This window comes from Aptenodytes patagonicus, chromosome 23 (genome assembly GCF_965638725.1).
Source record: "Aptenodytes patagonicus chromosome 23, bAptPat1.pri.cur, whole genome shotgun sequence".
NCBI classification, from domain to species: Eukaryota; Metazoa; Chordata; class Aves; order Sphenisciformes; family Spheniscidae; genus Aptenodytes; species Aptenodytes patagonicus.
In genome coordinates, this window is record NC_134971.1 from 6708619 (window position 1) to 7285334 (window position 576716).

General features: G+C 43.3%; 5 protein-coding genes across 17 annotated transcripts; 2 read left to right on the forward strand and 3 right to left on the reverse strand.

The window, feature by feature from the left end:
- Positions 1-1289: 1289 nt before the first annotated feature.
- Positions 1290-38019, reverse strand: BARX2 (BARX homeobox 2). Its single transcript, XM_076358450.1, has 4 exons — positions 37821-38019; positions 6581-6878; positions 3866-3950; positions 1290-2621 (listed from the first exon to the last, which is right to left on the reverse strand). Exons 1-4 carry the CDS (start codon positions 38005-38007, stop codon positions 2370-2372), a joined length of 822 nt encoding a protein of 273 aa, XP_076214565.1. The 5' UTR covers positions 38008-38019; the 3' UTR covers positions 1290-2369.
- Positions 38020-80155: 42136 nt separating this feature from the next.
- Positions 80156-336445, forward strand: ARHGAP32 (Rho GTPase activating protein 32). 7 transcript variants are annotated; one of them, XM_076358639.1, is made up of 23 exons: positions 80156-80273; positions 180929-181037; positions 198599-198690; positions 199824-199865; positions 200240-200324; positions 238007-238093; positions 256054-256191; positions 258335-258427; positions 260089-260211; positions 262415-262492; positions 271406-271487; positions 301626-301775; positions 317275-317377; positions 320582-320726; positions 321454-321536; positions 324027-324134; positions 325342-325487; positions 327752-327953; positions 328748-328896; positions 329808-329882; positions 330475-331332; positions 331989-332896; positions 333894-336445. In XM_076358639.1, exons 2-23 carry the CDS (start codon positions 180930-180932, stop codon positions 336147-336149), a joined length of 6111 nt encoding a protein of 2036 aa, XP_076214754.1. In that variant the 5' UTR covers positions 80156-80273; position 180929; the 3' UTR covers positions 336150-336445. The 7 variants fall into 7 exon arrangements, with proteins under 7 accessions (XP_076214754.1, XP_076214755.1, XP_076214752.1 ...); XM_076358640.1 differs by lacking the exon at positions 80156-80273 and adding an exon at positions 148512-148545; XM_076358637.1 differs by lacking the exon at positions 80156-80273 and adding an exon at positions 148665-148861.
- A 48862-nt stretch (positions 336446-385307) lies between these two features.
- KCNJ5 (potassium inwardly rectifying channel subfamily J member 5) lies at positions 385308-433151 on the reverse strand. The gene is made up of 4 exons (XM_076358645.1): positions 432972-433151; positions 405625-405799; positions 396519-397465; positions 385308-386142 (listed from the first exon to the last, which is right to left on the reverse strand). The coding sequence occupies exons 3-4, from the start codon at positions 397456-397458 to the stop codon at positions 385796-385798; spliced, it is 1287 nt and encodes a 428-aa protein (XP_076214760.1). The 5' UTR covers positions 397459-397465; positions 405625-405799; positions 432972-433151; the 3' UTR covers positions 385308-385795.
- On the forward strand, positions 424095-443292 carry KCNJ1 (potassium inwardly rectifying channel subfamily J member 1). 3 transcript variants are annotated; one of them, XM_076358647.1, is made up of 5 exons: positions 424095-424185; positions 425533-425600; positions 426195-426269; positions 426712-426786; positions 440468-443292. In XM_076358647.1, the coding sequence occupies exon 5, from the start codon at positions 440487-440489 to the stop codon at positions 441600-441602; it is 1116 nt and encodes a 371-aa protein (XP_076214762.1). In that variant the 5' UTR covers positions 424095-424185; positions 425533-425600; positions 426195-426269; positions 426712-426786; positions 440468-440486; the 3' UTR covers positions 441603-443292. The 3 variants fall into 3 exon arrangements, with proteins under 3 accessions (XP_076214762.1, XP_076214761.1, XP_076214763.1); XM_076358646.1 differs by lacking the exon at positions 425533-425600; XM_076358648.1 differs by lacking the exons at positions 425533-425600; positions 426712-426786.
- An 8979-nt stretch (positions 443293-452271) lies between these two features.
- FLI1 (Fli-1 proto-oncogene, ETS transcription factor) lies at positions 452272-543145 on the reverse strand. Of its 5 annotated transcripts, none has more exons than XM_076358411.1 (10): positions 542789-543145; positions 540691-540772; positions 490952-491163; positions 482125-482279; positions 478519-478722; positions 471932-472000; positions 458552-458617; positions 457183-457245; positions 455846-455893; positions 452272-454854 (listed from the first exon to the last, which is right to left on the reverse strand). In XM_076358411.1, exons 2-10 carry the CDS (start codon positions 540727-540729, stop codon positions 454325-454327), a joined length of 1386 nt encoding a protein of 461 aa, XP_076214526.1. In that variant the 5' UTR covers positions 540730-540772; positions 542789-543145; the 3' UTR covers positions 452272-454324. The 5 variants fall into 5 exon arrangements, with proteins under 5 accessions (XP_076214526.1, XP_076214525.1, XP_076214529.1 ...); XM_076358410.1 differs by having other exon boundaries at positions 540664-540772; XM_076358414.1 differs by lacking the exon at positions 458552-458617 and having other exon boundaries at positions 540664-540772.
- Positions 543146-576716: the final 33571 nt, after the last annotated feature.

The window sequence follows — 576716 nt, forward strand, 5'->3', positions numbered from 1 at the left end:
TTTTTTTGCAATCTGATGGTGAAACTCATTAGACAAATTATTCCCAGTAAATTGCTCCCTTCACCCTCACCGAGTACTACCACATTTAAGACTTGTGGAAACACTTTATTTTGAGATAACAGTGCTGATGCTACCATCCAAGAACAATAGGGGACGATTATTTATTTCATAGACCATCTAATCTAATTCCTGTATAAACAGGCCATAGGCCTTTTTTAAATTAAATGCCATTTCAAGTCCAATAGATACGGTTGAACTAAAGCACAGCTCTGGAAAGAAAAAGAAGAAGAAAAAAAGACATCCACAGATAAAGAATGTGCAACAACACACTGTATCGTAACTCCAGACAAGCGCCAAAATCCTGCCCCGCCACCCTTGCCTCTCACCGTGCCTGTCATGAGTACATCAGGGCTCTGTGGAAAGAACAATGGTTCAAAGACAAACAAATTTTGACGCATTTTAATGGCAGAGGAAAGACTTTGTAGCTCACAGCCTGCGTTTTCAACGCAACAGGCAAGAGGGAAATCTTTTATCCCATTTCCATCTCTCTGTGCCATAAAAAAAAAGAGCTAAATGGCATCAAATGCCTGGGATTTTCAAAGTTTCTTGCAAACGAGCATTGCCCAACTTTGGTGACTATTTTTTTTTAGGTTTAGGTGCAAACCTGTAGATGCCTTTTCAGAGTTGATTACTGTGTATTAAGTACTCAGCAATACACGGTGAGTGGAGCAATGTCCCACCCTGGCTTCGCTGAAGTCAGCTGCAGTTTCGCCATGTAAGTGTTACCCGATGAAGATGCATGTGCCATTGCAGAGCTAATGCGGAGGTGGAATTTAAGTCCTCCAAACACCATTGAGCAAGAAACAGGGGAAAAAAGAAATCCTTCCTTCCCCACTCAGCACTCCCTGGATAAGTCACTTGAGGTCTATGTGTGTGAATCGTTACCACCACCCCAAAAAAGGGATATTAAGAAATCATCTTCACAGGGTCACAAAGACCCATTTATTGGATGTCCAGACATAACGGCAGGAGGGGAGGTGACAGAAAATAGCTAGAACGCCAGTGCTCTCATTCCGACACATTCATCTGCACCCAGCGACAAGGTGGCATTAACAACACCCCTCACCTACCTTAGCAAGGTGCTACAAGGAAGTTTGCACAGTGCTTGCTGCACAGTAGTGTTACGGAAAGTCTGATGACTCCCATTTTCTCCAGGGTTTGTTAGAATAGAAAAACCTAGCCCAGAAAAGTCTCTGTCTAGCATTCTGAAAGAGAAACAACAACAACTGTTTTATTTATATATTTAATTTTTAATTAAAAAATAAAGGTTATCTTAATACATCTCTTGCAGCCTTCGGGCAAAATGCACCCTTAACAAGACTTTATGAAACATGATGCACATCTATTCTTGGCACACATCTTAAACAAACGCGAACTTTCTGCAGCAACTTCTTAAATCCATCGTTCTCCCAAACCCCTGAAAACATTTAAATGTTCTTTAAAAAAAACCCTACAAAAATTAGAAGTAGGCCCAAAGCAAAAATCCCAGATCCACGCATCCCAAAGCTTTTGGAGCAGACTCAAATCCAAACCCTCATCTCATTCGAAGTTTTATCCTGGATCACTGCAAATTCACAGACACGGCACCCAAACAACCAAGAGAGACGAAATCTGAATGCTGACCCGGGTATGAATCTCGCTTCGGAAGCTTTGACCTTTACACTGGGCCAAAGCAAACGTATGGGTCTGAACTCCTTCCTAAAACTGTTTAAGTTGGGCCCATCCCTAACAGAAATAAGTGCTGGTTACACGATGAAATGGTGCTATCAGAGCTCCCCATTTCTTAGCTGTCCCTGATCTGAGACCAGACCAAGTACTCCGTCCATTTGCACTACTTTAAAAGGCAAGGGTAAAGTCAAGCGAACACACTGAACCCTCCAACACAGTCATTATCACTACACATTTGCCTCCTGCAGCATGAAAGGAGCCCTGGACTTCTCCTGTACTTGCCATGAGCTGTCTCAGGTTCCTAGACGCGGTTTTCTCTGGAAACACGTTCAGGCCTCCGTCACTAGCTGTGGGAAGGCTTACGCACACCGCCGGAGGGACGGGTCGTCGCCACTCACACGGGATGTCTTTGTTCCACCGTGGCCCATGATGGCTGACTCCCAAAGGCACAAAGTGACCAATCTTTAGACTTTTACACAAGGTCTACATATATATATATATATTTATATATATATGTACACACACACAATTACATACATATTTAAATATATATATACATATATATATATATTTGGTTTTGCTTTTTCTCTTTTATCTTTTTTTGCTTTTCTTTTTTCCCCTCTCCCTCCTTGCTTTCCCTTTTAACTTAATGGCGTAGTCTCCTCTGAGGAGGGCTCTGGTATATGTTCTGGAGACTTCTCTGTCTCCAAAGAGACTTCTGGCTTCTCCTCTGTCAATTTAGGCTCCTCGGCGGCTTGAGATCCCTCCAGCTCCTGACTCTGAGCCTGGCTGTTCATTTTCTCTTCTGCTTCGATCTCCTCCGAGGTGGGTATGGAGTTTTTCTTTGGACGGCCTTTGGGCTTTGTTGGAGCCTCCTGTCCACCCTTCAGCACCTGGAGCAAAGAGATGAACCGTCAGGATCAACCTGAACTCCACTGCTGTGAGACACCCGTTAGAGAGGGACGAAACTCGGCTTTGACCTCAAAGTTAATCCATGACTTGGTCACCATTTCAGCCTCATAGAAATGCCCTGCATTCACGGAGCGAGCTCACCGTTATCTCATATAAATAAAATGAAATGCAAACATTACCAGCAAGGAGACCCAAAACTCCGGAGGTGTCTAAGTCAGTTCCTATGGGAGGCCCAAAAGCAACCTATGCACACAGTCCTCAACACTACAGACAGAGAAGATTTTATGCAGAATTCAGTTCCTTTCCTGAGTGTTTATTTGTAGTATTTATTATGCTTTATTCAAAGCCCAAGTAAGAACAGTCATAAACCTTATACAGGATTTCCTCTGACTGCCTTTCCTCCAGCCCCTTTGGCTTCTGAAATAGCCTTTATTATTTTTTTTGTAACACCCGCATTAAAACGCGAGACCCCTCTCATCTCCGTAAAAAGTGGGAGTCAGCAAAATAGGTCTGTTCCTACGTTTAATTCCCTCTCCCTTCACATCATCACTGCAGCAACAAGACACTTCCAACCAAAGATCTGTCTCCAAGCTAATCCCAAATTTGTTTAAGTGGCAGTAACTTCTGCAGCTGTCACATACGTTCAAAGATACAGCCTAGAACTGCATCTCCTCTCCCAGATCAGAATACATAAACATCTCCACTGGAGAATGTCACAGCATCATGGTTCTCACCAGGATTTATCGGACAGTTGTCCTTTCTAAAAGCATTTTAACTGGAAAAGGGCCATGAAGCTGAGAATAAGTGAAAGGAAGATATGAAAAGCAAGAATTAATGGTATTAGCTCTCAAAACTGCATTGGTTTCCATGGAGCAATACAATCTTTTTTGCCCATGCATATAACCAATCCCACAAGCATTAAGATCACAGGAACGCCAAAAATGCAGAGGGAGATATTTTGGTTCTTCCCTCTGTTCTGTTCTAATTTCTTTCATCCCTTTGCCTTGTATGCTTCCTACTGCCTATGGTCCCTCTAGCCCACCACCCATGTCGCAGTATAAACTTCTTTAAAAAAAAAAAGTATGTTTCTAAGGAAAGTGATCAAGAATAAAACAAGATTTGGCACAAATAGACACAGGGTCACTGACACTATGCTCAGCTTCCAAATCTGTTCTTCTGCAATCCGTTTTTAAGGACCGTGGAGAAACGGTAACGAACCACTTACCATTTTCTTCCACTTCATCCTACGGTTCTGGTACCACGTCTTCACCTGGAGCTGAGTCAGCCCCAACGACTGGGCTAAGTCAAGCCTGGGAGACAAGACAGACATTGAAATGAGTTCACGGAGGAGGAGAAGAGCTCAGATGCCAGGTGCAGCCAATCCGACACTGTAAGAGCATACAACAGTGGGACCGCCGGAAGAGATGGCTGCTCGTCACTCTAATCTGTTGGTTTGAGAAAAGGTCAGACAAATGTGAATTTGTCCTGTGAATTTAGGATGTAAAGATAGATGCTCTTATGGAAGAAGCAAGAATATTTAGGTGTTTGCAGGCTCTCTGTTCTCTTTTCTCCTCTGTGACCGCTGGACAAACGAGCAAGCCTAGAACTTGCAGAAGTCTGCCTGCCCTCTTTGAAACACAAGCCTGCTGTACTCCAACCGCTGACGCTCCACGTTTGTACGCGAAGCAGGGAGCTACTGGTACACCGCATCCCTGAAAAACAGGTCTATGGAGTCTGGAAGCAAACACCTAAGAACCAAGACACCCAGCATCAGTCTGCCTTTGAAAGTGCTGCTCTTTGTACCGTATTTCTTCTTCACTACCTACATAATGGGGATAATAATACTTTTTCATTTCTCACGGAGTAGTAGTACATCTAAATCTATTAATTTCTTACACATTCTGCTATTATAGGCAATTTAGGCTTATAAATGAATTCATTATTTGCGTGTTTAGCTTAAGGGTATATGTGGCAGACAGCCCGTAATCCTGATTCATCCTCCACAAATCTCCAACCTGTGCAAGTTCATCTGAAACCATTCATTATTTCCATATTAAAACCCAGGATAAGAAGCAAATGCAGCTCAGAGTAACTCTTTATCCTTCCCCACAGGTGACAGCGCCATGCATCTGGCAGTGTCGTAATGGAGCTGCACAACGGACGGAGTTGGAAATCCTCAACAACGCTGGGCAAGTGCCCCACAGAGTCACACGAGTCCTGCAGGTGGGACAGCTCCAACTCAGAGTCACCTTCCAAGGTGTTCTGGATTGCGTGAACTTTTTGGAAAATATTTCCCCGCCCTTGGATGGGGAAACACATTTGTCAAGGCCAAGTTTTTCATAATAAAACTTTTGTTTCAGCTGGGCTCCTAGGGCAGTCGGACTCACTCTTACATTTACAAACACCTACGTACCGCACACCAGCCCTCTGTGCTCAAACGCACACTCATGGATTCATGCTTTTCCCCCGCTTCGGCTTCACTCGTAGACCTACAGGCTTGGGTTTGCCGGCTGCCTATGCCACTACATAACGTCTGCGAGACATCCCATTGACTTAAAGATACTATCGCTGTTATTTGAGAAGCAGAATCTAGCAGAGGCATTATCCCGTTGTACTGCACTCCCTTACTACTAATAAACCAGGTGCTTCAGTTGCCCTCCAAGCGGTACAATCTTGTGTCCAAGCCAAAAGCTGCAGGAGTGAATGCAACCCACTGCTTCGCCATCACGTTTCCAGCCATGAGCTGACAGAGAGAAACACTGCCTGACTAACTCTTGCCTTACTGCACATGTCTTATCACACTTTGATTACCTGCAACCATCTCTTGCCACACACGTTAGCGTAACCAGCATTGCCTAGAAACCTGAGGAAACAAACAGAGGGGAAGTGGTACACGGACAGGAATTGCTCATCAGCCTCAAACATGTACAAAGCCAAGGAACAGTCATACCATAAAATTAATTAACAGCCTCGAGTGCTTCATCAACGGTGTCAGCCATCTGGTTATGTGAAGCTGTGAGGAGTCAGTACGGGAGCATTAGGAACTCTGAAACGGTATGAGACAGCCTGGCCGTGCCCATGAAATTTGGTCTAGCTGCAATCCTTGGCTTTGGTGACAGGCAGTATGAGCGGAGAATGCTGATCTTCAAAACCAATTTAAATATTGGGACACTGCCATCTGTGGAGTTCAAGGTCTGGTGTACCTTTCAAACCCTCGCTAGGTTTACAAACTTAATAGGGATTGGACAGGTCTTTTTCCTGTAATCTAAATTTGCAGAGTAGGATTCAAAACCTTTAAAAAAAGATAAAACCTCTCCTTCGTTTAATTTGTCCATTTGGTACCAAGTAGTCCCTAAGAACTTGCCTTTTCCTTCACAAAGACAAGGTACTTGCCTGTGCCTTCACAGGGGCAAGGTAGCCTTCAACTCTGTGCAACCTTCTGTTTTCAAGCTGATGGACAGGCCACCCCCTTCTCGTTGAATTGCTACCCAAGTTTGCCAGATGAAAGCTAGTTCAGCAGCCAGCTGAAGCTACAGCCAACCTCTCAGCTGCCATGGAGAGACAGCCATCCGCCACCAGATCCCAGGAGGGGACAGGCTCCACCTTTTTTTCAAGTGTGCAGCAGGAATGGGAAAGACAGAGAGCCTTCTGCTCTGTACCTCGCCTATCTCTGAGCCCGGATGCCTGCTAGAAAGCACGTATCTCACCACATGGCACTTCCATCGATACAATCTATTCATGTCACCTTTGATCCCAGGAAAAGTTAGTCTTGAAATTGAATCTGGTCATCTGCCCATGTCCTTAGCCAGTGGCAGAGGCATCCCAGTGGAGCTAGAAGGCAGCACACTACAGCCAGGGAGCGTTCGGTGTAGGATCAGCTGAGTAGGGCTAGAGCAGCCCTTTCGCTCATTCCTTTTCCTAGTGTAAGAGACTGACTTACCTGTCAGGGGTAGACAGATACTTCTGCTTCTGGAATTTCTTCTCCAAGCCCATCAGCTGGAGCTCCGTGAAGATGGTCCTACTCCGGCGTGGCTTTTTTAACCGAGGTGCGGGCTGCTCTGCCTCCGACTCGCTGCTGGCATGGGTCTCACTGGCAGGTGCCTCTGAGCTCGCAGTCCCCGAGGAGGGCTGGGCTGGCAGCACACGGGAGCTGGTGGCAGCTGGGATGAGGTGAGGGACCACGGAGGGCTGCCTGGTGATGACGGAGATGAGAGGATATGCCCTCAGAGAAGGGGACCCTGGCAGAGAAGGAAGCAGAGGTGGATAAAGGCCAGTTCAGTGGCAATATGGTTAAGTAACGGGAGCACTGGAGAGAGTACGGAGGGAGGAACACCTTCCCTGGCTCTGCCATTCACTTGTTAAATGACCACAAGGAAGTCAGTTTCCCTCTCTGGACCCGCTCCTTCTCCCAAACTGCACATGTTTAGCTTTCCTTGGGCTGGGAGTCTTGGTGTGCGTTTCCCTAGCACAGGGAAACGAGAGCCTGCGTTTCCATTGCCCTTTTTTTTTTTTTTTTTTTAAGGAGCTATTACAATATACACCACTGAAGTCATCTGTCTAATTACCACAAGAGATTAAACTCGGCAAACGATGAAACCTGTCCCCATTCATGCAACTCTGCTTCTCCACGGACACTAGGACAGGCTTCACTTGAGATAGTTACCTAATCTGCCTTTACAGGCGACAGACAATGGAGTTTAAGTCACAATTCATCTCGTCCTCTAGTGGGTAACTGAAAGAGTCAGATGAATCACACTTTCATCCTCCGCTGTCTATGCTGTCCCCGTTGACTATACAGGCAGATGAGGACGAATAGATTGGAAGCAGAGTTTTTCACCAACTCTTAACTCTACATCTTATGCCAACCAGTTGATACCAGCCCTAAAAAAACCCACACAGTTCTGCTCCAATCCTTTCAGGTCAGGGCCAGTCAGGGATGACAAATCTAAACATTCCCAAACACTAGAGGAAGTTCTGATTCACATCAGACCTTCTGAATTTACAGCTATAGACAGATTTCTGCTCAGCCTTAGCCCCAGGAAATCAAATGTTCCTTTAAAATTCGGGCAGGGAAATGGGGCCACGTATGGGAAACGCACACTCGTTGCAAGACAGCACTCTACAACTTTGCAACCTACCTGCACAAGGTTGGGCAGGTCACTTTCTTGCTCCGTACCTCAGTTTACCTCATTTGCAAAATGGAAACAACCCTTCTTACCTACTTCACTGGTGGTAAAACGGATAAAAGTTTACTGTACACAAAGTATTCTGAGATCTTTAGATAAATGGTACCGTGAAAAGGAACATATTACACCAGCAGGCCTGGTTGTGAAACTCTTAATATGAATCACCACTAATGATCTATAGACCTCAATGAGTCTATTTCGGTGAGTAAGTCATCACAGTGGAAGAAAGGAGTTGCCAGCCTGGCCTGCTGATGACCTGTATTCCTTACCCTCCTCCCCCGAGTGAAGGGCTGTGATCGCATAAATCAGGACCCAGGTAAGCTGCAGTGCACAGGGTACATCAAAGAATCGCGCAGCTTGTTGATCGTCGCTTCTCTCTACAACCACTGCAAGTTGTGCAAAATCCAGCCACTTACAAAGCAAGCTGGGAAAACTATTGCCAAAACACTGTAAATCCCAACAGACTGGGATTTAATCAAGACTGTGACTACAGACTGGGGTTTAGGCAGACTGGGACTTAAGCCTTGCTTTCTCCTCCACATCTCTGCAACACTAAAAATCAAAATATTTCCATTAAATTTAAATTATGCCACTTAAACCACCAAGGAAGTACTTGAGAGATGAGATCAGAATTGCTAAGCCAAGCTTTAGCTTGTGTAAAGCGTTATCTGCCTTTTCTTTCTGTGGATTTTTTTCAGCTGAAGACCGTGCTGATCTACAGCATCACCAAGTAACCTGGCAGAAATTCTGCCTTGATTTACACCCTGGGTGGCTGTCCAAAGATCATAAATTAGGATAGAGCGCGCTGTCCTTTGCTTTACACTACTAATTCTGCCCTCGCTGATATTTACGCATCCACCGACACCAGCCAGCTACACAGAAGGTAAAACAGATCCTGCTCCCGCCGTCTGTATCCTCCTCGCCAGTACCCGCTACAGTTAGTTTCTGCCATCGCGGGATAGCAAAAGCAGTGCCGACCCACCAATGGAACAGACGACTTCCTCTGTTTCAGCCAAATTTGCCGAAAAGAATCAGCCCCTCTTCCCTTCTTGAAGGGCACCTCCATCGCAAGAGTCCTGTGCAGGAACCCCGAAGCCACCTCCACCGTAAGAGATGTTCCTGGGTGAGCGATGAGGTGTGTTGATGGTCTGCATCTGGCAGCAGTCCTGGGACTGAGCCCTTCCGCGCTGCTGCTCTTCTGCATTACTGCTCTCGTTCGCAGAGGCTCTAGGAGAAGAGACTTCACGGATCCCACTTCCAACCTGCTCTGAATAAGGAGACGGAAAACGGATGCCCTAGCTTACACACCATGAAGGAGCGGATCCGGTCTTATTATACACCTTTATCCTGCTGTTAGGGGGTCCTGGTTCAAACCTTCCCATCGCACAGCTCCTGCTCCCCTGCAGGTTCGTTCTCCCAGCCTTATCTCATAGCCTGAAACCCCATTCCTGTCCTTGCACATGGGTGGCTTTTGGCACCAGATCACTGGTTAACGGATACTTTTACCCTTGTACCCCTGTATATTTCCAGCAGGGCTCTCCATAAACCACAAGGTTGCTAAGGAGTAATAAATCACCAGAGCTCAGAAACCCCTGCAAGGCTCCAAGTGACTGAAACCTCTGGACAAAAGCATTTTTACAAGGAACTCTCTTCAAGGGAGGTCAGCAAAAGGTATTTGATATCAGAGCAATCAGGGATATTTGCTTTCCCGTATGGCATGGTAGCAGCACGTGCAACTGCTTGGGGTGGGGGGAGGCTAGCTACAATGGTCCCAGAGCTTAAGATCTGCCTCCATCATACAGAGGAAAGTCTCTTCAGGCTATTTTTCTAATAATCAGGTAGGATCAGGAGTAAAAGAACTGCTTTCCTCCTTCCGAGATCAGCAGCGAGAACTTGGCTATTTTTGCAGCGTAAAACAGTGGTTGGTTATTACAGAAGCAGATGACATTGGAGCTGTTCAGGTCCACGTTTTCAAGTGCTGAGCACCTGAATGAGAGGATACATTTTCCAAAATGGCCAGTAGCTGTGACCTGGCCAAATGCTCAGAAAAGCTCAGCACATGCTTATTTTTGGTGCCCACGTCAGGACATGTATTTACTTACGGCACTTCTGAAACCGCTATTCTACTTCTGTGCAAGTAGTGGTTTGCAACTGCTGAGTTGCTTCGAGCTCCAGGTGGTGAACAGATTTGTGAGGCTGTTGACACCAAGTGTCTTACAGTTGTTTATCATTTGTGCTCATAAGAGAAGCCTTTGCTTATGGTTTGACACCACCAGTTGCGACAGTGCTTTTAGAAACCATCGTAAATAATGAAAGCATCCGCTGATGTTCAAGCCCAGCCGTATACAAGACTTCTCAGCTTTCTGCTCTCAGCCTGATGAGGACACAGGACGGTTAGGGCACAGAGTAAGGACAGCATTTAGAGAAAGACGTGGGGTTCAAGGCTGCAGGTAAAAGTTGCTGGCCAGAAAGGGGGCAATGCTTTAGCAGCCAACTCTCCTTGCAAACAGAGTAAACCAGAAATAGCTAGCCTCTACATTGCACTAGCTAGCTTCCAGATCACAAAGAAAAAAAGCCTAAGTTCAGTGTCCTGTTCTGGATTTAGTTATCCCAAAGTTCAAAGGTAGCTGAAGTTGAGCCAGTCCATTGTCTCTAGGTACACTATTAACATGACTCCCCTTAAACCATCCGTACAGTTCTTACCCTGATAAAGCCTTGGCTTCCAAACACTACGAAATCTGAGGCTAGATCTAAATTTCACATCCCCCAGAGTTCAAAAGTATTTCTAGACTGACATGGTATTGTAAGAATGGAGTAATTTCTTAATCTTCAACAAATTAAATGCTGGCAAGCAGCTCTTGTCTGCTCAGCACTGTTGTGACATGCTCTGTCTCCCAAAATGGGAAGGAATGGAAACGAAGCACTCTTCCTTTCCGTACCTGCCTTTCAGAACAGTTTCAGCTGAATGCATACTGTCCTGCGTTGCTGTCCGAGCACCTTTTCCAATCCTGACCCACTGGTCTTTTGCACTTGAAAACCAAAAAGCAGCCCACATAAGCCAGAAAACGAGGAATGAGTTTGCTACCCTAGCAACACACCTCAAGTGTTTTGTTGTCTCCGTCTAAAACAATCAAGAGGCAGCACAGTCCAATGGTGAAGCCACCAGCGGTTTAGGACTCGGGAGGTCTCAATGCTCTTCATAGGGATAGCGGTCTCTTACTATGTGGTTTTATACAGAAACGTCCCAGTTTTCTCTATTAGAATAGTCTTAATCACCCCAAAGTCTCGGGTAGTCTCGGGCTCACTTTGCTGCTGAGTACTTCTCAAATACTTGGGAAGTATTAGTATAATCCATACTTCATACCGTGCACAACTGAGGGAGCAGTGCTTCAGCAACAGAAGTTTTCCTGTAGTTATTTTTTAAGCATTTGAATAGTCTCCATTTCAAGCAGCAAGAAAGCTCTTTTTTCTGTCCATCTCCATAAAGCTAACATCTGGCCACTCAGTTGCTAAAACTAACCGAGAGCTAAAAATAAAAAGGACATCGGATCTGCAGAGTGTTTTCTAAGGATCTGAAAACATTTTGCTTTGCTGTTTAAATCAGGCCATGTTGGCAGCCACTCTACAGGGAATAATAGGCCTGCCCCTTGCACAACGCACTGACCACACCACCTTGAAATGAATTGGCTTACTCAAGCCACGCAGGTCTAGAAGCACCCCAGACTCCTGTCTCCTAATTACATGTAAAATATTTGTCCTAGAAATGTATCACGGTCTAACGCAGCCAAAGATTTTCTTTTCTCGCTTGTTTTGCTTTTCAGCAGTAACACCAAGAAGAAGGACAGAGAATTCATCCCATTTTCTCCAGAAGGTTTCAGTCAGGAATGTCAATTTTTACTAGCCAAAACAAGCCGATATCCCAGGCGTAAATCTGCAGCGTGTCGGCCTTTTACTCCCTCTTACCCCAGGTGTGAACACAAGGGGCAAAGCAGCAAAGACTCAGGCCTCACCCCACCGGCTGCAGCTACGTGAGCAGGAATTGGGAACACTTGCTTTTCGTCAGACCGACCTGAAGTCAGCTCCGCTCATCTGCTGGGACATTTCCATTAAACTTCTTATAACCACTAGATATGACGCAAAAGGTACATCACCGCTACAACAGATCGCGTTGCAAAGGTTTTAATTAAAAATAAATACTTCAAACAAATCTGTTCCCCTTCTTTTTCCCCCTCCCCCTCCTCCCTGGCTTACTTTCAACCCCGGCAGACACAGACTAGAGGGAAGAGAAAAGGGAAAGCACTAATTAATTGCACTGTTTGACTGCCGGCAATGGCAGAACAGTTTTCCTCCTAGGCAAGCTCAGCTAATTCTGTTTTGGAAAGAAAGAAAAAGGAAGGAAAGATTTATGGATCAGCTCCTCTTGGCAGGTCAGCCCTGCTCGGAGGCAGAATGAAATCTCACTCAGACTGGGCTGCAGTGAAAGGTAAATAATAAAAGAAAATGAACTTACGACTCGGGAAGGTCTATAAATCTGCCGTCTCTTGAGTGTCAAAACAAAAGGGAACCAAGAAGGAGTCGAGTGCATTTAGGAAAGAACTTCATTTTGCCGAAGGAGCGGGCAGCCTACTGAAAGGAAGAAGCAAGCCCTGAGTGAAGCAAAGAAGGCAAAAGAAGCAAGGAAACGTGGAGAATAAGTTGAACCATACACAGTTTGTGTCACGGGGGGGACGTTACATCTACTTTTTCCACCACAGGTCCCCAAAAGCTGAGATTTGCCAGCCGTGCCATTCCCACAGATCTTGGCTGGACTTTACCACCAGAGCCAGAGCTGAGCACGGACCCGGTACAATCCAGAAACTCAACGTGCCCCAGGAGCCAACTGGTTAAAGGCAACAGCCAAATACCCACTGCGTGACCCAGGACACAGGATGTCCTCGCAGGTCAGCGTGGGCTCCTTTGCCTTGTGGTTGCTAGAGCTAGCCGAAGGCTGCCCAGGGACCTAACATGACTCTTACGCAAGGGCTGTGCTCCTTCTACTTAGCTTCCTCAGCCAGTATGCACCACGTGGACCTGCAGCATCTCTCTTGTCCACCAGCAACCCCACTGAGGGTAGTAAAGCAATTCTTGCTCTCAGGTTAGACCTTACCCCATCTGTTTTTGCTGACGTTGAATTTAAGCCTTCTCTGCTCCATCTATACCAGGCTCAGGCACTGAGCAGCCCCCAGACCTGGGGGCCTCTTCCTGCATGTCCTCGCCTCCCCTTTGCTGCCCCCCAGCACCCTGAGCATTGGCAAGCATGGGATCAGTGTCTCCCCAGGCCGTGCTACCTGTCTTTCCTGGAAAGGCGACCTTCCCTCACCTGGCAGGGCTTGTCTCAGCCCACATCCAGCATTGCATTGTCGCATAGCCACGCTGTCAGCTCTCTTGCTGAGTGCAGCTGTCATGAAAGCAATCACGCGGTCGGTCAAGGCAAGGCAGCAGGCAAGAGGCGGTGGGATGAGGAGCATGCACACGGTCTCCCTCTCCGCCTGTGCCCTTGCCAGCAGAGCTGTACCCTCGAGCTGCCAAGTTTACCACCGACTAAGCACCTCCCCAGCAAGATTTCTTCTCGTCTCTTCCCCGTGCTTACATTGTGTTTTTACGGGCACTGCCATACCAAGATACCTCGCTTATTTGCAATTGCATTGTATTATCCAATAACACACAAAAAACTTAAGCCACTGTGTAAGTAAGAAAACTGCACTCATCTACTCTTAATGTTTTCCTTAAGCTCCGCGTTACAATTATTAACTATTAGAAGGCAGCTTGCATCAGGTTCTTCCCGAGATCAATGCTGTGCTCCACCACATGCCCCGATAAGGTCGTAAAGGCAAAAGGAACGAGAAGAACAGCAATGGGCTGTGCATATACCAGGCAAATTCATTTCCCCTTAGGAACAAGCGCTCAGGAGAGGGTTGAAGGGAAATAACCAGGCCTCCCAGCCTGCTTGCAAATAGCCCAAGATCCAGTCCTTTCCTAGATGCCCTGCCCACTGGAGCGCTCTCATCAACAAACGCTTGAATCCCGAGTTAAAAAAAATGACCTGGGTGATGTTTACGCTATGCAGCATGGTGCTGCGCACAGATCCCTCGGCTCTCTCTAGAATGGGAAGCAGCACAGCCATGCCAGGGTATGACCGCACCTGAGCTAATTATGGCCTGAAGAGAGGTGGGCAAATTAGGTTGCGAACACTGCGCTGACAGCTCGACAGTTTCCAAGACGTGAGTCGGTGTATTTGCACGGTGCAGCCCTTGCAACACGTTGACAATGACGGCCTTTCAGAGCTAGCTACCCCTCTTGTATCCTCTCCTAATGGGCTGGAAGTCCAGGCATAGCCACAAAATCTTCCTGAAGCTGTCCCCTGCACAAGTCAACTGAGCCTGAAGCCCAGAGGCGGCACCTAAGTATGGACTTAAATGTTTTTAGCATCCCTGTCAAACAAAGCTTGGCCAGAGAGGTGCTGACATAATTTGTCAGGAATCCTTTGCATCAACCGGTTCAGACATTGATTCTCTTCTCATTCTTTCCAGTCTTACTGTAAGACAACCCTACAGAGCCTACCCCTCTTTGAATACTGAAAATATGAATATGAAAAAATTTGAATGTGAAAACTGCATGCAATCCTCAGACCTTTTAAAAGTGCCATATCTCAACGCTATAATCGGATCTTTCTGTGGCTATTACATATTAAATAGGAATTCTGGAACTGGGAATGCTTGAGAATGCTCTTTATTGCCATTCCTCTTCTCCAGCATCTCAGCACCTAAGAGTTCGGTCACTTAACTGAGAGTTAGGACTGTTTTGGAAGAGGAGATTTTTCTTTATTTGTTTTTGCTGTTTCTTTTTCTACTAGCTCTCTTTTTCTTTGGTTACATGTGGAAACCAGTTGTAGCTAAGCAAGAGCCAAAGTCTCTGCACATGAGCAGAGGTGAAGGGCACTTCTGGGACATTTTGAAAGCTTCCAAAGATAGTCCCAAGACTCAGCCCAAATGCAGAGAGCCAAAATTTCCATGGGAATCATGAGTGTCACAGAGGCTACAGGAAAGCAGAGCAGTCAACCCTGAAATCTAAGTGCAGAACTGGAGCACAAAGAGACACTGGTGGTGCTCCAAAATAGCATTCAGCAAGGTTCCTTGGAGCAAAGTCTAACTGCTCATCAGCAAAGGCTGGAGGTACAGTTCACACTATATTCTGTTTCCACCTCCATTCAATGAACCCTATTAGCCTGACAAGGAGCATGAGTCTTCCAAAAATTAAATGCAACTCTGCTACACAGCAAGAGCCTGCTTGGTAGCAAATGGCTTCTCTCCTTTGTGGAAGAATCCAGACCCAACTGATGTCCATGACAAAATGCCCATCAGCGTCAGTGGAGCCAGGACTTTGCCTGCATGTGTCCACAGCAGGAAAAGAAAAAAGAAATTAAAATTAGCGCAGCTAATTCTAGCGCAGCTAAAGTGATCCTTTTCAGGGCATTCTGACTGAAGGCCGATTCTTCAGGAGTCTGTACCTTCTGTGATGAGCCCAGTGTAAGTGGGGGGAAAAAAGCGGCACCTTATCAAATGGTAATTTTTAACAACAGCTTCTTAGGTGAGGGAAAACTAGGGCTTATCCAGGAGCCCTATTTTACCTTCCCTAGGCACATCAGAGAACAATCTCTTCTCTGTTCAATCACATTTTTTTTGAGGGAGTGGGTTTTCAGCTAAGTCAGTTGCAAACAAAAACACTGATGTCTGTAAACGTTAACTTTTATAATAATGAATACATTATTGCAGCTAGAAGGTGCTCTTCCTTAAAGCATCTCTCATCATGCAACTACCTGTCCAGCTACCCAGAGGTGAGCAGAGCCGGACACAAGCTTCAGCTGCCATTCCCCAAGCTGTGGGGCACTTAGAGCTGTGATTGAGTTTAGCTCAATTTCAAAGCCACAAGCGAAATTTCCTCAGCGCTTGGAGCTGTGAGATCCAGGTTTTCTGTTTCAAGCCTGTCCCCATTAGCAATTTATCAACATAATGTTTCCGTATAACTTCTACATAATAACAGTAATTAATAAGTTTGAACGCATCAGGCATGCATGCCGGAGGCCTTCACAAAAGCTAAGCAGAAAGATAATTAATCCTTACTTAATAATGACGTTTGATATTTATATTGTGCTTTTTTACATGTTTAAGGCACCGTACACACAGTAAGTAATTGGCCTTGAACAAATGATGAGCCTGAGAGCCTCCCTGAACGAGAACTTGTCTCGCTCCCTGCTGCCACAGGCAGGTGTATAATACCCTGCCTTAGACAGGACTGGTTGTGGGGCGATTCTCTACCTTATAAACACAATCCAAAAATTCACCTACAGCATCAGTGTCTCCAGGGATGCCAGATCCCTGAAGGATGGCACCAGGGTTCTCCCGGCAGGGTGGGCGATAACCATTACAACAAGCTGGCTTTGTTCGAGGGCCATACTGGTGAGGGAGGAGATAGGAATGCACGTCGAACCTGGAGTCGAAAGACCTGGTTGTGCTGCTGTCCTGGGGCTAGTCACTCCGCCCTGGTTTCCTGTTATCACAGGACAGCAATGCTTAGCTGCCGAGTTTCTTCTCGATTGCCGGCAAGACACATGCAAGCACCACCTGGGTGCTGTAGGTTGTTCTCCTTGCACACAGCGGCCTTTCTTCCAGGCTGTCTGTCAAACAGGGGAGTGTGCCAGGACCTTGTCAGATCCTCAATGAAGAAGAAAAGTTATATATTAAGAAGATTTTTTTTTTTTTAAAGAAGCATCTAAAGAATCTATTTGGCCAGCACTCAAGAAATCCTTTGTAGCAAATGTAATAGCACTCTGCCTTAATCAGTGGAGAACGAACCAGAACAACACAGGCCACTTTTCTATTTTTTATTATTCTGCTTCACGTATTCAGACGGCAACCTGCCTTTTGGAAGGGAGCTCCCCTTGACTCAAATCCACACTCTTCAGGCAAACTGAGCGTGGCTCAGAGAGGTCCTGCTCTTTGTCTGAGGCTACAGAAAAATGATTCTGTCTGGGATTCCTCATCTTTAGCAGATGATCCCTTTAAATCCTACTCAGTGGGAAAGGAGGTGCTCTGAACCCGAGCAGATCTGTCCTAATATCTCCGATTAGGATATATGGGCCCAAGGCCATCGTGACTGGAAACAGCTCCAAATGGAGGGTGGGTTTGGACATGAACCTCCATTCCAGGCCCTTACTGTTTGGACTCCGAGGGAGTTTTAAGACCAGGCCACATTAGTCCCAGAGAAATAAACACGAGCACATCTCCATAAACGACAGCGCTCAGACTGTGCAGGAAAGTTACTGGGATACAAGCCACCAGCTCATTTACCATATCTGTATCGAGGGACACTTTGGCTCCATTAAGCCAACTTCAATTTGAAGCTCTTTCTTTTGAACTAAGTCATGTTAAATACTTCAGCCAAGTGTTTCCTCCATTACCGAGGGCAAGACTCAACTCTAGAGCTCGTCACCCGTTGGACCCAGATTTAGCAAGCAACGTAGCCAAAAGATTACAGAATCAAATAACTAGAAGGAAAGGATTTACAGGCAGTCTCTGGTCTTGTCCATTGGGGGTGGAGGAGAAACACTGCACCAAGACGACACAACTCTCAGGGTGTCTGAGCTTAAGTTGCAACAGGTTTCTGCCTTTTCCGATGACAGCCAGATGACTAGACATCTTGGGACACTGGGGAGAAACGTAGGAGGCCAAATCCAACCCTCTGTCCAGATGGTGTCACCAGTCAAGGAGCAAGATTTGGACTTAGATCTAGAAACAGATCATCAGAGCTGAGAGGTTACAGTTTAATGGAAGGGTAAGTCACGTTCTGTTCTTTATACTGCTCCCTAAGTATCTCTTACTGGCCACCGTCCAAGATACGAGCCTATATGGACTTTGGACTGACACATTATGACCATTCTTATAACCTTACGCATTGGATAAATAAATCTGCCTTCTCTCAGGATTTCACAGTTTCTGTCCAAGTTCAAATGCATAATGCCATGCGTGCATAAATCAATCAGTCCTTTACTTCCTGCTCTGTTAATTATTATCACAACATCCATAAGCAAACACTAGCCTTGGACAGCTGACTAGCCGTGCACACAAAAGCACTCTTCAGGTTTCTCAAGCCCACCCTTGTGTGAGCTCCAGCAAAAAGCTTGCCATAAATATCACTACCTCTTCCTGCCTCGAGCCTCTAAAACACTCTGGTGAGTGACACATGGGAAGAGAGAGAGTTCACTGGTTTCTAAACACCGGACTCTGTAAATTTTGCCTGATGGATCTTTTGGAAAATGTTTTCTTCTTCTCGGGAGAATAGTAGATCAGTGTTTAAAATACACAGACACCCCCCTCTTTTCCTCCACACTGAAATGAAAGGGGGACTTCAGCGAGTACCAGTGTTAACCTCAAAGAGATCTGTCGCATCTTGGCAAAGCCTTTGCCTCTTATAGTTGTGGCTTATCATCTCAAGGGTTGCTTTATTAATAAACTTGCCCCCATCAGGACACGTTTCGCAGAGAGGTTGGTCTCTCTGAGCTGCATATGATTCTTTGATCTTGCATCTGCCCTAACAGAGAGAAAACTCATCTCTGCTTCCTCTATGGACAAAAATAAACTCTGTGGACGATTTGGCTGAACAGCTGCACAAACAATGCAATTTAGAAGGATGCAAATGATACACGAGCAGGTTTTGTTCACAGCCTGTCTATCCTTTGTGTTTGCCAATTAGATCAACGATCTTAACCCAGCTCTTGTGGCTGGGGTAAGGAGGAGAGACATATACAGGGAATAAAGCTAAGCATAACGCACATCACAGTATTATTCCAGGAAGCTGAAACCCTATTATCAGAATCTAGAGCACCTTGGAATAAGGATTTCCTCCAAACCTGATCTTTTTGGTTGAATAAGCTGACAAAGACTATGTCACGGCTTCCACCAGCACAGGGCATGGCTATTTTTATTCCCTCCACATCAAATAACAGCACACCCATGTCACCCCACGGATTGAATCTTAACCCAAACAGAATGAATCAAGGACAGCTAAGCTTTCACTTTTTTTTTTTTTGGGGGGGGGGAAATACAACTGAATCTCCAGTTTATAGAAACCTTTCACTGCAAACCATTCTGCAACGTTGCTAAAAATCAGTGCTGGCAACTTCATTCCCAAAGCAGCTCCCCTGACTTCAGTAGGGCTGTCTACATTATATAAAGTTAGTCATGAGCTGAAGATGTTGCAAGAACCCTCAGCCATGCGGCTTCATCACTGCCTCTACCTGCAGCTGTGACTATCCAATATGGACATGGGGAGGCGGGATGCTCCCATCGGTTACACCCCCAGTCTCCAGGCAAACTGATATTCCACTCACTGCCAACATCTGCACTTAATTAGCCTGCCCTGTGGCCCCGGAGTGAGTGAGGATGAGGAAAGCTGCATTCACTGCTACAGACATCATGGAAAGAGCATGTCAGACTGCAGCATTACACATGTATTTTCACTGCAGAGTACAGCCGACGGATGACAACACAAGCAGAGCAGACAAGGCAGCTATGGGGTTGGTCTGTAGCAGGGAAACGGAGGTAAGCAACAAGCAGAATAGCCAACCGCTCGGTGGAGAAGGACCTAGAGGACTCCAAACAACAGCCCAGTCCGCCCTACACCAGGGTGTACTGTCTGCAGCAGATCTTCAGCCTGTACAAACTTGCATAGCCCCCAACGTCAAAACCAGTCTGATCTATAGTAGCTGAGACCCAGTCCATTCATTTCAGGGTAGGTGGTGGGGTTTTTTTCAGCTGAAGCACAAAACGAGTTTCACTCCTATTGAAATTCATCTAATCTCAAAAAGCAAGCTGAAAAATGTCTCAAGGATGGGCGGTCTCAAAATGGACGCACCCAGAATAAGTAGTTCCATGAGAAAAATGTCAACCTTAGAGTTGCAAAGCACTTTGGAGGCATGCAACCACTTACATGTCAGAAAAGCGATGACAAGGTTTATCTCGGCTACCGGGCTGCCTATACCACAGCACTGGTAGAAGGATAAGCCAGAAATTCCAGTTGGTGAGCTCTAGCTGTCCCAATCTTCAAAGAGTATGAGCCCTCACTCATGTCAGACATCAGCGTGCTGGGTTTTTTTCTGTTCCGATAGGAAGTCAGCCAAGGAGACACTGTTTTCACATCTCCAGACAAATACAGATTAGATTTAGGGTGGAGATAGGCCCTAATTAATCATAAGGGTTTGAATTAGGTTTCTACAGTGCACAAATTCTGCTAGCCTTAATTGCTAATTAATGCCATTATGGACAGAAATGTTAGAAGGACACCTGTTTGCGACAGCTCCAACCTAGAACTACAAACATGCCCCTAGAAACGCTCTGATTTAGGGATCCAGATGGGAGACCCTCCCTCACCCTAAGGTTTGGAGGGCTTTGAGTCAAAGCTTTGGTTATCGCCCATCTCTGGTTTTCATCAGCACATCTATTTACCTTCAGTTCTCCTGCGGCACCCGCCACTGAGGAATGCAGCATCGCCATGTTCCACGGGTCCGTCTGTGACTCGATCATCTCATTTAAATACCAATCACAGAAGTCAATACACAAAAAACAATGCAGCCCTTTCTTCCCTCCACACGTGTGTGGGTGTACAGTTCCCACTAGCATTAGAAACAACTCCAGGCTGATGGGAATATTGTCTTATTCCCACCGACTTTATTTACCCTCACCTGCCCCATAAAGGACCAAAAGAGCAAAGTTCTGTTCACTTAGATGTAGATTTTGGGGAAAGAGGACGTTAGGCATAGTGTTTCCAACACTGCCTTAATGTACAGTCTCAGCCAAGTCCCTGAATCTCACCGGACTCCTGTTTTCCCCACATGCAAAACGAGGACGGTAATACCTACCACACAAGGGTGTTGTACGGTCTGGAAAGCGCCACAAGGGGAAGGCAGAGGTGGTGTTATCTCACAGCTTGCTGAAGACATTTCCCATTAATAGATCGCATGAGCACTGCTCTGAGAACTCTCTTTTGTGTCATGCAATTACAAAATTCCTTAATGTGCCATTAATATATATGTTAATATTGAAGCAACACAGGTATCCTGTTATTGTGCAACCGGCAATGTTTCCACGGGAACTCCTCCAGTAACAGGCACATATGCAGCTCGTGGTTTATCAAACCAAAATAACTTTTTTCAGCTGTCTTTTTTTTTTTTTTTTTTTTTTAAGTTCTTCTAAACCAAGGAAGATATTCTGCCAAAGATCAGCTGTGGCTGCCAATTTTTACATGACGGTGATCTAAAGAAGTCTGCAGGGAGTATTTTTTTTATATTTCCCAAATACCACCATTACCAGACTCTTTTATGCCGCACTGCTGGGATGAAACTCATCTTAGATTTGGCATTTCCACGCTCCCGCTGCAGACAGCATGACAGACTCTACACTGCCCGTGTTTTCATTAAGCTTTGAAATGGGGGCCATATCCCACCTGGAACGTTATTAGATAATCTGTCCAGAGAACTTAAGCAATTATTGGCATTTACTGCTATATGATGAAAAGCAACCAACACTACCAACCCATCAAGCTGAATTGGTTTGCTTTGCTCAGCAATGGCATCATAGTTATGAGGGACCTTTTAAATTCTCAGCGCTAAATGAGCCTTTAATTTATATTTGGTGAACCACATACGAAAAAATGTTTCCATTCTAACATTTTTTTAAAAATCCTACTCATCTTTTTCTCTCTCTTGAAGTATCGATGCCCTGCCTACAGCTGTCTCTGTTTCCATCCCAGAAGATCTGCTGCGAAGCCAGTTCCAAGGTCTCGCAGTTTATGTAGAACTTTAGAAAGACTTGCTTGGACACTACAACCAATTTCACCCTCTTGAAACAGATTTTCTCCAATTCATTCAAGAGTGCTTTTTTAAGTCTTTTTCCTCCTTCCTTTATTAAGTCATTCTATAGAAACAAAAATCTTGACTTTGGATGCAATGTTGAATGCATACAGATACAGATATATAGTTGGTTTAATAAAAAGATGACTTCTGTGTCTAGCCTGTGTATTCAGACCACCACAAACACTCCACCACCACCTCCTTTACACATAGAAGATGACATAGTGTGGGGGGGAAGCGCAACTGAAACTAAAGCAAAATCAGGAACTTATAATCTGATACAAGAATTGGTTCAAAACAACTAAAGATTTCAAATTATTTTAGTCCTTTATTAAAACTAAATTAATAAAACAAAGACAGACTGGGTTTAAGGCATTTGAATAGCTTGCCCCTTCCAAATTTATAAAGTTTCAGACCGACAACACATTCCTACTCCTTTCCAACTTGGAGGGAACAAAATAAGAATCCCTAAAGAAAAAGAAAAATCCCATATTAAAAAAAAAAATCCACATGAGTGCATTACAAGGACATTACAAAGAGGCAAAAAAAGGCATCATTTTAATTATTTTCTCCTCTTTGTGGGTCACCGTTCGTTAAATTGTTGAGAATAAAACATGCTCCCACCAAGACGTTTAACATCTCATTTCCAGTACTGCTTGGGTGAGGAGACCAAATAAAAATAAATGGCTTCTACAATAAGACACATCATCCATTGTCAGCGTGTAAAACGCAGTCATTAATCACAGAAGCAACCTACCTATTATGGGTATTCAAGCACTGGCAATACAAATGCTTATAAAACAGGGGCTCCTTTCATAATTCCCTGCCCTTGCCTCTCAATAGTTTAGAGGATTAACCCTTTTACAACGAGGGATGGGCAAACTGGTTTTGCCTAATTCCAAACCAACTTGACGTCATGGGTTCGAAAGTTCGACTTGAACTCAAACATTGTCAGATGCAGCTTGTGCTGAGGAGAGACAGCAAGAAAGAACTCAAGGGAAGAAAAAGGAAGGAAGACAGCGAAAGAGCAAATCGAAAAACCCAGCAGGGCATGGACAGAATGAAAAAAGTCCGATAAAGGGTCAGGGGATGGGTAAAAATTGCTAATGAATGAGTTGAATCAATGCAGCTTTGTCTTAACACCTCTCTTAACATGATTTGCAGGGAAGCCTCTTCCCTCCTACAGACTTCTCTCTGGTGGGAAAAAAATACAGATTTTATTTGTACTTAATTAATCCTCATGAAGAGCACAGTTAAACGTACGCAATCCCCACTGACCATATTACTTTGGGCTTCTCTTGCATTTCTTAGCGAAGGATTTTACAATACTTTGCACAAGTGTGTAATGAACCGCTGCTTTCCTTTAACGAATGGGAAAGATGAGGCACGCAGCGAGCATGGAACTGGCTCCCCATCATACAGTGAGTCAAGGACAAAGCCAAGCAGAGATGGCCCAACCACCAAGGGTCCACTGCAAAGCTCTCAGCTATTCCACGGGCTCTGCAAAACCACAAACTCCATCCAGTTATCCCTGTTCCCAACAGCGGCGTGTCTCAAGCTGCCAGCTAAATGAATGCTCAGCAGAAGACATTCATCTGTTTGCAGTCTGATGCAATTCCTTTTCTTTTTCTACACACCCAAAACTTCTATTGACTTCAAGGAGTAAATAACAAGTGGGGACAGGGGGGAAATCAAGAGGTACTGAGAAAAGCAATATTTGGACATAATCTGCAGCACGCAAAGGGTTAAATTAGAGTTTAAAATACAGAAGCTTCGCTATTTACTGATTGTTGTAAAAAGTGAGACATCTGAATGAAGAAAATTCTTGTGGAGAGAAACCAGATGAGGTATGTATTTGAATTTTCTCACAACGTGCAAACTGGCCCCAGTTTAACCAGAGGCAAGAACTTTTCGAACACTTACATTAACTTTGTTATCAACTGGGCAAACATTTCCAATGTCGGTATCAATTTCTGGAGGCAAATTACCCATAATGGGCTTTGGGGAAAACAAACATTTTGAGAGGACGAATTAAAAGAGTCCACCACATTTTAAGCCACACTAAAGCTACGCGCCAGGTACTGGAAACGAACACTTAAGTTTCTTCTGGATGGATTTTTCAGTTAATTAACAAAGCAGCAGTAGGCAGCAGCAGCTATTCCATTATAACTTTCTTCATGTGTACGAAATACTCAGTGAATACCTTGTAGGCATGACGGGTTTCAGGGTAAAGTGGGCTATGTCCTCGTACACTGTCAGCAAGAAGTTCAAATCATTGCGGAGGTACTCAGACAGTCAGCACCAGCTCTGCTTCCTACGAAATATCGGGAGTTTTCCCAAGATATTTCACCTAGAGGAGATGTTTTTCTTCAAGCGAAGTTGCCGTCAAGGCACCGTGATGAATGAAAGCGTTTTCGGTAATCCTTCACTGTCCAAAAGGATTTTCTATCCCGTAATTTACTACAGGAAAGTACCATTTTTATTCTGCAGGCGTATATTCAGAGATAGAGAAATACAATCAGCAGGTAAAAACGTTGTCGCTGGTTTTGTTTTTTGAAAGGTAATACCAAAGTTAAGATCGCTGGTGAGCTAGTATGAGTCAAACAAATCATGCCTAGGCTGTGCTAAAGCAGTCAATATCGGTGAATAGAAAATAGCAATGCTCAGTTTTTAAATAGCTGTCAACTGATTTTAATGCATTTTTACAAGTTGTAACATGACTAATCGTGCTAATATTAAGAAGGGAGAAGTAAGGCATGGATCACAGAAATCGGTTTCTTCGAACATATTAAAGCCACAGTCAACTGTAACTATCGAGTTGTCTGCATTGCTTTCGTGGTAGCGTCTTTGTTCACCGATGGGGAAGAAAACAGGCAGTATTTCTTCCTAAGTTGAGTCTGTGCCATAGAAGTCCTCTGTCAGTGTTTATCATGGTTTTATCCCTTTTTCCTGATTGATGCTGCTGGATGGGTATCACTTTTACCCTTGTCTGAAGGGCAGGAATTTCTATTTCATAGTCGCGAGCTCTTTAGAAAGTGTTAGTGGAAGCTATTAATTGATCCTGCCATTAATAGAAACGCATGGAAAACAGAAAAGAATAGAAAAAAGGCGAAACAACCATGAAAACTGTGACAGCACAAAAGAGGAGGAAATAATTTGCCAAACTGACTTTGCCAGACTAAAAACCAAGTCCATTTAGCCAGCTAAACAGCTCTGAACACACTCCAGCACTCCTGTGCTAGCTGGGCATGCAGTCAAATCGATCTTTTTCATTTCCATCCACGTCCCATTTTCTGTCCTTTCACTGCTCTGCAAACGTCCAGCATCTCCATCCACCACACAGACGTTTCACAGAGCCTGAGCGATGTCGCGTCCTTAGTTAAAACAAGGATCGGGCCCCATCTTTCATTTTAAACACAGCTGCTTACCAAGACCGAAAACAAACCAGACCAACTTCAAACCCTGCAGAAGTCCTTTCACCGCTTGGCATTGACTGGGAGATCGTCTGTCTGCGGGGACGAATTTAGTTCACTGGGAGAGACAGGAGTGACCCCAGTTAACAGCTATTCCCTGTTGCATACGCAGCTCGCCATGTCCCAAGCTTCTGACAGATCTTTAGGGATGGCACTTCGGATGCAGTGCTAAAACCTCTCAAGACAGCCTTCCCCGTCAGACAAATGCAAGCCAGGAAACCCTATACCTGCCAACTCTGAGCTGCTCCAGACAGCAGGAGATGCCTTCGCCCTGCTGGAAAAGGGACGGTGAGAAGAAATTCTGAGGACAGAACAAAAAGGATCAATCCTGAATTTATTAAAAAAAAAAAACAAAACCACAAACACCTCAATTTTCTTGAAGCAAGCTTGTGAATCCCAATTTAAAAGATAATCTCCCTGATTTTTTGAAAACGCCACCATACGTTGTTAAACCTGAACGCGTTTATGAATCAATCTTTTTGTCACGTAGGTGATTTCTTTTTAAATAATATTTTGGATGCTGCACTTTGTTCAGCTGAGACAAAGACGACTATCCATAACCATTACGGTTTTGAGATTAGCAAATGCAAAAGTTTCAGCAGTTTATGAGCTGATACTTACACAAGTAAGCCCTCTAAATCCTGACAATTAGACGAAACAACACCGGGATTTCTACAACCTCGTCTCAGTCATCTTTGCTGTCCCTTCTCGCGCGATGGCTAGCCAGCTAGTCTCTGATGGACAGAAATACATCGACAGTATCAATTGCTGTGACATCTCTTCACAACAGACAGGTGCTATAGGGGTTGGGCACCAGTCTAAGAGGTCTCTCTCTCTCAGCCGCAAGAAAAAGGGTTTCATTAGAGCTGTGCAACTAAAATACTGTCAGTCTGGGATTTCGTAAATGCTTTTCTTTTAATGTAATTTAAGTGCTAAAACTACCTTATAATAATGTGCTTTGAAATGTTTACAGTTAAGGCATAATTGAATTTGACTCATTTTGGCCCTGATCCAACTACGATTTAATTGACTTCAGTGGGAGTTGGATTGGGCTCTAAGTAATTTTAACTAAAATAATCCATCAATTGTTCCTCACCCACTTCATCAAACTCCTTCCCATCATTTAGATTGCTCTGTAATTTATTGCAACAAGGTGAAACCAACCCTTCTAACTTCTGGCATGGCTTCCTGGCCCTCAGTGGAGAATTTCACCGCTATCGAGCAACCTAAAATAAATCTGCTTAAAGGAAAGCAAAAGAGCACAACGAAGAGCAGCTGGCAGAGATCCAAACTGCCTAGTACTGTCCTCTGCTGTTACAGAAAACTTCAAATATCAGCTCCTCCGCTATTTAGTCACCGCAGGAACAAAATGAACTGTTAGCAAAGCTGTCAAGAGGAGGTTTTGAACAAAACAGACAGAAGGGTGAAGTGAAATGTCTTCACAAACTCACGCAAGTGTTTCGTGGCCAAAAAAACCCCATTTGCTTCAGACTTCTCATCATTACATTGTATCGGTGATTACGTTACTCATTTCTATTTCAGGGGGACTTCTCATATTTTTCCTCTTTGAGCCACAAGAATAAATGCAAGCCAGAGCACTAGGCCTTCCCAAAGACGTATAAAGTTACGCAATTATACGTACGCGATAAGTACAGCATGCAAGTAGATACCTTCCGTAAGAAAGTACCACCGCTGCTAATTTTGCTTCAAAGATGACAGGTTAATCTGTCATAGAATACCCTATTTAAGTAACCACAAACATATCACACACGTTTCTCTGCCTTGTAAAAGAAAAAGAGATGCTTTTATTACGGCTGCAACCCATCTGCGCTTAAACAACAGTCTTTTGTTTTTTAATGTATAAACGTAGGCAGCTGTACACTAGATGTGGCAATAAGTACCTGTACACTCGAAGCTACAGGGACCCGTTCTTGCTTCAATATTCATTCTGAAGATGTCTATTAAAATTCAATTCAGGTGACATCCAACCTCTGTAAGCTGAAATCCCAGTTAAAAAAAAAAAGAAAAAAGAAAAAAAAAGAATTGGCATCATCAGGAAAACTAGCCATTAACTGTCCTGTAACTTGCAAGATAATCATTAGTAGAACTATCCAAAGGCAAATGATGCGCCAAGTGTTTAAAGATGACTTTATGACTACATTGAAAACTCTTATTTTGAAGAAAATCCTCAAAATGAATAGCGAGATTATGTGAGTTACAGGGCAAATACAAAAGCTTCCTATTCAAATCCTTCTTTGCATGAGTAGTCCTGTTGAAGTTAGCCAGCTAACGCCATAAATAAAAACCACTGGCATGTTAAAGAATTTACAAGATAAGACCTGAATACGCACATCCAAACACATTTTAAGGTCACTGTAAGGTTGTTGCTCCCAACCTCACAGGAAAAAAGAGCATATGGATTTGCAAATTTTCTGTCATCACATTTTCAAAGGGAATTTTATTCTTCTTATATAGGAAGTTCTGGAAAACTGTTTTTCTCCTTCCTTCAAAAAAAAAAGAAGTGATTTTTTACAGAAAAATGAAAAAAAAAAAAGCAGAGCTTTTGTCTGGGAGCTGTTAAGGGTGGCGTTCTTTCCGGTTTTGTGTTTTAGACAGAGCTCAAATATTCTGGAAATAAATACTGCCAAAACCATAGTTTTATAAAAATCTCGTACGGGGAAAAGACTGTCTTTTCCCACTCATCATATATGCCAGGATATTCTCCTAGAAAACGTCTTGTTGTTTTTACCGAAAGTCATTTCTTCTTACTAAGCTATAGATATTTATGCTCTACAAAAGTGCCAGCTATGAAGAGGTACGCACAGGCCAGTCAAAAAAAGGAAATTAATTGGGGGGGGTTTCGTGTGTGGGCTTTTTTTTTTTTTTAAATAAGCAAGAGATGCTGGACTGCCTTTCCGTGTGGCGCACTTGAGAGAGAGAGGTTTACACAGACAACGAGCTGATGTTGACCCCAAGAACGCTACCACCCTCATGAATTCTCCTCAGGTAGCTAGGAGCAGAATCAGACCTTTAGCATCCTCGTGGCACATGCTCTACCAGCATCGCCCAGACCTCGCTGGACTTGGCCCCTCTGGAGGCCAGGGTACGTTCAGAGGGGACACGTAAGAAGCAGCAAGTATATAAGTTCATTTGCAACACCGGGATGTGCTAACGGCAGTCGGAAGAGATTTGAATACCAGTGCGGGGGTCCACGTTCGGGAGGATGGAGGATTATCTTCAGAAAGGCAGTTCTTCACCCTTCCCTTCAGTTACTTAAACGGGTCTCGGCGCCGAGTACTGTCGGCGTACACAGTACACCTGTCCGAAGTATCGGCTACTGGTAACTCGGTGTTCTTCCGAGCTGTGTTCTGGCCAAGAGAAATGAGGGAGAAGATGCCAAGAATCAGTCAAAACGTAAAGTTACATGAAAGGAAGATGGAAAATATTAAGTATTTACTGTGTTAGCCAGGTCCTAACACCAAATCTCCACATATTTTTAAAGATGTCATTAAAATGTAGCTTTGGGAATTTCACATCGCTCAACAAGGGCTAGAAGCCTCTCAGCTAGATTCTCCCAGAGTGCCAGGAACACAAGAAATAATAGATAACCTGGGGGGGGAGAAATCCATCTCCAATATTTCCCTGGATGGTGATATTAATATGACCTCACGATTTATTGCCACTAAGCTACTCTGAAACTCTCGCATTCATCTCACCCATGCAATCTATGGGAAGAGCGAAGAGACACGCCATGGCACAGAAACTCTTCCCAGCAGAGCAAGAAACGTGAGCGATGCGAAGAGGGGACACCTTCCTGTATAAGTCCACGTGAGCGGACGCTGTTGTGCCCATCAGCAGGAGGCATAACTTGGTCCGTCTCACCTGAGCGGTGCAACGCTGTGCTCCGCTCCCCACCGAGCAAAAGTGAACAGAGGACATCCACCGCCCAGCTCCCGTTAGCTTGTTCTTGTGATCCTGTTCTGTTACGGACTTTGTCTTGACTTACACAAATACAGCTGAGATCACAAACCAGGTCCTAAACTTTCCAAGGAACTATTACTTCCTAGCAAATGACGCTCGTGTTAACACGTTCTGGCTTCTGCAGTCCAGTTGGAGCAATTCTTAAACAGAACTGACTGAAAACATTCGGTTGTAACTTCCTCTCATCAAAAAAGGAAAAAAGAAAAAAAAAGAAAGAAAATTTTGCCACACAGAAAGTAACTTCATTGCTTTGCCAAATGTCTCATATAAAAAAGGAAAGTGTTAGAAAGTTTCGTTTCAGCCTTTAGAAGATATGTTTTCATTATTTGATTCCAGATCAAGTATTTTCTCTGATCTGATTCCCCACTACTTTTTAAACTTTTAACTTGCCAAAATAAATCTAAAGCATTTTGTTTCACTCTGAACTGAAAAGGACAAGTGATTATTATTTCTTCTCTCTACCAACAAACCAAAACATCCATTTTTCTGACTAATTCTAGTATTTCCGCTTTGATGCGACAAAATTTTGTACATGGTCTGCAAATGCAAAGCCCAAGTTTCTAGCTCCTCCAAGCAGGGCTGCACAGCCACCTCTAGCTGGACAAGGTATCAAGGGAACAAGCATAAGAAATAAATCATCAGAATCGAGAAATCAAGATCATCTGAGCAACAGCGAGCAAGAGCAGAGCCTCTCTCTAACCCGGTAAATGCCAGCAGTGGATTAAGAAACAACTCTAGCGAGCGTATTGAGCAAGTCGTCTACAGAGATCAATTCCTGATGTGAAGATCAGTTCCAGATGATCAGCTCTGCCATCTATCGCATCCAGCTGCATGCAAATCTTCCTTCCTCACAGGCTTGCTCTGAGGGCACGGAAGCGACTTAAAGTCAGAACGGCAGAGATTTCTTTCAATCATCCAAACCTGCTTACAGCACTCCGATCAGCAGTGAATCCCTTCTGAAGGTGGATCAACGGTCCGATCAACACACCGCCAAGATTATGATACTGCGAGCTGTCCTTCACCGTACTCTTAGCTGGAAAATAAATGTAATGCTCAACACAAGTAAACAGAAGAAAAAACAAAAAGTCTCCTTAGCTACTGCTCTGCTCCGTTCCCCGTAGCCTGGCGGGTTGACTGGGAGCTTCACACAACTCGTTGGCTCAAAACAGCCTGGCTTCTTTTTCCCCAGCTTCCCCGGTGAAGATCCTTGCCCTTGCTCATGCCCAGCTAGTACTGAAGGCAGCAATGCTGGGGGACATTTATTCTACTGGACAAGCCTTTCTTTTCCTGCATTTTACAGCAGCAAGTTGAATAAAAGTCATACAAAGAATAATCACAGCAACTTGAGAGCTGTGGCACTAGGTCCGTATTCCGCAGTCTCCACGGGCGGTGTCCAAATCGAGGACACTTTTTACAAATCTACAGCATTTAAACCTAAACCGGTGTGTAGATAGATTTAAACTGCGCTTCAGTGCAAGCCGTGAGGCTTTAGAAAATAAGGTGTAGGTGTCAATTTTCCCAGTGGAATCCCACATTCATTAATACCTCCTATCATAGCATTCCTCCGCAACGCTTATTCATGCTTAACCACAACGCCGATTACTTTCCACAGTAGGTTTTATTGCAATCACTGGGGTGTGATTTTCTGTTTTGTTCCATGTAGTTTTGCCTTTCATTAATTTCTTTTATTCACTATTAACTGTACTGAGACACAGACAGCAAAACCCAGTCTCGACTCCAAATTTTTAAATATCTAGCATTGAAACCTTGAGAGCCAGATTTCCCTCCTCAGCCTAAGTGAGAACTGTTTTCAAATTCAGACTCTGATCTGGCTTTGCTTCTGACATACCACCTCTAATACTGGATGTAATCTGACAGAGAAAATTGACGGACTCTTCTGCGAGTACATAGTTATTTTTAGCCAGCCCATTATTATCCCTCATATGCCACTTTTTGGCATTTCTGAACTAAAGACATCAAAACATGTAAAAACCAAGGCGGACATCCTGAAAAACGCCAAGGCTCTTTAAAATTAAATTTTTTGCCCAATCTTCAGCAGTTACAGATGAATCCACCTTCAAAGCCTATAGCATTTGTTCTGTTTACCTCGGCTGATAAGCTGGTCTTCAGCGTGATTGCTCCAGAAAGACTTTGTGTTGTAGGGCTAACATGGACGGGGAGTTATTTGGCTGAGAGTTTTGAGAAAACTCACTTTCCTGAGGTTGTAGCTGAGTAAATCACGCTACGGGAGCAGGGAGACAGTTCCGACAGTAAATTCTGGCTTTTCTAGGTTTTCAGAGGACGCTCTGAGACATCAGCATAAATGCGACTGCATCTTCTAGGACCTGTATGCAGTAACGTCATCTCTGAATTCTCTTACATTTATTAGGAATACTTGCTAGCTTCCCTAATACGGGATCAGAGACACCTACAGAAGCAACACGTTGTATTTTGCAAGATTAATAGATTTCCTTTGTCATTTTGCCTTTACTTTTTGCTATTAAACTATAGCATTATAATGATCTTTGCACGCTAAACCAAATAAATGTAGGCAGTTTTCAGAAGGCTTTTTTCTTCCTTCATATGTTTGCACAAATAATCAGAAAAAATCCCAAACAGCATTGCAGCAACGTAGATTTCCACACAGAGACACTTACAGCTTTGCAATTTAAGTTGGCACCCATCACTCTCTGCTGCCGTATAAACAAGCACACGCATTTTGGCCCGCTTCCCTCAACAAACGCATTTTGGGACACGGGTCTTTCAGGGACCTCCTGAGTCGTCAAGTCCCAGCCCCTGCCACCGCAGGCACGCATTTAAGACATCTGGGTCTCCTGAGCAGCCGCTTCCACGCACCGCAAGACCAAAACTCTTTCCAACACCTTGCAATAACGACTGGGATGCCACAGCAAAGCCTTACACCTGCAGTGTACTGGGGGATGGCAGTTCAAGCCCAGCTGAAGGTGCAGGGCTGACGGGAGGCTGGGCACGCTCGGGTTCAAGTTAGCCTGGTAGAAGGTATACCCACAACTTTGTATTTGCTTTATTTAACGGGATTAATCCAGCTGTTATGTTTCAGATAACGCGCTTTTGAACGGATGGCATCTCATTTTTCCCCACATTGGGACATACGCTACATGGATTCCCCTTTCCTTTCCCACAGTGCCCTGCTTTCCCCCAGGAACTCCGTAACAGTATCCATTTATTTTAAAGGAAAAAGGTTCAGCAAGTATTTGAGCAAAAGAAACGGCTTCCACCCCAATTTTAAGTAATGTCCCAGAGCAAATTCAAACCTTGCCCATATCAAGGCCTTTTTGAACAGAATCAGAAGGAATCTTGTTGTAAGGTCACACATAAAAACTGAGCTGTTTTAAGACGCAATAAATCTACTTTCTCACCATGGTTTCCTAAAAAGGCTGACAAGACTGACTGAGGACCAGGAATATCAGAGCTCACACTTCATCGCACGAGCAATGATTCCCCGCCAGCCCCAGTGGTTGCAGGTATCGCTTAGTTTAATCTAGAAAATATCCAATATACCAGAAAAATGACAGCTCAAAAAAACCTTTGGGGTAGACGGTTCCCAATTTCATCCTAAGATAAAACAACAGAAGACAGACAAAAGAACTGGAAAAGAAGAATTCAAGTTTTGAACAATTCTGTACTAGATACCTGCCTACATTAAAACCCCAATTGCACAAATACTGAACAAGGTCTCCGCCTCAAAACCCCCCCACACCAAACAAACAAACAAAAAAACCCCCACCCAACCAAAAAAAAACCCCACCAACCCCCAAAAAACAAAATAATACATTCAAGGAAGCAAGTCATAATTATTAGTGTTCTTTAAAGGCAACTTGTTCCACAGACTAGCAAGCAGAGCAGTAAACTTTGAAAAAGATGTAAACAAGCTGAGAAAATTAAGGTTATGTCCACTTCCAGAAGTTGTGGCACTTTTAAATATACATAGAGCAGTACAATCCCCTTTAACACAACTCCCCTTACACAAGTGTAACTATTTGATATCCAAGTAGCTAATTCTCTCAGAAGACAAGTAAAACCGCACCGATATAAGGCATCCTTGCACCTGTAAAACTACACTCATGCAAGGCGTTGTTCTAGTACAGCTACTGTAGCAGGTAAAAGAGAAAGCAGCGCAGTCCTACCCGGGATGCGTACCGGTAAAAAAACTTGGTGTAGAATGGCCATAAATGACACTGATGCTCGTTGGCGTTTAAGTTATAAATCACTAAGATAATTTCAAATTTGAGGTATTCTGATGAGCTCCAGAATGGGTCCGGGTAGAAATGACTGCACAGGATAGATCACAAATAATTTTGACTACGAACTTTGCTAAAATAAACTGAAAACTCTTAAAAAGCTCTCTCTTGAAAGAGGCAACGCGATTCTTTTTAATTCAGCCATCTTAATTTAACTGGGATAGCTTAGAAAGGACATGCAAGACCAATATTGTCTATTATCAACATGCAATGTCACGAATTCCGCTATCACCAGGGATAGTGCGCAACTCCCCCCCCCCGCCCCGGCCACGACCACCCTGGTGTTTCTTTTTCAAGCTCTTTTAGTTACTTCAATAAATATGAAACATATCCAGTTTGACCTCATAACATCACACCCTGACAATGTCCTTTGATTCTTTATCGTGCCCGTAACTACAAATACGGCATTTGGATTTGGAATGTATCGCTGAACCAAGATTTTAAAAAATCCAGGAAACCAACCAGAATCGGTATAGACTCACCTACAAATATTTTTAAACGTAAAATTAAAAAATTATATAAAGACAATTTGAGAAGCGATTCCTACAGGATTCTGCTCAGTCGAAAAGCAACCTTCAGAAATCACTATAAGCAACCAAGCACAGTATACATGAACACTGTAATCATTACTTATACAAATTAATTAGGTATGACATAATGGGAAAAGCCAATAAAAATATAAATATCATGAAACAAAATAAATAATGTTTTCACTAAGTCATCACAATCCAAGAAGTCATAAATCAAAGAGGTATTAACCACCATCTGAAAATATTTCTGTTTAAATCTCTTTTTTTTGCTGTTGTTGTTATCATAAGGGCTCTGAACCCGGGCGTTTTGTTACAGATTCAGTATGAGTACAGCCTCGGTTATTTGGCTCAATAAATGCCACAATACATGTTCATACACCAAATTTTAAGCTAATGATGGATTGGTTTCACAGGGAATTGCATTTTTCTTTCCAAAGAAAAATTTTGGCTGGGGTTCGTTCCAAGCTCTTCGCGATGGGAATCTCCCCAGTGAGATCGGGGAGCTTTGCATTAGACCGCCTGAATGCTCCTCACGACTAAAACGTCAGTCTTCGCCTTCACGACGCACAGGGAAAAGTCCCAAACGCTCCTTCCACTCCCCATCCCCCTCTACTTAACGAATTTTGTTTTGTCCCAACTCAGCTGCACATGCTTAAATATTTAGTGTTTGATCATAGCCAAAAGAAAAAATACTTTCCATTTGGTTACCGATGGGTTTTTTCCCTCTTGGCTTAACAAAGGATGTTGTTAAACACACAGGCTGTGCAACTCCAACATCGTGTATCTTTCAGCTCCAACTAGATCATAAAGGCACACCAGGCTTCTCTGACTTCACCCAAGATGAAAGAACTATTAACTCTTTAGCCCATGAAAACGCCTGCAAAATTTGGCTCCTGACTCGAGAAAAAGCCATGCTGCTGAAGAGACGTTCAGCTGAAGTAACTAATCACTCATTGCTGGTTCAAACACCCCCCAAGTCCCAGCTACGACTACACCGGCAAGGTGAATTTCTGCGATTTAGATTAAGATTCATTTCTTTCAGACCGCAAAGAGACCAAGTGCTCGCTCCCTTCCCGATTAGCTCAGGAGACAAAGGAAACACAGGCAGTAAGTTAAATGCCATAGCGCCGTATTTCTGCAGCCTTTAGTCCCTACGTGGGTTCGGGGTTTTTTGTTTTGTGGGGTTTTGTTTGTTTGTTTTTAAACAGATTCGTGTTGGGTATTTTTCAAATTCTTCCATATTTAGTTCTCTTTTGTGGTATTGTCCACTTCTTAGACAATGACAGAATTTCCTCTCTTTTATAATTTAAAAAAAAAAAAAAAATTCCCATTACCTAATTAGGACTTCAATTGTACCTATAAACCTTAGAAGGCTTACAATTTGGAAGCGTGGACTTTTGTAGCGGTTTCTTTTATGGTTTTAATCCCGCAAGCAAATCTCTCTCCGTACTTCACTTCTCAAGCACTGCAACTCCATAAAGCTTATTCCATTGGAAGCAGATATTCACAATCCACCCTGACACAGGGACAGGCCAGAGCTTGGGCTAGAAACACAATCTTGAGAGCAAATTCATGAAAGATCCCAGGCACAAAGAGAAACAGGGCTTTAATTGAACAGGAACCCCAAGAGTCACACTAGCATCACTCGGAATCCACTGCTGAATCACGTGGGGATTATTAATGAGTATTTAATTAATATATATTAGTCTTGCAAAGACAATGTTTGCTATACTTGACACAGAACTGCGTATTAAAAAAAAATTCGCTCTTTTTTTCCCATGGGGGTGGTGAGACTCAAAACAGCTGCTGGGAACCGCCCCGCCCATCAAAAATGCTCAGGATCCCTCAGCCTAAACGTGACGTTCAAATCATGGTTTTTGAGGCCGACCTAGCCATACGTGCTTCTGCATATTGGTAAACATTCAGGTTAACATTCCTTTTGGGTGCTAAAGGGAGCTTTCTTTTCTAACGCTTCCTCTTTCCGTACAGAAGGAGATAGAAATCTCCTTCCCCTTCCCGGCAGAGCGAGGTCTGTGGAAGTCACGCCACTGACTCCGATGTGAGCAGAATTGGGCCCTCTCCGCGTAACTGCAAGCTGCCACACACCGAAACCGTTTGGGACTTTCATGCCTATTTTGGCCAAGCACAGAATTTCACTGTCTAATGCAGTAGTGAGGGATCAGCTCTGAAAAATTCCCTTGTCAGCAATATCTTGATTAACGACCAGATCTTCTTGTATAAGAATATGTCAGAGAGTAGTCAGAGAGGGCAAGGAACGTCACGCACAAATGGATCGGGAGAAATAAACGCTGAATGAGGATCGCACTATTCACGTAACCTCTTTCAAAAAGTTGGTCATCATGGATCTTAATTCTGATCCGGCCTCCTAATCACTTCTGGATCTTTAATTATTAGTATTTATAAAATAATTACTGAGGTTGGAGGAAGACTTATGCTTGGACCAAGGGTTTAGTCTACTTGTCAAACTCTTCGGTAACCTAACAGCAAGTTTTATTTTAGCGCAGCTCCACTAAGACCTGAAAAGTTCCTTCTTATTTATATTCAGCCAAGCATTAAAAACAAAACAAAACCCCAAACCTCAGCCAAAGTGCAGGCCTTGAATTTTTAAACGCAACTTAATACAAATGCAAAATGAACATGCCCAGGAAAGAGAAAGGAAAAACAGAATTTTATGACCTTGGAATATATATTATTTTACCAGGAATTAGCCCTTTACAAATATTTTTCAATAGTTAAGATTTTTTGAAGAATATATTTTTAAGTTTCAGTTTCATCACCTGATTCTCTTAAGACATTAGGTGTCACCATTGGACGTGTGGCCTTACGGGAAGAATATAACTCTGGAACACTGCCTACTTCACCAGAAAAAAGAAGGTGGGGGTTTTTTTCTTTTTTTAAATCTGGAATGCATTATAAGAATGATATTTTTACTTTTAACGTGGATTTTTAAAGGCTCACGTTACAGCAATCTCTTTGTGAAATTTAATAACGCCCGTGGTCAAGACCCAATCGCTCCTTTTGTTGCATTAAAGGCAGTGGTATCTGTCCAGGACAGAGATCCAGTTGTATGTATTTGTCTGGGGTGTCTATGTCTATGCAGACATAGCCTGCAAAAGCAACGCAAGTATTCTCACATCATCCCTGCTAGAAACAGCCTAACTTGTTTCCAAGGAAGAGAGAATTTAGGGTCGAAAAAGTTGCGTCTCAATAGCAGTTTCTCTCCTTTTTCAAATTTTCTATTAGTTTCTTTGTACTCCCATGGATGGCAACGAAAAAAACCACCAACGGTTTCAAGGAGCACAAGCTCAAGGCCGCTTTCTCCTCGAGGACCTGCCCTCCGTTACCTCCTTAGCATTCGCATCGGTTCTTTGCTTGTGAGCACCCCGAGGACGGCTGAGGCTGAGGCTGAGGCTGAAGCCGAAGCCCAGCGCTGCGGACCGGAGGTTTACCGGGCGGCATCTCCCCCCTCCCCTGGAAAACACAGGGAGCGGGAGCAAACCCAAACCCTTCCGCTGGGGACGGGGCGTGAAAAGTGGGGTTCGCGGCCGGGACCGGGTTTGGGGGGAGCCTCCTCCGCTTCAGAGGAGCGGGACACGCAGGGGTTTGCTCGCCCCACCGAGGTAAGAGAGGCTCGGCTTGCAAACGGTGCCTCTGCGCCCCGGCATCCTCCAAGCCCCTGGGCAGGGGGCTGCTTCGCCCCCGTTTCCCTCGGGAGAGCCCCCCCCCCCCCCCGCCCCGGGCTTCGCTCCGCGGGGGAGCAGCCTTACCGGCGCAGGAGTGCAGCGGCTTGGGCCGGACCAGGAGGGACGGGCAGACGGAGTAGAGGGAAAGTTTCTCGAAGTAATCGCAGGTCTCCTTGGAGAGGATCTCGTCGATCATGAAGGTCTTGTAGCGCCGCCTGCCTGCCTTGGCGCGGCCGGGCGCGGCGAGCCGCGGCTGCGGTTGGCAGTGCATGGCGGGGCCGCCCGCCGGCCCCGGGGCTGCGCGGGGGCTGCGCGGGGCTGCGCGAGCCGCGGGCGGCCGCGCATGGGGCGTCCACCGCCCCCGAGCGCTGCTGCTGCTGCTGCCCCCCCCGCCGCCGCCGCCGCCGCCGCCGCCGCCGCCGCCGCCGCCGCCGCCGCCGCCTCCTCCTCCTCCTCCCCGCTCCGCGCCGCTCAGCTCAGCTCCGCTCCCCCCCGCGCTCGGCAGCGCCGGGCTCCCCGCTATATAAACCTTCCGATAAGCATCTCTCCACGTCCTTTTTAGGACGCTCCGGCTGTCAATCAGGGCGCCCGCTGCTCCCCGGCGAGCACCATTGTTACCCTGCGCCGGGCTGGGAGGATCCCGCCGATCCTCTCCCCTCCCTGCTCTCTATTTTAAGATACTGGGGTGTGTGTCTGTCTTTTTTTTTTTTGTGTGTGTGTGTGCAAAAACTGGAAAGGTTCCAGATTGGGGCTGGCTTTTTTTTTTTTCTCCCTCTCCTCTTTCCCCCTCCTTTCTTCTCTCTCTCCCCTCCTTCCCCTCCTCTAGCCTGTAATTAGTTTAAGAAAATTAAAAATGCACATCCCGCAAATGCGGGCTGCCGGCGGGCGAGCGCCTCTTCCCGAGCCCCTACAGCTTTCGCCGATCGGCATCGAGCCTTCTCCCCAGCCGCGAAGTGCTGGAGAGCGGCGGGGGGGGGGGGAAAATACGATTTATAGGTGCCTTGCTGAAGCAAACGCTGCCTCCCCCCCGGAGCGGCGTTACTCTCGCAGCCTGAGATGATTTACTGGCGGATCGCTGCTTGTCTCAGCTGGCTTTTTCCAAAGATGAGCTGAGCCCCTTCTGCTGAGGACAGACCCCAGGCAGCCCACGGGGTGCCAAGGTTTCCCCGCTCCGCCAAAGCTGTTTTTCCTCGCAGGCTGAGCCCCCGAGTTTCATTTCTCTGCTCTGCGGCCTCTCTGCGGCAGCTCCCCTGGTTTGCAGGGAGGACTGCTCCCAAATGGGGATTTTAGCCTGCTGAGAAATTACACCGCGCCCCGTTTGGAGTCAGCGTGGTTTAGCACGGGAATCACCGGGATACCTTATTCAGGGGGAAGGCGTATCAGGAGGAGTCCTCCCGATTTCAACCAGTTGCTGCATGGTTTTCCAGAAACCACAGCGGCTCGCACTTACTTGTGGCTGCAAACTTTAAGCGGGTAAAGAGAGGCCCATTATGGAAATGCGCCACCCCCCCAAAAAAAAAAATAATTATTTGCAGACTTCATACAAGGATTTAAGTATAATCTGCAAAACGTTATCAGCCACCGGTTAGTTTTCATGCTTTGGTGATCCAAATGGCAGCAAACTCTTATTTTACTATTAGAAAACTGAAGCTGTTTTTTGCAGAAGGAAAACCACCATCTCAAACTCTCATAAACGATTTGAGTGACTGTTCTTTTATTGGTCTGTATTTTTAAAAGCCCTCCAAAAAATCTATAAGCTATCTTTAATCTCTTTTGTAAAAGCACTATTTCTTTTTCAATTACAAGTAACTTTTGGCTTTAAACTTCAGAGATACATTTGCCGATTTGGAGAGCCCTAAAACAAACAAACAAAAAGATAGATACTTGCGTTGTCCACACACTGTCAAAACTGGAAGGCAGATGCAAGGAAATGTAATACTTCTGATAGATCCTTTGAACTTTTTTCTTAAAAACTTGTTACATGGTTTTAAAAAACATGGCACAGCAAGTTACATTAAAACAAAGATAAAACAAAGCGTTTTGCTCACTGAGCCATTGGAATGGCATTCCCATTTAAAATAAATTGGTTGGAAATGGTTTTACTTTTTATTTTGGGAAACTAAAGCGATCTTACAAACAGGAATTTAACTAGAAAGGCAACCACCACTAAGGAGTTCAAGGACTTTTTTCCCCCTGATGATATAACTATTTTTAAATTACTTAAACTGTTGCTAAACAAACTGCAGATATTTAAGGAGATTTGCTGCCTTCATTATGAATGTAGCTTTATGAATACTCACTTCTTAATTCAGACACAAAACATTTTAGGAACATACTTTCTTTGCTTCTTTTTCAGGCATTTTGTTTTCAAGAAAACAAAATAATTACCAGTAACGTTAACTTAAGCAATTGCTGCTTGCTGATAATTATTGCAAAGAATATTTCTGAAGCAACGTCCTGAGCAGGCTACTGATTTAAATCCTGAAACAGCAGCAAACGGCATTTTGCTCCACTGTGTTTCCTCGGTGTCCGGGCAGTAGCTGCAGCCCCCCTACCCCCACTCCAAATTGATTTTGCATTTACTGCCTTCGCAAAACCTGACAAGACGCAGCAGAGGAATGTTTCCTAAATTGCGAGCGCAATACAAGCGCTGGAAATCAGAGTGTCTTCCATGAGCCCGACTAGATCCAGCCCAGAAATCAAGAGGGGAAGAAAACCGTCGGCTCGCCTGACTCGCACACAACTGACCGCAAGACAAGAGTCGCCGCTTGCCTTTAAACGTTTCTTTCTCACATCTGAAGGGCTGGATATCCAGAGATGCGGGGCTGGCACCTCTGCCCGTGCTCTGGAAACACCTATGCCCTCACTGGAGCCCAGGGAGATGAACTGGCAGGTGGGATTAGCATACCCTGGCGTGTCTCTAGAAACTTTATTTCTTTTATTAATGATGTATTTTTAAAAAAAGTGGCCAGAGGAATACGGTGGGTTATGTTGTATGAAACACACACTGGCTGTCAATCAAAAAGGGGGTGCTTTGGTCAGGAATAATCAGGGGTTTTGTTTCCAAAATTAATGAAGTGGCTGGAATAGCAAACATCTGCCAAGGGGACTCAAACCCCGAGCAGCTGTTGGAGCCCCCAGTACTCTTCCCATGTAGGACAGCCTTGCTGATAAGTACTTCTCCCTAAGGTTTCTCTAGCGGTTGAGAAATGGGGCCGTACGGGAGGGTGGAAAGCAAAAGGCACGTTAGGAGAGGTTTGGAGGGCAGAAGACTTGACGCAGTTTGCATGCGTGAGCCCGGCACCTGTACTCCACAAATGGCAGCGTGACAGCAAGTTACCAGGGTTTCTGCACATGCCCGTTTCCAAGAGGGAAGGGGGAATTAATCCAAGGGACACAATCCTGCAATTCACTGACTGAAGCAATTTTTTTTGCGTGCAAAACCAGTATCAGAACTGAGGAGGAAAATAGCACTGCCCTGAGCTTGTCAGTCAGCCACGGGTTGTTAATGATGAAGAGCAAGGAGTTCAGCCCTCCACCGGAGAACTGAAAGTAGATCCTCCAGGAGGGCAATCATGTTCAATCAGAAAAGCTATGGCAGGAGACTTTCTGAACTAGGGTTTCTGGAGACAATGTGTTTTAATTTGGAGACAATTTATGCTACCGGGTACTTTTCGTGCAGTACTGGAACCCCACTGGTGCTGTGCGCCTCGGGAAAATGATTAAGCACCTTAGAGCAGACTTGTTTAATCCCAGCACAAACATTCTCATAAGATGGTGATTAAGGCCATAGGAATTAAGCTGCTGCTGTATTACTAAATTTGTTATTTAGGTAGTACTCAAGTACCTGGCTCTGCTCAGGGAAGAGTTAGCTGATTGTGATTACTTGCTTCTGTATTTGTGCATTGCCTAGCACACTGGGATCCTTTGCCTAAGGAGAGGAATTCCATCGGATGGGTTTTCAGCTCACTAGTTTTCACATTTAAAGAAGAATTTAAAATGCAAAAAACCTATTTTTCCCCTGCCCGTTCTGTCAAAAAAGTGCCAAAGCCTTAAAGTGCATTGGTTCTTGTTCTGAATTCCTTCTTCCTTATCAAAAGGACAAAGATACCTTTCACAAGCCCCTGACATTACCATGTTTAATCGCTAGAAAAGTCCCTTTTCCAGTGACATCCAACCACCTTTGAAAATAGATACAGACAGACATAACCAATCCCTTTAAACACCAGCACTCTGATCTTACGTGTATGCCTTTTTCAGCATGATATTGGGCTTGATACCTGATCCAGAACAGAAAAATCAAATGTGTGGCTAGAATCAGGGAGGCACAATTTGGGCCAGTGTTTTGCTCAAGGGAAGCGTATCCAGAGGCTTTGTCCTCTCAGCGTGAAAGGTCTCAGTGCATGAAAGTCCCTTTGAGTAAAAGATCTCAGCATCCATCTCACGGAAGTAAAGAGGGTTTCTAGTGTCTGCCTGATGCCAGAGAAAATAGCGTTGCCCAGGAAGCTTTTTTTAAAACCAGGAAAAGCGCGTAAAATCTCCCACCACGTGGACACATAAGGTAAACCCAAAGAGCCCCTTAGTCCTCTATGTTCCCCTGACAGAAATGCTTTTTGAGAGAAAGAGAGAAAGACAGGCAGGCACCTCTGAGCGGGGTCTCTCTCCCCCAGCCTCCTGGAAAGCCTCTGTAAAAGCAGGATCCCATCCATCATAGGATGGAGGAGAAACTGAAGCGTTTGTCGACTCTGAACTTAACCTTGGCCCCGTTTGCCGATGGCAAGATGATACCACTGGGCACCAAAGTGTGTGATGTAATAGAAATCGCAGAGCAGAGAGGTAATTGCCTGCCGTTATGCACTCCGTTGGCTTCGGGGAAGTTGTTGCTTCCAGCTTATCTTTACAAGCAAATTTCACTCCTGGCCTGAGTGACTGCAGAATAGGACTGCTCCAAGTCCAGTGGTTCCACTGGAATTTTTTTTTTTCCCCCCAGCTCCCAAGCTGTGGAGCCTATCTCAAATACTCACAGTTACATTACTTCTCCTGTCACCTTTAAATCTGTCTGCAGCCTCTTTGAGTGTCAAAAGACCTCACTCTGAGCAAGACCGATTCTCCTCCTATTCCCCCTGCCCCGCTGTGATGCTGCAGTGTTTGTGCGAGCCAAACCAGCCCTGGCTTTGCTAGCCGGTTTCATCCCTTAATGGACAGACCTGGGCTTGTGGCAGCAACACCACAAAGTAGCGCTTGACGTGGTCAGAATAGACCAAGGCTTGAGTTACTTCAATAAAATTACACTGAAAGCTGAACTATCCATCGGGACACCTTTGTTTCATTTCTTGCTCTGCCACAAGCCCTAAACCTAATGTCCTTTACTTAAAGCCAACTTTTAATTATCTAGAAATAGAGTACAATGGTACTTATGTGACCGAAGCCAGTGGCTAGTCCCCAAATTAGTTAAGATGCTCTGCTTTAAAGTACTAATACAGCTAATAATAATAATTGTTTTTATCAGTGCTGGTAGCAGGCTCAGAATGCACAAGCCAGAAAGAACTCATCACACAGATTGTAAAGTCCCTTAGAAAGGAGATATAGATATGGTTTCAGATCTACCTGCAGAGAAACTGAGGCAGAGACTCCCTCTGTTAACCCTCAGGACAGAAGCCAGACCTCACTCAACATCATGCACTCTCCAGGCAGAGAGCACCATCTAAATCCCAGTATTTTAGTCTTGTGACCTCATTTTTTTCCCCCACAACAGCAGTGGGGGGCTGTGAGACAGTGTCTTGCTATTTTCCCAGTTACCTCTTTGCAAGGACACGCAACACCTGAGCAGCTTCTCCTTTCCTAGGCTCTATTGCTACCAAAAATTGAACCAGATCCTGCCATTGGCAGCGGTGGTTGGAGTGGTTTCCATGAGCTCACCGGGGGCATTGCCTTGCCACATACCGAACCGGATAGAATAAATCATTATGAATCCTGAGACAGACTCACTGGCTGAACTGAAGGCATTTAGAAGGATATTTATGGGATGGCTCTGATTTTCTGGGTGTTGTATAGATACCACGTACACCTGAGTGTACGCCAAGAAACATACGGCATCTTTCAGCAAGTGGGGATTTGATCTTTCATGCTATAGCTAAGAGGCTAGAATCTGGACTTGTAAACTAGGGCTAAGGGGTTTGGGAGTGGCAACCAGGAATGCAAAGGAGCATTCTGTGTCATCCTAAGCAGTAAAACACACCGATGGGACTCGCTGTGGAGCAAAAGTAGCAGATCGTGCCAGTCATGGGCAGGCCCACTGCTGAGGAAGACAAAAATCCTGGAGAATATCATAGAAGGCAACTGTTCCTGCTGCTGTCCTAAGCACAACACCTGAGGGTCCAGTTTGGGCAAGACAGATGTGCCTGGTCCCCTACTATTCATCCCAAATATTAATGGGACAATAGTGGTTACCCCACGCATCCATTTCTCCAGGGAACTCCACACTGCATAACAGTTTCTTCTTCATCATCCTACTCACATTGCTGTCCTCCAGGATGCCAATGAAAACCGAGACACCTATTTTAATATGGCCAAGGTAACAAAAATCTCATTTAAACCACTTTCCTAGAGGGACTAGAGCCAACGGTAAGGGGAAGCATCTGATCTCATGAAAATGAGGGTTTGGATTGGAACATTTTAAAAAGCTCCCCCAATTTTTGGCATGGAAGGCTTCCCAAATCTATCACCGCTTCATTCTTTAATCCATACTCCAGCCTAATTTGGATGAGGATCCACATGCGAAGGCTCACTACTTCATCCAGCTTTGCCTAAGGCCAATTATTTTTTGCACAAGGCTTGCTAAATCTCTGCCAAGCTGGATGGTAGCATGTTAAAAAAGGAAAAATCAAAATATTTCCAACTCCTTCTATAAAAGGGGCCAGGATGTTTTCGTGTTCTGTGACTGATGCTTTATTCGTTATTCACAAGGATTATACCTGTTTGTTTTCTTTTTTCCTGCAAGACAACTTACCTGAAAGCAGAGAAGAAAAAAAGATCCCAAACCAATAGACCAGAAGAATGTCTCCAGTCTCCATAGAGACACCAGAAAAACACCATGATCATGTGAGTTGTACACAAGAAGCCTATTCATACCGGAATGGGTGGTGTTCCAGGACGTTAAGTAATTTTGACAATCTGCCACTATCTCAGCCTGCGAGAAGCTCAGAGGGAGTTACTGATGCCATCAAGTACTGATCTTTACAAATGGTTTCTAGACAGCCTTCAACATTCTGGGCTCTGCAGGACCCCAGATCCAAACCTGCAGATGGATCTTAGCACAGCCATTTGAAAGAAACCAAGACCACCATCCCCAGAGAGAACCCAGATGCTGTGTACCCTACACAAACCACCCAGGCTTCCCTTCCCAAGCAGGCTGCAGAGTCGGGAATTGCCTGCAAGCAGCCCAGCTATCACAGTACACTACGAGAGCCCAGGTCTCGCTCTTCACTTACCCAGGTGCCATGCTGCTGCAATTCCCTAGCGTAGATAGACTCGCACTTAATTAATACCAGGACAAACAAGGAGAGCCAGGGGCTCTGGGAGTCGGTAAATAACAGAGCACACCAGAATTTACTGTGGCACTGCTGGATCCCTAAGGTTCACAGGTAAGGCTGAGACTTTCATTGCCCACCGCTAAGAGAAGGGCAGAGATATTTCCAAGCAGCAGAGCCTGATCGTGCCTATAAATAGATTCATTCCTTCTAAACAAGGAAAGAGCAAAACCTCAGCTACAGTGAAAAATCTTTCAGAGGTTCCGGCCGAATTTACTCTTCTGAGGTAGCCTGCTCACAGGCAAAGGGCTCACTGTATGCATGGAAGCCAGCCAAGGCAGGGTTTGGCACTTCAAATACAGAGGAGAGCCTCCCTCCTATTAAAAGTGCCTAATTTGGCTACCTATGATGCTCAGTGTCCTTCCTTAGCCTGCCACAAAGTCTGCATAAAGTTCCTACCTGTGGAACAGCTCAGGTATCAATTTCACGGCCAGAGCTGAAGAATGATGCCATTCCCAGAAGGATTTGTTGCCTGAGTTGCAGCAGTTGGGTATTTCAACATCAGCTAGGAACCAACACACAGCTCCAAGGGTTCAGGAGCACTGTATTTGGGGGACTCTGCACAGACAGCTGGGCTGCCTGCAGTACGCTCAGATTCATCAGCCCCAGCTCCGTCAAAACTACTTATAACACTGAATCCCTCAGAGTAGCCTTGGACTAAAAGATTTGGCCCTGAAGAATGACCTGTCTGCACCAGTTCCATTCTGGAAGCAAATCTGTCACACTCTGGATTGCTTAACAACAGCCGAGGCAGCCGGAGGAATCTGCAATCAATCAGGTTGCACCGCTGCTCACCTCCACAATAACTAGCTCTGCCTCACTTCCCTTCTGTTTGCTCAACATGTTTTCAGATGGAGCTTTTTGGACGATCCCAGCTCCATGCAGGGACAAGCCCTGCCCCCAGCCTAGGGTTCAGAGAAAACGGCTGGTACCCATGAGGAACAGGGAGAAATCAACTATAATTCCATTGCCATTCAGTATAATTAGGACATTAAAATACATACAGCTGTTAAGACCCTGGTGCCAACGGTTAAGCCACAGAGTTTTTACTGTGTTATCAATGTAAGTGGGGGAGTAGGACATCAAACAACTGGTACGTGTGTCCAATCCCCTTGCATTTAAGGAGCACCTCCAAGTTCCTTGACTCAGACATCCCATTTTTCTGCCCATAATCTCAACTTTATGCTTGACCCTGAGCTGTTTGTCTTCTCACCGTTACCTGTTTCCTTGCCTGCTCTCTCAAAAATGCTCTCAACAGTCCTTTTCCAATGGCATTCTGAAAGGCCTTAATCCCTACTGCCAGGGACCTTACCACTTCTGGGAGCCTCAAGCCTTCTATTAGCTGCTAACTCTTTCATTCAGGGCTTAACTCAGACTGCACAGACCTCGATCATGTCTGTTTGCAAGCAAGAACTGTACTCATTTGCCTTCCACCTATTTCAAAGATTTTCTAGGGCAGGTAAAGTTCCACTCTCCAGCTTGCTGTAGACAGCAACAGCAGCAATTGGAGAGCATCTTTAACACAGGAAAGAAAGCTCGCTAGACTCAACCTGGAAGCTTGCTCCTGCTGCCTGTCTACCACTTCGCCACCAATCTGCCATTAACATTTCTTCCTGCTCCAGAGGCATTCTTGCTTACTACACTAATACTTTACGTTTAATAGCTTAGCTCCATTTTATTCCCTCATTTCCTATTATTATCTTACCAGAGTTGAGGCAGTACCTTCCTTCCTGTTCAGCACCTCATGTTTTGCTCTGAAAGTCCCCCTACTATAAAGAACAGAAGGAAAAAAGAACTCTGGCTAAAAGAACAGAAGGGAAGCTCATTCTCCCCTTTTTATAAAAGGTAGGGTGCCCACGCCTCTGCATTTCCACCTGCAAGCACTAATTAGGGGTCATTGTGCTAAGTACCTTCTGCACTATAAAAAGGGGACAGGACAGTCTTAGAGAGACCTATAACAGTTATAGTTGCCAGTTATATGGTGGTAATAGCTCAATATTAATTTCAGAAATTGAAAACAAAGTGTTCTAGCTATTAAAATAGGCAAGGTCAATATAAAATGAGTCTATATGGACTATGACTGCACAATATTGGCCTAAAAGGATACCATGAAGGAAAAAAGTCTGAGCTCTTATGGTAAGGACATCTTACTGTAGTCTATGTTTTATTATATAGAGCTCTTTCTCTTGTTCTTTTTTTCTCAACTTCAAACAAATGTATCTTTTAGCACTGAAAGAAGAACATTCCAAGACTTAGTTTCTGAAGTCTTACTAACTCACATGAAATTTTACTTTCATCAGCCATGGATCCCTGTTGTAAGAAAGCAAGTTCCTCATGAGCTACAAGGCATCAGGGAGCACTCTGAGACTTCTTAGTCTTTATTCTTCTCTGCATCCTATTCTGTGCTTTTTATATTAAAGAAAATGGTTGTTTACCATAGTTGTAGCTCTAAAGTCTAGAAGAATACTAAAAGCTGAGGAAAATAGAAGCATTGAAGCAGGTATGTACATTGGCACATGGAAGAAGAGTCAAGGCTTATAGAAAGTCTTCTATTAAGTGAGCGGAAAGAAATGATTCAGCTGCAGCTAGAGAATAAACCAAGGTACAAAATTTCTCATAGTAAAACAAGCTTCTTTTCAACTTATTACTACCACTTCATAGCCTGTTAGTGATTATTAGTAATGAAACGTCTTACTTCAGCCTGCTCTTTTACAGTGAGATGTCTCTCCTAGAATGACAGAAATAGGCTTTCTTCCCTTATATAATAGAGTAGAATAACAAATAATATATAAAGGAAACATACAGCATCTCTGCTACAATTCTTTTAAAAGAAAAATTCTGGGCAGATGTGGATGGGCAGCTGGGGTGAGAAGGATGGGACTGACAATAAATGGTGATAGCATCACTAGCTGGAAAGCTTGACAGTAAACTAGCAGGTGTTTCTGTCTTGGTGTAATGCCTGAACGTGGACATCTGATGTGCAACTAATTCCAAACTCAAGGGCATGCTTTAGACACCAATAAGCAGAGTTAACCGTGCTGATCTGGGTAGAGGAAAGCAAGTTATCAACTTCGTGTGCATCAACCAGCTTACAGCAGCTCTTGGTCCATTCCAGCATGACAGTCTCCTGCCTTAGCTTTGCCCATAATCAAAGCAGCTTGTGGATGCTGTAACAGAAAGCGAGATGGGGGAGCTGAGGGCACTTGGGTGTTGGAAGCACGAAAGGAAGTGTGATTGCTAAGAAGCAAATAGAGCTCTTAGCAGGAAGGAGAGGAGGTTTGAACGACGTTGCACGGAGGGGGCTGGCTAGGCAAGATGGGGCAGGAGGCAGAAGGCTAACTCCAGTAGCTGGTCCGTGTCCCTCTCTTTTTGTGCTGCTTCTTTGACCTGCATTGGCCAATCAATGTCATCTCTGGCATAGTACCTTCACTTCAGTCTTCCACTTAACACTTGCTGTTAGCTGCTATGTTTCTGCAGACGTGAGTGGGAAAACTCCCAGGGTCTTCCAAAATATTAGGATTGTGAACAGGATCCAGTTTAACAGATTAATCCTGTTCCATTGCCTGCAATGGGACTAAACTGATACTAGATAAAGATCTGTCTTGTGATCCAGATGAGGCAAAGCTTGAGAATAATTACCAGCTAATTAGGTCTCCATGGTCCAACTGTTCTCTTGGTTGAATCAGGATAAGTAATTGGTTAACAATAAAGACCTGCTCTGAGCTTATAGCAGCATCCCTGTGAAAAGTTACTCCTTTAAACTTCCCGTGTGTTTTTTTATATATATACATAGTGAAGGCACGACAATGACAGCCTCAGTCAGGCAAAGGACAGTGACTTAAGATGTACTGGTAAGCCACAAATGATTGTTGGGAAACGCAAAGAGCAGGTTAAAGGGTTTGCTGTTTCTAATTGTTTTAAGCAGAACCGGTATGGCCACATTGCTACAAGATGCTCCCGTGTACAGGAGCGCAAACAACTCTTCCATCTTCCAAAGGGCTCTCCTGACATGAGGCACTACTTCAAGCAGAGAGCAGTTTTGTTCATCTAGTGCCCAGTTGTCAGTTTGTACGCTTAAGTAACAGTAGATATGCAGCCCGGATCGTGGGCTGGGATAAAACAGTCTGGTTCTCTTTGCTCCCGCGGGGCTTAGCCAGCTTGTATTAGGAGAGACAGGTCTCTTGGGCAAAGGTACACCTTGTCAGCTGCTGCTTTCTGTCTCCCCTGCAGGGGATTTTTGAGGACCTGGTGACTAGCACCCAAGCAATCTGCAGAGTGGGTAAAGGTGGAGTGTTCCTGGGCTGGTGGTATTTGTGAACGTTACCCCATTGCTCTTTACAAACAAATGCATGCCCTCAGCTCTAAAATGAGCACTTATAATTGTTCTAAATAATGCAAATAGAAGAGGGTGACAATGTTATCAAAAGACAGCCTGATTAGCAGTCCTGGACTCTTTCTGACCTTTTCACCCTACACTGCAAACCTGAAGAGCAGCTTGCAGGTCAGAGTAACAGCAATCTGTCTGCTGCGACAGACTTCAGCGGGATCTCCAGAGCCTTGCTTCCCATTGGATATGGAGTCACTGTATTAGTGGTAGGTAGAGGTAGGTCAGCACAGCTTCACTAATTTTTCAATAAAGTTATCGATAACTATCAGCTGAGAATCCCTGTTTTGCATACCCTGCTGCTAAAGCTTGCTAGTATTGTTGTGGTGGTGCTGACAGTCTGTCTGAGGTACTAATGAACCGGTCATTAAAATGCTAAGTTTGAAAAGACTGTTTGTCGAACACAGGGTGGTGAGCGTGGTTGGAATAGATAGCACCATAGAAACCCAGATGCTGGCTAAAGAGGCAAGAAAACAAATGTCCCTTTGGTCTGCTTCAGCCTCAGATGCCGTCCAGCCCATGTTCAAACATCCAGACAGGGCTGCCGTGTTCTCATAATCAAGTGACTCTCCCTTTTGCAAGCGTTGGGTCACAGACATGCGGGTTATTCATGTTAAAAGACAGGCAACACAACTCTTCCATAAAAGTCCAACAGACAGACACATTAACCCCTGTAATCCCTTCCTGTGGTGTATATGACGCCACCTAGATTTATTAATTAAACCCTGTTATCCGGTGGCCACTGTCAATTAAGTGTTTCCTTGTAATGTGTATAACGAGGGCTCATTCATTAGCAAATGTTTCCATTACATTTAAGGCTGTGAGTCTCTCTGAAGACTTCTCTTCCCCAAAAAGAGGTACAGAATTTGTTGTGGTTTGAGATTCCGGGTGAAGGGAGGGGATGGAGAAGTGAAAACCAGGAGAGACAGATAATGGATCTGTTGCTAAACTGCACAATTAATAAATGGTCATTACTGTGCCCTGGGAAGGCACGGTGCTATCTGCAGACAACTCTGTTTCAGGAGATGGATGCAATTCCTGGCTCTGCCACTTGCCAGCCCCGCGACCCCAGAAAAGTTGCAACACACCCCTACCTTTTCTGTTGCTGTTCTCTGCTTAGACAGCTCTCTGGAGAACTGCACGTACAACTGAAAAGAAGCAACCTTATATGTGGGGCCTGCATCTTGATCAATGCCTCTGAAATGCAGCCTCACTGAATAGTCTCTTCAGGTGGCTAACAGTGCTGAGGTCTGAAGTGTTTCTGACTCAATAATTCATTGCAAGATTTGTAGTGCTGACACTCTTAAGTTCTTAAAGTACCAGCTTCCTGAGTTGCGTTACTAGAAATATAATCACATCTCTGTCAGATAAACTCTGACTGCTGAGAAACCAAACCACCAAAAGACTGAACAAAAAAGCACAAGATGCTTCTTTCAAGCAGCATCTGTAATAATAAAGACTTCATGATTTTAAATGAGTACTTAAAGTCTCTTCAGACCTGATGTGATTTTTAGATCGTTGGGTTTTGGTAAAACTGATCTAATAGAATAATTAATCCACTCTGAATGTTACCAAGAGTTTTTTCCAGCAGCTGCCTCAAGAGAAAGAGGGAAAGGACTAACTGAATCCAAAGCTTTTAAGAAGGACGTGCCTGCCAGTTGTGCTAGAGCAGCTGTTGGGAGATGGAGCGACAGTTCCCCCTTCTGGCAAAATTTGCAGTTGCAAGTCCTTTTTAAAAACAGGATTTAAATTTTTAAAAAGTTATCTATTCAATTAATCCAAGGCTGGGTTAGGACTCCTTGTGAATAAAGCTCAAAGCTAAGTATGTCAGACAAATCACAAAGTCTGCATGTCAGGGGAAAAAAATAATCAAAGCCTATCTGGAGATAACTGACAAATAGCCGAAGAAATTAAACTCGGCCAGTAACTTGCTGGCTAACTTAACCCTAGTAATGATATTATTAGTGTTGCAGTGGTGTTATGTCTTTGTGCAATGGTCTCAAAGCTTTAAATTTACCACACCGGCAAGAGAAAGGGAAGCCTCTCGTGGAGATTCTTCAGTTGCCAGAGGCCAGTTGCAGAGCCTGGAAATAGATGGGAGTGGAAATGTGGGTATCGGGCTGAAAAGTAACTGGGTGGTGTCCCTATGTTGTTCCCTGCTTGCTGGAGCGCTGCAGTAGACTGTTGCATGCCAGCAGCGGGGAATGGGGTCGGCAGCAAATCCCAAAAGAATCCCACAGAAAAGATTCGAGTCAGATGTTCCCTCTCTCCCAGGTCCTCTGCAGCCAGACTGAGTGAATGAGCTGTTACCGTTGAGTGCATGGAAAAGATGACCTTATCGAATCAAAATCACTGGGAAAAAAAGACAATACCATCTGGCCACTTCTGAGAGAGCTAGAGACCGTGCTGGCACTATCCGAGGCAGACTCTACACTCATCCCTCCCCACGCATTCCTGGGACATTTCTAATCATAACTGTGAATGGAATCCCGCAGTGCCTTTCTGGGATCAGGTTCCCCTCTATAAATGCCCAATCCTGTGTTTGGAGGCAGCAGAGCTTCAACTGAAGTCCGTTGAAACACAGCCTGACTCACTACCGTCAGAGCTGGTATTTCACGGAGGGCCCATTAATAATGTTTTTAGTAGAATGTAATTTAGACTTTCAGAGTATTGTTGCGGCTATTCAAAGTTGCATTTTTTTAAGGAAGCCAGCAAAAGACAGGCAAGGATAAAATGATGTAGTCCTTGTCCTTTCTTCTGCATTGCTCTGCAGTAACACATGTATATAATCAATTATGGAGAGCAAAAAATAGGATTATTTTTAAGAGGACCACTTTACTTTTTTCCATTTTTAGTGTCGGCGTGTTCACACAATTCAAAATGGATTGAAGTGATAACAAGTAACTCAGCACATGGCCCTGTCTGCTCAGTTTATTATCATGCATTCCTATCTGACTATCTAATCTAAGATGCTTTTAAAGGACCCATCATCAAAATATCTAAGTGCTGCCGCAGGATCTAATTACTAATCTTCAGGAAGAAACACTGGCTTTGCTGCAAAGTTGGAATAAACCCCCCCTTAAATCTTTATGAAGCAGAGGGGCAGAAGGCTGCAAAGCATACGTGTATAAAACATAAAACTGTCTTTCTTGTGCAGAAGTCTGCGAGCACTTGATGCATGACGCAATACAAAACTATTGTTCTATCAGAAATGATGGTGTTATTTTACACTGCACGAGACCATGAGTCATTAAAACTGTGTTGTACCACGTCCAAGAAATGGTTTCTATTGGCCTGTGTTATTCATCGCTTTCTTTATTGGTTGGCTTTTCTTTGAGCATGTTACCACAGAATTTGAGTGCCCTAGAAGTGCTAGTGGATTCACTCTCACAGCATCCACAGATCACGCAACGCTATCATTTTCTTTACACGTGGGGAATTGGAGGCAAAGATGAGGGATGAGATTTATCTGGGGAAATAAGAGTGATTTTCAGGGCAGCACTCCAAATGCAACCAGATGTCTTGTGTCATAGTCCTTCCCTGCAGGGTCTCTACTCATCTAAATAGAGCAGTTTCCCTTGCCTCCTGACAGGCCAAGGACAGGTTCACCAGCTGGACCAAATAAAATCATAGCCAACGTCTGCATCCTTCTGCTCAAAGAAGTTATTAAAACTCTTAAGGTGCAATAGGCTCACAGTGACACAGCGTTAGATACAGACTTTGTTGCTTGCCATATAAAATGGGGGAACAGAAGACGAGGGAATGAGCCTGGGATGAGTCTTTCATGCTTGTTATAGAAACCATCTTGCCTAATTCTAGGTCTCTTCTTTCTTCTGTTCCCGTCTAAGTCACTACCAGCCTTATATTTGGTTCCTGCCTATCAGGAATATCAGGAATATCTTGCATATCCATATTCCCAGATAGTTCTTCATCACAGACAGGAATAGGCTCATGAATCACATCCGTGTGTCCCAGACAGAGAACATAGAAGTCTTCACTCCAACTCAGAGTACCTCAGCTTTAAGTCAAAGAATGATTTTCCTAAAACCACTGTAAAACTGTGGGTGGGCACTGCCTGATTTACAACTTGTGTGGACCGAGTCAGTTTGTAGCAGTACATTTGCAAGCTAAAAACTAAACCACTATAGCCAACTTCACTGTAACAAGATATTGTACTCTCATGTTGCACCAGCATAACTAAGTTTCTAAACAAATATATATAGACAGGGCTACCCAGTCTCATCTTAATGACTGCCATCCACTTTCTCCCATGGACAGAAGTATAACCCATGTAATCTGAACCCCAGTCCAGCCTTCTCTTCCCATTATTCAAATCACCCTCCCTACTAAGCAATAGCAACACATTCATAGAGTTAAAGCACATACCATAAAGTTATCCAGATGGCTCAACACAGGTATCCTTGAACTGCTCTGGTTAGTAATTTTGGAGTGAAACAGCATCTTCAGAAAAGCATCCGCAAAGCCTTCATCTGATGGCATCCTGAAACACAGAATTCACCCATCTGCTGAGACGTGCCCCTACAAAATGAAAGTTTTACATCTAGTTTTAATGCATTCTCATTTAGCATCTAAGTGCTGATTTAATAAGACTGTTTGGCATTTGATTTCTAATGTTACAACTTCTACTGATTATTTTGCTTTTTTAGTGCATTTATAAAAGTGTGTTTAAAAAAAAAAAAACCAACATAATTTTGCAAACTCTTACACAGAGCAGGATTAATCATCTGTAAAAAAGTACACTCATCACTGGAAAGCCATTTTAAAACGTCCAGCTTCGCTCCCTAGTCTGGCTGGCCTGGAGTTAGCAAAGGTGCTTTCTGCCTTGCCAGGCTTCACACCAGCTCATGTACCAGAGGGAACACGGATGAGCCAAGCGGCACAGGTAAACCGGGGGCTGCAATATGGCAGTTCACCACTCACTATTGCCTTTCCAAGAGAAGACCACCAGATGGCAATCCTCCAGAGCAGAGCCTCAGAGCCAACAGAGAAGCATAACGTCTTGCTGCTGCAACATGAGCCAAGAGCACTATCTCAAGCCAAGGAAACCTGAGAAAATAAAAGACCAAAATGTCCCTGAGCTTTCCTGAAGAATTCTGGCTGAACGTCTGTACCGTAATGGGCAAAATCATCACTGCATGCCCTCTTCTACCTCTCATTCGTCTGTCTTTCCCACCCTACTCTTACTACTATTACAGCTATTTTTATTTTGGAAAGCAATAGTTACTTTTAATAGGTTGGCACCCAGCTGGGTTGAGCACCCCTCGTGCTGGATGCTGAATCACCGTGCAATAAAAACTGTCCCTTTCACCAGGATTTTACAATCTAATGTTATTTTGTTTCCCTGGGGGCACCCCCACAGACATATATAACACCTTTCCTACCCTAGCAGCTCCTGTGCAGAAGTCAGAGGGAATACTGTTAGTCTCCACATACCTTGGTAAAACCGCCTGCCTGTTTCATACCAGATGGTTTGCATAGTACAGTGAAGGGGCTTGAATGAGCATGAACAACACTTCTTCTGTTACTCTTCTTCCTTTCTGTATTCTTCCATAATTATATCATTAGTTACTTTAAAAACACCAAAATATAAACCAGTCTCAGCCTAGAAGTGTTCATACTGGGAAGGGCAAAAGAAGGCCTTTAATGACTGAGTGCATAAACCATTATTTTAAAAAACAAATCAAACATGCAAAGCTCAGCAAATCAATCTCTTAAAACCCGGCCCTGGGAGGTAGATGGAGAGGTGGCGTTATCCTAAAGATGGGGAAACTGAGAGAAGTGCCTGCAGTCAGTACCAGAAGGGCCTTCTTGCTCCCAAGTTTGGGGTTCTCAGAGCTGAACCCCTCCGCCTTCTGAGTGCTTCCCCACGCAGAGAGCTCATCTGGGATGCCAAGCCCACGATCTCCATTTGAAGTCATCCTCCTGCTCCGTGGAGTCTTACTGCTGTAAACCCACTGTCCCACCTCTGCTCTCTTGCCACCTGCCTCATGCAAGGGTCTGACCTCAGCTCTGGAGTTATAAAATATTCAGCAGGAGTGAACGAGAGCTGGGATGGAGCTGGATGCTGAGTGCCAAACAGGCAAGGAACAGCAGGGGGAGGTATCAGGCCAGGCATGAGAATAACCAAGAGAAATTCCCTGCCCTGTCCTGTTCGACAAGATAATCGCGATGGTCCCTTTGGGTCTGCATGTCTCCCACTCCCATCTTCCACTGTGGGAGACAGTGGGCCCTGAAAGTAATTGTGCATAAGGAAGAAAATGGTTTTATAGGCAATATACAGAGGCAACCCTTTGTGCCCTGGTCAACTGCACAGCTGTGCACATCTGTGAGCTCTTGAAAGGACACAGTTACTGGAGGGACACGTAAAAGGCTTTGCCCTTTGGGTGTACTTTTGAATGCTGCTGATCTCATCCCCACCACACAAGTCTAAAAGAAAAAGACAGTGATGCCACATGCATCCCTGGAAGTGGATGTAGCTCTCGCCCTCCCAATGCATGGATGCTCTCAACAGCCAGAGGTTCTGAAGAACGCATCTGGAATCACTTACAGCAGCAGCATCTGGAAGCTGTCATGAGCTGCAATGAGACACAGTTGTTTAATTATTCTGGGTCCATATCCTTTGCAACTGTGAAGCTGTCAGTGGCCATTCAACCTCCTCGGCACAGATCCCAGCACACCATCCCCGCATGCTACTTGTCACATATAACACTTGTGATGGTACAGGAAGCATCGACTTTATCTTCAGCCCTGCCCTGATGGTGTCCAGCACAAGCAAGCAACTACGGGAAGTTCACTGTTACAGCAAGAGGAATGAAATAAAAAGGAAAAAGTCTTAAATACTCGAAGAGCCTAGAACAATAGCCCTACAATATTCATAGTTTATCTCACCACGAGACACAAATGAAGATTTCATTCCACAGCATCAATCCGTTCTTTCATGAGAAGTCCATCACGAAATCTATTTGCAGCAAGCTGTATGGTTAACATTATCTTATGAGATATCCTGGAAGAGGAAAGGAGTATGAAAGTACCCAGGACAGACTTCTACTTTACCGTTATATTCTCAGTACCTCATGCTCTCTTACCAATATAGTATAGATGGTCTTTTCATGGAAGGTGCTCCTTTCTGTTTCCCTATCTCTTTAACAGCATCTTTGCTTGCTCCTGGAAGTGAAGGAGTTAAGCAGACTGTACTGTGCATTTTACTCATAGCACAAAGGGAGAGAAACTAAGGATCCTTGCTCATTATCCCAGTGCTGAACTTCAAGGCTGAACTTCCTCTGGAATCGTTTGCATCTTCCCTTTCCGCCTCCAGCAATGCCTCTGAGGTCAGTGTCTTGACCCAGGATGGATGGGATTAGAGCAGGAGGGATCAGTCGACTGTTTCAGAGCGGGATGGTGCTCCCTGTGCTAACAGGAAGCGGAGAAACATGAGAAAAAATGGAATAAAAATAATAGAAACCAAACAGGAATGTTGAGAAGTTCTGGGGAGAAGAGGAAACGTGAAAGTACATGGGATACAAAAGGACGGAGTGCACTCACGCAACAGTGGCTCCAGGGGCGCAAATGAGACGTATAGAAGATGCAAAGGAATGATAGAGAAATCATTAAATCAGGACCAAATTCCAAACGATACATCTAAGAGTTCAGCTCATGCTGCAGTAAACAGCCAGATGGCTGCATATCCCAGAGAGATGCTGTTGGGAAAGGAAATGGAGAGGGAAAGAGGGGGAGAGCAGGGTCACTTACACATGACTCCTCCATTCCCACTGAAAGAGGAAAAGGAAATGTGGATTAAGAGAGGTCTTCACGGCCCCAGCACTGGCTGAGCCAGCACATGCACAGGAGGCAGAAGCAGCCAAGGAATGTCTTTGAACCTCTTGTGCTCACATATTTTTCTTGCCCTCTTCCCTTCTCATTCTCTCCTACCATTTCAGCCCCCTCTTTTCTTACTTGCACACCACCCCTCACCCCTCTCTCAAGTTCTGACAGTCTCTCTGCACTTTTTCAGAGGCCCAGAGCAAGGACTGGTTTATAGCACCCTAAGCCATGTGTCACGGTCTCATGTCCTCTCTTCTTTCGGTGCTCCAGAGCAGAGCCCTTCACAGGTCAAGGTCAAACAAAGGGGAAGCAGTGAGACAAGCCTTCACTCTTACATAAAGTGCTCTCTGGCATCCCCAAAGGTCCACAGGATCTCCTGGATTCACCTTCCCTGTGAAAAAGGGAAAAGTCAAAACACTCTACTAATAAAGTCATACAGGCTGGACTTCCCACACCAGGACAGTTGTGGGAAATACTGTGAATTTAGGATTGCATCAATTGGCTCAAAATCGGAACATCATCTTGTAGTTCCTGACACTCTCAGCACTCGTTATGTGATCTTGAATAAGTCATCTACCCTTTCTGTTTCTCAGTTTCCTCAGTTCTGAAACAGGGAAGAATGCTGACCTTGCTTTGTATAGGACCCCCAGGATTTTGTGTTGAAAACATGAAACCAGTTTAAAGACACATTATTGGATGAATCAGCTGCTATTAGTGACTTCTCTAAATAAGATTTTAAAAGCTTCGGTCCTTCAAGCAGCTGTGAAAGCAAGAAACATCAGTGAATTTCAAAGCGGGAGGGGTTTGTTGTTGTTGGTTGTTTTTTTACTGGGCTCTTTTTCTGGCTTGAGCTGTAGGTGTTACACACTGAATACAGATTCTTTTATCCTATTCAGCTAGGATGCACCAAAGACAAGCTCACACTGAAGGCAAGAGAGATGAGGAAGTCCTCTTTACACATCAGTTAGCCGTTCACAGACAGCCCTGACCCTGCAGGGTGAAGGGCAGCAGCAGGAAAGGCAAAATCAGAACTACCTGGTGCCTCAGCCAGCTGGCAAAACAAAAGCAAATCCAAACACCCCCCCCCACAATATTGTTCTGTTTTGCTTTGATAAGCTCTTTTTCATTGAGTAGTATTCTATTACCTGTACGGAGGCCCCAAATCTTCAATTAAAACTAAATGACTATGGGAAATGGGGGAGCTGCGTTATGTAGGAAGGCAGACCAAGTTTGGACATTAAACCAACATTAACCAAGTCCTTTTACTTTCTCTGTAGTTGGCAGGATCCTCACGTGGAGTAAATCAACAGAGACCGAGTGTCCCACGTACAGCTGCAGACTCTAACCAATACTGGGAAGCCAGTTCATGGGTGAGCAGCATTAGATCTCCTCTCCGCTCCTAGACACATTGCCGACGTGCGTGACATTATTCTGCCGGACTGCAAGGAGCTCAGGCAAAGGGGACTGGAGAAGCCGATGGAAAGTAAAATAGTAGGAGCAGTATGGTATTATCACTGGGAATGCCAGTGGGACTCCTGGAGAAAGCAGTACCAGAAGCCATTACTCAGGACATATTCCCAGTCTGGCTGTAAAGGGCTGACAAAGTTTATTCCACCCAGGAATAAAAAAAAACCATAAGAGAGATTTCCTATGAGCAAAGGGAGATTGCTCTCTGACAGAGGGAGACACAAGAAGCAGGTTGCAGATTACACTCCCTCCATCACCCTGAGTGGTTAATATACCAGGCTGATCTATCCAAGCTTTTAAAAAATATATTATATTCAGGAAAGGGGAAAAAAAGACTGGGTTTGCTTTTTTCCTCTTTGTTCTGTATGCTGCCTACTTTAGGATGAATAAGGTATTCTTTCTTCTAAGCTTTTTATTTTTAGCATCACTGTTCATAAATCATTTTCCCTTTTACACGGGTCTACCTTTAGAAGGAGATTAAAGTCTGCTGTTAGGAAGGTGTTGGTGGTACTTCTGTCCCTGGGTGCCCAAATGACAGGGTACAGTACTTTGAGAAGTCAGCATTTTCAGGGCTGTTTGCTTTCATCCTTGCTTTGAATCTGTTTTAGAATCTGCTGACTAAGCAGGGAAAATAAAGAGACCGGGTGGGGAGGCTGGCTGAAGCAGGAGGAAGACAACAGACTACCATAACACCTTGTTAAAGGATCTCTTTTATACTGAGACTGCTAATAATGTTGCAGATGGTTTTACCATCACTTCAATCCCATGAGTCGGAGCTGAATATTAGGAGAAAGAATAGTTTCGTGGGTAAGACAGTAAACCAGACACTGCAAATTGTAAGCCAGATATTGCAAATTTTATGTACCATCTTTAGTAAGTCACTATGTGGTAACTCATCTGTAGAAAAACAATTTGCTTTTCTGTCTTGCCTTTTGAAGATGCGTGCTCTTTTGGTGTCTCACATGACCCACACAGCATCTACCCAGTGGGATTGCTGTGTCTCTAAACACCACCACAATGGGAAAATCAATGGCGTGGGCTGGATCCTGGAATGCAAAACTTGGCCATGGCTGTATCATTTCCACTCAGCAGACAGGCAGATTGCTTCTGGCACCTCTAAGAGCAGGAGGCCTGTTTTACTGACTGGCTCAGATTCCAGATCCCCTAGAGCAATAGAAATTGAAACGCGCTGTCCAGAAAGATTTAATAAAATAGTCTTTCACCCACAAAGATGGGCATCAAGCCATTCTCACTTTGCTTCTGCCTAGCAGCATACCTTGGCTGACAGGTGATCAGAGTCCAAGCAAGCCAGGACACAGAAAGGAGAATAATTCTTCTGAGCCAAAACAATTGCAGCATAGGAAATGTTTGCATTTCTGGGCTGTAGCAGTAACCGAGACAAATGTACTTCTCCCTATCTGCCATAGCATTTGCAATATTTCATACTACAGAACAGCTCAAGGTGTGCAGGCTTTTCAATGGGACTTGCCCTGACTTCCTCCCCAGGCCTGCTTTTGAAGTCAGAAATCCCTACCTCCTTGCCAATAATTATTATAGATCTAGACTGCATCATCAGAATATAAAAAGTTTTAACGGCATCCTTGTTGGAGTTTTCCTTGAGTTGCTTAATGAGGTGCGGAGTATTTTTATTACCATCATCTGTTTTGCAGAAGCATCTAGGATTCCCAGTCGTAGCCCTGCAGTACCACCTGCTGTACACATACAGAAGAATGGCAACAGCCCGAGGAAGCTTAGCTGATCAGACTCGCCGCATCCTACTCGTGACCTGTACACTGCTAGGTCCTACACCTTCAGAAAGTGATTTCCGCTTACAGTTATCTTCATTCTCTGGAAATAAAGCCAGTTCATACGAAATTGAACTCCCCCAAACCATCAAGCTGGAAAAGAGACCTAGATCTTATTGCAAACAGGAAAAAGGTTTAGGTCCATTACAGCTGGTGAAAACTTCCCAGGGGATAATGCCAGTTAATTGGGAGGAACCTTTCAGACACCCTTTCATGCTTCTTATAAAATGGTGTCATCTGGATGTCACACTTCAGTCCTAAACTGGACACTGCACAGCACAGTGATGCAAAAAAAAACCAACAAAACCCACCAACCAACCAAATGAAAACCCCAAAGCAACTTGCTAAATTCCATGCTTTTATCTAGGGCTCTCTGATACATGGGAATCCCTACCCAGATTTTTTTTGTTGTTCCTTCCAGGGAATTTTATCCAAGCAGAACTGAAGAACACATACACTTTCCTGGGTTTCTGGATGTCCAGCAGCAGCTTTGATCAGGTGGTTCTGTGTCCAGGACTCCTGAACATATCCTTTGGGTATGTAAAGCTCATCCCTACAGCACCTGCAGAGCAAGACTAACGCGTCCAGGAAACTTTGGAGCTATTAAGCATGCAGCTCACAGACAATCTGCAACATGCAGAGTGAATCCATGGTGTTCTTGATGTACTTACTACAGAGAATACCTGAACAGAAACATGGCAGTCCTTCACCTCTCCAGCAAGACAAACACCGTCGTCGTGAGAGGGAGTTTGATAAAAGGCTATACGTGTAGAAACCAAGCACATTAGCTGTGCAGCAGCTAGCAGCCATGTTATTCCAGGGCTGGGATCCTCCAGCTCTCTCTATAAGGTAGCTTATATTGTTCTATGCTGGGACAAGCCCCAACAATTTAGAAGTATGCTGCATGGGTTCCAGTCCACCCTTCGGCAGCTGCTTTGGTTCTCTCCTAGATCCAACAGTCCTCAGTTTGAGCGGCGAGTCAGCAGGAGCTGTGGGCATTCACCACCTCGCAGAACATCACACACTGCCCCTGCCAGCCCCACTGGCTTCTCCATTTCAGGACAGGTTTTACAGCAGCTGTAGTTACACCTTGCTTCTGTCGACATGCCCGATCCCCACCCTTGTGATGGGTCAACACCCTGAAGAGCTGCTACAGTTATCCGTTTCAGCAGTCATCTTCTAGAGATAGAAAGGGCCAATCTTTCAGCTGATTTTAATGGTGTTAGTCATCTTTGGCTTGCCACAGGGTTCAGAGAGCTTTCTCTGTGTTTCCCTCCTTCCACTTTCAGGCATTGCAGAACCTTCACACAAACTCCCACAGTAAGTGGGCTCGCCTTTAGGGTGGAGACAAATACTGAACATCCAGGTATTGAAACAAGCCTTATAAGAGACTTTGTGCCTATTCATGGGAACCAACAAGAGGACAAAAGTCTCTCTCTTCCTCCTCTTTCATCAGTAAATGCGTTTCTTCCTCAATACAAGAAAGAATAAGTGTGGCAAGACGGAGCAAAGGGAACAGAGATCTCTCTGAAATGAGTAAAGAAACTCCAGTAATTGAACAGCTCATATTTTGACACACTGAGTTATTAAGTTTTGGGAACTGATGAGATATCTCTCCAGACATAGCACTGCTTCCTGAGTGCCAGGATAAATACCAGAGCTTAGGCAGCCTGATTTTCAACACAGATACATTGTTCATGCCCACAGGCAAGACTACAGTTGCTGCTGATACAGAAAATGTTTAGGAAAAAGCCTAAAAAGGAGAAGGTGGCTCTGAAGGTAATGGAACCACAATTGCTGCACGCACGCAGATGGATGCTGTTCAATAACCATGGCTTAAAGATCATGAAATTACAGCCTGTGCCTCAATATTCCTGTGAGCTCTTCCATTTCCTACTGATTTTACTGAAAGCTGAGGAACCTCCTCCCACGCAATCCCCTCCTCCAGTTTCTATAACCTGCTGCGTTTCCAGCTCATCTCTGTTCCAACGGAAACTGATGGGACCACTCCCACAAGCCAGATTTGGCACTGTGCATCACTACCTAAGTATATACACTTGGATTTTGGCTTGCAACCTGAAATACGCCATGGATCTGACTAGACCACAAATTTAATATTTCACAGAGAAACTAAATTGGTTTTACCCTGCAAATAGCTGGGAGCATCACTGTTAATAACCAATAATCATCCTTTGCACATATGTAGCATCTTTCATTCAAGATTCTCAAAGCACTTAATAAGCAACAATTAATTAACCCCGTAACATCTCACTGGTGTAATTAAAGCATCTATACAAGGAATAATTGCACCACCAGTGATTCCGGTTCCAGTAATTTCATCAAAATGCAGCAGATATGTCACAGCAGTTTATAGTGCAACGCAACAAACAGCAGCAGCCTTAGAAAGATCCTGAAAAGTTCTGTATTAGACTCTGGAGAGGAATTCAGGAAAGCAGAATGCATATAGGTAATTCATCAATGTTACAGGATTTCTGGACAACACGCTTTTAGTACTTCTCTTTTATAGATCTATTAATCACCAGTATAATTTTGTTCATCACATTCACGTTAGCTTAAAAGTACGCTGTAGAATCCCCATAGAAGCTTTGATCTACAATTCCCACAGAAATACCCAAGTCAAGTAAATGCTTAGTTTTCAACTTCTGAGCACAAAGTTTACGGATCAGTTAGGCAAGACTGCCACGAAGAAGGCAAATGAGTTTGGGTGTCTGGCTGATGCCTTTAAAATACCTTTGAGACTTTCAGGTTAAAAAAGAAATAGCACCAATGAGCACATAAAGTGCTATTATCTCAGGCTCCTGGGTATTACATTTGCATTCCAGAGCCCAGGGCATTAAGCAAACAACAGCCATCCTCTCACAGCCATAAAAGCCCCTTAATGTCAAAGTGTTTATTAGAGACTCTCAACAGGCCGGTTTGGGGATACTTCATGTTTCTTTATCAGTTTGGATGAAGAGCTGTCTCCCATCTCTTCTTTTTCTAGTGCTGCATTAGCTTCTTTCCTACACTTTTATATCTCCTTTTCAGCAATAGCTGTCCTATCTTCCCATACAATTATGACATTTTATTCCAAGACAAAGGAAAAGGGAATTTGTTCCTTTAAAGAGCTTTCCTCCGCACACAATGCTTTAAGGCATCTGCCTAGATTCATATAATCTGACAGCTTAAAGATGGAACAATAATAATAATAATGGCAAGACTTGCCATTTTTTCCCAGCAGCTCTCAAAGCAATGCAGTGTTCTTCATCAATATTAAGTCTTAAACCGCTGCCAGTGTTTTTGTAAATGGGAAATCGTAAGCACACAGTGGTTAAAAGGACTTGCAAGAAGTCACAGGAGTCAGTAACACATTTAGGAACAGAGACCACATACCCCATTATGTTAAGGCCTAATTTTTCCTTATTCTTTTCCACTATGTAATTAAAGTGCAAACTAGTGTGCTGGTTTATAAGAAGCAGCTGTACTTCATGCCTTGCTGCTCTGTCTCTCTTTCCAAGCCCACATACCATCAGACGGGATCAATACCCAACACTGCAACGATACTCTAAAGCAGTGCTTGAAATGCTAAACCTTGCGATGTCATACTCAGGATTTTCACGGCGCGCTGAACCACAGCAATAGAAGACTACTGATATTGAGTTACCTTGTATTGTTAGGCAAAAAAACCACACAGCAGTAAGAGACCAAAATCTTACCAGGTATAATTTAGCATAGTTTTATTGAACCCAGAAACCCTACACCAACTTAAACCAGTCAAAGCTGTGCTAGCAAGACTCAAAGGAAGTATTTAACATGCATAAAACCATCAAGATCTGGAGTTTCATCAAAATAGAGAGGTAAGTATCTTGCTTCAACATTTAAGCCAATCTTTGGAAAACGTCCAAAACAAGGCTGGGGGTGAAATTTTCCCCACACACTCACTCTATTGCCTAAACAAAGGAGAGCCAGGTTATTTCCATCAAAGCTCTGCCTTGTGCTGTACAAAGAGCAGAGTGAGTTCTGGCAGTGCTTGGACCTGAAAGGCAACATTGTTAGAGTGACAATGCGAGAGCCAGTCAGCAATAAAAGCGTTAACCCAAGTCTGGGTTTGTATTGCCCCGGATCGCTGCAAAGGCAGCAGAAAAGAATCGTGACTTCTCGGCTTGGAAGGCTGAGAACACACCAGCTGGAAGTTCAGCTGTACGGGTAACCACTACTTTAAAGTTTTAGCATGCTTCATACACCAATTCCTCCTGAATAGGAAACTAATGAGTGGTATAAAATGTGCTGTTAATTAAAAGCTTCTAAAACGCCAAACCTTCTACATGCTTCGGCTCAAGTCAGCAGTTCTGTAGGGCTTGGTTTAGGCTGCAAACCAGCCCGCAGCCTCTGGCAGCAGTGTTCAGCTATTTAGAAAGATGTTCAGCCAGTATTTAACCCACTGTTAAGAGACATCCACATCTTGTTTAAATTTATCAGACAGCTTGTTCCTGCTAAGAAACATTTGACATGGCAGAGCTCTGTCAAACAGCTCAGAGGTTGTGGTTTCTGTCTAGAGGACCCAAGCCAATATTAAAAACATAAGGAGGACTCTAGCTCGGTGTGAAGTCAAAGAAAATGCAGCTAATCTACCTCAACAAAAGAGGCCTGCAGTGCTGTGCAGAAACAGGCCCCGGATTCTCAGGTCATAACAGAATTCATACAGCACAGGGTCTGTCTTACAAAAGGATGTGTGCCTCTTCCAAATCAAGAGGCATTGCCTATGTTTACCATTAAGGTCCATTGTTTGGTACATAAAAAAAAAAATGCTGGAGGAGAAGAATGTTGTTCTGTTTTACAGAGCTAAAGCTTTCAGTATTTGTTTCTGCCTTGATGCAAACGAAGCAAGTAAACCCCGTCCAAATCAAAATCAATTTCCTTGCTGTTATGACACGTGGCACAAAGAAGCTAGTCAAAACTAGAAAGAAAAAGGGGAGAAAAGGAGACTGAGTAAGTCACAGCATACTGGGCAGGTCTCCCAGGCTTCTAGTTGCCCAAAAGTTAAGAAAAGCAACAGAATCTACTTGTCATCGCAAAGTTTTCTTAACATCTTCAGATGAAATAACTTCACACTTATAAATTGCCTTTTATGGGAAATCTTTGAGATGAGAATCTCCTTACCTTATGTAAAGCACCTAATGTGCTGAAGAAGTAATTGATTGACTGCTGTCAGCAAGCACTGCTATTACACTGGGTGCATCCTTCACCTAGAGACCTAACTGGATAATTATAGCTTTAAAAATGAAAAATCTGAAAGAACTCAAGCAAGGAAGGGCGGCGAACAGTTTCTGCAGCATTTGTTCCTCATGACAATTAAAAAAAGGTTTCTTCGAGAATTCATGGATTAATATAAAGAAGACTAGATATTAAATTAAATACATAGCATGGGACATTCTCCTCTCATTTTGCTCCAAATTGGTGTAGAGTATGGAGAACTTGCCTTGCAAGAGGAACGCTCTTGTTTAAACGGCTTGATAAATTGGATTCCTTTGATGCTGTTTGCTCTTGCCTTCCTTAATCTCTCCTAATCATAATAATGATTTTTTTTTTGTCTGCAATGCTTCTGACCTACTTCCACATTCCCCCTATCCTGCTGTTCTTTTCTGCCTATATTCTCTGTGAAGTATCTGTATTCCCCCCCCCCCCCCCTTTTCCCATTAAATTTCTTCAAAAAAAATTAAGATCCTCAGGCAAATGAGGAGATGTTTTGATTCTCACCCCCCAGTGAATGCGGGAAACCACATGCGAGGATTCTTCCCCTTTAACCAGTCCAGGCATCAACCTTTATCAGTCCCAAGATACTGTTAGTCTACATGGAATTTGTTGAAGTATTTGAACCACTAGACTCTGACAGATACCTACAAAATGCAAGCAATTCAATTTTTAATCACGCCAGCAAAAAAAAGAATTTGGCGATTAAAACAAAAAAAAGATTTTTGACTTTGACACAGGGACAGAAGGAAAATAACTAGCTTTAAATAGTGGCAGGTGCATCACTTCAGACAAATTATACACCATTCATCCCGAACTCTGTCTGAAGCAGAAGGATAGCCCAGGGATTAGGGTTTTAATAGAGAATTTAGAATTAGGGATTACAGTCCCTGCTCAACTACAGCCGGTCTATGCGGCTTTGGCCATTTACAAAACAGGGTTAACAATTCTTCTCCTCTGTCAGCAATATTAAGAGACCAGCAACACTGAATATTGTCAGGCTGTTAAGGCTAAATACAATCTAAAATAAATAATTCTTGGATGGGATCTTGAGCACCTAACATGGGAGCTTCATGGGCATTTAAACGGAAAGCCACAACCCCTCTGCCCAGTACCCATGTATTGCTGGAAGCGTCCTAATTCAAGACTCTCTCTTACTAACCTAGAAGTATCCTGGGTAGCTGTAGTTTTGCACAGACTTAAACAGGCCCTGATCTGGGCAGGGAAACACTTCAACTCATATGTAAACTCTGGTATAATCCAGGAGAGAAGAGCAATGCGTTTTTACATCTCAAGCTCAGCAGTCACCTTAGCTTATTCTGTAGCTACCTCTCTATTTTTGTGGTGTTTTGTTTTGTTTTGTTTTTTAATCTGAGACTGAGATACTGGTGCAACTGGTGCCGTAAAAACAAGGAAAGAGTCGCTGGTTGCATGCAAACCACTTCCAAACACAGGTCGGTGCCGATGGGGACCGCAGTGCCACGGCGCAGAGGAACTGAAAACAGCAGCACAGGGAAGTTTAGACCAAGTCTCAGTTTGTGAGGCTGTACCTCTTGACACAGCATGTAGCAACAAGATGGGAGAGGGACTGAGTCTGAAGAAAGTCAGCTGTGACAGAATAACACTGAAGACCTCGGGACAGTTACTATTTCTGCTCAGATCTTAATTATTTTCCATTTTTTACCAACTCCACTCTTCCCTGGAGATCAGGAGAGGTAATAGAAAAGCAGCTTTTGCATCAAGAAAGTAATTTCTTTCCTCATTTCTGGCATACTCCACTAGGAAACCATTAGCAGAGCTCTTGCCTGCAGATTCTCATTTGAGAGTCAGCACTCCTGCAGACTTTGCACCATTCTGTGTCAGTGACGCTCCAGTCTTCACTTGATGTTTTGAGTGTCTTGTGACCAAATAAGTGAGTTTGCTATCTGCCTTGAGAATATGACTCTCTGGACACACCTGGCTTTTGAGATATCCATCCAGCTGAGCTAGGCAGGAGTCAGGCAACTGCACACACAAACTCCATTGGTGGCGTAGCTTGTGCTGTGAGTACAAAGCAGCGAAGGAGAATCAGGTAACTGGAAATACAGTGTGGATTACCACCAGGCAAAGCGTAGTCACTCAGTCTTGGAACTGGCCTGCACATTGGAACTAACACTGGAAGATTTGGGAAAAGCAGTACAGAATCCTTGACAAAACTTGGAAAAAAAAAAATCAACAGTCCTAATTCCCTCATGTGTGTCAATGCTTCTTAACTACTTGCTTCAGAAGCAGTATTCCTGATTTGCTGCAAGCACGGGGGAGAGGAGAACCTGGGCCCATGTTCAGGGAACAAAATGTTTAGAGCCAAGCAAGCAAAGACAAAAGGACAACAGGAATCAAAGGGTGTTGTATCTGATCCAAGAACACAAGGCAGTTAGAAAAACAGTCTCAGAAGTAAATTGCAATAAATGGCAGGTACTATAGTAGCTAAGAAACAAAGGTATTTCCTGTGCAATAAACCAAGTAGCATTACATAAAAGAAGAACTTAATTTAAAGGGACAACCATCCTCACTCTGTGCTTTCCACTGCTTTTAGCACTTTTGTGACAAATCAACAGGACACCCTAATATTGCAGCATCCAAGGGGGTCTCACTTCACCACAAAATCTCTGAAGTTATTTTTATGGATGCCAAGCCAAAGTACAATGAAGATACATGACCAAATTCACACAGTTTGTCTTTGGCAATGCAAGAGCTGAATCCGGACCTCCCACAGTTCAGGCCAATGCTCTCAATGCTGGACTCCCTTTAAACACCACGCCCCCCCCCACAAGAAGGGGAGGGAAACTGGACTCTAGCTTACTTTATTTTCTTTACTAGAAGCCCAGTGAATCAGCTCTTGATGAGAAAGCGCAGCATCATGCGTATGCGTCTGTTCAAAATTCAGGGGAATGCTGAAAGACATCATTTTCTCCCTCCTGTCCTCAGTACCTCACATGAAATGAATTTGCTGGGTGCCATTCCTAGCACCAACATCACAAAACCCACCACACGAACTAACAGTGTTTGCCGTCTTGTCAGATACCTTACAGAGACTAAAGAGCTGCTTCATCTGAGAGCCCTTCTTCTGCTTGCACAGTGCGTTCTGTGGATTAATTACAGGTCTCATTCCCACTGGCTATCTTGCACTTGTCAGAAGAACTGTGCAAAACTCCCCTATAAATGAGAAAAGAAAGACTCCTAGAATAAGCAGGCTTAAAAAAAAAAAAAAAAGCAGCTCTTGACTGGAGCATATATGTCTAATAGCTAATTATGATGCTAAGTCATGGAATCTGATGATAAAAAAAATTAGCTATCCCCAGAAGACACACAATCTAATAAATGTTCATTGCAGATGTAGCTCCTAAATCTGCTGCCCGCTGAGATAATGAAGAATGATTCAGTCAGACCCAAGCATCTTTTTAATTTCAGATGCAAAACTGCTCACTGTTGTGTGAGGCTGCTACGGACAGCAGCAAGGTAACTGGGGGGGACAATCAGCACAGAACGGGCTGATACAGCCCAGACTGCCGGACAGGAGGAGCTCCCTGTCCAATTCCTTGGGGGCTGGAAGATGTGGAAAGAAATAGGGCCATAATGAAGGCTCGGGAGCAACAGTTGCCAGTAGGATTCCTGGCTTAATTTTTGGTTTGATATCGCTGTAGACATGCACGTGTGTTTATGTTCAGCCCATTTATGGAACAGAGATAGATTCTGCTCTGAAGACTTTGGTCCTTGTTAGCTATTCTTCTATCACAGCAATCCTCACACATAACCTTATTTCCTAGCAGGTATTTTTATTTATTAATGCCACTGAAAAACCTGCACCTGCCCTTTGGGTAGCAATACCTGGCGACCCTCCTTAACCTCTGAGCTGAGAACAATGCTATTATTATATTACCTTCAAAAAATGATCAGCAGCTCCAGTGACACAACATTAGGCAACAAAACTCTCATCTATTAAATAAATTGGGATGTGCTTTCTGTTTTCTGACCTACATATTTAATCAACTTGTATTTTCAAGGGGCTGATAGCACATGGCTCTGCTCCAAGGACAGCCTGAGAGTTTCCATATCATAAGCGAGCTCCAAAAAAGCACCACAACTGATGATGCAGCATTTTTAAACAAATTTCCAGATGCAAGGAGGTGCACTTCCTATCCAGCTCCTGACAGATGAGCCCAGCGGGTACAACAGACCTACAACGTCTGAATTGGCATGTAAAGCGTATATTAGGGAACTGTCCTTGTAAGGGACACTTCTTATGCCTTTCTTGTTTACTTGCCCACAGGCCAAAACGCTTGGCCCAACTGTCATTCTAGGATGCTCAGAGGGAGAGCAATCACATAAAAGCATTGCAGACTTGACCTAAGGCCAGTATCTCTCCAGTGTAAGTTAAATCAATCAGCAAAGGAACCTTTTAGCTAAATTCCCTGCTTATTTCTCACACTTTCTCTTTCCTACCCATTTCCCAAAGCCACCCTCAATCTTTCCCTTCCTTCCAGTGTTTTTTTTCTTCTCCAGCTTGTCCCTACTCCCACAACCCCATAAGCTATCTGGCTCTCTCTGTGATGCTGCCTCCCCTTATCTGGGATTCTGGTCCAGTGCCCAAGGGCCAGAGAAGTCTCTGCTGGCTGCGGCACAAGTCTGGAACAATCAAGTTAATCTGCTGGTTCACAGGGTGAGCCCAGCATCAGCTCGGTTCCTGCAGACATTTTCAACAAGAGAACTTTACTCATCCCTTTATTGCTATGCCCCATAGGTACAAAAAGCTGGAACAGTATCTCACATCTGCCATTGAACTTCCCACATCTCTTGTGCACAGTTCTTACTACTAACTCCCACGAGATTTAATCTGGCTTGGTGCACAGGACTTCCTCCATTGAGGACTTCCCCCTCTCCCATTCCGGATTTTTGGGGTGGCTAATGCCAGTAGCCAGAAATCTGACATGTGCCAGCAATAACCACCTTTTAGTTCCAGTAAAAAGTATTGTAGTCCTGCTACGGTAGTAGCATTGTAGTCCTGCACAGCTCTGCAGCTAGGTATCAACCCTGAACTGCCCTGCTGTTAACTTGAGTGTTCATATCCTGAGCTTGCTTTCTGTCTGCTGTCTTCTGTCCCATTCAGGTTAAACGTTGCAGTTTTAACCTTTTTTTTAAACTACAGATTAAGCTTTTCGTACAGTCCTTTAAGTGAAATAATGTCTATACAAGCCTAAAAGAATTATGTGGCGAAGCCCAGCCTGCCCTTAAAAATTACCGTGATTTCTGGTTTTTACTGCAGCAATATCAGAAATTGACCCCCAGTACAGCAAAAGTCAGGGTGAAGTTTTAGATGATTAACAAGTAGTTTCGTGAGTTTCTACCATAAGTTCTGTGAAAGTAAGTACTGAGCTTTGAGCTGTTCTAGTCTTCAGCTTTATAGTTCTGTAGCCTGTGTTAACCTTTGTATAGCTCAAAGCTAGCTACAGGTAATCTGTGAGGGCTTAGAGGAGGTGATACTCACTTTAAAAGACTCTTACATTTATTTGTAAGATCATTAAATTCCTGCAGAATAATTTATTTACTTAAACAACGCACCATACAGTACTTTCGGTTAACAAAAGAAGTTTTGCTAAAAAAATATGCACATAACCATTGGTTGAGTGCTAGACTAGTTAATTATACTTACAAAAGAATGTGCCCGAAAACATAAAAAGCCTTCCAGAGCTTTTCTGTCATTTTTTTAAAGTGCACACAACACAGGCAAGTTGCCACAAATATTTACACTTGTGAAATAACTTTTACAAAAGATCAAATGAATGGTTGAGCTTAACTGAGTGCCCTGCCCATGAAAATTGACCTAAAGCAGCAAAACCTATGATGAAACGTTAACAAATAACTCATTTGCAAGAGGAAGTTTCCTTACTTCCATCAGTTTATATCTGGGACACCCAACCACTAGAAGATTTCAATACCTCTTCTAATAATAACTGAATATATTTATAGATATTTGTAGACATTTTCATCCTCCAGATAAATATGCAACACTAATTCCTGTTTAGCACTGAGCACCAGTATCTTATGGCAGCAACTGCTGCTGATCATAATTATATAGTTCTCGGAAGTTGGTATCAACTTTGGCTTCCCCCAGCTCCAAGACGGTGTAGGAAAATAAAAATTCTGCTCATAGGTGTAAGTCTATAAAGTCAGAGGAATTCTCAGCTTGTGTATTTGATGTAAGTAACCACCTTGAGCTTTTAGAGAGTTCACAGCCAAATAAAAGAACTTGGTTCAGTCATGGCTCTTCTTACAGCCAGCTGCTGGAAAGTTTTACCCATCCCTGAATTTCACAGTATGTTTGTTAACAAGAAAAAAATTTAACTTAACAAAAGCTTGAAAAAACAAACTGCCCTCTATCCTTAGATGTGGGATCAGTTCCCTGGAACAACAACAGAACAGCAAAAAAGCTGCCTCAGCCCTCAAGTTCTAAGGTAGATGAAGATTTCACCAAAAATTTCACTGATTCTCCCCATGCTGATTAACCCAACCAAAACACAGCATGGTCATCAATGCAGGGGGTGAACTCCAGACATGTCGGAATTACACAACGACCAGATGAAGCACTCCAGTCCAAGAAAGGAATAAATGGAAGATTAATATGAGACACAGCAAAATAACGAGCTCTTGCTCTGTCCTGCTTGGTCTTGAGCCCTCTTGACAGCACAGCCTTTACTTTTGTTGTGCATTTTACTAGTACTTCCCCAAAAAACAGCTTTCTTGTACTTGGCTACATCTAGAGTGCACATGAGGGGCAAAAACGTCCACAACTTCCCATAAGCCACAGCCTGTCAAGCATCTGCATTGCGTGTGACATGTTCACACTTGACAGCTCCGTCAGGCTCTCCCGGATGCTCCCTGAAATGCCATACGTCCAGCCCTGCTCCAGAAAGCAGCTCTGCTTCTGGTAGCTGGTACCAGAGGCCATTTCTAGCACCTGCACTGTGCAACCCCTCATCTTCCCTCCTTTCACTTGCTCTTCTTGCAGGATTCCAATTCAGTGGGTGCGACTGGAAAGGCAGAGTTCAGATCTCATCCCAGGTTTCACCCTGACAGCCCGTCACTTTGTTTTAAGCTCTCCCCAGCTCATCCGTCCACCTCCAGGTTCCTTCCCTTGGTGTTTTCAGGCACCCATCTAGCAGTCATCCTTCAACTTCTTATCCTTTTTCCAAACTAAAGAGCTTCTAGACTTCGTTCCACCTGCTCAGGGTTACAGCAGCCAACTCTATGCCAACCCATGTCCCACATTTGGATATTAGGAATTGCCACAGTTGTCATCATTACAACAACTGGATGTTATAGCTCATGTATCAGGGGTTAAGCCACTCTATAACAGAGATGGAGAAAATCTAAGATTAAAAATGTAAGATACTGTGCACTTCTCGCAGGATACTTGTCCAGCTTGTATAGCTAGACCTCAGGCCTGATCCAATCTGCTATGTTCACTCACTTCAGGCAATGGAGAGACATGAAGAGAAACAGGCAGCTCTGGCCATACACAGTCATAAATATACAAATTATTACACAACATAGTTTGCATTAAATATGACGGGGAGCAGCACTAAATCAGTCACTGTGAAAACAAGGCAGGGTCTGGTCTACCCTGTATGTCTGATCTCCATCACACAGTGCCTCAGATACTCTTTCCCACCTAAGGAACGGTGCTGGATTCCAGGACATTGCCGGGTTTCCCTCAGCCCAGTATCTTTACTCACTCAGTGGTGTGCTACGATGTTTTAAGTTCTTTCCTTACAGGGTGGGTATAACGCTAGCATGTGCTAATTCACACCAGCTTCCCAAACCCAGTGTCATTTCTCCACAGGAAGAATATCCAAGTGTCAAGTTACTAAACAGAGATCTTGAGCACTTGCTTAGCAAGTCACAGAAGTGCACAGCCAGTGCTAAATCTCCTCAGTCTTGCAGGGCCTCTGCTCACATGCTTTATTGGCTCATCTCAATCTCTGGTTTCATTACCAAAGCAAGCTGAGGCAGTTCTCCACCCACGCCAGTGCCTGTAACTACTTGGAAACTGATGGTGCAATGCCCGTCCGACAGCTGGGGTATCTGTCTCAGCTTATACCAAAAAATTGCAAGCCTGCGAACTTCAAGAAAATTGGGCACAAGTGGTCTAAAGAGAGAAATTGTGTGAACAGGCAAGCAGTTGCAATACAGTCCCACTTCCCTTCTCACCAAAGTCACAGCAGCTGGAATGCGCTTGCCTGAAGTTTGCTCTCTCAGAGAAACAGCCATGTGATTGACCCAATTAGTCACTTGATTTCATAGATGCTTCATGGCAGTATAGCTCCAGGAACATCTATGAGACTACAAGGGAGGAATTAAAGAGCAAGCAGTCAAAAGAGCAATTTTACTCTATCCCAAGCACAGCATCACATTTGCATGCAAGGAGAAATAAGCCCAGTAACTGGAAGAATTCCATTCAGCAGCCTGCGCGCTCATCTGGGCGGATTTGACCATCGAAGAGACAGGCTGTAATAGAAAGTTGTATTGTGCTCTGCTTGTATTTATACATACTTGAACTTTACATATGCACAGTCCCAGAGACTATGCGGGTACACTAAGAATATTTCATAAACATCAAGAGGTTCAGGGCTCTAAAAATAAATTTATTCAGTTACACTCCTAATCTTCCTCATTGCCTCATAGAACCGAACACGCTGTTCTCCACAGGGGTGGCAGAAGAGTAATAATTTTAAAGGGGTGGAAAAACATCCGATTCTTTGGGTAAAGGCTACAGAATATTGCAAATTTATACCGTTGTTTGCAAGCATTTTGAGTATTCAATGACTATTTCAGCCAAATCATTTCAGAGGATGGTAACTTTTTTGCTAAATAGTCTAAATGTATGGTTCATTAAAAATCTGATCTCAGTTATTCTGAATGCGTATCCTTGTGGTCTAGAACTCACTTGGATTTAGTGTGTTGTGGATGGGTACAGAAATGTGCCCAACTAAAGGATCCGTATCAACTCTGCTTTGGTATTTGGGGGTTGTTTTACCTTGGGGATAGTGGGGTTCATCCCCACCAAAACTTTTTAACCCTCAATAAAATCTTTGAGTTACTTACCTCTTATGCTAACCATGCACAATGCATATGTCGGCATCGCACCTGACATGACCACACTATTTTGCTATCTTCCTGTTTATTACTTCTACTAGAAAACATCACGCAACAGCAACAAGTTGTGGCATCATCAGTGACAACTGCTCAACAGCTAAGGCTCTGTTCCTGGGTGTATGCAGTATAGTAAGCAGCCATGCAGTCACAGAATGGTATCCCTTTCATTTTGTGTACATCACGCCCTTTCCTCTTCCAAGGATGAGCAACTTTAAAAACACAGATATGTTTTTGGTTTTGTCCTACGTGAGTCAGGGGGATTCTGATACCTAAACATACTAAAAAAAGAAAAAAATCTACCCATGAAATACTGTCGGAAAAAAACTCTCCTATCTCTGATGAATAGGAACCGAGATGTCCGAATACAAAACATTCGGGAATGGAGCACAGCACGTCACAGAGTGACCAGCTGAGCAATCAGCCAGACAGAGTCAATATATCCATTGTCAGGAAAAGATATATTTATAATCTGAAAACATGAGTAGGAATATTGGTAAAGGCAGAGTTTTCCCCAGTGTCCTCTCAAACATGTCAAATTTGCTACTGAAGTTACTTGGATGAAGTCTCTTGCTCTTACCACTAACATCTACTTTTGGGAAAAAAGCCTGCCTTCAATTGTCAATAGCAATGTTCCTATTGGCTTCAACAGAGGATTGAGATATCAAGTGTGAAATCTTGCCTAACTGAATTACAAGCTCTACCAACTGAAATGAAGATTAGCTTAAAGCTGAAGTGAATGAAACTAGTTGCATTTTTATGCCGATGCTTTTTTCCTTGATGGCAGAACACTCGCCGATTTAGCTTCATAAGGATTCTGATAAATTAGATACTCTGTCTCTGTAGTAATTATCCAGAAGCCACAGTCCAAATTCAGAACCCCTATATAACAAGCTCTCTAAACATACAATAGTGACCTGTCTGGCTCCCACAACCCAGAAAGGATTCGCCTTTCTCCCTGGGTATATATATCCAGGAGACTTATTCTCTAAATAGTGGCAGGAATTGCCTCACTCATCTCCCAAATCTAGCATGAGGCATGACTAATGCTTGTGATGTGCCCTGAAATACTGGGAGGAAAGGTGCTATAGAAGTGCAAAGCAGCTTTCAGGAACAGAAATACATTGTCTCTCACTCTTCCTTTCCCCCACCTTTTTTTCTTTCACACGTCTTTGTTGTGGTCCCAGTTTATTTTGTAAACAGAGTCTAGTATTGTTTGGCAACGGCATCAGCATCTTCTCAAAACAAACGTATAAAGCTCAGAAGAAATCTCCAAATGCAACTGATTTGCCTTAAATATTTATCATTTCACTCCAAGAAAAATATTTAAGAGAAGCAGAACATGAAGTAAAGGAAGGAAAGATACAGTGTTATCTCACATAAACATCTTCTCAAAGCACAGCCAGGCCAGCTTATACAACGCAAAACAAAACTTTGAACTAGCTATCCACGTAGCTGCTCTCTACAGCTTCACTCAGCAGAGGCTGAGGCATCTTTCCATTGACATTCCCAGACAAAAAAGCCCCCCCCAAAACCCCAACAATTCTAAGCCAGGAAAAATCCCCTTCTTCAATTTCCCTAATCTTGTCCCTCCAGTGGAAAAAAAAAAAAAATAGTGGGGGAAAAAAGTACATATGTAACAAGCCATGTGGCTCTAATAAGTCCTCACTCGGGAGAAAAAAAAACGTACTCTTGATAACAAATAAATATGCATCAGTTTTTAAAACCTGAAACTAAAAAAAATCAGATCTGGAGGATCCGACACCTGGCTGTATTCCTCCCTCTCATCCTTTGGGTAAGTTTTTTTTTCCTGAAAGCGCCGGCTAGCTTGCTGATGAGGTGACCAGAGCCGAGTGACCTTCAGATCCGACATGAAAAGGGCAGACAAGCCCTGTGGACACACAACAGCAACCTATAACTGGCAAGGGCTGAAGCAATTCAGATCAGTCCCTTCCTGTTTGGGTGAACTGGATACAAGGGCTCTGTAGTTTTCTTTTCATTCAAGTCGAAGCATATCCTGGCATTGCGAAGAGCCATTAAATTTTTCCAGAAAATTAGCAAGACCAAGGACTGATGAACAAGAAAAAGAGAAAGTTTGAGATGGGAAAACATTCTCCCTTTATTTGTAAGCAAAGATGTTCAGACAAAAAGTAAAGGTGGTGAGCTTCAAAGCGCAAGTCACAAGCTTGGCGGGAGGCAGTTAAAGGGAAAATGCAGTAGGGATCCTCAGCACCGAGTCAAGACCTTTCTTTGACCTCCAGTTTTCTCAAGCTGCATTCCTATATGCGGCCCACCATTTGTTTTTAGTCAGACATAATGAAAAATACTCTGCTTGGGAAGAGCAACAAACATGGCTTGCAAAAATCACACAGTGACAGCCAGTCAAAATAAGGAAGAACTAAGACTGCAAAAGAGATCATGGTATCTAATTACGAGGGAAAGGCTCAACTACTTGGGGACGCTCTGGGTATCTTTCATCCAGGAATTTCAAAGTCACTCAAATCAGTGATGGATAGATAGGGATCACCTACTCACACATCACTAAATTTGCAACCTCCTATGTATGGAACCAGCAGCACTTCCAGTGCTCCAAGGTTTCATCAGCAGTGAACCATGTGGTACATCCTGGCTCATCCCAATTAACTTGTTAGGTTTGACAGGATCAGAGTTGTAGGTTGTAGCACACACGAGCACAACAGATCACATGGTCTTGCCTTGTCATCATTGTAATTTATGTATTTTCTGCATCCTCTTTTGTTTATTAGCCCACATAATTACACTCTTCCCAGTTTTAAGGGATACCGTGCAACATCTTCATGATTTGCTGTCTCCTTACACATGGAGCCCAAAAGCCACCACTGTTCTTAACTACACTTTTGTTTGTTGGCGTCTGAAGCAGTTCACATGTCTCAGAGCTATTGTTCTCTGCACATTTACAGTTATCGCCAGTTACTCACGACAGGCTTTGAAAATTTTCATCACAACAACTAAAAATTCTTCAAATCTTTTAAATTAAAGCTCACTCAGAAGTTCTGCATGCTTATGGCTTGCTTTTCTTAGTCACCCAATACATTAGCAAACAGTGGTATCATTTATCCAAACACTCTGGATAGCTGGTATCACCAGAGTAGTCTTAATGTAGATTACGTACTACATTTACAGTGTTTCACAGATGGAAGCGAAAACCAAAAAGCATCAAATCCAGCTTGTGGAATAGTTTCAACTATGCCTCTTTTAAAACATTTCTGAAAGCGTATCAAGTGGGCCAATTTCATATTTGCTTTTGCAATGCAAACGTAGCTGTCACCCTGTGGTTAAGGCAAAGTACATACCACCGCTCCCACGTGAACTGTCAGGTGCAGAGCAACATGCTTGATCCACAGCACAACTCCATGTTACTCACAGCTGTGCCTCTGGGCCCACGGAAAAAGGCAGAGAGCGCTCTCAGAGTAACTGCTTTGCAATGCCACTACTGAAGGAATAAACATACACCAGCAATCAGATTTTTAACCTCCGCGGTCACCAAATGGTGTAATTATCAGGAAGGATTTTCCACGTTGCCTACTGCCAGCAAAATCAAGTCGTGTGTTTCTGAAAATGCTAATGATACAATAAAGCATCTATAAAGCACATTATACAGCGGTTGGGGTCAGCTACCGAAACACAACACAGGGGTAACGTCTCTATCAAAAAGATCCTCTACTGAAGCATTGCAGGTCCTTCCATTCAACAAGGCACTTCACTGACCTGGAGAACAGAGTTTGTGGTTAAAACTTAAACCTCACTTAAAAGTTTGAATTAAGTTAACCTTTTCTGATAAAACAACACTGTCTCAAGACTAGATTGAATACATTTGAAGCTTAAACAGAGGGGAAGGCTTTGTATTGCGAGCAGGGTGTGCAAGTAGACTGCCCGTGGGTAAACAAGTCCCGTGACGGAGGTAAAGCGCCTTTCTAGACCCTGCAGTAACACAGGGGAGGCGGGAGGGCCCTGGTGCAGGCAGGCACCCGACTTCCACCCCTCCTGGCTGGGACCCATCCCTCAGAGAGGGAGCGTGCCTGGCCGTATTAAAACCAAACCAAACTTCAGGACCTCTTTGGCAAGATTTTGAGTGCTCTCCCTCCAACACAACTGCTCAAACGGTAGGAGCAGCCCCAGCCTCAATACCAGCACACACAGAGGCCGTTGCACGCCCCACCAAGCTCCGTCCCTCCCGCTGCCTCTGCCGGGACAACCGCCGCACCTTACTCAGCCCACCTCCCTCCCTCAACCCCAAGCAACCACACCGCACCCACGCTCCAGCTCAGCCCTCACATGAACACAACCCCCCTCCCCACCCCAGCCCGACCCAAAACCTCAGGTGCACCTTGAAGCATTTCCCCCCCCCCACAGAAGCCCCTCGCCCCCCCGCTACCCAGGCCCACAGCTTTACCGTTACCAGTAGCCCAGGTGCGGGGGCTTTGCTCCCAGCCCAAGCCTGCACCCCGTGCTCCCACCCGCACGCGCCGCTGCAACCCTCTTCCGTGCAACCCACGCCGCCCCGCTGCACCGCGGCCCCGCTCCCAGCCACCCTCCGCTTGCACGCGCCCTTGTTCCAGCCCCCCACTCCCCCCCGCTCCATGCAACCCCCGCCACCCCGTGCAACGCCCCATCCTCCGGCCCCGCTGCAACTCCCCGCCGCAGCTCCCCACCGCGCAGCGCTCGCGCCGTTGCCGCCCACCCTCTGCCGCGGCCCCGGCAGCGGCCCGCCCTTTCCCGGCGGCGGGGCGGAGCCAGCGAGCGGCGGCAACGCGCATGGGCCCCGGAACCTTTCTCTCAGCCGGTGAGCGTGTGTGAGGGGGGCGTGTGCCGGACGCGGTTCCCCCTCGCTCGGGGCCCTTCCCCGCGGCTCGTTCCCCGTCGTCTCCTCACCTGCGGCGGCGGCGGCGGCCATGTCGGCGCTGGCGGCGGGACGCGGCTGGTAGGCGGCGGTAGGGGCGCCCGGGCTCGGCGCCCGCTGTGGCGGAGCGAGGTGAGTGCGGGGAGGGGAAGGGCTGAGGGGGGAGTTTTGGGGGGGGGGGGGGATGGCATGAAGGGGGGAGGGGGGCTTGTGTCGCGATAGCGCCCCGCGTGTCGCGAAGGCGGCGCCGGGGATGGGTGAGGGGAGGGGGCGCGCGCGGCAGCAGCCTCGCCAACGGTTTCGGCCGTTACCGCCAACGGACGCGGCCGGTGCCTGAGGGGACTTTCAGCCTGGCCGTGAGGGGGAAGAAGAAAATAAACAAATAAAAGAAGTCGTGGCTCGCCCGTGGTGTTTTTTTGTTTGTTTTGTGGCTTCCCCCCCCACCCCGTCTCTCTTTTTGCCCGCGGTTAATAGCACGCGTTCAGTCGTCGTCCGCCGGGGACGGTCTCCGAGGTGGAGAAATTCGCCTATCGCCAAGAAGTAATTTGCTGGGAAAGGAGGGATAGGTGGGATTTCAGCCTGCGTGTGCCATTCCCGTGCTTTTCAGGCGTGGGGAAAACCCGCGTTGTGCTCCCCGGCTAGCGTGCAGCTGCCGTCCGGCTTTGTGCTTGGCCCTCTTCTCCATTGTGCAGGCTGTCCTTTGTGGCATATTTAATGGGGCCCTTTTAACGCCTTGTTAGACCTTTTCAGGTGCAGTGAACGTCCGCGGGTCCGCTTGGGTCACCGAGAGTGCTCTGCGAGCGACATCTGTACGCTAGGAAACTGTGTGGAATGGAGGAGCGCCCGACAGGCGTTTCGTGTGTGTGTGTGTGCGTGGAGATGGTTTTGTCTGGAAGATCTTGATTAGCTTTCCCACCAAACTGCAATGGGGAGGTGAGCGAAGGATAGCAGTGCGGCGTCTTGTAAGGGAAGATCCGTAACATGTTTGGACTCTGAGCAATGGCTTCAACTTGAGAAAAAGGTAAATTAACCTTTGAAACTTGCATGTGTGTACCAGCGTACGTTACTGTTTTCCTTTTGCAAGCTATGCGTCCCATCTCTTTCTCCCCTGAGAACCTGTCTCGTATCGCAAGCCGCTGCTCCAGACTGGACTGATGGCTGTTGAAGCATAGGAAGGTGATGGGAATGACTTGTTTTGTGTTACACCTCTGTACTTTCCACACGAGATAGTGCAGAAAACAGCACTTTGGACAGAGGCTCGGACAGCCTCCGCTGGGGATGGGCGTCCAGTTTGTTGTGTTGGTTGATGCTGTCATTGGTAAGAATGCAATTTAGAGGAAAAGGTGAAAAGGCATTAGAAGGTAGAAGCTTAAAATACGCTATTTCGTTTCAAGGAAGAGCTATAACCCTGAAGTGTGTTATCCAAAGGTGACCAGACACTCCTCTTGGACATGGAACAGAATGAGTAAGTTTCCAAGACTCTTATAGAAGAATATCTGTTTCAAGGGTTTGAGGTTTGACCATGGGAATAGAGACCTTTTTCTACAGAATAGGGACAGATGTCCTGCACGTGCTTATTTAGAACCGTGCAATTTCTTTCCCACTGCGCAGACGTCTTTTCATTCTAATTTTGCAAAATTAGGTTAGCCTTGAGTGAACGAATTATTTTGACCGGCAAGTAAAATATTACATATTCTTAATGATAAAAGAGCAAACAAATAGTTCTTGTGCTTGGACTGATTTGTTTTCATGAAACTTATCGGAGGTTGCTTGTGCCGTACCAGGGAAAATGGGGTGAGAGTCTGGCAATATGTGTTTTGTAAAACCTATTATTTGGGGAAACAACAGAACTGAAAGTGTTAATGTGGTATTAATACCGTGCATAATGTACAGAAACATTAGTCCATTGCCAGAAGCAAATTATTGTTCAATATTTCAGCTTGTGGACTTAACCTGGGATTTGTTTGTTTAAAGTATATTTGTAAAGTTTTTGAAGCAACAAAGAGCATCTGAGGCACGTCAGCAGAAATGTCATTGGGGAATTGTTTTGCTTTTTAGATTTTATGTATGTTTGTAGCTGGATGTTGCAGTGGTTTTGTATCACTCGCTGATGGATTGTGAAATATCAGTATCCCAGTTCTTAATAGTCTATTTTTCTGTAATGCAAAATGAGGGAAACGGTGATGTCATTGAATTTAAGGGGGGAAGGATTGCAGTGGTGATTTACTGGCTGGGGAGAAGATCCCAGAGGGGGTGGAGGAAATCTAACAAAAAGGGGAATAGTGCTACTTTGACCATTTTCCCCGGGCTTCTGTTTCTTCTGTGAACTTCTGAAAAGGAAATGTCATTTTGCTGTTTGAATGCATTGTTTTGCATGAAGTGTCAGACCACATCATGGGGATGATGCCAGTCAACTTCCCCCATTTCAAAACAGACATGTCAAACACTGTAATATGTTTATCCAAAAATTCAGTGTGTTTTTCAGGAACCCAATACACACATTTCCAAAAATAAATGATGTTTTTGATACTTTATTATGGCTAGAAGAGTTTGTATAGGAGAGAAAAATTGGAACGGGTTCCCTTGGCCTTTGTGTCCTTCTCTCCACAAATAAGGGAAGATGTTGGCCTCTTTGTGAACTGGGGGATTATTTTCATTCGCACTTCCTCTCAAAATACTCTTCTCCGTGTAGTAGTTCCTATCTGATTCCAGTGGCAGTGACCATGGCAGGAGCTATTGTCTCACAGTTGTTGGCTCGATACCATTTTGGCTGATCCCAGGGTAAGGGCAGAAGGGGAAGAAGCTATACAGAGATGTAGGTAAATTTGTAAATTTTACTTGCAAAAACCTGGACTAATTGCTCTCTTGGGACTGTAAGTAAGGGTGGCTTCTGTCAGGTGCAGCGTGCGCACATGTGGAGGCCGGTTCCCTCTCGCAGCTGTGCTCTTGAACCGCAGCTCCGGTATCTGGTTTCAGCCTTTAGTGGACTGCAAGCAGCATCTTGTACCAGCAGAGCCTATGAGCTTACTGGTGAGGGGATTTTATGATGAACATGGTAGATCCGAGCTGAGAAGGGTCCCGACAGACCCATTCTCCGCCACCAGACTTGTGCAAGAATTTGAACTTGAAGGTGACCACGTGTGATGTCTGTGCCTACAACAAGGAAAGTTCAGATTTACTGTTTGGGTCTGGTAGCTGCCCTCGGGATGTCTGATACCATAATACGAAAGAAACAAATTCAAGTGTTTATCAACTTTTAAAGTCAACAACTGTTTTCCTTTGAAAAATAAGTCAATTTGCTAACTTGGGTGAAGCAGGTCAACAAGTCTGGTCAGTCGGAGCACGTGGATTTTTGTGGTCATTTCTATTCTTATGCTAATCCTTTGAACAGGCTGGCTGTGCACTATTAGCCAACAGTGAGAGAAGGGATGTGTGTACTGAGGACACTAAAGGGAAGCCATTTTTTGTAGTTATTGTTATGCAGATTAGGCCTTCCAGCCAACCAGAACTTGGAGAATCGCATAACCTGAGGATATAATGCTGCGGGTCAGCAGTCATTCAGCAATTCTGAGCCGGTTTGGTTGAAACCGTTTCTTTTCACTATTAATTTTGTGGGGTTTTTGTTTGGGTGTTTTTTTTTTTTTTTTTTTTAAAATCCATGTTGTAGCTGAAAACAAATTGTTGTCTTTGGTGCTGAACAATTAAAGTTGGAAAATTTAAATTTTCAATTTTTAATTATTGTATTGGGTAAAAATTGCAGGAAGGCAGCAAAGCTGTCGCTCCACTGATACAGCTATGAGCTGCTCATTTGAATCCTACTTCTACTTTGGTTGGTGACTTGCTGTGTTTCGCCCACACCGTTTTTCTGCATTGCCTCGATTTCTGCTGTGTGAAACCCTTTAGATATATAGATTGTTGAGTAGTCTGTGTGTGTGCGTGCCAGTTGAAACCAGGTAAAATATGTAAATCTTACTCAGGAGAGTTTCTTTGTTTGCTGTGTATTTGTTTCCTAGAGATTGTTTTAGAAATAGGAAGTAATGAAGTAATGGAAAAGTCTGAAAGAAACGCTTCTAGTTAGTATTTTGTTGTGTATTATATGTGCTGCAACTGTGTGTGGTTTCCCTCCCGTCAAGATTCCTGCTAACACCCGTGGGGGCTTCTGCAGTACAAGTTACTAGGCTGGGGCTGTTAAGCACGTGAAGAAGGCTTTGTGTATTTTATTTAAGTGGTGTTTAGTGTTGCTGGAGTCTGTGTATGCCTGAGTAGACCAGACCAGCTTGCCATATTTGTGTGTATGGAGTGTTAGATTCTTTGGAAATGTGTGAAATAATTAAAAACTGCCCTTTAAACTATTTAGTAAATTGGATTTGCTTTACCAGCAGTGGGACAGGAAGTTAATCGTGTTTAAGCTGATGTTGACTTTTCCAATCTGATTTTCCCTGGGAAGAAACTTTATTACCTAGTTGTTAAATGCACAGTTAATTAGCTGCTGATTGTTTAAGCTGATAAACCAATGCTACCAGCTTTACTGTGGTCAGTTTGGTAAACGTGCCATGTATAGGCTTCCTTATGTTATTGTCTTGCTTTTTGATTAAACACAATATTAACTATCGTCATAGTAATGATTTGAATATATTTAGATGGTATTGTCAAGTGGTGATTATGACATTTAACTGTTACTATTCACTGGATGTTCTTTTGCTCTGTGCTTAGTTACACATGTGTAGGTCTGGAGTTCATAGTATCATCTATGAATCTTATAACAGATGAGAATATGGCTCAGCAGCTCCTGTCTTTTAACACGTAGTTTAGAAAATAAAATACCCCCAAATCTCCACTTTTTAAAATCATTGTTTTAAGAACCTGTATTTTCTTTTAGTCTTGTTCCTGTAGCTAAGTTGCAACATTTTGAGCGTGTCCTGTTGATGTGGCTTGAAGTCACTAGTTGAAGCAGTAGTTCAGCATAAACTACTGATCAATGAATCATTCATCCTTGTGTCATCTCAGTTGCTTTTGCTGATGAAGAAGCTGCAATTGCTGCCCCTCCATTCCCTTCCTGGTGTGCCCAATGCTTGTGCCTGTCCACATCTCAGCCTTTAATGTTTGTGGGTAGAAGGCATTGATTTAGTGTATCCATTATAACTCTTTAAGAATGGGAGAAAGTGGAGTTTCTCCCATTTCCGCCATTAATTCATTAAACCAGGACCACAACAAGTTTGGAGCCTGGCTTCCTATGGATTTCAGGGTAAAATTAAATCCTTAAATATCCCTGAGGTTGTTTGTCAGATGGAGGGACACTTGGTCAACCACAGCCTGAGTTGTGGCCTTAGACCTCCTGGTAGCGGATCTATAACATAAGGGTCACATGATGCAAAGCACTGTTCTTGGATGAACTCACTGTGACAGTTCAAATTTAGCTTGTGGGTGTTAGTTTACTTTTAAAGCGGGCTTTGTGCTAGCTGAACAAGTTTTCAGTCCTGTGTTACTTTTAATTTGGTCTTGCTCCATCTTTTCTATCTTACAGCAAGCATAAAGTCATAAAGCAGGTGAAAATGTTTTACGGCAAAAGTTTGTCACACAGCTTGTGTGACATCGCATGCTGTGGTTCAAACTTGTGTCAGTGGGTAGTTGAGCAGTACACGGACAGAGCAGCCATGGCCCCAGAATCCAGTTGTAGAGAAGGATGACAGTGATTTATTTACTACTGGTAAGTTGCTTTTAAGATACAAGGATGAAAGGTGGTATTCTAAAAGCTTTGTCATCACTTACTGGCAGATTGGGATAATCAGTTTCACTAAAAATAACTTTGTTGGCAAGGTGTTAGGTTCTTATAAGTGGTTTGAAAATTCTCACTTCTTAAAGAAAACCGTGTTTAATCCTCTGTGTATTTTGTTATCTGAGATGTATTTATCACCGATGAAACAAACGTCTGTTAAAATGTTAAAGTTAAGTTGATTTTTTTAAATTTCAGGAACAATGTTTCCTGGCATTTGGGAGGTGAACTTTTTGGTCTCAATACTCAGAACGCTCAAGGTGCATGTGAGTGCTCTAGGGGAAAAGAAAAGATCCAGTGCTTGGTGTTTTGAAAGCAGTTTGATGTTTTTTGGTGCCAGTGTAAAACCAAAAGTTTTCCAAATCCAAATGTTACAGTTTGGACATATTCTTACCGACTTCCGTAGGGGCATGAGTGTGGCTATTATGAAGAAGAATGCAGCTGGGCAACCCCTGTTTGAGCGTAATTTTAATTATTGCAAGAGCCTTTGAATATTTGCTGGGATTTACCCTTTTACTCCTTGTTATGATTCATGAAGGTTTTCATTAGATTTCATAATAGCCAGCCTATGTGCTCTAGCTTGAAGGCACAATTTATTAAAAAAACCCAAACAAAACAGAAAAAAAAAAAAAAAAGCGCTTTGGTATCTTTTGTGCTGTGTGTTTTACAAGAAGCATCTCTAGAGAGTCAACTCCCACCTGCTAGGAACAATCAATCTTTTAAAAGAGTAATTTCGGTATTTTTATTTATTTATTTATAATTCAAAAAGCCTGTTTTCCCGCTTACTAATGCACCTTGTTTTTTCCCCAAAATTTACATAGCAGCTGATACAACCTGATAGAATCTTTACAAATTTTAGCAACAATTTCCATATCAGCTTTTCATGGAATGTGAATATATTTCAGTAGCTGCTTTCCCAGCTTGTCCTTATGATCATCATCTCATCCCTTACACTCTGGCTGGGATAGAAACGATAAAAATTGCTGTTTGGGTCATCATTGTTTGTTTCTGGTGCATATACGCACGTGTGTGCGTGTGTTATTTTAAAAACTGCTGACAGATACCACTTTTGCACTAAAATGTAAAACATGTAGAATTTTATAATAAAACTCACAAATGAATAAGCAATAGCTATAGATATTATGTTCAGATAAAACAAAAAAATTTTTTGATACAATCTGTAAACCAAAGTGTGTCCATCCTTCCTCGCTTCTATGTATATGCAGAAGTGTAATGCGTTTGCTGGAGGTTGATTCAGTAAGCAGTAGTTGATTTTTATTTCAGAAAAGGTTCTGATAATTTATTCTTGAAGAGTAAATGAGATTCCGCAGTCCTTCAGTTGAATGATGCACAAGGCAAGCTTCAGATGTAAAGTTCAATCATTGGTAACTGCTGCAGCTTATTTCATTGAAGAAACAGGAACAAAAGTTTGTTTGTAACTACTCTGGAACTGAGAACAAAGGCTGCGGGGACCTTTGAACCTTTGTGGCTGTGCATCTGAAGGAGGAATTGTTCAAGAATGGGAAAAACTGCCAGAAGACCAGAGATCTGCTTTTCCCCACGTCTTTCAACAGCAGTGTTCAACCACCACATTTAAAGCAAAAAAAAAAAAAAAAAAAAAAAAAAAGTTAGTTAATTGGAGGACTTTCTTACTTGTTCTTCCCACCAAGCTCTGATTTGATAATCAAGTATGTAGGAATGGTTATTCTATGACTTTTTTTTTCACTGAGGCAAGCTTTAAACAAATGATTGTGTGTGCTTTTTTTCTTTTGGAAGAAATCTTAATGATTGATTGCATCCTTAAACATTTTGTTCTCTCTCGAATGTTCTGTGCAAATAATTCTGGCCTATGAAGCAATTTGTTTCCCCTGCTTCCTGGTGTTGTTCCGATTTCACAATTATTTTTCATTCTGTGATAGCTGTCTCCTCAAGGAAGACGGGAGGGAATAATCAGTGTTTCGAAGAAATTGCTACTTCTCTGCAAAATGTGTTGCCTGGCACATTGAGGGTTACGGTCTCCAGCAGGTCGTCCAGCATGAAGGTTCTGATTCAGGCAGCAATTTGTGCCATATCATTCACCTTCATGAATTTTACAGGGCTTAAAGATAGGATGGGCTGTACTGAAAGAACATATTCCCTGAATTACTTCGTGCAGAGGGAGAGAAACCACAGTATTGAGTGTTTATTATTTTTCTTTGACTAATGAACACAACACACCAGCTGGAAAAAACATGGTTGTTCATTTGTATTTTTCAGCCCGGACATGCAGCTCATAAGTGTGCTCAGGCATGCATGTAATGTTCATGTCTGTCCCTCTTTCTCTTGCTGAAGAAATACTCTGTGCTGCTCTGGAATTGCTCGGACAGAAGGGAAAGGCTGGGGTTGCCCTACATAGTCTCTCAGGAATTGAATCGGGTCTGCCCTGCAACCTGCGACTTATAAGAAAGCTGGCAGGAGGTCGGCGCCATCGAAGTGGAGGCACAGTACGAGTTCTGGAGCCTGGTGTTGTTCTGCCTGGCTTTGTTCAGGCACCGTTGGAGAGGGCACCCTCCGCATCAGTTTGCAGGGGTGTGGTGTTCAGGTGGCTGCAGCTGGCTTGGCCTGTGAGAGCATCGCTTGGGCTGTTCTCTGGGCCCCTGGTCCCCAGAAAAGCACAGAAAGAATTGGAAAAGCTCTAGACACCAGAAAGAGGAGAAGCAACTGGGCATCATTTAGTTGACAGATAAGTAGTGATTCTTCTCGCTGCTAGAGAGGAAAACAATCCATTTCTTTTTTGGAGTGTTAAATTATTAGGAGTCTTCAGTCCCTCTTTTTCCCCATGACGGGGTGGCCGTCAGGGTGAAGTTTATGTAGATCTTTATGTTGTATGTTCAGCCTGCCTTTTCAGCTGTCCCAAATGACAGCATATCTCAAATGTCTTCTCTTGCTCCTTAAAACTGTTTCTAACCTTTGGCTGCAGCTTCTATAAAATTAGGCTGAGCTGTAGGGAAATTCAGCTTTCTGTCTTCCAGGCAGTATGTAAACTTGGCTCCCAGGAGCATGGGAAGACTGTATGGTGGTTGCCCTTGTATCTTTGAAATCTTTACAGTATGCTAGTTGGTTGTCACTGTGCTTTTTGCTTCCTCCTCTGTTAAGATGTACGGCAGCTTGACATATGCAAGTAACCTATCATTTTTTAAAGATTTCACTACAGGGAGTATTCTTTACCTAATACTTCCAGTCATCCATACACGGAGCAATTGCAAATTGCATAAGGAAGCCAATACATCCTTGGCTATTTAGTTATGTAGCCATATTGTATTAATTTATGGAGAATTTAGCTGTCTAGAATACAGCTTAGTAGCTCTCTGAAATTTTCACCTAGATTACAAGAAAACTTTTTCTTGATTGCATCACTCGCTACAGGTACCCCTTGCATTTCCTGTTTGTCAAATGCCAAGTTTAAAAACTAAACCACAGTTAACTTCTAAGATTAAAATTGGAAATAAAAACATATAGATCAGTGTTTTAGAAAACTTAATTTGTCAGTTCTTATCGCTAGAAAACATGTGTGTGGAGGAGGGGTGCCATATGGCTGCTAAATATAACACAACTTTCTCCTCAAAGCAGTCTAAAAAGTACAGAAGTTCACAATCTGGTATCTGTGTTTTTAATAAGTATGTGCTGTGGATTTTAAGAATCTTATGAGTGCAAACTAAGGTAATGGGAATAGAGGTGATATTGGCTGACACACCGGAGAGATACTCAGCACCTTGCAGATACCGGACCCTTTGTTAACCATTTTTTTTGAAGTGTAAGGGTGGTAGTAGCTGTCCAGGTTACATCAGTTTTCAGTGCTCTCTACCCTCTAGGTCCAACAGCTTGCATTCTTGTTTTCTTTAAGTATTTGCACTGTTACATCCAAGTGCTGGGATGCTGGAGAACCTAATCTCCTGCTGTAGCTGTTTGAATAAGATCAGGAAAACATGGCTGTGGTGGCAAGACCTGAGAGTAGTTATTCTGGATTTTTAATTTTTATTTTTAAAGTTTTGTTAATACTACTCACCTTTCGTGTTGTTGTGGAGATGCTGCCAAAATACAGGTGATTCCAAGTTTTAAGAATACAAATATAATTGAAATACGGTGGCATTTCTAGTAAATGATTTAGAAGTTGTATGTGTGTATGCGTTTGAAGGGAGTGAAAATCAGTGATACACCGTGCAACATAGTATTTCTATGCAGATTTCAGTAGTGGAAATTTTTGTGAAATACTTTGCTGTGTAGATTAGTCATTTTCTGATGGGAAAGCCTGTGAAGAAAACAGAGCTCCAAAATAAATAATTGTGATTCCCCCCCGCCCCCAAATTACCCACCACCCCATGCTGTCACCCTCTCTCCTCTTTTTGAATGGAAACATCCAAAATAGGTATTGAATTTCTGATTGAGCAAAGCACTTCAGAATATGTCTAATGTTAGCATGTGAGTAATCCCAGGGCTCCGTATAGGATAAAAGGCATTGCTGAACTGAGGCAGAAATATCTGATAGGAAAAGCTTATCCTGGAAAAGAATCAGAAGAGAAACTATATTGGTTATATTCCTTAAGGCCTTTAAGATATTTCAAAGGGATGAGTATAGATTTACTGATGGGGTTTTGGTGACTAAAAATGCAGTTATGCAAATCACAGCTTGTCAGGGCAGGGAGAATTAATTTATGCACTCGAGCACATGTGCTCTTTCACTGTTTTCTCTATGAAGTTGAGTTATAGACAACAAGAATGTACTTTGTTGTTCTTTAATAATAAATAACAGCATAGCAGTTTTGATCTTCAAAACACTGCTCAGACCTTAATTAATCTTCATAATAGTCCTTTGAGAGAATTAAAAATACTCCCTACCCTTTGGGACAAGGAACTCCTTAACATGGAGATGTTAGAGGATTTGCTAAGGGCCATAGTGTCAGTGATTGCTGGGACAGTTGCTCAGGAATTCCTGGCACTGGGTGCTTTGGCTAGTTCTTGAGGCTGTGTTGCTTCTCTCGTTTATGCGTTAAAATTTCCAAAAATTTGAATACGTAAAGAAATGTAGTTCTAAATTCTTTGTGTAGGTTTGGATTTCCATCTGAGTGTTAACTTATGCATATGCATGTTGGAATTTCCCTTTTGAATATTCCTGTAGGCACAAAGTGCTAAAGGTTTGTGTGTGTGTGCGTGCGCTGCTGAGAGCAGTGTGTGGGAGCAGGTATGCAAAATTGCACTTCAGAAAACCTGGGTCACAACTTTTGTATTACAGGAGTGGCAAATAAAAGGATGTACGACTTTAGAGACTATAGGGCACATAATAAATAGATAGAAAGTGTCTCTCAGTCTGCCTTCTCTGATCTTCCTAATTCTTTATAAGGTTTAAAATAATAAGAAGAATTAATGTAGATGCTTGATTTTCAAGGTTTTTCCGAGGTTATTGTTGATTTGCATTCTCAAACAGATTTAGAGAGTACATTCCTGCCTGAAAACCTGTAGTCTACATTTGGAGAATAAAATAAGAATAGCAAAATAAAAGTGAGACGGTTCAACTCATCTGGAGAAACAGTTCAGCAGGAATTATAATCTAAAGGTGGCAATCTCTAAATAACCCTGTGTGACCAGAGTCTGGAGAACAGCAGAGCTTTGTTAAACATGCATTTTTCTCGCAAACAATGGGAAGGCGTATTCATTAATAAATATAACTGTGTGTGAACTTGTTACTGCTGAAGATAAGGGACTCAAAATGCTAGCTAGCGTGAGAAATGCATCGATATATTACAGTATGGACATCTGTGTTAGAATCTGACATAACAGACCCAAGGTCTGTTTAACGTTCTTTGTAACTCAAAATAGTTTTTCATGAACTGGGATACTTCAAAATAATGAGTAGCCCCCCACTGGTGTTCTTCTAATGAACTCCAGCTTTGGTGTAAGGCATTTCCATTTCTGCTGGAGATTGCACCGATTTGCATGAGGAATGAACGTGGAACTAGCTTGTGAAATAGCAAGTTGACAACCCGCTAAACAGGTTTGAAGAATTCTTCAGTATGAACAGCTAAGTCAGCAGAATCCTATAACTAATGCCAGAAAACCCTGTTATACTTAACCTGGTGACCTTGTCATCTCAGAAAAACTTGCTGATGGCATGATGCTTCCAGCTTTGTTTGGGTGAGGGTCTTTTCAGCATTCTCTGCTGTGGTTCAAGAGCTCCTGATTATTTGGTACGTGCATTCTGAGGAGGAATCTGTGAAGTGATTTAAATGTCTCTTTTTCATTTGTTAGAAATGCAGTGACTTGGGCTGACTCATGGGTCAGTATGAATACTGTGATTTATTTTGAATACAAAATGCGAATAAAATGTCCATTTGGGAAAGTTGTTAAAAGTTTTTGGAGTTTTGAACTATTTAGTCTAGTCCTATATTCTAAATACTGTAGAGGTTTTTATTAGCAAAATTATGCAAATAACATGTTTTCCTGTGTTGGGCTTAGGCATTCTGTTCTCTGTCATTTTTGATACATGAGAGCAGCGAATCTTGATTTGATAGAGGGCAGAAAATGTCTAAGTTAGGAAACTGCAGCCCCATAATCTATACAATGCATGAAGCGTAAAATCATCTATAGGTCTTTCCTCTATGAAATGTGTTACTAGGTTTCTGGAAGCTACTCAAGTGTTGAGAGTAATAAATTGGACATCAAATAAGTCAAAATAATTTGTGTATTGCAGTTTCTCAGGTACTGTGACAATAAGGAAAGGTATCGGTAATAGAATAACCACACGATTCTGGACCATCTGTGTCTGATAAGTGAAATCCAGTGGGATAAGCTTTCAGAGAGGCAGAGGTCTGATGCCTTTCTGAAGAACACACTGCAAAAATGCTCCTGGTTAGAAATAACACTGGGGGGTATGAACCTGAATACCTTTCACAAGTTTTTAAAGCTATTTTTACAAATATAGTGGTTTCAGTGAGACGACAGTAATGCACAGGAGTGGTTTGCTGTGGTTTTTTATGCCTGGAATTCATTTCTAGGCCTAAGTGTGTGCATACGCACGTAGTGCTCCTGCATACCCTGACAAAGGTCTTTTTTTTTTTTTTTTTTTTTTTTTTTTCCTTCCTCCCCTTCCTGGAAGGCACTCTTCCTGCTGCATCATAGCAAACTTCTTTGAGAGTGGAGAGACTAAAGTATCTTCTTAAAATAAAGTAAAATCTCATTCCTGACTAGCATTGTGAGTGTTACTGATAGTTAACCTACCCATAAGGACTTTTAGAAATTCAGATGGAGGCATTTCAAGTGTTAATGCATGGGCATGTATAGATGAGTTAAAGTATTAGCTCTTAAGGCTTCTATTTCTTGCCTCAAATTTGCTAGCAAATTGCTAGACCAAGGGCTGTATGAGGGGCTAGACAGTAACTGCGTAAGAAGGAGACATTTGAAAGATCTTGCTGTTATATTTAATGTTCCGAAATATCATCATAGGCAACTTGTTCTCTTCCCAAATGCTGCATATTCTAAATCCGACTAGCCTGTGGTGTTCAAAGGCTAACCTTTCCTTTTGGAGCAACAGACCTTGTAAAACACATGAAAGCGATGCATGGATTTTTTTTCAGTTGATTTGGAAGGTCTGACTTCAGCAAGTCTAGCAAATCAATAACTCCTAAGAACTCCTAAGGTTGTTCTTGTCACTTCAGACAGTGGCAAAAAAAATATTTGTTTTCAAGTGGGGGTAGCGTGTGGGTTTAGTAACTGCGCTGTCTTCGCTCTGCATGTGTCAATGGCACTAGTTTCTTTGCAGAATACCTTGACGCCTTCTGGCCACTGAACTTGTGCGTTGTGGGCTGATTTGCCTGATGTTTGAAAGGGTTAACGCCTGAACAGTGTGTGAATTTTCTTGCATCACTGCTTAAAGTAAGATAGTTCCTGTTTGTGTAGGGAAATAGGAATAACATGTAGCTTTAGAGAATGCTTTCTGAAAGATGATTTGTTAAGGTTGTTTGCTGACTGACATATGGTATGACATACGGTGCTATTTACCACCTCGGTGTCTGAACTTACAGGGAAATGATTTTCTTTTTTAAACATTTAACTCTATTAAGTACTTGTAGACATCTTCCAACATTGTCCTGGCCAAATCAATTTACACTTTCCTTTTCTTCTGTTTCTCCCATCTGTTTGTGACTGTTTGTTTTCTTCTTTTTTTTTTTTATGTTGTAAATAGATTTTAGTGTTTCAAGGGCTGAGGGTCTCAGCAGCAACTAGCACTTGCAAATCTCTCTCACCTTTTTACCTGCAACCTTCAAGGTGTTAGGTTTCTCTTACCCTCCTATGAGATGGAAATGCATGCCGGGCCAAATAGTAGGCTGGAAAAATTGTGCTCTAGTAAAGTCTAGTGTAACATCGTCTTTCAGAGTAATCCTAGCTCTTTCCAGGAATAACAAACTTTTGAAACAGTAATTGGTGAGGATGAAGAAATAACGTCAGAGGTGGCATTGTTGGAAAAAATAACATGGAACAACCTCTTATCTTAAAACCTGGGCAAAAGTAGCTTTAAGACAGTGGAGTTTCTGGAAGAATACATCACGCCTTTCAGCACCGGTGGAAGATGTTGAAATGAAAAGGCTTTGGAAGGAGGAAAAAATTCACTGGACTTTTCCAGGCATGACTCCTGATACCATGGAAGTTGCTCTTGGGTTTGCAGTCTTCCAGCTGGACCTGTGTAGGGATTGCAGTGAGGATACTATTTATTTGTTTTTATGTGACTGCTTTTTCAACAAACACTTTAAGTATTCCCCTTAAGCACATGCATAACTGCAAATCTTAAAAACATGAAGGTAAGTGAAACAAATGCTCAAGTGTAGATTTATATAAAAGAGAAATGAAAAAAGGACTTGAAATATACGGGGGGGGATGTAGAATGGCTTGTGTTTCCTAAGCTTGTTTGCATCTTTCTGCTTATATTAGTCTTATTTCTCTACCAGATGCTGCAGTTTTACAGAAAGAATAGTTGTGAATGTATACAAACAGTTTGAGAATTTTTCTTCTACTCTGATTCTGCTTTTGTCTTCTCCAGTCTCATTGGGAGCAGTCTGATTGAAATGTGGATATACATCTCCATTAACACAGCGCGTCAGAATTTCTTGTTATCTGTCCCACTTCTCTCTGAGTAATCAGTCACCTTGTGAACGTTCATGTAGAGAGAAAGCAATGTGTTTCTCCTCCCCCATTCCTCCCCTCTGCTATACTGCCTTTTTCTTTTCCTTTTTTTTTTTCCAGGTCACTAACGAAATGGTGTTAAAAGTTTTAAGCAATAAACTTGTATAGACTACTACATTTGCTACGTGAATGTATAGGTGGTAGAAAAATTTGAAGTGAATAGGTGAAGGTCCAGCCTCCACCGGTTTCCTGTGTTTCCACTCTATTCCAGATACATGGCTAGATAATCTCATTCCAGGATGCTAAATATCGGTACTTGTAGTGTATTTAATGCAATTAGTAAGAAGCATGTAAAGGAAAGGGGTTTTTACTTCGGTTTTTAAGCTCCTTATGGTGTGAGGCTCATTCACACAACAGAGAAAAATATTCTCTACTTGTATGAAGCTTTGCAAAGCTTAAGAGATTCAAAACTGAAAAATCTGCACGGATTTGTCATTTATAAATTTGTTTCTTAAAATTAGTTTTTAGAACATGGTGAAGTGGTTGAGTAAGTATGTCAGAACTGAAGGATAATGCAAGATAGGGAAGCAATCTAGGTGACTAGTCTGATGCTTAAAACCTAGAGGAAGACTTTAAAAGGCTTTCTTAACTATATAAAATGTCCTTGTGAAAGTGTTTAAATGAGGGCTGGTTTTGCTTACAGAGGTTATACGTTTAAATAAGCTTAAAATGTAAACACAACTGCATGCCTTCTGGGGGAGACATAAAACAACACACTTTTTTTTCCTTTTTTTTTTCCCCTCCTCTCCCACTAGAACTTTGTGCTATCCTAAGTTTGCCAAATGAATTGTTAGTGTTTTGAAGTAAATTTTATTGTGTGTAACCATGCACATTGAATGTTGCGCGATTAAAAACCTGGTGCCCTAATAAAATAAAGCATGTATGGTATCAAAGTATTTACTGCATGGAGGACTATTACAAAATCATCAGTCTGGTATTCTCTTCCTTTTCCTATATGTGGTATGATAAAAGATGTTCTTTACAGGATCTTAGAATTTAGTGGAGGTGGCAAACAACACGCCAAGTGGGAGAGAGACTTCATGTAAGTGCCTTGTGATCACAGCTCCACCATTCTAAAAGAGGGATAGCACAGGAAGCAAAATGTAGCCATCTGCCAGCGGCCATAAGGTCTGTGTGAATGCTGCTGAAAGTTTGTTGAAACAACTTCCTTGTGATGTAAATGTTCCTTGGACTCCGCTAACCCTCTGCAGTGAGTTCCGCCCACAGGATGCTTTCTCCGGAGGTCGGCAACACCGTCGTTAAAACACCTAGGTCCAGGTCTGCAAGTGCCTAAAACCCCGTGGCTTTCAATAGGGGGGGTATGCTCATAAAAAGGAGGTGATTCCATCAAGGCTCCGGCTGTCTTCAAACAAATGGACAAGCCAATTTGAGGTGTCACTCTCATAAAACAGAAGAGTCAGCAGGAAGGAAATGTGTTTGAGCTTCATCAGATCCTGTTCCAGTTGGTACTTTCTTGCAAAACCAAATTTACTTGAAGTTTCAGGCTACTGTGCTGGGCTGTGAACTGGGGCAGCTGAGGTGCAGGTGCTCTTCTGATTCTGCAGTGTCTGTTCCCCGAGTACTGACTGCCTATCAGTGGGCCAGTTGTATCCCAGGTGGTTGGGGTGAGACTTGATATTGCAGCCCTGAATCTCTCTGGCGCTGTCTTTCATTCATTGCTGTTATATTTTTTTTGAAGTATTTATCAGATCTGTGTGTTTTACTAGTGTGTGGCAGAGGTGTCTCATTAATTTCATTCAAGGTATTTCTTTATCAAACTGCAAAGACCATACCTCAGAGTATGCTAATTTGCGTTAGCAGAACCTGAAGGTTGAATTTGAACTTGTTTCTAATGTTCTGAAAAATAAACCTTTTTAAGGTTAAAAAATGGTTGTCAAATTAATTAAAAAAAAAAAAAATATTTATTTAGCCTATGTTATTAGAAGCTTTTTTAGGTTGCTTTTTTTTCTTCCTAATGTAGAAAGGAGAGCTTAAATGGCCATGTTTTTGGAAATGGGGATAAATCTCTCTGAAGTGACTTTAATAAACCTTGCTTCATTGTTGATGTCCATCCTTTGGAGGAAGCGTTGACAGAGCGGTTGAAGTTTTTGCCTCCTTTGATGTAGGAGGCTTTGAGATCTCTTCAAAATCACCGTTGCTTTAAATAGCCCCAAATATTACTTTGAAGCAAGATGAGCAGGAAAAGCGAATGACTGACGAGACAAATTTGCTTAAGAACTTCCCATTTAGCCAAAAGGTCAAGCTGGTTTTCATCTAGCGTTCCGAATTTATAGTAAGGCTGATCAGCAGAAGACCCACGTAAGTGTTTCTGTACAGATGCTCCAAATCGGCTTCTGATCTATCAAATAAAGCACATGCCCGTGGCTGTGTTTTTTAATAAAGTTACAGATGCAGATTTCTAAAGCACTTTTGTTGAAACAATGTTATTTCATAACAATTAAAAATACAGGGCTGTTACTTTATAATGTCAGTTTTGGGGGGACGTAATCTACAGTGCGGAAGGGGATGTTTGCTTTTTTATTTTTCTAACTGTGTTCAGGGGGGAGCTTGAAGATAGGACAGTGTTGTCACCTGGTCTCTTTCGATATTTCTGTGAGTGCATGACATTATCTTGTGTTTCAAGCTAGCCATGGTTATAGTTCAGTTCTGGGAAATTGCCTAGAAGTTGCTGGTTTCTTTCTCATGACCTAAGTATAATCTAGGTGGGGTCTCTGTGTGTATATGAATAAAAAGTACATGTACCTTTCAGTAACTTGAGTAATCAACTGAAAACAGCGTGGAACATGTCCTTGATTCCTTATATGCTTTGGATATGCCATGCTTGATGTGGCAATAATTGTGAAAATACTTGCATATTAATTTGCCTCCTGCTACTTACTTGAAGTGAGCGTATGCCTTGCGTTTTTCCAGAATGGTTTTCTGGGTCACTGACTTCTTTACTGAATTGCCAGAACCTCGGTCTGACCCAAATATTCAGAAAACCTTGGAGTATGACCTATCTTTTTCTAGTTGAGAGCAAAAGCGTGGTGAACCTTCCATTGTAAGGAAGAAATCTAGAATACCTAGAATCTAGTTGAGCTTTAGAGATACCAAACCCAGTGAACAGAACTTGCCCCGTGCTTCCTTGTGGCTCTGCTGGAATTGGCATCTAAATGCAAGGAAAAAAGTAACTCAAATCCAGTATGTTTGCTTTTAAAAAAAAGTGACACTTATCCTTGAGATTTCCTTTTTATTGAAGTGGTAAAGATTATAAAAAATGGAAGAAAAACACAGTTACCTGTATGGGTTTTTTTTTTTTTAATTTGGCATTTGCTTTTCTTTTCCTGTTTTCCTCTTTTTTTTTTTTTTTGTTCTTCCTTCATTTGATTGTGGAATTGAAGCAACTGTTTGGTTTTTTCCTTTTTTTTTTTTCTTGTGGAAATCTCTGAAGCTCTTTTGGTTAAACTACTGTTGAGTAGTCTTGTTGCTACAGTCCTTTGAAGAATTGGCCAGTGTGTTTTCATAGGTGATTGAAATGGGAGTGTATACTTTAGGTGCAGCAGTCCTGTACGTTGCCTGGCACACTTGAGGCCTGGTCTGTAGCATGACATCTGTGTGGTATAGAATCCAGTATTTTAAGTACGAAATACATTAAAGAATTTTTGTTGCTGAGCAGTCGCCTACCAAGGTGAGTGGCGTTTAACTGTAAATGTGATTTGCCAATAGAGAGTATCTGTAATCTTAATTTTGTCAACAGTATTTCTGAATTACATAATTTTAGGGATAGGGGAGAGGGTTGAATCTTTGAGTAAGTCATTTTTATCCATGCTGTTTCTGACAGTTGAAATGTTATTGTCCAAAAACATATTTATGTTTGTTCAGCACGAATATACTCTTCTGTAAGAGTTACCATCTGTTTCATTTCTTCTGCATCTGTAGAAACCGGGTTGGTTTTTCTTCTTTCCTCTGGGTAGACTTATTCTTATTTTTAAAATCTGTAGTAGATGATTAGTAGTTGTTTTGTTTTTGTTTTGGTTAAAAAAAAAAAGCCCATTGACAAGTCATTACTTAATATAACCGTACTGATACACTCCATGCAGGTACAATTTAAAAGCAACTTCTGAGACCTTCTCTTGCATTTTTGGTTTTGACAGACACATTGAGTATTTGACTCGTAGCTTTTTTCCAGCAGAGGAAAATTTTAACTCTTTCCTCCAATGGGTTTGATACAATACACAGTTGTAATTGTGCTCTGGCATAGCTGATACTCGGCTCTATTGTCATGGAGCAAACTCCTCCTCTCTCGTAGTGTTTGGTTTTTGTATTAAGCTATAATCCATCAAGCTATTTCAGCTGCAACTGAGCTGCGGCAAGAGCTTATCATCTTCTTGCTGCCTCTTGCTGTCCCCTCAGGTCTGCCGGTCTCTTTGCACATGTTGTCACTCCTTAACGCAATTCTGCCAAAGTGCTCTGGGTTAGAAATACAACCAGACCACTTCGAGAAGGCCAGGGATGAAGTCGCAGCTACTACTGTAACCGTGGACCAGCAGTAATACCAGGAGCATTAGTATTAACTTCAGTGAGGATTACATTTAATTTCTGGGTGTATCTTCCTGCAGCAGTGGCAGTTGTGCTCCTGCTGACTTAAAATGGGTTTGAAATTTTTCAGCGCTTAGGAAGAAGCAGGCATCATCTTGTAGAACCAACACTGAAGCCAGCAACAGTGTGGTGGTTACAAGGTTTCCCAAGTGCTGTAGTAGAGGTCAACATGGGAAAACTTTTAGAGGGAGTTCCAATCCCTGTAGTCTCAGAGAAAAACACTCCCAGTATAAGTGGAGATTTCCTAACAGCTAAAATCTTTTGTATGTTAACCAAGACACTGCAAACAGGTTTTTTTATTTATTTATTTTTCCCCACGGGAGTTTATAGTTATTTACCTTTTGGAGATCATTCTTAAAAAGAAATTTTCATTTTTCATGGGTGTTGATGATAGTTGATAGTGTTTCTTTTTAGAACTGCTAAAGCACCACTCTTGGACGCTGCTTTAAGTTTATTTTTTCCTTTGCTTGAGAAAAAAGCATTCATTATATGGCTCGTGATGTGAGGTTTGCAGAACTTGATGTAATGGACATGACAGGGCTTGAAACGATACGGTGGAAAAAAATCCCTGGCTCAAGGTGGTTTTAAAAACAAATGAATTAATTTTCTATGCCTCTGACGGATGTTAATGTGGTGCTTTGGTGGTTTTTTCCCTTTTTGTTACTCTCTTGAAAGCTTCAAGGAACTACCAGTTAACCTGTGGCCTTAGAAACACAGTGCCTCCATTTGTGGTTGAAACGTCCTAACGAAGATCTTTTCTGCTTTAAGAAGAGAGAGGCAAGGATCAGGCAGTTGTCAATAGTGGACTGTTTTAGTCACGGAACGGATCGTTTTTATGGCTCCTGTGTAAGTAAATAACGGTAACAGGTGACAGGAAGACTCTGCTACATGTTGTAGAATATTATTTGAGATGATGGAGGTGAATCAATGAAGGATTTTTTTTTTTTTTTTAATGCGCTGGCTGAATGAATCCTTTTGTGACTGTGAGGGTGTTTGAGCAATATGTAAAAACCAACATGTGTGCTTACTGTGGAGCTGTTTGTGATTCACTTGTATTTTGTGACAGGTTAGTTACAATTCCTTCAGCCTTCATTAATGATCATTGTGAATCCTTTAATTGAGCTCTTTCACATAATATGTACATTCGCTAACTTTAAAATGCATCTCTGGGGGGGAACAACATATTTAATCGCACTTCAGCAAAAATAATACAATCCCTGTCATCAAAATCTTGCATTCGAGTCCAACAGGACTTTAGAGCAGTAATCTTCCTGACATGGTTTTATTTAAAGATTTTTTTTTTTTTTAATTGTTTGCTCTGTTTTCTTTTCTTTGCTAATAAACCAGTTTGTGTCTAAGTCAAATTATTTGAGCATCTTGTTTTTAAAACAAGATTTTAAAAAATCCTTTACCTGGTTTATCTGCAATAGAAGAGAAGCTAGCCAGCCACAGTGTGTGCTTACGGGCTCAGAGACTTGCGGTTGCCAGAAGTGAGGATGGATTCTGCTGAGCTACAATGTCTACATGGGAAAGTGAATGCTCTAAAGTGTAGTAGGTTTTGCTACAGTTATATTTACAAACCTTCACGCTTCTGGAGGTGCAGAAAACCAAACATTTCAGCAACAATTTTCTTCATAAACACTGTTCATTGACGCTGCAGATGCACTTAATTTAGGACAGTGTTCCAACGGTTGCTGAACCTTCAACACAAGCAGCCCCACTGATGTCAAGGGAACTAATATATTTAACGTAAAGCATATGCTGAGCTGAAATGAGATGTAAACCAGAATATTATTGGATTTTGTGAGTTCTAATCCATTTCGCTGTACTTCGAGGAGTAAAAGGGCACTTTCCCCATGCTTGTTTTGCAGCTTGGTTATTCCTTTTTGTTAACCTTTTAAGCTTTAGATTATTTTTTTTCCCCCCTAAAAAAAGAAACCTGGTAGTTCTTCCCCATCTCTCTCTGTAGTTGAACTACATAGAAATGACATTACCAAGATAAACATATGAAAAAAAAAAAATTGTTTGGGAAGCAATCTGAGCAGGCAAGACATCTCTCAGAAGAACATCCATACCTAGTGTGCTAAGTTAAGAGACAGTTTAGGTTAGAAACATGCCGTGTTAGAGTGACTCCACTGTGCTGACCTTTTGCTACTTTCTGTGGCCTTTGCTCTTTGCCCGCAAACTGAAGGTGACTTTCTCCTCCCATCTTTTGCAGCAGCAGGCACTCAAGGTTAGCCCCTCTTACGACCTGTATTCTTGGACTTTATTCTCTCGTCTGCAAGCTTTCCCCTTCCTAACCAGGTCAAAGCTCATTCTTTCTTCCCCAGCAAAGTTGTGGTTTGCATTGTCTCATTGTTATGACCCCTGTAGTGGACAGTGCTTGAATCTTGTATTGTGCTGCTCAGACATGGACTGTGACTCTTTGCGTAGGTGACAAATATAATTGGTCCCATTTTACAGAAAGGCGGGATGATCTTCTGTAAAATCACATGTAATCAGTGTTAGATCTGGGGAAAAACTTTTGATCTGAGACCCTATTCCAGCTATTCAAGAATGCATCTGGGAGTGCATATGGTCACCATCCTGATATGTTGCTGTGCAGCGTTATGCATGTGAGTGCATTCATTAATAGATGCTGAAAATCTGCTTGAGTTTCTGTTGACTGAGCCTCAGACGTTGGTCTGTCCTTGTTCTTCACTTGCACCAAAGTTTAGGCCACAGCACTAGTTCGTTTTTTTTTCCTTTCTTTTATACGAACAAAATCTTGAAGCTTACATTGTCTGGTCATGCCTCTTTAAGTGTAGATTATTTTATCTGACAAACCCTGGATTTTGGCTGCACCTTCTCTTCAGCGACTTGTGTATGTAAGAGGAGGTCACCACTTGAGCGTGAGAAAAAGTGGTTTATTGAATTGCAAAAGAGCATACTTGTCTCTTTGAATTCCTTTGAGAACAGCCGTACATTATGTGTATTGCTGTTTTGAATTGGCCCGGTGCATTTGGCAAGCACAAATGGAAGTGGGTAGTAGAGCCAGAATATTGTACTTGCTCTTCTTAGTGCTAGATGCTGAAGGTTGGTGCGTCTTTAGATTTCATTTTTCAAGTGCCCATATCATTAAATTAGTCAAATGTGTGTTTGTGTGTATTGGAAGTAGCTTTTAATAGTCCATTTTCTTTCAGTGATTTTGGTGATTCAGAATTTTTCACCCTAAATCATGGCATTAAAATGCTTCTGGTAAGGTAGAATAATTTATGCCCTGAAGCAAATACATTAGGAATATGAACTTTTTTCCCTGATTAACTTTGGAGACCTATCTCTGTTTAGCACGTTGTAGTTGTGATTCATGTTCCATAAATGTTGCAATGGGGATGTTAAACTTAAACAGTGGTGGCAGTTTATGGTATGCTAGTGCAAAGTGATGGTCTCAATTACAGAAAAAATACAAGAAGAATATATATTGAGGGGAGAATTCTCAATATTGTTACAAAATTTAGCATTCATTTCTGCTTCCACCGAACATGTTAGGAAAACTTAGTTTCAAAGACCACAAAGAAGCACTGGGCACACAGAACTAAGAGAAAATAATTTCAAGTTATTGCTTGGAGAAAGAAAATCTGTACATTTTCTTTCTTTCCTGGCTCTCCTCCAGCTGCTATCGGTGACATCAAAATAAACTCTGCCTTTTGGGCAGAGAGGGGATTGTGAGTTTGATCACGTGCTTATTCCAGCTGCAAATATTTGTTTATTCTGGGACTTGCAACCATTTTTGTTTACTGCATGAAATTCCTTTTCGCTCCTTGATCTCCAGCAGTCGCTATAAATGAAGTCTTCACACATTCTACTTCTCTACCTTTTTCGTGTATGTGTGTGCACACGCATGCATATATGAAAGCCCTTCTCTGCGTTTGATGGAATCGGTAATGCTCTGAAATATACAGACTCTCATCTGCTGATAAAAGCAAGTGTATCTTGGTAAATGGGGCCTGGAGGCTTAGAAATAAAATGTTCTCTGCTTTAGTTCAAATATAAAAATCTGAGCAGCTCATCTTTTATGATTTCTGTATGGCACACTTTCTGTTTTTAAAAGCTACAGCAAATATGAAAGCATTGTCATTATTGGCAAACTCATCATGCCAAATTTATTTGGCCTTTCAAAGGCTTTCTCTAATTGAGCTGTTAAAGAAATTGGCTAGGCAGAAGATATGCAACAGGAAGTAATAAAAGCAATTTTCTTTGGGGAGTTTTTTTAATTGATATGTTGTATGTTTGATACTTAGAATTAAATAATGGGGAGACTAGTAACTGCAGACTGTTCCAAAGGGAAGTATAAACAAAGGATAGGAAATTCCCTCCTGAAAAATAGATTTCTGGGCTGGCAAATCAGTCCTCTCTTTATTCCCAGATTGATATTTAAAATTTATTTAACTTTGCAGCATCATCCTTTTTTTGAAGCATTGTCTGCCAAGTGCTGTCCAGGAGTTAATTTATCTTGGCATTGACTTTTATCTGAAACATAGATATTAAATTGTAGTTAAGTACTCAAAATTACGTAGACCTGTTTCAGTGAAATTTTGCCAATGAAAGGTTAGAGAATTGCTCCCCAGCATAAAATGGTCTCTTTCTCGGCTCCTTGTTCTTTGGTTTAAATACCAGTCTTTCATGCCTATATAAGAAGCTCAAGGAAAACCTACTTATTTGTAAGACAGATTTAAATCGCTTGAATGCTGCTTAACAGGGTGATGCAGCTTCAAATTTTAAGATGATTTAACAACAACAACAATCTGTGTTGGTTAAGCTACAGAAGATGCATTTATCTAATTTGTTTCCCAAAGTCTTTTTCTCATATTTGTTTTTAAATGGTTTCTTTCCTAGTGTTTGAGATTCTGACTTTTCGTCTATGTCTTATCTTGTCCTTTTGCAAAGTGCATACAAAAAAATATATAAAACTTTGCAGTTATGACTTCAGTGCTGGAGCAGGAGTTGGAACGTGTTCTCATCTTTCATACAAAGGTTCTCCCTAGTGAAGTCTCAATCCATTGCCCTCCCTTGACTCAGACTCCTAAAACTAACCACCTTGTATGTGATGGCTGGAAAAATAAATAGAATAAGTAGCACAATCAGAAATTTGGGATGGGGGTCAGGATAGAAAGGTTCGTAGCCAGTGTGGCTTGTGTTCCCCCTTTCGTTTAAATTGCAAGGTCTTTGACAGAGAATCCCTGTGTTTCATGGATGGTACTGTCCTGAACGTGCTGTTAAACTTTAGTATTTACTAATAAGGGGTGACAGCCCGAGGCACTTTTGTTTGCAAGATGAGTGTTCCTTTCAGTAAGATCATCTGTTTTTGAACATAGAAAGAAATGACGGTGCTTTGTGCCTCAAAAACTTAATCTACAAAACATACCAACAAGAGTTAGTCTCAAAAATGGATACTTCTTTCAATGGGAACTCAGGGCTGGAAGTCAGATATGGGTTATAGTCCTGAAATTACTGTTGAATTGCTTTGTGATTTTGGGCAGCTTTTCTGTGAGTTGATACCTTGATCTGTAACATGGATGGGGTAATGGGGGATTGGCAAAATAAAAAAATACAGGAAAGGAATTGTAAGGTTCAGTTGTGTAAAGTCTGTAAAATGCTTGAAAGATCTTTAGATAGAAATATAATGCTCGGAGTCTGAAAACTGAGCATTTCAAAATGACTTTCACATATGGCTTTGAGGCCTGCATATAATTTGTAGGGTTGAAGATGCCATTCCTAACTGAAAGTTGAAGCTACCGCTCTTTTTGATAATCGTTGCTAAGTACGTTGGTAAAAATACGTGGGCAATGTCATACGACGTCTCTGCACTTGTTGATGGCTTGCCACTTCTTTTAATTCAAATGACGTTTCCTTGTATTTCCTTACCTTTGTGTCATTACAAATATAATATGCAATCTACATATCTCATACCTTTGCTTTGGGAAGCAGTGTAGTTATGCAATAGATGATATGTAGATTGCATTGAGAATAATCAGCACTTATTGTACCATGTTCCAAGAAGTATTACGTATTTACCATGTTGATACAGTTTGTTCCCAGCTTTCTGGCAGCTGCAACTCTGTGTTTGCGGGAGGAACTCTGTAGGGTCAGGCTTCAAGCACGCTGGCACATTTCATAAAGATAGAGGTATTACTTGAGCGTGTTTTTTATCTAGAATCCAGATTGACTATTTTATTCTGTAATTGAGGGGTTAGCTTAATTTTTCTTCCTTTATTGCTTCCCAGCGATTAAGTTCCATCTTCATGCTAAAGGGCAGCATAATAAGAGTGGGATGCAGTGTGCTTAAAAGGTAGTAGTAGGGGTGGAAGGATGACATGGAATTTAGCCGAGTGTGGCGCTGTCTCATTTTCCTCAATTTACATTGAATAACAGCAGAGTAGAAAGGACACCCAAAGGAAACAGATGCTTTCAAATGATAGCATTGTGAATTAGTACCTCCCAGTCACCACACTGGAGGCACTGTGTCTCCTTCTGATGAGGCATCAGTCCAAAAAGCAGAGCTAGGTTATTATTTAATGTAAACTAAGTGTGTCTGAAGATCTGGTCCTCCTCCCAGTCTATAAAGATGATTGAACCAGTGAGTTTCACAGGGCAGTCAGCTTAAACTGTTGCATCTTTATGGATTTTTAGTGGAGCTAAAACCAGTTGAGGATTTAGTCTTTTATGGTTTTGGAAAAATTGTTTCACGATAGTGTAGGACTGTATGTATATGTTTATATGCATATAGTAATCTATGAAGAACCACAAACCACGTGCTATGAATACATTTACATTAAGCATTGTTAAATGTTCTGCTCTGATTTTCATAGTGTTGATGAATTTATGAATTGTTTAATACATCAAGTTCTAAAAATGACTAAATTAAAGGCAGCATAAGATCTTTCTACTGAGTAGAGGTTTCATCTTAGGTGGCCATTATGCCTTGAAAGTAGTAGGATTTCTTATTTTGGCATTAAATTCCAAGCTTTGGAAAATACTGCAGATGCTTTGGAGCTGTTTGTGAGATATTCCATCTTTTAGACCTGGGGGGCAATGAATTGGAAGTTACCTGAAACATATGTTGACAGAACTCTGTTCCAGATTCTGTGTTTAGCTCAGCATGGATGTGGCAAAATGAAGAGAACTCTTTTCTAGCTGATTTTACTGAGGTTAAAATACATATCCATCTTTGCAAATTATTGTGAGAGAGGTCAAATTTGCTTTGTAAGTGGTAGGTGCTACGGGCCAAGTCTGTTTGTTAAGTAAGAGTAATGGGATGGGAGAGATGAAAACAGCATATTTTTTTTTTTTTCTTTTAGCCTCAGAAGATGATATACCTGTTCAAAAATTTATCAGGGCCCTGAGGGCACTAATAAGCCTTAATGGCCCTGACCAGCCTCGCCTGAGGCCTCCACCCACATCCACGGGCCCAGGAAGTTCAGCCCTTGGGCCCTCCTCAGGCTCTACCTGGGCTGTGCTGGAGGAGCGTTGGTCTTCTGCTTGGCCACAGCCATGCCTGCGTCTGCCCCCAGAGCCCCTCAAAATGGACCTCAACCCACAGACTGGCTTCCTGGCTTGGCCTCAGCCCTCTCCAGTTGCTGTGGACCTGCCTGGTGTTCACTGGACCTGACCCTAACCCTGACCTATGGATTGACTTCCCAGCTTGACCTCAGACTTGCCTCAACACCATGATACCTCCTTATGATCCGGACTCCTGGTTGGACCTGGCTGCCATCTCTGGGGCAGTCCTGCTTGCCTTGCTCCGGGGTGATGGGGCTGGGCCCTGCCATGCAGTCTTACTGCTCTCTGACAAGACCAGAGGCACATAAGCCAGGGTATAATTTATTTTAACTGTTTGTGTCTCAGAATCTGTAAGCGAGCTGATTTTACTAAAGTAGTTTTTATTGGAATTCAACAATTTAACAGCTAAATTCAGTTTGGGTACGTAACCAACATTTCAGAAAGAGATGTGTTTCAAAAGGCTTTACTTTTCAAGAGTCTTTCTCTAGTTAGCTTGCTTTCCCTTTTTCTTAGTTTCTTTATTAAATGTAAATGCTTGGAATTAGGTATTTTTTGCAGTTCTAATGGTTTTGTTGAAAAAAGTGAAAAGCTTTCTGGAGAGCGGTACTCAAGCAGTGTATGTGTTAAGCCTCTTGCTCTGCCCCCCCGCCCCCCCAGCTTTAATTCCAAATCAGCATCCTATCCAGATCTGCTACTGCATTTCCTTAATCCTAAGAAGTTCAGGATTTTTCTTCCGTCCAGAGGAATTGTAATTATTTTTGGTAGCACATGTGTGGAAAAAATTAATTAAAGAAAAACCCTTTCCTGTAGCGTGAATGTGAAGTCATTGCTATTGTCAACTCTTAGTGGGTTACTTGCATATAAATAAATTAAAGGGGGGGGAAAGTAATCTTTTGTTAACGTTGCATTCTGTTACTTGTGGCTGCTATGGTAACAGATGAGGGAGAGACAGTGCTTGCATGGTAAAGCTTAATGGCAAAGCAGCAGAATGGAGTGATGAATTTAGCGGCAGGAAGAAGGGAAGAGAGCACAAATCCTTTAGCGATGCTGTGAAATGAGTCACCAATTAAGCCACAGATGGGGAAGGGCTTCCACATTTATTTACAAATGATTTAAATCAGATTTTGTTGATTATATTTAGAGCAGGAAGAGTGACAGTCTGGAACTTTGGGGAGCAGTGAATTAGACTGCATCTTTTTCAGATGATTCTTTTTTTCCCCACCTTGAATCAGCTCCTTTGTGTAGCTTGTAAAGGTGGTATTGCTGTTGTGATCGTTTCTTAAGCAGAGTCCTGAATGACTTTCCTGACTCTGGACCTTGCCAAGGAAAGTCAGTGGGCAATTTCCCCCCCCCCCTTCAAGATTTTGGTCTGTAGCGGTGCGTTTTTCTGTTTCATCCTGTTAGGCTGAAAATAAAGGGGTTTAACCCTCTCTTTCTTAAGAGATGGTTAATGTTTTGACTTTGTTTTTTCTTTTACCCTTCGTTAGTATAAAGCACCTCTTGCACACTTCAAAGCTTTGCTGGAATAGCAGGCTGTGTCATAAATCAGGATTGAATTACGAAGGGAGGGTTTTATAGGAAAGACTGCAGAATGTCATCTTGTGCCATGCCTGGCTTTAGGTAATACTTTGAACTTGATAAATGCGATGAGCCCGATTCTGTACTTGTCTGGTTAGTGGCCGCTAGTTTTTAAACTCACAAACTTAAACTTTTGTTGGGTGTTGGCTGTTCTTCCCCCCTCCACCCCCCCCATATTCTGGCATGATTTCTATTACGCTGAATTATAGAGAGTGACTTCTTTGAGCTCTTGGGGAGAGTACTTGTCATCTCAAGTTCTTCTTAGTGAAGCATCAAGAGAGAATTATAATTGCTGCTTCAGTGGGAGTGTTTGTGTTAAGTAGAAAGTTCCAGAGCACAGAATCTTTTCTGCAGAAACTTCACCCAAAGCTTTAGCATTGTGGATATCATGTGATGGAAATGGCTCCAGAAGTTAGTAAACAGATTATTTACTGTCAGTAAATAGTGCCAGACAGTGTAAATTTCACAGCTGTGAAGTTTTCAGTGATGCAGGGTTTTCAGAAGTGCTGGAGGGAAGGAATGGGACATGACAGGAAGGGCAAAGGGAGGGGTTTGCAAGAACAAGTGCAATGTGAGATGAAAGGCTGAAGTGAAACTGGTTGGAGCGGAGGATGTTTAGAAGGCTGTCAGAGGAAGGGATAGAAGAGTGGCAATAGGGTTATTTGTTGTTATTTTTTATTTTACTGGAGAGATGAGAACACAAGAGGAAGAAATTATTTTTTTTTTGCTAGGAAAGTTAGAGGTGGATAAAGGATCTTGTGTCAAGAGCATTTTGGCTGGACTAAAGGGCAAAAAAAGTAGTGTGCCTCAGCTGCACTAGGAAGAGGGAAAATCGTTGATACTGTGAGTGGTGCTTCCCTCTTTAAAACTGAAGTGCTAGAGGAAGAAGCGAACAAGCTAAAGAAGGCAGAAAAATGCCTTGTTTACTGCAGATACAAATTGTAGAGAAGAAAGTGTGTACCCTGAAAGGGTGTCCTGCTATGACATGCTTTTGGAGGTGGTGTCGGTGCTTTTAAAAGCTTGCATCTATATTGTCTTTTTTCAGATTTTGATTTCATTAATTAAGAAGATAGAACTATATGGCATGATGCTGTCAGAGCTGGGTGTGGGGTTTTCCGCATTGCTTTGTGTTTTGGTATGACTCTTTCTGCCTGTAATTGGAAGCACAACACCTGAGGTTGCTTCATGAGAGTAGAAACAGATGCTGATTGGATCAGGGTGGGAGAAGAACTAACTGCGATGAAAAAACAATTTTTATGTATTCTCCAAAACTGAGCATAGTTGTAAATCTGGAAAGTTAAAATTTGGGCCTCCAGTACGTGCTGTGAGCTTGTTAAAAAGAGTACTCTGTCACTGCTGGGCAGGGAATGTCCTTGCCATCCTCAGGAGTTTGTGGAAGAAGTCTACTTTCACAAAGTGAGAGGCTTTGTGGGACCTTACCTGTCCTGTTTGATTATCACACCCTCTGAGGACAGATGGAGCAGGTCTATAAAGGACTGTTGATTTCTATTTCAGGACAGGCCTTGCAATAGGATACGAGAGGGAAATACTCTTGGGTCCCTTACAGCCTAATTCTGGTTGAGGGAATAGCCTTATTTTGCAAGCTTCTGTGGTTTGAGATGTGCCCTGAAGGATAAGGCTGAAAGGCTTCATTGTAGGATTAGTCCTGCCTGAGCTGAGGAAGGTAAGCCATCATCTTGCCTGCAACATCTTTGTAGTCTTGGAAATAAATTTTTGTCATTGTTTAAAGGAAAGTCCCATTAAATGATTTATTTCAAAGAGTGGTGCTGTGCAAATGACTAATAGTAATACCTTAGATGATTACGACTGGCTTACTGTTTCTCAGTTTCGCTGTATGAAGAATATTTCATCCCTAGACACTTTTTCTTTATTTTCTGCTCCATAAACCAGCGTAGTGCTGAATAGCTGATTTGAGCAAGAAACACCTTGTTAAAGGTGATGGTGAACTGAATGTAAAGTCAGGGTAATTCCTTGCCTCTGACAAAGTGGTCCCTTTTCTTGAGATCGTTACACCATTCTTGCTAAGGCTGGCTTTATTCCCTGATAATTGTAAAGAAAAATTATTTCTGAGGAGTTGGGATTTTTGCCTCGGAAATGATTTAAACCAAAACAAATTGCAGATAGGAATTTAAAAATGAAATTTTTTTTTCAACACCCGCTTTTATTACAGATGATGACTACTTAGCCTTTGTGCGCAGTGGATGCGGGATGCGCTGAATTCTTGCTGTTCTCTTGGTGGACCAAGCCACGTGCCAGTTTTGGCTGCCAGGGGAAGGAGTAAAACCATGTATTGAGAGAGTTGAAGCGTTACGGGAAGATCACACAGTTACTTATAGCATGTGTATATGTTTTATTCGGTGAACTCAGTGCTTGATAATTACCAAGCTGCTAACAGTGCTCTGAAATAATAAGGGAGCTGTCTCCATTCTGGACATGGAAAGGCAAAAACATAGAGGAGAAAAACTGTAAGCATTTGAAGTCACTGGGTAATAAATAAAGATGGTCAGCAAAGCCTTTCCTGTGTCAAAAAAAAAAAATGAGTCTAGAGCTTGAAAGAGGACAGGGATGCTTGACTGGCAAACTGCTCTGCTGTGAAGTTACTCTCATTTTCTAGCAAGAATCCTGTTGGTGTCATTATAGTATTGGTAATAAATTGAACCAGAAAATGTTAATTTCCTGCTTTGCAGTGATTTCCACAGAATTTTCTCAGTTCTGACTAACTAATCCAAACCAAACATGCTGTTTGTTTTTTTTTTAATCTGGCTCTGTTGGGAAGTTCAGATTTTGACCCTTCATACAACACTTCAGGATTTTGATTTTTGGCTGGGTTTGTTTTTGTGTTTTTTTTTTTTTTTTTTCCCCTATGATTGGATTGAAGGGACAGTACATTGGAGGCTGTTGTTCTGGATTTTGTTCATTTTCACAGCTAACTTACAACTCTTCTGACTAAGGGAAATCTTCAGCCTTAGCTCTGCTTGTACTTGGATCTGTCGTACTACTCATGTTTGTTTGATTGTTGCATGATTCTCTAGCCTGTATTTCCAGTGGGGTTTACCTCTACCAGCTCCCTGCTTGGGACTGAAAGGCAGCGTATGCAGGGTGAAGTCAGATCACAGCTGAGGAGATGGGTGTGGGTGGGATCAGGAGAGAAAGAGGCAAGTGAAATGAATCAGACATTTGAAGTCGGGAGGGGTGGCTGTGTTGAGAGGCAGGCTTGTGGTCCTAATGATTAAGAGGAAATGCAACTTGTAAAGCAAAATGAGCCAGCGTATGGCAGAAATGGGAAAAGGATTGCCTGCTGGCTCTTACTGAAGGTGCTGAGTCCCTCCGGACCCCTGGGCGTTACCTGGAGTTCAGGGTGCTTGGCACTCCTGGAGATCTGGCCCCAGAGACAGACAGACAGCTGCCATTTCCTGACAGTGTCAAAGAGGTTTGACAAGATCAGCACAAAGGAATACTCTAAATCTTTTCAAACTGCCTGAAATGTGGGTGGGCAACTCGATGCCTTTAACAGCCGTTTGTTTTCTGTGGAAGGGGAACAGCTATTTTTGGCTCCTTGCTGTCATTGACCTTTAATACTACAAGGGAAAAGCTATAGAAAAACCAATTTTGAACCCCATAGTGTAAGGGTTGCTCACTAAGTACAGAGAAAATTCCCTTTTACCTGGCGATTGCTTAATATACAGGTATAGCAGCACACTTGGAAGGCCTTAAAAAGTTAGGCAAGATGAGACATGGCAAAGGCCATTTTGCCTGAACATGTTTCAAATTCCTTGCTAAAGAGAAGGTGTATATATATTGCACTCAAGAAACTGTAACTGTTCCTGCGTCCTTTTAACAGCCTTAGTCAGGCTGTGTGTTTCCAGTGCTCAGCTGGGCGTTGTAGGCTCTCAAGAATATTTTGTTACCAGTAAGAATGCATTATCTTTATTGCATATGTTTTCAGTGTCAGAACTGACACTACCTGTCTGCAGGTAGTGAACTCAGCGTGTGATACTGAGGTGTACGTGATATGCGAGGCACAAGGTTTCTGTATTTTTCTTAGCAAAACCTTGTGTCTGCTAGTCAAGCATATTTGTGTGGTTAGAGTGGGCTTACGGTTGTGATGCCCTCAAGATTTGACATTACTCCTGGCAATTAACTGGAAGCTTCTACAGAGTCATTAACTATCTCAAAGTGCCATCAAATATGAAGATATAGGAGACAAAACCTCTCTTTCTTCCTGAATAAAGGTTTAGAGCATACCCTTTTAAAAAAGAAAAGAAAAAAAAGACACAAAGATCAAATATCCAAAAAGAAAACCCACCCCTGCAAATCTTGAAAGGCCTTGGACCAGCCAACCAATGTATTTCTAGCTTTTGCTAGTCATAAGACATGAAGTTATAAGATTATGACGATAACTGCTTTGCGCTGGTTTTTTTATGTAATTTTAGCTGTGAGAATCCATTGCTGAAATTCTAAAATACCATATATTGAATTATGTAAAGCATTAATCTTTAAATCTAGCAGAGATACTAAAATTGTTGGGATTATTAGGCTTTTCTGGTAGCACACGTACTCATGTAGATCTGGTGCTTTCTCAGTTACTAGGCCTTAGGAGGTATCTCTGATATTATTGACTCTTTTGTTTTTGATAGGAGAAAGTTTCTAGCCAAAGTAGTTTTTCAAGCTCTGAAGCTTTAAAAAGAGAAAAGAACGGGACTGGTGCTAGTTGTTGGTTTCTTACGAGCATGGCTTTCCTGCAGTGCAGTTGCTTGGGGTTGTTTAGGAAAAATTCTGAAGATTGTAATAGGACTCCAGAATGCTACAGGAAGCTTTTTTATGTTTTTGGACAGGTTTTCAGAATGACTGAATGACTAGGCTCCTTTCTAAATGGCAATTTCATTATTTAATGTAAATTTTATGCATTTTTTAGAGAAAACACATTCACCAGTACCTTATTATACTTCTAATGAGGGCCAGATGTGCTTCTCTGCTACAGAACTGAGGCCATAATGCAAAAAGGGACTGCAGTAGAGTCCTTTGCAACACAAGAGAAGTGTCTTGCCCAGAGAGAAGAGCAGAAGATCTTTCGAGGTTAAGATACTAATTTCTGTTAATAATTTGGGGGGGGGGGGGGGGGGGGGGGAAGTGTGGAGATTGGTGAGAGATCATGGGTAACACTGATTTGTACGGTACCAATGAGGCAACTGCAGAGTCCTTTATAAATTAGCAGAAATGACAGTGCAACTGTCTAAAAACAATTACATTGCAAATAAACAATCTGTCATCTGAGTGGTGTTTATTGTCATAATGGAAATTAATTTCAAAACCTTCAGGCAAAATGAATATAATGCTGCTGAGCGGAACACAACAAAGTGTTCCTTCTCCTGCAATTCCCAGACCGTGTAGCTCAGTTTGTTCTCACGGAAATGAGTGAGTGGCTTGCTTTTTCTCTGTCAGTTAGGTGACACGCTAACAGGTAATTTTGATCCATTAGTCTTTACGCTGTTGTGCTTTGTTCGGTGGCATGTTAAAAATACGCCAAAGGAGACAGACAGAAATATTTTTTAATTACCAAGCTGTGTGCTGCCGTAAGGTGACATGGACTGGGAGAGTGGCCCCTGCACTTCAGATAAACGAGGCCTTAATTTTCAACCTGGTTTATTCCATTGCCCAAGTTATCTTTGTTGCCAAGATAAGAAACTACACTTCTGTGGACCTTTCTGTACAGCAGGGATGATAACACACAGTTGCCTGACTGGGATAAATGCATTTAAAAGGCTGTGATACTCCCACGCAGTATGGTGATATGGACTATAATGGGAATTGTCAGATTTCTCTCTTTCACTTTCATTGTTCCCATTGCCTGTTTACACACACTTGTATGCGGGCTATTTGCCTGCCATCATGTTGTGCTCCTAGCATGCATGTTTTCAGTTCTGCTACTGTGCTTTTTGAGGTACTGTTTCTACTGTAGTTATGGAAAACGTACCCAGGCTGCACAGATGAGACTGAAGACTTGCGATTAAAGGGAGCATCTCTGCGTTAGTGCAAGAGCAGCATAACTTTAATACAGAATGTAAATCCTCCAAGATCTGCTTTTCAGAGTGTTGCGGACTTCTAGCGTACTTGCCAGCTGTGAAGAAGTCGAAGTTGTCTTTTGAATGAGATTCATCGTAGGCGATCGTGGGTTTGATTTAACATTGCTGAAGGTAGCAGAAATTTTTCAAAAAACTGATCTGGTGCATGACTGTCTATAAGCCCTTTAACAGCAGATGAAGTTCTCTCTGCGAAGATAGAGCTTTCTGTTTCCTCGGGGGTCTGGCTTGATATATCACATCTGGGGATTGAAATGCCGTTCTGATGCTTTCTGCAGAGGGCCGTACAATGACTATATATTTCAGTTGTGCATTAAGCTTATTTTAGTTTTTCTTGTAAAATCAAGGGTGAAACAGTCAGAATACCAGAATAGGCATGATGTTTTATTGAAATACTGTGAGTGAGTAGGAGTTGCTCCCTTTTCTTCCTGTGATGCAGAGGATTTTCAGTTTGGAAACAGTTTAAACTGTAGCAACGATTAGTAGCTGGGTCAGGATGTATGTGGATAACAGTGTATCCTTTCAGAGAGCAGCAAACAGATGTTCAAGCAAAAATAAAAAAGACCTTTCCTCTGCATTAGCTGCCATTAGAAGAGGGGAAGCCTCCTGGGGGAGTCAGAGGGGAAGCCTACAGAAGTAAAGTTTTACTACAGAGAAAGGCACTCGGGAAGTTCAGAGGTGTCCTGTTGCAGAAATAGCTCCCGTGATGGATTGACTGTTTCCTTCTTGTGTTTTCAGCAGGTTTTGAATTCCATGCGAGCGTTTTCTGAGAAGTGTTTTCTTTAAGCGTCATCTTGCCTAGACTTCCCCCCACCCCCCATAAACTGTTTGTTTATTTTTGAATGAATACCTTTATATGTAAGACTATGGAGCACTGAGGCATCAATATTGTCATAGTAACTAGAACTGCAGCACTGGCTTTCAGCCAGAAAATATGGTGATTCATGGCTTGAATGTGGGTGTCTGGAAATGAAATAAGTTCTGAGACTCAGGTGAATCAATGAAGTAGTATTTGTGTTTGTATTTTTTTTTTTTTTTTTCCCCTAGGAGGTATTTTGAACAGCTTACCTCCCCACGTATCCTTTTTTACTTCTACCGTTTTAAAAGATAGGAAGGATGTTCTCTAACTACATGCTCAACGTCTGAGCCGTAAATACAGCTCTGTGTGGTGAATACTTACTGTTTCTTTTTTTCATTTTAGCTTAGCTTTAAATTCAAAAAGTATGAAACCTGTAAGCTGGAATTTTGAAATGCAGCAATTTCATTTAATTACGGACGAGTTTGAGAACGGGTTTGTGTACCGTATGTGTGAATGTGGTCTCTGTGTAGGACACGAGAATGCGATAATAGCAGATCAGGGTTTTCTAAATGCAACCTCAATTTCTATAAATGTTGTTTGTGCCCACACTGGATCCTACGTTTTGTTTATATTATATATATATAAAGAAAGTAATTGCAGCGCACACGCAAATGTAGATGTGAACAGCAAGGCTGTTATGGGCACACGTAATTTCGGATACTGCTGTTGCTGAGAATGAGCGCCTCATCTTTGAGAAGTGCCAGAAGAATGGTCCCTCTTCGTTAAGCGGTGGATCCCTTCAGTGTGTTTATGTGATATACTTCAAGAGCCTCACCAAATCCCTTAGTTGTATTTAATAGTAGAGGAATTGACTATGACTTTGCGATGAGAGGCTAAAATCACTGAAGACCTGTCTCTGAAAAATGAAAGCAGTTTATGAATGAAAGATATTTTATGTTGTGTTCATCAGGAAGAGAATGTTGCTTATCTGCTTTGTTTTATTTTTTTGTTCTTAAGTTGCTGCTACTGTGGCCAAAGAATTGCGTTGCTCTGTTTTCTGGCCTTCGTGGATTTGTGGGAGTGGGTGGGTATAAGATGCATTTACCTAAGCTTTGGGAAAAACCTTCTGTATCAAAATTTTTCACCGCTGTCGTTGAGTTAGGGTGCTTTATCAATTAATAAGGAATCACTCCTGTCAGTAATATAAGACTACAGTGAACTAATTTAATAGGTTTTACAAATTGGAATGCCATATATTCTTAATGATTGCTTTTCTGTTTAAATCTTCTGTTATTACAAGTAATATGCAGGATGACCTTTTCCTCCATTTCTTCCTACTCTTTTGCTTTTGCCACCAACTTTGTGGTTTAGGTCATCAATTTTTCTTTTAATCATTTCTGGTTTAGTGGGCTGTGCTAGTCTCTGGATATCTCTTTCCTACGATCAAAAAAAGTCCATTTTGTTGCCAGAGCTGTGGTTTTGCCTTCTGTCAGGAATGTTACAAATTCACATCTCTTGGGGTAGTTCTTCCACCGAGTATTTGTCAGTCAGCAGGCTTTGATGTCTGGCATTTTCGGTTAGCTGCTGCTGAGATCATTTATCCTGTGGAAGTTTGTAACAGGTTTTTTAGTGCTGCTGTGAGTTCCACACCCGTGGTGTAATACTACTCTTGAAATTTTAAGTCCCTTCTCCAGCTGTGCATAAATGGGAACGTTGACATCACAGGTTCAGCAGGGCAAAAGATTCAGCATGGGTGTATCTTCTACCCAGCTGTGTGGCGGTACTGAGAATGTGTGGAGAAACAAGAAATTGGTTACACATTGCAGCAAAAATGTGCTATCTGGAGGACTTGTTGGGACCAAGTATTGGTTTGCTTTCCCATCTCAGAATCTGTTTCAAGCCCTCCCCCTTCTGCCTTTTTATTTTAATAAAGCAAAAGAGAAAATTTGTTCCTGAACGCAATTCTTTCACTGTATTCTGAGGCTCAGATGTTTACAGCATGTACAACTGAGAGATTAGGTGTGGGGGAGAAGGGAAAAGGAAACCTCTGTGGCCCTTGTGTGCATTAAAAAGCATCTCTCTGTATTTCTAAGGTGCCCTAAAATCCTTTTTCTCTAACATGAGTTGTTCTGTGTGGGGTTTTTCCACCCTCTATTAAATTAGTGGGGCTATTTTTGTTTGGGAGGTTTTTTTGGTTGTGGTTTTTTTTTTTTGTTTAAATATTTTGCTCTAGTATAGATGCTCTTCAACAGGGAGGGAAAGCTGGGTCAGGGGTGTTGCCTTGAAAAAGTAGGGAGAGGTCCCTCTGTCTCTCTGTTCTTCCTGTGCTGTGTGCATATTGGCACTTCATTTGCTTGTTGTCTTTTATGGGTAGTGTGGATTTTATATCATCATTCCAATTGGGAATGAATGTGGAGGAGGAGGAGAATGAGGTAATGCTTCCTCAAAGGCATCTGTTGCTGCTGAATAACTTACTGCTGTGCTTCCTACCTCACCTGGTGAAACTGCTGTCTCATAGCTGCCATGGTAAATGTCTACCTGTCACCAATGGCAAGGATTTAATTTCAGATATTCTCAGTCGTCATTGAATGCTGTTTTGTGGCTTTATTGTTTTACTCAAATTCACAAGGATGCCTGCCCTATCTAGAAAATGTTTGAGAAGCCTGTGTATAAATAGGTCTCTCAGAGTATCTGACAGCAGCTAGGGGAGATGCTTCTAAAGGATAGCAGCACACTATTTTGACTCTTGAGAAAAGTGGCAGAGTAGCAAACATTTGTGTACTTTTATTATTTGCCCTTTAGTCAGATGTGAGTAAAACGAATCAACATTTTTACCATGAAAGTAAATATTGGAACATAAAGTAAACAAGAGACACAAATTATGGCAATTATTGGTTCTTTCCTGAAAACTTTGGAGATATTTGATTAACACGTCTTGTTAAATGCAAACAGACTACTGAACAGCAGAACACATCATTGGTTAGGAGAAGAGAGCACTTTTGATTTCACAATTAGGATAAAGGACAGTATTTCAAGGCAAAGAATGGGCTGGTTTTTTTGTCCCTTGATAACCAAATTTGACAGCATAGCAGCTGTGCTGGAAATAACTTCATGCAGACAAGTTCTTCTGCAAAGGTTTGTTTTTCTTTATCTCTAAGGCTACTGTGTTTGGAATCCACTTGATTCAGCTGTTCAGAGCCTAAATGTGAAGCTTTTTATACTTGCTTTTATAAAGCCAAACCAACAAACTCCACCCCCCACCCCCCCCTGCCGAAACGTCGGTTAGAGATGGTTGTGACCTGATGGTACTATTTAAAATTAGGACTGTTGCATTGGTTTCTTCCCCCCACCCTAATTTTAGGTTAAATTGTTATCTTCATTTCAGCCAGATCTGCACAAGGAACTTAAGTGACCTTTTTTCTTGTGGTCCTGGAGCTTGAGTCCTGGAGCTTTTCCTAACAATGTTCCAGTCACTGGACCAGATTAATGGGGTTAGAAACCACCTCCTCTGGTAGGATTCATCTGCCCCAATTTGTGCATTTAAAAATTGGATGGCTGTGTCTGGGCTTCCTCTGTAGCTGATGCAGACAAATAAGCACCTCGCAAGGGTGATAAAACTGACTTGTCTTTAATGCTTGCCTTAGGATAAGATTAATTCCCCCCTGAGCAATGGTGTCAGGTTTTTTTTTTTCATTAACTATAAATGTAGTCTAGGGTTGAGTAACTTGCGCTTAGATTTCTGACACAAATAGTAATAAATGTGTAGTTCAAAAAAAAAAAAAGCATCCCTGTATCTCCGAACACTGCTGCAGGTGAAATATAATTTTTTTAAACTCTATGCACAAAAAAAATTGAGGTCCAGAAAGGCTACAGGATTTCATAGCTAATCAATGCTTAATTTTCTCCTCTGTCTCTCAGAGGAGATCTTTTACCTCATATTGAGCTCTGAAAGTCTCTTGCACCTCTTGAAGAGCTGGTGAGACTACAGGGACTGGGATGTGATTGAAATTGTTGGTGTAATTGCTCTCGTGTAAACTGAGATTGTGTTTATAGTCCCAATTTACATAGGTGAAGTATGGCAACAAAAACAAACTAGCAAGCAGAGACGCTCTTTCCCTTTCCTTTCATGGCCTTAGGTGTTGTGTACCTGTTGGGTAGTTGGCATCTGAGCATCCTTCGACTGAAGTGTGCTGCAGAGGAGAGCAGAAGAAGGTGGCAGGTGTAAGTCAGCTTGCAGCCTTTACGCAGGAGCAGCAGCAGGTCAGCAGGCAGGCTTTGCAGTGCTCGAGATGCTGTGGCAAAATTGGCCGTCTCTCTCATTGAAACAGATTACATGCTTTTAAAATGGCTGTGCTAGGTTCTTTCCACTTCTTTGTGAATCCCAAATACTCACGAAGAAGCCACCACAAAGAAATATAGTGGAGGTTTCTCTGAATGTGCGGGGCCTGTTGGGGCAAGAACTTGTTTTGCCTTGAAACCTAATCCAAAGCTTAGCTAGAGCTGAAGATTCAAGGCAGTTAGTGAATTATGAGCGTTCAATAATTTCTGATGTATATTACTTTATCCAAGGGGCCAAAGTTAAGTGAAGATGACTTTATAACTATCCTGCAGTTCAGTGGTTGGTACTGGGCAAGTGTAACAAAGATTAATTACAGGATTGAACTTTTCTTTGTATTAATTTTCCATGCCGGGGTGGGATGCATATGTAGTATCAGTGCTTATTTTTCTTCCTCCCAAAATTCAAGGTAAAGTTGGACTTTTGGAAGGGGGCTGGTCTTGTTTGTTACTATTTTGAGCTGGAGTAGCTGAATTCTCTAGGAGGACTGAAGTGATATGCTTACTGCTGTCAAACAACGTCTCTGCTGTGTTTGACTCCATTGCTTTTACAATGTCTGTACTAGAATTGGAAAGTTGCATGTTTTCCTTTGGTTTTGCAGCCTCCATCTAAACACCTTTTTTTATTCAAAGGAGTAAGTACATCCGAGTGCTTCAGCCATTTTATTTATCAGGAAGGTATGGGTACTAAAAACATAACAGGGAATTGGTATGTAGTCACTGAGAGTTCAGCTGATCTATTTCATTAAGGAAGAAACTCTTTAAGTTGTGACAAGTCAAAACAGTTCTGAACAGTGCAATGTCATTGTTTATGTCTCTGTGTGTTTAATGGATGATTATTTATTTCCTACGAGTACAATCATGAAGGTGAATGTTTTCCATTTTCCAGCCACAATTTCAGTTATGCGGTCAGTGTGGCTTGCAATCTGGTTGGGCAAAGTATGAAGCATGATGCTGGTTGAAACCCGCGTGATCAGTTTGGAAAAACATACTATTTTTCTGTGATGTTCAAAAAGGCAGCCTTTCTGGTGACCTACCTTATGTTTAAGAATTAATGGCACCTGCTCTTTTGCATGTCTGTTGTCTGACTTCTGCAGTGCCTCTGCTGCATGACATGTAAATCTCTATAGGATAGAAAAATAGCTGAAAACTTGATTTGACTTCAGTGAAAGGGCAGTTTTGTGCATATCAGTTGAGCCTTTCAAAGGGTTGGCAAGATAAAAATCTTATCTCAGTTGAGATAAGGGGGTAGCTATAATTCAAAACAGGCAGCGCTAGTTTGGTCAACTGTCAGAAAGGCAGAACTCTGCATGGTGATTCAAGCTGGGCATCTGAACACTAAGGATGCTTTTTTTTATTTAGTAGCTGCTACCTTTATTAGAAGCTTTTATCCTGATGTGGATGCTACTAGAAGGCCAAAATCCCTGATCCGTTCTCAATGGTGATCCTTTTCAAGTGTCATTATTCTTTACTAGACAAACCCTGCAACAAGCCCTGTGTTTGGGGGTGGTGAGTGGAAGTGCACAAATAAGACACCAGTCAGAAACAAGCGTAATCCTTATCATTTAGGGGTGCCTAGTGGTAAGGAATAGCTGCTACCCCAGCAGTGAAAATTGAAAACTAAAGAGGAGGAGTAGAAAATGGTGATGACAGCGATTGCTGCTGCTTCTGCTGCTGGTGTAAACAATTAACACTTCATTTTGGATAAAGCCCAATCATTAGCATTTTCCAGAAAAGGGATGATTCTGACCTACCACCCCTTTGATTAAATGCTTCTACAAGCAAGCATACGAAGTATGTTATGATGCACAATTCTTAGAGTGAGCAAGCAGGGAACTACCCTTCCGTTATTATTAATTTTTGTAATCCTTGGTTCCTATCTCTATATCCTGTTTTCTTTCCTTGAGGTTTTTTCTTGTTCCAATGCTGTATTTCTTCTCTGATGTTTTTGTGTTACTGCTCCCTGCTCCCCTTATGTCCACATGCTCTTATTTCTTTGGGATTACAGTTTTGATGGAAGTAGATGTTTCAGTGACACCGTTCAGCCAGATGACATTTACTACTGTGTCTAAGTGGGGTGACGTGGAAGCAAAGAGCAGAAACAGAACCAGCTGGCGAACTGCTGCAAGAGCTCTCGGCACTGTAGGAAAGATCCGCTCGCAGTCTGGCTGCATTACAAGTTGCTGCGAGGGGGCAAAGAAGTTGTCGACTGAGAAGTGGAGCACATCTGGGGTCATACAGCTGTTCCTGCCCTGCGTTGTCTCTCACTTGAATCTTCTCTTTTGGCTTGTCTGCACTTGCAGTGTGTTGGAAGTTAACTTATTCTGTAAATTAACAGAGCTTTTTGCCTTGTTGTGCACATCCTCTGGCATTTTACGGCACATCCTAGTAGTTTTGCTGGCATGCAGTTCAGCCCAGAGCTAAGTAGGTGTGGACACTTTGGAGCCCAAAGCTCTTGTTACAGTGCTGCAGTGCCCTTCTGCTGAGATATCTTATACTTCACTGATGGCTACTTGGACTGTGTTTGCGTGCTTGTGTGTTCCCTGTAGCTTCATGATTATTTTGGCTGGACGTTGCCTTTTATTGTTAAATGCTGGGATGAATTCAAAGCCTTTCTTGTAAACACCCTGCAAGCTGGAAGTTGTATGTGCCTTTGCTGTATTTATTAATTCACTGCAGTGCTAGGAACTCACTTTCCTCTGAAAAAGACTATTCTCCTGAATTAGAACAAAATTTTCTTGGAAGCCAAATGCAGAACGGGTGCAATTTAAATTGCAGGGAGGCAAAAAAGTTCCGTCTGGGCTGTAGGAATGACAACAACCCAGGGAAAGTTATACTTCCAAGTACTCCTAACTCTGTTTTTACATCATCAACGACTATTTCTGCTCTGTCAACTTGAAGTTACTTTATCTGAAGTTTGTCAAGTCAGAAAGGTGTCTTATTGCTTTTATTGTATCTCCTCTACTTGAACATCCCCCCATCTACTACTTACTGATTCCATTTCCAACACTCTTTTCATCCCTCATTTCTTTTCTGGCTTGCCAGACAGCACTGCAAAACTATCAGACTTGCTTTCCATTTGAAGTCGTTGCAGCTCAGTTCACAGCCAATATTAGTCAGGAAAACTTTTGGCAAAAGTCTGACGCTGAATTTTGAAGCAGATGTGGCTATCTTTGTTGAAGGGATGTGTTGGAGTGAAATCCAGCGGGTGTTTTTATGCAGGTGCTGATGCAGATAAGGGCACTGAGAGGGTTTTTTTGCTTTCCTTCCTTACAAAAAATTTCATGGGCTTATTCTTCTTTGCTCCACAAACTGCTGTCTATTTCAAAAGTTACCAGAGAAATAAAAATTTCAAACAAAGGAGGGATACAAAGCACAGAAATGTCATTTAAGTAACAAATGGGAGGTGTAGGGCAGAAAGAGTTATCCATTTGGAAATGTACAGTATGCCAAGTTCTAGTTAAAGTCCTTGTAGGTTTCTTCTGTTTTTCTTTGTCATGTTGACTACAAAAGGGATATTGTGATAACTCACCTTCAGGGCCAGGGGAAATTTTGTAGCGTAGGTAAGAGTGGGAGGGAGAGAAAAAGGCAGGCCTGGGTAGAAATGAGTAAGAAGTTATTCTTGGTGGTTTTTGGTTGGTGGTTCCCCCCCCCCCCCCCCCCCCCCCAGGGGAATGTCTGCATGAGTTTCTGAAGCAGAAGTTCTATTTGTCTTCACTGCTGGGATTTTGTGTGATGCTGGGGGTGGCAGTGGAAGGGGAGGCTGGAAATGGCCGTGTCTTCTTGAGTAAGGAAAGAAGAGAATAGGAGATTGAAAATAAGTACGTCTCACCAAGGGTGGGGATCTCATTTGAACCTAAACAAACTTGTGTTTTATATAACAACAAAATTCTTGTTTTCATCATGTGTTCTTTATTCAAAGATTTCCAAGTAAGTAAAGTAGGGAAGTAATAATAGCCCTCTTTGTAGATGAAATGGGGACAAAGGAAAAGAAGTGACAAGCTTAATTTCATATGAGGGTTTAATGGCAGAATCTTCTGTCTCTGTCCAAGAGATAAGCTTGAACTCTATACTCAGTTAATGCTGTGGTGTTTTTTTTTTTTTCTCTGTAGGTGTCACGGTAACTTGGAGCTAGTGGCCATGAGGGCGCTGCTGTACTCAGAATCACTCATTCAGCCCATAGCTCGCTTTTTCTCCGTTACCAAGCACCCCGTAAGGGAATATTGCTGGGGAGGACCCACAGGTTAGCTAATTAACCTGGTGAGCCTTGTGCCAAATTACAGGCTGGTGGTCAAGGGCTTTTTTTCTTTCAAGTATTGGGGTGTAGGGAAAGGGGGGCTATAGGAGACGCTGTTTTGAGGGGAGTAGTGTGCAGGGAGCTTATGGAGATGAAGAAGCTTAAGAAGAGCTATGAAGTGTGTAGCCATGTAGGGTTTTGGCAATTGAATGTTTGTTTTGTTTCAGTTCCTTCTTTGCTCTCTTCCTTAGGTAACTCAATGCATCTATTCTTGTCATGCTGTCTGCAAAAAGTTTTTAAGGATGCGTTACAAAGCAAGAACAAATTCTGAAATAGAACAGTCTTGCTTGGTGCTAAGAAAACAAATTTTAAAACATGCATTTTTATTGAAGGGGGAGTAGAGTTTTTCACATCTTGTCCTTGTGCTAAGGTTTGAGACAGCATAAAAGCCTCTTTCAAATGTTTACTTTGGAGTTGTGTTGGAGAGAATAATATATAGACTTGATATACAATGTATTTTTGTCTGATGTTTTAACTTAAAAATGGGTTTCTAACTTTTTTTAACTTTAGAAATTGCCCTGCTTTTTTTCTTTTTTTTTTTTTTTTTAGCAAGCCAGTTCATGTATTAAATTGAAATCTGTACAAATTACAGTTAATTATAGTCAACTCAGAGTGAGGCCTAAAATAGGTCACATGCAGTTTGGAATAAGATACACTGGAATTATTAAATCTGTTTGGTTCGGCCTGAGATACATTCTGAGGTGTTTCATCCTCCCCTGGCTGCTGTTCTTCCATTTTGTTCTTGAGTGCCATTACCTGAATACCAAGGGGGAAGACATGATATTTACTCTCATAGAAAACAGCTAACGTTAAACTTACTTCATTCCTTTATTTTTTCCCCTGGAGTTGCATTTTGGGTCCTGACTTTCAATGGACGTTTCTTCTCTATCCTGTTTGGAGAGGGTAATGACTGAGCTGCCTTGGTGAGTCAGCAGAATCTGGTTAACCCTCTCCCAGCATGGCTAATGCCAGCCAGGGGTGTAGTGTTTTTATGTTTGTAGGTGATGCACAGTCCTTGGCTTCTGTTTGTGCTTCATAGGAATTACTGCTTTATGCCAACTTCTTTTAAATGATTCTAAATGCTATTGAATTAATGACATGAAAACAACTTCACCAGTGACCTTGAGCAAAAGTTATTTCCAGCAGCGTACCTTCTGCATTTATGTGCTGACTTAATGCCTGCAGACTTCCTCAGGTTCAGCTGTTCTGCATCAACTATTGTTTCACATACCTGCATGTATGTCCTTTATGGGAACTAGTTATTATTTTGATTGTATGCAAGACTATGTATGCATCTACTTTTTTTTTTGAGCATTGTTGCTGTAGGTACTTGTAAAATTGTCTGCCAATACAAATACGAGAGCTAAAGCTACATGCAGTGTAGAGGCTTACCTGCAGATATACCTCAGAAGTTGTTTTGAAAGCAGCTGCACTTTGAAAATAGCTACGCAGACTTGGGTTTATTCATTCTGTCTCCTGACCAAGTATATCTGCAGTGTAAGTAGAAGGGTTGTTTTTTTTTTTTTTCCTTGCACAAACCTGGGAGCTCTGTAAACCCAAGTGTCTCTTCCTCTTGTTCTCTTCTCTGTCACTAACCCCCATTTCTGTATAATCATTGATAACAGAGACTCGTCGAGCCAGCTTGCATGTTCAGGTAAGCCTGAGACTTTAAAATCTGTCCTCAGTGAGTATTGCAGCCCTCGTATTGCTCCCAGTGGATTAGCTGTTGGTAAGTAATTGAAGTAAGTAGGCAGTTCTGTTGACCTGGTTTTGTCACTAAAGTAAGGAGGTATATCTGACCTTGTACAGCTTTCAGGAGCTACGCTGTTGAGCAGAAGGCTGTTTATGGTGAGTTATTTTTAAGGATAAAGCTGTGGTTCAAAAATTGTCCTTTCCTAAGAAGTACTTTTTAATACAGTTCAAGATGCACGTGCAAGAACCTGAAGAAGATGCCCCACGTAGCAGTCAGTCTTTAACTTGCAGCTGACATGAATCTGATATAGTACATGAGGCCTTGAGCATCTTGACTGTAGAGGGTTGAATTTCTCCCGGTTATGATCACCATAAGTATGTTGTTAGTGTTCTTTAGATTTGCACATAAATGGCTAGCAGCACATAGCAGTCTTTGATCCGTGTCTCAAGTCACAGAAGAGGTTAGGCTGTAAGTTAAATTAAGAGCGCTGCCTACCTTTAAATGATTTTGGGAAATCTACATTATGAAAGGTAAAACACTGGAGCATTGAGGTCGTTTTACTTCAAATTTTATTGAAAACCCACCAACTACAAAGTGCATTTGTTTTCCCTTGGCTGACATCACTGAAAATGGAGAACTCTTTACAGACTCAACATGACTATGGAACGTCAGTTCTTAAACAGTTCTGCCTTACACTTTAATGACCCCTGCTGATTGGGCTTCTATTGTTGTTTGCCTTGTCTTTCCAGTAGGGCTGTTATGTTTCCTAATTGATCATAACTTAACAAGCTAAGCTTGGAGGAAAAAAAAAAAGGCTTGAGCAGTTGAATTCTTCTTGCCGTAGGAACAGGTTCACATAATGAGGTAGTCGATGATGTCGTTCTGTCAAAGCTTCAAAAAAGATTGATAATAATTTCCCCTCCCTGAATAGTTCAGTCTGGGCCCTTTTTATTTTCAACCTGTGTGTTTTGCAGCTGCGGTTTAGCAGGATCTCTGCGGAAATGAGAGCAATTGGAACATTTTAGATTTAAATTTCTAGCAGTGTTAAGTCTGTTAAGGTTCTCTCAGTCCAACAGGACTATATGAGCGTGGGGTTGAGCTTTGCAAGGGCTGCTTGCGCATGCCTCACTGTAAACCCATGAGCAATTCTTGGTGAATTTGGTAAGGGGCTACATTATGGTTACAGTTAGCCACATATCTACATTTTTGCAAGACGAGAGCAAAAATTTATAGTCCCTGTTTACTTAATGGTAGGTCAAGGGGCCAGTCCTGCAAATCATTTCTCGCTGTAGTCACTTCTATATGGAAAATTTTGTAGGAGATTGTGTCCAGCTTTTCTTCTCTTCATCTCTTCTGTTTCCTTATGCTATTCTTTGAACGTCTAATGCCGTAGGCCACAGAGATGTTTTGTGGAAAATATAATCTTAGAAAAGAACACTCGATGGAAGCAACTTGTGCAAGAGAAATACTCTCTGTAAAAGGAAATCATTCATGGCTTTTAGCTCTTTAAAAACCCATCTTAACACTCCTGCTGGGTTCCTTTCACTGTAAAGTAATGCAGAGGATTAGTCAGCATCATCTAATTAGGCAGCAGCAAAGCAAAAATTTTGTTTAACCGACTCTGCCCTGATTCAGTTTCCATTCATAGGACTTGCCCATTGAAACCAAATGCAATAAGGACATCTTATTGATGGCATTTGAAATGTCAGAGCGAGTGTGAGGTGAGGCATACTTAAATGAGTTTTGCACCTGAGGAGGAAATTCAAGGTCATCCTGGTGCAGTTTCTATACCAAAACAGTCTTCCTGTGTTCTGTGTGAGTCTGCAGGTAGCTGGAGTGATTTGAGAGCTTTAATTCCACTCCATCTTTCTGAAAAGGATGGGAATGAAAGAGATGCTGGAGAGCCTTTCCTTCCCATTCCTGTGAGTCTGTGCTGCCCACTTAGCAATCGTACCCGGCAGGCCTGAAACAGGAGAACAGGTCTTGGATTCTTCTAGGGTAGGCTGATGGTGGAGTCTCGGGATCCAAGAAAACTGTCTTTTACACTATAACACACAGGCACCAGGAGAAGTGGCTTCTATTTAGGAGGTTTGTCTTGGCCCTTCACTTCAAAGCAGCACTTCAGCACATACTTAACTGCACGTAGACCTACGTGTTATGTGCTGAACAGCTTTCCCTGACTTTGGACCTCACTGAGGAATGCTGACACTTCAGTTCATGTCTGCGTATGAGGACAAGCTGGATTTTACTTCTTTTGCAGTGGTTCACATAAGATTACTTACAGCTGAGGAATTTGGGAAGAACAACTCAGCCTTTTCTGGGTAGAGATTGTTACTATTAAGTTTTGCCAATTGGGGCATTAGGTCTGCCTAAAGGAAGAAATTGATCTTTTTGTATTGAGCTTTAAAACAAACAAAAAAGCAAAACATTTTGTCTTAGTAGAACAAGGAATTTTTATGAGCATGCAGTTGACACTATAAAATTTTAAACAAAAGACTGCTGTAGATGATGTATCATCTGCAATTAACTGAAATAGCTGGGACGTGGCAGAGGACAGGATAAGAGAGTTATCTGCTTTATTCTGTCAGAACTGCTTACTGCTTTCTAGTGGGAAGTGATGTTGTTTATCAGACCAGTCTTACTGCTGGTATTGATAATGAATCAGTAAATTGTTCCTAAGCCGTTACGACTTTTTGCAACTCCCAGTTTCAACGTAGGTCCTTGAAACTGAGCCCGCAAGCAGTCTTCTGGGGAAGGAAGGACATGTACCCAAGAAGCACTGATTACTTTAACTGGAACGTCCATTTGGGTGGCTGTGAGGCTGTCTGGCTGTTCCGACCCTGTTGCACAGATGAGAAAAGAGATAAAATCCCATCCTCATTGTAGAATTGATGAGGAGCTCCTATGGGGAAAGAACTGTTGGGAAGTGAAGACTGGGTGACTTTGACGAGGTGGCTGCAGCCTTGGAACAGTTTTGCCTAGCTGAAGGGGATGAGCTGTATTGGAGAGGAAGCCTGTGGACGGGCTTCCAGGAACTGAGAGAAGGGAGCAGCTAGGAGTGAGCTAAATAACAAAAAAAAAGTAGAATTTGAAGAAGTGAGAGAAATCCAATTCCTTTTTACCTTTAGGCATTGTAGAAAGACTGAATCTGGAGAAGTTATTTTTCCCTGCCTCAGGAACCTTCCCTGCCCCCTCAGGAACACCATCTGCAAAATATTTCTCTTTTACAGTCTATGGAGTACCGGAGTAGATTAGAGCCTGTTTTTCCCAGACTTCAGACGAGATCTCTAGGGATGTCTGCCTAACTTTCTAGCCACGCTTCACTGCTTTCTTCCTTATTTTTCGTATTTTAAAGGAATGTCCTCAATATAACAATAAAAGCCACATAACAATTTACTTAAGGGACTACAGCAAAAATACAACTGTTTAACTTGTCTGACCATTGAAGACACCTTTGAAATGATGTTCTGCATGCAGATGAGGTCTTAGATCTTCTTATTCCTGATGCTGTTGCAGTGCTAGGCATATGGCAGTGTCATGTGGAATCAGGATGACAGTTTCTGGTCTAGCGGTTCCCCTCTGCTCACCCGAGACCCCCACGTCGTTTCTGAGCATTCTGAACCTTGAATACTGCATTGTCCTTACAGTCTTGTCGGCGTTTCGGGATGAACTTGAGAAAGAGATCTTATTTCCACAATATTTTTCATTTGTTGTTATTTTTATTTTTTTTTAAGAGAAAGTGGAAGAGGTACACTGTCTGAGGCAGTTCTAAGGTGAGTCACGTCTATATAAATAGAACTGCTGAGCACATTGGATAAGCTGCAATGTGCAGAGGACAAAAATGTTTAAGAGGAAGGAAAGCCACCTTGTTAAAATAATCACATAATTGTAAATGCCTGTCCTTTAAGACTGCTGCCAAGGGTACCTGCCACTTCATTTTTTCCTTCCCTCCTGCCCCTCCTTCGAGTGCAGGTTCATTTTAAATTGTAATTAATGCATTTGTTAGACCACTGAAGTTTCAGCAGAAAGCATAAGGGGTGGAGACAGCTGCAATACAGATGTGGGTGTTGTACGTGTGCTTTTCTGTACGGTGAATGAAAGCGTGTCCTTTCCTCATCAGAACTGATGTGGGGATTGTAACCTCGTTTATCCCCTGTTCCTTCACTCGTGATAAATTTGAGCGTCCATGTTTTTATTTTCTCCAGTTTCCAATGATTTGCAGTATAGGTAGAACATGACGACAGCGCTTGACTTCACTGGGAATACTGTCTGCAAAACAGACACCTGGAAGTGTTTGGTGCCAGTTCAGTTAGGGGTTACTTGAGAAGAGAGAGCCTCTCCTCTTGCGCTGAAGTTTAGGATTCTGGGAAGAGCTCAGCAAATCGGCTCTCTAGAGGCCTCAGTTTGGACTCTTCCAAAACAGAGGAAGCCCCTAGTTGTCATTGTGAAACCAAGTTTGCCCAAGAATTAGGATGCGGACCGCTTGATATGCATAGTTCCTAACGCAGTGTAGTTGAGCCCACTATGGTATCTAGCCAGGTGAAATCCCATGATGATGGAATCTGTATAATCCTTGAGGTAATGCTTAAGTTTTTGTCTTCTCTTTTAATTTGTCACTCAGTCTTTATTTCAGTCATCTTTGACATACATTGGCATAAAGCAAGCTAGTTCTTATGGAGAAAGTAAGGAAGATTGAGGACAGTGGAAATCCAGTCCAGAGTTAGATCTTAGCTTTTTTCCTAGGGTAGGTTTTGCAGAAATACCTGATGCGTACTGATGATGCATATACAGTTCCTTTTCTCAAAGGCTTTACTTCCTCAAAGTCAGCTGCCTCCACGTGATCTGTCAAGGTTTTATTATCAGCCATTCATCCTTGATCACTGGAAAAATTGATTGGTGTGGTGTGAGTAACTAAGAGCTCTGAAGAATCCCACTCTTGCCTTTGCAAATTGCTGTGCATGGACTTAATGAATGAAGCGTGGGAATCTGACAGATACGTGCTTGTTCAGGAAGTCACAGATAAAGAATTTAACTGAATCCAATGAAACGGAATTGGGCAGAAGGAGCCCAGAAGTTTAGTCAAAAGAAAGGTGTCCCACCACCACTATCCCGGAGCGCCATGGCTGTGCATGTGGTTTGATGTTAGATCAAATCTATTCTAGCTGCAGGTTGCCTCTTTTTTCCCCAGCTGCTTTCCTTCCGTACATTATACCAGGCTGGGTGAATTGTTAACAGCTCTTGAGAGTCTGTAAGCCTGTTTGCCTCAATAATCTGATCAAGGGAGGAACAGAGGTATTGTTTCCTTTTACTCATTTTCAAAAAGAGAGAAGCGTGTCTTACAATTGCTGGATTCCCTTTGGTTTTTTTAACTAGGCCAGCACTAAAAATGGAAGTTAAGATCCCAGAAATTTCTTTTGATTAGCTGCAAGTTTGAAGAACTATGTGCAAAGGAGAAAGTGGGGGAACGTATGCTACCGAGGGCACTGCAAAATACTGAAATAATATGTCTGTATACTCAGATGCCACATAATGCAAGAACTCGCGACTCCAAGGCAAATATGAAAACAAAATTATAGTCTCTCAGTAATATGCAATGTGGTTTTTTTTTCTGTGTAACTTTATTGGATTTTTCTTTTTTTGCTTGGCTTATGTTAAAAAGGCATTTCAAGCTTCTGCTTGAATGCATGGTTTTGTATATATTTCTTAATTTCATCAGCCTTTCTGTAAAGAAGTACTGGGAGAAGGGCAATATTTTCTCCTTTTTGCAAGTTCTTGAAGATTATTTCTTTGAAGCAACAGTGTTTCTCTCCCCCTTCCTTCTTCCTCTGTTTTCTTTTTTTTCTGTGGGACTGGTATGATACCCAACAATGATAAAAATATATGGACTTCTACAGAAACTAATTTGAATTGTATAATTTTTTAAAGATTCTTGCTTACGTGCATTGTGACACACCCAGGAGAATTTTTTAAGGAGATCATTGCTGGCTTAAAAATTCAATAGGATTCTTTTTAAAAAAAAAAAAAAAGACAACCCAACCCCCTTGCATCTTTTATATTTCTTCTAAATAGATCAAGTCACAAGAAAAAGCTGAACCCTTCCAACATCAAATATGGGTTTTGCTTTTGTTGTCAACGTGAGGAAGTTTGGGATGAAAACCGAAGAGGCCGAGTTTATATGGTAGCAATAACTCCTGGAGGAGCAGAGCAGGAAGTCAATCTATTTGATTATGGCCAGAAATGTGATAGAAGAAAATTCTCCGGAATGTTACCGAGTCTTGTAGTATTCTCATATATAGCCCTCCTTAAAGGGCCAAATTAAGTATGGAATCACTTGGCAGGAAATCCTTAAAGGTTTTTAATATGAGAACAAATCTGTGGATAAATCAGTGATAATTCTGTGTTCTGTGCACAGAAATCCAGGATACGTCAAGGATAACATTTGAATTGGTCTGCTTTAAAAGCTTTAGTTAAGATAAAAGAAAAATCCTGTGGTGTTAGCATGGGATCTGTAACATGAATGAAACCAACAAGGCTGATGCATCGCTTTAGCTTGTGTGTATAGCATTTTGTGCGTTTCTTTGTGCATCTTCTTCCTGAAGAAAAACACTGCCTGGCACAAGTTGAGTGAAAAAGGTTTTCTTGCCAGCTCCAAGAATGCGGTGCTTTCATTGTGATCTGAAGTGTGCTTTTGTGCATTGTTCTAGCAGGCATATAGCTCAACTTCTGCACTGAAGCCAAAACTTGAATAAAAGTCTTGTAGTGGCTTTGAAGTAAAAGAACTATCTTTCCATCTCCGAAGTGGTGTCAAACATTATTTTTGTTGTCCTGGGAAGGTTCTTGGAGTTGACGTTGTTATAGACGGGTTCTATTACTGAAAGCATCAAATCTGTCGGGGTATGTCTGGTTTGTAGTCACTTAGATCAGGAATATTTGTAGCCGTTTTCCTTAACTTTTCTTCCTCCTGTATATGATAGTAAAATTATGCCAAGTGATTTTTATTTGACCTTCTTTGCAGTAAATATTTCTGTACTTTTTCTGCTTTGGAAGCAATATATTGGGAAATTGTTTGGTGTCAGGCATTGGGATTGAGATTACTGAGGAACATAACTGTTGCTTGTTTTAAGCTTCTGCCTAAAGATTTATTTGGAAACATTATTTTTGTCCCTAGTTTGCCTAGTGGATCTCTTTTAATTGATCTCACCTTTTCAAAATTGTATTCTAAGCTTGAAATGTAAGTTCTGTTACTACATGATATTTCAGTTTGCTAACATATCGTTTGTTTAGAATTAACGTGGTAATATTAGACCTTGTGCTGTGTTGCCATGCTGCAACAAGGCGGAGGCCTGGTCACTCGGGGATGCCGAAATCATTCCTACTGGCCTTATTGCTACTCTGAAAGAGTTTTAAGGCTTTATTCAGTTAGATTTGCTTATGAAAAGAAGGCTTCTGGCTGAATGAAGCATGAAAGTATCACCAGGTTTACAATTCTATTAAATTGAGAGGCACCATTTAAAAGGCAGCAATTCAGTAGCTGTAGCAAAAGGTCACTATATACTCTAGGAGAGGTAACTCACCACAGAAGTGATGAGGAAGGAAAAGGCATTTGGATGTACTGGTTCATAAAATCGTGTGGGTTTTGCACTAAGTGAACTTGCCCAGTTGCATTTTTCCATAAATTAGGGTGTTTCAGCATGCCCAAACTTTTCTTTTTAAAGAGTCTGCTCCCCATTTAGAGGCAAGTTTTTTCTTCTGTCTTTAACTTCCACTGTAGTTTGGTTTGGTTTTTTTGTTTGGGGTTTTTTTTGGGGGTTTTTTTTGGTTTTTGTTTTCCCAGTGCTGCCTCTCCTAGTACCCAGAGAGTTATGTAGTCTGTTGTTTTATAGAGCCTGTCATCAGACCTGTCCAAACAGGGTTTCTCAAGAAGACATTAATATTGCGGCTTGCTGTGTTCTGGTCCGTGTGAATGTGAAGGAATGCTGGGAGGTCCAGCAGCTGAGGACACAGGCGCTGTGCTCAAACGCAGAGCCATTCTTATCAAAAATCTGTGTTTGTCAGTGTTTGGTGTTTTCATATTTTTGAGTGTTGTAGGTTATCTTGTCACGGGAGGCAGGGGCAACAAGAAGAAAACTTGGCAATAACATCCCTTAAATCTTTATTAAAACCACTTGTAGTAAAACTATTAATGTTTTTAGAAGCACTTTCCCTGAGCAATTGTCACTTTGAACACTCATTTTTCTAGTCCAAAAAGGCATTTCATTTTCATAATCTTCATTTAAATGCAGTCCCTTGAACTATATAAGTGATAATTGGATACACAATTTACTAGTTCTGGAATGCTGGGTGTTTGGCACTAACAGAATTTGAATTAAATCAGCTATGAGTTCTCCTATTTGATATGTAAAGACATGTCTGTGAGTTTTTCTTTAGTGATTTAAAATTATGGGGATGGTCTTGATTTAATTTGCAAATATCAGGCCTTCTAATAGGTAAGCCTAGGTTATATATTTAAAGCAAATTCATAAACAAAAGCTTATCATCTGGAGAGCTTGTAGTGATTGTTAGAAGCCTGAAAACTAGCTATTTGCATAACTGTGGTGCAGTGCATCAGTAGAGCTTAAATTTTTCTTTCTTTTTAATATCTTGTTTTCTAGAAAGTTTATTGTAAAAAATATTTTAAAGATACCTTTTGTAAAATTATTCTGTGTTTTCCAGATAATAAACATAGGGTGCACAGAAAATGATATTACTGCCGTTGCAAATTTGAGACCCTTTGCAGAGGCATCAACTTTGGCACCAGCCCTGATTCGCTATCACAGGCGTTAAAGCATGAAATTGTCAGAAACATCCAAGTAATAAACTCGTGTGTTTGAAATCTATCTGGTGCTTCCCAGATTCATCCCTTAGGAGCTCTTCACAGTGTTTGCTTTCACGTTGGATATATGAACATATTTAACGGTTGCATAATAGCACAGTACATGTTTCGAAGATATTTATAAACACGTTTCATAATGCTTTCCTGATGGAGTGGTCACCTCTTGCTTATGGGGTATTGGCGACAGGGGTTATATTCTAGTGATTGCTTTTGATACGCAGCGCTCTGAATCAGAGGCTGTCTTTGTCTTGGCCCAGCACTTTGCACAGTAGGAGCTTCTAGCCAGTTCTGTAGTAGTATTGTAAAATAATTGCACTTGGTTCTCCAACTTTGTTTCTTCAGTTTGTCCTACAACAAACACAAAAGGAGCATGTGACTCCTCCACTCTGAGTTTTTGTTGCCCGGGCTTTCAATTTCATACAGCAAGTGTCAATCTGCATGTTCAGGTTTTAAGATACATTTATTGGGGGGGGGGGGCATGACCTTTTTTATCTGGTACTTTTATTTATATTCAAAGAGCAGTCTCCAAATCCTTATTGTGGCAAATGTACGCTCTTTTTATAAAAATACTTATTTGTAAATATTGATTATGACAATTTCTTTGCACCAAATTACAGCCTGCCTATGCCAGGGCATGGTTCACCTCCTGCTGCATGGCAGTTATCACCCAGGAGTCTGGCGCTCATGTTTCTTTTTATAGATTTGACTTGAACATAGGGATTTATTTATCCCCGTCCGTCCGTGTCGTGTGTCGTCGTCCCCCCCCCGCCCCACAAAATTGTGAGTCCCGGGACATCTTAAAAGCCACATGTGGATTTGTTGAGACTTAAGTGACAGCCTGTTCCTCCTTCAAAGAAATCGGAGGTGTTGGACCTGAACGTTCACCTGTGTGATTGGACAAATAGGCACAACAAGTGACTCCAAATTATCGGTGTCCTTTGGATTCCCCTGGGAACACATCTGGGTTCACATGGTCATGGCCTTAACCTGCCACACTGTGACCCTGTGCAGGCGCTGTTGGAAATCATGTCCTGCTCACAGTAGCAAGTGCTGCTGTTTGGCATGGGAGCCCTGCGGTGGGGGCTCCTGTTCTCCCTGCCCCCCAAGCTATTTTGTAGTCCAGCTACCTCATTTCCCAAGCAAAATTCCTAGTCCTTAGTGTTGCACTGAAAGAGTGGTGTAGTTGATTTAATGTCCAATTCTTTCCCCATTGTCCCCTTCAAAATGGAATTAGAGGCAAGCTGAGTCTCTTTGCAACTGTGGTTGATGTCAATACAAGTATCTGCTGTTGGAGGTCTGCTCTTCAACCACCCTGTGGTTTACTGCAGAAGGCTACATGTTTCTCTGATGATGCATAATGTGCTCTCCTGCTAGACTATTTAAGTTATGTTATATTTGGTATGAGTTAGACACCCATGTCCTTTCATAGTCTATGAAAAAACTTACTTGTTACCTGTTTGGTTTATATTAGTTTTTAGAGGTGAGCTTAAAGGGCTTATTTTGGCTTAACAAAATGTGCAGGAGATTGCAAAGTCTGCCTTCCTTTCTGGGCCCCACGTGATGATTTTTTTTCTTGCTGCTTTATTGAGAGAGAAAGAGAAATCTGTATTGGTGAACCAGCATGGACTGTGAGAGATGGGGAAACAGAACTGGGATTTAGGAGAGCCGGACTGTAATCCCACAGTAATTCATTGTGTGTCCTCAGACGAGTCATTTAATGCTCCATCCCTTTGTTTGTCCTCCGGCTTCTCTGTGCAAACTCTTCTGTTTTGTGAATGTTTCTGCCGGGACTCCTGGACGCTATTGGAACTAACTTTCATTGGATGTAAAAAAAGTGGTTTTATTTGTTTTTCTTTAAGTGGTCTTTAATGATGGTAAGATCTCAAGCACTAGAATGTTCTCCGGTATTCTCTTCTGACTTACTAACACATCATTTGACAGTTGTAGTACACCTGAAGTTTTGTAGCTGTTTAGCACTCGTGGCCTTGGAAGAGATGCTGGAAGACCGGAGGCCTGTTTGAAATAACTTGCGATGAATGTGTAAGAAATCCCGTCCCTGTCACCGCAAAAGACTAGGGTGTAAGCCTTGAGCCAAGTTTGCGCAGGTAGAGTGCTTTTCAGGAAAATGTTGTGTTTAGCAGGTTATGCTGGGTTCCTTCTCTTTAATTTGTGAAGAATTTGATTTACGCCAACAGCAGTTCTTTACAAAATAACAAAAGCAAGTTTGTGAACCAAAAGAGAGGCTAGCCTAACCAGTGAGTTGGCTTAAGGGAGAATGCTGCTTTCCCATATGTAGGATGTTACAAAGGATATAAACAACAGTGTTGTCCTCTTTTGTTCTTTTAGCTGAATTTGTCTGAAGTCTAATATTCCCCCCCCCCCGAATAGCGGCATCTTTTCAAGCTCTATTCACAAGCCTATAATTTCAAACAGTGTGTGAGACGTGTTTTTAAAGCTGTGCAAGACCACTTTTCCCTTAAGCTGGAGCAAGGCAGGCAACAGGATAGTAGGCAACAGTGAAGCATCCTTACGCGTTCTTCATCTTGTAACTGTACGAGGGTCTTGTCTTGAAAAATCACTTGAGAACTACAGGTTGTTGAACCTAGCTCTAGTGGCTTAAGCAGTTACCCATTAAATCTGCGATAATAAACATCTGGGGGGTAAAGGAGGGATAATAATTGTAAACACCCCACCTTCTTCCTGAGAGATTAAGTCCAGTATATGTTAAAAAGAGTATTAAGCATTGCATGTGTGTAAAGTACTGGTTTTACCCATAACCAAATAATCAACTACTACATTGTGTGAATATGTACTACAAAAGGCTCTACTTAAAGTAAAACAGCCCTGCTGAAGAAGTTTGAGCATGAAGGCAAAATGCACATGAAATCCCCATTTCGTTCCAATTACTGAGAAAATGCTTTTTAAAATCTATTTTCCAGTTTGTGTCTAATTTTAGTTACCTGTGGACTTGTGGATGTTTATAAATGTTACCTTGTGGAGATGGGAGAGACTGGGTCGGTCTGCTTTTTAACTGCTGTTTTTTACACCTTGTGTGCTCATTAAATTCATGAAACTTAATGAGGAAGCAACTTTTTAGCCTAGTGGGGGCAATTTCCAGTTTGTCTGCTTAAATCTTTACTATTGTGCTTTTGACAATGGTGGTTCAGAGGCCCAGTGGCCAGGGGTGTTGAAGTCCTGAAGTGCAAAACATCCGTGGCTGTGCTGTCATAACTCTCTGGGATAAATTACCACTGAACTACTTCCAAGGCGCACGTTTTTTTTCCCAGGGAAATTTTCGGTACATCTTACAGCTCATTTTTCTAGCACATGTGTTTAACAACTTCTCATATTCCCTTTCCCACCAAACCAATACCCCGCTGCGTTAGGTGTTCTGGATGTCGGGCTTGGAAAGCAGGGTGGTAATATCCTTTTCTGTGTGTCCTTTTCCCCCAACCATAGCGCTTTTACGTTTTCTTGCTGTAACATGCACCCAAGCTTCTTGGATGTTGTTCTCCATGCAAAACTAATGAAAAATTTGCTAAAAGATTCCCCAAGCTCTTTCTCAATCTTCTTTTATTTTCTTGTGGTGCTTCATAGGTTTATTATAGTTTTAAATGTTTAGATTATACCCATAAGGAAAGCAATTAACAAAAATCTGTGCATCAATGGATTGTAATGAGAGAAAATTAGATTTGTCTTTCATCTTCTTTTCTTTCTGTTTGAGAAAAAGAAAAAGGTGTAATCTCTTCTTCATGTTCAGAACAGCCATTTTATTTTCATTTAACTGTGTTCTGCATTAAAAAGCTTTCAGTGGTGTTTAAAAAAAAATATATATATCCCAGAAGCTGTACTTGAGAAAATACAAAATGTATTTTTTAAACAGAAAACATTTATGTCCAGCTTTTTACAAAATCAGTGATTTTTCATGAAAAGATTATCGTGAATGTGTATACTGTGTTTTGTCTGTATATTCTTCTATCAATGGTAGCCAGAATTAATCCTTATCTTCAAACATTGGACGACTAGCTAAAGCTTAGAGCTACAGTGGCTTTCCTTGGGGGTAGGAGTAGGAGTAGCATTTCTTGCAACATTTGTATTCTGCAATGTGTGTAAGATGCATTTCCATGCATTATGTTTAAAATAACACGCAATTTTTAAAAAACAAACCCCAGTAACAGCAAAAAGTTCCTCTGTCACTGGGATCTCAGTGATGTTGTCTTTCTAGATGTAGAATCAATGTAGTTAATGAAAGACAGAGAATGACAGTTCCGTGACTGTTACTTTAAGCCTCACAAAACAGAATATTGATGTGTTTATAATGTGGGAACGTAGGAGAAGTTGCAGATACAGAACTGGGACTGATCAAATAATCTCCCTGCGGGCAAAGATAAGACACTGTCCCCGTGCAATGAGAAGTTTCAGCCTTATTTTGAAAGATTATGCATATTCTGTTTCTTTCACGTTGTTTATTTGTGTCCTTTCTGTTGAGCAGGCACCTTCTGCAAAGCAGAGGCTGAAGTGTGGCCTCAGCCTTGTTTATCCAGCCCTTACTATCGCAGCTGGTACCACACCTAATTTATTTGGAGTGTTCCAGCTAGTTATATTTGCAAGTAATTGAGTTGTGCCAGAGCTGGGAGTTGAGCACAGCCTCTTCTAGAAGATTGTGAACACTCCTATCCGTACTGCTGTTTTTTCCCCACCACTTTTCTTAGCTGCTTGACTTTTCTTTGCAACTCCAGCCCTTTACAAGGCTATCTATGATAGCGACATCCTGGATATCAGCAGGCTTCCTAGCTCTTCCAAGTCATTCTTGAGCTTCTAGCATAGCTCCTTCATTGCTTTCGTTTTTTTACCTGCCAAAAGCCCTATTAGCTTTAAACAGTTAGAAAAAGCCTGTATAAAGGTGAGTGCCCAATTTGAGATGACCTGCTTGATGCTGGTTAACCCATGGGCTTTAAATACAGGTTTAATGCCAACAATACCGAAGCGTTTCCCCTCCCAGTCCTCACTCCTACCCTGTGGTGCAGAACTGCCCGGCATTTGTACGAGGCTTTCACCTGACTCCTATTCCTCCTGCAGCCAGGCTTGTTTCTCGCACTGTGACAGCACCATGCTTTGTCTGCCGTCCAGCAGTCCCAGTTGATGTAACTGGACCTCTCTCACCTCTTAAGCTTCCAAACTTGCTGCAGAGCAGGGGAGATACTGTGGCCTGTGTTGTAGCTGGAGAAGGAATGCTTAGCATAGCCATTTTTTCAGAGAAAAAAGAATAAATCTCTATCTACAGCATAATAATGTGTCCCATGTCTGGATAAATTACCTGACTAAACTCCTCCCCTATTATGTGATCTGACACACGATGCTTGCTGTGTCTTGTTAACATTGGCTGTTGCACAGGGGCAAAAGTGAGTTTGCAAAATTCTTAGTGATAAACATTTACTGTTGGTGGTGGTGGATAAAGTCTCTTGTTGTAAGCACCAAGCCTGGCGGGACATCAAGTCCTGTACTTCTTCCAGCGTTCTTGGTGAGGTTCTGGTATCAAGGAAGAAAGGCTTCTGTTGAGACCACTGGATACTTGATTTAACTTTGGCTGCATTTTGTTAGCATTTTATTTGTTCGTAAAAGCTATTGGCATAAAATGTTGATTTAGGGACAACAGAAGGACATCGCTAAAAACTTAAAACCAAACAGCACTCCTCAACTTTCTTCAACCCCTCTCCATAAGTTTAACAATTGCAAGACTCACTTGAAAAGAAGAGGCTGATTGTATTTTTTTTTTTTAATTATATCAGAGTAAAGCAGTTTCTTACAAAGCAACATTTGGGAAAGGGGAAACAGGACAATTTATGATAATGAATGAATGGAAAGAAGGATATGGATAAGGGGTTGTGGAAGGACTGACATTAACAGCAGGACAATGAAAGATGCGAGTGGGAAAGCCAGGGGGTAATAAGGTGGAGAGCAGGAAATATGAAAGGATGTCAACCTGAAAAAGAGAATGCAGTTGAGTAAGAACCTGGTAAAGTAAAGCAATGAAAAGCGATGTGAATAGCAGGGTAAAGTGAAAGTTAGGTGAGCTTCATGGTTTGGCTTATTTGATGTGGCTTAAGACAGACTTTTAACACTAGTGGAGGAGGAAGAACTCTGAAAATGTCTTTTTACAGTATGAGAGCAATGGACAGGTCATGAAGGATACCATCGTGCTGCAATAGTGTCCATGCAGAATCCAGCTTCGGTCAGTGAAGCTTCATGCAGACTTCACTAAGGCTCACCACCTGAGATGTGGTGGCCTGACTTCATTATCAGTCCTTAACCGCTAATCTCTAAAGAAGTAGCACACATTGTTTTCTGGGTAAATGTGAAGAACCTGGCATGACACTTAATCCAAGCTCTGAGAGATTACACAGACACCTTTGGTAACTTTTGAGTAATCATTCATCTTCTGTCTTTTCTAGTTCCCTGCTTTTCACAATGAGGACATCAGCAATATCCTTTACTAGCAAGGTGCTTGGGTGAAGTTCTTGAATATTGAGTGTCGAAAACAAAGGTGTACCTGCCTTCACATGATTAGACAGAGTGGAACTGAGAGAACATACAGGTGGGGATACGTAAACCACAGTATTTGCAGACTTTAATGTCTGAACAGGCAAAACTGTAGGCTGGTTTCAGAGAGGGTCAGTCAGAATGAAAGGAGAATTATGACTGAGATAAGAACAGGCAGTGATAGAGAAGACAAAAATTCTCCTCTCTTTCTGTCCTTGCAACTGTCTTGGGGGATATTTTAATTGAAAGCTTTCATCCAAGAGGGTACTGAGGTGAGATAGAGGCAGAATTATTACCAGAATTACAGTGTATTCCTGTGAGTCAAGTTGTGGTTGGCTAATGTAAGAAACAGAGCAGCATATCGCTAGCTTTATGCCTGGGGAAAAAAGAAAACTGGAGTCCTTTGTATGATTGTGTATTTAGATACTGGGTGCATGACAGCTACGTGATAGGTGCTTAATGGAATTCCCACCTCGGAGAGGTGGGAAGCTTGCTGGTATGCAAGCACAGAGTTAGGTCACTCCCGCTGCAGAGGATGGACTGTGCGATCCCATTAGATATCTTTATGCAGCCTGTAGGTGAACTCGTCTGATGGCCTGGACTACCAACTGTGCTAATAGTTGATACACGTTTTTCAGCTCATATGACAAAAGAGAGGACCAACTTGTATGTGAAGAGCAGCTTGTTGAAAAGGGACTTGAGGAAATGTGGAATGATGATCAGAAATGAGAGGGATGGACAGACGGGGGAAGCATTTGAAATTTTTCAACTACTGTGCAATCTCTTCTGGTTATAGATACACAGATGCTCAAATCACTTTCAGGATGTTCTTTCTGTTTCCTTGTTATTGCTAACCTCTCGCACTGGATAAAAAGTTGCTCCCTTAGGTGCTGTCCTTCAGGGGCCAAGAAGCTGCTATCTTTGAGGACTTTGACCTGGTTGCAGTGAAACGTGCCTGTGCCGATTGCCATTTGATCTGTTCCCGTATTACTCAAACCCTTTGATTCCAGACTTGGCCACCTTCTGCCACAGAACGTCTCAAACTGTGGCTCTCCTTCACAGGCTAGGCAGTCCAGTTGCATCGTCAAACTTTAATGAAAAGACAGCGTTGCTCTCTTCCCCATGAGTTTTAAAGGTGGTAAAGTTCTTTACAGTAGCATCAGGTGCCTGACCACCTTCTCTTTTCCCTGAGCCTGCCTCTGCTTCTCTCTGCTCCTGAACCTGCTTCTGTTTTCTCCAAGTCTGGAGAAACCTAAGACTTGTGTGTGGTAATCACTGTGCTTGCTTTCCTCTCTCATGCCTCTGTTCCCCATCCCTCAGGACTTTTTCTTGTCCTAGTACCTTATCTTGCCTTTTCTCTAGGATCGGAAGAAACAGGTTTTCAAGTCCTGATCCAAAAATGAAGTGGAAACAAGTCCAAGGCATGAATTACTCCTGAGCAGCTGTGACACTGGTGATCTATTTCTACATAGCTAACTCCTCAAGATGTAAATATTTAACGGGGCTTGCCGTTTCTTTTGTAAGAGAGAGTTCTCTTTTTCCATGTCCAAGACACATTTGAGGGGAATACATTTCAAGTACATGCTCCCTGCCCTGCCATGTTCCTCATTCCCTAGAGGGCAGGTGGCTGAGGTATTGACAGTGCTGAATACGAGCAGGTGGATTGCACAGACACACCTTGGACACAGCATTGCAAAGCATCTATACAAGCATAAACTTGTACTGAGCGGCAGCTTGCTCAGACTGTTTGACGGAAGAAAAAAAGCAGTGTGGGAATACTGAAATTAGTCATCTAGTTTAGCGTCTGCTTCACAAGGCTGGTTCCTCTTTGCTTTGGAATAAGGTTTCACAAACAATAAGTTGCAGGGAGTACCTATTTCTTCCACTCCTGGCAGGGATTCCACCAGTGAAGATTATGGTTCTTGACTTAAACACGTGCCACGTGTCCCATGCAGGATTTAGAGCTAGGTAGCTGCTCCTTGGCTTCCTCTTCACGTGTTGTTTCTAGTCAAGCTGAAGTGTAAGCATCCTATTGCAGTTTTGCACTTGTACTTTTTAGAGTACAAAATGGAGATAAGAAAAGATTTAAAAGTTTCCAGTGTGGGTTTGACTGTGGATGTGTCAAAGTCTTTACTGCATTAGTGTCGTGTAGAAGTGTCAGAAAACATGTCATGCTGTGCAGATGCTATTGGTCTTTGCACAGGTACAACACCTGCGCGGTGACTGATGGCTCAGCCTGGTCTCAGACTTAGGAGGGGGAGGTGGTAGGACACTGTCCATTCTGTGTGCTTGCTTGGCATCTCTAGCAATAGCTGTGCAGATGAATGTTCCCTTAATAGCCTGTGTTGTAAGAAAAATTGTATTTGATACCCTTAAAAAAAAAAAAAAGGCTTGGTTGGGAGTTGGGGATGTTCCATGTTAGGTACCCAGTGCGAGAGGAGGTTTTCCTCTACATCTCAATCACCCTCTTGCAGTCCTGATCTGAGGTATTTGCAGGGCTGGGTTTGTCACTGAGATCCTAATTTGTTTCTCCTCTTCTCCTTCCCCTGATACCACATACACATATACTCTGCAGTTTATTTATAGAGAAACCAGTACTATATCTGTAGTAGTTTAGTTGGTCATCAAAAGAACAAGGTCTACACCAAGGAATTCAGCATGGCAATAACTGTCATGGAGATGTAATAATATGTAGCTGTATAAATGGCCTTTGAAGATGATTAATTGTGGAGGTGTGCCATAGTGGCAGTAGCCTTGTATTTTAAATAGAGCCTTGAGCATAGTTCTTGTACGGGAGAATGTGCAGGAATGCAAACTCCCTTTTGGACAGGGATTGGAAGGTGTCTGCTGCAGCCTGCTCGGCATGTATGTTGTCTTCATGGGGAAGGCATGGCTTAAACCAGCCCTTCAGAAATTCATTTAACTTTAACCATACAAAAGGAGCGTCTGATGTGGTGAGGGGTTGAAAGGCTTTTATATAGTTTTGTCAGTCAGAAATTGCAGTCTGGTTTTCTTTCTTCTGTTGTGATTCACCAAGTCCTTCCGGTATTAAAAAAAAAAAAAAAAAAAAAAGGCAAACCATTTTTCATATAACGTGAGATTGAATAGGTTATGAATGTGCTCTGTGGCTCAGAGAAGGCAAGTGTCCTGTCATATGCTTCAGTAGAGAGCAGTTTGTGACCGATGTCATCAATTAGCAATGAAATAGTTCTCATCTTGGGCTAGCAGCAAGATTTTCTTTTAAATATTTTAGTTTCTTGGTTCCAGCTGTCCAGTTGGTCTTCATGTTCCCTGAACTTGCTTCAGTACGTATCGAGCAATGCCTTAGCTAAATTTGTGGTTGTAATATACAGTATGAGAATGGTGTTGCTTCAAGTCGTTTATTCAAAAATATATGTATCTCAACATTGAAATATTTTCCCATTAAATTCATTTGCTTTTGGAATCAAAAGCAGTCCTACATTATCTTGTCATGCATACATTATTAATTGCAATTCATTTTTAATTTAATGAAAAATTATGCTAAAAGCAAGGGAGGAAGCTGTCTTGCAGCATCCTTGCTCGCTCTTTGCCTAGATAACCTCAAGCAATCAAAGAGGTTAAATTTAAAATCCGCTCCTGCTCGGCATTTTTATCTTTTAAAATGGAACCGTGTTTAAACTCAGGGAAACGATCAAAGGAGGAATGAATGTATTGGCAGAGGTGACAAATAGTATTCAAGTTGGATAATCTTAGTCTTTAAGTAGTTGACAGAAGCTTCTGTTAGGAGAGAATTGTCTGAAAGAGGAGTTCTTGTTGCAGTTTCCCAAAGTTTATTTAGGTAGTAGAAAGCTGAATCGTTATGTAAATCTAATTATCGTTCTTGTGAGCTATATCAACCTGGAAGTTAGTAAGTTGGTCCTGAGTGCAACTGTGTCATAAAGAAGCTTTCCGGATTGGAGACTTGTTCTTAAATTTGATTTTTGCACTACCCTCTGTTACCCCAAGGATCAAGAGAGAAAATGTTTCCAAGCCTATTGCTAATTTAACAGCAAATGTGAGCTTGCAGTTAGTGATATCATTCTGCTCTGTTCTCTTAATTAAAAACAAAACACACCACAATTTGGGTCAAAATGTTAATTTTGTTTTGCTATTATTGCGATAATTTAAGCACTAAATAAGGGTAAAATATAGCTGACTGGAGACCAGATCTTGTCTACGTTAGAAAAATGATCCATTACTGTCAAAAGTTGTCTCCAGCAGAAATAATCAAGCTCATGTGCAGTAAAGCTGCATTAGTTTACATCAAACCATAGCACAGTTTTGAGCCTGGTCTTCTAAGAGATGTCTTAAAGACCTTTTTAAAATGTGACACTTTTATATGTGCACGGCAGTGTTTCTTAATAACTAGCGAGTTCTTGTTAGCTGTGAAACAAAATACTTATTATTGTTTAACTATAGAATCCAGAGCCCTGGTCTTGAATAAAGGCTGTACTGTACTGAAAAATGTACAAATAAAAAGCAAGAGAGAGTCTCTGGCCTTGGTGAATTTGCAGTCAAAGTGCAAGACAACAGGTAGTATGGGATGAAAGGAGGAGCTGGAGATGGTATCTCTTCGCGTGGCTGGCAGTGATAATGTCATAGAAGCATGAAAAGCAACAGCAGAGTATAATCTTCTACTGTGCCCCAGCCACCTGGGTGGTGTTGGTAGTGGATATGCTAAAATTCTGTGCACTAGTAGATGTATCTTCTCTGTAAGAGTAATTGGTTCCAGTTAGTTGGCAAGAGTCTCTTTTGGAGCTGTACAGCAAATAGGTTTGCTTAAATTTTTCCCCACAGCTACTTCTGCTCCGCTGTTAAGCACAATAGTAGACCTTAAGCTGTAACAGATGCAGTGTGGACAGTACCTGTTGAGTTTTTATGCTTTATCACTTTATAAAATGTCAGCTTTGGTTTTGCTTTATGTTTGTTACTGTTTCGTTCAGCTTGGATTGAACACTGATCACTTGGATTAGCAGCTACGGAGGGGGGCTTTAGCTTCACTCTTAAGTAGTGGGTTATCCTCTCTCTGTGGTTACCTTAGGGTGCAGCAGAGAATTATTGTAGTACAGCTGGGTGGTGAATTTCCACAGGTTTTCTCACCACGTGTTCTCATTAATGTCAGTGCTTTGGGGTCCTGGACCACCGCCGAGTTCTCTTCCCAGCTCTGTCCCCATCACCTTGTGCAAACACCTTCACTCTTGCAGCGTGCTTCTGTTTTCTCCTGTCACGAAGTTGTGACTCTAGTTGAATTAACTTATCCACTCAAGTCAGAGAGGTCAAAACCACAAGTTGAGGGATATAGTCCCTGCGATGAATCCGTCCGGTATACTTTGGTCTCTGCCACAGGGGACTGCAGGTGGGGGTGGTCGAGGTGGAAGGAAGAGCGTTGTGGTAGTTCCTGAAGCCCGGGAGCTACCGATGCAAAGTCGGAATAGTTTTTTTCTAAATGAGCTTGTTTTTTCCTGTTCAGTTCTTCTATCTTTGGCTTGTCCCACTTGTTCATGTCTGTTTTGGTGAAACAAAGAAAAACTAGCATTGGGAGAAAGGGATTTAGAAACAGTCATTAGGCTTTCTAGGCACAGAACGGGTATAACCTGTTTGACTTTGCTCAGGCTTTGCCAAGCTTGCATCTTCCCCTTCTCCTGTGGCTGCTGAACTAGGGGTTGGCATGACTGTGTCCTTATGCATTAGGTCTAATCAACAGGGCTGTTGTCACTCAGTCTTACAGCATTTAGCAAACAGCATTGATCCAACCATTTAAAACTGAAAAAAAACCAAACCCCACAAAATAGTTGTGCCACTGTCTTGTATAATTTGGGATTGTGTAGCCTCTTCTGTTGAATTTTAAACAACAAAAAAGTGTTTTTATTTAGTAAATCTTCTGTCTTTCTAAACTTGGTATCTCACTGAGTCCAAAGAGCATCCAGTATTTCACACACCTGAAATCTTCGCTTACAGCTGATAACCAAGAACATCCTCAGCAATCCTACTGAGCTGAAAGGAACGATGTGAAAATCAGGTACCTTTAGGTTCTATGTTGAGTTTCCATGGGCTGTGTCCGGACAGTATCTAATACTGTTAGTTACAAATTACAGCTTGCATGTTTGAGCTAGAGCTTCGGCAAATAGTAGCAGTAATAAGAATACAAAAAACTTGGGCCGTTTTACAGAAGTGAGAATAGCTCTACGTTTTGTACCAATACAGAAAGATTAAAACGACTTGATCAAGGTCACGCAGCAAGCTCATGGGAAAGCCAGGACTTAAAGCCAGTCATCCGTCATCCAAGCTTTCCTCTTTATTTGCTAGAGCTCACTGCCTCTTACGGATATCTAATCATCTAGACTGCTGCAGTGGTGGTCTGATGAAAGATTTCAGTCTTTTAATGGGAATTGAAAGTTGGGTAATAATACTTATTTCCTATTTATGGTTTAGTGTATAAACTAGAAAATGTAATATCAGTTTTTACACAGCCCCTTTTAAAACTGGCTGCATAAACACAGAAATAAATTAAGCTTTACGAGTCTCCTCTGGGAACCCAGTCAATATTATCCTGTTTTCAAAAAGGAGGAAGCAGAACAGCAAATACATTAACGTGATATGTCCAAGGTTGTACAGTTGGCAGAACTGGGAATAGACTCCTGCCCTTATGACTCTTACTGGTCACTTCCATCAGAGTTGCTGAAGTTTTATTCAGGGGTGAAAACATCCAGAGCGGGTAAGAACATCCCTGCGTGGATCCGAGGGACAGGGTTGGAGGTGCACAGGACAAAGAAATTCCTTTTCCTCCCTCCGCCTCCTCCAGCTCGGAAAGGGTTACAGCTGAAATGCCTGTAACAGCCTCAGGAAAACATGAATCAGTGCTAGTGAGGGAAGGCAGAATGGGAACCCAGAATTGCAAGCTGTTTTGTGCTTTTCATTTATATATGCACCTTTTGGAGGGGGGTTAAAGCCAGTGTTTCAGGCGATCTCGGCACAGCTGACATCTGAGCCAGCGGGCGATAGAAAGCGGATCGCGTTCACGCACCGTGTCATTAAAGAGGAGGCTGGGTGCGTATGGGGAAGACTGGAGCCGGGGCGGGGGGGGGGGGGGGAGAACAACCTCGGTCCTCAGCCCTTTCTCCTTGCCTCCTCCCCCCGCTCCCCTCCGGCAGCCTCCAGCCAGCCGCTCCTGCAGAGCGAGTGTGTCTGTGTGTCTGTGCGTGTGTGTGTGTGTCTGTGCGTGTGTGTGTGTGTGTGTGTGTGCACGCAACATGGAGGGAGGGACTGGAGCTGCTGCCGCCGCCGCCGCCTTTACCAGTATCTATACGGCAGCTTTCACTGCGGGAACGATAGGAACTGGAAGCGATCTTGATGAATCTGAAAGGTCAGTACTATCAATAAATCACCCACAGATAAACGCTCCTCGGAGGTGCTTTCTCCCCCCCCCCCCCTTTTTTTTTTAAACCCTGTTTTCTCATAAATGGAGTGTTAAAACGATACCGTATCTCCGAGGAATGTAATTGTTTCACAATTGGTCATAGCCAGCAATGTCTAATAAAAATGTAGAGCATGATTTAAAAAAGCAAGCGTGTCACTTTCACTTAGCAAATGCAACTTCATTTTAATTTTTAGTGTGTTTTTAAGCATATGTATATGACTGTGTATCTTTTAAGTGGTTGAGTATTTGAATGGAGAAAGGTTAATTGCCTCCTTCAATCAGATTACACTATGTAGGTTACGCTAGCATGTAGAAAGCAGACAAAGTATAATTTTGCATTCCGTTCTTCATGTGACAGTGGTCCTTGAGGCATTTTCGAGTAAAGTGTGTAGAATGTGGTTATTAGCATGACTGAAACTTGCATTTTTTTAATCAGAAATGTAATATATCCTGTCCGTAGCAGAGTAGAGCACATACTCTGTACTTCGGCTGTGTGAAAGCAGCAATAGTCACAAGGGTTCTGTGCTGAGCGTATTTTTTTTTTCCTTTCTAATGGATAACTAAGTGCTGTTGAGATGGTATGGGTTTAGGAGCAATAGTTCCGGAGGGCCAGGTTATCGTGTAGTTAAAATTCCTGTGGAATGAGACAGGGCTGGTTATCTTCAAGGCAAATCGTCTCCTTCATCCTAGGCTTGGATTTATACTGCGGCTGATATGAAATAAGCCTATTGCTGTTGCAGTTCAATTGGGATTTTCTAGTTCAGGGCTGAGAGTGCATAAATATTTACTGGTGAAAAAAAGGAGGGAGCTGGGGAACCAGTATAATTTAAAACTTGCCGTCTTGGGTATGCTCTTACCACCTACCTGGTTTACAGATCAAGGCTGTTTCTACCAAACTAAAAGTTATTTATGAACATAGCTGCCAGAAGCTGAAGACTATGGGTTCTTATTTCACTGTATAATACATTATCAACAAAGTCTTGATAATTTATGCTAACTCCACCCACTTCAGCTTACACTACCAGAAACGGAAGGAGAGTAGCTCTTACTAGCACTGCAAAATTTCTCTGAAATTGTCTGCGTTTTCTTTCTTTCTTGAAGTATTTTGCCTTAGGAAAGCTGCTACTGAATATCTTCTCATTGTTTGTACTACCCAGTGATTCAGGTACCGTGAGAAAGCTAGTTAAGTAATTTTGGTTCCCATTACTTGCAAACAAAACTGTATTTAAAAATTAAACGTGTATAGTGTACTAATGCTGGAGCCCTTGCACTCCCCAACGTCCTTTGTGACAGAAAAAGCACAATACACTATATATTCGCATCCATGTGTACAGCCGCACACATGCCATAGGGGATTTTGTAAATAGGAACACCATGGGATTTCTGTTTGGTGTGTATTCCCTTGGGAACGTGTGGCGCTCACTCCGAATGAAAACTGACATTTGTAAGTAGCTGGCAATGTCAGCGTGTGCAGTACCAGGTCTGTGGCTAAAGAAGGACAAAGTTTAGCCATGATTCGATATGGCCTATGCAGTTTTCTTCCAAATGGGTCCTGTATTTCAGGGAAGTCTGCAGATTAAATACTTTTTAGTTCTGGCAGTGACAGTCCCCTTTTCTTCGCCGCTTGTGCAGATAGTCCAGAGCATGACAGAACTTCGTATTACCTTATGATGGTCGACTCTCCAAAGGGGAGACCTCTTACTCATGTTCCCTCAGTGCCCTGCTTTTCAGCGTAGTGATAAAGATTTGTATTGTGTCTTACAAGCAAGACTTGCATTTAATAGGATTATAGAAGTATTTTTAACTTCATACTCTCAGTCCGGTGCTCCTGACTGATACTTGGAATGTGGGGAGTTTTCTGATTATTCATGTAAATCTAGACAGAACAAACTGTGCTGATGCATATTTTCTTGGGGGGGGGAGGGGGGGGGGGAAGGGGGAGAGAATAATTTTCTGAGTGGTACATCTAAGGGTTGCAGAATCCTTCCCCTACATGTGGCAGTAGCTTTTTGGCTGGAGGGGAAGAAGGACAGAAAACAGCGACTCTCTGAGCTTGTGAAAGAGCAGTCATTCCAAGGGCCAGCGGGATCACAGCACAAACAGCAGAGCGGTGTGTGTTACTTTGGCTGGATAGCATCTTCTTCGAGGCCAGCCTTTGGTGATTTATGTTACGCGTAACCGCTTCTGGGTGACTTGGCATGTCAGGATGTTCCCTTTGCTAGAGCTGCCCAGGGACTGCCAGACTGCCTTTACTCCTGACCTCTGTGCGCCCTCTAGCTCCCCTTACACAGCTTTCCCGTGCTCCAGCGGCGAGGAGTGCGCGCTCTCCAGACCCCCAAGGATGCTTTCCGTGGAAGAAATCCCTGCATTTTGCCTTGGGAAAGGAGGGGGCAGCTTTATTGGAGCATTAGTGAGCACGTCCTTCGCAACCCCAGTTCTTTTGGCAACAACCAGCGTGTTGTATACCGTGTGACGTCTCTTCAGTATTTATATCAAGAATTTATATATATTTATATATCAAGAATACAAAAAAATCCTTTAATCCCCCTTTACAAAGCTTTTTGGTTTAATTTTTCTTTGAACCGTGTTTCTTCTGGTTGTTTGATACTCTCTGGAAATTTCAGGCCCTGGTATCAGGGACCAGGATGTAATGTTTCGATATTCTGCTCCCGACAGCGGTCAAGAAAGGAAAATAAATCCCCTCTTTTTCACCAATGGTCCTATGTCATAAAAAGGAATGTTCTTCCCAGCTTCCGTTCAGTCATCAGCCTGGAGAAAGGAAAAAAAAAAACAAAAAACCCACCCCACCACAGAATACCTATGGAAGGGAGGTGGAAGGGAGGAATAAGGTGACTTTGAAGTGGTGGGTGTGATGGACAGGAAGCAGAAGAATTGGGACGGGATCGGAGCTTCCCAATCACGAGTATAACGACCAAAGCAGACGGCTATTCAGCTGCTGAGTCAGAACAGGGTAGATTTCAATGTGTATTCATGTAAAAAGGAAAAAAGGCAGATGTACACCTTTTGTGTGTGCCTTTGAATTTACTGTATATTGGAAATAGTAACAGGATGCAGTGGTGAGGGCTGAGAACCAGAGTAGGCATCTCCTCAGTTGCATTCAGTTTCTTAGCATGTCAATATACTGTTATTACTTAACTGTTTGTTGTTCTTACTTGTATATTTGTTGAAGGAGCTTTCTGTGTACTGTTTCTGGACAAGAGCTTGCAAACATGTTAGAAGTATATATCCAGAAAGCAAATTAAAACATAAACCTCAACACTTATGTACATTTCACACTCATGCCTGCAGCTTTGTTCTGGCCTAATGGTAGGGACCAGAGCATTGATTTAGGGTGGGGATGATGGGAGGAAAAGGAGGAGGAATTTGAACTTGGTACCTTTGCTTTGAAGCACCATTTATAGTCTAGCTTCTCTTATGTGCTGTGTTCATTCCTTCTGAAACTGTGAATGTGAAATTTGTGATCCCAGCACCTCTGGAGACACTTTGGAGGTGATGTAATACCTGTTTTTCTGTCAGTTGCCTTTTCTTACGCAACCCATAATCTAATCTGGTTTTCTTCCTTCTGTGTGTAAAACAGCAGTAAAAGTGCAATACTTCCGAAAAGATCTGTTACAGTTTTCTTTCAAAGCTGATAGCAAGCAGTGTCTGGTCCGAGACGCTTTGTGGTGGCAAAGACCACCCTCAATTACAGGAGGTGGTGGTGGTAATTGGCAGCACAACGATCGGCAGAGCCAAGCGTGACCTCCGTTCAGCTGCCTGGGCCGGGAGCAGCGCGTATGCGTTGGATCATCTGTGTCAGATTATCATCACGGCCTCCACTTTAATTTACAAAGGGTTGCCCGGCCTTGCATTCCCTTTCAGTAAATCCCATGGCTGAATAAACTTCTGAAGCATCCAGAAGATGACAGTGCATTACTGCTTGTTGGGTTACATATTTACAATTACTCTAGCTTCGTTTTGAAGCTCCTCGGAGGTCTGAAATCTCTGGTTAATCAAACTTGGGGAAGGACTTTTAACCTGACACTTCTCATAATGTTAAAGACTAGAAAGCCCTTGTTGCATTAGCACGCCAAGAGTTTAACGCAGCTCTTTGTTTTTTAATTTAGACAGTTCAAGCTGGGGACAGTTTTAGCTGGGTGATCACAAGCATCCTATTGCTTTTGCTGAAATAAGATGACGGCTTTGTTGGATGTTGAGCTGATACACACGCAGTGGTAATAGTTTGCTTTCTCTTGGCGAATGAATTTAATGCAGTGTGCAGTCCTGATGGGATTTAACCACTCTTAGAGGGGGCAGTTGTGGTGTTATGACTCTCCACTTGATCTGAGTCTCTGGGTGCAGCTTACTGTTGTAAACCAAATGTGACACACTAATGAACTCCAGCAATGTGTGTTTTCTTCTTTTCATTACGTATTACACAGCAATTTTCCTATTCGCAGCGCTATTCAATAGTCAAGGATTTCTCAACATTTTTTCCCCAGGGTTTAGAAATTAGCGTTCCAAACCTTGTTCAGGATTGGAATGTAGCAGATGAGATTTCAGCCCTTAAGGAGTGTTTTAGCCATGCAAACATGCTTTAATTTCTAGCCCCATTTCTTCATTTGTGTATTTCAGAAGGTTTTGTCCCTTTCAAAAGTGAAACGTAACAAGATATTACACAAACTTTTTTCTGAAACATAAACACAAGATTTCTAAGCCTTTTCAATCTATTGTTCTCTGTATGTTTTCTCTTACTGATACTTTAATGGAATAGCTTTACTTACTGTAATAGATAAATACAATTTGTAAACATATATTGTATCTCTTTGCAGCTTGTTCCGTGTCACTGTGCTGAATTTTTAGGAGTGCAAGTGTGCTGGACCAATGCATGTCATGCTTTTTTAAAAATTCTTTACATAAAATATCCAACTATTTTAAGTGCATATGCCTACAGTGACCATGTGAAAATCTATTTGGTTTTTAAATAAAGATGTGCTGGGAGAAAAACTTTGGGAACCGTATCAATATAGACCATGAAATCAAGAGTCAAAAGGTAAATAAAAAGAGTACTAAACTTCTTACGACTTTTTTTGTGGTTTCTCAGCAAATCTCGTAATTTGGAGTGATGGGAAGAGGGGCCATGACGCAATATTTTCATGTTTTCCATTAGGGATATAACAGTAAGGCTAGAACTTCATATGGCATCAAACACACAGCAAGCCCCTTGTGACACCTGAAATAAGAGTGAGTTTTGTCCTCGGGCATGTGGCCTAACACATTTGTTCATGCGTTTGAAACTTAGACATTCTCCTTTGAAAATAATGCTAGTAAGCCATCCCAGCTCTCAAAGACTACCTTTAACATGCTTTTGCATAAGGAAAACCTACTTCGAAACCAACTCTTGGTAGTATTAGTCTAGGGGAACATGCAAAGGGTAGGAGCAGATTTGAAGAATTTTCTGAAGTTAAATTGATCTCATATGGTACACCGGAAGAACAGCAGACTAGATGGAGTACTTTCCTAGCCAGAAACAAGGCACGGGTTGTGAAAAATAAAACAAGAAGAGGAAACTGCAATGATGTCTTAATTTTGCACAGTTTCATCTGATGCATGGTGTTGACAGCTTCCCTTTAAAAGGGGACTTCCCAGCTTCTTGCACTACCGAGGGAGCTGCTTATGGGCACACATGAAAATACTTAGACTTTCATAGACTGAAAATCTCCGTTCCCTATTAATGATTGAGGGGAACAAGGCCAATGTCAGATATCAATTTCAGAAGACGGTTGTTCTTAAATCCTAGTATTTGTGGTTGCAGAGCGCCATTAAATTCATGCCCAGAAGGTTAACCAAAGCTGTGTTGACTTTTTTCGTCTACAAACTAATTTGTTTAATACTGCCACAGTTGCTCATAGCTTTTTGCAGGAGCAATATAATGAGATTAACAAGCCTCTGATAGCTTCCATATCTGATACTTAAATCCCCATGGGAAGCTGTGAAAGTGTCAGAGCTCTCTTGCTCTTGTATGGGGGCTGCGCTGGCAAAGCTAAGAGTTGTTCTTTATGTAAGATGATGCAGATTTGGTTGCTGGGATGATGGAGTAGCTAAGCTTCAATCTGTAGCCTTGGAGCCAGCGTGATTTTAAGAACCAGAGAAGAGATGCTGAGGCTGCCAGCCAGGGGGTTCATTATTGGAAAGAAAAGACAAACACCCCCCCTCCTTCCCCCCGCGACACTCTGAAGAGGGAAGCAAGTTTCATAGGGAGATAATTATGCTACTGGAAAAACTGCTGTGACAGCTCACAGCACCACAAGTGGAGTTCTTTGGCGGGGCGGGGGGGGGAAGCCATGTTAGCCACACCAGTTTCTTCCCTTTTTCTCCCACATAGGTATGGTGTATACATGTAGCATTGTCCTGAAGCACTTGGTACTTACCTCCTTGCCTTTGCTTTCTTTGCCTGCTTCAGGCTAATAGGTGGTAAGTTTGTTGTTTTCAAGTGACATAGCCCACAGTCTGATTTGGGAATACAGATTGACACCTGAATTATATTTTCCCCTGCTTATAAAAGCATCTATGATTGATTGATTATGAGTGCAAAATTAGAAGCTTTTTCTTAAAAAGAATACCAAAATGAGGGAGAACTGTGCATAGTTCTACTTAAAAGAACAAAAACCAAAGCCACAACTCAGTATTCACTTTGAAGCAGTGCTGTGTTCCTGTGCTTTCTTTACCCAGTGTCTTTAGTATTGTTGAGATGTTAACAGTTGCGATACATATTTTGTGGAAATCACCAGTCTCCATGTTAGCGCTCTCTGTGCACTTCCGTAGTTTACAGCCCCTTCTGCTTAAGGTGCACGTCTGATTTTTAATTAGTTTCCCCCAGTTTTCCCAGTGGTGTCTCTCCAGTTGACAAAAATGGCTTCTCTCCAGTTCTTGAGCAGTAGTTAGCTTGGTGGAGATGTTTTTTGGCTTGTGTGTGGGACTGATTACTTGTAGGAATAATACCTCTTTTATCCATGCTTTAATGTATGTTAACAAACATTGGAGACGCCTGAATCACACAAACCCCTTTTCTCCAGCAAATGCCTCTGGTTTTGAATACGTTCTCCCTTTCAAGGGCTTGACCACACATGGAACATCTCAGGAACAGCTGCTCACAAATAATTCCAGATGCAAACAGACCCTGAATACAATGTTATGTTCTGTACTGGACCTGTTTATGCTGACCTTTTCCAATCTTTTTTATTGCTTTTTAAGCTCAGGATTACCTCTTCGCTCATTTAAAATGTAAATTCTAGATACTTTTAAATCTCAAAATTCACACACAAAAGCTGAAACTACTTTTATTGATTGCTTTAGTCTTTCCTCCATTTGGGGTTGGCAAATTGAAGGTGCTTTGCTGTCGTTGTAACTGTCCCTCTAACAAGAGCTGTAGGATTTGCAGGTCTGCAGACCCATTGGGTGTGCAAGCAGTGAATACTGGTCTTTGCTTTGCTGCTTATGAACTTCAGGAGAGAACTTTAGCCCCCTGAGAACTAGTTACTCAGTTACACACTGAGGTTGGAAATGCTAGTACAACATGGCAAGGGAAAATCTGAACTTTTTGGCCACAAGACTGTGAAGGTAAAGATTTCCCTTCAAAGAATATTGAATTCGGTTTCTTGATTATGATTTTCCTTATTTCTCGTTTCTTTTTCTTTTTTGGTGAGGAAATGTCAGAGCAAAGATAATAATAAATCATCTAAATCATTTTCAGATGAGTCAACGTGCAGTCAGTTGAACAATGGAATGTATACTTGACCGCATTTACACAGAAAACAGCCAGGAAAGCCACCAGAAAGAGTAGGGCTGGAATTGCCTGAACCTTCTTGGCTGCTCACTGTACAAGGAAGAGCATGTGTAGCTATGCCAGCTGGAATGCAGCTGCTCCTTAAATCTGGCACCTAATGTTGAGTCCTGTCAAAGTACATAATGTTGAAGAACCCTGATCGGTTTGTTTGCAGACAGAAAAGTATCGGTGAAGACTTGACTTGCGAGGGTGGAGGGAAGCGCTGTTATGTCTCTGCATGCAAGTCTTTCAGACTTGCTACTTGGGAGATGAAATTTGTGTGGGTTCAAAAAGCCACAATGGGTTAATCTAGGGCCAAAAAAAAAAAAGGGGAAAGTATTCACGTAGATGTCTAGTGGTTCCACAGATTATCGGTGGCTCTACTCCCATTCAAGCCTGTGCTCCATCAGCAATCTGCAGCTCTCCAAAATGACTTGCACTGTCTGGAGTACAATCCTTTAAGAGAATTTGATACCACTTTGTGATTTTGCTATGCACTTTTTCTCTGGATTCTGGGGAGACAGGTTTAGTGACACATGATGTTACTGAAAAGTGCTATATAAATGCAAATTTCAGTGTCATTGAGAACAATAGTGTAAGCACATGGTGCGAGTTCATGGGGCAGAAACCTCCTTCTAGGCCTCTTCAGTACTTTCTGCTCCTTTGATCAGTAGTAAAGATGTTAAAAATACTTGATAACTTGATATGGTGCTAACACAATGTAGCTATGACGTTAAATTTCTGAAAAACATTACTGAAAGGAAAAAAGTTAAAGCTGGTTTGGTAAACTATTTTTCTGGTTTTTATTTGGCTCTTTTCATACCTTGTAAATTATCGTGGCAGAAATTAACAACAGAAAATTTCAGTTTATTTTCAGTTACACATTTCCTTTTGTGTTTAGTCCTTGGATCTATGTACAATGGGGTTAATACATTTATTCTCCTGGAAAATAGCACAACCATGCATCCATCACAGATTAAATGAGAAGGAGAAAAGTATCTGTAATATCATGGGGTAAATAATGACATATTTTCTATTTTTCTTCCTTCACAACTGCTTTAGTGGCAGATCTGACCTGCTTTTTGTGAGCGAATGTTAGATCGAGGAATGAGATGAAGTTGTGTGAAAGAGAAGGCCTGTCTTAAAACTGTCATGTAGCTGTGTTAGGAGCGTGCAGTACCTTTGGGAGATACTGCTGTTATTAAAATTATGTGTATACGCAATAGCAGAGTGGAAAATGTAATATGTGCTTGCGTATGTTATACCTTTTCTTTCTTGTTCTCTCTCTTAAGGGAATGGAAAATAAGTTCACCAGCAGAAATAACATGGATATCTTTTTTATGTACTTGTTTGGTGTTCTAATGCAGTAGGCTGACCTTTTATAAGTTTGCAATTGCGTTTGCAGTTTGTTTGGTTAAAACATCTCACAGTTGTCACGCGTAGAGGGTTTCGACTTTTTCTCTGCCTGTTGATGTTGTATTTCTTCTGCCTGTGCTTGAGGCTGGCCAGGGCATGTGACGATCTCATACGTGACGCACTTCTCTTTACGAGTGAGAGGAGAGAAGAGTAATGTATGGTCCAGCGCTGACTCATAGTCCTGTGCTTGAACAGAGTGAGTATAACACTTAATTTAGAGAGATCGAAATAAAATTACCAGGGCTCCCAAAAGGATTTCTCCATCTTTGTAATTCTAGACTCTTATAGCTTCTTCCAGCCGTTCATCTCTTCCATTATGTGATAATACCTTATCCTAGTGCTGGCCTGGGCTATTTTATGCCAAAGATGGTGGGTTTTGCCATACTGTGTTTTCTTATGGGAATCCCTACCTAAATTAGGCTGCGTATATGCAGTCACACCGGAGACTGAAGGACTCGTTTTAAAGAAATGCCGATCTACTCGAGTGTCTTTTCATCCATAGTATGACTGACTCCTCAAGCATTTAAAAAACAGCAGTCAAGTTTCTGAAAAATCACAAGATTGACTTTAAAAATTAAGGTGCACTTTGATTATTATTTTTTTAAATTTGCCCTTCAGTTTCAGTTTTTAAGTGCAAGATGGGTTATGTTGTTCATCTTTCTTCTGCAAGATGATTTAATAATTATAGTGAAAGCTGAGAATATTTCTTCACTGTTTAACTCCGTGACTGGAGCTTTGAAAATATGGAATGCTCAGGGACTTGCAGACTTACAGCGAAATGACAAGAAATTCTAACATTGAGTCTTGCACGTTGTATTCTGATGTTCTTCTAATTCAAGGTTATGGCCAGTCCCAATGACATTTATGCAGGTCGTGTAAGTCCTAGTGGTTGGTCTGGCAACAAAAATATTTCCCCGTTTCTCCTCAGCTCCTTGAAGAACAGCAGGCAAGATATTTTTTCTGAATGTGCGTGTATAAATATGCACACACTTTTCGTTCTCTCCGAAGGGGATCTTAAGTACAGCTTCACATAGAATTGTGTTGTTCTGTGGCAGCATCTCCTGCTCTGTGTGGGGCTTTATAAATATATGCAGAAGGTAAGCAGCTAACTTCATCTTCCCTTCTCACTGGGTAAAGGCAGAGTTTCAGGTACTGGAAGAGGCACTCAGGTGATGCTGTCTGCCTCGTAGACTTGCTCCTTGTCTCCTACAGGGAAATGACAGCAACATGTATAGATATTTTTTAATTATTTGTGTATATCATGTTGAAGTACTGTGAAATATGCTTTGACTTCAGAGTACGTAATGCATTTCATGAACTCCAGCTCCACAGCAGCAAGGGGAAGGCAAGGTGTTGATCTCACTGGTGCAGCAGACTTTGCAAATGAGATTTTGTATCTGGTTACAGCTAACAATATATCGACATAGGATATGGCATTGGTAACAAATACCCACTGAGATGTAAAAATGCTGTTGAACACCAGCTGATGCCCACACAGGCTTTTTAATTAGTACCTGGCCTCATTTTGAATCAAGATGTGCCTCTGTATAGGGAAAATTTTTGACAAATCCCCAGTGGCTCATAAAAGAACAGACGGTAACTTTTTTGGCCTATTCTCTCTTGTGCGTACACAAAGTTTTCTGGGTGCCTGCTAAGGAAAAAGTATTACCAGGGAGTCTGGATGCACAGAAATTGAAAGACTCATAGGAAAGAATTTCAGACTGCTACTTACTGGAAAAAAGGACTTGTGCAATTATAGATAAAATGTATGATGTGGTATTGCATGGAGTTTTGAGGACAATACATCTCTGGCAACTTACCCTGGTGTTACCTGCTAGAAAAAAACTGGTGGTTGTTTGACTGTTTGGCCTAAAAAGAGACAACAACCATTTCACACTCACAGATGCTGTTGCCTGGGCCTGCCCATTTAAAAACACTGGGACCTGTATGAGACAATAGTATGCAGTAAAACTGCAGGATACATAGTGTTCCAGTACACATTTTTCTAAAATGAGCCCACAAGTTGAAGGAAACAGGCTAGTTACTAAATAATACTGACTCGGAGCTGCAATGTAGTCAGGAGGCCCCAGGTTAATGCACCAGATGTGACTTTCTGGAGGATGGATTTATTTAGACCCTGTCATGTTAATGAAAGGCGAGAGGCTGCAGTAATCCTGTGCTTCTCACATGGCTCACTGCACTAGGGGGAGGAGAGTGCCAAGCGTAGGAGAGCAAAAAGGTACTGGCAGGGTCACCGCGTTGAAAACTCCTGGGTAGTGGGTGAGTGTGACTGCCGTGCACTGCATCGGTGATCAGCACCACTGCGAGTTAATGTTACTGTCCTTCGCAGAGTGCTGAGGAGCTCTCAGCTGATGTTCCAGTCCCTTTGGCTACCAAGTCATGCGCAGGGAGCTCCAGCCAGAGAGTTGAGATTCCTGCAGTACAGTGCTCTGAGAACTGCCTTTGTTTGGGGTTTTAAAGGTGTTTTATTATCACCCATCAAGTTATGGAAATGCTTATCGGTAGGGAGTACAGTCATGTGTGCAGCACAGGTAGCAAACAAGAAATACTGGTTTTGGAAATAACTTTCATCATCTTCAGTGCTGTTTAAAGAGGGGAAATACTGAAACAGAAACTGCAGGTACTTCTTATTACTTGTTATATGCCCACTCTTGATAGTGAATTTACCTTTGCATGTGTATTTCATAAAAATTGTGATAAAACTGCCTTTGGAAAAATATTTATGAGGAACTCAAAGGAAGCCAATAGCTAATGAGAGTAATATACAGCACATTAGAATGTGTACAGATGTAACCTCTGACTAGGTGAAATATACTTGCTTTTGCTGATTCCATAAAAACGTTATTCATATGCCTACTGATACCACGCTTTGTCTCTCAAACATCCTTTCCCAAACCTGGCCCAAACATTCCCCTTTCCCAGCTCTCCTAAAACACTCTTTAAGTTAGTTAAATCAGAGAAACAGTACTCATTAATGTTTGACATTTTCTGATGCTATGTACAAACAGAACAGGAGGAAAAAAGTGCACATCAAGGAATACCTTTTGCTACTATCATGAACCTCCAAACTTAATAAAAATTATACTTTTTACTACCTTTTATTACTATGTAGGCATCCTGAGTATGCTAAAAGAAAGTAATTGAACCTGGCCAGCTATCTGTGCAATAGCAAGTGTGTGACAGCATGCTGGTGGAAAATAAGACATGACATCTGAGGAAGGGGTTGATTCAACGTTTTCTGTCACCGTTTCTGAGTGCGTTGCTTTGTGTGTAAACGAATGGTGCTAGCTGTTTACAGCAACCGAAAAAGTGGGAACTGTTGTCATGGTGTTAGTGTGGCCTAGCAGAAAGTTTCAACTGCAAACACATTTTGTGTGGTAGGAAGTCTTTTTCTATTCTCACAGCATATTAGATCTGTTTGCACGTGCTGGAAAAACAAAATGATGTCATTTTTAGAGAACATATTTAATTACTGATGCATTTACAATAAAACAAGAGTGTTGAAAACCGTACTTATATAATTACACAATACAAGATGATATCTATCTCCATCCAAGAACAGAAAAGGTTGTCATTTTTTACTAACTGTGCTCCCTCCTGTAGGTTTTCCAAAACGTAATGGGAGGCATCAGGTCTGGATGGTATTGCGTCTTCATTTACGATGTGAAAAATAAAGCGTAGCAAACTAGAAAAGGACACTAACATAGTTTAGAGATCATTTAGATTTTGCTTGAAAGGATTTTATAGTTACCTATGAGGTTCTTAGGAAACTCATGGAAATAAGTGCCAAGAGTTTTCTTGCAAAACATGTTGCTAAGTCTTACATTAAATGTAAAAAACTTTGGCTAATTACCTGATTACTTTGATGTATTTCAGAGATAAGAAGAGAGCAGCTGATTCTTCTTTTATGTTCTGTTTGACATGAAGAACAACTTGGGTAGCTATTGCAAATGTTTTTCCAAACAAGGAAAGAATATTAAAAAACCAAAAATTTCTGAACAAAGTTTGCTAAAAACATTTCAATGAGCTCATTTGTCTCTGGGAAGGAAAAACCTACACAGAGGAGGGAAGGAGCTCTGGCTTGGGCTGTCAGATGGAATAGTGTCTCACTCTGTGAACTGCCCGTGAGCGTCAGGCTGGGGATGAAATCAGAGTTGAGAGGGAGATGCAGATAACCAAGTCATAACCCTGTGGGATGCCACCAGTCTCGTTCTGTGCGAGAGGAGGGAGAGGAGCCTGGCTCGGAAATGAACTTTCTCATGAAACGACAGAGAATCAGCTCCTGTATCAGAAAGATTTCTAAAGGACAAAAAGCAGCAATAGGAAATCCGTGTCCACGTCCCGCTTAAAAACATTGCTCTGAAGCCTGACTCCAGTTTACTTGTGGTTCAGGTCAGGCCGTTCGTTGCCAAAGTTGCCAAGAAAACGTGACACAGAACTGGAGGTCGCTTGGGAAGCGCGTTCGGGGCCTGGGGGTGAGGGGGTTACCTTGGCCTGATGAGGTAGGATGCTGCAGCGGGGCTGCTCCGGCCGCCGCTGCTCACGCTGGGGCGCATTGCAGAGAGAGAGAGGGTGCGCAGGCTGGGCCACCCGAGGATCGGGGCTGATGCACGTCCTCCCCTGCGAGTCGCGGCCTGAGAGCTCGCACGCATGGCTTGGCTGATGAAGGGTAATTCCTTATGTTGTATTCAGTACTTCGGGTTTCTGAAGCCTCAGTACCCATTCTGCAAATAGGCCCTGAAACCGTGCTCCTAAGTAAGGGGCCTCAGCTTTTCTTTCAAGCTGGGAGTTCAGTGCTATTTCTTCTCCATTTCTATTTCAGACTCTTCATCTTTCCCCCTCTCCCTCTAGGTGTGTTTTTCCTCTTTGGTGAGAAGATTTAGTGATGGTTACAGTCTCGTTTTTGTTGCACTGGGGTTTTCCCTGGCCTGATGACAATATGAACTTTCTTTTCCGAGAGTTACAGTAGTGAGGAGGCGATGTGAGGAGCGAGGAGCGGGCAACTAGCTTTCTGGGACATTTCATTAGCTGTTTGGCTGATTCTGTAAGCCCAGTCCTCAACAGGAGTCTTTTGGAAGTGCTCTCTGTCAGGCTGCTCTGTTCCCTGGAAGTTGTGTTATATCTTACAATTTTATTCCTTTGTTCGCTGTATTCTTACCGTTTTTATTTTCAACCTATTCTCTCACAGCCTTCTCTTTTTGCTGAGTTGTTCATTATGCACTAAAAAGTCTCTTTTGCAGGTGTCAGTTCCAAAATCATCATGATTACTGAGGCGGGCGGGCGGGGGAGCTTGAAGAGCACTGTTTACTGCCATTTTCCTGGACACTGAAGTTAATGTGCACCGGTTTCAACAATATCTCATTTCTTTGGGAAGGCTAATAGCCCGGTCACTTCATTATCCTGCCTTTCTGCACAAGTGCCAATGTAATAGAAATGCTTTCTTTTTCCAGACTACCCTTGGGTGCTTGAGACAAATGCTTTCAAAAGCTGATCTGCACTTTTTTTTCTGTCGGACTGAAAAAGCTATAAATCTGTTCATCACCTGTCCTTTTAGGTTAGCATATTGCACCTGCAACCCTTTTTAATGTCTTAAAAATAATCAGACAGTGTGCTTTCACTGGTAGGTACTTTACCAAATCGGTTAAGGCTTTATTTGTCTATTTATTTATTTTCCCAAGAGGGTATTTTATTACTGCCAGCATGAGTCAGGACAATTAAAGGTTGCAGTGAAATACTCCAGCTTCTGATGTGATGGCAATATGAACTGGAATGAAATGTTACCTTAGTCATACTGAAAAAAACCCAATTAATGCACTGTATGCTGTGTTACCTGTGAGAGAGAGGTCTACCAGTTATCTCTTCCCAGTAACTTCTTTGCCCACTGTACATCATTGTGTAGGGAGTAAATGTGTAGGTAAGGAGAAATGTTGTTGTTCTGTGTTTGTGTGCAAACAGATTGTCAGCATGGAGTTAAAAAAGTGTGTTGTCCGTGGTCACGTTTCATGGCAAGAAGGCTATTATGAAGGAAAGAAGGCAGTCAGGATTCTTGGGTTTTATTCTAGGCTTCACTGACTCAGCCAGTGCCGAGTCTTCTTGTGCATTATTTACACCATTTTTTAAGCGAGGGTAACAAAAATAGCTATTTTACAGGAACATTTTGACTTAATTATGAAGAGCTGTGTGGCTCAAGTATAAAAATTACTTCAGGGCAAAATTTTAGAATCATAGGATAGTTTGGGTTGGAAGGGCCCTCTAAAGGCCATCTAGTCCAACCCCCCTGCCGTGGGCAGGGACATCTTCAACTAGATCAGGTTGCTCAGAGCCCCGTCCAACCTGACCTTGAATGTTCCCAGGGATGGGGCATCCACCACCTCTCTGGGCAACCTGTGCCAGTGTTTCACCACCCTCAGCGTAAAAAATTTCTTCCTTATATCTAATCTAAATCTACCCCCCTTTAGTTTAAAGTCATTCCCCCTTGTCCTGTCGCAACAGGCCCTGCTAAAAAAGTTTGCTGCCATCTTTTTTATAAGCCCCCTTTAAGTACTGACAGGCTGCAATAAGGTCTCCCCGCAGCCTTCTCTTCTCTAGGCTGAACACCCCCAACTCTCTCAGCCTTTCTTCATAGCAGAGGTGTTCCATCCCCCTGATCATTTCCGTGGCCCTCTTCTGGACCCGCTCCAACAGGTCCGTGTCTTTCTTATGCTGAGGGCTCCAGAGCTGGACGCAGTGCTCCAGGGGGGTCTCACCAGAGCAGAGCAGAGGGGCAGAATCCCCTCCCTCGACCTGCTGGCCATGCTGCTTTGGATGCAGCCCAGGATACGACTGGCCTTCTGGGCTGCGAGCGCACATTGCCAGCTCATGTCCAGCTTTTCACCCACCAGTACCCCCAAGTCCTTCTCGGCAGGGCTGCTCTCAATCCCTTCATCCCCCAGCCTGTAGATACCGGGGGTTGCCCCGACCCAGGTGCAGGACCTTGCACTTGGCCTTGTTAAACCTCATGAGGGGTTTTTTTTTATTATTTTATTTTATTCCTGTTGGTCTTTTGAAACAGGATTGAAAGGTGGATTTAGTGGCTGCGTGTAATTTTCAGCAGGATTGTCCTTGTTTATTAACTTCCCCTCCCAACCCCTTGAATTACAAGACTTCTGCCCAGGGCGCTGGGAGTGGTGAATGTTGACACAGGTGCCAGGACGATGTTGCAGATGTTGTGATTCTCCTCACTATGACTTCCTGTTTTTAACTGTAGCTTATTTTGACATAGCAGTCCAGGGTCCATCTTGATCCCCCATTGCCAGCCATTCAGCTATGCAAATACATGTGTTTTCACCTGCTAGCCATAAAGCCCCAGCTTTTCTTGCCTTGCAGGGTTTAATTTTCTCAATAGTGGGAATGGACAGTGTCTTGTTTTAGCCATAAAGGGTGGTTTGATGGCAAAGGAAAGCATTTAGAAAATCATTGTACTGTTATCTGTTTAGCTGCCCTGTTCAGATTTTCTGGCCTTTTCTCCCCTCCCCTCTGACTTTATAGTTCCCTGCTTTAGCCAACATAGTTATACAGATATATTCTGTTGCTTAGAGGAGGTGTTGGCATCCTCTCAGCTTTTATTACCCTGATGCATAAGCAAAATGGTGTCAGAGATACTGCGTAGAAGTTATACTGGTGGAACCGTGCCAGGAGTGATTTTAAAGGCAGAGAAGCGATAAGGCATGGTATTTTTCAAGTGATTGGGTTTGCAAGTGAAGAATGATGGAAAGGAATTATGGTTACCTGATACATTTTTTTTCTACCCCAGCCTTACAAAGCACGTAAGCATCTGCTTAAATATCACTGAACTTTACTATGTGGTTCAAGCCAGGCAGCTACCTGAATGCCTTGGTGTTTCTCCTGCAGCTAGGTTCCAAACTGAGGGACAGTAATGCTTCAGTGGTAGTTCAGGAAGGTAGAGGATTAAATGTTCTTGAAAAGCTATTTGCATAAAGGTTTGCAAAGGGGAGAGAATGAGTGTGAGAATGTGTTCAAACTGAGCAGTGAAATCTGCACAGCTTGACTTGCCTCATCCATCTGGTTGGACTACGTTATCTATGTTTAACAGATTACATTTAATCTTACCATTTCAGGGAGAGCTGTTGAGCCTCAACAGACATGGGAGAGCCGTCCTGTAAAGTTATGCAAGTAAAATTGGAGCTTAAATTTCATGCTAGTTTCTCAGGAGAACAACAGAGGAGGTGCAGAAATACCATGTCGTCTTTCTGTCCTGACCACGTTCGTTGGCTTGACAGGCCAGGAGACATGGGGGGTGACTCTCTCCTGCTTTGCCCCACTCCTGCTCCTTTCTGAGTTTGTGCTGGGTTCCCCAGGCTAGCATTTTCTTTCTGCTATGTGCTTATCTGACTGCTGTCCTGGATTTAGCTTCCTAGCATGTTGCTCACCAAGAAAAGCACTGTCTTTGTACAGAAACACCTACCTGGGCAGAGGTAGTGGCGAAGCAGGGGTTAAAGCCAGCTCAGTTTCCTGCTCCTCTGCTTGCTCAGGTGTGCTGCAAAGGGTAATAAGGAATGGCTGATTAGGAGAAACAACTTTGTGCGCAGAGCTTATGGGACTAGGCACAATTCCAGGCTGGGAACTCTTCTTGTTTGTATTTATTTTACTTAATTTTTTATGATAGCTCTCATTTCTTATGGAAAAGACTTTCCTATCTGCTGCTATATTTTTTCTTTTTTTTTTTTTCTTTTTTTTCTTCTTTTTCCTGCTGAGTCATTGCACAACTCAACAGTCATTTGTGTGGCTTGCTTCCTGGAATCTTGAATCGGTTTGTCACGTACCTTTCTTCTTTCCTCCTACATTTAATATAACTGCACTCTTTTCAAGCACTTCTGCACAGCGGAACCCCTTTCAGATGGTCCTATGGTATCTCTCTGTGATCAGGGTGAGTGAGGCATGTGCTAATGGCAGAATTTGTCCTGTGCTCAGTAAGCTGTTATTCCTGTGACAATGTTAATGTTTTAAAATTATTCATTTTCCTTACACAGAGGCAGCCTGCGAACACAGACGTATTATCTCATAACTGAGGGGACAGAAAACCTTGTTTGCTTTTGCTTTTTCATACATTCCACTGCTGGCATCTGCTTAGGCAGTTAAACACCTTTCATATTTTTCATCCTCTATAATGCATTAGAAACGGGGTCCTCTTTTTGTTCTTCTTTGAAGAGCTTTTCAATCCTGACTTGTCTATGAATATGTAGTTCGCTTTTTTCCTCTTTCTTTGTCCCCCCCCTTCCTTATGCCTTTAAAATTGGGTTGGTGTTTCAGGGACTTTCTTGCCCTGCCTGATGTAAAATTAAAGAGGTTACCTAAAACCACAAAATTGTGCAGCAGTGCAATTAATATGTTTTGTTTCAGAAGAGTGAAAATTCCTGGCTGACATTTTTTCAATTTCAGAATGTCCTTGTTCTTAGTCACAGGTTGTTTCTGTAATGCTTATATTTTGTTGCTCACAGTTTGCTTTTCAAATAAAATAAAAAAAAAAAGCTTGACTTCTGTCCCCCCCCAAGTGTTTGTGTTTCAGATGCTTCCCCTTCCCCTCCCTCCCCCCAGTTAATTAGAAATAACAACAACCAACAAAACTATTCTTTTTCCTGAGCTCTGGCATTCCCAAAGGGTTTGGGTGATGTTGCATGATGAAGCATTGCAGCACCCTTACAATCTCAGGTCCTCAGCTCCAGCATTTGCAAAGCTAAGATAAATGTCGAAATTCTCTTCACTCAGCATGAAGAGACACACATGCGCATCAGGATGGGATCTGCAAAAGCCCACGTGAGGCTTCACAGGACAGGGGGTGGCCAAAGTCAAAAGAATGTCTCTGAGGAGTGTGTTAAGTTCTTGCTCATCCCCTCTTTGTGAAAGTACATCGCAATGCAGGTGAACTAAAATGGTGCTGTGGCTGAAGGAGACGTTTCCACCCCTGTCGCTTTTATTAGGCCAACAGGAGTTCTCATAGCCGTGTGCTTTGCTGCTGATCCTGTGGAAAGCTAGTCCTTTTTAAAATTTATTTATTTTTTCCACCAGGGCAGTGTCTGTAGAGATGGGCAAGCACCTCTGCTGGCACGGGGAAGATAGGTCATTGGACGGCTGGGGAGAGATGGGGAGCTGCCCCTTTTGGAAATAGCAGACCCCTTGCACGGCTTCTTAGGCTGTTACGGAAACCTGATTGCTGGCTGAAAGTGCTGTCTTGAAGCTGTGCTGCATAGACACTTTGATAATACTGATCTCTGCAGCCCCATACTTGGAGGTTTAGTGGTCCTAGTAAGTCTTTCTGTACGTAGCTTATTGCTTTCTCTCCCTCCCTCCCTCTTTTTTGAAAGAACTTCAGAAGGTAATGGGGAAAGGAGAGGAAGAGGTGGCGCATAAAACCTTAGTGGTCAGAGCCACAGATTGGGAAACAGCAGACTGCAACGCTCTCCTGAGCCTGTGCAACTGTATTCTCTGAGAGACTGCCCTAATGACGTGTTGGTAAGCTGGGCTGGGCTCTTGTTCTGTTCTACATCAGGCTAGAACAATTTTGTGGCAAGGATTGGTTGAGGAGAGAGTGCATGATCCTCTAGTCTGCACAGGAGGGTGGTGTTCTCCCTCTGTCCTGATTTTTTTCCTCCAGGCCCTGATAAGGTGTTTGGTGTTTATGTGCCTTAGGATAAAAGCTGTGCTACTGTGAACAGTCTTTGTGGTTTGGAGCTGCGAAACTGAAGTTATTAATGGTTGGACTTGATGATCTTAAAGGTCTTTTCCAACCTAAATGATTCTATGATTCTATTTCCTACTTTAGGCTCAGTTTTCCTCTGAAATACTGGACAAGTTATTTGAGCTGTGAGTTCCTGTGGGTTTTTGGAAAATGGATGGAGGTATTCTCTTTGCTCACCTCTTGTCTGCTTTGATGTAGATAGTCCTTGCCTTGACATTACATAGTCTCCTGGCATATCCAAGTACAGCATTTAGCATAATTGGGGTCACTAGGCGCTAGACAATAGTGCTTATTACCAGTAGTCTTTATAACAGAGGTTACACATGGTATTTCAATATTGTGCTCTTCTGAGTAGCCTTTAGAGTTAATGCTTTTGTTTTATGGTGTACCATCTCTCAGCCTCTTCTCCAAAAAGAAAAATAAATCTAAATTAGACCGAAGCCTTGGCTAATTGTTTTTTCTCTATTCATCTCTGTGGCAGCAGGAAACCTAGCAGCAGGGTTTCCATTCACAGCAGACAGGCGTGCCAGCTCAAATGCTTTTGTACCAAAAATGCATGTGTGGGTGTTGAAGGTAAAAACGATTGGACAGTAGTGGTTGCAGCTGTATCCTTGAGAACTCAAGGCAAGGGAGATCAATGATCTCTTTCCTGTATGTTGGTTTTGTTTTTTTTTTTAATTCACTGAAAAAGATACTTAACCATTGCAAATTATTCCAAAAGGGCAAAGTAAAGGTTTTTTGAATGTTAAAGACTGCATCAGCAGTGGGTCTATTTGTAGTGCTGGCATTGGTTCTGCACAAGGTAAGAATGGAAATGTACTCTGATCTACTGCGAGACATTTTGACCCCTGTAGCACCTTTATTTTCTGGTCTGCATCCAGCTCTCAGGTACTGCTTCCACTTGTCACCCCTACATCTTACTGCACTGCTGCCACTTCCATTTCCTCATCTCGTGCATCAGAAATGCGAGTAGCAGATGGGTGGCCCAGGCAGATTTGTCCTGGTTCATACTTTTCCAGTATTGTGTTAGCCTCAGAATGACCTGTTTGTTTATGATACACATCTCTCCGCCATCGAGAAATAATTACAGTATGGCTTTGCACATATTATGCCCATATGACCCCCACCTGGTAAACTCTGTCCCTGATGACTTACTGTGGTTGTAGGCCTCCATTTAATTCCATTTAGCTGGTCAAGAACAATCGAGTAGGAGTAATAATAGTGAAATGTATTAGTGGTGATTTCTAGACATAGAAAGGACTGAGCAGCCTCCTTTTTACTGTTGATACCATTGACATGGAGTGATAGTAGCACAGGTAGGAGTGCTGTTGTAAATACGATGCAAGGGCCACCAGTCACTTAAGACGAGTTATTTAAGTCAGAATAGCTGGAGCTACTCCTTATTTATTTGCTTATGCTTATCTTTTATTATTTGTTCAGCTAATCAGGTTCTGGTGTCCCAGAGTTAATTTCCATTCTTTTCCTTATGAGTATTCACTAGCAAGTCTACTTTGGATGTTTTTTTTCCCCTGGCTTCTTCCACAGTGTGCACCGTAACCATGCTGTGCAAGACAGTGTATACGCAGCCATTTTTGCAGTGTATTGGGTAGATAGAAAGTTTAGCTCTAGGTAGGCAACTGGCTCCGTATGAATGTTTTAGTTAGAAAGGATTTCCCTGCTAAGCAGCTAGCTGACTGGACACGTTTTAAATGTTATTTCATGTTATGAACAGTTGTCACTTAACAGCATGTGAGGCTAATTGTAACTGATTAGTTGATTGCACTTGATCATTCCATGTGCTGAAAGCATCATTTTTCCAGTATATGCTTCTATGAGGAAAGATTAAATTTACCGTGGCTTTGCATTGGCACTGAACTACAAACAAACAAGAGATCAGCCCAGATGAATGTCCTTGGTTGGATCTAGGTTTAGGTCATGCTTTGCAATTGGGGGTATACTTTGATCTTTGCTGCATTTGGATTAGCTGCAAACAGATGGGTTTTATTACTGCTTTGTGTTACGGCAATATTTGAAGACTCCAGCGAAGGTCAGAACTGCTTTTGCTGGGCAGTGGGGAAGACATGAGATGAAAGGCTGGCCCAGAAGGAAGTGTAATCTTAACAAACAAGACAAACAAAAAAAGGAGATTGCAAAGGAAGTGCAGGGAACATTAGTGCAGGGAACAGGTTTTGACTAAGAGCTTGGTGAGATGGTACCTGTCTTGCTGTCATTTGGATGGGGAGAGTGAGCGGCAGCAGTCTGAGCCCTGTCATGCCAGGGTTGGAGCGTAGGTCATTCAGACCATGGCCAGTGGGAGGGAGAGAGACACAAAGGCAGGACATCCTGCTGCCACTGGCCCACAAGAATTTTTTGTTGATGGTGCCCAAGTTTAGACTTCTCAGCAGAGCAGGAAGGGCAGGAGCAGCCATCCTTTCCCATCTCTCTTCTATGTTGAAACTTTCGAGCCGCTTTTAGCGATTTATTAATTGTAAATGAGAGGATAGTACTCTTTTTACCTAGAGGCAATTTTCTTTCATACTTTTATATTTGTTCCCGAATCAAACAAAAGAAATCCAAGCCAAGGCTCAGTGATTCTGATTGTGCAGTGATTTCCTAATTCCTTTTCTTACACTGGGCAAAAGTGATAAGAGAAACCTGTTCCTGAGGATTTTTTTTATTGACTGTCACTGTGTTCTTCTGAAGGAACATGGCAAGCACCTACTAAAGGAATGTCTTTTATGCATTGCCAAATAAAAGAACAGGTTTGTTCAGTAATATATGCATGCAAAACCATGAGGATCCTGTGATTATTTTTATAAAGCTTTTTAATAACTAAGAACATGGCTCAGAGCTTGTAAAAGCTGAATATTCCAAGAACTTATTCTTTTCATAAAGTGTTTAAAGAAATTCCGGTTATGCAAAACCAGAATGCAAATTATTACAGCCCAGTTCAACGAAGCTCTTAGGTATGTGTTCCAATCCCTTCCAGAGCATGAAGTACATATCTCTGTACTTACTTATGTACTTTGAGATGGGTGCTACTGAGTTGAGACCTAAAACACAACCGGGTGAGACAAGAAGCAGTAAACAAAGCTGCCAAAACTGTGGCAGAAGAGCAGAATAAAAAGAAGATGGGTCTGTTGACCCCCGGTTGCCATTTGTTGCTTTCAAATTTAGAGAAGATTTACCAAAGGTGGTTTGGGGTTGATCTTACAGTATACCTACAGAACCATGTTTTGTTTTGAGGAAAAGAAACAATAACAGTTTTTGGTTTATAGTATGGTGTTGGCTTCTCCTATCCCAGCATCCTTCCTTACCCCTTGATGGATGTGAAAAGCATCTCTTCGGTCGTTAGCTATTTGACACCTTGAAGGTACTTGCAACCTGATCAGCGGTGTCAAGGTCTTGCTGGTAGAACTACCGTGGCTGGCTAAGGAGAGCAGGTCACCCTGACAGCCAGCCCAAGTATGTCTGAGTGAGAACGTAGGCAGTGCCTGCCCTCAAGCACTAGAATATTCACCTGTGGGCTTGGGGGACTTTGCTTTTGCAATGGAGGGTTAGAAGGGGGTTGTGTGGTGTACAGTGCGTGTGTGCGCTGTGTCGGGGCTACTGAGAAATCAATTGGGGAACAAAAAGACAATTACCGAGATGAGACAGGCTGCCTGTTGTACCTGAAGATATCTTTTTGCTAAAATGGGAACTGTCCGACCCAGACTTGCCCATTTGCCCCCAGGTTTTAAATTCCAGGTGATCTGATCTTGTTCATGCAACTTTTCTTTGGCAGCTCAGAAAATGTGGTTTAAATATTCTTGCAAATTAATAAATGAGAGGGACATTTTGAAGTCTGAAAACTCAGTTAAACCCTTGAGCAAAGATAGCTTAACTGTCTGACTGTATTGGAGCTTGTATTAAAGCATGTCCAGAGAGTTGGAACAGGGCAAGAAACCAATATGTTAATTAATCTCTGCAGTACTATTGGCCTTCTCTACTTCCCTCTGCAGAGGTATATTAACAGTGGAAGAGCTAACATGTCCACTCTGGCATTTTTAAAAATTAATGGAATGATACTGCTGATTTTAAAAAGATCTTTCTTTAAAACTTCCTATCTTTCATTTTAAAAATATGTTTTTCTAATGTCATATATTCTTAAATGAAAGGTTAATGCAAAAAAAAAAGAGATTTTTTTTTCTTCATCAGAGAAAGAGATTTCTCTTCTGACAGACAGCTGAGAATCTAATTTAACAGGTGGTGATGCACATCAAGTGGGAAAGTGATTTTGTTCTTTAAAAAAATATTTTGCAGGAATAGAAACCCCAGAGCTAAAAATATGCATGAAGTGTTTTTTTCTGACCCTGTAAGTTGCCTTCTAGAGTTGAATAACAATAATTAGTACGAAGGATCACACGATTCATTCGACTCCATCACAGTACACTGGTGATCTCTATCTCGGCTTCCCTGGGTGTAGGTGTGGTTTTGCCAGGCTGAATTTGGAATCTGAAACTTGGAAAAACTAGAAATTCTGATACTGTAAAGTATTTTAAAACTATCTTTGTGGCTGTAATTTACATGATTTGTTTTTGAAAACAATCACAATCAGTAAAATTGAATTAATCTGTCTTTGTAATAGTGATGATCCTGTTAAGACCTCTATTCCCATAGCTTGGTGATTTCCAGCCTTCTTTATTTGGGCACGTGTCCAAATTTGCCTGCAAAGCACGACATTCCTTGAAAGGTGCATATTTACTAAATAGCTGCATGGCAGCAATGAACTTTTTTTTCTTTTCACCTTCTGCTCACCCATACTAGTACTAGTGAGAACTAGTAGTTCTCAGGCCCTCACAGATCCACAGACCACAAGTTGAAAACCACTGATCTAAACTTTTAAAACTAGGTGATAAATACTTCCTTATTATCACAGGTAGGGCATAGAGTAATTCAGAGAAATTCAGCTTGCATTGTGCTTACTGATAGTTGGATGATATTTCATTCAAATGATTTTTTAAATACTCTCTTATTGTAATATACTGTTACTCTATCAATTTTTCTTGTGCAGTGGCTTCCCAAACAATTGCATTTTGGCTCCCCGCCTATGAACTTCCATCAAAAGTAGCGATTACAGCTTTCAACTTTGTAGAATCAATCACAGTAAACCATTTAGTTATGCCAGGTTTTCATTTTGTGGTCAAGGATTAAATACAATCCATTTACCATTTGTTTATTTATGAGGTATGCTTTAAGCTGACCTTGTAGGTCTTTTCTATCTTCACTTTGTATGATCCTTGAGACAGACTTCAGAAATCTTGTTTTATATAATACAGATGGACATAATGTAATCAGTAAGGTGTTGACAAAGCTGATTTATAACATGGGAAATTAAATCCTCTTTCAGGTCAGCACTGTCAGCCTTCAATTCCCATCTCTTGTTTCATTTTTCCTGGGGCTCTTGAGCTATCTCTGCTTTCCATATTGCATGATTATTTTCTTCCTTTCCACTGTATTAGTTTTAATTTCATGGACACAGAGTTTACTTGGAAAATTGGGTTGGGGGAGGGTGTTGAACTCGATGATCTTAAAGGCCTTTTCCAACCTAAATGATTCTATGTGCGGTTTGTTTTTTTCCCCATCTCTCTCATGATACTTCCTTTTTTTGTGTGTGTGTGTGTGGTATAAGTTTGAGGTCAGAAATGAAGCTGTATCAGTGTTTCTTACTTGATTCCAACTTCTTGCCCAAGTGTTTATAAGCTTTGGGCCAGATCTCAGTTCTTGTTTCCTAGTTTTTTGACCTTTCCTCATGGTGATAAGGGGAAACCTGTATGATGTGAAGAGTGGTCTTAATTCTGCTGTCGTATATTGTATGGTGACATCTGCAGTTCTTTACATATTTTTTTCTTTGTAGCGTTGTGACTCCTCATCTTGATCAAGTTATTTTTAAACCTTCTAAAGCAGAGTTTTCAAGGTATCTCTCTGTTGATTCACTGTTGGCTTACCTTTCCATGCTGCGATTTAGAGTTACAGGATTGAATCCTGGAAACTGTACTTGATTACATCGGGAGAGACAGGGATGCTGTATCCAGGCTGTTCTGCTATGCCTTGAAGGGTTGATATGCTCAGCATTAGTTTGAGGTTTCTGCACTGTGGCTCACCTGTAGTGAAGTCCTGAAGCCTAAAGTAAACCCAAATCTCATTTGTCTACAAAATATCTTGTTCATTCTTGTGATGGTGCCCAGCAGCACTGCTTCTGACTCTTGGACTTACAGTACTGCATCGCAGGTCTGTTTTGATTGCTATGTGCTGTCTCTGCTCTTCTCCTCTTTCTTGAGCAGTATCTGTTAAGAGTGCAAACTGAAGAGTGCTTATTGAAGACAAACATGGTTGCTGGGAGCAAGGAAGATGAGCCAAGTGGATGTACAGTTCCCTGCGCCTTGCATTTACAAGCAATGCAAAGCTTGATCCCTAGTTCCTTTTTAGTGCCCTGGTAAAGACTGTGTTATTTTTGCCTTTTGTGCAAATTATTTGAGTGGCATAAATACCAGTTTTTATCAGCTAGTGTTTGAAGCTCATTGGTTTTCAGCATAGATTTGTGTCAGCACAGGCCTTATTTAAATTTGGCTTTTTGGGTAAAATTTATATCTCAGAAAACATCGCTTTCTGTGGAGCTCTAAATCCTCTTGAATCGTTGGTTCTATAGGGCAGAGCTGTGCTTTTACCTTGGCTGAGAAACCTCCAGGCACAACAACAGCGTTACATAAAAAATAAATAAACTAATAAATCAGTTATCATCGGCTCTCACCTCTTAAATTGAGGTCAGAAAGAAAAGTCATTTGTGGGAGAAAGCAGCAAGGAAAGCTGAAATGCCTGATGTCCCCATGGGGGAGCACAACCTAAAGATCACGCTTGGCATTTAATTTAAAAAATACATAGTCAGTCCAAAATGAGTATCTGTCAAGCAGACAATTAACTATCTGATATGAGGAGTCTGACATTCAAAATGCTTCATGCTTCCATGCTAGCACATGGCTTTCAAACCATCAGGCACCTCTGGAAGTAATTTGTCAACACCCTCATGTCCTCCCAGAGGAGAGCTATTAATCTGTGTGTCATTAGCATCTAGATGACATCAAAGTCCATGACAATTGTGTTACTCCTACCGCTGGGGTCTACCAGTGGGACATGGTACATGCCAAAGAACGTAAATAAGGGGAACAAACATTCTTGTAGGAATCCCACAATATTTTAAAAGTTTCTGTCCTTTCCCCTCCCCTGTTTAATTTAAGGATCTCTTTCCACAAACCCACTTTTCATGATTCTTTCTCTCTTGCGCAAACAGAAGTGTGGAAATACTTCGTATTTGTAGATGCGGGACTCCTTCAAACCCGCAGGGAAAGTTATGGTCTAGTGGAAGTAATATTTGATATTTACAATATTATAAACACAAAGTAGCAGTAGAGTTTATGGGCATCAAGCTGAATGTTAATTTACTCATCCTATAAAGCACCTGTGCTTATCTGCTCTAGGTACCCTCTGCCTCGTGAGGCATTGCAATACGCTCCTTAGTGTGTGCAGGTAGGGCTTCATGCTCAATAACGCAGGACCGTAGGGGGGCCCAGTGGGGAGAACAGCACCGAAATGTTTTAATTCCTGATAAGTGGATATGGTCCCACCATAAATGATGGGACCAGCAAACTAGATCTGAGAACATGGAAAAGGACATTAGGTGTTTTCTCGATACAGTTGTATCATGTACAGACGTACAAGCTCTGACTTGAAATTCCTCAACTTGACCTACCGGAGAACTTTAAAGAATGGGTGTGAATGCGGGCTGTGCCTTTTGTGAAATGTCCCGTAAACATTTCTTCCAGTACATTTGATTCTCAATTTACAATGAAGAAGGATTCATTCGTCTGAAGAGGGATTGCTTAATGGCCTCTATACAGCCAGAACTTTTATTAATATAATGGTGTCAGATTTCATTTGAAGGGCATTCAGAGCTGCTAAACAGTTGAAGAAGTGGCATTTTAAATAAAATTATATTTCTGTTCTTATGGCTAGTGTTAAATTTTGCAGTGAATTTTCAGTCATTTATAACTCCCATGAAATGGCTAAATGTAGGCCTGATAGAACAGAGCAGCTTCTTTAATTTGTTTGGCCTTTAATGTTTACAAAATATATGTGTCAGTGTTTTGTATAAGTGCTAGTGGGACCCTAGGTGTTTTCCCCTCCCGTGAAAAAGAATCCATGGCAGAAACAAGATAATTAGTCTTGTTACAGCTTGACATGTGTGCTGAATCAGATATATGTATGTTGTGCTTTTATTTGCTCTATAAATTAAAATAATGTCAAATATATATAATAAGCATGCATATAAAAATGCGTGTATGTGATTATACATATATATATATAATATTCCAAGCTTGTCTTGGGGCGAGGCCAAGGAAAAATCACAACGTCTGACTGTTAGGAAGGCTCCTTCCCCCAGCTGTGTGGCTCTAAGGTTTTACATGCCCAGAGGACATTTTTGATGATCCTTTCAGTGACTGCAACCAGTGTGGCTCTTTCCCAGTTTGGTTTCTCACTTGGGGACTTATAACGGGGTTCCCAACAAAATACAGGGCTGCATCTTTGAAAATGAATCGCTGAGTTCCTGCAGAAAGTCTGGAAGATGAGTTGAGGCTGTATGAAGAAGTAATGCTTAGAAGTGTTGTAGGTGGATGCCAGCCCTGTGAGTCTTTTCATGACAGCTTTCCCAGGGACCCTGAGCTTCGGTTTCATTCTCCGTGTCATCCTTGAGAACGCAGAGTTCCTGTGAAGTCTGTTGAAATAGCGTAACAACAGGAGTGTCTCGAGTAGCTGCTTGTCTTCCTCTTCTTCCCCCTTTCTGGCCCTACTCCTGCCCATGTTTCAGTGCTGCTAATTCACAAGGTTCTTTTCCTCCATCCAGATCAGGGGCAGGGAGGAAAAAGCCACTAGACTTACTATGTAAGGGACTAATGTTACCTGTAGCATCTTCAGCCTTCCTTGGTCTCGTCTCAGATGGCATGAAATTAAATAGTTACTATTAAAGATTAATAAGGGTTCACAGATGGTTATCAAGTGTTTATAACTGTGTTAGAGAGAAAATCTTCGGTATCATTTCTGGTATTTTTGTGGTACTGTGACGAAGTATTTACTTTCCATCAGTAGTAGAATATTCCATTAAACAAGTCTGGCAAATGCTCAAAGAATTGACTGTTTTAAACATGCAATTGTACATGCAGAGCTTTCCTTATTTCCAGTGAAAGTCCAGAACACCTTCAATACGAAGAATAATAGGACTGTGTTTCAGGATCTCAGTGGGAAGGGTTTGGGAAGAGGCATCATAAGATTAAACAAATAGTGTAAGTAAATAGATTGGAGTCTAGTAAAAAGGACTGGGTACAGTGACATCCGTGTTTGTCCACTGTGAGGGTAGAGACCCAGAACATGGGCCTGATTCCCAAGGTTATTTTAAAAAAGAACATACTCTTCTCTGCACTCAGCCTTACCACCACAGGCACCACTGGTATTTGAAGGGTCTTCCTGGGAGTAACTGAAACAATGTTCACTGTAACCAGGCTAAGCACAGAGTTTGTGTAATACATGTAGCGTCTTTGTGTACATTTATTTTATAACCTTAATTACCAATCTCTGCTCGCTCCTGTTCTGTAGGTTCTGTGTGGTAAATTTTCTAGAAGTAATGCCTGCCTTACATTGAACCTAAATGGCCTGTCAGGGACTTTGTGTGAATGAAGGTCAGTAGTTTTGAAGAGAGCGTAGTCAAATCTTGTTACTTACCTCGTGGCAGGAGGAGTTGTGTCCTTGGGCAGCCCTGTGTTGCTGGCAACATTTTAGACATTCAGAAAATTTGCTTCTCAAAAGGAAACCAGATTTCTGATGAGAAATCCAGGAGGAATTGCCATAAGCCTGAGGAGTTGTGTAGTAAATCAATTTGTAATCCAAAGTGCTGATAAAGATGTAAATTCAATCTCATTGTTTGCAAGTCTTTAAACTGAGAAAGCGTGCATTTTGATAAGCTGTTTGTTTTAACTGTGGTGTAGAAAGGTGGGTCTTGATCGCGTAACCCTTCCTTTCGTTCCATCATCTGATGGCATTAGACTAAACGCTGTCCAATGCTGCGTGATGGCATTAGGCTAAAGCTGCTGTGGGATGATTTGTTCAGAATCTTTTTGTACAACTGCAGTATTGCCAGACCCAAACATCTAGAAATCCCGAGGAAAAGCCTTATTGTGCCTTTTTCAAAATCACGACGTTAAGTTAAACAAATACGGATTTTTTTTTTTCAGTTTATCTCTTGGTTTTGAGTTGCGCGGTCTGGTTTTCTCTGCAGCCACCAGGTTTCCACTTTCAGTTAAAATAAGGGGCAAACTTCTCATGTGGTGGAGCTGGGGTCGTGAGAAGCAGGCCAGATCTTCTCACTCTTGAGATGCAAAGGAGAAATGAAAGAGCCGCCACTTTCAGCAACAAATTTTCAGGTTTACAAAAATCAAATTCGTTTGAACACATATGTCGCAAAGGTGCGAGTCTCCCATCTGAGCTGGCATTGCACCTCTACGTTCTAAATCATGGTATTTTCATGCGAATTTTTTTCAGATGTATACCACTTTCACCATGTAGGCGTATTTTTTCTTGCCTCTTTAGGGACGGCCTTCTTACAATTGGTGATGTTTACAGTGGGAACGGCACATGGAACCATTTAGCAGCGTTACCCTGAGGCATTATGACTTTTGGTTTTGAGGCACATATTCTCTGGGATGTGTTTTTTATTGGAGCAAAAATGTGATCACAAAGCCAGGTATAAAATTATATGGGATATAATTTTGTAACTCAGCCGTGCTATTACTGTGAGTGTTAATTACTTCGTTCTTAACCCTCGTGTAGGGTACAAAGGAGAGTTAAATGCTCTGGCCCAGCCACTTCACATCGTTGTGGCACACAGCATGTAGGGGTTTCAGAACTTCAGATCTTGATCTGAAGCAAAGGAGTTTTCTTAAATGCCTTTCACCATGCTTGTTTTAGTCAAACGGTACATATATCAGCACAGTTAACATTTAGCGAAACCAGCCCTGCTGTATGCAGTGTTGATTATCAAAATGGTTACCCTAAGTAAATAAATGGTGATCTATTAATAAATAAAAGCCTGCCTGAATCTCATATTTAACGATACCAGAATGGATAATACCAGACCTTCAACAGGCCTTTGGTACTTCAGGTCTGTGCCATAATCCCCACAAAGGCACATTTATATGGCCTGCAAGTGCGATACGTATTGGCTCTCCTTGGCTGTAACAGCAGAACTGTCGTAAGATAGGCTGAGAAACTTTTATGAATACTTTTTAGATTTTGATTTTGAGCTTCTGATCTCTGTGCAGGCTTGAAATATACTTCATTGGGTATTTGAAAGACGGCTCCTTATCTGAAGAAAAGTTTACCTTGATAAAATGAGACTGATTTGAGTGCATCCCTGCAGAGTTGGGGCGGTTGAAGGTGCTCACCCTTCAGATAGGATCAGTAAGAACTATGAGAGCTGATGGCTCAGGCCTTGGGACATGAATTCAGGCTAAGATAGGGAAACTGCTATCTCTGTCTTAGGCAAAGCATGCAGTGACAACTAAGGAATCAAATGCCTGTATTTATTCTTATAAGGCTAATGTTGTTTGCCTGGGCAATATAAGCAATTTTTTGAAATGGACTGAAACTTACTCCTCCATATTTTTTTTGTGTTTTAAGACTTTGTACAGTGATTATACAAAATTATCCATTGATTGGTTAGGAGGTGCAGATTTCTCTCCACCAGATTTATGCTCTTGTCCTGCTTGTATAATGAAGAAGTAAGAGAAACGTAGAAGTCTGTAAGATTTCTGGATTTATAAAAGCATTTATATTGTCATAGGAGCCACATAACTGAGCACCATAACAGACTGTATGTACGATTACCCAGACATTGTCACTGAGTATCAAACCTCTCTGTCCTCCTTTCCAGAATGATGAAGTCCTCTGTACATACAGAAGAAGATGACTTTGTGCCAGAGCTTCAGAAGAGCATCCATCCCAGAGAGAGGCCAGATTGGGAGGAGACTCTCAGCGCTATGGTAAAAGACCTTGTTGCGTTTTCTATATGCATTATTTTTGGTTCTGAACAGTCTAGTCTTATATTCTAGTTACGCATTGATTTGTATTCCCTGAGTTTCAGATTTTTAAATGGATTGCATATTACTTTCAGCAAGACCAAAATACTTTCCTTCCTCTGGCAGTATGTCAAGGAGAGAGAGAAGGAGCATGCATAACACTTCTGCCCTATTAATATGTGCCCCAAAGCAGATCTAGTAACCAATTAAAAGGTCCATAATGTCACAATGATTTTCAGTCTGCATTAACCTCTTTTTCAGCAAGACTTTTGAGCATGAAGGGAACTTCTTGTAAAAACATGCTCTTTGAAGCATGCAGCATTGTGGAAGAATAAGATTTTAGCAAAATGCTGGCTAAGTCTACAGAAATAAAACCTCAGCCTGAAAGCTAACCTACCATCAGAGGGAACAGAATTGCAGAAAAGCAACCGCAGAGGTGCTGTACTCATGCTTACAGAAGGCACTACAAGTGGGCAGTGGGCCACAGACAACTGTATTACCTTGATATATTTGTTTTCTTTTCAAATGAGTGAGTAAAGTACCTGCAGTTCCACTTTCCCAACTCCCTCTAGCATTTCCTGAGTTTGGAAGGTCAGATGTTATTTTATTAGCAGTCAAATAGGGCAATCTGATTAGGTGGTTTTGTGAAGTTATCTTACCTCACAGAAGCTTGACCTGCCTTGTTTCAGTATAGGAGTGTCTGGAAGTTGTATCTTGCTTGCTATTTTGAGATTTTCTAAATTGCCTCATTAGCATACGAAGCTGAAGAGGAAATAGCCTTCTGCGACAGACCTTGGGTAGCGGGAAGGTCTGAATATTCCAGGACAGCAGTGGTACTCTTGAGGGGTGGGCGGTCCAGCAGCATGGCTAAGATTACTTTCTGTGATGTGGCACCAGTGACAATTCTTCCCTCTCGTTGGATCATGTGGCAGTGACAGGGCTTCAGCCTGGAAAAGCCATATGTTCTCTGCTCCTGGACTGCCAGCAGCACAGCAGCAGCATGAGAGATGGGCTAGATTGAGCTGTAGTGCAGGACAGTCAGATTCATCTGATGTATGGGGCTGAGGGGTGTTCATCCCAGTGGATTATTTGAAGTGTAAAGCACCATTAATAATAGTAATCTATTTCACCATGTGAAATAGATTTTGGATTAGCTGTTCTTTATACAACGTTCAGAAAATGTGTAGGTAATAAACTCCCTATGAGCCAGGTATTTATTTTAATTTTAAACAGGGGAACAAAGATAAGTACTATGTTTTACTCTTTTAAAATCATCATCAAACCCTATATAATACAATAATAATATTTTGTTCCAAACTTTATTTTCAAATAAAAAAGACCAACCCAAAACATAGGCTTCACCAGCATTTTTGTCTGCTGGTATTTTCTGTGCTCGTCGCTCTGCTTGACTCCTTGCTTATCCACTGTTAATTTTGACTTTTTGCAATTGTCACTTCCTAAGTATGTTTTTTCTCATATGCGGGTATTTCTTCCTTCTGTCCACCTTGGCCAGCAGTTCACACTGGTGCCGCCTGTTTGAGAGCAGTGTCTGTTCTAATCAGTGTTACTCAGCCAGCAGTGCATGGTCCCAGCCTCAGCGCATGGTGCCTCTTAACACCCTAGAGCCAGGAGTCTTGTGTAAATCACTGTTTGACACCGTGCTGTCTGTAACCTCAAGGTGTGTCTCAGGAATGTGAGTCTGTAATTCAGTGTCTCCACCTGTAACAGAAGTTAGCTGGCATACCTCATTTGTTACTGTTTTTTTCCGCTGTTGATTTGCAACGAAGGCAAGGTTCACCTCTTCTGGCTTGGTACTTTCCCTGTTCTCATCAAGGCTGTTGTGCTCATGGACATTGTTCAGTGTTCAGCTCCATACTGCAACCTACACGTATGCATAATATTCCTCTCACTGTGCTAACTATCGATTCACTTTTTAGAACGTGTCCTCTTGCACAGCTCTATGCCACCAATATAAAAACTGAACAGTCCAGGTGGCTATAAAAAAAGAGATTTAGAGGATGATAAACAAATTTCCCATCTAAGATTTGCTGCACAGTGATTTGGTATGATGAAGCTCAGGGCTGCATGTAAAGCTACTGAACCTGCATTTATAATGGCTTGGATTTGTGCTTAGAGCTTTCTTTTGACCTCATGGTCCTCTGAATACATTGTAGATGGGTAGAAAAACCTCACTTGCTCACGTTTACCATGCTGAGTGAATCAAACTTCCACTTTTAACCTCTGCCCTATGTCCAGTCAGAAGGTAATATTTACAAGATGTAAATATTTACAGGACAGTGTTTAACACTGTCACTTTCTATTCTCTGTTTAACCAGTGCATCTACCATATTCTGTCTTTTTCTGATCATTTTAAGCCTGCAATTTTTGTCCTTGCTCTTTTCCTTCATTTTGCATTTTTAGCAGCCTCTGGTTTAGCCTTTTCCCAGAGCATGCTCCTTACATGGTACATGAGTTTCTCGTAGTGGCATAATACATTTAATTTTTGGTTAGTAGTTAAGTTGCAGACTTCAGGTTTTGTTGTTGCTTGCTATTTCAGCCTCTGGGGAATGGAGGCTGCAGGGGCTTGGGGAAGTTGGACATAGCTGTGTTGTTTTCTACTCTCCATTGCTTGCCGTGGCAGACAGCTGGAGACCCAACCAGGTGCAAGGCTTTGTCACTTTAAATGAATTTCACGTTCTGCCAGGTGAGCAAATGCTGAGGCTAGCAGCACTATGGAGAGCTTGGGAAATTCTGACACAGTTGACAGACTGGTGATGCTTATTCATTTGTCTCTTGAACTTTGCCTTTGTACATGTTTTTGTACTTTGGGAAAAGGCAATTTATGCATTCACAGTTAGATGAACATACACAAGTCGTCCCTACTCTCCCTCCCCCCATTTATCCGCAATATATTTCAAAGTGCTTATTATTAATTTATATAAGTGCTTTGTTTCCAGAGCTTTTTCTTAACAAGAAATAAACTAAAGGTCTTTCTAAATATATGGAGGTTGAATGTCTTCCTACACTGTAAATATAAGGTAGGGCAGAAGCTCTGTTTTTAATACTTCTGTCATTGCCAGTTTATTCTGGGCACCCGAGTAGCTTTAGTCCTTTGTTTGATACTACTTTCATCGTCTTTTTTACGTTTATTACTTGTGCTTTCACCTACTTTTAAAAACTGCTTGTTTCTTGTTTGTGGTTTCGCAGAAAGGCAAGTGTTGGAGACCTGCTTTGTTTGGGTACTTCTAGTTGTTCTTGAAACTTCATAGTAGTTAGGAAATTCTGTGCTGTAGATTTTGAGAACCAGGCTGAATGAAATGCAACACTAGGTGGACAGACTTTACAGGACTTAGATAATAAGACAGCTGCCTGAGTAGTCCTCAAGGACTGCTGTATTTTGTATCCCCCCCATGTTCTGTATTTTTAGAATTTGGTCGTATTAGATACACCGTTTTCCTCACTGTCTCAGCCTCCTATTCCCACTGCGCTGCTGGCCTGCTGGGTAACCTTCACACATGCCATTTTTTTTCTTTCTCTGCTCCAGTTTGGAAAATGCAGTTGATGATATTGACTTTCTTTGTAGAACACTTCTGAGTTCTAGGGATGAAAAGCCATATTTGAGCCAAGTAATATTGCAGTATATGGATTTTCTAACATTTCTCTGAGATAGTAATGCTATTTTAAAGGAAAGGAGTATCTTTTCCCTGTAAGTTCCTGAAGAGTACTCTATTTCTACGTTACAAGAAATGAAGTTGTGAAAGAGAGCCTTTATATAATGTTTCTCATACAAGCCTATGAAACAGCTGTCCTCAGCCTGTCATTAACTTTAGCATAAATTGATATTTGTACTTAATATTACGTTTACCTCATGTTATTGATCATCTGACTTGCTCTCAGCACCTCTTTATGAGTTCAGTAAGTTGCAGTGTTTTAAAAGCGGTCTGCTAACAGCCTCTCCCCCCAGCAGGCTGGTGTGCTTACAGACACCCATGCACGCTCTATCCGCATTGCCTTTTTCTTTCATTTGTCTAAATTTTGTGGGGAAGCAGGATTAAAACAGTGAGATAAATATAAAAATCTTTATTTATGCACCCTGGTGAAATTGCACTGCCACAGAAAGATTACCACCTGAAGCTGCATTAACCTGACAGCCACTGGAGGTAAGGTGAATATACTCACTCCAAAGCTAGAAATAGGATTTCTTTTGTGTGTGTATATATATGTGTTTCTGAAAATGTCAGTTCTTCTGCAGTGTCTGCCGCTTCTTTCAGCTCTGGAAGCTTTCAAAATGAGTCCCTAAAGCTGTGGTAGGTTTATTTACTGTGAGATTTTTTCCGTAGTGCCCTGAGCAAAAGAATACAGGTGATCATCCTGACGCCTGGTCACATCCTACCGTGAATGTCTGCAGGGATTAATTCATGAGTAGATCATGGCTGGAGGTGACCAAGAGTTCTTCACCTTGAGGACATCAGCCTCTCCCACCCCGGTGCACATCTGAACGGTAGCTTTTAGGATCTAGAAGTATGATTGTCCATAATGAGGTTATTGAGATGATAGCCGTAGTATCCCCAAGTGTTACTGGTTTATAACCAGACTGCCTAGAAAAGGTGTGATGCAAGAACCTCTAAATTACTGATGGGAAACCGTTACGAATCCTTGAATTTGTCAAATGCGTAAGTGCACAAGAAGGCAGGTGGTTGGCAGTTGGTACACGTCATCGTTTTCAGCTTGTGCTGGTGGAATTTTCTTAGGAAAAATACAAGCCTACAAATGTTAGGCACAGAGGTTAGACCCTGTCCTGTGAAGTCCCTGGAATAATCTTAGTTCTTGTATCAGGTCAGATGGAGTCCGAGATCTGTAGTATTTTCAGCGTTTGGTACTAGATAATGTAGCATACCATGGCTTGTGAAGGTAATAAAGGCTTTTTAATGAGGCCTCAATATATCACTCCATTAAATCTGGGACATGAGTGAGGAGAAAACTATTTTTAAATGCAATTTATAAAAGTGTGTAGAGATTAGTGAATTGTAAAGGTTTAAAGAAAGATTTCACTCTCCTTAGCGCAGGGTTTGTTTCTCATTCTTTGTACAGCACTTAGCCCGGTGCTGCCCCAGATTTTGATTGTGGCTTCTGCAAGAATAGATGCAGAAAATAGGAGTAAGTAGGGTTTCTTTTTAATTTATTTTTGGTTGGTTCGTTGGTTTTTAATTCAAAAAACATCAGGTATGTTTCCGAGTACGTCAGTCCTGACCCAAGCTAACATGAATACTTCCAGAAACTGTGGCAAAATCTGAAGAACAAGGGAGTGTGTTGACTTGCTTGGCCCTGTCAACTATGGTAATTTCCAAAAAGGTGCTTTACTGAAATTTCAGCAACTGAGATATATAGATATAATACCCTTTAACATGTAAACACTGACATTTTGGACTTTTTATTCCTGTGACTTACAGCTTTTCATGCTTTGTATGCATATGAACCAACACCAGAATTTTACAGCTGGGTATCTGGTTGTGAGCTCTTAAGTAGGTGTGCAGGCAATTTTGTTAGGCTGATCCTGTTTTCAGATGGGTTATATGCCGTAGACGTCCTTGGGAAAAAGAGTGCTTTTGAACTCTGAATGCCTACCTGCAGGTTCTTTTTAAAGTCCAAAGTTTTCAGCTCTCAAGTGCAAGGGAAAGTTTTAGTAGATAGGAAGCTGAAATTCTGTTCTTTCTGTTGTTTTTTGAACGACTTGGAAGATTCAGTGGAAACGGACTTTAGATTATTTCTTCACCTAGATTCTCCAGCAGTTGGCTTCTGGCTCTAAGTCTTAAAAGAGTCATTGCATTTCTTAAACGCTCTGGAAAATGTTGCCTTAAAGTTTGGAGGTTAGTTTTGTGCTGATGAAGGCTCTCAGGCTTTTGGCTTGCCTGGATTAGTAAGTCTTCTGTTAATCTTGCAGAAACTGTAGTATGTCTTCTCTGTCCAGCACTCGGCAGCATTTTTATGTGAATCGCTGCAGCTTAGACTGCGTAGCAGATAGGTCACAGGGTGCCCTTTGTAACAAAGATAACGACAGGATAGAAATGGGATTTCAGATAGTGTGGGCAACATAGGCGTTGATATGAGACAAATGTTCCATACAGCACACCAAGCAGTCATCAGGCTGTAATAATATTTTGGTCAAAACAGTTCTGGTCTGGCATTGCACCAGTAACCTATCTTTCATTTTCAATTCACATAACTTGTTTGCCTTGTTATTGCTGCATGAATCAAGTATTTTTTCCCTCGTTAAGCTTTTGGCAAAGTATTATATTGTTGTGTATGGTTCTTTCTCTCCCTCTCCCTTTTGGTTAGAGAGTCATTTTTATTTCACAGGCTAACTCCCAGCATGAAGCTTGTCCCTGAGAATCTTTGAAAATTGGGACAATCACTTAATTGGCACATCGGCTTCCATTTGGGTTTGCCAATTAAATGAGTTCAATTAAATCAGAATGGATACCGTATTTTTGGCAGTAAGTATTAATTTATAGTGATCATTTAATTTTCATTGGTGATGTTATAGAAGCAATTGTTTCTACTTACATTTACTTTCTTTACAGTGTATGCAGTATTGCAGTACAGTGTTGATCGAGGAGAAAAAAATTCCCTTTCTAAATTTCTGTTTTAAAATCTATGTATATGCAACATCTAGCAAAGAAGGAATGATTTAGAATTTGCTAAGGCTGGATCAGCAAAGTTTGTTGTTCACCATGATCACCATTTTTAATGCACCCTGATTCTGCATTCTGCACATCTATTTCCAAGTGAATCCAATGCACATTAGTAAATACAGTGTCTTGCTAAGTGAAATGTTTGGGTCATGTATTTACATGCCACCACTAGTTTTTCCTCTTTTATGGTCGTAGGGGATAACGGCAATTAAAAAGATAAAGATGGCACTGGAGTGTAATGGCTAATTTTTTGAATGCTCCCAGTAGCCCTCTGCCAAATTACGTAAGTGTAGGTAGGCATAAACATCCATTAACGTACATTAGACACTTAAGCCTGGGTTTACTAAGGCATTAGGGAGCCTGAGTGCCTCTTTTTATCATACTGTGAGTAAACTACTGGGCTCGGTGGTGTATGTGGTATCAGAAGCAGCTGCGCAGCAATTGCTTTGTCTGTGAATGACCAGCCTGAATTTCTTGGGGTTTAGGTTATAGAATTTTAGGTTCAGTTTCAGACAGTTTCATATCCCAGTATCTTTTATAATTATCACCCATTTTAGATTTGACTGGGCTCAGACAAGCTGCCTGTTGGTGACAGCGTGGTGATGCTGTTCTGAGGGTTGGTGCTGGGGGTGCTGTTGTGATTAGCCCAGGTTATTAACCATTTTAAGTTCTGAGAGGCAGTATGAGATGAGCTCTGAAGACTGGATTACATTGTTGTGACCCTCCGCCTCTTTTCCTCCCACCCTATTCCAAAGATGATCTGTTTCACGCATGTTTTGTTGTCATAATATAAGAAATGCCACATTTGTTTGCAATGTACTTATTTGGGAGATAAAACTTATAATTTCTTTATCTGTCAATCACTTTTCCCTAGTCCCAGCTACTTAAAAATAAGATGGAACATCCAGGAAAGGAAAGGAGTCTCCTATTTATAAATGGTTGTTTTGTTTTGTTTTTTTAAATCAGTATTCATTGCTTCTTAGTTAGCATAATGCAAAAAAAAAAGGTGGAACAGTTTTCGAAGGGTTGTCAGTAGATTGCTCATCTATCCCCTTCCATTCCCCACCCCCAAGTTAACCCCAAGAGACAAACAAAACATGTCAGAGTATATATTGTCTTGCTGACGGCTGTAGGCATTAATTTTTTTTGCCAAGATTTAACCTTCTTAATTATAAGGTGATGAATTATTCCCTGAAAATGTTGGTAATCTTTAGCCTGATTTTTTTATTTAAATCATTCCATACAGTTCTGCCTTGCTACATTTATATTGGTCACTGCTGCATCGGTGTCAATCTGCGTGATGTTTGTTGGTATTTGATCAAATACCAAGGTTGCCAGGGCACAGATGATTCTGATTGCAAAACCCAGTGTTTTTGCCCTAGTGGTCTTAACACTTCATCTTTGCTCCATGAAAATTTGTGATGGATGATGTAGGGGCTTGCTGCAAGTGCTTTTTCCATCCAGTAAGGCTTTAAATTGTTTCTCACCCTAGAAAGTAGTGTCACATTTAGTTAACTCTCCTCAGCTAGCATAGGATCCATAGGATTGTGGTTACGACCTGATTATGTGAGGATGTGTGACCTCCTGTGGGTAGACATCAGAGTTGGTTTGCACAGTTTCAGACTGAAAATCACTGCTGTTCTCTGTAACATCGGTAAGTTTATTGACTCTATGGTATCCATGTGGGACTGGATGTGCACCAGGCTTCTCTGTTGCAGAAATCTACTTTAAGACGTTTCTGTCTTTGATTATTCCTTCCCACCTCCCATGCTACAGGGGACTGTCTCAAGACGGTTACGGTGAGAGAGTTTCTGGGTTGAAGAGGTGGGAAGTGAATCACTGAGCTAATCTAATTTAAAAATAATCCCCCCAAAAGATTTCATCTTTCCTCTTTCTTTTTAATCTGGGTGGTTTCAGGGACTCGTACTGTAGCCGCTAAAAGAGTTGCAGCTGCAATGAGAGGAAGTAGGAGAGAGTTGCCTGGGGCTGAAGGATTGGGGTGGGAGTTTAAAAAATTGGCTTTACCTCTTCAAGCCATGCTATCATGAAACTGTGCCCTCAGGCTAACAGTGCTCCTGATGCGCCTTCTGTTTCAGAAGTGTAAAAGAAGTTTTAGGGTCTGTGTGTTCTTGATTTGCTCTGGGACTTGTGCTGCAAGCAAATATTTTCAGCTTGAAAACATCAGAAGTTGCTCTTTGGTATGGTTGCAGAATCCAAAGTTATAACTGTTGATTCTTGCTTTGTGGCACAACATTTTTCCCTGTGTTTGCATATGGCTACCTGTCTGCTCTTGGTTTCTTAGTCAGAATAGATAGTCTGGTGTGTTACAGTTGTACATGTGTGTAGGAATGCCTTCTTGATTTGTTTTGGGTTTTTTCCTCTGTGCGTGTGTTTTTGCTTTTATATTTCAGTCTCTGTTTTTTTCCTTAAGTATTGACCTTTAGGGGAAAAAAAAAATCACTTGGTTTTAGCTAATAATTTGATGAATGCAAGAAAACATCCTTGGAGGATGAAGATTATCACCATCAGTTTCTGCAGAGTTCATGTGAGGAAGAGGTGGTCATTCACCTTCCCGATTTTCCTGACCGGTAGCATGGAAAGACCTTTCTGCAGCTCTTGCAGCATACATCAAGTGTCCTGTTGTGACCTCACCTGAGTGATGTCAGGTCTTTGCTGGAGAGCACTGTCACCTCAGATTTGCCAGCATAAATGCCTGTGTCACCTTTCCTAACCCGGTTCAGAGAACTGGCTCGCTGAGGCTGAGCAGGGTTTCTGAACAGTCGGTCAGGAAGGCAGAGTTAAGGAATCCTGCCCGGTTATCGTGACCAGCAGCTGGAGGCTGCTTCAGTGGCTCAGCCAGAACAGGGTGTGTGATCACAGGCCAAGCTTTCCCGGATAACCCTTGGACAAAGTTAATGAACTGACTCTTTTGTTCTGTTGTTCAGAAGTTTATGGGCAGCTTATGGTATAAATTGCATCTTACAAGTAGACACATTCTTCACAGTACTGTATTATTATAAGGGTTTGGAAAATGAGTGTGTCATATACCAGTTATCATTGGAACCAGCTCTCTATAAACAAAAGGCTGAGTCCAGGTTGGCTTTACAAGCATAAATATAAATTCATGTTAACTCTACTGACTCAGACGTTGGGGTTAAATGTCAAGCTGCTGTTTTTTCCACCTTCCCAATCTTTCTGCTACTGCATTAGGAAAATTCTTCAGTTTCTAAGCCGATTTATACCTATAACATAACATTGTTATTTGCATAATCACTGAATATGGCCAGGGGACTTACCAGAGTGGTATTTGGTAGTTTCAGGCTGAATTCATCTCTGTAGTTTTTTGTGTGATGAGAAATTGCTTTCTACTGTAACAACCCAAAGCTCCACTTGTCCTTTTATAACTAAGCCATGATTAGGACCCCCTCCTCCCTCTGTGAAACAATAGACTGTAGAAATTGTGCATCAAACGGGGTCTGGGATTTTTGGGGTCTTTTTTTTTTAGCTAACAAGGGACTGGAATCAAAGTATTGTGCTCATTGGATGTCCTATTTTCTGTGGCTTTTTTCTAAAATTTATTTTGTAGGCTATACAGAGGAAGGACTCTAACCCTGGCTGCCTTTCCCACGCATATTGTATGTGGGATTTTTGTTCTTAAAGAAAGTACATTCCTTAGCCAGTGTGCTATTATGTGAGGCTACGTACTGTACCGCTGCAGCTCCCTGGACTGAGATCTTTGTGAATGGTAATAAGGCAATCTCACTTCTGCTTCACTATAGCAATGTCAAATCCAAACTTAAAGCTGTCAGGTAGTTATCATGCTAATGTTGTCCTCGGTAGCTAACCATTCATTTTTGCTTGGTGCATCCATTTTTGTCTCTAAAACAAATGATAGCTATGAAAGAAAATACAAGCGTGGGACTGTTTTGCTGGAAATAACCACCATCCTTTGGGTGCATTTGATTCATCTGCAGAGAATCGGTGCAAGTCCAAGCATCTCTTTAAGCCTCACTTAGGAAATCTTGTCATGACATAAAATCAGCCTGCTTTACAGAGGTGAATTTTGGTCACAGTGACAATAATACTGCCAAAGTAGGTTCATACAGCTGCCGAGCTGCTTACTCTGTGTCTCAGCTTCCACTTACCAAATTAGTTGTTTTACATGTGAGCTGGAGATGGTTTTAGCTATGTATCTGTGAGCTAGCAAACTTTATTTGAAAACACAGCAGATGAATAGTTAAGAATTTGTTCTTTGTTCATTCCAGGCTGATCCTTTAAACTATGGTAAATGGATGCCCCGGACTAACTCTTCTATAATGCTAAGTCTCAGGAATGAGAGGTTTCCCTTAATTTGCCAGCTCATAGCAACGCTTAAAAGTTTTTTTTCTTTTTCTTATTTTTTCCCCCTTTGGAGGGTAGAAGCTGGGAGTAGAAAAAACACATCCTGTGTGGTCTTTTGAAAGAGAAGAATTCACTGTTAACCATGCCATGCAATAAGTACTGGCTAGAACAATTCAGCATTGACAGGGAATGTGGAAAATGGAATTAAAGTCCTAAACTCAAAAAATGATACACATTAAAGTAGCTTCTTTATTGAATGCAGATTTCTTAGACATGGGATTAAGAATGTGCATAGCTAGTATTCAGAGTTTCCCTACTGGAAGCACTTGTCGTTTTTTCACTGGCTTTCCTCTATCACGTTTCTCATTTACCATGAGATTTTAAAGGCATCTCTGGCTGGGTAACTGTTTCTTCACAATCCCCAAACTGAGAGCTAAATTAAAAAGTCAGTACTATCTCTAATTACTCCAGCCGTTCTGGCTTTGAGCTGTGCCTGCAAATAAGCCAGTCCTATGGCTATCCTTTGGCACATCAGAAAGGATGTTTCTTTTATCTTTGCAACAGGCATCAAGAAATTTGCATTAGGTAAGGAGCTAAGTGATGACTTCAATTTATAAAAAAAAAACTTTTACAAAATTTAAGAGGTTCAACTGTTTCTCATTCTGAAAAACATCTTTGTGCTTTTCTGTTGGGTCTCAGAGCTGTTTCTTTGCACACAGCGGCTTGCATTGCTGTAATCAGAGTATGCTAGACCCTTGCACTCTCAAAGATAAAATTCATCTGATGCCTTGCTCCTTTCCGAGTGAGGGTGTGTAGCCAGCTTCTGCAAATATAGATGGGTACAGAGGCCGCCTGGGCGTGTGAACAGGAGCTTGTCCTTGGTTTGCAGCTTTGCACGCACTCTAGGTGGTTATTAAATGTGCCAGTGCTGCGCTCTGCTGACCAGACCGTGAATAGCACGGATATTAATTCTTAAGGTGGTCAATTGGGAAATGCAGGGTTGGAGTGGGGGTATTTATTTTTATCTTCTTCGGTAAAGCTGCTGTAGTATAATGAGCAGATATTTTTGTTTAAGCTGAGATTGTCGGACCTGGGTACATAAACCAGATGCAATTGCTTCTTCATTTTAAATGGGTGAAAATATCTTAAGCAGCTCTGAAAAATGTAGCTGAAATGTGTTAAAGTGGCACAAACGTCCTGTATGAAAATAATTAGGAAGCTCATTTGAATCCACTAAATGAATCAGTGGAAAGTGGTAATATGAAGAACTTGAAAATACTTGCATTTCTATCATATTGCCACTGTACCACTGGCATTTTTGGATGAATGTTGTATCTTCATCAATTACCGTACATTTCTTCCATTCAAAGAAGTGACCCAGTTACAGCCTTTCTGTGCTCAGGTACATTTTAATCCTTTTAGGGATAGTGCTTGGGCAGATAAATGCTGCAGAATTGGGACCTTTCATGTGGAGCTTGGACATGATGACTTTCAGTTTAGTGAAAGCATTTTTCCTTTGCTTCGTTGATTTATTTATTGTGGAGAACCAGGATGGTTGTTACAACATATAAAGTGAGAGTAAAGAGAGCTTTCTTTCCCTGGAGTATGTTACTGGCTGTGGAGTATGAAGCCGAGATGAACCATAATTCTTTCACTGTGCTTCAGGCTAACTCTTGAGCAGTAATCGGTAAAAGCAGGATGGTGCTAACAGAGTGATTGTCTTTTACCTCGCAGAGATCGGGAGATTTTGTAGGACAGTTTCTTTTTAACGTTGCAAAGTAAGCTCTGCAAAGGAGTTGATGCCGAGCCAGCTTTGTGTAGCTAGCTGGTACCCAAGATTTGGAATAGCTGTTGATGCCCTTGTGCATAAACACCCACTTCGGGTATCGGACTGTGTATACTGGCCGCTTCAGTTCACCCTCTAGCTCAAGTTAAGTCGACCATTACTCACCACGGAGTAATGACTTTTACTGAAACAACATTTCTGTTTCCTGCTGTTCTTCAGTGAAGAAGTAAAACTCTAACAAAGCTTGGCTTTTTTGCAAAGCTCTGGGGGGGTTTGTGGTGGTTTTTTTCCTCTTTCTTTTTTTTCCACCCCTCCAAGAAAATCGAGGGGAAATGAAGATGATGTAAAGGAAAGACTGTCATGGAAACCAACCAGCATTTTGTATCAGCTGTGCTATTTTTAGAAACAAGGCCATGTGCTGAAAGAATCCAGAGCAATCTGGTCCCTCCAAACTGGTTTTGGTGAGAGACTGATGGTAGAAAGATGCATAGATGTTACTGCCTGTCTAATAGTTATTCTTGCTCTGTGTTAACCTTGGATAAGAGTAAATTTCTGCCTTCGGAAATCCCACTTGAATTCAGTAGCCTGGGGACATGCTGACCTGTCAAGTCTTGTGTTGTGTCTGTTCCTGTATATGGTACCTCCTCAGGGGTTTTATGGTAGTGTTGTGGAAAACCAGTTTACCAGTTATGGGATTACTGGAGCTTGTTTCTTCTCTTCTTGTGCATCTCAGTGTAAGCCTGTGGCAGTAGGAGGAGGACCGTGGGTTTTGCAGAGGTTCAATATTCTCCCCTGTTGTGGATACCAGAATGGAAACTTTATCACATTGTGTTCACTGGACCGTTTTCTTCAATTTTACGTGTATTTTCAAATCGTGTTACATTTCTGGATGTGAGGGAGACGGGTTGACGTGTTTTCTGATACCTGCAATGAGACTTTTTAGAAGAAAATCCTTTCATATTATACACTGGACTTGTTAGAGATAAATGATTTATGACTAAGGTTTTGTGTACTAGAGAGCGCAAAGCTGAAGTTTTCCAAATCATGTCTATAAATATAAAGACCAAAAATTTCAAACTTGGATGCTTAAAGCTGGACACCCTGATTTGTAAGAGCTCTCAGATTCCCAGGGAGTTCAGCAGCAACACTTGAAAATTGCACAAGTGATGTAGGTGCTTCAGGGCTCCTTCTGATACCCACCAAGCCAAACGGCTGTGATGATTTAAAAATGGAATGACCGTCCATCAGGGGGTGGGACAGACAGACAGGCATTCTCCCAAAATTGCTTAGAACAAACATTTTAGTGGTATCTACCTGCCTCGCATTTGATGTGTCTGTTATAAAATACTGAAGTTCTCAAATATTGTCCCAACTGCTACTAATATAAGTGTAGTCTTTAGTGGGCTTTTGGTAGGAGAATATCTTAGTTCAGGGGAGACTGATGAAGTGGTGCTGCTCAAAAGCCTTCCACTGAAATGTAGCAGGACTGAGGATCCTGATAAAGTCAATTGACTGCAGTCTGGATCGAGTCCTAATTTGTTTACCCAGTTTTGGACCAAAGCAGATTGATGCAGCAGTGACATTAAGCTGTGAAAATTGGACTAAATAATTTGCATAAACAGATTTGCTATGCAATTACTAGGTTCCCACAGAACAGCGATGCATAGAAAATAGGGAAGTGAGAAGCAACTGATGATGCTAGCTAGCTAATTTTCAGATGTAAATAATTCAGCTGTTTCAAAATGATTTTTAAAATTAAATTACTGTGACACAAAGCACAAAAGATGACAAATCTCGTTTGGAATGTTTTTTTTGTATTTTGTGAGGAGGGTAATCTAGGGTGACGTTTTGCATGCCAGGTTTTGGATCAGAACAGGTACAAACTGGTGGTGAATAAAGTGTGCTTTTATATAGCTATGTATCTTTGGTTTAAATGGAAAGTAGTTGCGGTTTAGTTTGGAGTAATATGGTTTCTAAAATTGCAGTAAGTTTCTTTTTTGCTCATCTATCTATTCACCAAGTTTTTTCTGGTGTTAGTACCGCATACTAAAGATTTTAGCTTGCACATCACCACCATTCTGCCCTTTTTCCTCAACTGTGAGACTTAGGAGAGATTGTTATTCTGCAGCAGAGCCCGAAGAGCTCAGATCTAATTGGAAAAGCAACCAAAGTTAATTACTGTGTTGCATCTCATTGTAGTCCATTTAAATGGATACATGCTGTTGGAAACGGGAGAGGCAGATATCTCCTTCCAGCACGATTTGGACATAGCTCAACTGGGAAGAAGAGGATAACACAACTTTTGCAAAGAGAGATGCTGGCATTTAAGTCTCCTGGAGGTGTGAGTTTTGCCTACGCTGCTTTGAGTCAGATCCAGGGTAGTCTCTACCCACTGCTGCAAACTGGCTCGAAGCCCACGTTTTTCTGTCAGATTTGTTTATCCGTTTTTATATCCCACCAGCTTCTACTGCTGATGGAGAAGAAAAACTATTTTTCTTCCTACAGAAATTCTGTTCCTTAGAAAATTAAGGCAAGCACATCCAGCTTTGCCTAAAAGCAGCTTACAGGAATGGCACATTTATTACTGTAATTAGTTATTTTCTTAAGTAAAAGACCTGTAAGGTTTATTAAATTGGTGATCCTCTTAATGTTAAAATTCACAATGAGACTCTCAAGTGTCCTGTTACATACTGAAGTTATAGTGTGCTTAGTGACAGTCAGTCAGCCAGGGATAGGTTTATTTAAGGGTATAAATATTGTCCTTGTTTTTCTTCACTGAGTGGGTGTGCATGTTCTGTACAGCTGTGGGACAATGGAGTTAAAGCATTGCTTATGTTCAGGGCTGTGAAAGGCGCAACTGTGAGAGTGAGTGTCCTGGCTTCAGATTTATTCAGTAATGTTGAAAGGGGGGAGCTCACTCATAATAGCTGCAGCATCCCTTTTCCAAGGGCAGTGCTGGAAATAACAGGAATTTGTCTGGGCGCAGAGAACGTGCTCTGCTCAAGTCCTGCGTAAGCCACAGTGGTGTTGGTTGGATGAATGCAGCTGTCCACGACGTATGTCTGCATCTGAGCCAGGGTCATCCTGGATTCCCTGTATCAAGGGAGAAATAGATACTCCTGCAACCGTGGTTGCTTTTCTCCTAATCTGGTTGTCTGAAGTAGGTGAACTGGACCCAAAGTACCTGTTTATCTCTGGTGACTATAAGAGTAGCCTCGGGTAGGTAACACAGTTGTAGCTGTGTACCTCGTGCATGCCTGGAGTTGAATGAGATGAATCACTCCCTCTAGCTCTGTTGCTGTTAGTTAATGAATATAGGCATGGTGAATGGTTTTGACTTATTTACTGCAGCTCTTCATGATGTGGTGAAGCCCATGTAAATTTGACCCACGTCAAGCTAAAATGAGAGCTTCAGGGAGGGGGATGAGAAAGATTCCCCCATTGTGCATCCCTTATGTGGGCTGCTATCTTGAATTGTAATTGTGTGACTCTAAAGTTTTGGGGGTGAGGACCAAGTAATTTCCATATTTTACATTGCAGTCTACAACTGTATTCTGTTAAATGTAACAGCTTTGGGACTGATCGTCTCTGTTCAGAGATCTTTTGGTGGACCAGCTTAGAAGCATTGGTACTGATCTTCCGGATCAGAGAACTCGTCTGTTTACTGCTGTCATTAGAAAATGGATTTTTTGTTCCAGGCCTGTAAGAGAGGGAATACTGAAGTGCCTCTCTTCCTCTTGCTTGAGCATTCACTATTTTGGACATTATTCATGTTTTGTAGTGCATTGTATAAAGCAAAAAAAGCTCATTCAGCTGGTCTCGCCCACATCCCTAATGAGCTATCTCTGGCCAACATCAGGGACCATATTTTTGTCCTCCTGCTCTGTGAAGTCTGTGCTGATCTTCTTGTTTGATCACTGCTCCCTTCATAAAAGCCTCACCTAAACCCCCTCATTCCTCTAGAGCTTAGGGCCTGGTACAGCACAGCAAGAGAAACACGTGGTACTGAGTGTTTCAGAGTCCCCTGTGATGGTGAATGCTACCCCAGCAGAGCTCACGGCTTACGAAAAAGCAGTTGGAGGAAGGAGAGGATGGGAAAGCATGACAGAACAAATGAAAAGAGGGAGTTTGGAGTTCTGGCCTCACTAAAGTAAATTAATTTTAGTGAATAAGGAATTTTAATATGTTCATGCACTTATACCAATAGCTTCAAACATCTTTTTTAAAAGCTCACCTCCCACATATAAGCAGCTCTGTCACTAACTTGATTTTCCACTGTATGAGCTATCCAGCTTCTTCTGGTGCCTCTGCCTGAATCTAAGTGCACAGATGTTTGGAAAATCAGGTACTTAATGAGGAGTCTTAAGTATGGAGTTTAGGAATGTATGTTAGACTCCTACCTCTGAAAATATCTTCTTTAGAAACCAGCAGTAGTAATGAATAAAATACTGGATCTCACAGTTATTACCAAGAATCAGCAAGGCTCTGCAACATGGTTCAGGAAGAGATAATCACATACTAGATTGTAATCCTGAGGTTCAGTTTTCCTTGTTAAAAAGGCAGAAGTACAGCTTCTAGCACGTATGAGATTTGAGCTGTGTTTGTATGTATATGTAAAAATATATGGGCTACTGCTTAGCAGGTGGTAGTCCATAGCATGCAGGCAAATTCTAAGTTCCTTGCTTTTTCTTTCTTCTTTTTTGCAGGCAAGAGGTGCAGATATCCCTGACATTCCAGGGGAGTTGCCGCTCCGGACCTGTGGCAGCACAGCAAGTATGAAAGTGAAGAATGTAAAAAAGTAAGAGCAGTGTTCTTTGATTTTCCTGTCTTTGTTGGGCTTCTAGTTTTGATAGCCTGGGTTTTAGCTGTTGTGCTGCAATACAGCTAGGGCATTTGGCAACAATTTTTGATAGTCTCTTCATCTGAGCAACCAAAATCCAGGCAAAACAAAGTAAATTATAGCTGATGTAGTCTAATACTGGGGGCAGAGGTTTTGTTGGCTCTCTCACCTGTTTCTGGCCATAGAAGCAAAGCTTGTTAGAGTTTTGAACCTCAGGGTTACCGTATTTTTAAATTTTTGCAGTTTCTTCCTGAAACAGATTAATTAAAAAACAAAACAAAAAACCAACCCATATATATATATATATAAAAATAAAAATATATATATATATAAACCTAAAGAGGAGCCCAGGCAATGTATAAATGAGATAATTTTCCCTGTCTCCCTATGCTCTGGGAAGCTAAACCAGGACAAGTGGGTGGCCTAGATGTATTTTTTATTTGATATTTTTTCTCTTTTCCTTTTTTTTGCATTCTGCCCTGTACATCTTCATTTGAATGGGTTTTGCACAATTTTTCTTTTTTTAGGGGCATTTTTTTCTTCCCTGATCTCCCAGATTATTTTTTTTCGGTGGGCTTACCCTCTCTTTCTCCCCCCCTCTCTCTCTCATTCTCTCCCAGAGACTGTAAACTAACTTATTAGGCTTGCAGCTAAGGTTTCAAACCTCTAACCTGCAAAGGGGATCAAAAGTAATTAATATTACTTGACTCGTCTTTGCTAAGAATGCTGACTTGAGGACCAGAACTCCCCAATACTGATTGGTCTGTGTATTAAGATCACCTCTCCGTAGTGCTCTGATGCTGTAAGGGAAATGGCTCTTTGTTCTAGTGCTGAGCAGCCAGATGCTGCATCTCACTTCCCACTTATATTCCCGTGGGAAGAGAGAGATAGATAATGACAATCTCATTGGCTCACCACCAGAAATATCTATAGGAGTCTATAATAGCTTCAGCAGAAGCAAGAGCGTGTTGCAGAGCCAGAGGATCTCCCTGTCAGCCATCATTGTAGCTGGAGACACTTGGGAATAATTATGCCTCACTTTTGAATTTTAAAAAGGCAAAGGATAAATAGCGTTTGTTCTGCACCCTCAGATACATCAACCCGGGACTGATGGGCTGTGATGCCTTTCACAGGTAAAGTTCTACTTTCCTATGTGTCTCGTGTAAGGCTGTTTATCTGCACTGCAAAAATGCATTTGTAAAGGTAGAGCGGCTTGTCCCTGCACTATTTCTTAAAGATGTGGGCTTTGGTGTCGATGAAATGCCACACAATTCTTTAAGGATGCAATGATAAAAGCCACTTTGCAATTTAGTTTTCCTTTCTCACTCAATTCCTTTCTCCGCTGGTTTGGTGCATCACATCAACAAACCCCTCTGTTCCCTTGGCTTTGGGATGAGAAAGTCGTCATTATTTTATATCAGTAACTGCATTTTATAACAGTACTTGATGCTGAGCATTGTTTCAGTGATTTACATCTCTCTTATGGTGTGCTTTTGATGTGCTTCAGGTTATCCTTTACAAAGGGTCATTTCCCGAAGATGGCTGAATGTGCACATTTCCATTACGAAAACGTGGACTTTGGCAACATACAGGTGAGTTTCAGATTTCTTTTATACACAAGACATCATTGTGTTTGGCTGCCAACTAACCTGCTGGGAGAGGTGGTAGAGGGACCTCCACTGAGGTTTGTTTAGTTTGTTGCAAAATGTTTAGCGCTAAGAAGTTAGAGCAATAGGGTCTCTTTATTTGGAATTGCTTCCGTGTACTGGGCCAGAATCTGTCCTCAGCCATGTGGCCACCCCTTTGGGGTTGGAGATGATTTTATTTCCACTGGATTGGACCGATGTCACTGTTTTAAGACTGCATCAAACATTCATTATTGAGTCATCTGTAATAACTGCATGCATATTTTTAGCTTGTGTGTGTGTATCTTTAAACAGTCGTGTGAACGTATTTATGTAAATATAAATAATTCAAATTTATCCGTTTTCTTCATGTTATCTTAGCTCTGCATTGTGCATTGCAGCAGCTGTGTCATCAGCATACAAGAAATTGCTAGTCAGCCTGAGTTGCATTTCTAGAAGTGTGGAGGCTTCACTCCTTTGTGATCCATCCATCAGAAATGTAGGCAGAAGCATTTTTCATTGAGCGGTACCGGGGAGGGCTGAGAATCAAGAATCCCTGCTAGTTTCTCATAAACAGGGCACATCTTGTTCTGCACTTAGAGAAGCAGGAATGCCTCCAGCATCTGCCAGCCTTGTACCCAAAAAGAGGTTACAACCTTTTCATTTGTAAAACATTTCCTGTAATATAGAGTGAATTATTTACAGCCTTTCATGTTTCTGTACTTGACAGTTTTGCAAGCAGAATTATGCATCCTTTTTTTCCGTCTCTGAAATTCCTACTGAGAAGCAGTTTGGGTCCTATTCAGGGCTCGTGTCTACTATTATTCACACTTAGTGGCTCTAAGGTCCATTCTACTGAGCATGGGATGTATGTGCATGGGCAGACACACACACACACACAAAAGCAGAGCAAGTTAGACAAAATAGTGGTCTTAAGAGGACACCAGTGCAAAAAGCTCAGTTCTTAATGAGGTCTCTGGAAGATGGGCTGCTGGTGCAAACAGGAGCAGTCCTCAATCTTTTGAAGCAAAACTGTGTTTCTTTATTTTCAGTTTCTGTGTATAGGAATAGTGTGGCTAATCTATGTCCCAATTTTTTGTCTCCTGGTAATTTTCTGATTTGACACCACTAATTTTTCAGTCATTTTGGAGAGGAGTTGTATGTTGGAGTAGGTGTTGAGCAGGTTTCTGGTTTTTGCATCGTGCGGTCCTCTGAGTTTTCCTTTCCATCATTCAGAGATATTCAGCACAATGTGCAAGCTAGAGGGAGATTACAACCTTTGCATGGCACTGGTATTTAAAGCATTTTGAAGACAAATAAGTTAATTCTTTTGTGGGTTTAAGCATTTCTTGGAATTTTTTAAGGATGGCAGGGCATCCTTGTGGGGTTGGTATGCTGAGATTTTTGTGTTTGTGAGAGGGAGAAGCAAAATCAGATAATATATTCTTTACAGATTTTCTTTATGTTGTTCTGCCAACAAACCCGAAGCATGTTCTGGTGGGAAGGTTCCACAAGCAGGAGCTGGTGCTGTCTAGCACTCATTTTTGTGGTGTCATTGCTGCACCTGCAGCTTTCCGTGCTCCTGCTCAGTTGTCCTGTGTGTTGTGCCCTCTGGCACAAACAGATCACCAACTGCTGTAACCAGAGGAGTGGTCTGGCTGAAACACAATAACCGGGGAAGGATAGCTCAAGAAGAAAAAGTAGAATTGGTCAGCCGGGTCAGGCCCCTGAGCTGTTTCCTCTCACGGTGTCTGTGCTGTGAAGCTGGGAGGAGAAGGGTGGACGATGGCAGTGTGGGAGGCACTGTCATCAAAGTGTGATTGTCTCTGTGTTGGGGGGGGGGGGGGTGTCAATTCTCTGTTTCCACCACTGGTACCTCTGAAAAACCATACACGCTTAAATATTCGTGTAGCTAAAGCAAAACATGTGCTTAAATAAGGTGAATCAGGCCCTAAGTACCAGCTCCATGCCTCTTGTCCCTTCCTTTTTCTAAGCAAGATTTCTGATAGATTCCCACAGTGTAATGACTTTGTAATATGAATAAAAATATTTTAAGAACAGAGTTTTGCTCCTGAAATATGAAAGGGTAGGGAATGACAGTATTTGCTTGGTAGAAGACCAGTATTAATGGCAAAATAAATAAAAACTATTAATACAACAGCAGTATTAGTTTACAGACTTAAAAATAGGTTCACATAGGGCTCATACATTTTAATCAAATGGCATTCATTGGTGGCTCCGCTGTGATAACGAGGTAGACTAGAGAATAGCAGTAGGCTGAAGTGACTTGTAAATGACAGCTTGGCACCTAATAGCGAATTACCAAGTTGCATCGGAGGAGTAGTGGGTGTAAACTCCTTTCAAAATCTATTCACTGTTAAAAATTTGCATAGTAGAAATGCAGTATTATCTGGCTGTGTCAGGAATTGTGTAATGCTGTCTATTAACAGCCTGGCCAAATTTCAGATTGTTTTGTAACGTTTATGTCACTTATAATACGGTCTCATGGTGCAATCGGTATTAATATCTTGGCATTTCACCTCATGAGATCGTTTTAAATTAACTTTCTGAGATGTATAAAAAAGGATTCGTTCTCTTCTTACCCTGGCACCATGCTAACCAAACTAGGTGCATTTTGGGATGCTTTTTCTCTTCAGAAATGTTCTGCTATACTGCTTTCAACAGCAATGTATTTTAACCTTATCTGCGTCTGGCCAGCAAGACACACGTTGCATCAGCAGGAAATTGCTGATTTATGAGGCAAAGGTAGTTGATGTCAAAGCTGTAGTTATAGGATGGGCTTTACAGATTGCATCAGTGTGAGAAATTCACTGGTATTTTGCTGAAATGCCTTACATTTATTACTGCATTTATTTTTTAAGGCTACATCACTGATTTTTAATTTTACAATGAAAAGCCAGGATCTGCATAATGGATTTATTTTAGTCTAACATTGGATAAATGTTTAGGAGTCTTGTTAGCAGGAGCAGAACTGTGGTTCGGCCTCGCTACGGTCTGTGTCTCCCAAATGAGATGTTATTAGGCTGTGGCTAGATTGTGATTACTTGTCATCGCTTAGGTCGGTTCTGCTGGCTTCCTTTTCTCTTAAGGTCCGCTGCCTTTCCACGGTTCTTGACTAACATCTGCCTGTGATGCCTCTCCTCTCTCTAGAACATCAAAACTCAATTCATTAGTATACAAAGCAAACATTGCTTGGACACGTATTGCTGTGCAGGGCATCTTAGGGTTCAGTTAAGCACTAAAGTATGGATTTGGAAGCCCTCAGCATCTCTTCCAGGTCTTAATGTTAAGGCAGAAGGGCTCACCACGCATTTAACTTCAGAAGTGCCTAAATCATCCCAGTGTAACTCAAAATAACACGTTCACAATCAGTTTCTAAGGCAGCTTATTAAATTTAAGCATGATTTCAGGGTCTGCTAGTTGGAAAAGCTTCCTTCTTAGGGGCTTGGGTTGTTCCAGCACCGTGCGGTGTACTGCGGATAGCTGAACTAACACGGAAGGAGTTGATGTGTACATGCTAGAGTGCAGCACCTTCCAGAGACTCGTTTGAGTTGAAGCTCAATGCATGAGCGTGGTGCTCAGCCCAGGCTAATTTGATTGCATGTTCCAGGTTTGATGTTTTAGCTGTAGAGCTGCTCAAGGTAACCCATTCACACGGAATTTGAGTATCTCAGTACAGCAGTTGTGTCACATAGTCTCACTGCCTTTTGAGCTTTAAGGCTTGTTAATACATAGGAATTGAACTATTTCAGCAAAAGCTCTGTATCATGAAATTATACAAAAGTAGAATGATTCCCCCCCTAACATAGTACAAATGTGATTTTACTTTACTTAGTGCAATGTGCCATTAATATAAACAGGAGAAATAGTGATTAGGTATTCCGTAAATATCTTTACTTCCTGCCAGAAATAAAGACTTTGTTCTTCACTTGAAAGAATTAAGAATTCACTTAAGAATTAAGAAATTATCTTTAGTTGAGTAGGTTTTAGTAATGGAATATGGAGAGCTGATCAGCTCTCTGCTTGCCAGATAATATTCTTTGCTCCCTGAAGAACACATTGGTAGAGGACAGAAAGTGCTGTAATGCACATCTGTATCACTTCAGCAATCTTGCATTTGACACAGATTTACCCCTTCAAACAGCACGGTGTCTGTCTCTCAGTGTTTGCATTTATGTAGCTGCCTTCTAAAAATAAAACCCTGTCAGAACAGGACTGGGTTACGGTGCATGGACGATCCTCTCCTTATCTGTTAAGCCTTGGCATTGCGAGTGGTAGGAGCATGTTATCAGTGGTAAAGGAAGTATTTGAAGCAGAATCACTTCCGCCTGCGGAGGCATCAGCTGCCAGGAATTCCTGTTACGAACTCAGCAGTATTGTTTGCTGTTTGAATGCCTTTGGCAAGCTGCAGCCTTCCAGCCAAGATGATGGGCTGCCTTTTAATGGTGGCTGTGGTTTGTGCCTGTAATTGTATTTTCCTGTTGTGTCTTAAGAGTTAGAAGCATTGCAAAGAGCGGTTCGGTTCTTCTTGTGCCTTTTGTCAGCAAAGCCTGTTGAGAAGATATTTTTCGGGGTCATCTTCTTTTGGTTTGCCTTTTTTCTTTTATTTAATAATATTCCAGGGAAGGGGGTGCAGAGGGGAAGTGTGCTTGTGAAGGTGTCTCTGTTAATTATACAGTAACTTTTTTTCCTGAGGTGGATTGCAAAGGAAACAAAAATGGCAAGGCCTGACCAGATACCCTCCTCTGGAGTTAACTGGGGTAGTTTAAGATGTTTCTGCTGCAGCTAAAAGCAGTCCTCTCCATAGATCAGCTAGAAACAACAGTAATGGAGGAGTGCTCCCTGATCTGTCTCTGCGTGAAGTCGGACAGCTTAGCTTGAATCTCCTTCTATCAGAGATTTTAAACTAAGCCTGCTCACTGCCTTCAGTGTAGGAGGTAGCTTGTTCCTTCCCCCAGCTCTTCTGTGGGCACGATAATTTTCAGTATCTTGGCAGTCATGAGCAGCTACAGGCTGTAATGTCTCCATTTATTCCACTCATTTGCAACGTGTTTAAAAAGAAAAAAATATTTATTTTAAAAAGCGAAACATGAAACAGCAGTCCCCCTGCCCCAATCCCTTTTTAAAAGATGGAAATACATAGTAAAAATCACAAAAACTGGCCTGAATTTTGCTCTGTATTGGTGCTCTGAAAGACAGTTTTGCTGGGTTTTGCTTTGTCTTTACGAATATATGAGCGGTTACGACATGCGTACCCATATTGCATACGAAGTGGTGCTCCTTTTTAGCCTTTCACCTCTGGATGCTGTTAATCTCCCCCCCAAATGACTTTGCCATATTCCGATACGTTATGTTCCTCTTCTTTAGACCAAGGGCTTCCCCTCCTGTTCCCCGTCTTTTCCATATGGTTTCTTTACTGTTGCCTTCTAAAGTGATAGGGGGAGATGTTTCAAGGGCTGCTTTAAGGACGTGGGTATATAAAAACAACTATGTTCATAGTGTAGGTGGAAACTGCTTCTATTAACTTAATAATTCCAGCCACAACTCCCTGAAAATTGGAACAGTCTCCTGCCAAGATCAACAGATTTTAAAAATTTGGAGTCTCTAGGCCAAGCTTCTTGATGCCAAAAAAGTTAGGAAAATATTCGAGTAAGTTCACCTCAGTTTTTGGATTCTTCTATTTCCCGGTCTTGCGTCCAGCTTGCCACTAACTCCTCAGAAAAATTCTTCCCTGGAACAAGATCACACCTGTGAAATTCCAGCTTGCTTGGTTTCCTTCCAGTGAAACGGGGAGAAATCCAGCATGGGTTTTATAGTGGAGGGGTAACTTCAAGTATGGAGACTATCTCTCCATGCAACCTTACTATCCCCGCTCGCACGTTTACTACTTGTTTTACAGTTGTTGCTGGCTGTAGAGAAAGCTAACAGCCTTATTAGTGATCCAGCTTTAATGGGCAGGATTCATGTAAATTGTCTACCAGTTACTAAAGCCTGCTCAAAAAACGGGCAGGATATAATTTCAAGGCTAAGCAGGTCCTTCCGCTGACCCCGTGGTCATCATTTTGCTGAAGGAGTTTGCGATCCCCTGAAGGAAGAGGGGGGATTGCTTATGTGAGGTGGGGGGGACGTGCTCCGAGGAGCTCGTTGGTAAGGGAGAGCTGTCTGTCTGTCTCGCTGTCTGTCAGAGGAGTGTGCACGCTCGTGTGTATTTGGAGGTGTAATACTGACATGTATGCGAACAGCCAGCTTCAGTCTCCTTTGGGCTTACGCTGATGTTCCCTGGCTTTAGCTGCTAAGTCATTCTTAAAGCATATTATATGCTTTGCTCTCACCTTTCTTCCTTTGACTGACAGTTACTGAAATCGATAATTTATAAATGTTTACCTTTTTTATAAAGGAAAAGATAATTTGTCTGACATTACCCAACTGGCTGGTTATTGAATTGCCTGTCATAGGGAGGAAAGATTTTTTTCTGTTAGTATTTATCTAGATTAGCTCGCTGTCTGATTCCATGTATGTCATTTATTTTAAGCTGATCACCTAGGTGTATAAATTGTAGGGTAGACTATAGCCCATAAATAATTGTTAAAAGCAAATGAGATTTTACCTCTTGATTCCGTTGAACAGGCTTTTCTGCTTTTTTTCTTCTCCTTTTGCCTTTGGATGTTTTTATGAGTTTATATAGGACCAATCATTTCTCCGCTAGGTGTGTGTCACGGGAGAACAGAACCCAGTGCGGTGTTTCGGTATCTGGGACAAAATGGCAAATCTGGGATGTGCTGTTTATGAAAGGATTTTGGATATTTCCTGCTTTGTGTGTTTCTTCTCTGCCTTCTTAGTACGAGAAAGATCACTGTGCAAATTTGGATAAGCGTTTTTTCGGACTTGAACACCTTGAGATAGGTATCTTCTCTTACGTTCCGAGTACTGGCGGGCCAAAATGGTTTTGGGGAAATCTGTGCATACTTGGCTCTTCTCTGCAACTGGGGACTTGTGGCACTCCCATTTGAAAATGTTGACCTCCTGCAGGAACCCAGCTTATTTTTCCTTCCCCTGCATTTAACACTGAAAAAACAGCAAACTTGTGGATTTTTAGTCTTTATTGGTACATAGTGGCTATTTGATGGCACGAATAAATCTTAAAAGTGGCTGTAATAAGACCAGCTGTTAACTTTGGCATTGACCTCCTGCTGTTTGCCATCATCATAAATCATCTTTAGCAACGTGTCACAGAAATGTATAAAAATTGTTTTAATTGTTAACTGGAACAGAGTTGTGTTGGAAAGTTTTTCTTCCCTGTGGTTTAATGACCTGAAAAAAGCAGAAAGATGTATTATATGTATAATTAAAATATATTAAAAATTTGAAAAGAATCCATGGGCTCCAGAAAAATAATCCCTATTTCACTAGTGTTTCATAGTTTGAAAGAGGATTAAAACCCTATGCTGTTGTATATAGTAAGCTATACTCTTAACAGGAATGGTGTTAAAATGCAGCATAATATCGTACGCATAGATCTGCAAGCGTGCCAAGCTGGTGTGATTTTAATAACTAGCAAACTTCATGTTGATATGATCCCTGAGATTTATGGAAGCAGGGGTGTGTTTTTATTCTCCAGTGGAGGTTTGTCATGCCAGTGGATGTATTAGCTGTTAAACCAAACATCACGGGGAACATTTACATTTTGTGTTTACTGTACTTGCTTACAAAAGGGTAGTTTGTTTAGTTTGTGCTTATGTGCCAGAATTTTGAGGTTTGATGACACAGTTGACAGCTTGGGTAGCAAGTTAGGCTACACATTTTTAAACTGTTCATTCATTAGCTTAGCTTTCCAGTGGTGTGTGTGTACCTTTGTCCTGTAGTTATAAATGTTTTCATTCATTTCCTGGTGAAGAAGTACAGATAGGGTATAACCTGATCTTGCAAAATTTGTATTCCTGACTGCTTAGCTTTGAGATCTCTTGCTGGTTAAGGTGTGTTGGTTTGAGCAGACCAGATACGCTCCATCTGTGTTGCCAGGTATGCCCTGTATCCTGGAACCCTGCAGAGACCGTTTACTCGTGATGGTTGCATGATCTGGTTTCCAGGTAGTTTCCAGTCTTTGAAAGTCAACACTGCTTCCCATCTGCTTCACTCAGTAACATCATCTCCCACAAGGGCATGTGGTGTGGTGAACTCAAGGTTGTTCTCTCATGATAAAGTCAGGGAAGAGTTATCTTTGAGTACTCGGGAAAAAGCTTGTCACTGGACTTGTACTATGATAATCTATCCTGCGAGGCATGAAAATGCAGGGGAAAGCACTTGAACTAATGGTATTTAGCTACTACATGTGAAAACGTTTGCTGTACTGTGACAGGATTCTTAATGCAATATGTGTAGCTGCACTTGTATTAGAGAGGATGTTTCTAGATCTGCTAAGCTGAGGCCCAAGTTTTGTTGTTTGTTTTACTTGCAACAGAGAGATTTGTGCAGAAGATTCCCTGCGAACCTAAACTTTCCCAAGGGTCTGGGTTCAGACAGAGTTTTCGTTTTAAAAGGGGAAGCATACACACAGGCACGTATTCTCACCCACACGTACTATTATAATGTCTAGAAGGCATTTGAACATGTTCATAGACTTTGATGGTTTTGTTATTTTATCCCATGCCGTGGTGTGTGAGCGGAAGATGGAGGCTTCTGCTTCCATGTCCGGCAGGCAAGGCTCTGACCTTCGGCTCTCCTGGGCGTCCATACCAAAAAGCTCTTTGATCTCCACTGAGGATTCCAAAGATAACAATTGCTTATTTCCTCTGACTTTGCATTTCTGGCTGTTTTGTCAACAGAACCTGCAAATTCAGGTTGCTGTTTTCCTGGTAGGGCAGTATAAAATTGAATGCTTCCATTATACGTCATGCTGGACGTATGGTTGTGTTTTTTTAAAATAAAACACTTAAATGAAGCAGCACGTGATGCTCTCACTGCCTCTTCAAGACTCCCTCTCCTGAAGTATAACTTCTTTTATCTCTCTTGAAACTAACTGAACAAACTCTGATCCTACTAAGCAGTTCTTCTTTCCATCCCTCTACCGTATGAATGAAAGAAACATTAATAAAAACTAAATGGCTTGCTATGGGACATACTTTACGGTGCCAGACCTTCCCTACCACCATCCTAAATTTCTTCCTTTCAGATATTTAATTTCCCAGAAGCAGCTTTTATGAGAAGCTCATTTAGGTCTGCATACATATGTTTAAAGCCCCATCAAATGTTTTTCTGGACGGTCAGGGACTGGTTTGTGAGTTGCAGTCAGATCTGACACCTCTAACTACAGAGTGAGCTTTTGGCACCATCACACTCAGAATTATGTCGGTAATAATTTAGAGGGAAGACTGTTGCTTAATAGATACCCACAAATCCAGTATTATAACAAGTTGGAAATAAAAATACATAGTGCCGTATACTTTATGTATGTTCAGGATCCATGAGCCTGCCTTAAAATTAATTCTGTTCTATTGGAAGACTGATGCCACTTATAAATATCATTATAAAACAAACTGCCTGGAAAAAATCACTTTTTGGGTAGGTGGTATTGTCTGGTCCTGCCAGTTTATCTTTAGGTACTAACAAAGATTCTTATAAGTTACCTTGAAATTCAGTGTAGCTGTATAATTGATCTTTGTGGTGCTTGAGTGTTAACCTTATTTATTGCAAGTATGACATGTCAAAACATTCAGGCTTTAAAATAACCAATTTTGGACGAAGTTCCCATTTACCAGCTTGAAGCAGTTCAAAAAACCAAAACAACAACTGTTATTTTTACAGCGTGAGTCCAGGAGTTTACTTTGAAATGCTGGTAAATTATTTAATAATTCTGTATACGCTAAGTCCTACAATGATTATAGGTGTAGCAATCCTGGAATGGGCAGGGAACCCACTGGGAGCTGGAGCCTTGGAGTAGAAAGGATTTGCATGAAAGAAGGGGAAGTGTCATACCAGGATGAGGGTGCTGCCTTGCTAAGGTGAGGGAAGCTCAGGATTATTTAGGCGTAGTGAAGGTGTGAGACTTGAGAAGCATCAGAGCCTGATTCAGGGTCCCCTTCCATGCACCTTCTCTTGTGGCTCCAGGCTTGATTTAATGTCAGGCTTTGCCACTTGTTTTAAAACTAAATAAAAGCTAGATTGACTTTGGAAACTGTTTGGAGAAGTGAGCTTTTAGGCTAGTGCATGCATTTTGAATTATTAATGCATTTTAGCAGTAACACTAGAGCTGTGATGTGCACTTTGAATACACCCCAGACAAGCTGTGTTGGTTTTTATTTCCCCTGGTACATGGTCCCTGCATTTCTTTGAACTCTTTTAAGCCTCCCTGTATCCCTCACTTTCTAGCTACTTTAAACTAAGCGGAGTTCTAAGTTAGCAGAAGATCTTTTTAGAGCTGGTTGGTGTTGATGCTGAATTAGAGGGCACAGCGAAGCTTTTGTCTTGGAGTGCTGCTTTCCTCTCGCAACTGGCTTTAACTTTTTGTGCCTATCTAATATCATAAAGATAAAGAACTTGGGCCATTCATCGACTCTCTTAGAGACAGTCTGGAAAATAATGTTCCAATTTTCTATTATGATTTTAAGATAAACAAGGAGAGAGGGAAGACTTGGATTTTTAACAACAAAATAGCCACATACTCTTATAATTCTTTGTTGTGTATCATATAGTTGAATTTTTTATGTTCCCATTGAAAAACAATTAAGATGTGGATGATGTATTGTGTTTTCTGTTAGGATTATATGCGTACGTGTCTTGCAAGTTGCTATGATCAGATTAAGGATAAAACAGCCACTGTAAAACAAACTATATCTGCGACAGTAGCAATAATACTAAATCTCATCGCTACCATAACATGCCCTTGAATTAAAAAAAGTGCGGACTTACAGCATGGGTTTCACATAGGCCCTCTGCTATGAGGAACGTACGCTGTGTGTGCATACTGCAGTGTTCCTCAGACAGAAGTTCATTCACATTTAAATGTGCTCATTTCGATGACTGAAGAGCGTTTGAGTTATGGAAAGGCCTGTAGCATTTTACATCTTGTGTGTGCTCATTTAGACAAGTTATTGCATCAGTGCTTGCTGTAGAGGAATGTTTATTCTACACAGAATTGTTGGCGAGTCATTGTTCTCTTTTGGAAACTAGTTAAGTTACTAGTACAAAACTTAATTGAAATACCAGTATAAGAAAGCAAAATGAGAATTTAAATTTTTCATTTGTCCACAATATGGAGCTGCTTGGGGGCCTCTTCTGGAATTTTGCTCTTTTCTGTGCTTTTCTGTGTGACAGCCCAATTTGTCATTGTAACCACTAATCACTTGCCTAGTGACTTAAGGACTTGGCCATTTAGCTTGAGTTAATGAGCATCGTTTCACCTGCCCAGAGAGGAACTGAGTCATGCTCATTGCTGTGAGAGCAGTGTCAGTCCAGGGGTGCTGCATCAGATTGGTTTATACTATTACTCTTATCCTCATGGTTGTGTTTTAAACATTAGTAATAGTGGAATCATAAAGACCCATTTCCCTTGAAGTCTGCAGAAATCTGGACCGAGTGAGGGCTGCAGGTTTATGCCTCTTTGTGGAGAACAAGTGTGTCAGAGGAATGAGGTTCTTGCGAGCTTCCAAAGAGTACGTTACACAGTGGCAGGATTATACCAAAACCTTTCTTCTTTGGAGAGTGCAATTAAATGCTTAAAAACTAGAAGCCCAACTCTGCAATTCCAGTGAGAAGTTCTCAGGTAGAGTCTGCAGAGGTCTGTAGACCTGTTTCCAATGTGACCTGAGTTGTTCAAAACCCGCCTTCCCTGAACTGTCATCTGGGAAGTTTAAAGGTTAGAATATTCTTTTCAGATCTTCACTATTTTTATCTTCTGCCTCTGGCATCTTAGCAGAATTTTCTAAATTAAAAATCAAAACAGAGTTTCAGATCTGTCTGTGACCCTTTATGCAGTTTGCTTATATTTTTAACTCTTGAGGTCCATACTCTGGAGACAACCAATTAAGGTTTTGACACATGGATCAAAAAAACAAGACACCGTTTATGAACTTCTCCACAAAAGTAAAAGTCATCTTATTAAGCCTCTCCAAGATAATTTCTTTAATACCATGAATTTAAGGCATTTTGCTTTACTGTTCTTGCTGCTCTTCACTGAGTCGACATACAGAAGCTGCATTCTTTTATCTGCGAAAGCATTTTTCTTCCTCCCCTGGGGTTTTTGGAAATACACATGATATACTGCTTTTGCCACATGACATAAATAATCTGTGGCAGGCAAGTAATGGGGTAATTCCTGTGTGTACTTGTGTTCTGGAAAATACAGTTTCATGTTTTCCAGTTGGCCTTTCTGTGTCGGAGTTTGCAATACATTTACATATAACCGCTGGAAAAAAAACAGTGTTAATGAAGTGCTCATGGTCTCGAGTGACATGAAATGTCGAAGGTTGGATCGCACACTGCTGTTGTGCTTCATGATACAGTCTCTGTTTATGTGATTGCATGCTATTTTTCAATTGGTACTGTGTTGTGCAACTCCTCTCCCGCCTGCCTGATCTCTGAGGTGCCTCAGCAGTGATGGGGGCAACCTCAGGACACGAGGAGAGTATTTCTCATATTTTCCTGGCACCTCTTTCCTTACTGAAGAAGATTGTCTATTTGACCTCACTGACTAGCTGTAAGTAAGCCCTTACTAGGGCTTATTTAGTGAACTAAGAGCTTCACTTCTAGTCAAAATTTAGCAGGAATCCATCTTTATCATCTTGTGACTGACGAGGCCCAGAAAAGCTCTAAAAAAACCCCCACTTCCCTTCATTTTTTGTTGGTCATAAGGTTGCAGTTAACATTTAGGAGCATGGGATGCTTTTCAGTGCAATGTAATGAGTTTGATTTTCCTGGACTGGCAGCTCCAGTATTTCTAAGATAATGTCTTTAAGAAATAATATCACTGAAGTATACAATTAGATTAAAAATTGTGGGAATTTAAAAATAATTTTAACTTTTCATTAGGGATTTTTCTGTGCGAGCCTTTAAGTGTACACGTTATCTTCAAGCCTTCCTCAACAAGAGTGAAGAAACTTGTTTGTTTAAAGAAAGTTGAGTTTCTCCCATAATTGCTTAGGACTTAAGGTTTCAACATGATTATTTAAATCTTTTTTTCCAACTCGTTTATTTTCAGAACTGAAAATCGGTTGACAGTGGTGTCAACTATTTCATTCTTAATGGCTGCATTATAGCAGCTTTGTGTTTGCTGAGTAGTGCTTTTCACCAGAATTATAGAGGCTGGAACATTATATATCAACCGTTAGGCAATTTCTGAGTGTGGGTTATGGAGACCTCAGATGAAACATATAATTTTCAGTGTCTTAAGAGATTTCCCTCATTAATTTGGTTGAGACAAAACTAAAACAACCCACTCATTTCAGGGCTTTGGGGTGTGCTGCTGGAATAATGGTATCTACATATCATTACCCATGTGGACCTCTCTCAAGGTTTTAGCATCTCTGTATTGGTAGGAAGAATATTGATACTAATGATAAAGGTATTAATCCTGTTTTCACTGTCAGAATTGATAGATCCTGGAAGTCTACAAGGATGTAGCAGAAATGGGCGTTGTCTCTGTCCTTTGCCTTCCTCCTCTTCAGTACCCCCATCCCCAATTATTGTACAGCATTATCATAATTGCTGTACATGTGCTAATGGGCATGAGTATAACCACATGGTTGTATTCTGGAAAACTTCCTTAATGGGTTGAGGATAATTTCACCAAATCATTTAACTCCTGTAAATGTCATTGAATGTTTTCATCATAAATACACTCGGTCCTTCCTACACGAGGTCTAATGGTGTCATGTAGCTGTGCGATTATAGCATAATGTAAAATCTCATATAGAACCACGGTATGTGTGTGGGAGGGAGGGCTTTTGCAGTGCCTTGTCTTAACTGATTTATGCTCATTCTGCAACTAGTATAAATGTTTCTCTTGAATTTGGGCAATATTTACTTTTCAGAGCAGTTTAGCACCTGCAGTGTATTGTCAATTTTTTATCAATATGTAGAAAATATTTAGGCCTTAGACCTATGATGACTGTTTCGTTACTTGTCAGCTGTATTTTGAATTCTGTATGCTAGTGTGAGTTGTATATTGCCTAAAGCCTGCAGATACTTTGGGACACCCCTTTCTTCAAAGGAAAAGCAGTTGGTGGTACTGGAGAAGTTGTACAGGGCACAGCACTGTCCCCCAGCATACTTGCTGGTGAATCATGATGTGGGAAGACGCTAGCTGGAGCTGTAAGAATACAGGACGGGTATGTGAGTAGCAGAAGACGCAAACCACGCGTATGCATGCGTTTGTGCACGTGAAGAGCAGGAGAGATGCAATAAATACAAGCATTGTGATATCCTCTTGGAGTTTTGTGTTAAAGGCAGATATTTTTAGCCTGGCTGAAGTTTTTATGCAACATCTGGCTAAGGGGGGAAGTTTTTGTTTTTACTCCTAGAAAAACCTTTCTTTTTAGAAAATCAGTTTGACCATATACCTCTTCTGCTCATTTTCCAGCCCCCCTTTCCCAGAATGGAGTAGTTGAGGGGAAATGCTTCCATCTAGTCTATTCCATGCTTTAGCACTTGCTCAAGTTTTTGTATAAAAATGCGTGTGCTGATATAAAACATATGTCAGTCTTGCACTGTGCCTCTGAACCCAGCTGTGGAACATGGACTTTCGTTTTCTTTGTTCAAAAAAATAGGGCGGGGGGGGGATTTGAGATGTGAAATTTTAAAATGTTCTTTCTCATGCATGTACACGCATGCATGGATGCACAAAATCGTGCTTGCACCTTCCCCCCCAGCTGAAGTTTGGCAAAGTGATCAGCAAGTAGCTAAAGGTCATAGGCTTGATTTGAAAGCGCTGGGAGTCCTATAGCTCTGTGCTCTTTCTATATTACATTAAAATGCATTCAGTGGTCAGTTTAGTCACAGACTAACCTTTATGTAAAACTGGGGGATGTAGGCATAGCTAAATGCCAAAAGCGCTGGGTTTCACACAGCCTGATTTGTAGAGATGAGTGGTTGTTGATCTTTCCCACTTCTGGGGTCATGGGAGGAAATGGAGTAAGCTTCCCCTCAGCTTTTATCACTTCCTCCTGCCAACTAAGGGGAGATTATTTTCCTTCATTTGCTGCTCCTCTTGTCAGCAAGAGAAGTTGGTATTTAGCCAGATAATAAATAATGCTTTTCCTGGGAAAGGAGTTCTCAGATGTGGTTGTAGTAACACTGATTTCCCCCCTCACTGCTTTCTGTCTTGAGCCTAGTCCTGCAAGTTCTTGCTCAGAAGGATGTTGTTTGCATATATGTGATGTGCAAAGCTTGTTTGCTTTCGCTTACAGTCTCTTTCTGAAGCTTTTTAAAAAGTTTTAATGGTGGCTGCTTATCTACTGAACGCTGACAGGTTCATTCATCGTTGTATAAGGCTTTTGAAGACCTTGCAGACCAGACTTGCTGTGGAAGTATATACTTGTGCAGATTGGGTCAGCATTATTTATTCTCATTTATAAAGTCTACTTCATAATTTGCAAAGGTAGACTTTGTCATCTTGTTGAGCTTATTCTCTTCATCCGAGTCTAGAAGGGGGCTGTATACCTGCAGGCAGTAACTGGAAGAATATGGATCCCTCTCAGTGACAGAGAGGTAAAATGGGGAACGTGGAGTAAAGGCCAGGTTTTCCAATGCTCCTGGAAGGTAACAATGACTGATTTGAAAGCAGACTTCAGGAACACATCAGGACAAGCTGAAACGCTCTCCTGACCCTATGGAATTACTGGACAGATGGGTCTGTGGGAAGGAGGATGTTAGGAGGAGATTGTGTATCACCAATGGGTAGCATTGTTTTGCAGTTTCATGAATGCTGGTTTTGCTTTCTCTAACCTCCCTTCCTTGCTGAGCAACGGGTCCCTCTTGTTAAAAGGGTTGGGGCTGCATGCCAACAGAACTGCTTACATAAAAGCCAGGAGGTACAGTTCCTAATGAGATTTCAGATTTATTCATGTCCTGCACCTCCAAATACGGTACGACCAGGCTAGTGCCTTCAAGGCTCTTCAGAGTATGTTTGTTTTTCCCTTGTGTGCATTATTAAGTTTTGTTTACTGCCTTTGCTCCTAGGAGCTTGGTTCCTTGTTACTGGTTCTCTATAAATGCAAAATAAGAAATGTTACTTAGCACAGCTCTTGATTTGGCCTGTGCATTAGAAATAACATGAATACCTCTCTTCGGATGGCATGAAGGTGAGAAATCATAGCATAAACCTGTCTGCACTCCGAGTAAGAAAAGGTGCTTAGAAAATGTGACAGTGAGACAGGATCAATGACTACCTTAAGCAAAGTAAGCTTCTCATTGCCACAATACTCTTCCCCCCATCAAAATTATTGCTTCTGGGGGTTTTTTGTTGTTGTTGTTGTTCCCTTGGAACTCTTGCCGATATAGGTGTATAAGGCATTTTTTCCAGTGACTTTGATTCTTATCAGTGTGGAAAAAAAGTTAATATTGATTTAGTGGGGGAGAAAACAGAAAAAGCGAGTGAGTAAGAGACTAATAGCCTCGAATGACAGGACTGTATCAATTTTCAGTTCTCTCAGGGGAATAATACGCTTGTTTCCAGCAAATGGAAAAGTAGACTATGACTAAAACTGTCACTGACCTCCCACAGAATTTAATGGATTTTGGAGCTCAGAGAAGAAAAGACAGTCATAACTAACTCAGTGATTTTAATGCACTTTCCTTGAAAGTCAGCAGTTTTATGAAATGCTGTATGCAGGAAGATAAAAAGTATATATATCTCTCATATATCTGTAAAAAAAATTTATATTCACTGGCTTAGTCTTTTTTTGACTATGGATGAATGCATTTCTCAGTAAGCTTAAACAATAACATTATAGGTTCTAGGTGGCTTATGTCCTTAACATATGTTGCCAGCATATAAAACGAACCTGTTTAAAAACGATGGATGAATGCTGTAAAGCAATCTCATTCTTGGCCCATTCAAGTGGCTTTTCTGTGTAAGTAGTTCCTGAATGGGCTAACTATAAAAATGGTCCCTTTCGTATGATGAAGGGAAGGTTGCGTTTGTGCACGTTGATTGGCAACAGCCAAAGTAAGTATCCTGCTTTGTCCGGTGGTAGACAGTGAAAGAAAGGACGCTTTGTTTTGTGGCAAAGCCACTTTTCTTTTAAATAAATAAATAAATAAACGAGCTCCTTTAATTTAACTGCCTCTTTGTTTTTTGCCTGAAGCCACCAAGTGGCTGGTTCCTCTTACAGAGCCATCTCCATTGTTTTGACACTGTAAATATTCACACAGTTGTGCTGAGCCTTGCTTTCACGAAGGAACAGGACTACATGCACAGGAAGATAATTTTGCTGGTGTTTTCCTTAGGAACCAGAATCGTCGCCTAATCCCTGCGATAATTTGTAGTGCAATGCCATCTAGCGTGCAAAGGGCTATCAGGCGTCTCATACTCTGGAAATTCATGACAGCAGTGGTCTCCTCTGTGCATTTAATTCCAGGCTACTCCAAACAGCTGCATCTTTTGGTGGAGATGGTTGTAAGAAAACTTCAGCGTCGTGAACTTCCAATTTTCAAAATTCTCATCTTGATGATTGCTTGGGAATTTCTGGAGTGAAGATGGGCTGGGGAGTAGAAAAGGGCAGGAGAAACAGGGATAATTTGCCCAGCCTGAGGAGGAGTTTTCTGTGGTCATGGGCTGATTTTGTATCATTGATGTGCGTGTCAGAAATTAGTTTCTGGGGTTCAGAGCATGTCCAGCAGTTGGTAGGTGTTTATATCCAGTTTGTGGTTACCGTTGTGCTTTCATGGCTTGTAAAATACAGTTATGAATCCATGCTGAGTTCAAATCCCCAACCTTACCAAATTGGAGGCCATTTGAATCTGACTTTGCTGTTGTTTGGACCTGTTGTTGAATAGATTTGGTGCAGGAGAAACATTACTTCATCGCTCATGCTGTCTGTCCTCATTTGTACTTTGCTCTCTTAGCTGTCTCTTTTAAATTCTGCACATGGAAGAATATAGTTTCTCCTGTCAGTAGGACAGAAGAATCTTTCCCTCTCTTGTCCTGAAAAGTGTGTAACATGAATGATTTTGTTGCAGACTCGCTTCCTTTTGCAACACCATTTTTGGTATCGTTGTGTGATAGCCAAAATGTTTCATTCTAAATACTGCCAGGAGGGGGGCTGCGTCTCCCCAGGTAGTGACTAGACCTCATCATGGCAAAGGCTGCCAGAGAGAATTCATTTCTGAATAATCTCGTTTTGGTTTCAATTAATTGTGAAATCAGACTTTAATAGGGTGTGAAATGGAAATAAAGAGAGGTAACACCAGATGCCTTTATTTACATGTGTTAATCAACACAGACCCAAACAACAGCAACAACAACAACAAATTAAACTGCAGCCGTTCATAGAGTTTGAAATGCTTCACATTTGGCTGGGAACTTTGAAAAATGTGCTACTTTGCAGATAGGTGGAAGGGCAGTAGCATTTTTTTTTGGGGGGGGGAAGTACCAAACATGCCAGAATCCTATCAGAACCCTGAAGTTTCTGTATTTCAGAAATACCAAATGTGGCTATGGAAACCCATCATTACATTGAATTAGCTTTGCTTTGAACAGTAACGTGGAAGATATTTACTTTTCCCTTTTTGAGCACAGCCTGTGGTGTAACGAATAACACACAAGAACGGGCATGTGTACTTTGTGTATCAAAGTGCCTATTTCCAAATGTCTGGTATTATATTCACCAGGGTCAATTAACTAGTGACTAAAGGTGGTTTCCTTTGGAGACAGACTGGGTTTTTCTTTTTGGCTGCTAGTTCTGAAATGGTAGGCATCGCAATTTTATGGGAATTTGTGTCGGAAGCAAAGTTTGGTTTGCAGCCAGAAAGACTTCTTAGTTAACTGTTTAATTCAGCTCAGTGGGGCGGGGGGGTGGGGAACAAATACCTGATGTTGATTGTGCTGTAGATAGTAGTAAGAGTTTAGTCTCTGGCAAAACACTTTATGTCACTTCTGGCTAATTCCCTCTATTGTTCAACAGAGTGATTTGATTTGGGTTCCTGGGAAACGTGTGGATTTTGATGGTGTTGCTTGGGGATTGGTTTCGTTGGAATGAGGAAGATGATTTCTCTAGGAAAGAGTTGAGGCAGGTTCAAGGAAACTTTTGCATTAGTTCTCTAGAGAACTTGACAATGGAGAGATGAACATGATGGATTGTAAGGCATGTTGACTGCTGTGCTCACCAGAAAGTAAATTTACACCTGCCTGGTGCCAGGCATAGAGATTCTGCCTATGGCAACAGGGGGAATGTTTCTCTGATTGTCAGTGTGCAGTAAGAAGAAAAAAGTAGTTTTCTTAGAAGCACCATTTCTTCTGGCTGTGAAGGGTGTTAACCTGTCTTTGAAACGCTGCTTATAGAAACAGGCAGCTGATGCAGACTGCCTTTAAGAGTGGAAGCAGCCTCCCTAGCTTCAGCTCATGCGATTTACCCATTCATTCCATGAACGGTTTCCCGCACCTCCCAAACTGTTCCAGCTATGGCCGTTGCTCGTCAGTGATTCCAGGAATACTCACATTACCAAGGAAATGAAAGAGTGGTGCCCTGTCCTAAGAATTGACTGTACTTAATGCATGCACTTGGGCACTTTGTCCACGTCACTGCTCCCTGGGTTTTGCTCTCTCTTGATGCGGTACAAGGCATTGCAGACTGCAGAGATCCCCAGCTCAGTCTGGCTGGGAACGGAAGGGTTCAGCATAATAACCTGTTAAAAGGAGGGGTAGATGGGGACAAGAGGAGTTGTAGGGCCTTCTGCATGCTCTTGAGTGTGCGTGCCTCAATATACCAGGCAGGTTGTAAAGAGCTGTTCTTCAGCGGTCCTCTAGAGATGTGTGTAAACCTGGGATGTAGTTGAGTTTGCTTCAGCATCAGTACTCTCCATTAAAAACACAGATTTGCTGTACTATAGTGTGTGAAATCCTGCTGTTGTTTCTTATAAAGCAGAACATTATTTCAGAGTTTGAAATACAGCCAGGCTTCTTCTTATCTACATCCTTGGCTTGTGCAGATGAGAACTGAATGTTGTTGTTTGTAAGGATGCGAGCAATGATTTCATTTAATAAAGTCAATGGAGAGAATAGTCAAAATTGTAGCTGGTTAAAATGTGATTTGTCAGTTGAGGGAATAAGAACTTTTTTGGTTATTTGCTGGTGTTTCTTTTCCCTGCTAGAAGGAAATTAGCTATCTGGTAGGAATAATGTGAGCAAGTAGCGTAACTAGTGTTTAAAAGGGGGAGCAAATTTATAATCAGGCTTGTCTTAGACTGGTAAGATCCTTTTCAGCTCCATGTACTTACTGAATAATATATGCTACTAGTTAGCAAAATACAGGCAAAATCAGTGGTACGGACCGCCATTCAGACATGCCTCTCTTGCCTTTCACAGGTCATTTCAGGATGCTATTTGCCTTAGCAAATATGCTTCCATCCTCAGAAAAGATTTTCTTCATTGTCACTTTCTATAATCTCTTTGTGCCAGTGACAGGCCAGTCTACACATCATTAGCGGCACCAATTCTGTGTCAGGAATTGCTTTCTAATTTTATCAGAGAAGACCAGGTGCGAGAGGGAATTGGGAATCAGCTTTCAGATGGGCTGAGGGGCGGTGAAGAGAGAGCAGGACTTGGAAGGCTACTGCTTACTGATTACTGCCCTGTTTTGCACAAAATAAGGCTGCTTTTGAGGTGGCTTAGGCCATATAATTTAAAGGCACTGACCTCCTTCATTCCATAATGTTTGTTTTCTTCGTGCCATTACAGCACCCCATAGTCTCATTTACTTAGATGTATGAGAAGCAAATTTTGCCAGCTTGTCATACCTGAAAATACAGCAACCAGTGGCACCTTCTGATAAGATTTCCAGTGTAGCAGTTAAGATGACACTTTAACAGAAAGGAATTTTCCAACGTTTGGGAGAAGTAGTGTATTGGGGAGTGGGTGGGGGGAAGAGTTTCTTTTAACAATGCTAATTTTCATTTTGTTTAAACAGTTTGCATTGAGCACTACAAATTCTCTAGGGTATTTCCACAGCTGAAAGAACAAAGAGAAACTTTTAAGGGAGGGGGGAATCTCTATCAGCTGATGAAGAAGGCTTTAAAAATGTATGTTCCTATGCTGTGCTGTGCTATACTGTACTGTATTGTACATGCGTGAGAAATATAAACTGATGAACCGTCTTCACAGTCACGTGAAGATGCTTTTCAGGCATCAAGGATGTATGTGTTACAGTACCACACAGGATATGGACAAATGAGCGTGTAAAATAGATTGAAGTTGGTTGTCAGTGTAGGCAACAAACAGGGAAAATTGGGAGAATTGGACATGGGCAGGAGAACGGGTATCAGGACTGGAATGAGCATAGTTTTCTGTCACCTCACTGCATCTTAGACTCCACTTGTTAGAGAAATAAATATGAAAAGTGCGCAAGAAGAGACTTTGTTTAAATTCTGTACTCTGCAGAGTTAGACTTAAAACGTGAACTTAGGGGAAATTCCTAATGCGTGATGTTAATGGAACAAGCCACTATGCTAACACTGCTAGATGCTTATGTGATAATTTGCTGTCATTTTTTGTGCTGGCCAGCCCATCTCTGAGACTGACTGTAGCATCCCAAGCAAAGTAGCTACTTCAAACAGAGTGCCATTGAGAGTATAATAATAAGAAAGTAAATACAAGACAGACTTCTGACATATTCGGGGTAAAAGCTCTTATTGACTCTTGAAAGATGAAGGCACTGGCAGTAACCTGCAGCTTCTGAGAACTGACTTAACCCTGTCTTGTATGTTCTACAACTTCCCTGAATTGGACTGCAAAATTAAACTAGAATTTGGACAGGGAGCTCTTTGGCCAAACTTTGTAATAAAGGCATGAGGTTGTGCTAAGAAACTGTCGTATATTAAGATTTCCATTTTAACCTGAGTTCAGAAGCGCAGATGTGAGAAGAGGGAGCTAATTGTGTTCCCTCCCTTCAGTGGTGAAATAAATGCCAGGCAAGGGTAGACTGGCTATAATTAGAACCACTTACATGGTCAGTAATTTGCAAAATGCCTCTTTCTGAGTAGAAATGACTAGACCTCGATATTCTGGACTAGCAGAAGTGCTGTGAAATTGCAGTAGCAGTATTACATGATGTGGTGTTCGTTAGAACTAATAGTTCTTTGAATGGTTGAATCACCTTGCACGCTTAAAATTGACCCCAAACTTTTGGGCGGAGGGGAAGGGGTGATCTCCTTGCTGGTGGTTATCAGTGCTCAGGTGCTGAATGATAAAATCCTGCCAGTGAATAATGATCTGCAAAATTTGATTTTGCAGATGCCTAAGGATCATTCATTCTTTGGTCATAGTACGGACCCCTTGGACAAGCTGAGATGTTTAGGCTGTTAACTGAATGGGGAAGATTTTGACAGCAAACTTTTCATCATTTAAATGCTTGTTTTCTTCAGGGAATACGTTACGGTGAACAGAGAACCGTTGTACCTAGGCATTAGGGCACACATCCTGCATTGATTTGCAGTTTGCACAGCACCAGAGACTGGAGAGGAATTTCATGGAGCTTTGGCTCTGAGCAGTTTGATACCAGTGGAAAAGAAAGAACGATGAGGAATCAGCTTGCCTTAAACTATGCTGGGCTTCAGGCATGTGATGGCAGTTTGCTGTCATTTTCTTTTTTTTTTTCTTTTGAGCTGTAGCAGCAGACTTCTATGCCGCGCCTGAACACAATCCCTGCATGCATTCCCTCCCTCTCTGTTTCTCTTGGCTCTTGTTAAACTCTACGGCTTGTCTTGTGGGACCTTTCCAATGAGAGAGCGAGCGAGAGAGAAAGGAACACCACTGATTTCTCTACAGTGCAAATTGAGCATGAAATGGGCAGTGTGGAAACGGCTAACAGGGCTATGGAGGCAGATCTTAAATGCTATTCATAGGCACGTTCATCTGAAGAAGCAGCGGCAGCAGGAAGAGAGGAGAGTGAGCGAACCGAATGTGGGGAGTTTAATTTGATTTTGCTAGCCTGGAGTTCTTGCATTTCGGAGCTGATGCCTGGAAGGTTTTTTCAATTAGCTGCTGGGAAGCTACGGAGAGACCTGGAACTGTTAGGCCTTGGCTAGGGATCCCATCCATGGAAAGAATAGATCATTGTAGCAGGGGTAAGTAGTACACAGCCTTTCAGAGATCCTCTATACTTGATATAAGATCCTTTTTGTTTACTAGCACAATATAATAATACTACTAATGCTAAAATAAAAACAGCTGGAAGAATGCCTTAAGGATGGCACCAGATGCTAATGTGACAAGAAAGAATGAATCGGATTACAAGTTAACAGGCAGATCATTCTGTTTTCTTTGCAGAATGGTCAGATGTAGTTTAAAGGGGGAGTTTATTGCTTTTTTGTGTAGACTGTCTTGCGTTACAGATTTTAAAGCTCAGGATAATGCAAACTGTGGCTCTCCTTCCAGAGATTAACCTGTGGCCTTTTGAAAGATTTTTTTGCACCGAGGAAGTCAGTTTGAAAGCCATATTAATGAGGTATAAGGAATTACCTGGGAGTGGGGCTGGGGAACATCCCAGTAGTGGTTTCCTACCTCAGCTGAAGTGAATGGCGGTTCAGATATATGTTTTCAAACTCCTAGTGCATCTTCTACTAATTAGAGAAATGAGGGGCCAGTAAAAAAAGGAGTGTATTGCATTTTATGGTGCTAGAGTGTTCCGAACTGTTGCTAATAATGCCTAGAACACTTCCTTTGTTATGAGGGTAGGTTTAGCAAAGGTTTCTTTTTAAAATGAGAAGATTTTATAATTTATTTCCTTTTCTTTCATCTTTCATGCATCTTTCTTTAAAAATAATCCTTGGAATGTAAAGTAATATCTATTGATAAAGAGAACGTGTATTGACTCCGAACTTTTATCAGGATAATTTTGTAAACCTTTATTACATGTTTCTTTTTGATGCAGATAGGTATGTACGTGAAACATAGATTTGGATAAATCTTTAATCAGGTGCAGGGACACATAATACTCATCTTAGATGCTGTGCTGACAGGAACCATAGAAAAATATACAGTAGACATAAGTTTTACAAGATTGCATGCATTTTTTCATTCATAGCCAGTAAATTATTAACTGGACAAAATCAGCATCTGGGCTTTCTAGGAATGACTTTGTCCACGTGCCTACCTTTGAAATTCCTGCCACAGGCAGCTTAGTCCTATTCCAAGCTCTCAATAAACGGTGCAGATCAGTGCAAAGCATCTACAAGACCCCTGCAAAATAATTATGAGAATTACCATTGCTCCTTCATTTGGAAATCGTAAGTCACTGTAGGCTTTTAGGATGTGTCGTAACTTCTCCCTTTCTGCTGGCTCAGCTCTCCTTGTCTTTTGTGTAGGAGAGTTGGACTTAAACCACTTCCTATTTCCTGCCTGTCTTTGCTCATTGCTTTTCGTGTGGCCCACTAAGCCTTTTATCCCTTGCACCCAGATTTGCATATGTGAATAAAGGAAATCTCTTTACATACTTTTTTTCCCTCTGTTGGTTGCGTCAGGCTGAGTGACACCTTTCATTTGAGTTTTTGGTTAGTGTGACAAGTAAGAGCTGGTGATGCAGTACCTGTGTTACTCAAAAATCTGAGCCTAATATTTGCCATAAGTCAAAGAAACTGAGAGCGTTTTTGTGTTTTATTTATGTGTTTGTGTTTGGCTGAGCAGTCGGAGTAGAGTAACCAGGACTGTTTGGACTAGCTGCTTTCAAAATACTACACTGTTTGCATGGCAGTGCTTCTCGCACACAAAATTCAGCAGCTGTGAGATTTAAATTAATTACTTGGAATCTATTTGTTCAACTTGTGGCTTTTTTCTTGCGTTGATTCCTTACAACACACTTCTGTGAGTAGCCGGGTTTTCTGTTTGTTTCTTTCTTCCTTTCTTTTTTACCTTTCACGTTTTAAAAGCTATGAATTCATAGGGAACAACTCGATATGCTCTGGAGATCTAGGGGACAAACTCCTAACAGGTACTGTGCAGCTTAGTAAGAGTCAAATCTCAGAAGTTTGAAACAGAACAAGAAGTTCAAAACCCTCTGCCTGGCCCAGAAATGCTGTTTGCACGATGCACTCTAAAAGGCACTTTCTGTAAAGACACTCAAATATGTGTTCAAACTCTTTTTACGTCAAAACCAAATCAAACCCTTCTGCTTGGGGGCTGGTTTATTGTACCTGGAGGTATCTGCAGGAGGAATTGCTGCAATGTTTGTAATTATGTTTTGTCAGCAGTGTAATATTAATGGGAACCTATACCCTTAGACATTTAACACATCCTTGCAATTGCTTTTATTAAGGAAATGTTTCATTTATGCAATATTGGTTTATGGAAAATGAATTTGAAAGAGATAACTTGTGTACCTCAAGATTTTTTTAATTTCCTCTTGCCTGCACTACACTTACTGCTTTCTTTCCATTCCTTGTGAGCCCTGACGTCTGTACAGCAGGCCACATGAAGCCTGTAGGCAATGCACTGATCATTGCTTTCCTCCAGCAAGGTTGGCCAGGTATGCTTGGATGGGGTGTCAATGTTTCAGCATGCTCTGTGAAAATACTGAGGCTGTGGAGCAAGACATCACACATCCTCCTGTGCCTGTCAAAGTGGAATGCTCTGTTTTCGCCGAACAAGAAAACAATCATTTAATCAACAACATGCCATAATAGAGGCTCTGTATTTACTGAAACCAGATGCATTCGTGTCTCTGAGGCTGGGCTTACCCTACAAGCTTTCTTTGCAGTAGCTGTGGTTTTGATTTCCATCATAGGTGTGCTAGCAAAACTGTTTTTTTCCTTTGTGTTGAATCCCACGGTATGTCTCCTGGTGGTCAGAAGGAATAGATGGAGTCAGTAACAGATTCTGTTCATTTATCTTCTAGTTCCTGATCCCTGAAGCACATGTCTGTGCAGCAGAGTACATGCATGTTTACTCCTGTGCTTCAGGGCTGGTGGAGCCTGGTTAGTGTGGGTGTTGGGTATGCCTAATAAGCTCTCTTGAGGATGAGTTTGCAGAAGGAACACGATTGCCTGCACCCATCCATACTCTGAGGTACGCTCTGGCAGTGATTCCCCAGCTGTGGCCACAGTTACTGAATGCAGGGACTTTCCATGTTGTCACCATGTGTAACTGATTACTCCACTGTATGTCTGGCAAAGTACAGCCACCCTGTGTCCACGGCAAACATTTGTTTGAGAGCCACTGCTTAGTGTCATGTTTCACTGTTGTCTTCTGAAACCCCGGGGACTGGAAGTAGTTTCCCCCATGAGAAAAGGAGAAGAAAATGAGATCATCACGGAAGCAAAAAACCATGCAGGAGAAGCATGGTTTGTGAAGCAAATCTGGTAGTAGTTCTGTATTTCTCCCATGTCTTCCCAAATTTCGTTACAAGTGAGATAGTTTCTGCTTCATATGAAGGAGCCAGAAAATCCAGGTTTTGCCCAACTAAGGTGAAAAGCAGTTTTCAGCCTAGTGGCTTTAATGTAAAAAATTCTCTCTCTAATAATGGATTTGGTCTAGTTTCTCTGATGGCCATTATTTCTGTAGCCTGGAATGCATGGAGTGAGGAATTTTCTTAACGGTCAGTTCATATAAGGCTTTAAAGACAAACCCAGTAAATTCCAATCAGAAAAACCCACGGGTGGCAAATTCAGCTTATGGAGCGTTCCAGGATGTTATGTCCTCTTTGCCAATCATCAAGTGCCCAAGGCACTGCTCTGCATCCGGCCGCGTGGAGGGGGTGTTCGTTAGTTTGTTTTTAATAACATCAGGTATTTTAACTTCGTGAAAACATTCTGTTTTCAGACCCTAAGAAGTTGTTTTTGCCTAATGGAGTCCCTAATGGCTGCATCTAAGAAGTTTTTATGAATATTTTATTGCTTATGAAGATTGACCTTCTTACACATTTAGAGCAAGTAAAAGGGTGAGACCACATGAGAAAACATTTGCAACAATACAGGAAAATCTGTATTAGGCATCAAATATACTTGGCTTAAGAATTAAAACAAACAAACTCCAGCAGCATATACATAAGCTGCCTGTGTTGGCAGCTCGACCTGGAATCAGGGATTGAAAGTGAGATCTTTCCAAGTCATGCATTTCTGACTGCAGTAGGAGTCAAATTCTGTCAAGGTTACTCCTGATTTCATCTTCAGAGAGGCACGAACTAGATCCCACTGTGCTTCGTGTCCGAGAGCAGCGTTACAGTAGCAGTCTAGCATGGGTAGTGTGGCGTGGGGAGGATCCACCCCTCCAAAACAGCATGTGAGATTGGAAAGGGTAGAAGTCACGAGGAATTGCCTTCCATCTCCTCTTGCTGTGTGCAACAGAAATGTGGCACTGGGAGAGTGTTTTGCCTGGTTTCACATTTATTTTGTATTGCTGGCGTAGTTGATTAATATTCCTTAACATGCCTTATCTTTTACCCTTTGTGTAATTGACCACTTTTAATACTCAGAGCAGAACTGTCTTGCACCAGCCACGACGGTAAACTTTAGAACATCAGGTCTGAAGCTGCTGTATTTGCAGTGGAGTCTTCACTGGCACGTAGTTACATGAGCACCCCATCCCCAGTACCATGTATCGTTGCACCTATGCAAATTCTTCCCGACAAGGGGATGCTTCTGGACCTGCGTATACACAAGCACCTAGTGAGCAAGATGTTGGTATTCATCACCAAGAAAACAAAATCATCATTCTCAGCTAGAGTAATGTAATGGAAGTCAACACCTGTCAGACCGATGCTGATAACTTTAGCCAGTGCTAAAAGCTGTTGTCGAACTTCAGTCTGAAGCTGGCTACTGCTTGCACGTAGGTGCCATGTATTTTTCCCTCCGTTGGCTCTCGGGGGTATTCTTCTGCTTTGCCTGAGCAAGGGCAGTTGCCTGCTCTAAAGGCACGCCACTAGCAAAAACCTGTGAGCAGCAGTGGGAACAGCCTTAGTAACCTTTGTCCAGCATTACATCCTGGAATCGACCTCTAAATCAGATGCCAAATCCAGGAGTAGTTAAATCTCATGAGATGCCCCTCTTTTCTGCCATCTTAAAGTGATGCCATTTGCCAGCTCTGTGCGAGAGGGTTCAGGTGGATGTGTACTTAAAAAGTTGCAGCAGCTAGTCACATCACAGGAGCTCTGTTTTTCACATGTTCTAGTCAGCATGGGTGCCCAGCATACTCCTCTCTGTCTTTAAAGTTATCCTCTGCGATAGTTTGGATTTGCGAAGGAACTCCAGGAGTGTCACAGCTGTTCTAGCCTCTCTCAGAAGTACTGAGATGCGCAGCATGCATGCATGACCTCATTGGAAGCTTATATTAAAAACAAAATAACAAAAGAACCCAAAGGAGACCTGATCTCGTGCATATGAGGCACATATGGAACTATTATTGCATCCAGTATGATTAAAGCACCTCAAGGATCCTGCTGTGGAGATAGTATCTGCCCTTTTCTCTAGCTGTGCATATTTGTAAATGATGGTAGGATTTATTAGTCTTGAAGGTGAAGCTCGGTTGAAGGGGATGCTGGCTGCTGAATAATCATGCTTCCATAGGGAAAAATGGTCTCGTATGATTTGCAAGCTTAAAATAGTTCTGAAAGTAACTACAGGCAAAATACACATCCCACAACCTTTTAAATTTACTTAGTGCTTGTACTTGCATAAAATTCAGCCTTCTGAGTACACCTGCAGTTTGATGTGAACTTGTGTCTGCTAGGAAGAGAATTTAAGCCAGCATTTAATTTCACCTCTATCGCTAGTATCCTCCTTACATGTTCCAGTGATGTTTTCTGTTGTACTCTGCTCAATCCATGGGGAGAAAACAGGATATCTTCATGGGTACCTTCTGCCTTTTTACTGCAGAGGTGCATTTGAGTTTAATTTCAGCATCCAAATACAAAGTTGAACTATGCAGGGAACTTCAGTGCCAATATTAGCAAACTCATGTGGCCAAAATTAATCTATGCGATGCTTCTACACAGTTGTATCATACGCACTTTACAAAACTGACATGAAAATTTAGCCGCCCTGGGAGGGCTTTCCTTGCATGTCTTTCACCCCGGCGCTGATTACAGTTGAGTGCGGCAGGCCTGCGGTGTTTCATTGATTGTCTGGAGATAATGTATGACACACCGTGCCCCGTGCAGTTCAGACGTGCAGTGATTTTGTCACACTGCGGTTAGCTTGGAGTAGTAATCTGTGTGGCGTTACAGGAGATGCATTTTCTTTTTTGTCTTGTTGAGCTCTGTTTGATATTTTTGCTGCTCTTGGGTACCGCTTTTGAGATTTCAAAGGGATGATTTCAAATAGCAGTGAAGAAATGGAGTTTCAGATATAAAAATATTCTTTAAACATGTCTTTCTTGTCTTTGCTTTTGTCATTACTTCAGGATATTTGTGCTTGGGTAAAGAAGCAACTCTGTCAGAAATGTTCTTTTCGTGCTCCAAAGCCACAGTTCAGTATGAAAAGGAGAAAGCAGGAGAAGATGGGAAACTATGTGGGAGTATAATGAGTACATTTAGCAAGATAAATGTGGAGAGAGGAAAAAAAGGCCAGATAAATACGTTTATGCTGTCGGAGTAATTAGTTAGAAAATGTTTCCCCATGTAAAAAGATTTGCCAACCTAAAATTTCAAATATAATAAAATAATAGTTTCAGATATATCAAAAAACAGGTCTTGAAGGTGCCCCATTACAAGACAAGCGGATGTAAGTAATGGACTCAGCTAAAGGAAGATGAAGTGGTGTTTGAATCACCAGGGTAATTTAGGAGATAGTGGAAGTATTGCCTATTAGGGACTGGAGCTGAGAGAGGTAATAAAAGCTTTTTCTTATAGTGAGTCTGCATCTCTGAGTTTGATCAGTGTTAAGCTTTTAATTTCTCCGGGATTTGTCCCAAGGATATTTGGGCCCTAGAATTTTTTTTTTAATAAAACAGGGAAATATTTCACAGGAAAATTAGCCTCATATTTCTTGCTCTTGGCCATCAGACATACTTTTCACCCAATACATACATTCCAAAGTGATGCATAAAGGTGGCATTTGTCCTGTGGTTTTTCCCTTGTCTGATTTGCTAAATTACACAAACATCATAAATTAACAAGAGTACAGACATCAAGGAGACATTAGAAGTGTGGTGGTTTAGAAAGAAAAAAGTCTGTTCCTCATACTGTCAGAAAAAATTATCAGATGTAATAGTGGTTTGGAAACTTAATGAGCTTTTGCTATGGCTGAGTTTGAGCGGCAGAAATTTCAGTTGCATGTGTCTGGCTGCTTTCGCCAGGGAGTTAACCTTAAATTCCATCTCGGAAAAACATAAAAAGATTACCAGGTTTCCTTGGAACAATGACACATCCTCTGCCAGGAAAAGCATCAGCCTTTCCACTGACTTAAAACTCCTGGCGAAAGACACTTCTTCAGCATTCTTGCCATCTCTTCTCTCCTCAAGATTTCTACGGATGTGGGCTGTGTTTGTGATGAAACCTGTTGAAGTTTATGCTTGCCCGCGAGGCTGATTCATTGCCATCTGCCCCATCACATCCTTCCGTGCTGGGGAGCTCGAACCTCCCGTGACCTCTTCCTCCCGCCTGGACCACCGTGCCAGATGCTGCCAGTCGGTTGTGTGGGGTCACGGATGGGCAGGTTGTGGCATAAAGTGAAAGGGGTGGGTCTGCTAATGAGGCTTACGTTGCTTATACTTTATAGCAAACTTCTAATAATTTTAATATGATGAAGTATTGCAGTTTCTCTTAATCTGTAGAGAGCAGCTGTATTCATTTTATGTACTTAATTACTTGGGCCATGAAATGCGTTTTTCGCATGATGACAACGGGCATTTGCATTACATTATGCACAGGTAGGTGCAGTTTGCCCATTGCTTCACAGCAGGTTTTATGGCGGTAAGGCGCGTATTGCACTTCATGCATGCAGATCAAACCAAATCATGGGCAGGACTGTATGTTCAGGAACGCCTCAGTAGATGCACCTGCTGTTCAGGGGCAGGGACGGGCATGGATGGCTCTGTCAGCATCTTGGTATGAGATGCCAGAAATGTATCTGACGGCTCAGGCTTGGTAATGGGTACGTGTGATTGCGCTTACATTTTGCTGGAAAAGCTAGTAACTGCTCCCCGTGGCTTAATATCATACAGATTATGTACTCACAGTGACACTAAAACTTTTTGCAGGAGCCAGTCACCGGTGTGCAAATCCAGTAATGCATAAACTGTAGGCTTTCTGGCTTTCTGCTGGCTCCCAATCAGTGCATCGGTTTCAGAGGAATTTAGATAAGAGCTTGGGAGATGCTGTGTGGAATATTGACATCGACTCCAAGAGGTCCTAAGAGTTATTCCACAGGCTTTTGCTGCTCTCTAGAGTGGTCTTCCCAGGATGTGTCCCGGGTCAGTGTAGGCGCCACACCTCTGACGTGAGATGGTTTCTTGGTGGACTGGTTTCCTTAAAGCATGATGGTGCCGGCAGGTTTGGAGTTTTGGAGGAATGATTCTGCTCCTTCTACCTGGAAACAGATAGGGAGAAGATTTGGAGGGAGAAGGAATCAAGCATATTTTCCTAGCCTACAGTTTTAATTCTCTAATTAATTATCATCTAATTATTTAATGCCTTCCACATTAAATTCTAACCTTAACTCTTAATTCCATTGAGGGGGTGGGATTTGTTGGGTTTTCTTTTTCCTTTATTTTCTGTTCTTTTTTTCTTAATCTTTAAAATTTTTTTAGCTGCAAGATTTTAAGCTTTAGATAACAACACTGTGCAAAATGAATTATGTCATTGGAAGCAAGGCAAGTCCACGGTGTTAGTTATCAAACACATAGGATAGATTTGCCAAAGCTTTTGTAACCTTCAAGTATGTGCTGTTTTGTGTGCCGGCTCTCCGCCAACAGCTCCGTGTTATTCACTGGTTGGGATACGTGTGTGCGAGCAAGATCAAGAGCAAGCGTTCATGGCTTTATGAAGCAGAAGTCGAAATAACCAAGTTTCATAGACAAATCAAATGTATGCTTCGCGAGCTTTGCACAAATTATCCTTTCTTCAGGTGAGCTGGTTGATGGAGTTAACGTCACTTGGCAAACAAGGGAAACAAGGAAATTAAAGCCAAAGCTATCTAAATGAGTTTACTTTGACATCTGGGAGTCAGAGGCACGACTAGGAGGAGCGGACACAGCCCCATTGACCTTGCAAAGCAAAGCCAGCTCTTACCTGGTGAGGATTTGGCACTTGAATTTAGTAGCCAACAATCCTACTCTTGGCAACAGATTTATGTAGTGCTTTTCCTTGAAATGATTTTTAAAAGTTCTGGTGGTTTATAAGAGGAGCATACATAGCATAGAAACGTATGAATCTCAAAAGTTGTATTTTTCGTTATTTTTCTGCCTGTGGTCACACTGACAAGTGAAACACGCTCGTGAAACAGGGCCACTTAAAAGCTGTCTCTGCTCTAATTAAAGTTCTCTCTGCAGTCGCTAGCCCTTGCTTTTTGGATCTCTGTGCGGGGAACGTGGCAGGTCCCGTGCGCCTTCCGGACAGGTTCACAGTAGGCTTGAAATTGTGGAGCTCCAGACAAACAAATGAATCTTTAAAACGCCTGCTGCTTTGCTCCAAGCGCAGATCTGCCAGAGTTTGTTGTGAGGATTATTCTTGGAGGGAGAGCAGAAGGGAGCTTCCAAAGCCACTTCGGACAGGAGAGAAGAGTGTTTGTTTTGTGCTTGTTAATCCCTGTTCTGGAAGAGAAACACACACGCACAGAATTGTACTCTGTAAAACTACCGAGCTTTTGAACAAGACTTCTGAATGTGCCATATCATAACTTACCTGTTTACTTTGTTGCTGTTTATCTCTGCAAGAGGAGTAACCAATAAATTATCCTCTGCGGGAGACTCTTGTAATCGTGTCTTTATCTGCTAGCTTACTACAGATGAGCTGCTTTTTCTCAGACAGTGGGAAGACCACATGAACTAGCAGCATTTTTAAGCTAGTCCTGCCTCTATATACGATCAGTAAAGTCTTAGCTAGCAAGCACTGTGCTTTTTGGTAAAACTGAGTATGAAGCAGGTATGTAGCTTAATTTTGTCTTTCAAATTACTGAGGTGAAACTGTTACTATTAGAGTGGATTGGTACTGTGAGATCCTGATTGCTTCTTCAGCTGGCCTCCTGCTCTTGGAAATCTTTTCTGCTATTTGGTTTATTACCATTACCCATTGTTTGGCGCATCGTTGTGTTAGGAACGGCAGCTCTCGCTGGTCAGCTGCACAAAGCGACACAGTGTGAATTTGCAGGTAGGTGAAGAATTGCCTGCCTGCTCCAGGATTTAATACACTCGTCAGTTCTTTGTGGGTGTGTGCAGAAAGGCAGAGAGGAGACTCACAAACTTGTCTCTAGCTGTGTAAAGACAAGTTTGAATGATACCTTGACATAGCATTTACAGCACACTGCGTTATCCATACAACTGTTAAGGTGTGATGTGTTCATAGGACCATCTTTAAGGCCTTCTTTGTGTATCATAAAATGCTACCACTGAAAAGATTAGGATACCATAAACTTATGAAGTTAGTCGTATCTACTTGTGCTAGCTAAGCATACATATTCCAATAATAAATGAACCCAGCAGAACCTAATGCATCATAATTCTTTATCAGGTTCGGGAAGTTTGGCAGCCGTTTTGAATGTGAAAAACGAACATTTCAGATTATATATCAAGCCATATATATAAAGTGTGCTGTTTTAACGCTTTGATCAGTTACCATAAATACTATTTACAGATTATTTCAGCTATCTCAGGTGACACACATTGAAACTGTTACAGGGGTATCCTCGAGACGTTGCTGTCTTTGCTCTGTCCTTTAAGAAGAAGAAAATCAATTTCCCAATTTGGAGTCAACCAAATTCTGCCTGTGAGTCGTGTTCAGAGTCCGCTAAGGTCAAGAGAGGCCTTTGCTTTGTGCTCCCTGGATTTCAAATCAGGCCCAGGTACACCTCTACTTTCTAGGATGTTTTGTTTATAAGGGGTGCTGCAGGAGGAAAGGCTTTTAAACATCATTACCATCCGTGGTTTTTGGAAGAGCATTAATGCATGTCTATTAACAGAACAAAACAAAAATGGTGCCACATGGGGAACAGGGAACATAAGCGAATATTCATCTTCCAGGGTATTTTGCCGTGAGGACAGTTACGTTACAGGATAAAACCAATAGATTTTCCTGTGTAAACAATTCCACTCTCCCTGTCTCTCAGTAGGCACGAGGCTGGCTGCAGGAGGGGGAAGAGCCTTTCCCTTAGCTTTTACAACTTCACTCTGAAATAAGGCAGTTGCGTATATGTAGGGAGGTACAGTGGATTTAAAATGTCACTTCTCACTACAGTGAGTTTGTCTAAATGGGGACATTCAGAAGCATTAAAGTGGAAACTAACTACGTGGGTGTAAAGTTGATGAACATAAATCAGTAGGTTAATCCTCGGGTAGGTATGCTCTTTCAAATGAAAAGTTTGCTGTAACTGAGTCGTCCTACACGCACGGACCTCCCGCCTACAGATGATTCACTTGCTATTTCTGGAGAGTTTGTGTATAGACTTGGCGTGACATAAGTCCAGGCTGGTGTGAATTACAGTATATGTAAGAATAAAGGTGATGCAATTCAACCTTTGTCTTGTCTTGAGCCGTACCTTTTTCTGCCCCGCGTCGTGTTGCACGGAATCAGGCCTTGAATATGTTTGGGGAGCTGCTGCATTTGTATGTTGGCATTTTCATTGCCTGGTTGCTGGCTTGTCAGGCAAACAGCGTCTGCTGGAGTGAAGTGGAGCCTGCAGTTGATGTGCTTTACCGCTGATATACTTAAGGGAGGCAAGGCCTGAAATTTCATTGTGGGTTGATAGAGCAGGTGTATGTACCCTAAATAAGCACAGGGGAGATTAAAGGATGGAAACTTTTCTCCGTGAGTAGGAAACCCACGTTTAATTGAACTGGAGCTCCTTGGTACCTGACAAACATGGAAAAAATCTCCAGCCATGTATTAGCTTTCCTTTACTGCACGCTTTGTTATTTTGTTTTTCTTTGACTGTTAGTTAGTTTCAAAACTTAGTAGCACTTTAAATACGAAATTTAATAGCAAAGAATGATGGTGAAGTTGGGGGAACGTGCAATGCAGAAATAAATAACGGTCATATTTAATCACATTAGTGGCAGCAGGCTACACGCTGTTCCACACATAGACAAATCATTCTTACAGATCTTTAAAATAGCCTCTTTCTGGAATTCAGGGGTTTTTTTAGTGGAATTAAGCTCACCATGTGAAAGATCCCCCACAGCAGTTAGAAAGATTTATGTCTGGGACTGTATTGCACACCAACCTTATGAGGATGTGAGCGTGCGTAAAAATCTTTAAAGTTCTCACTGGAAAGCTTTACAGAAGAAAGGTCGCTTTGAAGGGAGAATTTATAGGTGGAACGAGAGGCTGTCTGGAAGCCGAAAAAGAGAGCGTGCTGAGAAGGTGGTACAGGAGAAGCTGCAACAGTGGCCGAGGGAAACATTTCATGGGTTTTCTAGAGCGGTGATTTATGACAGAGTAAAGATAGTGTCCAAATGGAGGTGACACTGAGTGGATTTCATCTTCGAGAGCTTGCACAGTGTTGTAAGACTTTCTATGTCCTTCCAGTTATGTAAAGAGCAGCCTCGGCAAAAGGCTCTTGGATGTCCCCAGTTAGGTACAATTTTTTTTAAGCTGCCCTACACCATTAGGCATCAGTGCAAACTTGATTTCTGATACAAATCCTTTGATGGAAAATTTGTATTTGCTCGCCAAAAAGGACTGCCACAAAGCGGGAGAAAGTTTTATGTGCATAACCAGCAAGAGAGAGTGGTGAGCATTTGCACGTGCTCTCTCTCTTCCTCTAAATACATTTAATGCTGTAAAAATATAATAAATTATGGAAATCCAAAGACTTTCTTTGGTTCAGAAATCTTTTTAATTATCTGCAATCCTGTATACAACCATCAGAAAAGAAATCAGTATTCAGGAAGTTATGTCTGGTGAAGGCAGAGTGCTGAATTTGTATGTTCTGCAACTTCCTTACAAAGAGGAGAGAGATACCGGCAAAATGCAAAGTTAAATTCACTCTGGGTATCAGTGGTCACTCATATGTAAGCGAATTTTGCCTTCCATCTCCCTCTTTCTCAGGAGGTACGTGCCTCTAATCACGTGGTTCTGATTTTCTCTTGCTTACATTCATGAAAATACAGCAATTTGTGATTTTTCTCCTCACTCTTACGTTTATTTCTACTTTCATTTGTTGTTGCATTTGTTTGGTCTTAGCTAATTATAATTTTTTGTTACAGACTCAAATTTTTATGTACGCATTTTCCAAGAGAGCGAGTGTTGTTCCAAAAGACCTTTGTGTAAAAAGTCCTGGACTCTTCCTCAGTGCTTTCTATTTTTAAGCTGACATCATTTCTGCTTAAGAAAGAAAGCGAATAACTCTTCTGGCAAGTACGGCAGTGCTTTCACTGTGCACTTTAATGTCCATCATATAAGGAGTAAAGATAGCAATGATGGCTCCGGGTGTGTGCAGAGAGGCCGAGATACCTCAGCCTTTTCCGTGCACCTTTAAGGGAGTGTTTCATGGTTTTCTCTTCCTGGGGCTCTGCACTGGAAAAGGATCTCTCTCTCTTTTATAACACAACTTTTTGGAAGACATTTCCTTTTTTTATTTGCTTTGCAAACAGTCTTAATTTGCTTATGATCACTTTGTAATTTCTGTTTTCAGAGAAGATCATTAAATGTAAGACATTTTAAGTATAGGATAGGACTAGTGGGAGTAGCAGGACTAGTAGTAGGACTAGTCAAGGCACTCGGTACATGTACAGGAATGACACGGTTAAATCTCTCCTCACTGCTCTGAAAAAAAGCACATCCTGATGTTGTATTTAGTGACTCTGTATGTGATGAATGGTGCCATAAAGCTCTCTGTTGTGGTAAATTGCTTGACAACACTGAAATTAGGAGATATGTTTTATTATCTAATGTCTGCCTGAACACATAACATAAAAAATGAATAAAATTGGGGGAGGAAATCACTGTTATCTGATACATGAATATTTATAGAGATATTTTCAGTGAACAATTAATTTTGCAGATTTTGAAGCTAGAGGCTTAAGCCCTGGCTCGAACAGTTTGCCTTCCTACGATTGCTTTATTTTTGAACCATATTTTTATTTTTAAACTGTCAGGTGAGGTGCCAAAATCCAATGGCATTCGAGGGTCTGTGTAAGCCATGAATGCTGAATATTTTCTATCTGACAACTCCAGACAGACAAGCATTTCCCTGACTCCCTGATACTCAGCATGTCTTGGAGCAAGTTGATGTGAATGTTGTGCTTCATGCATTATTACATGCCTGGTTTATCCCTGCTCACTGACCTGGTCTTTCTCTCTCTCTCTTTTCTCCACCCCCTCCCCGCTCCCGCGGTGTAGCTTTCACTCCCGGAGGAACAGAATGAAGTAACGAGAAACGGCTGTGAATCCAAGGAACTGGTCTACCTTGTACAGATCTCTTGTCAGGTAAATGCCATATTTTCTCCCCCTACCTCATTTTGCAGGCTGTATTGCGTTATGTTTGGCAACACAGCCTCGTAATATTTTGATATGACGCTTTTCTGCGGCACGTGTGGTTTCTTCCACTTCTTCACTGGCTCGGTCCTCCAAAGGATGCTGTCTGTGGTACTGCGACCAGCTAATTTTAAGAAAAGGAGCATGGAGGGGAGAAAAAGGAGTCTGTTAAGCAAATAATCCTCGCTATAGTTTGTGCAGAGCTGCATGATGATTAGCCTACAGACACAAGCGTGCATGCTTAGACTACGCGTACGTATGCCTGTCGGTTGTGGGGGGAGTGTGCATTGACACACGGACGCACCAGATACATAAACAGAGGAAGTACGTGAGGGAGAATGCCGGCCAGTATTTTTGTTGATCAAGGCGTGCTGCTGGCAGCCGGGAGATGGGGATTCTTGGTCTGTTCCCAGTTATGTCTCCAGACATCTGGTATGAAATTCTTTCACTGCCTCTGCTACTGTGGTATCAAAATGCTTTGGGCAGATAAATCTGCCGCTTTGTACCACTGATTCCCCGTCTCCTAATACGGGGATAGTGACTTTGTAAAATGCTACATAATAGGTTATGTTGAATGAAATTGTTGTTTGTAGGAGACACATTGCATTGACAAATTCAACTGAGAGTTAATACCTGCGTTTGGTCATTTTTCTGGTCTTAACATAGCAGATCTTTTCATGATTCATCTCGGCACTTCTTGAGCGTCCATCTTATCAATCTATGCTGAACATTTATGGGAATCACTGTGGCGTCTGTCTCTCTTTTTAAAGCTCTTCATGTGATTCTGCTGACATTTCTCAGGTACTAAAAGGACGTGTATGGAATAGGCACACCTGTGTTGCCTACATGTGAATTGTGTGTGGGGTAGGGAAGTATTTGCTGTCGGATTGTACCAGCGTAGCGGCATTAGTACACACAGAGACAGGTTGTGAATTAGCAGTGTACCTGCTCTTCTGCCCTGACTCTGTGTGCACACTGGTGTAGTGTGTTCAGAGAGAGCTGAGGAGCAAAGCATCCTGCTCTGTTTTGAAGGAGGAGCTTGGCACAAGCGGAGCTACAGCAGTGTAGTTAGTGTGATAGAAACACACAGAATAATTCCTCTCTGTTGTCAGCTCTTACAATGCAAGTACGCACATGCACAATGTATAAATACATGTATATATAAACAGTGCTCTTGGGAGAGGGGAGAGAGGCTGAAAGTGAGCATCTCTTAAAACTGCCTGTGTTTGGGCATTTTGCTAGTACTGTTCTAACCCAGCTGTAGCCAGTTTCATACAAAATAATCACTTTTCAGAAAAGCAATCCCAGCTAACAAGCAGCACAGCAAAATTTAATGGTGGACAAATGTCTGTGTCCCAGCCAAGAGCAGTACAGTGACTGAGAGCACGATTTTTTAGGGGACCTAAGGAAATTGAAATTTTGATATGTTTTGAGTCCTCACGTCGGGGACTGCATTCGCAGTGCTTAATGCAGAGATGAACCTTGTATTCTTTCCTGGCTATTTCAGGTGGGCCTATAGAAATGCCAATATTTTATAGAACAGTTTTTCTCTAACCCTGAAGCATACCACTTCTGATCTTTCTATCTACCTTACTGACATCTCTAAAGAGTAACAGGACACCTTCAGGGATAATTGTGTCCTTAAACCCTGCAGAATATGTTCGTGGAGGGGCAAGCCCCAGGAGTAGCAAGTAGCCGGTGCATAGCATGCAAGGCATTGATGGTGCAGTGATTGGAGTGAGCCCAGCTGTCCAGCAGCTTGTCCGACACTTCTGTCAGACTCACGGATGCTTTGCAGGGATGCTTCTGAGAATACAGTGCAGAGATTTGATTTGTGTGGGGACAGTGTGGTGAATTCTGTGCCTTGGCTAAGGAAGATGCTGCAGCAAGACTTAACTGAGCTGCTGGCCGACAGATCCAGAGGCTGTGAGCCATACTCAACTGCTGAGAACTTCTGTTACCTTCTTTTTCAGTGTTACTAAGCTAAAATGAAACCACTGGGAGTTGACCTCATCACTTTAAAGGATGGGCATAGAACCAGTCACCTTTTCTTTTCTTTCTTTTTTTTTTTTTTAAGTAATCCTTCTGGCTAGCTAGAATTGCTCCCCACCCCAAGTCTGTGATTCACCTCTCACGTGTTAGTCTATGTCGCTGTCTCTCAGATACGTACAAAGCTGAGAAACTTGTGGCATCTGGATTCAATGAGTGGAAAGGCATGGAAAGGAGCTGCACAGCTGAGCATCATTTCTACCGTGGAGATACTTCACCCCTGACATCTCATGGCCTCTCCTAATGTCCAGGGAAAGATTCCATGCTGTCACGCGTTGGATACCAGCGGTGTCTGGATGGGTTTGGCTCCGCTTTAGAACTGAATGGGAGGTGTGAAATAGCTCATGGAATGATAGTGCAGTGGGGAGAGATTTTGGCAGGACGCATCTGTATCAGGCCAAAAATATTGAAGGAGGGAGGAAAAAAGCCTGTAAAGCAAATTTCACTTTGCTTGCCTTTTGGATATGCTACTAGCGTTGGTGTTCAGCCTACTGCAGCAGCTTGCAAAAATCTCCTTGATTTCTCAGATGGACACAGAGAAAAAGAATTCTGATAATTAAGGCTAAACCCATATAAATTTGCAAGCTTTAAGATATTTGTGATTTGTTGCAAAAACAGATAGCATGGAGAAGAGCAAGGGCATTTGGCCGTCCTGGCAATTTTAGATTACGGACCTTAGAGAAATAAGCTAAAAAAACTAGCTTTGGGGTTGAATGCATTATACTGCTGTGCCTTGCCCGGTTTGGCCTGTGCAGATACAATCTGTGTGTTGTGTGGTCCATAAAAAGACATTTATTTAGTCATTTCACTCTGTAGCAGACAACAAAACCAAAGCTTTTGAACATTAGACTTTTAAAACATCCAGCTTAGTCTTAGCTGTGTTTGGCAAACTACAGTTCAGCACTTACACTAAAGAAATTCTATCCCGTTCTTTCCCATCTATAAGTATAATTTTAGTGGTGTAAAGAGAATTATTGTTTGATGCCTATTTTGCAAAACCTTCCCAGATAAGGTTTGAAAAAAAATGGGGTTTGGAGTTGTATTTGTGACACATTTCTGCTGCAAGTCAGCTTGTGAAATACAAGCTTTGTGTGAGGTTCAGAGGGTTTTTTTTTAAGTCTCTATTCAGTTTTTCTTCTACTTAAAGACCTCAAAAAATTAATCCAGTTTATTAGCTCTTAAGAAGAAGTGCGAATATATAGAGAGCCGTTCCAAGTGTTTCTGAAAAGTGGAAAGATAGGATTCTTCTTTTGATTTCTTTGAACAAATTTTAAGCATGAAAACTAGCAAATGACAAATGTAGGGTTTTGAATCTTATTGGAAAGAGCTGATGATGGGGGGGGTTGTTTTGTTTTGTTTTGTTTTTTAGAGCAATGCAGGTGGGTTTTCCTTTTTTCCAAGTAAGATTGCACTGTTTAACTTTTACTCGTTTCTAGAAGATTGCTTTCAGGACATGTACAGTTACTGCTGTTGAAAGATTGCTATCGTTAAAATAAATGCAAAGAAAATCCCTTTCTATGATAAAAGAAGAGATGGATGGATGAATGAATGAATGGAAAGAAGACTTCTGTAAACAATCTACAAATGCTTGGAATCTGAGGAAAGATGTTTGGGAAAAGGAATAGTGTTTGGAGTTTGCACTTTCCCAGAGTGCAGACAGTATGCCACGTGCATTTTTGCTAGGGAGGAAGATGTCTCTGAAGAATGCTAGAGACTGTTTTTTGCGTAAGGAAACAGAGGAGGATAAAATCCTGGGAGAGGTGGTGTGAGGACTGTAGCTGTGAACCTCTGAACTCTGTAGACAGTAATTGCAAGCCTTAACAATAAGCGTGGTCCTTAAAGGACCACAGGGAATGTCTGAAACCTTTATGAGTTTATGCTGTACCTGTAGGCTGTGAAGGTCCATTGACAGTGTTTGCAATCCTTGCTAAGTTCCACGGGGATAAGCAAAGAATTTACAAGATCTGCAACACATTTAAAAGGGGTTACTATGTGTGTTGGCAATAAATCAACAAAAGTAAGAGCCTGCAAAAAGGTTGAAATAGGCTAATCCATCCAGCATGTTTTGTCGAGTTGTAAAGCAGGCTGAATATCTGCCTTTCTAATGTTTTTGGATTTGTTTGTGTGACATTACAAGCAGCAACTACCTGCATATGTATTTAAGTATTATAACATAAGAATGGCTAATCTAAGCTTTTCTTTTGAAAAATGAAAGAAAAATAAAAAGCATGCAACACTAATTACAATGTGAGATTTGCGGTATTTCTACACTACAAACATCCTTTTTTTGTGAAATTTTGAATGGCAAGGAGAGAGCAAGAGATGGGTTGTAAAAATGTTCGAGTTCTAAGGGAGACCTTAAAGTCTAGCCATCTCTTGTGGTTTTTGTTGTTCGTTTTCATTATCACAGGTAGGTTGTTGAAACAGAAATGACAGGCAGTAGAAAACAGAAATGTCAGACCACGCAAGCATGAGTGACGTTCAAAATCATCTTAGGACTAGATCTCATGGCAGACCCTTAAACACAGACTGGCTGTTGTGATCTCAGAACCGAGCCACGCTACCTTCTCTGTTTCCTACTTTTCATGGGATAATGCCAACGTCCTGCAAAGGAAGCCTCTTTCTGCTGCAACTAAGGTAGATTTCTAAGGCTGTTCTCAAAGCAGGAAGCTCACATGGTCCAAGCATGGGTTTTCTCCATTTTTCTGCTCACATTTGCAGACCCCACACTGGCAGCAAGTTGAGCCACGTGGCTTTGTTGTACAGGATGCACAGTACTTTGCCCTGTTCCTGTTTTTTGTTCAAGGCAGCCATTGCTGTCTGTGCTGTGTTCATTTTGATTGATAGAATAAGGTCTCTGATGTACTAGATGAAGGCATTTACGCAAATCTATGCCACTTGTATCTCCCAGCTCTGCCTTGCAGGAGATTCAAGCCTGGTATCTTCTGTTTGAAGAACAGTATTTGCAAAACTCTGAAGGCAACCCCATCCAGCGTTCCACAGCTGGAAGCGTGGTTGCAATAATAAGTGCTTCAAGGGCAGCGGAGAGAATGCCAGGAAAAAATGGGATCCAAGTAGGAAGAACAGACAGGACTCCCCATCCTGGGTGGTTTGTGGGGAGAGGAGCGTGGAATATATTTTCACAGAAGCAAATGTCTTACTCAGACTACTAAAGTATGGTTTGCTGGTTCTGTCTGCCTGTGATAGTCCATACTAAAAACCACAAATTGCTTGCAGTAGGATTTTTGAGTCAAACATTCGAAAACCTTTTGTATGATTGTTTTTTGTCTTGAAGGCTTGTTCTTTAATATATTAATAGTTTAGTCTTGTGTGATTGAAGCTCAAACACCTAGAGAACAGTTACTGAGTAAGTGCTACTAACATTCCTCCTGTGAAAAGCTACAGTTCTTTAAACAGATGACTCTAAGGGACAGATTCTCACACACACATATATACTTGTGTGTGTTTTATATAAGTATAAAAAAAAACCCGAGAGGAAAGCTGGTCTCATCTTTGTTAATGGGATATATCTATGTGGAGCATCCAAGCTGGATCCTACCCAGTGCAAAATCTGTTTTCAGAATATGTGTTAACCTGCTTCTCCTTTCTTAATATAGAATTTTCTGCCTTTGTTGTTTAAAAAAGACTTTGCTAAACAAAAGCAGTTACTGTGTCCTTTTATTGAATAGTTAATTCAGGTAAAGTTTCACATTATGCTTATTGCAGTCTGGCTGCAGCCTCCTGCCCCTACCCATGCATTCTCACCCCCCTCTTCCACCTGAGGGCTAGTGTCCATGTAGCTGCTGGATGAGTCCTACCAGGGATGAAAACAAAATCCACCCCATGGGTGGCGGAATACTTCAGTGGTGGTGCAGCTAAAGTGAAGCAGGTGTAAAATGAACATGCACCGAACTGCAAGGGTACGCTCTGATTTGGTAGCGCGCTAGGTGCTTTTTGCAAACTGCATATAGGGACCCTCAGTATGTCTTAAAGCTTTGTCTGCTCAGAAGGGCTCAGGAAAGTTGCTCTGGTTTAAAATGCATTAAAATGCTGGTCACCGTCATGGCCTTTCCCCCCTAGCTTGTTTTCTGTACTTCTTTTCTGACACTTGGTACCACTTGCCTAAAGATGACTGCAACAAAATGCCTAGAGAAATGTAACTTCCACTGACAAGTTTGCCCATGAGAGTTAGGTACCTCACATGTTTGCAAGTTTTGGAAAATCCCTGTTGTGCTACTGGGTGTTTATTTGTAAGCCCCCCCAAACTTTTTAAAACCTGACCGTAGGCCTTTATGGATTGAATTGTTTTCGCCTATCCTTCCAGATGTTAACAAATGTTGAAACCTCTGTCCTAAGCATTTCTCGGGTGAGGAGGGCTGTTTTACGTTAGTTAAAAGAAAGCAGCTAAAATCCTTTTTTCTACAATGCTAATCCATCACTTGATGTTCTGTGCTTGAATGGTTGATCTTAGGTCATATACTACACGCCTTCTGCTCTCAACAGCGATAAATAAAAATGAAGTGACAATAGTAATGTGGATTAATAAAGAATGTATGAAGCTGGCAAGCAGCCTGAAAAGTGCTCTTGGGCTGTGTTCAAAGCTCAGGCGATGCCAAAGCGCTGCCAAGGTGTAGTGTCTTTGAAAAACTTGGGTCTGTTCCAGGCTTTTCAAAAGTAAACTAGCATCTGTAGGGAAGAGAGAAGGTATTGAATTGCATTAGAAGCCTTTAAGAGCTGCATAATTAACATCTATTACTCTGTAGCTGTTGCGATAATACTAAAGGATAAATTCATTCATTAATTAGGATAATAATCATTAAGGACAAGGATATGACTGACTGTTTTTTGGAGTTTTGCTGCGAAACACTGATTTGGGTAGGGCAGCCCTCAGCATCAAACAGGATTAACACTGTGGTGTGCTGTGTCCTTTTCCTTTTTTAAAAGTGTATTGCACCACACCCTCTGTTCACCGTGGGATTTGTATGTAGCTCTGCGATTGTTAATTCACACGAGTGGTTCAGACATGCAACAGTGGAAGCAGCAGTTTTGAGGTGAAGAGGATTTTTGTCCGGTTGTCTTTGCTGCCTTTTATTCTGAAGCGTACAGTCAGGCAGTCGGCAGGGTGTCTGCACTGGGATCTAGGAGATGCACCAGCAGGAAGACTTCCAAGAGTTGTGCCATTTGCTTGCTTTGGCCATTTGCAGTATATTTGTGCTCTTTGGGACTGTGGAATGGAAATACAGAAGTTAGCTGTTGTCTTCTGTGCTGCACAGGAGGAGGTAATGAATCCAGGAGCAGCATTGCACTGACCTACAGCGGCATCCGTGTGTCATCGGGGCTCTGGGGTTTCATTGCCCAGCTGATGGGACTTGTCCTTCACTCCATTCCCAGACACAGAGCAGATTCAATACCCTTGTGTGTAAATCTATCCACTGGTAACAAGAGATGAAAAATGATTGTAGTTCTTAAACTTTGGTATTTAATTTCTCCATTCATGGCGCTCTGATTTTTTCTCTATTTAAATACGTATTGTGAAGGAAACGGGGTCAGCATGGTCCTTTCTTGTTCTTGACTCTGGATGCTTGAGATGCAGTAACAGGGTTCTAGCTGTGCATGGATTTTGAACCGAATGATTTATTTCTTGAGCGACGCTACAGAGAGAAATGCTGTCATGGAACTGCTTGTGCTAAAGCACATTCCTTCAGCAGCTGCAAATTTAGGTGCATTTGAAGCTGTCCCTTCAGTATACCAAAGATAGAGGCTTGCTGTGCTCTCTGTTAATGGCTTCCACAATAAGCTCTAGTGAAGAAACGGTCTGGTGAATTTATTTGAGGGTGTTTTTTACTGGGGAAAGAGGGTATCTGAAAGTGATCGCCGCAAGACAGCAGCCTACCAGTTCATCAGACTTGCATCAGACTGAGCTGCTGGGCAGTTACTTGTGAAAGGGAACAGTGAGTGATATATGGCAACAGCTGCTTTCATGTGCTCTTCAGATGTTTTTCTGTGATGGAAACCTACCCGCTGAAGGGAATGGTTGGTGTAGCCCTGGTCTAGGAGGGGATGATGAGCAAGAGGGAAAATTATTTCTCAGAATAAAATGCAGTATCACATGAATGTGCTGCCATGAAAGTTTTTTTAAGCAACAGAAGCTTTTACAACTGTATCGTAGTTAATGTTGTGTCCTTTGGGCATTTTGCCTTCAGAAAGCAAGCTCTGAATTAGAGAGATCAATCTTCTTGTGTCCAAATTGTATTCTACTTAGCTCTGAAGCAAAAGTGAAAATCACTGTTGAAATCTAAGAGGACAGGATAGCGATTATGGTTTCTTTCTGCAAGTGATGCATTTTGGCAGGGCTTCTGATTGTCATGTGGTGCTTTGTAGACAAGGCTGGGCCCGGCCACAAATTGAAGAGGACAGTTGGCTTTATTCTGAAGAGACATTGAATCCTGCCCCATAACTAAGCAAGTGTGAATGCATTGCAGAGGAGCAGTTTGTCTACAATTCTACTTGTTTTACAACGTCTCCAAGAGCTGAGCTTGGTTCAAATCCAAAATAAGAGGAGGATTGTGGTGGATGTTCCTGTTTTTCTTAGCCGCCTTGATGTTTATTCCTTACAGAGAAGTTTAACATGCATGCATTTGTAATAGCAATATTACAGTGCCTGTTTACTTGGGAGAGTTGACAGCCCTTTGGGACAGATAGTCCAAAGCATTTTAATCCAGTATCATCCTCCGCAGGCTGCAAAGTTTCTTTGATCAACAAGTAATGTTAGATGTTAGGTGGCTAAGCAAGCATCAGGAGAAAGACAAGGTGCGCAGTTATGATGCCTCAAACCTAAACAGCTTGCATGTAGATAAAGTTCATAGGCCTTGGAAGAGCATCTGCCCTTCCAAACAACAGATTGGACGTAAAATGTAGGACAAGCAGGTTAGTAAAGACTACTTAAAAAAAGGCACTCTCAGAGCACAGAAACCACATCAAAATACGTAGCATGTGTGTAAAGATGCTTTAGGAGTAAATCAAAGATACGTCATCTTCGTTGTTTGTAGCAAATATTTACTGTCACTGAACAAAGTGGCAAAACTCTCAATTTGGAAAGTTTTCAAAGTTACGCCCTACCAGTTACGCTGAGTGCACCTTGTTTAGTTAAACTCTGATATTCTAAAGAAAATTCGTAATTGAGTTGCTTTTGGTAATAAAAACACTGAAGCGTTAAATGCCTTTGTCTTCCTCAATAACTAGAGGCGCGTTGCCCAACTGGATTTATAACTGACTGTACGTTAAATTAAAAATAAGTTTTGTTTTAGAGGAATTGGTGACAGAATTCTCAGGGGGAACATGATTGAGCTTGTTCCTTAAATTTTTGTATTCATTAGGGCTTTCCTAGAGTTACAGAGCAGGTCTGTGCCCCGAGTTTGCTAAAAACCATCAAGCAGGTGTTTCTTGTGTGATAAACTGACCTAGTTCAGCGAATGCCGAGGTCCCAACTCGTTGAGCAAGATTTACACTTGAAGTGTGAAACAACTCGGAATCAGTTCATCGTAGACCTGCTGTGAATTCCTGAGTTCTCCGCTTCCTTGGCAGGGGCTGGCAGCTTCCAAACTTCAAAAGCTGCGAATGTGCAGGCGGGCTGTGGGATGTAGGCATTAAGCACAATTGCAAACGGATATTGTTAGAGACTGTAGAGCAAGTTTGCAATCAAGGGCTCAGGCTTTGACAGATAAGAAGGAACTGACTTTCTGTTTTTCTAACGATGCATTTTTTAACTGAGCTGTTGTTTTATAATACTGTATTTATTTCAAACTTTGTGGTTTACCTTTTTAAAAGACCCCATTAGGGATATTAGATATTAAAGATGGCCTGTCTTAAATGTTTCATCTCCTGGGTCTTGGCACCGCTTTTCAGTGTTTCTTCTTAAAACTGATGCATGCAGCTGCCAAAAAAGCAGCTATTTTTCCATTTTGGCGACAGCTCCAGCTCTGTTAACAAAACTTCTCCAAAGCTGCTTCCGTTTCTTGTGCTTTCTAAATAATGTTTCACCCTTCTAACCTCTTTCCTTGAGTTTTGGTCAGCTACATCTTTAACCTACCTGCTTGCATACCTTTTTCCTTGAAATGTTCATGTCTTTTATCTCTGTAACCCTACCCAAAGGAGTAGGAGTAGGCAGAGATGTTCCCTCTGACATCCCCTGATAAATTTGGGGGGGGTGGAAGGGGAACGGACTGGAGGAGCGGCCAAGCTGACACGTGTCCTCAGGAAGGAGCATCTCTGACTGCCGCTCTTGGAGGGTGGGCCACTGGCCTGGCCCAGCAGGGCATTTCTTATGATCTTAGTGATATTTTCCAAATACCGTTAACATTTTCTGCTTCATTGTGGGGTGTCAAGATAAATGGGTTTGTAATGGAAGTAGTGCCAGGTACAGCATGTTTTTAATTATTTCCATGCTTCTAAGTTTCTGTGATTTTGTAAATGATGTGGTAGATGTGTGTCCTGTTGCGTAGCAACCATAACTGGGGTTATGGGGTTTTTTTCCAAACAAAGTTTATTGGGTTTGGACCTACAAAATCTTTTCTTCCTGGCAATTAGTTTTAACAAAAACATGCCTATGTGCTTTGGGCACTTTTTTAAAAAAAAAAAAAAATTAAAAAAATCAGCTGTTTGCTTCGGTGCTGTGCCCAAGAAATGAGACTTAAGAAAATTGAGATCTGTATCTGCCTAAGCTACTGTTGCTGCAGCTAACCTCAGGCAAGTAATTTTGAAAGTTTGTTTTGTTTTGTTTTACTAACCTCAGGCAAGTAATTTTCAAAGGGTTTTTTGTTTGGTTTGTTTTAAAGGATAGCAGTGCTTGCTTACTTTGATGAAACATTTTCTTCTCTGTGGTTAAGTGCTGAGTAGATTATAGCACATTTGGGGCACAGGGTAAAGAGGGTGTTGTATTTAAATATATGCAATGTCCATATAATCATTTGTAAATGTATATGCTTTCACTCATTGTCTTGCTACCTGTAGGATGGTAGAATTTTAGTTTGCGTTACTTAGCAGTTAGTCTATTAGTGGCTTCGAAGTATTTCCTTTGTGGCTGTAAGCTCATGTTGGGTTATTACTTTAATTTTCTGAAGTGTAGAAAAGCAGTCCCCCGTGCTGTGGCCGCCCTCCCCTTCACCCCTGTGTGTCTCTGTGACCTGTTGCTCTTACGGTATAATTTTACTAGAGAGATGATTGATATTGAATTGTTTAAATTATAACATGTCAGGAGAGCAGGGAATTTCATTCACATGTTGAGAGTTGTAAATCCTGTTTCAAGTTCATTGGGTGTCTGCACGCCTGCCGTTCAGAAACAGACTTTCTTGTGGGAGGAAAAATGGTTGTTACGATTTCAAATGCCGTACGCATGGTATGTTTGTGTTAGGTCTTCGTAGCGTGCCCGTATTTCCCTGTACCTGTACAAAACCAATTGACACCAAAGCCTGAGCCAAATATTTGCCCGCTGTCTGGATGCTTCTGGCAAAGCTGCTCTTCTGAGTGATGGAGAAGCCACTGGAAGGTCATGGCTTATTTCAGCTTAGCACTCAGAAAGTTGCATATTCCTAATTGTGGTGAGTTTCCAAAATAATACTGCTGTCATTCAGACCAGGCCACGGGCAGCCTTGTGTTGCCACGTGTGTTTTTAGTGTTCTATCTGTAATTGGAATCAGGGAGCACAAGGAAGTATAATTTTTAGAGGAGAAAAGCTGCAGTGGTTTCCATTAAAATCTCTTTTTTCCAGCTGATTGCAATTAATTGATAATAAACTGATAATTAATGCTGAAAGAGATTAATTTCTTCTGTGGAATAAGGCTATTAAGGATTCACCACATAAAAATACTCAGCTTTCTCCTCTGCATTCTGCCTTGCGGCCTGTCCATGCGTATGTTCCCTTCATCTTGTGATAGTTGGTCACTCATGTGTCCGTTTCCTGTGATTCCAGGTGGAGCTTGGAAGTTTTAGTGTTTTCATCATTCTCACCTTATTTAAAGCTCCCTCCTCCCCATACTTTGTTTTCTTATAAACATACGTACAGCTGCCTGACAGCGGAATGGGTATCACGCTGCAAGCTGTTGATGCTGTCTTCTAAGCCAGGTCAACTCCAGAAGTGAACAGACATCTTCTTGATGTAGCTGTTACTGTGCCGAGCGCTCATCACTGCCCAGCTCTGCCAGCTGAAGGAGTCACGGGAGCAAGCGCTAATGTTTGTTAAGTAAAATTTATGCATTCATCAGTGGGGTTAAGCTAATGCAAATGTCTTCTAGCTTTAGGAAGAGCCATAATGTGAGTGTTCCCTGCCCTGTGGTGTGGGGAGGGAAAGGAGTAAACTCCTGTTGACAAGTAGTACCAGGAGCAATGAAAGCGAGCATCCATCCGTGGCCTCAGGGAGGGACCTGGAAATGTGCTAGCCAAAAAGCCTTACACTGCTGAGCGTACACTTTCATTCAGAAATAAAGTAGCTTTGCAAACTCCCTTTAAGTTTTAAAGATTTATAATTTCCTTAAAGTTATAATAATACACCGGAAGTCATGAAATCATCCAGGACATTTTGGTAAACAGACGTAAGCTTAGATAAAGCCACCTACGGCACCAGTTAAAAACACTTCCTGGGTAAACTCCAAGTGATGGATTTTATCAGTCTTGTTTTCTGTTTTGACTAAATTTCTAAGCCATTTTCCAGTGTGACTTGTAATAGAAAAAGGGCTGAAGGGTCATGCTGGAATAACATACAGAACCCAAGACCCAGACAGCTGTAGAAGTCGCCCACATGGCAGAGTTAAATGCTACTGGTGGATGCTGGCATTTTTCCAGCTATTTAATACGTGGTGTTTTCTTACTGTAGGGTCAAACTGCAGTGACTTTTGCCATATACTTTCATCTCATTTTCTGGTCTCGATCTCCATGTGGACTGGTAAGGTTCATGAGAGCATCCATGTGATTTCTCTCAGGAAACAAGCATTTGAACCAGAGAAGAAAGGTCTATCCCTGTCTCAAAATAAACAAATCTTAGGTGCTACAGAGAAAACATACTCAGACCGTGGGACAGGAAAGTTGTGCGTGCTGGAACTCAGTAGTACCCTGTCTGGCTTGAAGAGACATTGATGGACAAAAAGGAGTCCTATCTGCACAGATGTAGACAGATTCAGCTGGAAATACAGTCTTTTACAAAGCGGGGAGAGGAGATCTGTAAATCTTTATTATAAAACTTGTGTATATCTGTTTTCTAAATGAATTGTATCACAAATACTGACACAGATGAACCTATTCGCTTCTCTAGTGTTAGCTGGATGCCTCCGAGTAAGCCATTGACTGTTCAATGCACAACAGGGGAAGAATTGCTTCTTGCCAGATCCCAAGGGAAAACAGTTAAGTCTACATAAAAATATTCCTGTATGGAACTGGCCTTGAGCTTATGGGAGCCTCTCTTAGAAATGAGTAAAGTTTTTGTACTGGTCAGTTGAAGGATGTAAGAGATGATGGAGCAAAGGTCGGGGTTTTTAACTATGGGAATGAAAATGCAACAGATGTTTTAAAATACCCTCCTCTTAAATTTGCTTTTCCCAGTCCAACAGTAACCAAGCAGTACTGCAATAAGTAATGTCTTTCTGTTAGTAATGAAACAAACCATCACTGAGCTGCAACTGTCATGCTGTGTGTTGGGCTCAGGAAGAAAGGGAACAGGGGGAGATACCGCTGCTCGCTCGAAGTATCACCAAATGAGCTGTGCCTAAGGGAGTATGTAAACATCTCCTGGCTATGGCTGCATGTCGTCCTCCCTAGGCCATTTGACCAGTAGAGCTAAAAATATTGCTCGTGGAGCTGGGGTTCTGAATCCTTGTCCCTCTGAATCTTGTCTCATGCAATGTGAAGCCTGGGTAGCTTTTGATGATCTGCGATCTCCGTATAATGGTTTTACTAATGGAAGGTTCAAATCTCTGGCTCAGTGGAAATTAAATCATCAGTTCAGTAATCTAATCGATTTTTTAGCATGACATTTCTTCTTGCTTTGATAATCGGAAAAAAATAAGAAGCTTTGTGCAGTGTGCTGAAATCTCACCAGTCTTTCATCATACATTTAATCCCACACAGCGTACAAGAGTAAGGGAGAACAGATCGAACTGTAATAAGAGTAGGAATGAGCGCAGATTTTCCATTTTGTGAGAAATTCCATAATTGTCATGATGCTTTTCATTGTGAACGTTTCTGTAAAATGAAATTCCAAAAAATACTTTGATTTTGTTCAAGAGGGATTTTTTAAGTCAGTGGTCAATTTTTCCTTATAAAGATCATGAAACTATTTTATGGCTTTATTGAAATCTTCATCTGAGACTTGATTTTTTTATTTTTATGAAATTTGTCACACCCAGGCTCGTAATTGAAGGTCTGAATCCAGGAAATCACTTGACTGTGTGCTTAACTTCACCTCTATTCTTACGTCCCATTGACATTAATGGGATTTAAGCATGTGCTTCTCTAAATCAGGACCATCAGTAATTAAAGAATAGAAAAGTAATTATTGAATTGGAAAATTAGAGGGCGATCAGAAATTTATTTGAGCAACAATGTGTGGAAATCATTAAGAATGTGAAGACGGCATTTTTGCCTTATGGATATGATGTGCCCGAAGCATCAGTAATGTTTAGCTTTGCTATAAATCACAGTTGACAATATGAGACCAACTTAAGTCACTTACTTGTTTCTACTATTTTATTAATGCTCTAAATTAAAAAGAACCCTTTTGCAAAACCCTTCTGGCACTTTAGAATTTGCAGGAAATGGGAGCAAGATGTACAATTTTTAAATTGATATAGTGAAACATTGTAGTATTTTTGATATTGAATGAGGTCACTGTTGTTTCTGCTGCTTTGGCTGTGCAACTCTGGAAGTCTAGCTGAGAGAATTCAGACTTTACTTTCTTGTGATTTGTACTGGAGGTCTGAGGGGAAGCACTAAATGTTGTCCAGTTCCTTCCTAGATTGCACAATGATTCTTTCCTGTAAAGTTAGTTGCACCCCTTGTAAATATGGCTGCCTTGTTTTTGCTTAAGAATTTGTCGCTCAGGCCCCAAATCTGCAAAGACTTCACTTAATACAACTTTTAGAACAACCTAAAGCAGGTATGCTTTTTGAATTTAGTTATGGCAGACTTAAAACCGTACGTTATCAGGAAATACTCACATTTAGGGTGTTGGGATAACTTTCTGCTGGCTGAAAATTTGTATTATTGCTCCTGAAAGTGTGTTCTGTACTAACACATCATATGCACAGTCATTCTGAATGTGATTGAAGAATGGGCAGCCCCGTTCCCACAAGCATCCTGCAATCCTTTTGCCCAAGAGCCTGAAATCCAGGGCTGTGATTGCAGGCCTTGGGCCGACTTACCTGGGAATGGCGACAGTGGTTCTGGCCTCCAGGCATGTGCACCGCCCCTCTTATGGAGGTTGCTGCTGCTTCCGCAGGGACAGCTCGGCTGGTTGCTTAGCAGCTCTCAAACTGCTGCAGTTTTAAGGTACGGGAGCGGTGGGTTCTGGGTTACCTTTCCGCACCACGCTCGGACTGTGCCGGCTCAGTGCTTGCTCCACGAGTTGTTGTGCAGCACAGGAGGAACCTCCCAGAGAGATGGTGGGGCAAGAAACACCACTGCTGTCATGAGGTAAGCTGTCCCTGCTCATTAATCAACTTCCTTGCTAGCTATTAGTAGCCTCGTTACTGTCATCGTGTAGAATGGGTTTCATCAGAAGCAAGGAGAACGCTGTCCGTATAGTCCGTTCTCTCCGCAGCTGATCCTGCACACCCTGTCACATGGACCAGTAGTTTGCTGACCCCAACTATTCCCGTCTTGTAAATTTAACTCTTACTATCTTAATTCATGATAAAAATAGACTGCAAATCTAGAGTCCAACATTTAAAATTAAAATATCATGGAATTAATGACAGATTTACGATCATTTGACAAATAAGTTTGTTATTTGCGTGGGTAGCGTACGAGATTGTATTGAAAAGTCCTGTTAAGCGCAGGCAGAAGGAAATAAAGGATTGCAGCGATTTCTCGGTCTGTTGTTTCTTACATTGGTGACTAAACCTTGCTCAACTGAAGGTCATACTGGCAACTTATCAAGAGAGCAAGAACCACTTAATTGCAAAAGATGGAGAAGTTGGAAAGGCTGTCATCTTTTTGAAGATCATTAGGCTTGCACTCCTGTTTTTGTTTTTCTCCTTTACTCGAAAAGTAAAATGACATAACTTAGGGGACTTACAAAGCATTTGTGTCTACCCTCTTTGTAGGCTTGTGAAGTACGGGTGATTTCTTGTGACATGAAAGCAGAGTTTATGGGCACAGTACACCGTCTGGAGTTGTCTTAAATAAATTTGACAGAAAATAGCTCGTACGCTGGATTATAGGTTTTGCATTTACGATTGCCTTGCAGGCTTTGGATATTAATATAAAAGTGATGTTTATCACTTTCCTGATAAACAAATGAATATAGCAGAACTGTGATTGGGAAGTCGGAGTAGGCCATGCTTTTTTGTATCCCAGGTGAAGAGGGCATCAGGTGTAGTTCTGACAGCCAGGTACAGCAGATCTGGGATCACGCTTCACAGCTCCTTTCCCCGGCGACGTGTCCTCTCTTACATCATGCATTTCCCTGCTTTCTGTACCGGTTGCCAGGCATCCCTTCATCGCTTTTAATCCTTGGCCCTGCCTTTGCGTGGCCGTGTAACCTGGGGCAATCTTAATTCCTTCCTCTGACATCTTCTTCCGAGTCCTTGCGCTGCTGGCATTGCTATGCTATCGGAGCACCTGGACTTGTACAGCACGGCTAACATCTGTTGCGTGCTTTGTTGTTTTTCTCATCCTTTTGCTAGGGAGACAACTGCGCGTGGAGTGTGAAGCAGTGTGTAATGCTGATAGTTTTTTTTTCTTTTTAAATATGGCCATCCTGTTGCTTTTAGGAAAGAAAGGCTGAAAAAGCGCTTTGCACTTAGAAATAGAAGGTGGGGAAGCTTTGTGGAGGTCCATGGTCACTGAGTCAGTGTCCACATCTGTAAAACAGGAATAGTCTCGTTTTAGGGGCTGCATGGGAGTGTTGAGAGGATTAATGACTGTTCATAAAGTGCTTTGACCTGTAAACTGCTGCATTATTACAACATTTTTATTGATCATAATAGGCCATGAAGCATTTAGAAGTAGTCATTAGATATTAAAAGCTTCACAAAGCAAATTATGCTGTGCTGCCATGGTCCCTTCCTTGTCCCCTGAAGCAGTATGTATCTTGTCAATATTTTAATTGGGGAAATGATATGCACTCAGGAGTAAATCTTCAGCTAGTGTTATTCATCATAGATTGTTTTTTTAATTCAGCTGAAGATTTGCCTGGGGCGTCTGACAGAAATTTTGCAAGCTTCAGTTCTGCCTTCAGATTGTAGCATACAGACTGTATGTGCTTCTATCTATGTAGAGTCTAATTTTGCGCTATTTATACAACCATTTTTGTAATTTACATTTGTGCAAAGACACCTTGTGTATGGAAATGCTACAAAATCCTTGTAAGACAGGTGGAAGTCAAAAGCTTTGGATAGGTCTCATAACGCTGGGCCGCATCCAAACCCACGGTTAAATAATTTAAACAGGAACATTAACAGCTGGTTTGAGCATGAATGGCTGTCTACAGATTCGAACACGAAAATACAACTAAGGCACTTTCTTCGCTTTCAAATGTTTTGAGAAGAAAGATGGCCAGATCTGTCTGCTACTTCTGCACAAATTTTCATTTTCTTCATCTAACCCAAATTGGTGAGGAGCTTATAAAAGTGTGATTCTCTTTTCTGTTTATGCAGGGGAGGAGCTGGATCGTGAAGCGGAGTTATGAAGACTTCAGAGTACTTGATAAACATCTTCACCTATGTATTTATGACCGGCGCTTCTCCCAGCTCTCAGAGCTACCCCGCTCCGATGCCCTGAAGGACAGTCCGGAGGTAAATTACCAGCTCTGTAAACATTTAAAGCACAGTCCCCAGCAAGGGGTTGGAAGATATTTGCAAGTATGGACAAAGTAGTTTTAATGTGGCCTGGGTTAGATTTGGAAATTGATGACTAGTAATAAGATCAGCGTGTTTGTTTTCTACCCTTAATTTCAGTGATCTAAAGGGAAATGCCCTGCAAGTTCATATGAGTTAATGTGCTGCTAAATGTGGAATGGTTATTGAGAGTGTCAAGAAGGAAGCTGTCCTGTTAGTACCTTAGATAAGAATTTTGTTATGTCTTTGGAAACTTTTTCAATGATGTGGTTATTTCCTGACTTAAAGTTAGCAACTTAACATTCCTAGGAAATCATGCTGTTCTAGGGCTGCAGCACTGCAAGAGTAATACCATTTGGAATGCTAGACTTATATGTATAAACTGAAAATCACTGAAGCTGTTTTTTAAGAGCATTTGCATTACTGCATTATTTAAATGGTCTTTAAAAAGCTTAAAGAGTGGGGTTTTTTCCTAAATGAATAAGAGGTATTCTTCATTTCTTGACTTGCTGTCTTCACCTGGCATATGGAGAGCTGGAATTCCTTCGGCTTCTTGCCTGTTGATAATTTAGAGATTTATTCCTGTCCAAATTAATCTTCTGGAAAGTAGCAGGTGCACCTTGACTGCATCATTTCAGAAGATGTGGAGAGCGAGGCAATGTAATGCGTGGCTGCAGAGGTTATCTGAGCCAGTAGAGCATAACAAAACTGTTCGGCCTCAGTCTGTCTGCGGGAAGAGCATGCATCACGGTGATGGACAGTGCCCGTTGCTTCATTTCACAGGTCACTTATCTCTGGGACCTGTAGTTGTATGTTTGCCCCCTACCATCAAGCACAAGTACAGAAAAATCTTGACACGCTGTGTCGGAAGGCCAATGTTGCCTGCTCACGAGATGTGTAGCTGAAAAGGGAAATGAGGAAATTGAGGCCATTCAAAGAAGAATCCATCCAGGAGCTATAAATCAGAATCGGTGTTCTTTCAGTGCTGAGTGGGCGAGGATTGATTGCTTTTGAGCAACACACAATGGCCAAAATCAGTACCCCACTGAAGTCTACAGGGCTTTTGCCATTGAATATAGGAAGTTGATAAAGTGGTCCCATTGCTCATCAGAGAATCTGATTTATTAGTTGCTTTGGTTTAATGCAGACTATTTCTGAAGACAGTTTAAAGTTTCTAGTCTCTTAAATTCAGCAGAAGCAGCAATATTCAGGATAATGAATTCCTGGGTTTATATTTTAAATTATATTTTAGGCATTTCTATCCCTTACATCTTTATTTGTATGACTGATTTAATATGTACTTTTTAGCACGAGGGTGAAAATCTGGATTATATCCGTAAGCACAGAAGATGTAAACACATTGAACAGCTCTACTGCTGTGAAATGTAATTCTGCAGCTGTGTGGTGTCTCGTACTATATTTTTTATTTTGAATTGACCACATTTGAACAGATGTTTGAGGAGAACAATGTTTTAAACAGTCCTACAAACTCTGGGCTACAATACTGCTTTATAACGCTGTCACTGTGAAGCTTTGGAAAGACGTCACTAGCTTCTCTTTAATAAAAGCAAGTTTACTATTATAGAAGGGACATTGCTAAGTGTATTTTTAAAACTCTCTTCTACTGTTTGAAATATTACTCTTTCACCAAGGGGTCAGTCTGAGTTGCCACATTCTTAAGGGTTTGCAAGTGGGTGGAAATGGCAGCCAGTGTTTTGTTTCGCTAAATGGTTCTCAGATGTGTTTGACGGCCATAATACAAATGATTTGTTTGTATGTGAAATTCATGATGAGAGGAAGGCTTTAGATCTAAGGTATCCTGACAAGGAAAATTATGAAAATCTACATATCTTATAAAAAAACATTATTACTTTCACAGGGAGCTGCTGCTTTACACCATTTTTTTGTGTGTAATCATTATAACACTGTATGTAGTTTGCTGTCCTTCTTCAAATGACAAATTTCCTTGCAAAAGGGAATATATTTCTATAACACTTGCGTATGGCTATGGATAATTTATGGTCTCTCCAAGTCTGAAGAATTCTCTCCAAACTATGGTGTATTAACAGAAAAACTGTATGTCCGTTTCTTTCTGTTCCAGCTTGTCACCCAGATGCTGATGGCTTACCTGTCACGTCTCTCAGCCATCGCAGGCAACAAGATAAACTGTGGGCCTGCTCTCACATGGATGGAGGTATAGTATGAAGCTCAGGTTGTTCTTTGTTTCCTCACCTTAGCAGCAGAGCAAGCCACAAATGTGCTCTCTTGCCTTTCCAGAAAGAGGTATAATCCTTCCAGACCTATTGGTGTCACTGAAACGCTATCCGAAAAACTTTATTCCCCTGTTACCAGCATACAGGTGGCCACAAAAGGTATAGAACAAACCGAACCAGATCCAGTGTTAAGAATATAGGAGCTTTTTTTCCCCTCTTGCTTGGATTTTGTCACCCAAAGACGTATCATTCTGCTGATATTTACAAATAAAAGGATGTGGCCGTTCTAGCGAAGCAGTGGTTGGGTCAGTGGACCGCCTGGGGAAGTCCAGTTCATGGCTGAAGTCTCTTGGGTTGCAGAAAGCACACGCGTGCTTACGCTCCTTTTTGGCAAGGCAATACTGCAAGCGTGGCAAGTTTCTAAAACTATTGGAGCTGTCTCAGTTATGGTGTTTGTCTGCCCTCTTTTTTTTTGTTTTTCCTTGCGATAGCTGCAGAAACAATAAATATTATCTGCTCCTGTTTGCCATCGCTGTTGGTTAAACTGCTCAACAGAGCCTGCGTTGTGCTTGCAGTGGCACTGTTTGTATATTGTGAATTGCAGCTGCAGCTTTGGTTTCGCTGTCAACGGTCTTCTACCATCTTAAACAATAGACCTTATTGGGCAACGAGTGCAGGAAAGAATGGGGCTAAGTGATGAAGGCCACCTGTCTGTGTCAGCGGTGCTGTTGCTGATTAGTCTGGGTAGAGAGATGTGTGTCTTTCCATTGCCTGATGATATTGCTGCACACCAGGAATAGAAACAGCTATTATTAGACTGTTGCAATTTGTTTTCAAATGGTTGTGATAAGGATTGAGTGCATTTTCCTGCAATTTTCCCCGCTGATAGGCTCCTCTCCCTGAAATCCTTTGGGATGAGAAAAATCTTGGAAACCTCAGCACAAAGGGAGGAAGGAAGTTATAGAAAAAAATGAAACTGTAGAATTTACAGCAATGCAGTGGACCTAGAGATTACAGCAAACCTATTGCACATGCAATACAGAATAACCTTTCCAATTAACTGAGAATCTTACAAAATTTTACACAAGCACAAAAATCTAGGAGCTTTGAAAGTAGGCTGATGATTGCAGCAAGGGGTGGGAGCCATGTTTTCTTAAAAAAAGAAATAAAAGGGTGGGAGAAAATTAAAAGCGATGCTGGTTTTCAGTTTGACAGCATTTCCTCCGTACCTCAGTGCCTCTTCTTGAGCATTAATTCCACTTTGTAGAGAATTTTTGTAGTCACTTTTGTATTGCTGTTTTAAGTACTCCAGGAAAAACAATACGATTTGGTGTTAAAGGGAGGTGTAAACATTCACTGTCATGTTACTGTTTGTACACAAAGATGCACAAATACAGCATTTTTCTCATTAGTTGGATGGGGACATACGACCTTCCGAAATACTCTCTATGAATTGTTCTTCCTCTTCCTTTCTGCGTGTGCTGTGCCCTACGCTGTCTCTCCATGCTGCTCTCCTCAGGGGGCCCCCAAGCTGTGCTGTCTCTGTGAATCAGCTTGAAATCTCTACCATGTATGAGCACCAATAAAATGCCTCCTCACTTGTCCTCAGCTGCCTCAAAGTCTCCTTTGCTCTTTATTTCAGATTGATAACAAGGGGAATCACCTGCTAGTCCATGAGGAATCGTCCATTAACGTTCCTGCTATTGCTGCTGCCCATGTTATTAAGAGATATATTGCTCAAGCAGCAGACGAACTGTCCTTTGAGGTAAATAGTTAAAGGAGCTTACATTCCTTGTTGTCATATACAGAAGAGTGTAACGTGTGTGTCTGTGTGTGTGCATCAGGAATATATTCAGACACTTTCAGAATGTTTTGTGAGGTGAAGCTTAGAAGATTCAGTTCAATATTCAATTTGCAATGGGTTGGATACAGGGAGGAGTTCAGTCATCTTTAAAATACAGCTTTACTTGGCATTAGTATCTTCTGATTAAACGGATACTGCCAAGTACTCTACCCTGGTCTCTGAGCAGCAGCAGACCCTGCGTAGTTCGTACTGTACAGTGTATTAAAAGTATCTTGTATCTGTTCGCGAAGACTGTCCACATATGTGTCTATGTGGACGCATGCCAATTTAATTATTCCTTGGCCAGTTTACACAACCTCTGTTCCTGTTAGCAAGTCCGTGTCTAAAACCATTTGTAAGAGCTTCTGCTCTCATGAAAAGTAAAGAACCAGACTGGTTACCAAAGAATTTGGTACTTAAAGGGCAGGTGATAACCTAAAACTGTTCTGAAAATCTTACTCGATGCAGAGTAGGAGCTGCTGTGGAGCAGAGATCTGGAAGATCAGACCCTGGGAGTCTTTGGATATCTGGCTCTTGTCTCTTCTACCCAGAAAGCAGCGTTTTATGCTCTGATTGTTTATGTGCAGTGGTACTATCGATGGAGTATTCACAGTGTTATACAAAAAAGTGTAAAGGAAAACAGTTAGTGCCCGAAGGAGTTCTTGTGATCACATTCTTAGCATGCAGCGCAGGAAGTAAAAATAATAATGATAGTCTAGTGCTGCCAGGGTTTTGTTCATATTCAAAATCAAGGCAATTATTAGTGTACACCAAAGAACCACGCTAATCAGAAAGGCATGCGGGCATGTCATCTTCCAAGTTAAAATGCATGCAGTACAGGATACAGGCTGTTTGTCAGTGTCTCAGTATTAATAAAAGCACTAAGATGGCATTCCCTGCTTGTAAATCTTACAGCTCTGTGCCACCAGGCTAATTTGGCCTTGCAACTGTCATGCAGTCCAACAAGTTGTTAGGAGGCATAGCATACAAGCAGGGAAACCAAGGCACGTGTGGCTTTCCAAGTTTATGCAGTGAGAAACCTTGGCAGAACAGAAGTGGAATATGATCGGTTGTTTTACAATGTTGCGTTCTGTTCCCTAACCCAAACTCTCTCTCTGCCTTTAGGCTATTGTTAATTTCTAATAGGCAGTTGCAAAATTAGCTGACTGGCATTTGCTCCCCAATACTGAGGAAAATACCTGGCTTCTCTGCTCGTTGTGGTGACAGCAGTTTCCTTAATGGAAATTTGCTTTGCTGTTGGTTTGCTGTTCCCTTGAGGAAGTCGCTTCACTTCCCTGTGTCTCAGTTATCCCTATGTGAAAAATGGGGATGTGTTACCTTCTTTGTAAAGCACTTTGAGATCCACCAATGTAAAACATCTGGTAAAAGTTGGACATTAATGTTGACAATTTTTGCTATACCTAGCTGCAGTATTTATTTAGGTTCTGCTCCTTCTACTCTACTACTTCTATAATGGAGGCCACACAGATCTTGATTCCCACCAAGCCAAGTTTAGTATTGATTATACTGGTTTCCTTTTGAACTATTGCAGTATTACATTTTTTATGGGAATGAGCAAAGTTTCAGAAAACCTGTTTGGTCTCCTTGGTCATTTTCCTTCCTGTTGCTGTAACACTGCACCACCTCTCCTCTGTTCATTTTCTAATTAAGAAAAGCACGTCTTGGTCAGTCTGTGAACTACAAAGGGAGCTCCCAACTTTTTGCTGTGAAAGGAAACAGGTAGACATATGTCGATGCCTATATACACATATATAGGGCATGTAGTAAAAATTAGTTCAGCTACTTGAGAACATTTTCCAAAGTGTTTCATGCTATCACTGCTTACTTATGTCTGCAGTTTAATCAGAACGCTTCTTTCTTCAGAGAGCCTGCCGCTTTTGCGAGCTGTTTCCTTATGACCGGCTGTATCTTGTATGTTGTATAATGCAGTAACTCTTCTACCTCACAGTTTGATTTTACAAAGGCAAATATCTCAAGAGTGGCATTGTTACAGTTGCTCACAAGTCGTACAGTTTTTTGCCTTGCTGAAGAATGCAGTTATTTGAATTGTGCTTTCCTCCTAGCCGCATTGCAAGCTGTGACTGATGTTGCCAATCTTTTGCAGGTGGGAGACATAGTGTCTGTTATTGATATGCCACCAAAGGAGCTGACCACATGGTGGAGAGGCAAACATGGATTTCAGGTAGGCAGAAGCATCAGACTTGACAGTGCAACTTAAATAAAGGCAGGAAACTCAGCAATGTGTTCATAGAACTGCTGTGCCTGCACAGGCTTACTCATGGATATAAGCAGAGTGTCCTTGCGTTGGTGTAAGAGGACTTCCCCTTTCTCTCTGGACTTGGGCTACAGCAGACATGTGGTCTTCATAGGAAGTTATCTCCCTACCTAACTGTGCGAGTTAGGGATAGCCATGACCCTTTGATCGACAGCTGGCCTGATGTTAGCGGAAGCCTATGTTGCACCCCCTCCAAGACAGCTGACACTGTTATTCAAATCATCTCATTCCTTCCACTGTCTAAAACTATATCAGGCAGAACATAGAGGATTCGGAGAAAGCCAATTGATAAGACACTGCCACTGACTTGGACAAGCCACCCAAATAATCTGTGCTTTCATGTCTACAGCTATTGTGTAGTGTTAATATTATTGGTCTCTGTAAATGTTATAGCAGAGAGATTTAGACTGAATTTTCAAAAGATCCTAAACATACCCAGGAACTGGGTACCAAAACTTTTGCATTGAAATGGCACTTTCCTTCCAAAAGAGTTGTTATTCCCTAGCTTGGATTTTCTCATTAGGAAATTCAAAAGAAGGTCTTTTTTTACAAAACAAAACCCAAAAGCTACTGAAGGTTGGGGTAACTTTCTGCCTCCTCACACTGTAGTGTCTCACGTTTCAGGTCCTTTCAAGTAGGAGGGATTTTCATACTGCAGCTGCTGTCTGTGAGTAGGTGGAATTAGGAGTTTGCTCTGGAGAGGGTCAGAACTGACCAGACACTTATATATTGGCCTGGAAGGTCTTCTCAAAATACCTCAGATTTTCCCTGACAGACCTTTCTGTGCCAGATCCAGATTGTGGTTCTGCTGTCATTAATACCAGGGCTGTGTGCAGTTGGATCTCCAAACACCACAAATCCCATCTGAATGGAGTGTTAGTTATACGATTACATTGCTGTCTGATTAGCCAGAGCACGTGAGATACAGTTTTTGTTGGCTTTATATCAGATGTGGGAGTTCAGATAATATCCCATTTGTAAAATCAGAGCAGCGTGGACATATGATACCTGCTCTGAAAGTAAATTTGTTTCTAGAGTTAACATATTGATATTTCTTGAACAAACTTGACTGCTCTTCTTCTAGTTTTGAACTGTGTTATGTCTTTGCGGGACTTTTGTTCTGATCTTAGAAGCCCTAAAGCTGTATTTGCTGTACTGTCAAAAATTAATGAAATGCTTTAGTACTACTTGGAATGATCAGGCTATGCCACATTTAACTTCCAAGTGAATCAGGAAAACAAAACAAAACTACTTTGTGATCTGTGCATGAGTGCAGACACTTTGCACAAAGCTGATTGATTACAAGTGTGTGGTGTCCCCGTGCAGGATGTAGATTCCATTATTCAGTGCAAGCTCCCTGCTTGCCATCAGGCTGGGTGAAATTGTGACTACATATGAGGAGCATCGCTGGTGATTAAAGACTCAACAAGCAAGGGAGCTCTTTTGCAGTTTGTCACTGCCTTCTGTCTCTCAGATCAGAGCAATCCTATTGTGCTTTCCCAGCATAAAGATATGTTGATGAGCAAACCACTTGAAAAGGGGTTTGTCTGTATCCGTGCACAGTCTACTGACACAACAGATCTGAACAGCTGCAGAAATAGAGCACCATATTTTTCCTTAACAGAAAATTAGGGGTGGAATAATCTTGCAACTTAAATTGTAAGCAAGAGTCTTTCACAGTGTGAATCAGATCATGGCCACTGAACCACACTATTGGAAATGCAGCAGCCATAATATATGTTTCAGTAGCTCTCAGGATGTGTTTGCACAAATGCAGAAAATGAAGTTACTGTGTTTTTAAGAAGTTACTGCCTGTCAGCTTAGTTAGGGTAACAGACCATCTGTATGCTTTCTGCTCCTGCTGACTGCAGACTAAAGCTAGTTAGCTCAGAGGTGGTTTTCAGCAGCTGTATCTCAGTTGACAGGCAGTAATTTCATAAGCTATGCTAACTCAGTTATTACTGCATAAACCTATCTCCTCACACAACCATGGATCTGATTTGCAGGGAGGTGCATTTTTCCTGTGCATTGGCAGTTTTTGTCATGTCTTTGAAATGCACTTATCAGAGCTTTTCATGTCCATGAAACACCATCAGCTACCAAGAGATGCAAATTCTAGCGTGGTACAAAGAGGGAGAGAGTTTTTTAACCTGTGTTTCGAGTTTAAGGCCCATAAGCTGTGAGTGTACAGAAAAAGTACATTTCCTGTTGTTTTGTTGCACCATGCTAACTGCTGCAGTGAGAAGAGAATTCAGAGAAAGGAAATTTCTCTCTGGTGTTGATACACCAGACCTAGAGATGTGTTACAGTTCAGTACAGAAGTGTACTTGAGGAATACTTAAAAAGAGTGTATAGGTGAAGAATGTTGTTACAGTAATATGTATAAGTACTGATGAAGCTGTGCAGCCTTTAAAGCATTTATTATAGGCAAACGATTCTGTTCCCATTTAGGAACAATAGCCATTACAAACATGATAGCAATCTGTTGATCCAGTCATTTCAATTAATAAAATAAATCAACAAAGACTGTCTTGCCACATAGTTGCGATTCTGAGAGCAGATAAAAGGAGGAGGTCCAAAGACCAAATGTTTGGACAGTTTGTTCATGTTACTTCTCAGGTTTTTGCTTTGTGCTAGGAAAGGAGCAAGGTTTTATCAGATGGACCACAGCCTACATGGTAACTCATGTCTTGATAGGAGGAGAGCAAGGTTTCACCGAACATGGAAAAAAATTACTTCTTGACTTAAAAGAACTCACCTGGTTTTGTGCATTTAAACCAGCTGCGACTTGTGTATGTCTGGGCAGAAGTGCATTCGTTTCTGCATGTCCCCCCATTTATTAGAATGGGGGGGGTTCTCTAAGTTGTGCAAATGACCAAGAGGCAGGTCCACAGATGTCGACAGAGACGCAAATCGGATAGGTTGCAAGTATGTTCAATTTGAACTGCAGCTTTGATTCAGCATGGAAGTCAATTTATTCTTTGTCAGCCAGAGCTATCCTTCAGGAATGAATCACCATTTTTCTTATCCTTCAGATTTCTATGTTACGGTTGCGGGTGCCTTTCTCCCAATACCTGATCTAATGACTGCATTGCAAGACACTTAATCCTATGCGGAACAAAACAACCCACTAGGCATCTTACCATTTTCTCTGGTTAAAGTAAAATTATTTTGAAGACATTTTTCCTCAAGCCTTTTTCTTTTCAAATGCCCTTAGTGAGTCACTGCTTTCATTGTAAGATTGTTACCTAAATTACAGCCACCTCCACATTAACAGCCTTCCAGCCCTCTTTGTTCTCTTCTTCTTTTTCTTCATGCTTTGTCATTTCAATCAGTAACTCTGTTTCAGACAGCTGAATCACTAGGGACAGGCCCTCTTTTGATGCACAACTGCCTTATGATGTTCTGAATAATTCTATCTTTCGGGTATAGTTTCATTAGTTGCACTACTGCACGACAGCAAGCTGCACAGCTGCTAGAGGTGACACGAAACAATGCACAAGAGCGTGCATAACCGGGGTGGACCAGCCTTTTTCGGAATCAGCCTGTGCTTACATGAGCTTGAACTGGTTGTGAAACTGCAGGCCCTTGCTTTCAAACTGTGTTCCATGCCGAACCTGAACACGGGCTTTAAGACTGAATGGATTTCCCAAAAAGGGACATGTTCTGTGTTGGATCGGTCAGGAGTAAAACAGGCTGTTAGTTGAGAGCATTTTTTTTTTCTTGTGCATCATTTTGCAATAAATCACATGTATGTGATGTGATCATAGGCTACCAATTAGTAAAAAGGGCCTGGGAAGGCAGAGCACATTTTTGTGGCTAGTGTCACTTTGGAAACACCGGTTTTTAAATGAGAAGCCAAAGTTTGATTTCTGATTCACATTGCATTGATTTGGGAACTCGGTGCGAGAGGCAGCCATCTGGCTGGTGAATGATAGCACCTGCAAAACAAGCGATGTGCAAGAAAAGCCCAGTGGACATGTCACCAGTGACGTCATTTCTCAGCCAGATGGCCACTTCCATTTGTAGAACAGTGCCAACTGCAGTCACGTATTGGACAAAATTATGTCTGAACTGATTTGCCACGAGTTTCCCACTCTGCACGCATCCACTCTGCCCTTCTTCTGTAGGCACGTAGCAAAAGTTTGCTTGGGCACAGGCACGTGAGCGTGTGCGCTGGCATCTCCCTCGCCGTCCCCAGCCAGCGAGCGCCGTAGGAGTTGAATGCATTTCTCGAGTTGAGCAGCGGAGATTTTTCACACCTCGCTGTAGGAGCGTGTGTGACCTTTGGTAGTAATGTTCAGCTGCCTGCTAGCTCAGCCGCTCCGGCAGGTGGGAACGTTAAAGGAAGAGCCTTTGACCAGCCTCACCTAGTTTCCCACAGTATAGCTGGTGCACTAGTCAGGAATGGATAATTAACATCTACCATCCCACACAGACATTCTTTTCGTGAGTAAAAGAAATCAGAATGAGTTTTGTGGCCAAGATGTTCAGCTCTCTTTTACAGGAGTTCAGGAAAAGAGGACTAGCAATCCTGTAACTGGTGCCCCTCTGAAATGGATGAGTACCTTCTTAACAGGTACTCATACCAGGAGTTGCACTGGTATGCCAGCTGTACTTTGGGAAAGCAGGTGAGGGTGCCCAGCTCTCTGCCCTGGCCACTACGATGTAGTTACTTGGCAAACAGCATAATGAAAATTCTGCTCATGAAAGCCAAACAAGCAGTAATAGGTTTTTAAAATCATGATAGGTTAGCCTATCATGATTTAAAACTAAAAGAGAAAAATGTTTGAATGAAGTTTAACCCACACTTTAGCCTATGTCAAAACCAAAAAACAATCACAATGTCTCAAACAATGTTTCATTTGCCATTTGTGTTGCTGCTACTTTCTCATTTGTTTGAATTCACTCCTCGTACACTGAAAATTATTACTCTGACTTTTCCCTTTAAAGCCTCATGTATTTTCCAGTTTTAGCAGATGCTGGCATAAAAGTAAAAAAAAGAGTAGCTGTTGCAGAAATGTTTGCATACAACAGTAGCCTGTGCTTTCCTCCTTTGGTTAAGGTGTGTAGTGATTTTTTTAACCTTTAGATGACCTTGTGTTTATCTAAATATATACTATGCTTGCTATTAATTTTCGTTGCCAAATCCTTTAATCCTGGCTCAAGCTCTAATAGTGCCTTGCTACATCTGTGGAGATTAACTCTTGGACTAAACTCATTTATTTATACAAAATCATGGAAAACTTTCCATGGGAGGAAAAGCAGCATCGTTTAAGTGGGTGGGAATGAGGCACAGGTTATAGGTTATGACCCTGAAGATGATCTCTTGGGGATCTTGTGAAAAAAGTTAGAATAAATAAGTCAGAAAACGTAAGCCATCAGAACTACTACCAGTAAGTTAACATCAGAGAGCTTGTCAACACTAGCACAAGTAAAAATTCTCTTTCCCTAACAAAATCCGTTATAATTATTGGTTGTGGCAAAAATGATACATCGAGAACACGTACCTTGTTTTATTTGGGAAAGGTTCTGAGATATCTAGAAGCAGTGACATAACCATCTTGGGTCCTCTTTCATTTTCTAAATTCATGTTTAGCATTGCATCCAGAAACAGAAGAAACATTATGTTAACAATCAAAGGCAAACAAGCTTTTGATTACAGTATGGGATTTTGGGTTGGATTTAGATCCACCATTTTTCATTATGATTAATGGAAGGTTGGTGTCCAAGCACTTCAGGTTTCTTTACACATCTCAGGCATAGACGTTGCAAGCAATTAAAAAAAGCTCTCAAAGCATTGAGAATGAAAGGAACTCTATCATTGCAGCTATGGAGTCTCCCAAATGGATCGTTTGTGTGATGGGGCTGAGACTTTCACTGCATGTGTATGTTTTTCCTAACTTAAAAATTGTCTCCTGCATCTCTTGCACAGGAAATGTATGAGAGAGACTCTTAGCTATAGGAAAGTATTTAAAAACCATATAATGTATTTTGTTTAAATACCAGTACTTTTTGTGTGTGTACCAATCAGCCTGTTTCTCAACATCTCCTAGCAAAGCAGCATCACTGAGCTGCCTGATGAAGGGCCCCTGTATGTGATGCTAGTATTAGTGCTGGTTTTCTTGTGGTAATCGGCATATTTCTGTCTATAAACTGCACAAAAATCACCACTACATTATGTAACTCCAGGATATCATCTCCTTGCAGAATTGGCACACCCAGGTGAGTGAGTGGTTGGGTGAAGCCATACATTATCTTGGTTTTTGGATGGGTTCTTCAGTTCCGTGAGTCACTTGAGCAGAAGTGTAATGCACAGGCCAGTCTCAATTACAGGGAACCATAGATCAGAGAAGCAAGGTCTACCGATCCATAGCGCTGCTGTTAAAAGTTCTGTTCCCGTGCTGTCATAGTCTTAACAAAAAGCATATTCCGAGTCTTTAACATTAAGTGTGATGGATTACAGTTTGTCCTATTACTTGGACAAAACATTGCCTTGCGGGATTTTGGGGGTGTTGGAAGGAGAAGTTATCTGGTATTACTATTAACTGTTGCTTCCCGTAGGGAATTTGGGATAGTTTCAAAGTCTGGAGTGTTTACCTGGACACAGCATCCATGACACTGCTACTAAATTGCTTGGAGGTTTATGGGTGAAAATCAACTTGGAGTAGGAAGGAGATTTTTTCTTTTTTCCTTGGAGGTGAAAGGGAATTGTGTAAGATATCCTAAACAGAGAGGGGACTGTTTGCCAGACTTGCAGTGCTGACTGCCTTGTGGCTCCAATGAATTTCATAGATGTGCTAACATGACTGGCAGCAGTCCTGGCCCAGTTCTTCTGTTTAGATGAGCTTGGGGCCCATCCACTGGCTCTTTGCCATGCATTGTTGCAGCCCTTGACCAAACTGTGGCTGCGTGAAGTGACTTGATGCTTTCAGCTGTCCAAATCACATGCCTGACACGGGACAGGAAATCCTGCTTCTGGCTTAGACGGGGTGTCTCAGAGGGGTGGTGGTGCTTGAATTACATGTCACAATACAAAAGCTGTGTTGGGTGAGGAGGGTAGGATATGAGAGAAAAAGGTCTGGAAATATGGACTAAGGATAAAAGTTGCCAAAGGCTCTGGTCCGGCTTGACTTTCACCTGGGACGAGAGTGAGAAGAAAGACACTGTGGAGAGAAGGTTAGGATGCTGGCAAGTGTAAAACCCCTGTCTGGTCACATCTTAGCCTGAACCCTTAAACAGTGAAAGGGAAATAATTTCACTTCTCCCCAGATACGGAGACCTTTGAGTGGCATGTGAATTTCTGCAGGCACATCCTATTTCAACAAAACGTGAAGATCCTCCCTGTACTCTAGTCTTTAACCCTTATGCTGGTTTAGACGGTCTCTCCAGCATTTCTGAGTTAGAGGGGATGCAGGGGAAAAATGCTGTGTTAAAGGTCAGTGCAGGAACGCTGCAAATTAGCATTTGAAAGTAATCAGTCACAGGACCTTGCTGTGTGTTGGGCACTTGGAGGTGTCTTCATTGTCAGTGATGCTGGCAGCAGAGAAGAAGCTGCATTCAGTGGTTGTCAAAAGTTTTTGCATGGCACTGCTGTGTGGTAGCCCAGGGCGGGTCACTGCTCTTGAAGCATCTTCAAATATTTGCTAAGGAGAGTCTTGCCTCTGGGGTTGGTTTCTGGAATATTCTTTCTGTTTCCGCTTGATTAGCAGATACACAGATAAATCATAACGGTTAAACAGCTTGTGCAGTGTGTTTGTCAGCTGTTCTCTCAAATCAGTTTTCAGTAATGGATATGTGGCACTGTTCTCCCTTGTCCTTTGCTGATTGGGAAACTGAGGCACAACGGTTGCACTGGCTTGTCCATGTTCAGAAGCAGATACGAGAGTACACACGAGGAGTTCTGGCTCTTGTTAGGGATTTTTTTTGCTACATCATGCTGTTTCTTCTAAAAATACTTGTGTTTATTTCTAGTGAAATTACTGGGTTCTTACTTACAAATGTAGAACTCATTTTGCTCTATGTATATTTTATTAAACCTGTTCTCAGTTCTAAGACTGAATTGAATTCAATTTAACTAAAACCACGCTGAACTTTTTTAGCAAGATTTTTAAACACGGTTAATTTGAATGCTTATTACCCATGCTCATCAGATCAAGCACACGCAGTAAGGCTAGGACACAGTAGAGAGCTTTGTGCGTTCAAAGTGTCTTCTAACTTACCATATGAGAATATGCATTTTTCTGTAATGGGACTATGCAGACATGCAAATATATTGACCCATATTTGATTTCCGTTTTTTAAAGGACTAAAATGTTAAAGTGCTTGTGAAGATAGTATTCTGACAGTGAAAAAAGGTCAAGTGTTGGTGAGATTTGAGTACAGATAATTGAGATGCTAAGAGCTGAAACGTCTTGCTCTCTTCATTAAATTTCATGTTACATACATGCAGCCAGGTGCAGGAAACCCAGCTAAAGTCTTTCTGTCTCTCTCTCAAGTTCCACTTGAGATTTAAGGGTGTGTAGCACACTCGTCCTCTCCCCTCTTTGTTGCAAGTTGAATATCTCTGTCCTGTCGACCGAGCTTCGAAAACAGACTTATAACTGTATTTTACAGAACTAATTGCTTGGTTTGTAGAATTTTTGGCTGGATCATTTTGAAAAAGTGTTTCTTTTATGCTGGTCGTTTCATGTTGGATAATGTTATGGAGCATCAGGCAAGCAGAGTTCGAGGAAAATGTTTCACAGTTGCTGGTTTAACCGTTCAGATCTTAAAAACACTACATTCAGTATTCTGCCTCTCTTTCTGTTTTTACTACAGGTTGGATTTTTTCCTAGTGAGTGTGTTGAACTAATTAACGACAAAGTTCCTCAGTCTGTGACCAATTCTGTGCCAAAACCAGGTATGTATGTTAAGTTTTATGATGCAGTGAAATAAAATGGAGTTATCTTTTTGGTGTTCCATGTTTAATATCTCCTTTATACATACCACGTTATATACTCTGTGTGTTGACCATCCTTTGTACGTACCATGTTATCCTTTCTGTGTGTTGATCATCCACACGTTACCTCTCTCTGAATAGTTGCCACTGTTCAATGTCTTTCATCTGCGGTGTCTTGTAAGCTAGTATTAATGTCCACCTCCTGCATGATTTGAAAGATTTTAAGCTTGTAAGAATTTAAAATTCCTTCAGCAATCTGTAACTAGTGATTCCATGCAACATCCCAGTTCTTGGTGTCCACAGAGTGTTGTATGTTAGGTTTTTTTCATACAGAGCATACAGGCGACCCAAAAATGTTTATCCTGACTTAGATGGAATAGATTAATCAGGTACTGGAAGCTTCTTTCCGTTTGGGGATTGATGGAGAAAGTCGGATATAACAGACCTTGGAATCCTAATTGCTTCTGCTGTGGGTATATGACTCCATCTACTTCCTACTGTGTTCTGGACAGTTTTGTATTGTATGAAATACAGGCAAAGTAATACCAAGCTCTGCTGATGAAAGGAAAAATAAATAGAAAATGAGATCTCGGATCTGATTCTACTGTCATCCTAGCATACACTGGAAGTGATTGCAGTTAGATGTGCTGGCGTAACTGAGATCTCTGCAGAATTTACTGGTGGTGAACCTTTTGTTTTATTCCCTTTTTTTTAAAAAATCTATATATTCATATATATATAAAAAGATATATCTGTATATCTTTTATATCAAGAGAAGCAGTTTGGAATTGCTTTCTTAAAACGTTATGCAGCCGCCAGGTTGAGTTGGAAAGCTGGTTAACTGGTGTTCTTTTCATCTATTTTCTCTATTTTAATGATGTTCCTTATCTCGTAAGATTGTTGACTTGATAGTTTAAAACAAATAGATGTGATTCAAAAGTTTGACTTTTACTAAGGGAAATGCATTTTATCGGATCTTTTGTTACAGCTTGGAACTTTTGGTTCGGTGCTAAAAAGTCATGAACACCCTGAGCTACCAGTGCACTGCATTAATCTGCATGCTTCAAAGAGCTGACAGTTTAGGGAAATAGTTTTCTCAGCCATTGGTATCTCCAGCCTTTGTTATTCCTGGGAACATGCAAATGTATTTGCTAGAATCAGCGTGGCAGAGATCACTAGCAATTCAATGCGCTGCAGCAGGTGGTCATTCCATAAATCCAGTATCTGCCTTTTGTTGTTTGAAGTTGATCTCTAAATACTGTGATCAGTCACTTCTCTCTACTCTATAGCTAAAGCACGTAGACAAGGGCAACTTTAAATCTAAATACAGGCCAGGCTGAAAGGTACAATCATAAGCAAGTGTTTATTATTAAACATGGCTCAGGCAATTAAATGTCATGAGCTGCTAGTGAGTAGTTTCTTGCTATGCTTTTATGAGAGATAATGAAGCACCATAGATTAATAGATTCTATTTGGCTTTAACAACACACCAGGGGGACCAGGGGGTGGATTTCCTCTTTCAATCCTGGGAAATGTTTGTTACAAAGTTGATACCAAAAGCCCAAGTCCTATTAAAAGTAATAAGTTGAAAGATATTGCCAAGTCAGGAGGCTGTCCCCGTTGACCTTCCCTGATAGTTGTTCTATGCGTACAATTAAAGGCAAAAGACTTTTCTAGAAGAACACTAATGAGCTTTCAGATGTAAGGATTGCTAGAACAAATGTTGCAGCGGTTTCTGTAATCCTTCCCCGCCCTTCCTTTGCATGCAGAATTTAGGATACCATTTCTTTGTAGCGTTATGCTTTCTATTTTTTCCACCTTGGGAAGTAACAGTACTTGTATGGTGGAGGCAGAAGTCTGGAAGACTCTTCCTCGCTTGTTACAGAAGTTGTGACTTGGAGGGAGCTAGAAGGACTCAGGGAGGAGGTTCCCATAGTTAAGGCATGTTGAATGTGATGTTGGAGAACTCGAGGAACCTATCTGCCTGGGGGAAAAAATGATGTGTGAAATACAGAAGGGGTGAGAAGATGAAGGGGGAGGAAGGAGTTTCAGTTTCCTGGGCTGGGTTACCACGCTGGAGCACCCCGAGTGGCTTAAGTAGCACTGCTGCAAAATGTGAAATTGGATCTTTCCAAGTGGTTCTTCCAGAGCCTCGCTAGGAATTGCATTGCTGGGATAATGCAGAAGAGCTTGCATTTTCCTCACCCGTATTCCGTGCATTTAATGTATTCTAATCGATGGCTTAAACATATAGGGTGTTTCTCATACACTTCAATATCCACATCAGTTAATTTTCTCCCTTTACCTACATTTGAAACATCAGATTGGCTTTTCCCAAGGAGTAGAGACTTTTCTAAAAGGAACCACTTGGAGCTTTTGTCCTTACTCGACATTAGCAGGGTATTTCATCTAGAATTAATGTGAAGTTTTAGATTTGGGCTTGATAAGATGTACTTATCAACATGCAAACTTCATTTTCTTTAATCAAAATATGATGTGTAGAGCATCTAGGACATTTTGTATCTCCAGCATAAAGCTCTCTGCCATGAAGGAATTTACAAACATAGAACTCCTTGTGTTGTTTAATTGTCCATAGATTTGGCTGGGTTGAGTAGCCTAATGAAAAGCAGATGGAAAGCAAAGAACTTCCTGCCCTGCATTTTTATTATTATTTATAATTAGAGGTTTTGATTTTGCAGAAGTGATGGGGACAGCATTTTAATAGAACCATAAAATATTGCAATGGTCTGTAATGCAGTAAAAATAATGACTGAAGTTCAGATGAAAATGAAACACAGGGAATGGGAGAGGAGGGTTGGGTTTAAGTGCAAACTCTGCTTTTAGAAATGTTATTTAGAAATATTTTCTTTGACTGTGGAAGTACATGCTTACACCAGTGATAATGCAGCCAGTGCCTGAGATAAATGAAAGGAAATGGACCATACAGGAAAACTGTCCATTTTATTCAATTCTGAAAATTCAAAGTAATAAGAAAGATTATTGGCTTTGCCTTGAGTCACCTCTGAAATATATTTGACAATGAACTTTGGACTGTCAAAGCTATCATCTCCCAAAATACTGCTAGGGGTAGGTATGCTTGCAGAGGTGTATATGTATGTGCATGTGTGCGCACACAAGCTGTCCCCTGAGAATTAAAGTCACTTTCATTATTGCTTAACAAAATTGTTTAGCATTTTCCTTTTTCAAACTTTGTATACATGAGAAAGTCATACAAGGAGAAGAAGGGCTGCTCAGGAGGTCTTGGAAGTTACCTGTTGAGTAGTATTTTCCCTTCAGCATTGTACTAAGCCCGTGCCCCCTTTTTTGATGTTCAGTGCTGTAAGAAAATGCTTTTTTTTTCAGGTGGGATGCAAACTGATATCCTGACTGTTTCTATTTATGTAAAAAACACTGTAAAGATCCGGGAAGGTAGTGTGGGCTCTCCAAATCCCAGTTTTCTTGAGCCCTTGCCTTTTTTCTAAATTCTTCCTGTATTCTTACTCAGATACAATACTCTAATGATAAATTCTTAGCCTGAATTCTTATATTGAATTGCTATCTAATATTTCATAGCTAATACCATTTACTGACAATTGAGCTGAAATTCAGTACAATAGATGGAATCAGCTCATATTTGTCAAGATTTTTAAAGAGATACAGGATGAAGGGTTGCGTTTGAATTTCAGATATTCGGTGAGAAGTGACTCTTTTAAATTTTCATTGTGCTGCTTGGAAGGAAAGACGTTAATAGCTGTTTTGGTTTTTCCTTCTAAGTGAACATTTGGGAATTGCCTGTAGATCGTGGCTGTGTTTACTCTTCTCGTTCACTTCTGTCCATCTCTGGTTGGTCTTTTCTGGGAAGAGCGTGTATGTACGTGCGTGTTCATGTTGTCCCCGCTCATCGTTTTGGCATAGTTAACAGCAGCATGTCTCAGCTATCTGTTTCAGTCCGTTCTTTCTCATAATTCTGGATATTTGTAGTTTAACAATATTTAAAATCACATGTCACGCTTCACCTCATACGTGCAATTTGTTTCATGTCTTTTGCTATCAAGTAGCATCTTGCTGTGTACCAAACCTTTACTGCAGTGTGCCTTGGCATGATCATTTGTTTGAAGGTTTCTAAACATGGTTGCTGCTGGGGAGCATCTGGTTTCAGTGGGGAATGCAGCTTGCGGTAGGCCAGTTAGAGCTTAAGTGAAGCAATGGGAGATAAGAAGGTAATGTTTCCCTTTCTTTTTTCAAAACAATGAGCATTTTTAAAACTTTGGGGGTCGTTCTCACCAGTTCCTCAGTCTTGCTTAGGATAAAAGAATTAATAACCCCAGCAGCTCTGCCCAACTTTATGGAGGATTTTTCATGTTCCTGTCTCATCCATTCATTTAATTTAGATTTAACAGGTAAATGTACTCTTACGATATGCAACTAAGGACATGTTAAAGGGTACTTGTTAGTATTACAAGCTGTTGTAAACAAACAATTTTTTTTAAACACAAATAACAGATTAATCTGGGTCAACACACCAAATACAGATAATCCACTGAACTTCAGCAGGATTGAAATTTAGGTCTGGTTCAGGCAACAGACTCTGTTCTGACCTCCTGAAGACTCTGGTACAGCCCTGAATGAATTAATTTTAACTGCAAAAATGCAAACTGAGTTACATTCATTGTGTTAGAGCTATTGCAATCATAACACTCTTAAGAGGTCATGCCTGGTTTGAAACAGGCTAGTTGCTAATCCCTGGACAAAAAAGATTAGGTTGTTTTTTTTAAATAAAAGTAAAAATCAGGAAGAATAAGGTGCAGAGAGAACTTACATTCTGCGGACGCCTGGGTTGAACAGCCATTTGACACTGACAAGTGCATGATGTCTTAGTATTTTTATAAGGAAAATATAGAAAGATAAAATGTATGTAATTAGTACCAGTCTCATTAATCTTATGTAAACAAACCAGTTATTTGGCGTTCAACATGCAACTGTCTCATTAAAGCTAAATTAAATGAAAATTTTATTGAGCCAAGACAGGTATCCATTTCCAGCGTGGAAGCAGACAGGGAATAAACATACTACCATGCTCAAGGCCGCCCAATAGTGCATCAATATGATGATGCCGCCCAATGCATCAATATAGTTCTTGATGCAGAAGACAGAAAATGTGCTTTCAGTATTGACAGACCTAAGGACGAATCCTTCAAGAAATCATGTTCTCTCAGCTCCTGCGGAGCTCAGGCAGAACCGTGAGCAGACAAAGATTTCAGGATGAAAGGTCAACGATGTGAGTGTAAAAACTACTACTTTAGGAGATTTGCACACGTCGTTGAAATGTGCTGCAGATATTTCTCCAAGGCTCTGAAAGCCACCGTGATTCAGCCTAGTGGGCTGGGTGTTCAAGTGGAGACTTCAGCAGGACAATGCCAACTTGCTTAAACCCCAGATTTGAGCTGGTCTGGTCTGTGGGGAAGTTCTTTCCTGGACTTTGTGTTTTCTCTCTTCCATAAAAAAAAAAAGCTAGCACTTGGGGCTGAGGCAGCAAGAGCTAAGTCTCCGCCTTCTCTGCAATTAATGATTTTCAGGAAGAACTACTTTTGTCAATGGGAAAACATAGCTCTGAGACAATTTTTTTCTCTTTTTGCATAGAATGAAAAATAAGATAAAGCAGTTGTCTGCTTTAGCACCATTAGAAATGAAGGAAAGCTAAGTGTGTAAGGAACCGAATTACGCAAAATGTAAATTTACAAATCTGGGAGTCGTTTTCTTTTGTGAGCGGTTGGCGTTGTTCACCTATATAAAGAAATGTTACATCTTCCAGCCCTGTTTCTGATTCAACAAAGTACTTAAACATGGGCTTAACCATAAACACATGCTTAGCACACATTAGAAGTAATGCAAACAAATTCTGTGCTTCGCTGTGTTGCTCAGCAGGGATGGGCCTTGTGCTAAAAGTTCAAACATGCAAAATGTTTGGGGTTTTTTTGAGCTGGGACGCACTGGGTGGGGAATTCTTGGATCCTAATGAATTTCCAAAATGTTTAGGGAATAAAGCACCAAACAACTTGAAGGATTGGGCCTGTGGTCGTATTTTGCGCTGTGTGTAGCCTAGCTGAGCTTTATATGAAATTAACTCATTTTCAATGGGGTGCGTGTTTTAACCAACTTTTTTTGTTTGTTTTTTTTTTCTTTTCTTTTTCTTTTTTTAATTATACCTTCCCAGTCTCCCCTGCCCACGGAGCCCGTCCAGCGTCCTGGAGCTACTTCCCCCCTTGTACGTTGTCATTTATGCCTTTTTTCTTTTTTCACTCTTTCTCTCCCTGTCTCTCTCTGTGTCTCTCTTTTTTTTTTTTTTTCCTCCTTCTTCTATACATGCAAGTCAGTAGCACTGATGCTTTGAAGGGTATTCAGGGAAACCAAAACAAACCTCTAGTCTAATGTGCCTTTTTAAAAGCTCTTTGGACATCAAACAATACAGCAGAGAAACAAAGAAACTGATTCTAACTCTTTTCTGTTGGAGATGATGGAATCATTTTGAATCAATAAAACCATAACTGAAAGAACTGAAGTGCCAGGCAACCAAATACAAATGTCAGTTTGAAAGAAAGAGAAATTAAAAATGGGTGACAGAGGGGAATTAAACATGGCTCGGAAAGTTTGTTAGAACTTGAAAATCTTCACAAGCAAAGATTCCTTTTTTTTTTTTTAAAAAAGATCAGAAAACGCTGTTTGTGCTTAGCATCTCACAATGCCCAAAGTGAAACTGTCAGGTTACGTGGGAGCGGCTTACTTACCCAGAGAGTCCTGCTTCATCTTGCCATGGTCTTTTTTAGATCCTGCTAGGGCTAATCTAAACCTCATAGCAATAACTGAGCTTTGGTAACATAGGAGACTGTTTCCATAGATTTAACATTTTTTACAGTGAAGGTCTCATTTACACATATCGACTCACCCCTGGAATGTTGTTTGGAGTTCATAAATCAGTCTTAAAACTGGGTATGCAAATACTGTAGATAGATATATAACAAAATATATAATATGTATATATATACACACGTATATATATGCTTTCCAGCCTGTTGGCATAGAGACTTCTGTGCTGATACCCTTGTAACGTGGGAAACAGGCATGTGGTTCCTATTCACAATACTTCTTCCAGGAGGAGAATGTTATTTGACAGCAAACTTCTTGTTTCTGGTGTGAAGACTCAACTTTCTGAGCACCTTCCTGAGCATATGCCAACATTATCAACTGCTCTCCAGCCAGAAAGGTAGAGACTTCAGAGAGAAGGGCAGAACAGGGTTTGTATTTCAGATACAATCATGGAGAGCGTGTGTGGTGGGGCTTCTTCCACTGCACATACCCAAACCAGCAACAAGAGCCAGGGAGTATTTAAACTGGGGTAGAGTTTTTAAGAATGAGGGCAAAATTTATTGCTGTGACTGGCTATATCCACTGATAAATACATAACCTGCCAAAAAGTTTGGGAGGAGTCAGAATAGTGAATGCTTGTAAGATCCAAGGAGTTTCCTTTGGATATAGAGGTATGGAGAAAAGATTTTTCTTAGTTTTTTCATCTTTTGTAGTCAAGCTCCTTGAATCCATGAGCCCTTCAAAGAGCCATTCCTGCTAAGGATCAGTAGCAGTTAACTTAAGGCAGGGTTGGGCTTTTTGCCCTTTTTAACATGAAAACAAAGCATGGCCAGATTTCTGGTTGCTTAATGCAACCTGAAAGGTTAGCATTCAGAGTCACCCTCCTTTTAAGCTGTTTGTGAGAAGGAAGAGTTCAACACTAGAGCAGCTCAAAGGTATAAGGCTTATTAGTGGTTCTGCTTGTTTTTCATGTGAAATTAATTTATTTTGACAGCCATGTCCCTTTGTGAGTCATGTAATTGCAACAGAGACTAGAAACTTGGCTATCGCTGCGCACAGAGCACCACTAGAGAGACCATGTGCCACATCCCTCACATGCCTGAGCACTCCTCTGTGGTCTGCACTGGTGGTTCTTGTTTATAATATTTCTTTGTACCAAAGATCATGGTCACACGTCTTCTGTTACCAGTGATTTAGGAAGATACTTTACGTATTTTTTTAAGTATGGAAGCTTTGAGGTCCTGTTCAGACTTCGCTGGTGTTAGGGGGAAGTTACTTTCTGGGCTCATGAAGCAGTTTTTAGACGCTGAAGTTGTTCTTTCCCCAGATAAAACGAGCTGAGATCCGAATAGGGAGGCAAGGGCTGAAACATGTTTTTGAAACTGGGGCAGAGTGCCTCTGCAAATGAGCTCTAAATCTTTAGTCTCCCAACCATACCAAAGACCATTATTGTGCAAGTTGCGGCTATGTTTAAAATCACTAGCATTTGCCAACCTAAATTGAGATCTGTTTTATATAATTTTTTAAACTCTTTTTACAGTGAAAACTGTTTACGGTGATATGCATACATAATATGTGTGTTTGCACTGGAGTTGAGAGTTAGACGGCATATGCTGTTCTCACACCTGAGCCAGCTTTAAGCCCAGTTGTTCAGGTACCAGTAGCATCCACTTTCATCCTCAAGTTGGACGCTCAAGTTTTCTTGGGTGTTTACTCAGCTTGTTTCATCTTACCTCATCTTTTTTGCTATTCATCCTGTGAGCTTGGCATATCACTTTACTTAGTATTTCACTTTTTGCACGTAGACGTTGCTAGTTAAGACTACTTCAGGTCTAGAACATGCCAGAGAAGCAACACCTTAGAAGGCATAACACTGAAATCTGGATTTCTCTAGCACTGTTTCTCTAGTTGCTGTCTCCTCAAATTAAATTGTTAAGTCTCCTGCGGTTTGTTCCAGGAGATATTTTAACTTTGTCCTTTCTCTTGCCTTCTGTCTGTCCCTCTGCCCTCTTCCCACCTGACCTTAATTATGTGCAGATTTGGAGATGGATAGTGTAAAGCCAGGTTCTGCATATGTTACAGAGGCTCTGAACCAGTCCCAGCTGAGCTCAGGTAGAGCCCATTATGTACGATTAGTCTCTCAGTGTCCTAACCAAGTCTAACACTGTACGTGATAGCAATAACCATTTACTAACACCCTAGGTTTGGTTACAGAAGCTAGATGTAGTTGAAACAGTTTATTATTAATTTTTTTATATTAATACGTGTTGACTAGAAAAGCCAATGCCTGATTCTAAGAATCCACCTTCTCGCAGGCAGATTTTCTGCAACTGATTTCATTCAAGTCAGTGAGTCCAAATCTTCACAGTACTGCTTAACAAGACTGGGTCTTGCAGCGTGAATGCTCTGCAGTAGCAGTGGCTACGTGGCTATTAGTCTGTGTATCATAAATGAGCTTCTTCCCTCCCCCCCCCCCCGACTGCTGAATTTCTAACTATAAAGTTTTCTTCTTTTCCCAGGCTTTCAATTTGTGCCTCAGAAAGATATATCCAAAGAGTGTGCCAAACCCTGTTTGACCATGTTCTGGAGGAAAGAACTTGCTTGAATAAGAGAGAAAAGAAATGTGGTTAAATACTATAGTTTTATGGCAATGTAAATGACCCTAATGTGTACCCAGTTGCACAGCGATAGCGGAAAACAACTGTGTTGTGTTGTCATTGTCATGACAACGTCGCTGTAGCTTTTCAGAACTAACATTAGGTAAAATTAAAGTGTTCCCAGTGGAACTAAGGAACTGAGATATGTCTCTGGTACATTTTATGTGCTTAAACAATTTGATCATCAGTTATTGAGCGGTATTTGATAACAGACATTTCAATATTTTTTTTGTTCTGTTAAATCATATCTGGACTTTTGTTTTCCTGGATCTCCTAACTGCTTTGAAAGAAAATGCAAGTGGAATTTTAGGAGAGACTGAGTAGCAAACTGTGTAAGTTTTGTTTTCCAGCAGGCTAGATCAGGGCTTTACAGTAAGGCAGGCAACATCGTATTTCCTGCAAAGTGTTCAGGCAACGTGTTGTCCATTTATGTCCTCTGTTTCATCTAGACCCTTTGTATTCAGGTTGAAATGAATTTGCAGGGTAACGGTACCTTTCCTAGAGATCATCCCGCTCTGTTCTTTGGGTAAAATGAATAGGTTAATGGATATTTGATATTGAAGTGATGCTAATAAATGTAGCCAGTCAGAGCTCACTTGGATCCTGCTGTCTGCAATGCTGGTAGTATGTTTCAGTTTATTAAGGAGGCTAATGTTTGTGCAATTCAGTGATTTTAAGCGCTTGGTAAGTGGCAGGCATCTTTTCTAATTGTATTTCAACTGATGGCGAATCTTCTTGTGGTTGCCTGTGTGTAAAGCTCTGCCTCTGCCGAAATCCTTGTCTGTATTTCCATTGTTACTTTCTAAAGTCACCAAAGGCAGATTTATTTTTTAACTGGGCTTTAAGGCTTTATTTTACTCCAGTAATAAGTGTTGTATGCTTCCTTTAAAAAAAAGAAATTTTTTTGGCAGTATTATTTTGCTGGTAGTTTGCATCTTGGATACGTTAGGAATGCCAAACTTAGTCTTCCATAATTATGTTGCATTGCTTGCTTTCAGTGCAGTGAATTCTGATAAAGTGCTTATTTAATCTGAATTGCTCCAGTAATTACCTGTTTTTAGGAGAAAGGGATTTATTGCCGTAACTGCCCAGGACTGCACACAGCTATAAGACGTGCTGTTGCAGTGGTTAGTCTTTTGAGGTCTTTAAATCCATGTACAGAATTGAAGTACAAATCAAGACTGCAGCAGCGTTTTCCTGTTAGTTTTTCGTTTCCTTGGAGTCTTCCTTTCTCTTTGCTCTCCCTCCCTTGTTTCAAGCGATTCTTCCCCCTTCTTTTTTTCCTGCTCATTTTTTGGCAGAAATAGAAAGGGACGAGAACTGTGGGCTGATCTGTGGAAATGCTGCTATATACAGGATTCATCTGGTCTCCTATGAAAGTCGCACCATAAAATCTGTGATTCTGCCGGAAAGTATGAGTTTGAGAGAACAGCTCCCTCGAGCCTGTGTGCTAGGAACAGATATTGACAGAAACTCTAAATTATAGATTCTGGGCTCATTGGGCCAGTATGCATGGGTATGTATGAGCATCCCAACAGCAGCAACGTATGTCCTGCCCTGGGTGCGAAGGACTCTCTCTTCATCCATGTCTGGGGGAGTCAATTCAGCAAAAGCTGATTTTTGCTTTAGTAAGCCAAGCAGCATTGAGCTGAGTGTTTTGGTTTGCTTTCTCACCAATAATTTGGGAGAAGGAACGAGGCAGGCCCCTCTATCTGGATCTGCTGCTCCAGTGCTCCCTTCCCCATATGGGGGCACAGTAGCCCCCATGGCTTTCCCCACAGCCAGCCCCTGAGGCACAGCATTTCCAGCGCGATTTGTAGAGCCGAAGCTGTGAGCTATCTTCTACATGTCCCGTTTCCCTTTTGCAAGAGGGCAAGTTTTTGATACGTTTTCCTCTAGAGCTGCATGAAAAGCCACCTGAGGTTGCTCCATAATTTATCATTTTAGGAAGCTGCAAGAGAGTTGCAGGTACATACAGATGCCGATGCCAGTGCTGGGGAGTCCTCTGCCAAACTGGGACAAGTAGTGGATTTACATGGAGCGTGAAAAAAGTTCTCAAAGTTAAAAACTGTCAAATTTTTTTTCTGCACACTGCAATGAACCTCTGACTATGAGAACATATTTTTATATATAACTTGCTTTTGAATTTAGCCTTCAGTGGCAAATCTGAAATACTTTTCCTGTCCACCTAAATAAAATCTATAAATCTTGGCTAGCTTGTAAGTGAAAGACAAGCAAGAATTTTAAGTATTTCAAATAAGTTCCTATGGATACATAGCATTAGGAAGTCAATGTAGTTTATTTTCTTCCTTCTTAATCCTTTAATCCTTTAACAGTGCTGATGTTTTCTGACAGTAGTAAGAACCAAGCATGCATTTTGGCAGTATTTTTTAAGCACCCATGGTTGTGTTTCTTAGCCACAGGGTCTGTAGAGTTTTAGGAAATGTTTGTAGTAGATGCAGTATTTGCAATCTGAACAGATAGATATTTTTGTAACATTTCCTAGGTGCTATGGAAACACGTCGTGATGGTTATCAGGGATTTGCGAGTAAATTGGTTGACATTTTCTTCAAGAGGCCTGGATTTGAAAGCGTGGAGTTTTCCCTGTAGAAGAGAAGGGATTTGGGTATTACTGCAGTGTCTGAAGGGTCCAGGGGAAGCAGGGGCAGGGGCAAAGGAAGCTTGGCAGGGCAGGAGACTCCGTGGTTTGGGGGAAGACCAGGAGAGAAGTCTGGAGTAAACCAAAAGGGCGTCTGCAGGCTCTACGGACCCGGGATGAGGAGAAGGATACAGTTTGGTTCTGCTGTTCCATTTATATCTTTTTCTCTTTTTTAGCGGAAGTAAAAAGAGAGTTTTCTGATCTGTTACAAGACCTGCTTGTCTAAGCCCTCCCAACCCCCAAGAAGGGGAGCCTTTGTAATTTCAGAAACAAGTGTCATGTGTGCGAAGCAAGTAGTTTACAGGGATAAGTTACTGCACATGAGCATTGCCTTGTACCCCTGTAATCATTCGCACAAGTGCAAACTGAGTGAAAAAGGTGATTGCTCGGCTGACCTTTTGGCTTCTTTGTACAGTATCAGTAACAGCACAGGTGCAGGGCACCAGTGAATGAGGCCTCTGTCTCCAACCTCAGGCCAGATTTGCACTAATGGTTTTCCTGGCGTAGCTGAGTCTGCTGTAAGTATGAAAAAGATCGCACCCAGAGCCGACACAGCTTATCTGCCAAAAAAAACCCCAAAACCACCCTAAACACCCAGTCGGGGTGTAGGCACAGCTGTCCTGGCAAAAGAGCCCTTTTGTCAGCTTAGGTTATGTCAAGGGGAGCAGCGGAGCTCTGCCAGTTGAGAAGCACCTTCCGCCAGCGTATCCTGCATCTCCACTGGGAGGCACTACTGGTGTAATTACAGCATTGGAAATGAGCCTCGAGTCTCCTGAAGTCACAGGGAAATGCCTGAAACAGGGGTAGAAGGAAGAGACAGATTAGTTCCTGTATTCCCTGTAGTGCCATTTCTTCCTTGTATGTGGTCACTCGTAGCCTCTGAGGCTTTCTGAAGATGTTGAACCCATAGACAGTAGCTTCAGGCCTCCCGAATTTTGACAGGTAATTTTGTGGTAAGTCTTGGCCATGTTTCCTGGGGAATTTTAATTGGAAAAGAAAACGAACAAGCGTGGTGAACGGATCTGTGCACAGTCTGTACGCATCAGTTCAGAAGTAATTGCATAGATCTGCGTACTGTGTAGGTAAGAAAGAGATGTATTAGTGTTTCTGTTACGGAAACATTCATGGCGTTTGGGGCTGGCATGCTTAACCTTTTTTTGAGAGGTTGAATCCACTGAAATGGGTTGACTACTTGTGAAGTAAAGTGGTGAAACTTGGCTGAGTGCAGGGGTGTTGGAGGCACCAATGTGCTAATTTAATAAGGCCAGCTTTCTTTTCACATGTTCTGTGCTTCTTTCTCACTCTGCCTGCTCTCCACTTATTCAGGTTGGGGGGTTTTGTTATTTTTAAACTAGGTATTTTTTCCTTTCTCACAAGCTCTGTCAAAATGGGACTTCACTCTAATAATAGTTGGCTTGAGCAAAACTCCGCAGTTATGCTAAGAGCTTTGAAATCATGGGAAAAGGTAGTTTGTTCTGCTCTGCTTTTCCTCTTCTTTTCTCCTGAATAATTCTCTAAATCAGTGCGGGAGCCAAGTTGTGGCTTAGAAATGTTTTCAGACAGCTTTAACCTGAGATGGTAGCATATAGCTCTGATCTCTTCTTGCACTGGCATATGGATTTATCAAGGGACATGCCAGTGCATATCTCAAATCTGCAATTAAAACCTGGTCCTGTTAAGTTCACAAAGGCTGAGCAGCTACACCATCACCTCTCTGTATGCAAAGGAGTGGTGCCTGGGCTCCGACTCCATCTGGCTATCGCTCTGATGCCCGTGGGGATCAGTGATGTTGCTACATCTGCAAGAAAGTGTCTGTGTGAAACTATAAATTAATGTTAAAAGTGAGTGGAGCCGGAGAATACACGCTGGCAAAGCCATAATGTTTGGTTGGCTTTTTCAGAAGGTCTTGGTTTGGGCACAGCTATGGTGTATGTTTGGGAGGATCCTTAAGTGAACACGTAGAAACGCATATTGTCCGCTGCTTGGACAAGATCTGCGGCATGTTTCCACCAGAAATCCTACACAAGCAGCCAAGGATGCTCTCTCTGTCCTCCCTCCTTTTCTTCCCCCTCCCTGGTAGTGAATTTAACTGCTGCAAACTGCAGATTACAACATTACTCTGGCCTTTAGGACTTGCCTCGCTAGCTCATGAATCAGCCTGTGTCTGATTAATTCAGAAGACTTTGCTGATCTGAAGTTTCATCTGCCGGATTTCATTTAAGAGCTTGTGTCAGTGCCGTGCTCATTCTTCTTCAGCATTTAATCCTGTAACTGCAGTGGGAAGCTTGCATCAAATTCTTTGACTTGTTCTCATGGGAACCTGCTTTTGCTAAAGGAAAGGCAAGTGAAAGTCCTCTGTTAGCCGCTTGGCTACGTATTACGTCACTCCTAACTGTGTTTTTACCTTTGTAAATGGAATATTTGGAATATTTTTCTTGCAGGCCCGGACAGCCATGGCAGACCATGGCTGCGTCTGCCAAAAGAGCAAGTCACCACATGATGGTCCAGGTATTCTGTGACATGAGGGAGCTTTATGTCAAACCTGCTTTCTGTGAGCTCTGTGAATCAAATCAAATCATTTTGAGGTTATCCCATGGCAGTCTATGGCATGGGGTCCTGTTCTCTTGGGTTTTTTTTTAATCTCCCACTCTGCTTTCATCTATAACCTTAGTTTCTCCCCAAAACCCTTTTTCAAAAAAAGGGGGTTTTGTTTATTTAGGGGGTTCTTTTTTTGTGTTTTGAGAGTATTTGATTGCAGGATAAATCTAGCTGAGTAAGAAGCAGCATTGAAAAATACTGGCTGCCTAACTTCTAATAATGGCTTGAAGCTTCCTTCAGTGGTTAAATTTGCAAAACCAGAAAGTGGAAGAAGCTACGGAGTATATTAATAACATTTTTTAGGTTACTCTGCCTTCCCAGTACTTCTGTCTGAAATAACTGTTGGAGGATAGGTTAAACTTAGGATTGAATTTGTGACGAGCTTGTGGATGGAGCCTTTTTGTCTATGATTTCAAATGCTTGGGCTCATTAGCTGTGTTTAAAAGATAGACATTCATTATCTACCTCTTCTGCTCCACCGCAAGCTGATGAACACGTAAGTAGCAGAGAATGCATCTCTTTCACTTGCTTTTGTTCCTTAAAATTGTCTGGCTAAAGAAATTAGGAACAGAAAATAAGACCCACATGTGAAGATTATTTTATTATTTTCAGTCAAGAGATTCAGAAGAAACAAGAGGGCATCCCGGTATGCTCAGTACAGTGGAGGGCCAAGATCCCCTGTCTAGGGCAGAGCCCGTAAGCTCCAGAGCCAGAGGAGTTACGTCCGTGTGGTGATGTGAACAAGCTCTTTAGCTGCGATGCAGTGCTGTGCCAAACGCAGACTTGTTGTTTCCCAGGTGCAGAAGAGCCACATCCCTGGTTGCTCAGGTTTCATTCCTGTAGGAAGGGTGTTTTGTAACAAGCATTGAGTATTTTTCTTTAGAGGAAAAAAAATGCAGGTGGGGGAAAGGTGTGCCATTGTCCACCACGTAGTAAAATATCTCCTCAAACACTGTTGATCATCAGAGCAATAGTTTTCAAAGGTAATACCCAAATCTACAGTTGAGGGAGCTCTGTATTACTGGTGATGCAGCCGTTACATTCCTGCTCTGATTAGCAAAAATAGGATTGTGCGATCTCTGGCCGCAGTTTGAAACTGTGCACCAGCAAACTGTGCGAACCGGAACAGTTTGTCACAATGTGGTTAATCAGCCTCGTAGGATTCTGCCTGCCCAAGCCTGGCCTACGTTAAAAAACAGAAAAAACCCTCATGTAGGGACCATATGACACATCCTGGCAGTTTTGGTAGCTGATAGTGTTACTACTCTGCTGTATACAGTCCTGTACACTGTTTTGCTGTTTTGAATTGTTGTATGTGCATTTTGCATGTAAATTTTGAATAGCGTTGCTTCTGTTGTATTCATTCCCCATTTGTTTTGGGATCTTACCAGCTTTTATCAATGGGTTTGATAGGAAGAACATTCCTGGAATGGTGAGTTGGTACCAGGAAGAAGGTTTTGTATTCAGAATTGTACGTAAGCACATATAAAATCAGGTTTAGGAGTCATGCTTGGCTGCTAAGGAAAAAAGTAATGTGATAGTATGATTGTTGTCCAAGCAAAACAATTCCAGTAATAAATACCAAGTATAATGAGTAGCTGGAGAACAAGCATTATTTGGAGATATGAGTCAGCAAACAATTTTGAAAATAACACATTTGCTTGAGGAAAAACTGTGAACACCAAAAGAAATGAGTTTTACCCTCCTGATCATCAAGATGTCTGCATAAATAGAAGCAGATTCCTCTCTAATCCTTCTGACCCTGAGGTTGTCCAACTTATCTAGCGAGCCCACATTTTAAAGTGTGTGACAGCCATTACTGAGATGGATAAACTGCATTGCAGCCTCTTAGGAACTGAGGAGCTTGGGGTCAGCATGGTTAAACAGAACAGCAGCAGTCTTTATCCCTCAAGCATGCCATAAACGCAGGTACCGCCACCAGCTTCGCTTGTTGTGGCAGTAGAAACAAGCTGGTAGAAACAAAACTAGAAAAAGGCTGGAAGGCTTGGCTGAAGTTTCCTGAGCCCTGTGACCCTCTGGGCTTTTGTCCCTGCTGCTGGGTGCTGGCCTTGGTGTGGCTGAGCAGGGATGCCGTAGCTGGTGGTAAAGTCAAGTTACAAGTGTTGTGCTCTCTGCTCTGGAGCGTGGGGTGCTGATACAGTTGTTTTTTGGAGCTGGGCTGTAAACTGGGTCACTGTAAAAATGATCCATGTCATTTTGCTTTGTTTTTAAGTAGCAGAACTCCCAGAGAATTTTTAATTGAGTTTGTTTCCAATGATCTGATCAATGCAGCCGCAAACTGCGCTGGTTAATAGCCACTCAGAGTGGGAGGGGGCATAATTTCTTTAGCACTGTAATTAGATTAACAGAACGGACACCCTAGGTGCAAAGTGTCTCTGCTGTCCCCAGAGCTCAGGGGCAGATGGGGCTCACGTGTGCGTGGCCCAGCCTGTGTCCAGTCTGCAAGTTTGGACGTGCTTCCATCGAAGCATTCGAGCATGCTCAACATTTCTCCCTTCCCTTTGGACATGCTGAGACAGCCTTTTAGCATGGACTCGAGGATTTGCAGTGTGGACGGTGAGTGAGAGAGCTGCACTTAAATGATGGTGCAGGCGTACCCCTAAGCTCTGCATTTCATTATGAAATTGGGCTTTGGCCCTTACTGCGGCACCCCGCTGTGGTTTTCGGGGCATGAAGTTTGGCTCTGTGCGAGGAACGAGACAGCCGTGGATAAACTTGAGCGTAGCTCTCCTGGCTCCGTTCTTTGCACCTGTGTGTTTTCCTAGAGGTACTCGCAAGCTAGAAGACGACGGCGAGCCTGGGTCCATCCTGATAACAGAGGTTGGCGAGAGGCCGTGGGTTATGTTGAGAGAAACCAGAGGTCTGATACTCCCCAGACGAAGCTGTGTTTTGTTTTCCCTCCCTTTCTGATCCTCTGGCCCTTTGTCCACCGACGGACCGAGGGCCGTAGCCCAGCCGAGGTCAAAAGGGCCTCCGGGGAGGGAGCAGCGCGGTGCCGGGGTGGGCAGGGGACACACGGCCCTTCCCGGGGCGAGGCCGGGCGGGGAGGGGAGGGCAGGGAAGGGGCCGGCGGTGGCCCCGCGGCTGCGACCCCCCAGCCCGACTGCGGTCCGCAGGTGCGGCGGGGCCCGGCGCCCGCCCGTCCCCGCCGCCGCTCAGCGGCAGGCCCGGGGCTGGGCTTGCCGGCCGCGGGCGGGCAGAGCCGTCCCCGGGCAGGTTGCACCGGGGACGGGGGAGGCGGGGGGCGGCCGCGGCGCGGGACCCGCTGGCCTCCGGCTCAAGCGGAGCGTCCGAGGCGGGGGGGGGAACACGCCGCGGCCGGGGACCAGGCAGGGGCTCCGGGAGCCGGCGTGGAAGGAGGCACCTGCGGGAGGTGGAGCCGGGCCGGCGGGGCTGGTTTCTCCGGGGAGGGGCCTGGCGGGAGCCGCAGAGGCGGCGTGCACCCACCGCGCACCTCCCGGGCTGAGCCGCGCTGCCGGCGCACCGTGCGGGGGGCCGAGCCGCCACCTCCCGCTCCGCCCGCAGCTAATCCCCTCCTCGGGCAGGGGCGGGCGGAGCTGAGCGAGGGACCCCCGGCCGTCGTGCCTGGGCTTGGGGAGCTGGTCGGGGACAGCCGCCGGAGAGGTTTGCTGGCCTGCGACGAGGCGAGGAAGGTAAGAGAGATCTCTTCTCTCCGCCTCCCCCCCCCCCCCCGCATTAGCGTCTTTCTTATGTAAGACTTGCAGAATAATTTTAGGTTCCTGAGCCCACTTGTTGCTTAGTAACTTGCCAGCTATTTAATTTGTGGTTTTGGGGAATTAATGACTTTGAATGAAGATTTTCCTTTTCCGGCAATGTTGCATTGGGAAGAGGCGGCTTGGCACATGCTGGAGTTAAGACCCCCGAGCTGGGCACAACGGTGCCAGGCTGTGCTGTCGGGTGCCCTGCACACGGGTGTCTATGGCACAGGACATGGTGCTCGGAGCAGAACTGATCTTACGCAGGGGCAATGCAGTCGAGGCTCTCAAATGACTTCTGCTGTGGAGGGGTAGCCTGGGATCGTGTTTTGAGCCAGGTGAAAAAATACATGATTCTCAGTAATTTCCAATGACGCTCTCTCATCTGACACCCTGGCTGATGGTTGTAGACCTGTTTGTTTCTGCTGTCAGAGGAGATCCTCGGGGATCTGTGCCCTCGGGCAGGTTGCCTGGCTTGGTGGTTGGCCAACTGAAGACTGATTAAAGCCGCATACTTCCCCCCCCCCCCCCCCCCAGCTAATTGTTTTACTTCTGTTTCCCTTTTGCTAATCTCTGACTTCAGGTTTCTATTGCGCCTTTCTACTCACTAGGTCCATAGTTGTAAGCTGTTTTATTGGACTTAGTCTAGGGTCATGGGTGTGTAGCAAGCCGGAGCTGTTAAAGGGAGCCTCTTTTATGTCTGGGGTGATTTGTGTAAGGATTCCCACCCAAATCCCAGGGGAGAAGGAATTTCGGCTTGCAGGCCCCCTCCCGCGCAGTCAAGTATGCCCACACGGTCCTTGGGGCTGCAGAGATGCGAGATCAGTGCTTCCTGCTCAGATTTTATACTTAGCTCCCAAAGAGGCAGCTGACAGATGGGAATGTCTAGAATTTGAATTTCAATAGATTTTTGCATATCACTCTATCTTTTTGTTTTCCCTCCCTCCCCAGACTGGCACTTGGAGGACACAGGATGCATTCCTAAGCATTAATATTATTGATGCTGTTGTTCAGGAGAAGGGGGCTTCCTATTTAAAAATGCTAGTCCTTTGTTTGCTGGAGCCCCAGGGCAGCAAATGCACACTCTGAGAAATAAAATTCCCAGGGAGAGTAGTTACCGTGATCATAGTAGACACTTTGCAAGTAGCCATGGCTCGTCTGTTCATATTTGTTCAGAAAACCTCCCAGAAGCTATAGTCCATTTTAAGGACTAAATGCCCTGCAGGATCTCATTATTTGTGACAGAGGAGACGGGAGGCCTTCCCTTTCCACTCTTCCCCGACCTCCTTTGTTCTGGGCACCACACGGGCATGATAAAAGAGTCTCATTTGAAATCAAAGCTCTGGACTGGTAAGATAAAGGAAAAGAATAAAGCAGGCAAAACAATACAATATCTGCATTCCTAAGTCTTAAAAAGCAGATTTAGTTCATCGCAAATCCCCAAACGTATTGGGCCCAATTTTCGTTTTCAGTCAAGCTTTTTTACACTTCTTTCCTTGTGTAAGGAGGATGTAGGGGAAGACGTCATTTTCATCCTCTTTAAAGCTATTGTATCCCGCCAGTGCTGTATAAAGTGACTGTAATGTGAATGAGGCTCACGGCCGTTGTCTTCAGTATTGTTTCCGCTCCAGGTGAGTGGGAATTTTGCTTCCAAAGGCAAAATCATCTCGGGGCTTAATGCAGGTGTTAACAGCTAAGGCATAAACAATTTACAAGGTCAAGGTTGTAAATAGAAAAAGAACCAGAACGATATCAATCTTGGAGGAGTAGGTTACTGTAATTTGAAGGTAACTGGTCTGGGCTGTAAACAGCTGCCCTCTGGCTAGTGGGAATGGAGATAGGCATCTTTTGCAAAGGGATTGGGAGAGCAGCAGTGATACTGCTTGTCGTACTGGGAGTACCGCATACTTCAGAAGAGTCTGTACGCTGATGATTGAAGTAACGGCTGTGTCCTGTGGTTTAGGAAAAGGGAGGTAGGGTGCTTTGACCCGAGTCTCCTCCTTATTCCAGATGGATTGCTCATGTCCCTTCCTGATGGAATAGAAGGGTTCCTTCCCAGTGTCTTCCCAAGGCCTTGCATAAGAGCAAACACCCTCTCGCTCCAGGGTTGGGCTCCATCTGCCAAACTCCTAATTATTCAACTTTTGTTGTTTGTTGATTCATGTCAGATCTTTCTTCATTGCTTGCCTCCTCCCACTACCCAAGCTGGAGCGTGCTGCCATGCAAAACTGGAGTAACTTGACTGCCACAGTCACTCTGGTTATCCTGGTTTAGCTGATGCCAGGATTGGGCTGAAGCATTATTTGTGTTTGAATGACGAGTGAAAGCTCTGGGCTGCGTGCGTGTGTCCAAAGTACTTGATGTTACTGAGGGTTGGCTTGGGTTACTTTCAAGTTTTTGGAAAAATCTCCTGCAGCACTGCTACCATTTGTAGCAGAAGTAGAAACGGTGTGGGTGAGGCTCAAGCAGCCGTGCTGCAACTTCATTTAGACTGTTTTGAAGCATTTTCATCAAGGAAGGATACTGCATGCAGCATACAGCTGGTGTTTGAACAAGGGGGGGCAAAGGCAGTTTGCCTTCAAATACGTATGAGTTTGAGAACAGTCAATGCTTGACTTCTCTGAAGCCATGGCCGCTGTAGACAGGACAATAAACATTTGGTTTAGATTGTATTAAAGGGGGGTTGAGCTCAGCCATTAAGAAACTCCATCTGTAAGGATAGCTAGCAGCTCAAGTAATTACCAACAGAGAATGTGTGGCATTTTCATCGCTGGAGACTGCTGAGTTGGAGAAACTTCTGGGAGGGATGGCTGAGGTACAGTTGAACCTGTGCTGGTGTCACCTGATGGGTTAAGTGGCATCTTGGCTCTTGATCGTTCTCCCCTCTCTTCCTTATTTGCAAGTATCTGGAGAGTATCTAACACACAATAACCTGGTTGCTGTTGATGCTTACTTGGTTGTTGATGTTGATACTTACCTGGTTGTCCTTAATGCTACTGCACCACTTGAGGTTCAAGATAAGAAACCAGCTAACCAGTAACACCTTTCATGGGACACAGTGCATCACTTTTGGGATTGTTCTAAAATAGGGTTTCTTGTCAAACTACAGGAATTGTGTAAGTATTAGGGATACATTCAAGTTACAGTATCACATTCTCTTCAGTCCAAATTCAGTGTTACATGAAGGCCTCAGTGCATTTTGGTGTAGCGTGTGCTTGGGCATGCAAGGTCAAATGGTCACGATATCCCAAGGTGAACATGGGTGAAAGACTAACGCTGGCTCCCTGACGGACAGATCTGATGTTCAGTTGTGCTAGTGGTACAGTTACCTGAGTCAGAACATTATTTTTCAAGAGGATCGTTAATCTCCAAGGTAAACGAGATAAGCAAAAGGACTGCATTAAACTGCTGGAACACATAGAGGTTTAGCAAAATGTAGTATGAATGAAGGAGAAAAAAGATATTGCAGGTGTCTCTTTTGCTATTTTTCTTCTAGCTCTACATTTCCTAGTTTGCTCCCTTGTCTCCCAGTCCCGCTGCTGGCCTTGTGACCTCTTTCATGTCACCTGAGCTGCTGACACTACTGCCTTGTGTGCTAAATGCCCTCATCTCTATCGTTTTGTTTTAAACTCCCCCTTGTTTTCCAGTTTTGGCCCCTGATAACTTGTTTCCTTTGAACTACTGCCCCATCTGTTGTTATTTCCTCACGTCCAATTGCAAGCCCTTGAGGCCCTCGTGTTACCTAAGCAAAGCCCATCCCTGCTACGTTGTCACTAAGACTGTATTAGTCAGCGCTGCTTTTTTCTCCAGATACGATCCAAACACGTAAATAGGGCTTGTCAGCCCTTGTACCTTTGAAACCTCTCTCTTTTCTCAGCCTTCAGCTGACTGATTTATATCTCCTAACCATATACTGCTTCCCTCGGGGTAGGTATGCTGTACTTCAGGGAATTAATTCAGAGATGTCCTGTGGTCTGTTTGTTCAGGAGGTCAGGTCATATTTTCTTAAAGCTCCCTTAGGCCTTAGAGTCTATGAAAAGATCAGGCCTATCTTTGGCCTGGAAGGTATCGCAGATTTCTTGGTAACAAACTTTGCTATCTGTGGGTAGGTGACATACTTATGCGTCTAGCTAACCTTGTGGTTACTGTTCTTATCCAATTATAAATAACAAATTTGGCAATGAAGAGCATGGAGACAGTTTTTGTCATCATAAATAGTTTGTGGTTCTCATACGCCTTTTCTCATTGACATAAAGAAACCTTCTCCAGACAGCTCGAACTGTAGATAATCCTTGTGCGTATCATTACAGACGTGTGTGTTCAGTCAAATAAATAATGTTGAAAGCAATCAATGCTGCTGGTCAGATATGCTGTTAGCTTTTGAATTTGCAGTCTCCTCTCTCTGGAAGAGGACTAATTAGACTCAAATGCAGTGGAAGCTGACAGAGGTTGTTGTGTAATCTGGGCATGAAAATGCACCGAGTGAGTTGCCAAGCCGGTAGATCTCCGATGCCAGATGTTCCTACGCTAACCAAAATGAGCCGGTACTCCAACTTGAGCCAAAGGCTGAGGTTGGCAAGGACAGGGAAGAGTTGCAGTTTTGTTGAGACTGTTGTTTGTGGGCACTGCCCGAAGGATGGCTCCAGAAGCCTGGGCAGATACAAGAGTAAGTGCGGCTTCCTTATTACTAGACTTTGTAAGTAAGAACAGCAACATCACTTACCAGTTTTAATGACCTACTTTGCTCTCCCTGTGTATGGTGCTCTTGTGATAGCTGGAAATACGTGCTTATTCTTGTCTGGTTCTTGTCATCATAGTTAATTTTTTAATGGTTTTTATCTAATGACACTGAAATTAATCACCTTTAACGTATTTCATGACTTCTTATAACATGGAGGCCAGCCTTTGACTGATGTCAGCCTGGCACAAGATAAATGCTGCAGCATCAAAAAGCACGCAGCATTTTTATTTTATTTTTCTTTTCTTTATAGAGCAAATCGGTAAGTACACATTTATGAAGGTTATTGGAGATAGAAGGGTATTTTAAAACTCTCACATCTACGGAATTTTAAAATCTCTTTCTGAAAATCTTTGTGACCAACGAGGGAGCCCAGTGTAGAGATTAGTGCAATTATTGATGTGGTGTTGGTTGGTCCTTCTTCAAAACCAGCATCCTATTCAAGGACTAAAGGACGGTGCTTGGTGGTGCGTGGTTCCAGATTCTGGTTGGGTTTTTAGGGCTGTATAAATTAGCTTCCAAAATAGAATCTGCTGTGGCAGGAGGAAAGGAGTAAAATGTCTTGTTGCTAAGGAACATGACAGAGAACTGGGAGATGTGACTCAGTTCTTGGCTTTGTGTAATTCCTCTTCAGTAAGATGTGGGTCCACAGAGCATGTCTTTCTAAGTGTGAAAGGATGGATATTAAAAATATTTACTGAGGTTTTATGGAGGGGCCGAGATAACTGATGCTGTGCAGGGAACCAGTTGAACTCAGACCACTCACACAGTTAAATGTATTCCTGAGTGTTTGCAGAATCGGGAGCATAGGAAAGATGTGGCAAAACCAAACCCAGCTTCTCGTCTCCTGATTCCTGGTACTGCTCTTTCTTCAAAAGAGTCTGTCACTGCTCTTTCTCTCCCTGCAGCAGAGTTTAATTTTAGAGGAAAATGGGTCTTGAGGGGCTAATAGCCTGGGAAAATTTTAGCTTGACTTGCTGCAAATCTCTCTTCAGAGAGGATGGATCTCGCTTTTGTGTTGTAATACCTAGCTGTGCTTTTTTCACGACATTCCCACACCTTTTTCCATCTTTGATTTTGTGACTGGATATTGCAGTTTGTTTATGTATTTTAAACTATGCAGCCACACGTGTTCTTGCTTTTGACCTTAGCACCACGCTCTCCTCACAGCAGGGGACAGCTGGGTTCCGTAGCGTTGTAAAATCACTGTTAAGAATAAGAGAAACAAACACGCTGGCCGTGTGCTGGGAATGTGGGTCAGCATACACCCTCCAAGATTTTCTCTTAGAGTCAAAGTTTACTAACCCTGTATTAGAAAACATGCTGCTGTCAACGATCCTGCGAAGAGGATTTTGACTAGGCGTGAGTGCAAACGCAAAATATTAGCGATAGCAACAGGAGATAAAGCAGGTGTTCCTTATTTGTTTAGCAGGGGTTTGTTTTCCCTTGGCCAAGTCTAATAAGGTTGCAGGGGGACAAGGCAGTGGGTGGGTGAGGATGTCCTATAGGAAGCTGCCATTATCCTGTTCAAAAGATGTTGCTGGGTCACCGTACGCCTGGATGTCTGCTGAGCGAGCACTTACCTTTTTTGTCCGCATAAATGTGCAAGGCTTGAAATCTGTTAATGTTTGCTTTTCTGCTGTTTGTTTCCCCTGGTCTTTGAAAAGAGGCAGGGTGTGTAAGATGGGAGATGCTGTCCAGGCCTGCAAGGTTGACTGTATTGTGCTTTGTTCTCAGAGCCTTTGCATCATGGGGTTTTTCTTACTGAAAAGGGAAAGAAAACACACGCACAAAATCATTTTGGGGACACAGTAAGGCTGCATTTATTAAAAGGCTTCTCCTGTTTGGTCGCCATGATTCAAAGCTGAGGAGTCAGGAGCCAGTGCTCTTTTCCATCCTACCTTTCCTTTTGTTGCCAACACTTTGGGCAATAGTAATTAAATACTACGTTTTAGAAGTGTTCTCAGGAAGAGTTTTATGGCCCAGACATGATACTTCTGCAGTTTGGGCTGAGACACACGGTATCATTGGACTAATCTCATGGGTGTGAATCCAGAGTAATTGCATCCCTGTCAAATCTATACAGGCACAGGAGGGATCAGAAGTTGGCGCTCCGCGGCTCAGTTGTGCCTCAGCGACTTCAGCTCGTTTGCCAGCAGGCTGAGGGTATAGTTTTGCAGCGCGTTGGCTTTGGCAGGGAGCTCAGCCTAAGAAGGTCCAGTTTCCTGCGCTTTTGCTGCGCCGCCCCCTCACTTGGGCTGCCACAACTGCTCATGCTCTTCTGCTGTAAGAGCATCAAGTTCAGCAGATTATTTTCAGTCTGGGTCGCTGCAGTGACTTAGCTCGCGGCGCAACCTCACAGAAAGGTGTAGGGACACAACAGGAGTGCCGCGATGGCCCCTGAGCGCAGCAGGTCTCAGGAAGGTGCAGGAGACCTCAGTGTATCCCAAGAGCTCCCCATGAGCTTTCAGTGGGTTCCCAAAGTAACACAAGAAAAGCGTGTTGTGCTGAACAGCCATGAAACTACTTTGAATCAGCTGATGGCTGACCATTTCTCCAGTAAACAAGCTGCATAAAGTATATCCTGAAGTGCCTTTTCAGTCCGCAGCATTAGGGTGAAGATGACCTTCTTTTAATGAAGTAATTGTTATTTAATAGTTTTTATCAGTGTCAGGGGAATTCCGGGCCTCACTTATACTACAAAAGCTTGGTGGTATAGCAACAATGGCATGGTTTGATCGGTAAGTGTTCCTCGGGGAGGTACAGTGTATGGCAGTTTCCCAAAACCACAATAAACTACCTGGCACAAGTATTCCTTTGTCTTCCCTCCCTTCCCAGCGTATAAAGGCTTTGGCCACCGTAGTTATGTCAGCTAAGGGTGTGATATTTTTTCTCACTCCTAATTGACACATTCGCGCCAGCAAAACTTCACAAGTAGCCCAACCTCAGGTGGGTTTTTTTTTGTTTGCGTTTTGATTGTTTGGGGGTTTTTTTTCAGCCGGTATCACTATGGTAGATGGAGAATTTGTCTTTGCTTGTTCAGGCCAGGATATTTAGCCAAACCTGCCTTTCTGAGGAAAATCAGTCCTTGCTCCTTCTAGGAAAGCCTCTGTTTCTTGCTAAACAATTTGTTCTATAGCTGTTTAAATCTGAGGTGGAAAGTAATACAGATGAATGTTAGGGGGTTTTGTTTAGTTTTGTTTGCCTTTCAGTTGGTAATTCAGCAGCATCTCTGACTGTAGCAACCATGTAAAATTGTCTGGTAGTAATGCTGCTTTTTCGTCTGAATTTATGTCTGTGTCACTTGTCAACCTGAACACCTCACATGGAGACGCAAACTGAACGGTTCAGATTTATCATATCCCCACTTTATTGGTGGGACAATAGAGGAAGGTAGAAAAGGGCTAATTAGTTTATTCACATGTCCTTAGTTTGTAACAATTTTAGATTTGTTTCTGGTCTAAACCTTGTGCCTTGATTCCATAATTTCCTTCCATTCCCTGATTCTGGGTTCTTCAAGATCGGCAAACGGCTGTAGGAGCATAGGACCACTACGTGCACTGCAGCCAGAGAGCACTGCTTGCTGTAGCTGGTACTGCAACCGGTGGGACAGCAAAGGTTTGGGACCACGGTTTTGGAGCAGAAAACATTTATTCTGCGGGATTCTTGGTAGCAACCTTGGCACTGGTGCTTATCCAGAACTGGGACTGCTGTGCTAGCTTCATCTAAACCAAAATGTATCTGAAATTAAACCTCTCTTAGGATGCATGGCTGGTTTGAGGGTCAAATGATGCCAGAGGACTTGGAAGCAGGATAGAAGGCGTTTTTCACCTGTTACTGCTATTGGCAGACAGACAGCATACCTGACAGCCTCCTGAGCTCTTGCAGCTCATAAGGATACTTTATCCTTATCAGACACCTACTTGCTTTTTTGTTCTTTTTTATAACCTGTCAGCAAAGAGATGACTGCTTGGATTTTCTCGCTGTTCTCTCTTCTTCCCCACCCCGGAGAAGCCTAACTCCTATCAGTTAATCATTCTCGCGTAGGTATAAAACTCTGGAGTCGGTTTAGCCTGAGAAACTCTCATACCGAGTAGGCAGTGATTCAGAGAAGAGCGGTGCGGGAAACTGTTTAACCAAGGAACCATGCAAATGTTTCCACAGGCCGTTGATAAGTGCATTTCTGGTTACTTAACCTGCTCAGGCATTGCCCTGGCAGTGTTGTGGACTGTTGCACTGGTACACCATGGGAGTGTGTTTGTAGGAGTCTACTCAATGATGCGGAAAACAAGACAATTATTTTAACCTGTACCGGGTGGCTTAAAGGCAGAGCAGGCTTACTGTGTTTTAAAAACTCAGGTTTCCTTTCTGGGTAGTGATGTAAACAAGTATCAATACCAGGCAAAGTACGTCCTTGGATCATGGAAGTGTATCCATTGCACCTTTTTCCGTTTCTAATGCCTGAGGTGACACCCAAAGGTCACTTGCTGACCTGGTCACCAGCGTTAGTAGAATTTCTGCAGTACTGGAATTGGATGCATTTGTCTCCATTTTAAATCCGTTATCTGATGGACTCATTTTTCATTAAGTCGAGCAAGATACTTCCTGAAGAACTGTATATGGAGTCTGTGAAATGATTCAAATGAATACATACGTATTAGTAATTGTCTGTTTATTTGACTGCTGTAAAAGCATCTGTCTTGGGTCTGTCCCCTCCAATAGCATTATCACAGGAGCCCGAGGGTGCGAACCCTTTGAAATTCCACACAGGTCAGGATGAGACTCGGTCTCCATTTATGCTTGAGCGGGGCTAATAAGAGATGATAAATGAGCCGTTGCTTTACTGTGATGATGGATACAACCAAAATCTATCCTAACTTTGTTTGGCATGTCAGCACAATCTGTTCATTTATTGTGTGTAATTAAAAAACCCCATCAGAGTGAGAACATCCCTTTAACTAAAGCCCCCATAGCCACAGTTTGTCACGCTCAATGCTTCTGCGTTTCAGTAAATGATTTGGGTTTGGTTGTTGAGAATGCAGACATGGGGTTTTGTTGGAGATTTTAGGATTTCAGGTATTCAAATGTATTTGGCTGCTGCAGATCAGTGTGGTGTCACGCTGCTAAAAGGGACTTTATCCAAAAGTAGAACTCTACGCGCATGGATAGAAATATGTTCAGGTCATTGGAATCAGGTTTATTATAAACAGAGGGACTGCATCGATACCTGGTAAAAGAGAAGGAAAAATACTCAGCTGTTTAAAGGGATTAAAACATCATGAAGCATAGCGTGGCATAACCTTCTTCTTGGGAGAAGGTTCTTCATGTTGTCTGGTGAAAGAATACCCTGTCTGCCTGTATGAAGCATTACTGCATAAATCTCTCTTTTTGCCGAGCCCCAACTTCCAAAGCCGCTCGCAGAATTTCGGGCTGTACGTGTTACCGAGCAGTAGTGACACTGAAGAGACGCACCTTTGTCAGCAGGGGTCTTCGTTGCTTTTGTTGTTTGTTCAAAATAGTGTTTCTCTGCTGAAATTTGATTACAGTACTTACGGTTTTAATGCAGGTGAAATACACGGTTGTCTTTCCTCTCTGGGATCTGAGACAGGAGCAGGGGAGAGCGATTGCTGGCATTGCCTTGCGGTGCTGCAGGAGCCTTTACAACTTCCTGGAGCTGTAAAGGCTTCCCCACAAAGGACAGCCTTTTATACCTAGTGATTTGTTCTTTTCAATAGAGCTCTTCTGTTGAAGTTAAACTGCTTTTAAATCATGTATACAATGGCACTTTTGTTGGGGAGGCCGGAGCCCTTTTGCTTTCAGAATGGGCCTCAGGAAGAAAAGTTGACATTCAAGGGTATTGTTCTGCTTCCCATTCAAACCCCTGCGCAGCCTCTCCTCCCGATTTGCTTGAGTTTATTTGTGTCACCCACTTCTGCCCTGTGTTACTCTCCATTTCCTTCAGCTGTGGATTATGCTCCTTAGCGGGACCGGATGGTTTTAACGGAGTGACCGATTTCACCAGCTTAACGCAGAGACCGTGCGGCATCGTGTAGAGAAACGGAGCAGGAGGTTTGGAGGGATGGCTCCTGAGCTATGTTCTCGTCTCTTTGCAGACTTCTTGTATTTATTCTGGAGGGGATAAACTGCATCTCTTCAAATCGGCCGCCTTAGTTTTCTATGAAATAAAACAAAGACAGTAATGCTTTTATCTTGCAGAGGCTTGAGAAGACTTGGGGAGCCAGTAATGCCCTGGAGTGGACTGTACCTCCACAGCTGCGGCTGCAGTTCATTAGAATCGCAGGTGTGCTGGAAGGGCAGCCTATAGCCCTTCGAGCTCCACGTCCTCTAAGTTCAGATGATATTAGTCATTCGTTTGTTCTGGAGGGCGCCTGAGACTACTAGAATGAGAGCCAGTAACAAAGCATTTATTTCTGCTTGTAGATTATATACAGTGTTTGTCAACGTACGTGAGATTACTGGTTTTGTAAGTTTAGCCTTCTTTGTTTTTCCAGAGATGAAAACTGTAGCTCTCAGGTGCTGCCCACCATCCAATATGCCCTGACGGTCCTTTAGTACGCTCCCACCTGAAACTGCTTTGCAGATAAATGTGTCTTTGTGTTAAATTCTTCCATTACAGCTGTCTCCTGTTATTTCTGCACTAGCCAAGGATTAGAACAAAAGCCAAGTCTCTGTTTAGTGTCGGACCTTGGAAAATCTGTTTCTGTAAATAATTGATATTAATGTTACTACAGTTCTTACGTGCTCTGTAGAATGTGTTACGCTTGGCCTTGCCTAACTGAACCAAATCTAAAATGAAGTGGGGGGTTTTTTTATTTTGTTGTGCAGTGTCAAAAAAACACGGCAAGCTCATCACCTTCCTTCGTACATTCATGAAGTCGCGCCCAACAAAACAGAAACTGAAACAGCGGGGGATCCTGAAGGAAAGGGTGTTTGGCTGTGACCTGGGAGAGCATCTTCTCAACTCGGGCCATGACGGTAAGAAACAATCCATTCTTGAGTTCTTCCTCTGTTGGGAATCTTACTTCAGGCTGACCGTATCTAGCAAAGGGCTAGTTGGTACTAGCGGAGAAATGTGTAACAAAAATCGATGGCTGAAAGGTAAATTGAGGCTAACGCTAGTAAGAAGCAAGCATCGTGGTTCAATGTGGGAGCACTGAAGATGGATGGAACTACTGAAGATGAGTTCTCAACTTCTTGAAGTCTTCAAATAAATATTAAATATTTTTTTGCAGGGCAATAAACTCTATTTATGTGTCAGTGTCAAGGAATAATTAACTGGTACGTTAAATGCATACATTTCTCTGACTCGGTGCCTTTGTATGATTCTAGCACAATTTGCAGTGTAAATTCTTCATCTGCCTTTTCCCTCGATTTCACAAAATTTACAGGAATTAACTGGATATTATGTTTCATCATAGCTTGCTTTTCTCGCAGTTTGTCACGGTGAGTTTTCTGTAGCTCTGCTCTGTCCCTTCCGCCTTCCCATCAGCAGTTTAAGGAGGCAGCAGAGAAGGGCTGTCCGTTCCAAGAAAAAATTACACAATTGTCACTACTCTTCCTCGGATGAACTTTCATGTCGCGTGCTCTTTCCTACCCTCTCACTGTGACATCTCCAATCGAGGCTGTGAAATCGGGGACGTACCTGCGTTGCCGAGTAGCAAGCAGAGGACTCGAATTCTTTCGCAGTTCACTAGCCAAGGTCATTCCCATAAACGGCCCATGCTGAGGGTGATTTAGAAAAGCAGCATGGAGCAGCCGTGGGTTGCAGCCAGTTTGCCCAGGAGCTAAAGCCGTCAGGAAATTAGTGATGGGTGTAGCATCACTGTCTGGCTATGTCAGCTTGTTGATCTGTTCCATATTTTTGCTCCTTGCCTAGTGCGGTAAGATTTTGCCGTAGACCTCTTATGCCAAAGTTGTTAATCTGATGTCTCCCAGCTTTTGCGTGCAGGCTGAAGGAGGAGTGAAGTGACGTGTGGGGTAGGAAAGGAGTTTCTCTGTTAAACTTGTTTCCATTGGTACTTTAGACGCCTTGTTCACATGAGTGCCTTTTGGAAACGGGATGCTAAAGGGTGGGGAGCTGTTTTGTGCACTTTTTCCAGCTGATTCAGTTGGTAACAGCAATGTGCGCTCCCTTGCCTGACATGAAGTGTTTTACTACCAGTTGGTGAATAATATGAGCTTGTTCTTATGGAATCAGGACTGTGGCAAGGCTCATTGGCTTGTTAATTGGAACCAGTAGAGATCTTTATTGCTGGGGCTTGAAAAGCATCAGAGAGCCAGAAACTGGATGATTTGGAGACAGAAACAGACAGTAACCCATGTAAGAACTACATCAGGAGTAGGTAATTTACACCGCCGGGTAGCTATAGGGCTGGTTTTATATTCCTGCTGTGGGAGCAATCTTGGAGGGCAGGAGACATGCCAGCAGAGTGAGCTCATTAATGGGAAAGAGAATTCTCTTTTAACCCCAGCCCTCCTCCTGTCCATTTTAGTTAGGCACAAGTCAGCAACAATTAAAGCTTTTCCCTGCCCTCTGCGCTGACTTCTTCCCCTGGCTTTAAGGGGTGCGCATTTTATTTAGCAATAAAAGACACATCCTGAGCTGCACTAAACTGTTCTAGCTCCACTGGAGGCTCCTGTTCAACAGTCTCTAGGAGCTCACTTCTTGCTCTGGTCACTCCCCTCCCGTCACGTGCAACTGAGTGACTGTGACTGAGCTGTGCTAATGAGGTCTCTCCATCTGAGAAGTTACCGGTTGCTTTCACCCTTGATTTAATAACTCCTTCCTAACTTCCTGGAGTGAAGCAGATCCAAACTGAATGTTGCTAACAGGGGCATGTCTCCATTTCACACAGCAGGATTGTTTTTTTTCTGTGTGATTCAGCTCTCTGACCTGTATTCCAAGTGACGTAATCCCCGGGGTTGGTTTTGTGGAGACGTTTCTGGGTTCCTGTGAATCAAGCTCTGTGCATGCACAGCATTTTAAGATTCCCTCATTCCGTAGCGTTAACGTTCCTCAGTCTTGGAGCCGACTGCAGTGCTGATCTGCTGAAAGGGGACTGAGATATCACAGGAGACCCTAAGTTGCATTAGATAGAGCAAAGATGCAGCCCTGCTCCTTCACCCCATAACCAGAACATAAACAAGTGTTTTTATAGGAGCACGGAGTACTGTAGCTGAAGTCTGTGCGTGGTACCTACTGGTAATGCTTCGGGAATACAAGATACAAACATCTCAGTTCAGAAAAACAAAAAAGAACCCAACACACTCATAGATTCATTTAGGTTAATGCTAGTTTTGATGGGTTGCTGTCCATTACCCAAAAGATGTAGCCGGACTGAAGGAGAAGAGGACACCGTCCACAGCGTTTGAAATGAATTGCAAGGCATTCATGTGCTCCTCAGAAATGCAATGTTGAACCAAACTGGAGTTATGTTAAGAATTTTATTAATGGTCAGCTTTGGGAAGCTGACAAAGCCTAAATTCTCAAGAATTCGCTGTGAAACAACACGAGCCGTCCCAATTTTGCAGTCGTGAACACCTGAAACTTTGCTTGTCTTTTAGGTAGGAAATGGTGAGAGAGGAGCAGACCGAGAGAACAAAAGGGATCAGGAAGGACAAAAACTGGAATAGGTCTAACGTTTTTTTTTACCGAACGCTATGTTGAGGCAGCTGGCTGGGATTGCTTAGCTAGGAGAGTGTATTTGCGATCGTGTGTCTGTATACCCAGAAGGGAATTTACAAACACAGAGGAAATGTTTCACCTGCTGCGGTATGTCGTCTTTCTGTGGGCTCAGCAAGTACTCACTCTCATTCTGCATCCACTGCGCCTCTTTCAAAAGGAGGATAAATTGGCATGAGATGCATAGGAGGAAAGCGATACAGAAATGTGACCCGTCTTACTGTTATGGAGCAAGAGCCCAGGTGATGCCATCCTGCAAAGCCCCGTACACTCGCTTCACGTTCAGCATGCGCCGAGTTCTGAACTAGCAACGCGTTTGTCTTCGTTCACCCGAGGTTTTGAGATTAGCCTTGCGCTGAGGCAGAGCGCACTCTCTCTCCTGAAAGGTTCCTCTCAGGCTGGCGTGACAGAACTTGCGTCTGCTAAACCTCAGGGTGTAATCTGTCTGTTTACTGGAGTTTCTCCTTAGGGGAGGGTGTCTGGGTAAGATGGGATGAGTGGAGCAAGCAGGCTGGTGTTGCTACTGCCTTTTCATTTTTGATGAGGATGCAGTTTGTCGTTCTTTTAATTGACGTGTATGGATCTGAGAAGTAACACTATAAGCAGGTATAGGGAGGGAGGTAATACGTTTGCAGTAACAGCGGTAGGGGTGAGTACTGTGCCTTAAAATCTTTCTGTAGGCCTGGTGATTCATGTTGGGGACTGTGGTGATTATTGGGCTGGCAACTAGAGGCGGGCAGTGTCCTGGGTTTTTGTGTTGGTTTTTTTAATTCCAGTTGGTAGCGTGCTGACACTTTGAGCTCTCCAAACAATGATGGAGCCCTTCTGCGGTAGGAGTTATACCTCCGCGTGGTGTGAAACAGTCCTTTCCCAAAGGCCCTTGTAGACAAGATAGCAGTGAGGGGAAGGAAGCTTCCTTGTCCGGTTTCTTAAATGAGGATCTGAGTCATGGGCACATCACAGGATTATTTTTCAAAATCATCTGTGTTCCAAGCTGCCTTGGAAAATGGGAATTAGGAGCCACGGTGCTCCTGGTCACTGGGCTGGCGTGTACATAGGTGTGCTGCTTCCAGAGAAAGTAACAGCGGTCTGTCCTTTTGGTTCCTCTTCTCTGTCACGTGTCGGTACTGAATTATGGGCTGGGACCTGTAGGAGTAAAACCAGTTTTGCTGGGAGGGATTTTTGACTTCTCTGTTGGGTCTAAATCTAGCAAAGGTTGTGGTGATGCTCCCTTCGGGTATGTTGGTTTGCACAATATTTCTCCAGTCGGCCCTAGTCGCCCAATGGAGCCTGCCCTAAGAGGCCCGTCTCCATTTAATTTTAGTGCGTTATTCATGTGTTGGCTCCTTCTGGGTTTCAAATACTTCCCCTGCCAATGAAGCGTCATTTGGAAGCAGACCAAGCTTAGCAGGGAGTAGCTGTTTCTTCATCGCCCTGAGAGATGTTCCCAGTTGGTTTGGTGCTGTTGACACCTGCCGTGCTAGTTTGTTTTATGGAGCTGAGAGATGCAGCAAATTCAGCATAATCCCCAACTCGTGAGGAGGCCTTGTTCCCTTTGTAGGTAGAGCGACTTTTTTCCCCCATAATTTTTTTCTCCCAAAGGAAACTGAATAGAACTTAAATTTAGCTTGACCCCAATTAGAAAGAATTGTGCTTGCAGAGGATGTGTTTGTTTAGTGTGGGAGCTGGCTAAATAAATGCTGCATTGCAGCATCTGTACCATGTCCTCGTTCGTGCCTCAGAATATTTCGAAACGGAGCTCTCCACAGCTTCTGAATTTATGACACGTGTAGGAGTCCGCAGTAGTGCGGTTAGCAGAAACTTTGTGCCTGGCTGCACGGAGAGGCCAGCGGATTGGAAAGCCGGGCAGGTTCTTGGCAGAGCGTGTGGCCACGGTTACGGCTTTACGCAAGGGAGTGAGGCGGGCCGGACGGAGCCGCAATGCAGACGGGGAGGCTAGGCAGTCGCAGACTTGGTGTTGCCGTTGCGGCGGTGCCGTTTCTCTCTGGCTCCGGGAGCTCACCGACCGGTCGGGGCCGGTTAGCCGCCGCTCAGCCGGGTCTCTCGCGTGGTCAGCGCGCCAGAGAAAAGCCACACTACTCTTCTGGGAATAAATGAGTTGTGAGCTGCAGCAGATGAGGAATTACCTTACAATATACTTTATGTTGAAATGCTGCTGGGAATAATGTGCTGGAGTTTCTTGGACTACGGAGGATGGGGTATAAAATACTGGCGGCTCTTCTTCCATGCTGAAAATGTTCCTGTTGCCTGGCACTTGATAAAGATGATCATTTCTCTCTTGGCGATTAGGGTGGAGTGCAGGCTAACCCTGGCGTACCCTAAAACGGTGGTGTCAGGTGTTCATTTCAGGAGGCAATCCGTCCAACACAGCTCTGTTGACGGAGGATTTTGTAGACTAAAAGCAAATGGTATTTTTTGTACCTCTTTATGCATTTGTTGCATTGATATATCATCAGCTTCCATATTTGGAAAAGGTGGATTTAGAAATGGCACTCATTTTTAATCTAAAAGTTTCCTGTCTTGAAGGACCTATACCTCCTTTTCAAAGTATTAGAAAATACCAGTGGTCTGTAGTCAACAGGAAGAGGTATCGCTTTTCTTGCTGAAAAAGTAGATGCCTGCGAAAGACACAGTTTCCTAACACACCTGGTTCTTGCTCTCTGTCCTTCCTGTTCTTCCCAGTTCCCCAAATTTATTAGCCATTATTTTGGACAAGTTGGGTAGGATTAAAGAAAAAACAAAACGAAAGCTGAGACTTTTCAGAACTGGGTGCAGAATGAAATTATAGCAGATACGGGATCTTGATCCTGGGCGCTAGCAACAACTGTTTGCAAGGGATGGTTTTATTCTCTTGTGCTGGTTATTGTGCTTTTCTGCCGATAAGCTCCTTAACGACACCTTGGGATTTCTGGTGGCATCACAGCTTCTTCTGGGTCCTCTGGTGTTATCCTTCCCTTCCAGCGATCCCCTGGCTGCAGTTGGGTGATGTAGTTGCCTTTGATGCTAATTCGTTGCAGATTTGAGTATAGGGAGACTACTGTTACCAGAACAGAGAAACACAAGGAATGAGATCTCGGGCAGCATCTTGGCAGGGATCTGTAAAAATCTGGTTCCCCTTAGCTCAAGCATAAGTTTGGTAATCTAGATGTCATCTCTTTGGTTCCTAGTATTAATGTGAGGAGTCCCTTTTACTAGCTAATAATTTTCACTATAATAAAAGTCTGCCTGGCTGGCTTTGGATCTTTGCCAGCTGTGAAGGAAGCCTTGGTTTGGAAATCAGGACAGCCGAGTCTTACATACTTATTAATTTTAGTTTTTCTTGATATTTTAACTCTTAGAGGGTAAATTTGACCAGTTTCCACTCTCTCTCTCTCTCTTACTGCTGGAGAATGAAATTGAACATGAACAAGACAAACAAGAAGTAAAGCAAACTTTGCTGAAAAGTAGAAAGTTATAAATATTTACAAAACTGTTGCTTTTTTCCCTTCCTTTCTTTAAATACTACTTTTAACTGTAAACACAAGGCAGCCCCTGAAATCCAAGGACTTCCAATTTATGTTCCGAAGGCCCAGGCGAAATCCCTGCTCATGATGTCCTTGATAGGGAATGGCTTTGCTCCAAGACTTTCGCTTCAGAAAGACTTTCTGGCATTTGCAGAGCTTCCATCGGAAATAGATCCTCAAGCTTTACCTGGGCCCGCTACGGTTCAAACAGCAATTAGTTACGTGGCGGTACAGCAGCCCTGGAGCGTAGGTCCCCAGGTATGCTTGGAATTGTTACGACTTGAATGCTGGCAACCACATCAATAGATTTGTTGAAGCAATACCTTCTTGTTCTTATACAAAGGTTTATTGAGATGCTGCACGAAAAAGGTAGGTCGTGTGTGTTAGCCGTAACACTTAGATCAGAACGATGACATTGGCCACAGTCATTACAATGGGCTGAGGAGAACGTCGGCTGTGGATGAGGCTGAAGGTTTCCATGAGATGCATTCATCCTGCGAATGGACCCTTGAGGCATTTTTGTACTTTTAATAGGTATTTTCAGAGTATCCAAGCTGACAAGTTTGAATGTGGACTAAAAAGTTTCAAACTTGCAAGCAGGTTCGGATCTGGCATCCTGCTTGTACTTCTGTCTCTCTTTTTAATGGACTTTCAAAGGAGTTTTTGATCAGGACATAAATCTGAGTTTTGAAGGATTTGTTTGCGATTCTCTTTTCTGCTAAGACATTTCTTGTGTGACTTTGGGCAAGTCCTTTAAAGTAGGGTTCATCTCCTTTACTCTTAGGCACCTAGCAGTTAGCCAGGTCTAAGGTCAATTAACTTTTGTAGCCCATCAAGCAGATGGGTATACCCGGAGGGTGATTCGCCCTGTCTACCATAATATAGGTGTTTAAAAAACAAAACCCAGAAGCGGATCCCAACTTCTCCATTGGCACAGCAGGAAAAATAATGCATCCTTACTTACCCAGTAATTTTTGTAATGCCCTCCTTGATATCTGGGGAAAGAGAGCCATAAATAAAACACACGGCAAGTGGAGGGTTCATGAACAGGGCTACAGCTCACAAACCAGGGGCTGTATCTTGTGTTTCCTGACAAGCCTACCTAATGCAGGTATTGAGGAAACCAGAAATCTTCCTGTTCTGCCTCCCTCAATAGTGTTTTTCTGTGCGCTATGGTCCTATTGAGAAAACCGAAACTAATTGTATAGTACATGGCTGGTCATTGTGAAAGGCAAATCCTACGCCGGAATATTTTATTTAGTTAACAAGAAATTGTAAGAGGTCTGTCAGTGCCCATGAACGAGTACAGGAGACAGCAGCCTATAGGTAGGGCGGACATGGTTTTCCATCAGTAAATTTTTTCCACTACTAGAAACTTTTAAAAGTTGTTTGTAAGCTGCACGCCATAGAGATACATTTAACTTTTTCTCCTCATTTGTAAAGGGGAGGATTTGACACATACTCTTACCGATCTGCCTTGCACGTTGGAGCCCAAACTGACCGCCTCTGTTCCTTATGATCCTTTATCATTTCCTGCTTGTTTTATGTTAAGCAGTGAAGAAATGCTGGCCTGTGTCAGCACTTTCACGTGCACCCGAGTCCGTGTTTGCCACGGCTCTGTGCACAGGCAGTGTAAACGGGGGACAAAAGGGGTTGTAAAGTTGCGTTCTGGGGCAGTAATTCAGCAGGGCTGTTGTGATTTGACAGCCCCTTTGAGCTCACAGGTAATATTAGCCGTACCCTTCCATTCATCCTGCCGTCCTGCTGCCTATTATTTCATTTGGCTGTCCCTCTTTTCAGGAGGTTGGCGAGATATCAAAACCTGTCAGCCTCAGACATACCAGAACCAGTTTCCTTTCAGTATTGCACAATTTATAGTAATTTTTTAATCAAAATCCATCTCCAAAGGACTTGGGCAATCAATGACCTAAGCTGTAGTCGAAGTCCTGGCCAGTGAGCTGGGAGCCGGGCGCTCGCGAGCTCAAACCCCATCTCTCACACACCTTTCGTGGCCTCGGGGAACTTGCTTGATATCTCCCCTTCCATCGCCACGCTTGTAAAACCAAACTAATAGTTCGTATCTGCCCCCAAGGTGCCACAAGGGTAAGTTTCTAATACTTGTGAAGTACTTGGAAGATTTAGAGCGTGATATAAATATTAAATAGTATTTATTCAAGCGTTAACACAGGTTGGCATGCTAGATCCAGAGTGGCGTTGTGCACGTCTGTATGAAATAAGTGAACTTACCTGTACGTATCCCCTATATTTATTTTGTTCCTTGGTTGGGTTTGCGTAATTTCATAAATCTAAACGTGTCAGCCATTTTGGAAACCGAACGGTGCTGAATTCACTTGTGTACATCGTGAAAAGACTGTGTGTTTTAGGTGCCTAAATGTTTCTTCCAAGCTGGTAGTATGTGCCTCTGCACCCACAAACCCGTGTAACGCAACAGATGGATCCAAAAGTGCAATAGCTGACCCAAATTGCAGATGAGCAGAGAATATTCCTCTTCCTGCAGATGTGTTCTCTGCTACACAAGCTCGTTCAACACGAGTTGATACTTTTAAAGGCCAATAGTTTTGAGCTATTTTGGGCAAATTTCCAAACATAACAGGCACTGTTATTGCTTCACCATCTGCCCTCTGAATTGCTGGGACTCAAGATTGTTGGGTACGGGGTTAGCACTACAAAGAGGTACATGGGGTCCCCGTGGAGAGTTACTTGTTTGGGGGAAGTAGTTGCGGAAAGGGAGAACAAGCTTTTGCAGCTAAGAGAGGCAATTTCTGTCTGCCCTTCTTTTTCACCCTGCCTGCAGCTGTGAGAAGAGAAATTCTTTATGCCTGAGTGACCCAGAGGACAGCGGGGAGTTGAAAATTAATTTGCATTTCGAAACACTACAGCTGTAGGGGGAACAAACACGAGCAATGTTGCAGTCCGTACAGGAATTGCTTGTGCTCTTATGCCTCCGCTCTTAACGAGGTGGATACTTCTTCCCCTCACAACTTACGTAAGTAAGTGTAATTGATCTAAACAGAAAAAAATAGCACACAGTCCAAATACCAATGTATCAGTAGTATCTTTATTCCATTTGTGGATAATTTGTATTAAAAAAAGCCAACTCCAGGTGGATACAGCCTGGGAGGTTACCAAGGCTCCAGCCTTTGATACAAGCGCAGTAAGGTGCCGCTTGCAGTCCTCAAGTGCAAAAATGCCCTAGCATAGGCATACCCACAACATCAAGAACGTTGCTGATATCGCAGGACTTGAAAAACGTGGTTATCTACCTTCCTAGCTTGATGCAACACAGTGGGATTTATGTTTCTCAGGCTTGAACTTTGCACTTTGTTTTTACACAGTTCCTGGGTAAGCTGCCATAAAAAAAAAAGTCCAGTCTTAAAAAGCAGAGTCCGGTGCCGGAGGCCGATTCCACAAACGGGCACTGCGTGGTATCTGCCCTTGGAGCCGACTCGTGTTTTACGGCCCCCTCTTCCATTATTGCACTTTCCCAAGTGCAAAAGTCACACTTTGGATAAAAAGTTGCATGTTACCAGGAAATAGCGCAGCTTGTGATAGCTGGCTCGGACTTTACTCAACTCGTCAACGGCATAAATAATTTTAATGTGGGTCACTTCTTGGAAATCAGGAAGAGAACATCTTGAAGGAAGTTTGCTGTTTGTTTGGTCTTGTACTTCTCTCTTACTCCTGGTGATTCAAACGAGAGGACACGGATTTAGGAGCGAGACAAAAGTCCTTAGAAGAGAATCTTTTAAAGTTTCATTCCCCCCCCGAATGTGCAGGGGGTGGTGGGGTCTGCGTGCTTATAAAAGGACACATGCAGGCGACTCGCTGGGTGGCAGGGAGCTCATACAGAACAACAAAAGGGAAATCTTTAACCTCTCTGCCCCATGCTGGTTTGCACCTTCTGTGTAACTTTCACTGTAAGGTGGAGGGAAGAGTTTCAGAAATGAGTAGTTTGAAATGAGGTTCCTAGAAAAACTTACGGTCTGAATTATTACAGGTTTTTACTGGAGGTTTTTTTTTTTTTTAGAAAATACTTGGACAGTTTTTTGCAAAATTGAGCTAAAAATAGGAAGAATGATTGGGGTAAAAGCAACTGTATTTCTTTGGGTGAGGATACTCATTGTTAGCTTTTTACGTAACCGTGCGTTAATATGGCAAAGGAGACGGGATTTATTGGGCTAATTTCAGATGTCTAGAATTTGTCAAGAGTCTCAGCTAGCCACGAAATCTCAACAGGGCAACGATGCAGTTCGCACCTTTTGTATGGTAGCGGGTGCTCTCGGGGCGCCCTGCCCTCTGCATGTGCCCATCCTTCCTCACTGTTTCTAAAGGCAGCCTGGACAAAGAAGAGTGAGCTGCCTTCTCCTAAACTTTATCTTGTGGCTGATTGATTGTTTAAATTTATACTCTTGCGGCTCAGAACACAGCCCTTAACCTTCTGTGATACTCCTTCACTCAGTTCTGTTCTTTTCCTATGCTTCCTAAGTATCGCTACAGGTACGTGATGGCCATGGTTATTACCTTTGTTTAGGCGGTGCAGAGTGGCGCTCAGGACAGTTTATTTAATTTTCCTTGTTCCTGCTGGGCTGCAGGTTTAGCTTTCCGCGTTTGTTTGCTGTGTGTGGAATTCAGCTGAGCCGCTGCATTTCAGCGTGCTATGGTCCGTTAACCAGCCAAAAGGCCTGGGCTTGTGCGGCAGTGCACCTTATTGCTGTAATACTGTGAAAACAACGCGGCTAGAGGGGAGCTTGATGGGAGGCCTCGTTCCCCAGGCTGAACAAATAGTTCTGATTCCAGTAACGTACTAAGAAAATTAAAAAAAATAAAAACAAAGCAAGCCTCCCAAAGCCCAGGGAGGGAACGTTACAAAACATTAAAAAGGAAAAAATAAAACCAAGATGATAGGGAAGGAAATGTGCCTGATTTCAAGATGAATCAAAATGTTCTTCAGAATGAAAACGATAAAACTTCTGCTTCCTCTTAATGGCAAAGAATTAACCAGTTAATGAGCCCTAGGAGATGCAATAAACCTTTCGAACCAGCTGAGAGATGCTCAGGAACGAGTTGAAAAAATTCCTTTAGCTGCTATGGTGATGAAATATGCTAGGGTCTCCTTTGTTGATGCGTCCACATTTCCAGCCTTTTGCGCTTTGTTTCCTGGAACTACCTGTTATTTGAGACAGCGACGGGAGGGAGGGAATGAGGGAAGGCGATTGATTTTGGAACGGGAGATGTGTACGGTGCTCAGATTCTCGCGAAGAGCGATGTTCAAATGTAGCACCTGCCAGTGGGTTTTAACAGGCTGCAGCTGAGTCAGTGACTTCACTGCAGAGAGATTATGTGGAGTCAGCGGTTGGAGACCGTATTGCTCAGAGAAGGAATAAAACCAAGAGTGAGTATTAGTACGCTGTTGTTACTTGCCTGGGAACATGGGACTGGAAAGGGCTGTGTGCTGGGTTTAATAAGCACAGACGCCAATTCTGGGCACAGGGGATTGTTGGGGCTGGAGGAATATACTGTGGGTTACCCTGTGCTTGTTCCCTCCTTGCGTCTTTCCCAAAGTGGCCTGCTCGTGGCGGTTGTCAGAAACCGGGTGCTGAGCCAGGTGGGCCTTTATGGCTGCTAACACAACAGCTGTTAATACAACCAGCGTCACCAAGGCTGGTTGTTACAACTGCAGGAAACCACAGTAATTAACTAACAGTAATACAATTTTAGTGTAGATGCTACTACATCCTATGAGAAGAAATCTCCCATCAGTTTCCCGCTGTGAGGCGGCTGAGATGCCTTTCTGATTCAGATCTGGTAGCTGGTTTGGGATCTAGAAGCCAAAATCAGGACGCGAACACTGAGAAGTTCGTCTCTGCAGCAGGGGAGGGATTTATGCAATAGGCAGAGATAGGTACCTGAAAAAGTCACAAAGTGATGTCAGAAGCCACCGTAGGTGGTGGTCTTGGCACACTTCACATTCGCAAAATTAAGTCTTAGCCTGTGCCGTCATCCTGCCATTCCATTCTGGTGGTAATAGATGCTATTCCCTCCATACGTGTGTATATGCATATATATAAAAATGTGTATTTCGCTAAAGGGCTTGGGATTCAAAGGGGAGAGGGAGGTTAAACACGCATGTAATTGTCAGGTGTCATCTTTGTTGAAAAATCAACTCACCATTCCAGCAAAGGGCCTTCAAGTATAATTATAGCCCTACTTGAATTTCAGTCACTTCTCCAACCATGCAGAATTCCCCCAAAATATCTGTGGTGCTGGCATGATATATTTAGCTTAAAGAACAGATCGTCCTGGTAACCAGATTAGGAACTGCGTAGAACAAGCCTGCTAGAATTTTTTCAGTGTGTATTAATTATTCTAACTGTGCCCAAGATCTTCCGTGACAAGTAAGTACTTCAGGAAGCGTGTCGTTGGTGCTGCATCCCTCACCTTCCCCTCTGTTCTCCCATGACCTGATTCACGTGGTCGCAACAGGTTGCTGCTCAGCTGAACTGGTACATAAATACCATTCTTACCATGCTGCTTGTTTACACAGCTAGATAAACCCCAGAAGGGTAAGGCCTTGGAGACACGCAGAGCCGGCTCCCTGTGGCACGGGCCTTCAGTTAGGCAGCGCGGGCGGGTGTCCTAGCGGTGTTCACGGTATGTAGATAAACAGGAGAGCTGTCTGTGTAGGCTCCCCCACGCGGTGTGTGCATCGCCCTTCTCAGACGGCGTCAGCTTCCCTGGTAGGAATTAGGCAGGCGGGGAATGTGCTATTTATTTGTTTGCTTATTTATTTATTTCAACGGGTGCTACTAATTTCAAGGGGACCCCTATTGAGATTCCAGTACGGACCGTTAAAGTCTTTGGGATTTTGCAGCTAAGCATTAGCAGATCTTGCCACGACACTTGAAAACTTGGGTAAACTCCTTTACCCAATCCTTTGCGACTCTCGTAGTCGGGCAGTTGGCAGAAGGAAGTGCCGCTGATGCAGTGCTGAGCCCAGCCTCCTCGCTCAGTTCACCGATGAGATTTGTGACCTCTCACCTTTTGTAATGGGTGCTGGTGGGGAGAGACGCACATGCGGGCATCTCGCATGGTCTTGCTTGGTTCTCAGTGAAACCAAAATGAGCGTGAGTCTAGTGCGTCTTGCAAGCTAGGGTGCTCTCTTTTCTCACAGAAGAAAAGACACCGCTAACTGTGTCAGCATCTAAAGCCTTGTCCTTTGCCTTCGCTGCAATGGATGGTGCTGTTCTCATCTCTGCTTTGCTGCACCGATTTATACCTGGGTGACGCTTGTCTCCTAACGCTGTAGTGCAATGCAAAACATATTTTAGCCCTTTAGGCAACTGCCCGAGTATGATATAACTCCTTCCCTGTCCACTTAAAGCCTTAAAAAGTTTCCTCTTCAAGAGGTGTTGAGTCTTTCTGCGTAAAGGGGTAAGTGTTGTCCTCCAAAAACGTTTTTTGAAACATTAGGGCCATCTGTTCCGCCTGCTCGGTGCTCAGACACGTCGCTTACGGTGTTGTGGATGGCCGATGCGCATTTTACCAACATGCTCCCCAAATGTGTGTTCGCTCAGCGGTGAGAAGCTGTTGCTTATCCTGGCTTAGATGTCCAAATGTGTGTCTGGTTGATTCCTAATGCCAACAATTGTGGTGCTACTCTGAGCTCGCAAGGCTGCGAGAGGTACCTTTAGCTTCAGAGCGGATGCTGAGGTTTCCTTCTGCAAATGTCTTCTGGCTGCACTAGTGGAAGTTGACATTTCCATTGCAGCCACAGGGGAGAGCAGGAGCTGATCACCTCTGCTGGTTTTCCTTCCCCCCCCAAAAGCAGCACTTGGTTTCCAAGGCTCTTTCTATGCCATTGCTTAACGTACAAGGGCTCTGCTTGCCCCAAAGTCTGCACCTTGCTTTGGAAACTGGGGTGAGATGCTGTAAATGCCTAGTAGCGTAATACTAGAGTCTGACTGACTCAGTTTTGACTGTCTCTTGGTATCTTTGAGTATCGCAGGTCCAGGGCCTAATCTACTGTAGCTGAGCCTGCGAGATTGACGTGCCACGCGGATTTACAGGTTTTGTTCTGTCCAGTGCTCGAGTGCAGAGCAGATGTGCCCTTAGCCCAGGATGCGCCTGCTGACTTCCAGGGAACCACTGAAAATGAGTCTTTTCTCTAGCTGTGTGTTTGTCGCAAGCCGGAAAAAAAGCAGTGAAGCGGCTGGGGAGGGGAAAGCACAGAGCATCTAAGTTCAGTAGCGCTTAGGAGAACTGACTGGCAGATGGCACTTGCTGCTTGATATAAGGGGATTTGCCACATGACCTGTTCAGAATCTGTGTCACATGGCAAATTGATCAGACCTGGCATCCAATGTAAGAATAAATCTAGATCATCGCAGGAGCTGTAGCAAAAAGGTGGCTTGCAGAGGAATCCACAAGGATCAGAGTTTTTTCCATGAAGATTTGCTGATGCTCACAAGAGCTCAATCCTAACTTTCTTTCTGTGTTCAGGGCAGTTTTATCTCCCTTTTATAAATAAAAAGTAGTTTGCTCCTCCTTAAGCTTACGAGGATGGACAGATAGCTCCGGCAGTGGATGCTGCATGAGGCTGAGAAGTCAACTGGAAGGAATCGGCTGGTGAAGCGGCTTGAATGTTCACTTGACACCTAATTATATCCTCTGGGCTTATTTTTTCCATTTTGTCATACCCCGGTCTGTCCGCAATTTCTGTGAGCGTGCGGTATGTTGTGTAGCTATCTAAATCCAGTCACGCTCCGGTAGACACTGGGGATGAAATTATCAGTTGTAACAACTCTCCTGGCCCTGGTGCAGAAAGTAGCATCTCCTTAATGTTTATATTTGCTTAAACCAAGCAGTATAGGTTAATCCTGTATAGATTTGAAAACGAAGGAAGTCTTTAGCCAAAGAGATTGTATTTACTCAATTTTATAGCTCTTCTGGAATGGAATTTAACACCACAGTTCTTGTGGGAGTTGTGATGGGACCTGCCCTGTCTCTGCTTGACCAGAATTGACTTTTTTCAACCCAATTTGTATCCTGGCATTTCTTTAAAGCAAGGAACACCTCTGACCAGTTTCCACACCAACTCCTCAAGTTAAATTTCTCACAGGCTTTCTCCTCTAAGGAAGAACTAAAGCAGTAGCCCAGCTGGGCTTAGTTTGTAGCAGCTGACGAGACCACAGCCTGAACTAGGACTTTATTAAACACACTCAACTAACCAACAACACTTGTTCTTTAGTCCCCCAGGTCCTCAAGAGCTGCACTGAATTCATTGAGAAACATGGCATTGTGGATGGAATATATCGTCTGTCTGGGATTGCGTCCAACATCCAGAAACTACGGTAAGGGCGCTGTGTTTGACAGACCTGTCTGCACGGGACGAATGAGGCACGCGCTAGGTTCAAAGGCTGTGCTGTCAGAAGCCTGCACTGTGGCAGTTGCGGGGCAGACTGTTCCAGCAGCTCCGATGCGGGTGTGCAGTCGGTGCTCGATGGATGGTGCGCTAGGTTTGCCACCGTTTTGGAGCAACACGGGGTTGTTCAGTAGAACTCATTTTGCAGGAAGTTTTCCTTCAGGATAGAGTTATCAGAAGGCTCTGGTGTCACTGTGCTGTCACATTTCATTCCCGTTTCCTCTTGCTCCCGGAGCCCTTTTGAGCAGCTGATATTTCTCCGTGCTGCTTTGGACTCCTGACATATTAGCGATTGGTAACATGCAAAGAATACTTGCGTAATTCTTGGTGGGTGGCATTGCCACGCTGCGCGGCTGTGCAGGGAAAGGCTAGGTGTGTTAGGAGCCGTTCTCATTGCGGTAAATGGTCTTTATCCTTCTGTGAGGCTGTTTTCCCCCCCATCATTTGGTATGCATTTTTCTGTTGTGAAGGGGCTGAGGGAACCTAGTGGGATGTGACTAATTCCAGTGCTGATCCTAGGCCCACGGCCTCACAGAGGCAACAAAGGGGTATTTTCCATATGAAGGATATCCTTTTTGTACCAGCTACTCCCAAGTTCAATGGACAGGTTTGAGCCGGTACAGTTACTGTACAAACCTTTGTATGGATGGGCTTATTCTGGTTCAGCTTAATCCCGTTTCTCATCACAGCAAGTGCCATTTTAAAAACCTGCTCCCGAGGCTTTGATACGCAGGCTCCAAAGACTCCGATTGTAGCTGCTGCCCACAGCAGTCTTGGCTGAATAAAATGTTTGCCCTCGCTTCAGTTACATCCCTTTAATTGCCCACTTTGACTTGTGCTGGACCATCTTTCTAATCGCTGCCCTAGTCCATTTTTTCCCTTTGTGTTGCCAAGACCATTTTCCCCTTCCCTGTTTTACAAAGGTGCTTTAAAAATGGTTTTCTAAAACTTCAATGGCGTAATTCCCCGGTACAGTACAGAGACTGAAGTGACAGCCTATTTTTCAATTTTCTGAGATGTTCCAAAGACAAAAGGGAAGGGAGTACAAGGCATAACTTGTAAACACTGTCCCTGTTGTTCATCTACATCACTACAGATTTTCCTAAGTGTTTGATTAATGTAGGACACATTGCATTGCTGTGGTTTCCAGCTATATAAACAGATCATTAGGCTTATTTCAAAGCTAGGGCTGCAGTATCCTTATAAATGAGTCACTGTTCTTAAGTTTCACATAGAAGAATTGGATCTCCCGGATTTAAAGGGCTTTTTGGTTGGAGAGAAAGTTAGAGAATTTATTCCACATGGGAGATTTACTCCAGGACAGAGGTTGGCTCTGCAGTAGCGCAGTAGCTGCCTTTTATTTGGCTGGTAGGCAAAACAGAGCGAGTGTTGAGGTGGTATGTGTCCCCCTGTATCCTGGCTCTGGTGGGTTTTTGAGAGACTGTGAGGTTGTATTCTTCTACTAAAAAAAATATAAAAATCTTCCTTTGGGGTCAAAAGAAATAACATGTAGTTCTCAAAACAGCCAGTGCAGAGAGAAAAAAGGCTGAACGTAGGGCTTCCCTTTCTTCACTCCATATTCTGCTTCTGCGGGGATAGGTCTCTGACACGGCATGAGATTTATTCCTAGGGAAAATATACCGGAGTACCAGGAGTTCAGCAGGATACGGCCAGAGAATTTCAGCCAAGGCTGAGTATATTTCTGTGGGGTGGGTTGGTGTCTTTCCCTGATCTCCCTTCTGAGCTCCCTCATCTTCTGTGGAGCCAAGTGCAGGAAACGAGTTTCTCTCCCAGATATGAGTGAGTGAGTGATGAGTCAGAACGTGCCTGTGGGAGCAGTATATACTGAACACTGAGGATTGGGGCAGAGACCTTTATTTCCTCCTTCTGTGCTGTCTTTGGGATGAGGAACTGGGGTGGACTGTTCACCCTCTTGTTTGAAGAAGTAGAGACCTCTTCTGCCCCCCAGTCTGGCGTAGTATAAAAGTAAGTGGCTTCCCTCAGGCAGCCTTCATGTCTGGGAGAAGGAAGGAGCTCCTTCCTGATCTTGTAAGGGATGTACGGTTGACCGCTGCAGTTACAAATACGCCTGGTGCCTTGGACGCGGGTGCAAACTGGGTCTGTCCTGTAGGCAGAGAGAGGCGAGCTCAGTGTTTGAGCTGTGCTGAAGGCATGTTTCATCTATCTATCTCCTGTGTTACAAATTGCCTGGCTTGGACAGGGGGAGAAGCCAGGGATGTTGCCACCAAGCCCCCAACATTGTTGTGGTTGTAGTGTAGACAGGATGACTCCCCGCGTCGATGATAAGCAGTTTTGGTTTACAGCTTAAAGACCGTTGTAGGGAAACCGAGCTTCAGCTGGAGCAGCCGTGTTCTCGGAGCTCCCTGTGGCCTGACTCACCACGCTAGTCCCTGCAAATCTGTCCTGCTAATTTGAAACAGCACTTTCCATGCACATACATGAGCAGCGAGCCAGCCCTCGGCCTTCTAAGCTCAGCTTTTATTTCATGAACATTTGTGATTTTGGTTTTGCTCTCTCTGAAAACCAAGGGAATGCTCAAGCGTTTTCTTCATGTGGTTCCTGGCTCTCTTCACCCTGTAGCAGAGGGCGTGCTCAGCTCACCAGCTTGTCCCCGAGGAATTTCTGCACACACTAGTTTCCATGTGCAGCAGCTGCTGATGGCGCTGCTGTTTTATCATTTCAATTTCCAGGCCTTTGAAATGCAAAGGGACAGCAGCTTTCATTCAGACCTGTGGGCACTCCTCCTCCGGGCAGCTCCCAGTCACAGCCCTTGGGAGTTAAATATTCAGATTGTCTCCATGGTCTTGGAAGACATTCTCTGGAGACTTCGTGAAAGGCCCTGTTGCAGGAAAAGGGATTGCAGACTAGCCAATCAGTTGTAAAACTAATTGAAAATGCCTTATGAGAAGAAGAGGAAAAAAAAAAGTCTCATTTTGGAAAAATCCAGTCTAGCAGCACCACAACCATGGGTCGTGTGGCTTTGGTGACTAAGTATGTATTTTTTCCTGTAAATCAGGAAACCCTTGCTTTTCTTGACTGTAATTTGCGCTGGGTTTTATTTTCATTCCTCTTTTTCAAACCCCTTTGCCCATTTTTCTGTTCTCATTTCCAGCCACGAGTTTGACTCCGAGCAGATTCCTGACTTGACAAAGGATATTTACATCCAAGACATTCACTGCGTGGGCTCCCTCTGCAAGCTGTACTTCCGTGAACTCCCAAACCCTCTGCTGACCTATCAACTCTACGAGAAGTTCTCAGTAAGTATGAGGCAATGCCTTTCACTTTCCACTTCAGCGTGACTTCATCCACAACGGGTCGAAGAGAGAAATACTGAAAAGGATCCGGCAGCACCTGTCTCCCACATGCCTTTCTTTGTCTCACTTCTGCCTAAGTTGGGGTTTTTAGAGAGATCAGAAGCACATATCTCCAAAATTACCAGCCTAACACCAATCCGCTTTGTGCCACCCGCACACCAAATTCCCGCTGCTGGTAGCACCCCGCCATTTCAAAAGCGCAGCAGTGCCCCGGGTTTGAGGTCCCTTTTCTGTTTCCCCCTTAGGTTTACTCACACGTGCCTTTGGCCCCCATGCCACACCCTAATGATTCCACTTTTGGGGCCCTGGCAGAAGGTTATTGGGACGCTACCAATGCTTTGCAAGAATTCCCCCATCGTTTGCCATTCCCCAATGATTTCTCAAACAGGAGTGGGATTAGAAGCAAATGCTACTTGGAGCTGAACGCCCTCTGCAAGGAATTGCTTTGTACAATTAAGCTATAAAGTGGCCCAGATCTCGATTTACTTGGCCTTTCTCACATTATCTGTGTGCCGGTCTGTCCCCGAGAGACAGACGCCTCTCCGAAGGTAGAGAAGAACAACAAAATCCGCCTCGCTACTGAAGAACAGTACATTGGCCACGTGGTTCAAGGTGCTGTGGCAGGTATCTGGTCTTACTTGCAGCTAAATCCCTTCCTGCCTTGTTCCAGGACGCTGTTTCTGCGGCTACAGATGAAGAACGGTTGGTTAAAATCCACGATGTCATCCAACAGCTGCCCCCTCCTCACTACAGGTTAGTGCAGCCTTTACTCTGGTTATAGCTCGGCATTTTATTATTGCTAGCGTTTCAGGAGTGAAATGATACGATTCCAGTTTTCCCTGGATAAGCCGCACTGTGCCTCTGTCTATTAAAATGGTTTATGGCTATATAAAGTTGATTTATATTTTAATTAGCTCATGACCAGACAAACACTATATACTTTGCATAGTCTTATTTGACTTCCTTGGAAACTACATAGAGGAGGCAAATACAAGCTTCTTGTATCAGAAGAGGCTGGTATCACTAAGGAAATAGTTTTATTGGGGGGGGGGGGGGGCGGGCACAATACCAGCTCTAGGAATCACAATTAAAAAAAGGGAAATGTAGCCCAAAAATTGGTTCAGGCCTTCAGTTTAATTTGGTCAAGTGTATTTTGTCTCAGATTCCCCCCCCCCAGCAATAATAGTAACTAGCAAATTATAACTATGCTCTAGTAGAATAACTAATTATAATACGGTGTTTAAAAATCACCAGCTAATTATAATAATATATTCAAATCTAATTAATACTAATAACTAAAAGTGATGAGTCTTGACTAAGTATAACAACACGTTAATGGTCATAGGCATTAAAAATTATGGCAGGGTATGGTAAATAGGCATCAGACTAAAAAGCGTGGTGATTGGTATTAATAACAGTATAATACTGTATGTTAATGATTCTTTAAATAGTATTAATAACTAATTATGTATTCTAGTTATGTATTGTAATTGGTATAAATAGCTGATTACAATGTCTGTTGAAAGAGTTATTTAAATATCAATAACTATTATGAGTAGCCGGACCAGGTGTGATGCGGTGTCCTGAGTGGTTTAGATGACCATTTATAGTGTATGCAGATGGCTATTTGGCTATTAATATCGGATCATAATGCCGTTTATTATTCTAATGTATGTTAATTTGTAGAACCAGTTATGATTCTGCACCCTGAGTGGCCAGCTGTAATGCATGAGGATAGTTATTTAGATATTGAGAACTCTTTGATAACTATTCATAATAATTTGTTAATAACATTTTAATATTAATTATTATAATGTATGGGGATTAGGTGGACAATTGCAATGCTGTGCCTGAGTGGTATAACTCATTATATAGTATTTGAATATCAATAACTTATTATATATCATAATTAGTCTTAACTAATTAGAATGGTTAACTAATGTGTTACAAGCTATCGATGTGTGCTACTTGCTCTTTCAATAAATAATTAGTGTAATAGCTGGTACTTTGTATTAACTAAGTGTAATATTTTATTTATGTTAATTAAGGGGGCAAGGCCTTCTCAGAAATAAACTCAGCTCCTTTGTCTAATGTTCTCGGGTGCATTCCACCTCTTCCCTAAAATGACTCTTATTTTATGGGGGTAACAAACTTGTCCAACTTGGAGATTGCGATGCCTGCGTGTGGCTTAGTCTTAGACCGGAGAGGGGGTGTGGGAGACACCCCGCTGTAAAGTGATGTAGATGGATGGAGCCGCTGCTCTCCTCCTTTCCTGAGGTTTGCGTGGAAAAGGAAAACAACACTTTCGTTTTCTGCTACTCTGCCATGGGAAGATCCATGCAGGTAACCCAGCCTTTGGCAGGGCGGTGCAGATGTCCGTCGTTTTGCTTCCACCCACAACCATCCGTCTTCACTTCAGGCCTTGGCCGGTTGTGTAATTTTGAGCCCCAAAGCCCCCCATTCTGCTCCCCCCCCCCCAGAATAGGATATGCAGCAAGACAGACCTGAGCCAGGGCTGCTGCCAAGCAACAGCACTGAGGAGGCTACATCAGCATTTTCATTACCACCTCGTGCTCGGGGTAGCAGTAGTGTTTAATAGTAAAAAAAAAATGTATTTCATTTTTTTTAAATAAACAGAAGCCTCTGAAGTTTAACCTTGTATCTGCCTTATATACCTATAGGGAGCCTGTAGCCAATAATTTCTTAAGTAGAACTCGGATACAATTTGCTGGTTTTCAATATCCTGGGGTGTCTAAGTAAATGCTGCCCCCCCTTACCAAGATTAACATTCAACATCCTTTCCCACCCCCATCTAACGAGCACTGCAGTGCTATCACATACAGTGCAAAGGGTGTACTTCTGTTGCACTGTGTTACAGTAAAGCAGCCAAGCGATGGCTTTCCAGGGCGCTCCGCTTCTAGGTCCTGCTGTGCTGGTGGCATTTAGATTATTGCCATCCACCGCAGTGTTTGCTGGATCCAGCCCTTGGACTGAGAGCAGATGCTTTGACCGTCTTTTCACAGAGCCTGGACAAATCAGGAGAGACTCCCCCCTTGCCCCACCCCGGCGTAATTATTTGCTAAAGACAGCTTTACCATCAGTCTTAGGGTACACAGTTCAACGTGTTTTTTTTCTGCAAGCTGTCAAACCAAAAGAAAATAATGAACTGGGGTTTTTGTTTTGTAAATTGCAGCATGGCTTTGCTCATTGGTGCTGAACATTTGCCTACCTCCTGTTTTCCAGGACACTGGAGTTCCTAATGAGACACTTAGCTCGTCTAGCTGATTACTGCTCCATCACAAATATGCACACTAAGAACTTGGCAATCGTCTGGGCTCCAAATCTCCTAAGGTACTATCTTTATTTTTCCCATTTCTATACAAGACAAGTTTTTATATTTATAAAAGAGACAGATACCTGTTCTCCAGAAAATCGTAACTTTCAGCAGTTGAGGAAGAGATCTTCCTTTCTTCTATCCAATGTGCTCTTCTCCTCCTGTAAAATTCCTAACGGGAAGTTATTCTAAGCAGGGGCTCGAGACCAGCTGGCGAGCTCCTGAACTAGGGATGTAAAATAGCCCCCCGGAGAGAACACCCCAGTGTTACTCTGTCTCATCACAATGCGATTCCACAGACTGCAGGTCAAGTAGCGGCAAGGAAGGATTGCCCCACCCCTCCTTTCTAGATGATAATTTCCCCTCTCCTGGTTAGATGAGACCAGCGTGTCCTTGATCATCCAGGAAAATTTGTTCCCATTGTGTAAGTCTCTAGAGTCTAATTTGACAGCTTTTAGCTGCAAAAATTCAAACTTACAGAAATTATCTTGGATAAATCTGTCCCCTAAAATTTGTTTTGAAGGTGTGTAATAGGGTGGTTTAAAATTAATGGTGTAATTTAAAAATTTTGCTTTAAAAGGAGAAAAAAAAAGTCACCCTGGCCTCTATTGTATTGATTTCTGGACCGCTTTTGTTACCGACCTGAGAAATCCGAGTCATAGATTCCCCTGGGTGCAGTTAATGAGAGTAAAGCTCTTTTCTCCTTTCTGGCAATTCACCCACAAGCAGTCAAATGATCTCTTGTTTGAGTTTGCTTTTGTGAATATTGGGGTACTTGCCGAGCAGGATCGGTTGGAGACATTCCCCTTGCTAGAGGGAAAAATCACATTAGAAGGCCACAGTGAGCTTTGTACGATGCCACTGCATTAAACTGCCGCCATTCGCAGTATCTGGAAATACGTTAACAAAAAGCTCCCCGCTTTGCGCGTGCAGTTCGTTTACCTAGATCAGGACCTGCCACACACTCCTTTTCCCTTTAGACCCAGCGTTCCTCTTGCCATTTCAGTAAGACTCAAACCCAACATCTGGATATACATCACTAGCCAGTATGATCACTTGTGTAATGCTTTGATGAGATTTAATCACCGAACTGCCCCTAAAGTCTCGTCTGCCTGAGCAACCAGGCACAATAGCTCAAGACATGCCGAAGCTTTACCCAAAAGGAGCGCATCTTCCCATGTTCTTCTGGCTGTTCGCATTTCATTTAATCCGCCTTTTCTTCAGATCAAAGCAGATCGAGTCCGCCTGCTTCAGTGGAACAGCTGCCTTCATGGAGGTGCGAATCCAGTCAGTAGTCGTGGAATTCATCTTGAACCACGTGGACGTCCTCTTCAGTTCCAAACTCAGCTCAGTCATACGAGATGGAGCCGGTGCGTGTCTTCCTCCACTAGCTTTACCTTGATCAAAAAAGGTAGCAGACAGTTAACGGGTATCCGAGCCTCCCCTGGGACAGTGGAAATATGTTTTTACTATAACCTAGAGGACACATTTCCAGGGTTGTGATGTTAGAACCTGGCAAATATAGCCTGGTTTTAGAAATTACCGTCAGTACCTTTCTTAGAAGGCAAGGATGCTCTACAGAAGTGCACTTCTTAACATTTGGCTGCTACTTTTATGTCCTAGCACTGGGAAGTTGTAAGGAATCTCTTAAGTCTTTGTCCCCCCTGCTCCCTCCCCTTCTTTTTAAAACCATCATCATCAACGCTCCTGCATGCTTATCCATTTGAGCTGTCTCGCAGCACAACACAATGCATGATCTGCCTACCCTTATCAGCACCTTAGAACACAAGTAGAAATGAACCAATTCAAAGAAAGCCCTCTCTGCTCAGTAATGTTGACACTAAGAAACTTAGTCTTGCTCTCAACAGGGAATATTTTGACATCTGCTGTCCTGGTTATTTCTTCTGCATAGTCTGCATGGGTTAATTAGCAGGGCCATCCAGCCCCATGGCTCAGTCTGCGCTGGCCTTACAGCTATTGCCCAGTTCTCTGCTTGTGTTGCCGATTTGTGGCTTTAGGATGAGGAATGAACTGCGACGCATTTGTGCCCAACCCTGGAGCACTTGAAACATCATTCAGCCTTGGAACCCACACATTCCCTTGAGTAACTACTAAGGCCATAAGTAGACCTGTTCCATCGAAAACGAGCAGAGTTGCACCAGGAAGAAAGTTTACTCTGTATGTTAGATCAACAAACGTGGATACCACAAGCTATTATTACTCCTAAGCAGCATTAAGCACGTACCATCTGCTTTGGTAACCTGCCCTTCCGATGAAGCGTGCACAGTCAGTGCAGTTACCACCACCTGTGGAGTACAGAGAGCTGCTGTTTTTCCAGTATATTTGCTGCTCCCCGCTTTTAAACAAGCCCTACCTCTACTTCGGATAGCAGAGTTGCTCCGAGTCCAGCTTTTGTTCCTACTGGAAGGCAATTTTAAGTCAATAGGAGCCAGAGGTTAGCTTGGCTGAACAGTAATAGCCCACAGCAGGCTGAGCTCTGCCAGGGGAAGATAAGCACACTAAGAATCCAAGCCAAATGATTATCCAGGCTTAGAATGGACCATGTAAATTCAGCTAATTGTTTAATGACTTGGTCGTTTGCATTCAGTGTGCTTTGACACAAAACTGGCGGGGAGGAGGGTCAGGCTATTTCACAGTGTATCAGCTAAGCGCAGGAATACTGTGCTACAGCAAGGCTCCTCAGCGCACCTCTGTTTTTGAGGGCGGCTTCTGGCCCGTACCCGCCCATAAGAGGTGAAAGTGGTATTCCCAAGTCTGCTTTAAGCCATTCCGGGTAAGGCTATTGCAAAGACCGCTGGAACCCAAACTGCATCCAAGGTAGCATATATAGCTGACAAACACACATGAGACTGCACACACAAGAGCTGTGATGCTAAAAGGATGTTGATGTGAAGGGATGACATGCTTCCCCCCCAACCCCTTAACTCCTGTGAGAATAACCATATAAACACTTGCACAATAAGCAATGTCAAACAAAAGACAGCTGCTCGTACAAGAGGCTCCTTGTGCTCCTCTGTAGCAGTCTCCTCTACACTGCAAGCTGACTTAACAGATCCTAGCAGCAGGAGGCAACATCAACTACTTTTACAAAAACTTAAACATTCATCTCCAAAAACAAGCACAAGCTGTAAAAAAGGCCAAGGGCAAGACACACAGCTAGATTCTGTTTACTATGTCCATCTGCGCATTAGTTTGTAGCAACTTAAGTCACACATGGCATTTCCTGTTGCACCACGAGGTGGAACCTGGCTGGGAATGACTGAAGCCAAGCGTTCCGAGAAGAAAAACCATCACTTTCTACTCAGACTTTTGCATGCAGATGAAGCTTAAGTAAAGTATGTCAGTGAAGGTTTCTAACCTACCTGCTTCCCTCTGCCTTCCCCCCCCCCCCCTTTTCAAAACACACTAAGCTGCCCTCATAATTGAGATTTTTTTTCTTTTTTGTCATAAACATACCTCTGACAAAATGGTTATTTTGACCACATCTTTCAGTGGCTGGGATAACAAAGCTTTAGAAAAAACACAGCACCTCCCTAGACACACAGACCCAGAGCTTTGATCTCCGTACTGCTGTTTTCTGATTCTCCGGGTTGCCTGTGGTTCTCCCTTACAGGGCACAGTTCTTTATCACGGCCCAAGTCTCTGTTGGTGTCCTCTCCTTCCACAAAGCTGCTCACGCTGGAGGAGGCACAGGCACGGACACAAGCCCAGATCAACTCTCCCATCGTGGCAGACAGCAAATACATAGAAGTGGGAGAAGGCCCTGCAGCTTTACAGGGGAAATTCCACACGGTCATAGACTTTCCATCCGAAAGGTAGAGATGAGTTTCCTTTCCAGCATGTGTCATAACTGGGGTTTTTTTTTGATTACAGCAAAAGCTTGCCAATATTGACTTACGCTAGTCGTATATAAAGTATTGTGGCCAGTTCTCCACCTGCTTTGGACTCTGTGAGGATTCAGCTTACATCAATCGTCTGGTGGACTTAGTTTAGCCCTGTAACTTCTGTGCCACTCCCTCCCCTCCTTTTTAGCAGAGTTATCATTAAATGTATGAAGCCATGTTGTATGTGATGCATATAGATGCCTGTACTAGTCACGCAGACAGAAATGTAAACAGGGTAAACGCCTGGAAACGTTGGGGTTTTCCAGATTTCGGGACTAATTGCCTGTAACAAATCCAGGTTCCCCTCAAAGCGGAGCAGTTGGATAGACTTGATGATGCTAGAAATTAAGTACGGCAGCGGGAGGAGACGAATGTGATTTTACAGCACGAGCGAGAGATGCTTTTGAATACCTTTTATGGCTGCACAGTTCCTCAGAGAGCTGGTGCATCTGCCAGCTAAATAAAAGCCATCCCTTAGCTGCTGTACTGTACCAGTATGGAGCCTTTGCTCACCTGCATTGCACCCGCTTTGCATAGTTGGGTGGAATTTACCCAGCAAGACTTTAGGGCTGAGCTGTAAGAATGCAAACATCCTCAGCTCTTTAAGAGAGACCGAGTTTCTAAGCTTTGTTTCAGCAGAAACCAGATAGTGCTAATAACCAACCAGTAGCAGGAACTAAATGCAGCTTCCCCCTCCAACGATTTGCTCTGTTTTCTCACTCCAGAAAACGACCGCCCAGCAAGATGAAGAAATCGCCAGTTGGCAGTTGGCGTTCCTTCTTCAACCTGGGAAAATCATCGTCATCTGTGTCCAAACGCAAACTGCAGCGCAATCCCAGTGAGCCCTCGGAAATGAAAGCCATAGCCCTGGCAGGTAAGGGTGCAAATCCAGCTTCCAAAAACCTGGGGTTTTCAGCAAAGCAGAATTCACATTTACAGTGTGCTTCTATCTCCTTCTAGCGTTCAAGCCATGCATAACATCTTCAGTTAACTGCTGTTTTTCCTAAATGGATCTTGCATTAGCTCAAGAGCCAAACCTGCTAGAGCGCACGCTCCTCCAACGCTTTTCTCAGAGTAGTTTTTGAAAGACAATATATGGGCACCGCTGTAATAAGTCTCAGCATAATTCCTTCTGATGCTCTTATTATGAAACAAGAATGCAGTTCTGGCTCCCTTTGCTGCTCTCAAAAGACACAATTAAACTAGGTGAAGGAACTTTTCCACAAACACATTCACCCCAAAAGCTATACCAGCGTAACTAGAGAAGGCATCCAACAACCTTTTGTAGCCACATCCAGCGTATGTAGACTCTGAATTTTCAGCCCTTTCCAAATTTAAAAATAGCAACAATATGTTTTTGTGGTAAAACACACCACAAATCCCTAAACATGGGCCAGTGAGGACTTTTATCCCGTCTCCTCCCTGGTGCCATTTTCAAATTATAACCCTATAGTCTTCAGAATAATAAACATATTATATGAATGTCCTTTAAGACTGGCTGAAAGGGACCTCTGTAGGCCAGTCTCCCGTGCAAAACAGGACTACCTCTGTCTTAGACAGTAAAGCGTATTAACAGTCGATCGGGATAAAGGTTTTATTTAAGGGCTTTGGAGTAAAAACAAAACCAAAAAAACCCAGCCCCAAAACAAAAAAGCACAACCATTACTCTCAGAACACTGGCGCTGTTGCTAGAAACCCATTTGTTTTTTTCTGCCACCATTACATAGCCAAATAGAAACCACTTTTGTAATTCAGCTTCTCACTGTCTCGGTTGCATTTCCTTAGGTGGACGAGGAGACAGCGGGACTCTTCGCTCAGCTAAAAGCGAAGAATCGCTTACCTCTCTACATGCTGTTGATGGTAAGACAAAATTGTACCTGCACTTTTAATGCATGTGGATTAAAAAAGGCAGTTTGACATCACTGACTGCAGATACTCAACAAAGCTGATTTTCCACCCCTCCGGTAAAAGCTGGACTTGCTAATTAATGAAGCAGCTTACCGCTGCCCGACACAGATGGGTGTCACAGAGAAATGCTCTTCAGGTCTTGTCTTTCCTTCCAAGGTAAAAAAGGCAAGCCTCCCGCTTTTGTAGAGCCGGCACCCCTTACATTCATTCTTTGCCATCTCCCTCTTTCTGTTCTAAGGTGGAAAAGACGGCATCGGGAAGGAAAATGCTTTCTGAGAGCGCCTTAGGTCTACAGCACACTTAAAACTAGTTTTGCTTTTGCAAACAGCTTCGTTTCAGACTAAATTGGACCTGACAACTGCTGTAAAAGAGTTTGAGCAAACGTAATTAACACTTACTGCTAACTACATTACTTTTGTGTTTAGAGTTCACCAGGTGAGCCTCTTGCACACCGCCTTAAGACTACTTTTAAACCAACACCGAACCATCTCCTCCTGGACAGTAAGGTTTTGACGCTAATCCATATGTATCTACTCGTTCCTAGGTGAATCTAAACTGTTTCGACCCAGAAGACCTAGGTCCAGTAGCGACGCATTGTCTGCTTCCTTCAATGGAGAGCTCTTAGGAAACATGAATCGCTGCAATTCTTACGACAACCTTCCCCACGACAACGACAGTGATGGGGACGAGGGGCTCATCCACGTTCCTGCCCTGATTTCTCCTCGATCTGCTGAGGATGTGGACCTGAGCCCACCGGATATCGGAGTCGCTAGCCTGGATTTTGACCCAATGTCTTTTCAGTGCAGCCCGCCCCAAGCAGAGTCTGAGTGCCTGGATAGCAGTACCTCCCTGCTGGAGTCAGTTGGCATAAATAAGGAGAAGCCAAGCCTACTAAAGAAGGATTTAGAATCAGGCAGCCAGTCCCAGACACCAGGCAGTGCCACGAGCTCTGAGCCAGTCTCCCCTTTCCAAGAGAAGATGAGTCCCTTCTTTACTCTGGACCTGAGCCCGGCCGAAGAGAAGGCCTGCAAACCCCATGCCTTCTCACCCAAGATGGGGCGAAAGCCCATCAAATCTCCGCCGCTGACTACATCAGAACCTGTCTCCTTCGCACTGCCCAGCCGCATGTCAGAAGCGATTGGAGGAGTGCCCGTCACATCCAGAAACTCCTCTGCTTCCAGCTGGAGCAAAGGGATTGGCATCACTGATATCACAAACAGGTCCCCAACCCAGATGTCCTTGCCCCTGAAAAACAGTGAAACAGGAGCAGGGGAAGGAGCCCACCAAGAGCTACAGCATGCCCAGCTAGTGGCTGCTGGCAAACCAGAGTTGCCAGAAGAAGGGGAGAGACCAATGTCAAGCAGTCAGAATAAGACTGTACCCACTGGACACACACAGCCAGGTACAGTGCATTTTCCTCCATTCTTTCTTTAAGTTCCAAAGGGGACCTGCTCTCAGAAACGTCCTCCTCTGCGTGCCTTTTAGGAGAGGGGATTGCCCGTCAGTTCTGATCACAAGTGTCTTGCAGGGCTGCGCAGATCAGTAAGGTCTTAACCTCTGCCTTCTCCCTACATCACGCAATCTCAGATAATTTTCCATAATACTTTGTATACCACTTTTTTTTTTCCTCCCCATCCTGTCATACGTGAAAATCTATAGCATGTCCTTCTAAATCATTTCAGCCAATAGACCATCTAAGACTTTTTTTTTTTAAATTAAAAGTCTGCCAACACTCGAAGAAGGGACCTTTTCGCCTAAAACCTTATGATCAAAATTGTGTAAGGGTATCTCATTCTCTGCTACCTACTTCCTACCTCTCTAGAAATGCAAGAGGAGCCTTTAGACAATCTCTTGTGTTTTTTCCTTTTTGCGATGAACTGCTGTGCTATTGAGCAGTGTTTGCGTGTGAGACAGAAGATACAGTGTTTCACATCAGAAGGAATTGCCACTGTGAAAGTGTGGAAAGCATCTATTTTTTTATGATAGTCATTAAGGTTAGGTCACTCTCCTTATTGGGTAACATAAAATCACTCTCTCTCTCAATTTTCCCCCCATTAGGAGCAGTTGCCCTCGACTCCCCCCAGGATCCTGTTCCCGTCAGTTCTGTGTCTCTTATCCCTCCTCCTCCTCCGAAAAATGCAGCGCGCATGCTAGCCCTAGCGTTAGCCGAGTCCGCACAGCAAGCATCCGCTCAGTCTCAGAAAAGGCCAGGAGATGCTCATTCTGAAAGCACAAATTACGGAGAGACTGAAGCTGGCACAGCTCTAGAAAAGCTCCATCTCTCTGCTGGTGCTCCAGACAAGCTCCACCTGTATACCGGTCTGCCCGAGAACCGACTTCACTTCCAGACTGGTGCACCAGTAGAGCAGGATTTCCAAGGTAGCAGCACACCCGGGGAGCAGAACCACCCACCAGGTGCACCTGGAAGCCGGGACCCCCCATCTCTCCACACTGGCATGCCTGGGGACATGCCTGGTAGCAGAGATGCAGAGCAGGAGCAGTCCAGCTTCCATCCTGGTAAACCGGGGGACAAAGATCACTTCCCCTCCCATGCTGGGGACTGGGAGCACACACACCACCATACTCCAGGTGCACTGCCTGACTGGGAACCACCCACAACAGACTTGTCTGTAGATAAGCCCCACCTCCGTGCATGCATGTCTGGGGACAAGCACCACATTCCTATCTGCACAGCTGATGACAAACTTCAGTCTCCTCCTGCCATAACTGCTGGGGAGAAAAGCACCCCGGCTTCAGCGCCGTATTTAGCAACCATCCAGCCAACAGCAACTGAGCCTAACCGTGGGCCAGCAGGTCCAGCCACAACTCAGGCAGACGTCACCGCTGCAGCTGCGCAGCGCACACCCGCAACCAGCCAGCCCGCCCCGCCGCAGAGGCAAGATCACCAGTCAGCAATGGGACAAGTGCCAGCAGCCTCCGCAAAAGCATCGAGTAGTTCCAGTCAGGTACGTGGATGTGCCCCCCAGCCTTGCACGTATTTGCAAGCGTAGCTTCCGCGCACAGCTCATCTGTAATTGTCGGAGGCTGAGCTCTGGGAGAGTTGGTCCAAGCCCAAATGGCAAGAGGCAGGGGACTCACAGGTTACCGGAAATTACGCGTGTACGACAGACACAGCCTTACAGGAAAGCAGCGCAGAATTTCCTCAGTGAACACAAGGGAGCATCCCGATAGACCTGCTCTCCTTGGTTTTAAGGAAAAAAGCATCCGCTGGGGTGATCGATACAGGGAATGCTAGTTTAGAAGTGCTCAGAAACAAGTCAGAATTTCTGCATCCTTTCTTCACTGAGGCTGACAATATCCTCTTCCAACATCCTCTTCAGTAAAGCAGGTCAGATTCCTGGTGCGAGTTAGACATGGAAGCGTTCACTCAGAAATCCAAACTACCTGCTGCCCGTGAAACATGCACACCTGCAGCCTGTCTTAAGCACTGTAGCCACATTTAAGGAAGGGATTTCTGCTGTATTACACTACTTGATCTGCTCAGGAGGGCGCGAGGAGTTTAAATCCAGGTACATTTTCATTAAGACAAGTACATTTATGAGCAGACCACCTAACAAAACACTGTGGGCCACTGCGTAAAAGTTTTAACCTGTTGCTCTGAAGAGACAGCCACCTCCTCCCCTTTCTCCAGTTTGACAGTTGCAGAGAGAGCCCTCACGAGCCCCTCTGCTGCCATTTGTGACAGGTCCTGAAATCTGTCAGAGGCACCACGCTGCCTTTGCTGCAAAAGGGAACCCACACATCTCTTCTACAGCGAGCAGCACTAGCTGTAGAAAGCTACACTAGCACTAGAAACCAGGCACAGGAAAAAAAAAAAGAAAAATTCACATTGAACTAATCTGTACAAGTGTCTGTGATATTTTAACTACAGATTTGGGGGGGGGGGGGGGGGGGGGGGGGGAAGATGCTTGCCTCTAACTTCTACTGGTTTCTTCCCTGTAGGTTTGGGGCGCAATTGCACCTGAAAAGCCACCTGAGCCTGCTGCTGTTTTTGTCCCAGAAAGCAGTTCTACCATCCGCTGCTCTTCCTCCGCGCCCACGGGCCACCAGAGCCATTTGGAAAAGCCTTTGGAAAAGACTACGAGGGCTCCCCCGCTGCACCTGCGGTCCGAGTCTGTCCCTACTCACTCCTCCTACAGCTTTACACCCCCTGTCCCACCTGTGAGAACGCTGGAGAGCAAAATTGCTGCTGCCATGCACTCGAACAACACGGATGCCATCAACAACTCCAATTATCATGCCTTCCTGTCTTCCTCCATGCTGGCCTCCTCTGTGGAGGAAGCCCTGCTGCCACCACCACCACCTCCCCCACCCAAGCATGCTTCCCTGCAGTCTGTGTACGTGCCGCATCCCAAGCCAGAGAGCATCCCCGAGCCCTCTGGGCCAGACAACTACCTGCACCACAAGCCAGCTTCCGTCCATCAGTACAGGCCCGAGAGCGTTCCTCCTCACATCTCCTACCACAGCAAGCCTGACCAGCACCAAGCCTACCCTCCTCGGTCAGAGACACCCACTTCTGCGGGCACTCGCTACAACACCTACACAAACCAAGGGAAGAGCACCTCAGCTCCCCACTCCAAGCCTCGCAGCCGGACAGAGTTTGTGTCCTCCGTGAGCCCAACGGGCCTGCGTAACGCCAGCTATGCCGAGGATGCTCCACCCTACCCCACTATCCGAAGGGTTCAGTCACTGCACGTCCCCACCCCTGCTGCCTCCGCCATCCGCTCCGTCCCCATTTCACGGACCGAGGTACCTCCGGACGACGAGCCAGTGTACTGCCCGCGGCCCCTCTATCAGTACAAGCCATATCAGCCCCACTCCGACTACCACGTAACTCAGCTGCAGCCTTACTTTGAGAACGGGCGGGTACATTACCGGTACAGTCCTTATTCCAGCTCTTCTGGATCCTCTTATTACACCACTGCTGATGGGAGCTTTTACGACCTGGACCCCTACAGCACTGTGCGGGTCAGGCCTTTCCACCCCCTGCCCAGCCGAGACTTTGCATCGTACGCCTCCCGGCTGCAAAGCAAAGGCCTGTACCGCTATCCCAGCTTGTCTGCCTACCCTCAGGGTGGCCTCATCAGCCACCTGGCAGGCAAAGAGCACAGCTTCATCAGCAGAGATGTGCCTCCTGCCCCGGACATCAAGCACATGTACATGTCGTGGGACCTTGAGGACATGGAGAAGTACCGCATGCAGTCTATTCGCCGGGAGAGCCGCACGCGCCAGAAGATGAAAGGGCCAGTGATGTCCCAGTATGATAACGTGGCCCCGCTGCTGCAGGAGGAGCTGGGAGGACTGGATGTGATTCACTTGCGCAGCAAATCAGATCCTGGGAAAACTGGCCTCCTCACCGTGGCAGAAGGGAAAGAGGGGAGGTACCCGGCCAAAGCAGCTACGCCCGAGGGGGATGAACGTTACTACATGCAGCACCCTGAGCCAGAGCTGGACAGAGCCCACTACCATGGAGCCTATGGGAACGGGCAGTCAGAAAAGCCGTCCCTTCCCCAGAAGCAGAGCAGCATCCGGAACAGGAAGCTGCATGAGCCGGGCTGCAACACAAACGAACACAGGACGCACTTGCAGCAGGAAGCAAGCCATAGGCAGCCTTCCGAATCCAAAAATGGGCCCCCTTATCCCGACTACAGGCCCAAAGGTGGCCCAGAGCCCTCCGAGCCCATCAGTTACCAGCACTCAGGCGGGAAGTACATCCCGGCGAACCAGGAGACCCTGAGACTGAACCACAAGGAGGTGAGGTTACCAGAGGACAGGCCAGATTTAGAGAGGTCCCGAGCCAGGCCGACCACATCCATGGAGAAACACTCCAGAGACTGCTATAAAGAGGAGGAGCATGCCGCCTCTCCCATGGCGCCACCGCCCAAGCCCGAACGGAGCCACAGCCTCAGAATGCAACACCCCGAAACCATGGAGAGGGACTCTGCCCTCCTCTACCCATACCAAACCCTTGGGAAACGCCAAAGCACTATGACTGTGGTGTCCCAGTATGATAATTTGGAGGATTTCCATACCATGCCTCAGCACCAAAGAGGGGGCTATGTTGGAGGAGGGGGGTTTGTGCCCCCCAGTTTTACCCACGTGCACAGTAGAACTTACGCCACGGCCCTTGGCCAGGGAGCCTTCCTCCCGACGGAGCTGTGTTTGCAGAGGCCTGAAACAGAGGTCCATGTTGAGTGAGCTGGTGTGGGGGGAAGGAGGGATAGAGTCTAAGCAGCCTCTGCTGGACAGCGGACTGTTTTATTTTTTCAGTGATGGAAAAAAAAAACCCAACCCTGCCCCAATGAGCAAAGCAAACCCACCTTCAGCCCCACCCCTACCAGCCCACCACTCACTGTTTTTATGTAGTAGAGATATAGCTTTTTCATGTAGTTTTGAGACAACTGGAACGATAGGGCAGGCTGTTGGCACACAGACGTTGCCAGAGAGGCCGGGCAGAGCTGAAAGAGATGCTGTTGGGGCAGGGGGTGGGAAGGGAGAGTTTTTCCTTCCCTGGATTTGACATTGACAGTTACCACCGCTTCCTCACCACGCCTCCATGGTCCTGTGCATGATGGCCTGTGCATGCAGCTGTTCTCCCTGTGAGCCCCGTGTGTAGTAAGTTGCCCATCCCACTGCTAGCTTCCAAGAAAGGGTCTCCATGACAGGCCTTGGAAGAACCACTGTTCTGCCCCCTCTGAGGTTACGCAGCAACAGTGGGCTAAAAGCTGGGCGGGGGGGGGAAAGACTTCCCAATTATTTTCTTCTTGATAAATGCCGAGGTCCTGCCTCTCCCTTTAAAATTACTGCTTAGGCATAGTGGATCCACTTCAATTGCTTTAAAGTGGGTGGGAGGCTGTTTTGACTTCAAGCCTGCGAAATAGGCTCTGAAGCAAGTTCAAAATACAATGCACTTTTTAAATTGCTTGCTTAACAAGCTGCTTCTGACTACAAGAAATCAAATTACTTTAAATTTCTCTATTGTAAGCAGAGGCCAGCTGTGGAAGCCAAGTAGGGCAGGTTTGCATTTCAAGTACACCAAACCATACACACACAGTTGGGAACAGCACACCCATTTCATGCCAATTCCTCTTTACTGCTAGGCTATCTACAGTCCAGATGATTTAATACCATGTTGTGGCTGGCCAGACAGTATCATCTCTCTACAAAAAAAAATTTACTATAAAAATAAAAAAAATCTATAGCATTATGTCCAGCTTGCAAATTGGAGCCCAACTTCCCAGCTGGGAATGACTGTGTAAGTGCCGAGTTACCTGCATGACCAGCTATTTGCCCTGGGCCAGTTCCTGCAGCTCTTAGATCAGGGAATGCTCCTATTGACCTAAAACTGAAGGTCTACAGGACACGGCTTTCTGTAACCCTTAAGTTTTGTGTTGGCAAGGGGATTCCTGTGAAGTCGTGGCACATACAGAGTAGTTATGTGCTGTCTGTGCGCTGTGAAATAGTATTGCCTCCCGCATCGCAAGCGTAGCTCATACCAGTATTCAGTTAGCAGTAGGGACAGAAGGCCAGTGCACTCTCTATAATACACTAATAATGTTGTCCTAGGTATTGAAAAGCTTTCCGTATTGTAAAAGCAGCCAGGCAGCATCTCGCGTGCAGCCTCTCAGACTTCCCAGGACTCACTACAACCCCACCTTATAAAAGCACATCCATTTCATTAGGCAGGGCTTGCAAGCAATACTGAGATTTAGGAGTTTTTAAATGTTCACTGATAAATTCCAAGGCCATTCCTGTTCTGTGTGGTTGAAGAACTTCTCTACCCATTTTGAATCTCTAATGTTTTATTAAAAACCTGGAGGTCCTGCAGTTAGCACACAGCTGCGAAAGTTAGAGGGAATTTAAATGTTTTTTTGAACAAAAAAGTTTCATGGCTATTTTGGGGCTTTTAAACCATAAGGAAAACCTGCTTCTAGTAGCTAACTAGTCTTTAGCTGTTTGCTTCTTTTAATCTTGTAGCCTTGTCGGGCTGTTTCAGTAACACTACCTTATGGTCCTATCTCATTGTGCAATGCTCTTGTTTTAAGCATTTTGTTTAGAAGGATTGTTCTTACATGTTATGGAAATAAATCTGGCAGTCAGGAAAAAAAAAAAAAGAGAAAAAAAGCAGCACTGTGATCCAGGTTACTGCAATCTCCGTGTGAGTAATTACCAGGTAGAGGGGTTGTGAGGGAATGCTTTTTGTAATGGTTTTCTTTTAAGGAAAACTAACAAAAATATATAGAAAGGGGCCATTAGGTGAGCCACGCTGTGGGCCACCCTGTCTACATTGCTAGCTCACTCCCTAGGAAAGGCTGACTTGTCCAGATTCCTCGGTGCAAGCTCACCAAGGGAGCCCAGTTTAAGTATGCGCTCTCTCAATAGAGGCATGCATTGTGTTCAGACTAGTGCCAGTCCTCAACAGTTGTAGCACAGTCTCCCCACAGCTGCCAGTTACCTGCCAAGGTCTCCAGTTGAAGCAGGGACAATGTGTTTGGTTCAGGCTATTTGGGATTCAGGTAATGAGAGCTGTAGGTCCAACCTCTCTCTCTCTCTCTCTCTCTCTATGAAAGCCTTAACTCCCCACTCCTGCCCCCCCCGCAGCAACTCTCCTAACCTCCGTTTTGGCCTTATGTTAACCAGGACTATCCTTCTACTATGAGGGGGCTGAATCCAGCTCCCACTAATTGTAAATGCCTCTCTGGATTTTCCTGCTCAAAGCCACTGTCTCCCTCTAGAGATCAAGTGCCATCCCTGGACAACTTCTGTTCCTTACAGTCTTGTGCTACTACTGCCTGAGCCTGGGCTCTTCAGCTCACTGCATTGTATGAAGTGCCAGGTGCCAAGCACCCTCTCATCCCCTGGGAAACAAAAGCTTTCAGCACCTTTCAAAAAGAGCTTCTAGAAGTGCACACCCATACACCTAGGTGGCTGCTACAAACAGCCTTCCCCTTGAGAACGAGAAGGTCTCCATTAAAAAGAGACACACAGCAGAAAACTTAATACCCAGCGTCCTCCCATCCCTCTGCACACAGCCACGTCAGTGTGTACTTCAAGGGCTGGAAGCTCTCAGCAAACCGAAAATAACTTCTGTACACCAGTGCTGAGCCACAAGTACAGCAAAGAAAAAAAAAAAAAAGCAAGGTTAAGGCACCAGCTTCGCCCCAATGAGCACCTTTCTTTTGGCGTTGCTACTGCCCATGGCTTAAACATCTAGTACGATTCAGCAGTCACCCCCGCATCCGCCCCACGCAAAGCCATATAGCGAACTATGCAGTTCTGCTCTTGCAGTGTGGTTAATCTGATGGTCCTTAAGAGTTCTGCATCCTCATTAATCGATTCACAATGAAGTCAAAACATCCAGCTATATCTTTCAAAAAATCATAGCTGAGATTAAAAAAGGCATTGTGCATCAGAGCAAGGAGGGGGGGGTTACACCAGATGTCTAAGGTGGATGATCTGGAGCTAAGTCAGTAGTTCAGTTCTTGGCATCCTAGCAGAGAAATGGGAGAGAGCATGAGGACAGCAACGCAAATAATACTCTATTGCAAGTCCAGTTCTGCTCAGATGAAGTAATTTATTGCCTAACCTTATCTCCAGTAAGATGACAAGCAGCTATGTTCTTCAGCAATTCCCTTATACTTGCCACAAGCTGTCTGCATCTTAAATTGCCACTTCTTAAGTTTTCAGCCGAGTTTCTCCCTAGTGCAGGCAAGAGTTAGGGTCCAGTAGTGTACTCCAACTCTGGATTTCTACCTCTGCTTTGGAGTGAAATGTGCGACCCATAGGGGACCTTCCCTGGCAAAGGGGGAGTGCAGGTGTTAGGTGAGTAAGGAGGACCTAGCCCCTATTAAGTCTTAAGGAAAGCATTAATTTTTTATTTTAAGAGTCTTATCAGGTGAAATCTATATGCATATATGACAAAACACCCACAACTTTGTGCCTATGTCTTTCCAGAGATCCTCATTTTATGCTCATCATTTGAAGGGGGGGCAGTAAGGATTGCACAGTGGTAGTAAGTTGCTACCAAAACCAACTTGAAAACATACTGTTCTTCTTTAACCCCAGAAAGGGACAGAACCTCGTGTGTACTCTGCCATTCATCAGTACGTTGACAGGGCATTGACTGAAGTGATGTGTCACATGTTAGGAAATCTGGGTGAGAAATTGTTTTACTTACTTTTGTTAAAGGCGGCTTAGGCGTGCAACTCTTTTCCCAGAGCCTCGTGCTACAGCAATCCAGTGTTGAAAGGCATGGTCTGGTTTAAACAAACATACAACGTAATACCTTTGTGTGCAGAGTCTTGCCTCGTCCAGTTGCGGGGAGGGTGGGGGGGGGGGGAGAAAAGGGTTGTTTTGCAGTTCATTTTCCTGCTGTAGAAGACTTGATTTTTCTTTCCCTGAGCCGCATGAGAGAAACATCCCAGAAAGTCTTGGGTTACCTTTGGAGTTCCCTTCACTTTAATTTATATAGTGTCTTTTTTGTGAACTGGTGTAAAATGTATATGCCGACAAGCTCATGTATTTTTATGTAAATATTTTTTGTGGTTTCCCCACTTGCCCTTCTCTGTAAATATTTAGAATTCTCATATTCTTCTCACCTTGTATGATGCAGATGTGGTTTGTTTCTGTTTTTTATTTGTACTGTAATGCAACAATCCAGACTGAGGTGTCTTGTGGTATTAAACAAAAGCAACAGTCCCACTGAGCTCACACTCAGATGTACAACTTGACAGCATTAATCAAGCCAGGTTAAAAAACTATTCCTTTGTGTTTGTGTGTATTTTTGCCTCTGCTTCATTCATTAATTAACAGTATATTAAAAAAACAAAACAAAATGGGAAAAGCCAGTTTAGAGTCATGCTTTGGAGGGATGCCGGCAGGTATCTCTAAAGACAAAGGAGGAGGTGACTTTGCATTCATATGCCAAGGCTATTGCAAAATTGCCCACACCACTGCTTATCTGTTCACCCGTGGCCGTGACTGCTTTGTAACGTAAAAATAAACCAGCCTGGGCTTTTTTAGTCTCCCTTTCTTCTCACCCAGCATGACAGTGCAAGGAGAAATAGCTTGGTACTTGCACAGAAGGCCCAGGGCAGATTAAGTTAGGACTAACAGATGGCACAGGCCACCTTGGCCCTTAGAGCTGGCCGGGAGGGATTCTAGGCACCACAGTAATATTGTTCATAGTTAATTAATAGCAAAAAGATGATTAAAGGAAGCTAATTTCATACTCTTCTAACATTGTAAGAAGGACTTCTAGCAGTCTTTTCAACCAGTAAGCGTTATGCTCTTTAGAACTGCTGCCAGTAATAAAACCAACCTAATAGTCCTCTCTTTGGAAGATGGGGCAAGCCCCGCTCCCCGTGCTGAGCCTGTAGGACACAATCTGCCATGGGGTTCTTGCTACCATGTACATCCACCCGTCGGGTCCAGAAGCCTTTTGTGTGAGCACAGAGGGGCTGCCGGGTATTAAGGTTCACATTAGATTTATCTTTTGAAATCTTTGTCTCGCCCGCTCCCAAATCCTCACTTTACAATCCAGGTTTACTTATTAACACACATTCAGCCTCTCCAGCTAAATGCTCATCCTTGTAAGAAAGGTCCCACCAGCAAGCTGTGCAACCCACCCCTTCTCCGTTCTTTAACATCTCCTTGGCACCAGGAATTCCTGCTGTTCCAGAGCAAGACGGATGGGACAGGGGGACCTTGCAAAGGCTACCATGCAAACCAGGTACCATGCTACATTTCAGTACAAGCAATACCTCTCCTACCACGCAGACGTGCTAAAAGCAGTGGGCATCAGGCTTTTTGTCTGCTGAGCGCTGTCAGAGACACTGCGGCCGCATCCAGACTAGGACAAGAGTCAGACAGGCTTTCACACACCTCCATATGACACCCCCCTGTGCTCGCTTTTCACCCCTGCTCGTACGTGCCTGATGAAGAGTCATCTGCTAACACCACTAACACTGGAGTTGTCCTTGAGGCCAAAGGCAGAATACAACTAGGATGACTCAGCAAACAAAAATCTCAACTCTCCTGAAGTCCAGTAGACACATTCACATCTGAACTAAAGTGTTTGTGGCAGCTCAGCAGATTTTCTGCACAGTATATTAATTATCAAAAGGACAATTGTCAATGATTAAGTCTATCCCAATAGACTCAGGTTTGGCGGGTAAGGGAATAGCAGAGATCCGAACCCACTGCCTCAAGGAGCATCCCCAAGAACTGACGTACCACCTCCCCGCTTGGTTTGGCCTAAAACACTTCAAAAGCAGTGCTGTGCTTTCCCAGCCAACAAGGACATTTCCTTTAATAACACTCTCAAGATCACAACGAGCATGGAAGCTATCAGCTGGGTGTTTTACCACACATCAAAAGGGGACTGTGTGTACAAGCGATGCTGAGAGCATTTCTCAACTGCACACCCTTATTTCTCCTCCCACTGCTTTAAGAAAGAAAGAAAAAAAAAAAAAAAAAAAAAGATGAATACGCTCAAGTCTTCTCTGACAGCCCATCCCGAGTAGCATCCTCGTGGCTGAGATTTACATACAGAGCAGATTGGGGGGGGAGGACAGATTTAAACTTAGAGTGTGTCTAAGGACTGGTAAAACCCTAGGCATAAAACTGATTTTTCTGAGGAAGCGCTTCCACCAGGTAGCGCTGTTAAACCACATTTGCTGCTAAAAGCCAACTTTTGAGACCATTTAAAAGGATTATGTTCCGTTCTAGTAGTTTCTGTTCAGGTTTCCAACTCCTGATATCTATGGGTGGATTTTTTTTATTATTTTTCATTTTAAAAAAAGATATATTGAGCACTCAGTGCTCCTGCGGCATGCACGCAGCCTCCTAAGGAGCACTGCTTGTCTCCCTAAAGCAACACCAAGCCTGCGGGTGTCACGCAGAGCGCCCTGCTGAGAAGGCTATCTTAACGCTGAAGCATCCAAACTGAAAAGCGAACTGCAGACCTAGGCAGATCACTGCTGCTTTCCAAAGAAGCTATCAGCTGTGCAAGGATTCCACCCCTGGAGGAACACGTTTGTTTCAACACTAGAAAAGTCACCCAGGAGCAGCAACTGCTATTGAAAAAGCCGGCAAGATGCAATGCCACTCAGTCCCTCCCTTGTCTTCCTCCAATCAGCAAGGATGCCCTGCTAAGATTAATTATCAGACCACACACCCAGAAGACACCCCCCCCAGCCACAAGCACTAAGTCCAGCAGCTGTCAGAGCAAAGCTTATGCAAACCAAGAGTCTCAAGCCACGCACGCGCAGCAACGGCAGCGCACAGGGTGCGACTTGTTGAGCCTCACTTCCCAGCACAGGACTGGGCACGAGCCAGGATTTGGCATCTCACCTTCACATTAATCAGGGGCTGAGCATCTGCTCCAGGCAGACTCCTTCCCCCTGGGTCCAAGCAGGGCAGCAGGACAGTTGATAACTTTCTGCCCCCGTGAAGGGACCTGCGGGCAGGAAGCCCTCCAAACGGGGAGGCTTCTGGTGCCCCTCTCCAGCAGGACTTGACAGAAGCTTGGCAGAGTAGCACGAGAATAAAGGAGGGACACAGGGAGGTCACACAAATGCCCCAGATCAGCATTCCTGGTGCAAAAGCAGCGCTTGGTGCAAGAACAGCCTGCCATCACCTCAAACAACAGGCTGACATGGATGGCAAAGCATCCTGCCCATTGCCTGGGTCACAGCCCAGGAAAGCCAGACCGGCCACTTCTAAGGGAGCGTTTGTGATGTGGGGGCCAACAGCAACAACCAAAGTAGATAGGAAAAAGCAATCCTCTCTGCTCCTCATCCTCCCCAGGACAGCAGGTGCAAGCTCCCTGCTCCAATGCTGTCCAGCCCCCTCTCACTCCTCTTTCCCACACGTCCTGTGGGAAGAACAGAGAGGGCACGGTCCTGCCCCTGCCCCTTAGCTTTGCCTGTGTAAAAGCTTTGAGCCAGCTCTGCACCAGAAACTGTCACAACATCATCCACCTACCTCTCTGCAACCACTTCATCTCCCTTTCCTGAAGGGTTTTTTTTGTCCTCTCTGGTCAGTTGGGAGCACGCATGCAGTGGGACAAAGCCCTCAGGTCAATTCAGGGGCACAGCTGGCACCAAAGGGTATCCTTTAAAACAAGATTCTTCAGCCTGCAACACAGCTGCTCTTCCAAGTTACAACTTTGGCTCTTGGAGTCTCACAACAAGCCCAAACAATTCAACTTCCCTGCTATCAGCCAGCCCCATCTTCCCACCCAGCTGCAGTTCATCTATCTACTGTCCTGCTGCAGGCAATGCCTTTCAGTCTAACTGCTGTATGTATAGCGTAGGCTTTTCACACTGCAGACCTATGCCTTTGGCATGTCAACAAGACACTTCAAGACATGCATTTCCCAGCATCTGGTGGTTCAGTTGCCACTGGATCTCAACAGCTCCAGCAGTCAGGGAGGAACAGAAATCAGAAACACAAACAGTTCTGTCTTAATGCTGTTGGGAAGGGGTAGGGTGTCCTGAAGAATCCTTGCCAGGGATCCCTCACTGCCGCTTAAATGGGGGTGGGGGTTTGCAGGCTCCAGCATTGCTGCTGAGTACACACAGTGTCACTGCAGTTCTGCAGACGGGCAGCTGTAACTGTTTTGTCCTGTGGTGCAACCTAACTACACCCCCACCCCACCTCTCAAATCATTAATTCTGCAGAGCACAAAGTGAAGATGCATCCATTAAATAAAGAACGGGCTGTCCCGTAGCAAGAAACAGAAGGCTTGACGCAATGCACAGCAAAATTAAAATTGCCTCAACTCTGTCATGAGCATCTTGACCCTTAAAGTTCAGAGCCCCGATCCCTCCTTGCCCCAGTGGGCCAAAGTAAATCATCAGCCTCTAGACAGACATCCTTGACTTCAGACATTATGTCTGCACTTTATAGTTCAAATTGGCAGTCAAGACAGGCTCTCTTACAGTATCTGCCTTATCACCTGCCTGGAAAGGTCTCTCTGCCCAACACAGGCCTCCTCCAGACGCTTCACAGAGCTGGCGTCCAATCTGTCTTGTCTTTATGTCTCCCACTGTGGATTTCCATCCCTGCAAGTGCTCAAAGTTATCAGGCCTCTGCCAGCAACACTGCAACTTCAACTCCTAGTCCAAGGAGGTCATTGTACTACAGTTCTCCCCAACTTGTGAGAAGAGAAGCCCATCAAGCACCAGAATCACACAAGAAACCCCTGCTTTACCATGTAATGCCCCAGCATTTAATCTCAGACATTTACACAGCAGGATGCCCCAGTTCCCTTCTGTTCTGCAGCCCCCGTTCAGCTGCCTGCAGGTCCCAGAGCAGGGGAGAGGCCTCCTACATTCGCAAAGGAGGGGAAGACGTTCCCAAGCTGCCACAGCCCATATATGCAAACGTTCCCATTGTAGCGGACCCAACACATTCCCTATTGTGCCATCCAATGGCTCCCCAGCATCACAAAAAGAAACTTCACCTGTCTGATCAACAGCGGACAAGGGGAAGAGAAAGGTGACTCTCCCCAGGATAGCATCCTGTTACAGCTTGACTGAGTTTATTAATTGTGGCCCAATATAGTCAATAAGGCTGCCGCCTTTCTGGACAAAGAAAAGTTGCCCTTCTAAATATCAAAGGCAACAGGAAAGAACGAGATCCTTGTACAAAAGGGCAGTCAACCCTAGTGGCAATTGTATATTTAGAAAGATGCAAGGCTTGTAGAAAGCGTGACAGGTTAGAAAGGGGAAAACAGGTTGCACAAAGGGCAAGGGGAAGGTTTTCAAGTAAAAATTTATTCATCCATTTTTTAAAGACCTAAGATGCTAGAGAAGAACATTTGACTCCAGCAAGTGCTGGAACTTTATGCATTATTCAAACCGCGTGAACGTTTGAAGACCGGAGACCTGGAAAACTTCAATGAGAACAAGTCACCTGGCACATTCCCAGAGAGGAAGTGTGGGTGATCTGTGTCATCCGAACGGAGGAGGCGGCTGCGATGGTTTTCATGGCTTCCATCTATGCTCTGTACCTCAGCAGCATACAGCAGCCCCATTTCCTCTCTACTCCTAGACTACACAGAAAATCCCAGCGAGATGTACTCGGGATACATCGAGTGTAAAACTGCTCCTGACCCACAAGTGTCAAACATAACTCAAAAGAAAACTAATACACAGAAATGCAGTAGTAAAGCTGAAACACAGAAGAACTAAGTGCGATAAGAAGGGTAATACGGCAAGCCCACAATAGGCCTGCAAGTAAAAACCAAGTCTCCCCTCCTCCAAATCAACACTCGCCCTCTAGGGCAGACAATCTCATCAATAGTAATATTCTAGGCAAACCTCATTCTGCTGCACTGCAAGTGATAAATTCAAACACAAGAATAAAAAGTGCCAGACAGGGCCAGGTTTGCAGGCAGGCAGGCAGCCAGCAGAAGTACGTACACAGACCAGGCCTTGCTTCTGAGGATGGGAAGACATCTGCCTTGCCCCTCTCCCTTCTATCAGTGCTTGCCTTTCACAAGTTTCATTTACTTTATTAGCATCTTTTATTTTTCTTCAGACTTCCTCTAGTTGCTTTTTTGAGGGGGAACTTAATCACCTCGCTTAAAGGGTTTTTTTTTGTTTGTTTCACGCCTTTGTTTTTTTTTTTTCTTTGAATCCAATTCAAGCTCTGCAAGCCTTTCGCCCTTTATCTAGCCCCAAAAGGATGGGAACCGGAGCATCATCTGTCTCATCTTCTACCACAAAAGATGTTGAGGAGGGATGACTGCACAAGGGGAAAGGAAAAAAAAAAAAAAAAAACCAAAAAAAAAACGTGAATGCATCCCACCACAAACATGAATACCACACTGTGCCGGCCATTAATGTTTCACCCATATAGAGAAAGTGGAAGTTTGTCGATAATAACATATACTGCAACAACTTCCCAACTAACGCTTGCTGAGTAGTACAGTTGAGTACAGAAGGTACATTAACATGCTACAGAGCAGTCACCAGTTTCTGCAAAAGAGCAAGAGAAAGAAAAGTTGGTCCAAACTTTCTCATGTTTCCCCTACGTGAAAGACTCTTTTGGAAAAGAAAACAATGTTAAAGAAGGACCGCTTTTTAAAGTGGAAAAAATATTTTCCTCAATCAGCAACACAACTTCAAAAGCAAAACCAAAACACTTTAACAAACCCCCCAACCCACAAACTTTTCCCTTTCACCTCAGGGATTATTTTAAGCTTCAGGATGAGCACAGCGGTCAGCATCTCCACTCAACAGTGGGCTCTGCCGCTGGGAAGGGAGGCGGAGGTCTCCCTCGTGGCTGATCCCAGCTGCCAAGCCAGCTTCCACAAGAACCGGGCACCGCCTCAAACCACCACTACTTTGAGCAACAGGCAGGGAGAAACTACTCAGACGTTTGTTCAGATGCATTTTCTGGGTGCCTGACAGGAGACACTGTGATCTGGTCTGCAGAACCGCTGAGCACTTCGAATTGCTACCCAGGGCTGCAAGAGCCACGCTTTGAATACCTGAAGGGCTGAGGCTGCATACTTGATCGTGTCAGATCCCGAATCTGAAATGCAACTTAACTGAGTAATTTTCACAATAGGTTTTGAGGGACGGATAAGCCATCAGCAAGATCAGGAAATGCCCCTCCTTAAAGAGAGCCAGAGGGGTTATTTACAGTTTGTGAAGCATATAGATGCAATAGCAATCGATGCCATAAAAGCCCATGAGGCTTTAAGTTAACCATCCTTTTGCTAGAGCAGGATTTGAATAATTAATACAGGGACAGACACGACACCACAGAAGAAAAATTATTGAATAGAGGCTGAGGAAGTGAACGTGATCCATTCTGCACACCAAGCGAGACAGGTTGGGAGCTTTGGAAGAGGATAACGTAGCTTCACAGTTAAAGACCATCATAATGCATATACAGAAAGGTGCCAATTGAGATTCACCAGAAGTCTCTTTTCTGGCAATTCCTAGCTTTTAAGTACATCTCTCTGTAACCTTAGGACTATGCTTTTTTGTGGGTTTGTATTATAGATGCAACCTCTGCTCTCTGCTTCTGCACACACATTAGCATTTTTCCACAGACCATGGCCCTGCTCCCACCCTCAAATATAGCAGCCTAAGCATCCTTGTTCCGGCTTTCTTTCATCTCATCTCCTGGAGGATGAATAATGGAGTAGTGGTAAGGAAAAGAAGGGAGCAGATATGCCTGTTAGGAGTTTCAGACCAGACAGTGAGAAGCTTAAAACCTGAACTGGCCAAATTAGAAGGAAGCTCTGTGATTTGCATCTACCCACAATACCACCACTGGGAAAGAGGCTCAGTCAAAGACTGATTTAAAGCCCCCATCATGAAGGGGGAGAAAGAAAACAAGGAATTAGGATTACATTCTCTTTTTCCCTACAGATGTTGTGGTTTTCTGCATGTATCACAGATATACTCAGATCCAGAGCTTGGGATGAAGGCCTGCACATTTCAGAAAGGTCAGACCCGCGCTGTATGTATTTGCACACAAAGTTGGAGAAAAGCCAAGTGCAGGTGAAGCCTTAGTGCCAAGAGAGCACCAGCCCAGTGCTTTAACCTCAGCGCGTGCCTCTGGGCAAGCTTGACAGTTGCCTTGCACAGCATGGAGCAGTCCTGCCAAGTCTCACTGGCTGCACCGGAGATTCGCACAGTGGATGCCTGCCTGCGACTGGAAGGAGTCCTCCGGCACTCATGCCCTGCCAGGGGCAGCGTGTTGGGGCATCCTCGAGACGGGCAGTCCCCTCTAGGGATGATCCATGCTCACCTCTGGCAGTCACAGGAGGGTATCGTGACTTTCCCCCCATCAGGACGCACCTTACCACAGGCTAATTACTCACAAACAGTAAACCATGCTGTTGTGGTTTAACCTCAGCCGGCTTCCCCATGATCCTGGGATTAAGAGTCCCATGCTCTACCGACTCACGGCATTCATCATTTATAAACAGGGGGCCAGCAACACGAAACCGGTCCAGCAGTTCCTTCATATAAATGCCCCACTCCTGACAAGAACACGACTTCAAACATACCATTCACTAAAGCATTGGTGAAGATGGGTTTTGAAACACTCCCGTTTGTAATTAACCAGGCCTTCGTGGGAAGCGGGTATCACCCCCATTATACTGAAGAAAAAACAGAGGGCCAAGCTCTGTGAATTCATGGGGGTTAAATGGCAAGCTGGACATGACACAGCTACTACTCAAGACATCTGTGTCCCCCAGGATACTATGCCAGGAGCAACTGATTTTATATTCCTGGCTTCAAAGTAGTCTCATGATTTATTCTCGCATGCCGATGTGAATTGGGTCAAACCAATTCAGACCCTTCAGAAGTTCCTCAGCACTCAAAGCCTGATTCAGGGGGCTGAACATTAGCTTAGCTCAGATGGCACAAACAACCAAGGCAGTATCTTCAGAGGTAATTAAGCAGCTAATCAATTTTGGGAAGCTCAGCCTCTAATCACTAGCTGGAAATATGAAGCAGACTTATTTCTTGTTTGTTTTAGCAGGCAGAAGAGTAGGATGGAGAGCTGTAATGACCTGTGACAGATGCCTGCCCAGCCTTTCCCATTTTGGAGGTTTGCTTTTGTACACTCCCAGGACGTGCACACTGAAGCATCCTGAACACAGGCTTTGATACTCTATAATTGTATCGGCACTTGAGGAATAGAAATGTCAAAGCAATTAAGTTTGAAGAGGTTCTTTTTCTCTCTATCCATTCAAAGTCTGTGGAACATTTCCCAACTTAAGCTTTTCCACAAAAAATTGTTACTACAAAGTCCTGATTTTTTTCTAAAGAACAGGGGAAGAGGAAAAGGAAAAGCTGAAAGCAAGGAATCTAAGAGATGGGACAGAAGAGCCTCCCCTAAAACTGCCAAATTTTCTATTCCAAATCAAAACGTTGCCCTTTTTGTAATATACAGGCTTGTTTCTTCTGGCATTTTTCAATGGAATGACACAAGTTTTATAAAAAAACCCCACAACATTTAAGAACAGCTGCTGAGCTACTTCAGCCGATCACTTTACCTGCTTGCACCCCAGTTTTGCCAACTGTAAGAGATAACAAAAACCTGCTAATGACAAGGACTATGCAGGAGCCTGTTTGCTGTTCAGCAACAGGCTCCACATGACAGCTGTGAATTGTCTCCTGTGTACACAAAACATTTTCCATTTAAACAATCATTAAAGTGTTTTCTCTGAACCATAATCAACAGATGAGGCAATACTCTTCCCTTCTGCAAACAAACTTCTACTAGGTGCCTGGAAACCGCCTGCGTGCCGCTGTGCATACCTCTCATGTATGGCCTAAAACAAGTGGCAAGAAGTCGAATTACTGAGCACCAAAGCTTCGGTGAGCAAGCTCTTAACAAGAGTCATTTGGCCCAGGGCCACTAACCAGTCAGCAACCATGCTGGAAAACAACTCGGGAGTCCTCACTCCCAAGTCTTTCTGCTCCACCCGCTAGGCCAAGCTATTAATGACTTGCTGGTTCAGTTACATCTTCTGCTCTGTTCTTTCAAGGATGAAGTCAGCGGTAAATGTTTTCTGCAAAGGGAAATCTATTATGGATATTTCCCAGGCTACAAGCAGCGCAAGGCAACTCAGTGTCCTTGTGGAAAGGAACAGGAGAGAGACCGTGCAAGGAAATGGCTGACATTACCTTTTTTGCAGCCTTTTAAGTTTCTTTCGCCCCAGCTGCTCTGCCCACATCAAATCCCACCCAGTCCCCCTGCCATGAACTCTGCTGTGGCTCTTATTTTTCTGCTGAGCCTGTCTCATTGCAAGTCATGAACAGCCTTCTGAAACAGAGTTAGGAAGAAATAGGTGCACCGTGCATTACATGTGCAGTGAATTATCAATCCACTACTGAAATGTCAAGGGAAAAAAAAAACCCTGCAAGAAACGGACATTTCTTCCAAGGCTTCTTCAAGCAGCAATAAGTCTTTCAGCTGTCTTCCAAGCTAATTCTACGCTGCCTTTAAGGCCACAGAGTGGATGAGCTGTGGCTTGCTTCTAGGACAAGGCAGATTAAGGGAACGTTTCCACCCCCCCTTCCTATTAGGGGGCTGCTGAGAGCATAAGAATAACCCAGCTTAGACTACCTGATGTGGACAGGATAATTAGCTATCTGACCATCATGCAGGCAGCAGCTGTATAAAAAAAAAGTCTAATTTCTTCAGTCTCCAAAACAGGAGAGGAAGAGAGAGCAGGAGAACTGCAGCATGTGCATACCAGTCCACCCTGCCTTCCCACTTGGCACGACAACTGGTCAGCTTTGTTGCCCCAACTAAACGATAACAATTCTGGCATCTCACGGGAATAGGACAAAGATTCACACATCTATCTTTGTTGTGCTCAAGGCCAACAAAGGCTCAACATGACTGTGAATCCATCACTGCATGCATAATCTCCCCCTCCCCTTGCTCCACTGGCACTTCTCCCAACCGACAAGGCTGTCCACAGGATAAGTACAGCTCCTGCCAGCCAGGGTTGCCCAAGTAACTGAGTGTTGGCTCCAGCAGCCAGCTCTTGGATGGGTGGGAATGCAACAAGCACCTTATGGAGGATTTAATCAAGGACTGTTGCAGCTCAAAGCCCGAGTTCAGAAAACAAAAGCTTAGCAGTTGAGAGAGACTGGTTCGATACCACCACAGACCCCTCTGCAGGTCCTTGTCCTTGCCGCTGTATCCCACAGAACATGTCTCCACCTTTCTCCCTTTTCACAAAAAACAAGTGGATTCCTTTTCTGCAGCACATTGGCTTTTTCTTAAAATTCACATACACGAGGACACTCAAAGATTAAGGTCCCTCCACTGGCACAACAGGACATGACTCTCTGGTCCAGCCTGCTACACGAGTATAAAACTTCTTTTGTCAGTTCAACCTGCACCACGGAGAACACAAAACATGCACAGTGAGGAAGTGAACATCGCTAACAGACACCTAAATGCAGACCAGATTCTTCTTCCCACCAGTTAAAGCTCACAGCTAAGAGCTCCATTACAACATGCACTTTCCCAAACCCACTTACCCACAGAAGCTACTCCCCGGTCAAACAGGGCTCATAGCTTTCAGAGCTAGCCCCAAAAAAATACTGTTTAAGCACAGGACTCGCCACAGACAGCGGAAAGATGATCTTCTCTAGCATCAGCTGATCAGGAGGCAGGTACTTAGTCAAGCTTGTGCTACAGCTTCTGCTTTTAGTAGCAGTTTAGACAAAATTTTCACAACAAAGGTACAACACCAGTAACAACAGGGTCCTCTCTCAGCTAAGACACTATCATACCACATATTCATAAGTCTAAATGCATACAGAGTGCCTTCTTTTGCTCCACAATTACTTCTAGCAGGGAGTTCCACAGACCTTGGGATTAATAAACAAACTACTTGGATCAGTTCAAAATTAGCTTTTTCTTTTTAAATTTTGCGCCATTCTTATTTCGCTTTTGTATTCTGCCGCTCTCACTGGCTCAGGGACACGACATTTCCATAATACACTTGGTTCCACTGAAATGGAGATAATTTCCAGGCTGTGGCCTTTCAGAAGGTAGAAGTCATGACTAGCTTTCTTACATCTCTCTCTCTCTCTGCCCTCTAGTCTTTCCTAAGACAACTGCAGAGCTGCTGCCAGTCCAAGGAGGAAAGGGCAGGAGCTATGGCATGCACATACCGCTACACTTTCATTATCACAACCGCAACATGCTGCCAAGTTGGAGGAGTATTTTTAGACTGGAGAAAAAAACCTGGGGATTTATCAGAGACTTATTAAAACAGAAGGGACACTAATACACTAGCAGTGTTCTATTTTCCCTATACTTACACAAACTTGGTTTATTTCCTTCCCTCCTCCAGCTTTTCTAGACAAGGAAATTGGTGCTTATCCAACCACTGCAAGGTCTGGGGCAAAGATACCAAGACAGGAGAGCACGGATGCAGGTCTCTGCTAGGTCTTAAGGTGATACAGGGTTGTCTTCAAGAAGACTACTTTCATTCCTGCCACAGGCAGCAAGCTTGTCACAAACCACAACGTCAGACAGGAAAACGAGCCTTGGTGTGAGAGTAGTGTAAACACGCACACACCGATGATGAGTGATTCACAGACCAAACTCCCATATTCTCTGGAATATCCTGCTCTGCAGAGACTTGTTGACATATGGATGATCAAGGCAGTTAATCTGAATAAGATTTGCATAGGTAAACTGGATTAAACCCCTGTGTGGACACATTTATCCAGAATTAGAAGCAGGCTTCATTTAATCTAGCTTTGAAGTCAACAAATTAAGGCCACTTTTATTCTGAGTAAGAGCAGCCATGCTATAGGCCAGTGTAGTTTAAGTAATCCACTTTAAATTCATGCTGTTGGTTAATTTGGATTAATTTTCACCCAAGTATCCCTGTTTAAGCAAGCTTGAAGCAAGACTACAGAACAGCATCCTTGAGCTAGCTCCACTAGGTGATCTGGAGACAGCCAATACAGATCCAACATCAACAAGCAGTGGAATCAGGCAAGCTGGGGAACAATTTCAGCTCCTCCTGTGATGAAGTGTCAGTGATCTGCCTCGGTCCTTGGAGGTGAACTGAAGCCACAGCAGAGCCGAGCCAGTAAAACAATTCCTCTGGATTTGCTACTCCAAGTTAGTGACCAGGCAACATTTGGGCTTTCAGCCCATTTTTCTACGAGAGCCATTTTTGGCTTGGCTGTGCAGACAGATTATTTAACAGAAGGACAGGGGAGAAGGGGGAGGGAAGGAAGGATTTAGTTTCTCCAGAGAAAGCTGCTGACAACGAGCAAAATAAAATACCCTGGAGAGAAAGTGCTTGACAAGAGACTAAGCCATAGGAATTGTGTTATCGGCATCGCAGGGGCAAACCTGGATAGAGTCACTGGCTGACATTTGAAAAACGAAAGAGCTGAATAGACAGTGCTGTGCTAGTAAAACAAAGAATGGAAGAGCAAAGGTGCCCAAGCAGGGAGGAGAAGGCAGGTTTCGTACATGACCAGATGGGCAGCGGCAGCTTGTGGCTGTGATACAGCTCATCGTCAGCCTTGGGGCTGATTAGAGAGCAGCCCCAAAAGAAGCTGATGATGGTTATCTCTCTTTCCCCTTGCATACTTCTACACCCCCATTGTTTCACACAGAAGCTTATTTTCACCAGGTCTGTTTTCAATACAAGGCTATTGCAGCAGCAATAGCGAATATTGAACATATTACGAAGCAATTCGTAGAGCTGAAAAGAGACATTATGGAGGGAATTTCATCAACAATAAGGTAAGCAGCAACTTGGCTGCAGAGACAGAAACTAATCAGAATATATGATTTGTTTTGCCCCTTTGAGCTAATTTATATTTGGTGAAAGAACAAATACAAACACACATAAATATCCAAGACAGATGCTGTCCTAGCCTCTAAAAGGAAAAAAAAAACCCACACCTCCCAGAAACATTAGCAGTTAACAAGTTTTAAGCTTCAGTGCATTCCCCTTGTACACTGGCAAAAAAAAAAAACCCAAAAAAAAACAACAAACCACCAGCCAAGTTTTACTAGAAAGCCAGATCCAGAAGTTAGTTGGAGGGCATAATTTTGGAGGACAGAAGCCCCAGTGACAATTAAGTTCTGACCAGTTTTGTGGAAACAGTAGCTGGGCAGAGGGAAAGAAACCCTAGTAGCATCCCTGTTGCATGAAAGGCTTTCACAGGAGGTAAGTTTTATTAAGCTTCAGAGACCCTGCCTTGAAGCAGGAAACCACAAGAAGCTGGGCTTCGCTGCTCCTCTGCTCACAGAATGCCTTGTTTAGAAGTTAGTGTCATTCATCATGTGCAAATCCTTACTACAGATGCAATCGGTTTATAAACAGCAATTAAGTTTGAACCTACCCTAAAAACTTACAGTTAATAAACTAGTTCAACTTTTGAACTGATTTAGTTAAAGGATCAGTTTTTTTCCTAGCGTAAACAAGGCCGTGGGTTAAGTACAGCTATTCCATCAAGTACAAGCAGGGGAAAAAAGCGCCTATTAGTATCTAAGCTAAGAGAATAATTAGTTTTACCTCTTTCTGTTCACAAATGGGTTGGAGCAAGTTACAATTTTCTTGAATTTATTTATGATGGGAAATTTGCAAAGTTATTCCTGCAAATAATTAGTTATTGATCTCTAAGTTTGCTTAGGGAAAAGCACTCATAAGCAATTCAATTTATTATTCAAGCAACATTTGTTGTTTGGGGATTTGTGTCACTGGAACCACATTTTAGGTCTACTACTGACTAGGCACAACTTCAGGTTTCTTCAGGGGAGGAGGAGGAGGGAGGTGCCTGAAGTCTCATTTTTCAGAGTCAACACCCCCCCCCCCCCCAATAAGTGTTTTTCACCAGTATTTGCTTAAAAGGTTTTGAACATTTCTTGGCAAAAAAATAATAGCTGTTTTATTAATATTCTAGGAACATTTTCCCAGCATTTAGATGTTCTAACAATAACAGCATTAAGAGAGACATTGCATTCCTCCTAAACCTGCAGAGCACAGGGACAACTTCAGATGCACGCAACTGGGGACAGATCTTTAATTTCTGCTCAGCTTTCCACTTCTTATCATGACAGACAAAGCTCTGATCACCAATAACACCCACCCATCACACTTTTGTTACAAAACCATGCAAATTTCACACAATCACACAAGACAATCTTTTCCCAGCGTCAGGACCCAGCGTGCTACGTGTAGCTGTGATTCTTCAACCCCGCGTAACAAAAAGCCAGCCAGCCCTCTCAAGGTCAGTAGTTTCACTGGGACAGTGCTGAGCTCCCACTACAAACTCTTTCCTATCAGCCTCTGGTCCCTTTCCCCAGGGATACAGGAATTAGCACTTTTCTCCTATCCCCATTTTCAAGAAGCATTTATTGCCCTCTGATTTGAGTTCAGGTTGTATTAGCCACTCCCAGAAAAGCAGAGCAGGCTTTCAGTCTGCAGTAATTAGAGAGAGGCAAAAATTAAGCAAATTAGCTATCAAACTTCAACAACTCTACTTCATGCTTCCCTGGGCTTTGTCAGAACAAGCTGCCAGTGCCTGATGTTAGAGTTTTACAGAGGGAAAAAAAAAAGGAAAAAAAAGAGGTGTGTATGGGGGTGAAGCAGCCCCTGATAGACTGCCACGCTAAGGCTGCTCGTCACATCTGCGTGCACACGTGGGAGACCGACAGCGCTCACACACTGGCCAAGCACGCACAGGTGAACGGTTGCAAGGCAGTATCCACGGAAACCAACCAGGACTGACATAATCGCTAATGCCAGAACAGTCTGGAAAGATGGCATCCTGCCCTGCACCGGAACAGGAGCACAAGCAGCCCAACACAAAGCCTACCAAGCAGATCTCTCTTCAAGTTACAAAAGGGAGAATCCCAAGCAAGCTCTCTGGTCTCCAAGCATCCGTGCTGGGCTTGCACTGAGGAAATGGGAGGGAAACCGCACCTACTGTAAGCATTTGTTGTTCTGAAAACAATTTTGCAACTTGTTAAGCTTTGCACCAACCAGTGTTTATCAGCACGCAGGCTGACACTGTGCAGCAGTCATACCCTGATCTGCGGCAATGCAAGAAACACGGGTTGGCAGGAGACAGGCACCTTGCTCTATGTCACATCTTAATAGCAATGAGCTCTGTGACGAGAGACCCGAGTCAGTCCACAGCCAGCCCCATACTCTATGCGATAATGATATCGCATAGCTTTACTTCCTGCATATATAGTGTAAAATTTCCTTTGGAATTGTCTCCTACATCAGCAGTAGACACACTGGTGCAGCTGCATTGCCAGTCCTTCCACAGCCTTTAAGTGAATCCTGCTTTTAGAGATCTTATAAAACTACCCGGTACAGCTTTCTCCTGACTGTCTGGACTCTCATGATTTTAAGTGCTACTTGAGCTCCTTCACATCCCATTTCCCTGCTCATCCCCCATCTATACTACAGCAATTCTTCAAATTGCGTGCAACAAAAACATCTAGAAGTATTACTTCATCCTGCTGCAATCATAAGAGACACTAATGTGAAATGTATTTTTTAAAATTATCAAGTCCAAACCCAGCAGCGTTTGTTAACACAAATACCTTGAACTGTCCCTTAGGCCTTCACCTTCCCTCCTTCCCACAACAACAATGCCGTTCTCAGCATCAAGAGCAGCTTTAGTGCTTATTCCTTTTAATAGTCCATGCAAATCGGTATTACCATGCGATGATGGGTTCAACAGAAAACTGCATTTCCTGGGCAAAGGAACTAAATTTCTGTTTGGCACGTTTGTTTTAAAAGGCATATTGTGAAAAATAAGAGCTGCTTTTGGAGAGGTAAGAGATAGATATGCCTTTAAAGGAACATCTTCCTTTGCAAGCCAAATAGGAAAAGTATGTTCCCACGTACAACAGCCCTCTTTGATAGTACAGGATGGGATTAATAGCTATTAGCTTCCATTGCCATTACTGTCCAGATTCACACTGTGGGATTTTGTCCTTTAACACCGGCCTTCCCTTCCAACACTAAACACGAGAGAATCTATTTGCCCAGTCAGGTCATCAGTGGGATTCACGCTTAGATCAGTGTTAGGGTACTACAGATCCTAAGCTGTGTGTTTGCTAACCAGCAGTCACAGCACAGCTCTATCCTTCCCTGCATGCCATTCTCGCAATGTGCTGGTTACCCTTGGCTGAGTCACATCTTTGTGCCTTCGCTTACTATCAGGGTATATAGATCATCACTTACAAGCATGTTCATACATAGCCCAACCCCAATAGGCTCTTATCTCTGCTGGAAGTTTCAGGAGCATGTAGAAAAACCTGGCTCTAGCACAGGCTTTGAGAGCAGATAGCGCGAAGCCAAAAATCTGTATTTCGCAAATCTAAATTGCATTTCACAAGTAATTTATCCTCACATTAGGATGAGCACAGAAACCAAACTTCAGAGAATTGGAAATATAGAACTAGTGTATTAATAGGAACATATGAACTTCTATATAATTACTAACATCTTGTAAGGTGCCTTTACACAAGCAAAGTACCACTAGTTCCATTACAGAGGTGGAGAAACTGGGACACAGATGTCCCCAAGGCCACAAAAAGGCTAGTAGCAGAGGACAGTAATACTCAGGGCTCAAGATTCCTAGGGCAATACCCTAACTTGTAAGCTACATCTGCTCTTACAAGAGTAATGCTTTATTTCAGTATCAATTGATCAAGGAAAAACCCCAACGCTTTGTATAGGACAATTACTCACCAATTCTCACCACAGCTATAGAAAAGTCCAGTAGCTTTAAAAAGTCACCATGACCTTAAGCACTGTGACAACTACCTGTTAGAAGCTCTTGTGCTGAGCAAGATAATCACATTGTCTCTCACCAGCATCTAACAGAGCAGGTCAGAAGACCCAAATTTAGAGATCCAGAGTTCCCTACCTGGTCAGTCAACTGTGAGAACTGATTACCACAGCCCTTTAACACTATGTCTTGCACTTCCCATACTCAAAAACTACCAAGAGGAAATCAAGAGCTCAGATTTGAAACACCCTTAATAAGAAACTCCTAGAAAAAATTTAAAAAAGAAAGAAAATCTCTATGCAAAGCACCACCGTGCTACAAATGTAAAGTCATAGAACAAACTGAATGAGTAAAGAACATCTCAGACTTAAGTTAGGTAGCATCCTGGATGCTATTTAGCGAGGTGACACTTTATAATCTTTAATACACTTCTAAAACATGCCATACTGAAGTCCCTGCTAAATTAAATGGGCTCATTGCCTTGCAATAAAGTAGATAGCTGGAACTGCTACAAAATTACACCGCTTCTCTGCCCCAGATAAGCTTGTCACCAGTGAATTCTCCCGCCCCTTTTTTTCTTCCCATATTAATGCCCTCCATCATAATAAGGATTCCTACCCACTGCCAAAACTCAATTTACACTATTTACTTTAATGACCTCATTTGTCATCCTAGCATGTGTGTCTGCCTCTGGGACTGCAGCCCCGTCAGTCTGCCAGAAGGTCTCATTTACAGTTTGCTCTTTCATTATTATTTTTAAAGATTAAATTGCTTCCATTTCAAGGCAAACAGTCTGGGAACTCCCACAGCCCAGAGAATACCAAGATATATTCATACATTTGATCAGTATGTTTTAGGGTTACATACATCTCAATCCCAAATGACTCTCCCCCTCCACACTGCATCATCCATCTGTTTCCATCACCTTTCACTTTGTTATTCCTTTCAATCTTTGCAAAAGATACACACTGGTTATGACACTTGAATATTGCCATAACATTTCAAGTTGTGGGACGAATTTTAACTTTTTTCTTTTTTTTTTTTTGGGGGGGGGGGGGGGGGGGGCGGGGGAGGAGAAGAGTGTGATAATTTCCTTCCCCAATCCATCAGTTCATTTGTCTGTTCTAAACCACATTTATCATCATCTCACAGCTTGACTACTCTGGAGAGGTATATTCCTTCCTATTAGATTATATTTCTCTCTTATAGTGCGTCTCCAATCCTGACATGCTCAGTAAAATTCAATGTTAATTAAGTCATTTAAATAGGTTAGGGAAGAGCATAATACTTCATGTTTCATTATACCGCATGTTTTGTGGAAAGAGCATTACGCAAACTGCTAGAACTATAGCTAGAAGAAGTCTCCAAAAATACAGCATCAAAACCAAAGCAACACAACAATCTGCCAGTCAAAGCAAGGGAGGGAGGGACCGGGCATTTGAGAAATTACTTATATCTGTCTGCAGTGTCTCAAAAAAAACCCACATTCCTCAGCTTGTTTGCAACATCTTTAAAAGGAGATATTATAAGCCATTTTCTTGCTTATGAGTAATCACTCCAGCCATTTGCCTCCTCCCAACTCAGCCTCCAGCTGACTGACTGGGACAAGATGTGCAACCCTTGCCACCTGCAGTGGCCGCTCCTCTGCATTTCCAGTTTATACAGAAACATTTGCAAGGCAGGTCGGACATTTGCTAGACATCATTTGCAAATCCCGGTATAAAGCTTAACCAGAACAAACAGATTAATTGCTAGGAAAGTGAAGCTAGATTGGTTCCAAACTTAGAATCACAATGTTACCAGTTCCTTCGATATTTAGAAATGCTTTCCAGGCTAACAGAAACCTGTCTTTTAACCAAAAAAAGAGAGCGATGAAGCTTCCCTCATAACAAACTTCAAGAACTCAAAGTTATTTCACAGTTACTGAGCACCTATCTCATTTTCTTCAGCTCATGCAACTACATGACTTCCTCTTTCTTGTTTTCCTTCCATTGCAAATATTTGTCTTACGTCCCAATAAACATTAGCAAAACCTTTACATCTCCCATTAGTGATTTCCAATATGCTGATATGTTTCTTCAGAAGCCCTTCCAGTGAATAAATTGGTCCCAAACTAATAGGACTTGTTATTTAGAGAAACATCCTTGCTTGGGATGTCTTCTAAATGGACTTCAGCAGGAGCGTAAGGAATAACATCTTTTCCAGATATATTTGAGTCTGATATAAACACAGGTATTTTCTACAGAAAAACATGCTTCAGATTTCTCATTAATATTTACATATAAAGCTAAATAAAAATTTTTAAGTTGCTTCTAGATAATATATGATAGTAACTTTGCAGTAAAACAATTTTACAGGTTATGTATGATGTATAAAAGCATATAAATATTACTTACTGTCAGATGATCAAGTTTCTGGTACGTAGGGAGAAGATGGAAGATATTACAGCACAGTCTTCCCTGGATTCCCTCAAGTCTTGCCCTGGATGATCACTTGCAGACAAGAGCAGCAGCAAGGCTGAGGAAAAACAAACAAGAATTGACAACATTAGACCAGCCAAAGCATTATTAGTGTCATCTGAAATAATTTGCTAATACAGAAGCAATACAGCATCAAAACTCTTAGGAACATCAGGTAGTGCCAAAGAGATGCAAACATTTTAGAGACTGTGTGCTAGAACCCCGAAAAAGAGCTTTTAGACTCAAGATTATTCCCCCCCTATTTTCCTTTGTACCCTTTTTTACTTTATCTGTGGAGGACCTGTGTCATTAGCATACTCTGTTCACTGCAGCACAGAATGGCTGATGCCTGTGCGGCCAACTCAAACCTGAGATTGAAAAGGACTATTTACTATTTCTGTGGTAGCTGCTTTCCAAAGAAACACAGGGGGAATTTTAATAAAAATAGTAAAGTGGAAAACCCACAGAATTTGCATGCGAAGCAGGGAAGAATTCCTATTGTTCCTGTTATACAGGTGGGGAAACTGAGGCACAGAGCACTGAAGTCATGTCAGCAAAGCTCTAAAAAGAGAGACAGAGCGCTTGAAAAAGACCCAGAACTGTGGTTTACAAGGACAGCCCATCTCACACAACCTGAATCTTCCTATGATCTAAAAAACCCAAGATGGAAATCTTGCCTAAGCAGGTATATTCCTGTAAAGAGCATCACGTTTAACAAACCAGACTTTTCTGGTACTCTCTGTCAAAAGAGTTTCCGATTCATTTAACAAGGGGTAAAGGCTCTTTCCGATAGACATGAACCTCTCACGCTTGGCATATTCTGACACCTACTCTAACTGTATAGAGGAATATTTGTAGTCACAGCAGGTAAACGAGCTGTGGACAGGGAACACAACTAATTTAATAGCATGAATTATTTACACATACATTCAGGAAAGCCATCTTGCTACACAGCAGTCCCAGCAGCAGGGATTATTAATTTATAACTCAACTACAGCTACATTAAACAGAACGAGGCTTCCATAAAAACTTAACTGTGGAGAGACAGAAAATATTGCCTAGCCCATCCAGAAAGTACAACAGGGTTCCGTAAAAAAGCCTCAGCTGTTAGCCAAAAATCGATGACATCTCTTGGGCAATGAAACAACACCCACTAACTTCCAATTTGCATCCAGACATGCCTGTTTGTCTACTGCATCCATACAAAACAATGCACCCTAAAGCAGGATTTGCCTTTAAGCTATTTTTAGCTTCCAAAATAGCATCAAATTCCTCCCTTTCAGAACAGCAATGCCAACACACCTTCCTCCTTCAGTGAGAACAACCCTTGGAAAGGTAACAGCGAGCACCCCCACCCCTGCAATCTACCCGCTGGGCCCCACTCAGCATAGATCTGATCGGAGGCAAAATGAAAGAGACACCCCAAAGGGAAAACAGGAGAAGCATTTCGGGATGGGATGCTAGGAATAACAAGATTTGATGAGAAGCTGCAGAATGTATGGAGGAGAGGAGGGAACTGGAAATACCTGAGCAGAGAGTCAAGGAGAAGGAAATGGGGCACGGAGCACAACTACAGCAGGAGCCTACAGAGAGAGTCAGAGTGTAGATTGTGGCTATGGGGAATTTAGGCAAGATGAACAAGGGAAACTAGGGAGACAGACTGGTCCAATTCCCTCCGGAAAAAGAAATGTAGATAATGAATCTGGAGGGAGAAAGCTGGTCAGCAATGAGAAGTCTGAAGACTGGAAGTAGATAAGGAAGAGGCAAGACTGAGCATGGGACTACAAGAGGAGCTCCATGCTTCACAGCACCACTCGGCAGCTTTAACCGTTGCCTTTTGAAGTTAGGTGTTTACATGACAGAAACCCACATCATGTTGTGCAATCCAAGACATGTTTTTAGAGAGACATGGTTTCTTCCTTGGTTTAGCTCCCAGCCAGATGCTTCGTATTCTTAAATCCTGCTTGTGTGTTTTGTACCATCTGCAAAGAAACAGAAGCTACCACTCTATGCATGTTCCCAGCATACTATTTATCCTGATAAACACGCTAATGGCTGGACTGCCTGCATCCTGACATGCTTTTTTGCCCAATAGATGGCTGAGGCAGCAAATTAATCTTCATACAGTAGGAACTCAGTTCCCGTTAATGACTAGAAACCCTCCATAATGCACTGTGATCAACATGAAATAATTTAATGAAGCACAACCTTGTGGCAGAGCAGACTCTGCCATTAACTCTGTGCTAATAGATCAAAGGACTGAAAAGAGCGGGTTGGTTTGCCTGTTCTTGGTGATTTTGAGTGTTGCTGTTTTCAGGAGAGGTGTTTGGTGCTTCCTGAATGTACATAAATGATTTCACGTTGGGGCCAGCAGAAAAGGGACCCAAAGACACTTCAGCCCTACTGAATAGTAAGGAGAAAGCACATGAACAACCCAACAAAGCAGCTCTTCCTCTGTCTTGCACAGGTATATTTCTGGCACTTTCATGAAGCCTGTGTTTGACCTACTTAGAAATCACTTTGTGGTACTGCATAAATCACCAGCCAGTGACATATCTTGGGTCAATCCTCCTAAATCCCAAGCCTCCCTACAGCTGGGATGAAGAAGCATCCTACTATGCCAGCACCTAGCAGGCTCCCTGTCCCTTCTCCCTGTAAAAAGAGAGAGGTAGGGGAACCTCTTTACTCCTTGTCCTGAAATAGGACTATCATGTTTTAACTGCATGCAAGTTAGTAACAAAGAGCATTCGGCATCACTGTTGTGATTTCCATGGTGGTGATATCTGATGCTATCGGACCCCTGCTGAAGCTACATGGAAGGCAGTGCCTATGGACCAGGACAGTTAGATGGCAGTCACAGAGCCTCAATAAATAAAAGTTAAACAACAAACAAAAAACCCACACACCAAAACAACAAAGAAACTACCTATTAACTGCAAAAACTGGAAAAGCAGAAAGGTTAATGATCCCAGCAGGGTGGAAATTCTCCTGTGTCAGGGATTTCAAGCACCATGAAAGGCAGCTTCATACCGAATTTGGGAGGGAAAAGAAGAGATGACTGCTTCTGAGTGTCTAGAGAAGGACAATGGGACAGATGCAAACAGGAGACAGAGCCTGTGAAAGGTGCTGCCCTTCTGGTGCCAAAAAAGAGGAGAAACCCCACGAGTCACTTCAATGCCAGTTATACCAAGACATGAGCAAGGATCTACTCTGCCACCCAGTATCTTTCACTAGAAGTGCTGCACAGTTTCCAACAGGCATCTACCTGACACTTGCACAAGCAGGGATTTTGCAAGCCCTCGAGATGAGCCAGTAGCTCTGTGCCTCAGCTCCCACTCTCACAGACAGGTCACAGGGGCCCAACGTAGGCCTAGGAGCAGGCATGGGTGAGATCCCATTAGCTCTTTGGGCCAGATACTTGCTTGTTTCTACAGCACCTGCACACCAATAAGTAATTTTTTTTTTTTGTGCTATCACAGCTCTGGTCAGAAGCTGAGGAAGACGTCAGAGAGCTTAGCAGAGGGAGCATAAGACCCATAGAAAGTTCTCAGACTCAGAGCAAGTTCCCCTACACACTTGTTTTGAAGCCTTAATCACATTATGTGCCTGCTCTGTGCTTCAGTTTCTCCCTTTTTACAAATGGCGATAGTGACCCAGCCACTCACATGAAATACTTTGAAACAAAGTCATGAAACATTAAATACAGGTCATGCTATTGCTGCATGCTGTGACCAACATGTACTCCAAAGAATATACAGTCTATTAAAGGAGGGGAAGGGGCAAAAAGGGCTTTTGGTCCAGCAAGTCAGTACCGTTAGCAAGAACCATAGGCATGGAGCAGAATATAACCATTTTAGACTCCTACGTATTTCATTGCAAAGAACAGAGATCAGTTAGGAAAGCAAAAAGCATCTATTAACAAAGACACAACATGCATTTGATCATTGCCTGGTGCCAATACAAACATCATTCACACTAACAACAGGTAGCACAACCAGGCTCTAAAACACAGCAAGCAATCTCAAGCAACCACCCTAAGTGCATAACCTACTGATTACCCACAGCACAGAGGCATGGACAAATCCTGCCTCAAGAAGGGCACCATCACCAAGTACCCTAAGGACAAACAAGTTATGCCTCCTCCAAAGCGTAACACCTCAGAAAGCTTAAGACCTCAGAAAGAAGCCAACTTCCTTTCTGCATACCAAAATAAGGGCAGCATGCAAATTCCTTCCAGATTTCCTTACCTCTGTTCTCCTCCATGGCTGTTGTTCTTTTTCCTCAAGGAAGCAAGGGAGAAGACAGCACTAAACTCTCCTTCACAAACACACAGAAAGCCCAAAGCAGCAAGCTGAGCAGCAGAGAAGTCAAGGAGATGCATGCCATGTACATCAGTAAACCCCATCACTGCAAAGCTCCAGCAAAACCAAACTCAGCCTACACTTTTCATCACACAGGAAAAAAAAACCCAACTACCCCTACACCTTCCTCTCCAACCCCTGCTCTCTCAGCAGCAATCAACAGCTTAAGAGAGTCCTCCTGAGTCCTTAGGGAAGGTAACCAGGTCCACCTGTGAACAAAGCCACCTTGCTCCTACTTGTCTCTTATTGGTCAGTCTGTGTTGTTGGGGGGTTAGAGCTGAAATCCACCAAAAATAGTTCAGTGGAGTTTTTGAGGACTTACGAAAATACCAACTTAAATCCTAGTATCTCAAAAATGAGTGAGCTTTTACATGTTTCCTATCTGTCTACAAAAATATGTGTTGAGAATTTACCTTCTCTCTCTTTTTCTGCTATTTTTTCTCTTTTGCAGGATGCCAGGGGAGGAAACAAGCATATTTTACTTTTGAGTTCTTGTTCAAGAATGTAATGAAAACTTGGAAATTATTTTTTCATGAAAATGTCCACTTAGGAAAAAGGCAATTCTCTTATCTTTCAGGAAGAAATGGTTGCATTAAAAAAGAATAAAAAGGTAAAATGGTACTTTCTAATGAGAAGCCGGAGTCTCCTCTTAATTTATTGAGTAGCAACCCCAGCCACACAAACATACTTTCTTTGTTATTCTCCCCAGTGTCCACACTTGCAGCGGGCAAGATTCCTGACAGTACTTTGGAGTTACCAGCAGTACTTCGGTTAGGAAAAGAAAAAAATATCTGTTGGCACGTAATCTGTATTTCTGATTTACAGTCAGACTTTCAAGACTTAGCCCAGGTCAAAACTCAGCTCTGTCCTTCTGCCTTATTCAGCAAAGGACGCTGAACTGTGGTCCTGCCTATTGCGATTCCAGCAGAGCTATGCCAAAAAGGGATTTGGCTTGGGGAATGTATTTAGTATGTTTCTATTCTCATGGTAGCTCTGCAGAAGGTAGCCACTATCAGGCAAAGTTTTTTGTCTAGACAGATGCTAGGAGACGGTAAGTAAACTATTCACCATCACATAACTAACAGAATTCCTATGACAAGCTCGTGCCGTTACAGCTAGGTCACATTGCCTCCAGACTGCAGGGTTTGCAAATGGCAGGATACTTTACTGTACCCGTTGGCCCCGGAAAAAAATTGCAGTAGGAGCATTTATGGGAGAGATGAAAGATGGGAAGGGTCAGGTTAAATGTCAGGAAGCGGCTAATGCATTAGTTCTCGAGCTGCAATGGGTGACACATCCAGGGGAGCAAGTGCTGGCTGCCCCTGCTTGTCTCCAGCTGTGAAACAGATTAGACTAGATCCCTAAAACAGCATTGCCATGTAAGTCCTTGCAGTAATAGCCACAGAGGTGGCCTGTGATTGGCAACACGAGGGAGGTAAAGCTGAATGTTAACAAGCAGGACCTGGAAACAATCTCTACCTGCAATCTACAGATCCAGTTCATTACTTCTTTAGCTTAAATTAAAGTCCTTAATGTGGTTGGGCACAAAGCCATTTTACCAGAGTTCTGTCACTAGCATTGTATTTATAACCGTGGTATCGATATGCTCCACCCAAGACTGAAATCCCTTTCTATTTTGAGCCGTGCAAGAAGAGAAGGACAGAGTTCCTGCCCCAAAGAATTTACAATTTAAACAGGCTGCAAGACAGGGAGAAAGGGACTGCGGAGTCTCGCAGCATACCAGCATTGGTGCCAGGCGGACATAAGAATATGGTCTGCTAACCAAATGCATGTTTGCTCCCTCAGTTGCAAACGCAAAAGAGCATTTCCATAAATTTGCAAGTCCAGAACATCGTTCAGAGCCATGCCCCTAACGCACTAAAGTCAGGGCCGTCTGTAAGCTTTTAATCAGCCATTTCCTTACCCCTTTGGTTTGTCAGTGTAGAGCTGACAGCATGGTAGTCCTTGCAATGTGCTGCTCTGTCAGCTTCAGAAATGCTGACCTCCCTCACTAGTGATTGAAGTTCTCCCAGCACCACATTACCAACTCTCCCAGTTGTCTGCCCCACGTCAAAGGGGTTTCCTGAGGCTTTGACACCAATCTCCCTGCTTCCAAGGGAAAGCTGTTGCAAGCTTTTTTTGTCTGAAATTATTTAAGAGAGTTGAAATAGGATTTACCCATAGATGGAAGAAGCTCCAGTTTTTCATCCTACCATGCGGAGTGGAAGATGATCCTTACAGTCAATGGGGAAGAGAAGGCCTGCACAAGTCAGCACTTTCAGCCTAAAGAACTGGCTCTCAGAAGACGCTGCATCAGGATGGTGATGCAAACATCGGCTCTACCAACACTTCAGCAAGAGGTTAAGCTGCAATGTGTGTAAACATATGGGAGCTCTACTCCTGCTTGCAAAGGCTGCTACTGGTGTGAAGCTATGGAGGTTCATGCTTTGGTGTGGACTGATCAGGCAACTATTTATCTTGAGTGAGATGGAAGTACATGCTGGTGCACCACCTCAGAGCCTGGGCTAGCTGGATATGTCCTCCTTGGCCTCACACACAGACATGGCAATCCCACCTTTGATTGCAAGACAATCAAGACAGAGGCTTACAAAGCAGCTTAAGATGGGGAAAGCTGAGTGCCCAGACCCAAACTGGACTTCAGGGTGCTTGCAAAACAGTACCAAGCGTGAATGTGCACAGACCTGTCTGCACTGTGACAGATTTTCATCACTGCTATTCATCTTTGAGCACAAATTTTAAAGGAAATGAGCGAGCCCTTATTTCCCAGCACTGAAAATGCCTTTAGGCATCACATCCAGAGCGATTTCCCTCACTGGAAGATTTTGCGTCTGTGCCCCTTGTAATAGTCACTCTGGTGCACTGACTATGGAGCAGAGAGAAAACGTGCACGAGCATGTCTGCATGATGGAGCCTGTGTGCATGCACAAGCAGATCTTAACACATTCATACCCCAAATAGCATGGCAACAGGAAACTATGCCCTTCACACTGTGTTTTAATGGTCATTCCACACAGCATGTTGCGATGCAAAACCCAAGAGGACTGCGCACTGCATCTGTCTAACTCCTAGTGAGCGTTGCTTCAGGCAGCTGTTCAAGGGAGATAATTAAAGATGGTCTCCAAATCCATAAATCAGAGAGAAAGACCTTGAAAAGGGGGACAAAAGGAAGAAAAAGGGACTTAAAAATATGCCCTGTGCTGTATAATACTCAGATAGGTTCTTTCCAGGCACAATTGTGTTTCAGAAACTGTGTGCTGAGACTCTGCAAATTACTTGGGAATCCAGGTGGGGGGAGGCATTTAATCTCTGGGTGTTCGCATGGCTTTGAGTGCTTTGCTCTGCTGTTAAATCATAGCCCTTCTTCCCTGCATGGCCTGCCAGGGAAAAGGCAGACGATGGTAGTTCCCCAAGGAAAAGCTGTCGAGCTGCGAGGACGTGACTGGCTATGAAAAAATACCAAGGGAGAGCAGCAGGGAGATTTTTCTCCACAGTCCAGATACACAAGGAGAAAGCTTAACCGATAACAAAGCTCCATTAATGCCTCCCTTATGAGTATTAACATTTTACCAGCATCAGTAAAGTCACAGAACAGTCGAGAGGGAGATATCCCATTTCATAGCAAAGGAGAAACCGAGGCACAAGAGGGCGAAGGTCCGTATGTATGAAAATGTTTCCCAACAAACATCACAAGTGGACATTTATCTGCTATGAAGTGTTAAAACATATGTTTTATGTTTTAAAAACATATAAACACTATGTTAGTTTACAAGTGGCATCTTTCTGGCTGCAGCACAGGCCTGTAACCTCTCTGCTACTTTTCAGCCCCATCCACCAACTGCTTGGTGGATCAGACTGACAAGCTGCATCAGGCAGCTGATGTCCAAAGCAAGGAAAGCCCCCGATTTTGCAGGAATCTCACATTAAATGGGGGTGGCCTGGGCTCCGAACAGTCCTGGAATTATTCACTTTTAAAACGGGGAGGCACAGAGTTTTCTTGCTTTGAGTACTCCAGACGGATGGGCGCTTTTGCAAGCTTTAGACCAGATCATCTCCCAAAGTCAGTCAGAGCTCCTCAGGCAAGGATTTTTCAGCCTGAGTGTGAGAAAGGTCTGTGAAGCCCTCAGCACCGGTGTGAGGCTCTGGAGAGTAGACGGTGAAACTGATTGACCCAGCAACATGACCTGCCAGAAGGTTTGGAGAACACTGCCCTTGTCTGCTTCTGAGAATGATGCTCTTATTTCCTTTTTTTCCCCTCCCCAAACCTCTTAACCTATTCTCTCACACTGCAGAGCTGGGGAGCTTTTTGTTAACTATTTCCTACTCTGGTTTCCATGGAAAACGGAAAGTCACATGCACCATCTCCCAAGAGATGACAAAAGTGCCTCTGGTCTAACAGTCCTACTCGCCTTTAACAAATGAGGCCAGAAAGAAAAATTATCAAGATGCAAAACAGGGATTTCAACTCCATCTGCTCAAGTGACACAAAATCTCAGCCTTTTAAAACAATAAAGTGCTAAAAAATTTCCTAGGTGTTTAGATAGGTCCACACTGAGGTATACTTTCACAAAAAAGGGCAAAAAGAGGCATTAAGACTGTATATTACTAGAATGCTTTTGGGAAGTATAATGTATTGTTATTTAAAGCATTTGGTCTTGCTTTTCCCTAGTGCAAGCCCTAGAACGACACACTTCTCTATTTCCATTATTTCCAAGGTTTGGGCCAGGGTCCCTGCTGTGACACTAGTACCTGTCTTTTCTAATGTTTACTCTCGTTTCCCCCAGAGGCTTCTGCTGGCTCTCATACAGCCACCAGAATGACACCGGAGAGCACCTGAAGTCCTAGAAGTCAGATGCTCAGTGCCTAAAGATGGGATGAGGTGGTTCAGAAGTGGGATGCCTGTTTTGCATTCTTAGCAGTACTGTTTATTTCAAGACTTATTTTCAGCATCTTTGCGTCTCAGCTTCCCCATCTATAAGAAACACGTGAATGCATCTAACTGCTCACTCAAAGATGACAGAGAAGGGAAATTCAAACATAAGTAACGTTTGCAAAGTAGCATGTGTTTCTTTTCTGTGTAGACATCCATACAAGGCTTCATAATTCTGCTTTAGGCTAAAATCAGCTCTTTTTAGTGGTTTCAGCTGAGCAACATTTGCCCCATGACTTATAAAGTATAGAGGGTAGCAGAGGTTCAAGCTCCAAGAACGAGAATGAATGTGGAAAAGACACCAAGTTCTGAGCAGCTGCGGGTTAGATGAGGCCATTTTAAAAATAAAAGATCCTGCTATGCTGTGCATCAGGCAGAATGGCGCGTGGGTCTTTTTTGGGGACAGATTCTGTGGAGTCTATCTGGAACTAAAGTAGAATTCTTAATGAAACAGAAGTGCAGTGCTCTAAATTTAGATGCACTATTAATGCTTTTAAAAAAAAGCATGTGCATCTATAGCCATGGAGTGTCTGAAATTTCATTCCCAGTGTTTGCTCCCATCAGGCCAAATCTGAAACCCACTGAAGCCAGTAGCAAAAATCCCATTGATTTTAACAGACCCAGTGCTCGGCTCACTTTTCCTGTCCCTCCCCATCTTTGGTTGCCCGTTTGGTGGATTGCTATGTATGCCTACATGAGACAGTCTGCAGTTGTTGATAACTTGTATTTCCATTTTATGCTTTAGCCTTTCCGGCAGCAAAGAAAAAAGGTTAGAGCTTGCATAGTAGCTGGTTGAGTGAGACAGCAAAATAAACAGCAGGCCAAATAGTTGAAATCCAAAGGAGATATCTATCTTTTCAGTATCAGGTGTTAGTCTAACACTCTGTTTGTGTTGCAAAACAGGCTTCTCTATTGCACTCCAGTTAGATTTACATCAGATGTGCCATATATCATATAATAATACAGTCAGGAAGTGTGACTTGTCTGGTAAATTGTTTTCTGCTTGTAATATAGCATATTACATCTCTATGGGATGTGAATGTATGAGATCCATGGATTGAAGGCAGTATTGCAATCTGTAGTATGGCAGTTATACATGAGGGATGTTCATATCAAACCCATACTGCAATTTATTGTTTAGTCAAAAAAGCCCCCCTTGATTTATAAATATTTCACCTGAAGAACTTTCATGCTTTAGAACCAAGCACACAGACAAGCTGTCCAGTGCCAAAGGATGATCAAAGAGGATCGTCTGGATGGATGCTAGGGACTCAAGAGCTGCACCTCCTCCACAATAAAGCCCACCAAAATCAAACAGGAATAGACCTCATGCTTCTTCATAGGATCATTAATAGATGGTAATCCCTCATTTATTCTCTATTCCAATTAAGCATGTTATATGATGAGCAGTGGTTAAAAACTGGTATTGGTTGTTCTGTATAGAATTGGGAGAGGTGCATTTCTTTCAGTGTTAAAGAACAAATTACAAACTCACCTGTCCTGCCAAACTCTCTCCTTCCTCATAAGGTCAAGAAACTCAGACTGATGCATTAATAAAACAAAAACCCAACTCCTGTCAATCACTGCTGGGCTTATCTGTTAGAGACACCTTTCTGCCAACAGCCTAGTTCTATTTTTACTGAGCAAATGCTTTCACACCTCAGCTTCCATGTGTGTGCCCACTTCATGCATTGTTCACACCTAGTTTACTCTTAACACCTCTCAAGGACCTTGCAGATAGGCGTGAAAGGATTCCTCCTTTGGACAGCCATGTGCTCTGATAGGAAGGGGGGAAACAAATCGGAACCAGAGTTGCTGTCAGCACTTTGGGCTATCCAGGGGGGACAGGAGAGGCAAGGGGCAAGGGTGCGTATCTTCACTCCTTTACAATTGCTGTCCAGTTTCTCCCTTCTCTTTTTGTAAACAGCCATATAAGAAGAACATCCTCTCAGCAAGGGCCTGTATCTTTTGGGCTTATTTCATCCAAGCTGTAACTTTCCTGCAATTTTCCATGTGCAACAATAGTGGGAGCACAACCTTCCAGCAAGGGGTCAATGTGTCCACGTGACCCATCATCTGAGGAACCAAGTTTAAGGCTCACAGTCCCAAACTAGTAATTTAATTACTGAACAAACCTTCCCGCATTGCCAGATGTGCTGAAGATTCACTGTGTAATCACTAGGAGCGCAGAGGGCCAGGCTGTGTCAGCTCATCCTGGAGTCTTTAGGAGTGCTATGCAGGACATAACATCACTCCCATCCTTCACCAGTCGCTACGACTTCAGTAAGATATGTTCAAAGTGTGGCTACTAATCCAAGTGTAATCTTGGAAATATTCCCAAAGCATCCATCTCAGTGACAATTACGTAAGAAATATGAATCCCCTTGATAGAAGTTTAGCATTTTTGCAGTAACTTCCTACTTCACCTTTGGAACGTGCACTATTTAAAGAAAGAGGGCCACAAATTTAATTGGGATGGAAATAAATGTATATGCCAAATATAATTTGACTTTAAAGAATGATCCTAGTATTTGAAACTTATCAGTTTTCCCTTTCCACCTCAGTTATTAATAGCATAGGTGCAAAAGAAATCAGACACTTTTCCTGGGATGAACCAAGCTCATGGAGGGTTGGCCAACCTGCACCCTGTGTGTTGGGCTCTTGAAGGGTATCTGGATGCCTGCATATCAGAACATTGTGTACAAATGCTTTGCTGAATCCAGCCTGGCTGCAATTTACCACTGCTAAGAATAAACACTTCCTAAAAATAAACCTGTACTTTCCTGGCTTTCTTCCTTTCTTTGTTTTCTTTCTCTGTTTGTTTTCTTTCTCTCTTTCCTTCTACCTACCTACCTAGTTATCTTCTTTTCTGCGCTTTGTGCGGATCAAATATTCAAAAAGACCTCTCCTTTTCAGCATTATCAGGCTAGGGACCTCCCAGCACACAAGATTACCTACAGTAAAGTTAAATTTACTTACTAAAATTACTGATACAAGATTAAAACATACATGATCCAGGCCTCTGTTTTACAATCATTTTACAAAGACTATCATTTAATCCTTTAACAATCAGTAGACTATGTAAGAAGTGAATCATCGAGTTGATTTGGATCAGGAAAAGGCTGCTTCGTTATGTCAGAATGACAACAGGATGAATTTAGAACCTATTTTCAATTGAAAAAAACAAATAAAAACCCCAATGGCTCAGAGACTACAGGATACTTGCAGGTAGATGGTGGACAACTACCATAATAGCATAAAGTTCCAACATCATAAAGTGCTTTCCTTATTGTTACTTCAAGTCAGACGTCTCTACATCTCTCACTCTGCCTGAAAAGAACAGTAAGATTGGCACAAAAGGCATGAGAAATTTATAAGACTATTGTTTCTTGAAGTCCCACTTCCCATTCTTCCTAAGGGAAAGTTACAAGTCCAAGGGAAAGTTATCAACCCCCCATGTCAAAAATAAGGGTTGCTAGTTCTTTCCTCTACCATGCAGAGTGGGACCAAAATTTTCATCTGTGACTGACTGGTCATTTTGGAAATCCGATTTTGCATGTCTCAGGAAAACCTGATTTTCATAAGACATCAGAGCAGTCTTTCCTAGCTCACTAGAGCATGAATCTCACTCATAATTATTGAGCCCATTTTGTATTCAGCTTCTACTCTCCCTCACGCAGAGCGACATCAGCTTAAGTGTTCTCATCTCATTTTTTCTTTTCCCACAATTCAACTCTTTCACATTAGCAGTGATGGGGGGGAACCCTCTCTGAAATGTATTATTTCATCGAATGTTTCCAACCAGGCTATATTTTTCATGGTCTTTATTTGGATCAATCATGTTAAAAGCTGATGTTGCATTATTTAATCTTTGACAGGCATACAATTAAGATGCAGGTTTATTCACTTACAGAAAATGTCAGACTAGAATTAGATCACTTTAGGGATTGAACCTAACTACTAAGATAGCTGCTTTTTCAAGCAGAAAGTGTTAACATTCTTGCCATATTTTTTCCCTGGGTTCTAGTGGCACGAGAATGGGATTTATTAGAACTTGGAGTAAGTTTGTGGATAAATTATCCCATTCTTTTCTTCAGTGCAAACAACCTATAACTGAATATTCAGTACCAAACTGTACTATACCAGGTTTGGTACTAACATAATAGAAAGCACCCTAGATAGCATACACTCGCACAGGAATTTTAAGGACTTACGCCTGAGGGCAAGTCAGATTGTCTGCTGCAGACTACCGTCTTGTCTGCCTTCAGACAGTACTATAAAGCTATGCTGATTTACAATAGCCCGGACATCTCCTCCTGTAACTTAAGTTTTCCACATACAAAGCACGGTGCTCTTAAGGCTTAGTTACCAAAAGGACAGAATTCAACACCGTGTACTCCAAGGAGATTGTTATTGCATGGGAGAGCCCAGGATATCAATGAAACTTTCCTCCTTTTGATACACTCACCTGGGTCAGGGAGTCCATGGCAAGTATTATTTATTATCCTCAAATATCGTTTAAACACCTCAGTAATGAAAAAAGCAACTGTTTCACTCATGGCCCTGTAGTGTGCTGAATTTCCACTTTACTGGATGAAATACCCAGCCACTGAAATTTTCATTACCTTATGCATTGCACACCAGGTCATTAACCTGTCCAAGAAGCACAACACCCCTCAGAGAGTGGGAGCTGTGATGGGAAATGACAACAGCTCTCCAGGGGTCCCATCACTTCATTTTTAACTGGGCCCGAGCGGCCTGGCTGCTGCTTACCTATTCTCCTGAAGATGCATTTTATAAGGACTAATGTGCTCTGGTAACGAGTGGGTTAATAAGCAGCTATACAAATTTTTCTCCGCTGTAGCTGAGTTACCCCACAATCAAAGCAACAGCCTGTTTTTCAGCATGGATCTTATCTTCCTACTCAAGAGGTCACAGATTGCCAGCCTTGTTTTAATGAGCTGTGTCCTGTGAATTTCACAGTCACTTCAAGTCTAATAAGGGAACCCACAGGGGTAGTGTTTTCAATTTGCTCCTCTTTCCTGGAGAGTTTGTACCATACATCACACGTAGCAGTTCACAGCTGGTGAAAAAGAAAAGAATTAGCTTGTATTCCCTATACAGGGATTTTATAATTCAATATTTATTAAGATTGGGGTCCTCTCATTTGAAAGGCCAAACAGTTTGTTTTACTATGTGTGGGATATCTTACGTCAATATAGTGAACAACTGCTTCCAAGAACTAATTTAGTGACGGAGTCGAAAAGCCCTGTGCACTATAGAAATATTATGAACAACTAAGAATCCTTAATACTTTGTCTAACCAAGCCTTGTGCATACAAATTAAACATAATTGGAATCCCTGTTCCCACCATCAGAACTAATGGCTACTTGACAACTGAAATGACACCTAAATGTCTAATTTTAATTTCAAATTCATGCTATAAAAGCACAGCCTGATTGTTTTCCTCCCTTCTAAGGAAGGCTTATGAAAAATGAGCAAATCTAAGCTTTACTTAAATGTATATGAATGAACGCAGCTATCAGCTGAAGATCATTGCAAAGCAGTATGCCTTGAATATTCATTAATCCTTCCAGACAGCCAATATTCCCTTGTACACAGAGTTGCAAAATACTATTGCCCAGTAAATAATACCACTGTCCCATGAGAAATTCAGAGATCTGTTTTCAACTTTTCACCTAAAAGGAATGTGAAATATTCCATTATTTTGGAATATAGAACATATCAATCTTCATATTCATACAGAAAACTTTTTATTTGAGAGGCTTTCTCTTGGCACTTGGAGATTAAGTTGCCCTATTGAAGAGAATTAAAGTATTTCATTTTAGTGAGATTTGGCATTAGCTTATGCTTCTCTACCATCCTCATGTCAGAAATAAGCTATATATCTATTTCCAATAAATGTTTGTATAAACATGCTTGTATACAGATTAATATAGCCTATAAATTCAATGTAAGACACTTCACAGTGAAACATGCACAGTGAGTCACCAAAAAGTTGGAGAGAATTTTATCTTTTTGAGGCAAGGATTTGTTAATTAGGCAGTAAAGCACAGGAGACAACACATGATCTGAGTGAAAGAAGGCTTCTGTTAATTGGTAGGAACCTCCCAAATAAAGAGGAGCTAATGGAAGTGTTTCTTCATGTCTCTCACAAATATTCCTAACTCTTTTGGATGTCGTTGCGAATAGTCCCTTTACTTGCTTTTCTGCTTAAAATAGTTTGAGCTAATGTGATTTTTCAGTTAAACGAGTAACAACAAGAGATTCCTCATCTAAGGGTGTGGCAAATATGTTAAGCGTGGCTGGAAAACTTCCAACATGTGTCTCTCCATCATACCCAAATCATGTGCTCCCACTTTTTGCACAAAATGGAAAGTGTGCCAGCCACACAAGAAGTAGGAGGTGCAGAAGGGTTTTCCGGTGACCGGTGGATACCTTCTGGTGTGCCCCAAGGTACCGAGGAACACACTTAGAGCCTGCAGGCCAGCAATGAGGCTTGTTTTCGTGTACCCACTCTATAATTCCCATTGGCTCAAGGAGACATTATTAACCTTAAACCCAGTTTTAATTTTCCATGTCCTGCTGGAAAATCTCAAAATGTCAAGAAGGAAAATTCTCCCTTGTGTTTCTCGAATGACAGTTTCTATTGCTTAGAGAGCAGGAGAAGAACACAGTGGGTGTGGAAAACAAAGAAAACCAGCTTTACCTACACCAGAGTTAATAAAAATTAAATGTCAAGCAGGACAAGAAAAACTGATGTGGTAACATAGAGAGGACAGGATCCATGAGAGACTCTGAGTAATTAAAAGGTCAGGGGAGCCCATAAATAAAGCCTGAAACAAACAAGATCTAGGGAGCGGGAAAGCTCATCAGAACAGTACAACCACTCAGGCAATTTAATGAATATGTTTTATGCAAATGGAACAATTACTATTCCAGGTACAGAAACTGTCCTTACTCTGAACACTACATACACCCCATGTCAACCATCAAAACAAGGCATAAGCTGATCACATTCCTTGTACGGACTGCACCGCGCAGGGACACAGCTCAGTCGTGGGGATGAAGAGCTCCCACTTCTGTCAGGCTGCCCCATGGAAATTCTTGGGTTTCTTGGGGATTTGGCTTGTAGACCCCACCTTCTCCATGTAAAAGCATGTGGGCCTGCAGGCTTTGAAGGTCAGAAATGTCCTGTCTTAGAGTTTGCATGATTGCATGGTCTGACATTCGGCTTCACTCTCCCCTGTTTGAGTCTCCCCTCCAATTTGATCCCCCCTATCTGGCCACAGTTTTTCCCGGACAGGCCTGGTTCTTATCCACATCAGTCACCATGCTGATCAGAGTGAAATCACAGAGGAGATGACCTACCCTTCTTTTAAGGGCTATACGATGCCCTGTGACAGTGTCGCACTTCACTGTTTGTTGCGTGAACCCAGAAAAAGAAATTGCTCCAGCCTCAATTAAATTGCAGTCATAAAGCCCCAACTCAAAAAATCAACCAGCTTAAAATTCAGGACATGCTCATGGGCCTTCCTGAACTGGAGCCTAAACAGATACGACAAACAAAGCCAACATGTGTAAGCACTGACTCGCACAGAATTGTACGGGGGGTCAGTGGAAGTCAGGGATAAAACGCAAGTTCTCTGAGTCATAGCCCATTGCCTTAGCCATCAATTATGCTGCCTTCTTCAATATTGTATATAATGAAGCACCGCACTTTGTTCTAGGCTAGCTGTTCACTTACACCAGCTAGGACCAGTTATTCATTCAGTTCATTATTATGATTGTCTAGTACGTGTATTGCAGGAATAACTGCAAGACTCGGCCCTCCTGTGCTAGCCACTCTGAAGACACAACAGAGGCAGTCCCGCACCCAGGAGCTCGAAATCTCACTGCAAGAAGGCTGAAAGCAGATGGGTAGAAAAAACAGGCAGGGGAAGCACAGGGCAGCAAGGCAGCTATGATTCAATAAAACCTGACATTGTTTTGAAATTAAATGTGAAAAAAAATTCTTTTCTCTGCTACTGAAAGGTACTTGGAGGGTAGTTCCAGCTGCCCCACAGGATCTGGGGTCCTGGTCCTGCTCCCTCTCCGTTTCCAATTGCTGTTTCAGCCATGCAGTCTGTCTCTTTATTCAGCTTGGCAACAAAAAGAAGTTTCGTTTTGGGAAGGACAAACCCCTCATGGCCTTCCTTCAAGGGTCCATCAGGCAATGACTCTCTCTGCCTGCACCTGGCATCTGTCTCTCCTCTTTCTATTCTGGAAGGAAGAGAAACAGCTGAGCTCTGCTACCGTATGCGAGGGAGGCAGATGGGGCGTGAATTCAGTAGTGATTGTACTGCTCATTTGTTTGGCATAAAAATGACAGACACATGGTAGAACAACCCGGAACAAACATGGGGGGGCATGAATACTGAATAGCTTTTACCGTCATTAATTTTCCCGTTACTGTGAGTTTTTCTTCTCATTCAGTGATAAATCTGCATAAACATGGACAGTTAGAGTTGTCATCCTGATTCTCGTCAGGTATTTTATCCGACAGGCTGTTCTATTTCTATGATTTCCTACAGTGAATTTTGGGCAACGGGAATAGACACTTCAGTTTCACTGCTTAGTTAGCTGCACACAAGGATATGTATGCACTACTGGATATTTGGGTGACAAAGGTAGAAAGGGGGAAGCATTTGCTTCCTCTATGGGATAGAAATGGAGATTCATAGAATTTTTTACTAACCTTTGGCTTTATTTGCATTTCGTTTTGTGAGCTCTAAATCCATGCAGGATTTGAGGACCACAGTAAAATTAAAAAAGAACCTATTTTAAGATTAGGTTTTTCTGACATGAACCCCAAAAGCCTTCACTGGCCAGGACAATGAGTTTGGTGGTTTCTCAACCTAGCCCATAGCTGCTGTTTGCGCATACTATAAAAACACAATTTCATTCAATCTGATGCAAGGTCCCTTAAGGGAAAATACATTGAAAGAGCGATGGGTCAAAAATATGATGCATTTGCACTCAGAAAATGCAGGCTAGTGTTGCTGAATTTGCACATTGTAACTGCAAAAAGCATAAAATCCTTAAAATATTCCTGCAATGGTCTTATGCTGAATGAGGAGTTTTATGAATATTTCAGTTACAAGATGAGGCTTGAAAGAATAGGGTTGTTTCAATTTTGAATCACCCGTCCTTAAATAACTTGCCCTATTTGGTATTAAATTAGACTCGGTTAAATCCAACAGCCACTCCATATGCACTGGGTAATGATGTGACCTCATGAGCTAGAACCACCTCACTGTCCCTCCTGCTATTGCTTTGAATAGACCAACCATGGCTCCATTCAGGAGACACTGAGCTCTTGCCGTCTTCTTTGGCAAACAAAACCCTATTTAGATGGCTCAGACAAGGCGTTTCCCCTCCTTCTTGCCCACAGTATCTGAGTGTAATTTAAAGGCTCCGCTTTTCGCTGTGGAGCGCTACACTTGCCCCCCTCTCTGTATCAGAAGCAGTAACAGTGGCTCTATATCAGACACACACAAAGCCAGTCTTGTTCTTGCAGGGTTGAAGAGATTCACCTAGAGAGTAGGAAATAATACTATGCTGCACTGATCATATCATTTCTACTTCCAGATAAGGAAAGGTCATTGATTTTCTTCTCTGTCCCTACTTAGAGATGGACTACGATTCAAATACTTTGTGAATAAAAGCAAAGCTTTACAACCTTTTTATGTCCTGCTTCTGATCTCACTAAACCAACCAAAATATAGCATTCATTCTGAGGAGTTACTCCTGATTTTACTGGAGTTAACTCAAACAGGCTATTTTTTCACTCATTTAGCTCACCCCACTGAGCTAAATTCTCCATTTGCTTACACCAAGTGACCTTCAGTGCTTGCTATACCAGTGGCATCACTGAAGTCACTCTAGAATTGTGTTCATATCAGCACATGAAATACAGACTTCAGTGGGACTTTAGTTAGATTTCATGCTTCTTGGGAAAGTAGTTGCATGTTTGTGCTACCTGGTTCTAGCTTAAGCAGGATGCCTAGACAGTCCTGTAAGGCAAATAACAAACTTCCTCCAGCGAAACTGCAGAATTAGGCTTTACTTTTTAGCAGAAGTGATTCCACCAGCACCTGTTGTTCAACACAAGCCACCTTTGTATGCATTTTCTTATGCACGCATTTTCTTATGCACAATGAAGTCTGAAAATGCAACCCTCCCCTCCATTCCCTGAAAGCACAACTGCTAGTACTTAAGGGCTGAGTTCGGGTCTGCTAGATGTTGGCAAAGCGGAGGGACCCCCTGGGCTCCACTGGAACATCTCCCCATTTCCCTGAAAGAGAACGATCTCCCTAAATGTGATGCGAATTTGGACTTGACTTCATATAACAAAATGCCAAGAGCTAGATTCTGCTGCTTCTCCCACCTGTCCCGTGCATCCCTGGAAATGAAGTCCTGACTTAGTGTCGGTCACAATATCGGAATCAGACTTTCAGTAGTGATCACTGTTTCACTAGCCTTGAAATGGAAACTGCTAGTTTCCCTGCAACTTAATTAACTATCCTCTCCATCATCCACCAAACTGCTGCTTAACACATTCTGGCAACACGCCTCTCATATATTGCAGCAGATATGGCTGGCAATGCACGGAGCTTATCACGGGGTATTAATTACTTCAGCTAAATAACATTCCTTCTTATCTCAGCTTCATGATCCACTATTTCTGATGGAAATATATTCATAGTAACAAGTGGGAGAAAACAATGAGGGGGTAAATTCAAGCCTAAAAAATGAGTGACAGGTCTTGAAATGAGTGAAAGTTAAAGCCAGGCAAATTAAAATGAAAAGTTAAGGTACATTTTTGACAGTCACGCTCATTAACCCCTGGAACCAACTACCAAGGAAAGAGCTGGATTTTTCATCTCTAGATATCTTCAGATCAGTCTAAGAAACATACTTTAGTCAAAACGAATAGTCTTAATAAGCATAAGCCTGGGAACTTGTACAAGAGAAAAAAGGATACAAGGCATACAGGTCAGCTTGGCCGTACATGAGCACTAGTGACATTGCACAAGAACAGAACAGTTAAAAAGCCACGCCTAGGGAAGCAACTGATAGAATAAAATGACTTGGCTTGCAGGGTTCCCTCCCACTCCAACCCCCAAACCCTCAAATAAAATCAAGCAGAATGACAAAGCCTTTAGTGTAAGCAATTCTCCCTTCCTGCCTTTATTCACAGCTCATTAACTCACCTGCATGAGAAAGGTGTTTCCCAACTATCTTGTCACAAGGAGAAAAATAAAGAACAAGAAATGTAGGTTTTGTTTGCTCAAAAGCTCGCATTAATGATTGCAGGACAGAAACACACACCCGAAATTAAATTACTTTCATGACTCTGCACTGCTGAGGGTTACAGGATGTGTTTGTGTTGTGCAATGCAGGGTTTAGCTGTATGGTGGTGGGAAATCGTTTGAACATGTGGGTTTGCCTGCCGGAAAGACAATGTGTACGTTTACATCTGTATGAAGGCACCTGGGCTCATGAGGAATAATACAGTCCTCAGGTGGTGTTTTAAAATGCAGGATTCAGGTATGCAAGTTTGTGTGAGGGTGCGTTTGTGAATAACTGAGTACACTTCGTGTACACGCACAATAGGGGTAGCTTCTGAGAGCTACTGTCGTGTGTGTGGCAGGAGAGCTAGCTATTTTATGTACACATACACTTAGACCAGTGTATGCTCTTGTGGATGGATACTGTTGTGAATTTTGCTCATCAGTGATACATTTAGAAGGCAGATGTAATTATTCAATGTTTTGAATATGTATTTTTAGCTTGTTTATTGGGTCCATTATATAAATGTGAATGGTTATTTGTGCATGAATAGTGTGTTTACAGGTTATAAACATTTCTTGTGGAGTATTAGTTAATATTTTTGTAAGTACGGAGGCTGATGAGCGTATAGTCTATATTGGATATTTATGTGTTTGGAACTATCTATGTGAGCTATTTCAACTCACATAAGAGATGCAGACTTGCATTTAAATGTTCATTACAGCAAAGAGTGAGTCTTTTATTCCTATGGTTTATTGTCCTGCACACGCTTGCGGAACAGCAGGGAAACTGGTATAATTTTCAGAGACGACAATTCTGGAAGAGGTTCTCTCTCTTACTTTCAGAAAAGTTCAATACGCTCACTAAATTAAATCTCTCTTTGGGATACATTTCAGGAAAAGGAGAACACAGGACAGTCCTGGGGCCTGTCTGAAATGCTTTGGAGAGGGTACAACTTGATTGCATTACCAAAACCCACGTAACTGATGGCCATGCTACACAACTTGAAAATATGGGTCCCCACCTTTTATGTATCAAATGCAAGGTGCATTCAGCTCTGGAGGATATCTTCCTCCAGATCTGCTCAGCTTATTAAAAAACACAGGAGGATGTTTCTCCTATTCAACAGAAGTCAGGGAAGTTCTTTTGCTACTGCTCACACTGGCACTGTTTGAAGCATCGATTCAACAAGCTACTTAAGCATATTTGCCAATTTCAAACACAGAAATAGTCTATGAAGTCAAGAGAGTACAGAGCGGCTTAAGGGCTTTGCTCAAGGGGGGAGAAATACACTTCTTGTCTTACTTCCCATGCATTGTAACAGATTTGCACCCTGCTCCACTACGCACCATTCAGCAATTATTCTTCTAGCAATACCTGATGTGCAACAACAAAAATTCCTAACATGTAGGCTATATGATTTCTCAGACTTGACAGTATTAGGAAAGAGCAGTTTTGTGTGATGAAATCTCGAGGGCAATGAGCAGATGAAATAACTTTTTGGGTATTTGAAGATGGCTAGCTTCTCTCTGGAGGGTAACAGCCATGAAGGAGAAGAAAGGTGCAGAGGCAATCTAGTGCCATTTTCCAAGCTCTCTATCTCTGGCATCACGTAAGGGACCCAGCAAGCCCTCTCTCACGTTGAAATGAGCCGGACAAGTCAGCTCATTGGGTAGCGCTTATATAACATCTCTCTGAGGGGCTGAAATTGCCTCTGACTTGCACAGATCAATTACAGTTTTATTTTCCGTTACTAGCCCCTACATTAGGAGTTCACTTCAGCTACAGAATAAAAAAATTCTGAAAAACAATTTTGACACGTAATTATTTTGCAGAGGTAGGGTGAGAAGTGTGGGTCTCAGAAAAAGAACAAACCCTTCTAAGAAACCTCTCCCATTTTTCTCCCTGTTAGGGAAGTGATCGTGCCCCTGTACTCGGCACTGGTGAGGCCGCACCTTGAATACTGTGTTCAGTTTTGGGCCCCTCACTACAAGAAGGACGTCGAGGTGCTGGAGCGTGTCCAGAGAAGGGCAATGAGGCTGGTGAGGGGTCTGGAGAACAAGTCTTATGAGGAGCGGCTGAGGGAACTGGGGTTGTTCAGCCTGGAGAAAAGGAGGCTGAGGGGAGACCTCATCGCTCTCTACAACTCCCTGAAAGGAGGTTGTAGCGAGGTGGGGGTCGGTCTCTTCTCCCAAGTAACAAGCGATAGGACGAGAGGAAATGGCCTCAAGTTGCGCCAGGGGAGGTTTAGATTGGACGTGAGGAAAAATGTCTTTACTGAAAGAGTGGTGAAACATTGGAACAGGCTGCCCAGGGAAGTGGTGGAGTCCCCATCCCTGGAAGTATTTAAAAGACGAGTAGATGAGGCACTTAGGGACATGGTTTAGTGGGTGGTGGTGTTGGGTCGACGGTTGGACTCGATGATCTTAGAGGTCTTTTCCAACCTCAATGATTCTATGATTCTATGATTCTTCCCTCTGTTCTTTGAGGCTTAGTATGGAGAAAGAGAAATCTGAGCAGAAAAACTAAAATGAGACCTTTTTGAAAAACTACTCGCTCCAAGTCTGCAAGATGCTTTCCAGAACTGATAAGCATTTCAAATGAAGCTACTTCACTTCAAAACTTACTGTATAATACAATGGTAATTCCTATATCCTGGAGGCCAAGCTGACTGCTGGCTCTTAACATGGTATTAAGTACAACGGAGTCATGTCATGTTCGTTTTTCCACCCCCCTCAGAAAGAAATACAAATTTCTCTTTTATCTACATGATAACATTAGGTGTCTAATTAAATAGTACCTCTGACCCCTATAGATAGTATTCTCCTCTTTGTTTACATGTCAGTAAGACCATTGCTTTCTATTTCCAGTTTATCTTGTCTTTGTATTAATATCAAGAGGCAAAACCACATTTAAGATCCCTAGTGTACAGCTCAGTCCATCCCTACTACAATGTATATTTATTTCATAGATATACATACGGTCCTTCCTATATGGAAAATAACTCTTGCATATTATATATTCTTCACTCCATTTTGATAAAGAAGTAATTCTGCAGGTTTCTTATTTTTTCCACCAAATGTTGGGGCGTAAGGGAAGAGATTTTACCCAACAAGGCTTTGTTGTTCAGATTTGTGGAAATTTTTCATCTCACAGACTAGTTTTCTTCATGTCCCTTTTCTGGACGTGACAATCCTCTTTGGGGAAGTATGGTTCTATGCTTACCTCTTTGTAAAGACTGAAATTGTTAACTCAATTTGGTGCTTCGCAGGAATAGCAATCTTAATTGAGCTGCAGGACAAAGCATGCCTAAAACACTTGAAGTTACTGGCAGGTTAGCATTAGACCCCCAGAGATGTTACTGCTTGCCACTGACAGAAGTGGGGAACTGATCCTGATTTTGGACACCAACTAACGTGCTTGCAGTAGCCTGACCAGATGGCTTCAGTTATGTCAGTGCATGTTCCCATTAGCTATAGGAACATGAGCATCTAAACCTTTATTTTAAATACGTACTTTACAGAAGAGCAAAGAATTTTGCAAACTGTTACTTACCCAGTCTACCTACTCCAGGGACCCTGTCTGAAATTCCAGAACATTTCAAACTCCCAGATGGCTACTTACTTAGTTTTAAATCATCAACCAGAATGGAAACTGGGACATCCAGTCCAGAAAAAAACCTTCTGGGACAAGATCTAAACTTTCTCTGACCATGGACTTCCCAAGCCTATGAAATGTGTCAGAGATTCCATGAAAAGAGTATACAAAGATAGCACTTCAGTTTGAGAAGACAGTCAAAAATACTGGATAAACGTGCTAAAGGTTTGCAGGGAAAGTTGTCCTGTTAATATCAGACATTTTGCAGGAAATAAATCACGACTGTGATCCTGGAGGAAAATGGTAAAATCTATTTGTAAAATTAATGAAGGCAAGACACTTCACTACATACAAGAGAGGGTTTTTTTTCCCTCTTCTTTTAATTTATCAGTAACAATGTCTACAATACATTGACTCACAAATTAAGTGAAGGTATGAAACCACATTCTTCATACTGAGATGCAACATCCTGGACTTTTACTTTTTAAATACCCTCTCAAGGGGGAAGAGTTCTGAACATCCAATGAACATCTTTTGAAACAACCAGTAGTGGATTTTCAATTTTAACAGTGATCATATTTAGTGAGCCTTGTCCATAGAGATCAAAATGCTTTGCAAACAAGTGCAAAGCTCAGAACCTCACTGTACAGATAAAAGGGGAGGGAAACTGAGGCACAGTGCTGTGCAGTGACTTGCCAGGATCAAGCAGCAGGCAGCAGAGATCTGGACATAAATCTCAGCTCTCTGACTCCCAGTCAGTTCCTGACTCGCCAGGCCACAGTCTCCCAGTAAGTGTATGTGGGTATCTACTGTCCAGCAGTTCATGTATTATACAGGCATATCTTCTTTCACCTCTCCTGCTGTCCCATTGGCTCCATTCAATCCTGCTGGCTCCCTGCCTTCTTCCTCTTCTTCCTCTTCCCCTTTTGCTGTCTCTGCTTCTCTGCCCCCGCTCAGGAGGGTGGCACTGGAGAGGTGGCTGAGGAGCTGGCCTTCCCGGCGAGACTCAGCCAGCTCTTTGGCACAGCACACAGGAGTGTTGGTCTCGTAAGTGCTATGGAAGCTATTATAGTCGACTTCATAAAAATCCTTCTCCAAGGAGAGGACAGGAGTGAAGCGATGTCCCCACAGCACTTCGGTGTCCATGTAGGAGCTGCGAGCCTGGCAAGTCATCCCTGGGTAGAAACAGAGGGATGTTAAATGCAAAGCTTCCTTACATGCTCACCCAACCGCTTCTTTCATTTAAAAGCACTGTCATGTTATCTCCATACCTGATTGCTCTGGGACACAGAAAAGGTCTTCGCTTAATAAGCCTCATAAAAGCCTCTATCCTGAAAAAGCTGAGCACTCAAAGGAAAAGGGATGGATTCATCGCCGCATCTTCAGGCTGTTTCCTGAACCTTGTGCTTATGGGTTTGAAGTCTGGTACCACTAAGCAGCTTCTCTCTGTCCTCACATTGCTCTGTTGAGGTGTTGCTTGCGTGGCTGATACTAACAGCACTTCTGGTGAATCGTGCTAGAACGACATCCAACCCTGCCAATGCACCTCAAATCCTGACCCACACAGCCCCTAAGGAGAATGAACCACTGCCCTGCACTCCCACCGTGTCTGACCCCATCCCTCTTCGTCTACAGCAGTATCAGCAATTCCCTCCTGCACTTAGGTTAAAACACCAAGTTGTATAGCCCGAAAGGTGGAGAGGGCCACAACTCCTAGTGATTTATATTGCAAGCTGGCTTTTAAATACCTCCGGAGGGTTCAATCCAACTGTATTGGGTTGGCAGAACCAAAACCCACACCACCACACTGTCAAGCTCATAAGCATATTGAATTCCATGTATTAATGGATTTTGGATTGAATGAACAGTGGGCATGAATGAACTGATTTTTATCAAGCTGCTTCTCAGCCCCAAGGATCAGAGTTTATTTATTTACTTTGAAAAAGTTTAAAGAGAAGCTTTGCAGAGCAGGGATAAGCATTCAGCATTGGCATGACTGCGAACAAATTCTCTTGGAACCACCTGCCAATGTCAAGGCCGACTTCTCTTCCAAATATTTGTCTTCTGTTTGTCCTAATTATGTTATGATTTTGGAATTAATTCTGGTGAAATTTGGAAAACCTGACCTCACAAAGTCCTCCCACTGTTCTCTTTTGGAGGGTGAGATACAGGCCTGACTGGAATACATTCAAAACATGCACTTGATTCAGTTCCTGGCCAATACTTCCAAGTCTAACTCCTGCAGCCCAAAGTACACAAACAGAAATCTAAAGCAATGCATGGGGGAAAAATATCAGTGTCAGATGCTTCAGGGAAGAGCATATAATGTATTCTCACCACATGAGCTCAACTACTTGACTGAAATCTCAGAGTAATGAGAAAACTCCTTTCCTTAAAAAAAAAAAAGGCACCTTTGTGAAAAGATGAATATTTTGTTCTCATAATTGCTACAGTCCATTAAAAGACACCCACACAAGCAAGTTCCCCGGAAACACTTGTCTCTTTCTGCTTTCCTTTTTCCTATCAGGCCAGGAGTATATAGTTGCTTTTGATTCTTGAAAGGGGAAAAAGAGGGACAGTGACACATGCAACACTTTGAGAAATTTCCAGTTCTGTTTTGTGGACTGAAAAGCCAATTTTTCCCCCCAAGAAGATCTGCAGGAGTATTTGCTTCTGGGCAGGAACAAGTACAGAGTTAGTCACAGTGTTCTAGCGTGCCTGCTTCCTGGACCAGAAGGAACCAGGAAATGCAGAGGCTGCTATGAGAATTACCCCAAGTGTTTTTGCCCTAAGGAAAGGCTCTATTGAGGTACAGCATCTTTTCAGGAAACTATCAGCTTTTGCTTTACAAGTAAAAACCAGCGTGGAGACCACTCCTGACTATATGCTTCAGGTGACACTACAATGTGCAGCATCACCTGCCCTGGACTCCTCAGTCCTCGAGGTGAAGACTGGTTAATCTTCACTCCCTTATACCAGCTAGCAAAGAGCAGCTCAACATGCAGGCAGCTCATGGAGTCCTGCTAATTTCAGAGTCCTGCTACAGTTTTTCTCAGGAGAGCTGTGTCACTGACACTTAATCATACCATCGACCTCCCTGGGCAAGGGCTTTTATTACAGGCTGTTTTGAAGGTCAGTAATGCAGGGCTAATCCCTTTTTCTGATGCTCCCTCACTCTGGGAGGCCAGAATGCTAGACAACCAGCAGGATGTGCCTGTATGGTAAGGAGGCAGTTAAACTACACTAGCCTTTTTTCCTTTAGACAGAGCTGGTTTTGCACCAGAGATCACAAAGGCCTTCAAGTGCCTCCTCCAAGCTCTGAGGAGGGCTTTCAAAGCCCAGCAAAGAGAGCAGACCACTCAGGCTCACAGGATTAGGTCCTGTGAATGAACTGGCTGATTCTTATCATGGCTTTCCAAGCGCTGCATAAAAGTACCATGTAGCTGTCCCCAAGGCCAAGATGGGGTGTCCTTGCTAAATGTGGGGGCCTGAAGCATCCTAAGGGAAGTCCTGCCTTATAATCAGAGCCTGAAATAGCTCCTTCCCTGGGGGGGGGACTACCTGACAGTGAACCTGAACTCCAGAGACACAATCATAGTTATCCCCTGCTGTAAGTATTCAATTAAGGAAGGAACAATAGAAAGCTTTCAGCAACCAAATACTGCACACTGCCAGCTTCCTGCAGTAGCTGCTCTCTGTAACCCCAGGGGTACACAGAGCCAGCACAATAAGCCAACTTGTAATTGCTCCATAATCCCATTCAAATATTCCTTTTTAGCACATGTGCAGTGGTGTTTTAATTGCATGGGGACATACTGCTTGGCAACTCCTACATTACCCAGTAAACAACAGCATTGTCTCTGCTTCAAATTCCATTAAGTGCCTGCTTTGCAGGCTGCCCTGTGCTCTCCAGCCTGGTTAATTAATGCATCTGTAATGTCCCTAGCTAATTATTGCCTCTGTAACTGCAAAAAGATGACAGAAGAGGTGTGGAAACAATAAACCTTACTTAAGAGCACATGGATGCAGCCACTTCCCACTTGCATACAACGTGCACTGTGCCCTCTGTGCTCTGAATATCTAAGCTTCAGCTTGCAGTGGGGCGGAGTAATTCGCTAGACTATCTTTCATACATGGCTGTGGGCTCTCTGCAAAAATCAGCAGTTTCATTTCATAAGCCTTGCTTATCCAAGTCCATGGGACATCTTGGGTGTAGTGAATCATTATGCCATATGCTCCTAGCCATCAAGTGCCACACCAACTTTGCCACTGCTGTTCTACAGTGCAGTAGCACTGTCTTGTGCAACCCTGAAGCAGTGACATTTCGGAGAGCACAAGAAATTGAGGGAGATTTCAAACTCTCAGAATTTCTTGGAAAAATAATCATAGTATTTATGGCCCTGATAAAGGCTGTTAATCCTTTTCTTAAAGTAGATATAACTATACATTTTGGGTTTAAATGGTACAGACATTTGGTATAGTTATAGAGAAGTGGTATTTGGTGACTTGGGCATTTCATTTAAATAAGCTTCATGCCAAAAGAATATCCTCATTTCCCTTTTGTCAGTCTAAGTAGATGTGCTTCAAACCTTATTTAAAAATAAAGTCGTAGAGATTTTTATTTTTCAAGTGTATCGTATTTTGCAGATAGTAAGACCATTAGAAGTTTAATTTTCTCTTAAACAATCTGGTTTAAAAGTGAAAAAGTATGTTTCATGTAAATTCGTACAATCTGTCAACTGTGGAAAATGTGAAATGATATGTGAAATCTTCAGCTTTCAAATTTTAGTTACAGCTTTCTCATCTCTTAATTCAGCAGCTTAACTTTCAGTTGCAAACAAAACTCAATTTTAATTGAAACCAGAAAAAAGTTTGTACAAAGTTATAAGCACATGCACCAAGTTTTCAATAAAGCTGGAACCAGTTCCAGGCTTTTTAGAAAGCTGGAGACCAGAGGACTGTCTCCTGGTTTCAAGTTCTGCAATAAACATTTCATAGAGTTTTAACGATAATTTCATTATAGCAGAATCCTAAGAAGTGGATTTTTTGTCTGTTGGCTGGAGTCACTACATCACAGATCAATAACAGAGTTTGTGCATGTTCCTCTTTAAGGCAGCCATAGATGCCTTCCTAAACTGCTCGTTTCTGGTTTCCAGTAGATGAAAAGATACAAAATATATTGCTATGTGTATTAAACCAGGTGTTTCATTACATTCGAGAACAGAGAGAGTCGCTGAGGAAAGACTGGTGTGTAAAATAGGTGTCAGGGAACTCTACCAGTAAGGCACTTTTCTGTCATCAATATCAGTTGGGATCAAGCGGCTTACATTTTATCAAAGACAAAGGAATGTTAAATACGTGCTGACAAAAAGCAGTTACTTGATGGCTCACTCGGTAAGGAGCCTGTGTTTTCTGCAGCGTACTCAATGGGAGTTGCAGATTTCAGAACGTTTCACTGCTTGCAATGCCACTGATTATGGAACTGGAGCAGACGCTTCTGGCTCTGCCACACTGCTAGGAAAAGTGGAGATTGCTCCCGATTTCCAGGTCTTGTATACCCTTAGGTTACCAGTTAAAATCAAACTTCATTATCACAGGCCAAATCTAACTGCATTTCCAGCTGTTTGGTTATCCAGCGATGAACCAGCAGTCTCTCTCCAACTGTTGGAGGATGCGTATTTTTGTCAAACGTACCGTCATAGCCAGTACCTGTACTGGCAGTTTAACAGGAGAGGGCAAGGGGACTGCAAACCATGATCTATCAACCCAAGAAATTGCCACAGGCTTCAGTTTGATCACATCAACAGTATAGTTGAATCTTTCAGTACTGCTACACGGTCTGGACTTTCTCAGTGGGCAGAGATATCCCAACCCCTGGGGCTGTCAAGACAACATTTTTCACCAGCCTAAAATTAACTCTCCTCATTTAAATGCCACAGAGCTCAGTGATTATCTGCTGGCAAAATGTCATGGGGATGCTGACTGTACGTTAGCCGTATTTGCTAGGCTCTCTCTGCAGTTCAGACAAAGATATTGCTGGAAGTGATTTCACTTCTCTGTCCTTGTTTTCATACACTATTGTATGCAGGGTGACTTCTTCCCTTGTACTGGATGCACATAAAGCTGCATAATACATACTCTGCTCCTTCAGCTGAGCTCCACCTACACTACAAGAGTACAGAGAAAGAACTGATGGACTCAGAGGTATAGTGACAGACTGGTATAATTTAGGATGGCATGGAGTAGTTATGAAAATTTTAAGTTCTATCACTCTAATTAAGTCTTTTCATTTATTCCTCCAACTTGAAAAGGAATAGTAGAAGGTAGGACCATGGTCCTCCAATTATTTGGGCTTGTCTCCTTTAGAGGAGGACATGTCTGGGCTTGATTCACTTTGATTTTTATGCCAGAGGAGAGTAATAGGATTTTAATTTATCTGAATGCTCTCCAGACATGAGAAAGCTCATAGGCACTGGAAATGGGGGGAGCGGGGGGGAAAGGACCTTATGATTTAAAGATCTTGCATTCAATTGGCATGTCTCGACCAGGCAGAACCCGAGCACCAAGCTCACACCATGTAACTTTAAGCCCATCACAAAGGTATTTATAGTGACTGCAGACGCACCTAAGATGACTAGCCTGCCAACATCCACCTCTGGAGGACGATTCAGCTCATGAAAAGAATGACTTGAGATGTCTCTCTCTTCCCTATAATTATATAAGAAGTTTCTGTAACAGTTCTGCAAGGTCCTTCTTGCAGAAAAGAAAACTTATTTATATGCAAAATGCAAAACAAACCAACAAGACAACCCAAACCAGATGATGAATGCATGAAAACTCCATTTAGTAATTTCACTCTTCCTTTGTTCTCCCATGAAAATCATGATTAGTTTCAGGATATCTTATGTTGTGGCTACTTCTTTTTGTCCTATATTTACAGCCAGGAAATTTTACTATGTCCTCTGTAAAGGTGGATAAATTGAGGTGCAAAAAAGCTGCTGTTTGCCTACACTCTCACAGGGACAGGACGGGGTAAATTGCTTCTAATCATTGAACCACTTTTTCTCACACAGTCTCTAAGCCAGAAATATGCATGCCTATCCTTTCCTAAGAGTTTACTAAAACTTCATTAGGTGACTGGACTGATCAGGCATCTGGACTCTCTCTTGTGGCTTATTTAATGGTGGTGGGAAAAAGAGGTAAGGAAAACCAGGGAGGACCAAGACTGCAATGTCTATGCCCAGACTATAGCAATGCTGGACACTGTAGATACAGAATGAGGTTTGCAGGACAGCTAATGATAAATCAGGTTTTGGTTAATTGTCAGTAAATAGCAGTGGAAGGGTAAAGTTGGAAGAGAAGAGCACCTCTTCAAATTATCAGCCAGAAAGTCTGGTAGGATATGCAGACTGCGTCATCACATGGAGTGATGGCTTACAGAAAAAAAAAATAAAATTGGACTCTCCAGTGTTCTCTAATTGCATCAGCCAAATTCTTCACCCAGGTGACTCTGCATGCACATGGAAGGAGGGTCTGAATAGCCACTGCTCTCCTACGTTCCAGCAGCCTCACTTTATACACTATGTTCAATTCAGGATCAGGAGGGTAAGGGCAAGAGTTTTGGCCAACAGCAGCCCAGGCCTATTCTGTCACCAGGATGGCTCTGATTTTTTGTTGCCACTGTGGGAAGCAGGAAGACAGTGAAAGCAAAAATGTATTCACTCTGCAAACAGATTTTCCACCTTCCCTTTTATTGCAGGTCAAATTTGGGCCAGCTGATCTTGACAAGTGTCCCTTTCAGATAAGGCAAAAGAGAATTAATTCCCTAAAGTGATCTCTGTGACCAATTCATTAAGTAGGCACTGTGAGTGATGCTGCTGCTCTCAAGATGCCCACGAAGCAGCACTGGAAGTCAGAATGCTTGTCATCTATATTGATTTTGTTGTTACAGTGGTCATTTCACTCAGCAATGATCACAACAGATCTGCCCAGAAACTTAGCCTCCCTTTGGCATTTTTTAACCTCTCGTGGAGCCACAGTGCCTCAACCGTACTAAAATATTGATTGGAAAGACCCCTGTCAGTGGGCTTTCTGCTGCAGCTGGCTTCATGGGTTAGTTAGTAGAATAGCTGTGGGTCCCTGGGGAGCTCTCACTAGAATAATAACAATGTTTATTTTCTTTTTCGGCAAAATAAAACCACTGCATTTTAGGCTGGCTGGTAAGTTTCTTGTGCGTTGCTATTCTTCAGTGTGTTTTATTTACCCTTTTAAAACTTCAAGTCAACTTGAAAACAAAAACATGGTTTTAAAACACAATGTTTCACTTTGTAAATAAAACAACTTGAAGTGTTTAGGAAATTCAAGTCAACTTGAAAACAAAAATGTTGTTTTAAACCAGAATGTTTCATTTTGTAAAAAAAACCAATGACTTGAAGTGTTTCAACTCTTCAGAATTTGTTCTATGCTTTTCATTTGAAACTATTATTTACGATCTTTGCCTTCCACTGGATCAAAATTAAACTTAAATGTCAGTGAGAAGAGTTTCTCGCTTGAAAGGAGGCAATCCATTACATTTGTAATATGCATGTGGTTGGTTAAAGCTATTGGAAATAGTTATAAAATTGCTGTCCCAAATTTTCAGTGAAAAATATTCACGCTTTTAGTCAAGACATTACACTTGAATTTCTTTAGTCATTTGTATGTTGACAATCGCCATTTTGACCTACTTTCAAAATACCTTATGAAAAAATATAGCTGTCTTTTCCCCACCAGTGCGGGATGCATTCACGGTATGATTTGCTGTTGTCTGTAAAGATGGAATAAGTTTCCATTCATTTTCACTCGACAACAACCGCAGAGCTGAGCCACCTCTGAGACAGCATGCAGGACTCGCTTGCCTCTTGTGCACCATGAACAGAGCTATATATGCTGACCAGTTGTACCTTTGAACACTGTGATGGTGGTTCCTAATTTTTCAGAGGGGTTACTAAGGAAACAAATGGTCTGTTGCATTTTTCTACTGCCCCGAACCTGACCAGGTTGTAACAGTGTCATGATTTAATAGAAGTCACACTGCAAGTAAATCATACCATTCGCCAAAGCAGATGGGGCTTTAACAATACAATAGGAAGGAAAGAACCTAAAGAATTTGCTTGGAGCAAATTTTAAGGTATGGAGGTAGGGATTAATATCCCCTAAACTGCTTTATCAATATTACAAAGTGTGAGGACAAAGCAGGAAAGCACAAACACTGTGCTTCTGCAAGCCACTCTCATTGTGGCAAAATACCACAAACCCCCAGTTACCGTATGTCATTCAGAAAACCATCTCAGCCTCTGAATCAGGTAACGGCATCATCTGAGGTCCACTCTGCTCTAAGTTCAATGCAAACTGGCTCTTCTAGCTCCAGTTTTGGAATTTCACAGCCTGTCTTCCGAGACCAGAATAATTCATTTCCACAGACGTATGCTCCTTAATATCATTACACACTGGCCTGTACAATCCCTCTGGGAGAGGAGCCCATTTGTAAAGCAGTATTATCCCTATGCCATGCTTTTAATTTTGAGGTTGTTATTGATAATGACTTCCTCTCATACATATCTAGCAGTGGCTGAGCTTTCATAAGAGGAAGGCAGTGCAATAGCTGTTCAAATGGAATTTGATAGTGTCACTGTGTGATGAGGAAAGAGGCTTTGGACAAACAAGGAACTGCATTCCATGCTCAGATTAGGAGGTTCTAGTATCTAGCAAATGTTTAGGCTACAAAATAAGCTTCCATTACAAATCTTTGCCTTTGATAGTCTTTTCTACCCACGCCCTCTTTTGCCACATCTCTACAATACTCTGCTGGGAAAGAGTATTTGCCTAGTAATGCCGAATGAATTCCACTTCTACAGTACAGTACTCCAACCAAGGTACAGTGCAATTTATACATAATCTTCCATTAGCTCTGTTTGGAAAAGTCAGCTATTGCTATTCACCTAATGACTAAAGGGAGATACTGGGAAACTGAATTAGCTCTCTAGAGAGCTGTCTTTAAGAGCGAAGGTCTGGGATGCAGGAATTGGAGAGACTATTTCCCCTTACATCTGGCTGTTAGGAGACTAACAAGGACAAATCTCAAGAAGGGGACAACATTAGTAGTAAGCAAGGGTCAGAACCTGTGAGACAGGGTGCTGATACCACTGACTACTCATATCAAGCTGAAAACCCTTGCTAGTGTTTCAGAGAGAATCCATGCCTCATCAAGATGGAAAAAAAAAATCCGAATACCACCAACAGAAAAAACTTGGGTTCAAAATGCCATCTCAGAACTAAAATCCTTAAACACCAAAGGGCAAAACTACTTATAAAAGCTTTTTTGCATCTCTGACTCCTATGTTTCCACATCTCTAGATAGCAATTCTCTCCTCAGTGCTGCCTGTAGCCCCGTTCCCCTCAAAGGCCCTGATTCGACGAAGGCATACTGCCAACCCCAGACTCAGAAAGCCTTCCTGAAGGGAGCATCAGCATCTCAGGGTGCTTAAACACGCTTGCTGTGCTAGAAGCACAGCAGACAGAGCCTGCCAGCTCCTCCTTAAAGCCTAGAAATGAAGTAGCTGGTAAAATGACCCCATGGTGCCATGTCTTCTAGGTGAGACTCTGGAGTAACAGCATCTTCCTCCCTAGCCAGACCCCTAGGAGATACACTGCCTCCCACCTCTGGAAAGGAGCCCGGAGGCCTTTGTGGCCATCCATTCGCTCAGCTTGAGAGGCACACTGCCCTGCCACCTCCCTTTTCTACACTTTGGAAAGCTGAGGCACACAACTTTTCCAGATTTATTATATACGGATGCAGACTTCTTTCATCACCTGCCACAACTACACCCATAGGAGAAAACCGGGAATCAGCTGAGTATATCTCCGAATCTACCCATTACACAGCATTGTTTTAAGCTGTTAAACAGCTGCTGGGTTGCAAGAGTCACAAAAGCGTTTTCTGTATTTTTCCTCTTTGAGCTCCTTTTGAAAATACATGTCCTGTATCACGTGCAAGTCATCCAGTTTCAGCACATGCTGTTTTATGGGATATAGTAATACTTGGGCACTTCCTTCATAGCCTCCATTAAAAAGCAACACTACAGCAATACCTAAAATAGCACAGTTACAGCCAATTTTTAATACAGAGGAGAAATGGAAAAAGATTTGCGCCATGAATTTTGATCACAGGAAACAGGACCACAAGAGACCTCATGAATTTCTTTAGTCCATTCCTTTTTTCCCATGGATCAGTTCTAAGTGATTATGGACAGCTCCTCGACTAACCCCTTTGTCTGAATCCCGGACTTGTAAAAAGAGTGTGAAACACTACAACATGAGCTAAAGGACCCATCTTTTAATTGCTAGTTCTCTCAGACCACAATATCCCACTTGAACCAGTCACTAGAGAAGGACAAATCCCAACATGTTCTCAGTCCAAGTGACACTGACGGTAAAATCTTAATGCCAAACTGCACTCCATTTTTCCCCTTCCCCTCTCAAAATTTTTGACTGATTTTTGACAAGCCCTTACCTGTTGCTTCCACCATTCCTTCCAAGATGACCACAATTTCAAACTCCTCCTTCTCCAGTTGGGTGCGGGACATCTCCCAGAAGGGGCTTTTCTCGTTGATTTCATGCGAGATGATAAGAGGTGACACCAGGAACAATCTGTCGTCTCCAGTGTCAAATCCCACGTTGATGTCCGTTTGGTTCAAGGGGATAAACTCTCCTTCTTTGGTCTGTTTGGACTTAATCAGTTTGGCTCTAATGGAAGCCTCGACAATGTGGGAATTGCGGAGGTCTCCAACCCGGAACATGAGGCAGAGCTTCTCATCCCTCATGGAAATCACTGCATTGTTAGAAAACATGAGGGTTTCAGCCCTCTTCTTTGGTTGGCTGATCTTGACAAACATACATCCCACCATGAACGCATTGACAATGGAGCCCAGAATAGCCTGGATCAGGAGCAGTACGATGCCCTCTGGGCACTTCTCTGTTATGACCCTATAGCCATACCCAATTGTCGTCTCAGTCTCGATGGAAAACAGAAATGCAGAAACAAATCCACTGAGATTTTCAACACAGGGAATCCAGTTCTCATCTTCAAGATGGTCCAGGTCCCCCCGGATATAGGCAATGAGCCACCATATGAACCCAAAAAACAACCAAGTGATGGTGTAGACCATAGTGAAGACAAGAAGATTAAAACGCCACTTGAGGTCCACCAGCGTAGTGAAGAGGTCACTAAGGTATCGATAGGTTTCTTGGACATTTCCATGGTGCACATTGCACTTGCCACTTTTCTCCATGTAACGCTGACGTGGCTTCTTACCTTCTGCTGATATGAGGCGGGTTCGGTCAGTGGCAATGGGGACATCATCCCGAGCCTGTTTGGGAATCTTCTTAGGCTCTCTGGATGTAACTCCGATGTCCATGTCCTGGTTCATGAAGATCCTAGAATCTCCGGCCATGGCTGGGCTGCAGAACAAAGAAATAAAGTTTAAGATAGGAGGAAAAGAGCTGAGACAAAAGCCATTTCGTTTACTCTCTGAACCATTACGACAGACCAGGACAACAAACATTGCAAATATTAACGCTACACTGACAAACTTTGCCCCATGCTGGTACAGGGCTGGATACAGGCTGATTCTACATCAGGAAAGCTTTTTGCTAGGGCCATGTCCTTCCTCCTAGTATTGTTTTGGGAAACACTTTGAAAGGCTTCAGCACTTCTCTCACAATAGCCACTTGCTAAATATAATGCTGCTTTGAACTGGATGTTAAATACCGATTCATAATACATACTCTTCAAACATGAACCAGCTGCCAGTCACTTTGCTTAATGCACTACTGGAACCTCAGAAAATACGGTGATGGGCACAGTCTGGGAGTCATGAAATAGGTAAGCCTTGTTACAGGTTTTGGTTTTTTTTTTTGTCCTCAGATTTTTTTTACACCCAAAATTTGCTTCAGATCACAACTAGGAGCAAAGGAAAGATACATCAATGTGTATTTTCAAGAGGGACTGGAGTTTTTTGCCTCAGGTTTTGGGTGCATACCAAGAGAACCCTTAGAAATGAATAGAAAACACTGAGCACCACTGTCTATTACACTGTCTATGTAAATCTCACATAAGTCTAAATTATGCATGGAGGTTTCCCTTACAGTCAGCAGAGAAAGGCACCTCCAGGGATAATTCAGATTTCAGGAGTGCTGAATCACCTTCTGTAAGTACCCACCCCCTCCACAAATTATTCTGGGAGCCTGGGCTCCAAATGTGAAATAGGCATTTAATTTAGCGTCTTGAATTACATGTCTGAAGGTGTGATGAATCCAGGCCTACTGTTAATCAGACATATCAGAACCCACCCCTTTACTTCATCTGACATTAGACAAAAACACCAGACACTTTTAGAAACGTAATAGACAGCTATTGAAAAGCCCACTGTTGACATGCAAAACTATGCTTAACAAGACACAAATAAATAATACAAAATGATGGCTGCAATGATTTTTGCAGGTTATAATGTAACATCTTGTTTACCTAGATGATTAGATACTCCTTTAAAAAAAAACCACACATGCTCTATTGAAAAATGAGAGTCTTGACTCTGAATGCAGGGCACAGCCAAAATCTCTGTGAAAGACTACCTAAGAAGCCTTAGTGATATCAAAGATAGAGTAGCAATATTCTCTATGGCGTTCCTTCTCTGCATTGTCCTCTGCAAATCCTATTAAAACCTAACTAAATCTATTACTGCTCCCTCTATCTTTAATCTTCTTATGCGTCTGTGAATGAGAAAAGGTGTAGAGATACAATTACAAGTATCTTGGGAAAGACAATTTTAAGATGGAGCAAAGTAGCTTCATCTTTCGGTATTAAAAAGCACAAAGGGTGGGCGGGAAGGAAGCAGAGGCAGGATGAATAAATGAAGCAACAAATTTCCACTTCCATTCTGCTGTAGCCAAGTCTGGTTAACAGCAAAGAATTACTCTTAGCCCTTGTATAAGTCACCATCAATCATTACTCCAATGAAGCAGCCAGAGCCTGTTGCTGGAACCATACCCGCTGGCTCTGTTCACTAGGGAGCCCAGCCATCTGTCCACAGCACAGTCCCAAAGCTTCTTCGTGCTGGCAAATTTGCCAGGTTTGAAGGGTTTGGGCCAGGGCTGAGCCAGTGCAGCCACAGGAAGGGGTAAATAATAGGGATTAATGACGCTGGGATGGTAAGTTAGGAGGAACCAGGTTTGCTACCCCCACTGCATATGATCCTGGACGTGGGATAGATAACCCCAGCACTGTGCTGTTCCCTTCTTCAAACAGCAACATCAAGGATTTTGGCAGAATATTAATCCCTACCTCTATTTCTTTCACTTCTGAAGGTAGGACTCCCGAGAGCTGGCTCATGGTATATTTAGGTATATTTTCAGCCATTTTCTACTACTTGTTGCAAATTCAAATCTCCTGGACCATTGGTCTGTCGCTCTGCTGCCTTATGGTGTGTGTCTATTTACATGCATGCAAAGTGTCTGCTAGATGCTGTCAAATTACGAGGGTACATACTGACTCGCACTTCACAACATGTGAAAGCATATACCAAGTGCAAGTCAGAACAATCACACACTTTTTTTTCCCCTCTTTAATAGGGAAAGAAGCATCCCATCCACTGACTTAAGGAGAATTAGGTACAGAGAGGAACCTCTTCACTTTCTTCTTATGAATATTACTTTTGATCTTTGTTTGCATTGTTTGATTAATCTAAAATTACTCCATTTGGACTAAAAAGCTTTTTGATCAACTTATGTATAGAAATGTAAAAGCAGGCAAGTGTTGCATGTTTTCAATTTTAAAAGAATCGTTTTAAAGATAATTTTGTTATAAAAGTTGTATTTGAAGCTGAGTTTCCCTTACACTGACACTATGTAAGACAGAACAATCAATTTCAAGACATTAAGCTATAGTGTAAGGTTTCATATTTTAGATTCATACCAAAGAGACCAAAAGGATCTTGAAACATATTAAAAAGAACAGAATAGAATAAAAACAATCAAAAAGCCTAAATCCCTAGAAATATCACTCTGGTGAAGCAGGCTAGAGGGACTGCCCATTAATGAAAGTACAGGGAAACCTGCTTTAACTAAAACACTCAAGGGACTGGCAACATCACTTTTCTAATGCTACTGATCTTTAACAATAGGTCAAGTGAAATCTTTCTGGAAACCTTCAGGAACACCTTACAAGTGGTTCACTAAAGCAGAAAAATTCCTGCCGTATATGAACTTTACTGATAGCTTCAGTGGCATTACAATTTCTCCTAATATTTAATCTGAAACTCTCCCATCGTAGTATAAGCATAACCTCAGTATGTGGTTATTGAAAATAATTAAGCAGATGAATCTTTGCATTAGATTCTTTAAAAGCAATAATACTTGTTAGCAGTTTGAGCACAGGTTTGGATGTCTGAAGACTAGCCAGCTTTCTGTTCCAAATGATTTCGGTATTTTTTCTCTAATTCTGAGCAAATCACTGCTTTTCCCTCTGCCTTAATTCCCCAACTGTAAAATTTGTGATACGGATATGAATGGTCTGTGAGATCCTAGGCACAAGAATCTTCTATGAAATTTGCTATCATTCCCTTCTTATTTTAACTGCTCTGGGAAATTTGAGCACAAATGACAAGATACTATAAAAGGAGCACTGTACCTATGTAAGGATTTGGTTAACTCCTTCATCGTATAATATACTGCCACTGTTATCAAGCACACACATCTTTTCCAGATAACGGTAATTACATGCAAGCATCTCAGAGAGATTTAGACTTCAGTTTGTAAATCACTGCTCCCTCCAGCAAAGAGGTCTGAGAGATGAAATTGCCTCTTATAGTCACATGCGCCGTCCTGTTTCATTGGCATTTACCATCTTTGGTTAAACGAGGCCAGGATAATAAAAATGTCACTTTTGTACAAAGCTGCTTTCCTTTTGGACAGGCTACTGCAAAAGGAGATGTGAGTCAGTGTATTATCAACCTTGCAAAGAGGCTTTTTATCAGGCTTGCTGCTGCTCAGCTTTTGCCCAGACGACAGACTCGGGGCAGGCAGTGACATTTAGGGCTCTTAGATTTGCTGAAGAAGAGTCAAGCTGGGGTTAGCTAAGTATCTTCAGGAGGCATTGTTTTGCAGAGCTGTCTACAAGCCCTGCCTGACAGAGCTGATGTACCTCCTGAGAGCTCCAAGTCTTCAAGATAGAAATTTGCTGAAGACATCGCAGAAGGTAAAACAAGAAAAGTTTGCAAGAAACTTTTTTCCCCTGCTGACCATGGTGACTTTTTCAATTTAAATAATCACTGATCTCGCTTAAGTAAATGCAAGTTTCAGTGGGGATAGGATTTGCTTCTGGAGAGGTCTCAACTGGTAGGCAGGAGGAGTTTGAAGACATGAATTTGTCATCAAGTTTGTTTGTGTAAAAAAAAGACTTCTTTTTGTTTGTTTTAAACCTGATGCCCATGTCTTCTTGCATTATGAGAATAAAGGAGCAACTGTTCTTTAGTAAACCCCCCACGCCTTCCCAAATCAGGATTCTGCTTATTTCTGTCATCTCTTTTCCCAGACAGTCTCCTATACTACACAACAAGCAATCAATACAGCAGTGAATACTAAACAGATCATTACTGAAAAACTTGACCTGGTTCTTTTGCTGCCTGTTGGCCCACACCACATAAACCAGAGCCTAGGTTACTGTCCCCAGATTCCTCTGGGGCACATATTGTCCTTTGGGTTACACTGTGGCAAGGGAATGAAATTCTCAATTGACAGACACTAGCAACATGGGAAAGTTGGTAGAGGAACAGAGCAAATTAAAGCAGTAGCACCCAAAGAGAATAAAAGCATTGATCGCTGAACACTGAGTGCTAATGGAAAGATGGAAGAAGAAGAAATATTAGGAAAGGATGGCTTTTGATAATCTGAAGATAAATGGCTATTAGATAGGCACTGACTGACAGGTGGGGCTTTGATTTCCCTGAGAAAGGCATCTTTTCCACTACCCTCTTATTTACTGCCTGTGTATGACTGAGACTGAACAGTCAACAATGCCAATGCAAGATTACCTTTTGAGGCATACATACGCATGCAAGAAAAAGAAAGGTAGGTAGATTTTGTGCAAATCATGTCGTCTTTCCGTTTTCTGACTTATAAATAGAGATTGTGGTGGCTGCCTCTTTGGAAAGTGCTTGGAGATCCACAGGTGGAGGGAATGATACAAAAGAGTTATGCTATTCAAAAACAGGGCAAAACATTTAAGGAAACTGCACAAAAAGGGAGACCCGTGGCACCTCACTAATAAACATGTGGTTCAAAAGCTCCCTCATCCAAATAATTGCTTTTCAAAGTGTAATCTCACTCAGCGCTGAAGTAGGAAGATGCCTCTCATTTCTTCTTTGAGTTTTCATTGAGTCGCAGCACTGCTTTTCTAACATGCTGACGGGCATGATTTTACAACGGAGCTCCTCTGGGGCTAGAGGAGACACCCACCCACCAATACACACAAATGGGTGACTGATGATTAACTAGGCAGCTACTAAAGATGCAGGATGACTTTGTGCTTGTTACAGAGCTGGGCGCAGACAGACGGTGCCTGTCTGCTTAGAGTTCATTAGGCTCAGAAATACCGAAACAGAAGGTGTTCAGTCTTTAAAAAGAAAATACCTTGTAAGAAAATCTCTCTGGGTAGGAAGCTAATATGACACAAAGACAGAGCTTATGGACAGTTGCACTTTACTTTTATCTGCTAATTACCGCCCAGTCTATCCTTCTTCCCAGCAATGCTGGATAATCACAGTTCTAATATCCCTGAGCCCTTTCATTGTCAGTTGTGAGGTAGCAATGTGCCTCCCATTCCCAGAGTATCCAAATGTTTCACAGTGTTCAACACAGGTATCGCATGCTTTGAAATTTTATTTATTTATTTATTAAGATCTGTGGAACAAGGAAGTGCTGTATTTCCCGTATTTCAAGATGGGGAAGTGAGTCACAAAGACACCTGCTTCTTCCACACTCACACTGGGAGTCTGTGGCAGGGCAGGGAATTAAGCCTAGAGTTTCCAAAATCCTAAACGAGTGCCTGTAATCACTGCACCACTCTTCTTCCCTTCCACCAATTCAGCAGCAGTGAATACAGTCCCTATCTGCTTCAGGTGTGTCTAAAAGATTACTCTGAAAAGCCTACATAGCCTGATCTATCAGCACAAATAACCTAGCAAGATTATTTCGAATGCCAAGAAATAATGTTTCTGTTCTCTCAAGTAGCTACAGGTTTCAAATAGATTTTTTCCCCCCAACTATGGATTGAAGTATAAAAAATCCCATACATAACACAAGTTTGCAGTTGCATTAAATATATTGACTTCAGACCAATGCAGAAAAGAGTGGAGAAACTAAACTGTAATGAGAATAGAGACTGGGGTGGGTTGGTTTGGGTTTTTTTTCAGAAAAAAGATGAAAACTAGAAAATGCCTTATGAGATATCATAATGACACCAGTGTACAGGCTATAACAATTTGTTATAGAACAAGGACTGGAGAACATGGAGATTCCACAACATAAGGGGTATCTACTGCTTGATATACCACAGTTCAAATGCATGGGGTGGAAGGCAGGATATAATCCATGTACTTTCAGTCAATTACCTTATACTTCATTGAATTAAAGAAGTTGAGCATGAAAAGTGTGTGTGCAAAGGATGCAATCACAATATTACGCTCTTAGGTGTTTTTCTTAATTTTGAACAGTCAAATGATATCTTCTTTACCAACAAATAAAGCCTGAGAATAAACCAATTTGATCCTTCCACCTCCAAGGAAGTGACTCTGCCTGAGGCATTCTGCAGCCTCTCTGTCTCTGTCCTTTTACCCCAGACTCTTATTTTTAGGGGGACCTTATGGCGTCATTGAAAATTTGACCATTGTCTTTCCACCAACACAACTGAACAAAGAAAAAGAGACACTTTTGTCCCGATAAGACACTCCTGTTTCTCCTGCTACTGGCTGTTTACACACAGCACCCACTGAATATTGGGGAAAGCAGAACCTCAACTCCAAGAGAAAATCCTGCCCCAAGAGCACTAACGTTCCTGTTCTCCATTGTTTAGCTATTTCATCATTATAGCAACTGAGAATCACTACGTGATCCACAGCTGGCTTAAAAAAATAAAATAAAATTGAAGGATGTTAATACCACTTCACGCTTCTCCACTAACTTGCATCCAAACAGTTCAAAGAGGAACTGACCAAATGCAGGCTCCTTCTGCCCCAAGATGTTCAACAGTGCTATTGAGCCCATTGTACAGACAAGAGAAGATGAGTCACAGAGAGACAAACTGACCTACCTAATACCAAACTGCCCGTTAAGTGCCAATGCTCACCCCAAGTGTCCGAGTGGCTCTCCTGACCTCAAACTGAATAGAAAGTGGGTGACTCTTCTATAAAAGAGTCTGGAGATTTGTCTCAGAACATGACTTCAAAACTCTGTTTGCCTTTTTCAGAGTCTGTAAATAATTGGGCTGGAACCTTCCAGAGATGGAGAATTTTCTCTCATGGGAACCAGAAATGATCCTGATCCTTTATCTCCAACTGAGTAGGAACACTGGGGGAAAGAACTGAACCCCAGAAGTGAAATAACTCCCCCAACACAAACACGGCCAGACACACTTCCCACATACTATAGAAGATACTGGTTGCTTGGATTGGTCAGGGAACTAGCGAGAGAAGCCATTTTTGTTTCCCTCCGAGCTACACTACTATAAATCCAAGGTAATTGTCTACTTAAAAGTAAAAGGGTGCAGGAGGAAGGACCTGCTTGATTACAGAATCCCTGAAAGTCAGATGGCAAGCTTTTTGGGACAGGGACAGTTTCTGCCAATTCTCGATTGGTTCCTGAAACTCTCAGGTCAAAACCAAATGAGAGACATGCTGTATAAAAGTTAGCATGTTACTCCCAACCAGCATGTGCTGATACAAAAAGGAGGACTCCGGGCACCTTTTTGACCGATGCAGCAGGACATTGGTAAAAAAATTAGTCATGCTTTTACCTCCCAGAGCCATAAACACCCCTAGGAATTCCCAATGCATTAAATTGCCTGTTCCCTCCAAGGGCTGAACATGCCACATGGTCTGGAGACTACACTGCAAGGGCTCTTTAAACCCTAAGCTGACTAGTAAGTATCCTAATTATAAAAGAATTTAATCTTTGACTCTAGGTGAGGATTATGGAGTCACTCCATGCATTTCAGGGCTGCTTTTACTGATCAGTCTCCCCCCGCCCATTGTATTCCAGTGATCTCCACTAATCTGGTATCTGAGCAGTTAATAATTTTTATTGTCTTTTCCTGCATAACACCTTTACTAGATCTGACAGTGCTTTTGCCCAAGATCAACATCTAATCCCCGGCTTCCCAAAGAGTTCCCTAGCAGCTAGCGAGTTAGACAACAGCTTGCACCCTGGCAGGTTTGGGCATAGAAACCTGGTGTTCAGCTGACCTAATACCTCAGCCGCTTGTCCTCCTGCCTTCTGGGCTCCTGATCCTTTGCAACCAGAGAAGAAAAGAAGTGAACTGGAAAAACAAACAAAATCAGGTAACTTACTTGCTAAGAGCGGCTCTGCATCAGTCTTGTGCCTTGGCACTTCGGGGATACTGGACGGTGACAGGACTGAGAGGTAGGTAAAACAGCTGCTGGAAAAGTGTCCGATCCATGCCATCACCAGAGAGCTGGGGTCGTCTTCTGGTCCCTGGGCTGTCTCCTTCCTTCTTCCCTCTGCCTGGTATTAGAAAACATTTATGTGGCACTGAAGATTTCAATGCACACGCCCCTGTCCCTAGGGGGACACGCACCCCTGATTTCCCTTGCTCTGTCAGAGCTGACACGGGGTGCTCCAAACCCTCACCCTCCACTGCTGCAGCGCTACTTTTGCCTGTCAAATGCCTGCCTTTCCTTGTTGCTGCCCTCTCCCATACAAATGAATTCTTGGTGGTATAAAGCTTTTTAAAGGGCTGGGGCAGAGGGGAGGGAGAGGAGAGGACTGCATGTGATGGGGAGAATCATCTGTTCTGAATGAGCAGCAAAGGGAAAGGTGGCAGGAGTGAAAGCAAAGAGGGGAGGGGTTTAAGCCGCTGCTTTGCACAGAAAGGGCTGGCTGGGGAGGGGGAAGAGAGGCGTATTTGGTGCCTTGAGAGAATGCAAGGCACTGTGCTCCCCTGTCACCACATGGTCTTTGCCCTCCTGTGCCAGCTCCCCAAGCGCTGTGTGTTTACTGCTCCTCCCCGTGCCTGCTTCTCGGCTCTCCCCTTGCCTGGGTTCTCCTTTCCCGGATTACTGGATGGGCTTTCATTTTTTTAGGGAGTGGGGGCTGCGTTCTTGTTTTAAAATCACACAAACAGAAAGCAGTTCCAAGGAAAAAGAGGACAGGGAGAATGCAGAAGCTGCACATTTAACAGGGAGCACGTGTACATATTCATCGGCATTGTGGAAACTCTCTCTTCCAGGCTGGACCAAGGAATTTGGGAAAAGCGGGGAGAAGGAGGGAGAGCATGATTCCTCTGGCACTCCTCCCTTGCCTGTCAACCATCAAGCTGCTGAAATGGTGTTTGCTGACTGTGGTGTTTGCCTGTGATCCAGCTAGTCCCAGGGAATGCTCTCAAAGCTCTTCAGTGGTTTGCTGTATTTTTTGTCTTTCTCTTTTTTCTTCTTTTTTTTTTATCATTGATAATACCACACTGTCTCCCTAGCTTAGTAAAATATTTCCTTTTCTGAAAAGCAAATGTCAGGTCAGCTGCATATGAGAGAGAGATCTGCCTGGTAACTACAGGTTACCTTCAGGCTTTGTCACCCTGTGCCCTTAATGCTGTCCCCCTGTCCTCCCTAATTCTCTATCCCAGGACCACACGCATTACAGCCCATCAGAAATGCTTTCGCAGAAGATTTTCTGGTCAGGAAAAGAGAACTTGTCAAAACCAAAGCACTGTACAGGAATGTGTCAGTATTGCTGGAATCTGAAAGCTATTTTTTCCATGTTCTTTGAATGACTTTCAAGGTTTTTTTATTTTTTTAAAGTTACACTACCACTAATGAAATATGTCAGCATTGAAATGACATTTTTATTTTACTGTATGGACATTTTGCAACTTATTATTTGCATTCTTGTTTTGGAGCAAGAAAAAAATTGAACTAGTGGAACTTCCTGTAGATCAGAAAATCTGATTCCTAACCATCTTAAATCTAGGACACATAACACCTGATTATGGAAGCTAGACTGGAAAAATTCAAAGACAGACACGCTAAAGAAAGGGAAATAACCACAGCCTTGAGTATCATTAATAGTCATATTGCACAGGGGACTGGGTTAGGAAAGCACATCTCTATACACATAGCACTTTTTACCAGTGTTCTCGTTCTCTGATCTGTACGTGGAGGTTGGATCTGGCCAGATGAGATAGGAATCCGGAGCCAGACCAAGGACTTCGGCCATTAAAAATTAGTTTTGCAGATGTAATTTTGCTTTTCCACTTGTTGTTAGTTTATATTTCCCACTTCACCACAGTATGGGCAATGAGATCAGACTAGCCAGTTTGGCTCCTGTTTCTCATGCATTAGAACAGTGCTACATCATCTAGGTTGCAAACAGCACAGAGGACTAAATTCAAATCAGCAGTGAAACTATTTTCAGTGAAAGTAAAAGACATGGTAATAAACTGTTGATTAAATCCTATGAAATTGTGTTAGATCTTCTGCCTGCTCATAACTGTTAGGAATGCTCTTTTCAGCAATATTTATTTCACCTTTTAGGACTATGTCTATGATACACGAAGTATCCTTATAAAAGTGCTATTTGGGGAGTACATTAACAGTCTTGTTTTGTTGTTTGTTTTTTAAATAAGCAAACGAACGTACTTAAAAAGTACTAAACAGTAATTCATACAGCATGAGAGTCAGTCCCCCGTAAAATGGTGGGTGAAAAGCTGGACATGAGCCAGCAATGTGCGCTCGCAGCCCAGAAGGCCAATCGTATCCTGGGCTGCATCCAAAGCAGCGTGGCCAGCAGGTCGAGGGAGGGGATTCTGCCCCTCTGCTCTGCTCTGGTGAGACCCCCCCCTGGAGCACTGCGTCCAGCTCTGGGGCCCTCAGCATAAGAAAGACACGGACCTGTTGGAGCGGGTCTGGAAGAGGGCCACGGAAATGATCAGAGGGGTGGAGCACCTCTGCTATGAAGAAAGGCTGAGAGAGTTGGGGTTGTTCAGCCTGGAGAAGAGAAGGCTGCGGGGAGACCTTATTGCAGCCCATCAGTACTTAAAGGGGGCTTATAAAAAAGATGGCAGCAGACTTTTTAGCAGGGCCTGTTGCGACAGGACAAGGGGGAATGGCTTTAAACTAAAGGGGGGTAGATTTAGATTAGATATAAGGAAGAAATTGTTTACGCTGAGGGTGGTGAATCACTGGCCCAGGTTGCCCAGAGAGGTGGTGGATGCCCCATCCCTGGAAACATTCAAGGTCAGGTTGGACGGGGCTCTGAGCAACCTGATCTAGTTGAAGATGTCCCTGCCCACGGCAGGGGGTTGGACTAGATGGCCTTTAGAGGTCCTTTCCAACCCAAACTATTCTATGATTCTGTGATAGTATGAAAATCATAACATTGGCTTTCAGAGCATTTTAAGTGCCTGGATGCTGCTTCACCAGCACTAGGGACAGTGTCACCTTCATAAAGGCATCAGCTCTGCTTCTTCTTTCATTTAATCTCTTTTAATAAGATTTAGAATGAATTTTTGTGCTAGGAAAAGCTGTCCAGCCAGCAGCCCTAGAGGAACAGAGTCTCTGCAAGTCTGCAAAGCTAGTGTGACATGGTCAACGTTAGCAGAAGCCTTCCTTCCCACCACCCACACACGGTTATCCAATGCATCTCAACTACGAGCCCAGTGGACAGGGGTCTCCCAGATGTGCAGAGGAGTGGGCTCACAGAATGGTCATTTCTGTGGTTACTGTTTGCCCACCTTGAGCTACACCACTGCATTGCTCACGTGCGAGAAATGGCACTGTGTTTCATGCAATGTAAATAAAAACATTTTCACGTTTTGAGCAGACTCCTATTTCTTCTGACATGAGTGAAACTCTGCTAACAGGCACTGCCATCTGCTGGCACCACGTCCTTCCACCGATTTCCCTACAAACGCTGACAAAAGTGGGGCACAGTGAGGGTTTAAAGCGGAGTCTGGATTTTCACAGCGCCTGCTAATCTGTGAGGCTGCAGAAAGCCCTGTTTCCCCAACATCTCACATGTATTATTCAGCTGGAAAAGAGAGACCTCTGCCCTAATGAGATTTGTCAGCTTATAAGCAGGCATATGATTTTGACACTCTTCTCTCTTCGCCACAGCTCTGGCAATACCTTATGCAATTGCACAGTGCTGTGCTCACACCTCTGTCCAGACATCAGCTCAGAGGAGAGAGTGGGATTGTAGCACTGATCTGCAGATACCGCCCAGCACACACCGTAACTGCATTTCTGTGCTGCGGTTGCTGTCTGTCACAGGACCTGATGCACCAGACACTTTACAAAGTGTAGCAAAGGCCACAGAAAAGAGGGCACTTGAGGGATACGTACTTCAATCAACGTTAAAGGCCTTTTAGGAGCCATTTATTTAATCGCCAGAGAGGTAGTACCTTTTGTGTGGGTCCATATGAGTGCACGCATCTTGGTAGACTTTTGCTTCCTTATTCCTACACTGTAAATTAGTACATCGTTTCATGTATTATTTCAATAGACATCTTCCAATTTCTACTGATTAAAGACAAGCCAGACCTGAAAACAGTTTTTGAGCTGGCAACTACACTTCAGTGAGTCAGTGACCTCAATGTGCCCTTGCTAAGGTGGTTAAAAAGTTATCAATGGCCTCACAAGTTTGAAATATGTTAAAGAACTCCAGCTATCAGCTTGCTGCAGAAGGGCAGATTTAACACAAAATGGCAGTACAGTTCGGGTATACTCTCGGGCTAGTATGTAAACAAGGAAATGTAGAGGGATTGCTTTTCTGAGTTCTCTCAGTGTTTGGGATGGGCTTCACCTTAGGCAATGCCATTTAGGATGCGCTGCTCTGAGTCTAAACAGCCATGCTGTCTCCTTTCTAACTGATGCAGAGAGACAGGTAGTATCAGAAGGCATCTAAATTAGACCCTTATGTTAGAATGGGATGAATGATCTAATTCCAGGAGCGCGTAGATACAAATTTCACTTGAGTGCAACATCTTGATTTTCCTGGGGGTGCTTACAAGCTCTAACAGCTGTGCTTCACTGTTCAAAGGACGTACAGGGCTATTTACAGGGGTGAAATTATGGCAACTGTGGAATGCTTAGCTCCTGGATTTGCAAACAGAACAACAAGATGTGGAAGAACAAACTTTAATCTCATTTTGGTATAACTAAATAGCTCTCTGAGGACATTATGTATATAAAAAGCTTTCATAAAACAAACAGTTTGGATTTTTGCTGGTTCCTACAGAATGCAGCAGGGCAGTCCGATTTTTGAGCTTTCATGAACCAAATGGGGAGTAACCCCCATTTCCCTGAGGTTTCACTGCACATAAATGAGCCACCCCCCCCACGAGCACAGACTGGCCCATGACATTTATTACCCAAAGGGACAGTCTTCAATCTGAGCGCCAGTGACAGAATCTGTAGCTTGCTCTGAAATCAGTGGAGGCTGTCTTTGGCTTTACATGTATTGAGAGGAGAGGGAGCAACAGTGCCTTCAGGGAGCATTTTCATTTGTTGTGCAATTTGATCTCTGGAACGAGAGATGTCTCTTCCCCTTTGTCAACCATTAACATACCATCCCACTAGAAGAAAACAGAGTTGTAAGAGCCAGTGCTGGAAACAGCTTCTAAGATTGTCTCATCCACCTCCACTCGTCCCTGGTGCACCCAACTGAACGGGAGCTGAGCTTTCAAGTAAAGCTCTGAGAACCTCGATGTGACAGTCACCCACTCCGTCTCGACTTCCTTTTGTGTTTTGGGGCTTATTCAAACCCCAAACTCAAAATGAAACTTGGGAAGTAGGAACAGAGGCAGACAAAGGGAAGGCAAAGTTTCTGCAATAAACCCAAACTCCCCCGCCTCTGTGAAGCATGTGTGGAGGAGTCTGCTTGCCATTTCCTTTGATATGATAATGAGGAGCTAATGCTAACCTAGGGAAGGAGACAGCTCTTCTCACAGCTATATGGGGCTATTGCCTAGCACTGATTTGCGCCAGCCAACACACATCCCAAGTCGTTGCTATCTTTTAACTTCTGGATTGCCCGCAAGTGTGTTAGTCCAGTTCTTAGTGAACTGCTGTTATAATTAACACTAATTAAGCTCTTGTTCTGCAGGTGCAGCAGCAGAACCTAAGGCTGAAGGGTGCCCAGAGACTGAACTTCCCACTGAGGCCCATGGTAGCTGCAGGGCTAGAAAACCCTGGCGAGGGGCACTGAGTGTGTGTGAACTTGCACATGCGTGGACATCTCTTCTGTGAATAAACTACCACTCCAGCTTCCAGAGTGCCTGGCTGTTCACTGCCTGTGAGCTCAGAAAAAACAACAACAACAAAAAAATGTAGTAGTCGTAGCACACTGCTAATAATGGCAAATTTATGAAAACAATTTCCTTGCTAGGCTGTCAGAATTCAAAAAGATTTCTGACAAAAGCAAATGCCTTGGTTCTTTCAGGTGGGAATCTTGTTGCATTAACTTCCCTCCTAAAAATGTACAGCCTTCCCTTTGCAGAGAGGGATGGGTGCATGCAGGATGTAACCAGAAAGGTACAGTCTATTTCTCAAACTCAGCCAGTAAGTAGCCCCTTCATTGAAAAAGGATCTCACCTCTAGCTTGTGTTTTTCCCAGCAATGGTAAGAGAGAGACAAGAGGTAGAGCCATCAACTCCTTCATTTAACTATGAGGAACCTAACAGGGTATTTAGTTGATTCCAAGGGATTCCACAAATGTCTTTGCATGAGACTGTAACAGACCAAATTTTGCCTTTGGGCACCAGTAGGAGCTCAACCAAAGCCCAGCGTGCACACTTGAAGTCCCGGTTTGTCGCCCTCCGTGAAACTACAATCCACTGAACATCACAGATCTGCACAACATAAAACAGTCACTTCCAGCATATTCTGTGGTTACTTAAGCAGAAAGCACAATCTATGGGGCAAAAATAATAACCTGAAGATAGATTTTAGGCAATGCACATCAGCATGTCTAGTTCATTTAACTGGCATACTTTAATACTATTTGCAATCCACTCTTAGGAATTAAAAGCAACCCAGCATTTGTTGTAGCAGGTCTCACACGTCACTGCTCTGAGTTTACTTCAGGATCCTTTTCAGCTCTACTCTGGCTGCAGAAAAAGTGACCCCCACTGACTCTAATGAAGTCTTTTTATTACTGTTTAATCTTGTGTGTGTGTGCCTGGCAGCAGACTAGCAGCCCTGGGGACAAAAGGCCTCTATTTAGCCACAAATGGGTACTGTATGGACAGCCTTTCCCCAGTGCTGCCCTTTCATTATATCCCAAGTGTATTCAGGTGACTGGACAGAGCAGCTCCGGAGCCAGAAGGGGTCTGTTAGAGAGGCTAACCAGCACGATGCGTGATAGACAGATTAGCTGGTAATACCCAGGCAATTAACCCTTGGCTTCTCTATTTCAATTAGCGTCTGGCCATGGTGGAGCTCAGAGCCTTGGCCCTTAGGATCTGACTGACGTCCCTAGGGATTTAAAGCTTCAGTCGTGGTTAACCTAGGCTAGATTTGAACTAGAGATCTAAAGGTGAAAAATCTTCAAACCCCATTTTAAATCCACAAATATACACAGCTCTGAGTTTTAGTGAAAGACTAAACTGCACCTTGCACTAGGATCCTTTTGGTGTGAGAAGGGTAGTGGGAGGGTCCGTAAAAGAACAGAAAGGGGAATTCCTGCTGCCATAATAAAGTAGCATAGTGGTTGCTGACCACACATGACTACAGCAGAGCTGGTCTGCACACTCTTTTCCCCTGCAAGGGCTGGAAGTGCTCTACCAGAGGAATTTTTTGCTTTGTCAAAATTCCAGCACTTAAGCTGGGCAGTGGATCTCCTCTGCAATTAAGTTTTATGCTTTTACATGCAATAGACCTTCAAGCCAATTTCTGAGATGCATCTTACTACAACAACTTCTAGGGAGTCTTTAAGAACAAAAGCAATTATTCCATTCTTCCCCAAAGTGTCTAGGTCCAGTAAGTAATCTGCATGGACTGGTTAAATTCAAGAACTATGACTGTTTATTAGAAAATCCCAGTAACAGTTAGGTAACTTCTGAGCTCTTGGATTTCCACATAATTTGCTAACATTAGGAAGATTTTCAGCAGTTTTTCAGTCATTTGGGAGCTTAAGAGAACCATTTCTAGAATTCCAGACCTTGCAGCAGCATTCAATATTTATAAGGAATTCCCTGCCTTGGTAGCAACAACTGACGGTTACGAAAAATAACTAGACTGCCAAAGACTGCTAGATGAAGATATTTCCAGCTTTTGCCTGACTGGTTGATATTTAGTTCAAGCAAATAACTGACAAAAGGAAACATATCTAGGAGGGAAAGGAGAGGGTGCATGGGAACTCACAACAGCTACAGTAAAAGATTTTTCTACGTTTACACAATAAATCAGCAGCAGAATCAGGAAAAGAACCAGTCTTCTGGTTTCTACTCCAGCCGCTTATTCAGGGAACCACGCTGCCTATTATGCGCTCAGATATTGCTATAGGATTCTGTAGTACATGAATAAAACCTTTCCCCATCCTCCAAATAAAATTTTGAGATTGTGCTGAATCTAGGCTTTTCCACAAAAATGCAAATAACTCATGTTTAATGATGCAATGGAGAGAAAAGATAAATCTTGCTATCACTGTAATAAAGTGCCTTTTTATGAACACTCCTGTATGCTTGCTGCCTGACAATACTGGACATGATCCAGCTCTGTTTACAGTGCCAGCATGTCTGTGTCCCTGACTCCTGGCGCATCTGTACATTTTGTTCTTGGCATATTTGTATCTGTGGAGCCAGCTGACCTTGAAACTCTCATCAGAGGGGAAAAAAATAATAAAAAAAGCAGCAGCCAGAAAGCCTACCACCCACCATATATTTCACAGTTATTATCAGAATACTTTTCCTCTGTTCAGTTTGCACAGAGATGACATTCAATACCACTGAAAATGTTCTTACTGTCCCCAGAGAGGCCTGCTCAGAGTAAAACCGAAGGAAATTAAAGACCTATCAAGCAATCCCCTGATACAGGTTCATAAATATAAAACTGCAGGCAGTGACTGGCTAAAGCACTAAGACAAAACCTGCTGAAACTCTGTGACCTGGGTCCCTCTCTTCCTGCCTCCCTCGTATTCCCTACTCTGCAAGGAGATGGGGAGAGAGGTTCCCTGCAGCTCGTTATCACTGCATATTCACAGAAAACAGAGAGGATGAAGCATTTGCTGTGGGACTAACATGCCATAGTGCACCGCTTCTGTGACAGCAAGGCTTTGCAGCCATCGCTAAAAATACACCTCTTTCAGACCACAGCCTGCTGCTGCTGTCTGCTGTAACAACTCCTTTCCCTGAAGTAGTGGATTGGTGTGTGATGGGACACGCTTAGGCAGCACAGCAGTGTGCCTAAGGCAAATGATGCTACAGACTATGGAATCTGAATTCCCCAGAAAAACAAGCGATGCAGACGCCTGCTATTCAGTCCTGCCAGACCCTGTTGCTTTACACAGTCTGTAAGCGGGCTGTCATGCCTCAACACAAACTGCAGAATTACTTTTGGGGAACCCTTAATGTGAAGACCTTCCTTAAAGTGTTTCCCATCCTCCTGAAGAATGAATAGATGAGTTTTGTTGTGACCTGCTTTACAACTGTATGAAACCATGATGCAGATCAGTGACGAGGACCTTTCAGGCAGTCCTGAGAAAGAGGCTGCACTGCTGAGAGACAAACTGGGTCCTCTGCAATCTTCAGAGTCAAACTTCTCTGGAGCTATGCTGAATTCAATTACACTACCGTGCTCACTAAAGTGGTCCCTTACATGCTGTAATTTGTGCAGCAACAGCTCACTGAAGTTGCAGCAAAACTGTTGGATTTACCCTGCAGTCATTCAGCGAAGCTTTCCTTTCTGGTTGGATTTGCCTGGGGCTTATTCCTTTGCCACTCAATGCACCAACTCAAAATTTCAGATCTGCCTGAAATTGTACAAGAAAAGATGCTTCACCCAAATCGATGAAATTTACTTTACTTTTCTGTTAGTCATGAAATTTGTCCGCTGTTTGATATATCTGAGCCCGAGATTAAGGAGATCAGTGTAATCTCAGGCCGTTATAAAACTTTCTCAGAGTGCAATACAGCCATAGAAATAGCTCAGATGACTCTACAAGTCATGCTGTTCTGTTGTAAGAGCAGACATAAGGAATTACTGACTAGATTTCCCAGAATGTACCAGTGTAAATGAGGCATAACACCAGAATTGTAGACACGTCAAAAAGCATAAAACTAAGTTTTCCCAGGAAATATGATGCCATATGGGCATGGTCTTTGTTCTGGTGAGGCTTCTTTCAGTTCCCCAGGCTTTTCTATGTCATAACATTCTTTAGCAAGATGACTGGGTTATGTCATCTCAGCCCTTAAATTGCCTTGGGCTGTGGTGTTTCCACACTAATGATACCACTGGAACTTGCAGATTCAGTACTGTCCCATTCGCAGAGAATTGATTCATTTGTGCTGACAGCTTGCATACACCTTGTCATACAATAAAGTTATTGAAACTGAATTGCCAGAAAGGCTACGACCATCGCTTTGGGTGATTTATCTGGGACTTATTCAGCACTCGGAGCCAATGCCAAGAAAATTCCCTCAGGTACCTAGACCAGATGTTGTTCTCATCTGAACTATGTTAAATCTGAGCTAAAACTACTAAAGCCAACAGACATGTAGTGCTACTATCACCCTTGTTTCAACTCAGAACGACACTCCCCTCTGTGTCCACCCCATCCCCAAAAAATTAACAAAACAACCACAGCTGGACAAAAGTTCAGCCTCTCTGATTTCACCTGTTTGCTGTGCAAAATGATTTTGGCATATAAGAAAAGGTTGACCAAATTTTTTTATTGATGACACTGGCCCTAATTTAAAAAGGAAGATGGAGCTTTGCGGTACTCAGGTGGGTATGGCGTGAAAATGCTAACGGAGGTGCTTTCTGCCAAAAGCTTCACCTTCCCCCCCCACTTTCCTTCATCTTTTTAAGAGATTTTCCATCACATACAGAGCCAGCATTTCTTCAAGCAGTCCCTGCACAGGCCAGTAGAGGGTGGTGGGCAGCTACATTGGTTTTTTACTCTCCTGACCATTCTCAGGGGTAAAACCACACATCTCTCTGAAACATTATTTAAACATGCATCCTATTTGCGAGAAAGTACAAAAGGTTAAGCATGAAGCAGAAGCTTTACTGAAATAAGGTCTTTCCCCATAGCTTTTTCATGGAAATGATATATGCCAATTTTAAGTACTTTGCCAATATAGGAGGACTATATATGAGTTTACAGTTTTAGAAAGTACTTATGAGTTACTGTGCAGGACAAGCATGTTTTGGCACATCTACCATTTGCAGAAAAGGCCATGCAACGCCGAGGTTCATCTCAGTGTGGGTGATGGAGACCTACAGAAAATCTTGCTACAAGAGATGAAGGTGCCTGCCTGGGCATAAATCGAGCTCCTCTTCAGAAAGCACCTCATGGCTCTGTAGAACTAGACATGACAAAAACACATGGTAAAGGGGAAACTTCAGCACAAAGAGACTTCAGTATATGGACACATTGCGAGAGAGAGGACAGAGGACTGTCTTCAGCTACCTAACCTAGTCATTGAATCTGTTATGGCATTATCAGGTCAAGAGAGATAAGAAGCCAACTTATTCAGAGTTGGCTAAACTCCTGCTTCCTATTCTAGCACTAAGGTAGAGGCTCCAAAGCCAGCTGCCTCTTGAAGGAAGCTGTGTATCACCCAGAGCAACTTGTCCAAAACTTAACCAGGAACAGTCCAGCCAGAGCTGTGCCCACTGTATCACTGCCCCTCAGAGACCATGTTTTTTCCAGCCTGCATGTTAAGCCTTACATACATGAAGACACACCACAGACCATTTTCATTGCTCATGCAAAACTAGCAGGCTATAGCTGATACTTCAGGCTGCTTTCTATTACCAAATGTGGTAACAGCTCTCTGCTATCAAGCCTGTTCTCACTGCCCTCCCGAGTGACTCATTTTGATGGGTTCACTCATCTGTAAAACAGACATTCTTTACATGGCTATTTCTAATGTCCTGACCTTCAGAAGCAAGGCCCGGGGTTTTTGCATGATCGTCTAGTAAATGTACTTCTGTAAAGAGAGCATGTAGCCAAAATACCTGCAGTTCTTTGCTGGGGGAAAAAAACCAGGACGCTTCATATTTTTGTCTTTTGATAACAGCAACCACACACAAAATCAATGGCAACTTTTATGGGTACAATGTGAGACTGCCAGCCCGCTCTGCTGCCCTTAGAAACAGGACAAAGTTACCACCCAGCTGTTATTACTAGTGGTAAAGGGTCAGCTGTGGATTTACCAGAGACAGGGCAGGAACTACAGGGGCTATAGTTCCCATTAGCAGTGCCTACATGGCATACATACTCTTCAGTCATGCTTGCAGCTGTTCAGAAGTACAAACTTGGCTCCTGGATGCCGCCTTCCCTATAGAGGCATTGCCTAAATTTCACTAGGCCAGGCTCCACAGGGCTGTGAACTAAACTCAGGCAACAATCAATGATAACCCTTTTCCCAGTGAAAGAACAGAACAAAGAGCATATTACATGTAAAGAGGATGTGCTGATTTCTTTACGACCCTGTCCTATGTCTGTGTTGCCTCTGGGACCACATTCCTACTCTTGGGAAATAACTAAATAAACAATCACTCCACACAACTTGCTCACTTCCTTACTCTGCCTAACACTGTGGGCTCCATCCAACCTATTAGCTGCAAAGGGAATTCAACCGAGCTCTAATTCTTTCAAGCAATATGCTCTCAGCTTTCTTCATGACTCCCATGAGAGATCAATGCCTGACTTCAGTGGGTGAGGATATCAAACCAGGCTTTCTACCTTGCTTTGCCTTTCTCTGCCTTGGTTATCATCTGTGAAAAATAGGATGATGACTGCTTCCTGTATCTTTCTCTCCCTCCCCTGCATTCTGAAAGAGAGGGTGAATTTCATTTATTAATGCTGATAGAGTCCATGGAGACTTGCAGATAAAAAGACTCAATGTGAAGCAGAATATAATGTTCTACCTTGCAGAAAGCTTATGCTTTACTATTTCTTTTCAAAGCACCTACTGACATTGCTAGGCAACTGGGACGTTGTCCAAAATAAAACCAGTAATAATAATCAAGCAAACAAAACCTGAGTCTTTCAGTCCATAAAATGCAGCTGAGGGCTGTCAGGTAAACAGACAACAGATGGAATGAATTCCTGAAGCTGGAAGAAAGAGAAGGCTAAAATGGTCAATTGTCAGTTGACCCAAAAAGTAACCTTAGAGGTACATCCCAAGGGGCACACGACCACCATCCAGAAGGCCCTGCCTCAGAGGACTCCAGAGGCATGGTAATATTTGGGAGCTTTTGAGGAGCAGCAAGATCAACTTGTTGGATTGTCAAGGGACCTTAAAGAATGGCAGTACAAGCGATGGTCACTGTTGTGCAAAGAATAACACAGTGCTGTATCTATATAGAACTCTTTCTTTCTTCATCTGCGAAACACAAAGGGTGGAAAAACTGAGGCACAGACAACAGACTTACCTAAAGTTCATATTTGGTTCTCCAGAACGCTGTTCTTTGTTCTCCAGAACTAAGGTTCATATTCTATTCTCCAGAAACTGAATTTTGCTGGTGATATTTAACACAGCCCCAGAAAGGCAACTGCCAGTAAATACAATATAGCCTAATCTGCTTATTCCTGTTCGTATAGCCGCTTTCTGGCAGACAGGAGACAGTCCCCATGCAGGTATGCCTGGCTGTGCAGCGTGTGCCACCCCGCTCCTTATGAAGCTATCAGGTTTGCTCAAGCGAGCGGGATGTCACATGCTCCAGAAAAAGCCTTTGGCTAGACACATCTGTGCTCACAGCAAACCTGGACCCAATAGCCTCAGGGGCTCCCAAAGGTTGATGTAGGGACAACCCCTTGAGACCGGCATTTTAGAAACATCTCATGCCCTTGAGAATGACTTAAACTTCCACAAATACCTTTTTAGAGCTTACAGAAGCATATTTATTTGGAAAACAATGGAGAGGAAACACGCAGAGGATGAAACGAAGTGTGATCCCATTTTAAGGCTTCATACCATTTGATCAATTGCAGCTCAGAAAATCCTTGTTAGAGCACAGTGTGTACCTGAGACATCTGTGCTCGTTCTTCTACCAAATTAATAAGCATTGTCACTGAGTTGCAGCTAGTTACCACTTTTAATACCATCATATATAACAGAAGGATGAGAGCTCTAACGTCTAATGCAGAAGCCTGATGCTACTAGACAAACCCAAATGAAAATCTAGAAACAGAACTTCAACAGGTGTTAACTGGTGACACCGGTTGTTCAACGACTTCATACACTTTCCTACATACAGTGTTTTAAACTTCTGTTTTCCTAGCTTCAATTAGAAAAAAAAGATTTCAGACACCCCTGAGTCAGATGTCAATGCTATTGTTCAGAGCAATCACTAGGTTTGCAGCATCACACACTCATATTTTCATCGCAGATTGCTTGGCTTAGGAGTGCAGAAGAGAAGGGGCAAGGTGACAAAGACACAGCTGCCAATGTAAGAATATGTTGCTTTCTGTCAATACAAGTCTTATCTTTTCCTCTGTATGCTTAGCTTAACTTTTTAAATGGAGGATTAAGTGACTAGAAAAATGGAAGTGACTCATGACTTAACATCCCTCACTGTATTCTGCACGGGTGATTACACACCCTCTACCCAGCTAAGGACTACGCAGAGGTGCTGTTAGCTCACTGATCCAGCTGCCCTGCTCCATGTCCTATGCTGTGCTGGCAGGCTCGCTCTCCAGCGGCTAAACAGCCTTGTGCTGAACACCCAGCTTACTACAACCAGGAAGGAAAGAAGTGCCTTTGTTGCAGTCCACCCATGCCCTAATTTTCAGGGGAAGTAAGGACTTCTCTGGCACTAACCTCCTCTGCCAAGTAGCTGAATTACAAGTAAATACAAGTAATGAGCTTTACTCCTTCCAGTGAGAAGTTGGCATGTTTTCCTCCATGAACACAGTTGCATAAAACCCACTTACCCCACGTGGCATTATCAGCAGAGGTGTTCTACCTTGTGGGCTTGCCAGGGGATTGGGGGGCATTCTAGGCCACACTGTTTCAAGAAATCTTTATTGCAGCTATGCTGTTCTAGCAGAACAACTTAAAGACAGTGCTAAATTCTTGTCACCAATTCTGTGCTTTCTGAAAAGTCACAGAAAAATTAAGTGTGTGAACGTGTCTAAAAGACACCAAACAACTCATCATGAGCAGCCAAGTTTCTCTCTCATGCTATGAAGTCACGAGTACTGTTTTCCCCTCTCCCAAGCCCACCTGCACTGCTCTGTAAAGAAGTGGGCAGATAATACGAAACCTCTGTTGCTCTTCAACTACTGACTATGACTTCGAGGAGTTAAATAACACAGGTCTCTGCCTTTCTGGATTTCCACATGCATTGCCAAGCCAGCACTACAGCCAGCTTTGTTCTTGAATTTAAATAGCCTATGCATTTAAATTTTGTCATTACAGTTAGCAGAGGAGGCCAAGGGCTTCAACTACCTGCTGTCTAAGAACAAGGAAGGCTGAAGTGATTAGGAACCTTTTACTTTCATCAGTAGCAATGCTTGAAGGTGCTGAAAGGGATGAGTGATATAATCAACTTCATCTGTTACACAGTTCTTCCATTTTAGACACTTGCTGTCCTAGAGATTTATCCTTTCTTCAAGCTTATCTGCATACTGGCATGCACGGCTATTTATTTAAGGAAGGGTGTTGGTGACACTCGCTGCTAAGAGGAGCAAAACCCCAGTTCTCATATTTCTCTCCCAGCTATGATGGTGCTTGTTGACAGAAAAGAAAGCTTTGGGAATGATTCACAACTGTACATACATCAGACTGAATATTCAGTCTCCTGTTACTGCTATACTCGTTGCTACACTACTATCTAGAACATGCTCAGCATTTTACTCATACAAAATGAGACATAACTGGAAGGACAGAATCATCTCTCCTGGGACTCAGAATAAAATTGCAATGGATTTCAAATCCCTCCCCATGGTAAGCACAAAGCAAATAATTACTGGGAGGCTGCCAGCCTAGCTACACTGAGGTTAATGAATAAACAACTGCCTGCAGTACTGAATTGCCTACTATACTTAAAATATGTGTCTTTGATTACATCTTAGGGAGACCTCCTCTTCTATAAACAATCATTCCAAAAGATAAAGGCATTAAATCTTTTTTTCTTTGACAAAACAGAGATTATCAATATTTATACAGAAAACCTGCTATTAGGCAAACAGGCTTTTCGTGGAAGACTTGCTTTTTATAGAAAACATTGACTTTATTGTGGAAAACAGAACACTGAAAAACAAGAAAAAATTGCAAATATAGCAAGGGACATTCTGAAAATGTTAGCTCAGTCAGACTTTGTTTTCCCCATTTCTTCTTTATGGGAGATTCTCTCAAAGCATACATTTCCAGGAGAACAATGAAGCAAGCTCAGAAATGGGGAGATCGCTGTGAATTAGGAGAGCTGCTGGCATACCGAGGTCACTTCTGAAAATGGGATTTAATTACTTGGTTATGGATGCATTTTTGGAAATGTTACCCTAGGTGACTAAAATAATCATTTTAACAAACACAATAGCCTAGATTTCCAAGAGTGTCTTGGGTGATTTTGAATGTCCAACATGAGAGACAATAAAGAGAAGTCATTTTGCAGTGTACTTTGTGGGAATCTCTGCCATTTAAGGGGTCTCAGACAGAGCACCTAGGAGTCATTTGTCACTTGTGAAAATCTAGGTCATTCACTCCCCTCCTCCTGCTCTGCTTTTTTCATGCCAAATATAGAAAGAATTTTCTGGCTTCAGACTGAATAAAGTTGTTAATTACACTCTTTCCTAAAAACCTGCAATTGAAATTCACTTGGGGAGTTTCTAAAAGCTGTGGAAAGCTGTTCTTTTTTATAATATTCTTTTGACATGTCTTAGAGGAAAAAGGAAGAAAGCCCATTTGCTTTTAATTTCTGTTTTAAGGATAATATTTAACAGAAGTAAATCCCTTTAAGGGCTCAACTATGCTCTTTGAAGCTAGTGGGAAAAAAATCCTATTGAGTTTCATTGCAGGAGAACTAGCTTGCTTCTTTGAAAAATTAGGTTAAACAATCTGCAGTATGTTGTGTGATACAAGAAAATTAATTTGTGCCATCACAAACTGCCAATAGGTGAAAAGGACAGGATTCCTGCATGTACTAGGCACAGTATAAAAATAACCAGATTATTTCAGAGTATACCACATCAGTTAGCTCCTGGTAAAAGTACCTGGAGCAATTCCATTGTCAATTCCTGGTGCTATAAAAGCCTATGTGTGTTGGTATCACTAACAGCATACCTGCCTCACAGGAGTGTTAAGAGGTGTAACAGATGAATTAACATGCTTTGGAGATGAAAAGTGCTGCTTGAGTATTATCAAATTTATTATTAATGACAGAGCTATTAAAACAATGGGATGGCTAATAACGGAGCTTAATTCCTTATATCAGTGCTTTTTGTCTTCAGAACACTCTGGGGCAAACGCATCATTGAGTCACAAAGCTCCTGTTGGTTTCAACTGTGTGAACAGATCTGGCTCTGCCCAAGCGTTAAATAACTTTTTTTAACATACAAATCCTGTTCCCAACCTCCTCTAAGACTCAGAGGATCCTGCCTGCAGAATGTCCTCCACCTGTCCCTAGTAGGTGGCTAGAAGCACTGGGTTCTTATCACTGTATAACCAAGGGAAGATCAGCTTCCAGTCTGGGGATTTTAATGTTGAGAGTAGAACTCATTTATTTACAGTAGGCCTCCAAAAGATAGGGATATAAACTGCTCCAGCCAAGTCCAAGTCCTTTCTCTACTGATGGAGAAGGATGGGCACCTCTACAAGGCAATGCATCCTTAGATGCCTGTCTTAGAGTGAGAAGAAATGCCTTCTGAACACGAGAGGGAACCAGAAGAATTACCTTTATTAGACACCTAATTTTTGTGTGCCTACAGGTAAGTGGGATGATTCCAGCCTTACGTCACCTGATCCCTTATCAACAGGATGCAAAGGATTGAGAAATACAAGAGATGCACATTTCTTTAAGCTCCAAGACGACAGCAATGCAGCGAGAGTAACAGCAACTTTACAGCAATGAGTTAACTCCTGCAGTCAGTCCTCTGCAAAGAGTTCAGATGGACTCTGAGTTTCAGCTCAAATCTAGGAAGGAAAGTCTAAGCAGGAATTTGGGCAAGGGCACACGTGTCTAATATAGCACAGACCAAATAAATCAAACTGCAAAGGGTTCTGCAGAACATGGGAGGTATCAAGAGGCATCTGGTTCTTTCCAAAACCACACTGCCCATGCAAAGAAAAGGCCTGATCCTCACAAATAGTCAAGACACTTCTGTTGTGCTTGTACTGGTGGGATGGGACAAGAGACTCAGATGTTGGTGACAGTAAGAGTAACATCAGCTTCTTCAGGTAATATTGCACTACTTTCCCTAACTTTGGCAGCTCAACACTTCTGCTGTGTTTTTTATCCATCCAGCAGCCATTCCTCTGCCTTTCACATACAATATATAAACCGAGCCACAATGTTAATGAGCCATTGCATATAGATGAGCTGGCAACCAGTCTCAGCTGACACAGCCACACATAAAAGCCAAAGAGGGCCTTGGGCTCTCTTCCTTTGATACAGAAGCTGTTGGACCAAAGTACTGTGGAAATTGCATGGTCTAGGGGACACGAAGCCAGGCAGCTTTTTCTCCCACCTCCCTTCTGCAGACACCTTTACTGCTTAAGACACAAGGTAAGAGGCTCAGTGCCATACTGTTTTCTTGATAGCTGACTGAGAAAATCCACGATATTTCCAGATGGACTGTCCCTTCTGTTTCCTTGCACAAAATTGTCACCTAATGACTACAGCAAGGGAACCAGAGTCTCTTTTTTTGTGGAACAGGATGTTTGGATTCTAGTCTGCTTACTCACTGGCTTACCTTTTCCTGGGCAAGCCTCTTGATAGTTCTCTGCCTCAGTTTCTGCTCCCATAAAACAGGCTACTGAGGCTTAAGAACACATAGTCAAATAAAATCTCTGCATCTGCTGCACTCATCTCAGATAGAGAAGGCAGAAGATGGCAGTTCAGGCATTACTCTTCTCTGGGAATGCTGAGTGGTATTTCTGACAGTGACATGGGGCTGGAAAGGCCTTAAAGTATGGCTACACAGACAAACTAGGGTGGGATAAGCTGATACAAGTTTACAGCATATTAGCTGTCGTGTGGTAACTGCCAGTACTGTTGTTTTAACCCTGTATTAGTACCAGCCAGCCTGTCTTCACCTCATAGTTACTTAAAGGCTAAGCATGCATACCCAGACAGTTAACAAGTAGCAGGTAGCGATTTTCACAGCTATACCTTAAGTTCAACGTGTTTCAGTTTCACAGCAGTAAGGTGCACATAGCAGAAGTTCCCCACATTCAGATGCACTGAGATGCTCAGAGGCTACAGTAACGAGTTTCTCAAAACTACTGTTAAAAAAAGTAACCACCCTTAAATTATCTTCCTTTGTGGGCATGACAACATGTAGTGTGTAGTTCACTTCCTTAATCTCACAGTCAATTACTTTTCTCAACCCATATAAACATCAGCAGGGAAAAAGAAAAATCTGCGCACGTGTTAGTAATAAATTTAAAAATCAGGGCATAGCACTTAAGGGTTGACTTGTCAGAAAATGGTAATTAAAAGTGTTCCAGCTGACAGTACCCCTTTAATGAATTATTAGTAATGTTCTCTGACAACATTTGACGAAAGACACCATAAGAGTTCTTACTTAAACAAACCAATTTTCTGCATGATGCAACTTCACTGCACAAGAGGGGGAAAATCTCCATTATAGAATCAAATCACGAAAATAACAAAGTAATGGTTTGAATGATCAGGAAGTAACAGGTGCCCCTTCTGTACTGATAGCCTCTATTTCCTATACCACAGCCTTTTTCCATCGGTGATTATCTAATGACTGCCACTATTTTCTTAAATTCTGTTAAAAAAGCCCAATCAGGTGTAGCGTAAAAGAGTTTTGGTCATCAGCTTCTAACTGTTAACAAGCGTTATACGTACATACTACAGTGACTGACCAGCTCAGTTTTGGTGCAGATACAGCAATGCCCAGGGACTGATCCTTTCGGCTAATACCTCATCACGCCAGAGGCTTCTGAGCAGTGGTACGTGCATTACACAAACTTCAAAATACTCGGCTCGTGCTGGGCAGTGTCAGCAGCAGCAAGCACGCTCTCCTTCTATGCAGAGTCTTATAGGTGCCTTTGCATAAGAGCCTCGGCACATGCCGATACATCTGATTAGACATAATTTGCTGTTGTACATACCAGCACAGTTCGGGCTGCTGGATCCTGACCCCGCTTTGCTGTGCTCCTGATTGAGGACAGGGGAGCTGAACAAGGCGACACAAAGCACATGGGTGAGGAGGTGTATGCTTGAGAGGGATGAGCAGAGGGCATTGGACTCTTGGGCTAGGCTCTCAGGTTGAAAAGCAGACGGCAAGTAGCTGGTGGGGGGTACACGAGGACTTGGAAACACAGCCCTATTTAGTGGGAGCAATGTGTGGAGTGCGGAAGGAGGAGGGCAAAGGGCACTAAGTCTTAATCATGGATTTGTATTTGGGTGTGAAGGAGACGGGGGGGCTGGGAGTTGGTGAGACAGGTGGTGGAAAGAGGCTCTCATGCCTCATTTCCTTTCCCTGAGTTTCTTGCTGGTTTCCAGCTCCATCCAGATCTGTTGTTTGTCCTTGACTGTTTCAGGAGAAATGTAACAGAGAGCAGCTCTGGGAATTCAGGTTTCTTGGCAGAAGTTCTGTGGACCCACACCTATAGCTGGTAAGCAGTGATACTCTGGGGTAACTGGGTGGTTCTTGAAGAAGGGGTGGTCATGGTGAAAGCACTTTCCAGCCATGGAGTTCAGAGCATCCTGCACCTGAAAGCTGCTCTTGCCTTTCAACTGTAATCAGCAGCCCACCTTAACACTCGATAACTAAGGTACATCCTTAAGTCTCTGGACTACAGTGGGAATGAGGGGAGTTTGACACCGGAATGTAGATTTACCTTCCAAGCCAAGTTGCTATGGAAGTGCCAGTTGTCTATTCCTTCAGCAGCACAATCCACCAAAAGATGTTCTAGCACTATATACCTGAGGCTCTGTTTCTTGTCCACAAAATGGGACTGTAGTTCGGCCTGCATACTGGAGAAAAGGAGCTTTATAGTTAAGATTCAGAGTTTTTTGCTAGCCCACCCTGAATTTCTTCACAAGTCTTTTCTACAGAACAGGTAACTTGGGCCACATTCAGGCTGTGGGTGGCTGATGAGTTTGCACACTCCATACTAAGTGCTCAGAGAGGTAAGATGGTTTTATTTGTTTCTTGATTTTAAAATGCAGGGTTTTGATATGTGAACATGCTTTCTCTGCAGTATCCCATGATAAATGCAAAGCAATTTAAGTTGGCTCATACTTTAATAAACTCTCTCAACTACCTGCTGTGCTGTAGGGAGAAATGTGCACAGAGTAGCCATGGAACAGGTAACAAACAGCAAGATAGTGTTTGAAGCCCTAGGAATTTCTGTCCCAAAGAGAAAAACAAGCAGTTACACAAGTGACACTTGCATCACGGGCTACAGCTACTACGATCTGAATGGCCACCCTGTATGTGAATGTTTGCTAATATCAAGAGATAAAACAAGGAAGTTAATCTCACTTCCTTTATTCATCTAAAATTTGGAGGGTATGTCTAATCTTGTCACCCAGGTTGCTCACACAACGTGGTGGTAGGCAGGTGAGATGAGATGCTGTGAAGAACAGCTCCTCCAGTCCTCATATACACTCTAACTCTAGTGTCTCTCTTAAATTAGCTGCCTGGGCTTTTCTAACATTTTGAGGGGTAAAGTGAGGTGAGAGTAAATCCTTCACTGGGTTTACACCACTTTACTAGGACTCTGGAAATCTCAAATCACATCCCGAGGTCTGCTACATAATTGACTTCTGCATGAACTAGAGCAAGCAATACAAGATTTTTAAAAGTTTGTTAATAACTGAGGTAAGGGCCCTACTTTTGGAAGTAATTTAGTCCCAGGTTCAAAATAGGCACTTAACAGAAGCAGAAACTGAACTCAAAATAGGTGTCTTGGTACCTAGAGCTGACTGTGTAGCTGGAGACACAGGTAAGTTCGAGAGGAGTAATCAGATGGAAACAATTCACCTTGAGATGCCAGTTTCTAACGACTTAGAGGAACTCTGAGGCACCTGAACTACTAATGTGGGCACTTCAGCAAGTTCCCTCAGGTTGGTGGAATGAATTGACATCATAGAAAATTCCAGCAAGACTTAAGCTCCTAAATGAATGGGAAAGATGTGAGATGCCTGTGCAGGTTAAACTACATTTTCCACTGGAAAGGAGACAGTAAGCTATTTGTAAAGAGTATCTAAGAATTCAGCGTTCTTCTCACTTTTCTGTCTGGTTTTGTCTGGAACATAAGGACCTCCTGCAGGAAATGCATTAGATGCTGAACAATAAGAAGCAGAAAGAGCCACTGGGCACTTGATGATAGTGTAATTTAAATACAAAGACTTGCACAGTGTGGGAACTCATAATAAATCTAAACTTAAGACTTCCATTTGCAAAAGTATCTGCAAATTGGCTTAATATTTGTCCATCTCAAAAAGCCATAGTATATTCCCCTCTGTTTCACTCCTTGCTGAGAATATTAAGATATTATGCACGCAGAAGCTTTTCTTCTTCTTAGATAATAAACAAGTTTCTGCCAAGATAGCAATTGGGCATCTCTCATTTATATTGTATCAGAAATAGTACGGCCAGCAGGAGTAGGGAAGTGATCGTGCCCCTGTACTCAGCGATGGTGAGGTCACACCTCAAATACTGTGTTCAGGTTTGGGCCCCCCATGACATGAAAGACATTGCGGTGCTGGAGCATGTCCAGAGAAGGGCAACAAAGCTGGTGAAGAGCACAAGTCTTATGAGGAGCGGCTGAGGGAACTGGGGTTGTTTAGCCTGGAGAAAAGGAGGCTGAGGGGAGACCTCATTGCTCTCTGCAACCACCTGAAAGGAGGTTGTAGCGAGGTGGGGTCGGTCTCTTCTCCCAAGTAACAAGCGATAGGACAAGAGGAAACGGCCTCAAGTTGCACCAGGGGAGGTTTAGATTGGATATTAGGAAAAATTTCTTCGTGGAAAGGGTTGTCAAGCCTTGGAACAGGCTGCCCAGGGAAGTGGTTGAGTCACCATCCCTGGAGGTATTTAAAAGACATGTAGATGTGGTGGTTAGGGATGTGGTTTAGTGGTGGACTTGGCAGTGCTAGGTTAATGGTTGGACTTGATCTTACAGGTTTTTTCCAACCTAAACAATGCTATGATACTATGATTCTATATTCTCCTAAAATCTGAGCTCCATTAAAATTCTGACTACAGCAAGCTGATGCTGTGTTGCCAGTCCACAGCAACACATTCAAGAGGTCTCAAAGCTTTTTGTAATCATTGAATTTATCCACACAACACCCTAGTTTCACTTTTGTCTTATGAGTAGATGGGGAAACAGACACAAAGGGGAGAACACTTGTCCCATAGTACATAAAAAAATGTGAAAAGCCAGGAACTGAGCTCAGATATTTGGACTCTCCAGGGAATGCTTTATAACTTGACTATGTTTCCTAGGTTCTGCAGCCAGAAGCCTTCTTATTAGGGCAGAGTAGTTTGTTTACGGGTTGAGGCACAATATGCTCACTAAGTTTACTCTTTGCTGCAAAATAGCAAGGAATAGAATGTGCTGAATACTGGTCTCTGACCTTGGTAATAAGTTGATTTAATTGGATTTGATTTTTCAAATGTAACATCTCAAGTCAGCCATAAACTCTGGAATTAGCATATCACATCTCAACACAGGAGAGACTTTAAAGTAGCATAAGGAGATGAAGTCCATGCCCAATGAATTTCAAATTACGCTGAAGATGAACTCAGCCATATGCATGTCAAACTAAAATTGTGCAGGCTCTGAGTGCATTAAGCAGCAAAGTTATTAATGGCTTACACTTGCTATTAAGAATGCAAAGTAGCTATTTTGCACCCAGTTTGTTCATATGTCTCTTCACATCAGTGACCCATGTGACGGGTCAATAATTCACTCAACGCATACTGAAAGCCAAGAATGTCTTGCAAGTCAATTACACTTATAGAAATAATTAGGAACACAAAAGTAACTGAAGGATTGGAATAGAAGAAGCTCTGCTGGTGAAATACTGCAAACCCCAGGGATATCAGACTCTGTCCCTGTCTTTAGATTTGCAGCTGGTGTTCCTCAATACCTTCAAAGGGCACTGTGCATGCCCCTGAAAGCAGAAATTAGCCTTCAAAGGGGTAATTTTTGAGTATTTCAGGGAATAATCAGATACTCATGTAACTAAAAGTCATTTGCTTCCTGCAGGAGATGTGAAAAAAAGTAGGACATTAGGCAAATAGCTGCCTACTGAGATTTGATCCTCAAGATTTGCTCCTGAAATTTTTTAGCTTTCATGGCATTCAGTTGTAATAAATCACAGGAACGTTTTAATCTATCTACTAGGCACAAGTGGACTCTAATTCAGACGGACAAAATGTGCTTCATCAGACCCTGTATGAAAGAGCACTGAATGCCTTTAATACCTCTGACTTCAGCTGGAAATCTCTGAAGTCAGGCTTTTTCACAACCCATGTCTTGGGACCACAAACTGACTTTAAAAGCCATGGCAGGGGCTGCAGGCTATGCTATACATCCCTACAAAAGGCACTGGAACGGCGGCTGTTACCCACGTCACGATGCAGCAGCCAAGAAGAGCTGAGGGAAGGAAACTATTGAGATGAGACTGTAATGGGACAAGATGTATCTAGACAGCTTGGTTGAACATCACAGAAATCAGGCTTCAGGAACCAGAGGTAGGACAGAATCTGTCAATCAAAGTCTGTAGTGCTGCCAGCACTTGCGATCGGAGCGCTATATGATGAAAAGAAATCTTCCAAACTACTGGTGCCTGATACTCTCATTGTTGAACCTCAACTGATTAAACACGCAGCACCAGCCAGCAAGTGCCAATCTACCTTGCAGCTGGTATATGACAGACTGGCAGGCCCAGTGAGCAGAAAAAGGAGCATGAAAGATCAACAGGTAGCAGATGATGTGCTTCAGTATAAGCTCAGCATGTCAGATGGACAGACACATAAAGGGCCTTCTATAGGAGAGAGCCTATATTATGCAAAAGGGTACAAGAAAATGTGCATCTGTTCAGGAACGCAATGAATCCTTTCCCTTTTTAACAATTCTATGGTTTCATCATTGGTTTCTTTGCTTTTTAAATGTACAGTAAGAATTAAGAGGCTACATTCTCCCTTCCAGATGCTCCCATTCGCTATGTTACTAGCAATCAGGGTGGTTCTTTAGACTGCTGAGATAAAAAGCAAGTTCAAGAAAATTAAGTCCAGAATGCCTATTAATGGAGAGCAAGTCTGGGATGATACTCCTTTCAACACATCGGCTGGAGAACTTCTGAATGACAGACAGGACACAGAGGAACCTAATGCACGCTCATGAAGGAAATGGTCTGTTAATATTCCTGTCTAAAAGAAACAATGATCATCAGTACAGAAATTCAAGAAACAAGGACAACTTGATTGCAAAACAATGACAAATCAAAGCAACTAGCAGAGAACCAGCGAACAGACAGAAAAGTAGCAGAAGAACTAATAGTAGAAAAGACCTCTATAAACTATATATGTGGGATTAATTTATGAGAGTACTAGTTATTAAAGGAAGGGGGATGAGAAGTGCTAAGTAATAAGCAGTACAGAACTTATGCTGCAATGTAGCATGCCCTTAATCTCTGGCACCTGAGACATGCAAAGACAGAAAACTACTTTACACACAGTTCAGTGATCTAAACTATCCAAGGAGAGAGCTACACATGTACACACATTGTCATCTTGAGAGAAAGCTGTCCTCACTTTGTTCTTTGTTTACCTTAAGAAAGCAATTGAATAAAGTATGAAAGGACTGCCCTCTATATGGAAAAAAATAGCAATAATTTGTATTTATAGCACACCATTGCTCCCGAAAGATCTCAAAATACTTTATAAGTGACAGCTGTGTTCAGGGATCATTTCAGTTACTACTGAAGCAACACGCTACTCTAACAGGGCAGGGCAGTCCAAAAGTTGCTTTGTAATAAAATAACACTCTACATCATGAAAAACCATTATCAACATTAAAATAGCCTCACAGTCACATGTAAAGTAGTGGAATTATTCTTATTTCCTTTGCAGACAGGGAACTTGAGTTAGAAAGCAATGGAAACAGTCTGAAACCACAGAGTCGGGACTACAGCTCAACAACTGCCTGTTTCTAGACCAGTGAATCCGACTTTCTGCTCTTCACATCCTTAACCGTTTCAGGTGAAGCTGCAGGCTACTGCTGCAGAATGCAGCTACCATCTATCATGTCAGCTGGTACATCTCCAATCCTTTTCTCTCACAATCCTACTATCTGAGAAATGCTCGGGGCTGGGGTTCCCAATGGGAACCTGGCAAAGCAGGGGTTTGAATCTGGCTTATCGAGACCAACGTGACAGTCCTATCTACACTGCTATGGTTGGCTTATTGGCAACAAACCAGCCCAGCATAGTGATTTTTTGCCAGTTTAGAAATCAAAGTCACCTTGACAACCACAAAAGACTGGGATACTGAAATTACAGCCTAGCTGAAGCTAAGGACTGCAATGGGACAGTGCTCTTAACACTATGTGAAAATATTCCCAAACTGCTGACTAGGATAACCACCCACTACACTGTTTACCCTGGTGCTATAAGCAGGTGAAAGATTGCAGCAGAGCAATACTACTACAGCGTGCAATTCATACCATGACTTACCAACATCTGGTCGGAGCACCGATGAGCTACGTACAGTCTACATCATAAAAACACATTGGCAGAATTCAAAGGAACTGCAGTATCATCCAGGTGAGGTGCTCATTTGCCTTTCCCTCATCTTCCCCAGGTTCACACAGAGGGAGTATTACAGACCTGACAAATAGTACATCAAATCCTGTCTCTAAGGCTGACTGAGTGTGCAGTGTATGACCACACAGCAGAGCTAGCAAGGCTGCAGTAGTCTGTTCTGCATATTCTTTTACTGCGTCTCTCCTCTGGGGCTGGAATTAGCAATTCCCTGTGATGTGAACTACCACGAGAAGGCTTTATGTCGCGGCAACATTCGCTTTCTTGCTTTTGTTCCTTTAGTACTGCACAGTGCAGAGAGAGCAACTTCATGCTCTTCTTGTGTATTGAGTAAGCAAGAACCTTTTTCCAACCACATTGAAAGCTGTTGCAACAGTGCTGAATGTTTTCTGTCAGCAATCTTCCCCACACCCAGAGCTGGGTCCTTTTCAGGGTGGTATGAAGCCACTATCAGTTTAAATTTACTGACACTTTGGAAAGAAAGAGTGTATGTGAACGGAAGCTTTTATACGACAAGGTAATGTTGAGTACCGAGATACCTTGAGATTAGGTGCCGAAGCAGGGTCAGGACTGTCACAGTGTTCAGAGGTGGTTTTGCCTCGGGTAATGGCTGTCTTCTAGCTGTGTCGCTGATGCCCAAGTCAGCTGCCTCTCAGCCTTCGGGGCTCCTGCAGAAAGCCCTTTTGCCGCACCATGCTGGTGACTGAGACTTGACATTGCCAATCTGTAGAAACAAATTGTGAGTTAATGATTCAACCCCTTAAATACTTCAGCAAAGAACAACAAAATGAGAGAACGCGAACTGGCTCACATGACTCTGTCCATTTTCCCTGTGACTTTTATGGTTGGTGTTTATGCAGTATTGCCTCCCCAGCCCACATCTTACTGCAACATAGTTCTTTGGTTACAGATAGCTTCTTCTCTCAGTCATACAGGTGAGAACTTATTGCAGTCTGCCTTTCTCACACGTTTAGAGCACAATGCCTTTTTCTGGCCACAGGGAGGAAAACTGATTAGACAAAACCTGCCTTCCTCCTTTAGAAAGTTTCAACAAAAAGCAAAATGTTTTATTTTCAAGAATTCTCAGTACATCAAAATTAATTCTCTTGAAGTAGAATACAAAACTAGCATACCATTGTTGGTGAGTTAAATCCCTAATTTTTTTCTCTTGCAACCACAACACGTCACACACAAGTCCACTACAATGAGAATTCTTTTTTTTTTTGACCAAAGAAAAAATCCCAAAAGATATAATTTGCTTGAGAAATAGTTTCTCCCAGAGAGCCACTTCCTATTGAAAATTTAATATTTTCAGTGGAAACCTAATTGTCTGAAAATAGAAATAGTTCTTTTGGGAAATCCTGCCATATAGTAAAGACAGCTTAGCTCCCAGTTCTTTGTTCTCCAGAGGCAAGATACCCAGCATGACTGCGTATCTTGTGATGCACCCTGAAGGTGAAGTGGATCATCTGCTGCTTGGGAATTCTCTGTCACAGTAGAAGGTGCTATGGGAGATACAGTCGAGCTGTGGAATTAGTCTGGCACTGCAAAAATATCAAATAATGAAGTTTTCTTTAGTGCTTATTGCTGGAGAGTGCTGGCAAATGTTTTTGTCTAGACAGAGCTATTTTACAAGTGCCATGTTTCTAGTAAGTGGCAGAAAGGGAGTGACTGTAGGCCAGGGCTGGCCTCTTGCCTCCGTGGCACATAGGGCAGGAAGGAATGCTATTTCTGTAAATTTACCAAAACCTTAACGGTGCTTGCTTATGAGAGACATGTCATTTGCTCTCCAGTCAGCTCAAGTCTTTAGACTCTCTCCCCCAGTAAATGCAGTCATGGATTAATTTTGTGTGCAGCACTAATTACAATATTATTAATTGCTAACAATGACAGTAATGGCTTTATTGCTGTAAATCCTTTATTTATACACCTGAAGTAAGTATTTTAACCTTTGAGGACCCCAAACACTCCTGAGCTTTCAGAAAACATGATTTGCTTGAGTCCCCAACTGCTGCAGTGCCTGTTCTTTCATTTATTCATTTGCCTGTGTTCTCATGAATGAATTATTTCTTCAAGTCAGCTTTGTGAGGGGAAACTGCAACCTATCTTTTCAAACCATGTATACACGGCATAGTGCGAGCAACATTCCTGGATGCAATTAGCTACTGTTTGTTGTCACTGGAACCTTATTGGAAGTGTGACTCCAAGGTGCACGCAAGTAACACTAGGGCTGCTCAGCAGCAGACCACATCAGGTAGCAAACTCTACAAAACATAAACAAAGCATAATGAGAAGGAAGATCCAATTTTCAGGCAGAGGTTTGGAAACACCCTGCTATAGGCTGGCAAGGCATTAACAACAGTCTTCCTGAAGTGACTTCGTCCCTTAAGTAATCATCAGCTCTTGTAGAGTCCATACATTCCGTATATGTCAGAGCATATATGTTTCCTTCCCTTAAAAATCAGGACATGGGGGAAGCAAGGGAGGGGATAGCACATCCCCTTGTTATTTCACTGTCAGGGTGGCTGAAACAATCCTGGTTCACCCAGTTTAAAAGACAGAAAGATGAAACCTCCCTCCCCCTATCCTAAGAGGAAAGTTAGGCGCTCAAGAGGACTTCTTCATTAGGTACTCACATAAAGCTGGCTAGATCATACCTGTGTGCTTACAGTAATCTGAGATGAAAGATATCTGTTCTAAAGATATTTCATATTCACAGTGGATATCATAAGTTAATGGACAACCCACAAGTACCACTTTGCCTCTCCTTGAAAAATCTCATTGAAAAATGGCCATCATCGCAATGGAAAAGGGCAGCTCTTTAACATCTTACAGTAATTCTACTTAGCAGGAGAGAGACCAAGGCAGGGGATAAGATCCTTTGGTGTATCCACTAGAAATCCCAGTTGGACTTTAGGTTGGTAAAATGTAGTCACTTGGACTGGAGCTGTGACAAGACTACCAGATTAGCATGCTGAGCCGGACTGAAGGATCGTATTTCCCAGGTGGAACTGGCATTTCAGTCAACACTTTGGAGGCATAGCCACCGCGTTCAGTGCTCAGATCTGCTATCAGGAATAAGTACTTAATGACGACATTGCCAGGTCCAAGAAGAAAGCTGCCTGTGTCAGCTTGCCAGTACCAGCAGGTCTGGTCCCTTTGCTAACATGCCCATGAAAAAGATGAAGTGGCCATGGAGGATGGTGTAAATCAGATTCTTTTTAGACACACCCCGAGGGCTAACTGGATGCTTTCGTCGAGCTTATATTCTTGCTCTAATCTAACAGATTAGAGCCAGATCAGAGGCTCTAGATTAGAGCTCTAGATTAGAGCCCTCAACAGAGGGTTGGCTCTCTTTGGCAGTCCTTGATTCTGATTATAATTTTGATATAAGCAGCAAGACAGGGAGATGGGATGCTGCAATTGGCATCCCATCACAACAGGCACATTCCTGCTCTACCCAGAGCAGCTAGTGAAAGGCAAATAAGCTATACTCTCCAAAGGTCTTAGTAGTAAAGCAGCCAGCAGATAATACACCATGAGACTAAGTGTTATAGTTTGTTTTCCTAATAAAAAAGGATTTTATAAGGTATTAGGAATTGGATATTTCACATACTTTGTTCAGAGAAAGTTCAAGAGAAAGAAAAACACACAAAGGACTGAAAGAAGATCTGAATTTTGAAAAGACCTGAACAGGACTGAAAAAAATAATCCTTTAACTCTGTATCCCCCTTTCTTCTACCTAAGCTTCTTAGAACTTCATCTGAATCCCTAACAAAGATGTATTTCTAACAAAAGCTGCGGGTTCAGCTGCTTTTTGTTTACGCTGTCTCCCCCTAATGATCCAGTTCTGCCAACTTTGCTCATACATCCATTGCAGTGAGGGAAGAAATACATGTGAAGCCACGGATATCAGAACTTTAGTGAAATAGCAGGTGATGGAACTTTGTTCTTGTCAGGCCCCCATCAAACATTAAACACCTTCCCCTTCCATCACTCACTGATCTCCTCAAGTGCTGCACGTGGCTGAGATTAAAGCCATTTCCCTGGATTAACGTGCTCCGCACACAGTGTTGCACAAAGGACTTACCCAAAGAACAATTAAAGCGCCTGGTCATTATCCCCCACATTCAAAATTTTTCAAAACAAAACAACTGAAAGCAAGTAAGAGCAAAGAGGACCACTCAGTTACATTTCTGGGTGAGCAGAGGAACTCCAGCTGGTATGTAGCAATCAGGAACTGTAATGATTGTTGTTACCTACTTGCAGGAACACGGAGAAAGGAAAAGGTAGAAATGCATCTGTTAAGAATTAACTTTCTGGGCATTTATCAAATATTCCGGGTAGAGGGACTGATAGATTAGTTAGGAAAGATCAGGAATTTGAGAATGAAATCTAAAAGTTTCTGCTTACTCTAGTGATCACTGTGAAATATGAGAACAGGGAAGTGGAAACTCCGTGTTTTCATAGCTCACCTTGACGTGTCATCTTTATTCATTGAGTAGTTTTATTGGTAAATGCCCCATTGTTTAAGATTACAAGCAGTGCAGTGCACCTTCTATAAACACATTATGCCTGGGGACAGCAGCAACTTTGCTAACTCCTGCAACAAGGAATTTCACATGCAAGACAGACAGCAATCCCGTGTTTATTTGGGCCCAACAGGAAACATATCCTGGTAAATATTAGCTAAGGCGTAGTTGGATTACCTTCGCTGATTTAAACTGAAAGGACTTTAAGTGCTGTATTATATAACTCACTTCACATAATCTCCTCTAGATAGTCTGTGATATACTCGCAGCATGCTTATACAGGAGGGAATTTTTATCCTGCTGAAGCAAATCAGCACACTTCAGTTATGTGTGGGAGCAAGAAAGAGTTGTTGAAGGGAGAATTCCTTTGTCATCCTGCCTGAAGAAGGGTGTAATTCTTCTGCCTCTTTGATCTACTTGAGGGTAGCTTAAGCAGGGCTTGTAAAACAACCTCTGAAGAGGGCATGTAAGACTTAAAGAGGCAGGAAAAGAATGGTAAAGTTGGGGATTATTTTCAAGGTTCCAGTCTGATGACCATGCCGATTAGCTTGCTCTCATCTCTTCTGTGATTATCATCTGTTGAATTGTATGTCCAGATCCTTGGTCAAATTCCCAAAGATTTCCAATGAAGGCTGAATCAGACCTACCAGAATTGTGGTAGCAATTTATCACGACCCCTAGCATGAGAAGATGGGCAGATTAGAAACCAGAATTTTTCTTCAGATTTCTTCCCTTCACGTCTATTCACTAGGATTAGGAGCAAGTCTGCTGTAGCTCACCTACGCCAAAGGTGCACGCGTGCAGCTTGTGATGCACAAGGTGTGGCATCCCGGCATTTCGCACACTGTGTCTATTCTGGTAGTGACAGTTAATGTTCACATTATTGCAGAAAAAATATGAATGAATGCCAATGGCAGCTGAAGCTGCACGTTTTTGCACAAGAAACAGGGGTGTTAAAAGTTAAAAAATGGAAAACTTCTTGGAATAGTGTGTTGCACAGGAATATTTTGGTTTTGCTCAAACTACGCATTAACACGAACATATTAAAAGTGCATCAGGAAAATAAAACTTGAGAATGGTTTAGAACGTGACCTCATTCCCCCCTTCCTCAGATATGTGCTTAAAGTTTAACCTTTGTCAGCTACAGTCGCAACTAATAAATTCAACAGCAAAAGTTTAAAACAGTGAAAAGCTATGTTACAACAGAAGTGACCTTCATTTTTTTTTCATCCTAATTTTAATAAGCAGAGGAGAAAGGTGATTTCCACCTAAGTGCAGAAAGAAGGCAACTGTATGAGACATGGAAACAAATTCATTCTCAGGGCTGTTGATACAAACAAGGACATCACATCATAGAATTTACCTCTGGCTTTACAAAATGTAACTAATTCGTGCTTAGACTCCATCACTGATAATTTAATATTTTCCCTTTGCTTGTGATTATCATACCTAAAGGTTTTCTCTGGCCCCGTAACTATGTCTAATGGAAGGATTTCTGTTTTAGCCAACTAAAACATCAGGCAGCTTCTCTAAGTTAGTCTGGATGCCTACAGAGTAAAGGAAGGAAAGACTTCACCAGAGCCGTTCGTTCCTTCATAAAACAATTGTGGTGACAAGACAAGTGGACCCTCAGAGGGTGCATACGCTTCCTTTACTGTTCGCGAGGAGTCAGCTGTACAACTGGCATAGGCAATTATCTACCATTTAAATGGCTGAAGTTAAATGAGACAAATTTCACACTAAATAACTCACATCAGTATATCTAATCCACTGCATGCCTATGGATTATCCCCATTTTCCATATATATGAAATTAAGGCTTAAGGGAGCTAAACATCTGTGGCAAGAGTTGTTTAAGCATATTATTACCCCCTGAAATCAAGCGAAATTTGGGCAGTCCATCTGACAACAATTTGAGCCCAAGCATTTTGCTCCTAGCCAAAAAGGAAGCCTGGGTGGGACAGTGATATGATGCAGGGTTTCAGGTAAGTGTTGTAGCATCTTTAGCTTGTGTCTAAAAAAAATAATCATTCCTAAGGGTTGTTTTAGTGTGACCCTCTATTGGGAAGGGTAATGCGGCAGTAAAGTAACAGTAGCAAACAGTTACAAAGCCCCCAGCGTCTCCTGATCTGAGATGCACTCTTCAAGCCCAGGTCCTTCTGAAGAAAACATCATCTATAGCAGCTGCAGGTCCCCAAAACATTCAGGTCTCTGTGTGGCTGGGGACACTATGTCCTTAGAGACACAGTAAACTCAGAACATCCTTTGTGTGAGTCACCAGTGAGAATATTTTCCCCTCAAGTTCTTAATTTATTTCAGTTGATTTTAAGCTGAAGCATTTTGCCCGCAAGAAATATGATTACAGTACACAGTTAAATTCGTCTACATGAGAAGAATTTTGTTTAACAAACACTAAATAAATAGGCACACAAGGGTACACTTTCGGGGTGGGTTAGCACTGTGCGCTAATCAAACACATCCTCTCTGGCAAGGAAACATTTTATGCTTGAAGGGTGATCAACTCCAAAAATCAATTATTTCTTCTAAGAACATTCCTAAGTTTTGGGTCAAAATTGGACCCTAGATCTGTCTATGAACATAGCGGGCAACCTCTAACTCTACAGTGGATCAACCTCTCCCCATGCCTGCATGTCTGAATAGCTCCAAGACTGGGAATTTTCCAAATGTAAGTTGATCCAAATTCCAGTCTGAACACATCTGTAGTATTTTCTCCATCAATGACTTATATTCCCTGGGTCTCTTGTTAACATGGCCAATCATAAAGGACAAAATTAACAGTGGCACAGAGCTACACTTCCCTTTAAGAATGGATTTCAGATTCTGATTCTTTAGTCCTAGCATTACGTTTGTGGTGATTAAACATCCAATTCTCCTGGTGCTGAAATTTAATCTTTTATTATCACCTAAAAGTCCTATTTGAGATTCCAGAGTTTGAAATTCATACCCTCAAACCCAGTCTATAACTATGCTAAAAATAGCTGCATATCTGGCTTAATTATGCCTTCTGCATCTACTCTCGTGTCTTCCGAAATTCGCTATCCACATCACATCCTAATGCCGGATGTACACACACACACATTTGCACAGGCAGGCCCCACTTCATCTTCTAAAAGGCAGAAAGACCTCCTCAAAACCCAGCCACTCCCCACCAGTTTTCCCAACATATGTCCACAATGAAGTTACCTGCTTCTCTATGCCTCCACTTGTTCAACTAAGCAGAGGACAAGATTAACAGCTGACTGATTCAAAGCTTACTGAGCAAGCCAAAATGATTATTTTTTGCTGGAATGCTCCTTAGGCAAGAATCTGTTAGTTTCCTCATATACTTACTGGAACTTTTCCCCACCAGCTGAGGGAAAATATGCAAATTATGTAACTTTTTCCTAAACAAGTGTCTTGAGACTTCGTCAGAATTTACTTCTTGCCTGCAGGTATAAACGAAACCTGCATTACCCATAATGTTTATTATTTCTTACTCTCTAGAACACTATCAGCAGAGGGAATGTTCAACTACCTCCGGAAACGCTTTACCAGCCACATCAGAGAACGTAGCCGGCGAAGGGCAAGGCTTGTCTCTAAAGATGGAAGGTGTAACATAGAGTTTGGCAATGTAGAACAGTCAAGGTTTGTCTTTTTGATTGATATATGGACGACTATCCTGGATCTCAGATGGAGATACAAAATGACTATCTTCATTTCAGCATTCTTAGGCAGCTGGTTTCTATTTGGTCTCCTCTGGTATGTTGTGGCATACATACACAAAGATCTTCCAGAATTCAATCCTTCCATAAATCACACCCCCTGTGTTGAGAATATCAACGGCCTGACTTCAGCTTTCCTGTTCTCCTTGGAGACCCAGGTAACCATCGGTTATGGCTTCAGATGTGTCACAGAACAATGTGCCACCGCTATTTTCCTGCTCATCTTCCAGTCTATCTTGGGGGTAATCATCAATTCTTTTATGTGTGGTGCCATCTTGGCCAAGATATCAAGGTCCAAAAACCGGGCTAAGACCATCACCTTCAGCAAGAATGCTGTCATCAGCAAACGTGGTGGGAAGCTCTGCCTCCTCATTCGGGTGGCAAACCTCAGGAAGAGTCTGCTGATTGGGAGTCACATCTATGGAAAACTTCTGAAGACCACCATCACCCCAGAAGGAGAAACAATCATTCTCGACCAGGTCAACATAGAATTTGTAGTTGATGCTGGCAATGAGAATCTCTTCTTCATTTCCCCATTAACTATTTATCATATCATAGATAAGAACAGCCCATTCTTCCACATGGCAGCAGAAACCATTCTGCAGCAAGATTTTGAATTGGTGGTGTTTTTAGATGGCACTGTTGAAGCCACTAGCGCTACCTGTCAGGTGAGGACATCCTACATCCCAGAAGAGGTGCTCTGGGGTTATCGTTTTGCTCCCATTGTGTCCAAGACCAAAGAAGGGAAATACAGAGTAGACTTCCAGAACTTCAGCAAGACAGTGGCTGTAGAGACTCCCCACTGTGCCTTCTGTCTCTACAATGAGAAAGAAGCTAAAGCCAAAGAGAAGAAAGGTTATGACAATCCTGGTTTTGTCTTGTCAGAAGTTAGTGAAACCAGTGACACAAAAATGTAGTTCCAGATATTCATGGGACTGTATCTTTTTTCATAATGAATTCAGTCTTGAGAGGATTAATAACTTAGTAAAACAAAAAAGAAACACAGGTTTGTTTTTACTCTAAAACAGCATTTATCTTCTCAAAAGCCTCAAATCAAAGAGGAACAGAGTACCAGTGATCTCCAGAACACTATTTAACTACACTATATATATATATATTTCATAGAATTTATATTTTTATACCTATGGGACATTTTATGAAGCTGCTATGTTGGGAATGTCCAACTCACTTAAGTTCCCAGAGGCATGCAAGTCTCTTAAAAAGCCTGAAAAGATGGAGAGAAACTTTAGGACATGTTAAAGATACACAGCTGTTGGAATAAGAACTTGAAAAGGGGAGACAGAAGGCAAAGCTAAAGAAACCTAAGGGACTTAGGAGCCAAAATCTCAAAAAATGTATGTTTCTGGTTGCCAAAGTCCTCTGTGAAAGCAGACTCTCTGGCTCCGGAACACTTGAGCACTCTTGAACATTTTGAAACAATTCCTTCTTTCTTTGAGGCTGGTACATCTACAGAAATGGAGCATGAAGGGATGGTACATGCTTAGGAAGCTGGAAAAGACAAAGCTTGCGCCATCCTGCTGCATCTAGAACTCTGTAAAATACAACTTCTCTCCTGTGAAAGCCTTTGATTCCTTTCAGGGAAAAATAGCCAAATGGAAATGAAAAGCGAAAAAAGAAGGAGAAGCAGAGACCCGCTATGGGAGAAGAGGAATTTTGAAGCTTATTCCTAACTGTCTCACCCTTCAGATACTCTTCTCTCCACTTCCCCAGGAGCTGACTAACTGTGAAATTAGGAAACATCTGAAGACAACTGTCCAGAAAGAAGGTGAGCCACGGTGGGGAGATGAAGGACACATTGATTGCTTCACACCTGGCAGAAAAGCAATCCACTGGGAGAAGAGAGGAAATTCCCAGCTCTAGATGTATCCTTCAAAAAAATCCACAATGCAAACGCAGATTATCTTTTCCTTTGAAGCATGAAGGTCTTGTTAAAACAAAAACACAGCATAGGAGCCTCCCAGCAACAGTGGACTTCAGGTTTAGTTCCAAACTGTTCACCTCGCCACAGCAAAATGTGCATCCCTACAGGAAACAAGTTCTGCTCAGTGGGAGCTAAGTAGTGGTGAACATTTTCTGGGTATGATTTTTGACATCTAAGTCTCAAATGCCACAAGAAGCATCAATAACTTTTTGGTGAATTTCCACTTCCTCACAGCCACTTTTTTTTCCCCAACTAGTTCTTTTGCTGAGAGTTCAAGTGGCAGACCAAAGAGAGTTTTTTTAGGAACTCTTCCAAGTGATGTAATTCAGCTCATCTATTTTCAACACTGTGGTAAAATGGAAGCATCTTTTTAAAAGCTGCTGGACTGAGTGGTTTTAAAAGAAGGGGAGAATTAAGCAGGTCAAATGATGACAAGACAAAGTTATTTTGCAAATGAACATAATGTGAGTACGGAAATCAAACTCTGGGAACCAAGAGTGTTCAGGTCTCAGTCCCAGTGTATATCAACTCCTCTGTTGGTTCAGAACAAATCACTTCAGTATGTATCTCAGATTTGCCATCTGTAACACGGGATGTAAAGTACTTACGCTGTACAAAGAACAATGTTGTGAACAATTATGTCACTAAAGCACTTTAAAAGCCAATTCTCAACTGTCTCTATCTTTCCTCTCTTCAACGCACCACTGTTACACCCTCCTTCACTTCTAGACGGAAAGGTCAGCACAGAAAGTTCTGTTCTCATCACACATCAGAATTACTAGCACTATGGCTAGAACTATGGAATGCTAGAACCGCCAGCCAAAACCTTCAAGGTAATTCACAGATATTGCCTAATATTTTAAGTGTACTGTTTTTGCACCTTCCAAAATAACATTGTCAACTGTAAAAATATTTTTACAGTCCCAATCACCACAGCATCGGAGCCCCTCCAACCATTAGTGCATCTCAGATTGTCTGCTTGGAAGGACAGTTGTTTTATCCTCCACTCTGAATGGCACACCAAAGCACAAACAGCGAGTGATTAGTGGCCATCCACAGAACTCTAGGAGGGAGCAGGGAAGTGAAATGAAGTCTCAAGAGTCCCAGCTTGTCTGAACCAAAAGGCTACTGTGCTGCTCAGTCCTTCCATAGTTGCTGCTACATTTCCTTTATAGGCTTCCTGTATAGTTGCCCTGTGTGTAACTTCCCTAGAAAGCAGTACTGTCAGTATTCAAGGCTTACAAGTTATACCTCTTACCCCGGGAGAAGAGATGCACCGAGATGCCCTTAATAGAAGTAGAAAGATAGTCTTCACTGTACAAAAAAAGCAAGTCGATAGGAAATCCATTTAAAAGGTCAAACCCAGCTGCGCAATGAGGAGACAGGCAAGATTCCTATTTTCTTTAAGTGAAGCTGGTTTGGGATGTTAGTGCTAGGGGGAAAAAAAAATAATCAAATACTACTCCAGTGCCTGTCCAAGAGGTGGTGTACATCCTCCAAAGTTTAAGGGGTCCCTAAACAATGCACTTGCAGGCACTGCCCTTGGAAAGCCATCTCAAAATCCTAAACCTCTAAGTTCTTCATGACACAGCTTTTTAACCTTTTGCCCTACGTCTCTGCAGCACAAGCGTGAGGAGGCGTTATTCCATGTCTAGAAGCATCAAGTGCTACCACAACTCAAATAGAAGATACTTGATCTCACTGCAAGGATGATTACCTGTTGTTCACTCTATTCTGACAGTTACACCTGCCTCAAAAGCTAACTATGCTGCCTACAGTAAGGGAAGGGTGATTGCATCCTTTTGCATGTTTTGGTATTACAGAGGGGGGACTGGCTACTGCACAAATGGAGAATATATGAGGGGGACATATCCAAAGTTGACAGGGCCATGGCTGAGCTATCAAGCTTACTTAGAGGGGGATCATACTGGGACCTAAATGGGAATCTCGGAATGAAACCCTCCTCCCATGAGCCTCCTGCTGATTGTCACTTCAGGAAACGCCTGCCAGTCCCCGCCTGCCAGCGGTGCACCAAGCAGGAGATAGAGCACTGTAGTCAGAGCCCAGCAGCAGGAGAACAATGAGTGGAATTTCCTCTTTCGGTCCAGAGAGGGCTGTTTGTCACCAGAGAGATAAAGGCGCAGGGCAGGGAAAAAGGGTTATCGGGAGACATGCCGCACACAGTGCCACTCAGGACAGACTCCATAGGAAATCTATTTTGGGGGCTGTCACCCCTACTGCCATTAAAAGAAAGTTCAGTTAAGAGGATGAAAATAAATTTAATCTTGCCGAGCAGAAGTGGCTGGAGGGAACCACAGACCCGATACTGGAAAACAAAGACTGGTTTCTTCACCCGTGACACTGTTTCATTTTTACATCTCCACAGCACTCTTCTCAAGCCTTATGGTTTGCTTCTCCCTCTCTGTCCATCCAGTCTGCAGGCTGCCCATACTGTTGCAGCAACAATTAGTCCTTTCCAAAGTGGAACGTGCTATGGAGGCCAACAGCCTAGTCAATACAAAGCAAAGGACTGAAGAGAAAGTCCTGTCTCTTCAGGAGAAGAAATCAGACCATGTACTTATTGCTGGATTAAGGCCTAAAGGATTTAGCTGTGAAAGTGTTAGCCAAGCAGCTAGGCTTGGGAATAATGTGTCTGCACTAAACTTAATTTATCTTCTCATTTCACAAACAACATGTTTCTTCTACTGTATTTATTTTAAACATTCATTCAAGCTGTGCATAATACTTCAATCATTTTGAAACGGATTTACCCTCCTGCTGGCAAACGAATAAGGCATCCTGCTGACTGCTGGAGAAAGGGCCATGAATTAAAATAACTGCTTTTAGTAAACTGACATGTGCTAGTTAGCTGTCTCCACACACTCTTTGGTAGTAACTGGTGAAAAGAGACCCCTAAATAATAATTAAAAAAACAAACCCAGCAAACTGTTTAGATACTCATACTGACTTGCATTGTTGGAATGTGGCAGACCACTGCTAACTAGCTCACAGCAACCGCCTGGATAACTTGCATGTACGTGCTTCCTTGTAAACTCAACTACTCACCCATAAACAAGTCAGCAGTGTGCAAAGCCCCGACACAAGTGAGAGCAGCTGAGGTGTCATATCCTCTTTCTTCTCCCCAGGCAGCAAACTGATGTGGTTAGACTCACGCAAATTCAGCTGGGAAGAGCCTTTATTTCCCCTTCCCTTTTATTTTGCCCCCTTCAATTCACCCTCGTCTTGAACTGTCATGGTGCTGGCCCAATTCCTGTTGCCCACACAAGCCGGGAGAAAACCACAGCACAACGCAAGGAATGTGAGCAGAGCCCCTGCCGTGGCAGGGATGGGGAAAGCTGAGCAAGTTCCTGAACCCTCTGGTGAATCCATGCCTACAGCTTCTTGCTGCAGCCTGGGGAACCCCTATGACAACACTGTCACTGGCCCTAAATCACATATAACCCTGTGACGATGTCACTAGAACATGAGTGAGGAAGGCTAAAGCCCTCTCTCCACGGCTGCTAGAACACACAGTATGTTTCCTGAGGCCAAGTTGACATTCCTGTGGTGGAAGCATCTGCCTGGGGAAGCTTACAACTTGAACAAACTCACTGCTGCACAAGACAGACATAAATTCTCCCTGCTCCAGGGAGCTGGACAAGCAAGGGGAGGCTAGAAATGAGACAATCTCACTTTGCATCTCCATTTGCATGCTGCTAGCCAAATTTAAGTGTGGAAAGTATTGAAGCCCTTGCTCTCCTGGGTGACCACATCCCAAGCAAGCTCTGCAGAGACAAAGTTACCGCATTATTCTGTTACGACAACCCACCACAGGCAGGCTGGGATGCTGGAGACCACGCAGGGGTGCTGACAAAGGGATCTGAGCGATCCCCTAAGTGTCTTCTGTCTCGCCGCCGCTGGATGGCACCCCTTACCTCCAGATCAACTGCGCAGCCAGCTCCGATCTCCGCACGGGCAGCAACCCTAAACTTCGCATTGGCAGTGCAGCAAACTCAACAGTGCAAACCATGGCAATCTTGAAAGTGCAAAGCAAGAATTTATTGGGACTGTTCCTTATTTTATTACACAAAGTTTAATGCATTTAGTGACTTATTTTTGGCATGAGCTCTGCTAGCTGGATATATTTAGCCACTTCACAGAAGTGTTGGGAGACTTAATTCACTGCAGTGAATTCAGAGGTGATGTGTAAGTGGAGGGTTGGGGGCTGTAAACATCACGTCTGCAGTGGCATCTAAAGCACCCTTAACAGAGTCTGCAGTAGGTGAGGTGGGTTAGTAACAGCAAGGCTGGGTCTGGGGAGACCTATATTCCATATGTAACTCTGTTCTGTAACTTCAAGCAAGTCACCGCTCCCTGCTTTGAGCCTCAGTTTCCCCAGCTGTTAAAAAAAGCAACAACACAGGCCACCTTGGGAAAGCTATGAGTTCCAGCTCTATGTTAGTTTTGCAACAGTGCCCAAAAGAGTCTGTTCACCTGAAGCCCCCCTCTGATTTGGAAGTGTTCCTGGTACATTACAGAGCCTACAGAAACTCATGCAAAGGATTCACTGCTATTGTAGCAGTGTTTGTAAAACCATTGTATCACTCGACGGTATCTAGAAGTCCAAATTACATCCCTTTGTGCTCCTGTGCCAGGAGTTTTGCAAGCCCCACCAAAGGATCCTTAGCCCATTAATGCCTATAGGGCTACTCCTCCAAAACACTAAGAGTGGACCCCCAGCCCAGGGCCTTGCGAGGTTTCCACACGCCCAACCCCAGGCAGACCTCACCCCTGCCGGCACCGCAGCTGCCCTTCACCAGGGCCTCCAGCACGCACGCACCGCTTCAGGCACCCGAGACCTGGCGCACCGCCGCCAATTCAGCGCACCCCACGCCGTGCACAAGCCGCCGGGCTGCGGACCGACCGCGGGTGGCAGCCCGGGGCAGGGCTCCCGCACCCCGGGGCGGGTGAGGAGAGGCTCGGGCGGGTCGCTAGAAGGGACCAGTCACCCCCTCACGGTGCGTGGGGGCAAGAGGGGGGCCAAATCCTGCCGGCCGGGGCGGTTCGGGGCCGTAGTATCTACTCACCGGGGGCGGGGGACGACGGCGCCTCAGCGGGGCGCTTGGCCGCGCTGTGAGGGGAGGCGACCGTTAACGGCTCGCGCGCCCGCCCCGGCGCGTGCCAGGCCCAGCCGCGTGCCAGCCCCGCGCGCAGGAGCCCCGCTGCCCCACGGCGCCCCCCGGCGGCCGCAGCGAGCGCCGCTCCCGCCCCGCAGGACGCTGCTCCCGCGGCCCCCAGCCCCACGCTGCCCCCCAGACTCCCCCCGAGCACGGTCGGGGCTGCCGATACCCCTGCGTCCGCGCAGCTTGCAGCCGTGCTGGCTGGGAAGTATAGACCGCTGCTGCTGCTGCTGCTGCTCAGCTCCGTATCAGCCCTGAGCTTCAAGAAAAGTTTCAAACCCTTCACGGTAACATCTGCCCCGAACAGAAACCCCTCTTCTTCGTTTTAACTTAACACTGTGGTATAACAGCCCTACAGGTCTTGAGGGTGACAGAAAACCTAAGGGTGGGGTTCGGGTTGTTAGAGGTACCATCTACCAGCACTCCTAGCACAACCTCCTCCAGCAGCCCCACAGAGACACTTGGAGAACAGACCTTGCGCTCCCCGCGGGCTGGAGGTGCTGATCACCCCCACGCGTGACTCGCCAGCCGCAGCCAGCACAGGCCCGTAGCAAAGGAGAACTCCTTTGGCTTGTGCATAGGGCTTTACAGCAGCAGGGAAGGTAAAGGAGACCCAGCATCAGACTTTACAGCTCCAGGAGACAGAAAGTTAACGAAAAGCCAAAGCAAATAACAAGTTTGCAGCAGTTCCTGGAAAGGAAGAAGCAAGCTCTTGTGTTGAAATAGTTGTGCATCAAACCGCCCGAGTCCCTGTGTCATTCCTCCTCCTTCAACAACTACAACTCAGAAATACAGATCTTCACCTTTTTCTGCCTGCTCCTAGATAAGGAGCAGCTAGGTCCCCTCCCCTAAGAAAACCTCCCCTGCCCCAAGAAAACCTCTCTGCTTGTTTGCTGCAGCTATTTATACTGGTTGAAGTTGCTGCTCACCTGCAAACACCCCTGGCCATCCCTGACACACCTGCTTGCACAGTGCCCCGTCAGGGGCAGCTCATTCCCCACTGCGGAGCTGCAGAGTTGATGAGGGATATTGCTGTGGTGGCCTCCATGCTGCTTTTCTTTCTTTTTGTGGGTTTAGTATTGGGGTCTGTTTGCTACTCTTGGAGCCTGAAGAGCTGAATTTTGCCAAGGATCTCTAACTCTCTTCCGATACGACAGAAGAATCTGAGCTTTACGTGCAGGGATTTCTACCTCTGTAGACGAAAAAATCATAACACACAAGCTAAATTATGTTATGCGTCATTCTTCGCACGACCTTAGTCGAGGGTCTCTTAATTCTTTTCTAATATGATAGAAAAGTCTGACCTTTATTTGCAACAAGTTCTGCTTTTACAGATGAAAATCATAATATGTATGTTATGCTAGGTATTGTGCAAAAGTATACAAATAGGGTCTTTGAAGTGAATTTATAAACCCCAGCCCCCGATGTGCCTCTGGACCACAGCTCTAATTAACACCAAATGCAGCAACACTCAGTCTCATGTGGGAGAACCAACTTCGTTAGGAAGCGGGCTGAAGTCTAACACACTAATTTCACAGAGGCCATTAAAAATACTGTATCAGCACAGGAAAGCAGCCTGTAAAAAAAAAAATCTGTTATTGTAACTATAATAAAGTGAAGCTGGTTCCTTTAACCCAGAATTTACAGACCGATGGCTCTTTTCTTCTGACTGCAGGGGTGGGAAACTGGGTTCATCAGTGCTTTTAATACAAAGCTTCAGGCACAGTCATTTACTGTCGTTGTGAACAGTAAGAGTGCACGTGAAATAGTACCGGGTAAGTCCAGCTTCACATCACATATTTGCACCAGCAGAAGTTAACGGCAAATTTCCCACATAGTTAACATCTCATTAGGACTGGAATATGCTTGTTGGGCGGTAGTCTGAGAAATACTTCCTCCTCTTTACTAATGGGGAGGTCTTAGAATGGGGAAATCCCTCTCCCTTGCAATAGAATTGGGTGCATGTTAGAAATCGACAGCTGTTTGGAAATTCGTCCTCAGTTGAAATACAACTCAGGTATATAAAAGCAGTAAGCCACTCGTGTATACAGAGGATGGATTTTGGCATATGAGGATTATAGATAGGAGCAATCTCAGGTGCTTGACACTAGGAGGATTTGGCATCTCCTAACTTAGAGCATCTAACAAGTGTTTAAGCTGGGAGCTCCATCCTCTGGACTCTAAGCAGTGGTTTACTGGGGATAAAAAGCCTTCTCCAAAATGTAGTCGAAAGCAGGTTCCAAACTTGGTGTCTGTAATTAAGCAGTAAGAATACCTTCTTGTTCTCCCTTTCTCTGACATGCAGATGCTGAGGCAGGTACATCTCAAATAGAAACAGTCACAAAGATCCCAGCTAAAGGAGCTGGAGCTCAGAGACTGTAAAGCCATCACCAGTTCTACTTAATATACAATCTATTTATGGAAGGTGAAATGTAAAGCTAATTCTAGTTTGGCATATTTAAGCTAGATCCCGTTCAGTGTTTGAACCTGGGGAGCAGAACAGGAATACTGGGTGAATACTAGATCACTAGAAATTAATAGCTAAATTACCACTGATTTCAATGGGAGCGGGGTTTCCTGCTGAGGTTTGAATTCTGAACTTCGATGCAGAGAAGATTTTCTGCTATCCCTCTTGACTCACAGCTCACAACCATGTGATCCCAACCATCTGTTTGGTAAACTTTCTGATTTAAGCCTGAAATACTTGAATTCCATCTGCCTTGTCCTCCTGGGAAAAGCAAAAAGTAGCATTAGTACTGTCAAATTCCTTGTTTATTTTATCTCAGTGTGTCCCAGAAACTTGGGTTGGGAGGGGAGATCCCCCTGTTATCACCCCTAGAGCTTCCAACATGGCAAAGGCAGGCTTATGTCGGGGGGTACAAATGGGCTACTCCGGTCTGTACGTTATTTCTTGTTCTTTACCTGGGGAATACAAACTATTAAGATCTTACGAAAATGTTAAAAGGTGCCTGGGAAGCGCCCCGCCAGTCTGAGGCTGTCTGGCACACTGGTGTGAGATCTCTTTACTCCAAGATCTCGTTATTCCATGGGAATGCAGTCTGCAGTGGGCGGCAAACTCTGTCTAAAGCTAAATATTAGCAAATACTAGCAAAGATTAATATCAGCAAGTACCCTGAAGAGAAGGATGAAAAGAGGCTGAAAGGACCTGAGCTGTGGATGCTGCTGATCACCTTCCATCTCAATCTGGGCTCCTTTAAGATGTTGCAAGTCGGACAGCCAGAAACGGATGCTTCTTAAATCGTTGGTTGTTTTCAAAAGCCTTTTTTTCACCAAGGATCCTGCTGGCCAAATTTTGCTGTCAAAGACATCTTTGCACTCTGATAACCTTCAGATTCTGCCTTTAGACGTTTTTGTGCAGTCTCAGTCTTCAGATTTTCCTATTTCTGGCAACTGGGCAGGCACACTGTATTAAAAGAAAATACTTGATATTTCTATTGATGATGCACAGCCAGACCGAATCTGGATAGTGCTAAAGCGAAAAACAATAGAGATAAGCAACAAAGCACTCACCCTTATGACTAAATTGAGCGGCTGTGGTTGAGTACACAAAGGGAACAGCTCTGTGGTGGTTGAACACACGAACATCGCTCATTTTCAGAGCACAGGCTTGCTAATCAAGCCAGTGAAAGCTATTGTACTAGAAACTTAGCAACAAAAGGTTGCATGTGGAGGAAGGAAATGGTGTACTTGTGCAGTTATGTATTTCTAAGGGTTTATCAAATCGGCAGAAAGATCAAGCTATCTCTCAGGACCACCGTGTGTCTGCAAAAATACAGGAAGTGCCTTTGCCTGACCTTTATACACAATCAGAAGATTCCTTGGCAGTGCTTGTTTTTGCAGCCTCTTACTCCACCTCAGGAATGCTTTGGAGCACTGGCTTTCCCTGGGGTTTGGGGATAGGTGAGAAACATGAGCAGGCAGGCAGGCAGGCTGGTAATACATACAGCATTGCACATATACATTCTGTCAATGACTTCTTGAGTACCCTAAAGAGCAAGCAGATGGAGATGTCTATTAGGTCAGTTATGGCTTTCGCGGGGAGGCTGCGTGTGCTGGCACTCGGCACGGTGCTGTGACCCCATCACCCAGGCAAGGGTCTCCTCCCAGCTCTGCCACCATCCTCGTGCGAGATGCTTCACCTCCTTGAGCTTTGGCTACGCTACCACTTTCTCTCTCTCTCTCTCTCTCCATGGACAAAAGATGGAGCCCAGGTTTCCGATTTAGACACTTCAATAACTAAATTAGGTCTGATAAACACCGGCTCCAGAGACACAAGGTTTCTGGAATAAGAGGTCGGTATTGTTTTATAGTAATAAGGATTATGGTTGCCGCTGCTATGGAGCTGCTTTGCTTTCCTTTTTAGCTACATTTAATTTAGAGGCAAAGTTCATGCTTTATCTGAAGGTATGAGAGGGGAGGGAGAGTGTGGGACAATATGATGCCTTGGAGAAGAAAACCACCATTTATTTTGTCACATTTTTTTACATCATCTTCTTCATACAACAGTTTCATTGTAACACTTAATACATTTTTTAAAAAACACCAAGATTACTTGCAAAATTATATATATTTTAATATCCAAAAAGTACATTGCATATATATAGTAGCAAAAGCCCCATTTCCATGGGTAATTTCTTCATACTTAAATTTTGCGATTATTGCAGTAATGTTACTTATAAACATCCCAAAAGCACTAAGACCTAAACTGATTAGCTTGATCTTATTTTTCCATTTTGTTAAATAATGGCATCAGTGCTTCTGTTTAAAGTTATGAGCAGACTATAACGTTCTGGTTTCAGGCTCTCATCCTGCAATCGGATGCACATGGACCAAATCTTGCACCCACACAGAGTCCCAGAGGTTATGTCTAGACTAGATATTTGTGATCCTGTTAATTGGTTGCCAGTTAATACAAGTTAGCTAATAGGTTGTACATGTAAGTCTCGCCCCCCGCCATAGACATCTGTTCTAAAACACAAATGCTTGTGGTTTACCCTTCTGTTTATGGCACGAAACCACCATTTGTGGATCATCAAATTAACATGTGCAAAATTAGAGATGGCTGAGAATTTCTGAATGTTTAAAATTTAAATGAAAACCCCTAGCGAAAGTTTTCTAAAAGATATTATGAGAAGCATTCGATAATTTTCTCTATGAAGTGGTTAAGATCTTTCCAAAGTTCAAGATTTTGGTGAAAAATAATGACAAAATATTTAAATAGTTGCTTTAAAATGCTGGTGCATGTTTTCAATCAGCTTCAAGGCAAACATGTTAGCTAAGTGGAGTTAATTTGCAGACAACTATGACAGGCTAATACAAGAAAAAACTCCACTCTAGGCAAACCCAGGGAAATCTGGAAGGTTTCTGGCTACTTTGGGGGTCAGTTATGGACCCAATTGCAGGACCAAGGCTATCTCCAACAGATACATTACTCACGTCTTATTTTTTAATTTTTTTAGCAAAAAGTACAAAGCTACAGCCCAAATGTACAGATTGAAAAGATGTACAAATTACATTAAAAAAACAAAAACAACCCACAAACAACTGAGCTGATAGTAAAAAACAAACCTGCATTTGTGACCGAGGTCAACTCGTTTTATTTAATCTTTCTTTTAAAACTGTGAGATATAGGGAAAAATAACTCTGCATAATTTATACAGTAATTTGCCTTCTGATTTGTTGACCCTTGGGATGACGGTCTGACAAACGCACAGCGTTCGCGAATCGGTAACGTTTAGCGATCCCTAAGACTCTGGCAGAGCTCAGGGGCCTGCTGTCATTTATTTTACTTCACTTTTGCTTTCAAGGAATGTCTGTGCTTGACATTAGGTTACTTTTTGTTCTGGTTTCTGATGTTTCTGGAGTTAATACACAGTCTAATGAAGCTGTACACTCTAGAAAAGTTCCTTCAATGCCCTTTACTTCTTAAAATACACATGTACATATATATATATATATGAATATATATATATATATTTAATTTCCAGTTGGGTGAAAATCCTCATCTGCCTTAAAGCTAAGATTCCAGTTGCGGTCCCCTGCAGCCCAACGTCCTCCACTTAATGGTCAAATTGCCTACCCTCTCCACAGCGAGAAGAAACCCCATGCAGTCATCTTTTCCTACGACCCACAGTTGGATCTATGTCTTGTCAAAAGCTTTTGAATCCTTAAAAATTTCTCCCATCAAAAAGCTAATAATCGTTCCAGGTAATGGTGAACAATCTTCACAGTCAATTCCTACAGAGGACATAAGCGTTAAAAACCAAAGAAAATGCAGAGTACTGGCCCAAAGAAGCATCCATCTCTCAGTTCAAGACACAAGAGGCAAAGTTACAAAAGTAAAAGGTTTGATCGAGGAATAACCAATATCCAGTTTTAATTCTTCCCCAGAAAGGCCACAATTATCCATTAAGGGTCCCCCAAAAAACCATAAAAATCCCAGAAGTAAAGAAAAAGTCCAACCATACTGATAAAGGCCACTCGAAGATAAAAGCATCTAGTAATAGCTGCCCAAGTGTGGTGATACATGGGCGTTGGGATGGCGAGGGACATTGGGGTTTGGATAAATGCTTCCTGCAGGGGAGGTCCAATAAGGTGAGGCTGCTCCAAAGAAACTGGATGATGTGACAGGCATAGAAGAAGGGTGCGGGGGTACAAAGTTCACCTTCTGCTGATGGGCATGGTAAGACGGCATGTAGGAGAGATCTGATGGATACTTGTACATTGACGATTCAGTGGGATGAGGCTGAAGAGCCTGGGCAATGCCATGAAAGTCAAATTTGTAGGCATACCTTTTGCCATGCACTTTGGTCATAATGTTCTTATCATAGTAGTATCGGAGGGCTCGGCTCAGCTTGTCATAATTCATGTTGGGCTTGCTTTTGCGTTCTCCCCAGCGCCGTGCCACTTCATCAGGGTCCGTCATCTTGAATTCCCCATTGGTCCCTTCCCACGTGATACAGCTGGCGTTGGAACTGTCCGACAGCAACTCGAGGAGGAACTGCCACAGTTGGATCTGCCCGCTCCCTGCGAGAAGCAAGCCAAAGAGGAAAGGAAATGACATTGTGTTTCCTGCTTAAAAGCAAAGACAAAGGCAGGAAACAGAAGGACTATCTCGATCTTTACTGGGAACTGCTCCTTCAAGCCTTAGAAAGTCTTAAGTAGGAATGGATAAACTGTTCCCAGCAAACAAGTTAGTCAACCCTTTGTTCTGTTCATGAATTTGAGGTCAGATTAGATTTCATAATGGTCGCCTTTGGCCTTAAAATCTTCAGGCTATTCATAAACAGGCTTTTTCCCGAGCATACTGTTCTGCAAAATTTTTCACTGAATAGTTAACACAGTGTATTTCAACTCTCAGTTGCTTACTGCTTACCATGGATATTGTTTTGGATACCTACAGTTTTCTTTCCAGTTGGTGATCTGAGTTATGTAAGATTATTTCTTCCCCAGACTAGATAACTCCTAGTTTTATTCGGTGTGGTTATATTAATAGTAAAGAGCCTTATGAGGATGTTTCCTTACGAGCATTCAATGCATACAAGTTTGTTTAGTTCAAGCAGATTTACGCCAGGTCTTATCCCCCAAAGTCAGGGATTGTTTTCTGCAGATGACATGCTAGGGACAGTTATTATGCCATGACTTTCAGAGATGTTTTATGCCTTCCATTCAGCTAATCCGTAGCAGACAGTGAAAAACTAACCTGTGTCGCAAATCTGAGAGACCAGCATTTAAGTCCCCTATAAAACTCTCCTTAGGGAATGCTGGTTTTGGGTAAAAACATTCAGGATGGTGATTTTGTCCTGACAAAGATGATGTCGCACCACTTTCCTCACTTTTCTGTAAGGATTTTTGCAAAAGCACTTGTGAGAGCACAGCTACTAAGGTCAATGGCTCTCACAGCCTACCCCGATGGTAGAGGACAACAGCTACTCATCCAGTACAGAGTGGAGCGGTAGGTCAGAAGGAAAGCTAACCCCTTTGATAATGGTGGTCTGAAATTTAAAGATGAACTCACCTGGATTGGCAAGACGGCTACTAGTGGGCCCCAGGATTTGATAGGGATCTAAAAAAAAACACCCAACAAAAGCTATTTTAAAAAATGTTTCATCAAAAAGAAACAACAGTTCATTATTGTTTACTCTAGAAATGAGTTCAAATTTTCATTTTCTTTCTTTGCTCTTACTGCCTCTTCTCCTAGGGCCTGGAACAGACCTGATGTGTTCCTTATTTCTTTTTTAGCAAACAACCACCGACTATTTATGGAATCCAAAATGGCACCGTTTTTCTGGCATTGGTTTCAGACTTGCCTGCTTCCAAAATCTATAACCTCTTTGGACATACCCTACACTTATGTGTCAACTAGAAAACATGAAATGTGAAAAAAAGAAGTGTGGGGTAGTAGAACAGCAACAAATCAGGAGCAAATATATTTCTCCTAATAAGAGCTGGACAACAGATGAGATTTTCAAATTCACTTGTTAGCAGTTGAGCTTGCTTCCCTCTGAGGTCAATGAAATGTTAACCCAACTCTCCCTTATTGAAGCAAACAGAGCATTAGACAAATGAGAGTAACAGGAGTTTTGTCACTGGCTCCAATGAGGCTGAGTGCTTCTTGAAAACCCCACAATGCATTTATTAGGAATGAATTCCTTCCCTTTTTGTGGGGCCTCCTCAGCCCTAATCTCTACACTTCTCCTTTGCTTCCCTCTGGTTTTGGTGATTTGGATCTATAGCATTTGCTCGTGGATTGAATCGATGCCAAAAGAACCAACTCCCTAAAAAATAGGGGATAGAAAGCAGCTGTGCAAAGCAGAGAAGGTGGTATTTAGCTTTTCAAAGGCCCCTTGGGAAACCCGCAGGAAACACTACTGCTTGCTGCCCCGCAGGGTTTGCTTTTCTTATTTGGTTTTCTTTGACGCAGGGGAAGCCCTGTTGATTCTGTTTGGAGATACTTCCATTGAACATCACTGCAGCAGAGGTGAAGAGGTAACGGGCAGACACTCCACCGCTGCAGCATGAACAGCTCCGTGCCCCTAACTGCTTCACGACCAATTACACGGCATGTCATGATGCTTCAAAGGAGATGCAACTGATGCTGGGCACTGCACGTGATTCAGCTGAAACAAGGATGTTTCTTTTGAATGGGGAAGGACAATGCAGTAAAATAGAAACAGTTTGGAACAATTGCTGTCACTGCTTGGTCACAGTTGACTCATTATTCTGAGACTTCCCTGTAAGGCTCTGCCTGTTTGTCCTGTGCCTGCGGTTGGTGCTGCTTGACACATTTATTCACCCAATCTAGTACCAATCTAATTACTTAGCAAATGCAGCGGGGACAAATTCAACAGTTACCTGGCTGGGGCCGTTGCTGTTCTGTTGTCTTATTCACATTTTGCGTCCCTGCAACAGGAGGGCCTGTAAAGACAGAGAAAGATCTTTTATGTACTAGAACAGAAGAGGAGGAATGAACAGAGAACAAGGCAAGTACAAGATACATTGAACAGGAATAATAGCGACTGGGATGGGAAAAGTTTTCTAATCCTAAGAGCTGATATTTTTGAAATTGCACTACAAAATTAAGAGATTTCATTAGAAATTAAAAATTTCACTGTAAAATGAAAATATGCAGATGAGGCAAAAAAATTATTATGTAGATACTTTATTAATTTTCTGTCTTTTATTGCAACTTAACTTCCATTCTAGTCTACATCCGTGTTTTGAACACAAAATTGGATTTTTTTAAAATGTATAAATTCTGACCTTCTTCCATGTCGCAACTTTTTTCATGTTTTTTGGAAATGCAAATTCTTTTTTAAAGCAACCTTTTTATGCAAAAACTTTTGGGTTTATCAAATCAAACATTTTGTTGAAAATATCACAGCCATTTCTATAAATCACTTCAACATTAACATCTGTTCCCCCTCTTCATATCATTTCTCATAACAGAAAACTGTAACTCAAAGAATGGTCTTCACATTTAGAGTGCGCATAGCTCAGAAAGCTGCAAAGCAAAGGAAGTATAATCTGACAGCCAGGTTCTGCCACATTTATTTGCACCCGGTAGTATCTTGTTGAGAGTCAAATGTGCCCATCTTACATTGCTGCACAGGGATATGCCCCAGCAGTGGAAGCAGGGGAGAGCGTGGCTCGGTATCAGCTGGCTATCTTAGCTAGAATACAGTCTTTAGGGACAGGGAACTGATACTTCTAACGAGATGTCACCCAGAGTGTACTGTGAATTCAAGGACACTATAAAACCAGTAAGAAACAAGAACAGTTGCGTGAGTAGGGCTCATGCAGTAGGGGCCCTATCTGCCTGCTAGACTTTGCGTAGAATCTTACTTTCTGAAAAGTAGTAAGAAACTCTCAGAATCTGCCCAAGCTGTCTATATCTGTCCCTAAAAAAATTACACCGGACTACAGGCAGGTGGTTAACATGGAGTCTATGTTTGTATGGAGGATCTGCTCCTGGCCCCTTAACCAAATCCTGAAAGCATTAGAGGTTCATGCTGTCATCTTCAATACACGATTCAATAATAAAAATATTTGTGTCAATTTCTATTTCTTTTCATAACATAATTCTAGCTCTTAACTTACTGACTATCCCCAAATCTTCCGCCCTTCTGATGCTCATAACACAAGTCAGCCATGCCCGTCTTCTCCCACAGTCTCATTTTGATCTTCCATTGCAGAATTTGTGATTCCCATTGGGACAACTTACTTTTGGTGAGGCCAGAATTCATATTACTGCCCCATCCTGTTCTCCTGACTGCATCATAGGAGGGATCTAATGACAAAAGACAACAGGCACAGAGGGGTTGAAATCAACTCTTCCCAGAAAAAAACTTGCAAGAATCTAGCTTTGTATCTTGGTCCCAACTGGCTTGGTATTATGCAGATGTATTATTTTTTCCTCTCCCATACCTCCTATGCTCCCTTGGCCCTCTCACAAAGGCAACAGGCTGTAAATACAGCAGTTGGGACTACCTGTTTGGGCAATGCTCGAGCCTGAGACGTTCTGATCATGAAGTACAGTCAGTGCACTCAATGGAGTTTAGAGTGTGACTCATCCCATCCAAAAGGAGACCCCCTTTCTCTCATCCCAAGATGACAGAAGACCACGGGCAGAAAAGGAGGATGAGATGAACCCTTTCGTTATTTCACAGAAAACAAATGGCGACTTTAAAACCCAGGGAGGCCAAGGACTTGACATGCACAATAAGGAAGCTATTTTAAGGAGAAGGAAAAGGGGAAAAAGCATCCTCTCAAGTGAAATTCAAAATGCCCCTCTGACCATGCCGCTGGAAAGGAGTGAGCACTGCCCTGTGCCCCGTTGGGCTGCACAATGCAGCGGGGCTGTGCAGCTCCCTGCAGAAACATCCCAGGCACTTGCACATTCCTCCCGGTGCTGGGAAAGCTGCTGCAGCTTTGAAATTACAGCCTTCTAGTTATTGGCATGAAAAGGAAAACAGAGAAGGGACGGGAGAGGGAAGGGGAGGGGAAGAGAGGGAAAGAAAGAGGAGGAGGGAAGAGAGGGGAATAGGGGAAAATAGAGCTCATGTAATCTGCCTATTTTTATTTTTATTTTACTTATTTGTTTTTTCCCTTTTTACTAGAAACCACAAACCCCACTGCAAATAGATCAGACTGAAAAACAAACCACTACGGTTTCAGCCTGGTACAAAGAGTGTGACGGGACATCTCTGAAAGAAGGAGGCAGCAGGCCCAGCCATGCTGTCCCCAGAAGGGAGCCCTGTCCCCGCTCCCATGGCCGGGCAAGGAGCAGCAGGGCTGGAAACTGGCTTGCAGCCTGGTGCTGCTGGGGAACTTTATCCCCAAGCTCAGTCCTCAGCAGTTATCATTGTTGTAAATAAGATGCTATTTGCACGGGTGGCATTTTCCTTGCTGGAAACCCGTCGTGTAAATCCTAACTTCATCTGAGTGGACCCGGAGCCTGGGCTGCTGCTCTATCAGTGACTGAAATCAGGAAAGCAGAGACGAGGTCTGAAGTAACCACTGGCTTTTCCCATGTCCTCTTTGCAGCCAGTCTCTGACTTTCATTTCTCCCCTGGGATATCCTTCAGAAGTATTACAACTAGAGCTATTAGAGCAATGATTTGGGAAATATTTTGAAAAAACCATGAGAGTTCTGCGTTGAGAGAGAAAGGCAAAACCTCAGAAATTTCCACCGATCAAGATGCTAATGTACATTTTGGTTAGCTCAATCAGAAACAGTTTTGCCATTACATAATTTTAATGGAAATGTCACTTACAGGGTGATCCTGTTAAAAAGAAAGGTAGCAATTAATTTTCCAACAGAAAAAATCTTTTCAAATTGGCGAAAAAATTCCTTTCCAAAAAGTAGCAGAACTCAGTGAAAATTTTCAATTTTCTCTGGTTCTCTTGGGTCAGATAATCGACAGAAGTGAATCAACTGCTACAAACGGGTTGGTTGATTCAGATGCATCAGTGTGTTTTGAGTAAACAAATCGGCCATCATCTGGATAGATGATCATCCTCCTCCTCCAGATGGAGAAACTTTGTCACAGAGGAAGAGCGTGCTTTGCTCACAGTGTTACAGAAAGAGTGTAAAATGCATCTCCTGAGGGTTTTTTTAACCAATAAGTGACACTATTACAATCAGATGTGCTGACCAGGCGTGTATTGCTATGGCTGCTTGGGCTTTACAAGATAGAGGCTTGGTTTTCCAGATAAGTTTGGCTAAGTGTGGTCAAAATTATCCTTCAAAACCTCTCTGAATGGGTTTCCTTACAGCATACGTTTTAGGATGTAAAACGTCAGCTTGGAGGGAGGGTGTGCATGTGACTCAGCCCAGGTTTAATCCAGGTTTAGCGTACCTCACATGAGTCCCTTTGCCTCATTTTCCCCTATATAGTATGGATTACGGAGTAAAGTGTGGGCATATATAGGGGCAGCCACACTTGTGTTGTTAGGATGAGACTTAGCTCTGAGCGTGACTTTGCAATGGTAAGAAGGGTTAAATACGATAGCTAGCAATACAGGCGTTGCTATTGAAACGACGTGTTCACTCAGCTAGTGCAAGTTTCCAACTCTTTCCCTCCCTCTCACAAAAGAAGTCCAAATCCACTAAGGTATTTTTGTTTTGTTTTCTCAAAAATCCGTGCAACGTGAAAGAACCGCACCAGCCCTCCCGGCTTCCAGGCCCAGACTCTAAAGCTGAACGTGTTTAAAACAAAATGGAAAAGGCAGAGCCAGGGAACCTATCCAGAGACTCGAGTTTCTGCAAAAGCAATATTGTTCCCAGGACCTGACGCCCAGTGGCTCGAAGAGATCCTACAGAACTCCAGCCAGACGGTTAGTTACAGGGAGAGTCTTATCTGTCATTAAAACCACTTGGATTTTACACCAAAACTTGCCGCGCTATGGAAATTCAATTAAAAGACTTGGACTGAGGTCGTCTTCTGGTGTAAATCAGCAAATAGCTACAGTGAAGTTAGGGGCAAATTTATACCAGCTAAGGATCAGGTCCCCAAGTCTGTTTTAGACTTAAAAGGCCCAGTGGAACAACAGTCCTATGACAAATGTGTGTTCAATACAAAATGGAATTAAAGAGCAGAAAATAAATCATAGATGCTTTCAAGAAATGTCATTCTGCAGCTGTCTGGTTTATGTCCAGAAATTCCCCAGAATGAATGCATACTCTATTACAAGTAAGGTAAAGGATATTAATAATGCTTTGCACTTTCACAGCACCTTTCAACCAAGGATCTCACAGCTTTGCAAACATTCACACTCACAGCGCGCCTGGGAAGAAGGTTAAATATAATTTTATTAATTTACATGCATAAACGCATTTTCCTCAGGCTTTGGCTGCCTTTTCCAGACGAAGTGGCTTTCCCAGAAATCAGGCTGTGTGGAACAGAACATGTAGCATTGGTCTCTGGATCCTTTCTAACCTTCATCTATACTTTCTCACCCCAGATCTCCCCCAGCTCCTGCCTCGCCACCCTCTGTGCCATTTGGAAGTTCTCATCCTCTGCTGTGCAACTCCCCTTTCAAAGTCTACTGTTTCCTCTGGAATTAGATGTAAATCAGAATTAACACAGCAGTGAAACAGCCTGCTAGGCTATGCAGAAGGCTGAGAAAAGGCTTAGAACATGGCAAAACTAGCAAGATCAAGACTGGGCATTAGGCAGGCTGCCCTATAAAGGTCAAGAGACGAGCTAAATTATCCAAACCTCTGCAGTTTCTTCTTGTCAGACTGTCTGGTGCAACAGAGGAAGGACTTGATGGGGGAAGAAACTGAGGAGTGTGTCCCAGGGATCCCCTGGTTGAGATTGTGGGACATGGAGGAGGAGAACGGCTGCACGTTGTGCTGTGTAAGTGTAGGAGGTATGGCACTGCAGTCGGGAAGATAAGGCAGGCTCCACTGAACCCCCAGTCCACCTTTACAGACCTGCCCCCCTCATCTCACAGCTTCAGTGCTACTTTGCTCCTGTTCCCCGTACTTCTGGATCATATTTAGTCTAAACAGACTAGTAGGCTCAAATATTGCTGTGGACTAGGGGCAGATGGACAGACACGCACAGACTCGTATCCCTAGGAAACCGGGCTTAAAATCCCCAGGCAGATTTCCACACCACAGTGAAGACCATCCCAGATGCCTAACAGTCCTTTCAGCTTCAATGCAGTCCAATGAACAAGCCATTAGGGAATCTGTGTTTAAGATATGATGTATTAGAGAGCAAACCCTCTCTGATAAGCTTTAAAAAGTTCTTAAAAATTTAAAATAACAATGGTGTTTTATAAATCCGAAAGCTTGGGACGGAGGGGAGAAGCAAGGGGGGGGGGAATTTCAGCTAAACAATAGGCTCACAGTCCCTGTGCTTCCTGAGCTGCTCGGTGAGTGCTGACAGCCCCTTCATGCTGCTTTCTCCGTAGGAGCTTTTTCAGTCAAACCAGATTCAGGCACTATTTTGCGCTACCAGCCTTGATAAGGTTTTCCAGGAGAACAATAGGCACTGGGTCTGTAATATCCTCATTTTTCAGGCCTTTTTGTTCTAGGATGGATACAGTGGGGTGGGTCATTTATGGACTAAATGCTTTATAGGCACTATAGGGGAATCTTATTTGAAATGCCGTCTATGCTGGCATAGTGCCCTTAATTGCAAGCAAGGCTGGGAAGGAATAGCATGGTGTATTTATCGTACGCGTGGCATCACTGGCAGTAGCGGCAGCTCTTTTCCAGCCAGGCACTGTCTGTTTTATGAACTGCTGGGTCTCACTGTCAAGGTGCGGGGTGACTGGTCTGAACATTAGCTCCCTCTGTCAGACCCGTGGGCAGAGTCATGCCTGGGTTAACTTTTGTAGAAGATGTCTGGGGAAACAAACGTGCAGCAAACTCACGGGGGTGTCTAGATTCCCCAGCATGGTAGGTGCTAAGCAATAGAAAGAGCCCACCAATCTCTGCCTAACAGAGCTGATACCTCCAAGGAGTTTAGGAAGCCAAAGGATGGAAAGTGGTTTGTCCTAAGCCATGGGGAGAGAGCCAGGAAGAAAGTAAAGGTAAGTTTTCCCAAGCCTCAGTGAATTGTCTGACCGCTTACTAACACTGCCTCCATTTCCCTTTGAAGCACAGCGGCAGGCCCTGACGGAGTCTGACTTGCTGACTCAGCTGCATAATAACAACAGCACTGACTGTAGTCATTTAGCCACCTTCTATTGGATTCCTTACCACAGCATCTTGGGGTACTTTACAAAAAAAAGGTCAAATGACTCCAGTTCACATGATGGAAAAACTCCCAAACCTGAAATACAGAAGGAACTGCTCCTGAACACCCTCTCTCATTTGGTTAGGGAACACAGGCACTACATTTCCAGAGAGGACTTGGCCTTACAAATTTCGGTGAAGAAAACCAGGGGAAGGAGAAGGCTGCAAATTTGGAGCAAGCTATGGGATCCACGGGATTCTCCATGCAGAACACAGTCTGGTTTTTGCAATGAGTCCTTCTGCTTTCTGCTAGGAAGAAAGGATCCTGGCTTGGTGGCTGGAATTTAAATTAGCTTCTCTAAATGGGGAAAGCAGAACCAGGTGTCCTAGGGGATCCAGGCTTGTGATTAATCTAAGTGGTCACTTGGGGTCTATTTTGCGGCAACTACTTTATAGGGAGAGTGAGAAAGGAGGGCATAGGACCTCACCGCTTTTCCTCCCAAAGTGAGGTTGTGTGTGGTGGCTAGGACGGGCACTATTCTGGTATCTTGGAAAAGTCCCAGCGTAGGTGCATGGGAACAAAAAACACTACTGCTGCAAACCAAACATGTAAGCAAGACCTGCCAAGCTGCTGAGCGTCCAGCCCTCACACTCCCGTCATTTAACCTCCTGGAGATTGCATTGAAGAGGTGGGGTTGTGTTTAAAGCCAGTTGGAGAGAAGAAACCTAGACTGTGGGTTTCTGGAGGGGCAAGGAAGCCAAAAACACCTCCAACTCCTCCTAGAAACATTAGACGCATTGTTTTAAATGATGGCAGCAAACATAAAGGTTGTAGAGTCTGTAAGGCTCTTCTCAGGCCCACTCTGGCTCCAAGTATATGTACTAAATGCTCAACACATACGGTGCAAAACCTTACAATGTCAGCAGCAAGAGATTTGCTTAGATACAGTTTTTCTTAGCACAAAGCTGTGAAGGCCCTGGATGCTATCATTTGTCTGCAGGAGGTTTGACAGCGTGTGGCAGAGATGGTGGAACAGGACTAGAAAGCAGAGCAGAGTATGAGGAGTCCTCTGGCCTTTTCAAACGGCTACAAGAGGTGGCTCATGAAAATCAGCAATTGGCTTCCCTTAACATTTAGCCCTATGGCATACACCCAGGTATGAGTTACATGGGTGTCCTAACTGTATACGCTGAGACCTTGAAATCTCACCCACAGCATCATTCGTTTTGCAGTGAATTACTTTTCAATGTACTATTTCTGCTAATTAAAACAATTGCTTAGCATGTATGCCATACGTCACGTTGTATGTCATTCACAGCCAGTATTACTATGACTGTTCTCATGATTACCTAAGACTTTCCAGTGCCTTCAAGCACCAAGCTCATTCGTTTCTGCTTCAAGACCACAATGTCCTGCTCCTTGCGCTAAAGAATCACCAGTACAGGGATCATATGTGGAATTAAATAATTCTCAGTCTCTCCACTAAGAGGAAGCAACTAGCTGAGTGCAGAATAATTTCAGAATAACTTCTACTCTACATTATCAGACTATTTGATTATTTCACAATTAAAAAAAAAAAGTCAAACATCTCTACATTGTTATTAACCTGTTTTACAGATGAGGAACTGACACAAAGAGCAAAGTCCAGGCTTGGAACAACATTGGTTTTTGACTTGAAGTCAACTCAAACCAAGTGAGGAGGGACTGACTGCTGGATTTACATAAGAAATGTGTTGTAGAGCATGGACACGAAGAACAGGTTTAACTTGGGAAATCTCTGAAAGTAGCTGAGAGCCCGGTTATGCGTTGCTATCCTTCTGGAAATACAGATCAGAGCAATCAAACATTTCCGATTTAACTCCTATTCCAGATCCAGTGTTGGATTAAAGTACCGTGGCTGAAGCCCACTTATTTCCAGCGTCAGACAGGATCTGGAGCTTAACATAGTGCATGCACAGAACTAGGATTCAGGATTTTCAAAGGGGACTCATTCAGCTTGCAGAGACAGGGGTGTGCTTAGGGTAGTCCTGGTCCCTTCCGAAGCAGGTCACTCCAGCTTGAGATCTGTGATCCCTCTCTCCTTCATTAGACTTAGCCTGGCAGGGTGACACGAAGGAGGTCCTACGCACCGCAGCTCTACAGCCTGGCGCTCTGCTCCCCCACTCAGAGGAGGGCTCTGGCCTCCAAAATTTGGAGTCACTCCCTGTTTGCTTTGAGCCATAGGCGACAGCCCCCAGTTGTGCGAGTGTGGCTAGAAAAACATCCCAGAGCCGTGCAGCGGTGGAACTTCCTGATTCATGTCTGAGTTACCCTGTGCAATGCTTACAAAGACACATTATGAAGAAAAGGAGGAAGTAATGAGAATTTTTTTTGTTGTTGCTTTTTTTAATATCAGCAGCAGAAGTCCCAATGCACAGTGCATGAAGACTGAAGTATGTGTCCTAAGAATCCCTCCCAGAGCCAGCTTTGAAAAGCAGACGCTTTCCAGTCAACATACATGTTACTGAGCTACGCAGGGCTGCAGACACGGACAGCAAAAATGCAGACACACAATTTCATATTCTGAAAGGCGCGTTTCTGAGCACCCTTTGCACAGGTATATACACATTCATCCAAAACACATATACGAGTGTGAACAAATATGCAAACAGCACTGTGCATATTTTACCCCCCAGCACACAGGGGGGTAAAACCAAACAGTTAACGTGCTTGCAGTTTGCACTTATTGAAAAATACGCAAATGCAGAAGTAAAGAAAAAGAAACACATATTCAAGGAGAAAAAAGCTAGACGCAGCAATACACACATAAGAGAAAAGGGAAGGGAAGACACACATGCGCAGACATTGCAGCTAACGTTTTTACAGCATTTGCCCATTTAACTCATTATCAGGAAACAAATTTATTCTTGTCTTAGGAAACAGCCAAAGCGCTTCCAAGAGCTTTTCACGGGAGGGACTGCACCCCAGCAAACGTGTAACCCCCACACACATGTGCAATAACATTGCTTGCAGTGCACCCTAGGCAAAAAAATAATAGCTCTTTTGCTGGGAGAAAAGGAAGGATAATGGTTACTTAGAAAGTGCTCCAGACAAGCTGTCAGGTTGAATTCAGAGAACTGGAGTCTACTCTGGGACAGCGCTGGCTCAGGGTGATCCCTTGTGAGTTGGGTTTCCTGCCTGCTACAGCTTAAAGACAACGATTCTTTGTTTCCAGTTTTTCTGGTGAAAAAACACACGCCTGCCTCCGAAGAGGGTCAGGGAGAAAGCAGACAAAACACTAACTCTGGAATTTCAAAGGAAAACAATTAAAAAAAAAAGAAAGGGAAAAAAGAAAAATCCAAGAGCGCTAGCTACTGTCTCTCCTGAAATCATAAATCCCTGGGTTGGCCACACAGTCGCAATAAGAGAAGCACCAAAAAAGCCTCCCCTTTTTCTGCCACGGAGCTAAAAATGGGATATTTCATCACCAGGCACACAAATATCATCGACAAATGTTTTAGCATGTACAGACAATTAAGAGGGCATAAAGCTGCAACTGCTTTTTCTCTGACACGACTGAGACTGGAGGGTTTATAACCTTTGCTGTGAACAGGGGGCCTTACTGACACACTCGAAAGAAGGGTTTACTGAAACTGGTCAATATTTTTCACATGACAACCTTTCAGACCTGAAAAATGGCCTTTTCAAGAGAAGAATTTTATGCAGGAATTTGAGACTTTTTTCCTGTGGGAACTGTGCTTATGCAATCATGGTGCTTGTGGTCTCTTTGCCCCTCTCTCTCCAGTCCCCAAACACTTTTGAACCTGTCACCCAAAGTTGTCACCGAATTTGACAAGTGGGAGAGATGAGTTTTAAAGAGTTCCTACCAATCTAAAGGAAACTGCTGGGGAAAGAGGAGAGAGGTAGCAGCCTTGACTGTGAGAAAAGCAGCTTCACGGACTCATATTTTGGTAGGTACCAGGGAACCTGCGTGAGAGAGATCTTATTAATGCTCCAACATCAGGAAACTCTTCCTTAGGGGCTCACAACGAACATGGGTACAAATCCGCGGGAAACTACTCTGTGTGAGTTTCAGAGCTCACTGATTTGTTTATCTTCTTAAATTTGCCAACAACTGAACAAAACATACAAGCAAACACACCTTATACCCAAACATCCTTATTGTTCACACAAACACTTTTATAATGCAAACATAAACACATAATAGCCACAGACTAAATCCTTAAAATTTGTCTCCTACATCCATATTCACGTACTCACATACAAATTTCTTCCCTCTTTCAAAATGCAGATAGCACATCAGCTTTTCCTACGTTCTGCTTGAATTTAGGTTGGATCTATGAGACTTTGGGATAGTGCTGGTTTACCACTATTCTAAGCTAACTATATTGCCTTAGGCCGAGCCTGACGTATGCAGAGAACAGTGCTAGAGGATAAAGACCTGTGCTGAATCCAGCCTTTTAAACAAGATCATACATAACCTGTAATCTGGAAGCAAACAGCCACGCAAAATCGCTCCACTAAATTCTCACGCGTGATGCACAGGTGTAGCCCTTATCAGCCGAGCCTTCCTTCATCCCACTCTGCTACCTCACTGCACACCCACCTCACTGCATATCAGCGCATACTACAAAGCACCACATATACCACACCAGACAGTCCTACGTGCCTGTTTAGACACGTGCAATTTTACACATCAACATGTCATGATTCTGCCTCTTTGGAAACTGCGGGCACTATCCTGCTTGAGTTCAAATCCTGCACAGCATTTAGGCTTGCATGTTAAACACGCAGGTTATGCAGACCCCAACATGCTTAAAAGTAAGCACGGACTTTAAAAATGTGTTGGACTGAGGCCCGAATGCTCACGACCATACGAGGGACAGCCCTTTGGCCTCCTAAATGTTGTTGTATGTGAACATACTTTCCATTTCCCTATGGAAACCTACTTAAAACGACACTATTCTGAAGGCGAGCAATTTAAAATCTCCACAGACTTGGGCAGATAATGTAGTCTCAGATTCTTCTCCCATGTCTCCGGTACCTACAGTAGGTCAGTCATTGCTCCAAACAGTCACGGAAAATGAAACAGACCATCTCTCCAGTGGAGCGCTGGGAGTGGGACACAAATCTTTCCATTCAGCAATGAGCAACCTCGTTTCATTTTCCAGAAAATTGTTCTCTAGCCAAAAAATACTGATGATTTTCATTAGAGCAATTTATTTCTCAAAGGCAGCTGAAGATAATTTGTACCAATGACGCTAAATACCATACTTTTGAGTGTTTATGAGGCTGAGAAGCGAAGAAGCTCAGGCAACAAGAGTCCTTTGAACATGACAAGGTTTCTACGTATCTGATCTGAGAAGAAAATGCATATGCTTTGTGCACCGGCTGTGTAAGTTTACAGTATCTGTTTCTGCTATGAAAGCAGTTTAACTCTCCTAAAGCGGTGCTACAGGTTCTTCTGTACGCAGAGCTGGCATTGCAGAAGAGAAGTGAGAGGGGCAGAAAATAAAAGGGAAAAAGGGAGTAAAGTCTGCAGCTGCAACCAGCCAAGGCAGTTCTGTCTCCAGAGCCATGGCACGAAACCCAGTCCTGTGACAGCAGTGCTGCCCTTGCCAGCGTGGGCCACAGGTCAAGTGGTGCCCTGTCCTGCTGGGCGACACCGTCCTTGCTGTGGCTACGGAGCATGCCCTGCTATGTCTGTGACAAGTTCAGGAGAGAGTAGAGCCGTACGCTGCATCTGAAACATCTGCATCTCTCTGTTGCAGCTGTACCTTTTTTTTGCCATGTAGGTTCTCTTTTACAGTATGTGGATGGAATACATTGTATAAAGCATAGTGTAAGCGTATGCAAAGAGCATGCATTTCTCCCTGGAATTTGCACAAGCAGGTTATTTGCATTAGCTATGTGATCTTAGAGAACGTGCAAGAAAAATCACAGGGAGTGAAGAAAATAGTATTTTTTCCCTCTCTCTGACATGTATTGTACTATTTCATCACCTCCTCCTGCTTTTGAATCCTCGAGGGAAGGTGGTTAGAAAAATTTGTTTGTCTGTTTTTATTCACAGGCATAGAGAGAAGAAATATTTACAGGATTAGTAGATTGAAGATGCATTAACATAAAGAAAAATGTTTCATCTTTTGAGAAGTTAAGGAGACAAGAAAATACTTATAAAAAAAATCATGATTTTTAACCTGAAATTCCTTTTCCAAAAGAATATCATCATCTTGAAGCGAGCCCATTAAAAAGCCTTAAAAGGAAGCAAGGAAAATCTTGTTGCCTAACAGACTAGACCAAGGCTGAGGAATTCCAAGTCCAGTTTTATGTTCATCATGAGTTTCTTCTGTGATATTGGACAAGACACTTCTCTCTGCTCCCCCAATTCCTTATCTGTCAGCCTGTCATGTTCACATGTCTCTTATCCTGTCACCTTATCTCACAAATAATATTTGGAGCATGAATCAGTTACAGTAGGCTGAAGTGGGTCGGTTTATCCTAGAACAGCATTCAGACATCAAATGAATGCAGAGGAAATTTATGCATTGTAGGAGAAATGGAAGAGGAATAGATGTGATTTCAACATTTCTATGCTAGTTCTTAAGTTTTGTTTGACTATCCCATGGGTGTGTTTAGTCCTTTATTGACACATGATGAAAGTACCATGTAAAGATAAAAACACCTAGCTGACAGAAATCAAATGCAAACTTCTGTCAGCTGCACTAAAGAAACACACTTGAGGGCAGTAAAAATGGACAGGGAGGTACATTTTTTTCCCTCAAATTTCTTTCTGCCTGAGTGACTCTAGGCCCAACGTGCAAAGATAAAGGGTATAAAAAATTCAGAGGAGTGCAATTTTACACAGAGCATTTCTCTTTAATAAAAACATCGCAGCTTTCTTCCCTTTATTTTTAGCAACCACCTGGCCTGAGATAGAAAGAGCACAGTCTTGGATGTGCATGTATGTTTATGGGGGAAATTGTGGAGGAACACATGCATGTGTGTCTGCTTTATTCAAATAGGAGCAAGCCTAGCTTTTATTAATTTAAAATAGATGACTGTTAGCGTCAAAGTAGTCAGTCACAGAAAAGCCTGAATGGCTTTGTCTCTGTAATGTACCATGTTTTATCAACTAATGCCTGCCTCATGAGGAGAGAACAGCATGCCAGGGAACAGACAGCTCAAGTGGATGGTTATATGCCGGACAAAAGAAGCTGCTGTAAAAACCAGCCCTGATATTGTGTCCAGGGTCCAAGACAGATGTTGGAGATGAAATGCAGCGTGGTGCAACGAGAAAGAAGTGCTGGCTCTAAGAGCAGTGCTAGTCAATGGAGCAGCCAGACACACCATGCAGAAGCTTGTTAAATGTGTGATCTCAGTTTACTGTAGCCTTTCAGTGAAATGGGGGGTTTTGTCTCTCTCTCTCCAGCTGCTTAAATAAAAGACTTTCTGCCTTTTCCCACTATTCTTTGAAATGCAAACTTGTGGCTCATCAATGAAGCCACGTTCTCCTGAAAAGCATAGAAATGTTTATATATGAGGTGAGGAAACTGTCTCGGCATGAGAGCAGACTCCTTCAAGGTGGGTTATCTCATATAACAGTTAACTGCCTGACTGTGACTTACTGTCTTATCTCAGGGATGTGCATCATACCCATCACACCAACTCTCATAATTTTGTAATGACTGAGAATCCAGTTTTTCATTAAAAATGAGAAAAAGGAGTAGAACTGTAGCTGCAGAGGAAAACCTGAAAAACCTGACTGAAGGATATACAAAAAACTCAAAAGCCTGAAGGAGCCCCAAGTGTGTTATTAACTTTTAAACTTCAAGGTTTCTAAGCTCCATCTACATGATCAGAATTTTTAATAGATTTAAAATTTGGGGTTATTTCAAAAAGAAAACCAAAATGTTCCAAAATGAAAGTGTCAAAAAGATACACTTGGTCTTCCTTGCTCGTTGAAACTAGCTGACAGATTCATGAATGGTTTTGGAAGACCTGCGTGGCCTTTACTCAGTAATGGATATTGTGAGAAAATTTTATCCTTTCAACTATGAACTCACTCAGAGAGAAACAGTGTCTCAGTCTTTGCCATATATCTGAGATTTCAAACTGTTTCACATAAAGGACAGAAAATACGCCGTCAGTTCATCAACTCAGTAATACACAAGTGTGAAAATGACAGATAGACATTTTATGCCACAATGTTGGCTGCACAACTGGAGATGTGATTTTCAGCATGGATGGGGCTGCAAATTGTGAATTATTCTATTTTAACCATGCTGTGCATGCATAGCAGATCAGAACATTTTCATGCCAAGGGTATTATATAAAAGGTCTCATTTTAACCCAATCAAAAACATTGTGAGAGTACAGGAAGCCAGGACATTTATATGCGAAAGACTGACCTTCTTTGGTGGCAAGACGTGAGGAAGCTTCTGTGTGGGATGGAGTATTGTAGACCAGCAGTGAGCTACCTATAACAAAAAGAAAAGGAGTTATTGCAGTTTGAATATGCTCTGCCAGTGGGGAACCATGCAGGCAGGTAGAAAATGCTATCACTAAGATCTAAAGACCAAATTTTTCAGACAATTAGGCACACATTTTCTATGATGGATATGAAATTCTTTTAAAAGCTTGGTAGCTGTATGTCACACATCTGCTACTGTTTCTCCACTTGCAAATCAAAATAAAGACATTTGCCTCCTTCACTGAGCGCCTTGATGTCCTCCACTGAAAACTGATATAAAAGGGTGAGGTTGTATAGTACATTTATACAGGTACAATATCTATCACAGCAGAGCCTCTAGAAATTACTATGGCACAGATTGTATTACAGGGTAAGGAAGAAGCTTTCCTCTCTCTCTAGCTGTGATAGAGAAATTTCCTGTTTGAGGAACATACAGTAGAAGTGCCATGAATTGCACTGTCAGGATCTGAATATTTTTAGAGTGTCACATGCTTGGTTTTGGGCCAACAGCTGCAAAAATCTCACTGGTATTCCAGCATCTCCCATGCTTTGTGGAGTTTGAAAGTGGCTTTCTTGGTTCAGAGTGGCCTTTCCATCCACCCTCACTTGAAACAAAACTATACAAGAGAAGCACAAAAAACGAACCCGTTGGAAGGGTCTTTGTTTTGCAGTCTATGGTGGAAATGTTCCTTTCTAAGCATTTTACTTTGATTCTCCCGCAAACTCCTCTGGAAATGGAGGAAGAGGCCCTGTGAGCTCTTGGAAGCCAGCATGTAATACACATTTCATGGTTGTCTAGTTATATGTGTTTACCCTACATGATCTTCTAGGCTCACCTTTCCTACAGCTCTTTGAAGAAGTTTCCACTGCATCAGGCAGTGACATTGATAACAAGGCCCAGGGCCCTTCTCGGTAGGGACTGATAATGTGAACTGGAGCAGGGCAGCAATCTCGCCATGGATTGGTATGGATGAGAAGTGCTTTTACAGACACTTTCTGCTATTCATATCTACACATCCCTCTATTCAGTGAGAGTCTATCCCATTTAAGGTACTTGGTCCTAAGCAACACACAGCGAACAGTATAGATTTCTGTATATGCTATGCTGACCCTGAGCATCCCCAGATTCTTTGGCAGGGCTAAGAATACCTCTTTTGCAGGTACTATAATACTAACTGATTAGGATCTTGTGACTAAGCCATGCAGTCTCCACATTCCTCTAATCCACATGATCCCAAATAACACTGACCTCACTTGCCCCTCAGTTGTATTCACAGTATGTCTCACTTTCCTGTGAGAGCTGAGGATTAGGCAGTTCGCTGCCAGAAGTAATAGCCATTGCAGGTGCTGGATCTTATTAGCCCTGTGTTCCTATGGATTTCTTTTCTTCCCCAAATGCAAACAAAGCCAAAGATGTGCACAAGCCAGCATGTACACAGAGGTAGAAGGTGTTGGAAAACAAAGCCTACTCATAGGGAGTGGAGGATGGATGCTACTAGATGCTGCAAGAGAGGGGATGTTTCAAAAGACCAGCATGGATAACATGATAAACTAGGAGGGGGGGAGTTCAAAGGAATCCCAAGGGTACCTTGACTGTGAAAATTGTAGATAACCAAAGTGATTGGCTTAAATATTTAGAGAGATTCGCTCGTCTTTTGCTGCTGCTGGAGGAATTGCAACAGCTTTGTCCACCTAACTCATGTTTTCATCAGATGGTTTCTGGCTGTGGCATTTCTTTCTTAAATGTCTGTGGGGAAACTCCTGTCCACCACTCTCTCCTTTTCAGGTTATTTGAAGTAGATCCTGAATGCAACGCCCAGCCTAGCTTGCCCCAGACAGGGAAGTGCTGGGGAATTCAGAAACAGAGTTTTCTATGACTAAATAGGCTGCAAATGCCTGGTTGCACTGACTGGCTGAGGAGATGGGGGTGGGGTGATGAATAGCACTGAATAAGCCTGTACGATCAATGTATAGCTACTTTACACTAAAAAATGCAGCCCAAGCCACTGGAAAGGGACGGCGCCTCCCCCAGTTTAATTGCTAAAAGTTCTCACCTTTGCCCGACAGTCTGAGGTTTCTGGTGGGAACACCACAGAAAAGGAAATGTGTTTCCTATTAACGGTTTTCAATGAAGGAGGAAAAGAGAGAAAGCCAGAGAGACAGCTCAGGACAGAGAGAAGCAGACAGACAGACAGAGGCCAGGCTGCTCCCTCCCTTACTCGTTCTTGGGCAAAACTTTAGCTGCAATGAATTTTCATTTTGTTCTTATTCCTCCTTCCCTTTACTGAGTCAGTGACAGCTTAAATGAAATCAGCTCTTTCTGGAAACGCTGGTATTATTAATAAAGTGCAAGGCTATTCTCCTATAATTAATATTAAACAGGTTATCTTATGGTTCCTCCCACCTTTTTCTTTCTTCTTTTATTTCCCTTGTATTAATTAAAAATGAAGATGGAAAAGGAATGAAAACCAGAGCAGGGGAGTTTATTCCCCATAAAGTCTTCCTTTTCACAAGGCAGCTCATCCTTCTGAGATGCAGGAATATCTTGGTTTCACAATCTTGAAGTCTATTTAACCTGGAAGTCTTTTTTATCCTGACCTTCTGAAGGCCATGTGGCCTTCCCTCCACATCTCCTGGTAGAATCAGGGTTCTGCTGCGTTTAGCAGTATAGTTTTGTTTGGCATTAATATATGTCTCGAAACCACAAAGCAGTTTTCTGCTTCTGCTTTTCACCACAGTCTCATTCTTTCCCCTTCAGGCTCTTTTCGTTTGTACACACCATACACAACCGACCCCCCATAACTAGAGAGGAAAAGGACAGGAGGTGACAGTTCAGGCTTCTTTTGATGTTCATCCCAAACATAGCATGAAAACATTCAACTCTCCCTTCCCACTGCCCACTGGCTGACTGGAGAAGATTCACCAGGCAGACTGTGTTTGAAAAAGATACCGGCACAGCAGTCAGTCTGGAGTCCAAAGGTGCAGGGGGATGAACAAGAAGAAAAGACCAAGGAAAGGAAACTAGAAGAAACACTTAAAGAAAGATAATTGTTTGGGGGGGGGACAGTAAGTTCCCTGAAAAAACTACTGCGGGCTGTTTTGAGAGACTCCAAAGGATAGTGTGCTGCAGAACTGGGTTCTGCAAGTCTGAAATCTCCTAAAGGTCAGAGACGTCTGAATTCCTGACTGCTCCAATAGGTTAGGGAAACAACTGCGTGATTCTGATCCAGACCTAAGTTTTGCCTGAAGACTAAAGGTGCTGTGATATGAGTTTGGTTTAGTCTCGACTATATTAAATAACTCACCTGAACCTTCTATCACCAAAACTGGGACTGAGCTTTTGTTGAGGTCTTGCAGATGTTACCGGTTTATTTTTTCAATCTGGACTCAGAAGTGCCAAAATAATGTACCTCATAGTCAGTTTTAAGAATGCTTTCACTCTGATCAGGAGTGTAAAATGTTGAAAACCTTCTGAGGAAGCTAATTTTCAGGGAGTCTCCTTGCCTGGCTCAGAAAGTTCAGGTCGGCTTTGTTTCTTGGAAAACAAACACCAAAGTTTAGGATTCACTAGTCATCACATATCCAGCTTAACATCCTGAGAGGACAAAAACCTTTCAAGAGAGAGACTGGCCTATAGATCTGCAGTTCCCCAAAGTTCTCCTGTGTTTTGTTACCATCATGTATTCTCCACCCTAAGCAGGAGCAAAGCTGGATGTCTCTGAAACAACCAACCTTACAAAAGGGGAAAATTCATGAAAAAAGACCATCTCCCCATGGCACTGAGCTCAGAGGCTCGGCACTAAACATCCGCTGGAAGTCAGTCTGGAAAAACAATAAGCTCCTTTCGAAGGCGTTACTCCGTGAGGGAGTTAACCAGCAATCCAGAAACCAGACTGTCATTAGGCAGCGCTAGGAACAGCTGCACGGAAAGGAATGCTCTTCAGAGGCTGCCCGACCTCCACTCAGACAGGAGCTTGCTTTAATAAGGACAGCACTCGCATGACGTCTTAGAACAGCCCAAGGGGCTGAACAGAGAGAAATTTATAATCGTAAAAGCTGGGGATGGACTGGGATTGAATTCTCCTTTCGTACGCATCCATGTAAAATTGGAATAACTAATTTGCCTGAACCCAGCAAAGTTGCTCAGGTTTTGCACTAGCTTAATAGCATAGAAATCATTGTAGGCATTCCCCTGGCAGAACATTATATTTTTATGATTATTATTCAGCATGCATTGCAGCAGCACTTAAATGTTGCAACTGCATTAGGACTCCATTGTGCTGGGTCTTGAGAGACAGGAGACACAATCCCTGTTCCACAGATTTGCCATCTCAACAGACAAGACCAATAAGAAGGCAGGATTACTAGCTCCATTTTACAGAAAGTAAAACTGAAGCACAGAGGAATTGAGGCAAAGGTTTATCCCTTCTAATTCCAGGCATTTAAAGGTGATGTGTGAACTAGGGGACTACTATCCTGAATTTCAACGTGCCCTGTTGCTTCTTTTCTACAAACAGAGACCAGTGTGACCAGACTTCTCATTTAGGGACTTCAGGTATCTAAAGGTAGGTAAATCAGGAATTTGCCCCTGAACAAATGGACAGCAACAAATGGTAAAGGTGGCAACTGAATCCAGGTCTTCAGATTTATGCCATGAGAGCAAGGATGCAATTCCTCTGATACCCTCTTTGAACACCCCAAGTAACGGGATCCCTAACACTTGAGACTATCACTGAAGATGCTGTCTGGAGCTAAAGCAACAGAAGAATTCAACTCTTCTGCCAACCTTTTCAAATTCAGCCTGGTTCTTTGATTCAAAAAACATACAATTCCTTCTTTGTCTCTTTCTGTCAATTCTCAATTCTTATCAATAAGACAACTCAAGTGCCTCACTTGAGTATTTATCTTGTGGGAATTTAAAAACATTTCCGGTTACAAAGCGTCTGATTTGCCCAGCCAAAGTCAGCAGGTTTGGCCAAAGCAGCACTGGCTTCACAAAACTGCCTTACGATTTCCCGTAGAAGTGTGTAATTCTGTATGCAAACCTTAGTTAGAAAGTTAGTTTGCATCTGCAATAATCTTGAAGTGTTCTGTGAACCAGCAGCTCTTTGCTGATGAAACAGGATGAAATTTGCAAATTATTTTGGATGGGAAATTATTTTATTGTGAAGTCGCAAGGGACAAAAACTGTTCAAATCCAACAATTCGGTTATTTGTTGTGAATCATTTCCTTGGCTCGACTTCTCAAAAAAAATAAAGGTGGGGCTTACAGAGGCACCCATCTGTGATCTAACTCTTGTCCCACTGTAATCTGTAAAACTCCCACTGATTTTAGCAGAGGCAGGGAGAGACCAGCGCTGAACAGCTTTGAAGAAACACCCTAAATGAATGCTGTCTCACTGCTTTATTGCACTGGCCAGATGGAGACATCTTCAGCTGCCTTTACATCACAGTTTGGAGAATATATACTTTTTTCTTTCTCTCCCTGCCCTCTCACTTCGCTTTATGGCACCTTCTCCTGATTTTTCAGTCCTCAAATAATTATACTCCTATAAAAGCTGTTTGACTTGACAAAATATCGGAGCATGTGGGATTTAGTTCCAGTTCTCTGGCGTCATTATAACACAATTATCCTTAGCATACCTTTGCGAAGAAAGGAAATGCTTTTACCTCCATTTTATAGATGACGAGGAGACATTTGGACATGCTCATGGTTGCACAGGAAGTCTTAGAAAGGTCTGAATCTAAGACTCCCAGCCTCAGGAACGTGTGCTAACCATAAGGTGGTCATTCCTGTTTGGGCTGCTGTGGTATGCTTTTCCAGAAAGCTCAGAAGACTGCTCACAGCTTCTGTCTTAGGAGCTTAATACAGCAAAAAGGAGCATTGGATCCATCACATACTCTAGCATGAGACAGAGAGTAGCAATAAAGAGGTTCAGCAAAACTTGTTCTTTGAGTACTAGGTCACTTGCACGATGTCTGCTTCAGCGCACTTACATTTGGGGAATTGCTCTTGCATTTTTTCCTCTTTCCAATAAATCTGGGCCTCCAGGAACATCGAAAATCTCCAACTCTGGCCAGTTGTGGGTCCTATTCTGAAGCAGTCTTTACCAGAAGCCTTGGGGGAAAGTGCACAGCCCTCTAACTGCAAAGTTATGGAGTCATTTGCCTGTGACCCATCAGTTAATGTTTGGTTTAATCTCCACAGCAAATTTATGTATTTTTATCATATAGCCACAGCTGGTTTTATTATCTGTAAGACTATCTAATCTTCTTAAGAGTCCTGCTCAGTTCTTCACCTCCCTGATAGCACCACTAACTCCATCTAAATCAAAATTAACTTTCCAACCCACTTTTTATTCCTCTTCTCCTTGTTTGCTCTCTCTGCTTGCCTTTCTCTGTTCTTTCTCCCTCATCCTTGCCACTATTTATCCTGCAAGAAGAGCCCTAGAAGTTCAGTACTCATGGCAGCTTATCCTATCAGCATGTCACGCTAGGGTTGGGATGAGTCAGGGCAATACTTACTTTCCCTGAGGTAACTGAGGTGAGACAACAGAACTTCTGTGTTGTAGAGGGAGGTGGTTCGGAGGAAGTCATCCTTGTTCATTTTGCAGAGCTCCTTGCCATCCATATTCTGGAAGATGGTGGTGTCAATCTCCATTAATCCATACTCCTTTATAGCCCATTCCAGCCACTGGCGCACATGTTCCTGGGTCCATAGGGTGGGATCTGGCAGAAAAGCACAAAGGATGGTAACACTATATGCAAGCCTCAAGCCTCTAGTACTCACTCTAGCCCAGTCAAAGCATTAATCGTTGTCTTCACAACCAAATGGATTTAATTTAGTGATTCCAATGCATTTTGCCAAGATGAAAAAGTACTGTGCTCATAAATTGATCACACTGACCCACTGGCAGGGTAAATTCCCTTGATTGTCTCCCACCTGCCTGAATCTTATACCTGTGCTTGGGAACAATACTAGTGACATTTGACTGTGACTTTTCTCCCTCTGGAAAAAAGCTTCCAAAAGCAAACTCATCCCTTTGAAAGGGTATGCTTGTCACAGCTTCGGTTCTGCAATGCTATATAATTACATCAGTGCTGTATAAGTCACACCATCCTTCGCAAGTGCATTACAAAGTCCCAACAGATGGCATTTTAAAGTCTGAGGATGGCGGTATTTACGGTCAGCAAAGGGACTCTGAAAAAAGATATTATTGCTTAAACAGAACAGCTTGCCATGTATCTCTGAGTCACATTTGTTCATCCTGCTGACAAGGACACAATTCTACCTCCGCTAGCCCTGTAAAACCAACACAGCTATTGGAGGGCAATGTGGATTTTATACTGTCTCATGCATCATTATCAACTGTCAGTAAAGTTCCAGCTGTGGAATCTTTATTACTAGCGATGACGTAAGAGAGAGATTGAACCCGGCTGGAGTTTCAGACCCCGTGGTGATGGTTTGCTGCATCAGTAGTTAAAAAAAGACATAATCCTTTGAGTTTCAAAAAGAGCATTAGATCAGAAAGTCCCAGCAAGTTTTGTGCCACGATACCATTTTTACAGAGTCATTTTCAGAGCATATCTGCATTTTCAGATGTTTCCTGTGCTGCTTCTCTCCATGCATCCTATTTCAAAATTTAAGCTGCAGATTCATGTTCCATTACGGCTGGAGAGGATTGCAAAGTCAAGCTTAAACTTTGGAGACGTTTGATCTGTCCATCACAGCTGGTACATTCCTCTAAGATAAAAGTCAAACACCTCAGGTCCCGAGGCAGTTGAGAAAATGGATCAGAAACACGTAGCCATCACACAGCTGGTAGGTTGTGCTTTGGGGAGGGACAAGAAATGCCTCTGCCACACATTTTATAGTGTATAAAATAATGCCTTGGCCCAGGACCGTAAACTGTGTGTGCGTGGGCTGCAGGGATCCCTTGACACCAAAAGGTCAGGTAGTGGCTGTACCTGGTGCATTCCTGGGCACCTGAGTTCCAGAATAACAGCATGAAATGGAGAAGATCAAGGAATATTGAAGTTATAACCGTGACATTTCCTCACTGAATTTCTAGTAAACCTGGGTTGCTTAAAGATGAATTCTAAACACGGAACTTACAACCCCATGCCTTTGCAAGTCTGCTTTGGGAAAGAAAGATGGATTTCCTTTATGTTTTGGCAATAGCTAATTTAAATTCTGCTTTCTAAGCACTGGCAAAAGACTGCAAATTTTACAATGCAAGTGTCAAGAGAGGATTCTTTTTTTTTTTTTTAATTGAAAGAGTTATTTGTCTTGAGTTTTGAAAAAAACCCCAACTTTTAGAGGGCATAGTGAATTTGTGGTCTCCCTTTAAGCAAACACTTTTGAATTTCAGATATTTGTTCAGCCTGTTTATCACTGCAAAAGACATTGAATGGTCTCTGAAAAACTGCCTTCTTGAAACATGGCACAGAGTTCGTTATTGTTACTATTGCGAGCCTAATGTGACATTATTCTTGCCTATCTTCACCCTAATGTGCTATAAATCTTTACTCTGGATTATATTAAAATTTCCAAATGCCTTTCTTGGATGAATTGGGCCTCATATCCTGCAGCCAAAGATCTGGGATGATGTTCATTATTGACTTCCAAAGTCTGGTAAATCACTGCTGTTTCACAAGTAACTCAAGGTTTTGATTTGTGGATGCTCATGAGGGGGAAAAAAATCCTTTTTTTCACTTCCCTTCAAAGAGGAGATTTTAAACCTTCTCTTCCACTGAGGGCACTAAAAGTCATTTCCCCTATTTCAACAACAGTGCTAAACTTTAGCCCACCCTGGGTCTTTTTAAATACGCATGAATAGCATGGTGAAGAGCAGGATAAATGTTCCCCCTTGAATATCTTTAATAATATAATGACTAGTTGGTATCAGCTAACACCTTTCTAGGCAATGTTGATGCTGAAAACATATCTGATGCTGTCACCAATTAGGTTAGCCAGTCTCTCTAAGCAGATCCTAACAACAGCTTAAATGGTACTTTGAGATTTGCTGTCAATCTTTTATTGGCTTCCCTTCACTACATTCAGTTCAAGCTTTTCCTTTTCATCCTAAATGGCAAACAAATGCTTGGGAATTGTCATCTGTTCGTGGTCAAGCCACGATCAGAAAACAGAGCTAAATTCCACGAGTACATTTCTTTCTGCCAACAGTTCATCTGCTTGAATCAGCTACAACCCTCGGTGAAACCCTCACAACGCTGGGTGAAAAGCTGCACCCCTTGAAATCAGTGGAAGTTTTGGTACGTAAGTTGGGCCAGGACTTGGCTCATAATATCTCCCTTGCTGGGAAGTTCCTGGGCTAGCCTGTTTATATCTATGGTGTTTATAAACTTCGCAAGGAAAAGAATTCCTCTCGTTCCAGGTTCAGACTTCACCGGTTGCCTGCCACAGCAGCTCTCAACCTTGACTATCCAAATGCATCTAATGCATCCTGCCAATTTCAGACAGCAGATGTGGATATCAAATACAAACAGAGAACTGGACAGGAATGTTTCTGTGTAACAATTTTTGGAAGGATAATGTAGTTCCTGCAACATATAATTTCTCTGTTTTTTTACTTCTAACAAAAAAATGAAAACAAAATAACTCATTTTGAATCATTATGACATGAAAGTGCATCTGGATCCTGCAGAGCATCATGGGAGTTATAATTTGGGTCCACTTCATGCTTATTCTTGCCTATGAACTGCACTCTTTGATCATACTGTGCATGTCCCAGGAAGCACTGCAGATTCTCCTCTAACACATGACAGGAGGTGGATTTGGTTCAACACACCAAACCAACACTTCATTCCAGGGAAAAAAAAAAAAAAAAAAGAAGAAGCACTAATTATCCACTTCTTATTCTGATTCAAGGTAGAACATATGCGGGGGCATGGGAAATTCCCACTAGTGGTGGGAAACTCTATATCAGAATAGATATAGAAAATATCAGTATTCTGATATAAAAAAACCTCTGATATTTTCCTTATTTTTTACATGGTTTGTAAGAAAGAGAATTCCTCAGAGAGTGGATAAACATGCCTTATCTGTTCCGCTGTGTATTTAAGACAGTGCAAGGAAATACGACACAAAGAGTTTGATGGTGGTGGTACCTGCTGGGACAATGACTCTCCTCTCATTGGTGGTCATGTTGGGAGGAGGCCCGTTCTTCTCATCCATGTAGGTGCTGTAACTCATTGGGTTGGACTCTGTCCCTGCTCCGACGAGTTTGCTGCATTTGTTCACACTACAGTCTACGGGGGACTCCCTGAAATGCGAAAGGAAACAGATGACTTGTCATTATTATGCACCTTTCATCCCTGCTGTAGCAGAAGGAGGTTTGGGTTACAGAAATGGCAAGTATCCCAAAGGTGAAAAGTTAAGGGGAGTTTCTTTACATGTGGGAGAGGCCATTCCTGGCCTGTCACATGAATGTCATAAGGTGATCTATGAATCACAAGTCTCATGGAGGGGATCTCTGATAATGAAACCAGTTGGAGGAAAAAGAGTTGGAGGTGCAAAGAAGAGTGACTTTCAGACAAAGGCAATGGTAGCTGTAAGGTCATACTCAATACCTCTGAAATATTCACGAACCAGATAAAAAGCAAGTGCCTATCACATAGGTCTATCGGTTACACCCCCCACTCCCCCTTCATCCTTTATTGCTCAGCTGCATTTTAGCAATCCTTCAGATACAGCTTGATGCTCCTAGGAGCCCTTGTTGGACTGTTTCACTCTTGCATTGTGTTAAATACAACCCTGCACACTGTCTTTCTGTTATAGTGGAGTCTATCAATTGACAGAAAGGCTGTACTTCTCACCTCATGACCTAAGGCATTGCTGCAGAGCTAGTCAGAAATACAGATACACCACCCTTCATTTCATTAACAAAGAATACAAAATACCCATGCCAAAATGACAGGATAGTCATAGCAGAATACTACAATATTAGCATGGTATCTAAAGAGTCTTATTTATCCAGGGCTGAATGTAACTGATCTTGTCTGTTCTTAATAGTGAAACAGTCCCAGGCTTGTCTACTACTTGGATAGGAAATCTAGAAATCTTAGGTGCCTTAGGCGTGAGTCAAGAACTTCAGACCACAGAAACAGTGTGCAAAAAAGACTCTGGCCCCAGTTTTACTTCTGAGGTGATGGAGTGATGAGGAGGGAATGTTTAGCAACTCAGGTGGCACTGTGCTAAGACCTGGACTGCATGCAGACCCTTGGCAAGCAATAGGCTTTCTCTGTCCTGCTCGGGGAGAATGTGAGCCTCCAAACCACAGATAGGGAGCACAGATTTTGTTTTTCTCCAGCTGCAGTAGTAACTCATGCTTTTAGCTCTAGAGGTCACTTAAAATACCAGCCCACAGCCTGCCACATGCACACAGCACATCCCAGTTCTGAAGAATGTAGCAGGGAAGGGCTGCGTTATTGCCCTCACCTTTACAGGGGTGCATTAGTGTGCAACCTCTATGCAAAGTGAGCACAGAGCCCATATCCAGTGCAGTTTAGTCCACTGCTTTAATTGCACAGGCGTCCTCATTCTCTGCCAGAAGCAAAGTGGCTTGGGAGGAAACCATTCGCTGAAGGGCAAGAACTATGACAGCGCACCAAATCCCACCCTCTGAGTTCAGCTGGCAAGACTTCCAAGTTTGGACGCTAAACAAATTTGTTTCTTAATCTGAATGGGGGGGAGGGAGAAATTACTGAAATTCAGTTATCATGGCTGGGAGATAAATGCTCCACCGAGATATTCTAAGGCAGATGGTAATTTTTTCCTCATGTCTTGCTGAGGGAATGTTGCTTGAAAATGGAAATAAGATGTATAACTTACACATGTTCAAATTTAAGGTTTTACTATTTTGCCTACTGTTTTTCCAGGCAGGGAACCAAAATCCGCCTTCAGAGAGGCAAACTGCTGAAGGTTTAATGTCCCCGTGGCAGTCAGAGGAGAGTCTGAGCAACTGCAGGGACACCAGGGTTTTCACAGGGAGTGTGATCATTTCTAACTTTCTGTTGAAATACTCTGTGTCAGGTGTTAAATGCTGCCTGTACTGGCAGAGAAAAAGCCTTGAAGCAGCACAAAGGATCTTACTCTTTCCCGAGGTACAGGCTGTCCTGAGAAGACTCAGTGAAATGGCGAGAGCATCCGTGCTTCAAGGTGTCAGACTCTGTTTGGCTCAGTGCTGACCGTCCCCGGGAGGTGACCGACCTCCTCGCCTGCCCGGCCTGGAGACCAGGTGCTGACTTTAAATGGTGCGGGCAGCCCAGCTGGTGGGACAGACCCAAACGCACACATCCCCACGCAGTGAGGGAGTATGGATTCCTACCTGCCTTTGGAATGAAGTTCTCCCTTCTTCAGAGTCAACAGTAAAATTTTCTTCAAGTTCCCTGCAGTCAGTACCTCCCACGTGCTAGCAGAGCTGGCACAACTACCTGCTGCCTAAGGTCCTTCTACTGGGTTCTCTCTCACCCCACTGCTCTGTAGTTAAATTTCCCTGGAAAATAACCCCCTCAGTTGAAATATGCAATATTTATAATAGAATAGTTAAATATATAATATTCATAGAGAACTACAGGATATATCCAGACTCTCAGGTGAGTACATCTTCTAAAAAGCTTATCTGCCTAGGAGTATACATGCTTTCTACTGGCATGAAATGACACACATGAAAAGACCACAGGGTCCTTGGCTGTCTCTACTCTCTCTGCTAAGTATTGTGCACATTCACATGACCGACACAGCAAAGTAACAAAAATAACACCAATGCTGTAAGATACCTCCTCGGTGGTTTTGTGATGATTTTTCACTTTGCAGACTCTTGGTTTGGCAGCTAGGACCCTGCTTATCCTCTGCCTTGCTCTGTATGTCTCAGCAGCCAAAACCAGACAACCAAGTATCGGAGGCTGAGATCTGAAAAGAAGTTTAAAGGACTGAGGTGTGTCCTTACCAACCACTGATTTACCACTGTGGCAAGAGAAGCCACTCCGTTAATCCTGCAGGACATGTTAAATGTGCTCCATGTGCCTGACAGGGTTGTGCCCGTGTGGCTGAGTAGATGCCCCCCTCCCCTCTGAGGAAGTTTTCAGGATGGTTGAATCCAGAGCTAACTGATCCGATAGCAGAAGGACAGACATAACTGGGAATAGCATTGGCAAAACTTAACTGGGCAGGAGACCCAACTGTCCTTCCCTTAAGAAAAAGACTGTGAAATCTTTTAATGACAGCAAGCGGGAAGATCCTTGCTTTTGTGTCCTCCTGTAACCCAGCGTTTTCTACCAGATCCAAATGGAGCCTTTTACTGGGAAATGAGACAGCGCTACCAGACTGAATCATCTTTGCAGCTCCCAGACGCCCATTACTGTGCTACCCCAGCCTAAGGTGAGGGATTTAACAGTATCCCAGCAGAAGGTAGGTGTAGCTGTGGGCAACACAAAGAAGAATTCAGTGTGGGGAACAACTACAGTATCAAATGAGAACAGGGAGCTGCGAGCCATGAATAGTGTATTCATTGAATATAGCTCCTTTCTTAGTTCATGCATTACCCACAAGCAGACTTAGACTTATATAAAAATTTCCTCATTATTCGAAATGGTTTGTGCGGGGGATTTCAGTTGCCAGATTAATCCTTGACTTTTCACTGAGACTTCAGACTTTCAAGTGGCTATACATGCTGGACTTGCTCAGGTTCTGGGCAGAAAACATTGTAGATCTACTAAGGTAAATGGATATAGCCTGCTTACACAAGATCTCTTAAGTATATTCACTGTGGCAGTGACAGAGTCCAAGGAATATGAAGCAGTACTCATTCCCTCTGTCGGTCCAAAGACTCTTCGTTCCAGCAGCTCCAGTAGCAGTCTCTGGGGATGCCAAGAGCTTGGTGTTTTGGGAAAGTTTATGCTAAACTGGCCAAAATGGACAAGCAGCTAGCCTGGCATTGACTAATAAGTCCTCTGTACAGCTTCAGCCTGTGTTCCAGATACCTGGAAATAAAGCAATTACTGTCCCAGGGCCTCTGTCTAGGAATCACCTTTGGCTTTCATTCGAAAGAGCAAAATAAGGGATTTCAGTGATTTCTGAACCTGGCTCAGCTGTGGTCAGTGGGATATTTCCTCCTTCTTTCTATCCCTTTCTTCCTAACCTTTCTTTCCTCCTCTCTTCCCATCTTTTTTTTGTTTTATATTTGCCACTTCTTGGTGTAAGTCCCCATTTGGTCATCTCAGCTTTAATCTTTACACTTGAAATTAGATTTTTTTGTTGTTGTTGTTCAGTGAAGGAAGTAAGAACAGACATACTGTGATTCTGTTTGTGGTTCCTTCTTACAGGCAGGGAAGAGAGCTATCAGGACAGAATCAGAGCTCCTCGAAACTTGCATCTAACTGTGTGTTAACCCTGCCTCTCATCCTGCTCTCAGGAATGCCTCAGGAGGAGGTTCACACTGAAAAAGACTGTAAGTCTGCAGAAAGAAGGAACAGTTGTAAAAAAGATGGAAAAAGACATACAGGTTACAAAACTCAAACTGCATGAGGAAAGCACAGAGGCTCAGTAGGGTCTAAAAGAATCGTGTTTATCACATACAGGTAAATGCAAACAGTAGGTAATTGCAGTCTGCTGCTCTGGCTGGGGACTAGAACAACACAGTGAATCCCACTAGAGGGCTCACACGCTACTTAAAGGGGATTTTTATTCTTATAGACATCATAGATGGTCCCTTTGTTTTGTTTTGAGAAAATTATTGTGGCATAAAAATGTTCTGAGGTCCCTGAACCTTAGCATTATTTTAATATTCTGAAGCAAGAGAATGTCTCCAAAGCATTTTCAAAGCACTGACTTCATTATTTTAGCTAGACAAAATTCATAACATCAGTTGGAATTACACAGCAAAGTTTACCCACATCCATGCACACATCCAGCACATTAGAATATTCTTTCACATTTGAAGATCATACAAATTTCATAACGTCTTTTTAAAAATCACTCTCTGAGTTTAGCTACAAATGCAGATCTGTAGTAGCTCAGTAAATACAGTCAAAATTTGGAACGTCTGTTGTTTAGTTCACTCTTTGCATTTGGAATTTATGTAAAATATAAAGAAAAATCTATTATTAAAATGGACTGTAAATTGGGTTGAACTTTACCCAGCGTTTTTCTAAATAATCCTCCTCCTTTATTCATTGGAATTTAAAATGTGAAAGATTTTCTGGTTTTTAAAAATATAAATGATTGTATTTATATCACAAAAGCATCTAAAGGTCCCAACAGAAATCCAGGCCTAGTATGTTGGGAACTGTACAAGCACATTGCAGGAGACAGATCTTTCCCTGAATGGGCTATAAACGAAATAAAGAAAAGACACGAACCTAGCAAAGAACAAAGACTGCAAGCCACGCTTCCAGTCCCCAGATGGATGGAAAGAGAGATGAATGGTACATGGAACATCTTGCAGTAAACCCATGGAAAAGCTGGACTTCCATTTTTTGTGTGCAACAGGTCAGTGCTGCAAATACAAGACCATTTCCCTTTCCTAGTGCCTAAGGGGGTGTAAGAAGCACGAGGATTTTAATTTTTCTATGTTGGATTTTAACTGCCTTGTGGTTGGACACTAATCACTGTGAAACACAAGTGTAGCACTGGGTTTTGTCCTGAGCAAGCAGCTGCCTGCAAAGGCAAGGACAGATTTTGAGGCCATATACTGCATCCAGGTCTGATAATGCTAGAAACTTTCACAAAATTTCTACTTCTGAATCTTGCAATAACACAGAAGTCCCATCTTCTCCCCTAAAACATAGATCCCTGCCACTGCCTGAATATTCCTTATACACAGTTAGTATGCAGTTATCTGGGAAATTCTTTCCAATTTGGGAGTAAACCAGGAAAACCTGTCATGGGGTAGAAAGCTGGTCAGGGTTTCCGTGTTGTTTAGCCTGCAAAAGAGGCTTGGAGAGGTTCTTCAAAGACCCCTTCTCCCACCCTGCTAAGGACCAAACCAACTCATCACACTATACCTCACGGCAGTCAGACCTGCTTCTGGTTGCTAAGAAAAAGAAGAAAATCTGGACCCCTTACCGTCATCCAGCTCCCTCCACTGTCAGGTTTCCTATAGCTTTATCACTCCCTAGAGTACACAAACCATTCTCTCGACAAGCAGAAAACACTAGTGTTTCAAGTACAGGTGAAACACAGAATAAAGGCTGCTCCCTCTAATGAGGCAGCTGGAACCCGGTAAGAGAGTGTGCTTGAAAAACAAGAGGGAGAAGGAGAGGCAGAGAGAGAGGGAGAGGGAATATGTTTTGTTATTCAGTCTGCAGTTCCAGTTAATCTGTATTGCGATTGGTGTTTGCCGCTTAGATGGTGTGTCAGTTTTGCCAGGCAGCTGATGGGCAGAGGAACAAGCAACTGGAGTGGCCCAACCCATAACAATGAACTGTGATGGACATGGGGGGAAAAGGTCAATTTTTAGCCATGAATAGGAGGAGAGGATGGATAAGTCAGATGAACGTTCTCATTTCTTGGGTGGATTTGAGCTCTTGTGCTAACAAGTCATCAAAAGGCAAGGCTGGAAGCTATTTCAGTGCTTAGTTCTGACATTCAAAACAGTCTTTTCTTTTTTTCTAACGGGTTGGGAAGTTGTTACCCCTTTTTTAGAGAGGCTGAGGACACTTAGTTTCTGCCTAAGAATCTTGTCGTCTTGAGCAAGCCCATAAAGAAGGATTTCCTTTTTGCCCAGAATAAACACACTTCTAGAGGGCTTTTCTCCATGGGTATCAGAGCACTTACAATTGTTAATGAATCAGTTTGTCAAAGCAGTATTATTTCCCTTTTTTTCTGAGCAGATGAGGAAATTGTAGCACAAAGATCACAATGGAAGGACAGCCCAATACATTCGATTCCCAAGACATGCAGTACACATACAATGAGAACGTTACATAGACTTTTGCACATACAAGTACCCACGCATGCAGAATTTATACTGAACATGTGGTTACAGGATCTGAAAAGCACAAATATGTGCTGCCTGTGGTAGCTCAGCGGATGTGAAAGGAATACTTGTTCCCTTGGCCCTCCAAAATTCGCTAGAGTGAGACAGACGAGTAGCGTAACGGGAGGAAACACGCTCTGTGTGTTGGTTTGACACTATGGGTGTGAGCAACTGATGCAATGCTACAAAGGGCTTCCTCACATGATCGTGGGAGCGCGTTGCCTGTGCCATACGTGAGGCTGATTCTGCCACCTCAGTTGTCATGACTGGTTCACCTCTCCGCAGGATGGAGAGGCCAGACCTGCACAGCACCATGCACAAGCCTCGCTCATTCAGTTAGGATCCCACTCTGCATTGTCCTCTTGAAGATTTTAGGGATGGCTTAAGAAGACTAGCCTTGCTAGCCAAAGGTGGTCCTCGTGACTATCAAAAAAACCCAACCTGCTGGTACTTTCAAGATCCACCCTTTCGCCTGTGTTATCCAGGGATGGTGTTTTTCAGGAAATAACTAATTTTCCCATGTTCCAGCCTCAATTCTGAGATTGCACTCTAGTGCAAAAATCCATACAGTTCTTCTGAAGTCCAGAAATGATACTAAGGTACCATTCTGATCATTTGGGGCAAGATCAAGTTCAGTCTGCAAGTGATCACCATCAAAGACCAACTGACGCAAAGACCTCTATCTTATAGTAAAATCAGCATCTACTGTGTACTTATGAGGAGAAAAAAACATGATGCTGTTTGAAGTCTTTAACACCCTCATCTCACTATAGAAGTCTGAAAGTGCGAGGCTGCTTTCTGTTTCAAACTCTACACTTTGCTAGGTTCTCAGAAACCAGGAAAATAGGCTGTTACAGAAGCCCTAAACTAACCCTAAAGAAGAAAAACCCTTGATTGTTTAACTGTCCTGTATTAACATTGTACAAACGTTAGAGACGTTTGTGACTTTGAAATTAAAATAAAATTTAAAATTACTATGAACTCTAAAACTTAATGCTAAAAAATAAAATAGTTTTTCTTTGCTGTATATATTTAAAACTGAAAAAATTTGAAACTTCTACACCTAAAGATTTTGTCCAAGAAGGTGAATTTTTTTTCCTAGGCTTTGGACTTGTAGGAATGTTTTTAAAAGAGGCAATCTGAGCTGCGATAATAAAATGTTTTCAGGTCTTTGAATTTCTCATTGAACAGGGAAATGATCCATCTCCCCCAGCTCTAACTACAGATGATGGGGGGCAGGCCTCCTACCTCTTTGGCTAAAGGCTGTAGAGGATACATCATAACCAGTGTCCCTTTGATGGCTAACATCACTGCTCAAATCTACTCCTGAACTAGTGGTCATATATATTCACACAGAAGACATGACTATATGCCTTTTGTTTTGTTACACCTCATAGACTGCCATAAAGGACCTCAGTCTCCTCTTTTTACCTTATCCATCAAATAGCTCCCCAGTTTCATATGGTTGCTTCTGCCCTGGTGGAGCACGAATCTAGTTACAGATGCAATGAGAAGTGCCCTCCAGTGAAGCCCACACAGTCCATTAGTGCAGCTTTCTCTAGCTTCACTCTGGAGCGCTGGTATAAACACCGACTATTACTGCATGACCAACTCCATCTTCAGGAGCCCCCTGAACCATGGCACATTTGTGGGATGCTGAACTAAGTGATGAAATATGTAATTTACAACAGTGTTTGCAGCATGAACTCTGTCCTGGCAGTCTCATGTCCCAGTCTGTACAGCGTTCATGGAGACTGGTAGAGATGCATGCTGCAGAACTGCAAGAGCAAGATCCTCAGGCCATTGAAAAATGAGTGACAAAGGAACTCCAGGGGGAGCGGGATATGGTCCTACACAAAGAGTGGAGTTTGTTGATATGCAGGACAAGAGCACGAATGGACGACACGTGCTTTGCTTTTGTTTAAGATTCAGTAGATGTGGAAAGGGTCTTTCCTTACCTTGATCCATTCATGTGGTCATATTCCCTTTTTACATTGACCCGGACGGGCTGATTAATCCACTCCTGCTGAGGAGGCAAAGGGTTGATTTTGTGCGGCTGGCCATAGTCAGGGTTCCCTGAAGCTGTCATATCTGCCTTGGGGAGGTGAGTGGCAGCGCCGTACGTGGAGTCAAAGAGGGACTGGTCGTCGCTCACCACTGACAGAGCCTCCTGAGGAGAAAAAGAACAAGTGCTCAGAGTCATGACTAAACTAGTAACTCCACTCTTATTCTCTCTTTGAGCTGGTGAGCACCTGCAAGGGCCCCACAGCTGCCCAGCACTGTCTGAAATTGCCATCTGCCAGGATTGCAGATTGAATCAGATTCTCTGAGGTCCATTAACCCATATGCAAAACCGGTGGGTTGCTTTGCTAGCTGCTGTGTTGCTCTGGGTGGGGCAGGAGTTAAGATTAACTTGACTTCTGCAAACAGTAAAGGTGGCCGCTGGGTGCTATACCATTCTCATTGCTTGCTGTAAGCAGCTTCATCTGCGATTTCATATAGTTACCTGTCCACCTGCCTGCACTTGCTGGTCCAAAAACAACCAAAGAGATATACAGTATGGAACATTTCTGGAGTGTCATTTGAAGGTCTATACATCTTCTTTCAAAGGGTTTTGTGTGGTGTTTATATTTTGAGGTTACTGGTGAAGGAGAAGCAGTCAGTACAGGTCAGAGTTATGGGTGTTAGTGGTGGGATAAAAAAATGCATTACTTTACGCTTTTTGTTTATTTTGTGGGAAATGTAGCACTGGTGAGTTACCAAACTGTGCATTTCTAGAAATGCTTAAAAACAGGAAATTGTTATCCTTTTTTTTCCTGCTGAAACTACAAATGTTGACAAAAAGTTTTGACTATCAATTTCCTTGCGTTGATGCGCTTGGGTTTTCTAAATGAAGCATGCCAGGCTCATAAAGGTTTTGGCACAGTCCTGCCTTATTCAAAGTGCATCTGACAGGGTCTGCATGTTCTTTATGGAGCTAAGCTAACCGCACATAACACAGCTGCCATTATGGCTGGCAAGCCAGAAACTGAACGAGGAACCTCCCAAACTAAAAGCACACACTACTTTAATGTGAGTTAATGGAGCAAACCTCCAAAACAAAGGCAGCAACAGACTCACCTACTCTGTGGACTGAGCATTCAAAAGACCCGTAACACCAATGTGTATGCAGCAGTGGGTTACCCGTGAACACACGGACACTGTCTTTGCTTTGAAAGCTGGTGTGTTGCTAAACCCTCAGTGCTCAAAATTCACAGGACACAGTCCAAATCATGAGCTTTTAAAAATAATAAATTATTGCTCTCTCCCCGCCTCCCCCCAGTAGTCGTTTCTGAGGTTAGTTTTGCAAACTTTTTCCACAACCAGAGAGGGAAACAGAAATTCTGAAAACTTAGAAAAGTGCAGCTGCTGGAATCCTCCGATTACACGAGAATCTAAGTGCAAATCAGATTTTACCAGGCTCATGATATCATCACAAAAAATGTCAATAGTTAGAGTCTACTGGGTAAACATGAGAATCCCTCTCAGCTTGAAATTAACCCACTTAGAAAAAGTCAGGTCAGTGCTCTGCATTTACAAATATCAGCACTTTTCTATCTCAGATCTCGGATCACGTAACAAAACCAAATAAGCCTGAGTAGCTTAGAATGTAAGTGGGCCTGACTAAGCTTGAATTTGGAGGAACCCTCAAACATCTGCATGAGTCCTGCTGAAGCTATAGTATTTGCTGCAAAAATTTTGTGAGCAACCTCTCACACTGATCAGCAGAGATGGCTACAGCCTTTAAACAACAAAAATGAGAGCTTTTACCCCACACTGCCTAACGCTGCATGTTGCAAGGAGCTCAGACTGTGTTCATGCTTTCCAGCAGCTTTTTCTTGGTGGATGCACAACCCTTCAAAAGTAACCCTTCCCTTTTTCTGCTTTAATTAGAGTGAGCTAGAGAGTGGAATGTGCCCCTCGGAAGAATTTCCTTGTGGTGCAATCCTGTATGATCACAGCCTTGTGTCAGAAACTCCTTAAAGGGATTGAGACTATCTCCTGGCTATAAACTTTGCCTGTGTAGAAAGGTGCAAGAACACAAGATCTTCCGATGACAGCTCTTAAAAGAGAGCAAGCCTTTCCATCAGAGGTAAGGATATAGTGACTTGCTGTTTCTCTGGTTTACTGAAGTCAGGATGTCAGGCAGGGGTTCCTAAATGACACATCTCCTGTAAGTCTCTGCCTCCCCTCAGTACAAAAAATGTGGGGTTCCCTACATTATGGCATGAGGTGGTAGGTAAACCCCAAATACCTGGGGTGCTGGGCTGACTTACAACTGTCTAGACCCAGTCTAGGCTAGTCTATGCATCAATCTTACTGGTCAGAGACAAGGAAACCATGAATACCACTGCAAAATCACGAAATACAATTTTAAAATGTTTCATTTTGGAGATTTCCAGTCTAAAAACATACACAAAGTTGGGTTTTTTTTAGGGAAACAATGTCTGGAAAAATGTTTTTTCTGCCTAGCGCCATTTTTCTTCTGAAGAAAGATACTGATAGAAAAAAATTGGAAAGCAGAGATCTTTCTGGCTACCCCCCCTCCAAAAAAACCCCCAAACAACCCACCCCAAAGAACAGCCCTGGATTAGGATCAATGATTAGTACTGCATCCAAGTACAACTATCTGTACATACACAAGCAAATACACACTTTTCTCTGATATACAGAATATCTGATGGAGAAGTCTGCCTCCTCAGATAAGGATCTTCCTTGAAAGACAAAGCGGCTGCTAGGCCCTGCCGACAGCAGCAACTGGCGTTAACGGGGATAATGATAATCTCACAGGCAGGCAGCAGTTGCACCGAGAAGCTCTGCATTTTGCTGCTTGAATGCATACAAACTGCAAACTCTACCGTCTTTAAAACTCTGTCGCACACAGGAAAAGAAATTCAAATGCGATGGCTGCCATCATGGCAGGCCCAAGCAGTTACTGAACCAGGAATCGTTTGAGCTAAAACCCTGTGTTAGTTACAGCCACAAAAGCTACAGACTCAAGGCTCTGGGGGAACTGAAGGCACACAGAGCAGATCAGGCAGAGATAGCAGCTTGTAACACCTGCTTACGATCCAGGTCGTGCATGCAAATAGCAAACAAGTATTGCTGATTGCATGCAAGGGAAGTTGGGTGGCATGCCGCCAACCCCTGCTGCAATCAGCGTCTCCGTGGTGTGTACATCTACAGCTTAAGAGAAAAACAAAGGGGTGGCAAGCAACAGGTAGCCTTTAGCTGGCAGGGTCAGAGTACGGGGACCACTCAGATAATGTCCTAGCAGTGAGGACTGCCTGGGACTCAGTTTAACTGTCTTAGAAGAGGTCAGGGCTCGTCTGGCCCTGCCAGAGTTTCAGGCTACAGACCCAGATGGGGAACATGTACAACTTTCCTTGTACTCACTATCAGAGGCTCTGCTTGGCTAGATTCAGTTTTGAAGGACTAGTCTGTTCAGGAAGTGTTTGGCTTCAGTTCTGGCTGAGGAAGAGATCAACAGTTAAATTGAATACCAGAGGGCAAATTTCTATCCCCTGGAATCGAGAGCTACTTAGCGTTTGGTGACGGGCAACTGGGAAAACACATCGGAGGCATTAAAGGTGCTAACATAACCTAACCAGACAGGCCACAGCTCGCCAGGGTTCCCCCCATGCTGTTGCCTCCCGGGCTGTGTCCTTGAGCTGGCCAGACTGAGTCTGAGACAGGGGTCTTGTGTGTATTATTCTGGCATATATGTTACATTATATTGCCTCTGGGAATAGGCTAGCTTCAGTTTTTCCAGTTTTTAATCACATTCCTGGCATAAATGTGGCAAGTCCCGTCTACGGCAGCTTGCAGCGCAGCGATAGGCAAGTTCAACTCCCTGCGAAGCACAGCCCCAGCCTTTGCAGGGCAGCCCACCACTGAACTGCCACAAATGAAAGGCTGCCATTGCTATGACTGCTGAAGCAGCTTTGCATAGAGCTGGCACACACTTCTGGATCCCTTAGACATGAATATGTGATAGGGCTATTATTAATAACAGTTGTAAGAGGTCAAATTTGCAGTTTTTCCTTTTTTTAGATGAGCCATCTAGGTCTCAGGTCTAAGTGCTTGAATAAGGTGAGGTATACTTTGATTTTGTTCCTGTGTGCTGCAGGAAAACCAGTCTGTTCTTCTGGTCACACAGGTAGCATGCTGGGGAGGGCTGACAGTCCACCAACGCTTCAAGCAAGTTATCCCGAAATGGAGGTAGCGTGCAAGTTTTAGTAAAAGTTTTCACTTAGTTAATGAATTGAGCAGAACATTTGAGCCAATATATAGCCAGAATGAGAAACCCCTAGATAAAAATCAGGGGCAGCTGTGCAATGCAGACATATGAGTTGCTAAGCCACTATCCATCGTATTTGAGAAGTCGTGGCAGTCCAGTGAAGTTCCCACTGACTGGAAAAGGGGAAACATAACCCCCATTTTTAAAAAGGGAAAAAAGGAAGACCCGGGGAACTACAGGCCAGTCAGTCTCACCTCTGTGCCTGGGAAGATCATGGAGCAGATCCTCCTGGAAGCTATGCTAAGGCCCATGGAGGACAGGGAGGTGATTCGAGACAGCCAGCATGGCTTCGCCAAGGGCAAGTCCTGCCTGACCAACCTAGTGGCCTTCTACGATGGAGTGACTACATCAGTGGACACGGGAAGGGCTACAGATGTCGTCTGTCTGGACCTCTGTATGGCCTTTGACACGGTCCCCCACAACATCCTTCTCTCTAAACTGGAGAGGTATGGATTTGATGGGTGGACTGTCCGGTGGGTGAGGAATTGGCTGGATGGTCGTATCCAGAGGGTAGTGGTCAACGGCTCATTGTCCAGATGGAGATCGGTGACGAGTGGCGTCCTGCAGGGGTCCGTATTGGGACCGGGACTGTTTAATATCTTCATCAATGACATAGACAGTGGGATCGAGTGCACCCTCAGCAAGTTTGCAGGTGACACCAAGCTGAGTGGTGCTGTCGACACACCAGAGGGATGGGACACCATCCAGAGGGACCTGGACAAGCTCGAGAAGTGGGCCTGTGTGAACCTCATGAGGTTTAACAAGGCCAAGTGCAAGGTCCTGCACCTGGGTCAGGGCAACCCCTGGTATCAACACAGGCTGGGGGATGAAGGGATTGAGAGCAGCCCTGCCGAGAAGGACTTGGAGGTACTGGTGGGTGAAAAGCTGGACATGAGCCGGCAATGTGCGCTTGCAGCCCAGAAGGCCAATCGCATCCTGGGCTGCATCCAAAGCAGCGTGGCCAGCAGGTCGAGGGAGGGGATTCTGCCCCTCTGCTCTGCTCTGGTGAGACCCCCCTGGAGCACTGCGTCCAGCTCTGGAGCCCTCAGCATAAGAAAGACACGGACCTATTGGAGCAGGTCCAGAAGAGGGCCACGGAAATGATCAGAGGGGTGGAGCACCTCTGCTATGAAGAAAGGCTGAGAGAGTTGGGGGTGTTCAGCCTAGAGAAGAGAAGGCTGCGGGGAGACCTTATTGCAGCCTACCAGTACTTAAAGGAGGCTTATAAAAAAGATGGCGGCAAACTTTTTAGCAGGGCCTGTTGCGACAGAACAAGGGGGAATGGCTTTAAACTAAAGGGGGGTAGATTTAGACTAGATATAAGGAAGAAATTTTTTATGCTGAGGGTGGTGAAACACTGGCACAGGTTGCCCAGAGAGGTGGTGGATGCCCCATCCCTGGAAACATTCAAGGTCAGGTTGGACAGGGCCAACCTGCAGGGGGGTTGGACTAGATGACCTTTAGACGTCCTTTCCAACCCAAACTACTCTATGATTCTATGATTCTGTGATTCTATGATGTGAAACATCATCATTTACCTTGATGTTCTTCCATTCACAGTCCCTGACACAGTCTTGGTTGCATTGATGACTGCACTAATAATAGCCCCGGGATATCCTAATGTCCTCACTAACCTCTAGAGGTTCTCCTTTGCAAGGCCCCTAAAAGTTCAGGTTTTTAACCTTATCCAAAGTTCATTGGCAAGGAAAGCTCACTAGAGGTTCCCAGTTCCCTGGGTTCAGCTCTGGGAGAAAGGTCATCAAAACAAGAGCTGGTGAGGTGACAGTAAGTCGGTGCTTTCATCCCAGGTATAACCCAGCATCTACAATAACGGCTCTTTCCAGGTGCATGCAATGCGTTTACACTGAATATTTACTTTGAGCTCTTTACATTCACTTTTCTGGCCATAACCACATTTAAAAGGCATTGCTAAAGATCAAAGGTTCATCCTCCTCCACAAAGCCTGACTTATAAGAGAAAAAAATGCTGAGTACTTGAACCATCATGCCATGTATGGAAAGATTACTTCCACCTCCAGAGGGGTGACTTTTTTCTTTTTTTTTTCCCCCCCTTTTCCCAAGAGTATATCTTTGCCACCCTTAGTCCTGTGGGAAAATCACTCCTGAAATATTTTTGTAGAGAGAATGTTACCAACACAGACCCACTGTCTGAAGAGCCCAGATGTACAATGCAAAGCACCAAAATATGAGGTACCAGCAGCAGCTAGCCTTACACATCGCTTGAGGTTAGCACAGAGGATCTATTCCTTGAACAGAAATTACTTTGGCACCGCAGTTTTACAAGTCAGCACTTCTGCTGCCAACATCTCATACAAGCAGAAAAGAGATAACATCAGACTTACAAGAAAATGAGTCAAATATAAAATTTAAAAGGGAGCAGAGCCTGTGTTGATCTTGGGGCAGCAAATTCAGATGGATTGGGCACTGAATTAGGAGGCAGGAAGGCAGAATATTATTCTCATCCCTGCCCTTGATCTTTGGCATAACCTTTAGCGATGCATTCCCCTGTCCATGCCTTTTTGCTCCCTTCAGTCCTGTGTTGCCCTGATCCGTGCACACTGTAAGCTCTATGGGGCATAGAGCCTCGTCCAGTGCTGTTACTGGGAAAATAAACAGGAATCTTTTGGGTAATTCAAAGCAAGGCCTGGACTGCAATCCCACACTATAATATATCCAGTCTTTACAGCACACCTAACCGAAACAAAAAGATAGAAAGACCTTTGCAGCTTTTTCAGCACACTTTTCTTGAGGTTTGCTCACGCTACTCCACCTTCCTTACAGGATATTATGTGATTGGTGCAGGGACTCCACATAACTCCCCCTGGAAAATTATAATCACAGGCATTTTATTGCTAACAACCACAATCCAATCTTGTGCCCTTCACAATCAATTTAAGGCCTGCCTCTACAGTGGAGGATTTGTGGGCTGCAGCTAGCACCAGAGATCCATCATAACGCTGTAGTGAAAACAGCAGGCTGAGAGCTGTCACTGCCTAAGTGCATTGCTCTGTACCTCTTCTATCTACTTGCAGCATTGCACAGTGACAGACAAACCGTTCTGCTCACAGTATTTTCCAGCTGAGCTGATGGCATTCGGGTTGTGGCAACCCAAATGCTGGTAATCCATGCCGCAGAGCTGTCCCTGCCCTGAGGAGGAGGGACGGGAGGAGATACAGTCTTGCTTTCCCTGCTGCAGCAGGACTAACGATTAAGAAGAAGGCAGCATACCTTTAAAACTGTGTCAAAGTTTCTGCAGATTTGAGGCTTTCTTTGTGTATAAAGGAGGGTTTTCATTTAATTTCATAATTAAATTTAATTTAATTATTTTGATTAAATCCCACAGTGCAATAATTTTGCTCTTAGTCTGCTTACTAGAGACTTCCTCAAAACTACAAAGCAGGTCAAGTCCTTGGACAAACTGCGACGCAAGCTTTCCTCTGCATCTCAGACTGCCTTTCTTTCACTTTCCACCCAGAGTACTACATCGGAGCGTAACTTGGCAGTCTTAGAATACAGCATCATTTCTTCACAATTCAAATACATGGGAAACCACAATGTAGTAACACATGCTAGGAGGAAACAAAGCAAGAATAAGATAGGCATAAATAGCAAAAACACACTGAAATTAGCCAGCTAAAAAATGGGGCAAAATGATTTTGCAGAATTTCTCATAAGGAAATATGTTTTTTTTATTTTTACGTTCACTATTTCCATGAAATTCCATGTCAAGTGGATAAAAGAAGGCTGCTAAAATGAATGCTTTATTGTTTTGATATCAAGATCCCCAAAACCGGACTCAAAAATTAAATCATGCTTCTGTACTTTACTTTTCAGAAGAGCACTTGACTTCACGTTTATAGGATCTGAACCAACGACTTTTTTTCTCAGTCCAGACTTCACATAAACTGGTTCAGAGCCTATTTTGGTTTGTTTCCAACAGGCTAAATACCAAGTGGGAATAACCAGGACACAGTACTCCTCCCCAGCAAGTTGCTGCATTAGGACTGATGATAAGGAGGCTTAGAGGCACCAGCCCCAGGCACATGAGAAATCTCCAGGAGATGCCTCCGTGCGGTCTCAGCACAGGACCAGGAGAGAAGTAAAAAAAAAAAAAAAAAGAACCTGCCCAAATTACTGCTGTGGCCTCTTGACCCCTTAAAAGTAATATGGTGAAATCTGAGGCTAGAGAGACTGGACATGTCTGATAGACGATCACATCTCTATCATATAAGTTCCTAAATCCTGGAGGCGTGCTGCAGCTCTTCCTTTAAAGAGAAGAGCAACTGTGCTTTGGAGCATGCAACATGGTAAGCCTCCAGCTGGCTTACCTGCATCCCTGGGCCTATAGGTAGGGATTGCCCTAAGCACTCCTACCCGTCTCGGGTGCTTCACACCCTGCTGTACTGATACATGCTGGGAGCAGCGGATGAGGTGTCTGCCCATTAGCAGACGATGGACAAGTCACAGCTTCTGGCTTCTGTTCCCAGAAGGTTTGGGAGAATTCCTGCCCAGTTCTGCCAACCAAGACACATGAGATGATTTAGGATGAGTACTGAACCTCGGGGGTAAAACATTAAGCCTGTTAAAAGTGCTGGAAGCTTTGCCATTGGCATGGCTTGAGCCAGGTTTCATTTTTTGGCAGCTAAATTAACTACAAAAGGATTCGCCTCCATGAATTAATCAGCATAACTCTGCTGTGGCGGGAGGGCTGTATGATCTCTCAAGAGCTTTTCCAAGCCATGTCATGTTTCCAGAAAATCAATCGGCCTTTGCCATGTATCAACACTCTCCTCGGCCAGTTTACTGTGCTTGTATCACCACTGATCTCTGCCTACATTTTTTCGCTCTAAAGTTGCCCATGCTTACTAAGAATAACATGACATTGCGTGAGTGATTGCTTTCCAAAGCTGGGCAGTCAAATCCACCTAGCTCTAGTTCACCTTCCTTTTAATTTTTTTTTTTCCTCACCCTTGTAAAATAATTGACTTGCACTGAGCAGATGTGTTTGTAAACAGAGACACATGGATATAACTGTGAACATACACACTTCAGTAAATATTATTGTAGCATTTTTATGGTCTTTTCTGCTGAAGACACATGGAGGGAAACTGCAAGATGGTTTCAAAGTCTGGCTTCCTGACAAACCCAAACTATCCTGAAGAATAAATGCAGTCTATTGCTACACAGAAATTCCCTGCTGACCTCAGCTTTGTCCCGAAACACCCACTGCCTGACTCTTCTCCTTGATGTAATGCCAGAGGCTGCTTTTCAGTGACAAATTTTTCATCAGAAATTTGCAGACTGACCAAGCACTTTGTTTCAGAAAACGTGAGCTCACTTTAAACTGCGTTTGCCTATTGCAGTAGTGCCACCATTTCTCTCAAAGGAGAGCCTTTTGGTGGTATTTTTACTCATACCAGAAACTGAGACTATATAATGATCCTGCTGTTTTTGTTTTCCACATGCAAAGAGCAATCAAATCTTTTCAATATAAATGTTTCACCCTAGAAAGGAAAACAATAAAATGAGAAATCTAAAAGTACTGGGGGGTTTGTCATGAGAGAGGGTATGTCACATCTATGTGTCTCTTCTTTAACAGGCTGCCTTGGAAAAGGACATCAAGTGGAGTCTTAAAAGCATGAAGGAATAGGTGCAAACCACAAAATCTTATCTTTTCAGTTTGGGTTCCTACTGCCAAAGCACTGGAAACTGTAAAAAGAGTGTTCTCCCAGGAATTCAAGATCTGGGAGGTGGCAGTTTAGAGAGACACAAATATTTCAGGTTCCTCTGAGCTCTGACTCACCGCTACACCAATGCCCATTCATTATTTTTTATTTCACTTTGATACCATTGTCCCAGTTACATTCACAAACACCGCAATCGTATCCTGTTTTGTTCTCTGACACCATTCCCTTCACAATCGCAGGAAGCCCATCAGGAAACATTCATCGGGTGCTGTTATGTTTCCATCCGCAGAGAACAAAACATGCACTTTCAGCCCAAGATGACTTATTCCAGACTAAGGAAAAACAACAGCATGAAAGAATCAAAGCAGAGTCTCCAGGAGAGAGCGCAGTATGTGCTTCTCCCCTGAAACAGGGGTAGGAGTCCTGAGCAATGCTCAACGCCTCTTACCTAGGGAATGCTTAGCGATGGAAAGGTTCAGCCAAAAGGAAATAAAAGGCATAATCCATCACTGACATCTACAGTGCATATTGCAAGGTCTGGACACTATATCAGAGGGGGCAAATACAAGTCCAATGCGGTCCTGCAGCTGAATCCTAAACCAGATGTGTCTTGAGATTTCAAGCGTTAGGGCTTGAGTCTATTTGCGTTCTGGGTTTGGCCCCGGTCCCTGAGCTACGTTTGGATTAAATCTGTGTTCAGGGTCTCAGTGCTCATGATATTTAGAGCATAAATTCAGTGTTTCAGCCCATAGCTGGTTACTTAGGTTTGTTGTCAAGTGTGCATCACACGAGGTATGGAGATAAGAGGAAATGGGGGAGGTGGTTCAGGACTCATAGGAACCTACTTCTTCCCCAAGAAGCATATGCATACGGTCAATAGAGCACTGTGAAACTGTTATCTGCCTCTTAACCAGAAAAAATGACATTTACTGGGGTGGACAAGTCCCAAGGTTGAGATTTTCAGAAGAGCCTGAAGTTACACAAATCGCACTCACATTTAGCAGGAGTTGGGAGCTACAGTCCCTTGAATCCCTCTAAAATATTAGGTTTAAACCTCATGAGAGAGGCGAGCCAAAAGAGGAGCAGTTAGCAACAATACCCAGACTAGGTTCTCCCATTTCCTTTGCCCACTGGTCCTGGCTGCAAATACAGGTGCCACCACTGCCCAGCTGAGTGCTTAATAAAGCCATGCATTGATGCCTTCTGCAGAATACCCAGGCTCTGCTGGCTCCTTATCCAGTTCCCAACTGGTCTCGTCCACTTGGCAGCAGAACTGACGGCTGCCACCCTGCTGGGATGGCATGGATCTGTGTTTTTCTTGCGCACCGAGCCCAGCCCCTGTGGCTCCAGTGACGAGATTGTTTCTGCATACGCCTATAGGAAAAGCAGAGATTTTGTGAACAAGCCTGCTCGTGGCATTCCAAGGAAAACAGCTCAGCAGGATTACACTGAGATATGTTCTTTGTCAATCTCAATTGAGATATTTGAACAGGAAAACCCAGTTTACACCACTGGACATTCCCAGGGGCTTTTCATTTCTTTACAAAGAAACACTGATGTTTTAATTTCGGTGCAAGAGAAAGGTCCTGGAAGGATTCAGGGGGAGCCATCACTCTTACCTCTTGGACAAAAAGTCGAAATCCTATACTGGCACCTGGGCTGGAACCCAAAGTTAACATTACAATACAGAAAGGATTTGACAGGGTGCTATTCTTCCTAGTGATATCAAGCAGCACAGAGAAAAGACTACCCTACCAACACTCACGTTTCAGGAAACTGCAATACTAAAATAGCTTCTGATGCCCAATGCTATAGCGAAGCTATTGCTGAAGACAAACATACAGACTAAATATATACATCTAACTCCATCTCTGGTGTCCCATCTACTAGGATCAGCTAGTGAATGCTGCCTCCTGGCTAACTCAACAGCAGAAGATGTGAGAGTAAAAATTTAAAAAATGGCTCTTTTACAGTTGTGTTAATGTCCCCATGCCTCAGTTTCCCTACCTGTATGATGCCTGCCCCCGAAAGAGCTCAGATTTTGTAGAGTGCTCCAATGCCCTTGGAAGAAGGAGGTCACAGAAGTGACAAGTGTTATCCTAGGGCTAGAACTGCTAGACAAAAGCAAAACTTATTCTCCTCTGAGGCTGAGCAAAAAACTTACCCAAATCTCTTATCAGTAACCATTAACAGAAAGTCTGTTGGTTTTATCAGCGTGGTACTGAGAAGGGCTCTGAGCCTTGCTTAGATAAATGAGGTCTCTTGCTACTGCCACCTCAAGAAGTCTGCACCCAAGGATAGTTTTCCACACCTGTGAGATCTAATGGCTTCTTCTTCCTGGCTCCCCTCAGCCCTGGTGAAGCACACCAGGGAGACAGAGGCCGTCAATGAGTTCATGGCAGGGAGTTTTGAATGTTTTGCTGCAGGGAAAGCAGGCAAGAAGCGGAGGACAGGCTCACAGTGTGTTTGGGAGGGAGGGGGCTGGGAGCCAAGGCTGCCAGCAGTCAAATCCCAGCACTGAGACCGATTCAGTGCTATGGCTTTAGGTAGGTCGCTTAGCTCTGCATCCCAGTGTTGTCCTCTGCCAACAGGTGTTGCTAAAAACACATATACCCAAGGGCCAGTTTGGGGCTGATTCTGTCAGTTTTCTGTCATCTCTAGGACCTTCGCTCAGACCTCCACATGATCCACACTATCCCTCAGCTCATCTGCAAATCCCCACCTGTAGCAATTAATTTCATGGTTTGGTTTGGTTTTGTTTTAATGAAAATCATTAGCTCTGGCTTGATAACTGTGAAGTATGGAGCTGTCAGGCTCCTACTTTCATAGCAATGTATCTAATAGACAAAGCCAGTATCTCAGGGGTGCATGCAGACAGACGTGAGGTTGTTACATTAATTTTACAGCATGGGAACCAATGCAAAGCAACCAAACACTCTGCTCAAAGTCATTTGGTAGAGTGTAGCTAAACTAAGATCAAAACCTAGGCCCCCTAAAAAAGCTCGCTTTCCTATAGAAGAGAGGACTGCCTTTACATGCAACACTTTGTGATGTTTTCTGAGATGACTGCAGTATGTTTTCCTTTTGTTGAAGAGTTTCTTACACTCAAATCATGCTAACATAAATAAGAAGCAGGCCTCTCGGCACATCTCCATGTTCTTAGCAGAGCTGATACGGCTGGTCTTATCTCTAACAGGGCAAGTCCCCTGAGCTGTGTTGAAAAGCCTTTTATCAGATGCAATTTAAAGAGAGTTCTTTCTGAGATGTAGTTCTGCAGCTCTGGCAGGAAAGTGGGGCTTCTGACTAAATCTCCTCTGGTTTTGTTTAGCATTGGGGTGAGGGAGTAGGACAAGGTCCTATTTGTGGGGCCGGCAAGACAGGGCTGCTCCTTGCGCCTTCCCTGAAACAACGCTCTACTCCCTCAGTCAGAGGAAAACCCTGTCAAAAATGGCTTAACGATCTTCTAATATTTCCATGCAATTAAAGGCCACATCTGTCTCACAGACCCCGTCCTCCTTTGCTAATGTACAGACATGAACTAAACAGTCTGTCTTGTCGATTCGCAGGGTAACAAAGGGGCCTATTCATAACACAGGCACTTTGGTTATTTTGTGTGTGTGAAATGAAATAGAGTTTGCATTTGGAGAATAACCTGTGTTGGAGCTAGCAAGAGATTTCTGCTCTAATAAATCAATCAGCTTTACCGGCTAATAAAATAGCCCCCCTCCTAATTCTGACTGTGCTAACCAGACAGCCACCCTACAGAGAGGCAACTATGGTTTCTGTGCAAAAGTGAGAACCTACGCTAGCTTGCTATTAAAACTCTTAGGAGGATTGGGAAAAAAAAAAGCTATCAGCTTGGCTGGAATTTTTCAAGCCACTTAAAAGAAGGAGTTATCCCTGGCCCAAGGAATTTGGGTGTCATGTCTGTGGCCTCAGCTGCACTAGTCAGTGGGTACGCGTTTTAGCACTGTCTTTAGCTGGCTCAAAGCCAGGTACGGTTCTGCTCTTGTCTTTGCTCAGTTCTTTCTGAAGAAAATGGCAGTGTTGCAGAAAAAAAAAAAAAAACAACAGCCAACCACCCTTCAAAGACCCATTTCTGATTTGTTAGTGAAATTGAGGGCTTAAAAAAAGAAAACAATTTGAGGCACATTTTGGCATAGTCCCAAACCAATACCAACATTATGTTTTGCCCTGACTAAGAGTTTCAGGCAATACCTGCACATATATCCAGACAGACAGGGCAGTGCAAGGAATATATTACTGCTTGTTTAATATTTTGCTTGTAAATGCCTTGGGGGAATGGGCTGTTGGTTTTTTTTTTTTTTCCGCTTTTCTGAGCACATTGGCACGCTGGTCCATATTTAGTCATGGTCTGTATCTCTGCCGTCTTAGTGCTTTCACAATACAAACAAATACACTAATAATGTTCACACCTCAACATACCTCATTTCCTCAACTTTCAAGTGAGCAGGAAGTGTACAGGAAGCACAGAAAAGATGGTCCTGTGGTTTCAATACTAGAGTGATATTTGGGAGATATGGGCTCATTTACCATCCAGGCAGCAAAACTGTTTGTTCAACTCAAGTGAAAGTTCTCTGTAAAATGAGGGGCAAAAGTGGGTGTCAAGGCCACAGGGTAAGAGATGGACAAACCTAGAATGTGGTGAGATACCGTTTTCATATCCTGAGAAAATTATGAAGGCTGTAAGAAATTTTCCAATCCTGATGTTGGACAGGAAGTCAAAATTATTATCCAGAGAAGTCCACCTTAAGTAAACTGAAATATTCTGTTTCAGATATTCTGAATGTTTTGTTGCAGTTTTAACCTTTTCAGTTTTCTTAAAATATTGCAATTGGCTTATGTTTCTAAATGAAGAGTAGTTTCAAAACAAAACCTGGAAAACTTGAGAAAGCACCAAGTAGGGCTTTCAGCAAACTGTCAAAAATCAACCTTTCCAGTGAATAGGTAGGGCTTTGATAAATTTGCATCTTTCTAACGAAAAGACACTAAGTTGAAAAAGGTCAGACCGTATCTAACGTGAATCTTCTTGTATATGTCCCTGGTACAAACACAGAGTGAATACTGTTACAGTTTTTGGAGACGGGGCCAAATTAAGCCTTTCTAGGCTTGCTACTATGCCAGCAAAGCCAGTAGAAGTTTTGCCTTTGTCTTTGGGGTGACGTATGATCGAATCATCCGTGTAGCTGTTTGCATATCCGTGCACTTAAATGTGAATGCGTGAATGACTCCGTCTCAAACGCACACAGTATGCACTATCTGTCCTGGCAAAATTTCAATACCTAAGCAGTTATAGCCTGTAGACTTTTAATGATATTTTTAAGACTTTATACAGACACCTAAAGAAGCAATTAGATGCTTAGAAATAGTTTAAGAAAATCTATGTGGTTCTTAACTCTGTCTGATTTCATTTGCCTGTGCAGGTACCTCAGTATCTTTAAGATCTGGCATTTTGACATCATGGCGACTAAAACTACACCAGATTCCTATCCTGGAGGGAAGTGGAGGTCTCCAAGAGACACGCGTAAGGACCAAATAAAAATTGCAGCTCCCTTCTGGGATACCTGACACAGACTGGGCTGACCAGCTCTTGCAAGCCTAAGCTGCATCCTCTGGGGGTCTGATTCTCCTCCCAGTCCGCAGCGCTCAGGGAGTCCAGGCACAATGGTGCTCCCTATAAGGGACAGGTTCTTACTGATTTGGAAAGATACCACATGAAGGGAAGAAGCATGTGTTCCTCATGCCAGGTCTAACAGTCACTTTCCTCATCAGCATCCTCTTAAGAGCAAGTTTTTTGCTGGCCAGTACTCAGTAATTCAGCAGTGCCTCTTTGTTAGCTGCCCTGTCTGTTCCTGTTAGTTTGTGATGATGATTAAGACAATTTCTCTTCAATGAGGACAACAAAGAGATTTGAAACATTGCTTCAGATGATGTTTATGGGATGAAGAGTAAGAAAGAAAATCAGCTCCTCACACACAACATAGCTTTGAAGGGACCTGGGGTCTGTTGGGTGACTTGGTGACAAAGCACCTTATAGAGCTGCTACAAAATAGGGCTAATAGTGAAAGTGACCTTTGGGGTAAAGCACTTCAAAATTAATGGATGCAAAACACTGCATGAGAGCTAGGTATGAACAATCCAGAGAACACAGGAAGAAAGAGCTCGTATTAGCGTGCCACACACTTACTCACATAGCAATTGCAGTTCTCAGAAGAAAGCTATAAAGTGGAGATGGTGGTATTACAGCAGCCCTTCAAGAGATTTTGAGAGATATTAGGGCCTCTCTTGTGCCTTGGAGCTGTACACATTCAACTCTTTCCCCAAACTCACACCTTTTGGTTGGGAATGAGAAGGTAACACAGGCAGAAAACCCAGAGGCTGGCTTGCAATATTCACTGGCTGAAGACATGGGCACCCACTATTTGGCTACACCATAAAAGCTGACAGAAAAGTTTTTGCTTCAGAGGTACCTGTTAATAAACCACAAAAGGCTACACGACTGGAAGTCTCACATGCACCAGTTAATACAGCTAATGAGGGATCAAAAATAAATATTAATGTTGCCAAACCCCTACCTGCAGGTGTGAGAATAGATCGGCCTACCTGGAAATATGAGTCACCTCCCAACAAGAGCTGGTGGGGCAAAAGCTTTTATGTGGTAATGTGCTAATGATACAGATAAATGTGGGTGTGGGGAAGCAGAGACCGTGGAGCACCCCCTCTTCTGCTTTCATGGGAGAGCTGGGTACCAAGGGCTACAGATCAGATCAGACCATCTGACTTTAGAAAAACAATGAACTGTAGGGGAAGCAGCTGAAAAAATGAAATGGCAATGGTTTAAGCTCCCTCTTTGGTTGTCCTTTCCAAGCACTCAGTGCCCAAATGGTCTGTCTCACCCTCTTAGAGTGGCATGCCTGGAGCGTGGCCCATAGCTCCCCTGCCACAGGTATCTAGGTTGGAAAGGACCTCTGGAGATCACGGCAAGATACATTTTACATATCTTACACTGATGTAATTACAGATGCTCTACTCTCCCCTGCTACTTCTTCATGTCACAGTAGACATAACGTGTTTAGGAATGCCAGAGGACCTCAGGGTTAATCTCCAGGGAAACAATTTTTTCAGTATCATCCAAGAAAAATGTTAGGTGGGTGTTGTTAAACATGTCAAAATACTGCCTTGCTTTATCTCACATACTAAAGGTTGCATTTAGGGGTAGATTTCACGCCACTTTTCTCATCTGTGAAAAACTTTTCTTTAACATGCAATCAAACAAGACATAAAGACATCATTCACTGAAGGTTAAACAGCACAACTGTAGTAAAATCAGGCTGAGCGCCCAATTATTTGGGTTCTCACAACACTGCCTTGGATGCTGAGCCATAGTGTGACATGTAAATAAGGTGCTTTCTTGAGGGACATCTTCAAAGGCATGAATATGAATCAGGCAAGCAAAATACATTTTATCCCTCATTTAAAGCTTTCGAATACCCCACTCTCTGCCTTAACTCAGTTAATACAAAAATTGCATAGAGGTAAAATCTCAATACGCAGGAGCAGGAACAGAGCATTCTGTCTCTGTTTCATTCATCAGGCCTTTTTCCCCCCATACTTGCCTGCTATTCCCATTTCCTTCCTTCTCATATCCACTGCACACACCCACTGCCTCACTTGTTCACATTCACAGGCAAATTGTTTTACAATGATCTTTTTTAAAAAATATGCTTCTTTTGAGCATTTTTTTCTTTTCTCATGGATAGCAGCAAATGGATTAGCTATTGGGTCCTGGTTCCTTTCACAAACGGGGCAATTTCTCTTCAGTTTGTCCATCTCATGCTATCTTGGCAAAATTCTCTTCTTTAACCGTTTTCTCATATAAACTGAAGGAACAATTTATAATTGCTTTTGTTGAGTGAAGATGGGATTGACTATCTGATTAAAACTGACCACACACTTAAAAGTCAGATCCAAGCTTAGTAAGTCTGGATAATGTAAATCTGGGTTTGTTTTTCACTTTAGGAGGGAACTGTTTAAGACTTAAGCAGTACAATATCTTCTTTGGAGGTGCCCACGTTCTTTTTTATATATGGCCCTAAGTTTTTGGCTTGATTTAGGTGGAAAGTCTAAGCTATTTGGCAAGTATTCATAATCCAGGCTTTTAGTTTGTTCTGTGTAGTAAAACGCACATTGCCAACATTATTTAAAAAAATTATCAGTTTGAATGAAATTGCTGAGTTAAAAATTGTATAGTTACAGGAACTTTCAGTCTAGTCCTCTAAAGACTTAATTCATACATTAGAAGTCAGGGGCCTCCCTCTGCAATTTGTTTGCTTTCTTCTCATTGTATTTATGTAACTAACAAGCAGACGTAAGTGTAACTTTTGCTTCTGTTTTCACTAAAATAACAAATCCACTTAAACAAAATGTACAATTCAATAAATATCAAGCATAAAACATTCAGGAAAGAGTTTGCATTTTTGCTCATCTCAGTTCGTGTTTTAAGGTGTGATTAATTTCCTTTAAGTATGACAGTCAAAATGAAGAATGTGCATAAATTGAAATAACCTGGGATGAGAAATGTATATGACCGTGACTCATTATATTCAGGTCAACTCATCGATTCACTGGCACAAGAGTTTACCATGTTGCCACCCTAAATTCTTTACATAAAGAAAAGAATATTGCTCGATTCATTAACGATGAATGTTATGCTCAGTGGAACAAATCACAGGTTAACTGACAAATAATGCATTTGTTTAGAAAGAAAAACACGTTTTTACTCAAGCCCATTACACAACAGCGAGAGAAGCAGAGAAGAAGGTTAATGTATGTGTTACTATGTGGATTATAGTCACACCCTCACCCAGACGCAAACCCTGTGCAAGCTGCAGTAAGAACAACAGGAAATGGCCTGGGGTATTTATAGCATTATTGTGTTTATCCTGAAGTGATGTTCTGCACAGATTATTATGAAGTTTTTCGTGGGAGAGGATACAGCTTGTGTCAGCTGGAGATTTGCATGCACTTCACCCAATATGCTCTCTGCTAAACCTGCATAGTCCCCCCTCTACCTTTCTTTGCTTTTTAAAGGTTTGCTGTATACTAGGACTTCTCTGCAGCTGACATGATGGGCCACCCCCCCACAGTGCAAACAGGAACCCTGGTAACCAGCATGTTTGGCCTAAACCTGTATTTGTTTCACCAGATTTACAAATCCACAGTGAGATGTCATGAGAAAAAAACCAAACCCACACACGTCAGTGGTCCTGAATTTCTGAAAAGTGCAGTCCACGCTAGACCGAGACAAAAGTTCTTCTGTGCATTTTGGGTCTTATTAACAAAGAAATTGATGACACCAAAAACCTTTTATCAGAACCCAGGGCTCGCTCTTCAGGACAGATTAGTCCACTCCTGGGATTCTCTTTGTTTGGAGAATCATTTCCATGTCCTTTATTTTCAGGTAGGGTAATGAAATACCTTCCCATTTATCCCTTTCTCCTGGGGAGGCATTCAGCAAAAGGTAACAATTTTCATGGAAAGATCGTCTACATATTGCCAGCCTCAGCCTAGCCATCTTTCTGCTGATCTGAACATTGTAAAGAGACTTTGTCTAATTCATTCCCATCGTCTAAATTTGGCCTGAAGTTTGATAGAGGAAAAAAAAACAACACATATGGGAGATGAAATAGATAGATAGTATAACAACTTAATATCTCTGTAGGGTAAAAACCCCTCCACCCACTCACAAAACCTATGCAAGCATATATCCATCTACGCAGACCAGTTTATCTCCGTGAGAGATAACGAATAAGGAACATTAAAATAATAATGATAAAAAATAGTGTAACTCAGGAAGCAAAGAACCTGTTGTTACTTCATTGTCAGAACAGTTTTTTCTTATCTTAGTCACATCTCCTGAGGTTTGTTCAACTCATGAACGGCTCATGAACGTTCAGCTCATTTCTTTGTTTACACCCCATGATCTCTAAAAACCTCGATTAAAAGCAATCAGAAAAATCCATCATATGACACTTAGGCCATTTACAGTCTGTGACAATTATTAGCAAATGTTAACCTTTCCTTTGAGAAAACAGAAGGAAATCCTCCTTTAATTTAAGCTTTCAACCATCATCCCCCTCTATCTCTGCAGCAAATCAGAGCATCTCCATGATGCCATTGTTTGCAAATATAATAAGTCCCGTTTTTGTCTGTTTAAAAAACAAACAGAAACAGAAAAGCATCAGGAAGTCCCTGTGAATGGGAGCAACACTGCATTTCTGTATGTAGCGCATTAATTAATGCAATTGAGCCAATATCTGAGCAAAGCTTGTTCCTATGAATGCTGTTCAAATCATTATCAGTTCTCTTAGTGCTTCATTATGGTTGCACTGATCAAGACCAGATTTCCTGGGCTAATTTGCATCATATTCTGACAGGTGCTAGTCCAGGTGTCCTATTGTCATTCTGAATTAATAAACATGATTCAACCCCCTCCTTTTATCATTTGTGTGATAGAAGGAATAATAGAAATGGAATGGGCTGGGGGGTGCAAAACAACTTATCTGACTTCATCTCCCAGAAAGGCCTTTCCTGGGGTTTTGCCAGGTTTAATTTTAAAATGACAAGCTCACACACCACTTCCTCTGTGTCGCCTACCTGTCACATTACTTCCATACCCTCCCCTCACTGGCTTGTGTCTTAACATTTAGGCAGGGCTGCCCACAGGACCAGTTTGCATAGTGCACCATATTAAGGTTTCTTTTTCCATCAAGTAAACTGATAAAGCACAAGCCAGCCCCCAACTATTTCTGATTTGGACAGCCCTGCTCTAAGGTATAAACCTACTTGGATCTTCTTGTAGCCCTTAAAGTCATCGTTGCACATCCTTGGCATTTAGACCCTGTCGGCATCTACCTAGATTGTACCTGTCTCCCTCCTTGCCATTCATCACTCACAGCCTAAAATTAGACACCTAAAGCCATCTTTTTTTAAAAAAAAACAACCTTTTTCTTCTTTTAAAGATGATGATGATCATTAGGAGGATATATACGGCAAGCAATGAAGGGCTTTGGTTTACAGCCACATGATTCACAGTCATGCCATCCCAACTTACCACCTTAGGTCTGTAAGCAGCACAATCCCTGTTCGTGCAGTTTTCCTGCATTGTAATAGACCCAGCACAAGTGTCTCTGCATCACGCTTCACACTTTTCTGGTTCAGAGCTGCTGGGAGTGCCCGTGTAGACATGCACCAAGGGCCTTTTAATCACACGTAATCTTCATTAATTTATAACTGGAGTTTTAATCTTTTTAGGACATAATTTCTAGCTCTTCCTCGTGATCCCAAGAAACTCACTTTTATTAAATAAATGCTGATATTCTTATGTAGTTAGAATGCATTTCAGGCTTTCCAGATGAAAACCAAATACCACAAGAGCTGGCAACAGCATTGCAATGTCATCCAGCATTTCTCTCTCAGTCCTTCTACAGAAGTCGATTAGCCCCACACCGTCCTGTTTCTTGCTTCTCTTTCATACATTCTTCTTTCTCAAAGCCCCTCTGGCCATGTGGTATCCAGAACCAAATGCCTTCTGACATGTGCACTCGTATCATACAGGGTGTTTATTATGAGCCCAGCTTGGTGACATGAGAGTATTAATGCAGAGGCAGCTCACAACTGCACTGACCTTGTTTGCTGTTTTCACCTGCCTGATAACTCTCGTCAGCTGAATTGCTCCTCAGATTTCTTAGGTCTTTTCTGGTAAAGAGGAAATGCATTTAAGCCTAATACCAGGGCTGCCCTCTTAGCCTCTGGGTGGGTGCAGAAGCTTCCCTCTTGCTTTCTGCAGGGGCATCTCACTTGTTTCTTCGTGTTACTCAAGTCATATGCCTCTTTCCCCACGTTTAATTTACCTCAGATCTCCATTGCTCATCTAATCTGCAATATAATTGTCCATCTAAAAATACAGGAGGCAAACCCCAGACTTTCTTCATTATCTTTACTAGAATGGGTTTATAACAATTGAAGCTCCAGCTATTTGTATGCAGGGATATATCTGAATTTCCTAGTGTTTCTTCGAATTTGTTCCACGTGGCCTCACTCCCCTAAGGTACAACTAGAGAGAGAAAACCTGGACTTCATGGTACATTGCTCAGCTCCTGCACTAAGGTCCTGTGTGTACTTGACCAAGTAAGGTAAGGAACACTCGTCTAAAACAGGCTAAAGCTTATGCCCAGAAAAGCAGGTGGACGAACGACCGTATCAGGAGACCAGGCCTTCTGTGTCTCAGGTTGCCTGTCTGGCTTACCTTGTGCATCTTTTTATTTACCTTGTGCATCTTTTTTATTAGGATGAGTAAAGAACCAGCCTCTCTAAGTGAAATGTTTGCATCTGCGATCAGGGTTTCCACTCCTGCAACGCCCCCACACCCAACCGCACTCTAGAGTTCCATGAAGCGGGGGAAGGCTCTGAGCTTGCTCAAAAGGCAAAACTCATTTTAACTGCATTTTCTGTCCCCTTTGTTTTTTAAGAATCAGCCTGCAACAAACAGCACTTGCTAAATGACTGTCTAACAAGACAAAATGGTGCAAACCTCCCAGCGTGCCCCCCCCTAGCTGGAAAGCACTTGTCCTTAGCAAGCCAGGCACTGCGCCCCTGCTCGCAGCCACTGTCAGGTGCATGCAGAAGAGGTTCCCAGTTCTATAGAGCATTGAGAGACAAGAGCTGTTTCTTGTTATTGCAGCCTCTAATGAAAACTCGCCTGCCACGTACCCAAGTGTGATCTGGAAGCAGATTTGCACCTGTCTCAGCAGGCTGAAATCAAACAATAACAGTGCTGAGAGAGCAAGTTGGTTAGCAAGCAGCAAGGGCAAAGCGAGCGGCTGAGAGCCCCCTTGGTACGCCTCTGCTCTACTGCTGCTCATCAGATTCTTTTAATCAGATCATCAGAGCAAGGATTTTTTGTGCTTTACATGCACGTTGTATACCTTTCTGCTCAGGAAAAGCAACCCACAGCTAATGTGACCTTTGCATCTTTGATTATCAGGGCTGGAAAGAAAAAAGTGTCCCTGAGAGCATGTAGTACTGAGCAGATGATAGCCACTGCTCTCCCACAGGCTTCTAGAAACGCAGTGGTGGGGTGCAGCTACCACCCTTCCTGCTCATGCTGAGAGGCTGTGACTACAGAAGCTCAATACAACGTGTGTCACATGAGATTTCTGTTAATACAATTGTTTTAGGTTATACGGGCTTCAGAGCAAAGACTGTTTTTTTCTGTGTTTCATAAGTGACTAGAATATTTTAGATCCTATAAATAGTGTCTTTCCTTTCCTAGTTGCAAAAACCCCATCTCCTGCATTCAGCTGCTTTGAACTTTATTTCAGAGAGAATTTTCTATTGACGTTTTAGGCACCTACAGCATTCTTTATCCAGCGCTTACAAAGCTCTTTGTGAAGATTCGTCAGTTTTCAGCCTTACCTCAGAAGAGCATTACCCATTATTATTTTACAATTAGGAAAATCAAGGCACAGAAGGCTCTAGTGATTTGCTCAGGGTCTCTCGGTAAGAAAGAGGAATAAAGCCAAGGAGACTCCACTTGCAGGCTTTTGCTCTAATGACTGAACAGCATTCTTCAAAAAGTCTAGCTTTTTCAAAAGAAGGGACATGTGAGTGTGATTGTTATCTGCTGAGCAGAGTAGATACCAGATGAGAGATCTTTCCTCTTTATCTTTTTACTAAATAATAGATGACTGATTATGATCTCAGATGCTAAGAGAACTTGGTTACAGATAATTTCAGGTTTCTGAACATGTTTCTCTTCTAGAAGAATTCTTATCTACATAAGCCATTAAGTTAGTCATAACGAAGAGTGAATAACCAAGTACACGTCTCAGACACAACTCCTGATGAAATACTCCACCACCTGACTCAGGATGAGTAAACCTCAAGTTGCCTCTGTGCTAGCGCTGGGCAAATACACTCTGGAGGATGGCTCCTATTCCAAAGAGCTCAGGGTCTGGGTAGGCAAGATAGGAAAACGGGGAATGACCAGTCCTGCCTGGAAGTTCAGTGGCTTCCTGTGGTTGTACAGAAAGCCACTGGCAGAGCCAGGAATGGAAGTCAAGTGTCTGGATCATAATCTCATGTTTTAAGCACAAACCAGCTTTTTTTTCTTCTAACATAGTCGTTACAGCAAAACTGTCTTTCAGAGCTCCTTTGCAGGATTCCCCCAGGGTGTGGGAGCCATCCTGCCCCACTTCAACACCTTGTCAGTTGCAGATGAAATATCCTGCACATAAGCAGGTATGTAGCTGCATGAATCCATATCACTGCAGTTCTGGGTTCCATAACAGATTGAGATGAAAGACTAGAGCCAAGGACTTGACCTGCAAAATGACTTTTGAAGCATTTTATGTGTACAATGCTACAGAAATAAATATTGATAATCATTTAGTCCTGCTCACCCCCCTGACCCTACTTTGAATCCCAGGTCAGTTTTGATGGAGTCAATGGAGGAGCAAAGATGTAAAAGATGCATATTTACATATATATATATATATATATATAAAAAAAAAATTAGCATTGCCTGAGACAGATCCATTTTTCAACTGTCTGCTTGACTCCACCAGTTTAACCTGCAATTTATACTGAGTAAGCGAAGAACCATGATCCTTTTATCTACTGTAGCTGATGATACTCAAAAGCACTTTGTTTACTTAGTATATTGCACATTCATTGAGCCTTGTATCAATAAACACTGCATGTGCTGACACCATCTGTATCAAATACTGCTTCATGGACAAAGCTCATTTGCGATACACCTAACACTCAGGTACAGCCCATTCCACACAGTTAAATTCCTTACAGCTTTTTGACTTGCTACCTGAATTAAAACTATGGCAGGCCTGCTAATCTCTGTTAAAAAAATCACATACACACACTTGTACTTGCTATTAAAGACTTAAGTTCACAGAGGTAGACAAGAGTGCCTACGAGCAGTTGTGTATTTGTGAATGCATACATATGCAATGTAGAGGAGGGCTTGGAAAGATGTGTCTTTAAGCAGTGATGTAAATGTGAGGGAACCAGAGGGTGGTTCTTGTGTGGTAGAAGAGGCTGCGAAAAGAGCATGTACCTTCCTACCGTGGAGGTTCATCTCAACAAGGGAGGACTGTCCCTGCAGAGCTGAGCCTTTGGGACCTGAAAATAGCTGGTGTCACTCGTGTCATGACCTGGGCAAGACCTGGGTAAAGAAAGACCTGGGCAGCATTTGGGAGAATGGTCTGTCAGGACTCAGGGGGGATTTTTCACAGCCTGCTCTGTTTCTGCTCCTTTGCTACACAAGACTTGTTACATACACGTTTCACCTCTCTGCTGGTGTACACACACCTTCCAAATCACACATTTCCAAACATGTTTGCATGGCTTGTCAGCTAACCTCCTTCAGGCTGGCACAGAACAGTGCATGGTGAGAAAAGTGCTGCTCACAAGATAGGGTTTCTGTGGTTGAGGGTTATGTTAATTAATTAACTCTTTTTTATTTTTGGAAGTCTGCAGCTGCTAGTTTTGAAACGACCAATCCTAGAGCTGCAAAAGTATGAAAGAAAGGGTAAGAAATCAGTGGAAGAAATAGACAATCAGAGTGGAGTCCTGACTGTGTGCTGGCTGCTATTTTTTAAAACACATAAAAGTTTGGCTTGTGTAAGAAACCATCTGGTATTTAGGCCTAGTTGAAATTTTAGCTGTGTGCGTGTGCTCTGTGCATGAATCAATGGAGCAGCTTCACAGGCGCATGCACGTACTCTGCTGGACTCCTTCACCAGGCAGTCCAGGGCACTTGCTGCAAAAATCTGGAAAACCTATTGGACTTCACACCCTTCTTACCCCTTCTGGACAGCTCAGAATGGTCCTTGATCTAAGGGAAAACATACTTGCCCGTCACAGCTGCAATGCTACAAACCCATGTTACAAATAAGTGCATGACCCAAAAGATTGCTAGCTATACCAATATCTCAGGAACATGGTAGAAGGTTGTTGAATGTTTATAAAGAACATAATGGCAAGAACCACTGGGTTTCTTTCTGTTCAGTACACTGCGTTGCGGGATGAGCCTGCACTGAGATCATTGTAGCTGCTGGTCATGAATAGAAACGCAGTCAGTCCCACCTCGTAAGAGCATCTACTCCAAATCGACCAGACAAGGCAGAGAGGAAAGGAAGCGTTTGCTTACTTCTGCAGATGAGAAACTGAGATACAGAGAGATGAAGTGAAATGCCTGAACTCATACAGGAAACCTGTGGCAGAACAACTAACTGAACCAGGTTGGGCACTGCTGAGGACAAAGGCTGGAGTGAATTAACTGCTCACAGATTTTTCTGACTCACCAGAAGTTTTTTTAAAAAAAAAAAAAAAAAAAGCATTGCAATCCCAGAATTGCATCAGGGAGGCTTCTTCCAGCGTGTGTTAATGCCAAGCACTGGGAACAACATGTGCCAGTCCAGTGACTCATGCTGAGAAAAGACAAATTCAAACGGGAACAGGTGCAGCTGAGGGCTAAGGAATAACTGGGAGAAGGAAGGTTATGAAAGAGATTAGAAGATTTTTGTTTATCCTGGCAAAACAAAGAGAGAGGTATGGCAGTGTTCTGTAAATACACTGGGGACATAACATCAGGGAAGGGAAAGTGCTGTTTAAGCTAGTAGTGCTGGCATGAGAGAGGTATAAATCAGTCATGAGCAAATGTGAGTCCAAAATCAGAAGAAAGTATTCAAACATCAGAATGAAGAAGTTACAGAAGTCCTTTTCAATGGGGAGCAGTGGTGGTGGAAAGAAAATCCATCCATCCTTTACAGAAACCTTGAAGAGTTTGGGAAAGGAATGATAAAGCATGGTCATGTCTGACAGCAGCGAGTGGAGCTCGAGAATTGCTTCCACTCTGGAGTTCAAATTAAGTGCCTTAACTTTTCTTCACTCCTAAGGAATTTAGAAGAAGAATCTCTTGTTACATATGGTGCTTAGCACAACAGAGACCACTTTGGTCTCTAGGCACTACTGTAGCACAAATAATTCATAACACTAACGATCAACCATAATTACATCCTTCCTGAAGTAGAGATGACATATGAGAATACCAAAAATGAAGAGCAGCGAACTAACTGCAAGCTTATTCTATCCATTAATGACCACCCCATATTCTGTGAGAGTAAGAAAGTGTCTGCTCTCAGATACAGTGGTGCAAATCCAGAGGGTTCATTGCAAGCATTGCAAGCTTGAACTTCAGTGCATTGCTTTCTCTTTCTGAAGGGGATGAACTCTACCCATTTGTTAAAACCTTTGCCCACTGCTCTGGAAGTGCTGTGAAGGCAAAGGATTCTTGTAACTGTAAAGCAGGTTTTTGGATGCCCGACAGAAACCAGCAAAGCGGACAGAGAGACCAGTGTCATCTTCAATACCAACTTGCAGAAACCGCGTGTCCTGGGCATGAGTTTGTGGGGCTCAGAGTTAAAAGTGAATATACCCTTTTCCTACCAAAAAAAGTGTTATGTGGTGATGCATATTGGGTATATTTTTTACGCAGCCTTCTATATAGCATTACTCAAAATCCAGAGGACCCAGTATCATTGTCAAGGGGAGGACAAAGCTGCTTTTCAGAAGAAAAGGACTAGAAGGTACTGTGGCAAAGCCCTCTTCCAGATCTTCCTCTGTAGAATTTCTGCATGGGTAAGAAGTAATACTTTTCAGTCTGGACCTGTCCATCCTCCTTCTTCCACTTTATGCAACGCAGAAGGCAGATTGCAGCACAAAAACAATGTACTGTGAGATTCTGCACAGACGCTCAATCTGCGGCAGGACGGCGAGGAGCTGGAGTTTGGGCCACATGCCATCGGAATGGTAGCAGTTTCCCTTCAGCTTACTAGAGACGTCTCAGATTTCAAGTACAATCTTAGTGTCACAAGGGAATTCATGATCACTCGGATAAAATGTAGCACACACAAAATTTGCACGCACACTTGTCTGGTAGAAAATGGGATTCAGAAGAAATATGTGCAACTAAAAACACCCCAGATCCTGATAAGACACACTGGTTTTCTCTGCATCAGTTCCTCACTTAACATAAGATCATTCTTTCTCTTGTCACAGTGGAGCTGTTACAGACAATTTTGGTAATATTTGAAGGATGATACTGAGAGTTCTTGCCTAACAAATCACTTCAATGTGTGCTTATTTTAAAGCCTGGTTGGTTATAATGAAGTCAGACGTATTAGTTTATGGCTCTTAGAAATATCACCAAAATATAAATATTTGTGCTGTGGAAAGACATACATGTGCATATTAGATCTAATTAAGGACGGATGTTACCACGTATGTCACATGAATTTCACGAGCAAGTTCAGGTTAGGAGTGTCATCATCAGAAAAATTATTCTTGCTGCAGCAAACCGTCTCTGAAGGACCACGAGTTACACAGACTGTAGTCTAGGTTCTTAGTATGCCTCAAAGACACCTACAGCAACTGTGATACCTACTCAAAGCAACTTTCAGCCTTTTGGGATCAATTTGTAAGTGGCGATCTATCCGAGTTTTGAGCTTGTACATTTATCAATAATTTCTGGCTCTAGTGATTTTTCTGCGTATCAGTGGTAAAACTCATGTAAGGGCGTTGAAAGTTCACCCTCTGCTACAAATCCCTGGGCAATTCTAATGCCAGGGACGTGTGAACAGCCACCAGGACTCCTTGCATCTCTGACGGTGACTTCCTGAGTGACCGGTTGCTTCCTGCATTTCACCTCCTAGGTTTTTTTTTTTCTTTGCCTGCTTAGGTTATGGGCTTTTATTCCATCTACGTGCCATGCTTCGTCTTAGTGGGAGCCTCTAGGGACAAATACCATAATACAAGGAATTAATCATACGAGTCACGACTTCTGGTTCTAATCAGGAGTCAGTCCTAAAGGCTGATCTGCAACACAACCCTCACGGACAAATCCTCAGAATTTAATAGGGATTAAATCAATGGAGTTTTTATGGAAATTGAATTATACTGTATAGAAATTGTTCCATAAACAGAACACAGCAGAAAAGGCAAAACTTCCTTGATTTTCCCCTGGATTTTACAGAAGGGATATAATTTTCTCATACCTTTCCATAGATAATCCAAAGTTATTTGATAAAAAATGACATTTTTCAATGTAAAGGCATAGGATTTTGATATTACATGAGAAAACCTCAAATCAATACACTGAAACCTGCAGAAAGGCAATTCTGTAGGAGGGCAACGATGTCAATTCTTTTCCTTGCTTAAAGTAACATAGCTCCTGCTCCTCCTTTAGGCTTGGGTGAGCAGGGCTCCCTGGAAACTCTGCCTTCTTGTAAGCTGATGTGGTGCAGTAGTTCTCTGCTGCTTCAGTCTGTTTTAACCACTACCTATCTCTGGCCACCCTTTCAAGTTTACACACTACATACATTAAGGCATATCTAGAAAACAGGCCAAGTCCAGAATCTTTTATCTTATTCCATATTCTGCCATTCCCAAATTTTGACAGTTTGGATAAATGAACCTTGGATACGTATTCTGGAGAGGCTGAACTTGCAAATTCGCTTTGCCTCCATATGCAGATGGCCAATAGGCAGCACAGCTTGCAGTTTCCCCTCTCCTTTCTAACCCTGCTGATTTGGATAAATGGGTGAACTCTAAGCATGAACGAATTGCACTGATTTCAATGGGAATTTGCAGATATCCAGTGTATATTTCTCAGAATCAGGCCCATGTTTGCACTTATGTCTGTGCTAACATATAACTCCATACTTCTGCAGCTGCTTTTAGTTGTGTTCAGAAGCACTTTATAGGCATCTACTCAGTCCTGATCCGAGATCACGTTCCTCTATCTGAACAAGAAAACAAGTGATTCTTGTCGTTCAAGTGGACAAGAACTTGTGATTCTTATAAAGAAAAAGCATCAGCTCTGATGTGTGGAGACTATGAAGGGACGGAGCACCTCAGCGAAACAGTACACTTCTCAGCTGGGTGGGGGACAGTAGCTGGGGAAAAGTGGTGCTTTCCCAAGGGACAGGCTCCTTACCACATGGCATAATTTGGATTTTGCATTGAATCTTTCACATCCATAGCATATTCCTGATGTGATTGGCAGGACTGAAATAGAACTGCAGCCCCATAACAGCTAAGGGAAAAATAGTTGTAAAAAGAGAATAACTGCCATTCAGTGTGGCGGTTTAAGAGAATCATCACTGTTAAAATGTATAGGGCTGCCAGTTCCAGTATGTACTAGGGCAATGCCATTTGTACTGTGTATGTGTAACCATTTTGGGGAGCATTTCTGCCAGTGGCCTAGATATTTCAGGACACAAAGTTCCAGCCCCGAGTTCAAATACCAAATAAGTTCACACGTACAAGCCTGTGCAAATCAATGAGATCTCAACACCTGATTATTTGATTTAGCAGAACATTAAAAATCCTGTATCATCTCTAGTAACATGCAGAGTCTTTGGCCAAGATTTTCCTTTTCTGCTTTATTTTGGTAGACTAGAGCATGGTGGCTGCCCACTGCTCTGGAAGTGGCTTCATTTCAACACCACCACAGTTCTTGCCCCTCTGCAGCTGGCAATGCAAAACTCAACTAGGTATGAAGAGGGCACTATCACTCTAGGCAGCCTGACTCAGAGGCTGGGCAGAAAAAAAATAAAAGGCAAATGTTCCATGCTAACATTATATGAAGTCCCAAGGAGATTTGGAACAGGAGCAGCAGAGGAGTTACAGTTTCCTTTGTTCTGTTAAAAGGAAAAAGGAAACACATCAGGAAACCAGACTGTGGAGCACAGGAAGTCTCACTTTGGCTGATAAAAAGGAACTGATGTGAGGTTGGTTCAGATGCAGTTATAAGTCAATCAAGCTTGGAACAACAAGAAGAGCTATTCAGAAGAAACCAGAGAGCCAAATTCTGCTTTTAGCTGTAAAAAGGGTATTTTAACCTCTCCTAATCTTTTCTTTATCTTCCTTTTAAAAAGAAAGCTGCTATAAAAAATGTTTAAATAAGAATTTTCTCATAGTACAAAAATCAGTTTCCTGAACTCACCACACCTTCCACTGACCCCACCATAGCTTACTCCAGTTTCTTTTTTTCACTCATCGACCAACTTAAAAAACTGTATTCTTGCTGATTTATCTCCTCCCCTCAGATCAAAACCAGCATTAGTTAAGAAGGGCAGGTTTTTTGCTGAGTGAGAAATCGGCAAATGACTAATTAAAGGCTCTCCTGCCCGTTATGTTATTTTCACTCCCTCTGCATGATTGACAAGCATCGGCCAGTACGCTAACGTTCAATTCCTGGCTGTGCAGCTTTGTCAGGCTGGGGTGGGGTGGGTTTTGGGGTTTTTTTTAATTGTTTCTTACTCCTTTACAGCCCTGCGGTCGGTTGAGCTCTGAGTTAGCCTATGCTGGAAGAACAGGAACAAGATACATCCAAATAAACCAGTAAGCTTAGCTATATCCATGACATTTACTACAGGAGCCTCTACTGAGCTGCGTTTCTGTCTGTATTTTAGAGAAAAATCAGGAAAAGAAAGAATGCTTGATACACATGAAGAGCCAGGGTCATTTTCTTTAGAGCATTATACCAATGCTGAAGAGAAGCAAAGGCTGAGATTTTGCAAGACGCCTGTAGGATTTAGCCTTACTTCTCCCATCTATTTCCAGTGAGAGTTGTATATTCAATGTCCCTTAGACAGTTTTGCAAATTTTAATCAACATATTTACATAAGAATCAGAATACTTTGTTAAGCACCTATAAAGCAGCCTGCTTTTCAGAGGGAACAGTTACCTTCAAAAGCTAATGAGAGTTACAGGCTATCAGTACCTTTACAAATCAAGCTGCTTGCTTAGTTAGACAAATATGCACTTATATACCTATTTTTAGGGCTCTGGCTTCAAAACATGGAAGCAAAGCAGAATTAGATGCATCAAAGTGTCTCTGGTATCAAATACTGATGGTCCCTACCAGGTCATTATTTCAAAGTTTTGCCTTTGGTGCTATTTGTCACTGGAGAAACAGAAGGTTTATCAGGACATACTTAAATGTCTTCAACAGTAACATACAGTAACATATATTCCTTTTGTTTAGGTCTCTGTCTTACAGCTAAAGGAAAAGCTTTTGGTAGCGGAGGTGGGGGAGGAAGGAGGTAACGTTTGTGGCTTTACTACAAGAGACAGGTTTCTAGATCAGTGTTACTAGCTGTGTAGATACGCATCAGTAATTATGTGGCCTGGGTAATGAGAGGAAGAAAGAAAATAAGCAGTAGATGCATTAACATTTTGAAGGCTTTGATATTTGGAACTCAGCAGAGTAGATTATACATTGTCCTGTACCATACGTTGCTGTTTATACCAGCACAATGTAGGTTGCTGATACGTTACTTCATCGGCACCCTGACTGCCCGGGCATCTGTGATGACGCAGCACACAGGTTAGCAGACTTGGGTCCACCATGAGGCGAATGATTTCCAGAAGGAGGCAGAAAACCACACTTGTGTGGTGATATTTTAGTCTGTATTTTCAAAACCAGCTATAAATATGCACTCGCAGCTTTGTAAGAAAACACTTGTTCACTCGGAAAGTGTTCGTAGGTATCACCCGTCGAAGTGTGACAGGGCCTTGTATAACTGAGAAGTGCACTGCAGGCAGCTCTTTTTACATGCCAGTGCTACATATGCATTTTGCGCTCATGTTCACATGTGCATGAGAGCACGAGAGGCACAGACACTGGAATTAGATCTGTTGTTCAATTCAGAACAAAAGATCTAAAGAGAATTTTACATTTGGGGGGAAAGCTGGCTTCAAACCAAGTTGCAGAGCTAAGTTCAGTGTATTAGACACGTTTTTTCTATGCAAGCCATGCACACATTCATGTGCACTTTCGTACTAACACCATGCTTCTGCAGCATTAGGTGTTTAGCAAACCCACAAATATCTGAAAATCTGAAGTTAAGGCTCCCTTGGCTCCTTTAATTTTCCTGCTTGTGCACGTTTGCACTGAGATGGGACATGAGGTCTGTCTTTAAGTGGTCAAGTAAACTCAAGCAGAATGAGAAACTTTCATTTTTCAAAGGCAACTTATGGTGTGCTGTAAAAGAACTTCACGTGCCAATGTTTTACAGGGAGAAAAAGAATGGAAGATGCTCTGGTTATAGGTTCATAAGTTCTAGGCCTGATCCTTCTCAGAAGATGTGAACTGAAATCAAGAGGGAAGCCTTCTGTAAGACCAGGAAGGAGAGACCTGAAGAAAACAAACTCCGCTTCCTGCAAAAATTGCTATAAATGCCCTTCCCCCAGCACATCTATCCTTATCAGCATGTCATCTAAGACCTCACTTTGAGGTGCAACCTTACCCTTTGCTTCTCTTGATTTCTGTCCCTTTCTCATAATACTCCAATGAATACTCTTACACGCCAAGACTCCAGCAAAACTCTCCGTAGAAGAAATGCTGCAAGGAGTGATAGAAGCTGGGCCTCCCCCCAGCCCCACCCTTACAGCAGGAGTATCACAAAATTAAAATAAATAACTAACATAAAAGCATGAAATCCTCAAGACATGCATGCTACTACTTAAAGTGACCACATCCTGTTAAGGTAAAATCCACAGTGGTAGAGAGAAACTATACAAGGCTCTCAGCACCTCTTTAAAGCCTCTGAGTGAAACCCCAAGTGCCTAAAATCTAAGCAGTTGGTGCTGTTTTGTTGTGCCTTAGGTTTGCTTCAGATCAATCTTCCTTCCCATAGCAGGAACAATTCTCTTACAGAGCAGCAGAGCTACTCAGTTTACCAGCTCTGAAATAACTTTCCCAGTGTTTTACTTGTGTAGCAAACGGGAGTTAGTACTGAACCCCTCAAGTCGACAGCACCCAGCACTATGGCGTGACTGTAAGTTCACACTAAGGCAAAAGGCGTGCATTTGCATACAGATCTTTGAGGGAAAATGCAGTAGCGTTATAAAAATATCCCAATTACAAAACATTTCTAACAGGTTTTTGCTCTTATATATTAGAAAGCCATTATGCAATGTAAATGTCACCTGAATAGGGACGAGGGTGTCAGGGAATATCATCATTTATGCCTTGGAAATTTCAGATTGCTTTGTTCAAAATTGCTTTTGAGGGACAGCAACATGGAAAGTCTCCAGTGAACAGACATCTTTGTGATTTCCCCCCCCCCCCAATCTGGAGATTAAGAGTCTTGCCCTAGGAGTCAATGCCTTTTTGCCAGGAAAGGCCATCTCTAAAGGGCCAAAGCCAGGGCAATTTAAAAATGGTAAACCAGACATTTAAACTTGTTCAACAAGGAAACATGTTCTTAGTTCGAGATCTTGATGGCCACGTTTCAGGACGAGAGCAAACGCCTACAGTTCACAAAAGACAAGAAACAGTGATTGCAATAGAAACCCTACCCCACCCTTTGCTATAGCAACACCAACATACAAGTTGTCTTCTCGTGGAAGGAGACAAGTATGGTTGTCATCTACTTGAGTAATGCAAAATTTTCATTGAATGTCCTTCAGATGGTCTATCTCTTATGCCCAGAACATAAGGATAAACATGTTTTCACAGAATGAAGGCAGCAGTTACACAAAATATGCTTTTTTTATTAACAGTCAGGCTTTGGCAAGTGTATTTACTTTAATTACTGTCCACATGTAAAGTGGAACTGAAACAATTAAATCAGTTTGGAACCACACCATTTGTTATTGTGAGGAAGTCCATGCATGGGCATCTTGCTGAGATTAGATGTACCCTTTTTTGATTTAATTTGGGGCAATAAAAACCAAACCCCCTCAACACAATGTGAATTAAGTCAAAGCTGGATGTTAACCCAAAGAAGATGTGATTTGAAGTATCTGGAGGCATACAATAAAAATGTTATTGACTATTTAAAATTGGTGCAAACATAAGCCATCATGAGTTGCACTGGCTCGCAATCATCTTCTGCAAGTGCTGTTCACAGAATATGAACTGAATATGGAAATGAACTAATAAAGATAAAGATTTGCTGCACTTCTTTCTCCATAAAAGGCCTTAGAGCATTGCTCTAGAGGTCACTTTCCAAGCCAGCCAGTCCACCTCCCGTGTCAGGTATTAAACAGATTATTTGAAGAATGCAGCAAAAATTGCCTCCCACCACTTCAGTAAGTGATCTAATTCCCCTTAAGATAAATAATTATTTATGAAGAAATAAAGACGCATTCTGGACCCGGTGCGTTGGCTCAGCAATATCACATGTGACGTAAGTCAGTGCATGATGGGGAAAGATGACTTTCAGTCCTGAGCCAATCCCATAATACATGTTTATATCCAAGCTTTGGGTTAAAAAACTCTGAAAACAAATTCAATTCACATTTGCACGTAATGCCCACAGAGGATGCAAATGTAGCCCAAGATTATCCTGACCACATCTATTCTCTGACAATGCTCTGTTTCCCCAGGAGTGTGCGGTTGTGAGCCCTTAGGACAGCTCAAGGCCACAGTGGATTTACCCCTTTACTGCAAAGTTACACTGCAGTTGGGCAAGTTTGCAATTAAATTATTCCACGCAGGCAAAACCAGCCATCAGAGAGTCTGTTGTCAAAACTCTTTCTGAATAGCATAAAAAGATTAAGAGGAAAGTACAGGCCCAATATTGGGGATCACAGGGTGAAGGGAGAGATTTTTATAGTAGACTGGACTCAGACTCTTTCTGTGTCTGCCAAGTGTGCAGTTAAATGTCTTTCACTCAATTAAAACAATTAGTCCGTGGAATAGTTTTGCATAGACTTGAAAAAACAGTCACTTGTTTTGTTTAAATTGAAGACAATCACCTGGAGCGGGTAGCTCTCTCCGATACCTATTCTGCGCTGCATAGCACTGATCTTCTACACAGACAGGTACGTTTCTGAGTTTATGGAGGGAAGCGCTTCTTAACCACGCTGGTACACAGATTTCATCTGGTCCCTCACCGTGTTCTTGCTCTAGATAACGAAAGAGCCTTTTTCCATGTTACTCTTGCTCTCTCATCACTTACGTGCATCTTTCTGCCATATTATTCCCCACCCCAAACGGACAGCTTTGGGAGAAATCAATGCATACAACCTACAGGAGAGCAGACCTAAGGACACGATTGCTTTTAAATTTCTTTCCTCTGGATACAGTACAGGTTTGCTTTACTATGTCCTAGAATTTAGAAAATCTACCCTGAAGCACAGGTTATATATAGAGCTCAGCACATTAAAAACATTTAAGCATCTCAAGCCACATCCTCTCCCATTGCCCTTCACCTGAGACAAGCTAGGCAAGGTGGCCTAACCCCTTCCTTGTAGTGGTAAACTGCAGCAAATCTGTCAACGCATGGGTCTGATATTCCTTGGGAACCCACTCTTTTTCTCCCCGGTAAGAAAATTTTCAAGAAATCTTGGATAATCCTGAGGGCACTACAGGAGCACTGATCTAAATACATGGTACAGAAAAGGGCTAAATTATAGGAGGAGGTAAACAGGACATGGGGGACCTGCAGCAACTTGATGATGAGTTGGAATTGCTCAGTAAACGAACCCAAGAGGAGACTCTGGTATATCTGGATCCCATCTCTCTTAGCTCGAACAGCCAAATTATTTCTGGACTGCAAGTGAAGCAGGACAATATAAGAAAAGGCTGCAGAGCAGTCAGCGGGCAGATCCAGGAGTCGGGGCAGTGACCTGGGATGCAGCTGAGTTCCTCCTTTCACCACAGCCTCCCCAACGTGACTGTAGGCCTAGCTGCTAAGCGTTGCAGTTCCTCATCTCCAAACCGGGGGGGCTGAGGCGGGGTTAGCAATAATACTTTGCAACACGGGGTGACTGGCGAGAGGAGGAGCTCCCAGTAGGCACCATGGGCTATGTGGGTCATGGGAATACTTCAGCACCTTTCAGAGGATGGTGTGGGGGGCTCGGGGCCTGTGCAGAAAAGCAAGTCCATGTGTGCACCGCAGCGAACGTACAGATGGGAAATTTCTGCACTTTCACTGCACAATATTTAGGGCTCCACAAATCAAAAAAGGTTGTGGTGCACTAACTGTATCCTGAATGAGGCCCGAGTTACTTTTGCTACAGATCTGAGGAGGTGGTGGGGGAAACGTGTCTTATTCCTGCCATACCTCCCAAATTTTGTGCTTTCAGTGCTCCTGCTTTCTCTCCATTCCGACATTGACCCTTTCGTTCCCTCTCTCTTTCCTCTTTCCATTTTCTCTTCCTGGCAATCTCCTTCCCTCCCCCTTCTTTTGAGACCTTTCCAAACAGTGCACTTGCCACAAGCTGCAATCTAAGGAAGAAAGTTTCAGTTCCTGCCAGTTTGCAGCTTTTCTCTCCCCAGGTCAGCAAAAAAAAAAAAAAAAAGACAAAAAAAAAAGACTTTTAAGAAGAGATCAACACCCCACCCAGGCGATAGGCATCTTTCGAAATCCTCCAACCCAAACACACCCACAGCGTCTCTCTCGCTTCAAGGCTCGTTTGTTCGAGCTGCTTCTGTACTATAGCGCTCCCTCAAGAAGAGCCTGTAAGAATTGCACAAGGGTCCCCCAAAGCAAGAAAGCCAACCTTCTGCTGCCTAGGCTCTGAGAAACAGCGTGAGCCACCTCGAGGGGCTTGGAAAAGGCTTGGTTTGTCTTTGCAGAGGCTGAAGGACCAGCCGGTTGGCCGGGGGAAAGGAGGGGGAACCACTCTCCAAGTCCCAGCAGCGTCCTCGGTTGCTCAAGGCCACCAGAGGTTGGCTGTGTTCGTGGTTTTTTGCCACACTCTCTGCTTCCCCTTCCCCCTACCTCGCCCCACGCTAGGGTGATGTTTCTCCTCCAAACCGCCCCGTCTCTCGCTTTCTCCCCCCAAAAAACTGCTGGAGGAAACCCACGGGCGACCACCAGAACCAGCAATGCATTTCAGGCAGGGCCGGGCGAGGAAATCAGAGCCGGGGGCTCACATCTGGGGCCAGCTCGGAGCCACTCTCGTCTCTGCCGCCTCCGAGCTGCGCTCGCCGCTGGCCCGAGCCGCCCCCCCCGCCCCGCTCTCCGCGGCGCCTCGCAACCCCGGGCGGCGCAGAGCCCCGGGGCCAGGAGCTGTCACTGCCTTTCCGCCGCAGCCCGCCGAGGCAGGCAGGTCCCCGGGGCCCCTCCTCGGCCCCCCTCCGCGGGGCAGGAAGGCGACTGGCCCCGCACCGCCCCGCCAAGCGGGGTACGAGAGGGTCGGCCGGCTCCCTGCCGGCTGCGAAGCCCCCCGGGCACCGGGGAGGCGAAGGGGAGAGCCCCGACACGCTGCGGCGGCGGCGGTGGCGGAGGAGGAGGAGGAGGAGGAGAGACCGGCCGCGCCGGGGCGGAGGGACGGAGCCGGACCCCAGCCCCCGCGCCCCTTCCCAGCGCCCCCCCGGCTGGAGGGGTCCCCCAGCCCCTCCTGCCCCCTTACCTTAATAGTGCCGTCCATCTAGAATAACTTCCAGCCGGTACCAGCAATATTCCACACATTGACCCGGTTTAGCCTGCAACCGAAGCCTCCTGAAGTTTTTTATCCTTCTCTCCCTTTTCGCTTTTCTCCCTGCCCTTCCAGCGGTTTTCTTTTTCCCTCTGTATCCCCTCTCCTCCTCTCTCCCTCTCCCTCTCCCTCCCTCCCTCTCTCTCCGTCTCTCTCTTTTTTTAACTTTGGTTGTTGCAGCAGAGCGAAAAAGAGACAGTTAACCGGATGAAACGTTTTTTTCTGCTAATTTTGGGAAGTGAAGTCACTCGAGGAGGAAACTTTCGTCTCTCCACTGGTCCTGCCTTCTTGATGAAAATATATATATTTTACATACAGGATATTTGCTCCATTTAGATAAGAAGGGGCAGAACAATAGCTACCTCTGTCAGCTCGTTTGTCGCTAGGGCAGCCAGTCCAACGCAGACCTTGCCTTGCACCCCAGACCGTATTAGCGAGCGCCGTGTGTCATCCCACAGTTTAGTTTAACATGTTTTTTTGCAATTTTTTTTTTTCTTTTGGCTGGAGCGGCTTTAGCCTGACTCACTGAATTTCCGTCTCTTCCCACAGATTTTTTTATTAATGCGTTTTCCAGTCACAGGCAAAAATTGAGGGGAGAAAACCGTAAATACAATTCGGTCGCGGCAGGCAGAGAGAGAAAATTTAAAAGTCTGGCGATTAAAACGTTTTTAAAACGTACTTCGGCCCCTCTCCTTCACGCCTCCCAGCAAGGAGCGAGAGACGAGGGTCCAGTCCCTGCCAGAAATGAGCGGTAAGTGCAATAATGCAAGACAGACAAACGACTCCAGCAATTAAACACACGCTGGAAATGGGGCTGCGGGAAAGCAGAGGCTCTTTTCCACTTTCACCCCTTCCCTTCACTCTCAGTCACCTCGAGGGCTGGGATATCGGGCTCTGAAGCGAAGATACTGAGGTGGATGGAAGTCCATCCATTTCACTTCAGGGGCTGGGAGTACTTTCCCCAGCCTCCTGTCACAGTGCAAGTTTCTCGCTAAGCTGTTAAAACCCCACTCAGACGCGGGGGGGAAACCACTTTATAAGCTAAAAATGACAAAAAATTACAATAATTGTCAGATCGGCTGAATTTTCCGTTCCCGGATGCCGTGTCAGAATGGGCACTGCAAAAACGCAACCACCAGCCCTTAAACCTCATTTTAGACCCGGCGAGCCCCTGACGTGCAATTCTCTCTCTCATTCAAACGGGAGCGATCACCAGAAAAGAAACGCGCTTTCCTTTTTCCGGGAAAGGCTGAAACCCTCCAAAGGACCCGAGGAAAGGAGACAATACCCGCCTGTCCAGCTCACCCGCTCCACTTCCACCACCCACACCCCCCCCCTCGCAAAAATAACAAGCAGCTAAGAGCGGAACACATCATGCAACACTTTGGGCGTCCTTTATTCCCCACTTCTGCAAACTGCTGCAGCCCGAGGAAAAGAGCAGAGGGTGGAATAAAAGGAGGGTGAAGCCAAGAAAGAAAAGTGTCAAGGCAGGAGGACACTCCTGCACGTCAGATCTCTCGGTGGAGAGGATTACCTTGTCCAGTGCCAGTTGTGTCCAGTCTTTTTGTTTCCCCCTGTCTTTAGTCCAACCACGGGGAGGGGGGGGGGGGGGGGATCAAAATTGTATCCAAAGTTATTCTGCACCCGCCCCTTCCAAAAGGGAAATGCAATAATGCCACTAGTGTTTCTACTCGGCTGCGGCAGAGATGCCTTATTAATACTTTATTTCTCCAAGACCGAAGCTGGCAGGAGAGAGCTGTAGATCCCCCTTGCCCCTCCCTCCCCTCCCTCCCCCCTCCTCTGAAATTAGCCTCATCAATTCAGCTACAATTTTTTAGTTCAGATGCAGACACGGGACTGAACGTGACCAGACCTGGAGGTTTTGGCTTGCTGCTTGCCAGCGATTGAGGCCGTCTGCAGCCAGGAGGTGAAGCGGGGAGTGGGGAGCAGAGGGGACAGCCCGACCGCCTTCCCTCTTCCCCCACCCCCGTCCTCCCCCTGTCTGCTTTACAATCCAGGGGTCTGCGCTGGGGTCCCCGGAGAGCAGCACATCTGGATGCTGCTAGCGGGGTCAGGTCCCCCCTTGCCTAGGGCCACAAGAACTGGAGTTCAATTAAAAGAAATCACGGTTAACCCTTTGCTTTCCTCATTACTCTTTCTTTTCCCCTGCCCTCTTCCCCCCCCCCCCCCCCCCCCCCCGCCCCCGCAAATACTCTTTTCTCCGCTCCCCCTTCAGCGTTACCACATGGCAGGCTGCAGCAACCAGAAAAGCAAGAGGTTAAAGGGAAGAGTGAAACGCATCCTTTCAAAACCCAAATGGTTTCCTCTCTAGACAACACTCTACCAGCCCCGAAAAACAACGGGGGTGGGGGGTGAGGGAGAGGACAGGCTGAGGATCTTAACCGCGAAAGGAAGGGGGAAAAAAAAATACCCTGGAAGGAGCCTCTGTCATCCACGGACCTCACAGAGCATTTTGGTTTTAGGCTGCGTGACCGACAGGTCTTGGACGGGCTGGCGCTGGGGGAGAGCCGGGGAGCTGAGAGCGGCAGGGAGAAACCACCTGAAAACGTGCCCAGGTTACGGGAGAGGAGCCCAGCCTTTGCAAAACACCCTTTTCCCCTCGCCGGGCTGAAGAGACAAACAAGTCCGGCACCCGCAGCGGATCCCCAGTGCTCCCGAAGCCTGGAAGATGTCAAACAGACCCCCCTCCATCCCACCTAGAGATATTTTAGGAGCCCGGCTCTGCATTTTATTGCCAGACGGGCACCGTGACCCCCAGGGGCTTATTTTGCATGTCTGAGGACGACTCGAAATGAAGCTTGTTCGGGTCACTTGCCAGATCGAGTCCATCAGGGATGTTCCGTGTTTTACCTCTTGTGTTTGGTCTAAAATAAGATTTGCGAAAAGTCCAAGAGATAAGGTAATGAGCGAAGTTGTTAAACATTATAACAGACAAGCTGAACAATCTACTATTTTCCTCCCAAATAATGTAACAATAGAACCTTTGCTTCATCTTTTCTTTTTTTTTCCTCCCCCCCTAAAAACAAAACAACCCAAAACCTTGAAGTTATCTCAAACTTTTTGGAAAAGGCTGGAATATTCATAAACTCCGTGCGCCAAGCTCTGAATCATCCTAGGTGATTGTTCAGTGACTTTGGGTGTTTAACTGTTTGAGAGGAAGGGAGCAAAGACCGGCAGGGGAAAGGAAAGCCATCGCCGGGCACGGTGCTGATCAATGTGCTCAAGTTTTAATCCGATGCTCAACTTTTGGATGCGTTTACAGTAAAGGAATTATGATCTGTTTAATGTGGTTACCACCAGACATCTGGGAAATCATTTGATCTTGGCAACCACGGAAGACTGGTAGAAATTGGTAGAAATCGGTTACTCCCCAATTATTTTTTTTTTCACTCCGCTTATGAATGAAACGAAATTCTCGACCCAAGTTTTTAATCAGTTCAATATCGATCTCAAGCGCTTGACATGTCCCCACCTCCTCTCTTCGTCCTGATAATTGGGTTACACCGACTGCAGCCTCACACAGAGAAGGTGAAAACGCCGGTTTTGGCGTGATCCGATTGAAATTAATAAGGACAGGCTGGGGGGGAATTTGGCCCAGGACCATTCCACGTCCAGTATGAAAGGAGTTAACCCCTCTGTGTAGTTCAATGCCAGTCCTTCGCGGGACTACATAGCCTCAAAGATACGGATTTTCTGTCTGTAATTCACGCGGGATTAGTGGCCATCACTTCAGAATTAAAACTGTCTAGTTATTCTATAGGAATAAACACAATAAAAACCTTCCCGGGCCTCAGTTGCAGGTTAGAAGTGTTCTTTGCGGAGGATGGGAAAGGGGCTTGGCTTATTTCACCCTCTCTTACCCGAACAGCATCAGCTGAGCTCTCGTTAACCCCCAGCCTGGGACTGTCACTTTGAACTAACGCCGTAAATAGGGGAGGGGAGCCCCAGAAACCAGCAGCCACGCCCCGACTTTGTCGCTAGAAAGCGGCTCATTTCCCACTAACTACCCACTAACTGTGACAGTGTGCTCTTTTTTTTTAAACTAGCTTTTTCTATACGTGTATTTACATACCTTGTGCTAGGTATATTGTGTGCATATATTACATACATATAAAACTTCCTATATGGACTATCCTCTGTAACCGTATTTACAATATTTACCATCATTCTTTGCCCGGAGCTGTATTTGCAGAAGGCCAGGGTCTATTCTGCTCCGGTCTTTACTAGAGGGAAAATCTCCACCAACTTCAGTGAATGTTTAAAATTTCCGGGTCTGAGTTTCCTCTGGCACCGACTCCGTTGCAGAATGAAAAACGCAATGTGTTTTGTTTATTTTCTAAACCCACATTCTTACAAGCAAAAAGCCCGAACTACAGCCCTGGGATTTGATCCCCAGAAACGAATCCCAATTCTAAACTAAACTAATTGGGCAAACCTCTGCTTTTCAGCTACAGCAACAAAAAGGAATCAGTCGCGTTTTCCAGCCCCACAGCTGAAGGATCGGGTCCCTCCTACCTCTTGGTCTACAGGAACAGCTCATGGGATTTGGGAACTTGAAGCCGGAAAGTTATTCACTGCTAATCGGTACTAAGTAAAACATAACGTCTTAGAAGTGGTGTGGAGAAGATGCAGTAGCTTTGAAGCTGCATCGCAATTAGGCGGAGAGTGGGGTAAGCAGTGTCCTGGCTAGTTTTATTTGAGCTCCGTGTCCCAATAAAACAGCCCCCGCCCTCCCTTCCTCCCCCATCCCGCAATTATTGAAAAGCTAAGGCACAAAAAAACAAAAATACTGAAGGCCAAAAAAACAGGCTGCAGTGCACTAGCTCCAAACGTCTGGCCCCTCGCTTGAGGCCATAATTAATTTGAGATTTATTTTTATTGGAGAACCCAGTCTCGTCTGACCTTAGCCAAACAAGACTTCAGCTAGACCCTTGATGCGCTTGAATGGAACAGAATATTTCTCTCTAACTTCTCTTCAGGCGTCCGTGCCTGCTTTGAATTTGTTTCCTCAGACTTCATATATTTGGAGATTTGCAGGAAAGATTTAAAGCATTTTTCCCCCCTTAGTATTCACTTTCTTTTTCTTCCCTTTTTGCTCCCCTTTCCCTCCACACCTCCTCTCTTTCTAAACGCAGGGCTGGGAGAGCATAGGAAAGGCTGGAATACAAAATTCCCTGGATCCAGCATATTGGTGGGGGGCGTTTTTCTGTAAATTGTGAAAGAATGGAGCCATTAGAAGGTCGCAGAGTTGGGGAGGGGGGTTGGCTGCTTGAATGCTGCTGTCTAAAGGCGGGAGTCACTGTAAAACCTTGTCCCTTGTGCCCGAGAGCCTGGTTTATTTTAGAAAGCTCCAGCATGCTACGTTTCCAGGAGAGAAACAACGTTTCTCCCACCTTCGCCACCTAAATTCAAACCGTGTCTCGAAGGTAAAGGCGGAGAGAAACAGTATCAGCCCTTCCCCGCGCCGTTCTGGGGTTGAGCACGGGGGAAAAAAAGTCAGGCGGAATTCGCTGGACACCGGGAAATGGGAAGGGATTTTTCTATTTAAAATAGAGAGGTAGGTGCAAACAAGAACTAAATCCTTAAGCCCCAAGTTGTCATAAGGCATTAATCAGCGGCTTGCTAAAGTCTAACGACTTAGCGTTTCTGCCTCAAGAAATGAGCGTCAAAAAAAGGAGAATGATTCGGTGTATCCGTAGATTAATCATCACGAAGTGTGAGAATGACGTAAGAGCTCACGGCAATTTCTGCCCCCTCTACCCCTGCCGGCAAAGCTACTGCAATTCCCACCTTCTCTGGAGGTGCCTGGTCCCGTCCTCCCGAGCGCGGGTGGGAGGAACTGAAATTCTGCGGGACGCAGAAACGATGATGCGCTAGAGGATGCTTTCAGTAGGAATAATACTACCTGAACTGGGGAAAAAACAGCCCATGAAGGCTTTGATTTTCCCTTTTGTGCCAGGCTAAGGCTCTCTAGCCGTTCTTAAGAGCGTGGTGCAGGTTCCTGTCTGCTCCACACAGCCGCGCTCCCAGCATCCGTCCGTCCCTGAGCACCTGCGGGATGACCCGCGCACAGGTCCCCCTGCAGCGCCTTCCCCTCGGTTGGTTCATCAGGCACCATCTCCGCTGCGAGATTTCTGTTGTAAAAAAAATGAAATAACGGGGTATTCTTTCCTCGCAACCTGTCCCCGAGCAGCTTCTGGCTGCTACTGTTCAGCGGGAAAGACAACGCGTCCGCGTCAGGGTTTGGCAGTAGCCTTCGTATTGCCCACTCCAAAGAAAATCTCCCTGTTTTGTCCTTAAAAAAAAAATTAAAACCCCTCTCTCTTTCGGGATTCTGTAAACTTTCCAGGCAGAGTGAAAGCAAGAACAAACCAAATATTGTTTCCAGCCACCCAGACTATTTTGCCTCCATGAATGTGCTTCTTTGTACGGTACCACAAACGTTATGGCTGCATGAAATCCATTTTTAAAGCGAGAAGTCCCGCTCTTGCACGGTGGCTCCTCCCTGGAGGAAAGTCCATCTTCGTGCCCGTTCAAGGGTCTGTGCTGCAGACCGTTTTCCTCACAAGCTCGCAAAGGGGAGCATGCAGTTGCTTTGTGGGTGTTCCCCAAAACTCCCCGGGGGGTCCGAGTGGGGAGCGAGCACGCTGCCTCCCCCAAGAGCCTCGGGTCTGCGCGGGTCCAAGGTGTCCCAGCGCGTTACCCGAGCAGCTTCTGGGGAACTGCCCGAAATATCTCCCCTCGGGAAACTATTTTAAATATCATCCCCAGGCGCGCAGAGGAAAGGAGGGGAAAAGCAGGGGTGATGCCGGGTTACCCGCTCCTGTGTGATGGGGAGCACTACCGCCCTCCCCTTTGACTTCTTCTCCTGCACGGGCCAAGGGACTTTATCCAGCGGGTTTTGCCTCAAGCTGGCAGAGCTGGTACCTGGAAAAGGAGGTCCAGGAGAAGGGAGGTTCGCCCCGGCCCCGGGATGCTCTGCAGAGCCCCGAGAGCTTCAGGCGCTGCCTTGGGGAGGGCAGGGCGGGAGCTGTGTTTACAAGCTGGGGAACCGAAAGCAGAAGCGATGACTTTCTCTGTGCGAGGAGGGGAGTGATAGAAGAGGAGATAAGCGTTTGGATGTTGCTGAAGGGCGTCAGAAAAGCGCGGGTGAATAACACATCCCCAAAATTATTTTTTCTTGTACCGCCTTTACACACATATTAAACCACAAACTGGCAGTGCAGAAGGGGAGTGAAGTCTGCTGTGGCCCGGAGTAGCTTGTGGCAATGGTAATAACTAAAAATTCAGTATTCAGAGGTCATGTTGCTTTGCTTATAGCCCTAATTCTTTCCATATCCCTACAGCCAGGATTCCAGCGCTGTCTTTTAAAATTTAATTTCCCAATTATATTACATATTTCATTCTCTAAAGTCAAATACTCATGTTTAGATGAGATTAGCACCCTCTGACATACAGTAAATTATTAACTACTTGCAGATCAGTAAGTCCCATAATGGTATAAGGAATAGAAATCTTTATCAGTTATGTAGAATAAACCAGTAAGGATCAAGACGATTTTTTATATTTATGATTTCCTACCCGTCTATCTCGTTAAGGCCCATACAAGAAGTGTGTACGAGAGAAGAATGGGTAGTCCTGTCATGAGGTTATATAGGATCTTTTAACAGTGCTTTAGATACAGATCCATATGTCCTATGTGGTTGTGATGTAAATCAAGGTTACAACACCGCAAGCTGAACTTTGCCAGTATGACTCAACATAAACCATCCTTGTTAAAACAAACCATTTTAGAAATGAAATCCTCTTCTTCCTCCTCCAGCCCTTTTGCATTTTGAAAGCCATGGCAAGAAAACAAGTGTGGCCTGAAGGTGGTCACAGGCTATTTTGTACCCCAGGGGTATGACAGCAAATTTGTTCCTCCTGGGAGCTCCTGTGGAACACCCTGCTAGCAACCCCCTCTCGGTTACAACATGTAGAGACGAGGCATTTTTCTGCACAAGGCATAGAACAAACATAAAGCTTATATACATGATGGATTTGTTGAAGAGGATTTATAGAAGACATTGATCCCGATCTTGCTTTTTCTGTTGTGTCATGGGGATACTGTACACATCACCAGCTGACATTCCATGAAAGTAATAAATAAAATACTTCTCCCTCCCACAAGACAATCAAATAAGTGGTTTTTTTTTTTCTGGAGAAGGAATGACATAAAAGAAAATAATTAAAAAAAAGACCTGGGAAGAGAAAGGAATTGGAACTCAACCTGCTGCTTTTCAAACTTCTTGCTCACCACAACTTGGGAAGTCCTCAAAGATCAGTGTGGGGAAGCAGAAAAGAGAAGGCAGGTGCTGCCTAAATCTGAACAGTGCCTTGTTCTTACACAGCACTTTCATCCACACTCTAAAGATGGAGAAATAGAGGAAAAGAAGAGTTGAAGTGTCTTGCTCAGGAGCACCAAGCCCACCCTGGCAGGGCTTGGATCCGTACCCACGTTTCCCGACTATCTGCCTAGATCACTGGTCAATCCCACCTCTCCTACAAATAAGCCAGTCACAGTCAGAATCTCTCTGTTGGCCCTGGGTGCATTTGAGTCTGTGGAAACTGTTGCCAGACTCAGAGGGGCCAGAGACTGACCTAACCTGTGCGTTTAAGGCTCTGATCCTCCTGAATTTAACCATGTTCCTACTTTTAAGGAGAGCCTCACTAATCTGAATGAGCTACCCAGGTACCATTTTGCACCATTGGTACTGAGCTGCCCAACTTAAAACTTTTAAGAGTCAACGGGAGATATTTCCTTTGTCTTCAGAGGACTTTGGGTCAGTCCTAAGAGACTTCTGTCAAAATCCTGGTGAGTTTTTTAAGCACGGGAACAAGTGCTTAAAATTCATTTCCCCAATGACATTGGTGTGAATGAAGCTTTACAGAGAAAATACCAAAGAGAAGGTCCTTGCCCAAAACAACGGCAGCTGATGATGAAGGGTTGTAATAAAAGGCAGAGCGTTCAGCATCACACAGCTCAGTTATCCCTCCACTGCTGAAACAGTGGATATAAGTCCAGCCTGAGGAGTTCTTCCGGGTGGATAAAACACATACTTACGTGAAGAGAACCTTGTCCAAGCACTTTGCCTGCAGGATTGTACTTAATGAGAAGGCTATCCCTTAGTTACGGATAGACTCACTCAATCCTGCTGGAATGTTAAATTATTTAGGCCTGTATCTTGGTTCCACTTAATTCAAAAGGAATTTTGCTACTAACTGGAGTGGCAGCTGGATCTAGCCTCACAACAAAAGGCAATGATACCATAATATAGGATGTCAAAGGGCCTTCATCTCTTCATTGTAAACAGAACACATCTCAGATCACTTCCCACATACAGGAACTCCAAAGAGAAATTAATGCTAAAGCTGGGCACAGACTGCATAACATGTTTCTTTACTTGAACTTTGAGCGAATTTGCTGTCGTGAGACTTGAATTTCATTTGTTTTCCACGGAGTTTCTATGCTTCCAGAATCTGGTCCAAAGCTATATGAATTTAATAAGCAAAATTAAATCACCAACATTCCCTGGAAGGTTGAGCTATGAGTGTGATTTTGGGGTATATCAACTGAATATGGAATCTTGACCATTCCCAGTCGGATTTGCTCTAGAAACCTGGTCCAGGGAGCTGCACAAGTTCACCCAATCAGGGAATACAAGTAATGCCACATGACCCAGGAGTTATCCCACCAACCTTGCATTTCAAATACTAATACTAACAAACTGCCCACAAAAGTGAGCTGTAGCCTAGGGATTATATACAGAAATCATCCAGTGAATAATTTCCAATAATGTGTATGTACATGAAAATCACAATTGGCGCATGGATCATTGACGGGGGGGGGGGGAAGGGAAGAGATGAAATTCCTGTAATAAATTATTCATTACAAATTATCCACCCAGCTCTAGTTAACACCCTTCTGTGTTTCTTCAGCTTGGGAGAGAAGAGGCTTGTGTTTTAGATTTTCCCTAAGTGCTGTTGCATGCAGGGTTTGCCTTAAACGTGTAACCCAGATGTCCCAGGCTTGGTTTATTTACATTCTTGGGAACTGTTGTGGAAAAAAAACTATATGATGTCAAATATAATATAGTACTCAACTGAGTTATAAAGGGACAAGGCTGTGCCAACCCTTCTTTGCTATTTGTTTTAATCTTATGAAAAAGAAAGAGGCAGAAGTGGCCCATCAAAATACATTCCAAGATCCATTTTTTTTTTTTTTCACTTAAAAAAAAGAAAGATATACAAACAACTATTTAGAGTGCAAGTCTAGTAGTACCTGGCATTAACCGTTATCAGTAAAACCAACTGAGGTCAGTTTGCCTACTAAATTGTATGGAAGTATTGCTCAAGGAAAACCATAAGTAACACTGTGAAAGAAATCCCAGTATTATATAGCGTTGCCTGGTATGACAATCCATTTCTTTAGTAACTGAAAGAGATGTTTTGGTTTAACTCATTAAATATTTTTTCCCCTCTAAATCCATTTTGAAATGTACCTTTCAAAAAACATAACTTCACATATCATCTTGCATATTGAATTCAGTAGTTGGCGCAGCAGAGAAGTAGAGGGTTATTAAATGAAATTCAGCTCTGGTTCAAGACTAAATGGTATCTAGGAAATCAGAAAATTGGAAGCTAATTTAAGAAACCACTATGATATAACATTGGTAGCACACCACCACTATCATATTGGTTTCAGAGCAACAAACCACTACCATAATGTAATTCAGGACACCCTCATTATAATACTAGTTATAGTATAACCCATCAAACCAAGCATCAATGCATTATAAAAGCCAAGACCACTTTAACATATTGTTAGTCCCTGATGATACAACTTTTGACTCAACCCTGCATATTTCCAGAATGGTAACTGTGATACTTGAGACTCTAACCCCTCTCCCACCAAAGGCAGAAGGATTTTTTTTCCTGCTAAATTCAGTAAGAATGGGAATGAGATTTTCAACTAATGCAAATGATTGTGAATTTTGGAGGATTGTAATTTTTGACATTACCTGTTTAAAGATGCTGTCATGTCTTACCTTGACGTAAGACGAAGTGTCTGGTACAGTCTGAAACATCCTTACTTGTTTAATAGATATATTTAAAGGTCCTAAAATTGACCTGAAATAAAAAAAAATAATCAAATAATAGATACGTATATAGAAAAGTAAAGAAACAAAGCATTGTTTTAAATTTCATTACTAATCTTACTTTTTAAGAGAAGTGATCAAGTGTTTAAAGGACACAGAAAAAACGTCCACCACAGTAACTAAAAGTCAAGTAATAGGACTTCATAAAGCAGGGTTTCATTTCTATGCTTTAACAACAGTTTGGTTTTGCTTTTGGATTTCCTCCCGCCACCCCCCCCAGGAAAAGAGCCTTCTTCACTTTTGACCAGAGCAGAGGGAAATGTTTGACATTTGATTAACTGAATTTCTTAGCCAACAATTAAAAGCCAGCTGAAATACTCATGTTTTCATGTCGAGACTAGTTAACCCTATTGACTTGTATCCAAGGGTTTCACTTGACTAAATGAAGGGCAGTTGCCTTTCCTGACTCATTGAAACCATTCCGAGCCATTAGCCTGCCGGCCTCTATTGATTTAAAGAACCTTTCTCACCAAGAATAATTAAACAATAAATTAAAAATAAAAATAGTGAACGGAAGTATCATTCCAAAGAGCAATAAAAAGCCCCAGGGTTGTCAATCTCAGCCCTTCTATTTCGGATAGTGCCGTTACTCGGTCAAACATAGCGGTGCTTTATCTCAGGCTTGCATCAATGCAGTGCATCTGTTTTTCTGTACTTCTAAGACTTGATGATCTCCCGATGAACAGGTTTTTTTGCCTCCCCCCCCAAGTCATCACTACAGAGATTAACAACGATCGTGAAAAATGTAATGGTGTGTGGGAAGATAAATCTGCAGTCACTAAAATATCCGACAACTATTTTTTTTTCTACCCGCTCCTCTCAGGATCTTTAGTCCCCTTCGAAAGCGCGAGAAAACGATTAGCTTACTGTAATTAGTGCATCGTTAAGAAGCACGAGTCCTGTCCATCCATCCCCCCCGTCCCGTCCCCCCCCCCCCGCCCTTAGCGTGCAGCTCATAAGTGCTGCTATTCTGACGGTCCCATTTTCCCGGGGTGGGAAGGGAAAAGTCAGAAATTCACCCAGAATTTACTGCAGAAATATTATACTACAAATCAGGAATATACATAAAGAGCTGCGCACAAGCGGTCAATACTCCTGGGTTGTTTGTTTGTTTGTTTGGGGTTTTTTTTGCGAGCTCTTCAAGAAAAGCTGTGGGGTCCTAACTTCGCCCAGATCTAATACAACCCAGACGCCGCTGGTTAATCACGAAATATCCTTCGTTTGATTAATGAAGAAGCCCGCGCCGCGCTGGAGCTGTCTGCTCCCTGATCTCGGTAGCTGCCACCCCGCCAGCGAAAGCCGCGCTCGGCGCCCTTCCTCGGCCCTCGGCAACGCCAACCAGCCAGGGCAGCATCTCCCTGCCCGCAAAGCCAGCGCCACTGGCTTGCCTTGAAACATCTGCTGATTTAAAAGAAAAAAAATAGAGAAAGAAAGAAAAAAAAACCCCACAGCCCAACAACTCTGGAAAAGAAAAGTTCGCTATCTGCACGTAACCCCCCCTTTTATTGATTTTTAAAGCATTTATTACGCGGCCAGCTGGCACAGAAGGGCAACTGATTATAAAATCGACAATGTGTTTCTGATAAGTACAATTCTTTTTTCTGTCGTCCTCCCTCCTAACACATTCCAGTTTCTTTTGCTTCTGAACTTGCGACGGGGGGTGGGGGTAGACAGAGTTGAGGGACAAGGTAATTTTGCTTAGCCAGTAAATTTTCTAGGGTCAAGGATTCACATATCAGTTTCCCCTGCTCCCCTCTTTACCCCTAATTAGCGCTCCCCCCACCCCCGCTTACCTCCCTCTTATAATTACGCGTGTTCATATAAATAAATACATCTACGTATTTGGAGCCAGTCTTAAGAAGTCTGCTGTGGATTATTTATCAATCGTATTGCCCTGCCAGCATCAATCGCAATATAAAAGGGCCTCTTAAGCTACTTTTAGATTCGCCTCTTGCTTATTCTTATTACTATTATTTAAATGACTCACCTTTTATACCCTTTCCCCTCAACCAGTGGCAGACCAGTTTGTAAAGATCCAGGTTGAGACCAAAAATAAAACTCCCCACCAGTTCTGGATTACTACCCTCCCGCTGCAGTTTTGCAAAGAGGAGAGATTAAACTTGCTAGATCCAAAGCGGCGCTGAAGTTAAAATTCCCAGCCCATCCAGACAGGCTGCATCAACCAGGCATTTCCTCAGGGGGCTTCTGTAATGCTCGCAGCTCCAGGACGTGCTTTCCTTTCCCTCTCTTCTATGCCCTCTACTTTTCATTTGATTTCCGTTTTCCCCCTTATCAATATTTCAGCTGTTCCCTCAGATTAATCATGGCTATGTGACATCTTCGCCCAATGAGCCCGCCTGGCGCTACTCGCAACTTTAAAGAAAAAAAAAAAAAAAAAAAAAAGGAAAAAAATTCACAACTTTTCTTAAAAAAATATTGCTGAGGAGTCAAGCCGAAAAGAGACGCTGAGTGGAGCTCAAGTGCTACTTTAAATCCCCTTTTTAAATAAGGAAGTTTCAAATATCCGTTTTAAAATCATCGTTCCTTACTTTGAGCTTTTTTTCCTGACTCTTACCTTGAAAATAGTTAACCCATTTCCCCCTGAAGCAGAACTAAAAATATCACAGACGACGCTGCAGATGCACACGGCTGGAAAAGGGAGATGAAATCGTCTCCAAACTATTCTCCCTATCGGATCAAGAATCGAGCATTTCTCTCTGCAAGCCGAAACCTCCAGATCCTTTTAGCCATTTAATAATACCCTATCAAATAGTAACGCATTTAGGGAGGGAAAGGAAACACATCTTCATTTCAGGGATATTTCTTTCCCCAACGGGGGTCACGTTTCTGGTGCGTATTGTTACCTCAGAAGGGTTCGCAGATAATATTTTGCACTAACCTGGGGAAGAAACTTCCAGGGATTTTAGTACGACATCAATTTTAAATGTAACCCTCAGAAGGGTTACCAAAACTATTTGGAAAATGTCCTTCCACTCTCTATTCTTTTTCTCTCCTTCCCGGCTTTGCCCCAAATTCCAACATATTGAAACATTTTTCTCCTTAATAAGAGGACCATATAAAGTGAAGGGGTGAAAGGGCAACTTGGGAGCCGTGCCTAGAGCTCCGCACACAATTTACTCTCTGGTAGACGAGGCGTTTAGCATTCCTCCCAATTTCCAAGGAAAACAGACTCAGACCTGTACCCAGTGACCAGGGACCTCGCCAGAGCCGCTTTTTAATATAGAAATTCTTCGGATTCTTTGTTATTATTATAATTGTTGTTGTTGTTTGTGTTAAGAGAAACGGTTTCCTAGGCAAGGTAAAGCGACAGGGATTTTAGGGAGGAGATAACTTCCGATGGAAGGAAAAATCAAAGCGACAGGAGGGACTCGCGAGGTGCATAGGAGAGAAAGGGGATCGAAAAAAACTAATCAGCGTTGTCATTTTTAAATGGCTTTTAAAAAAAATCGCATGCATCGGGGTTTAAAATGCTGTTTGCAAGCCTTAATCTCATTCTGTGGGGACGTGAACAACTCTTTCTGCACACTCACAACCGAGCTAGAGCTAGCTAGTGACCGAATCAGATCACATTTCAAAGTCATTTTTCATTCTTTTCTCACGTTTCCACGTGTGAATTACACAAAACACGTAGCTGAAGAGGAACCCCGAGGGCTTACTATTGGATAAACAAAACCCTGTTCCTCTTATTTTCGTTGAGGGGCAGCTAACAGGCGTTTCCATCTCTCCCCCATCCGTTTTCCCTGCAAGTTTCCTTTATTTTTAAGCAAACGTGTCCAAAATCTCAGCCTAGCTCTGACAGGGACCACTGAGCACACGCACCTAATAAGCTGCAATGAAATAAACTTCAAAGGTTGGCATTAACAAAAACTTAGGATGTAAAGCACTTACAAGTTCAGGGGAAATGCTCGCCCTGAATCCTGAGCTGGGTTTGCTACCCCTTGTAATCAAACCCCACAGTCAAGTCGAGAAACCCATGTGGCTAGTTGCAGTCATCTTGGGAGCTTTACTAGCCCAAAAGAAAATTGCTGGCAAATTGGAAACAGCTGCAGCATTGGAGAGAGGAAAAAAAAATCACCCCCACACACACACTCCTGAGCAGAGAAAGTTACAGAAGTTTTGTTTACACAAATAGCTCCAACGCAGACATGACATTTCAAGTTTTCATCAACAAACCGTAGGTGACTTGCATGTAAGCAACATTTCAACATTCATCACTGGCAGCGATTTTTCAAAGGTGCCTATGAAATCTCTCCCGCTCGCACATAGGCGCTTCCAGTTCGCTCCTATGGCAGCTGCTCTTGCCTGCGCCTATGCCCCCTTTAACAGGGTGCTAGCAACACAAACAGTGACTTAAAACCCACAAAGAATTTTATCCAAGGGGGGTGGAAACCTGACAAGTGCTCGATTCTCATAAGCCTGTCGGACAATTGCTAGAACAAATGAAACGGTGGAAAAGCTCGGAGTCCTGCAAAATGTGCTCTTTTCATGTTTTCTATTTATTAGATATGTTAAGAGAAAACAGACTCATATGAGTCCCAAATGTAGGCAGAGTATTAAAAGAGGCATGTGTATGCTCCAGCAATTACAGCTGAATTTGATTAAAAACGTCATGAGGACTGCAAAAGCAGGAGTTACCTGATACACTAACCCTGAGGTTGCTTTAGGATGAATTATAACACAATTCATTTTATTTTAATAGGTCACTATAAGATTAACTGTTTAAGGATGGAGCTGTGCTATAAATGTTTACATCAAACCAGAAATAAGCAAGCTTTACTTTCTGGTTGTTTAGAAATAATGTTTATTACATTTTAAAATTCCTCAACATGTTAATTAGAAATAAAGGGAAAGTATGTGAAGTCAAAAGGAGTTCCAGTGCTTGACATGTAACCACACACACACTTCTGTGCTTCAGTTTCTCTTTCCTAGGAGGAAAATGTGATGATTTTTAACTGGCCGTCATCATTTCCACGTGCTATGGGAAAATAATGACAACAATGGTTTTTCCCCCTGCTCCTCTCGCGGTCTTGGTCTAAGAGTTGAAGGCACTTTGTAGCCTGGGCCCATGGTCAAGAAGACCAGCCAAAGCCTGGGGTGATGACTCTGCCCGAGTAGCCCAGTGAAATCAGCCACCACCACAACCAAATCTGTGTGTTTGGGAGGGAGAAAGCTTGAAGACCCATCTGTGACCGACGGGCAAATTCCCACAGGTGTGAAGGACTTCAACACACCTTCCCACTTTCTGTTCCCAAAGCAGCGACTGTGTCTTTGAACTTGCTTTAGCTGGGACAAACATATCTCACAGATAGGTCCAAGAAATTGAATAAAAATAGCCTCATAAATTTCCCCCTTCAAGAAAGAAAGGGTGAAACAGAGAACTACCACGGAGAGATGTTCCTCTGATTTTTCATCTGGTGTACTGCTGGGGAGTTTTTGGATGAGATAAGAACCCCTCTGTGGCTGCAATTTTTTTTTCCCTGTACTATCTTTAAGCAACATCTAATACAATAGGTACGTGTGCATGGCTGGAACTCTAAGGAGCCGTTGAATTTAATTATCATTAGTCATAATAGTACCATATTGCTGAAATTAAAATATTAATTCTATAGGAAACTCCTACCTGTTAACATTTATTTTCATTTAGAATCAACAAGAAGGGCAAATGTAGAATTTTAGCATGAAAAGAAATTTCTGTAATGTTTACTTCAAGGAAAACTGAAGCGATCATCTCAAAAAGGTTTCATTCAGAGAAATCAGAAAGACCCGTTTCAGCGAAGATAGGCTGTTTCATTTTCACTAGTCAATGTAACTAAAACCACTTTGATAAATTCCACTGAAAATCAGCAAAACCGCTATGAATGTTTTTGGGAAAAACATTTCAGCTTTGCTAAATCACTTTCTACCATGAAAACCACCTTTGAAATAGAATATGTTTCACCCTGGTCTAATATTAATGATAAATGTGGTTAGTATATTAAAATAAATAATCATAAATTATTGATAAAATCATTATCACAACAAAAGAAAAGCTTTAGTTACAGAGATAAAATGAGGGGATAGGAAAAAAGGAATTGCCATTATCGTTAGACTCTGTATTATTCTTGAAAAAGGAATGTTAGGTGAAGGTTCATGTATGTCCCAGGAATTATAAATTCTGCTTAATGGGAACAAGAATCACTTTTGCTGAACTGTCTTGATTTGAGGACATGTTACTGTTTGGACTATTTATTTTGACTAGTGTTTATTGTGAAGTTACAAAAGGTGTGGGGATTGTTTTTATTTTTAAAGACATGATCATTTACAAAACATTGGAGTTTCCACTCCCCATTGTTTATAAACATTTGAGGAAATTATTTACTGTCCATAGGATGTCATGTAGCTCTCCTGTTAAACCAGTTTTTGTTTGTGACTAGACTCATGTTTCTCAGTTCATGTGTTTTGTTTTTCTTTAGTTTTCTTACTAGACTTTAGAGATATCCTCCTGCAGGTTAGGTTAGGCAGAATATAAATGTTATAATGAAAGACATTTCCGGGCCCAAATACAGTTTAACAGACAAAAGGGCAGGAAGGAAAGTTTAAGGACGGGGTGGTAAGACCTTAGGCCCCACGAGGGCATCTTGGCGGCAGAAGCAGGACAGAAAGCATTGTGAACCCTTTACACCATGCAAGCTCTGATCCTCCTGAGCAGTCCCCAGCAGCCTTTGCACGGAGCCTCTGCTCTCCTGGGACCTCACTACTGTAGGTGTGTCCCTGGTGACGCCTTTTTTACTAGGATTTTTGTGTTCGTCCCCTTCAATGTTCGTTCGGTGACAAAACGCCTGTTGGCCGTGCCGCACCTTGCAGCTGCACGTGCAGAGGCTTACCTGAGCAGCCATGGCCACCGGTGACAGGGCTGCCATCCACTCCGAGGTCCCCAAATGAAGACGGGTCACGCTGAGGTCCCCTTTGTGGCAGAGACGCCTGAGGTGAATGCCTTGAGCCATGGCCGGTACCCGGGGCCTCTTTTCCTTCATGCCCCTAGGGGGTCTTCAAGCGTGCTGAGGGGCAAGGGGACCTGCTGGGGGGGGGGAAAGGCCCTTGAGGGGAGAGGGGTCTGTGCTGTGGGGAACCCTGCAGCCCTTGGGGGGGTGAGGGGAGAGGGAACAGGGCTGTGAGGGGGGGTGCTGCCGCCCTCTCCACGCCAGACAAAATGGCGGGACGTGTCGTGAGGAGCACCCCGCCCTGTCAGTCTCAGCCAGTCAGGGGAGAGCGGCCCCCTGCGATTGGCTGTTCTCCCCCAGAGGGCGGGTCAAGGGCCACGGGCAGCCAATAGGAAGTGCGGGGCACCTCACACCTCTCCACGGGGGCAGTGAAATTGCCGTCATGCCTCTCCCCTCAGCCGCCATGGCCGCCATGGCACTCAGCACGTTCCTCCCCAAAACCCTGTGCTCCCACCTCTGTCTTGCTCCCTCTTTTGCCCCCCTTTTTTGGAAGAGGATCCCTCTTCCGCACCTTTTTTTGCCCTATATATCTACTGTGCCCCTTTAAGTAAATAATACCAATATTTATTATCCCAAATGAGCCCCTACCACTCTCTTTCGCTTTCACACTCCAGCATAAACACCTGCCTAGCTGATGCTAACTAGAAAAATAGAAGAAAAAAGTAAAAGAAATTAAAAGCAAGCCTCTTCCTCCGGCAGAGTTTTGCCTCTTAAGAAAAGAGAAGTAGCAGTGACCCCAAGTTCACTGCAAGATTTGCTGTTACTTTGCTTTTTCGTCATCGCTTTTACATGAGGCATCTCTTCTAGGAGAAGACAAGATCCAAATCTTTTTTTGAAATATAAAACTTGAGGATGCCCTTGTCTCCTGCACAGCTGCCCCTCCTTGTATAGTCCAGCTCCACAGCTTTATCCCTTTGCGTCTGCTCACTCTGGGATTTCTTCTTTGCTTTCTTTAAGCAAAACCCTAAAGTCTTGCACTGTGCTGATGGGAATCTGCAGCTCCCTTAGAGCCTCCCCAGCCATTTTTGGCTTGAGCTCCTGGAGTAGCTGCTGCTCGGGAGAGACCAGGCAGCCTGTGAAGACACATCTGGAGCTCTAAAAGGGTTCCATCTGCTCTGGTGTCCACAGAAAAACAAACAAGCAAGCAAACATGTCAATTATTTCTTTCCAGAGGTTGATTTCTTGAAAACATCTCACCTTGTATTTGAGCCAGTGTGGATGGTAAAGGAGGTGAGCAGGAGGGAAGAGAGCGAGAAGGAAGTCGGCTCCACCAAAAGGCAACATAAACAGCTGAAGGCATGAAAAGGAAAAAAAACCCCCAAAACTGAGGTGAATTAAAGAAAAATAAATGGCTAAAACAGGAGCTTGATACGATTCCAAGTGTTTTGACATGGAAGCATGTTTCCCATTCCACTTCTCTGCAGAGAAGGTTTCTCTTCGAATTAGATGAACCATAAAATAAAAAGGAAATTTAGAACAACACTGTAAAATGGTGTTTTACAGCCCTTTCCACAAAAGGCTTTCCCTTGAAGAGCTCTTATACCTTGGGCCTTGTCTACGCACTATCATCAGACAGCTTGGACTATACCAGTCAAATTAAAGCATTTCAGTGCCCGCTCCTCCTGAGCGAGGCTGCAGCCTTTTCGGTATAAAGGTGCTTTATGCGAGAATAACTATTCCCATATGGAAAGGAGCGATGATTTGGGAAATCTCTCTGGTTAATATTATGAAGTGCTTGCTGTGAGTGTTTGCTGTATCATGAAATGGCTCAATGTCAGGGCATATCCCTGTTCGCTGACGAGGCCTCTGGGACATCCCTACCAGAACAGAGACAACAGAAAGTACTGAGCTCAACAGATTTTATTTTCACCAGCGTTTTATGGGCCAAAGAGATTGTCTTGGACAAGAATAAAGTAATGTTCCCTATGCAAGGAAAGGAGACGGGAGGAATGCAGATTTGCCTCAGACAACAAAAGCGTGGAGGGGATGAAACAGGGATTTGAAGGAGATTCACAGGGAAAGTGTGTGGGTGAAAGGGGAATCTGTGTGAAGGAGAAGGGAAGGCTCGGTTTCCTTTTGTGTGGAGAACACTTGAAGAATATGCTCAGAGGTGCCTGGACGAGGGGCACTGCCTGGAGTATTGGTTAATCTCTAGTGTCCTGAGCACACGGAGCCTGGGACATTGGAGCTCACTACTGAAGCTGGATGTGTGCTAGGACTGTGACAACAAGCAGAGGAAAACTAAAGATGCTGGAGCAAGTTAACTACAGAATAACTGCATCCAAATGGAAGGCTATACCGGTACCTGAGAAAACAAACAAACAAACAAACAAACAAGCAAATGAGAATAATGTTAACTCAGTTAGCTAAACCAGTACAAAATCTGTGGTGGTCAAGGCTTCTGCAGCTGATGGCTGCTGGAAATTAATGTCGCTATGGTCTCCATAAGGCTCTCTTTCTGCTCAGTAGCTAAAATATGAAAGGTACGTCATAAATTACAGATTTTAAGATAAAACCAGATCATCTCTCCTGAAGGACATGGTTTGCATTGCAAAATTTTTCCTATTTAGAAACAACCCTCAGAGCATGAAGACTTCTTCCAGTTGGGCTTTCAGAGAAAGAATATACAACCTCAGTTTTTTATTCCACAGCCATGCTTAGAGACAGTTTTTTGAGCTGTCTAGAACAATGTGAATCACTGTCCTCTGATATAACTAGCCCAGATATTTTTGTCTCTGAAATACTTTACAGATGAAGCCTACACACTTTTCCAGTTACTATCACAAACCTTGTCCACATGGGATAAAAGGTGATTATAAAAATATCCTAGTGACCATGTGAACAGCTACCACCTTGTCCTGTTGGTACTAAGCCACATTGCTCTAGGTGGCATATGAACAAAGACCAGATGATGCTCCGGGCCCCAGAGAGCTTCTAGATTTACACAACACATTATAAAACCTTGTAGTGTGATAGACTGACCTGTGAGCTGCTGTTGAAGCCAGCATGTGCTCTGCAATCCTTGAAAATCAAGCAGTTTATTTTAGGAGCCTGACTATGGATTGAGGAGCTTAAATTTGGGCTCCTAATTAGAAAATATTCCAAGTCTATAAAGAGATCAAGATGTTTCCCTTCTCCATCCCAGGCACGACGCCCCCCTGAACAATTACGAGCGTATCCCCTCTAAGCACTCCTGTTTGCTGCGGGAACTGAAGTCGTGACACTGAGTCACACATCCTTGGGTCTTTAGAGGTGTCCGGTTGCTCACTCAACTTGTTGACTCTGCTCCAGTCACTAGCCCTATTTCCTGGACTTATCTCACCGACCAGATTTCCCCTCCTCTCTCTCCCTCCTGTGGCTCATAAACACTTGAAATCTACTGTAAACCCAATCTAGGCTCACAGCTTGTTGTGAGTACAAGCAGCAGCAGATAGCAGGAGATAAGGAGCGAGGCCACATTGTCTTTTTCCAGCCTGCACTGAGAATTCACTTTTAAATCTGAAAATTGTTTGCTTAAGGAAAAGGAAATGTGCATGTGTGCGTTAGGGGGCAGCGAGAGAGGGGAGGGAAAAAGAGGAAGGGAGCTGTTTTAGAGACCAAATCGGGTCGTACGAAAGGGAGGATTGATGGAGATTGATGAAGGAAGTTCAGTGAAGGTCCTGGTGCAACAGGCACTTGTAAACCCTGTGCTCCTGTCATCCTGCCCTGTTCCTAAACATCAGACCATTCCCAAAGGGGAGGTGGCGTTTCCGCAGCAGAGCCCTTGGATGACCATCTCCCTCCAGGCACTCCGAGGCCAAGTTTTGCTGGAGTGACACCCAGTGGGAAGTTGCTCAAGCCATGGGGAAGGGCTTCAGGCTGTGTCCACATGAGAGAAGCTCTGCTGAGCTACCGTGCTAATGGTGTGACTTAATCACTAAACTGGTAAAAAATCCCAGTGTGAACACACTTATACCCAGTGCTCAAACTGGAACAGCAGAATGGTAGGAAATCTTTATCTCCCCTCTCCTGCATGCATGAAAAGTGCTATATATTTCATGTCCCAGCAGCGCCGGGTGACATATTGTCACTTGTCCATATCAGCTACTGCTCACATCAGCAGAACTAACTTATTTCACTTCCCAGATCAAGAGGAGGTCAGGTCTAACTGCACGCTTTGGTAAGCACAGCTCTGTTGATGGCTGTGAAGCAGCGTGATTCCTGCCTGACAGTGCTCTGCCGGCAGCACTACGGTGCTGGGGTGGTTATAGTGACAAAAAATGTACTTTTACAGGTGCAGCTGACTTTGCTCATGTGGTGGTTTTATTGCACAGCTACAATGCATAGCTGGAGCAGCTCTGTCTGTGCTGGGGGTGTTGTGGGGTACGTGAATACTCCTGTGCTGGTAAAATGCTCAGGGCGAAGGAAAACTCTGGAGCTACATGACTATAAACACTTTTATACAACTGTTTCTGTACAAGGCAGGGATGGTCCCTTTAGCTGTATCACTACAGTTAACGCAGCAAAGCTTTCTAGCACAGATTTTGATCACGGTGACAAAGCTCCCACTGACTCCTACAGGAAGAGAAACCTGCTCAAAGTAAGCACATCCAGCAGCCCCAGAACGCTTCTCTCTGAACCGTGCAAAATTTCCTTTTGATCTTTGAGGTACCAAGATATCCCAACTTCCACGGATCAGATAATGACTCAGGGCCCGAGGCAGCCCAGCTCTGAAGGGAATGATAAAAAGAGTTTGTGATCCCTGCATGGAAAGTGCTATGTAAATTTATGAATTGATCTCCTGATGGTGCTGAAGTCAATAAAACCTGCTGTTGACTCCACTGAGTGCAAGATTCAGACCTTCTTTTGTGATAAATTTGGAGTCCTCGGTACGCATTCCTTGAGAAGCTGGGATACAGCAAGGATACAACCAACGTGGGGAAATTTGAGGGGCTAATCCTCTTCTCTGTGCACACTTAAGATCCAGGCAGCTTCAAGGTGCATGTGCAGGAGGCACTCACATTTTTACAACAGCTTTCAGACCAGCTACCTCTCAAGAATTGTCTTTGGGAGCAAACGTATTGGAAACAACCAGAAACAGGGAGAAATTATGAGGCATAAGAAAGTAAAGAAGAAATTGGACTGGCCATTGGTGCCTTCTTTATCTGTGGACCAGGCATACCTCATTTGGAAAACTCGACTCATTTCCTGGGATCAGAGAGGCTCTGATGAAGCTCCAGGAGCTGAAAGAGGAGGATGAGCCGCTGATTCGGCTGGTGACCAAGTGCTCCACTGAGGCAGCTTTTTGACTTGCAGCAAGTCACCTGTAAAAAAAAAGTCCATACCTACAGACGTAAATGGGTCCTAGTGGGACTTACAAAACTCTCTGGCCCCAGGAAATGGCAGTGGGAATTAAGTACTAATGTGCTTTGTCATGTGCAGTTTAAGAGTCTCAGTACTTTGTAGACCTGTCCTTCATTTTTTCTGTGTTTTGGTTCCCCATCTGCAAAATAGAGATAATAGCATGGCTCCATTACACAAAGTCATTGCGGAGATAACTATGCTCAGATGCTATGGCAACAAGGGCTGTGTAATATTGAAGATAGCAAGGGATGCTAAAGGCAGAGAGCTGGCTTGTGTCAAGCACAGCCTTTTGCTGGGAAAGGATGGAGTAAACCAGCAGAGCCTCCCTCCATCGGTCCTTTCCCAGAGAATCTATGTGCAGGTCTCACACACGGGGAGTGGCTCAAGTATCAGATGAGTTTATTTTAGGAAGGAAGGAAGTGGACATCTATTTTCTATTTGTTGAGCAGTCTCAATCCACGTGGATTCTCCTCTCCATCACATCCTCTCACCTCCCCACACCACTGTCTGACCTCCCTCAGCAAAGTCCTTCATCTTGCTCATGTTTACGCATTGACACTGAAGTAGAAGGGAAATGAAAGCAGATGGCAGCTGCAAAACCCCAGCTTTTATGGCTGAGGCCTCAAAAAATGGCCTCAAAAAATATGGGGTGGAAATCTGAGGGCCTGGGGAGCTGCTAAAATACTATCCCCGAGTCCCTAGCTGGAGTCAGGTAAGGTCTTTTTGGGCTTTCTCTTGCCTGGACCCTTTGTGGTAGAGTGGTTTCAGCTCCTGTTCTCCATCCTTCCCCATTTCCTGGCTCCTGCTGCGACACTTTGATTCATAGGGCCCAACCACCCGTAACCACACAGGGAAATAGAAGCTAAGCCAGGCAGCTATGGTCATTCATTTTTCCCCTCAGGGGGAGGAAAAGAGGCCAAAGATAAGATCGCTTCATTTAAGCCAGAATCCATTTTTCACTGGCCAGTTCTCACAAGTGTGATCCCTCCAGGAGGAACAGCATGGCTGCCACTGTCTTCAGTAGAGTCAAGACCTGAACTATCTGGAAAAAGATTCTTTGTCCTCAGAGCCATCTTTCCTTGGCTGGTTCCCCTCCTGCACAATGCAGACATTTCCTGGGAATCAGGACATGTAGCGCTGCCACAGACACACTAAATCATCCCGTGCCTCAGTTTCCCCATCCCTGTTCCTCAGGACTTCTGAGATACAAAACCATCGGGCATCTCCACTTGTCTGAAGAGCCCTGGTGACAGTTCCTCATCAGCTTGGGAGGAGACAGGGATTCAGACATGTTTCTCTCTCCCATTTCCCATCCCATTATGCTCTTCATAAAAATGAACTTTCATCAGGCCTATTTTAAAATGTTTGGGGTTTGTTTGCTACTGTAATCATTAGCTAGCCGCCAGATGGCAAGGCAACACAAGCCAGCAAGCTTTCCAAGTTTCTGGTTAAGACAATGACACAATCGAGGACAAATAAACAGAAACAGAAGAGCAGAACGTAAGCGAGCGCAGAGCACCAGGACGTGGAAGCAGGAGGGGGCCAGCCCCGGAGAGAGCATCAAAGAGGCACCCGCCCCAGCGGGGGAGTCCGGCTTGTGGCTGCAGCCTTGCCCTGGTCCTCGTCCGCCCTGGCACCCAGCGGCAAATGCTTCAGCAGAGGGTGCAAGGAGTGTCCTGGAGAAGGATGCAACAGCATTGCATGGCGATTGCTATTTTTTTTTTTCTTTCTCTGTTACAAGTTGTTGTGCGGACAGCAAAATTAATAAAGCCTGGTTTCCTGTGGGCTCATGTTCCTTGTCCCCTAACTCATCACATTCCTCCCACTGTGTCCTCTCCGACAGGCGAAGATTAGGCCGGGGCTGGGCTGGTCCTGATGAGCACTCGCCGCCGAGCAGAAGGCATAACATCAGAGCCCTGCCTGCCTCTTCCTTGGTGGGGGGCTAATCTGGGTCTCTCCCCACCACCCAGCTGCTGATTTTTGCAAAATCCATAGAAATTTAAATATGATTGGGACATCTAGCCTTTTAGAGGCTGTTTGGTTGGCGTCGGTCAAGGAGGTAGAGAGGAGAGGGGAGTTAAAGCAGATGGGCGAGTGGGGAGATTGCTCAAGCTTCCTTTCGTTAGGAGGCCGGCTAACCCTCCCTGCTGCGCAGGTTCAGCAGCGCTGAAATGCTTCACAAATGTCTCTTGAATTGAGACTTTCTTCCGAGTGTTTTCAAATTTGAAGTGTCCTGTTTTGGTAGTTGTCAAATGCTTATATTTTTTTTCCATCCTGAGAAACATTTGGTTGGAGAGAGCCCTTTGATTCTATTTCAAATAGCATGAAAGCTCAATATTTAGGTGTCTCGATTCTTTCAAAAATAAATATTCCTATTTTCATGATTCCTTCCCCCCTTTCTTTTTTTTTAACATATTTTAGCTGGAATAGTCAAAGCTTCAAAATCACCGATGAATCAGAAAGTGCATTGTTGCGCTGCTTGGTGGAGTTGCCTGTCCTGGGAGACCCGGCTCACCGCTGACTGTTCCTTGTCCTGCTCTCACTGTGATGTTGCTGTTGACTTCAACGGGACCAAGATACAACCAGCTGTCAGGCAATGGGAAACTTAGCCTGTTTTTATGTCTGAAAGCTAAAAGGTGCTTACGCTGCTACCATAAATAAAATGATTTGCCAAAGGTAGGCTTGTTCCTAATGCATTTTTTGGTATCAGTGCACTTGGCAAGTGTTGGGATGAAGGATGAGGATCGCTGCAACGCCGAGGCTGAGCTGTGCAGGCTGCGGCTGAGCTGCAGGCAGGGCAGAGCGGAGCGTATAGGCTTCCTGCCCAGGCTATATCTGCCTGGTAATTATAGAGACAGCTGTGATGTCACCCAGGGTGGAGATTTACATTCACCAGCATGAAATTTCGCATGAGCAGCCTGTAAAGCAACGCGGCGATCGTCCCTCTCCAGCATGCATGCAGATTAATGGGTCTGTGAAGGAAACCATCGCCCTCGTGCCTTCTGCCCCGTACCTCTCCGGCAAGTGGAAAGCTGCTGTTTTGCCTCAGGAGAGGGTGACACTGCAAAACGCTGCAGCTTTGCCTCCGAGGGGGGAATTCTTTCCATTCCTCTCCAAAGCTGTGCCCCAGATTTTGTCCTGGAATAAAATCAGATCCTCTGAGGATTTACCGTGGCGCTTATTAAAGTTTCCAGCGTGCTCTGCGTGTCTCCTAAACACCTGAGAAAGACAAGCCTTACCCTAGAAAGCTCGCCATCCAAAACACCTCCTCACCCAGCAGAAACATTGTCTCTGGGCAGACGGCCACGTCACAAGCTGAGTAGCTGGAGGAGGGTGAATTATTCCTATTACTTAACATACTATGAAAGTAACAGCCAGACCGCTTACTCCGGAGCTCCTGTGAGAGTCTGGGCACAAGTTGAGTCGGAGCGGGTGCCACCACCCTCCATGGGTAGACCACTGTGAAGTGACTTGCATACCACGAGTGGTATGTGAGCCTGTGAAGTGGCTCCTGACACTAAAAAGTCCCTTGTGCTGGGTGTTGTGATTGCTGGCTGATTCGGAAAGTGATAATTTCGGCTACCCCACAAACTTGCTGAGCCTGGATGTCCTCGTTCCCCGTCTGCATTAGAAAAATGGCCATAGCTTCCAGCTGAGCTGGCTCGAATGATTGCAACAGTTCCAACAGCAACACTTAGGGAAAAAAGTATCCCCCCCCCCAAATCTGGAGCTACCAGAAATATTTCAAAATTCCAGATTTCCCAGTGTACAAGTGTAACTGGGATCACAGCTCTTCGGTTTTAAGTTTCCCCACCCCATGTACGCACTTTTTATCTGCTAAATTCAGATCACCTGCCAAGGTCACGATGATCATCCCAGCTTCAGAGACGATCCTGTCCCTGCACAAGGGCACAGCCAGTTCCTCTATGATTAGTCAGATTTTTCCTCATATTGAAGAAAATGCAATGTCACCCAGAGAAAGATGCTGCACTTGGTGGCATGTGGAAATACCGGCAAATATTTTCACTGAGGCCAGGACCTTGCTGTTCTCTGCTTTAGTCAGGCTCCTTCTTTCACTCATGGTAGTTTCTCAAGGCACAGAAAGATTTCCAGTTTTCAAGGCTTGAGATTATTCGCTGCCCTGATGCATCTCAAAATTGCCAAGGAAAGATATACATCATGGTATTTTCCACGTGGCTGGGCAACATGAGATGGACCTGGTTGGAGACAGACAAGGAGAAGGATGCTGAAGCTTCCCATGCCGGCCAGAGACAGGACAGCACCACCCAGAGAAAGAAATGTTACTTGTGCAAAGAAGTCAGTTTCTGCTCCCTGAGCTTTAGAGCTCTTATTTTCCTTATTTTTTTTGCTTAACCCCTTGCTCCAGGGGAATTAAATGATGCAGAGGGTAGAGCTCAAACCTGGGCAGAGTGGCAAGTAAATCAGGTTTGCTGGTGTAGAGAAATCTCTCTGCATTTCTGCCTGGGCCTTTTTTAAATGACTGTGGAAGAATGAGCATAGGCAGCTCCAGAAAGGGTGGTTGAAAGGCACTGAGTGGAATATCTGTCTTTATTTAACTTGGAAGCAACACTGCTATTGCCTTTCTATTGCCTACTGAGGTCACTGCTGCAGCCCGTCGCGCTTGCTGGCTCCTGGCTGCTGGAATGGGCTGCCCAAGACCCCCTGGCTTCTCTATCCGACAACCGGCCACCGTCAGAGGTGTTTTTCTTTGCACCACCGGTTCCCGGTCTCACCGGGAGACCTGCTTGCAAGCCAGCGCCTGTCACCAAACCAGAGCTCCACCTCTGCCAAATGATTCATTTCTCCTGACTTCAGACTTTAAATATATATACACACACACACACACACACACACACACACACGTATATTTACATATGTAAAACCTACCGCAGCGGTGTCTGGGAGGTGAAAGTGCCCTCTTGTGGCATGCTGTCCCCTGGCTTTGCTCCCAGGGATCCCTGTCCCCAGCCAGGAGGAGTGGGATGGGGGTCACGCTCTTGGTGGGACGCAGCAGGGGCAGCTGCTTTGAGCAGGGTTGCAGGATTGGGTTCAACTCTCAGCTGCAACAAGGCTTAGACCGAGCAAGACAAAATATCCCGCTGTCTGCCTCCGGCATTACAGCACGGTGCACCGATGAGCAGATCTGGAAGCTCAACCAAGGTACAAACGTCATGCAAGATGATCCACACCCAGTCACAACCTTTCAGCTGTGATTACTGGGCTTTCTTTAAGCAACCACATGCCCTGATATGAAAATTGTAAGCAGAGTCAGGCCCATCACATGGCCAGGGCTGCTGTGAGAACTTGGAGGCATGGGCCAGGTTGGGGTCTAATGTCCTTGGACCTGTCGTTGACTTGCAAAGTCAGGCTACGGAAAAGACAGCTGATTTTGCATGGGTTTACACCTGGAGAGCTCAGTGTCTGAGCTTAAATCAATGACATTAAAGCAATGCAAAAGGTGGACTGGGGCACTGGATGTAAGCTGAGAACTGGCCCCACTTTGGTATGGCTGAGGTTAACCGGAGCAGAAAACCAGATCAGGATGTCCCCACGCGGGATTGCACCAGCCTAGGGGCACTGGTGTAACCCAACGAGCTTCCCTTTCTGCAAGGACGTGGCCTCCTGCCCTCTGAAATGGGCATTTGTCCTTTTTAGGTAAGCTAACACAGCAACATTTCCGGGCCGGGCTGTCTGCAGATCCAAGGACACCCCACGACATTGGCTGATGCTCAGACCACCAAGTGAAGATCATCCAAGCAAGGACTCAAGTCTTGGCTTGAAAGTCTTGGGTTTCCGTTCCCACGTGCTCTTCATGGGTGATCTTGGGCAAGGTGCTGCGCCAGGAGCCACGAAAGCCCTGCGGCGCCTCGCTCCCGTTGACCTCCCAAATTTCATCTCCGTGGAGCTGCGGAGCCCTGACCACAGCCCATCGGCGGTGCCTGTTTGCACTTTGGGATGAGTTTGCAGAAAGGGAATGAGAACACTTCCTTACCACCCAGGGATGCTATAAATACAGTAAAGATTATGTCATGTGCAGATGAAACAGGCCATAAATGTCCATCAGGGACACCCATACAGCAGGAAGGCTACAGATCTCCATGGGGTTGCCCTTGGGAGGCAGATGTCCAAATCCCCCCGGCTTTCATGGCTTGGTGACCGGGCATGTGAGTGCTTTTCCCTGGGAGCAGGGATGTTGCTCACACCTGCGTTGTCGACGTGCTGTGAGGGTTTCGTGGAAAGTCCCATCATGTCACATTAAAAAGAAAGCTGCAACCTGCAGGCTTCATGAATACGCCTTCTTGCCCTTTTTTTCCACAGTTATTTTTTGTTGTTGTTTTTGCTTTATTGGTCTGACCAGATGTTCTAAACATCTGGCAACGGCATGTTTATTTTTTAGGCTCTTCTGCGTTATGTTAGTGACATAGCAGTGGAGAAAGGAGCAGGAATGTCTCTGTCACGTCTTTTGCCGCGCGACCCAGATGTTTCGGCATCTTTACTGCTGGCCCGCTGGTGCCCAGTGGCACCCTGTGGCTGGAGGGTGGCTGGCAGCACGCTGTCCCCTGGCTCTCCTGCCATGGCCCCAGTTAAACTGGGTGACCTCCAGTATTTCCCAGTGCCAGGAAGCCTAGTTTTGAGGCATGGTACAGAAGGAGATGAATAATCAATGGGGCTAGGTCTGAGGTTTGGCTTTGGTAGGGCTCTGCTTCGTGACCTAGGGAAAGTACCTCTCTAACATGCTTTAAGCGCCACGTAATAAGTCACACGTAAAGTTTTGGCTGGAAGTTTTCCCTGAAGAAAGGTAATGATAAAATACTATTTTATTTTCTAAGTGAAAAGATTTCACAGACTCGCCTTAACTGTAGAACGGAAATGTTATTAGGCAACTACAAATCAATATTTTTTAGTTATTTAAAGAAAAGAGATAATCTGTTCTTTAACAAAAATAAATTGGGGGCATAAGGTAAAACATTTGTTTTTCCACTTTTGAGCTGAGAAATCCATTTTATATGTGTGTGGGGAAAAAAGCCGTGCACGCGTTCTGGACAAGCTCCATTTATGAGCATCCCCCGTCTGTCGCAAGAGAGCACACACTGTCAGCTCTCCAGCTGTGGTTTTGAACTGCTGGCCTGCGGTGAGCAGGAAAGTAATTACTCTATAGCACCGTTTTCACAGCTCTCTTTTATGGAGACAGTATTGTCTGGAAGCAGGGTCTGTCTCGCTAAATATTCACTGATAAAGCTGCGGCTTGCTGCTCCAGAAGTGAAACAGGAAATTTATCCAACACCTCTGCGGAGCTGTAGAAAGCAGAATGCTGGAAGACTGGAAAGCGTAAAAATTATTTCAAGGTACAGAAGTCCTTGGCCTGGGCTTCGGGTTGTGAAAATTGAGGTTGCTCTGCTGACATCAATACACATTTGCTACAGCGAGGTGAGGAATTTCATGATTGCAAAGGCATATTCCCAAACAAAATTGTCCTCCCGTGTTGTGTTGTGGTCTTAATAGTAAAGCTCCAAACCAGCTGGCTGCTCTGTCTTACCTGAAACCAAAAGGGGATTTGTGTTTTTACCATATTACCCATCAACTTCAATTTTCTTTTCCCTCCATGTGGGAAAGAAGATCCATGGACAGAGCCAGAAGGGAAAGAAATAGATTTTTATAGAAACAAATGCGTTAATTCTCCCATCTCCTCATCTCCAGGGGAGTGGTTAGAGAAGGGGGGGGGCTGTGAATCAGGACTGCTGGATCTTCTTTTAGAGAGAGCTTTCAAGGGATGCTGAGGGGGCTCGCTGGCCGCGGTTGATGGTGCTTTTAAGGAGTTACAGAAGCAACATGGAGGCCCCGAGGGTTTCAGCTGCCGTGGCAGGTTGCTGTGTCCCATCTCCCAGGTGTCTCAGCTCCGTGCAGGAGGGATGGACTAGTTAGTGCCTATCTGGGGATCGGGATGTATCGAGGATTAGAGGAATTACCAAAGGCTTGCAGGGGACTGCCAGGAAGCTAGCGGGGGGTCAGAAGGTTATCAGCGTGATGGAGGAGCTATATTTCTTGTATGTCTTTCCACGAGAGGAAAAAACCTCAACTGAGTTGGAAAAGCCCCATCAACTGCTCCTTCTCGGTGGCACTATCATGTAAGATTTAGGGGACATCAAAGAGGCTCCGTGTGCCCCAGGGCAGTGACTCCTGAGGGAGTACTGGGTCCACAAAGTCATTCTTCTCGTGCTGGGACCTGATGGAGGGCACAGGGTGGAGGGCAGTCAGTCAGACAGAGCACGAACAGAACTGAAAGAGAGCTGCGAGCTCCCCAGGGCTGGCCTGGGGCACGTCCCCCGGCAGCAGCGATAACTGATACAAGAAAATGGAGAACTGCCTCGTCTTTCTCTCTCTCCATTTGGGGAAGTGAGAGGGAAATCTCCTACTGCAAAGTGCCTGCAGATGCCGATGAAGAGGACCAGCAGCAGCATTTGCACAGTCCCAGAGAAAGATGATGTTTCCTTCGAGCGTGGAAAAAGGTAGCCCTCAGCCCAGCCAGAGAAGCCGTGGTCCTCACGGGCGCAGGGTGCCCTTTCTTGCATCAGTGAACACCAGGATGTGCCTCATAACAGGGTAGCAATGGGTGGATCACCACGATGCAGCCCCAAATCTGGTGAACCAACCGTTGTCTGCAGCCTAGACAGCGACGATTTCCACCTCCCTGTGAAGATGCTTTCTTCCACCTTCCCCATCTTTGCCCTCTAACAAACATAACCCATGGGGAGATAGAGGGGTTCCATGACAGCCTGGGCAGGGCTGGAGGGGAGCTGGTGGAACAGAGGGGGGGTTCAACCCCTGCTGCAGGTCCTCCCCCAGCTGCGTTCCCCCACCGCCTGGCTCCCAGCACGGTAACACTCTGAAATGCTGGCACCTTGTGGCAGCTTGGAAAAATAGCATTTATACCGAGGCCGAAGCTGCTCTTTGAAATCCCATGCTATTTCAGATCCGGTTGGATGGGGAGGAAAATCTGATAAGCAGAGAGAGAAATTGGGCGCATTTGTTTTAGGGAGAAGGTATGAGGCTGCCAAGAAGGGATGTGGAAGTCCTGCTCCTCCCACCGTGCTATTTCTGCAGCAGCCCTGTCCCGGCTGCTCAAGCCTTTCATAGGATGTGGTCTTTCAAACAACAAACTTCCCAGATGCATTTTGATCCTGATTCTTCCTCCATGCCGTATTTTGCCCTCCCTGTGGTATCTGGGCTGGGAATCTGTGCCAATCAGCTGAGGAACTGAGACCACATGAGACATTTCCCTCATCCTGGAGATCTCTCTCATCTGATCTTGGAAGATCTAAGAGACCTGGGATTTGATGGCAGCTCTGTCCCCACTGGCCAGCAGCGCTAGATATATTGTGGGGGGAAAAAATATCTGTGGGTTTGGCTCAGATCTGGTCCAACTCTTGTTGCCAGATGGACTATCAGCTGAGCTCAGTTGCAATACTGGGGATCCTTATCTGGCAAAGGAAGGGTTATTTAAACCAGATGAACAAGTGAGTTCCCACAGACGCAGTTTAAGGTTGATTCATATAGGTGCTCAGCAGGTGCCAAATCTCTTCACTAAGAATCTGGACAGCCCTCCTATAGAAGCTCAAATTTTCTTCTCAGTGCCTTAAATTATCAAGATATCGCAGAGCAACTCCCATCCGTCCCTCCTGGTCCTACGCTGCTTTCCCAGTGCTGCTGCTTTTCCACGCACGCCGCACCTGGTGTGGAGGCACTGTCTGAGATGCTCCAGGAGCTCCTATGACCATCGCTGCTTTACTGCTTTGAAAACGTCTTGGGGACCTGGAGCCCTTTAATAGAACAGGAAACGTCAAATATTACATGGATATAAATAACTCAGTAAAAGCGGGTTAGAAGAACATCTGGTTTTGCACACTCCCATACAGTCTGATGGCACTGGGAGAGAAACAGAGAGATAACTCACAATTTTTGTCCGTAGCAAGACACTTTTGGGTGTCAGCAGGGCCATGCCTTGGTCATCCGAATCTGCCCCAGAACAAGTCCCCTGTCAGCTAAGATGGGAATCCAGGGTTAAGGATGAGTCCAAATCAGTAGCATAGTGAGTGGACATATGTCCTACCTCCGAGGCACGGTCCTACTTGTCATCAGCACTCCCAAACACTTCCTCCTGCTTACCCGCGTTGACTGTCCTGCCCAGGTTGAGGCTCAGCCAGCTGGCCCGTGGCCAAGGGCCGTCTCGCTTAGGCGCTAGGAGACGTGAACTCAAAAGACCCGGAAAAAGATGACGTAGACCCAGGTGTCCACGTAACTGTCCTGATAACCTGGCGGTGCTGCGAGCAGCCATCTCTTCCCTGCTCCCCATAGCATCATGCCGTAGCTTAGAGGCAGGAGAATGGGAAGGTGTCATGGAGATCAGGGGAGACGTGGAGGTGTTTTCTGCAGAGCATCTGCTTGTCTCACAGCCTGGGGAGGCTGGAAGGACCAGGGTGGCTACACGCTCCCAGGGAGGACTTCTTGTGAAACGTGTGCATCTGCAAAATGCTGGGTTGCTTCTGAGAAAGATAACCAGCTTACAACAAATGTGCAGACTTGCTGAAGCAATGTTTTTACAGCCATGATGGGCTACGGAAGATGATGCTTGTAGAGAAAAGACCAATTTAAGATAGATCAACTGCAACAGTAGGAAAGAACAGACATGCTTTTGGGGGCAAGATCCTTCTTCAGTGACTGCTTTGTGCTTTTATTTTACTGGTGAGACAGCCTGTGAGCGTTTCTTTACCCAGAGAGGCTTCTGACGTGTAAGCCCAGCTCTAAACAGCTTCCTCCTTTATTAGAAATAACCATTGGCACAAGCTGCCACGGGAAGTGATGGATTCTCCATCTCTTGAAGTCTTTAAATCAAGACCGGATGCCTTTTTGGAAGAGATGTATAGCCAAACAGAAATTATTGGGCTCACTGTAGGAATAAGGGGATGGACTCATATGGCCTGCGTTAGACAGGAAGTCAGCCTGGATAATGTATGGTCCTTTCTGGCTTTAAGATCTATGAAAGTTCAGATCTGCAGCCAAAGTATGGGACTCTTCACGTGTCTTTAAAACAAAAGCGCCCCGGGGTATGGGAAAGCCTCTGAACTGCTTGGAAAGCTACCAGTACCTACGGATTTATTTTCACCGATACCTGAAGCAATGCCATTTCCCAGTAAATTATCTCTTCTCTAGACTTTAGATGGGGAGAAGAGCTCAGAGGGCCAGATGGGGGCCTGGGAGGCAGGCAGGACACTGTAGGATTTGGGTTGCACCCCTACTTGGTGAGATAACTGCTGCTGGAGGGACCATCTCCACGTACCACGCAGAGATGCCAGCATGAAGAAATGCTCTGGCATGGCTGGTCCAGGCTGCTGAGTTTGGCCGCCCAGCTCTGCTGCTATGGGATAAGCCCGTGGAGAGTGAAAGAGGGGCCGGGGAGGATTTTGGGCATCGCCTCATGTGTTGACTTGTGTAGGGCTTGGCTCCTTCGCACTTACTGGCTTGCCATGAAGCACCCCCCACCTCGAGGAGACCTCTTCCCCAGGAGAAAATGAAAGACATGGCTGCTCAGTCTGATGCAGTAAAATAATAAGTAAACCAAGGCTTCATTGATCAGAAAAAGGAGGCTGGACAGGCAGGTTCAGAGTTCAGGAATGAGTCGGTGAGAGCTAGGTTTCCCCCGGCCCGCGCACTGCGAGCTGTGCACGCTGGCCGGCTCCTGCGGCGTGCAGTCGGGTATGTCACCGCGTGGGGAGGCTTCGTCTTGCCCGCTGGGATGCCCCTCCCTGCGGCTTTCGTTGCCCCACACCTGCCTCTTTAGCCCAGGTGGTGGTTGTGGTGGTTTGAGCTGGAAGCAGACTGAGCCTCCGCCGAGCTCGTTTTATGCTACCCGCCAAAAAACCTCCGAACGATCATGGCTTTTGGCTCCCAGGAATGGTTGGGCACTCAAGCCATGATTGCAAATGCATCTTGTCCACCATCCATCCCCTTCCCAATTCTTCAGCATTTCGGGGTGCCCCTTTTTTGTCCTCTCATCCCAAGTGAACTCATCTCGCAATAATTACAGCAGCAGGGAAAACTTGTGCAAACCCCCTGCCTCTGCAAGCTGAGTGGCCAAAATAAGTGGAGCTCGGAGAATATATTTTTGGCTCCATCTCCTCTTTTCAGCATTTGGGAGATGAATGTGGAAAGCAAGCCAGAAAAGCCAGTAGTGAATGAATCCACTGGGTGCAAAATTAAGAAGAAAAGCACGATCCAGATCTGTTAACAGCGACGTTGTGCTTCAGATCTTACAAAGGTGAACCGAAAAGAACAGACGCCAAAGACAAGTTTATGAGTTTATAACCCTCGTGCACATTTTCCAGCTGATCTAATAAGAAAAGAGCGTGTTGCCTATGATTTTTGCCTCCCTGAAGGGGAAAAGGGGACAGAAAAGGAGTCTCTTCAGCTACAAGCCTGTCTGCACCTGCCAGATCTTGTGACCTCGGTCTAGAGGAAGGCGGGTTTGCGCTCCACTTCGCTGGGGCTCACTCATCTCTAACCCTTCTCAGTGTGTTTGCTGGCTCCGGCCCAGGGCTTGCAGTGCCGGACGGACGGCGCCAGGCGGCTCCCAATGATGCTTTTCAGGCCACAGATTGTTGCAGGGTTAAAACAATTCCAGAAACACAGGGAAGCGGAGAGTGTCACTTCAGAGAAAAGCAAAATGTAAAGTATATGTGTACATTTAGTCCCGCAGAAAAAAAAAACAAAACAAAACCGAAAAATAATGAGAGGTGCCGGGAAATGAGTGCAAGTCTTCAGTGGTGAGAGGCACCCCGAGCGCAGCCGGCTTTTGCTGCAGCTCAGATGCTTTTTCATGTAGCGTTAAGTCTTTTAAGTGAAGTCGACAGTTTAGAAACTGTCTTAAAGAGTTCAGATCCACCTGAACCTTAAAAATAAGCTGCTTCATTACTGGAGAAATGCCTCTACATTCCCTTCTCTTTTTAATTTAAACGAAAACATTGTAATGTTGCAACCCGAGCACTTGTGCTAATAGATGAGAACTTATAAGTGGCATTGACTCGCTGCTGATAGTAAAAGGAAGTGAGACTGGTTAAAATGTTTTCTTTCATTACCCAAGCAGAAAGCAGAAAGAAAGAAAGAAAGAAAGAAAGAAAAAAAGACAGAAAGACAGACTAATGCATTCTGATTTTTTAGTTGTAGGAATGGAAGGGCTTCACTGTAACACCAGTGAGGACTTTATTTGCTCTTGCTTTTAGTTGGAAAATGTGCTTTTAATGCAACTAAAATAAATATCAGAAATGTGTGTGTGTTTGCTGAAGTGGGTGCACTGGAAGCATATTGCACTGAGCCCAGGTAGGTTTGTGGAGCCTGGGAGACTCGGCAGCGGCTGTGCCAAGGAATGGGTTTCTGCTCAGTGATGGTGGGCAAATCATCCCTTTCCTTGTGCTTCAGTTTCCAGCTGTGTAATGAGGATTAGAAAATCTTCCTCCTGTGTAAGGAGCACTGCAATGTGCTGAAGATGAGCCCCACAGCAGAAATGGGGCTTTGTCCTATAGGTACCATGTTGCCCCCGTGGACATACGTTCTCCAGATGCCCTGCATGGACCTTACCAAATCAGTTAATCCTGCTGCGGGGTAGGATCCCTTGACGTACCGCGATGCTCTGACATTGCTCCGTGGAGGTGCCTGCACTGGCACTGCTGTTTTCGGAGCCAAGTCACTTGACTTCTCGCTATAGCTCAGCTCCTGACCGTTTCGAAAGTAAATACACTCCTTTCCTATGGTGGGGGTGACAGCACTTCCCTGCCCTACAGATGTGCAGCAAAGATAAACAGCCTGAAGACTTTGAGCTTCTCCAGATGCTGCTGCGGGGGCAACCGAAGGCAGAATAACCCAGAAAAGCAGGATAACACCGCATCTTGGTGCTCCGGACCTGATCCCCGTGAGCACAAGCCTTACGACAGCACAGTGATTTTCGCCAAAGCAAGGATCTGCTTGTGCACAATAACCCTCTTTTATCAGAGGACCGCGGACCCCCTTGCTTTGCCCCCCGGGGAGCTCGCGGGGCCCAGGGGTGACCCCCGGGCGCGGGTTGCCTTCAGGAGGCGTGCTTGTGCTTTCTTAGGTGCTCGCCGCCCTAGAAGGAGGAGGCGAAGCAGAGATGCAATCCCTACTGTTTGTAGCAAACCATTTCTCGAAAACACAGTGCCTTCGCTGCAGGATATGCAGCTTTCTGGGAAGGTGCTGCTCGCCACCGCCGTGAATTAAAAAAAAAAAAGTGCTTTTAATGGTGAACTACAAAGGTTTGGGATTTTGAAGAGGCAAAAACAACTTCTAGGATGCTGGAGTGTGAGCAAACTATGGGCTTCGGTGTTACAAATAATTGCATCAAGGAAGAGAAGAGCTCGTTGCCTGTAAGATGTGGAGATATTCCAAACCCCAATGCGGGTCTTACATGGGAAGGTGTCCCTAAACGGGTGCTCCTTTCACGTTCTGGTGGAGGCTGCTGTCATCTCCACTGCCCATGCGGCGTGGTTTGCCAAAGCTCCTAGTCACACTGTGTGTGCCCTAGAAGTGGCTGCCCTGTCCTAACCTGCACTGTGACCTCTGCAGGGGAAGAAATACAGTTGTCTGAGCGGAGGGAGGGGGAATCGGGAGTTCCTGAGCAGGATTGGAGGAAAAATAAAAATATTTCAGAGAAAAATAAAGTCTTAGCCCCAGATCCCCTTATTCCTTCCCCCAGGGCTGCATCCCTACTTTACATCCCCTTCTCCAGCTTGGGAAACGAGTCCAGCAGTGCTTGCTCCTGCTCAAGCCTTGCAGCTCTGCGACATTTCTGAGCGGGATCATCGTGGAAGCACCCAGACGAAGCCAGGGGGGATCATGGCTGCTTGCTGCGATTCTCCTGTTCATGAAAGCCAGTGGGGTTTTTCACCAATAAGGCAGGAGTGAAAGCAGGGCCTCAGCATTCGGCTCCTTGTTATTAAATTGCTTGTAATTCTAGGCAATGTCCCAAGGCCTGCCGAAAGGGCCGTGTTCATCATACAACAAAATAATAGCCATCATAATTAATAAACTCTAATGGGAAAACACAGAAGCCAGAGCGCAGGTAAATGACAGGGGCAGAGGATCCTTTTAATGTCTACAGGACTAATCTTTCGCGTTTCCCTCAAAGCCGAATGCACTTCAAGTATTTTCCAATCATTTACACATTCTTTGCTTAATAACTGCTGTGTTGCATCCCTTCACAAACACAGTAGCTGAGATTTCCAGGGCTGCGATGCTCGGAGCACCCATGGATTTGCTGTCCCCTGTTAGTCCAGAGCGGGCTACGTCCCGCTGTGGTCCCCGGTTGTCCTCGCCTTCCCATCCCCAAGCACGTCTCGCCTCTGTGTGAGCACGGCCGGAGGAGACAGAGAGGATGGGAGGGTTGGCAGTCGCTGGGGCTGGGAGAAAAGGGGGGAGCGGGGGTGCTTAAAATAAACCCGATCCACACAGGAGTGTTACTGCAGCCGTGCCGGGTAAGGCCAGGGCTGTGTCCTCCCGAGAGGAGTGCTGGCCGCCAGCAAAAATCCTCTTAACAACAATTAATAGCATCTAATTACTCTTTCTTTTGTCTTTTATTTAGCAACGAGGCTCAGCCCAGGAAGTCCTGGCTTCCACTGTTGGAGTGTTTTGACTCTGGGACTGCAAATGGCCTCGTTTCTTGGACGAACATGACCGTGAAGGTTCCCAAGCTCCTGCTGGTCCTCTCCTACCCACCACGTACTCCCAAGGGTGCCGGGTGTCATGGCGAGATACCCTGCACCATCAGCATTCCCTCTGTTGCGTCGTGTCTCAGCATGGCCCGAGATGGAAAAATTTCCCTCCTTCCCTCCCCAGGTCCCTTTTCACCCAGCGTCCCCTCGGGGGCTGTGCCTGTCCCAGGGAAGAAAGCCACCAGCTTGGAGGTGTGTGATGAAATGGTTGTATTAAGCCAAACCAGTGGCCCCACTATCAGCTCATACTGGGAGCCAGAAGGGGAAGTAGAAGAAAAGGGCCTGATCCTTCCCTGGTATCCTCTCTGAGTGCCAATAGCTGCAGCGCTGGGATTTCCTGACCCAAAAGTGGTTTCTTTAGTAGCCCTCAATGGATTTTTCTTCCTTGAATTTCTTGAGCTGGTTCTTGACCCCGTGTCAGCCTTTCATCTCTTCTGGCGGTTTGTGATAACATCCATTTCGTTGTCCTCCTGCGGTGGACAAACGGGCTCGAAGGTGGGATGCAGCAGGCCTCGTCTCCTGGCTCCTGGCACAGCACCTCCGCAGATGCAGGAGGTGAAGGAGTAGGACCATCTCCATGGGGGGGACTTGCGAGGACAGAGGACCACAAGGATCAATTTTAACTGCTTGGAAAGAGCACCCAGATGCTGAGCGCCAGCGTAGCTGGCACGAGCGGGCATAGATGTCTGGGATGCAGAAGCAGCTCATTGCAGACGGGGTTTTTTTGGGAAATGGTGGGGGATAACCACAAGCCAGTCCCTGCCGGAGTAAAAGGCTGCAGGGACTCCCCGTGCCCTGCAGTGTGCATGGAAAGGGGGCAGGAGGTCTCGCTCCCGAGCGGGGACGGGGAGGTGAAGCCACGTTTGGGGAGGATGAGTGTGCAGCAGGGTGGCAGGATGGGGATTTACCTCGATGGTTTGGAAAGCATGAATATGGGGCAAAACTCTCCCCGTGAGCTGAGGGCAGGGGAGCGACCCCTTTTCTGCCACGGAGGGGGCATGGGAGGGACCGGCCCAGGGCAGGGCAGCAGCCACACATGCAGGCAGGAAGAGGCAGCTAAAATAAGCAGATGGGTGGAAAAGGGAGGAGAGAGTATTAAGGAGATAACATAAAGGTTAGAGAGGAAAGTCAGAGGAAATGAGCTGAAAACAGCCCGAATGTCACGAAAAGGTGAAGCTGAGCCTCACGACCGGCACAGAGCGTCGAGATTAGCAAAGCCGTGTCGTGATGCACAAGGCTGCGTCGAGAAACACCGAAAGCTGCCCCCCTGCACCCTCCTCCCTCCGGCATCGACTCAGGGGGTCACTTGGAAATCATCCGTAACGTCACGTGTGGGCTCCCGAGGGCAGCGTGCAGGCAGCGGCACTGCCTGTGCCGGCAGCAGCCGGGCAGGCTGCCTCCTCCCTCGTGGGATTATTTTTTTATTCTCTCCAGAAGACGACCTGCTGTTTCGTAGCATGCAATATGTCATTGGCATTTGGGAACGAAGCCCAAATAAATGGTCGTCTCTGATCATTTCTAACGTGGGATGGTTTTTATTTCAATGGCTCATCCACGTGTGGGAACAGAGCCGGTGTAACACTTCGCTGCCGCTTCAACCTTATCGTGAGCCAGAGTGAAATACTCGGGGGCTTTGTGTTTTCCAAATGCAGAGCAAGCTTACGACTAAGCCCCCAGGTGCCATTACCTCATGTTTGTTTGCATGGGCTGGGAATAACACCAGCAGCATTTGGTGTCAAAGCCCTGCCAGACACCTTTTCGCTTGATGTAATTCTTGTGGCAGCCACCCCAGCACCGAGGATGCTCTTTGGCCCTTACGGTTTACTCCTATTTCCTGACTGCCAATCTTCATTTAACTCATTGAGCTCTGCATCACGACACAGCCAAGGGGATGAGCCTCGTGGCCTCGGCGGAGGAGCTGGGGCTGCAGCAGCTGGAGAAAAAGGAAGAGGAGAGGACTGGGGAGATAAAGCCCCCTCCCCAGCAAGCCTGGGCTGCAGCTGATAAGAGCCCTCACGGGTTGTAATGGGAGCCCTGGCTGCCTGTTTCCTCACAAAGTCATGACTCAGGGATAATGTTCACATCCTCTGAACGGCGAGGGAGCTAAAAATACAGCCAGGAAAATGAGAATGAGTGAGCGAGCATGAATGAGAGCGTGAGTGAGAAATGCACTGGGGAAAAGAGAGAGGAAGCATGAATGAAAGAGCCTGGGAGAGAGAGAGAGTGAAAATAGCCGGACACTTCCAAGTTTCCAAGCTGCAAACCTTTGCTTGCAATCAATGCTCTGGCAAAGGCGTGCTTGCAAGAATATAAACCCGTCCCGCGAATTTGCCTTTACAAGCAACCCTCCTGGCATCCACCCCCGAGAGCGGGAGGGCAGGACACCCCGCTCCGGAGGGGCTGCATCCCCTGGGGACACCGTGGGGGCTTCCCCCATGCCACCCATGCCACAGCATCGTCCGCAAAGGAGGGTGCCCTGACTACTTGGGTGTACTTGCAAATATGAAGACATGCTTATGCCTGCCTGTGTGCAGACACAAACACACAAGCAAGTTGTGCCATGGTTGCCCACGCCGTGTGCAGGCTCCCATGGAAGGAGGGATGTGCCTCTGCCCTCGGCGTGGGTCCTCACCAGGGTGGAGTGGGTTTGGGGAGCCCCACCGCTCCCCCAGACCCTGTTTCTCCAGTATTTCCCAGTGGTTTTTTTTAATAAGCACCGTTGCTGTGAGTTACTGCCTCCCCCCTCTCCGAGCCCCAGGCACCTGCATGCACATAAGAGCTCATTCTCCTGAAAAGGCAAATGATTTTGCCCCCCGCCATAGCCCCCTTGTATCTCAAACGGCCCCTTGGAGCTGAAATATGTTTTACACGTTTATCGCAGCGCTGAGGTTTCACCCGCAGCCCCCTTGGCACTGGGAGCTGTACCAGTGCAGAGGAAAGGATGCTCCCTGTCCCCCATCCTCTACAGCTCCCCTCCTGCAAAGCCAGGGTGGATAAATGGGCCTTAGAGCAGGTCTTTACGGTTAGGAGGCCCTCTCTGCTCCAGGTAGAAGGTGTATTCCAGAGCAGGATTATAGGAAGTGGCTCTGGGTGCTTGGGAAACGCCTGCGGCATCATTTTCTCTCTGGCTTTGGCAGTACTGAGGGGAACCTCTTGCGGAAAGCAAAGCCCCTTTCCTGCAGACTGCAGGAGTTCAATTACAGAGAGGTTTTTCTACCAAAACGCCATTTTTTGATGTCTCCCCTCCCTCACCATCTCGGCCGGCAGCGCCGAACACGCGGGCTTGGGCAGGCGAGTGGCTGGTCCCTGCCCGCGGCGCCCAGAGAGAGTTGGCAGGGAGCGGTCTCCCCGACACATCCCATCTCCCGGCACGTGCTGGAGCCTTGTTTCAATTATTTCCTCCTGGGGATCCGGCTGATCTGACACAGGCCCTCGCCTGCCACTTCCCCGCTCCTGGTTTTTGTTCCGAGTTTCTTTTGTCCGAGGTTTCCTCTGAGGGGTCGGGCGGGGAGAGGGATGCTGGAAGGATGCTGCTGTGTGGGGCAGGGAGAAGCGAGTCTGCACAGCCCCGGGGGAGAGCCCACGGGTCCGTAAGAGCCATTAGACATGCACCGACCGTGTTTAATACCTCCCCAGGAGCAGCTCTGGAGCATGCAGGTGTTGCAAGGGTGTCGGGATCAGGAGGATGCCGGGGCCAAGCCACGGGATAAAAGATGGGGAAAGAGCTTCATGGCTGGATGGGGACACGTTACCATCCTGGCCCCGGTCCCTGGTGCTCATGGCAGGGGCTTTGTGGCAGAAGACCCTGATGCCAAGGCCCAAAGCTGCTAAGAAACCCCTACAAACAGGAGGGTCTCTACCACTGCCTAACTGGGATTTACCTAAAAAGAGCAAATCCAGCCCAACAGATGCTAAAGCTGTGAAAAAGAGCAATTCTTGTACCCCCACCCTCCAGAGCTGCACGGGAATCGGGCTACAGAGGGGATGCGGGTTCCTAAGCAACTTTTTGCGGGAAGTAAATAAAAAAGGACTGCTGACTCCTGAGTCATATAGGTCCTATACGCGCTGCAGGGTTTCTGACAGCGGGAAGTTGGTCCCGGCCCCGCTGCCGTGGCCGGCTGCTGTCTGGGTGCCTGGATGCCAGCGGGTCACGGAGGGACGAGAACAGCCGGCAAAGCCGGGCTAAATTCGACCTGTATCACAGATAGGAAGCGAGATTAGGTCCTTCTCCGTCATTGCTGCTGAGCCCAGCTCTCCTGACAAAGGCCCCAGGGGTGAGCCTGGTGCTAATCCAAAGAGCCAATTTTAGAGCCCACTCTCCGCAGACAATCTCTGATTGTTTGGGCTGTTTTGAAGTTTTCCCAGCCGCACCGTCATCGCATCCTGTGACTTGGCAGGAAAGGCTTTTGCGCAGGCACCGCTGCCAAGAAGCCCAAGAGGTGTGACAGCGTGGGCTGCACGTCCCCCCCGTGTCCCCCCGCCCAGGGCGTCGGGGAAGGTGCTCGGTGGCCTCGCTGGAGGTGGCGGGGAAAAGCGGGTGGCTCCGGGCAGCGGATTGCCTGCGATGTGACGGCTGTGCCAAAGGGACCGAACACAGATGTGGCAACTCAGGGCCACCCACCCTGGGCGTAGGGGACCCCTCCGGCCGCTGCAGGTGGGTGGAGGCGGCCGCAGCTGTGGGGCGCCCCGAGGAGCTTGGACGGGGCCACGAGATGCTGAAAGGAGCGGGGGGTATTCTCCCGGGCTGGGGGAAAAGCCATTACAACTGCAGCACAACTCCTCCCCTTCTTTCTCCTGCTGAATAACGTCTTTTTCCTCCCAGCAAACTACCAGCCCCACGCGCCTTCCTGTGCACCCCCAGCACCGTTGCACCCCCTTTTCAGCTCCCTCTTCACCCGCAGCCCATCAGGCGCTGGGCACGATCCAGCTCTGCCCGTGGGTTTTCCCTTTCAGCTGTCAGCAGTTTTGCCAGCTCTCTCTTGAAATGGGAAGCGGCCAAAGCAAGCAGAGATACCTGAACCTGCCATCTGCCCACTTCTTGTCTGGACTCAAGATGTTTCAAAGCTCTCCCCTTTCTATTTCTATCCTTATTGTCATCCTGCTTTGAGAGGAAGGTCTATTATTCCCCCCCTCCTTTTCTCTCTACAAAAATGGGACATTGTTTCTTCTTTCTTTGATTTAAAAGCCAAAAACAGTTATAGGAAACTGTTCAGCAGATGTTTTACAGTATGAACCTAGAAAAAAAATAAAAAAAAAAAATAAAAGCGCTCCGATTTTGCTTGAGGATCTATATTTAGCCCAATGCTTCCTCCGATTCAGGGTTTGTGTTGGCATAGATGAGGCGTAGGTTTAAGCACTTTGATTGTAGTATTTATTTTATTTCTCCCATTTGCTGCATCCATTAAAATCTGGAGCTGACTGCATGAACTAATGAAGCTCATTCAAGGAGGAGGTAAATTCAGCTTGCTCTGTGTTTCAGCAAGGTCCCTTTCAGCCCACAGATGCTCAGGGTGGGATTGAAAAAAATAATTTCTCATCCTATTTGCATTAGGATAAGCAAGGCTGCGTCCGTGCCCACGGCAGTGCCCTGTGCTTGGGCCCAGGGTGGCCAAAATAAAACGAAACTCCCGGCTGAGATTTATAAAGTCTCAGAGGGAGATTTATAAGCACTGAATGAACCGACGCTGTGAGCCTCGGTTCGTCGTGATGCGCTGAAAATGGCATTCGCTGATTTTTGGAAACAGCTTCAATCAGGACAGCCAAAACTCATCCCGTAAACTTTCCCCAGGCCAGACTCCTGCTGACTTCAAAAACCCAAGGACTCGTTACCAGCTGAGCAAGACCTCCCGGGTAAGGACAAGGGTTAATGTCGCCAGCCGTGTGTGTTCCTCCCTCAACGAGAAGCAACGGGAGAAACCTCGTCTTGGCACCATGAGATTATACTGCGGATGGGAAATAAAAAAGCCACCTGCTACCTGCAGGTCTGGGAAAGGCAGCTCTTGGGCAACGGTGGCATGTCACCCCCTGTGAAACCCATCCCCCGTCTCCATGCGTACCCTGGTCCCAAACGCTTGCAGTGCCACTCGACAAGGCAGACCCAGGAGGGGTTTGCTGGTGGAAAACTGAGGCTTGGAGCTTGCCCAAGGGACTGAGAGGAAGCCAATGCCGTGTTATTGCTGCCTGGTGAAGGCTGAGGTGTTCCCCATCTGGGAAAAGCATCTGGAGTGGGAGTGACAGCCTGGTGACGCTCCGCCACGGTGGTCTCCATCAGCCCTTCCTGCGAGCCGGGCTCCCCTTCTCGCCCGCTCTCGGCCTGAGCCAAAATTTCCGTATTCTGCCGCAGGGCGTCCAGCTGAACCTGCCAGCTGTGCCCTGGGGACGCCAAGGGAAAACCTCAGGGAAAACCTTCCAGGATACAGGTTCCCACAGGCTGGAACTCCGGATACGTGTGCAGGCGGCCGCATTCGGGTACCCAGCAGTGGGAGCAGGAGCAAGAGGCTCCGAGGTACCTTTGGGATGCAGTTTCTTCTGGACTTTGTGCTGAAAACCCGTGTGTTTGCAGCTTATAAAGGGTGGAGATATCGGGACTTTGTGCTGGGTCTCCTAAGGAGCGTCTGCAGTGGGACAAGACTGTGCAGAGACCCTGTAGATAGTAAAAGATGGAGAATCATCAGCAGAAGAAACCAGGTGTTATTCAAGTGCACAGAAGATGCGTGCTAATGAAGATACAGCTTGTTTGCTACAGCTGGTCCAGCAACTAGCCCAGGGATCCTTTGCAAACCTCCTTATCGTAATGGAGAGCCAAATCTAGGACCAAAAGTAAAGCCCATACTTGCTTACTTTTGGAAGATTTTAATCAGAAAAAGCCGTGCTGTGGCTTTATTTCCAGGCCTGTAAACCCAGAGGATCTCCACTGAGATGGGAGGTGCACGTGGGCACCCAGGTATAAGGGCAGGGAGGAATTAATCCGCGCCGGGACATGGGCTGGCCTTAAATGTGATACAGGGCATCACTGGCAGTGATCTGCGCTGTGGTTTCAGAGATGAAATCAAAGCTGTGTTTCCAGACATTAATGGCTTGTTTGTTGTCTAAGATGGGGGAAAACCAGATAAAAGCCATAGCCCAAATGACCTGTTTGATTTCCAATAGGGCATTGTTCGTGCAGTTTCTAAATAGCCTTCATTAGAAAGACAGAGCAATTAAAAAGGCAAACTCACCCAAATTCATGGGCTGAGCTCTGGGATGCTGGAAGGATAAAGGTCTAATTCATCGAAACATCTTTGGCTCCTTTATTTAGGATTTCTCTATATTATATATGCAGACAACCAGGAATGTAATTTTTTCCAGACTGCTTTTTGCATAAATTAGGATTGTTTGCTGTTCATCAGCTAACCCCACCATGACCCCCCCTCCCCTCCCCTCCATCCCCCCTTGCTCTGCTTAAAACCCGTGGGCCCATGCTGGCTCCGGCAGACTTCTGCGAGTGCTGGGAAGGGGGAAGGCTGGCTGCGGTATCTTTTTTGGAGAGCTGTGGAGCTGCAATAAGGATGGGCAGGTTAATGAAGCACCTACAGCAGGTCGTAGGACACTGGTGAGGGTTCCCCCTCTCCTGGGTAGGTGTGCCTGCCTCAACCATCCTCGGAGGATGGATCCTGGGACGTGGTCATGCCCTTGGGGTCCTGTAGTGCTGCACGGGAGATGGGAAGAGCTCCTTAACGCAGCCTGGGTCCGGGTGGAAACCTGCTCGGCCCCGGGAGCACTGATAAATGAGATG

Bases quoted from the DNA above. Each gene is read 5' to 3' on its own strand.
- KCNJ5 (XM_076358645.1), bottom strand. From the start codon at position 397,458: ATGGCCGGAGATTCTAGGATCTTCATGAACCAGGACATGGACATCGGA. The intron at 386,143-396,518 runs GTAAGGGCTTGT...GTTTCTACCCAG, and splicing joins AGGAATGGTGGAAGCAACAG to GGATGACTTGCCAGGCTCGC.
- BARX2 (XM_076358450.1), bottom strand. From the start codon at position 38,007: ATGCACTGCCAACCGCAGCCGCGGCTCGCCGCGCCCGGCCGCGCCAAG. The intron at 6,879-37,820 runs GTAAGGCTGCTC...CTTCTCTGCCAG, and splicing joins GCCGCTGCACTCCTGCGCCG to GGTCCCCTTCTCTGAGGGCA. The intron at 3,951-6,580 runs GTAAGTCAGTCT...CTTGTCTCCCAG, and splicing joins TATCTGTCTACCCCTGACAG to GCTTGACTTAGCCCAGTCGT.
- ARHGAP32 (XM_076358637.1), top strand. From the start codon at position 148,749: ATGGAGGGAGGGACTGGAGCTGCTGCCGCCGCCGCCGCCTTTACCAGT. The intron at 199,866-200,239 runs GTAAAGTTCTAC...GATGTGCTTCAG, and splicing joins GGCTGTGATGCCTTTCACAG to GTTATCCTTTACAAAGGGTC. The intron at 271,488-301,625 runs GTATGTATGTTA...TTTGTTGTGCAG, and splicing joins CAATTCTGTGCCAAAACCAG to TGTCAAAAAAACACGGCAAG.
- KCNJ1 (XM_076358647.1), top strand. From the start codon at position 440,487: ATGTTCAACTACCTCCGGAAACGCTTTACCAGCCACATCAGAGAACGT.
- FLI1 (XM_076358410.1), bottom strand. From the start codon at position 540,729: ATGTTTCAGACTGTACCAGACACTTCGTCTTACGTCAAGGTAAGACAT. The intron at 455,894-457,182 runs GTAACTGTTGAA...GTTTTTTTTTAG, and splicing joins ACAGCAACGGCCCCAGCCAG to ATCCCTATCAAATCCTGGGG. The intron at 454,855-455,845 runs GTGAGTTCATCT...TGCTTCTCGCAG, and splicing joins TAGCCGTCTTGCCAATCCAG to GGAGCGGGCAGATCCAACTG.